Genomic DNA, 470248 nt, shown 5'->3' on the forward strand with positions numbered 1-470248 from the left:
GCCTTAACTGCAAGTTCAGCAAGACTTAGGCTTGAGAGTTGTGCAGGGAGAAATTTTAATGAAGGTCAACAAGGCCAAGTGTAGAGTCTTGCACTTGGGAAAGAGCAACCCCATGCACCAGTGTAGGTTGGGGACTGACCCGTTGGAGAGTAGTGAAGGGGAAAAGGACCTGGGGGTCCTAGTGGATGGAAGGTTGATCATGAGCCAGCAGTGTATTCTTGTGGCCAAGAAGGCCAATGCCATTCTGGTGTGTATTAGAAGGGATGTGGTTAGCAGGTGGAGAGAGATTCTCCTGCCCCTCTGCTTTGCCCTGGTGAAGCCTCATCTGGAATATTTTGTCCAGTTCTGGGCCCCTCAGTTCAAGAGGGACAGGAAACTACTAGAGAGAGTCCAGTGCAGAGCCACAAAGATGATTAAAGGAGTGCCCAAGAGGGTTGTGGAGTTTCCCTCTCTGAAGACATCCAAAACTCATCTAGATGCATTCCAGTGTGATCTGGTATAGGTGATCCTGCTCTGGCAGGGGAGTTGGACTAGATGATCCTTTGAGGTCCCTTCCATCCCTTAACATTCTGCGATTCTGTGGGGAAGAGGCTTTACCTTAGCATCTTCTGTCAGAGGGACTTGCTATATTGTGCAGCAGTTAAAAAATAGCCGCTACTAGTGATGAAAACAAGGAAGGCAAAAAGACAATGGTGTGTGTTGCTGCAGTTGCTGAAAAGTGCATCATACCTTTAACTTCTCACTCTCTTCCACTAAGAAGCGCTTCTGCTTTTGTTTTGTTGGAAGATGAGCGGAGGGAATATGGAGATAAGCAATTGTAAAGGGAGTTTTTGTTTGTCTTAAGTGCATGTGCACAAAATAATTTACCCTCCCCTGCTTCTTCTAGATATCTGCCAATTAATAACTTAAATTAAGAGGAAGCTGGAAGGTTGGGAGTGTGACAAGATGCAATCAACCTTGAATTCAAAGTCAGGGTTGTTTGGGGTTGTTTTTATTATAGCGATGATGTATCTTGAAAAGCATTTTTAAAGTGAAGATGTGTGGTGGTTTATATCCTTCAACAGGTTTGCATTGTTGTTGTGATGTTCCTTTAACTTTTCCTGTAAGTTTGGTCCAGCTAACTGCCACAAAACACTGGTGAGCTGGATGAATCCCAACTGAACCACTATAAAATGCTTTACAGTGGGCTGTAAGTAAAAAGATTAACTCTGTTTCCCAACATTGTGGAGCTGGAATTGGGAATCCAATATAAGCTTCAGGAATCAGTCTTCAGCTTAAACTGCTTAGTTTCTTGTGTTAACTTGAATTATAAAGCATACTTAATTATGACAATATGGAGCAAGCTTGAAATATTTTCCTTAATTTCAGTGTTCACAAGCATTTTTTCCAAAGAAATGTAGTAATTTTAAACACCACAGGCGTTTCTCTTTGGCACAGAAATGGCTTCAGAATAGAATAGAATTAACCGGGTTGGAAAAGACCTTTCAGATCATCAAGTCCAACCTGTCACCCAACACCATCTAATCAACTAAACCATGGCACCAAGTGCCTCATCCAGACCCTTCTTAAAACACCGCCAGGGATGGTGAATCTACCACCACCCTGGGCAGCACATTCCAATGGCAAATCTCTTTCTCTGTGAAGAACTTTCTCCTCGCCTCCAGCCTAAACCTCCCCTGGCACAGCTTGAGACCGTGTCCTCTTGTTCTGGTGCTCGTTGCCTGGGAGAAGAGACCAACCCCCACCTGGCTACAACCTCCCTTCAGGGAGTTGTAGACAGCAACAAGGTCTCCCCTGAGCCTCCTCCTCTCCAGGCTAAGCAACCCCAGCTCCCTCAGCCTCTCCTCACAGGGCTGTGCTCCAGACCCCTCCATAGCTTTGTTGCCCTTCTCTGGACACATTCCAGCGACTCGACATCTTTCCTAAACTGAGGAGCCCAGAACTGGACATAAGACTTCATAGCAAGGATTTTATCTCTAGATAATATTATTTTCCTCCATGGGTACAGGTGGCAGTTACTAAATTTTGGGATAGTTCTGAGGCTTTCAGGCAAAGGGAGTTTGTGGGATATGAAAACTAATATGTGTCTTTTGAACACATGTTTTTAAGTTAATGCAAGCAGACTTCAACAATTTGTAATTAATCATTGGATTTACCATGGACTCTGCTTGCCATCCAACTCAAACCACATCATTTACATTGATAGCTAAAGAGAGACTGTAAAATGCGAGCTAAGTCCATTCTAAAATGAGATTATTCACTTCAGTAAAGCAGAGGAAAATAATTTATTGTGTGCATAGACCTCTTAATATGTGATATGATTTTGTGCTTTAATTGTAAGATAGGAATTGCACCTGCATTTCTGCCCCATAGTGGAGAAGGCCATAGCAAGTCTTTCAGGTCATGCCCCCATTATTTGCCTAACCTCTCGCTGACTAATGCTGACAATGAGGGAGGGGAGCGGTGGTGATGGTGGTGCCCAGGATGCTAATCTCCTGCTAGTGTGGACTAACTGCTTGTCCCAGCACCTTACCCTGACTGCAGGGCAGGTACAGTTCTGGCACAGCCTGCTCTCACAGTTTGTGAGCTGAGGGGAGACCTGCACCCTGGGGTCCTTCCTTGCCCACACTGTAGACAAAAGCAGGTGAGATCTTGATCAGGAGGACTGAAGCTCTGGAGCAAAACCCTAGGCTGCAAGTGAGGGTGCACATGGCTGAGGGCTTCAATCTGCTTTTAGCCATGGTTTCTGTAGCTAAGCCAAACAAACAAAAATGTGTCTACAGTTCCAATAATAGTCAATTGCCATGTTCACAGGCAAGGTTCAGCTATCCAAGAGTGACATTTCTTCTTTTCATTTGTTCAGGGGCATTTATTTTTCTTAGTTTTGAGGTCAGAGAGGTTAATATGTGGTTGTGTTGAGTACCAGATTGCTTTTAAAACTGTAGAAAGTTTTGAACACAAGGAAGGAAAATGTCAATTCTCTGTCAAAGTATAGACCAAGGAGTTCAGTACTGGATGGTGTAATTTAAACTTCAGACACTCAGAGCAGAGTTTTCCCTTAAGTCCTTAATGGTGAATTTTGCTATAATAATATACTAAAATGATGAATTTGTTCCAAGCGATAGCAAAAGGCACATCACAGCTTGGCCATTGGGTGTCCTGTGGCTTCACGGCTGCTGTCACTTTACTGTTGGATTTGCAGCTCCGTAAAATGTTTCTCATCTCCTATATATAAACCAATTTGAAATAACATGCCATTTGTCATCATGATCAACAACTTCTCTTTAAGTTGCTGTAGGTTGATGTCATGATCAGAAGTGGAGCAGAATATGAACAGCGGTGTAGCAAGTGCCTGGCAGAGCTGCCGTGCAGAAGTTATTTGCTGCCTTAGTTACAAGTCCAAGTCCGCAAGCCTTTTCTGTCATATGTCAATACCCTTCCTTGATGCATAGTTTGGTCTCAGTTATGGCCTGGAGCTACACAGTAATGAGTCAAAAAGGGCAGCTGAAGCACAAAGGGACACTCTTAACATTCTTCCCTCATAACTAATAGTCTTGGCAGATCAGCAGTACTCTCTACTTTTGTGCAATGGGCTCCACCTCTGTAGTCTCCCAAACGACTTTGCTATGCTTCAGAGTCTCAGTAGTATGTGAGGAGCCTTCTGAGACCGTGAGCATCTTGACCACATCAAAATAGCTGGTTTATTGCGTAGACTAACAGCATTTATGTCCATTTATAATATGAGTTGCTGGCAGGTGGTCAGCTACCCATTTTGTTTAGCAGCAATCTGTATGGCTGTCCTCAGAAATCAATGTGGTGTGTGGCAGTTTCATTTGGTTTGCTGGAGGTAGTTGGTATGTTTCAGTCATACAATTTTAGTAATGGTGAGGTCAAAATATTTGAATCTGGATTTTTTGTCTTACTGGTTCCAAGACTCTGTGAAGACAGCCTCAAGGGAATCCTTTGGAAGAGCTTATTCAGCAACACAGAATACCAGTGCTATCTCAAATATAATTTCAGAAATGGATAATATTGCTGAGTGTTCACTGTCAAAATAAGGAGCTGGGGTGGAAAGTACCAGTCAACTCCTGAATACAAATGGCTTGTCACATTTCCCTTTGGAAGCAGCAGATAACTAGAATGAACTGAAACTGGAGACAGTATATTTTTTGACACAAATTGAACCCTTGCCAGTGACAAATGCCAAAGTACATTATGAAAATAAAATGATGCAGTGCTAGTTAAAGAGCATGACATAACTATGAATAGATGTACCCATGTGCACAAAACAGCTCCTACCTTTCTTTGCTTGAAGAGAACAGTTTCACATGTACCAAGGTCACCAGAGCAATCATATTCTGCTAAGCTCATGTCATGCATGAGAGTACATAAAGACCATCTGGGAACTATAAAAATAGCCTGGCCTGACTAGATGATTTGTGTGGTGACCAAGGACTGATATGCTCATTCAGGAAACAGCATAACAATGTCAAGCTTGTTGGGAAATAACCAGGCTCCTTTTCATGCTTGGGAATGGCCTAATATCTCATGGAACAAAATCCACACAGAGACTTTGGACCACACAGTTTCTGAACGTCCTGAAGGAGTATGTGTGAGCTGAAGTGGTTCATTACAGGCAGTGGAAAAGTTAAGGTTCTTCTCAATATTTTAAGATTTCAGGTTTGGTACTTCTGAAACAGACTGAGAGTAATAGTAGAACTTAAGTCACATCTAGAGGTTTTTGTCTAAAGTTTTTAAACTTGTAAAAGTTGGGTTTTTACAGTTGTTAAATGAAATTATATCGAATCTGTCATACAAGCAACTACATTCTGCCACGTGCCAGTCAGCTTTGTTCAGCTCTCTTGCAAATAGTTTACATTATGATCTCATATGAAGATTGTTAATAATGTATGACTGAATCTTTTAATTGACCTCAGGTATGCAGGACACACATTGGTCAGACTATTTAAAAAAAAAAGAAGAAGAGACCAGTCCAGGAAGAATGATTATAAACCAACAGAAATAGCCATAAACAATGAAACCTCTTGTACTAGTGACTGGTTTTCTGACAAGCATTTCTGTGTCACAGGTTACACAATAGCAGCCTTGGAGCACAATTTTAATGAGGTGTCACACCTAAATGACTTCTATTGAAGTCCTTAACCTGTACACTGCAACCTGTGACAAGTCTGTGTCCCAGTTTTTACTGTTAATGTATATGCTAGATAAACCTGTTTAAGTTCTCTAGCCATGCCAGGTATTCCAGGCACTATTTTAGATGCTGTCAGGAAGCCTAAGAGATGCTATTAGGAACAGTTGTAAACCTCCTCTCTGATCTGGTTTGTTTAATACTGAGCATCTAATTATAGCCATACATTTGTGACTTCAAAATTACCATTTTTTATTGAAGAAAAAGTTTTCACTTGAAGGACTTGAACACTATTGAATAGTTTGTGAGCCCTCTAATGGCTCATTCAGTCACTTTATATATATTATATACCAGAAGACTGATGTGTGTGGGTGAGAAAGTCTGATATGCAACATCAATTAAAACTGAAGTAGATCTGTGTTACCTTTCACATTTACAGGGACCTTGGAATGAGATGAGAGATGCAGCAGATCCATGCCATTGTGTCCCTAGTGCCTGCAGTACCAAATTTGATCTGTGAACTGTTTCCTACCATTGCCACCCAGGCTGGTCAGCCAGTTAGCTTTCTCTAGATTCAGCCAATGTATGGGAAATAAGAACAGCTGGGGAGTGTAGACTTTAGAGGAAGTTTGATTTCTTAACACAAGATTAGAGTTACTTGTTCTTTGGTCTCCTCTGTGTTTGTTTTAATATAATTGTATCAGGGAAATTTTACACTTCTTTCAAACATGGAAGAGTGTAGAGGTTATATACCTGGTACCATGAGGAACTACTTTTCCTATTTTTCCAAAGGTGCAAGAGTATTGAGTGTATAAGACTGTGATCCTCTTTCATGCAAACAGTTTGATCTTATATATGAAGACAAAGTCTCCAGAGTAGTGTTTTTACATCTAATATTAGTAATACTTCAGATCTTGTCCTGGGAGTATTTACTTGCATTATAGTTTTCCATTCTTCTATATGTAGTCTCTCTCTTACTCCTGAAAGTGGCGTGTGTGAGAATCCTGCTTATATACCTAAATTATATGGATGATGCCTTCAAATCATGCAAATGTTACCTTACATTAAAAGTATAATTGCAGGCACCAATTCTAATCCATTTATTCCACTTGCTGAAGACGTGTCTTTTTTTTCAAGTGTGATATTGTGCAGAGGGGGAAATTAAGGTTGGAGTTTTTTCCAGGTGAGTGGTTTCAGTCAGGGATTGTGGTGTGGATGTTTCAGGAGTTGGGAAATCTTGGGAGTACAGACTCGAGGCAGAAGCAGTTGTGGAACTTTTCTGGTTTATAGCCTTACCTGTAATCAAAGTAAATGGTGTTCCCTACATGCCATTAGAGGGTGAAATTAAGCAGCAGGAATTAAATTGGAAACTATTTCTTTGCTTTTAGAATGGAGACTCACTTCAGCTAGCACTCGTGCCCATCATGTCTCTCACTAGGCTGCTTCCTACATCTTGACAGCCTTCCTTCTTCATTGTGTTAACCTCTTATTAAAGCCTTTCTTCCATGCCCCCAGATACATGTATGTGCCCCTATCCATCTACTCTCTCACCATGCAATTTGCCACCAGTACCTTGGATTTAAGCCCTACACTTCAAACTCTGCACAGCCCTTGCCACATGTGAAGTCACAATGCCTGTTCCCTGACTGAGCTAGCTGGTTTCAGAGAGAAGTACAGGGAATGTATTTGGATTTGCCTGTGCAGAAAAGGCGGCTTGCTTCAGCAACTAATGCCAGGGCCTATCAGTTAGTAGCTTTTGTGACTTTATCACCCATTGTAAGGTGACTGATGAGCAGCCAAGTGTCTGTGGTTATTTCTGTGTTTTAGGCTTCTGTGTCCTGTGGGTTAGACACCTGTACACCTCAGGTGTAAATGGTTCACCCCTTCAGCTTCATCTCACAGGTATTCTAGCAACTTGGTTTTAACTGACTTCTTGTGAACACAAAATGGAAATAAAGGTGTCCTTATATGCAAAAAGGATAATTCTAAAAAATATAAGTAGAAGTTGTGCATTTCACTTTAGGTAAACCAATTACCCTAATCTAAAAATGAAGCTGCTGCAACAGAGTAGTTGTTGAGAAAGTGATTAAAGGGTTGATGTTTTGAGACATGCTGTTATTCTCTCACTGGTTAGTTCACATGAAGTAAAATAATTTTGAGGGTTTCATTTAATATTAATAGATATCCATTGCATTTTAGTGACTCTATTTCTTACAGAATATTTTTCAAATTCATAATAGAAGGAACTGGACCCTATTAAATGATGAAGTAACAGCAGTGTGTGCACATTCAGAGGGCTGTTTGATTCATTAGAATAGTTTTAAGTCAGTGATTTATTTGCTTGTTTACTTCTGCCTCCACAGAGGTATAAACTTACTTGATTTCTTGTCCCCAGGCTTCTCTTTCCTCAATGTCTCCTTGATTTTTATAGTCAAAAATATGCAGCTCAGTTGAGAGATCAGTCATGTGGAGATGATCTAGCACTTGAACCTTCACCCAGACCATGTCAGCCACCCCCCTGCTCTAGTTGAGGTGCTTTGTGGAAGTTCGCTGGTGAGGATGGATGCAGCTCTGCTGGTTGCTGCTGCTGTAATGGCAGACAGAATAAGCAGGAGCTGAAATCTGGGTTAAAGCAGGACTTGGGGGGGTAAGCGAACAGCTGACACATGGGTGATTGTTATCTTTTTTAATACGCTGTGTCAGAAGGATTCCTCAAGGTCTCTGAAGAGCCATTCTTACATAGTAACGTTGGCAGGTTATGGTATAACTTCAGGTAGAGCTAGGAAGACTGAGTTTAATTTTGCTTTTTGAGAAGCAGTAGAAATGGTTTTGTGCTTGTTGCTAGCAGATGAAATGATCAGAGGGATTAGAGAGATGTAATTTGCAAAATGTGCTTTGCATTTATTTTCATCACAGATGCACTGTGGTCCTTCATTTTGGAAGAGAGTGGACGTGGTAACTTAGAACCATAATGGTTAAACCATTGCTGACATGTAGTGAGAGCCTGGGATGCTCTGTGTAACACCAATACCCACAGAAACATCATAAGATGCTTTAAAGGCACTTTGAAAATGCCAAGCAATGCAAAGTCGTAAATGGTGACACTGTTAACTCCTGAGGTCGGATATCCATCTCTTTACATGGAATTGGCATCTGTGTGTGTGAAATGTTGCTTTTGTTAGACTATAGATTCATTATTGATTTTACAAAAATCCTTCATGTTGGTTTATTCTCCTGCCTTTTATATTGTGATCCAAAAGGAATGACACTTGTATTAGTACTATTAAGTGATTTTCTTTGTCAATGAGATGTGCCTAAATTATTAACACATACACCACCACCCCCCCAAAAAAGGTCTTAAATTGCTCCATTCTAGGTGTATGCAAGATCTGTATGGATATCAGGTCTTAAAATAAGGAAGCTGAGAATTTAAGTTAAAAAAGGAAGGGACATGCTATTATCCTCCTACTGGCTAGCTCACATGAAATAAAGCTTTTTAGTTTCATATAAATAGATACACATTGCACCTTGGTGATTACATGTCTTGCAGAGTATTTCATTTTTTCATAATGATGGGAGGCTTGCACATACATGGGTTTAAAGAATCGGCAGATAAAAAGTAAAATTTATTTCCAAAATCTCTTTAATGGCACTTTTTTCCTGTTTGTTTTTCTTTTAAATAACAAAATGCTATTGCCAAATCAGGTAATGATGATATATTAGTATGAAATGTAGAATTGGTCAAACTTTTTCCTCTCTTTTAAGCTTTCTTCCACAATTATATTTGATTAGAAGAAGAACCATCTACATCCTTGTATTTGGTGGGTGCTATTTAAGCCTGTTCTTAACTCAGAAAAAAACAAATAGGAGATTAAAAACAAAATTACTTTCTTCTGAGGAAAAAAAAAAGTCATACTTTCCTTATTTTAGTTTTTTTTAACAACTTATTTTAGAATTCCCTGAACTGGCTAAGTCTGTAGTGAAATGTTTTTGCTGAGGGATCTTTAAAGATGAATAAAAGCATAAAGCTAGAAAATACAGCTACGAGGCACTAAGGAGCATGTTGCCTAAATGTGCAGGAACAAACAACTGATAAAGGCTAGCATGAAGGACAGCAGAGACATTTCAAAATCAGTGTTCTGTTTTCACTATCATGATTTCCCTCTGAAACACTTGCTGTGAGGAAAGAGTAGGATCTGCTCTCTGGAGAGAGATGAGACGCTTCCGCATACCAACTCAATGGTCCATCAGCCTGTAGCCGTGATGCCCATCACCTTTCCCAGTCCCTCTCCCATCCCTCACCTTTCCTTCTGCATCAGCGTGTCTGCTGTCCCTCTGAGCTCCTATTCCTTGAGCAGAAAGCAAAGTTAATGCAAGGAAAATATTTTGATAATTCAGTTATGGGCCTCTAATAAACCTGTGCAGAGTGTATACAAGTAGTATTGTCAGGAGGCTTTATTTTGGTCAAATTTGTGTGGATTTTCACTGCAGCAGAAAATGCACTTTGCCATGAGAGCAGCCTCTCTGCCAGATGTCAAGTCTCTGCTCGGAAGTGTGGAGGCACTAGAGATTGTCATTGAAACAGCTGTATAAATATCAGCAAAACTGGTTATTCCTCACCTTCACTCTGCAATGACTGAATTATTTTTGCTTATGCCTTCTAGAAAAAAATTTGCCTGAGGCAGGCACTCACCATGAAGCTTTACAGTCCAAACAGTTAAACTAGGGTCAAATTCTAAGTGATAATATAAGCTTATAATGTGTTAAATATAGGTGTTGATGTCTGCTCCTTGTGTTATACTACAGAGCCTTGAGTTTGTCTAGAAATAAGAGACCCACATTCTCTTTCCTTAACAAGGAAATGTAAAACATATGGTAAAAACAGTGGCAAAGAGCTAAAAAGTACATGAAAATTTGTCTTTGAGCAATCCTATTTATTACAAATAGTTTCATAATTATAATACATGTATTTTTCATTGATGGTGGAAAAAAAATTAAATGTATATGGCTTATGATTCAGCTGCAACATACCTGCAATAAGCAAGGGATCATTAAGAGGGCTTACAGATCTCTCCTGCTTTCCCCAGTCCTGGCTTGTGAGTCTCACATTCTTCGCCCTACAGAGGTTTTGTTTCAGTAACCTGTAACCAGGTGTGAAGTGTGCTCTCCTAGGAGCTTGAGAATGCAAGTTTGAACCTGCTAATTCTCCACTGAATACTTTCATCTTCAGTCTCTTAGATCTTTTACACCACTTCCACTGCCACCTTTCTCCTATTAATTTGAGGGTTTTTTCCAAATAAGAATACTGAGTCCATTCTCTACAGTCAAAGATACAACTTGGAACCTAGATTTGAAAAAATAAACCCCAGTCTCAGACAAGTGTCTAATCCAGGGCTGCAGGGAAACACATAAACGTCCCTTTGAAACAAGGGTATCACTTTCTCCATTCCATGTAGAAGGAATTTTGTATTTAATTAGCCTTTGAGAATTATGTTCCAGGAGCTGGATAACAGAAATACTTGCCTGGTTACAATATCCTAGGCATGACAGTGTGGAGTGTTACCCCTTCCATCTCCCTGCATGTCTTTTCCAAATAAAATGAGAGCGTGACAAGACTGTTCTGTTGTGGAAAAAATATTTCCTTTCAATTAACACCAAAGTGATGTTCATTTGAAAGCTGTGTGGAGGTTTTGTGCTTTTGTAACACTAGTGTGATTTCTGTCTCTGTGAGCTAGAAGGAGCAGATAATCTGGGCTAAATGAGAGAGAGTGCAGGCAGTCGATCAAGGAAGGGATTGTCTCCCCCTGTATGGCACTAGTTACACCACATCTAGATGCTGCATCCAGTTTTGGGACCTGACACAGGAAAGATGTGCTCACACTAGAGGGAGCTTGGGAGGACCTCAAGGTAGTGGGGCTGGAGCATTTGCCCTGTGAGGAGAGGCTGGAGGAGATGGGACAGCTTAGAAGGAGAATGGCTTCAGGAGTACCTAACAGCTCCCTGGCACCTACAAATGATTATTGAAGAGACAGCACTGGGCTTCTTACAGTGAAGCATTGTGGAAGGATGATAGACAACAGGTACAAGTGGCAACAGATTCAGGCTGGGTATAAAGACAGACTTTTTTCCCCATGGAAAGTGAAGCAGTGGAGCAGGTCAGTCTGGGAGGCTAGGCTGTGCCATCTCTGTTGTTGGAGGGTTTTGAGCCCTGACTGCTCAAAGCCCTGAGCCAGCCTGATATGACCTCAGAGCTGGCCCTGCTTTGTGCAGGATCATTACTTTTTAAAGCAGGGGAGTTCTTTTTTATGTCATCTGAGCTAACTAATAACTGTGTCATAATATATTAAAATCCTTTCTGAGAAGTATTCAGCTGAAATATTTTTTTATGAAAAACTTAGCTCATGTCATGTCTGTCTCTGACTCCCCAGGGATTTTTGAGTTCATCTTTGTTTCCAGGCTGTTTAGCTTTTCCTTTTAGGGTTGCCTTTTAATCTATAGAATTTGCTATTTAAATGAGGGCTGTGTAGGACTGCATGGTGCTGCCACCAGAAATGTGATTTATTTTTTTCTTTCGGTGTTGTACATTCTTCACTCATCTACAAATAGGGGAAAACCCCCAACCTAGTGAGGATTGGCAAGTCACTCTTAAAATGCTGAGTAAACAAACCTTATGAAGTGTTTCTGCTTCAATGTCTCCTGCTACCCCTAAAGCAGAGGAAAAAGCAGAATACCCTATTGAAATATCCCAGAAATTGATGGGAGTGTGGGAGTGGTTAAAAAAAAAAGCCTTTGTACATTTGGTACCTCACACACAGGTGATGTTTGTGTAAAGAGTCTGAAGAGACTAACACCATCTAAAGAGAAGCACAAAGCATGCACTGCTCTTACCAGTATAACAGAAAGCCAGGAAAACTTAAAATGTCAGAGAGATTGCCTCAGCCCTGATGTCCTATTACATCATGCAAAGGAATGGGATGGATGAAAAGACAGATAATATGTGTGTTAGTGTTGTACAACTTGGATCTGTGCATGAATCTCACTTTACTATTTGCAGGCTGGATATAGAGCCTACAGACAAAAAGTTTAAAGAAAGAAATAACAGTTTCTGAAGGTGGACACAGTCTCAAACTGCACCAGGAGAAGTTTAGGCTGGAGGCGAGGAGAAAGTTCTTCGCTGAGAGAGTTGTTAGCTTTTGGGATGTGCTACCCAGGGAGGTGGTGAAGTCCCTGTCCCTGGAGGTGTTCAAGAGGGGACTGGACGTAGCACCTGCTGCCATGGTTTAGTTAGTCATGAGTTGTTGGGTGATAGGTTGGACTTGGTGATCTCTGAGGCCTTTTCTAGCCATGTTGATTCTATGATTCTGTGGTACTTGAGATGGTTTTCATACCATGGAGATTTCTCAGCCTTGATTCTTTGTATTGATTTTTATGGGATGTTTCTCTATGAAATGTTTATCCACATGAATGCAGAAAAGTAACTTACAAATAAACTTCTCTGTGGTTGCTTAGAAACTTCTGCAAGCATCCTTTGAAAGCAAATTATGTCTCTCTATCCTTTTTCTTTCCCCCTTCACCTTCTAACATGGGCAGCAGTATTATCTTTCCATAAAAATGGAGGCATTTAGTGACCCTTCTCAGACCAAACATAAACCAGGAGTAAACCTAATGAAGATTGTCTTTTTAAAAATAAAAAAATAAAAGAGGAAAGAAAACTCAACAGATTTCCACAAAGAACCAAAGGTAGGGACAGCAAGGAAATAGAATGAATGTATTTCTTTTCCTATTGATCCCTTGTGCTGTCCTGTATGATCTTTGTCCTTACAGCATTTAGCACTGACGTTCTCTTAGGATTAGTAAGAGAAAACATGTAAGTATTTATAGCCTTAGTTAATATCTTTATGAATAGTTTATAATAAGATCTGCTATAATACAAGTTTGAAATATTTTCCATTATAATTCTTTGTTTTCATAGAGTCTGAAATTTGCAAAATACTTGTTTTAGGGAGGGAAATTTTCCCTATTTTGAGTCTGAGATGTTTTTTTAACTCATTGACTCAGAATATAACCCTTTCAGCTGATTTGGAGTTAAAGGCAAATGGGAAAAATGATTTTTTTTTCCTTTGTACAGTAATAAGAATAAACAAAATACTCAGCTACACTTTTAACAGTACTACAGGGAAAAGAAGTTAAAGTTGAAATATGTGGTAAGATCCACTGCATTTGCTTGCACTGAGGGAAAAATTAAAAATGAAGTTACAGATGATGGAAAAATAACATCAAACTGTTCCCAGCAACTTCTGCTTAGCTTATTAGAAGAAACTAATAAAACCCCACCCCCTTAATGACATTGCTGCACATTCCCTTTGCCTGAGGCCATCTAGATAGAAACTAACCAGGCTGCTGCAGCTCCTGGCTACCCTCTAGACCTTTGCAGATCTTTAACATAGCGTTCACTCACTGGGCAGCCATGCAGCCCCAACTTGTTAGGAGATCAGGGATGTGCTCATCCTATTCCCAGGTGTGGTGGACAATGGTGGTGGTTCTCCTGTGTTCTACTTTTAGGGCCCAGTGTGGGGCCAGCCTACAAGGGTAAAACAATGTCATTTTTAGCCTGAGGTAGGTTCATGTTCTTTTGTATCATCTTGTACATAGAGCCATGCCAAAGTCAAGTGTTGGTTTTGTCACACAAGTTATAGGTGTTGTCTTGAGGCAGTAGTACCAGGGTGACGTTCACATTTAGTCGTTCTCTAACTGCACCTGCATCAAGCCATCCTAAAATATATGAAATTCATATGTACATGGAATTGAATTGCAAGTTTCACTGAATATCTGGGGATTGTGTGAAAGAAGTAATGCACACAAGCTTACAGGTATGTGGACAAACAGGTCTGTCTGCATAGCATCACTGCTATGTCTGTGTTGCTGCCCCTTGCCTGCAGAGCATTTCCCTGCAGGGCATCTGGGACAAAGAAACAAAATAGGAGATTACAGCTTTATGCTTACAGTAGCAGCATCATCTCTCTGGTCTTGCTTAGCCACGCTCCTGCCATGCCTGTCCATAACATGTTGTGTGGTGGAGATACCTACTGCTGTAATTGACACTGATGCCTTTGCAACCAGCAAGGTGATAGTGATCTGGTTTTTAAAAAGGAGAATTTACCCTCAGGGTAGTATAGGAAGTGGTTTAGTAAGGATCATGGTAAATGCCACACGTGGGTGTTTTATCCTTAATTCACTCTTCAACAGTAAGGAGCACAAGCAAGGCATAACTAGATTATGCATCCTAGTGATGTGCTCAGATGTATTGCACACAATCAGGATTCTGCCCCCCCACTACCAGAGTTGCACCATTTTAACCAGCAAAGTTGCAGGATAAAAGCAAAAAATAATTTAGAAGGCCTTATTCAGATACTTCATCTTTGGAGCAGAGTCTTTTGGCTGTCTCCCTTGTTCTTCCAGGACTAATGCTCTTGTGTTCCTTGCTATGGCATTGATCATTTAATTGGTATCATGGCCACTACCCCCCACTGCTCATGCAATGGGTGGCTCAGGGACTTCCAGAGGTTTCTGGAAGCTCCTTTTCTGTCCCAGCCACACAGTGTCACTTCGAAGGCAAATGTTTAGGGGACAGAGTCTCAAGCTGCGCCAGGGGAGGTTTAGACTCGAAGTGAGGAGAAAGTTCTTCACTGAGCGAGTCGTTCATCATTGGAATGTGCTGCCCAGGGAGGTGGTGGAGTCACCGTCCCTGGAGGTGTTCAAGAGGGGATTGGATGTGGCACTTGGTGCCATGTTCTAGTCATGAGGTCTATCGAGACAGGTTGGACTCGATGATCCTTGGGGTCTCTTCCAACCTTGGTGATACTGTGATACTGTTTGGTCTACTGGACAAACCATGGCCTATTTCATCGCAGTTGAGTGCCTATGTCCATTCTTACAGGCCAGCTCAGGACTGGGATACCTCATGTTGAAGTTTTAGTGGATCCTTAGGGTTAGGTGTCAGAGAAATCATGAAGAGCTTTATTCTAAATATTTTGGGAGATCTAATTCTAAAAGTTCATCTGTGTTACTTGACTCACATCTGCTATGAAATAAAATTAAACAGTTACAACCAGTTGTAGTAGGATCTCATCATATTCCTTTCACCTCAGTGGTCTGTGAATGTGAAGCACAGATTAAAAATGTAAAAGTTAATGTTTGCTGCTTTTGGGTTTGCCGAGGTTTTAGTAAAATCCAGCTATATTAAGTGAAATGTTAGATTTGAGACAGTATTAATGCACTGGTCCTCCTGTCACAGTTTTCTAAAGCACATACTGATAGAGCAATCATACCACCATTTTAGAGTTGCAGTCTTTCTTAACTGTTTCTAAGATTTAAGGCACATTTCTTGTTGCACTATGTGCATGGAAGTGCACCCTCACAGAAACGTGTCACTGCTGGATGGGAAGATCATGTATTGTGGCCTAATTGGTGTGAAATGAGTGGACACATAGCATTGTCCCCCAGCTTGTCCTAACTGCCATCTGTGTTCATGTAAAGAAGAAAATTCTGGTTCTGTTTAGTGGCCACATTCCCAGCTGAGTTCAGTTGTTTCAAGAGTGAGATGAGGCATCTTGATTCTCAGACTAAATCTGATTTCTCAAGCCTCTGTAATTCCTTCCCCTTTTTAATTTGTAAAACAATTGTATTTAATTTGCAAGCTGTAGAACTACTGTCGGCTTTACTCTCCCCTCAACCTTATTTTTGGCTTCCTGGAACTTTTTATATAATATAGTCGTGTAAACAAGTTTTTAATTTATATATTTTTTTAAGAGGGAAAAAAAAAATTGAAATTCCATCTTCTTAGAACTAAGCTATAAAAAAGGTGTAACACAACAGCACTAAGTAAGTAGAGCAGTTGGGTTTGTCTGCCTTTTGCTTTTTCCTTAGCAAAGTGCCAAGAGGAAAGATCAATACCAGAAAACCCATTTCACTCTGCACCAAAGGGAGCTGGAAAAGATCCAGCTGAACTTTTAGAACTGAAATGCTGGAGGCTGATGTAATTAAGTAAACCAGCTGAGAACCAAAAAATAACCTGATGAAACGATGAGCGTGTAAGTGTGTGAAAGAGCTGGTGCACGGTTCTGCATCTTTCGATAAAGGAAGTGGAATTCACAGGAAATGCCATGATGAGAGAGGCTTGTCTCTTGCTGCCCGTGATTGTGTGCTGGAGATGGTTGAGTCATTGACAGATTACTCTCCTTGTCCTTTTTAAACATAAATATATATTGGTTTGGTTACAAATGGCTTTTCGGTTGCAAATTAAATATATCATTTAAAGAGAGGTAGTGTCATGCAGAAACAGCAATTTCTGCAATGATGATCCCAAAGTGTTTAACTGGTCCAGTTATGTTCATAAATATCTTCGTAGTGAGGGTGGGCTTTTAAAATAGCTTCATATTTACAGGATTAAGTATTATTAACATTTTTCTGGTACAGAACGGTTTTGATAATTCACCACGAATTTCTGAAAGTAGAGGACTTTCTACCTGAGCAACATTCTTGGGTTTTTTTAAAGGAAAAAAAAAAGACTTCTTGTCAGATCTGCTGATACAACATCTGACTCATTCAAGTTACTTCCTCAAGACAGAATTGCAGGTTCACTGTTTACTGTCACATGTTTATAGCTGTGATTCCTTCTACCTCCTCTTTTCTTTGATTGGCACCAGATTTTGAACACGGATATGTTTGCATTCAGTGATTAATTGCATGAGGTACTCTGACGTGTTAGGATCCAAGCTAGACCTTTTCTATGTCTGTGCCATTGCATTTGAAGCTCTCCAATACAGATGCAGTTGGCACTTCCCATTAGAGTGTGGTACTATAGGCAGCAGTGAGAATGGGAATGAACTGGGGCTCCCTGGGTTTGTTTTTGTTCAGTGTGGCCTTTTCAAGATTCAGCAGAAGGCCAATATAAACAAATAGACTTAAAAACAAACCCAAAAGTGCCAGCCTTTGGCAGTGCAGGTTTTCTGATGAGCCTGTTGCCTTTCTGTGTTTGACATCTCTGTCTTTAGGGAGCTGCTTTGAATGCAGGTGACAGCTCTTAAGTGTGACAGCACATTCTGTACAGGTCAGTAACTATTCTAGAAGGAGATTACTTTGTTCTCCAGAATCTCAGCTTTTGTTTTCCCCAAAATAACAAAAGTGTTACTGTGCTTATGAAGAAAACTTCAAAATATTAACAATTTATGTGAGGCAAAGACATCTGTGAGCATCTGTAAAAAGCCTAGGACATAAGCTCTGAGAGATTTGAATTGCCTCATTTGTGGCAAATAATAGCATAGCTGACCTATGGTGATCATTTACAGAATGAGGATAGTTAACTGTTTGCATCCTCATTAAGAAAGACCAGGGAGATACCTTAGGATCTTGATTTCTTAAGGGCATGTTCTCTGGAAGGGACAACTGTTTATGTTTTATGTTTAGAGTTTTTAAAGTAAGGTATCGCTCTGAAGCCTTACAAGGAGGAGTCTGGAAGTCCTGCATGCACAGACTGCATTGTGAACAGGGCTCACCGTTATTTTGGTGACCAGCATATGTGGAGTTTGGAAAGAGCCATCCTGTGTGCTCTGTACCATGTAATCAGCAGGAATGCCATGGTCTCATTCCCTTGTCATGATGCTTGTAAAGAAAAGATGTTTTACTCTTTAGCTACATAAAATGGCAGGAGAGACTGTGAGGGAAGAGGGGGCCAAGTGTGCTCTTTTCCTCTCCAGAAGTTTGGTTTTGGCATTTTGGGAAAGCAGCATACTAGAATTCCTTCTCAAGAAGAGGCAGCTGGGATAAAAGCCAAGACTAAAGAATGCAATGGTGTGAGCCAAGCAGAGCTCCTTAGCCTTTGGGAAAGAGCTGCTGGCTGCTAACTCCATTCTGACTCAACGGCAAGATGCAGCCTAGACATAAAGAAGCATAGGGCTCACTGAAAATTTGTGATGAAAGTGTATTTTTAACAGAAAATGCTGAGATTCCCTAAGTGACTTGTTTTGTGAGAAGTGGCTTCTGGCTTTAGGAAGTTGTTTTTCATTAAACTACAGAGTTATGTGGTAACACTTTGATTTGGCTATGCTGTCACAGTGCCTTCCTGGAGTGTATTTTAGTTCTCAAGTTCATGTTCTCTTCTCTGAGATGGGAGTCTAACAGATCCTGAGAGATACACCTTGATATGTGGAACCATCTTGAACAAGCAAATGGGAGCATGACTATAGGAATTCCAGTTCCCAGGAGCCAGGACATCAGTTTGACGACATGAAATATTTTAACTTTCTGGAATTATTTCATTTTTGCCACCCCCCTCCCCCTTTTTTCTTTTCCCTCCTTCTTCCCCAAAGCAAATACACAATTTCTCTTTGCACTTCCATCATTTTAATGGCAATGTTGTTGTCATTGAAACTTAAGTAGGGAAAAGACATTTTGGCCTACTCTTGTCAAAAAATAGGTAAAGAGTGCAACCCTTCCAGGAGACAAACAAAAGTTTGTGGATTTGGGTTGAGGTTTTTCAAGTGGAGGGTGTTTATATAATATTATTGACCCCCAGCCATCCGATGAATTTGTGTTGGTCAGACTGGATGCAGAAAAGGGAAATGCCCAGTTTCCTATTTAGGAAGTTTTAGTCGAAGGTTTAAGTTTCAGTTTAGGTGTTCTCCTTAAATGTCTGTCTTGTTTCTGTCTTCCTAAAGGAAAGATTGACTGGTAACTCCCAGTCCCTGTGGATGCCAGGGCTGCTTCAAGTAGCAAATGCAAACTCCAGGGTCAGCCTGGAGGTCAGGACATGGTCCAACAGCATACTGTGTGCATCACCGTGAAGAGAGGCAGAGGCGTTGTCTTCAGACGCTATTTCAAAGCTTTACAAGTTATTTTCCTTTGATTCTTCAGCCTTACCTTATGTCTACAAAGGCACATTGGCATTGTCTATAATCTAAATGTATTTTTAAAAGCTGTCAAAGGAGACCATCGATTAGCAGAAATTAATCTGTCATGATGATAACTGAAGGTTTCTACAGAAGTTTGCATTTCTGCATTTAAATAAACTGTATTGAGGGGGAGGCTAGTTTTTTGTTCGGTATGAATCAGACTTGGAGGTACACAGAAGATAAGTACGTTCCTCTCCTCACTACCATGTCTGTTGTGGCCCTTTTACTCAGGTTATTTATTTGCAGAGGAGGAGGAAATAAAAAACAGCATTAATGAAATTGAGTATGGGTTTTCGTAGCTCAGCCAGATTTCTGCTGAATAGATTTCTCTGGGTTCGAGCCAAGATCTGTGTATTGCTTTGGATGGGTAAAAGCCTTACAGTTGTGTATCTGATTTCTGCACTGGCATCTGTGGGAGGGAAGAAACCTTAAATGTATGAGTGGGGCTCATCTGGTTATTTATGGCACGGTAACAATGTGTATAAAGATTTGATCCGACACATATGTCAAAGTAATTCCTGTTGACTGACTTCAGGGAAAATACATTGCAAATCCAACTCCTTGGTGTGCTTGGGATTCTGCTACAAAGGTATCTGCTGTGGATTTTTTTCTGGGGCTGTCAGACTACTTACTTTGCAGTCAGGCAGAAGGGTTTTCACTGGTTTCTTATTTCTCTGGTTTTAATTAGTTTAAAAAGTAGTCTTTAGAAAAAGCAAACACCACCACTCCTCCTTTCCCTTCCCTTTCCCAAGGCAACCCTCTGTATGTGAGAAATGCCATGTTAATGTCTTGGATTGGCAGGATGCATCCAGAAACATCATTCACAGTTACTTGATTGTTGTTTTTTAACTAAAGTTCATTTTACCACAAAGTACGTCATTGCTGAAACTGAATTGTTGAAAGAGGTCTCATCTTTACCCATTTTCCTACCACCAAATTCTGAAACTGCTGTTTTAAAATGCTTCTGGAAGTGTTATGTTGAGTGTTGTTGTCTTTTTAAACCCACAGCTTTCAGGTTTCTTGATTTATTGTTATCATGGCCGTAGCAGCAATACAGATGTATTGTACGTACTCAGGCAGGGATGAAAATGTTCTCTCTGTTGCCATGAATATCTGTCTTGTTTTTCATTGAATGGTGATGACTATACAAAAAGGAGCACAGGGATTTATTAATTATTCAGAACCAAGTCTGTTTATCTGGAAGAAATACGTATAAAGGTATATTGGAAGTGGTGCTTTTACTGCCTGCAGTCGCCAACCTTGCTAACTAAAGATCTTACAGCTACCACCGATCCTGTGGGAGAGAAGTCTAAGCCCATTTTTCAGATGAAGGATTGAGGAGAAAAGAGACTGAATGTCTTCCCAGCGCAATACGTGTCACATGTGACAGGGGTGGATGTTGGGTACAGCTGATGTTGTCTTCAGCCAGAATCTTGGCAGAAAGTGATCATCCTTTCCAAAGCAGATGAAATTTTCCTCACCAAGACTGCATGATTGTCAGTATCTTGTTTCTTCTTGTTCCCTGTGAAGTACAAACTGTAATAATGAAGACTAAATACTTGAGGAAGGTGTTTCCCAAATTAGCATGCTACGGTTTCTTATGGAAAACCAGCATCCAAGCCATTGAGGAAATAGAGCAGCCCAGGAGAATAAAAGGCTTACCAGGCTTCGAAAGACCTTCATTTACATAAATATGCAAAGACATCTGTTACAGTCATGAGTGACCTGCTGGTTTACATCATCAGCAGGGGAAACTTGCAGTCAGTCAGCATTGCCTGCAGTAGCAGGTGCTGCTTTAGGCAACAGGAATCGCTGGAGAGGTTTTCAATGAACAAAGACCTTTCTGCTTGCCAAGAAGAGACACTGAAATACGGGAAACTGAAACAAATGGCACACGCCTACAGTCTTTCATTTGTAGTACATGAGAGCATCGTGTGTGCTTCTGTGGCCAGGCCTTTACGTGGTTAGTTACAGGTATGGCAAGTCTGACAAAGTTTGTGTCTGAGAAGTACTTAGGCTTTTAAAGCCAAACTACTTAAATCAGATTCACGAAGAGAAATGAATCATCATGATCTAATGGAAAATGTTCAAACCAAATTTTTCATCTAAAACCAAATATTTTTATTATCAGAGTATATGCCCAAAATAGTAAGGCAAAACTGTTACCCTATAGGTTATGATTACTTAAGTGAGTAATTGAAGTTTAGTTCTTGTTCAGCATTAATCAGCAGAGACATTATAACTTTATATAATGCCATGGTATTTGTATTCCTCGTTGGCACATGGCATATGATGTTCTCTCTATTTCTCTTTTTCTCTTCGCCCCCACCCATGCAGTAATAATATTCGCAATCTGATCTTAAATTCAGATTTGTTTCTGTTTCATGACAACTTTCAGTTCACTGCATAACATGGTTTGTTAAGGGAAGAATCTGTCTTTCCAGTGGATGAAGTGCTGGTCAGAAAACCATGACACATTTCAGATCGCAAGAAGGTTATGGTTTGGTGTGTTATACGTGACTGTGATTGACAGAGTTCTGAAACCAAAATGCTCACACAGTAAAAAGGAGCATCTGAGGAGCCTGTAGTAAACCCACAGAAGTAAAAGAGTTGACATTTGCGAAGGCTTCCAAGACTTAAAATGCTTTCCCCCTGATTCTCTCATGTATGTTAAATACTGCTCTTTAATTATAGTAAAAGGTACAGCACACCTTGAGTACTTGATTCACTATATTTAATGGGTGCCCTGCATCAGGATGTAGCAGTTCTAATAACTCTGTGAGATCTTTAAATACCTTAACAGTTCCCACCTCTATTTTGATAACATATTTAATAATAAGTCAAGATAAAACAAAACCTGTTCTTTTCTTTCCCTCTGAACAGAGCGTGGATCACACTTCTCGTGAACCTCATCATATTGAGGTTGGGCTAAGATGAGCATAACCAGTGACGAAGTGAATTTCTTGGTGTATCGCTATCTCCAGGAATCGGGTAAATTTCCTGTCTTTCCTCACAACTTCAGGTCATAGATGAAATAGACAAATGGGGGTTTGCATGGAGTTGCTTTAGGAATGTTGCATCAAGTGTTTCAGACTGACAAACAGATGAGAGATCTCTTGCACAGAGCCAGGTTTCTTTGGAGCGGTGGCCTCAAATGTAATGGAAGTGCAAGCATACACAGCTACACAGTAAGCACCGCCGTTAGGCAAAGCAAGGAAATCAATGCCCTTGTGTTAACACATCTTTCTGTAGATTTACATCATGTCAGGCAGGTTTTAGCAGCACAGGCACAAAGCATGTGTGTTTTGTATCTTTTTGCTTCACTACTTGAAATAGTTCTGTCAGATACTTAAGTAGAGAGGGGTTGTCCAAAGTGGTTTTATATTGTCTGTAAATGGAAATACGGGTGTAAGCATCTGACGATTTAGAGCTTAATTAGGGCAATTATGTAAACTGAACTGTACGAGTGTCAGTGTGGCTCTGTCTTCTCACATTCACCTCTATGTGTTTTCATATTGGAAAACTAAGTCTGTAGAGGGTTTTTCTTTTTAAAAGGAAAACTTCATCTTTCACTCAAAAAACCCCAAAATGACCTGAAACAGAAAATTTGCTTTAGGGCCTCTTTTGGTTTTTTAGTCTTAGTGCCACATTTGACTGCAAGAAGTAGAGGTTCTCATTACTAAAAGAAAAAGTTCTGTTCATGCAGAGATGGTAAGGGAGGTAAGAAACATTAACAAAGGATTTATAGCTAGGATCCCAGTTTACTTGGTACTGACCCTGTGTTCTGGGTTGTCCAAAGCAGAATTGACTATAAAAACACTTGGTGTTTCATATGCTGAAACAAACAAGTCTGTAAAAATACACATCCTCCTACCAGAACACTTGAAGCCAGCTTTGGAATAAACTCTTCAGACCTGAGATGTCTCAGACACCAAAATCCCAGCAGGTAAAATACACTGGTTTAACCTGCTTCTGTGGGTTGTTAAAACTGTCATTTCTTAGATCAGTTCTTTATGTTTATATCTGCAGCCAAGACCGTTTCATTCCAAGGAATCTAAATCTTGAGGCAAGGAATGTCCTGAAATTGGGAAGTTCTATATTTTTTCAGAATTTGGTCTTCTAAAACAGTTCTTTGAGAGTTCCAACTGCAGGCCATGTGGCTCTCTTCTCACATTGTATTCTTCTTGCTGATCACATAGCTTATAAAAAGATAGTCTAGTTCTGGCAGGCAATGAGATGAACAAAGACAGGAACTAACACAAACTAAAATGTTGTTCTGGCAAAGCTTCGTTTAAAAAAATAAGCTCTTGGGTACCCCACCAGAAAGGGCTTTTGATCATGAAAGCAGTGTGCAAGTACACATAACCAAAGCTTAGAAAATCCTGAATTTGTTCTACATTGTCGTATTTGTATTGTCAGTGATTCTGCATAACGTTGTATTAATACAGTAACCTTTCCTGCTGTGAATGTAAGAGACAGTCTTTTTTATTCCTCTTGATAGATCAGCAATGTTGTGTAGTGATTCAGAAGAGAGCTTTAGAAATTCAGTCAAAGATGGTGATACCAGCCAAATGTCAGGAAAATGTTCTTCTAGATAGCCTGTCTCCCATAAACAAGCAGTCACTTTTGCCACTGTGGGGAGGGCTTCACGTACAAGTGTTCATACTGATTGCAAGTTGTGCTGCTCTTACCTTCTTATGAAAAGCACCCAGTATTTGTCTTACTTAATTCACACATACTAAAGGCATTCATATTTCCAGTGTTCTGTTGTATTTTACCAATATAAGAAGAGCAGAATTTGAAGTTAAATATTTGAGGAAGTATTAGAATGTGCTTCCAACTGAGCATATTGAAATCTAGAAGTGAAGTATTGATTTAGTGCTTGATAGTTTGCTAGCAATTCCATCCAAGAGCTATAGCCAGTGATGAATCCACTAATCTATTTATTGGTTTGAGTCCTCTGTCATAACATCATTATTTTCCCAAAGAAATTTTTATATCTGTATTTTCAGATAAAGTAGGGAAATAAGACAGAAATTGTTACGCAGAATCTTGGCTTTCCACTTGCTAGTATAAATGCCATAGGATGTGACAGCAGATCACTGGATGTTAGGGGTTGGAAGGGACCTCTGGAGGCCACTGAGTCCAACTCACCTGCAAGAGCAGGACCATAGAATCTAGCTCAGGTTGCACAGGAACACATCCAGATGGGTCTTAAAATTCTCCAGAGAAGGAGACTCCACAGCCTCTCTGGGCAGCCTGTTCCAGTGCTCTGTGACCCTCACAGTGAAGAAGTTCCTCCTCGTGCTGGGTTGGAACCTCCTGTGCTGTAGTTTATATCCATTACCCCTTGTCCCATCACAGGGTGCAACTGAGCAGAGCCTGTCCCCTCCCTAGTGACCCTCAGCTATTTAGAAACATTTATTAAATCCCCTTTCAGTCTTCTCTTCTCCGGATTAAAAATCCCCAGGGCTCTCAGCCTCTCCTCACAGGGCACACGCTCCAGGGTTCTTTTGAGATATCTTTCCTTTAATCTTATGTGAAATTTCCAGAATTTTCCATAAAATGTAGGCAACTGATAGGAGAAAGAGAGAAATAACAGAAGGAAATACTTATGGTGGAACAACTATATGAAAAGCAAACTGTCCAAGTATATTTCAAGTTATTTTGTGGCTGCAAGGTGCAGAGGCACTTGAGATTATTTGTAATACTAGCCAAGATACTGAGGGGTCCTTTACACTTTGTTATGAAAATGCTGGCAAGTTATTCTGGTCAAGTTCAACTTTTGTAAAACTGAAGTTACAATTTAAATTTTCTCCTTAATTCTACAGAAAAGAATGGAAAACTTGCCCAGGAGAGTATTAACAGAGTTGAACTGTCTAAACCATTATTGTTGCTTTTTAACAATTCTTGGCATACCAAGAGGAGTTTCAGTGAACTGGAAAAAGCAAATGTGGTGCCCGAATTTTTAAAGGTTAAACAAGATGATCCAGGTAACTATAGGTCAAGCAAAATCATTGGAAGGTTGAAACTAGATACCTCCAACAAAAAATGAAGAGATGACATAATCCCTAATGCCAGCCAGCACGTTTTTATACAGAGATCTCGTTGAACAAACTTGATGCTGCTTTTTCCAAGATTGCAAATGAAGTTGACAGAGATAGCTGGGCTGATAATAATACACTTAGACTACTTTACAACATTTAGTTAGTCTGGTTGATACTGTGTTTTTAAAACCATAATTAAATAAGTGTGTAAAATCAGTTTAATCCAGGGTTATCAAATGAAATAAAAACAGGCTAACAGAAACATCTTGAAAAGCGATGAGAGATGGGGAATGTTAATCTCGAAGGTTGCTTCTAGTGGCAATGCTCAATTGAGCATAATGCTCAATTGCTTTATCAGTTACCTGGAAGGAAATACAAAGTGATCCAAGTACATTTGCAGATGGAATGAAATGTTAAGTTGTGGCACATGATGAGTTGTACTGACTGATTGTGTGGTTTAACTGAAAAAAATACAGCCAGAGAGAATGCTTTGAGCTGCCTGCTGCTGGAGATGATGCCTGGTCCAGAAGCAGTGCAGTCAAATCATTCAAGTACAGGACAGGTCTTGGACAAGTTAAGGTTGTAATTGCTTAGCTGTATTAAAATAAATATATAAATAATTGCCTCTTCATGTAAGTGACTGTCCCAAGGCTGCATCATTTCCATTTAGGCTCCTTGGGATGATGGCATAGGAATTCCACTACTAAGGTGTCTAGGTGTCCTAGTTTGGAGCAGAGCAGATTGCTCCAAAAGGGGCAAAAGAGTAATGCTCACACAAATGGATTGGATAGTTATGGAAAGTTTAAATGGAAAAGCAATTCATATACTACAAGAACTCCAAAGTGTAGTGGTGAGCATACCAAAGAATATAAAGTTCAAAGAAATCCCCGGTGTAATCTTAACACACAAGTTCCTTTACACCAGACCAAAAACCTAACACTCCCCTTCTCCCCACCTGGGGTTCACCGAAGGCCCCAGGGCTCTTTCTTCTCCCCACCATTGCTAGGCTGGTTTCAGGCTGGCCAGGCCTGAACTGCCCCCGCTTTTTACCCTGGCATTAGGCCTAAACAGGCCAAGATTGCACAGGGGAAAAAAAGTTACTCAAGCCAAGAGGCCGTCATTACCAGATACGAGAGTATCTCTCTCCCACAGGAGCAGAGAGGGAAGAAAGAGAAAGACAATAACTTTGCAGCCAGATTTACGAGGGTGCAGGATTTATGGGTAGAAATACACTATTTCCTGTGTCCACCCACTGGGCTGGACACTCTAGACACTGCAGGTCTCAACTCTGTGGCTTCTTCTTTTGGAGGCACCCAACCTAAACAGCCACACTAGGGCTGATCACTTCCACTGCAAGACTATGAATGCACCCCTTTTTGAGGTATGAAGAGAATGAGTGTCTAATTTCTGTGTAAGGTTTTTATTTCCTATCCAAAAGTCAAATCCTGAAATGTTCAGTTTGCTTCTTTTTGAATATGAACTTTTTGGTGCACAATTTAAAGTGGCACAACTCTTAAAAGTGATGAGTCCTTCCAAGCATTATCTCAGGAGTCTAATTTTTAAAAGTCAGGTTATATATATTAATTGTCTTGGTTCAAAGGCTACCTTTACATGGAAATGTTTGCCTCGGTTACTAAAATCAGGCCTAGGTTATGTGTACATTATCAGTGTGGAGGTAGGTACACAATCTTACTGTGACTATAGCAACAAAGCAGGTTCATTGAGAAAAGTGAAACAAGCTATACCAAGGAAGCCACAGTTTTGGTATCAAATTATGTTGATTAAGATTTGTACCTTTTCAGACTCCTGAGAAGCATATTTTTGCTAGCAGCCAGATTTGCTGCTGACATATTCCTTCTATTGGCTTTCTTCATAGTGAAGAGCTGTGTTTCTAAAAAAGATATATAGAATTCACAATGCAGAGTTTTTCCATTCTGCTTTGCTTGCCCAAAGGAGAAGCAGGTAATTGTTTGTCTTTCGGAATAAAGGCCAGAGCAGTACAGTGCAATGGAAGTAATAAGGACTCCAAGGAAAACTGAAAAGAGGTGAGAAGGGGATGGTAAAACTAAGGGAAATCAAATCTCTCACATACCTTTTAATTTAAAATGTGCTGCCATCTGTTGTGAATGACAAAATCTATCATAGGTCCAAATGCCACAACAAATTACCTTCCCTACCCAGCCCAACCTGTCGGTTCAGTTGTTATAGCTTTTTCAGGTTTGGTATTTGTGATGCATTGATCGATGTACTTCCATGCATGATGCAGTATGGAAGCCTTATCTGAACGTCAGGCCCCCAGTTGTCGGCAGCTTTTACTGCTCTCTAGTAGGGCATTTATTGTAGTGGATATCTGGCAGTGACTTGCTAGAGCTAAGGTTGTGTAACAGTTTCCATTTTTGCTCATACTTTTACTGTTCAGTTTGAATTTTTCCATGTTTTATGACATACACTTGATAAGCTATTCCTCAGTGTACAGTCTGTGCAGTGTCCAAGACAATAAAAGCACAAGCTGGATGCTTCTGCTGAAAAGATGTCAATGGAATTTGTAGCTGCTGACTTGGGACGGTTTACCATCATCCTTTAGAACTGTCATTTGTTTTCTCCCCAGCCATAAAAATCAAGGCAGCTAATAACATAGCTGTTTTCCTTCTGTAGACTCGGGGTGATAGCAGCATGTTGGTCTGTTTGGTTCACAGTTGACAGATTTTTCTTGGGTTTCTAAAAGACAAATTTTTCTCTCAGGTTTTAAACTTAGGCTCAAGGGCACATAGAGCACAAAATGTTTCTGTGAATCACAGCAGAAAATTGCTTATAGAGTTAGGCAAACATGGGCTTTTCCTGTAAAACCATCCAGGACATCTTACTCTTATTCTGCCTTTGGGAAGTCTGAAAAAATCCGGAGATATTCTGCAGCTTCTGGAATTTCACCTTTGTGTTGTCCAAGTAGATACTAGTAGTTGGAATAGTACTAAACTACAATTTTCCAATGCTATGTACAATTTGTTTAAAAGAATGCAACAACATTTGAAGGAAAATATCTTGGTTTTGACTCATTCTCCTTTTCTAACAAAGATTATGCAAAATAAGGAACAATTGGAAGTCAGTATTCTTTTCTTTTGACATTGTACCTTATTCAACAGTTCGTGCTTACACAAGCCTGTGGTGTTGTTTCTTTCTCTGAGGTCCATACTTTTCTGCATGTGAGATGGTCAGAGTATCTTGAACAGTTGTGTGTGGCACAGTCATGGATCGGACATGCATGGTGACATTCAGATGAAGCACGATATACAGTGTTGTCATATAGAGGTTCTTACATCTGCTGCAAAGCCAGCTGCCTCCTTTGTGTAGGAAGGCTACTGCTAGGTAGAAGGGAAATGTACATTGCAGGGGTTTTCTTAAATTATTAAAATCGCTACCTTAAGAATAATTCATTAGAAGAATTAATCACTTGGTCAATAAAGGCACTTGTCCAGTGTGACAGTAAAGACAATATTGTGTATTGAGGATGATGATTTTTATTTTGCTTTTTATGTTTTCTTCCAATTTAGCTCATTAGGATCATAGGAAAGTTCAGGCTAGATGGTATCTGAGAAGATGATAGAATCAGAGAACAGATCAAGTTGGCAGGGACCTGGGGAGATCATCTAGTCCTGCTTGCCTGCTCACAGCAGTCAGCTGCAGCAGGCTGCTCAGGGCTGTGTCCATTTGTGTTTTGAAGGATGGAGATTCCACAGCCTCCCTAGGCAGCTAATACTCAAGCATCCTCAAACTGAGAATAGCCAGCCTCTGTCCTCTTTGCACCCTCCTCTGGTATTTATACATGTGGATACAGTCCCCTGTGAGCTTCCCCTTCTCCAAGCTGAGCAGTCCCAACAATCTCAACACTCAGCCTTGCCTTTGTCTACCAGATGCTCCCCATTAATAATTTCTGTGGTCTTTTCATTGGACTACCTCCAGTATGACCGTGCCTAAAATTGGACGCTACTCGAGGTGTGTCTCACTGGGGTAGAGAACAGGACAAGGATCCCCTCCACTGACCTTTTCATAGCACAGCTTAGAATACTGATAGTTTTCATAGCTACAAGGGGACAATGCTGGCTCATGTTCAACTAGTCCAGCCTCCTGCTCAGCGCTGGAGAGCCTCAAAGATCTTACAAAGAACCTACATAAAGGTGATGTTAAACATGGTAGTTACTGGAATACTCTTGAAGCTCTTTACATTGTTGTGCTCTAATAGTAGGATCAATGAAGGAAAAATGCATTCTTGAAATGGCATCCTGCCAAAGATAAAACACGATAGTGTCATTTCAGCAACAATCTATGTCTGCATTATTTGTGTCTACATATGTGTCATCACTGTTACTTGGTTCTCATGTATTCTGCCAGCAGTGTAGAGTAGTTCATGGATGAAACTCAGTTTTGTGCTAGTGCTAAACAGGTATTACTGAGTAAATAACACCTTTTTTTAAGGAAATATTTAAAAACTGCATGTCTAAACATAACCTTAAGCTTCTTGTGCCTTCATTTTCCTGTTTGAAAGGGAAGAGCTATGTGCAGTACCTCACAGCAGATGTTAAAAGGTTATAGTCATAAAATGACTATAACCTATGAAATTCCTCTCTGAAGAAAGACTACTACAGCTGTGCTGGGACAAGATTTAACATTCTTTTTCTGTTACTTGAAAGGACTATTTATGATTTGTAGATGACTTCATATCTCTGAATGAATGAGATGCTTATTATTCAGGAGCAGTGTTAAGACTAAGGGCAAGCATTCTTTCACCTTTTCAGCTGTACTATGGCAAGGTTTTGGAGCAATTCCAACTCCCACTTTTAATTCTTATGGTTTAGCATAGATCTGGTTTGTGGGCATGCTACCCGGTTTATATAATCTGTTATCCTGTTTAGCACCAGCCTACTCAATTAAAATAAAACTGCCTGAGCTTATGATCCAAATCTCTGATGTACTGGAGCCTGGATATTATTTGAGATAAATATAAAGCCATGATGTTGTTTTAGGAGCAGGATATGTGTTAAATTGACTCCTGGTTAAGAACTCCTGAGAAATCTCATAAAATCTTTTGGTTTAAAAAAAAGTGCTTCCTAATGGTCACTTCAGAATGAACATTCCTATATCTAATGAGAAGCCATCTACACCATAGATAGTGTATAATGTAACGCAATGTATGTAACTCTCACACACCCCCCAGCATAATATGTATGTAGTAAAAATAGTGTTTTACTAAACTGCTGCTGGGTTTTTTTTTTTAACTCTCTTCCCTACTTTATTTTTCCTAAAGTAGGGAGTTACAGATCACCCTTTCTCACACCTAACCAGCAGAGCTGTATTAGGATTCCTTTTGTAGTCAACATCAGCAGAAACCATTCTAATGCTGAAGTTTCTGAATGCCCACTGACTGTCAGCTGTGGTGTCGCTACTTGCCACCACTTAGAGGTGTATACTGGGACTGATAGAAGAACATAGCTTACAGAACTAAATTGTCAAGTATATGTGACTGCAAAAGTCTCTTCTGTAAGTGATACACGTGTCTTTGGATGTTTGGTTGCACAGACAGGGCTAGAAGATAAGAGAGTCCCATTAATTTAGAAGGAAAAGATTATGCTTTTCTCTTGCCATGGCCTTTGTATGTTACTTCAGACCTCGCATATAGTTGCATTAAACTCTGTGATCTGTGTTGACGTTTATTCACAATTGTCAGTTTAATTTATACAGTGACAAAAAAGGATTCTTTCAGTCCTTTTTTTCAAGGGAGTTTAGGTTTCTCTTTCCATCGCTCACGTGGTTTTCTTTCTGTATCGTATTTCTCTTTTTGTTAATGTGCATCCCTCAGGCTTAAACAGCAAGTGTCAAGTACCACTCATCAAAAGATCATTTTCAGGTCCTTTTCCAACATAATTTCCAGCATGAAAAAAAGAAATTAAATTTGCCAAAGATGTTATTTGGCTCATAAGAAAATAATTTGGGGTAGCAGGCATTTACTCTGAATTCTTGGCAGCAGGTCAGCAGGTCAGGTATCCAAGAAAAAAGGGTGTAATGTTTAATATTGGTGAATAATCAGAGCTACAAAACTTTGGGTAACGAGGCACAGTATCATTTTGGCAACTGACACAAGCTGCAGCTAAGGATCCTTTCCTCATATTTCTCAGGGGCTGTGAAAAAGCTTGTAATACTGGACACATTTCCCAGCGTTCTGGAAATAATGGTAATCGCTCAGCAATCGTAATCTTGAAACAAATGTACAGGCCCTATTGTTCTGCTGATTTTACTAAAAATACATTTCATCTGCAGTTCTCTATTTTACATTGCTAATGTGTGTCCTCGTTAAGCCCTTTATGTAATTGCAAAGGTAAGTCTTCAAAATAAGCAGACGCTGCCAAAACCAGAGAGGCACTCTAGGACGTATTACTGAGAAAGAAAAAGCTCAGCTGGAAGAATCTCAGTCTGATGTGAATAACAGTATGTGGTGTAGGATTTTCACCTACCTTTTTTAAAACTCTGTGTAGACTCTTATCAGAGGCTTGAGACACCAGACACTTATTAACTGCAGACAAATGTATTTTGGAAAAGTTGGTGTCCTTTTAGTGAAGCTTCTGAATTGATGCATTAGGGTTTTATGGCCATATTTTTATACATAGAATACATAGAATAAACCAGGTTGGAAGAGACCTTCAAGATCATCGCGTCCAACCCATCAACCAATCCAACTCCGCCCAAGCAACTAACCCACAGCACCAAGTACCCCGTCAAGTCTTCTCCTAAAAACCTCCAGTGATGGTGACTCCACCACCTCCCCAGGCAGCCCATTCCAATGTGCAATCACTCTTTCTGTATAGAACTTTTTTCTAACATCCAGCCTGTATCTCCCCTGGCGCATGCATATGTAATAACATTTAGACCGAAAACTAAAGAGAAGCAAAGATAAGGATCCATGTTACATTCTCAGTTCTAACTCAGTGTATCATACAGAAGGACACATACTACTCTCTAAAATGGCAGCTGCCTGTGAAGAAAATCATTGCATTCTCTTGAGCAAAGGGCAAGAAATTATGTCATTTACTTCAGGAACTAGATTAGTGTATGTTAGGCCCAGGAGTAAGAAAATCGAGTTGCTTTAAGTTAAACTGTTTGATTCTGATTTTGCAGCTAGAAATTCAAATATACCCTTACTGATACTTCTCTAGAGTGGTACATCTAGACCTGCAGAAGTTTTAATTTCATGTTAACTGTGCTGGTTGTGCATCACTAATGTTTGGAGGAAATATTTTTGGTAATGGTCATATTTCACTCTTCTTTAGTTTTAAGCTCTTGCGGTGGAGCTCTAATTTACTTCAGAACACCCCATTGCACCCCTTCTTGCCTTCTTCCTTAGATGGCACTCACAAGACCCAGACACCAAATTTGGAAAGCTGTTTTTCCTCTGGTTGCATGTGATGTCTTTGGCAAGCAGTTGTGCAGGCAGCTTGAGAGTTATTTGGATTTGGTAATGTGGTAAAGCAGCTGATGGGACTGTGTGTGCACATCTTTTCCTCGTGTGTGTGATTTTCTTTTGACTCATTACACTATGGAATGTTTCTACTTCATGTGTCTAAATCTCTGAGGATTTTGGCCCATATACCATTTATGGTCATAAAGATGACTTTCTTTTCCCCTCTCAAACCTTTTTTGCCCCTCCCTGGAGCCTGTACAGATGTAATCATCTTTTATGTGCCTTTTACTCTTGCCTGAGTTTTGCATCACTGAAAGTCTCAGCAGCAATGCCAGGCTCGAGGCTACCTTAAGAAAACAGGCACTCAGGCAGCCAGAAAACTTAAGCTTGCCTGTGGATCCTGATATAGCAGTTGCAGGTTGGTTCTACTGAGCCAGAAGTTTTAATCATTTCTAAAACCTTGCAACATCAGAGAAGTCAATAAAATTAAAGTGTTGGTTATTTTCACTTGGAGATGGTTAAATTGTTAGAGAAAAAGGAGGGATTGCCAGATAATTTGTCTCCTTATTTATTACTTTTCTCTTTCTCCTGAGATAATAGAATCACTAATTTAGTGATTTCTGTAAACTGAACCTAAGATCTCTGGATTTAAAAGCCTCATCCTGGACTGCTTGAGTTAAACAGGAAAATTAATTGAAGGCAATAACCCAGACCTCCATATGACATCTTGCTATTTTGCAGGCCAGAGGGACACCCTGGGCATTAGTTATACAAAGATTTATAGAGGTGGGTTGACACTTAGTGTGGGGATAGAGGATGCTCATAAAGATGCCTGCGATGGTGGGGGAAAGACAATTGTTCATAGTTCTTTATTCTGTTTGTTCTACAGTAAAAGATGTTTCAGTGAAGAATCTTAAAGTATGAATAATTCTACTGAGTAATCTGCAAATAACTTAAATACCTCTGAGTTTAAACAAAAAAAAAAGTGAAATAGTATAGTAGTTACCAGAGAAAACTATGTCCACTTAGTTGACCACAGGAAACTTTCACAGTACACAACAGATTACTTGACTATTGCTAACTGGGGTGTCCTCGCTGTAACATCTGAGTAACAAGCAAAGCCCGAAACACTTCAGAAGCTGTTACTTCCACAAACCCCTCTTTGTCATTCCCCCACCTGTACAAGTGCAGCAGGAGGTTCTGTAGCTGTTACAGTTTAAGATTGCAGTTTAAACAAGACTGCTTTTTACAGTGCTAAAGGGATCGGAAAATGAAAGCAGCACTTAGTGAATGTCAGCTGGATCTGTGATTGCCAGATGAGCTAGCACGGGGAATACTTGGCAGCACCCCAGCTGCATGCCTAAAAGGAAGAGTCCTTCACTCCTAGAAGAGGTGAGACACATTTCTGGAGAGGAGAAGGCATTCCTCGGGCTACATGGCTGCCCAGTGCCCTTTCCTATGCCTGCACTTGACAGGCATTTCTGTGTGAGTCAGGCATATTGTAAACAAGTAAAACTACATGACCGCTACAGATCAAACACGCACACAAAGAACAGCACTACATTTACTAAATAAAATTAGGTGGTTTATGATCAATGACAAATCTTTTTCTTTTTAAGGTGGAGGCCATTTTAACTGGAAAAGGAGCAGCCACAGGAAAAAAAAATCCTGATCGTCTCCATTTTTGCAGTTACAGCAAAATCCGTCCATGAAACTTTGCAAAACACAGCCCCACATATGCATTTTTTGGCACTGCCTAGGGCAAGAATTCCCAAATGGCTGTGTATACCACTAAAGAGTATATACAGACACCTCAGTGTGGGAAAAGATACAGCACAGAAGCAGGACCTGTTACCACTGTCAGTATAAAAAAAGTGCAGGAATCACTCAGTGTGGAATTTCACTCAGTTTTCAAGTGAGAAACACTCACATAGCCATTTTGGGGGTTGAGGGGGTGTCATTTAAGTAATTTTTTCTGCATTCATTATTTCCTTTATGCTCTGTAAAACATTTATAGGCCAACTATTCCACAGTTGATAAGTCTCCTCCCTTTAAGGTGATCTTAGTAAAGATTTGCACTGTTCACTGGGGTATTTTTTCATGTAGGATAATGTATTTACAGATTATGCACAGTGAAATGGTTTGTATTTTTCCATCTTTTTTGAAGTTAATAGAAACTGGAAGCCGCTCTCTCGAGCCTGTTGACAGATGCTGTTCAGGGTACTGGACAGGTCACAGCACAAGCGACCGCCCAGTTCACCGGTATGAAGTGCAGTGTGTGGCCATGGCCTCTTCCCTTTGGCTCTTTGTGTTCATGTCTAACCTTAAAAGCTCATAGTTTTACTGCATCTGTCCCTGAAGAATTAACTACAATAAGATCTGTTTTACTGATGCTATTTGAATATAAATTGGTGGTTTATGGAGTGATTATCACAGTCACGGAAATGACAGAATTTATGAAAAATAATGCATACACGGATTAGCAACTTCCGCTCCTTTCACTGCTACTACAGCATTTTGAGCTGGGATCTGTTGTAATTCATGTCATCCCTACTGCATCCTTCCTTCAGATCCTTGCACGCAAAGCGCCTCCCATTTCTGCTCTCATTCAACTGCCTCGTCAGGCTGCACCTACTCGCTGGAGGCAGTGTGCTGGCTTTGTGTTATCCAGTGTGGTTTCATGAACTTTGGATCAGGGCCAAGTTAACATTTGTAACACAAGCCAACATTTTTTAAATCTTGCCTTCATTTAAAGGGAATCACCTTTTTGTAAGACCAAAGTATAGGGTTGCAGCACTGCTGTGTAATTCAGTGTATTGCCATGGAGAGCCCCAAAGAGAACCAATGACGTCTGATAACTGTAAAAGCAATGCTCAAGTGATTCCTCATCATTGTCAGAAGCTTGACGTGTTCGGCTTTATTCAGGACTTTGTTGCTGTGAGCCTTATATAAATGCTATGGTGGTACAGGAGATCAGGCAGTAATTAGTGTCAGTTGGTGGGCTGATTGACTTGTTTCTGTTGTGTTTTTCTTTTAATTACAATTGTATGGGAGGATTTTTATGAAGGATGGGGTGCCCAACAGCACCCATTTGAGCAGTGTCATGCCTTTAGTTCCATTATTTGTGTCTTATCAAAACAGATTTTAGTAGTTTGTCCCAGCTGCTGGAGATGACTGACATTGCTCTTCAGTGGCAGCATAGCCAGAAGTTTTGTGTTTCCTCATCTAATAGGTGCTCTGGTGATAGTTTCTTAGTGTCGAGAGAAACAGTAAAATAAGATTCATTGCAATAACACAACTGGATTTTGTGTTAAGAAGTCACTTCTCACACGTGCAGCAAGGTGAGATGTGTTGCTCCAGATGCAGCAACTCAGTACCAGACAAAGAGGTTAGATGTGTGGCACTGCTACTTGCCTTCTGGCAAAGGTGGGGCCTGAGATGTGCCAGCAGCAAACTAAAACATCTGCAAAATGCCAAACACAATAATGAGAGGTACGAAGTCATAGTTAAAATTAAGCCTACTGTGGATCCACAGTAAATGATTTTCCATTTTTCTTCCTTTTCTGTAGATGCTTGTTGGCTGCCATTTTTATGCCATCCTCCTTTTCATTGAATCAGAGACCATATTACAGTCTCCTGAGCTGCTGAGTCACAAGCTAGCTGCTGGCTTTTTAGCAGTCAACTTCAGAGGTTCTGGACAACAGCTTAATTTTCCCATTCTTCTCCATTCTTAAGTAGGTTTGATGAGTTATCTGACATGCATTTTAAAATCCATTCCTTTTTGAGAAGGTATTGTTACTTCTGTTCTTGATTAATTTAAATACACACAAATATAAATTAAGTCAGATCTGACTCTCTAATTCTGGTTAATTGCATACCGTGTGTTTCTGTATGCACAGAGATTTCAGTGTTCGATGATCAAGCCCTGGATCTCAGACTCAGGCTGTGTATGCTCAGGGCTTGATTTCTTCCTCATTGTGGTGTCCAGTAATGTGCTTAGTTGTCCTACAAAACTAAAAGCAAGGGGAAAACACTGCTCTGCAGATTTTACAGTCTGTTTTGGATATAGCAAGAGGTACAGCAGCTCTTAAACCGGTCCAGGATGTAAAGAGCAATACAGGATAAGAATTGGACCAGCACTTAGAAAAATGATACTCTGGGTTGCAGGTGGTTTTTTCCTGTGCTTTATTTTTGTGTCTTGTAATCCTACATAATTCTGCTCACAGTTGGACCTACTGCTTCCTAAAAAAGTGTCCCAAGCATCCCCCAAAACTGGAGGAGCACCAGGAAGAGAAGGTAGGGTCAGGAAGTGAGAAGATAGAGGCTGCTACCAGGAAGAGAAGCAGTGAAAAAGAATAAAATGTGTGGGTGGAGAGAATCACAGAGAAATACATACCTCAGTTTCAAATGTGGGAGGCATTTTCTTTCTCAGCTTGTTTTTGCTATCTATCTATGATCATAATTGAGCTAGCTGCAAAAAGGGTCTTGAAAACAAATTGAGAGAGAGAAAGCATTACTGTGGAACAAGCCCAAAATCCCATCCTCCAGCCCCCACACAATTGGACATTGCAGTGATAATGGGGGAAATCCCTCAACGGACAGAACTATAAATGAAACTGCCGTTGACAAGGAGAAGAGGCACAGCTATATTTAACACAAGGATTTTCATTTGAGAAATGCTTTCTTTTTATCTTTTTTTTTTTGGTCTTGTCTAGTTGGTAGAGACTGCAAGGGCTCTTCCTATTTGAGACAGTGCATGGTGGTTTCCCCAAGGCTTTTAATGGTAGATTAATGCTCTGGAGACAGAGTGGTGATAAATGAGTTCCTACTCTTATATCTACATCCTGTTCTCCCTTCCCCCCTCCTGCGTCTGCCCTTACCTACAGTCCTTCTGCAGTGCTTGACTTCCTACCCAGCAACAGTTTTGAGCAGCTCCAGCTGGCATTGAAGGCATCACTCTTTAAAATTTGTTCACCAAGATTCTTTAATTTTCAGTGCTATCACCTTCATTACTGCTTATTTCTCAGACAATGACACAAATGAAGGAGGGAGCAGAAAGCCTTCTGGTTAAAGGATGGACTGGACCCCCATTGCTTGGCAGATCTCACTTAATTACTTTTGATAGTACTCTTCACTTTCAGAAAATAGGTTTACAGGAGAGGCCTCTCTGCTGTTCCACATTTTAACGGCAATGCTCTACATTTCATATTGTACTCAGCACTAAAGGAGCAGAAGATCTGAAATATCTTCCCTAGTATAAGGGAATGGCTCCCTTGTGTCAGCTGCATCCATGCCTTCATTTTATACAATTTGCACAGAGATAGGGATCTAAGTGTTTAGCTTCAGCAAACACCAACACTTAAGTGCAGCAAGGGAAATGAGGATTTGAAGCAACACTGTTCAGCTGGGCTTGCCCCTGTGGCAGTTCCTATTTTTCATATATTTGTTTTTGTTTTCAGTTAGTGCAGTTCTGGTTACTTTTCTCTCTGTGCATTTCCCTTTCTATGCAGCAGCCCCCGTATGTGCAGTGTGTAGGGGAGGGGGATGGGTGGTGGCAGGGTTGTCAGGATGGCTGTGATTAACCTCCCTGGCTCCATGCAGCCAGCCTGCATCCTTTTGCTTACACGGCAGCATGTCGCTCTGATCTTGGAGCAGAATTATTTTTAGATCACGAAGGTGTAGCTGGCTGGAGCATTTAGATTTCATGTCATGGCTTCCTTTTCCTGCTCTCAGGTTTCTCCCACTCGGCCTTCACCTTCGGTATTGAGAGCCACATCAGCCAATCCAACATCAACGGAACACTAGTGCCACCTGCTGCACTCATCTCCATCCTCCAGAAAGGGCTCCAGTACGTGGAGGCTGAGATCAGCATCAATGAAGTAAGTACCCCCAGTACCCCTCATGCTGCTGACCAGCTCACTGGAGGCTTGCCTCCCACCAAGCTAGAGATGCACTCTGCAGTTTCTCTTGGGCTGTTTTCATTTTATCCCTCATACTTTACTCCACCTGCAGCAAAGAGCTGTCAAGCTCTGAGGCAGAAATGTATTTGTGTGTTTATGTGTGGCATTGAGGCCTTTTTGCGTAGCTTGGGTGGATGTTTTGTGCTTGCACTCCACTAGTCAACTAATCCGAGGTGCACAGATTCGTGCAGCAAACAGGAAAAGGCATCAATGTTTGCAGTCTTACATTTACAAGGTCACAGCAGAACTTGGCAGGAAAATCCTGCAGTGTGGGTTGAAACTTCATTCCGTGTCACCAGGCAGCAGTGCCTGCAAGCCAAGAGTAGCCTGATCAAAAATCCACAGAGGTCACTGGAGAGATTTCACTATCTTCTTTCAGCGACTTTGTTCAGATCGTATAACCAGGCATCGTCCTCTCATGTAGAAGGCAAAATGGTTGTGTGTAAATTCTAACCCTGGCTGGGGCACTGGTTTTCTTTGGGGATTGTACAAGCAGCCACAAAGTGCCTCTGTTCTCATTGAACTGCCAGGGATAACAAAGAGGGCATGTGGGAGAAGGCAGCATTTTTGCCTGCCAGCCTTAAAGGCATGATGCTTTGAGAGGGAGTGAAGCATGACAGATAAGCAAGCACTGCATTGCAAAATATTTACCATAGATATTCATAACTGACTGAGAGCTGTAATAAATATTAATACACAAAAAGGTATTGCTGAATGTGGCATGTGAACAGCATGGATGAGAACAAAGGAATATTAAATAGGGAAAAGGTTGCATTCCTTGCTGTGTGTAGTTTGGATACTCATTTGTTTTTGTCACTAACATTCTGTGAGGTTTCCTTTTTATGACTCAATAGTGTGTTTAAGAGTTGTGTATGCATTGTCTTTTAATGGGGCAATGATATTTGGCATTCATGCCAAGCTACTCTTTGATGCAGTTGTAATAAACCAGTGTTAGGAAGACTTTTTTTGTTGTTTTTACACAGCATATTTTCTTTTAATCTCTGAAGAGTTTATATGCTTGCATTTTCTATAAAATTCCAGTAAATTACTTATTCACCAAACAGATCTCTAAGTGGAACAGGTTTTAAAGTGGAGTCCAGGATGAGTGGCCTCCTGAGCTGGGTAATAGGATCGGGGAGCAGTGTGATGCCCTGGAAATCCATGAGGAATTAGTTGGGGACCTGCTGAGCCACTTGGACACTCACAAGTCCATGGGACTGGATGGGATCCATCCTAGGGTGCTGAGAGAGCTGGCAGATGAGCTGGCCAAGCCGCTTTCCATCATTTTCCTCCAGTCCTGGCTCACTGGAGAGATCCCAGGTGACTGGAAACTGGCCAATGTGATCCCCATCCACAAGAAGGGACGGATGGAGGAACCTGGAAACTACAGGCCAGTCAGCCTGACCTCAGTGCCAGGGAAAGTGATGGAGCAGATTATCCTGGCAGCAATAACTGCGCACCTGAAGGATGGCCAAGGGCTCAGGTCCAGCCAACATGGATTTAGGAAGGGCAGGTCCTGCCTCTCCAACCTGATCTCCTTCTATGATCAGGTGACCCGTCTGGTGGACGTGGGGAGGCCTGTGGATGTGGCCTATCTGGACTTCAGCAAGGCCTTTGACACCGTCCCCCACAGTAAACTGCTGGCTAAGCTGTCAGCTCATGGCTTGGACCGCAACACTCTGTGCTGGGTTAGAAACTGGCTGGAGGGCCGAGCCCAGAGAGTGGTGGTGAATGGTGCCCCATCCAGCTGGCAGCCAGTCACCAGTGGTGTCCCCCAGGGATCAGTGCTGGGCCCCATCCTCTTTAACATCTTCATTGATGATCTGGATGAGGGGGTTGAGTCAGTCATCAGCAAGTTTGCAGATGACACCAAGTTGGGAACAGATGTTTGTCAGTTAGAGGGTAGAAAGGCTCTGCAGAGGGACCTTGACCGACTGGACAGATGGGCAGAGTCCAATGGCATGGCATTTAACAAGTCCAAGTGCCGGGTGCTGCACTTTGGCCATGGCAACCCCATGCAGAGTTATAGGCTGGGGTCAGAGTGGCTGGAGAGCTGCCAAACAGAGAGGGACCTGGGGGTGCTGATTGACAGCTGCCTAAACATGAGCCAGCAGTGTGCCCAGGTGGCCAAGAGGGCCAATGGCATCCTGGCCTGTATTAGGAATAGTGTGGCCAGCAGGAGCAGGGAGGTCATTGTGCCCCTGTACTCAGCACTGGTTAGGCCACACCTTGAGTACTGTGTCCAGTTCTGGGCCCCTCAGTTTAAGAAGGACATTGAGACACTTGAACGTGTCCAGAGAAGGGCAACAAGGCTGGTGAGAGGCCTTGAGTACAAGCCCTATGAGGAGAGGCTGAGGGAGCTGGGATTGTTTAGCCTGGAGAAGAGAAGGCTCAGGGGTGACCTCATTGCCCTCTACAACTACCTGAAAGGTGGTTGTAGACAGGAAGGGGTTGGTCTCTTCTCTCAGGCAACCAGCACCAGAACAAGGGGACACAGTCTCAAGCTGTGCCAGGGGAGGTTTAGACTCAAAGTGAGGAGAAAGTTCTTCACTGAGTGAGTTGTTCGTCATTGGAATGTGCTGCCCAGGGAGGTGGTGGAGTCACCGTCCCTGGAGGTGTTCAAGAGGGGATTGGACGTGGCACTTGGTGCCATGGTCTAGTCGTGAGGTCTGTGGAGACAGGTTGGACTTGATGATCCTTGGGGTGTCTTCCAACCTTAGTTATACTGTGAGACCGTGAATCTGCGAGAGATCCATAGTAATGTGGCACCGTTGGTTACGTCCAAACGCAGTATCTACGCACAACCCAGTTTTGCTTCTTTATATCATTACCTCTTTGCTGATGTCAAAGGTGAAGATCCTAAACTTGCAGCTTCGCTTCTGCTCCTCTTCCTTGCAGGATGGTACAGTATTTGACGGCAGGCCAATAGAATCCCTGTCTCTGATCGACGCGGTGATGCCTGATGTTGTTCAGACCCGGCAGCAGGCTTTCAGAGAGAAACTCGCGCAGCAGCAAGCCAGTGCGGCGGCAGCGGCGGCAGCAACCACAGCGACGGCGGCAGCAACGACGACTGCTGTTTCCCAGCAGAACACACCAAAGAACGGAGAAGCCACTGTGAATGGAGAGGAGAATGGGGCACATGCAATAAGTAAGCCGATCCATGCGGCTGCTTGCTGCGACTGGGCAGTTTGTTTCAGTAACGTTCGTGTACTTAGTTGCTGTCTGCAGGGCTGCATACAGAACTCGGAGGAATCATTTCAGGAGGGCCAGGTCTTTCTAGAAAGGCTGCTTGTGTAAAAATCATGTTTTGCATCACAGTGCTGGTGTTCTCTCAAAATCCATCAACTTAAGATATCTTCAGAATTCAGAATGCTGTCTTTCTCTGCTTGGAGCTAGCTACTCAGACATCATTTATATTATCAGCATCACAGCTGCTTTTAGATGCTTGTTAGAAGCTGAGACAAGCTGTAGCCACCATTGGTCATTTTGGCCAGGCTAGGAGAGAGACTAGGTTGAGAAGCTAGAACTTACAAGCTGTATCTGTGTAAATGGAGTGTGGCCAGAACATATCCTTGAGTGCTAACTATCCTATGATCATCCATAGCCTTGTCACAGTTTGTCCTGTAGCAGGTATCCACTCTTGTGCAGCATGGCCAAGCACAGGATGTGGAGTCATATGTGCCAAGGGCCATTCCCAGCAGACAGCCTGAATGAAGCCAGTCTGTCTTAAAGGCACGGAGTTCCTCACCTTTTTATTTACTAGCACATGCATAGACATACAGTCCACTGCAGGTGTCTAATTGAAGGTCATACCTTCCCAAGATATCCTTTGGCTGTGGGAACAGTCAGTTCTCAAGAGGCCTGAATTCACCTCTGTTTATTGGTGACAACAGGAGACTTGTCTCTTAGACATCTAAAAGACAGACATACAAAGCAAGGAGTGGACATACCTGCTTGTGTAACTTCATCTTTACAACTTCATCAACATTGTCAGGCAGATAAAATTAATGATCCTGATTTCTGTGCACAAACCATATTAGGGCACTGGCTGACTTCTGAAATGAGACCTTATGCCTGATTGCCTTTTGAGGAAGTTCTAGAGGAATGTGCATGACAGGTTTTGTAGGAAGCCTCGAAAGTTCGTGAGCTTAGGCACGCCAGGACTGTAGTCATGTAACAGATTTTATTTGTTCTGTAGTACAGATACCTTTATCAGTGTCTGTCTTCTCTTTGATCTGAGTAGATACCTCACTGAGTTAGTGAGAAAAATGCTTTCAAAACAGGTTTTTCTTCAGAGAATTGCAATTACAGGGGATAGTTTCTCCCCAGTAAAACTGCAATGATTTAAATTACAGTTTTCATCTGAGAAAGCAGTTGTAAAAAAAAGTAATGAAAAGTCTGAAAATATTAACCTATTTTTAGACTATGGATTGCTAATTCTCACAGCTGTTTTTACCAGAATGATTTTCACAAACACTTGTAGACTTCACTTGGAATGTTGAAGTGGAGAAGTCCTGCACGACTTAATGTCAGGCGGTAGCTCTGTTTGGAGCCGGATGCAAGAACATGATGTGCTATCCAGTAAAATGCCACAGAGGTAGGATACGTATCAAGGAATGAGATACTCAGACAGTGAATTTCAAAGAATTACCCTGGCTAACTTAGGCAACCTACCAGACAGATGAGTTAACTGAGCAATGGCAATGGAGATGCAAAAAGCCCTCGAGCAGTTGTTGGCCAGCTTACATCTGTTGCTGGCAGCTGCTGTTGTGCTAGTTGGTCATCCTGGGTGAAGACATGAGCTCAGCAGCTTAAGGAAAAAGAGGCTGTGGAGAGGAGCTGATGAGAAATTGAGGGACAGCTGACTGATTTGTGTGCCTCCCTCACGTTCAGAAGGCTGCAACTTTTCTGTCTGGGACATGGGGAGGGTATCAGAAAGGTAGCGTAGCACAACTGTGTATGAGGACTATACGTGGGAGATGTATACAGAAGTGCAAAACTGCCACTCTTGCCCTTGCACAGACCTGTTTAAAAAAAGTCCAAGGGATCTGCCCCCATAATTCTCAGAAACCACTGGAAATAAAGACTAACCTAGCTAGCTGGCAGTTTACAGCATGGGTCTGATTAACACTCTTACTGTTGTACTCTTTTGTGGTGAAATTAAACAACAGTAGTCACATCAATGGCATTACAAAAGGATCATGTCCTTCCTTTGCATTGCTTACACAGGGCAAACTGTATATCCAACCTTAGCTTTTCCCTTGTCACTATGTTCAAACAGTCTGCTTAGGATAGCCTAAGATGAAAGATCTGTCAAGAGCTTAGATAAGGACAGATGGTTTAGGATGGATAGGACAAAAGTTTAGGATAGCATGTGGGATGGGCAAGGTGAAAGCTGTGAGACCTGCTGGATAGAAAGGACTGCTCATACAAAAGGTGTGAGAACTTCCCAAACTTTCATTTTCACTGTTGTTGGATTCTACATAATAGGCATGTACTAGGATGGGTGTGAATAGTGTGCTAGCCCTTAGTCATGAACTGGAAGTCAGCCATATATCAACCTGTCATAAAAAGGTGGGGTAGGGGAATAGGTGTCTTTGGCAAGTTACCTGGTTTGTGTTTATTGTGACATGAAGCTCTCCCTGACACTGCACATCCTCCCGAAAAAAGAGTGACTGTATTTAATGTAATGTGTTTCTGCATGTGGTCTTACCAGTAAAATATCATAGGGTGATTTGATTTAAGAAGAAGAGAAGACAGAAAACAATCTAACAATAACAACAGTTTGAGGTGCAGATTCAAATACTAAATAAATATAATCACTGCTTTCTCATGCTGATTCCTGGGTAGTGTATTCAGTTTTGAGACATGTGGAAAATTAGTAGGGAAAAAAAATCAGCATGTAGAAATTGAGCAAAACTTTGGATTGTTTTCCACCTCAAATATTTTTAGTCTCATTTGTTTCATTATATTTGCAAGGATTGGCTTGGGCTCAAGAAAAATAAAGCTTTGGAAAAAAGACTTGAGTTCAATTCTTTTATTACAACTACAGCCATAAAGAACAGCTTTGGTGAAAGGCCTGTCAGAGATTTAAGTGAAGAAAAAAATTACCCAGAAAAGACAGGGTTCACACTGGGATGATCTTAAACATACTTCTTTTCTAATCTGGAGGAAATAGCAAGAGAGTCACTGCTATGTTAGAATTGTATATATTTTTAGAACTTAATCATAATAGTCTGGGGAAACATGACTTAATTTCCAGTGATTTGGGATTTGTAAAGTTGAAGGGAAATAAATAGAAGAATATAGCATAGACTTAAATGAAGAGCCTCTATCCTTTATAAAATGGTTTGTGTTAACATCTGGGCAGAGTTCTCCAAAAATATGTGAGCTGCTGACTAAAGTTTTCATAGAATAATTAAGGTTGGAAAAGACCTCTAATACCATCAAATCCAAGCATCAACACAACACCACCATGCCCCAAAGTGCCACACTTACGTGTTTTGTAAACACCTCCAGGGATGGCAACTCCGCCGCTTACCTGGGCAGCCTGCTCCAGTGCTTGACCAAATGCCTTTGCACTTCTGAGAGTCTGTTCCATTTGACAGAACTGCTCTCTCTTGGAGACCCCCTCAGAGGTATTCTTTGTGCAAATGAGAGTTTTCTGCTCTGAAGATAGTTACCTTTTTTTAAAAAGGCCTGTTCTTGCCGATTGCTGCAGCCATTCCCCATCCACATATTGCAGCTGCAGCCATGGGACAGACACATTTTCAGATGAGGCCGTGCTTACAAGAACTCATGCTGTGAAAGGAGCACAGCATTTTTACCAGGATGCCATCTTGTGCTCAGTGGTTTCTGCAGGTTTTGTTTTCCTGATCATATCCACTTTATGTTGCTAGTGACTGTTGGAATTTGTGGAGCACCTGAAGCAGTGTTGCAGAAGCATGAACTGTTGTGCTTGTTCAGTGGGGTATTTTAAGTTCTGCGCTTGACAACAGCAGTCTAAATACGGATGTTCCTGGCTGCTGCTGAGTGTAGGAAACAAGTGCATATAATGTGAATATTTGTGAACAATTTCTGAAAGACTCCTCATCTTGCCCTCTCTTTTCTCCTGAACCACCAAAAGCTGTAGCATCAGAATCATTACTGGAAGACAGTAGAAAATAATCCTGCAAGTGTTTGATTGCCCCCAGAGGCCAGTCAGTCTTGCATGCACTAATGCAGGCATCAGACAAGTTGGGTTTCTTTTTCACTACGGGACTGCTTGTGGGTTTTCTCACAGCAGTTGATAACGTTCATAGTGTGTATCCAGGTTCCTCCATCTGGCCCTGTACAAACAAAAAATATTTCTAAGTATCAGATGGCCTTGCTCTTAACAGCATCTCATGACTCTGGGACCTTGTAGTAATACTGCTTGCAAGCTGTCATTTAGTTTTGAGAGTGAAAAGCAGCTCTGCCTTTAGAGCCAGACAGGTAACAGTAGGGTCAAATGTGGTAAGAGTAACATCTAAATTTAAATTTTTCAAATTAAAAACCTTGAAAGATCTTGAATTTTATCCCCCAGCTTCTAATTCATGCTGTGAGCATGACATGGGTTTATCCATGGCCATTACTATAATAGTGTTTCTCATGAAAATATGCTTATACCTGATTCAGTGCTGTGCAGACAAAGGGAGTTCTAGACTTTTATCTTCTGGTGGGTTTTAATAGTGCTTTGCACTTCATTGTCCTGATTACTCAGAATATTGTATCAAAGTCCCAGCTGCCAGTGTCAAGCTAAACCTTAAGTACTGGTATATCTTGGCAATATTAATTTTAGTAGTTATATACAGAGGGAACTATCAAGGAAAATATATAACATGGGGACTCAGCAATAGGTGTTGATTTTCAGCTAGGTATTTGTAATAAGTCTTGTCTTGCAACAGGGCCATAGTTATTAATAAGTGTAGTTTAAAAATAGATATTTGGAATTAGAAATGTGAGCTGTGAAACTGTTAATTTACTGGTTTCTATTTCTGATACTCAGTGCTATGCAACTCGTTGGATTGCATGTGAACTCCATTCCTTTCTATGGCGTAGGTATGGCACAGACACAGTTAATAGGGTACCTATGAGAAGTGCTACTTGTGTGACTCAGCATAAATTAGAGCAAAACTGGGTATTTGAAACCCTGATCTTCCTTCTAATGGCAGTTGTGCAATGTCAGAGTCTGTGTTGCGGGTCACAAAGCCTGCAGGACAGATGGTTGATTTTAAGTGCCATAAACATATGGTAATGAAGGAGCATAATCAGTGCACTTGAGAACCTGTGGATCTCCCTATGTGACTAAAGAGTGACTGACTAAAAGACTTAACTCAGAAAAAGAGCTTGAGTTCTGATCAGAGCAAATCAGCTGGCCAAGGCATCGATTAGATTGCGTCAGGCTGCCTTTCCCCCAGCCTGCCAGCCCTCCACTCTTAGATGTGTTGTTATCAGTGAAATGGGCCAGGCCTCAAGAGTGTAACATCTGCTGCCTGTGGCTTCAGTGTACTACCTGTCCTTGTTTGCTGTCTTGTTCTCATTGCTGCCAGACAGTGTAGTTTTAGCTGAATGATGAAGATTTAGATTGAAGCAATGAAAGTCTGGAGTGAAAACACCGCTCTTGATGCCAATTTGAATTAATTGCTCCACTAAGAGAAATTAATCATTTTTAATGCATTTTTTTCCTTAAGGAAATAAAATAACTTTATAAAACAAAGTTACTTAGATTGCAGTCTAAAGAACCCAGAACAGGTTAAGTGCATCTTTGTGTCAGATGATTCCTTTGTATATATATAACAACACTATCCTTGAGAAGGCGATGACTCACCGTTTCCCTGCCATACTCTAGGAATGAAGCCCTTACTCAGTATACTGTCTGTGAATAGCACACATGACCTGCAGACACTGTAAGAAAATAGGTGTGCTGTGTGCTGCAGTTTTAAAAGACAGCTTTTCTCAAATATGGTAATCTGCTATTGCAGTAAATCTGTATGTCATTTTTAATGAAGCCAGCTTAAATGTCTATCTCTATATATAGCTACAGATGTATACCCTGAAAGTAATGCTGGGTTTTGAAGAAAAGCTGTGTGCATTTATACATAATGGTTTGGAAAACTTTACATACCATAACTTTGAATCATCACAGGGGAAAGACAGAGTAATATGGTCATTGACACAGTAGAGATTATTTTTTATAATGAACATGTGGGTGTAAGCTTCAGGCCATGGGTGGCCAGCTTGTTTTTTAAGCAGACCTAACAGCATCTTGCAAACTACTTTTTCTGATGTATCTCCTTACAGATAATCATTCAAAGCCAATGGAAATTGATGGGGATGTTGAAATTCCTCCTAACAAAGCAACAGTCCTTCGGGGCCACGAATCAGAGGTGTTCATCTGTGCCTGGAACCCTGTCAGTGACCTGCTGGCATCTGGGTAAGACCTTGACTGAAACCAGCTGCTGCAATTATAGTATATTTAGAGATGCAAGAACTTGCAAGTGTATAGTAAAAATGAACGAGTATTCTCTTCACTGTTTTTCAATCTGCAACTGTTTTTTCCAGCAGTATTCTACCTATGTAGCAGTTAAGTAATTATAAGGTAGCACAGAATGTGAAACATTGCACATTTAAAACGTGCAATCTGAATACACATAAATTTTGTGAAGGTTTTTGAAATCACTATGGGTAATTCTCAGGAGTTAAAAGTTTATGTCATCTCTTAGTGGTTCGCACTGGGATCTCCAGAAGGTAAACAGCAGCAGATCTGTAGAGCAAACTATTGTGTGAGGACCTTATGTCACCCCGGTTTGTATGGGATAGGGGAGTTTCAGGCTGGATCTAGTTCTGTCTGGTGTGCTGAACATTAAGGAGTGGCTTAAGGGCATGTTTTGATTTAGTGCCATTGGAAAGGCGTCCAGTTTGTGTTCTGCAAGAGTGCTTATCAATGGCAACCAAAACATGGCAAGTGGGAAAACCAGGAGATTGACTCCAAAAAGCACTTTTGATCCAAACAAAAACACTGATGTAAACATACCGTGAGAGTACGTATGGACGCTGACGGAATCTCTTGGTTCATGTTTAAAACTAAACCTTAAAGTGAAGGCTGAATTTAAGAAGTCTACCTGGGAATGTGGAGGAAGTCTGACATATATTAGAGGAGATAAATGGGTCTTCATCACATAAAGTTGTTTAGCAGTATCAGAACAGATTTCTTACAAGGAAGAGGAGAATCCTTACCTCATTTACATCTTTTTGCAAAATCATCAGAATACTCTTCTAACCTTTGTAGATTTCGTGCATAAAAACGAGGAATTAGGTTACAAAGGGGAAAGAATAAATAGGAAAAATAAGCAGCAGGTTGGATAAACAGCACAAGATCTCTAGGAGAGTGAGCACAGGTCTTTCCAAAGAATGATTTCAGATAACAAAGGGGATTTTTAGAAAAAATCTTGCTGGATATGCTTTGTTTCCGGAACGTCCAGGCCTGATAGTGCTTACAGCATCTGCAGCATTATGTGTCTGAATTTATTAATTTTTAAATGATGTAGTGGTATAGTTTGCAAATGCTCTATTTAGAGATTTTGGATGCAAAGCTGTCGTTTTTATCTCTTTTTTTCCATAGGCTTAGTAGGTCTTCTCATTTGTGATAGCATCCCTGGGTGATGCCATGATACAGACAAGAGCAGTAGTAGCTTGTATGCCATGCATGTATTTTCTGCCAGTCATATTCTTCTACCCACTCAATTTTCTAGTGTCTCAGGCAAAATTGCTTGGCAGTACTGTGTATTACTAGCAAATGATTATTAAGAATGGAAGTCCTGATCATTAAGGTCAGTCGCAAGTTGAAATAGGCAAATATAATAATAATGATGATGATAATAATAATAATAATAGTAGTAGTAGTAAAAAAACAACCAGGTTGGAAGAGACCTTCAAGATCATCATGTCTAACCCCTCAACCAATCCAACCCACCTAAACAACTAAACCATGGCACCAAGCACCCCATCAAGTCTCCTCCTGAACACCTCCAATGATGGTGACTCCACCACCTCCTCGGGCAGCCCATTCCAATGGGCAATCACTCTCTCTGTAGAGAACTTCTTCCTAACAGCCAACCTAAACCTCCTCTGGCACAGCCTGAGACTGTGTCCTCTTGTTCTGGTACTGGCTGCCTGGGAGAAGAGACCAACATCCGTCTGTCTACAACCTCCCTTCAGGTAGTCGTAGACAGCAATAAGGTCATCCCTAGTCTCCTCTTCTCCAGGCTAAGCAACCCCAGCTCCCTCAGTCTCTCCTCATAGGGCTTGTGTTCCAAACCCCTCACCAACTTTGTTGCCCTTCTCTGGCCTCAGTTATTTCACCAGATTGTTCTCTTCCCAACATGCAGTTGAGTGAACTGTAAAAAGAGATTTATTTGATACATACATAAAAATTAGAATTCATAAATGTGGAAGAACTCTAGCATATGATATTTCTTAATCATCCAGGCCTACATCTGAGAGAACATTGTCAAGGAAAAATAATTCAATCAAGGAAAAGCCAAGAATGTGATGCACAGAAAATGTTCATGACTGCATAAAGATTTGTAAATCAGCATCAAATGATGAACAAACAAGCTCCTGTACTACTCCTCCAGTTTTTCAATGTGTACCTAAATGCTTTGACTACCCATAGATGTTAAATCATGTCCTAATGGTGAAGTAAACCTCAAAACCTAAGAATGAGTTAACTTCATTAAACAGTTTTCATGGGTTTTGCTTACTAAAGATGAAAATGTAATTTGTAAAATCTGGAAGAGCTTTCTCCTAGTGGGGACAAAGAGAATTTCATAGGCTGTCTTGAGATCAGATGAAGGGACTGTATTATTGATACAGTAGACTTCCTTTAATCCTGTCCTCCTAAACAATATAATTTTTAATAGTAAATTTATCCGTTGTGGTATTCATTTGAATTCTATGGATCACAGCCTGCAGGTGATCAGTTAGCACAGCCACAATACTATCTGTGGGAAAATCAGTGGTGAGAAAGGATACCATACAGAATTATTCTTTAGGGACACCTGGTGGCACCTGAGATGAAGTGAAGATGCTGCTTTATTCTGGACCATATCTGCACAGCTGAAATTAGGCATCTGCTCAAGCACTCTGTCCCTCTGCAGGTACATACATCTCTCAACCCATTACATAGGGAGTTAAGATTCCTAAGTGTAAGTGCTCAGACCTCACCTCTTTGCTCTAGCATTGGTGACTGCTTCCCAGTATCTCACTCACCTCTCTTCCAGTGTTTGCCATACTGAGCTGCATCCCTAGGATCTGTGGTTCACAGTCCTAGTGTGTGGTTTGAATAGCAGACCATTTGATAAACTCAAAGATGTACTACAGCGACTGAGAAACCAGCAGGTGTTTAACTTTGCTGCGGGATGCTAAATGCTGGTAGATGGATCCCAGGAACAGTGATATCTTACACAGCTTCAGGTAAACCTGGAGGGTGCTAATCAGAACCATTAGTTGGATGTCTAAAACAGCAGAGTAGCCTCTCGCTATTCCCCTGAATTAAGCTTTACCTTCAGTGAAATCGTTCGTTCCTGAGCTTCGCTAGTGATTTGGAGACATAAATAACAGGCGTGATTAGAAAGTACTGCCACGTGCTGTATCTCAGGCAGCAGAAATGCAAATAACTTAGGTCCATATACACTTGATCAGATTTTAGCCTCTTGTAAAAATCAAAGTATGCAATGCAGTCAGCCTTCAGGTAATGCAGGAGTGAGTGCCTGATGAAGCTTGCATGACTGAAATGGCATAGAATGCACAGGAAAAGGAAACCAAAGGCAGACAGCTGAGTGACGCATGCCACTGCACAAAGAGGCTTTTGAGACGTATGGTATAACAAAAATGCAAGCTGTCATCTGCAGGTAGACTATGTGTGACAGCACAAGGGGGAGAAATTCCCTGAGATCTGCAGTGTACTGCAGTTCTGTTTGTCCTTCACCAAGTAATCCTCCAGAAAAGAAAGTTGCAGTTCATCTGATACATGAGCACCAAATTGTTAGATTCTGTAATAGCCACGTTGTGCTGCCCAGTACTTAGTTTTCTTCTGGTTTCACATCTGCATGAGTGTATCTGTTGTCTTCTTAAAAAATACTTACAAAAAACTTAAATGTTAAATAAAGGAAGTAACACTTTTGTTCTGTTTATAAAGTGCCTAGCACAACCAAATCTCACTTGGTGGCAAAGTATTTTCCTCAAGCCTTGTTATACAAGCAGCAAATTTCTCTAACAGTGAGCGGCAGTTTAGACAGCAGCCTGATGTAGTCTTCAAGCACCAAAAGAATAATGCAGGTTCACAACCTAATCTGACACAAGCTGTGTAAAGGAATTTGTAGAATGAATTACCCCAAAGTGGAGCGCTGGTTTCCAGATGTATCCCAGTGACAGAAAGCTTTGGTGTTCGACATGCCATCTACTCGATTGCTGTAGTTGCTGAGGCTGTGAAGGTGAGCACAGGAGTACATGCTCTGGGCTCTGCTATGGCTTAGGGTTTTTTTTAAAAAACCAAGCAACAGTGGGGGCAGAAACTTCCCTGATCAAATAGCCAGAAGAAATATATTCTGCAGGTGTTCTTCCTCTTCCACCACACCCATAACCCTTAAAGAGGAGGATGCCAATAAAGGCTATCAAAAGCGTGACTGTCACCAGAAGCCTATGAGAAGAATGCTTAGATGAACAGAAGCATTACAGTAGTACAGTGAGGTACACACACAGACATGTTTGTGTAGTTTGATTGTTTTTATAAGAAAGGTGTTTGCCTAAGTCTCAGAATTTGGTCATTGCCAGCCACAGTTCCAATTTTTGCCCCTAAAAGCCTGTTGTCCTCCTTTTCAAAGACTGATGTCTTCCATGAGCTATCTTTCAGTGACTAACTTCTAGTGTTATGACTCGTGAAAATTGTTATGGATAGTTATGCACCCAAAACCCGTGACAGCTGCATCCATGTGGCGAAACTAACCGTGCCAGGCAATATTCCTAGGCACTGATGCCAACTGGCAGAGAATGACCGGTGTCTGTGCTAGCAAACTGCCCCAACTGCCAAACAAACTGCACATTGGGAGTTGTCTCTGGACATTGTTACCACCGTGCCATGCCCAGGAGTTATTCAGAGAGAACATCAGGGCCCTGAGCAAGAGTGTTAAAGAGGCCAAAACCTGGCCAGGGAGTAACCTGTCATTTTGCTATAAGTCATCCTGGTCTGGTGACCCAGAGTGTTCCTGAACATGTTTGAATTTCCCAGTATGGCAGCGAATGGACTGTGACTGTCAAGGCTGCTAGAGCCCTTAATTCCAAAAGCTTTTCCAGTTAAATGTAGGGCTTTTCTCTCAGCACATCAAACTGCTGCTTCCAAGAGTGTTCTCTGTTCTATTACATCCAGCATGCCGTTCAAGTAATTCTCATAGCTGTGAAACAGAGGGACCTGGCTTCATTCCCAAAACCTGACAGTAGATTTCTTTGCTTATCCTTGCTCATCTTTACCAACCTCTTTCACACAAGGGGAACTTTGTCTCCATGCACCTTCACTCTCTTTAGTCAGCAAAATAATCGACCATAAAAGCTATTGTCCAGGATCTTTCAGGCATGGCTGTGTCTCTCAGAACCAAGAAGGAGTGTTTCTAGGCCATCTCCTGTTGTCATCTCCAGGGTTTATATAATACTTTGAGTTACTGTATTCATCATACCGGTGGTTTAGGATCCTTTATGATTTACCTTTCTGAATAACCCTTGTGAATCACCAGGTTGAGGGGAATGATTGCATGCACCACCCTCCTAGTCAGTGCCAGGCATCAATTCTGCTAAGTGTGAGTGCTGCTTCATTAGCAGATGACTTTATTTGGGCCAATTTCCTCATTGCATCAAATTCACTAGTGCAAAGCAGCCAGCTCTTAAGTGGAGTCTACCATTGCAGGGAGCGGTGTTGTAGAATGAATGGGACAGGGCTCTCCCTCTGGATCCCTCTGAGGCACTTCCCTTTACTGTCTGCCTAGGAAGCGTAAGCCTTTACTTTAAGAGACCTGCTTTATTAAGGAAAAGTTAAGTGCGTAAATTATGAGGAGGACTTCTCTTCCCTTTATGCTTTCAATAATATCTTTTTAAATAGAATAATAAATCTAACCTGTTTGAGCTAGAAGTGTTGAACGTGCCTTTGCAATACTGCATATCAAAATACCAGTAATTGTGAGACTTGTAGCTTGAGATAGACATCTTAAGGTTCAATCACTGTCTGGCAAATTTCTTTACCTAGCTGCAGCTGTTTTAATCTATGTGCTGACAGGTAGGGAATGGAAATTTTGTGTCACAAAGAAAATTCTATGAACATTTGTCTGCCTTGATTCATGATTACACTGATGCTGGAGACCATGACATAAAATTCTTTCAGAACTAGCTTTCCTAAAGCTTGGCAGTACTCGACCCTAGTGCAGAACTGTATACCTAGTACTCAAGTGTTCATGACTTGCATGCTGGAATGAGCTGCTTTATCATGCGGATAGAAATGCTTCTGTGAACTGAGGAGATTAAATATCCTTCTGAATTGTGCTTGTACTATGATCCTCTAGTAAGGCAGGGTTCACTGAATCATTCAACAGAAATCAGAATACTTTCCAGAGCAGGGAATACTTCTTCTGGTTTTGATTTTATTTTTTTTCCCTCCCAGCAACCAACGAGAAGACAAACAACACCCCTGCCACACACTGGTAGGCTTTTGAAGCCTCTCTGCTGTGACATATATAGCCTTAAGAAGAAGAAAATGGAAAAACAAAATTAAAATACTGGAAAACAAGATTGCCCAAGCATTGCCAGAAAACTGACTAAATAAACTGTTGAAAAACAGAACATAACCCTTTTAGAACTAACAAATAGGATATTGTGTTTGATAGCCAAGTGACTGAGTACTTTATTCACAGGGTCCAATAACAAACTGGATTATTACAATGAAGGCAAAACTGGCCTGGAGTCTTTTACAGCAGAGAAGCCAACACTGAAGGAATTTCCCACTTAGCATGTTAACCAATAACCCAAGCCTATGAAAGACTTATGTTCCCATTATTGTAAATTATCACAACTAAAAATGTTGTGGGCCTCATGATTAACTTCATTACTTTCCTAGCCAGCATGTGCAAAACTGGTTAGTTTTCCAGGCCTCTGAAGAAATAAGGAATTGTATTACAGCCAGAGCTCTCTACAGTGGCAAAAAAAATTAACCTGATCCAAATTATTTCTTAATCACTAACATGAAGGATAAGTGCCAGAAATTAAAGAACAACTGCACAGCAGTAGCTTGTGGCGCGACCAGCCAAGCCTTGGCCAGCCATCACGTCTCAGCTTGACACAAGGGGCTCAGAAGAGATTGGGGCACATTCCCCAGACATGCCATGACACAGCAGAGCTCAGACCCACCCATAAAGGCAGAGGTGTTTCTGCTTTTACAGCTGAGCTGTTGTTTATATAAAATTTGTTTGAATTACCAGTGAAATAATGGTGAGACTTGATCCTAAAGGGTCTTTTCCAAGTGAGGTGATTCTATGATTCTGTGCTCACTACTTGACTGGTCAGTAACTTACACTCAAAGATGTCAAGTGCTTGAAATGTACCCTGTACTTTTAGTATAAATACTTGAAATGTTTTACAGGTAGACAAGAATTTAATATTCTCTTGTGTTAGTTTTCCTTTTCAGTAAAACAACAATAGATCTCAGGTTTTTAGTTTTCAAAGACTTTTTCCCCTTGTTCATGTGTGGAAAAGGGAAAAAAAAACCAACCAAACCAAAGAGGTGGGGGGAGGCAAGAGACAAATCCCAATAAACTAGAAAGCCCCTTGCAAATCAATTCATGACCTCAGAGATGTTTTTCATTGGAAAAGAGATTTATGTAAATTGAAAATAAACATATTGTTCACAAGCAGACTATGATAAAGTCTTCACTTCCTCCTCACAACTTTCTCTAGATTACATCAGGGTTTCAGTCCACAATAAGAACATCTCCCTAGAAAATACTCAATCTATAAAATAGATTAAAATCCTTATGCTGTCTCTGTCTTGCTCTATTATGTCAATAGTTATTTAGTTACTTTTTCAGACAGCGTGAGTTAAGCTTCAGACAGGAATGGACCCTGTAGATGTGAATTTTGAAAATGAAATTAAGATTAATTTTAAGAATTAAATCACTTTCCTACCATCATGTTGTTTAGGTTTTGTAGTTTGAATTAATGCTGAGATGCCATTTTGCAAACAGCTTCTGTGGGAGGCTGTGTTCTGATCCATCCTGAACAGAAGTACCTTATGAAAGGGACAACACCAAATTAAAGGCAGCCTTAAGTAGCTGTCAGAGGAACCTGGGCAGGACCAGGGAGCCAGCACCCCATCCAATTTTTCACACTGCTAGAGATCTTCCCCTAGCCTGTTGCAACTGCGATAGTCCACACCTCTGCAGGCAGTGACCCAGCAGGTCCTGTCACCCTACGTTTAGAGCTTGCTGCAGCTCCAGGGGAACACCTTGGGACTCAGCCACCGTGTGCACACTTTTACAGGAGTCATATGGTCACAGCCTTTGTCTTTGTCTTTATTGTGGTCTCCACAGTGTTATGTTTGCAATGTTGAGTTCCCCCAATGTTTAGTTCCCCCACACTATCTCGGTTACAGTATGAACCTTAGGCATGAAGTGAAAAATGCAGATGGCAATCCACTGCATTTCAGGTAAGACTTTTCTGAATCAAGCAAATGGTGCTGTGGACCTAGGTGATATGTATGATTTAAATATGTGTTAGCAGTGTTTTAAAAGTGCATGGAGTGCAGGAAGGATTGGAAAGAAAAGTCACTTCTTAAAGGTTGCGATGTTCTCTCAATGAAAACAGAAATAGAGGTTCTTACTTTGTTTGCTGGATCAACACCAAGGGGGGCTTTCATCTCTGCACAATTGCTTTTGTAGATCCGGAGACTCAACGGCCAGGATATGGAATCTCAATGAAAACAGCAACAGCGGTTCCACTCAGCTAGTTTTGAGGCACTGTATAAGAGAAGGAGGACACGATGTCCCCAGCAATAAGGATGTGACTTCACTGGACTGGAATGTAAGCTAACTTCGAAGAGTGCATGGGTTTTAATTGACTAAATTTAATTCAGAGGCAATTACAGCTGCTGCTCTTTGTCTTTTGTATCTGAGGTGACCAGAAGCTGTGTCCTAACCTACTGACTTCTTGTTTCAAGTACTAATAATAGGCTGACCTTTCACCTATATACTATAACTTTCCAGGACTGCTGCCATCTTCAAGCTTAACAGTGATGTATTTATATCTCTTTTTTAGGAGCATGGGTAAAAATAAACTTAGATGGCTTAACAGATGAAGATTAAACAAGCAATCTGTAGTAATGATGCCTGATTACTAATATATTTGCATGTCACAGTTAGTTTATTATGGAGTATAAAGAGCTATGAGCACCAGAGAAGATTTTCCTGAGATTGGACTACCCTTGTCTCATTTGAATTGTGCTGTGCATAACAGAACATACATTATTGTCTTTATTCTAGTTGGAGCATGTGTAGTCATTCTGTCTTTACTGACCCACATTCTGGGTGAAACTGTCTTGCATGATCACTTTTTGACTTTAACCCAGCAAAACCTATCTTAAATAATACAGTCCTACAGAGAGAAGACCTAAGTGAGCAGAGAGGACAGGTATTAAGAATCCCCAGTGTCTGGGCAGTGTCTTTGGGCAGCTCTAAGGTTGCTTTATGTATCCTTTCTGCCACCAAGCACTTTAAAAAAACTTAAAAGACTTTGCAGAAACCTTAATTAATTTTGAGGTCACTTGAATGCAGTTTTGCTGGTATTAGTACAGACAGAATGATGCATTTGTCTTGTTTTCAAAGGAAAACAGATTAAAAATTAAGTACCAGAAGGGATTCTAAGCAGCTCCATGAAGTCTCAGTTGCTAGCCAGAGACTAAGATTCAATTAATCTTTACTGCAATGTGATTGTCCTTCAGGTGAGAGAGATGCTTCGCAAAAGTAAAAGATAAGGCCACTGCATAATCTTCTCTTATGTGTTTTATGTTTGACACAATGGAAGAAGTTCAGTAGTACAGAAAGCAGAGGCAGATTAACAAATCAAACAAAGATAAAACCCAAGAATGTTAATTTCTTGTTTCTTGTGGATATCATGGTAAAGAAAACTAGCTGGGAAAAACTGAATTTTTCAGATTATGTCTTTGGGTGCCAAGGATAGGATTTGTCTCCCTTAGATTTGACCATCTATACTACTAATCAGATTCCTTCTAAATCAGCAGAAACACAGGCAGTATTTCACAGTATGTTAGAGGGTTTTATTTCCTCTTTGCAGTAATAACCTTTAGTTTAAAACATAGTATAATCTGTGTCAATGTGTGGACTCAAATTTCCCATAAATTACAGTGCACAAACCATAAAAAGGGAAAGGAAAAGAATTTGGCTGTAACAAAATTCAAGTGGTGCAGACTTTTGCCTTTTCTATGTATCCCAACAGAGTGATGGAACACTATTGGCTACAGGCTCATATGATGGTTTTGCAAGAATATGGACAGAAGATGGTAAGTCAAACAGTGTGTGTTGTTCTTAAGCATCAAACAGCAATTAACTGTTACTTGGCTAATTTATGAAGTGTTATTTAGCTGATTTGTAAACAAATTGTAATTGTAATCTTTTCTTTATTCCAGGTAACCTTGCAAGCACCTTAGGTCAACATAAAGGTCCAATATTTGCCCTGAAGTGGAACAAAAAGGGGAATTACATTTTAAGTGCTGGCGTTGATAAAGTGAGTTTTTAAAATGCCTCATAAAAATGTGCTGATTCAATGAGCTTTTGCTGCTGTATTCCTCAAGATACATTTCTTCTCCTTCAAGCATCCTGGACAGATCATCTCTTTTTTTTTTAATACGTTTTAGTGCATGTTGATTGCATTTCTGAGGCTGTTTCAGTGGGCACTAATTTTATGTAGAAAACAAACTCCAGTACTTGTGTTTGTAGTTTTATCAACTGTTTCCAGGAAGGATGTGATCTTAACAATGCTGCTTATCTAATTATTGAAACACTTATTATTTGAATAAAGTATATATGGGTTCCTATGCAAATTTGCAGTTAAAAATTGGTAGTTCTGAACTTAAAATGAAGGAAAGATACTGTTTTTAGCTGAGTGGTTAAAGAGTACAAATCCATTAAAATTGAAACTGCAGGTGCACAGTGCATCTTGTGTAACTTCCAGCGTCTGAAAATCAGTTGTGCCTGTCATCCTTGGCTGCCTCTATACAATCCAGAGAGAAAAATGGCACTTGCTGGTGGTGGGTTGTGTGTCCTGCATAACAGTGAGACTCACTGACACTGCTGTTCCAGCAGATGACAGAGGGAGCCTAGGGAAACTAGCTCAGACTTGTAAGTCTGATTTGTAGGCTAGATGAATCCCAGTACTTTCACATACTTGTGAAAATGGAAACTTAGTTTTGTTCTCCTTCTTACTGACTTATATTCATCTACCCTTGTCTCCAAATGGTAGTCCCATTATTCTGGCAAACTTATGTTCCAAGAAACAGCAGTGATTCTTTAGATGATCCAATATCAGCAAGATGAGGCATCCTTAATTTCTTTTCTGGAAGCATATACTCCCAATAAATTGACAGTTCACTCAAACGATGGCATTGAGCTCCAGGGGAGAGTTGCCTGTGTGTGCTGTGAGTATGGATTAAACCAGTGGTAAGCAAATTACACTTCAGTCTGTACCACCACAGTGGCAAAAAGCAATATGTACTCTGCTGCTAGGTAAATATTTCACTTGGTGGCTTAATTGTTAGAAATATGGTATCACATAGTTTTGGAATAGAATTCAACTTCTGTCTTTGAAAAGGGGAAAAAGTATTTGAAGAGGATAATTGAAACTCTAAAACATGCTTATTAAAAATGTGTAGTGCTGTCTTCTGTCATTCTTTAGAGAGAATATGCCCATTCTTAGCATTGTATTTTTTCCTCTGTAGGTGTGATACTTCTTTATCCATGCTTAGATTATTATTCTGTCATATTCAGAAGTGATTTCCATTTTTTCAGCTGTTGAGCACACAAGACTCTGCACTCAGTAATTTTACCAGTCTGTCTTTCAGAATTGCTGCTCCATGAGGATGCTCTTTCTTTGGTTTTTCTGAGCTGAACAGTTGCTAATCTTTTTTTCCCCCTTTCTTCGGATGCAGACAACAATAATTTGGGATGCTCACACAGGAGAAGCTAAACAGCAATTTCCTTTCCATTCAGGTAATTTCTGCATAACTCTTGTTAGTAAAATTAAATGGGTTTTATTTTGCCAGTAAAGATTTTGACTCGCATGTCTGTCAGATAGGCTTTTAAAAAAGTAAAAAGTAATCTGACAGACGTGTGAGTCAAAATTGTTGTGCTTTAACTATCCTCAGTACCATGGCCTGTGGGTGTATCCTTCTTTACAGAAAGATGGAGCTCTGTGAGAATTAGCTTTGAAAGCCAATCTGATTCCAGGGGAGGATTTACACTCCAGCCATATCTGCATAGCTGAATGATTCTGTAGTTACCTGTGTGCTTGAATAATAGCAAGTGGTGATTCACGAAGAGGCTTTTGGTGGAGGTGTCTGAGGTCTATTCCACTGGTTTGCTCCTGTTGCAATGAAGCTGGCTAAAGAGAGAAGCATGTGGATCTCTTCACGCAGCTTGCATTTACCACACTGCAAGTGTAGAGGTCCTCAGGAATGCCTTAGCTTGAATTTTTGCTTGAAGTTCTTTGGTATTTGCTTTCTCTGATTATCAGAAAACAATTGCCAGCCTTGAGTTTCCAAACCTTGCTGCACTAAAATCATAGGGAATTTGATCAAAATAAGTATTCACAAAGTTTATTTCTTTTAAATGGAGTGCAATAATCCAATTTTCACATTGCTAATAGATGTGGGCTGCTGTTTATGCGTGCAGGAACAAGTTGTACCATAAGAGGTATTGATATGACCCGGTTTTAGACATCAGAGTGCTCTGAATCCCTCCTTTCAGGTGCTTAATTCTATCTTCTTCTGAGCTTCTAATTGTGAATCACAGATGATTTTTCTCAGAAAAACTTAAACTAACTGATTGTTATTGTAACTCTTCTGGTTTAGCTGCATTTCTTAAGGATTTATTGCTGCTTTTATTAGATAACATTCTGGCTGGTTTTATGCACTTGACTAGAGGTTTTGAAGGCACTTTGGCAATTCAATTGCCTGCACCAAAAACTCCTAAAACTGCAACCTGCACCAAAAAACACATTTGCTTTTTTTTCCCAGACTGTTTTATGTAGCTACTTATTCAATAAACATATGATTGAATACACCAATAAATGAATGAGTATTAATTATCCACACTCTATAGTTTAAATTATGCCGCAATGCAAATCCACTGCTTTAGGTGCCAGTAGCTCTGAGATTACCTTTCAGCTCACACGTATCATATTAGATATTAGCCCTGAAGGCATATTGCTGTTAATGAAGATAGATTTTTGCTTGCTCTAAACAGCCATGCAAAGCTTGCAGTATAAAAGGAAAGACAAAACAGGCTGTTAAAGAAACAAAATCATGCACGGTTTCCCATTCGTGCTCATTGACAAACTCAGAGGTAACCTGCCTTCCTCGCACTACTTTCCTGCAGTCTAGAAATTCCTTACCTGTCACACAGAATTACTGAGCTTTTTCACCAAAGTTCTAGAAAACACTTGTATATGAAATGAGTTCAGCCCTCCATTCTCATTTGAAGAGCTTCCTGATGATTCAGAAGGTGACATGGATTGATCTCGTTTTGCAGTTCAGAAGAGTTGTGACAAGCTTGGCAGAACAGATATCCTCTCCCCTCTTTATTACCAAAGTATTTTTGTGATTATATTTGAATAAGGCATTTCTTACTTTCATTTTAATGGTAAACCTGCTTGTATTGTTGCCAGGAAGAGATTCAGCCTTGCTTCCTGTATATATGCTAGTTTCATTCTGGCACACTTGCCTCTCACAGGAGTGTGCTGATAATGAAGATTTCTAAATTTTAGAAAGCTTTATGTCATCCTCTGGAGGGCAGAAACTCAGGCAAGTTGTGTCAGGAGTTCACTCCTACTCCTTTGCACACTTTAGTCTGTGCTGACATGCTGTAAAAGGGGAAATTTTTTTTCCTGTCTTTTGCCCAACTGTGTGTTACCCACAGGCACTAGTTAGATGTTCATGTGCTATCTTTGTACAAAGTTTCATCAGTTCACTCCTAGTTAATGCCAAAACCCTCTGCAGAGGTCAGCTTGTTCAATGTACCTAAGTCAATCTGCAACCGAATTAAGATGAATGCAGGTGTTAGTAATACATGTTGCACAGAATAATAGGTTTGTATTGACGGTTGCATAAAGCTAGTGTAAAGAAAGATGACCACCTGCTTTTTGTCCCTCCCATGTGTTACATCTGGCATTCACAGGAATATTTATTCTAACTCGGGTGAAATGATCCACATTTTTTCTGGGTTACTTTTCTTCCAGTTTCTTTGCTGAACTGGCTTTCAGAGGAATTAAGTCAGAGGTGGCCCAAGAGATGTGTGCAACTGGGGTTAGGGAGAGTGGAGTTAGATTGTTTTGCTGCCCTCTTTTGTAATTTAAACCAAAAGACTATCATAAATTGATGTCATGCAAAGCATGCAGATTATCCACTGCAAGAGAAAAAATAATTTGTGCCCTTCAGACAGTCCCTGTTGCCCCTGTGACTGGTAGTCGGTGACAGGCTAGCAACAAGCGTTTCATCTGTTTGATCCACATAGGTAACAGCAGGAAAACTATTTGGGATAGCTGGTTCTTTGCTTTGTACTCTGATGTTCCTTCCACTGTTTGTACTTCACAGCTCCTGCTCTGGATGTAGACTGGCAGAACAACACTACTTTTGCCTCCTGCAGCACTGACATGTGCATTCACGTATGCAGACTTGGCTGCGATCGTCCTGTTAAAACCTTTCAAGGACACACAGTGAGTTTACAAAAGCCAAAGCATGAGGAATAAAGTCACAGCAGCATGTTATGATGATGGCAGATGATGTTTGCAGGTTGTATTCATCCCTTTGCTTCCCTAAAACCGTATTCCTTGGGAATGACTCACTGCTGTGAAAAGGGGTAAAGTGCTCTAAACCACCAAAGGAGGTAAAACCTGCAGCTTAAACAATGAGGCTGTTTATGTGCAGCATGGGCTGCAGACTGAGCATACATTAATAAATAAGATGTTGTTTTCCAGTGACTTAATTCCCTTTAGTAAGTGAGAAGTATGAATAAGAACAGTTTACCATCAGCCATTTTTTAGTTCTAGAACCAATTTAATAAGATCTGTTTAAGATGTGTTTCTCTTCCTGGTGGTATTTAATGACCATCAAAGGGCTATTTTTTTGTGGCTTCCATTCATGAGAAAATTTCTGTCATATACTGACATGTAATTTGGATATTAGCTTACAGAACTTGCTGTCTCCCCAGTGAGGACAAATTGTGCATTTGGAGACCTTTATCTAGCCTGTGGTTAAACTGGTATTTTGTGACAGGCTATACATTGCCACCCCCAGACTTGTGCTTTTCATCATTATATGATGAATATGATCCACATTTTCACTTCAGATATCTATAGAGCTCCTGTTAATTGTGACTGAAACATACAAAATGCATAAAGCTAAATATTTTCCAGGGTTATTTTCACTGACACTCTGAGCTAGTTTAAAAATTAACCTTTCCCTTTTTATGAAACACTCTTTTTGTCCTCCATATGTATGACTCAAAAAAAAACCCAAGCAAACAAAACAAAACACACAGAAAATTTATGGATTCCAAAGGGGATACACTAGGCTTAGTTAATTGCAAAATGCTAGAAAGACTGATAGAGAAGGCATTGTAAACACATCAATATTCCATCCTGCATTTCATTTACATTCTCTTTAGGGAGATCAGCATTGTTGTGTAGATGACAGAATCACAGAATATTAGGGGCTGGAAGGGACCTCGAGAGATCATTTAGTCCAACCCCCCTGCCAGAGTAGGATCATCTAATCCAGATCACACAGGAATGTATCCAGGAGGGTTTTGAGTATCTCCTGAGAGGGAGACTCCACAATGCCCCTGGGCAGCCTGTTCCAGTGTGATGCAATACTAACACAAGTAATCTCCACAGAACTTCACACTCCCTCAGTATTTTCTTTTGAAAAAGTGTATCTTCAAGTTCTACAGAGTATTAACCAAAGAAATGTCTCCATTTTTAAAAGGAGCTAATGCTGTACCATCAATCTGTCTGGTTTGAGGGTTTATTTAATTCCTAGTACGTGAAGAAAGGGTGTGAGAGACTTTGTGACAGAACCGGGAGATTGTGTATCAGGAGACCGATTATGTGTGTTATTCACAAACAGAAAATAGTTCCCATTCCTAAATGACACCTTAATAGCACATTACAAAAGCAACGTTGCTTTTGTCCACCCATAAAGCCCCCGGGGCTCTAGTTTGTGGTTGATGCTGTTGCACTCATAAGCCTTGAGTGCCCTCTGCTGGGTGCCTGGTGCACTGCAGCTAGCCAGAATACTGACTTTAAAATCTTGCTTGATTTCAGAACGAAGTTAATGCAATCAAATGGGACCCATCTGGCATGCTACTTGCATCTTGCTCCGATGATATGACATTAAAGGTAATGTAATTTCCATTCCTGATGTTCAAAAAGTAAAGACAAAAATTATGTCTATTTTTAAATCTTCTGCAGAATGGTGGCACTGTCTCACTTGAAACTTTGTGTGAACAATAGTTTCATTTTATGCCATATCTCTTAAAGCCAGTCTGAAAGACTGAACACTGAGAAGCAGCCACTGGGAAAACCGAGGCATCCTATCCAAGGAAGTGTTACTGATCTGTTACTGTCACAGCATAGTCATAGTCTAAATATACACACATATATGCACCGGCTTGCCTGACAACAGAAACACAATCCCTACGCTAAGAAGCAGCCTATTGGCCACTCTTTGAAAAGAATATGAAAGTACAGAATTTTCTTTCCCTCATTTCATTGGAGCTGTTTGATTTTTTGAATAAGTGTGGGCTAAGCAGTGGGACAGGACACATACATATATTCAGAGCCTACCAAGAATCTGACTTGCTCGCTGAAGATGCCTGTCTTTATCCACTCACTGCATGGGAAGCCTAAGGCTGATGGTGTGCATGCCTCTGTCAGGTACCTGAAGTCGGGTAGGATGAATCTGGATTCTAGCTCACAGGCAACATAGGCTGCTTTACCAGGGCACCTGGGCCATTGTACCACACCAGCACAGTATTACTAATACAGGAGGAGTCTGAGCTTGCCAAAATACTTCTCACGCTAGAGCTTTTCCAGCCCCTGCTCCCTCTCACTCTTGTCCTTTCTCAGCCACACTGGATGTCTGTGTAGGAGTAGCTGCATGTTGTAGCAGCAAAGCCTTCCTGTAGGACTCTTGGTTTATGCTGTTTCCTTGAGCAAAGCAGACATCCCAGGAAATAAGTGCATTTCTGGATAGAATTGTATTAGTAATACTATTCCCACACGGTATAGCTATGTTCATTAAGGCTTATACCTCTTTCCACTGCTAATTGGCACAGCTGAAGCAAGAAACATTTCTAGCGTGCACACAGCGTACATGTAAGAACTGAAACAGAGAGCAACACAACTTTCAGATGAGTCTGAAGTGAACTTGAGCATTATGAATGTTTCCTCTTCATAGGCAGCCTGACCTCTGCTCAGTTCAACTCTCTTTGCCATGTACTCACTGGCATTTTTATCATTCTGGATTCTAGGTGTATTCTTGCATACTATTGTAAGGTATTGCCACAGAACTGGAAACTCACAGGAGACAGGGCTTAGGAGAGCCTGAAGTGCTGTCTGTTATGCTGCTGCAAAGCAGTGTTGTAGTAACAATTATTGCTGTGCAAAAACATGCTGACCCAGTGCTGCCACATGATTTTTATGCCCAGTTTTGTGCTGAGTTTTGAAAACCACCTTGGCTCAGTGCTGTTTGTGGCAGTTCAGATTTCTGACCGCTGGATTTGGCACAGGAGTTAATCATTTGCTATCCCTGGCCTGGCTTGGTTTTAAAAACCTTCAGTGATGGAGACTGCAAATCCTTTTCAGGCAATTAAGAATTTTCTCCCTTTTCCTTTGGAAATAGCTCCTCTTTGGCTGCTTCTCTCTTTTTCCCTTTGTTTGTTGGTTGGTTTGGTTGAGTTCTTGATACTTCTTGGATCATGTTGCCCATTAGCTGTAGAACATGGCTAAGCCCTGTGCACCATTTCCAAAAGCAGACTCAGGTATTTTGAGGAAGAACCAGCAGAAGAATGCATCATTTCCCTCACAGTGCAGTTTTATAACAAGTGAGTTAAATCATGAGGAGATTTTTGATACCTCTCTGAAAGTGACAGACTAAACCTAAGGTATTTTCCCCACTGGGAATTAATTTCATATTATTTTCTGTTAACTGAAGGAAAGATAAATCACCTGTCATCTCTGTGGGGCATGTTCTTCATGTACTTGGCCACCTAACACTGCATAGCTAACTGCACCGTTAAAAACATGAGGAAGACAAATGATGTTGAGGAGGAAAAGGAAAATTCTATCAAGATAAGGGAAAATCCCTTGGGTTTAAGCAGTTATTGAAACTTTCTTTTCATTCTCTAAAATGATTCCTGCTGCAGTGTGTAACTGAAACTTGGTTAAACTTCTGTAAATAGAGTAACATAAGCTTCTACATCAAAGTAGAGTTACAGGCTATGGGCGGTACAGCAACTATTTAGTTTTTCTTACCTTTCAAAATAAATACTACAAAATGTGTAGCTCTCTTCCCTAACAGGGTTGTTCTGACACATGTGCCAAATTGCTGTGTTAATAAACCACGTTCATGTGCATGCATGTGTGGCAAGATCTTAAAGAAATGGTGAGAATAACATAGAGCTGAAATAATTCAGCTGAGAAGAGATTAGTAACATTGCCATCTTTCTCTTTCATAATTACTCTGACTTAGATTTGGAGTATGAAGCAAGATACCTGTGTACATGATCTTCAGGCTCACAGCAAAGAGATATATACTATCAAATGGAGTCCTACAGGACCAGGCACCAGCAATCCAAACTCCAACATCATGTTAGCAAGGTAAAGAATATATCTCTTTCTGTTGCCTGTCAAGCAGAAGGATTGTTTTTCTGGCATGTAGCTGCTGTCACATTGCCATCAGTCTTCCTGTAGACAATGCCAGTAAAAAGGACCTGTGTTCATAAATCAGGGGCGTGAAAACTAAGGGTAAGGAATGATATTTGAAAAAAGGAAGAAAAATTGAGTTATGTCATATTTAACTTTTTAGCTACCTTGACAAAAGGATTTTAAATTTGGTATTTTGCTTTCACGTCCAACATCCAGATGCTGTGAATGAAAGCACTTAATGAGGCAGATGGCAGCCTGTTCAGCCAGTTCTAATCAGAGTCATGCAGCTCACCAGGGCAGATACTGACAATTTTTATAGCACTCTTAGCTGGCAGTGAAAAGCTTGGATAATCTTTAAAATTCCACTTGAAAATCTGTTCAAAACTTTTCTTTGAGTTTAGGGCATATGCTCACTTGTAGAATGGCAACTGATGGTAGCACCATGGGATTATCAAATCAGTTCATGAGTGCTCAGTTTGGGGAGGAGTTGTGTGAAAGCTGTTTTATTTATTTGACTCCTTAGTCTGGCAGTGGACAGGGAAGAACTTCACTTTGAGTTGTTCTCTTAATACTATTTTTAATGCCAGTCATTTCCTTTGCTTTTCTGTAAGCCCCCAGTTTGGAATTCAGATGGAGTGTAGCAAAAATCAACACTGAAAACAAAAAGAACACAGTTACAGGAAACTACAGAATTCTGGTTCATTAAATCATAGAATGGTCTGGGTTGGAAGGGACCTCCAAAGGTCACCTAGCCCAAGCCCCTCTGCAGTAAGCAGGGGCATCCTCAATTAGATCAGGCTGCCCAGAGCCCTGCCAAGCCTCACTTTGAATATTGCCAGGGATGAGTCCATAACCACCTCCCTGGGTGACCTGATCCAGTGTTCCATCACCCTCATGGTTAAGAACCGTTTCCTAACATTCAATCTAAATCTGCTCATCTCCAGTTTGAAGCCATTGCCCCTTGTTCTGTCACTGCAGGCTATTGTAAACAGACTCTCCACCCTCCTTGTAGGCCCCCTTCAGGTACTGGAAGGCTGCTATTAGGTCTCCCCAAAATGCAGACCATTAGGAATAAGATCTCTCTGGAACTTTTTATCTTGTTAATGACTATATATATTTGACCTTCCTGAATAATAGCTAGTAGAATCTCAAAAGGAGGGAGCTGGGCCCTTCTAGGGCTGGTGTTCTTATCCTATACACTGCAAACTTTATATAAACTCCAAGGGGCCCAATACAGGAATTCAGTTCTGTAGATCTAGTTCGTGTCAGAAAACCCATAGAGGCTGTAGTGCACGGTACCTTTTTTTGTCTGAACCATTATTTCTTGCTTAGCCAAGAAAGATAACCCAAACTTGTGTTCTTTTAAAACATTTGCAATATTAAGCTACAAATTTATTAACACCCATATCAAGATGTGCTTGTGCTTGAATGCTTCTTGCAGCGCTTCATTTGATTCCACTGTTCGGCTGTGGGACGTTGACCGAGGAGTCTGCATCCACACGTTAACAAAACATCAAGAGCCTGTCTACAGTGTAGCTTTTAGTCCCGATGGAAAATACCTAGCCAGTGGGTCCTTTGACAAATGTGTCCATATATGGAATACTCAGGTACTGTTTTGCTTCATGTGAGATACATCTGGTTTAGATGACACATTAACAGCTAAAGGTTAAATGGGAAATACATGCACCTCAGTAGCCAAGGTGAACCTGATTGTGTTGGCTCAGTGCAACAGTTGAGGCATTCAGGTGGAGTGGGGTGACTGTCCAGAACATTTCTGTTCAGGCTTCTTTGTATGCTAAAATATGAAACTACGCATGTTGTGACATCATTTTGGGAAGTAAAAGATATGGATTAACTTTTGGAATTAAAGGATACTCTGGTTTGCACTTCACAGTAGAGGGATGGTGAAGGGTATACAGGCTGGAGACTGAGGATATGCTGCAGAAAAGGGGACATCATAGTTCCATAGAGTTCATTCTGCATACTGATGCCTCACAGCATGAATTAACAACAGAGTTTAGCCTAACTCTTCAGGCCTTTACTGAGTTGACAAGAACAGATGTCTAAGAGTCCTACTGTCATTTGCTTTCTGGAGGAGCTCTTCATTATCCAAGACCAGTTTCCTGACTTCAGCACTCTGTGGAGATGACTATTGCTGAGTGATGTGAATAGCTCTTCCTTGCCACCACTCTCTTCTCTTTAACGTAGTGCCACATGACAGAGAAAAAGAAGGGGAACTTCTGTATCAAATGCCTGCATGCTGTTTTGCTTTGCAGAGTGGAACTCTAGTACATAGCTACCGAGGCACTGGGGGCATCTTTGAAGTCTGCTGGAATGCTAGAGGGGACAAAGTGGGAGCGAGCGCATCAGACGGATCGGTAAGGAGGTTTGCACATTGTAAAGGTTGGGTGGAGATGGCTCTTCTGAGGAGCATCCACCAAAAAACATGCCATACTGCCTCCTGCGGACCCAGCTGAAGGTGTGGGCATCCTAAGGCATCAAGAAGCAGCTCTGTGTAGTAAATTAACACTCCTGCTTTGAAAGGTTTTGAATGCTAGGAGGTGGTGTTCCTGTCGGAAACAACGTTTGTGGAATAGGTGAATATTGCTGAGAAGGGGAATGACTTTTGTAATACATGTTTGGTGAGGACACCAGTAGTGCTCTACCATATCATCTGTAATGGCAGTCAGCTCTCTAATAATTAAGCAGTTGTCCCAGGGCTCCCACAGGAGTTTACCCTTGTGTAGCATACCTAAAGGAGGAACTTTGCAGTGTAATGCCCCAAAATGTCATGGTGTGTTAGAGGAGGAACGTTGCCACAGGCAGGCTGATTATTCGTTGCTATTTTTGCTATTAATGTAACTTTAAAAAAAAAACATTTGTAGCCTGATCATGAAGGACAGAGGTGTTACAGCACACTCTACAGGTTTAAAGGTAGCTCTTCTGCATGGCTGGCTGCATAACTTCTTCAGAGCAGTATTTTTCAACTGGTGTTGACAAGGGGGACACCTACAGCACAATTCAGTAGCTTGAGCTTAGTTGTGCCATTTGAGACGGTGCCATGCTTGGCTTCCAACAGCTGCTCCAAATGGGCACGTGTCTGCTCTAGGTCATGCCTGCCAAGCCTTCATCTATTTTGGATATGTTCCAGGACTGGAAGTGGACACTGTATGCAGACAACCAAATAGAGTCCACAGCCTTATCTGGGATGTGCCACCAAAACATTTGTTTGTAATCCAGTGAAAGCCCAGCACAATGTTCAGTGTCTGGTTCTCACCTGGGCTTGTTCCCTTATTTGTGTGCATGTAAACAGGTGCTTGGGACTGGCTGATTTGAAGCTGGGGAGGATAACATACAGCTGGCTGATCAGCCTGTGGACGAGGCTGTGTGTGAGTAGGATTTCCATGTTGCCTTCAGAAATGGTTCTTAATGCTGCGTCTTTTCTCCCCAGGTTTGTGTTCTAGATCTGCGGAAGTAAAAGCAAAGTGTTGTAGAAGAAAATTCAAACGGACCAGCAGTGAATGTGTGGGGAGAAGCACTCTTCAAAACTCTTCTTAACAGCTCCAGAACTGTATGAACTTGAACAAAGTTAGAGTGTACCGTGAAACCAACTCCCCCTGGCCACAGGTGTCTAGTATTTTGTTCGTAACCTTCATCGAGGAGTAAAAACACAGTCACTTCAGAGGGGGAGGGAATGGTTTCCACCTGGAACGTTCAGCCTTGGAAGCATGAAGCCACCAGCTAGGCATTGCACTGTTTGGTTTGCATCTGAGAACTTGCTCTGACGGCTGGGGAAAAAAAAAGCTGTGCCAAAAAAGAAATTAATAATTAAAAAAAAAAGAGAGGAAAAGAAAAATGCTGTGATAAACCAAAAGGGAAAAAGAGTCCTCCTCCATGCGGTGTTGTATTTTTTTCCTTCTAATTTGGGCACTACAGTTGCTCTCCCAAAGGATGTTCAAAGACCAGTTTGTACTGATGAAATGCTCAACTTTGTAATCACAACACTTTCTATTTTCTAGACTACTTTTTGTTGTTCAGTGGTTTTTCTATCAGCTGGAATATTGCAGCCTGGAAAATCCCAGGCTTAGGATGAAACTTCTGTTTTCCTTTTGTTTCTCCCTTCCACTCCCAACTCCTCCTTCCTGTTTTTGTCTCCTCTTTCTTCTTACCTTTTCTTTTTTTTTCTTTTTGTTTTTGTTTTGTTTTTCTCTTTTTTCCCTGTATGCCCCTAGTAGATGCAGCCAGGTGGACGTGACAATGAAAACTTTTGACAGACTGCTTCTCCTCTCTTCTCTCTATTCCTTTTCTTTCTCTCCATTTCAAAGAAAAAAAACTCCTCCATGCTTCAGATCTTAGAGTCTCAAGGGCACTTTCAGCAAATTGTGTAATAAGTGCTTTATATAAGAATGCAGTGCTGGGGAAGATTTTTACAGGAGAAAGATGACTTTTAACAGAAAGAGCCCAGTGTATTTTTGGAAAAAAAATATTTTTTATGTTAAACAGTTTTAGAAGCCTAAAATGGCCACCAAAAGTAGATGAGTTGTGTAATTCAAGCAAACAGAACGACACAGAGCGCGAGGAACATGAAAGGTGCAGTATCCGTCTTCTCTTCTCAGAAAGTGCTGTAAGAAAAAATGCCATTTGAGACAATAAATGCCAGTCATTCACCAAGAGTCCTCTTCCAGCAGCCAGCCATTCATAGTGTCCTTTCATTTTTGTGACCATCTGATGATACACACTTATTAAAAGGGATTGGTAAAATTGAGACTCTCTCTCTGTATAGAGCATTCATTTTCTTGAGTCCATACTTTTATTTATCCTCAATAACCAGGGGAAAACATTGGTGCATCTCCTTTCCTCTAGAAATACTTCACATTTCATACAGAACATGGGTTTGGCTGCCCATGGCCTCACTGACCAGTGCTCTGTCCTCTACTATTCATTCCACTCAGCTGTTTCTATTCCAGTAAGTCGGTGGGATTTTACCACTGACTTAACAAGACCAGGTGAACCAAGATACATGGACTGCATGTGTCACTGTTGAAGGATGGACTCTGGTCAAGTTCAGCATGCTCCTGGAAGGAGGCTCTTCCATTGCATCTGGCAGTATGTGGTACTGCAGTCACCCTCAGCTCTGTGTGCTGCATGCTGCAAGGAAAGATCTAAGTCTGCACTTGGTGGCTCACTGTCTGCCCAAACAGGTTTAGCCTTGAGGATGTCAGCAGCAGTGATGAGAAGACAGGGTAGAACTCTCCATTAGGTGGCGACTTGGTAAAGGATTCATAAATTATACCTCCTATACCAATGAGTAGTGGGTAAAATGATCGGAATGACAATGAAGTCTTCCAAAGCACCACCTATCCACTTTGGACAAGATTTCCTTAATACAAGCTAGACATCTGCAGGGATACCCACTGAAGAAAGAAGGATGCATGGGCAGAGTTTACTGGAAGTGCTGTAAGCTGTAAGGAAACCTTGGGATGGTTTAGACAAATCCTTAGAACTGTCTGTCTTCTCTAGCCCACAGGCTAGGCTGGTATTTGTAGGAGAGAGTAAAAACAATGACCAGAGAATACCCTCAACGTCATGTACCTTCTCACCCAAAGCTGCTATTTCTGTAACAGGCTCTTTGCCCTGATTTCGGCACAGCTGCTTAAACAGTGATGTTCTGAGCAAAACCCAAACCAGAGCCCTAGCACCCAACTGTTGATGTAAGACCTGCCAGGCATCGTGGCATCATCATGGCATTGTAGAATCTGTACATCATTTTTTCTCCTGTGTTTTCCTCTTTTTATGCTTGCCCTCCTGTGCAGCATCTTAGTCCTTCTAGCAGAACTCACTACTGCCAGCTTCAGCTGCTTTTCTTAAAGTCACACATTTGGAAAGGATTAAAGAATGAAAAGAAATGACTGCCAAAAGGGCTACCCAGTGCTAAGGTAAAAACAGTTATGTGGGATTTGGGTTATTGCTGACAGTTAGGCTTGTTTGGAATTGATATCAAAATAACTTGGCACTGGAAGGTATCAGGGACTATTTTGGGTGTCAGATGCATTTATATGCTGGGTTAAGTTTTCTGCTCCAAGTGCATGGACTGCAGAATTTCACGTGGCAATTTTGAACTGTTTTATAATAACCACGTGTACCTACCAGTGTAAAGGCACTACTGGGGAAAAATAGTACTTGTTCAAAGAGAGACTTGAATTTGAATGCAAAGGTGAAAGGTTTAGTATGGTCTTCATAGAGCACAGTTGGGTTGATGGTTTGATTCCAGTCATTGCATGCACACGGTTAACTTCTCAGGCTGCTTTTGGATGGAGTTCCTGAGAATAACACAGAGAAGCTCCCTGGCTGTAGGCAGTGGAGGGCAGCCTGGATGGGGCCCTGGCGTTTCCTCGGTCCATTGAGTGGTGCCTGAACATGCCAGGCCTCAGGATGTGAAGAGCTGAGGTTGCTCAAGCCAGGCTCAGCACTGCTGTGTGACTGGCTGGCTGCTTAGCTGTGTTTTGTGGTTATTTTCAGGATAGCTACTGTAGGTAACTCGGCAGCGTCCCTGGTGCCTGTTTGGGTTTCCACTTTTCCCTTTGTTTGAATTTTCAGAATACCACCTTTCCTCTGCCACCTACATGGAGGTAGGAAGCCAAGAGAAACAAAATGTGAAAATGGGTAGGTTTCCAAAGCCTATGTGTGAGAGAGGCTGCTGGTCCAGAGAGTTTTCTATACAGATCATCAGATTTGAAAGCAGCGTGTGAGAAGCTAAGGAAATCCACCTTTCTTCCCCTCCCCAGGACCCTTAATGACTGGACAATCCTCAAAGATACTGCAGTAGTAGTCAGGCTTCAGCTAAAGGCAGAAGATGTAGTCATCAAAGTTAATCCTAACCTAAGGATCTGGTTTCTTTAGAAGGTGGGCAATGGGGAGAGAGATTCTTTCCCAGGCTGTAGTTCAACATGAACTATGCCTAGACACTCAGAGCTGCCCTCCTGGGAGCTCTGACTTCCCTGCCATGCTGCAGGGGCATCCCCTGGGTAGTGGTGCCTTTCTGCAGCTCCCCTGTGACAGAGCAGCATGAAGCAACAGGCTGGTGGACTTTGGTTTTTTTCTTACAATATTTGTTGATAATTTTCATTTTAGTGCTTTGTAGTAGAAGAGAAACTGAAAAGCCTGAGTGACCAAACATGTTTGTGAAACCACCGAGAGACTTACTGGAGTTCAGTCCTTGCTGGCTGTCTGGAACTGGCCTGGAAAAAAAAGGTTGCTGAAAAACCACTCAACTCTGTTGGGTTAGAAGGATACTGAATCTTTTATGTAGAAAACACTGGGTCCCTTATGGGGCACTAAAGGGCCTGACTTACAGGGTTATACACACATTAACCCCATGCTACATCTTAGAAATTTCCTTTTCATTTGTTTTTAAAAAAGAGAAAAAAAAAAAAGAAAAAAAAAAAGCTAATTTTAGAGCCAAGTGAAGTGCACTTTGTCTAAGGGTCTGCATTGGGTTTGGTTTTCTTTTTCCCTTTTTTAATTTTTCCTCCTTTTTTCCTCCTTTTGCCTTTTTAAAAGATGTGGTTCTTTGTCAATTGCAGAAATGTTCTTTCAGCCACTCACTGAAATTCTGAATTCTGGCTTCTGCAGTTTTTATTGTCTGTGTCAGACTTGCAGCCAGACTTGGTTCTCATTTCAGCATTTCCAAGGTTCTGTTGAAACGACATCAACCCTTATTTTGTTTCTCCCCAACCCACACTTTCTTCAGATTCACCTTGTGTATTGTAGCTCATTTGTTTTAAGGAGAGAATCAACAGATCATATTCAGTGTCTTGAATAAATTGCTATATTTTGATATTAGAGAATTCTGTGCGTGTTGTTCCTTATTCTTTTCTGGCTATCTTGCATCCTGCACTTAAGAACTGGAGCCAGGTGAGTCCAGCTGTAATGTGGTGCCATGACCTAAAGGATCACCTGGCCCCACAGGTGTGCAAAGATCATGACTCTGGGTTCATAACACTTGTAATACAAAAGGCCAGGAGGCTTTGTCCTCCAACTTTTGTTCCATCATTACAGATTACCACACAAACTGCCCTTAGCAAGAGCAGTGCCATGTTCAGTACTTTTGCCTTTAACCAGCTCACCTTTGTGGCTGCTCACATCACACCTGTATTGTTTGGTTTTATTTCCCCTTCCATGGCACATGCATTGGCAATGTCTACAGCTGGTAAGGAAGCAACCTGAGTAAGAGGAGGCTGAAGTTTTCTCAAGAGGAAATTTCTCCAGGTAAAATAAATTGGACTCTAGTTCTGATCAAAGTAAATTATTTTTTTCTTAAAGCTAGAAAGGCTTAAATTCCAACTTTGCTTGAGCAGCTGGAGGCTTTTGAAGAACTTCAGAATGCTGCAGTTTACACAATGGGGTCACAGTCAACCCTTCTGTGAGGACCTCCCATGGGCATCATCTCATAGCTCCTCTGCCTGCTCAGGCTCCAGGCACTGATGCTTCAAAGGGTACAGTGGGGTTTTCAGCTTTAACAGGCTGAACCTTGTGTGGGTTTTAGCTGGAGTTTATTCCACAAAATGGTACCCATGGTACTTACTGGGGGATTCAACATGACATGCTTAGTGACCATGTCACAGGCTGACCGCTCACCTAAGCTGAGGCTGAAAGAGTGTCAGAAGCCTGCAGAAGGAATTAGCACTCAGATCAAACACAGTCATGTGTCACATCATTTAGTCGTTAGGTGTTTAATGACCTAGAGCATTAAGTTAGGATTGATATACAACATTTAGGACTGCCCAAGTGCCAGAAAAACTGGCATGCTGCTGATGAGCACCTTACCATGTCATCACATACTCAACAAATAGAATGCAGTGTCCTCTCATGCCTCTTAGTTCATACTCGAATTTGCACAGCACTAATGTGCAATTAATTTCCTGTAACTGTACAGGTTGAAAGCAGTAGGAAAAATGTATCTGTTCAGCTCTCACAAGACCAGGAACCACCATCAGTCTCCATAACAGTTTAAATAAAGAACTTGAGAGCTAAAGAGGGAGCCACAGTGGGCTGGAGCTCTAGCAGGTAGCGCTGTATCAAGGCTGTCACTTCAACAAGCACTATGTGATGGTCCTATTTTCAGTCATGTCATTTCCAGGCATGTTTCAAGAAGTTGCATGGCTGTCAAACTGAAATTGTAGTTTAGTCTTCCTTTATTTATCTTATAAATACTTATTCAGCCTGTAAAGTATTTGACAACCAAGACTGGAAGCACTGAGCAATCCTAAACACTTGCATCTCTCTTCTGTCAGTGTGCATACAGTACAAGGGTATTTGCTAGAGCTGCTCTGGGAAGATGCAACATCCAACTCTAACCTACTTCTCTCCCTGCCATCTTTCTATGTCTCATTTCCCATCAAGGACAGATCAGCTTTGTCTGCTGACAGCACATGCAGTTTCACATCCAAGCTCCACAGTACCTAAAGTAATTTTTAAAGCTTTGAAGTCTCTTAAGTGAAGAAATTACTCACTTGGCAAGTAATTTATCATCCTTCCTGACTCCTTCCCAACAGGAAGATCTTTGCTTCCTTAGAGATATTTTATTCTATTTCCTTTTGAACATATTCACAAACCCAAAAGAATACAAAACCTAATAACCACAGGAAAGCAGCTATATCCTCTTTTCCTGCTGCAAGGGCCTAACATTTTCTGTGCTCACAAAAAGAGCCTTGGCTTCACCATATAAATCATTAATACCTATCTCATTACAAAGGATCGAGACAAGGTTCCGCTCATCTCTTTCCAAATCCTTCCCATTGCATACTGGGGCAAAGTTGACAACCTTGTTCTTCACTTGAGTAATTCAGTACAGTGAGAGATGCACAAGCAAGGAGGGTTTTAGTTGTGAGGTGCTACCATTCTGCAGTTCCTTAAACTCAGCATTATCTCTCTAGGCATCTGAAAAACATTGGTGTCAACTGTCACAACCCTACAGGCCATGTTGCAGTTCCTGAAAAACTGAATATTTCCTTTGAGGGAAAGACAGAAAGGCCAAACCCTTAGCAGGGTTTTCAGGACTTTCTGCAATCTTCCAGCCATGGTGTTCTGCCTGGACTGAAAGGTGTTGAGTATCTGCAGAGAGCACCATCAGTGAGGACACCTAGGGTGGACAGGATCATAGACTCCTGAGAGCAGCAGAAATCTGATGAGCAGAGTCCATAGCATGGTGTTGCTGGTTTTACAGCCCTGCACAACCGCTGCTTGTCAGCTTCCTTACCAGCAGCTGCTTGGAGGACATTGTAAGACATTCCTGCCCAACGAGACGGCCATGTCAAATCATTCACCCACCTTCCTCCGTGGAGGATGACGCTGGCAGACTGCCTGTGGTTCAGTCAGCCTACAGAGACACTCTTTCTCTTTTTCATACCCACATTAAAGGTCCACGTCTCATGACTTGATCAAGGAAAACAGATCAAAAAAAAACCTAATGAAAATTAGGCTGTCAGTCCTACTTGGGCTGCCCTCAGGCTAGAGGCACTGCTGAAGACTGCAGTATGATTTTTAAGAAGGCACATAGTCGTAGGACAAGGGATAATGGCTTTGAACTGGAAGAACTTTGATTTAGACTAGACATTGGGAAAAATTTGTCACCCTGAGGGTGGTAAGGCACTGGAGCAGGTTGCCCAGTGAAGCTGTAGAGGCCTCAACCCTTAAAGTGTTCAAGGCCAGGTTGAATCAGAGGGTGTCAGGGGTTGGAAGGGACCCAAAGAAATCATCAAGTCCAACCCCCCCTGCAACAGCAGGACCATAGAATCCAGCACAGGTCACACAGGAACACATCCAGATGGGTCTTTAAAATCTCCAGAGAAGGACACCCCTCTAGGGAACCTGTTCCAGTGCTCTGTGATCCTCACAGTAAAGAGGTTCTTTCTCATACTGAGGTGGACCCTCCTGTGCTGGAGTTTCCATCCATTAGCCCTTGTCCTGTCACAGAATGCAACTGAGCAGAGCCTGTCCCCTCCCTCTTGACCCCCAGCCCTCAGATATTTACATATATTTATTAAATCCCCTCTCAGCCTTCTCCTTTCCAGACTAGATAGCCCCAGGGCTCTCAGCCTCTCCTCACAGGGCACACGCTCCAGTCCCTTGTGTTTTCTGTTGGTATCCATGGAGAAAATTCACTCTTGGAGAACTTTTTTTTTTGGTTGTTGTTTAAACTTGTTATCTTGATCTGAAAAGCACACATTTTCCCACGAAGCAAAATGATACTGATGAAAAGGTTTCACTGCAATAGCCACCACTGTGCTTTGGTTTATGAAGTGTTGGTGGGTTTGTTCTTTTTGCATGGAGGCAAAGCAAACCATGGACTGCAGTTGTGCATCATGGAAGAGTGATGGAAAATGAAGGTATTTTAAAATCCTCTTCTTTCACCACCACCTCCCCTTTCCCACCATATCTGCCCCATCTACCCCCTCAAACCCAGAGCACCTGGGCTCTATTGGAGCCTCCTCCCACCCCAGGTGTGGTCACTTGGCCCTCCCCATCCACTCCCCTATTTAATCCCAGCAGGAAGGGCAGCAGCCCTAAGCTGAGCCCATCTGGGCTGGAGGATCCTCCTCTCATCTCTGGTGAGTACCCATGGGGCACACTGGGTGATGGTGGTGGTGACTACAAAGGCCGGGGGGCCTGGTGGCCCCCCGGTTGTTAGGGCCAACATTGATGACTACTCCAATATCCTCCACGGGTGCTGGCTGGGGCTCCTTGCTGGGGCTGAGCTCCTCTGGGTGGTATCATGGCTGGTGAGGGTCTTGTCCCTGGCTTTGGGATGGGTGTAGAAATGGTGGTGGTAGAGCAGGAGCTGCTTTGGCAAGGAGGAGGATGGTGTAGACGGAGCAGGAGCTGCTTTGGCAAGGAGGAGGATGGTGTAGACGGAGCAGGAGCTGCTTTGGCAAGGAGGAGGATGGTGTAGACGGAGCAGGAGCTGCTTTGGCAAGGAGGAGGATGGTGTAGACGGAGCAGGAGCTGCTTTGGCAAGGAGGAGGATGGTGTAGACGGAGCAGGAGCTGCTTTGGCAAGGAGGAGGATGGTGTAGACGGAGCAGGAGCTGCTTTGGCAAGGAGGAGGATGGTGTAGACGGAGCAGGAGCTGCTTTGGCAAGGAGGAGGATGGTGTAGACGGAGCAGGAGCTGCTTTGGCAAGGAGGAGGATGGTGTAGACGGAGCAGGAGCTGCTTTGGCAAGATGGCCCTGAAAAAAAAAAAAATACTGAGAGGGAAATGCAATGGGAGTTTAATGAGAGAGTGGCTGGGCTGCTTGTTGGTGCTTCTGAAGGATATCTGGGGGCCAGTGAACTGCATGTTGAATTTTATTTCAATTGAAACTTGAGGTTTGGTGAACAGAGTATTTGCTTCTCATTTCAGTAGTGTCTTCGGGGTAGCTTATTTAGGGAGAACCACCAAGAAAGTTCTAAATAAAGAAACAAGAAGCATTTATTGTTTGCCCATGGCCAGAAACTATGAAATTATAATGTTAAAGCCTAAGGAGTACTTCTCTGTGTGTGTGTTGCTAAGGATATGTGCACTGGCATATTGGCTGGCTGTGCCTGATTGTTTATCAGTTCCTTTCACAAGTGCTTACAGGAGCAGGACAAGAAGCAGCCCCAGGGTTTAACAGGTAAGCTTGGAATCTCACCTGGCATAAAATTAATCCATTATCTGGATAGCTACAGCATATTATCTTAATGAACTAGAGCAAATGTCTCCCACTAATACACCAATAAAACTGATACCTGAAACAGATGCCATGGAAAAAAAATGTTCTGTGTTTTTTTAAGGTTTTATAGTCCCATAGCCAAGAGACTGGTGCTCAGGCAGCTCTGCTACCAATGATGGGACAGGCAGCAGCCAGACCTAGTGGGAGGCCTGAGCCACGAGGCCATGGGCTCCCCATGTGAAAATAAGCCCTTACTAACTGGAGCAAGGGGCCTCCCAGGACTGTGCTGTAAGGTCAACATCACTTGCATTTCTTCCCTCCTTTTGGTCCAGTGAAGCACTAATTTAAACATGCTGAATGGGATGCAAGAGGCAGAAGCAAAAGGAGTATGATAGGAGGAGGAGCAGCCGGAGTGCTTGCCTGGCCCACCACCCTGCTCCTGCTGGGAGGATAAGTGCTTTTCGAAAAGAGAAACCATTCTCTGACCTTTATGGCTGTCTTCAGCTCCCCTGCTCCTGGTTTTCACAGGTTTCCAGTTAGTCGAGATCAGCCTCGTTGCCACTGAAGTCATAGAGGTCACTACTGTCAGACCTCAACAAGCAAAACAGAAAGGCCTCTATACCATTTGAAAATATATATTATGAAGCCTTTTAGCTAAATATCTTCCTAATGAAGACATTATTTTGTTTTAATTATTTTCCATTTCAACATTGGAAGCTGGTACACACAGATTCCTTTTGATACAGACTATCAAGTTGCCTGTCAGTGAGGGAAAAGCCTCCCTGTCTAGCTTCCATGGGACTGTGCTGGGAGTCACTGCATTCCTTGGGGATCACCCCAGGCATCAGCAGAGCTGGGCTGTTACCCGGCACACTTAGCATGGCTGGGGGGGGGCTGCCTCTGATCCTTGGAAGCCTTGTTTGGTGCCCTGAGGAAAGGCATGGTGTCCATGTCACATGGAGGCACATGACTAGGAGCAGGGTGGGAGAACACAGTTTCATTGCCACATAAAATGTGGTGCTTGGTTGAGTGCTTTAGCCCAAGGGAGATTTCTGTGATTGCTTCCCCCCCCCCCATTTCTTTTTTCTTGTCTTCAAGGAAATTCACACTCAATCTGCTCTAGCAGGCAAACCAGGAGCTGATGCTACCATGTGGGTACAGCTGCAATGAATGGCTGCCAGTGTTTCCATGGTGTCCTGAGCCTTGATGCCCTCTGAGGGTGAAGGATGCTGGTAGGTAAACTCATGCTAAACTATGGGACTGTTAAAGATCTAAGGATGGCTACAGTGGTTCTCTTTCTAGCTATGATGGTCTGATTACTTTTCTAGGACTATGAATTTTGTGGAGTGTGAGCACACAGAAGCCGGGGAAAGCTATGAAGACTCTCATTCTTGTTAGCTGTGTGGAAGGAAATGCTGAAGCCAGCTCTGGGATTTTGGGTTGTGCATAAATTCAAATGCCACCATCACTCAGCAAATGTTCTCATCTTCTTGAAAACTACCTACAAATCCACTAATGAGGTGTGCTCTCTGGGTGGTTAAGAGTTTGCTTAGAGAGGTGCAATGGAAGAAGCAACTTTCCATAAGCTCACAGTGTATCCAGGGGAATATAAACTGCCTATGAAAATAGAGTCAAATTTATCCCTGGATTTGCCTGTGCTCCCCAATTTTCTCTCAGTAAGATTGCAATACTTCAGTGTCCCCATGGATTCATGCCCATTTCTTAAAGGATGAGTGACCCAGACATGATCTGACCCATCTTAGAATGCTGTTACCCACCATGTGGCTTAGTGACTTCCACCTGGGCTTACTGTAACCTTGAGGAATCCATGAAAACTAAGAAGACTTTAGAAGATAACTTTTCATCATGAATACCCAATGACAACTTCTGAAGTAAGGGGAGGATCACATTTAGCACTTCACATTCTAGTTTTCTTCATGTGTCTGGTCTACAAACCAGAAGGGCTTAACAAGAGATGTAGTTAGGATTTTGGCATTCAGACCTGTGGTGGGCCTCATAAATGCAGAGCTTTGGAATGCAAGAAGTCTGCCTATTCAAGTAGTTTATTGTTTTACTAGTGCTCATATTTCAGCTTTCCAATTGGCCTGGAAGTCCAGCCAAGGGAAATAGTAATTAAATGTAGGAGGCTAGCAGGTCAAGCACAGTTCCACAAGCCCTCACCAACCAACAGAGAGTAGCTGGGAGTTCTCAAAGTATTACAGGAGGTCAGAAGACACTTTTCCTGAAATTTTTAACTTTATCTTTGAGGCCTTGAAAATAAGTTTTGGTGAATACAGAGAGCACTTACTACATATGGTTGGGTTTGATAAACTGTCTGGGAAGCAAGGAGGGTGTTAAATAGATGCAGTTCTGCTGCACTGTCCTGTATGGGTACATGCCTTCTTTATGAGATTCTACTACTGCACTCTCCTCTCAGGGCATGGATTCAACAACTTTTCTACATTTACATGTTGGGGTTTGTTTGGTCGATTCAGAAAGTTTTTGTTGTGCTGTAGCATGCCCAGAATACAAGAAGCTAAAATGTACAATTGCTATATTCTCACAACAGCACTTTAACTACATACATTTTAGTAGAGACTATCTGATCTCATTCCCTTTTCATTTCTCCCAGACAAAAAGCTGTCTTCCCATGCTTGAACTGAACCATAGAATCATTAAGGTTGGAAAAGACCTTTAAGATATTTGAGTCCAACTGTAACCCAACTACCACAACCACTAAACCATGTCCTATGAGCTGCTTGAATGCCTCCAGGGATGGTGACTCCACACACCCACAACCCCCAGGCACCCTGTTCCACTGCCTCGCCACTCTCAGTAAAGTATTCTTTCCTAATATCCAATCTAACACACACACACCCTGCCTGGCACAATTTCAGCCTATTTCCTCTCATCCTATTGCTACTTACTTGGGAGCAAAAAACGGCACTGCCTTTGCTGCACAGGTAGTTTTAGAGAGCGGTATGATGTCCCCCTCAGACTAAGCAGCCCCAGCTCCCTCAGCTGTTCCTCGTACTACATGCCCTCCAAAGCTCTCATTAGCCTTGTTACTGTTCTCTGGACATGCTCCAGGACCTCAGTGTCTCACTGTGGCCCCTAGAACTGAGCACAGTGCTCAAGCTGTGGCCTCACTGGTGAGTTGTGTGACTGTGGAAAAGAGCCTTTCTCACAGTGTAAGACCATAGAGTCCAACTGCATCTACAGACTGCTGTATTGGCAAGATCTCTCCCTTATTAACCCAAGCCATGTTTGAAACACACCTTAGACCAGAGGCAAGCACCTCTCACATGCACCAGGGCAGCCTGCCAGCACACTCCTAAAATAAGTGTATTTGAAGTGATTATTGGGTGAAAATCCAGATGCTGGAATTGGCACTCTGATGACTATGCAGATACAAATTGTTATCAAAATGGAGACTGGGATATTTTTCTTGCTGATAAGCACAAGGTTCATCACATGAGAGAGCAGATGGCATGCTTAAGAAGGCAATGCTTAGTTAGGTGTTACAGCTCTCCTGTCCAGGGCATGGTGCCTATAGCCTGCTCTTGCTGACCCCTGGAGCCCACACTTAGCTTTCTCCAAAGTAAAGCCAGCTGCAGCAGCCTAAGGCTGCCCCATGAAGTGCATGCAGTAAGCACAGGCAGAGGGGCAACTGGGAGATGAACTTCAAAAGCACGCTCCTGGTGGGGAGAGATGGGCACCCCCTGCAACATGTGCCTGAATTGTTGAATGGTGGACAAGAACAAGGTCTGTGTGGGGTGAAGACAAATGTGGTTGTGGTTACACGTAAGCAGGATCAATTATCACCCCATTTTAAGCTGCGGAGAGAAATGCCTCCTGTGCATCCACCTGAGGCTGGGAACAGCAGGGAACTCTCCTCACTCCTACTTCTTTTGTAAGTTAAACCCCACTGTCAGTTTGCTTCACGATGCCCCTGGTCACTTCTCAGGATTTTTCTTAGGATCTCCGATGAGTCCTAATTTTTTTTATGATATCCCAAATAGATCACTGATACACAGACACACCACGCACATCACAAGGACAACACTGAAGGCAAGAGCAGGGGAGCAAAAGAGGCTGTGCAAATGCAGGGGCGCTGCAGCGCCAGCAGCCACTTAGCACTGCTCAGAGGCTGCTCGCAGCCTCAGGGGGCCGAGATGGGGACTGCCTCTGTCTCTGTTTCACACGTGCCCTGGGGCAGCAAAGGAAGGAGGGATTAGCTGTTCAATCCTCTCAGAGGGCCTCTTGCTACAACCTGTTACCTCCCAAGTGCTTTCATGCCACATGATTATTGCTGTGAAGCCAGAGCCTGTTTATTTGGTTTCAAGGTTTTGCAGCCCACGCCCTAGCATCTGAAAAGGTTTTCTAATGGTTCCTGCTCTTTTGACCCCAGTTGTGATGAGTGTTGCAGCAAAAATATGGTCTCTACTTCAAAAGGATCAGTATAATCTGCTCCCAAGTCCCCGTGCTTGCTCTTCATACTCAGCTATGAAACAAATGACTGCGATGAAGGGATCTGGTGACCTGCCAGTGTTTCTGGCAAGCAGAACAGCAATAGAAAGCCATAAACTCACAAATGTTTCTACGGGGCACAGCGTAAGAGTTGCTACAAACCAACCACAGCTCTGTAACGATCTGCCTAAATAATGATCTGATTACTGTGTGACACTTCTGAATCCAATGATTAGTTCAAGAAGCCAACTTATTTAAAATAGTAAATCAGTATTTTTCTCTATAGTTTCTGCTGACCCTGCATCTTTAACCACCCTGGGACTACCCTGGGTAAGATGGCAGTTTAAGCTTCACACTATTATTGCACTCACCTTTCAGCTGGTTTTAACAATATTATTTTGTTTATTTTCTTTTTCCTCACAACAGCTGGGACTGAACCGTGTTGGTAAAGAAAGGTGTGGACAGACAGTGAACTTCAACCAAAGTAGATGCAAATAGGGTTCTAAAAATAGCTTTTGTTCTGTGCTTGGCCCTGGCCACATGCTGAAGGAACAGAGGGAGGTTACCCGGACTCAAGAGGCTTCCACCATGACATCAAACTGTATTGTAAGCAGCTTCCAGCACAGCCAGGCTGATATGAAGTTAAAAGCCTGAGATAGACACAGTCATGATTTTGTCTTGACTTTCAACCAGTCTGCAGAACTGTTTGGATATAAAGAGCAGAGCACCAGAAGAGGTACATATCTGAGAAGATAAGGGGAATGGATTGAATAGCTCTTTGTTCAGCAGATGAAGACGTAAGATAGAGCACAGCTCAGAGAAACAACTATCGATTCTGCTTGTGCTGGGTGTTGATGAGCGCTCAGATCACCTGGGTGGTTTTTGCAACTGTTATCTCTCAATGCACCTGCCCCTGACAGTCATAATCCTGTTAGACAGGTACACATAAAGATCGGTCTGAATCCATAGCAAAAAGTGTTTTGAAGGGTTATTTTTGCTTGACCCAGGAGTGAACTGGAGCCACTGCTCTGAAATGTTATGGAGCCTAGGATGGACTTGATCATTTTTTAAAGCCTTTGAGCTCCCTAGATAAAACCAAAGTAAAAATTCATATAAACAAGTTAAAAGAAGGACTATATCAGTGAGATTCTACACAAACAGGAAGTATTTGTGCTTTAGTCAAAGTTTGCTGTCACTAATGTTTTACTGGAGTGTCAAGGCTGGAAATGGTGTCTCAGAAATCCTACAGCTGTAATTCTGGGTGAGAAATTTTATGCTGAGCAAGACAACACATTTTAAAACTCAAAATATTAATAGTCCATTTATTTCAACACAAGACTTTTCTATCATATAGAGGTTACAAGAGAGACTGAAACAGACTGGATGAAAATTAATCATAAGTAACAAAGATCTTTGTGGACATACACCCCTGATGAAAAAGGAGCGGGTCTTTGTACCTGTTAGCACATGTCCCACAAGGCAAACTGTAATATCTCTCCGTCTCACATGATCTCTCTCACACACACAAGTTACAGGATATGACATCAAGCCACTGGGCACAAACCTAATTCCAGAGTACACAACGCAGTGGAGTGGTTTTATGAGCCTTGCCAACACGGGAAGTGGAATCCAGCTCTGTGCCAATGAACTACCAGCCCTGGTAGATGGGAGAGCTTCTGGTTAATCTGTCATCACCACTAGTGTTCCCTTCAGACAACATGCTTATGGCATCATCGGTCTGCTGGCTGTCAGTTGTTGATACCTTCTTTGAGTCATTGGTGTTGCTTTGGTAATTCACTGGTGAGGGATAGGCGTTGTCACCCGCAGTGGATGAGGACATCGACTCCCAGGGTATTTCTCTTTTTCGCCATTTCAGGTCCACTCTCCACCCTGTCCAGCCGTAGAAAGCCAACGTGAAGAGGAAGCCTTGCATCGGATTAAGAACCCCCTAGGAGAGAGAAGGGCAACAGCAGGTACACCAGCAAGGCTCCATTTTCAGCTCCAGCACAGTACTCACAACTTGCCCTTCACTGAACAACTGCTTTCTCTAAAACACATTATTTGTAATGTAAATAAAAATGTATCCTGCTACCACTGGGAACACAAACAAATCAGGGCAAAACATCACAACCTGGCATTGCAACATGCCGAGGCCACCCCGGTGAAAAGTAATCATTAAATGGCTCTCTAGCATGAATCTTAGTTGGTCAGTCTCCTGGTGTGTTCCTAACTTTCCCCACAACCTCTAGACTATTATACTCCAAAAGCAAACACTGTATTTTGCACTAGGAGTAGTCAAATACACGAGAGCAGACACCAGCACACACAGCCAAGTTTTCTGAAATAGAAGGAATTGATCTGTCTGGAGTTGTGGATTCCTGAGACAGTGAAAATCTCCATCAAAGCGGGATGGGAAAACAGGGAGAGACACTGAAAAAAAGGAAATCCCAAGTGATGTCTAAACCAATTGCCTCTATTCCCAGTGCTGTGGGATGCTTGGCAAATAAATGCCTTCAGTTATTTCAATTTTAACTTTTTTTTCATGAGAAAAGAGCAAATTATTTTCACAGCCAATTTAAAAAGTAATTCTTAGACCTGACCTCTTGCTCTCCAGATGAGCATGGGCAAGGTCCCTGTCACATCTTATCAGAGGAGCAGGTTGTATCAAATCAGTTGCATCACTTAATATAAAACCGCTCACGGGCTTAACTCCTCAAAGCATGCCCAGGCCTCACAGGTATTTAACAGCTCCAGAGCAAGCTCTCTCAGAAAAGCAACTTGCAGCATCACCCGTGGAAAATACCTTGTTGAATATTCCAATAGAAGAGAGGGTAGGATACAGTAAGAGGCTATCTTCTTACAGGGTTTTTTGTGCATTGCTTTCAAGATTTTTCACTTATTTGCCCCCCAAATAATGACCCAAATGTCATAAGATGCAATTATGCTTTATAATAAAGAAAACCCTAGCTACAAGGGTACCAGAAGGGGAGCCTTCAGGAACTGAAACTTCATAGCTTGCATGATGGCAGAGGTTAGCAACGTTAGACTAAGAAATCATTGTGGTGGTCTGCTCTGGATCTTAAAATGGGTATCAGTCATGCATAGACAGAATGTGTACTCCAGAGAATGGAAGAAAAAGTTGGCCTTCTGTACATTTTTTGCAGCTTATATGTGAAAAGCACTTCCAGTGGGCGCTCCTTCTTCTCTCTTGCTTGCTGCTTTTCTTCCCTGATTTTCAGTTTATATCCCCACAACCCACTACAGTGGTGCAGTTCCACCACTCTTACAAAAGTGATTTCTAAGACTGAGCAATGTCATGGCTGACCTTACCATGATAATCCATGTGATCAGTGCAGCACTTCTGATGTTTTTCAGGGGCATTTCATTGATGTCTGGCTGCATTTCAAGATAGAACAAAAGGCTCTCGTTGATGATATTGGATGACCAGCTATTGCAGGAGCAAAGAAGAAAACGACAGTTATACGTGTGCATGTATATGTAAAGTATGCTTCACCTTCATGTTCTAGAAATTAGGATCACTCATAAGGAGAGCAAGGTATTTGTTTGACTGTGAAGCCTCAGTCTGAAGGAAATTGTAGGTCTTTGAGATCATGCTGAGAAAACAGACACTTGCCTACTAGCCCAGGGATAGACAAAGAAGTTAATGAAATAAAACAAACAAAAATAAACCTGATCATTTGATCTTGCTGCAGACCAGTAAACTGCAGGATAAAATTGAGATGATTAACAACTATGATCCATAGTGGGAACATCACTCATCCTGACTTCTTTTGCTTGTCTTAAGAGGATAGTGCTCACAGATAAGGAACCCAAATATATGCATATATGAGGGTTAGATTACATCAGACTTTCAGTATGCATGTACAAAAAAGTCTACAAAACAGAATAGAAGTTGACTGTAAACTCATTGAAAATGCCATCACCTTTTTGGAATAAAGGTAATTTCTGTTTCCAAAGAAGGATGGGCATACTCAAACCTCACCTGTGAAAGAAACTAAGGATACTCTACACCAAATAAAGGTTATAGCAAATGGCTGTAACTTATGACTTCTAAACAGTCAGACCAGTGTTTCTTTACAGTTCAACTGCAGCTTCAGAAAGGAAACCATCAGCATCCAGTCATACTTTCTAAAGGGATTTATACATGTCCTTCCTGCAGTTTTACTTTCATCACAGTGTAAAACCTTTTGCTCCCCATCCTCTGTACCCCATGATGCCTCACCCTACTCTCTTTGACTAATTCTTCTTATATTAGATTTCTAGGTTGGAAGGGAATCATACCTAAGCTTCTGAGATGGGACTGCCTCAGTCTTTCCCTTCAATGACCTCTGAGATATTTTTGGACATCCTAAAGCTTGGATTTATTAGGAGAACAAAATCCAAAACCAACACTGTGATTTTTTTTTTTTTTTTTAAACAGGAAAAGACAGAATGACACAGAATGGAAGTAAGCAGGTGTCACCACTGTGTCCTTGAGGAACTGGTTGTTTCTTTCATGCTTGCTCCCAGACCACCAAGCTGGCCACCATTCCTTGGGTTGCAATGTACTCCTGTGGTGTCTCTGGGCTCTTTCTTTCCACAGCCCTGGAAGCCTGGCTAAGTCCCTGATCCTCATTATTGCAGCAGCTTCCAGGAAGCCATTCTCCTAGATCCTTGACTCCTCCCTCTCACCTTCTGCCCTGCTGGCTACCCCACTCTGTGACCTGTCCCAAGACAAAGGGGAGTTTGTTATTCCCCAAGAAAAGAGAATCATTTCTCTCTAGAGCACTGCAGCATGCAGCAGCCAGGAGGAGATGAAAAGGCAGTCTTTCTCACGAGTCACCCTTCTAAAATGATGTAACATGCCTTAATGTACCCGTACACAAAAGTGTTAGGTAGTTGTAGAGACTGTTAAAGCTTGGCCAAGTCATCTCACTACTCCAGGAACATTTATTCCTCCTCCTGTTGTTTGAGTTAGCCATGTAGGTAGTAACCACTTCACTGCAGTGGACTGCTAAGAAGCAGTCATTGCAAGCTGGGTCATTGCACAGATCCATGTAGAGCAGATCACCCCTCCTTCTGACTATTGATTCGTGATAATTGTGAAATTGAAGTGAAATCCATTTTCTGCCAAAACAGGTCCTATTTCAGCTCAGTTTTACTGTATTCAGACAGTACTTCCAATTCCTGTTACCACTCCAGAATTTTTCTCTCTGGATGGTGCTACTGGAGCAGATGCACACAGGTTTGGGGATGAGGTGTGTACTTTCCCTCCTCCACTTCTCTGGCCCACTTCCTCCTCTCTTCCCTAGCTCTTTCATGTCCTACCTCACCACACTATTTTCATAGAGGAGGATGGAATATTTTAAAAAACAGATTAAATGATCACACAGATTAATTTCACACACAGTCATAAGGAGATTTGTTTTCTGGCATATAGTCCTGTATTTCCACTTGATATCCATGCTTTTTCACACATCTAGGATCTGCAGACCACGGAGGTGGTTGCATTACATAGTCATAGTCAGGACCATGAGGACAGTTTTGGAGGCATATTTATTGTAGATTTTCTGTGGTGCAAGAGGTTCTCATAAGTACAGAAAGCTGTCTGTCAGCCACCAGCACTAGGGAGCTGCTGTTCCAGACAGCTTTAGTCTAAGCCTAATCTTTCTTTTTTTGGCTATTGTTTCTTGGGGTTATTGTTTTCCTGTTGATTAAACATTTTTATCACTTCCTTGCAGCCTTGTGATGCTACTTGAGTGATTCAGCTACTTTGTGATCTAGTTTAGAACTGCTTTTTCCTTAGATGCCTTCCTTTCCAAGCACAAAACCAAACAAATGAATCAACCCATCAGACCCCATTCTTGTCCCAACCCTCTCCAGACGGGAAAAGGGTGTTTTAAAAGGCAGTAATGCACCTCTTACCAAATAACAAATACCAGCATAATTTTGAAGAAGCGAATCTGGATCTCTGTCCCCAGACGTCTTTCATTCTCTGTGTAGATCCCTTGTCTCCCTTTCAGTAAGGAGGCAACTGAAAATACACAATCATGTTTGTTAATATACATGTGTCTCGTAGGCACAAGGATCCAGAAGATGCATGCCAGTGAAGAGGTAACAAAGGAACGTATGAATTTGTCTCCTGCAGTAGTTCAGAATCTGGATGGGCAATTATCTATCAAGGAATCTCACATACAGCCTAATACTGAAGAAAAAGTAGTACATCCATTATGGATTCCTAAAAGGAGTGCAAAACCACTGGCTTGTTTTGCTTTTCCCGTTCCCACTGAAAATACAAAACAGTATGGCCAACATATTTTTATGCTATAACAAAAGGTGGTACTCACAATTTGTATACAACGTATGATACATTTGTTTAGCCCAGAAGAGAATACATTCTCTCCACTTATGCACATTATATCTCATTGTGCCATTGATACAGCATCAGATACACCTCTACAAATTTGAAGGTGTAGTGTCAGCAAAAATAAAGGTGTGTGACATCTGTCCTGAAGGGTCAAACCCCCAAACATGCCCTAGCCTGGACAATGTGCTAAGCACCTGCAGATGTGCTAACCTGGACACTTCCTGGGGTCCAGATGGCCAAAGCAAATGTATAGCAGGTGTGATTAACCTTGCAAACACCTGTGAGTGTGCAAACCTGGACACTTCCTGGGGTACAGACAAACATGTAGCAGTGTAATTTGTAACACAGCTGTGAACTGTGTGTGCCCCTGGCCATGTTTGGAAATGCCCCATCCCATAGGTCCAGTTACCAGGGTTCTGTGTTACCAAAGGGCATCAATTGTCTCAGGACAGTATTTAAACCAAATGAGAAGTCAGGCAACTTGCCTTGTTCTCACCCAGCAAGCAACTAGAGCCAAATGCTGCCAGAGTAGCTGATGAAGAACCTGCTCTAGCATACCAACAACTTCACCCAGCCCTTGCACTTGGACCAAGACAGAAGGGAAAGCTCCAAGAGAACTGAATCCCAGAAGAGGCTACAGCCTGGCAATGGAGCACACAAGAGAGAGGCTCCCTAGCCCTCTCTGAGCCAAGGGCAAGCTCCAGACCATGAACTGGGCACAACAAGAGAAAGGCTCCCTAGCCCTCTCCGAGCCAAGGACTGCTCAAATCATAGCCACAGCATCTGGGAAGATAGCAGACAGAGGAGCAAGTCATGAGTCCCTGGCTAATCTGCCATGGAATCCCATTTGTGGGAAACCCACAGATCACAGCACCTGTACTCCAGTTTGAACTGCTGTGTTGGGAATGTTAGACCTATGCTTGAATAATTTAACTGTCTTCATGTGTGGAATGCAATACCCACGACCGAATAACAGAACCTGTAAATATTCATCCTGTTCAATATCTTTATTGATGATCTGGACGAGGGGATTGAGTCCATCATCAGTAAGTTTGCAGATGACACCAAGCTGGGGGCAGGTGGGAATTTCAAGATCCCAATTGAGTTATGTACAACTCCTATTTGTTTCATGACCTTGGCATCAGGAATGACAAAATTCTGATCTTACTACTTTTTGTCTCCAGAGCTGTAAAGAAATTAAATCAACTATGGCATCTCACCAATGTTATATTTAAAGCAGAATAAATGATATTCCAAAGTTCAGGCTGGTACCAAAACTACAGTAAAGTATCTGCTGTACACTGCTGCAGATGCTTTAAATCAAGGGTTATCTATAACATAACACCTTCGCCAATCTGCAGTAGAGATTCATAATAGCACAGTTTGAGTATGTCATCAGAGTGTGTCTCTAGGGCAAATTTCCCATCCAGGTGGTATGTTCATTTCAGTAGGCAAGTCCCTCCCACCCTTTGCTGTATCTTTATGATTTATTGAGAAGCTATCCCACATCACTGGGTACGCAGGCATGACTTTTTGAATACCACATATTGATTCATACTGGCTGATAGGAACATACCTGCTGATACTGTCCTCCTGAACAGGATTGGGTTGACCATCAGCACTAGCAGGAGTGGGGCATATGTTGTGATGTAATGTGGGACTGCATGCTCCAAGCCATTTTCACAACTGAGAAAAAATTATTAACAGCTTATGTTTGGTGTTGGGTGTTTTTGTCACCATAGTTAACAGTTCTGGCTATTCTCTGTCCCCTTTAACTTAATGAAGTAAACAAATACTAAACTTTGAATTTAGGCACCTTCACCACCAGTTCACATGGGACACAGAACTGATTTTTTTGTATGCACAGTCTGTACATTTTCCTCAAATTTAAAGGAATGAATACAAAGCTAAAACCAGGAGTGGGAGAGCAGTGGCTCATAGGAGAGGCTGCATGAGAGACTGCAGCATGCAGACCACATTTCTTCTGTGCCTCCTGAAACCCAAGCAGCTGTTCCCAGAACATGCACTGCCACATGCAGTGGGACAAAAGTGGGACATGCTCATCAAAGATCAAAAAAGCCCAACAGTGGGACATCTGTCTCTAAGGATGACTGAAAGACATAAAAATGATCAGAGAATGCTATGCTTTTGGAGTCCATTCCCAGAGCCCTCCTCACCTGGAGAGAGAAGGGTAGTAAAGCAGCGCAATCCCCTCCACGCAGAGCATCACTGCGAGGCCCCATGTCATCATGTGGTACAGCACAATAGTACTGCAGGCACCAAACAGGACAGGCATAATTAAAGATGTTAAACCTTGCACTTTCCACACTGCAACATAAAAAAATGTGACTCTCACTGAAACAGAGCTTTACAGGTGTGAAATGGTACAGGACAACTCTGATAGTACTTTAAGGTAAACTGCTGCAATCCCTTCAGTAAAAGGATGAGCCAAAGCAGGCTTGCACACAGAAGTCCTGTGTCCTCCAACTAGAGGGGTGTAAAACTTTTCTCTTACACCTAGTCTCCAGAAGGAATCCTTTCTTTTTCTTGCAGAGAGCAAATTGGCCATTAAACCATGTCCCAGACTGCCCATGTCCACATGTTTCTTGAATGCTTCCAGGCACGGTGACTTTCATTGTTTACTCCAATCTCAGAATGATGCCCAAATATAGATATGATTATGATTATGGGCTTTTTTAGGTTAACAGGGGAAGGAGGCAGGCCCCCGTTGTTTCAAACTAGAACTATGGGACTTTACAAAAATGAGGTTTGTTCTCCATAGCCTTAACTTAAAAATCCCCATTTTGATCATGTCTGCCAGGTGAACCGCATCTCCAAGACCTGATTTCTGAGTATCATCTTGGTACAGTCACATAATTCCATGTTTAGCAGAGGCAACTGAAAGTCACTCTGCCCTTGTAACAACCAACTTAGAAACTATTTATATTTTCTGTGTTTAGGTTCTTCTGACACAGGCATTGCAGAAAAACATATAGTGAATACAGATCATTTTGCTTAAAAGCTTCACAAATGCGATCAGAAGCTTAATAATGACGAGACTGCAAAGTGAGTGAAACAGAGAATCACAAAAACACCTGGAGAGTGAGCTACATGAAATCCAGCACTTCCCCCTCCCCACTGTTTTTCTTTTCAATATAACAATTTTTGATGAAAGCACCTATTTCAGGAATGGATCAGGGACAAAAATAGTATCTTGCTGCAATAAAGCTTATACAGCCTGGTCTGTCCCTACTTTTCCAAAGCTCAGATGAATTCAGTTGTGTTTAAATTCCAAACAGAATTTAACAATTTGATACCTGAGCATTGACCTGGCAATTTAAGCACTTAGCATACCGCTCATCCTTATTGCCTGGTAACTGGATGAACACCAGGTGTTTGCATAAGCTTCACTCATACACTTAGATAGCTGCAGACAAACTTGGACATACACAGTGTTGGAAAGAAAACAAATTCAGAGATTTAACTCTGGTACCTCAGTCCAGCTGATCTCCTTACCACCAAGTAAGAATCAACAGCATAGCAAAACAACCACCAGAAGCCAGCGCTATATAATAGCTGGATCCACATCTGCAGGGGGAAAAAGCACTAAATGTCACAGCTGCTTCTCAAGTACCACTAGGGACAGGGAAAGGACTCAAACCTTTAGCCTGACAATAAATGTCTGTATTTTCCAGCTGAGATTATTAAGTATGAAATCTTGCTTGACATCACAGGAACAGCATTGCTGTGTCCAATGGGTCAAGTCATAGGTAAGCTGAACAGCATTTGCTCTCAGAGCTTATTCTGCTGTTTAGGAAACCTGTCATTTGCCTCTCCAGTCCTAACCCTTAATGTCATGAGTGAAGCCCAGAGACATTTATAGTGAGGATGTTTTAATTTTAGGTTAAAATTCAAGTAAGTTCTCAGTAGCTGAGGCACAAAAATATAACTGACGTCAGTCATGACCACAGTGTGCTTACGCACTGTGGGTTCTGCATGTGATGAGCATTTTCTCCGTGCACAAGAATCCAATTCAAAGCACAGTTGATAAGAAAAATGGTCTCACTCTCTAGAAAAATTACCCACATGAACTCCCTGAATGGTTTCTTCAACAAAAGTCCAAAGGAAACAGGTTCCAGTGTAATTAAATTCCACAGTGTTCATGGCTGATCTTACATGTTTTGCCCATGAGTCTCTGTAAGTGACATTTCTTTGCTGAGGTTTATGAATTCCAAATGTCTTCCCCATAGGAGTTGGCTTTTTGTAATAGTCTGGAACTATATTAGTATTCAGATTACCTTCCCTCCAAGACCTCTTTCAGTTCTTATCTGAATATCCTTTATCACAGCTCCATAGTATCATTTTACAGCTGGAAACCAACATACTTGTTACTGAGCCAAATGTCAGTGAATAGAAAACTACCATTCCTTCCTCCAAAAGGCAATCGAGGCTGGGAAATACTTCCTTTCTTCATGGGTGTAGACTCTACCTCTAGTCATTTGCAGCACAAATTATTCAACATTTAATTCAAACACTGTGACATTTCCCTAGTGCACAGAAGCCAGAAAAGAAAATTCCATTTTCCCTTCAAATGCAGTTTTCCCACAGCGTTCAGCATGTAACTTCATCTGCACTTGAACATATTTGCTGCAGCTGAAAAATGCACAATTTACTATGTATAGACGCACACATAAACAAACCAATAAACTTGCAGGGCCTTCCCAACCCAAAAATCCAGCACTGACAAGGCTGTCTCAAGAAATAATATAAATCAGATGCACTTAAACCAAAAACTGTCATATGGTGGCTCACTTCCTAGCAAAATGAGGTATCTTGCTGCAATGCCTGAGAGAGTATCCCTCTGCAAACCAGAGGGTGTGACTCAAAGGAGATGCCTAAAGGCCTCACCATTTGGGGTTTGCATTGGCTTGTGGTTAAGTGAAAAAAAACAATAGTACTAAAATAAAACAGCATCGGAAACATTTTATTAACTCACAGGAGAATATGTCAGGGGAAGTGAGTGGAAGGAGGGTTATTTTTCATTCCAATATAATTAAATCTAAATTTAGCAAGTGACTCAAGTTGCAGAACTTTGTTGGAGCCCAAAAAGGGAAAATAAAACTTGTGGTAGACCACTGTTCTACTCGCCACCTAACCTGAGATCTAAATGAGAAACAGGCAGTCTGCATACAGTAACTTTGTTACTGGTTTAAAACACCGTATTTTGTGTTAAGGGACAGAAAGTTAAATTTTAGGCATAGAGAAACATGGGTTTGGAATGGGATTCTTGTCACCAGATATTGATGTTGCTGGTTTCCCTTTCCTCAAAAAAAAAAAACTTTTGCATCTACTGAGCAAAACTTCAGACATGTATGATCCAATTGAGAACAGACAGATGAATGAAACTGATACTTGCTTCTATGATGCAATGCTATGATGCCTGAGGTTATTATACAGGTATGTAAGGTACAGTGAGTTTAATTTGGCATATTGGTTTTATTTAAAAACTGCTGGAGCTGAATAATTTTGCTTGCATGCAGCAGATCCTCTTCTGTAGAGCAAACTTTCAACTGTAAAGCTACTATTCTTTTTGCTCAGGCATTCATTCATTGGGCACCCTCTGTTTCTACTGAACTTGAGTTAAGTGATGGTCTATGTTATTTGTCACTCTCCATGCATAATTAAACAACTTTTTCTTTTTTCTTGTGTAGGAAACCCAACTTGTATGTCTCTGACAGTACTGTGATTGCAATATTTGAAACTGAGTTTTAATCAGCACTTTTGGAGTGCATGTACATTTTCTTATTCTTGCATTTTCATAGAATCATAGAATTGTTAGGGGTGGAAGGGACCTCAAGGATCATCCAGTTCCAACCCCCCTGCCAGGGCCAGGGGCACCTCACACTAGATCAGGTTACTCAGAGCCACATCCAGCCTGGCCTTAAAATTTCCAGGGATGAGGCTTCCACCACCTCCCTGGGCAACCTGTGCCAGTCTCTCACCACCCTCATGGGGAAGAATTTCTTCCTCACATCCCATCTGAATCTACCCATTTCTAGTTTTGTTCCATCCCCCCTAGTCCTATCATTACCTGACAGCCTAAAAAGTCCCTCCCCAGATTTCTTGTAGCCCTCTTCAGATACTGGAAGGTCACAGTAAGGTTTCCTCAGAGCCTTCTCTTCTCCAGACTGAACAGCCCCAACTCTCTCAGTCTGTCCTCATAGGAGAGGTGCTCCAGCCCTCTGATCATCCATTTTACTCCAGAAGATAATTAGACATGGCCAGATGCAGTCACTGAATGCCCATATGAGCAGCAATCTGAGCTATAATCTTACATGGCAGGAACAGACCTTTTCCCAGCAGCTTTGCATCTTCGGGTATACCTTTCCTGCAGTTCCTCTGCCTAAGACACACACCTTTCACTGTAAAAGCTCCTTTGAGTTTCTTTAGCTTCTGGGTTTAGTAGCTCCCCCCTGCCACTGCGCAGGCTGTACTTTCTGCTGGAATAGTTGGTCAGACACCCTCATGCCACAGGTGCGATGCAGCTGCTGGAGCATTAGCAATGCTGTACCATCACAAACCAAACTGGGGGTTTCACAGCCCATTCAGGACTGTCTACACCCTTATGCCTCCATATCTGTAGCTTCAATACAGGTATGCTGTCAACTTTGCCAATGCTCCTGAGACAATTGAGTACTGCAAAACCTTGGGAACAGTCTGACCTGGGCTGCCCTGTGTCCTCACGTGCACCATGTGGCATCTATGACCCTGCCCACCCTGATCCAAGCTTTCAGGGGGAGGCATGAACGTACTTGCAGAGGTGTGGCAGAGGCTCTGACTCACAGCTGAATTTCCCTTTGGACAGAGCGATTTGCTTTCAGACTCCCCATGCAGAGGGAATGTCAGCCAGGAGCAGAAGGAAGGGCAGACCATCTCTGTACCTACCGCACTCCCCACGCAGAAAGCAGAAGGCCACACGTCAGTCCCGTTTGCCACAGAAATGTTAGCTATGAAACCTGGGAAGCCTAGCCATACACTTGACCTGAAGATCATACCTAAAGAAAAGAAAAAAAAAAAGAAGTATTAATGCTTTGAATCTGCTGGTGTGATTTTAGTCACATGCTTCTGCCCTGCCACATATTTCACATCGCAGCCCAGATTTTGTGCATCCGCAGGAGGGCTACAGCACAGCAGGGACAACTGTGCTATTTAAATGTCAGTGTAATCTCTCAGGAAAGTAGCCCCAAGAGTCTGAAGCTGCTGGGACTTTGAGTGTTATGTAGATTAATTTTTCACTTACTCACAGATACTGTCACACACTTCCCTAAAATTATTTGAGCAGCATTTAACAGACTGGCATAACCCAGTAATGAACTATTTACAATTTTACCATGGCATATTCATATGGTAATGTACATTTCTCTATAATCCCTAATCACACACACACACAAAAACATTATTTCCCACTTTTTGCTGTCTTCATTTTCACAAGAAGCTCTTTTCCTCTCTGACATTGGAATAAGGTGAGGACAAGAACTATTTCTGTAAATGAACTTCCAATTTGTTAGTGAGATTTTCTGGGTTAGCTTGAAATAGGCATTAAAGCACCAACATGTAGCAGAACAAAATCAACAGGTTTCCAACCAAGAGAGAATGGTTCCCCACTCACCAAGGTGAGCCTAATTCAAAGACAGTGATGAACTGACAGCGAAAGAGAGGAAAAGAACTTCATCTATTGCTGACTTGAAGATATTTTGCAGGTGAATGAGCACACATTCTTTTCCTGTATGTATCTTTATTTCCACTTCTGTAATTTCTTTTAATATTGGTACTTATTATGCATCATGAGAGAACCTGGCTAGGCATGAAAGGGAAGAAGACCTGAAATCCTACTCCCTTCCCAAACAGTGAGAGAAACTTACCAAACAGCACTTCTTCTGTTCTCTGAGGGAAAAAATGTTAGTGTAGAAACAAATTCATCCTGTATTTTCATAACACGTATGATGGTAATTTATACCTCATTTGGCAGTAAATGCCATAGACCAGTGGGACAGATTTACACACACAGTTTCAATTTGACTCATGCATTCTGGTTTATTCTCTTTTTTATTCCTCCAGCCTGTCAGCCAGGGGCTGGCAGCAGGCTGACCTTGATAAGGGAGGTTCACTTGCATTTCAAAATCCTGTATCCATCATGATCTATGTACAGCTGTAATTCAAAATCATTTGCTGTCAATGTGATGTGCCCAGAGAACTGGCTGGTACACAAATAAGATGGCAAACTTGGTCTGAGAGGATTTAAAGGCATAAAGGAGGTGTTTTTCAAATGTGGTCTTAAGGATCAGCTAACTGTTTAATGTCAGCTTTAGCTTTAAATGTGCTGCCTTGCCTTCACCTTTATGCCTTACTTTAGGAACCAGTCAGTGTTCTGGATCTTAATTTGTTTTAAAGCAGAGCTTTTGGTCTCTATTTGTCAAGAGCTTTTACCTGTAAAATATAACTATCAAATGACACTTTTGTTCCCCAAAGGCCCATCATTTTCTGATCTCACTTAGCCCAAATCTTCCTGTGAATGCATGCATTGTGTTTCCCTTAGAAATCTCTATTGTACACTCACCAGCTTTATTTAGCTATGGTACCTTAGAGCAACAAGAGCCTGCTACAGCAATAGTGCAGGACTTGAAGCTGGTGCTTACCTAAACCACCAAGAATGTCACAGATGGATATAAGGAGAAGGATGGTGGAAGAGGAGGAGGCTTTGGGCATCTTCCGTGGGCTCTGTCCCTTCTTCGGCAAGAGCTGCAGAACGGTCAGAAGCAGGCTGACAGAGGCGCTGCCAATGCAAACTCCACAGAAGACTTCAGGCTGGAAGTTCATCACTAGCTCGGTAGCTGCATCCCGGTTTGGGCAGCAGTAGGTTTCCAACCTGGGAGAAGCCATGAAGCGTCCGGCTGGTGGAAGGGGCCCACGAGCAGAAGAAAATGCAGTTGCTTCCCCAAGGCAGCATTCACTTTTTCTTCACCCTCCCCATTAGTCCTCAGTGCTGAGAATCACGCGATTGATGGATCATGTGCTGCTGCTGCTAGAAGTAAATCCCCTAGAGCTGCCTTTCTCAGCCTCTCCTAGCAAGCAGATCAGAGCGGAACAAGAAAACACAGTGTAATCTGAAACAGGCCCTGTGCTTGCTCAGAGCCATTGGCAGCAGTTCACTCACATATTTCTGCCTTCACAGCATGTCACACAGGAAGATTTAAACTCATCAGAAGACAGTTTAAAACAAGTAAGGATGCAGATACCAAAGCAGAACCATTACATGTTAATTGTATTTCTCTTTAACTTTGTCCCACCCAGCACCCTTTAATTTGTGCAAATTAATTGAAAAGATGAGTCCAGACACAAGCAGTTTCGGCCTTTATAGGGAGGGGCAGGGCTATAAATCCACACCCTAACCCAAATCTCGATTTTCATAGAATTACAGAATGCCTGGTTGGAAGGGACCCCAAGAATCATCTGATCCAACCTTTCTAGGTGATAGGGTACTTTAAATGAGATGGCCCAGCAGAATTTTAGTGATCCAACCCACCCAGCCCTGTAATCAGAATTGGAAACACAGTATCCTATCACTGTAGAAACACATTACATTTAGGAAGACAATAATGACCTCATCCTATGAAAACTGTAAGCACAAAAAGTCTTTTCTTTATCCTGTACAGTTTGTAACAGATCAGTTTAACATAAACATTCCAGGACATTTGATTTCTCAACAATTTGTTGCTTATTATTCTTTTTATTTTGTAAGGGTTTCATAGAAAACAGGAATCTGGTCTGTAAGATTTGTTTGTACTTTATTAGCTAGATGGGTCCTTAAATCAGGGGTCCTAGTAGGCACAGCAACAAATATTCACAATCATGAATATAAAAAGTAACTTTCCGCTCTCAGATGAGTTTCAAATGTCCCCCGACAGCCCTCACCCTTCCAGAGAACTTGTTTGTAGGCACATGCTCAGGAAATGCAGGAGGGAGCCATCACCAACGAGCTTAAAGTGAACTGGATGTTAAAAAGCACAGTCATGGAGTTTATTATTAGTCTTTATAAGAACAAATGACCTAACCTTTTACTTATTTTTTACAGAGTCCCAGATTATTTTTTTTAGCAGAAATTATGAAGGCATGATGAATGACAGAGGGATGCTCTCTGTGCAGGGGTTATAAACCAGTGGCTTCAGCCAGTGTGTTTGCCCTCAGCAGAGAACACAGATGCATGCTAGTCCTGAGTAAAGCAGTTGCTGCTGAGTTCTTCATTGCAGTGAGCTGAGTAGACTCCAGTGACTACAGTGGGAACTTTGGTATACACATCATCAAAGACCCTGAAATCCAGGTGGCTGAGTTTGAAGCTGAATGTTTTTGCTGGATATTTTTGCCACTTTACAGCATAAAGAGATTTTCCTGCTCCATGGATGAAGGCAGGTGTGACCTGAATGTTGCAATCCTATGTTTTGTTGCTGCCGTGCAAACAAAAACATGTTGGGTACAGTAAAGTTGCAAACCAGATTGCCCCACTCCAGAAATACAAACCTGTTGAGTTAAAGCAGAATATGGATGCTCCGTTGCCAATACAAGGCTGAGACTCCTCAGACATCACTCCACCTCCACTAGAGAAGAGGTGCAGGGCATTGCCACCTTTCTGTAAAGATACTCCATTGCAATCTACCTGGATACAGCAATTCCAGAGAGAGGTTATGATTTTAAAGGCCATCGTATACCACATATACAATGCAAATAAGTGTACATTAAAATAAATTAAGTTTGATCTCATTTGAAGGCAAATTTATATTGCCTGGTATGTAGTTACAACAGCAAAACCTTTGGATTATTAGACAGAATGACAAACTGTTGAATAGAAGCCTTTAATTTCCATTATCAGCTTCTGAAATTGTGCCCCTCATGGTTTCTGTCACAGCTTTCCTTCCCTCAAAAATTTAAATAGCAAGCCAAGTTGTTATCCTGATTGTTCTGGCTCACAGACAGGAATATTCTGTGTGTTTTGCTTATTTTCCTTATCATCTGTTTTCATTGATCCTGACTGTGATCTTGCAGTTTGCCCATGTGGATTTACCATTTCATTATTTTAATTTCTTCCTCTATTCTGTTCAGCCACTTTGAAACTACTTCCATTCCTCAGTTGTAGTCTTATACTCTGGAGGTTAATTTCTAAATCTTCCTCTTCTTTTCTCTCCACAGTTTTGCCAGCTGTAGACCCTGTTTTTATTGCTTTACTTCTCCAAGGGGAGGATTGCTTTTTAACCTTTTCTCCTGGGTTCCTTCCTTTCTGCTCTCTCAGGTTTTGATTACACAATTACTTACAAAAGAAGTGAGTGATTTTTACTGGAAGCAAAGCATACCTAACAGAAAAAGAAAATAAAGTGACTCATGAGTGACTGAATACTGTCATGATACAAGCAGATGTGTCTTTGTATGTGGACATTTGAGGCTGAATGGGAAGATGTATCTGTCAAACTGATGACCCATCCAATATCTTAGCTGGTAAGATCTAACTTAGTCTCTGGCCCTCGTTACTGGGCTTGAAGTATAAGAAGTCAGAACAGTCAAAGAAATTCAAAGCTGGTTGGGCAGTCTTATACCTGACATTAATTTAGCTTCTCATGATTATGAAAATAAGAGGATAAAGGCTGGGGATGAAGGAAAATGAAAGAGAAAGTAATGAAAGGAAGTATAAGAAGAGTTATTTTGCCTTGTCAAGGAACATTATTCGATGTTGACAAAAATTTAAATTGTTCCACAAGTGCTAATACCCTTCCCTCTGAAATTCTGGACACAGTTCCCACAGCTGCAGTGGTACAAACCAGTCCCACAAATATGGTATGTCTCATTTCTTCTTCAAAGTAGGATCTCAGTTAAGCAAATGGTGTAGCTTGGAGACAGCCACATACAAAGAATAGTAACACACTCCCTCCCCCCCCCTGCACTGCAAACACCAATCAAACTCAGTGGAAGTGCAACACTGCACAACACTGAACACCTCAGCCTTAGTTTTGTTCATGGACAACAGTGTGCTGAAGAATGAGTAAAACACTGTGCTTCTTGCACTTGGGACATAACGCTTCAGTCCAGTCCATGTTCTTCATCAAGATGAAACAGTGGCTTGCCTGCTTCTGTGGAAAGCAGCAGGTTTACGAAAAATATGCCAGGCATGCATTTCTGCTCTTAAGGAGTGTGCTACAGCTTGTGCTTGAGTGTGCAGCTGAAGCTACTTTAAACACTGTTTTAATTAAATCTGGGAGTGCAACTTGGTTTTACAAAGGAGAAGGAAATTAATGGATATAGAAACAGAGGAGAATTTATTTCTGTTTATGTGTACACTTCAGTGCATCACTGCCTGAATTTACAGCTCCCAATGAAGATCTTAGCTACCTTACAAATATAACAACTACAATTTGTCAATGGTTCACAATCTCACAGTCTTTTACACAATACCTGATAGAACATTTCCCAAACCAAAGCTGGGTCTGTCATCAAGCTAAACAGATGCAATAAAACCAGATATGAGCTCCCCAACAGATCCTCCAATATGTTCTTGAAGGCCTTAACATACAGTTCATATGATTAGCATTTTGCTCACACAGACCTCCTGCAACTAGATTTGCTTTGGAAGAAATTCTAAGATATATACTTTTTGGATATATACTTTTTAGAGTTAATTTTACATTGGCATTTCACTTAATGCACATCTGAAATGGCTGGAGACAATCCCGTCCCGCTATTTCTGTAACCTTAGGCAGGGACATTGGAAGAATGGTGATATGCAGAGTGTGACATCTGTCATGATTAGAACAGTTATGGACTGCATCAAAAAGAACCAGAAGGAACACAAGTGCTGCTTCTCTTCCTTCTGTGATTTGCATATAATTATAGAGCTGTAAATTAGTGCATTTAAGGACAAGAATGAATGTATCTTCTTTACATAGAAAATAATAATGTTTGAGTTCTTTTTGTTTTCTTCAAGACTGAGAACATGAATACATGAAATGAGTATGCATTTCAACAGCTCAATACAATTGTATTTCACTGATGCAATCCTGATACGTATATTTCATTGTATTATAGATCTTCTCCAGGGAAATGTTACAACTACCTGAAGGGGGGTTGTAGCCAGGAGGGGGTTGGTCTCTTCTCTCAAGCAACCAGCACCAGAACAAGAGGACACACTCTCAAGCTGTGCCAGGGGAAGTTTAGGCTGGAGGTGAGGAGAAAGTTCTTCACTGAGCGAGTCATTCGTCATTGGAATGTGCTGCCCAAGGAGGTGGTGGAGTCAGCATCCCTGGAGGGGTTCAAGAAGTGATTGGATGTGGCACTTGGTGCCATGGTCTAGTCATGAGGTCTGTGGTGATGGGTTAGACTTCTGTTCTTCAGAAGAGGACTTTGCATTCCAGTGTGGACAAAGTGAGGAGACTAATCCCTCAGCACCCAAAGTATTTTACTAGATGCACCCTTTAAGAGAGCAATACAGCTACACCATACATTTATATTATAGCTTGGCTATGTCAACTACTGCCATTAGTCAACTTCCTGGGAGCATAACTCCAAGAAACTAGCTGACCCTAAAACTGCTTCAGAAAATACAGTGTTCTGACAGAAATCTTCTGCATACTCTTAATACTCCATAATTCAAACTTTCACAAGAAATTAACCTTTGGGGTTGTCATAGGATCTGTTATCACAGAAGATGGGTAATAACCCCCCACTGAAGCGGTTTCCTCAGGATGTTACTAACAATGCCCCACTGACATGAGTATGCTTCACACAAAATTCAGGCTAACAAAGCAGTACCTCCCACGGCCTTATCCTTTCTAAGTCAAACACAAGCCAGGAAAAGCTAATCTGAATGTTGGCACTTTTTCCTCATTTGTATGACTTGGCAGGATTCCCTTAAGTGTTCTGTCAACTGTTAACTGTTTTGCCTTGGTCTCATGAGAGTGGGGACCACATCTACCCCTTTATATTAAAGGGGTGTAGCAGTCTATGGGGAGGTGGCATGCACAGAAAGAGCTGCCCCCTTGGACTCCTGGCATGATCAAACCAGCCTTACATCAGGCCTAATATCACCACATTCATGTCATACCACAGGTCTGGCATTGCTGGACCATAGCCTCTTGTGCATACCTGGTTCAGGGCAACCTGCTGTAGCACTGGAGAAAAGAAATAAAACCATGTACTTCATGCTGCATACATGTTTAGATGGGCTCTCGCAAGATGCTGCATCCTGTGACCTCCCCTGGACATGGTTTGTGTTCTGTGCAACCAAGCTGAGAGTAGAAAGGTCATTTGTAATGAAGGAATTGTGTCTATTTATAGAATGCACCGAGAGATTTATTTACACATTGCTGATAGGTAGAAAAAGGAAGCTCTGTTTGAGGCTGGCAAGCAAATGAAAACAAAGTCCAAGTGAAAAATACCAGATTACAAGGCTTTTGTCTGCTCTCTGGTCTCTTGCTATTTATCTACCCTTTTAAAAGCCCTCATGGCATTCTCTGCAAAAAGAGCATTTGAAATTCTTCTTTTGGTATTCTCCCTGATCACCCCTGCTTCACGGATCATCTTCATCAAGCACAGAATTTTGATGTAACATGCTGTGATAGCAGAGTTTAAATGCACTAAAGACTGCTTGTTAGCTTCTCAGGTTATGTCCCTCATGTAATTAAACCAGGCTTCATGACTGCTTTTTGGCACACAAGGTAACGTGGCACAGCACAGTTTGTATAAAGAATGTTACCATGTAATGTGTCTCTTCAAAGAAGATGGACAGTGAAAAACACTCCCCAGTGTACCATGATAGAAAATGAAGCAGCAAGAATGGTACAAACCATGCTTCACTAAAATGATGGATGGAACGTCACAATGCTGAAAAAATCTCAGGTTAATGAAGTTGCAACACACAAACATATGACCAAATATATCTATATATTGTACATATATATATAACATATACTGCTGAATTCTATTCCATAACCAAATAAAGGGTGGCTTCACTGGCCCGTGTTGTCCCCAGAACTGTGTCCAAGCATTGCCTAGCTAGCCTCCTGACAATATCACACAGTAACTAAGGTTGGAAGAGACCCCAAGGATCATCAAGTCCAACCTGTTCCAACAGACCTCACAACTAGATCATAGCACCAAGCGCCACGTCCAATCTCCCCTTGAACACCTCCAGGGACGGTGACTCCACCACCTCCCTGGGCAGCCCATTCCAATGACGAATGACTCGCTCAGTGAAGAACTTTTTCCTCACCTCGAGTCTAAACCTCCCCTGACACAACTTGAGACTGTGTCCCCTTGTTCTGGTGCTGGTTGCCTGGGAGAAGAGACCAACCCCCACCTGGCTACAACCACCCTTCAGGTAGTTGTAGAGGGCAATGAGGTCGCCTCTGATCCTTCTCTTCTCCAGGCTAAACAATCCCAGCTCCCTCAGCCTCTCCTCATAGGGTTTGTGCTCAAGGCCTCTCACCAGCCTTGTTGCCCTTCTCTGGACACGTTCAAGTGTCTCGATGTCCTTCCTAAACTGAGGGGCCCAGAACTGGACACAGTACTCAAGGTGTGGCCTAACCAATGCAGAGTACAGGGGCACAATGACCTCCCTGCTCCTGCTGGCCACACTATTCCTAATACAGGCCAGGATGCCATTGGCCTTCTTGGCCACCTGGGCACACTGCTGGCTCATGTTTAGGCGGGTGTCAATCAGCACCCCCAGGTCCCTCTCCGTTTGGCAGCTCTCCAGCCACTCTGACCCCAGCCTGTAGCTCTGCATGGGGTTGCCGTGGCCAAAGTGCAGCACCCGGCACTTAGACTTATTAAATGCCATCCCATTGGACTCTGCCCATCTGTCCAGTCGGTCAAGGTCCCTCTGCAGAGCCTTTCTACCCTCTAACTGACTAACATCTGTTCCCAACTTGGTGTCATCTGCAAACTTGCTGATGACTGACTCAACCCCCTCATCCAGATCATCAATGAAGATGTTAAAGAGGATGGGGCCCAGCACTGATCCCTGGGGGACGCCACTGGTGACTGGCCGCCAGCCGGATGTGGCACCATTCACCACCACTCTCTGGGCTCGGCCCTCCAGCCAGTTCCTAACCCAGCACAGAGTGTTGTGGTCCAAACCACGAGCTGACAGCTTAGCCAGCAGTTTACTGTGGGGGACGGTGTCAAAGGCCTTGCTGAAGTCCAGATAGACTACATCCACAGGCCTCCCCACATCCACCAGACGGGTCACCTGATCATAGAAGGAGATCAGGTTGGAGAGGCAGGACCTGCCCTTCCTAAATCCATGTTGGCTGGACCTGAGCCCTTGGCCATCCTTCAGGTGCGCAGTTATTGCCGCCAGGATAATCTGCTCCATCACTTTCCCTGGCACTGAGGTCAGGCTGACTGGTCTGTAGTTTCCAGGTTCCTCCATCCGTCCCTTCTTGTGGATGGGGACCACATTGGCCAGTTTCCAGTCACCTGGGACCTCTCCAGTGAGCCAGGACTGGAGGAAAATGATGGAGAGCGGCTTGGCCAGCTCATCTGCCAGCTCTCTCAGCAGTAATGTAACAGTATGGACTGGCATGTACCAGAGCTTCAAGCTGTGTGCTCTTACTCTGCTTTTTGGTTCTTTATAAAGTGGTAGTCTGAGATGTCATAACATGGTTTGAGAAAGGGCTCTAATGGAGACACTGGAAAAGGAACAAGTACACAGATACCAGGGGGACTGTAGCCCAAGGCATGACTTAGCTTGTGCCTGAATTTGACTACCAGCTGAAAACTCCATTCCCAGGAGAAGATGTTTACCTTCTCTTGTTATGCTGTCTGTCTCTTGACTCTGCAGTCACATGAGGAGTTGCTATTGCTCTTTCCTTTGACTTTCGATCTTGCTATCATGCAAAATCATTGAAGTTATAAATCCTTAAGGGGGTTATGGATTACAGGAGTCTGTGCTGGACTAATTTCCTCTTTCTCTGTCTACAGGTCTAATAGATCTTAAGCAAATCGTGGTCTTTTTTCTGCTGGTATCACTCATAGCTGCAGTTTGCTCTGCAGTGCATACTATCACGCTCAAAAAATTGCTCTGTGATACAAAGCTTATGTGACGTTGTGAGGATAACTAAGAACTGAACAAAGTTGAATCAAAAACGTAATGGGGTTAGAAATACCAGAGCATCATATGAAATGCTGTTCTTTCACAAATGTCACCTTTATAAAACATCCTAGATAAAGAACACAGAAGCTACTTTGCCTTTTATCTTTTTCTTCCCCCCTAAAGAACTGAAAAGGTCAATGTGTATTTTAGTTTTTATCTGATAGATGGAGAACATCTAAGGGCTTCTCCAGCACTAATTGTGTGTTGATGAAGCCTTATTTGCACTGCAGGAGAAACAAAACACACTTGAGAAAGGTTTAAAGGATTTTAAAGTGCCTAAACGACACAGGCGAGGTCCTGCTGGAGTTTTCCAACACAGTATTTTTCATTTTGGGACAGTGGATAATTTGTTGAAATCAAAGTGTTTTGCAGAAGAGCATGATTATACTGAATCCATCAGAATAAACATGGCAGGTTTCCAAAGGAAACCCTCTTGGTTCCCAGCTATGCCAGGATGTCTGTCTTTGGGCTGCTACCCAACCTGTTTCTCCAGGTTCTCAGGACTTTCAGACTCCACAATAAATTCTCAGCAGCATGCCAAATCTTGAATTACTCAATCAAAAAATCCATCCACTTCTGCTCCAGGAACTTCTTAACACTACTTCAGTTGTTTTGGTCTTTCAAAGACAGCAAAGTTTCAAACAGGAAGGAGATGGAAACCACAGTACAGCTAGAAAACTACAACTTAATCACTATCACTGAAATGTGAATTGAATGACCAAAGAGCTGTAATCAATGGCTCCCTCCCAGTCTTTTCTTTAGGCTCCCTTCAAGTACTGGAAGGCTACTATAATGTCTCCTCAGAGATTTCCCTAAGCAAACAACTTCAGCTCTCTCAGCCTGTTCTCACAGGTGATGTGCTGCAGCCCACAAAATTCTTTTCTCTTAACTGGAGTGATATGGGCCTCATGGACTGTTTGATTGATAAGGAATTGGCTATATAAGCACATACAAAGAGTTACAGGCAATGACTCAATGTCCAAGTGGAAACCAGTAATGAGTGGAGTACTGCATCCAGCTCTGGAGTCCTCAGGACAAGACATGCACCTGTTGGCACAGATTCAGAGGAGGGCCATGAAAAATCATCAGAGGGCTATAACACTTCTCCTGTGAAGAACAGCTGAGAAAGTTGAGGTTGTTCAGCCTGAAGAAAAGAAGGCTCCATGAACATCTTACTGCAATCTGTCAATATTTAAAGGCTTATAAGAAAGATGGAGAGAGGCTTGTAGTGACAGGGCAAGGGGCAATGGTTTTAAATTGAAAGGGGCTAGATTTAGATTGGATCAAAGGAAGACATTTTTACAGTGAGAGTGGCACGACACGGGAACAGGGTGCCCAGAGAAACTGCGGATGCTCCTTTATTGGAAGTCTTCAAGATCAGGCTAGATGGGGCCTTGAGCAACCTGATCCAGTGAAAGATGTCCCTGCCCACAGCACACTGTAATAGATGACCTTTAAAGGTCCCTTCCAACCCAAACCATTCTATGATTCTGTGTTTCACTGTGTGTTTTGTCAAATATGCCATAAACACTACACAGGATCAACATTTGCTCCACATACAGCATGTGCACGGATACTCTACAGATTTCAAGAGGAATATTACAGATTGTTATGCCAGTGGAACTGAGGTCCATAGAAAGCTATCTGGGAATATTACATGCAAGTCTATGACTCCCATCTTGTAATCCATTTTTCTTCTGAGTTCTGGCACTATTCTCAATGGATCTGCAGTATTCTCACAAATCTCTAGCCTTCAGAAAAGGCATGTATGAACAATCTTCTTTACGATCTTCAGTGACCACACTATTACATACATTTCTATCTATCAACATCTCTTCCACCGCTAGTGACTAAAATGATATGCCTACAACAACTATGGGTGATGATTACATGGCAGAAGTTGCATTGGTACAATTATCTAATAGCTAGGTTATTTTGGGAAATGCCACTGAGAACATGTATGGGTCTGCTCTCATTGCTGGAGGCTGCAACTCCTGTAATCCAGCTGACAAAGCAGAACATGTGCCATGGATCAGCTGCTCAGTTTCACAGCCCAGCATCTTAAATGGTTGACCCAGCATCTTAACTTAAATTGTCAACAAACTATGCATGTCCCTGGGCATCTGGTTTTTATTCCAAATGGCTGAGGTAAGAGGCACTTTGTCTCTTCACTGAACTGTGATATTTGGTGGTTAGCTCCAGGACAGGAGTGGTAACAAACAGTGGGAGGTGGTAAAGGCTTCCCTCACCTCAGCTCTTTACTCTGTGACTATGACTCACAAGCCTCTACTTCGTTTACATTTCTCAGCTGCTGGGGGTTAAAAAAACAAACAAACAAACAAACTAAATCCCAAACCCATGCTGGCACTGCACAGTGCACCACAATGAATGGTCTCATTCTGAGAGTAAAACACATCACTCTAGAGTCATCTGGCAGGTATCTTGCCCAATTTAATGCAGGGTGTCTTAAGGAAAAGATATGTGGTGTACAGCTAAATACGTGAAACAGGCTGTGCCTTAACAGCATACTGTGCCCAATGCTACTTAAACAAAATCTTGGGTAAAAGAATTTATTCACATTTTTGGGTAATCTCAGTGACTAAGCAGGGAACAGGTATGCAGTCTGCAAGAGAGAGAGAGAGAAAAAAAAGTCAAAGTAAATTCAACAGAACAAAATTTCACCTGCAATTGTTAATTTGTTACTTCAAGTTCCAAGGTACAAGACAGACGAAGTACTGTGGAGGAGGCTGGCTTGCTGCAGAAAGCTTTGCAAGGAGCTGCAAATGACATTTGTGGGAACCATCCCTTAGTAAAGTCTGATAGCTCCTTTTGCATGGCAGGAGGCAGTGTTTGTGTAACTTTTGTGAATCACTGCAAGGTATCTTTGATAATACTAATGGCACATGTTAGTACAGAGGGGGATCCCACATACCTTATTGGCCGTAACTGCATCATTATGTCCTCATTGTAAGTCTGTTACTTCCTTTAATACGTTTATGTATCTGGCATTTCTACCTTCTATTGCTAGCCTCTGTATACTTTGACAACATCTGGCAAGTGAAACAAGATGTGAGGAAGAAAGCTGAGGATTTGGATGCTTTTGCTAGGTGAATACAGTTATCATTGGTTTTCTTATCACACAAATGAAAACACATTTCAGAAGAAATTTACTAAGTTATTTGGGTTTTATGATTATCTGTAACCTCATGAAAGCTGCACAAATTCAGGTAATAAAATCATCACATATTTTAAAAAGAGTATGAGTACATGTCTTCAGCTGGGTTCTGCACAAGCTTCGAGTCTCTCAGAGAAGGAAAAAATAAAAGATGTAAAGAGACGTTTGAGTGATATGACAATAGAGAATTCCTGTCTTGCTTTGCTTGTTCAATTTACATGTATGAGGAAATTTATATAGTGGTCTCTCAGTTTTCCATTAGTAAGAATAAAGGCAAAAAAATGATGTCATTAAAATAAAGATGCCTGATTTCTGAGCTGTCAACCACAGGCTGAGGATCTGCTTCATGACTGTGTCAGACCATCAGGCTCTAAGCAAGAAAACAGTTAGCTAGAAAACAGTTCTTTACTGAGTTCTCTCTTAACCAGCAGTGTGAAAGCTTTCAGCCATTCTTTCTTTGGGCAACTGCTTTGCTGAGAGCTACATGACCACATCTTCCACTGACATAATTACAGTAACAGAATTTGACAGCTTTCACTTGGCTTCCCTAATATAGATCCTGGTTCTTGGCTCTACATATTTCAGTTTTAAAATCAGTGCTCAGATTCCTTCATCATTCTTCATAGTAGATTTTATAAGACCAAACCAAAAAGCCAGAACAGTAATGTAAATCTTCAGCTTCTTAGGGACAACAAAATATTGAAGGCGAAGAAGGAATGTTTGACAATTGAAAAAGAGAAGATACAAACAGGTAAGACATTTTTGAAGCATAATTTGCTCTTTAATGATGAAAACTATTTTTCCCCCATTTCATTTCCACGTGCACACTTGGCAATGCAATAAAGTTCAAATCATTATTCCAGATCTTTCTTTTATTGCCGTGTGTTCAAACAACAAAATCGTATACAGCAGCTCTTTGAAACGTCCAGTGCTAGGTTATTGCCACACAGACAACTTAGTATGTGTTACACAAACGTAACTAAGACTTTGTCTCAGATTCCAACAACTGGATTACAGAACATGGCAAAAAGTATTTGCATTTCATAGCATCATAAAATGGTTTGTGTTTGAAGGGAACTTAAAGATTGTCTAGTTCCCTTACCTATGCCATAGGCAGAGACACCTTCCACTAGAAAAGGTTGCACAAAGCCCTTTCTGACCTGGTCTTTTTCCATTTTCCCTGTGCTTTTTTATTTACATAATTAGTCTTTAAACTAGGACTTGTCTATATGACAGGGGAAGGGAAAAAAAAAAGTTGTGCAAGTCTTTAAATAACGATGTAATACACAGGTATGGTATAAGGTTTGGATTTAGCAGGATCCTCATAGAAGTATGTGCAAGTTTGAGTGCCTCCTCCATGGTTCTGTCCCTTAATCACGAGGGAATAACAATCATCTTAACCATGTATTTTTCTCCTTTCTATCCATCCTCCAGTCTGCTGCTGAGATTGGTGATATCAGATGCTTTCAATCCTGAAACCAAAGGTTTCTTGAGGTATTAGTGTACTGTAGGTGATGTTGAAAGTACTGCAGAAACAATTTGCTTCAGTGCAAGGCAGGAGAGCTTTCCGAGGAATAAACCAGCTGATACAGGGTTTAAGAGGGTCAGACTATGTAACCAGAATGGCATAATGCCCACTTTCAGAAGCAAAGTATGTGAACTGCCATATACATAAAAAATCTTGAAATCTCACTGCATATAGCAGGCACCTCTGTGAGATAGTTTGTCACATGTAGAAGTGCCTTGAAGTTCCATGTCTATCAGAACTAAAGTATGGTTTTCCCCATGTATTTCACCTGATAGGTAGTGACAGGTACTCAGGGCCATGTATGTTCCTGAACTAAATCACTGAATTCTCCTATAAAGTGATGCAATTAAGCTGAGGGACTGAGTTGCCATCCCTGAAGGTGTTCAAGAAGCATGTCGATGTGGTGCTTCAGGATATAGTTTAGTGGTCATGATGGCTGGCTTACGGTTGGGCTCGATGATCTGATTTTCCAACCTTTATGATTCTATGATTCTAAGAAACAAGCTTTTCACTCCCAGTCCCATCATTATCTCAGTGAAAGTATCAGACAACCCCAAACCCTGCTCTTACTGCCCATGCACAAAACAGGCTTTGCCTGAAGATTAGCCCTTCTAATCCTGATTCGGGCTCCTCCATCAAACTTTTTTACAGTCTTTTTTTGCAACCGAAGCAATGTCTGGGACTGTCTGTGCCACCAAATCGCGCTTTTGTTGTAGGCTACACCTGCCCTTACCACGGCTCCGTGCCGCCGCCGCCAAGCCCGGCTCGGACGCGCTTCTGACCCCTCCGGTCTTGGCTCTGCAGTCCTCCGACGCCGGAGAGGACGACAGCAGCGCTCCCGGAGCCTCGTCTCACCTCAGCCGCCCCGGCCACGCCGCTCCCCCGGCTGCCGCTAGAGGGTCCCGGCGGGAGAGCGAGGCGGGCGGGCCAGGCTCGGCACACATCGGGCCCCTCCTGCTCCACAGGTGGTGGAGACAGTACGGGGCGGGGGGAACGATCGGGAGGGGCTGGGAGAAAGCACCTCCCTCAGCTCCCTCCGCTGCTGCCCCCTGACCTGCCCTCCATGTTGCCGGCTTTCTCCCGCCCCGTTGTCCCTACCGCTTAACGCTTCCTCTCCCGGCTGCCCTCCGCAACCACGGCGGCAAGGTAGGAGGAGCCGTCCCTCCTCTCTCCTCCAGAGTCCACGGTCGGCCTGGCGCAGCCCCCCACGGCCTGGCACCGCGGGGGCGGGGCATCCCTGGCCGGGGGCAGGCCGCAGCCGCCGGCTGCCCCTTTCCCCCCACCTACGTCCACCCCCTCATCCGCGGCGGTGCTGGGGAAGTCAGATCGTCGCGGCCGCCCTCCACCTGCTCGCTGCTTTTGTTTGGGGACAGGGGTGAAGGAGACACGCCGCCGCCCCTGCGTGTGGTGGGGCGGGGGCGGCACGGGCACGGCTGCAGCGTGGCACGGGGCTCGCCGACCCTCTTGCTGCCTTTGTTTGGCAGCCGCTCCGAAGCTGCGCTCCGCTCCCCCTCTTTCTCTCTTGGAGGGATCGTGCTGCGACGCTGTCGCCTTTTGGGGAGGGGCGAGCGGCTGTCCAGCTGAGGAAGCTTGCCGTGCAAAGTGGATTTCGTCCTCCTTTCAGGGCAGAGGAAGGGAGGAGGGAGCACTTCTCCCCACCGTGTTCTTCCAGGCGTCCCGCGTTGCTCGGCGGCGTTTCCCTGGTGCTAAGTTGCCACAAGTTGGAGCCGCCCCACCGCCAGTGGGTTCTGGTCTCGGCGTGAGACAATACAGCGGGCTGCGGAGGAGGAGGGGGTGGGCGGGAGCAGGGTTCTCTCGCCGCCGATGGGGCCGGGCTGGACGGCGCTGCGGGGCGGGTAGGTGGCTCTACGGGCTGCCGCCGGCTGGCGCGCACCGGGGAGCGGCCGGCAGACGCAGGCGAGCCCCGGCCACGACGGGCGCCGCTGGCGGCGCGAGGGCTTCATGGAGGACGTGGGGCTACGGAGCAGGAGGGAGCGGCTGGCCAGCAGTGACCCGCGGCTCGGCGCCGTGCTGGTGGAACCGGGGCCAGTGGTGGTGATGGTAGAGCAGCGGGCAGCGGAGAGCTACAAGCTGGTGGAGGTGCTGTTGACCGGCGGGGCTCCTTGGGGCTTCACCCTGAAAGGCGGACGAGAGCACGGGGAGCCTCTCATCATCACCAAGGTGAGAGGCGCCGGAGGGGTAGGGGTGGTGGGTCCGACCGGCTCCATTTTGGCGTGGCCGCGGAGGCGGTGGTGACAGCCCGGCGGTGGAAGCGGGCCCGGTCCGGCCGCGCCGCCTGCCCGCAGTCCGGGACGCATTGCGGGGCAGGGCGGCTGTGGCGGTGCGGCCAGCCTCGGCGCAGGTGCTGCCGACCCGGCTTCCTGACGGCAGTGCTCTGGAGGCCCCAAGGTGGCCGTTAGCTCCCGGGTGAAAGGGTGCCTGTGGCTGCTGGGGCACTCGGTGCCAGGCGCATCCCAGCAGTGCAGGGAGCAACAGGTTGTTGGGCGCAGGCAAACTGGCGGCTCCGACCCGCAGCGTCTAGTCGGGCTTAGTCCCCATGAAAATCACAAGGCAGTCGCTGCAAGCGCTGATTACTCGCTGGGTTGACCCCACTGCCAGCCAAGCACAGCCCGAAACCATGCTCTGGGCCCTTCCTTCCCTCCGGGCACCTGGCGCAGAAGGGTGCAGAGAGTGAAACTCGGTTCTGAGGCTGAGTTTTCTTCGCTACCGTTACACTTGTAAATTCAAAATAATTACGCCAACCTTTTGTATCTCCCTCCTTCTTTAAACAAAAGGTCCTGTGGATAGTGACCAAAGCCATGCTCCGAGGAGGAGGGGGAGGCACCTGGGTATATGTTCCCTTTCTGTTTACTTTTCTTTTCCTTCTCATTGCTTGGATATTCATTGTCCCTCTGTACTCGCAGCTTTAATCTTACTGCCATGTGTATGAGTTAGAGAAATACATAATGTTTTCTAGAAAATGTTTCTCATGTGGGTGTGTTTTGACCCTATTCTCAATAATTGTTAGGTGTTAAGACAGCTTTCTTATTGCACAGTGAAAATACCTTAAAATAGATCCGTATATAGTTGGCAGAAAGAAATATCCACATTAGCAAAGCACATTTTGCACAGGATCTGTAGGAAAGATGTGTATGCGTTGTCTGCAAGTCCTGTGGATTCTGCCTATTACCATTTTAGAAGTGCCCAGAAAGTGTCAGAGGTCAACAAGTCCTATTTTATCCACAGCAGAAATTCTCCTAACCTTATTTTTTAGATAGTTTCGTTGTGAGTTACCTAGTTCGTTCCTTTCACCTTTGAAACAACTGCATTATGGACTTTACACTTTTGAAACCATCTTTTTCTCGACCTTTACTGCTGTTTTTCAAGAAACACCAGTCAGTGTCAGAAGATGTATAGGCTGAAAAATGACTGGGTGCCTGTTGTCCTCTGTACCCTGAGTTACAGAATATCGAACCTGAAGCCTTTGAGGAAAGGAGAAAAGAGCTACTTGCTATGTGAATACAAAATCAAATAATTCTACCTTTCTGGTAGTGGCTAATAAGTGCTACATCAAAGGACTGCTCAGTGATACTTATTCATAATGTTACCTAGGTATTAAGTAACAAGCTTAAGTGTTTGTGGTGCGAGGATGTGGCTGTGGTATGTGGAAAGAAGTATCTGGAGAGGGGAACCTTGTAAATGGGGCCTGTTGCAAAGGAATAATTAAGCAGAACCACAGATACCTCCTGAAATCATGCTGCTCCGTGTAAGAAGATCTGAGTCCATCAATGGTGACCTAGGAAGAGGAAATAACCTGGATCCTTGGGTCTAAATTTTGGAGTGCATTTTCATTTGCTGTTGTTGGATGCAAGTGTATGGAACTAGTTTTGAAACCAGTGACTGGAGCTCATGTCCCCCATGTGCCCAGGACTACAATTCTTTAACTGCAAAATATTCCTCTTGATTTGCCCCACCCATCTTGGTGTTGGGTGGTTTGGTGGCTTGTTTTTTTGTTTGTTTGGGGTTTTTTATCTGTACAGCTTCTAGTGGTAGAAAGCTATTGGGAAGAGTAATTTAATACCAGTTTGGTTAAAACAATCGCTTCTTGCATGAGGAAAGGTAAAGTTTGTCTCCTCTTGTTGGAAGAGAGCCCTGAACTTGTTACCTCTTTCCCAGCACACCTGGGGATTGCTAGGCTGCCATAGAAGAGGAGATGCTGCTGCACCTCTGCTTCTCTCCCTTTAGTGAGTGCTGTCCCTTCTCAGGTAGGGTAGTGACTGGTCAGTGGCGGGGTTTAAGAAAACCCCCTGGATCAAATCCTTCGGGATAACTGTGGAAAGCCTTCTGGTTTTGTAGATTCAAACTCTGCTTAAGCATGAGCTGTCTTTGGAGCTCTGTCTCTTTAGCCCAGGGTAGCTCTGGGAAAGTGAGGATGGATGACGCCAACTGCTGCTTTTTAAGGAGAGGAATGTGACAAGGTGTGAATGGAGTCTCAGATAGCAGCTACTTAAGGGGGCATTTCTGAAATTCTGCCTGCCTCTTTTCTCAACCGTTTTCCCAAAAGCAAGATCAGCCTTTGAAAAAAGTTGCACCTTTATGTAAATGCTGGGAAGTCTGTGGTGTAAATAATTACTGCTTTCCTGAGCATATGTGGAACAACTATATTAGGTGCTGGAAAAGTAGCACCAGAAAGTACAGTAATCGAAAAATTAGTGAGCAAGTGCATGTTCATGTTGTAGCATATTGTCTAGCACACCTCTTGGGTGGTAATTTATCTGTGTGGCTATTTCACTTGCTGACAGGAAAGGAAATTTTTATCATACTGTAGGGAGAGTTGGGAGCAAGGAGAGCTGCAAACACTATTTGAGAATTTATTAGGTAGAAATGGTAGTCAATTAAAACAGGAGTATCCATTGATCTAACAGTTGCCAATAATCAGGGAGGGGAAGGCATGCTAAAGATGAGAAAAAGAGTCCAGCCTCATCAGAGGAATAAGCAAGTGTTCAGCCTCTGGAATGCTGGGAGGGAAAACACTTCACCCAGGGAGAGGTCAGGCCCTAGTCATGCTGCTGCTGCCTAGTAGTGGGCCCTGACATTGCGAGGGTGGGCAGGCTTCAGTATTTCATAATAGCCTTTCTTTCTGTCACTGAAACAAGACTTGGAAAAGTAGTCCTGAACCAGGTAGGTAAAATGTCAAGTTCACCTGCCAGGTGTAAGTTTTTGTTTGTTTGTTTAGTTTCTCCTTTTTCTTTGTCCTTGCCCTTTCTCCCCTCCTCCCCCCCCCCCCCCCCCCCCCTTTTTGTGGTGCATGACACAGCTTGCTCAATCTTTTAACGTAGCTGGTCTTCTAAACCTTGCCCCACCCGTGTGCAAATGGTGTTGCTACTATTTAAGAAAAAAAGCCTAATAGCATTGTCATTGGTGCTTACTATTTTTATAATTTCCCTTTAAAAAAACACTTTACATTTTTTCTCATCTCTGCATGTGTGGGTGATAACATTCCGAAAGAATTGCCTAAAGGCAGCTTGTTCTTGCCTAATTTGACATCTTGAAAGGACAGACTTGCTTTTTATAGCAATGTGTATTTCAACAGAAGGTGAAATGATGATTTTTGAGGACTTTAATTACAAGTCTAGCAAGCCTCGGGTTTTTTTCCTCTTTTTAAAGAAACGAACCCTGAAGAGGGAGGTCTTCCTGGAAATAATGAAAAGTCAAGGTGCTCAAGTGTGAATCTTGTGAAAATCTCCCATAACTGCATTATCTTGATTACTTTCAAATTACTCTTATCTGAGATGACCAAATAGTAGTGTCAGTCACAGCATTGATTGTGGGTGATAGAAAGTCATTTCACTTGCTGTTCCTTTGGAACTCTAAAGTTGTTCTTCAGTCAACGTTATACTTAGCACATTAATAAATATGAAAACATTCTAGTTCATGCATTACAAGAAAGATTGATGTATAATTTAAATTCCTCTTTTATATCAGCTTTACAAGGGCCTACAGCCATACCTCCTCGAGCTATGATCTCATTTCAGGCTAATCAAGGCTGGGCTTGGCTGGTATTTCGGTAAGATTTCCAAGTGAAACCTGGACTGTTGCAAGAAGTTTTGTTGTTGGTTTAGTAGATAGGAGTTCTTGTCTCCTGAATCAGCGCTGAATTCATGCCACAGCTGGAGGTGCTCTCTTTCAAGAAGAAACAGTATCAGCCACTCTGGACCTTTGTTTATTTCTCTCCATTCCCTTGCTGCCCTAATGAGCTCCTGTCTATGGTGAGGTGTGAACTGGCGCTGGTTCAACGAAATAATTATTTAAATTGTAAAAAGGAATGCTTCTCTTTTAATTGGCTCCTATCAACTTATGCTTTTAGTACGAAGTGAAGTTATTAGTTTTAATGAACAAATTCTGTATCTTTTGCTTTTAGATGCATGTTTAAATCCAATTACTTCCATGGCTCTAGTGCAGCAATATTTAGAGGAGAAAACCTGCACATTAATGGTGATGTATGCGAAGGAATCAAAAAGAGACATTTTCAAACGTAACCAGTTGCATCCCTGAGGCTGTTTGAGATGAGCTGCATTGCTTCTAGACTTTAACAATTCTTAAACCTGACTGAAGCTTGATGTCCAGAAAACAAGCATTCAGTGATAATCCTGGGAAATTACTGACCACCTCAACATAAATAAATGTAAACATGTTCATTACATTTATTTATTGCATCTGTGTTAACAGCTGATTTTAAAGTTATTAGGAGTCAGAGTTCTAATCTAGGTTTGTTTTTCTTCACTTCCAGAAAGATAACACGTGAAGGAATACCAATTCTGTTGTATTTTCGTCCCTATGATTTTAGTCATCAAACCCAGGAAAAGTTATGGACCTGTACAAGCTATAATTTGGACATGTATTTAAACCAGCAATTTTAGAAGGATAATATCAAATCACATTCTGCATTTTGTTTGAAACCTCTTTATTGTTTGGGGAAGTTGGGTCTGAATTAGACCCTTTCTTTGCACTATTAAATTTAACAGTTGAGAAATTTCAGGAAACATATTGGAATTAATGTTTTCTAATTCAAATAGTATCATGTAGCTATGTGTCTTTTTTTTTTCCCCTTGTCAGACATGTTAAAAGTTGGGGTTTTTGAAGTGCTGTAGAAACTGTTTTGAGTGGTTGCTTGATCCCAGATCCATTGTTGGAAGTTTGCTTTGATACAAAAAAATGTTTCTTTTTATGTTGTTAATCTTTAGTAAGCTGATTGACCAAGGGAATGCTCAATTTTAGCATTCTAATGGCAGTTTCATGAATTCTTTATTGGTGTTAATTTGGAGCCCACTACTCAGTCAGCGTAAATGGTCTGGCTGTGGAAGTCTGAAGCTTTTTGGAAGGAGCATTAACAGTCGAATTGCACCAGTATTGGAAGTTGCATTTTAAAGCTCATTTGGATAGTGCTACATTGGATCTCCAAACTGTAGGGAGCTTAAATGAGAGGATGGGTTAAAAGGCTTGTGACTTGAGAGGTTTCATATCACTTGAACAGTGTGAGAGGGTGATTTAAGAAACCTGGATGAGTAGAACCCTTGCAGTCCTGAACTGCAGCTTTCCCACGTGCATTTTTGCACTGCGTGTTAGGACAAAAGTCCTCCCAAGAAGGAGTCAGAATTCTGTTTAATTCTTCACAACGGGCAAGCTTTTAACTTTTGGAAGTACTGGTCACTTCCAAATGCCTTGTTTTTTCTCTCCTCTGAATTTCCCCCTTCCAGTTACTTAGGCAAAAGTGGTCAAATCTGTCATAATTGTTTTGGTTTAAAACAAATGCAAGGAAACTAATTTGCAGTTTCGAAGTCTGGCAGAGGAATTGGTGTTCTTTGTGTGAATGGTTTCTGCAATAGGACTTGGTGGTATTGCCTGTTTGAATGTTTAGTCTACTTGAAGGACAACTTAAACCTCTTATTTTAGTGACTGCTGATGCTTTTCAGTATGAATTTTGGACGCTACTGTAGACAACATAAAAGTAAAAGACCAGCAAAAGACCTTTAGTTACTGCTTGATGTTGTGGAAAGATTGTCAGTAATACCATTACCCAGTTATCCATCATCCTTGTGCTGTGGTTTGGTGGGGGTTTAGATTTTGTTTGTTCTGGGGGTTTTTGTGTGTTAAGAGGGAAACCCAGTGTGGGCTTTTGTGGTGTTTATGCATATGCTACATATGCTTTACTCGGTAGACTGTATATATCTCTTTTTTTCCCTGTAGAACTTGATTCATTGTGTGGTGTTCTGCCTAATGAATATTTAAAGTATGGGAGTGTGGAAAGAACAAGGTAAATGGGAAATGAAACCTGGTCATGAATTAGATTAGAGAGAACAACTGCTTAGTAGTAACCAAGCCAATATTTCATCAGATATGTAAGCTTTTCTCTTCTTGAGGAAAGTCATTTGTGTGTAATTGTCCTATGGGTTTGTAATCTGTACTGAGGATACTGAGTATGCCTGTGGATCTAGTTCTGTGAGTCTGTTACAGAGTTTTGAGATGAGTCCCAACCATTAGGCCCATTTTTAACTTTCAGTACATGTAAGACAGTGCATGAAGGGTTTCCCAAAGAGGTAAAATAAAAATTGATGTGTTTGTTTTAAAACAAAACCAAACCATGCCCCCCCCCGCCCCACCTTGTTTCTTATCTTTAAGATAAGAAACAAGTTTTAAATGCTTCTAATTCCACATAATGTGGTATTTTCAGTTTTGTAAAGGGGATGGAGCAGGTATGCTGTGCTATCCCACCCCAACCCCCCTTCCTAAGAATACTATTTGCTGCTCTGCTCGGGTGGTGAATTTTTAGATCTAATTTTTGTCTTTGTAACCTCACAGATCTGGTTCAATCAAGATGGAATGGAAGGTTTGTGACACAGTTAACTGGATTTTTATTTCTTGTTTATTTATTATTCATTCAGTGTTAGGAAATGTCTACAAAGTTTGGAACTGTAAACAGTTTTTAAATTTAACTTGATGTAGAATGTCTCTTGTATCCTTCATATTTACTTTGCCAAGCAGTTGACTTTTAGCGGATTTCACCCAGACTTGCGTTAGGTATTTAACAGAAGTAGGTATTTTTTGAAAGTGATTTGTAGTGTTTAAGTTAGACGTGACTTAAGTGCTCTAAATTGCCTTCTGAAGTTGCTTACCGTTTGCTGTCAATTGTGTGAGAAGCTGGGGAAGCCCATGGTTCCTCAGCATTTAACCTAGATTCCTGCACAAGTACCTGCAGTAAGGTGAACTGTACTTGAGAAAGGTTATTGCCTGCCTGTTTGCAATGTGTGTGCACCTATACCGAAGCCTGTGGAAAACATCTTTATTTCCATGATTGTGCTTTGTTTCTGAACATCACAAGAACATAGCTTTTCAGTTTAATCTATTGAGCTAATTAATAGAGCCCTGTGAAGTACCAAAAATATCAGACACTTGTGCAGTTAGGAGAGAAGTCCCTTCCTCTCCCTTTGAGCTAATACAGCATTAGTATTGAGTCTCTAATTAATTCAGGGCATTCTTGGTCAGGTCACAAAGATGAATGACTTCTGCAACGTAACAAGTTATTCAGATCTTTAGTGGCCTCTGCATGTACCTGAGGGTCACTGTGGTGTGCTGAACTCTCGAAGGCAGAAAGAGACTGTTGTTTGGTAAATGCTGGAAATGCAGCGAATGGCTGCTTTGAGAAACTGAGTAGCTGTTGTCAGGTACAACATTCTTGGGTTGGCTCGTAAAGTAGAAACAGATGGAGCAGACTGTTTGATGACAGAAAAGAGGTGGTTATTTCAGAGTTCTTCTGGACCCCAATGAAATGGCAAAATCAACCCAAATCTTTAAACTGTCGAGGCAAGGGCACAGTAGCTCTAAGGCTTTGTGTCAGTGTCCCTATACTTCTCCTGCCTCATCCCATAGAGAAAAGAAGTCATCCTCTTTGCCACCAGCTGTGCTTCCTCCCTTTAAATATCTCTCTCCATTTCAAAATTATTACATTCTTTGAAATATTAAAATTCTTCTACTTGTATCAGATTTGGTGGATGTGGATAAAGATGGATTAAGAAATATGTTGTCATGTTTCTTAGATACAGAATTTCTAAAAGATTGCACTTGAAAGTTTTTGAAGAGTGCAGTAGCCTGTTGCTCAGGGGTGGTGCAAAGAGGAAGATAGCCTCAGTGACTGCAGTTCATAAATAAGGAATATATGGGCGCCTTACTGCACTGCTTGGGAGGCTGTATCGCTTTGGATAGATAGTAACAATGTTCTTGCAATCATCTTTCTAACTGAATAACCTCATAGAAGGAAAATGGCTCATGATGGAGGCTCCTCTTGTTACTGTGTTGTAGGTGGAAGCTTTCTCTCCTCCTGCCTCTTAGCTCTTCCAACAATCATGTTTCTGAGATTTAGATCACTTCTGTACTTGCAGTGTTCTGGCTCTTTGCTGTGTGTTTGTCTCATCTGCAACAGAGTACTCATTCTGGATGTAGCAGAGGTAAAGTGTTACCTGATTGGGTTGGCAAGGATTATAGAATGCTCTTGCTGATGTGTGAAGCTGAATTCAGTTTAGTTAGTATGAAAACAATTCAGTACCTTTTTAAAAATGGAAACTCATGAACTTCATTCTAAGCTCTGTGTGTGTGTTTGCTTGGGTTTCGTTAATGGAGAAAGATACAGGTGGTAGTGAAATTGACTTGAAACAAAAGCCAGAGCCTTTTAAAATGGCCAGACTCTCGAATTTTAGAGGAACAAGTTCTTCATCCTCAGTCCTCCTATTATATTATCTTTGTAATGGACTTGCAGTCAACTCTGAAGCCTAAGCAGGGAGGAATCTGTCAATGTGGAGCATGAGACTACAGTAAATATGTGGAGAAGTGAGGTACAGGTATCTGCTGCTGTACCAGAAGTGGCAGCCTCAGTACTTTACCTCTTTGGTAAAAGGGAAGATTCTTCTAAAAATCCCTTCATGAATCTAGAAAAACAGATTATTTTGGATTTGTTTTTTCTGTCTCTTGAGATAAGCACACTTTGTTATACACTTGCTTTGAAAGATTCCAACATAACCTATGAAACAAAACTGTATCTGCCACTTTCCCCAATACACAAACTGCTCAGCATTCTTTAGGAAATAAACCTTTAATTTGTTTCACTAAACATTAGAAAAAGTTACTGTTGAGGGCTAACAACACTTTATGTGGAAGCTGTGTCTCTTTCAGTGAAATACTATAATCTTTTAGAATAGTATCATAGAAACATGATTTCATGGTAAAGGAAGTGAAACACTTCCTACACAGTATCAGTTAGTCATCACTGTGTTAATTTTCTTAAACAAATTAGATGCAAAGATGAGTTTGTGGGTGTCTAGCTGGCTGATATCTGATCTAACAAATTCTCCGACTCCTGATGAGTTTTTGGATTCAGGATAATGAAATCATTACAGTACTGTAAATAGCTTTCTGTCCTCTAACTAGTACATGTTTTGTCATTCCAGAAGAGAGTAGGATGTTAGATTTATGTTGGTTTTTTTTAGAGACATTTGCAGTTGCTGAGGTGTTTTGCCCTGGTTTGTTTGTTTTGTGTGTGTTTGTTTTAACGGAATAGCAAAGCATCCATTTCAGTCATTGAAGTAAGAAAAAGATACAAGTATGCTGTGTTGACACAAAGTAGTGTTTTGTTGGGTGTTTATGTATGGAAAGAGTTTTAAGGTAGGGTGTGGCAGTTGGAGGCTGTGCCTTTCAAAATTAGCTGCTTGAAGCTTTATGAATCTGTTAAATATAATTGATGTGTAGGAAAATGAAGGTTGAAGAGGAATGTACATTTTCAGAATCAGCGTTTGTAATCTGTTTCTTACATGAATATTTTGGTAAAGTGCCTTCATTTCTAAATTTAAAGGGATCTCTAAAATGAAAAAGCAATGGCTTATTCTGGGGCTGTAGGCTTACACAAACACTGGCTACTTTTAAATGCCTCTCTAATGTCATAATGTTATTTCTATTTCCCAAAAAGTTGGTAAGTCAAAACTTCAAAGCTCTACAGTAATTTCCCCCACCTTGTGAAGTATGTATACTTAGTGTGTGTAAGAACTCTTGTGTTTCTTACTATTTTTCGTTTTCCCAGTCCCATAGAATGTAAAGCCCAACAACTTGCTCTGCTGCTTATAAAACTTAAACTATAGTGCAAAATGCCTCTTCCCCCCCCCCCCCCCCCCATCTTTACCTTTTTGGAACTTGAGGTTTTTCTTGACTGCTGGGGGAGATTGCTATTGAGAGCAGGGAGGAAGGTTGCACCTTTCCTGACACCTCAGAGACCTGAGGAGTTTCTGTGATTGCTCAATCTGATGTTAGGGAGGAGTGTAAGGCAAGTCTTTTGTTACTCAACTGAATTTCTTCACGCTGATTAAGGAAATAATCATCTGAAAAAATGTCATAGCTGTGACCTATTATGTCAAAAGTGTAGGTGATTAAAATGTGAGGGTGGAGATGCATGTGGCACTTCGGTGGTGATTTGGTTCCATGAAGCCAGTGATGAGTCTGAGTTTGCAAAGCTTTCACACAGAACCCTGTGAGAAGCAAGGAACTAGGAGTTAGTGAACTGAAAATTGGAAGATCTAGTAAATAATTACATTTTTTGCCATGGGTTGTTTGTGTGCCTGTGTGGAGTCGTGTGGCATCTTTGCCTTTGTTTGGTGTTGAATGCAGCTAATATTTGCTTACTTCACAGAAGTCTGTTTCTCACGTAACAGGCCTGACAAAGAAACGCTGAAATATGGTGACAAGGACATTATAGTCACTCCAGCAAACCCCAGAACTCAAGTACATGGAAATCCTAGTACACAGAATTATCTTAAAAAGCAGTAGTTGTGTAGTTTTCCCTCACAACAGAAAGCAGTGCTTCCTGCTCGTGTATCTCCAGGATTCATCATTAATAGCGTACTGAAGTGTACGATTAGATCTTGTTTCACAAAACGAAACCCACTAGCTACCCAAAATGCACAGTAGCTCTCAGGTGCCTCAGAAAAAAGGAGATTAATGGAATGAGACAAGCTGTTGGCACCTGAGTGGGAGGAAAAGAACCAACCACAATAGGAGCTTCTTGCATGACAGGTCAGCCAGACATTTGAATCTGTGAATTTTGAGACATTTGCTAGCAATAAAGCTTTGTAAGGAGACACATTCTTGTAGCCAAAATATATGTCCTTGCTGACCTCTTGAATTTCCGTCAATTTTTGATCTACTTACAGCTCCTTAATAGAAATACACTGTCAGTGGCTTTAAGACTGATGGTGAACTTATGATCCATCATCATCTAAGGTGATAATGTAGGCTACAAGTTACAGAATACAGAATTAACCAGGTTGGAAAAGCCCTTCAAGATCGAGTCCAACCTATCACCCAACACCATTTAATGAACTAAACCATGGTACTAAGTGCCTCAGCAGAATGAAAGGAGCCTGTGCATATTTTCTTGTAACTCCAGACAAACTTAAAATCTTGGGTTCTTCATCAGCACTAAGTGGGGGCTACTGTTTACTCCAGCATACTGTATCAATGATTGGTTCAGTTGTCCCTTGCTTCAGCCTAAAGGTTTGGGCTAGCACAGGCTTCCCATCCTAAATCCAGTGCTGCAAAGAGTAAGCAACCTCTTTTATTTTGCTGAAAGCTGACTGGGGAAATGTTGCATGAGCATTTAATTAGCTGATTAGAGGGAGTGGAGATGAGCAGCAGGGAGTGGCAAAACATGGTGATATACAGTCACATGCCCCACAGTGATTTAAAGGCTGTAGTCCAGTTGACTTCCAGTGAAAATGGATTTGAAGTATGGAAATAAATTTAGAAAATAGGCAATAAGCATTTACAACTTTTGAATTTTCATTAATGAGCAGTCTGAATGCAGACCTGTACTCTTCCCTTATCTCATGATTTCACGAAAATATAGCCAGCCCTGTTCTGAGGACAAAATGAGCATGTTGACTAAATCAGCACTAAATTAAATCATGACACTTAGTAACTAGGTGTGCTTTGGTTATGGGTACCCCTTCATGTAAAGCTTGGAATTTTCTGGGGTATTTGATGCTCGCTGCAGTTTGCTATGATCAGGTTTTCCTCCGAGTTCTGAGAAGTTTCTGTGAAGATTTCTTTGTGCAGCTTATTTTGATATGAAACAACAACAGCAAAATGGTTGTATATGTTTAAACAAGGTAATAATCCTTAGAAGTATGTTATTAAATGTTTTTGAACTTGGGACTGACGAGGTTTTTTTTCTTTTAGATTTCTGATTTACCCTTTTCTGTAGCAGTGCCACTGCTAATTTAACTATTTCTTGGTCACTGGAAGGCTGCAGTTAGATCTAGACTATTGCAAAACATTTCAAAGAAAATTCTTCATGGATGCATTTGTTTCTGTTAATAATCAGTTTGGCATCTGCCTTCTAAACCACAGTTGCAATCTATGTCCTGAGAAGCAGTTCCCCTCTGCCCCAGAAAACCAGTCAGGTATTACATTGTAATTCTCGCTTACAGCAAATTGATGAGAGGAAGGATGCCGCATGCCATTTAGCCATGAAATTTAACATGTTACTATGCATGGTTGTAAGTGTGGGCTTGGGTTGTGTATATAACCTTATATGTACGTGTATATAACTTAGAGAAGTCTTAGAGAAATCTTAACTCATTCTAGAGAATGATTTACAAAGTAAATCATATATACTTATAATAGGTTTTGTTTGCTGCTTTTTCCCCCCCTTCTCTTAGGAGAAAAAAAGTCTGTTATCCTAATGGTGTTTATGCAATTTTATCAACTGAGCTGCAGTTTTCCTAGCTATGAGGAGCAACAAAAGGTAGTTGTTTCCTGTGAGGGCTACTTATCCATCGGTTTGGGGTTTTTCTGCTGCCAAATTTATGTTTGGATTCAAGAACTTAGTATCCAGGTTCTGGAGGGAGTGTGTTGTGGTTGCGTTGTCTTGCCAGTGCTTGCTCCCAGCCTTAACTCAATTTCCTTTAACCAGTTCCAGTTCTACTTCTTACTTGCCTAGAAATCTTTGTCTCTTACTATTCTCATCTAAGCGGATTCAGCTCAACAGTCAGAATCTTCTTTCATGACCAGTTTCTCTCTTTCTGCTATTTCTATCTCTAGCTCCAGATCTTGGTTTGCCTTACTCAGACACACATGTGGTTTGATTTACATGGCTCCCATCCCCTAAACCTCAAACCAGCAAAACATTTAACGTGGAGTATCTAGAGGAACTCCTTCCAGGACTTGCGGTGGATTGAGACTTCCAATAGCTGGATGCTTTCAGAGGTGTTAAACGGAAGTAGCACAAGGCTTGTATGCATGCAGACAAGTGTGTGTATATCCTGGGTGCTGTCAGATAATGACTAGAGTGTTTCAAATTAAGTTGCATTTTAATGTAAACATTTATTTCTTCATTTGTTTCCTTAAACTGAAATGGTTCATTTAGTTCTAACTAAAGAAAATTTGAAGCTGGCATGTGCAGTAGAAAGCTTCTGCCTATCTAATGGAAATATACCAAATTCATTATCCACTTTTGTCATGATGGGAAGCATTGAACTCCCCTGATTAGTGAAGTGGTTGATACTACCTATGGTTAATTACCAAACTGGATCTCAGAGTTAAGTTGAGGACATACGATTATTTTTGTCAAACTATGGCTGAGATGCTCCTTTATTAGAAAGGTGTAATATGGAAATAAGGGGGTTGAAAAAGAGTCTGCTCTTGTTTATATTGAAATCTGTGGTACAGTGAAGAGGAAGTTGAGAGCTTGCAGGAAGAGCAGTGTTTTTTGTTTTTCTAGTTGTATTTGAAGTTAATCAGTCTGCTTTTTTAATTCAGAGCCAGAATACACATAACAGACTGTGACCTGAAAAAGTATCCTGTGAATATTGGTACACAAAGAACACATAGGTTTTTCCTCTGCCTTTGTGACTCATGCAGCTAAGATGTCTCATCCACCTTTGGCTTTGAAAAGAAGAATGTCTAGCAAGGTTAGTAGATGCTTTGTGGTGTTTGATGATAGTTGTCCAGGTGAGGACTAAATTGTAGCAAAACACCAGGAGACTGTCTCTCCTTGCCGAGAGAGATTTCCCTTTCTGATCACTCTGAATTGAGGCAGGAGGAGAATGATTTAGTAGTTAGACATGTTAAAAAGCAGAACTATCTTTAATGTCTAGTGACAGAGAAGGAATTTTCTGTCCTTGAGCAGCGTCATTTAAAGCTTGCTGGTTTGGAAGGGAAGCAGGAACACCGTATGACCTCCAGCACGTTCCAGGGTTTGGATTTTGAGCAGGAGAAAGTTGCAAATGCATTTTGTTCTTATTTGATTCACATTCCCAGATCTGTTTCCTGAACTGACCAAAATTCTGTTGATGGATGCTAGTTTCTTAAAGGGTGTCAAGGTTGTATAGTTACATCTTGAAGTTCATAAACTTTAATTACTGAATGCTGGGCCTCAATAGCAAAGCACTGGGAAAAAATGAAACCTGTAGGCTGTATCTCTTTCAGTGCTGCTTCTTGTAAAGCAGTTCCAGGATGAGCATGTGGGATGAGGACTCTCTTAGAAGGCAAGAGCCTAACATTTTTAATAGGCAACCAGGGGAAGTTTATGAGGCAGTGCCATCATGGAAAAGAGGAGCTATCTTGGGTGTTACAAACAAGGGTACAGTCCCCACAAATGTGTGGGTATTTCTTTTAATCTGGTGCATGACAGTTGACACTGCCTTCAAATTTATTAAGAGAATATTGAAAATTGAAGAAGGCACTGGAAAGCATCATGACAGTTACTTAGAAACTGACACAATCCACTTGACTCAAGGAAATTGAAACACTGACCAGAATTTGATAGATTTTTAATCTAACAAGCATGAGGACTTGCTATGTTGGAACTAATAGTAATAATTTCTAGCCTTAAGAGCAGTTTTCCAAGGCGTATTGCTTAATGTTTTCTGTTTCTTGGTGGTTCGATTTGAAATACACTTGCTTTAATGTACTACATGTTACAGGTATTAGTATCAACATACCTAGAAGAAAACAGACCAGAAACAAAATGGTATTATGAACTGGCCCTTTTAGAATTTTGTCCATCCACAGGCATTTAAATTCTGAAGAAGCAGAAACACACTGAGGTTCCAAACTAAAAATCTTTGAATTGTGTGATGGCAGAGTAAAAGCCAGCAAATGACAGCAAATCTATAAAGCACTTAATTCATCACAGGGGAACTGTACAGTGAAACTTCTGACAGATACCATTCAGGTTAAGTACAGGAAGAAATGGGTTTTGTTTTGTATTGCATTGTGTTTGCAGGACACTCAAATGAAAGTATGTGGCTTTGTTGGCAGTTAAACACAGCTTTGAATGCCTGTTTTTCCATGATCACAAGATTGTTTATGTAAGATATGAGATCAGGTCTTGCTCTGAAATGGTACAGTATTTTCATTCATCAGTTAAACTGCAGATGACTTTTGAGATTAGAGTTGATAGCACTGGAATTTCTTCAGTCATTCTTCAGATTGTAGCCCTGTTTTCTTTTTCAAAAGGGTAATTTCTTCAGTAGTTCTGGAAAAATTACTTAGGTACAAGTTGTAATTAAGTCATTCTCTTTCATGTTGTATCACTGCATTTCTCAAAAGTGTTCTTTGAATCTGTCATTTAGTACACTCAAGAGTCTTGCTGTTCCATATCACAGAATCACCAAGGTTGGAAGAGACCTCAAAGGTCATCAAGTCCAACCCATTGCCACAGACCTCATGACTAAACCATGGCACCGAGTGCCACATCCAGTCCCCTCTAGAACACCTCTGAGGGGCTAAATGATACTGTACAGATTTAAGTATTTTTACAAGATAACTATATTGCCCTAACTTCTTTTCCTTTATCATTGAATATGTGTTTTTTTCTTGTCTCCAAGGTTACGACTTCTGCAGGTCCTTCATTTGTCACAGCCAGCCTGTGGACATTGTTAATTGTTGACAGTGTCCTTCACTTTCAAATTAAAAAGGAGATTTAAAAAAAAGTCTTGACTTGCCAACATGAAGAATTTTATTGCATCTGTTTTCTAGCTACTTTAATGTGCTCTCCATGCTATGGATTGATTTCCTTTTTTCCCCTCTCCCTTCCTCCTCCTCCTCTGCACAGTTGTCTGCTGTGTCTAGGAGCACCGCAGCCATGGCATTTAGGGACAGTGTGTACTGGGTCTTGTTTCCTAGTTTTGGTCAGAGCTGGGAGTTAATAATTGAGGAATGATTAAAATTATTTCTTCACTTCTTTCCTTCCCTGTTTGGTACAGCCTTTTAATAGCCAGCAAGTTAGGGCTGTCTGAAACACTTGTGTTTAAAAGACCATTAGAAAACACATGGTAGCACTGATTTTATTTTTTCTTCTTTTATTTTTTTAATCTCACTCTCTTTTTAATCTTTTTTGCCCCCCCAGTATCTACTAACAATATTCTGTACCAACTTTTAAGAAAAAGGTGCTATTTACATAGCTGTCCATCTGTATTATATACTCATGTGGTATAGAGCATTATATGATACTATCCAATAGTTTTTCTTTCCTCAGCTCGAGGCTATCATGATTAAATTCTCTCGTAAAAGTTGGTCAACATCTGACTGTCCTGTTCTTCTCCCTTACATTGGGATTGGTCGTGTCTCAGGGGACCATTGCTGTTTAATGTCTTCATTAATGACTCAGTGGTATTGAGTGCATGCTCAGCAAGTCTGCAGCACCATGCTGAGTGGTGGAGTTGACACGCCTGAGGGACAGGATGACATCCAGAGGAACCTGGACAAGCCTGAGAAGTGGGCTCCTGTGAACATCATGAGATGCAACAAGGGCAGGTGCAAGGTCCTGCACCTGAGCTGGGGCAACCTCCTGTATCAATACAGGTTGGGGACTGGGAGGAGCCCTGTGAGAAGGACTTGGTGGATGAAAAGCTGGATGTGAGCTGAAAATGTGCTGTTGTAGTCCAGAAGGCCAACTGTATCCTGGGTTGCATCAAAAGAGCTGTGGCCAGCAGGTTGAGGGAAGTGATTCATCCCTTCCATTACAGTCTGGATAAAGCTCATGTGGAGTACTGTGTTCAGCTCTGGAGTTTGTAGCACAGGGAATACATGAGCCTGTTGGAGCAGTTCCAGAGGAGGGCCACAAGAATGATCAGAGGTTTGGAATACCTCTGCTATGAAGAAAGGCTGGAGACTTGAGATTGTCCAGAAGAGAAGGCTTTGAGACCTTAAAGCACCTTTTCATTGCTTAAAGGCAGCCTGTAAGGGCAGCATGTAAAAAAGATGGAGACTGGTTTTAGTAGGGCCTGCAACAGGACAAGTGACAAGTGGTTTTAAACTAAACCAGGGTAAATCTAGACCATATATATCAAAGATGTTTTTTACAGTGAGAGGAGTGAAACATCAAGAATTGCCCAGAGTGTTGGTGGAAGTCTTATCCCTGGAAACATTCCATATTATGTTGGATGGAGCTCAGAACAGCCTGATCTAAAGATGTCCCTGCTCACTGCAGGAGAGGTGTGCTGGATGATCTTTATGGTCACTTTCATCCCAAACCATTCTAGGAATACAATTTCTGAATTCTGCTGAATTCTCATTTGGGTGAGAAGACTTACATGAGACTTTCAGGTGATGATAACATGGGGGCTACTGTGACTGACACAGTACCATCATCTGTGAGTGAGAAAGCAAAGCCATACTCTTTCTAATAATTCCAGATGTTTTATTTACTTGTCTGCTGTTTGCCACTGGACTGCTCTTTTCAAAGTATAGACTAATGTGATGCAAGTAAAGATGTCTGGCAAGCTCCCCAGTCCTTTGCTATGGGTCTGTTTCTTGTGCGTGGGGGTGTGTGGCATTTTGTGTGTGTTGCTGTATCTCAGTCACTTTAAGCAACACAATCCTTACTGTAAGGCTCTTTGCAGCCGGTGCAGCTTTGACTAATCCTAGTCTTGCATTATGAGTAAACTTTGTTTACCCTCTGACTGAAAAAACCCCAACAACCACCCAACAAAAGCCAAAGAAACAAAAAAGAAAAACCCCAAACCAAACCGAAACACTCAAGAAACCCACAAAAAAAGCCACACACACACAAAACCCACAACCCAAGCCCCCAGAAAACAAACAAAACCCTAAAGAAAAACCCACCTGAACAGCACAGACTATACTATAGAGGGCAGTGGCCTCTTGGAATCTTCTCTCTGGCAAAACTGGCCTCCTTTTAAAAAAAAAAAAAAAAAATCTTTTCCCCTCCTAACTGAGCTTTTAGAGGGGAAAAAAAAAAATAATCCTATGTCAGCAGAGTTTGTTGAACAAGCTTTGGTTAGAAATGCTGTCAGAAAGTTGAAGAAACATTTACTATTTTTTCCAAGGGGGAAGTAATAGGTGTATGGCTTGGATGATTCTTTGTGTTGAGGCCTTCAAAAAATGTTAACTCTCCTGTGAGACAGAATCCTGAAGAAATTGCCCTTCTGCTGCCTGCCGCATGTTACTAATGCTGTCTGCCTCTGCTGAGTGTGAATTGGTAGAGACTATAGTACTCATGTACTTAAATTTCTCAGGGCCACTGTAGAGCCTTACTTTCATATGTTGTCTGCAACTGCAGTATGAATTGCTTTAGAACATAGTCTTTCTCTGGAACTTTATTCCTTGAGAATTGTATAGAATGTTTTGCTGAACTGTAAGTGACAACGCAACATCTTGCTGACCGTGTGGATTACACAGATTGTTATTCAGAATCTGCAGTTAGTGACTGCAGCTCCAAACTAATGATTTTGGCTTCCCAGATGAAATAGTGAGGCTGCTTTCTTGAACTCAAAGTTTGTGATTTGGTTCTTGGCATTCATTAGAGTAGCAGCATTATGATACTAAGTGAGCAGGAAAGGCTGTGTGTGAAATAAAGCTGTATGGCTCTGATGCTCTTTAGAGAATGACTTGAAATAAGTTGGTGTGCAGTGTGAGTGAAGCACTTGATCTCACAGACACCTGACCGAAAGAAGTCTGAACAAGCAGCTGCTCCTATACCTTGTTTGCAAGATAAGAACCTGATCCTGTTTTCTGGTATGGAATAATGAGCAGCAAAATGTAAACAGACTTTACTGTTGTGGGGTTTGATTTTTATTTTTTAATGTAGTCCTCCATAATGAGGCTGTAGCCTAGTTGTTTTTTTAGGCATTATTAAGCATTCTTTAAATTACTGCTTGATTAGATAATTGGCCCTGTCATGTTTCTAGGAGGCAGCTGTTTCTCAGTAAGACAGCTCTGTTAGTGGGACTCCTGCCCAGCCTGTCCTGGATGTGACAGTCCTGAATCATTGATCTTAAAAGCTTTTTTTCAAGTTTTCCTCTGATTGGGGCTTGCCATTTGAGGGTGGCTGGGCCTAAAACAACTTGCAGAGATTTATAATGCTTCCCCCCCCCCAGTATGTTGTTTTTTTTCTCTCTGTGCTGTAGCATTACCTGGCTGCATTTGTTTTCTTCCCTTTCTCTGAAGTGTTTGGAGAATTACCTGACATTGCCCATGTACAGACATCATGTGCTCTTCTCAGGTTCTAGGGAGGTGTGCAGCTGTTGTTCTGCATTAAAGCCACAGTTATAAGGTTGTTTCCCTTATTTCAAGAGGAGTTGTGAGCTCCTGGAAATTAAAAGTATTTGTGTATTCGTGTTTTGGTGGTTGTTGGTTTTGTTTGTTTGTTTTCTTCCATCCAAAATTCTTGTGCAAAAATTGAGATTATTGGAAAATAAGGGCATGTAAGGTTACATTGTCAGCTGGGTTGTACACTGAACTAGGTTCCTGCTTCAGGATTTGTTCAAAGAAAACACTTTTGGCAAAATGAGATTCTGTGAGAAAAGAAACTTCAGTGTAAGATTCAGGCTTCCTTTGTAATCTCCTTTTTATTATTTTGTCACACCCTTGTTCACTTACATCTGTGTGAACTCAACTGTGCTTTACTTGAGAGAAAATGCTATTGCTCCCAACCTACTGTGTGGTCTGGGTGATTGGAAAATACAGCAGGCTGGCTTCTTGGCTGAACTGTGGGTTTGATTACTGTAAATGAGCTAATTAACTGTAAGATGCCACACTGCTTGTGTTTGTGTGCAAGGAAGCTATGTAGCATTTAGCCTGAGTTGCTTGCAGTTTTGTATTTCTGTCTATTGATTTATTGTAGCTATTTACGAAGAGATAATACTGATGTAATGAAACTGGAAATAGAATGCAAAGAAGTAGGCCAGGCAGATGACTTTGTGAATTGCTCAGTTTGTGCTTACGGATTTGTGCTCACAGTTGTTCTGGAGACTCTTAATAAAACTAAGTGATGAAGGATCTGTGCTTTTTAACCCTTTCATACAGAGAGACTTTCTGAGAGGATTCAAAGAAAGAATAGAGCAGTAATGTGTTGTTACTATGAGGTAATTAACTTATCCCCCCCCATTTGGTTGACAAATACTTTTTGAGAATTTTGTAGTTGCTGGACTGCCTCTAGCTGGTGGCTGAGATAAGCAGTACAATTCTAATAGTAACAACATTTGCATACCAATCAGTAGAAGACAGAAGTCTGTCCTCCATCCTTATCACTCTGTACCATTTTGTACCATCTGTAGACAATTTAAAAAGCAAGATAAGAAAATATGGTTTGCTTTTTGCTCTATATAAATAAATGGAAGCAAGCATAATAGCAGCCAGAGGAAACATTCCTCTGTGATTGCAGCAAGGTACGTCCAAAATAATAGACTCTGGGTTTGGTAAATGTTTGGTTTGTCTCTGACGTTTAACATTTTAGGCTCTTTAATGTAGTCGGGTGTATTCCAGACTAAGTGTAACAGTGGAAGTCGTCTAAGTTGGGACCACCTGCTGTTTGCTGTTTCAGTTGCTCTCTTATACAATTTCATATGTTGCAAGCCTGGGAAGATGGAGGAGGCCACTCAATCAAAGTGTTCCTTGACGTTAAGTGTTTATGCTGGTTGCCACATTCCTGGTTTGAGAACAGACAGCTTTATGCAAGTTACTCCTAAGTCTTCTGGATCCACAGAACAGGAGATCTGCCTTTATGTGGATCCAGCTAAGCTGGGTTACATCCACAGAAAGCCAAAGCAAGGCTGAACTGCGTGCGCTTCCCTTGAGGTGATAAGGAGATTGAGACGTGATATTTTCCTGTGCATGTCAGCAATTACTCTCGAGTTTTAACACTGAAATAGCTGTTGAGGCTGTGTATAAAGCTAATTCTGCCCCTCTAGTCATAGAACTACTGCTGGTTAATGAACAAATTTTATAGTGTAATGACTTTTTCAGGCTTTAAAGTTGTCTTCATGTAGGTGTTCATAGAGGAAACCATGCAGAACTGTATGGTGAACAGTAATAATTTTGGCCAAAAATGATCTGAGTCCGTGGAGGACACGATCTGAAACAGTCTTTCATCTTATGCAAAATATGAGGGACTTCATTGTGTGGAGAGTACAGCAATGGTCAGCATATATCTAGCTTTGCAAACAACCTTCTGTACCTGTGGAAGAAAATCATGTTTGTGAGCATAATCCACATGATGGCATTGTCTGTGTACCTTAGGATGTGTCTGTCAACTAGACCAAAAGAGCAGAGAACTTCCAGAATTCATAAGCAAAATTAGGTCTCCTCCTTAGTCCGGTCTGTACAGTTCTTCAATTCTTCTCTGTATGAGAAGGCCTCTTAAATTGTTTATAAGCACTTATGCAGAATGAATGACTCTCCAGTCTTTGAGCCATTTAGGAAGCTCAGCTCAAGAAGCATTTCAATTAAAAGCTGCCTCGAGGAACTGTTTTCCTGGATAATGTGGTGCTGGTGTAGGAGATTTAGAAATGGTGCTGCAGAAATTGCTGCCTGCATTTTTCTTAGCCACAGTTAATGCTGGGCAAATACTGTCGAGTGATTAAATTTGTGTCTTACAAGATGTAATGAGGAAATCATGCTTTAATACAACTTAAAGTATTAAGATAAATCACATTCAGTTTAATGCCATTTTAGAAGCAACCAAAAAGTCTTCTACCACCTGGGTCTGTCAATTATGTAGTAATATCCTAGTAACAAGGACAGATTTTACTCTCCAAACCGTGCGGTGCTGAGCACTTCAGGTAAGCAGGGTCAGTAATGGGGAAGTCGTGGGTGTAGGGGAGCATTACACCTGTGTGAGAAGCCCTGTGGATGTTGACTATTGAGGATATTTTTAAATGTTAAGACCTTATTTTGCCCAGTTCTGAGTTGGGTTCTTGTAGGGGTGATGATTTGTGTAAATCCATCTTGTGTCAGGAAAATGAAAGGATCTAAATGAGAGACATCTTCCATGTCTACAAAGCAAGAATTTGCAGATCTTTTTCATGCTGGCTACTGGACTGGATTTCATTTCCAGCTTTGTTTTGTGAACTACTCTAATTGCAAATGATGTGGATGAGTGTGAGGATGCATGACTTAAAGCCCATTAGCCTCTGCATTCCTGATCATCTTCTGATAATCTTCATTGCTGCTAATCTTTTAAAATTTATCTGAAAATTAGTAACAAGAACTTGTCCTGGTTTCCATGGCAGGAGTGGAGATGGTAGTCATTCACAGAGATGATTCTCGTTTTGTTTCTGCTGTCTATTCTGTCTGGTTTCTTTCCTCTCCAGCTCTCAGCTGTGGTCCATTCTACCCCAGCCCCCAATTCCAACCGTGGAACAGCTCAAGGTCAAGAAGCTGGCCGTTAAAGGAAACTGTTTTGTTTTGCATTAAGATTAATGGAGCTTTAAACTACCCAGGAGAGAAGAATTGTTCTGCTGAAGTTGTTAAACACATCCCCCCCTTTTCAGTTGATGGGGTTTTGTTCTCAGTAGTGCTGGAAATGAGTTTTTAACAGCTTGCACAAGCAGTGCAAACTCCTTTTTTAATTGAAGGTGAGATTCGATAGGTAGAAAAGTGGCAACTGTAATGAAGAACTTAAGTAAACCCTAGTCCACAGCATTGCTCAGTAGGGGATCATTCAGTTAGAAATCACCTGAAATTTGTCCATCTGTATACTTTGTTAGAGTGCAACAGTACACACTGACTATGGTTCACTTTGTCTGAGGGGTTTGACAGACGTGGAGAGAATACCCAGGAAGGGCCTCTGAGCCATCCTTGTCTATTCAGAAGACATAATGGTTGCCACCTTAGCTTATAAACATCTTCATGAGTCCTTTTGGGAGCAGTGTGGCAGCTGCTTAAGTAATCTTTGAACAAATAAATCTCAACATAAAAATCAAGCAGAGATCTTTTGTCAGCAGTATATTTTTCATATACAGTGCATATACGTTTTTCATTTTCTGATGCATTTCCTTCCCCATTACCTTCCAGACACACTCTGCTAGGCTTTCTGTCTGGCTTCTGCAAGTATTGAGAGTATTGACTAGCAATATGGCTCAAGCTTCTCTGTTTAGTTGTATGTACTGGAGAGTTGCAATGCTGGGAATAAAATATGGTATCAGCACTGAGTTCTGGCTCAGTCCAGTGTAACTTTGGCCGGCTCCAACCAGGCAATAATTTGTTAGTTTCTGAGGAGTAGGAGGAGTTCACCGCATGTGTGCTGACCGCAAAAGCCTGCACTGTCATTTTTCACTGAGAGATTATGCAGTCCAGAGATGAAATGTTAATGTTTCCTTTCAGCCATTCACTTCCAAATTCTTGAGGCCTTTTTAGCCAGTTCACTTGCGTTTAGTACTGTCTGAAGTGTGAACATCATCTACAGCTCTGCAGTAGTTTAGAACTATAATTATCTATTTTTATGTCCTGCCTGTAAGACAGGTGATGAACCTAGGGGGTGTAAGGCAAAGACCAACAATTAGAGTTTTGTCCTGCAGCCAGTGTTTTCTAAAGAAAATAAATCAAATCTGAATTTGTACAGGAATGTTTGCCTTGCATTCCACACACTGAGTCAATTTATCTCAGGGGCTCTCTTTTTCCTCCTCTCCACCCTCTTTAAAGGCTTGGTGACTGGGGAAAAAAAAAAGGAGGGGTGTATGGTAGATTGTAGAATAAGATTTTTGTAGCCACTGGTGCCAGGAATCGTCAAGGAATGCTTAAGTAGTGCCTCTTGTGACAGCATCCAGTCTATTGGAAAAGCAGCATGTGCCATCTGGCTTTGATTTTGACTTAATTAAATGCATGCAGCCGTTTTAAACAACTCGGCCAAGATTCAACTGTCTTGACGTTTTGTAAAGAGCTACAGCTTGGGGTTTGTTGGGGAAGCTACAATAGTCACCTGATTTATGTTGTTTGGTTCCCTTTCAGTGTGGTCTATGCAGTTTGCTGATACTTGAGTGACAATTCTGTTCAAATAAATACTTAATACGTGCTGACTCTTGGAAGCCTGATTCAGTAGGGGATTTCCACGCCAGGTTCTGGAGTTTTTCTTAGAACTGTAGTGAGTGTGGAATTTTTTTTCTTCTTAGCAGCAAAAGGAGGCTGTTAAGTTCAGCCAAGCCATTTGTCTGGGAAAAAGCAAGCTGCTTTGTTGAAGAAGTTTGGTTACTCCACCCAAAGACTCCATATCAATGGGATTTTAGCATTGTGTGGGGAGGCAGGAAGGGGAAGGATGGGGGGAAGGAGGAGAATGCTTTCTTTGCTATTAGCCAGCATCTATCTTAATCCAGAGAACAGAAAGGAACTGCTTTTCATGGCCAAGCAAAGCATCTTGTACTCATGAGAGTGTTCTTTTGGTTTTCTGTTATTTCATCTTGCACCTCTACTCTAACAGCAGCTTACCTGTGTGCATGAAGGATGTTGAGAAATATCTCTGCAAACTCCTACACATGCCATTAATGTTGAAAAATACTGTTTGGGGCGAGTTGTTTACTTGTTGTAAGTTCTAGATAAGTTTATTTTTTGAGGCTTTATCACTCTGATTTTTAAAAATGTCAAGAAAATTCAAGGGAAAACAAATTCCCCCACACTGTATTACTTTTACATAAGATCTAGGCAAGATGAATAAGGATTCATTTAGTTGCCTTTTTTACTCTAAAATTGAATTTTATCAGGTTGACTAGTGATAATGATGAAGCTTTAATATAAAATAAAGCTTCCACCATATTTGTGAAGTTCCCAAATGATCAATTTTTCTCTTTTTCATCCTTCTCCTGAGGATGTTCCTCAATTGTTCCCATTTTTATCATTTGAAAGAGTGTGTTCTCAGAGGGTGCTTACTGAAGAGGGAGTAGTTTTATGGTGACATGTACAGGAGTATTGTGCCCTTTGCTAGTTCTCTGTCACAAGTGGGTTTGCTTTTTAATCTTTCTAGACTTCTTATTTTTAGCAAGTTATCCTTGGCCACTTGCCACCCATTGTATGAATGGAATTCTACAGCTCTTACTGTGAATGTCAGTTTACTTAGACCTCTTCAGCTCATTCCAAGTACAATGTCCAGATCCCTCCTGCTGTATCTTAACAGATGCTCTGCAGGCTTGGGTTAGATGTAACATTTCATTTACGTCCTTCTCTTTTTACTCCTCTCCCCTGAAAACCAAACAAAACCCTTAACTTATAATGGATGCTGTGATGTTCTCATTGAAGAAGGAAGCTTTCAGAGCTGCTTAGTGTATTTTCACATCACCATTTCCCTTTATCATTTTGGAAATCAAGATTTACCCAAAAAATGCTGTTTTGACAATCTTGATGATTAATCCACTCTCTGTAGAAGAAAAGCAGCCTTAAGAGAGAGCTATCAATCTTCCTTCTGCAACTCTGCTAAATGTGTCTTAAGCCTAGCCATGAGAGCTCTGTTCCCAAGGATGCTGGAGGGATGGCTAGAGTTTGCTTTCATATGTGTTGAATTTTTTTGGCCTCTATGTTCAGGCTGCTGAAAAAGGTTGCAAATAATATTCCTTGCAAAGGAGGACTTACAAGTGATAAGCACATCTTCCTTCTAATGTTAATCTGATTGCTGTAGCACTAATTGTCTCAGAGCAGTTGAGAATCAAGGAGCTTTAATTTCTTGTTGTCCACCTGTACATTTAATCATCAGGCTGAGGAGAGACTGGGTATTATTGAGCAGCTTGATTTGTCTGGAATTAGTTACTCAAAATCACTTTGCTAGTGTGCATTGCATGTGCATTATTATTTTTCTTTGATGAAAAGTTAAATGCTTGGATTGCTAAGCCTCCCCAGACTTATTTTTCCCTTTCCTTGATGTGAATTTAGATTATTTTGCTTGTGTTTATCCCAAGTCATTTCAGTGGGAATGCTACATGGTCTCTGTGGGCCTGAGGGTGGGACTGTTGTAGTGGTAGACATGTGCTTAAAGAATTTTAAGAAAGCGTTTGTCTACTTTTCTCTGATTTTTGGAGACACACCAGTAATACATCCAAACAACAGTCGCAGTTTTAGTTGCTATGAAACAGGTAAGCAAGATGATAGAAGCTAAGATGTTGGTAATAGCTTTCCTGAAAGAGATTTATCTGTTTGTTCTGCCTGTTTCTTCTCTGCCCACATAGTTGTTTAAAGGAAACTGTAGGACAGAAACTCAAGCCAGAATTAGGTTGAGGTAAGAGGAAAGGAAGCGATTCAAGCTAGCAGCTCTTACTCAAATGGATTGAAGTTGGCTAGAAGTTCATTTGGCACCTCCTGTGATTTGGGATTGTGGGGCATCACTTGAAGAGTCCTGAAAGGCTGCAAACTAGAGAAATGTCTGAAATTGTAGTCAGATTACACAGAGTGCCTTATCTGAGAGCAGAAGTGTGCTTTAGCTTCGTTGTGTATGTGCATGCATGCTTGGGAACCCTTTCCCAGCTGATGGTGTAGCAGAGGAAGCTCCAGAAGTTTACTGGTCTAAGAGTGAAACCTCCTGTTGGAGGAATGGCTCTGTTGTAAAATCAAAACCGGTGTTCAAACAGCAGAAACCACCACTGCTTTGAGTGAGACTGCCTCTGCATTTCTTGTTGTATATTGGTCTTGTACTGAAGGTAGTGAGCCTTTCTTTAAGCTGTTGGTGAGTTGGTTTCTGCATCTTCTTGACCCACAGTTTTCATTTCAGCTTCTAAGGTTTAGCAAAAATATTTGTGGTTTTTTTTTTTATTTACATTGTAGCAAATGTGTCCTACAGAGGACTCAATCAGAGCTCAGTGTTCTGATGAATCACGCGCGTTTTCTCCTGTGCTTCACTTGGAAGTTCTCTGGATGATGAAACAATCTCCGTAAACTGTAGCACATAGCAGGCAGGTCATAGTGCTTGGCTGAGGCTCTGAAAGAGAGTGTGATGGTGCAGGATTTTCATTGTGCAGTTACCAGTGGCTCTACATTTTGTGATCTTTGGGGGACCAAACTTTTGAACCTGAAGATAGTTTTACTATTTTAATTTGCTACACTTGTGATGTACACAAGTGCATGCACGTACATACATGCAGTGGGAAAGAGGGGAGAAGGGCCCCTAAAGTGAAGATTAGCTTTATGTATCTTCATCACTCCTTCATATTTCAACCCACCACATAAAGCAAACAATTAGAGGAGGGAGTTTAGCCAAATAAGCAAAGAATTAAAAACACAAGGTCTCAAAGTCCAAGAGCCTGATCCCTTCAAAAACTAAGGAAGAACAGAACTATATAGCTGACTTCTCTATGATTACCATTTGCTGTATGAGTATTCAAAGGGCTTTGCACTGGCTAGAGTTTGCATTTTGTTCAGAGAACCAGTACTACATCTGGCATTAAAACATCTGTATGTTGCACTAACACAGTGGGGGAAGCAGAACCCAGCATCCTGTAGATGGCACAATTTAATTTGTTGTTATAATGTAATTTGTTACTTGCGATTTTTGAAAGCACTGGCTGGGAGACAAAGGACGCTTACTGGAAACTGAAGATTAAAATACTTGGAGCTGACAACAGGAAAAAAACCAACCAATCAAAAACCCCAAAGAAACAACCAACCAATCCCCCAAAAAACCCAAACCCAAAATAAACCCAACCAAACAAAAAAAGGAAAACACCCCAAACTAAAAACCACCTTCACTGCTCAAAGGCTTTTCACTTTCAAAGAATGTTTGCTTTAATTATATTTTCAAGTAGAATATTTTCACTGACTTCAGTTTTACACTTCCAGAGTCATTGGTATTTTTATGAACAGTGCAATTTTCAATCAGTTTTGTACCTTAGTTTTGATAACAGCCTTTTCTCTGACAACAGAAGGGCATATCCATCAGGAAGTATCATAACAAGTGTTGAGTGGGAAGTTCAGAGTTTTGGGGTTTTTCCCTTGTACGGATATATGACAAAGGGAGTTTCTGACAACACAATGGTTTCTGAGGGAAGCGTGAGGTTAAAGCAAGCCAGTCCTGCTTCTTCTGAAAGTTTTGAAGGTTTAGACCTAAGAGGAGAATGAATCAACTGTCCAGAGTAGATGGGATTTGGATTTTCTGAGGTTTTTTGATTGAAACCCGCTCTGTGCCGTACAGCCAGGGTGTGTGAAGACATACTTGTTCCATGAGCAAAGCAAAACTCAGTGAACCATGCACCCCCTCACCATAACATGGGTATGTTCCTCCTGGGCAGGCATGTCCCAGAAGGGTTAAGGGTTGCAGCACTGAGAGTACCACCTGTAGTAGTCCGTGCACTTTTACAGGCTGTAGTATAGGTAACTGCAACCTGTGAGGTATCTTTTTATTTACAGGTGGTGAGCACTGTGGAAAGTACAGTCACATCTGAAGCTGTGCAGCCATATGCATGTTTTGTGGTTGTGGAGCTGGGCTGCAATAAACTCCTGAAGTTACATTGCTCAGATGAGAAAGCAAAATACTATCTGTACAGTGACAATAGCTGAATACATGTGTAGTATATAGATCCCTTTTAAAATATGGGAGGGCTACGACCTTACATTCCAGAGGAGATTAAGTGGAAAGCATCAGTAAAAGCCATCTGTAATCAGATTCTCTGCACAGTTTTTCTTTTGGTGCTTTTGATCTCAGATGAAGCCAATGAGTGATGTGAAAGTTGCCTTAGCAGAGCATGAAACTTCCTAGCTTCATGCATTTGGCACATGTTCAAATGGCTCTGTGTGGGGTCAGTTGTACTTTAACCTTGAGCTTTAGGCATGCTGCTAGAGATCCCAAGCACTTTTATTTGTCCTCTTCTTTCCTCAGTTAATATAGTCTGTCTTAAAAGTGAAAATATTTAACAGAATGACTTTTGTTGTTGTTTTTCCACAAGTCAGATGTTGAATGTCACAATCCAGATAACTTTGGTTTTTTTTAAACCACTTTCAGATTCAAGCTGCTGTGTTAAACCATTCCAGTTTGGAAGCTGGCCAAAATTAGCTGAGGCATTTCTTATCTAGCCTAGTCATTCTGCAAACATTCCCTTGAAGGCCCTCCTTGAGTTGAGAGAAATTAACTGATCAAGTCTTGCTGTGTCTCAACCTTCCCTGCCTAGCATCTTGACAAACTGACTTTAGTAGAAATGTGCTCTACCATTAAATACTTCAGTAGTGATCCTATTTTGCTGTTGCTCAATGCAACAAATGTATAAAAGCCAATGTATAAAGGTACTGTCCAATTAAAATGTTAGGTATTTGTGGTTATTTCATACTGTGGGAGAGAGCTTCATATTATCTTCTGTAGCAGTATTGTTTTGTTCATCTGTCGTGTGCAATCTTAGAACTTCCTTTAAAAACAAACAAACACAAAATAAACCCAAACTAAAATCAAACTAAACAGAAGCAAAGAAAGCCCCCAAAACCCCCCACAAACCCAGCCCCCCAAAAAGTCTTTTCATTACTGGTGGCAGTTTCCCTGAGTAAAAGAAAAGTTGTTGAATGTCAACATGTTTAGGCGTTACCCTTAAGTAATTCCTTCGTGCTCTAAATATCCGTCTAAATGAGCAGTGTCTGGTCTCTTCAGCCACAGAACTGCTGAAGAATATGCCTCAGTTGATCGGATTATTTTGCTTGCTTTCCTTCTCCTCAGTTACTTAATACAAATTTCTCATGTGCTGTGCTTTAATTGCTGTATAGTGAGATCCATACTTTGTTAATGTCTTCTCAAGCTACAAAAAAATGTTAGCTGCCCTCTCCCCCCCCCACCGCTCCTCCCCCTTACTCTACAAAGCTCCTTAAAACACTCCTTTGCACTTCTGTGCCGTGGACAGAACAGGCAGAGTTTGAAGGCTGAAGGGTGGTTCTCTAGTTCTTCTCTTACATCCATCAGTTCATTTAGCTTCTGGAATGTGATCATTTGCAAACAATGTATAGTCTAATACAAATTACTATAAATTTGTCAACCATGAAACAACAGGGACAATCCCTAACTCAAATTTTATACATTGTGACTTCCCCACCCCAAGATAAACTTCATATTTGATAGGCTTAGGCAAATCTGTAAATGTTTCAACCCTATTAACATTGCAGTACTGTAAATATTTCAGTGCAATATATGCCTGAGACAGTTATATAGAGATAATATTCACAAATTGCCTAGACTGGAAAAGACCTTTCAGATTGAGTCCAATTATTAGCCTAACACTGACAAGTCCTTGACTAAAGCATATCCCTGAGCACTGCATCTACATGACTCCTAAATACTTCCAGGGATGGGAACTCCACCACTGCCCTGAGCAATGCCTGATAACCCTTTCAGTAAAGAAGGTCTTCCTAATGTCCAATCTAAACTTCCCATGGCCCATCTTGAGGTCATTTCTTCTTGTTCTCTAGATTGTTACTTGGTTGAACAGAATAACCTCCATGTCTCTATAACCTCCTTTCAGGTGGCTGTAGAGTGATAAGCACTCTGCAGAATAATGCTCCAGCATAAAAAAAACATGTTTTTGAAAGCAAAGGGAAGGGCCTTTATTTTAGGGTGAAAGGGCAAAACCTTAAATGTTCTTTAGTTTTCCCATGCTGCTATTTGCCAATAGTAGAGCCTGTGTGTTTCACAACGTGGCTAGGGTGGGACAGTAGCAAGAGAGCCTGAAAGGATGCGTGAGGTTGTGTTTGGGGTCTTCTGTACCTCACCGTGTTTGCACAAACAGGAAGGCCTCGTTTGGATATTTATGTACCCATGTGCCCACTGAACCTCCAGGCCACCTAGAACCATCTCAGCTACCAATTTCCAGGGGCAGGAGATCTGGGAGAGAAGATGCTTGTGCTGTGCGGCCAGGAAACATCACTGTGACCTCTCTCAAGGGCCAGTTTGGCTTTGCTTTCTGGTCCAGTGCCAGGAGGCTGCTTTGAGCTGTTGTACACTAGCTGATGGAATTACCCTTGGGTTTTCCCCCCTTTGGTAACAGGGCAGCATAGAAACAGCCATGTCACAAATTAATTTATGTAGGGGAATATTTTTATTTAGCTTTGTGAGTTTCCCCCTGGCATAACCGTGTAGGCTAAGGTTGATGCTCCTCAGTGAAAGGCTGACTGTTGGGGTTGTGGAGTCTAAGTTGTTCTACTGTGTTCTCAGAAAATGATGACATATTGTGAAGTTGCCTCGAAGGTGCTTTTCAAATGTGTCATTCAATGTTCAGAAAATATCTGCAGTGTTGAAATTGATGAAAATGTGACTTTTCATATTATTTTTCTTTTGCACTGGATTTGAGTATTTGTTGGTAAATCTTATGCAAGTTTTTTTAATCAGTTGAGGAGCTGCTCTTTGTAGCTTGTAATTTTGTAGTGAAAGACTAATTTTCTAAATGAGTATTATTTTTTTCTGGCCTTTTGCCATTAACATTTTAAACTCTCTTGACAAGCAGAACAACTGTTGCCCTCCTTTTGCATATGTATAATTAACAAGATGCTTGTGTTACCACCTAATCTAGATTATCATCCTGGAGAAATAAACCAATGTTTTCTTTCACTAAGAGAAGCATGAAAGGCAGAGGTGTAATGTGATACCAACAGGGAGGCGTAGCATTACCAATTAATAACACAATCAGGAGAAAGAGGCTTCTATTCCTTATCATAAGACCGCCACTTAAGGTGCACAATTTTTACATCTCTGCCTGTTGCCTCCTGTTTGCATTTGACAGGCTCTGTAAGAATCCTGAACATGCACGGTTGGTTTACTGTCAAGTGAGCAACATTCTTGAGTTTTGAGCTCTCAGTTTCTTGTCGGTGGGATTTTTTGGTAATTACATTTTTACAGCTTTAAGTTATTTCAGTAAGTAAATCATAGCATTATTGAATAGACTGCTTTAGCAGTTCATTTGCCATTGTGTGCTAAGCTCTTGGAAAATTGATACTGAGATAGCCAGCTATAGTTCTATTGTCAGATGATATTGCTAGCTCTATGGCAGCAGACTGTCTGGTCCAGTATCTTCTAGGAGATCACTGTAGGGAAGTTTGCATGGTTAATAAGAGTTTATGCTACCTCTGTTCCTCTGGAGATTTGTTTACAGTGAAGTAATGAATGGGGAAAACTAGTAACCTTTAATGCAATCCACACTAGTGGCTATGCCAGTTAGGACTGAGAGGGTGAACTTCTGAAGCAGAACAAATACTCTTTGTAGACTTCCTTTTTTGTTCCTTGCAAGTTGCTATACAACTCAGCTACATATTGAACCCCAAAAGTGCTTCAGTTGCTTTTTTTGATAACAAAACCATCCCACTTAAAGGTTTTTGTATTTTTTAACTCACTGATAAATAGAAAATATGATGGTCCCGATACAGAATGAAGTACAACAGTATTCCAGAAATAGTATATGGATATGTCTCTGGATTATAGCCTTTCAACATCATGGAAGAACCTCTGTACAGAAGTAGTTCTAAAATATGAATAGTGAATTCCAAGGGTATGTCCTAAAAAGGTACTTTCAGAAAGTTAATTCAAATTATGAAAAGTCTGGAAATACAAATAATAACTATAGTAGCTGTCTCTTAAAGCGGGGAGGAGGCAAGGGTTGCTATTTGTGATGAGAAAACCTGAACAGAGGATGAAACTGAACTTGTGGTTTGGATAACCACATGGAAAACGCAGTGAGATTGTATTTGTAAACTTAAACTAGGTAATGGCCAGAACTGTAACTGTTATGGATCTGTTGTAGCTCTCAAATTCTTTATGCATCCAACCAGTCTCTCCAGCTTCATGTAACTAGCTAATATTTCAGCATAAGAAAATTCCTGCTTTTTCTGTACAGAAACCTAAACCAGTGGGTTAAAAGATTAGAAGAGGAAGAGGTACTGTCTAGCTGCCACACAGTGCTTGCTTTAACTGGGAATGTCCGTGTGCTTGAACTTCATGAGATGTTTTGTTTTATGGTTATTTCGTGCAGCTCAGAAAATGGGAACACAGCAGGAGTCTGTGCAGCTTTCCTCAAACAGCAGAATGGGAATTTTAGATCTTTTATTGCACAGTTATCTAACTTCCTGCAGTTCAGTCTTACTCATGCTCTGGAAACCCCCTAATGTAGAAAGTCACAGTTTTCCCTCTGAGCAGCTCAAGAGGTATCAACCGCAGCCCACATTGGCACAATATTGTGGCTGCTAATTTCTTCTGTGTGGTACGGACCCAGACCAACGTAAACGAACTACTGCTATCCCTTCTCTGCCTTCCTGTGTCTTGGAAAGTACAACTGTGCTTTCAGTACGTTTGGGAGAAAGTGAGAGTTTGGACATGTGCTTCCAAAGGTACATCTGCACCTCTGGAGAAGAGCAAAACACTGGTGCAGCCTTTTGCCACATTCACATCGCTGCCTGTCATTCTGGCATGTCTGTGTACTGCTTTTCTCTCACCAAAATGCCTTTGAAGGTACAGACCTGTGGTTTTGAAATGCTAGATGTACCTAAACAGGAAAAACTTAGGTTGTCTGAACTCACACCTCTCATAGTCCTTAGCTATTCTTGAGATGAACTGTCATCAACACATGAAGGGACAGCTGCCTAGCAAAACAACCAGAGGATTTATAGTGACAGATTCAGGAAGAGGCTTGCAAATATGTCCCTATTTTCAACAGCCTTAAACTTTGAGATGTAGTAATAATACACTCTTTTTATATTAAAAATGAAAAAAGGGAAGAAGCTCCAAATTTGCTTCTAGATTGGGATAGAACAGAACGGCTTTTTGTTTTATCTGTTAAAAGGAGAACTGCAGTTCTTAGCAAACATAGCAAGGTTCACCTTCAAGAACTGAAATGCCAGACGTTTCAAAAACACATTAACCAGTCTTCAGATGCATAACTAAGCCAAACAAAACTGTAGATGCTTACAAATTGGTCATTATTGCCTGGCATTTAGCTCCTAGAGTCCATACACAGTTTACAGTCATTAAGTGCTTGAAATGGGTAATCTGGAAACCTCCCTGGTAAGCAGGTTGCTATTTAAAGAAGTATCCCAACATGACCATCTGAATGGAGAAACACTCTGAATTCTTACCCATTCACTCAAAGAGTAGACTCAGGATTATAGCAGCAAAGTTTGGTTTATGAACCACAAGCTTAGGGTGAACTGTTTCTTCCCTCCCCACCCCTTTCATTTTTCCCATCTCTTTTCTGAATTGAGGATTACAGGTTACTCGCCTTTAAAAGTGTAGGCAGCAGCAAAAGTGGTGCTTGCTAATCATTTGTGTTCTATCCAGATAGGATGCATGTCCAGAAAATGGGAGACATTTCTTTCTTTGGGGCAGTTTAAACTCGTACCTCCTATGACTGGGAGACTGACCTAACCACCAGGCTGTGGATATTGGGATGTTGAGGAACTCCTCAGCTGCTGTGTGGACGGTAGAGCTGGGGTGAGAGTACAAAGGGAATATTTTTTTTCCCTTTGTTTCTTTTTTTGCAGACCACAACTTGAATGATTTTTGCAGAAGAGCTGAGTGGGCAGTCTTAGGTACAGATTTCAGCTCTCTATGTATGTCTGTAGCGGGGAACATAGACTGCATAAACACATATGGAAGCAGAGAGAGAAAGCTGCAGTCACTCTTCTCTACTCTGAATATGCCACATCCATCAGATATTTGGCTAAAATAACATCTTTTCCAAAGCCCCTTCCTAATAATCTGAGATTAAAATGTGCTTCTGTCATTAGCATGTGAAGGATGTGAGATACTTCATGATGTGAAAACCCCACCTGCTCAGCTGTAGCCCAGTTCTCGGCATAGCTACTCAGAGAAGATCCACTCTGCAATATATCACTCCCTCCATTTATTTGGGGGTTTGTTTCTGTTTTTTAAGCATCTTAAAAGTACACCCACATACTCTACAACTCCAAATGAGGAATCTCAGGAAGATTCACTGGAGGGTAAAAATGCATTAATTCACCCACACTGTTATGTCTGTAGTGAAAGAAGGCAACAAATTGCCTTATTGGAAAGATTGAATAGACTCATGCTCAGCCTGAAGTAAGCTTGAGCTATAGAATTTAAGCTTCAGCTCAGATGTGGTAGGAGACTGAATGATGGATTTATCTAATAATGCAAGACATTCCCCAAGTTTCTGGAAGTGGCATGATTCAACCCTGCAGCTAGCTGTGCACTGGTGAAGTCCAAGCTTACACAGTCAGTGATGCAGAATGAAGGCAATCATGAAGCAAATACACCAGGTATCTTCAGGAAACAAAGTTATCACTGGAATTGATGCCTCTGCAGTTTTCATTTGGAAAAAAGTGTTCATCCTGATGACTGAGTTTGTGATGAACTAATGTTGAGCACAGTCTTTAATGTGGAACAGAAACTTCAGCAGACAGTACAATTTCCTGGATCTCAGATTGTTGACTTACTGTATGGGAAGCTGATCAGTCTTTGTCCCCAAAACAGACGATGCAGAAATGCGTTCCCAATTGCATTTGGACAGCCAGAAGGCTTGCCAGGTGCCGGGTTAGTCAAACCTTCCATTTTCTCTTACCATAACAAATAAAATCTTGGTGTTCCCTTACAATTTGAAGTGTAAAAATTACCAAATTTTGAGAGAGTCTAAATATGATGCAGAGAGAGCTTTGCGGTATGGAGCTGTTGTAATGCAGGATGCAGTTTAAGTAGTTGAATATCATTCAGAAGAGCAGATTATTTTTTAGTGATGATGGATGCTTGTGTTGAACTTTGTGTGTTGCCAAGTCCCGTAATGCTTTGTGACCTAACGATCTTTGATGGATGACTTTTAAGATTTGCTTTGAAATTTCAGCTTCCAAGTTTGTGTTTATGAATATTCTTCTCCTTTGTGATTGAATCTCAGCCTAGATACGTTGATCTTATGCATAAAACAAAAGTCATTGTTTTTATCTAGGGAATCCTTCGCTGGTTTTAGAATCAGGTGTCTGCTGAATATGCCTTTAGGGGAAGGCTGGTTGTGGTGACAGGGTTGGGAATGAAAGACAAGTTTTGAGTATAAGTACTGCCTGTAGTGGGCAGTCTACAAAACCCCATGTTACTTTCCTCTGAAGATGATCATAAGAATATGCATGTGGGAAATTGTCAAGACTATCAAACAGTGGTTTAAAATACTGCTTTGCTTCTGGATCTTAGATACTTCAATGTTAGGCTTTTGAGACCTGTCTTTTCTCAAAGGTAAACGTCTGTTTCATGGAGTTCATAAATAATACAGTATCTTTTGGATTCCACACAATACTGTTTCCTTAGCTGTGTGAAGGACTCATTTCAGAACATCAATACAAGCAGCCTTTAATGGTCTGTCAGTTACCAAGATGTGTAAGTTCAAAATCTCCTGTGCAGTGTGATACTCGGAACAGTCACCCTCACCCAATGCTGATATCCTAAACTGGCATGCTTAGACAAGAACTTTTCATTAGTGAGTTGCATGCTGCTGGAATACACACTCCTGAGAAGGGGTTGTGTTGAGCAGCACAGGCAGCAGTGAGAGACACAGGCTGTATGTATGATGATGTGCACGCATAGTGGTCCCACCACCAGTGTGGGCAAGTGGAAGGATAATCACAAATTTTCTCCTGTTGTACAGGGTTGTACATTCTTCTCTGAAATTCCACTCATAGTTGAGCAAGTGCTGAGCAGTGGAGCTGTGACTTGTGATGCAGGAACAGGATGTGTCTTTTAGTAAGTGCATAAGACAAGCAGAAACACAGTAGTTTTGTCATAATTAAATATGTATCTTAATCAGGAAAAGCAGCTAATTGCATGTGTAATGCTTTGTGATCTTTTTTGTTTTAAAGCTTACTTCAAAGGCTTCTAAAAAATGTGCCTGCTCTGACAGCTAATTATGTCAACAACATAATATATGGTGAAGGTTTGTAAAAAGAGGTGTGAGTGAAAGCCAATCTGGAAAATGTCTATTTAGAGTAGTAAGCATGCTTTGATTTGAGAGTATAAGAATTCTTACAATTTATTGCAAAATTCATGCAGCTTTTTGAAGCTCCTATTTGTATGTTTTATGTGAATTCCCACTGTATTAAACCATGGTGATTTTAGTGCATAGTTGCTAATTCACAGCACAATCCTATAATTTCTTAAGGAAAAAAAACCCAACCTTTGTTATGTGAGTATGAATTAAGTGACTCCATATAATTATCAGTTAATATCTCTCATTAATGCAAGGAAAGATTAGATCTCTGAAACAGAGAAAAGGTGGCAAGATACAGAGATGCCAAAAATGCTTGAGTATCTAATTCCTATGGTAAATTTTTCATGAGGAAGGAATTTCTTCTCATGTTCAGTAATGATACTAAGAAACAGAGTTTTAAGGAATGGTATACAGAATGTTGGGGGCTGGAAGGGACCTCAAGAGATCATCCAGTCCAACCCCTCTGCCAAAGCAGGATCACCTATACCAGGTCACACAGGCGCTCTTCTAGGCATGTCTTGAATATCTCCAGAGAGGGAGACTCCACAGCCCCCCTGGGCAGCCTGTTCCAGAATGCCTGCATAAAACGAAGAACTTGAGATTATGAATACCTAGGCCTGTTTAGAAAGAGTGAAACTTGGCTTGTGGGTGGTGTTTTTGTGGTGGTGGGTTGTTTTAACCTGAAATATATGACAACAGAATACTGATGGTTAGAGGGAAAAGGGCAGTATATCATAATGCAAATGATGCCTAGAGCTATAAAATGTTATTGATTTGTCCCTCTCCACAGAACTGGATTTTGATTATTTTTTTGTTTGTTTGGGTGTTTGTGTGTGTTCCTTACGCAGATTTAAGATGTTTGTGCTTCATTCTAGCTACTGAAATGTTTCATGCCCTGCTCAAATGAGTATGTGCCCTAGAAATGTAGATGGATGCTATTTCATACTGTCAATAAATGCATAAGAATGTTGTAGGCTTTTTTAATGTGGTGCTTGTGTTACTATGGTAACATGAGACGTTTACACTGGTGGTATTAGCAGTCTGTCTCGGCAAGAGAGACCCTCTGGTGTCTGACAATACTAGTCAGTTCAGACATTGCTAGCTGTCAAGGTGGAATGGCTTGGGCAGAAAGTACCATGCAGTCCTTGGTAAAATTTGCAGAATTACTTCTGAAATTCCCTTGATTGGTAACTTTAGAAGCCATTGCATTGCAGTTCCTGCCCTAAAAAAATGTCTAATGCTATCTTTCGTGTTTGCTCTCTTCATCTTTTCATGTTTGAATTGTGGGTAAAAGTGCAGCAGAGGAAACTCTCTTCCTTTACTGGGACACTAACAAACAAGTGCAGAGGAGAAACTAAGGGCAAGGTTACCCAGACCTTTTTTGTTTCTATAATAGGAGGTATTTTGGTCTTGAGGGTCATCCCACTAGCTTCCCAGCTTTCATTGCTTTAAGGGAGGGTAATGGAAATTGCATACAGAGTGCACGGCAGAAACAGCTTTGGTAGAGTGGCGGCAGATACCTACATCTATTCATTGTGAAGCACTACGTACTTACAGTAAATGGGGTTGTATAAATTACATAATAATGAATTAGGATAGCTTTAGGGTTGGTTGTCTGGGGTGAGGGAGGGAGTTAGGAACAAATGTGTGGTGTTTGAACTTGGTTTTAATTGAAGTTGTTGAGGAAGATGGCAGCAAAGGAAAGCTTCAGTCTGTAATTTGGGTGCTTTGTGAGCACAAATATAAATTCTGAACAGGGAATGAGAATTAATATATAGAGCAAAGTCTGTCAGTTTTTTCAACCCTCAGACTTTTAGAGGATCTTGACTTTTAATGTTTTTTGTTTTGTTGTTTCCTTTGCAAAAGAAGTTAAGGAAGAGGTAAGGTAATCAACAAATGAGCATGTTTTAAAATTCAGCCACCTTAGTGAGAGCTTTCTTTAAAGCTGAGTAATTCTGCAAGGGTGAACTCCTCTTACTGAAGAAACCCTGTCAATTACTGTGAGAGCAGGTCATTCTCTCCTCACTCCACTCTGTAGCACTGGGGTCCTAAATTAATACTTCAGTGGTAACTATTAAAACTACTTCTGTGATAAAATCAGGTTTTCAGAAGCTGATCAGAATATTCTTTCTGAGGTTATTGAGGACTGTTACACTTTCTCATTGTCTGGAAAATGAGTATCTGTACTGCTACAAAATGGGAGGTCCCAAATAGCAGGTGTGACTATAACCCAGTGATGATCTGAGCTTATCAAGAAAGGATTCTGGTGAAAAAGGGCTCTTTGGAAGAACTTATTTAACATGGAAACCCCACACTGTTTGTGAAATTCCTGTTGTTTTTCACAGACCCATGACAGTGCTTTTTGAAACTAACAGTCTAGGAAGTAGGGTTTTTTTGGTTGCTGGGTCTTAACCAGTGCTGGCTGTATCTAGAAGTTTGGTGGTTGTTTTTTTCCTGGAAACCCACAATAGTCTGTAGATGCATGCCTAGATGCAACTCTAAATTTTATGTAAAAGGTGATATTTGAGGTGACTGAATGAAATAGCTGACATTTATTTTCAGTAAGCAGTCTATTCCTGTCTACTAGATCTTTCAGTGTCTTGCTTTTAGTCACATCAAAGTTCTTCACAAACGAAGTTGATGAAATGAGGCTTTTCCTGGTGTGATTAATGCACAGCTGTACCTACATGTTCATACAGACACAGTCCATTTGATTTTCTCTAATTTTTAGTTTGATTTGTCAGTAAATTCTACTTTTCCTTAGATGTGCTGTGGTTTTACAGTCTGTTGGATTGCGTTCATTATGTTCGTGGCAAGGGCACTTCGGCAGCCTGTGACATTATTTTCCTGGGATGGACAGGAAGGCAGAAAGATAAGCTAACCTTGTTGGAAGTGAATGGTAGTTTCCAAGTAAAAAACCTTGAACCTTATGATTGTAAAGATTATTTTGTCAGGTTGTATTTTTTCATCTTGGAGGTCTGTTCCTGTTATCTGTTTGAAAAGATAAAATACAAGCTGTTTCTGTGTGTAACCTCTTTAACCAATCTTATCCTTGTTCATAGTGGCTGAAAGTACAGAAATGTAGATCTATAAAAGAGACTTTAGCTGCACAGATTACATTTATAAACAGCCCTTACATATATAATCATCCAAAGTAAACTTGCACAAGTAAATACAGATAAGCTAACCCTTTCGGACTTCTGGTAGGAGGTTTACTAGAATAAGTAAGTTGCATATAGAGAAAGAAGTTCTCTTCTTTGGCCTCCTGGTGTTTTGGTTTGGTTTTGTATGTAGCACAGGTATGTGCTCCTTTCTTATGCAGATTACCTTACATTGGAACAAAAAGAAAAAAAAGTAAGATATGTTTAGGGACAGCATAAGATATCTGTGAATTCAATGGGTTCCTCTGGGTTGGGTTCCTTTAGCTTCTGTAAAATGCAAACCTGAACTCTTGGCTGGGAGGGTGTCTAGATGTTGATGAGGTGCTAAGGCAAAAAAAAATCAAAGCTTGAGCTATGCTTTGCATGTGTTACGTAGGTGTGAGGAAGGAGTGGAACTATGGTTCTTCAGGTTTAAGATCAGCACCACCAACAGGCTGCTTCTACTGCCTCTGCTTCTAGATCTATCTTCTTCATTCTTGTCCTGGACTTTTTGGTTACTCCAGGTAATACGGTCCCACTTTTGCTTTGCTTTTGCATGTTTGCTGGCTTAAAGGCTAGGAAGTTTCCTTGCCAGACTTGTGCTGCCCTGGAGAGACTCTTAACATAGAAAATTCTGAGTTGGGACACAAGTAATTATTTACTTATTTAGAAGCTTTCAAATGTGTCTAGCCAAGCCTAGGTACTAATAGCAAAAAATCCATCCCTGACACTAAGCAGCCCCCTTTCCTTTCCTGATGTATTATCTCTGTTTTCAAGGCAGAGGTTTAGTTTTTGGGTGTTTTTTTCATTCTAGTGGAAGTGTTCAGCAGTGATGAAATGTTTCCAACTTCTGTTGCTGAAACACCAGGATCATTTAAAACAACAGCAACAAAAATCTTTAAATATAAACACGTTGTTCAGGTTTTAAAACCTACAAACCTATGTAGAAGTCTCTCTTCCTGATACTTTTCATCTAGAAATTGTTACTACTTTCTTGGGGCAAAGATTTGTTCAATTTTTAACTTTTAAAGTTGGGTCTTCGATTTGCAGAGCCTGAACGACCCTGTGATTTAAATACCCTAAACCAAAAGTATCCTTTTAGATGTAGTAACTGGTGATTTATAACCTGAAATGTCTTCTCACAGGGGAATAGCAGGTATTGTTTTGAATGTAATTGTAATAAAGTATTAATCAGCTGCTGTGTATGTGTTGTTTTTGAAAAGGAAAATTATGGATGTTCTTCCATACTTTAAAAATACTTCTGATTTCAGTAACTCTGATTTTAGCCTGCAGTCAGTTTTCACAACTGCAATAAATCCCCTACAAAAATTGACCTGTTCTAGTGGAAGTGACACCGAGCCCTTAAAGCATCAGAGTGGACACAATAAATACTTCAAAAACTGTACCAAGTGACAGCTTTTCAAAATAGGATTGATTTATTTAAAAGGGGGGAGACACAGAAAAAAAAAAAAAAGAAAGAAAAAATATTGCTGGGCAAATAACCTAAGTGTTTAAATACACCGAAGAAGGAGCAGTTAGAAAGGGCTGTGGCAGACTGTGTCCTATTACTGAACTCTGCCCTTTAAAAAAGAAATCCTTCCCAATTGATTTTTAAGAGCCACCTGTTGACAGAAGGCAGCACTCCTGCCAGCTTGCTTTCTGCATGTTGCAATATAGGACACTTGGAAAGAGCAGCTGACCAAAGTGGGTTTTTTTCTCTGTTCAGAGATTCTGGGGCAGTTAGCATAAGCCTGCCCTGTTTAGGGAAGAAACAAACTGCTCTTAGGGAAGTGAATTGCCATAGACTAAATTAGGGAAGAGCAAGTACAGGCAGTGACTGGGGGTGTGAAGTGATACCAGGCAGAAGGTAAGTTCTGTGTTATGGTAGTGTCACCACTATGGAGACAGACTGAGAGAGTTGAGGCTATTCAGTCTGGAGAAGAGAAGACTCCAAAGAGACCTTATTGTGGCCTTCCAATATCTTAAGGGGGCTACAGGAAAGCTGGGGAGGAATGTTTTAGGGGGTCAGGTAATGATAGGACTAGGGGGAATGGAATAAAACTAGAAATGGGTAGAGTCAGATTGGATGTTAGGAAGAAATTCTTCCCCATGAGGGTGGTGAGACACTGGCACAGGTTGCCCAGGGAGGTGGTGGAAGTCTCATTCCTGGAGTTTTTTTAAGGCCAGGCTGGATGTGGCTGTGATCAGCCTGACCCTAGTGTGAGGTGTCCCTGCCCCTGGCAGGGGGGGTGGAACTGGATGATCCTTGAGGTCCCTTCCAACCCTAATGAGTCTATAGCTCTTTGTATGGTGTTCCCCAAAGGTCATGTTGGGTGGTTTTTGCTGGTTGGTTTGGCACACTGTGTGTAGAGGTGGTTTGGCATTACGGGTAACTTTCAGTGACTTGAAGGTTTGTGTTGAATTCCTTGCTTTACTGCAGATATCCTCCATTGTGTTGGGCCCATCTCTAAAAGGAGGAGAGGGTTATTTCCCAGCCATATGGCTTTCCAACCATCTCTTTAATGTCCAAGTCCTAAATCAGAAGTGGGAGAGATAGGATGTAAAAGAATAAAAAATCAAACATGTTAGCCTGGCCCAGCTTCTGGTGCATGAATGCCTGTGCAAGATGCTCTATGTATGAACATCCTTTGCACTGGTTTGGTCCTGTTGCAGTTTTATCCTGCTTTAGTTTGACCTGTGTGTCTTGCTGGTGAATGTAGCCTTTGCTGCTTGGATTGGCATCTGCAGAATATAGAGCTGGAGATGGGTCAGTTCTGTTAATCTTAGTTGATACCTCAGAGTTGTGCATGTGCCAGGCTTGAGCTGTAAAGGCATTTCTGCTTTAATTCTGTACAGATAAAAAATAACACTTCCTACATTTTCCTTGTTTTAAAGACCTCTTACTAAGATTGTTAGTTTTCTGAAAAACAATCTGTATTAGATGCTCCTAAGGCAAACATCCACAGAATCATTTCTTGGCTGTATGAGAAGTGAACTATGAGAAAACTGCTTATCACAACCGATAGCACAGTGCTGATAAATGATGCTGTGTTTTCCTGTGCTTGTGTCTGGGTTTGGGTTCCCATCCCATCTCCCACCCTGTCCAAAGAGAGCATGGACAAGAAACTCTCATCACTGTAAACAAAACTGGATCTTGTGTCACTGTCACGCTGCATTTCCCCAACCTGTCTCCTGCTTGTTTATACAGGTGCCTATAGAGGAATGTGGGGATTGTAAGTAAAGTGTCAGAGCTGATAAACACAGAAGTTAAGAGGTCATATTCTAGAAGTGGTGCTCTGGATCAACATTGTATCCTTTAAAAGATGCAAATACAGGCTGTTATTCTCCCTCTTGCATGTATTGCCAACAGTGGAAACAGACTTGTAAATGCCCTTTGGATGTGCTTGTGCATCCAGCTGTTAGACTTCTCCCTGCAGCTCAGCTCTTCCCCCATGTCCTGCTCTTTATGGGAGGAATGTCACATATCAGTGTTACAGGTATGTTGGGGTTTTAGCCACACTTTTAATCCTGTTATCTACGTCAGCATCTTACATAATTTTCTGTTTTGTTGGCATGAGATTTTATAAGGAAAAGTAAATTTGGGAGAGTCCCAAAGTTTGCCTTTGCTTTTGGCTATGCAGAGGTCACCAGGGACAGGGTTCGAGCCTGTCTAAACAGATGCTTTTCGTCAACAAACATCCTTTTCATCTCCTTTTGAAAACACTTTTTTTTGGGTAGTAATAACATCCTTGCTAAGGATAGGAAGTCATGGTGTTTACTCTTGTTAATTTATCATAGTAAGAAAGGTACTTTTTTCATATCTATTGAAAGCAGGGTTTCAGGGCATTTCTAGAACTCTACTCATCCAAGATAGGCAGTATAACTATACCGGGGGGGGTGGGGGGTGGGGGGGTGTTTGAAGGCTTATGTCAGTTATTTGTAAGAAAATAAGGTGTAGATGTTTTTTCTTGTATCTTTTGTTTCCTGGTATTGCTATAAAAATGTTGAGATGCATACTTCATGGGTGTTCAGTTTCTGCAAGTACTTCACACTGAGCAGAGGTGTTACACACTCAGGGTTGCATCCAGTCGCATCTTCCTGCTGACAGTGACTGAGTCAGATTTCTTCTTGACTGTTGTTGAAAGACTTCATCTAAAATCTCCCTCTGCACATTCAGGGCTTTATTTTCACCTCTTGACCTAGATTTTCTAAGAATCAGGATGAAATTGATGCTAGTTAGACAAGTCCTGAATACAGAATAGCACAGCTAACTCTGTAGATGAGTGAAACTGATTTGTGTTTAAGGTATGAAAGAAAGGTGACATTTTCAAGTGTATCTGCTGGTTCTATAATGTTTATGTAATTTGGCTGGGATTAATACTTCGTGTGTGTGTGGTTTGAGATGGACTGTTTCTAAATAGGTGAATTAAAAACAACAACCACCACCACCCACAAAAACCACCTCTACAAAACAGTAACTAGTAAAGCTAGTAAACAGTAAAAGGGAAAACCTGAAGGAGAAGCTGAAATGGCATCATCCAAGTTTGAGCAGAGGAGGTAGGTTATTAGGGTAATATTTTTGAAGAGGTCCTTTCCTTGTGGGCTTTTTGGCTGTGTTTCTTTAGATATGTGCAAAGCCTTACTTTTTTTTTTTTTTTTTTGGTTGTAATGACTAAAGGACTTTCAGTGTAACTGAAGAATTTGTATTCTTCTTGTCCAGCTAATTTTCAGGCTTCCACTCAAAGGCAAATGGTCAAGTGGAAATGCATTTCTACAGCCATTCAGGGATCTGAGTGAAATGTTTAAGCTTGTTCAGATCAGGCAAACTTTAACTGTGCATGGATGTGTAGGTTTGGGGTTTTTTCTGCCTGACTGCAGTTGATCCAGGACCAAATCTTTAAAGAAAGCCACTTCTGGTTTTCTTGAGAATGGCTTCAGCTTTACTTTTAGTTTTTTGTTTTAATTCTGTTGTTGTTATTAATGTTGTTTTGGACAACCAGAGTCTCTTTGGGAAACTTGCACTGTGTGGAATGTGTAGCGTCCCTGCTGAAATGAAAGCTCAGAGGGGGTAACTGAATACTCCCTGCCTCAGTGCATTGCCAGCCTGAAGAAAAAACAAACATGCTTACTGAGAACAATGAGCATTCCTTGAAACCCTAGGAGACAGATTTCCGCCCCCCCCCTTTTTTTTTTTTTAATATTTTTATGAGACCCTGTTGAGGTTTTCAGTCCCAGGTGGCAGGGCTAAGGGGCTTCTCACCCATATCATTCAACAGATGCCTTGCTCAGGGCATGAGGGCTGTAACTGATTGGCATCTACATTTTGGAGTTGAGAATGTGAAACCTGAACAGATGCTGCTGTGTCACACGGCTCCCCACACCCTCTTTTTTTTTTACCTCTGCTTGCCCTTCTCCCTGCTGTTCTAGTGATTCAACTTTGACTTTCATTAATGCTTTTGCACTGTTTTTTCTAACCTACGGTTTCACATCTCCAAATGCAATTTTAGCAACAACCTGGAAATGCATCTGAACACTTGATAGACTTGCAGTTCGTTGCCTTAGGAGGCTTGATATACCTGAGTTTCAGGTTGCCTGCTCGCTTGCTTGGCTCTACCGTATTTCAGGGTGCCTTGTGTAGCAGCCACTCTGTACATGACAACCTTGAACTGAAGTCTTTCCTTGCATATAAGCAATTTCCACTTTTGCTCCCATGTTTTTTACTTTACTGAGGATTTGCAGTGATAATTTGGTACTCTAGTAAATTCACGTTCAGAAGACACATGAGCAGGCCAGAGGGCAAGTCATTGCTTGAGAGCTAGATACATCAGGACACAGAAACTTGCTCTGTCTTTAATTCTGTGGTTTTATTAAGATAAGTTCTGGAAATAGAGTTCCTTTATTAGTATTAATAATGAGCATTTTAGAATGAGATATAACACTAAGCATTTGTTATTATATTCTTTTTGGCTTAGATCTACAGGTTTGAAGATTTTAAAGAACATTTATCCTGAACTTAAACAAAGAGAGGTTTTATGTGCCTGCAGTGAGATTGCTGTGGTATATGAGGTCATCCCAATGTACTTTCATCAAGAGAGATTGCTCTTTTAAAACTCATTTAATGTATACTTTTGTTGCTGGAGTGCTCTTAAAACCTGTACTGTGAGCTTAAGAAACCTTTAAGTGAGGTTTCCTCTGGATTTATCACATGGATTTTGATGTCTTAGAAGATGGCAGTTCTTTATGATGCTTTCTGCAGCTGGGGCAATTACAAGGAATTATTCTTTCTAGGGTCCCTGGCATTTAATACTGTGGGATTCAGAGATACTGTATTTGATGCAAAATATAATGAGGACAAAAATGAAAGTCTTTGAAGATAAAGTGCCAAATCTACAAGAAGTGGGATATGGATTGTGAGCAAGTGAAGGAGTAATAAAATTAAATAGATCATGGGCTGATGCAGGTCAGAAGCCAGAGGCTAGGCTGGCAGCAAAGGAGATGGGGAAAAAACTCTGAAAGTCAAGTGCCTGAAGCGTGAAGTGTTCAACACCTGTAGTTATATTTAGAATCATTTAGGTTGGAAAAGACCTTTAAGGTCATTGAATCCAAATATTAACCCAGCACTGCCAACTCCACTTCTAAACCATGTCCTGAAGCACCACATTGAGAAGTCTTTTAAATGCATCCATGGATGGTGTCTCTACCACTTCCCTTGGCCGTTGGTTTCAGGGGTTGACAACCTTTTAGTGAAGAACTTCTTCCTAAATGTGCAATCCAAACCTCCTGTGGTGTAACTTGAGACTATTTCCTTCTGTTTTATCCCTTGTTACATGGGAGAAGAGACTGACACCAGCCTCACTATAACTTCCTTTCAGGTAGCTGTAGAGAGTGATAGTCTCTCTTCAGCTGCCTTTTCTCCAGGCTAAACTTCAGCTGCTATTCCTAAGTCCTGCTGACCATGTTATTTCTAATGCAAGCCAGGATGCTGTTGACCTTGGCCACCTGAGCAGACTGCTGGCTTATATTTGGCCAGCTGTTGACCAACACCTCTGGGTCTTTTTTTGTCAGGCAGCTTTCCAAGCACTCTTCTCCAAGCCTGTAGGATTGCATGGGGTTATTGTGATCAAAGAGCAGAACCCAGCACTTAGCCTTGTTGAGCCTCATACAACTGGCCTCCATCCGTCAGTCCAGCCTGTCACTATTTGTCTGTAGAGCCTTCAATCCCTCAAGCAGATCAATGCAACTTGTAGTCATGTACAAAGTTGTAGAGGGTGCACTCATCCAGGTCACTGATAACTGGTTCCAGTACTGAGCCCTAGGGAATACAATTGCAACTGTCTGGCAACTGGGTTTATTTGTATAACTTTCTGGACCTGGCCATCCAAACAGTTTTTATCTAGTGATGAGTACACCTATCCAAGCCATGGGCAGAGAGTTTTCAAGGAGGATGCAGTGGGGAAATGATGTCAAAAGCTTTACTGAAGTCTAAGTAGAAAAGATCCACAGTCTCTCACACAAAGTGGGTCACCTTGTCACAGAAGGCAATCAGGTTTGTCAAGCGGGATGTGCCTGTCTTACACCGATGCTGACTGGGCCGGATCACCTGTTTATCCTGTACATGTTGCATGATAGTACTCAAAGTGATCTGCTCAGTGACCTTTCCCAGCACTATGGTCAGACTGACAGGCCAGCAGTTCCCCTAATCCTCCTTCCAGCCCCTCTTGTAGCTGGGCATCACATTTGCTAACTACCAGGCAACTTGGACCTCTTTAGATAGCCAGAACTGCAGGTAATTGATTGAAAATGGTTTGGTGTGACCACTTCTGCCAGCTCCCTTGGTACCACTGGGTGGATTCCATACAGCTGCAGAGACTGTGTGTATCTGAGTGGTGTAGTAGGTGACGAACCTCTTTGATTAGGGGATTATTTGATGCTGTTCCCCATCCCTGTCATCCAGCTCGGGAGGCTAGGCAATAGGACAACAATTGGTCTAACAAGGCATATTCAGTACCTCAGCCTTTTCCTCAGTGTTCATCACTGTTTCCCCCTGCATCCAAAAGGATTACCTCCTTTGGTTGCTACTGTACATACAGGAAGTTTTCTTAACTGCCTTTTGAGGTAGTAGCCAGATTAAGGTCTAGTTGGGCTTTGGCCTTTCTAATTCTCTCCCTGTATAACCTCATGGCATCCATATCATCCTGATTTGAAATCAGTTTAAATTGTTGGTACTTTCTAGTCTGGATGAGCAAGCTTTTGAGATGTACTTTAATGTTCAGAATGGGTAACTTGTAGTGTGGTGTTTGGAGTTTTTTCCCTTCGTTGGGGTGGGAATTGCCAAAACCTGGCTCCATAGTTTATCTTGTGTGTGTTTTGCCATGTTATGAATAGTTGTGTAAAAATTTAATGCATGTGAGAGATGCCTTTGGCAACAAATTAATCCTCCAGTGAATTTCCCTTAGTAGTGCGGCGTCTTTCAGCAGTGTGGTGCATTGGTTTTCGTCCTTGCGTCTCAGACCATCCTCTCCTCTTCTAGCCAGAGCTGTTAGCTAGCTGTATGGATTGTAAATTCTCAGGTGCTTTCCTAAAGGTTCTGTGTAAATCACTTCATTTTGTAGATCAGCTTGTTGAGCAGTACTTTGGGGTTTCATTGCATGCCAGGTGTTCAGGTTGGCTCTGTGGTTCACGTTGCTAACTGTATGTTTAATATCATTAGTTGCCGCCTTACAGAACCAGATTTTAGGATGTCTGCCCAAAGCCCTATTTGCAAGTATGATTACCTGTACAGTATTGAAGGGAGCTCAAGATCACAGATGCTTTTGACTCTCAAATTTCCATCAAGCTCTACAGTTTTCCCAGGGGGCTTCTTCCCTTCCATTTAATTCCTATTCTAATTATCTCTGTATCGTTATTCTGTCTTTCTGGGGGTTTTGAATGTGTCTTTTAAATTTAGTTTAAGCACTTAATTATTGTATTCATTATCGTATGAACAGCTTTGAAAATATTAAAAGCTCATTATTTTCAAAGTGGCACTATCTAACCCCAATAATTCTACCATTTGATATGCTTTTGTTGCAGATTGAAGATGGGAGCAAAGCTGCAGCTGTGGACAAGCTACTGGCTGGGGATGAAATTGTTGGTATCAATGATGTGGGCCTCTCTGGCTTCCGACAAGAAGCAATCTGTCTGGTGAAAGGTTCACACAAGACACTGAAGCTTGTAGTAAAAAGGTAAGCTTGTGGTGTTCAGCTGGAAAACCAAACACAGTCCAGGCTATAAGCTACTGGGCAACTAAAATTGGCAAGATGACTACTCTCATTTAGTGTTATTAATGTGCACATTATGCAGTGTTACCTCCCCCTTGAACACAGACCCTTTATGGATGAAGACACGGGAGAGTTAGCAGAGCAAAAACTGAGGTAATATATTCTGTGAGTCCCGTTGTGATGTGGTGACTGCTCATTTCTATCCTACTCAAGTGCAGGGCCTGAAGCTAGCCTTTGCAGACAGCCCTATGTCCCTGCCTGTGTGTGGCAACACAGGCAGTGCTTCTTAATGTCTTTGGTGTTCAGGCCAGTTGGGCAGTGAGGAGTGAGTTATATGGGAAGGTTTTGGAAAATAATTTTCTCACTTTGTGGGAATATTTGAGGTCTCAAGCATTTCTTATGTGGTTTGGCTAAAGAGTATTGACAGTTAGTTACTGGTGAAGGGGAAAAACTGAAACGGTTTATCAAAATGGAACATATTTTCAGTGTGGAAAACTTCTGTTTTGTCATTTTGACTTACAGCTTTTAAGTTCACACTTCTTTACCAGTCTGAATTAGAAATAAGTTTCACAAGATAGTGTTGACAAAAGTGATCAGTTGTTAAATCTTGTAACTGCTGAAAAAAAATTAACCCAGGAACTTGGAATGACAAATATCTTTCTTATTAATTTCCTACTCTGAGTCAGAACTTTCTGATTATTAATTACATCTATTGAATTACACCAACTAGTCTTTCATGTAAGAAACTTGAGTGTCTCTGTTAGAATAAAAAAAAATATTGTTGCAGCACAGACAATGCTGAGAACTGAGATTTGACAGGTATTACAGTGCAGTCCATAAACACAACCACTGTTTGAGGCTGTGTTAAATGAGGACTGACTCAATGTGAGCTAAAAAAGCATGTCTCTCACCTTTTGTAGTATAAGAAGGTGAGTTGTCTCTGTTTAAAGGTGGAATTATGGGAACTTGAGTCTCTTTGACAGGTGATAGTTTGTCCTCACCAATACGTACTTCTGGAAGCTGTCACAAAATTTTTTGTAGCACTAAAGCTAATAAATGCAAAATAAAATGCATTCACAACTATTACAAGTCATGTTGATCTTCAGCAGTTTCAACTTGAACTGGCTATTCCAGTAAAAGCACTTTTGTTAGTAGATGTTACATCAGCTGTTTCTGTTACAGAAAGGGAGAACTTCAGGGTTGAGAAGTTTTATAGACATTGAAGAATCTGCCAAGACAGCAAGTCTTAATTACTACAAAAAGCTTCAGACCAAGTGGGAAGATCACTCTTTCATAGTGCTTTTCAGTTTTATGACAGTAACTTACTCAATCTGTGAATTCTGATCTATCTTTGGAAATGGCAGAAAGATTGATGCTGAAATACTCTCGTAAGAAACGCAGCTATGCCGTTCTTGTCATTCACAAGTACTTTCATGCAGCTAATAAAGCATGGATTTGCTGCTGTGAATTTGAGACCATTCTCTGCAGGCAACAGAACCCCATTGCTATGCATGTCTGTGTGCAGTTTGGTGCAAAGCTGATGGATTTTTGTCAGTCCTTTCTCATCAGTCTTTTTCTCATCCCTAGCATGTGTGTGAGGGGCAAAAGCAACGTAGCTGTTCTAGCCAAGAGGCTGAAACGGTGGCGGCTGTTAGACAAAACCTTTTTAAATTCATTAAGACTTCCAGAGCTCCCAAAAAGAGGCAGTAGCCTTTTGGGTAATTTAAAAGCCTACATAATATTAGACACCATTTCATAACACTTGCTGAATAAAAAAAGCTAAGGGTTTTGCCTGTGGTTTTTCAACTTTGCTCTTTCTCTTGGAAAGTTGCCTTAGGACATTGGTTCCTTGACGATCAGAAACCTTTTAACATCCAGTCTCATTTTATTCTTGGCCTGCTTGTTCCCATGTACTGCTGTTTGTGTACTGAAGTAACTTTTCTTTTCCTGCTACAAGTTCAAATGCTGCAGGTTTTTATAATGGCCATGTTGTGTGCTTTCTTTCAGAAGCTGTGGCGTGAACAACAGTTTTGTTTTTGTTTTGTTTGCCCTAAATCTTAGCCTGATTTTAAATTTATTTTTTTAGTAAGTGCTTTAAGCAGTCTTTAAGCAAACCAGTTGTTTAGTCTTTGCATGAGCACTCCTGCAGGTCTGGGCTGAATTGGATCAGGGAACTGATCTGACTGCAAAATTACTTGGGGAAGTAGGTTTTCAGCTGACCAAGACCAACACTTTTCAGAGGCAGTCTGCACTTTAATTACAGCAATCCTAAAATGGCTGCCTTAGCATTTTTAGACTATTTTCAGTCTTCTTTAGATTCACACTTACTGTTCTCTGGGGAGACCTGGGATAGTCTCACAATTCCCTTTCCATGAATTACATACAAGATGAGTATTGATCTGTAACTCAGCATATTTCTGTCTGCTTGCCCTGTGTCCTTTGTCTAGCACTGTGGTGCTTCTCTATAGTATTCATTTAGCATTTTATTCCCTGGGGGTGAAACATGAAATAGACAAATGATTTGAAGTTCAATACTGAATTTGGAGTTCAGTTCTGAAGGTTAACAAAATAAATAAATTGTTGCTGTAGTCATGTTTGTCCTTGCTATCTGTGGCAGTGAGCTTGGGAAGCGAAGATCTGCATTTTGTGTTAAGAAGTCTTTTTTTTCCCTCAGGGGTGTTAGTGATATCAATTTCTACACTGATCCAGGGCTGAAAAGCAAACTTCTTTAAAGCTGTCATGTGTTAAACTTTAGTTTTCAGTAAAACTATTATTCATGTCAGTAGAATGAATGCCCCCCCAAAAACCCCCAACACCACAAAAGCAAACCAAAAACAAGCACACCCCCAACACAACAGAAAAAAATAAACCAAAACAACAAACAAAAACCCACCAGTCAATAAACGCCAGGTTTTATTTGCCACTACATGTGTCCATAGGGAATTCTTCTATGTGGGTCACTCCTCCATGCAGTAATGCCACATCCTGATCTTGCATTGATATAAGTATTTCTGTAGTCTGGGGAGCACACCGTTTTCCATTTTGAACTCTAATGTACCTACAACCAAGAGAAAAAATTTTGCCATAGGGAGTTACATGTTTTGTTCACAATAATTATGACAGATGAGGGTTTCTTGGGGGCCTGGTAGTGGTCAGTGGTCGTAGCTGGCTTCCACAAAATTGTTTTTGCATGCTGTATATGAAGTATCTGATGCTTGACTTGCATAGGTAAAGCAACATTGGTCTCCAAATGAAAGTGCCTGTAGTACCAAATAAAACAGATTTGTTGGCCATGAAGATGTGTTTTGCTGTATTTTGTGGAAACTTTGGATTATTGTGGTCTAAGCCAAATCAGGACTTCATCTGGCTCAGCAACAAACATGATGTTTAGCTTACATATATTGATGGTTGAACAGGTGTGGTGTACTTTTGGTCTTGGATTTAAAGAGGACTCGGGAGGCTTAGTGTTGTTTTTCTCAGTGGATTAGTCAAAACAACACATCTTAATTATGTGCCAGTTCATCACTGTAGTACTAGTTTGCTTCTTAAGTAGTCTCCTTCCTTAGGACACTGTGCTTAGGACATTTCTTACAGGAATTATATATGAATTTCTTTTGCTTTGGAAAAGCTGTGTGTTTATATATACACACCTAAAATTGCTCTGAGTGTTGATACTGAAGTAATTACTGTGTTATGTGTAATTTAACTGCTCTGCATACACTTCTAACTTAGATTGCCTTCTAGTTATTGAATAGGTATTAAATATAATCCTGGGTTTTCTTTTGCTTTCTGTATTTCATTGGTTCCTTCATGTGGCCAAAATGTATGGGTTTTGCAGCGCTGATGAGTCCCTTGCTACAGGAGAGGAAAAGAGAGTTAGAGCACTTGCCACCAGAAGCTAGTCTGAATGTTGGAATTTACTGTGCCAACTCCTGATATGGGAAGATAATATCATGATGTGTGAACTGTAAACATGGAAAGTTAGGGTAATCTTAATTTCCATGGCACTTTGTGAAAACAGAGAGCCATTTAATTGAAGCACAGCAGAAAAAGAGTTTTTAATGCATGGCCTGAAGGCTCTGAGATTGTACAGTATGGCCTCAAAAGACCTGAGCAGAAATAGGAATAAAAATCTGACAGTCATTTGTAGTGTTCAGATGGGAGATCACTGAAACTTTGTCCTGTTCTGAGCACAAATGTGCTCAACAGCAGCAGTGACCTTTCTGTAGTGGGATCCAAAGGGATCTAGTCTTGCCCATTTAGGATTTGTGGAGCAGCTAGCTGTTCAGTTTGTAGTTCCTTGTCTCTGCAGGAGTACTCTTTAAAACCAGGCAGTATCAGTTTGAGAGATGAGTTGGGAAGATGAGAAATTTGTGTACTTTGTACAATTACATGGATGGAGCCCTGAGTTCTGCCTCTTGTCTGTGTTTGGTCACTTGATAGTTCCAGTTTTATAGATGCCAAAATAGTCTAGGAAACAAGTAGGAAAATGTAGATAATTTTGCAGATTTTAGGCAAGTATTATTCTTACTGAGTCCACAGTTATGTTTAAACACCGCTCAATAAGCCAAATGCACTTGCTGAATAGAAGCAAAATCTATTTTGCCATTAAATTTTATTTAATTGCTTCTGGAGTCAGGGTTTCTTATCCCAGCAGGATCTTTCTGTGAAGTGAGTGTTTAATGGAGCATCTGCAAAATAAGCCACTCCATGCGTGCTCCTCCATTGGGTTCCACAGAGGAGGCCAGCTGGCATGGAGTTCACCTCCTGCTCGGGTATGCCTCATGCATTGTCCATGGCAAATCCAGCCCTGGGCAGCCCTCCACTGTGCTGCTTCTCCTCCTTCAGTTGAGTGATCTGGTGCTCAAAGGGATGGGTGTGACAAAAGGAGGAGCACCTTTGCACCTTTTATTTTCAGCAAATTGTGCCTTGGAAGAGTCCTAATGAGGGCCCTATCCCCTGGTTGCCTAAGTGTCAGTGCAATCACTTAACCAACATGTTAACAGTGTGAATGCTGCTCCCTTCACTATGATGACCCTGCAAGTACCACCCAGGTGTTCGGAGTTTCCCATGCCAGGTGTCTCTTTGGCACACTGCACACCTACAAAACTCTTTTCTCTATTTCTTGCTCATGTTAATATGAGCTGAGTCATGCTGATGTATAATGGACACTTGAGGTGAAAGTTCAGTTTCTCCAGTTGACTGTTTCAAAGAGCAAATTGTTGTCTTGTGGTTTTGGATGTTCATCTTGAACTGTCAGGACTCTCTTGATACCTGTGTTGTGAGTGACATGCTTTCATCTTGTGGTGGCTTTCATAATTTATTTCTTTATATATAAAGAAATCTATCTTTATTTCTCTATGTAAAACATCCATCCCATGAAGCTTGAATAATAAATGAAGTAAAAAATATAGTAGTCTCCATGTTTTTGCTGAGTTAGCTCTGTTAGGGCAAGGTTTGGAGTTCTAGGAAGAGCACAATACATTTCCTTGTAGGTGAAAGGAATCCTCTATAATTTGAATACACTTACTCAGAAGGTTGCTTGTGGCAATGCTATTCAGTTTGTGGGGAAAGTACCAAAAATGGGAAGTGTTGCTTTTCTGTGGAATGGAATATGCAGCAAAGAGTAACAACCTGTGAGTCATGAGTGGTTTCTATGGTGGTGTTTTTTTCTTTTCCAGTCCTGCAAGCACTTGTCAAAATGGTTAATTTTGAGCATGAGTAGTCTCATCCAATTTAGTGAGAGCACTCACATGACCGATGATGCAAAAGCATGCAAGTGCTTACAGGATTTAACCATAGCGTTTTACCACACGCTACCTTGGAGTTATCCTTTCAGCTGCTTTCTCCGGTTGCATTTCAATGTCAGTGGTGGAAACTGTAATATGTAGCCCCTCGGGTGAGAGGGAGAAACAGGTGAGCCTTCTAAAATGTGGGGATCTAAAGACTTACTCATTTCACATAGTACTTTCACTTGATGCACAGATTCTGTGTGCACGTGTTCAGTGATACTGTGGATCTCTCAGGAGTCTGAAAAAGAATTGTAACCTCCTCCATTCAAGGCCAAATAAATAATGTTTTCTGTCAGGAATCTTCTTTGTAGGGCATGCTTCTGTATCTGTTGTGTGCATTGGGAAATACTGAATTGTTTGAGCGTTGGGTTTCTTAAACGCCAGTCAGGAACTTCCACATGCACGTGTGCAGCTTCAGGAGAGCAGCGACAATGCTTGTGTGGCGCTGTGTTCCAGTCCTCCTTGGGGTACTTTTAGGTTGCATATTTCATCTCCTGAAGATTGAATGATTGCCGAGATTGAAAGCTTGAGACACTTACTAAATGTTTCAGTGTCAAGATTTTAAAGCAGTTCCTGAATCCAATCCTTAACTCCAGAAATAATAACCACTTGAAAGAAGGGTAGGAATGCAAGAGGGTTGCAGTTTTAGTTACTGAGTAACTGAACAAATTTGCATCTTATCTCTTGCACAAGAAACCCATTATTTGATGGTCATTGCTGCTGAATCTGCATAATACTGGATCACCTGGCAAAACAAAGTCTGGCACAGAGACAGAGCTACCTACCACACTGCAAAGCTATATGGCCAGCTTTTAGTCCAGCTTCATGCTGAGTGCAAAGGAAGGACAGTGACAAAAGATGGGGTTTGGGGAAATTTCTGCTGAGTTGCAGTTGAAATCAGAGGCAGTTCTTTGGTCTGGCTCATGGAGCAGCCTTGCTGGCCAGTGGGCCACCAAACCAGGCATGGCATGTGATGGGGAAGAAAGCACTCTAGGGGATAGTCATGTGCAGAAATCTATCTGGCCTAAGACATGTCAAAGCAAAATATTTCTGCCAAATAAAATTTCCAGCATCTTGGCTTCTGACTTTGTTCGTTGTGGAGGCTCAGTAATTTGCATCATGTGGCTGTAGTGTTTTAACCAGTAATGAGGTGAACTAAGGCTGGGCCATCTCCTGAAATGCCCTGGGTCTGATGGAGCTCTTCTTTCCTCAGTCCCATTTTTGGGTCACTTTGGACATGGTTAAGTAAGTCACAGCTAAAATTGATGTGGGAGTGCAACACCTTTGCAGAAACACCAGTATTTGGAACATGGTTTCTGAGGAAACTCAATTCATTTGGGACAGTGATTGAACCAGTAAGCTCATTGTGGTAAGTGGCTAGGAGGCCAGGTTGTTTCTGGCTGCAAGCAATGCAAGAACAGCTGTGTGCTCCAAGGACATGGCAAGTTCCTTCTTGCTGAAGGCAGCATGCTGGGCTGCTGTAGGGAGCTGCCTGCTGCTGTGCTTGCTAACTGTCCTAGGCAAAGGAGGTGATGGGGAAGTGTGTCCAAAGGCTGCTTTCCTTCCTGTTCCTGATCCTTTGCTTCAGCCACAGTGAGACAGTTTAAACTTTCCTGTGTCTATTGACACTTGCTGCTGCTGTTGGCATTTGCCCTGTCAGAGGCTGCATTTTCCCACACTGCTGGTGAATAAAAGCTTTTTTGTATTAAAGGTGAACTTTTTTAGTGCTGTACCTGCATAGCATGAGAATTTCCAAAATACTTGAAAGTAAAACCTGCTGGAGCCACCATTTATCACTGGTTTTACAATATTTGAAGCATTTTAGATGCTTTCAGATGATAAATACTCGGAAAAAAAAAAAAAGAGTTTAATTATCCTTTAGAAGATTTCTGATAAATTGTCACAAAAATTGAGGTAAGAGAATGATATCAAGAGTTTAATGCCTATCTAACTATCAAAAGGTAACAGAATATGTACAAAATCAGGATGAGGAAGAAATATTTGTGTTGTTTACATAGTACACCATACATCCCAAGATCAACACTTTTATCTTAAACATCCAGATGTGCCTGTCTGGTTCCCCAAGGCAGAGCAAGGAAAAACAGTTCCAGAATGTGAATGCTTTATCATGGGAGTTTGTTGTGAATTTAGCAGGCAGGAAGATTGATGATGTCATACCTCATGCAACTTCATACCTCATTGTCGACAGTGCATATCTTATTTATAAATGAAATTGCTGTTCTGTCCTGCTCAAGCCTGTACAGATGGGCAGAGGTACAAGGAAAACTGGAGCAAACTGTGATGGTGAAATCCTGATTTGCTCAAGTTAATGACTGAACTCTGTAAGGGCTCCAGCACTTGGTAATTTGTGTTTATTTGTTTTCACAGACCAAAGCAGAGAGTTCTGCAGGTCTCTTTATTTTAATATAAAATGTAACTTACTACTTTGTGGGCTAGGAAGGGAGCTGGCCTGCTGTTCTCCAACAAATGCTTCTTCCAGCATGGCCTCTTTCAAAAGAGGCACCCTCTAGAGTGGCATTGCTGTTTCCTCCATTCTCAGACACAGGCAGATGGGAGGTCAGACCAACTGGTTTTCCTGAGACGCGGGAGGAGAAAGTGAAGAGCGATGGTACAGACTGTGCAGGTCTTGCTGTGGTGGAGAGCAAGGCAAAAAGTGATGGTGTACATCTTTGTGTGGATTTTGGCAGGTGGCAATAGGCATTTAAGATAGGATATGCTCCTTTGCTAAAGCTTTAGGGGTTTGGGAGACACCTACTAGTTTGATTTGTGATTCTAAGAGTTCTGGGTGTTAATAGGTTACTTCTTTTCTATCTTATAGAGTCCCTTCCTCCCCCCAGAAGTGTGTAAGTTAAGCACATGAGGTTTTGGTTGGTTTGGCTTTGTTTGTTGTTTTTGGGGGGGTTGGTTGTGTTTGGGTTTTGTTGTTGGTAGTATTTTTTTTTTTTCCAAAGTCTAGGTCAGGGTTTTTTTAGGGATGTCTTTTGGGATTCTCTTCCTTTTATGATAAGATACTGAAACGCAAAGCATGGAAAGCTGAAAATGTAAAAACAGGAACTCCTTGTTTTGCATGGGAAAAATGCTGCAGTTCAGTTTGCTGCTTCCAGAAAGATAGGCTGGCTGCTGCTGGTGTTATTAGAATTGTCAGCACTTTTCTTGGGAAGGTAAGAAAGAAGGGAGCACACAAGGTTCAGATATTCAGTGCATAGAGATCAAAACAAATTAGTGAGGCTGAAAACACAGTTTTGATGTTTTAGCCCATTGCATCGAGTTTCAGTGAGATACAATCATTCAAAAGAGGAAGGAGAGAAAAATCTGAAAGCAGCCTATACATTTCATGTCTCACCCAGAGTGAGTCATTTTAAAGGTCCTAAAATCCCCAAACTGCTGAATAATCTCCCTCTGAAAACAAAGGCAACAATGAACGTGTCTCAAAGTCTAACACCGAGACATTCAGACTCTCTTCTGACCTCTGAAGATCACAGCTACACCAATTACATGTTTGAAGTCTTCTTTTAAATGTGCAAATAAGACTGCCTGACCACCATGGATTTTATTTGGTTTTTGATTGTTTGTTTTAGCTTTTTACTTAATTGTTGAAAAATCTGAGTAGCTTTGAGCCTGTAGTTTCTCCGTGCTGGAATCCTTTGCTGGTAGTGCTCTCTTGTGGCTGGCTTTAGTAAATGACTGAAAATTCATTTCAAAAATAGGTATAAAATGTAGAAGTTTCTGCCCTGGAACACACAGTAGTCCCTTTTGGATAATAATGCCTAAATGAATTGTGGTGATATACATTGTGATGATACAGGAAGGTTAGTCTAGAGAAAAGCACCCCAAATGCGCTTCCCAGAGCATCAAGAGAGAGTGGGACCGCCCCTTTGGCAACAGGCTTGATCCCAGGTACTGCTTTTTGTGTGGCACTGCTCCTGGTTATGAGCAGGTTACTCACCACAACTTTGGTTGAAAGAATGCAAAATTAGTCTGGAAAACCTTTCCCAGTTAAACTGAGATGTGTGTTCCTGGTGAAAGCTTTTATACCCTGAATCACTGCTTTCTGATTCCAAGGATGGGAAAGGAGAAGATAGGAGGGGAAAGCTCATAGGCCTTTCTGTTTTGTAATACAAAGCTCTTAGCTGGTGTTTTATTTTTCAGCAATGCCTTCTGGAAGCTCAAATCGTGGCATGAAGAGGGTTCTGTTGAATTAGGAACAGAGTTTCCTCTTTTTCTTAAAAGAGCAGTTACTAATGAAAAGCTGTTCAGTACTACATGGACTTGATGCCATTGTGATTATAAATCCAATGTCATGCTTACCTTTCATTCTGCTGTATCAGCTGCAGTCTAGGAGGGCAGCTCATCAGCATCTAATTGCAGATTACGACTGCAAAAAAAGCTCTTCAAGGCCAAATTAAAAATCATATCAGTCAACTGTATTTTGAAGTGCAAGTTTTCCTTTTCTCTAAGGAACCCCTATTACAAGACAGATATGGATGTGCTGGAACATGTCCAGGATGACTGAGAGGGTTGAGGCTATTCAGTCTGGAGAAGAGTAGGCTCTGAGGACACTTTACTGTGGCCTTCCAGTATCTGAAGGGGGCTACAAGAAAGCTGGGGAGGGACTTTTGAGGGTGTCAGGGAGTGATAGGACTGGGGGCAATGGAACAAAACTAGAAATGGGTAGATTCAGATTGGATGTGAGGAAGAAATTCTTCCCCATGAGGGTGGTGAGACACTGGAACAGGTTGCCCAGGGAGGTGGCGGAAGCCTCATCCCTGGAAGTTTTTAAGGCCAGGCTGGATGTGGCTCTGGGCAACTTGCTTCAGTGGAGGGTGTGGCTGAGCATGGCTGGGGGGATGGAACTGGATAATCCTGGAGAGCCCTTCCAACCCTAACAATGCTGTGATTTTGATTTTTTATTTAAACTTTTCTTTCCTCATCCCCCCTCTTTTTCTTTTTGTTTTACCCCTGTTCCAATGTAATTTTAATGCTTTTTTCAGACAGTGGGCTCAACAGTACTGATACTATGCAATTTATTCTTTCGTTATGTAGAGTGAAGATGGACTTGCTGCTGGAAAGTCAGGAAAAACGTTCTTTTGTCCACTTGATTTTATTTCCCTGTCTTGCCAAATAATTCCCAAGTACAGAATAATATTTGTCAGCTGGACTTTGCATCCTGGTTCATGTAACAGTAACGCTGTGGTTTTCAGACCTCCAGGAGCCATGTTAGTGAAAGCGAGCCATCAGACGAGAGTCAGTCTCTGAACCGAAGGTGCACGTGCACACACATGCATGCATGGTAATGCTGGAGAGCAAGGGATTAGTCTGGCTTACCTTTATTAGGACTAGTTCATTATATTAGCTTGAACATCTCAGACTACCTCATTACTTCAGCATCTGTGAGAAATCAATGCTCTCACTATAAAGTGCTTGGACATTGCGGTCTGGGTGGGAAAGTTTTAGCCATATGCCCTCTAGCTTCCAGCAAGTTCACACAGCAGAGCTACTGGACTCTGCAGCTGTACAATTCTGCCACATGATGTCTTAAGTAGATTTCTGCTTAAAATCAAAGTATGCCTGCATAAAATAAGATCAGTTCTTGCCCTTTTGCCAGCCTCCTCCTGCCTGCTAAAGTTCAAGGGTTTCTGTATAATCCACAGTACTTCCAGCATTTCCTTTGCAAATATAAGTGCATCTTCCTTTGGCCTGTGAAAATACATTCATTTTTCATACACAGGATGTGAGTCAGTCTGTTGATAAGGATGCTGTGGTGCACTCAACTTCTTGTAGCAGTCACTATGCTGTGGTACAGCACAGAACCAATAAAAATGTATAGTCACTGTGTGTTTAGTGTGATGGGTTAGTGAACCTAGTGGAAAAACTGATGTCAGCACATGGGCCAGTATACAAGAAGAAAGTTTCTTATTCATAGCATCATAGTATCAGTCAGGGTTGGAAGGGACCACAAGGATCATCTAGTTCCAACCCTCCTGCCATGGGCAGGGACACCCCACACTAGATCAGGCTGGCCAGAGCCTCATCCAGCCTGGGCTTAAACACCTCCAGGGATGTGGCCTGGGTTGATCCTTAAGGATACAGCAGAACTAATCTTTCTCATTTTCTTTCCAACTAAACTGTGCAGCCTCTTGCTGTATCCTTTCTATTCCTGGGTGTAATGATGGTCAGCAGCAGCAGACCAGTGGTGTGACTATGGAAGAAAGCTTAGTTTTTGAAAAGATAATAAAAATAAATTGTCCTGTGAAAGAATTCCCCAGAACTTGTAGCACCAGTCTCCCTGGGGGATGAAAGGCTGTACCTGCCACTTTGCCACACAGGTGATAATTTCCAGTGCCTTTCTGAGAACTGAGGTGGTTTATTTCTAGGGATATTGCAGGCTTTCTCTCTTGAGGAACGTGCTGCTCCCTGAGAATACTGCTTGGGGTTTAATGTATAGGAAAAATCTCTGTAACTCTCCAGTTGTTCTGGAGCTTTTCTTTTAGCTTTTGCTCCTTGTCACCGACAGGTGACATTAACTTTATTAAAATGCAGTGCCCCAGCCTGGTTGATCCACCCAGATATTTTCTTAGAAGACTGCAGAAGGAAAGAAAAGAATCACTGGACAGAAACAAAACAACAACCACCCCCCAACCACCCAAAACAAAAACAACCACCAAAGAACCCCAAACGAAGCCCACCACCACCATCAACAACAGAAACCACAAACAACCAAAAAACCCAAAACAAAACAAAACCACTTCAGCAGCATAATAATCTCAGTGTATTTTCCATCTGCCATGTTAAACAGCACTTCAAATTAAAGGTTAAAATCCTTCTTCCCTCTTCCTTCTCCAGGAACAGTCCTCTGGTTTCATTTTTTGAGCTCTGCTCAGCCCTTCCACGCTGAGCTCCACAGGTAGTGCTCACCAGAGTGGGTGGGTGGAGCTGCTGGTATGACTAATCAAAACTGCTACGGCTTCTTAGCAGGGAGCAGTAACAAGGCTCCTTTGTGAGTCTAATTATATCCCCCTAAGCTGGCACAGTGGCAAGGATTAGTGCAGGAGGGGGACAGGCGCTTGCAGAGGGCTTCAGTGTCCCGTGGTCTGCTCCACCAGCGTCGCCTGCTTTGCTGTGAACAAGGGGTGCCACTGGCACCCTGTGTGTGGTGTCCCAAACTGAAGCTGGGGCCCCATTGCTTGTCCACCAGCCAGGATCCATGCTTGGGCCTTGAGGAAGGGGTCTTGGGGATAAGGTGCTGCCCAGTGTAGTGCCTGGGTAGGTACCTAGGGCCATGCGGGTCTGGGGAGGCTCCTGCTGAGCTGGCTAGGACACATGACACCAGCACCTGATCAGCCCCCTACATCCCATCGTAGGGATAAGCAAGTGGTCAGGGTGCCTTTCTCGTGGCTTTTTGTATCTTAATTAACTTGTCTGTGATTGGGTGAGGGGAAGCAACACAGGACTGTCTCCAATGTGTCTGATCACAATTTTGCAATAGTCTTGTGCAAGTGGAGTCTGCAGGTGTGACAGAGGGGAGGAGATTTCTTGAAGACTGTTTTGTGGTCTGCTTGCCAATTTGTCTCCTGTTTCTCGTGCAGACCCAACTTCAGCATGATTTATGTGGCTGAGCAAAACCACTAACCTCCCAGAAAGGCTGTACACTGGAGTAATTTTCAGTTCTTACCTTCTAAGAGGTCTTCAAATGGTTTTCTTGGGCCAGACTCTTCATCCCAGTATATGTATGTACATGGGACAAATAACTTGCAAAGTCAGTCTGTTAGTGACTCTTGAAAATACAAAGTCCTGAGAGTTTTTCAGTCTTGAGCTTTTACTGGTGTGAAAATACATTTAATGGGAAAGGTTTTCCCGGCAGTGAGCAGTTTGCTGATATACACAGTGGTTACACAAGGATGCAAAGGAGTTTTTACAGAACAGTGCAAGAGGAAATGAGCGTACTGATAAATGTGTGAGAGCAGAGGTGTGTGTTTGTTCCTCCATGTAAATATAAAGAAGAGATTATGGGATTTCTCTTTAGGAAGGAGAGGAATATGAAGTAGTGAGCAAAGAGGAAAAAAAATACATTTGTCCCATGTAGTTTTGGGAAGGCAGGGAGGGTATCAAGTGATACATTTGGCAGAGTAGGATTTCTTTTTTTCTCACTGTCAGGCAGTTGCTGCGTCCTGCACGTCAAGAACATATGCTGTGAAGGTGGGGTGCTGGATGTTTCTGCCTCTATCTACTTAGTGGAGACCAGACAGAGCAGCTAGCTCCATTAGAGAAATCCTTAATCTAGTGAAGCTAATGGATCTTCCCCCCACTGTGAGCTGCTCAGACAGAGGCTGCCCATTATATTTGTGGGCCTGGATCACAGAAGAGCTGCGATGAATTTGTGAAGATTACTGTTGGTTTATAATAAAGCATAATAATACACAGCAGAGTGCTGGCACAGAAAATGCATCACATGTTTCTGCTGACCTCACTGAACTTTGAGTAAAGCTATAAAATATTAGACTTTCATTAATCACTTGGAGCCCATATGTAGTATTCAGGGTGTATCTTTCAGTGGCCTTTTCCAGTAGATAAAAGACACCCTCTGTTCTTCGAGGCTGTTTAAACTTCCCTGAAGAGAGCTGTGCCACCCTACCATCAGTGTTACAAACCAGTTTTGTTTTCCAGCTGAAAAAGGTGAAATCTAGTTCATATAATGCAGATAGAGGAGTATTCAGTGTGAGGCAGACATATTTGCTGGTTTGGGTTTAAAAATAGTCATAGGGGTACAACTTGCACGCGAATATATCATTGTTACTGGTCGTGAGACCGTCCAGAGATACCTTGCATCTGGATCCATACCTTGGTTTATGTGGGAAGAGTGTACAGACCAATTAAGTCATTAATCTGTTCAGTCACTTCAGAGGGATGCTGATAGCCCCTGCAGCTTTTTAGTGCACAAGCTTTAGCAGCAAAAGTAACTATGAATATTAGCTAGAGCTTTCCCCCAGCCCCCCCATTTTTGTCATCGATTGTAACTGATCTGACCTTGGAAAACATTGAGGTGGTTTCTGAATTGACTTCTTTGTATCCAAGCACATGTTTCAGCTTGCAGGTTTTCTTCTTTATTTTTGCTAGATTGACTCCTGTAAAACTACCTGTGGTGATAATTAGAGTGACTAAAGATTGAGATCTGAAAGGGTGGTGTGAGGCGGGCTGGAAGAGGAATGGTCTATTGAAGATTTGTGTTGTTATTGATGTGAAGTGATTCTAGTTTCAGTCTTTGGAAAGCAGCTTTTATTTTGCTATGAAGTGACTGAATCCAGCTTTCAAGTTTAATGATGTTAAATTGGGTGCTTGTCTTGGCACATTCAGTTTCTGCAAAATAAAAGCCTGCAAGAATATTATCCACTAAACAAAATCAGCTCTGCTCTGGGAATTGCAGAAGTCAGAGTTGTCTGGTCATTTTTGAACTTCCCAGTCTGAAGTGGTTTTCAGTGTTTTAAGGCTGCCATAAATCTGCTCAAAATGAGGCACATGTTTGCAGGGCATCCACACGAAGGAAAACAGCATTGTTGCAGTTCATACATTAAGCAAGGTTTTATTTTCTTTGATCAGCATAAATTTACTGAAGACTTGAGTTTGTTGATGCAGTGGCTGGACTGCATTGGGTTCCTCACCTGCACCAGTGGCTTGAGCAGGCAGCTCTGGGAGCTCCTGCCTAAGGCCCAAGCTGCAGGTGTAGTGTGGGGCTTGGCCACTGCTGTTTGTCTGGGGCAGGAGGTAAGGTGGGTGTTATGGGTAAATCTTTGGCAGAGGTATTGCCACTTCGATATACTTCCATTTACTGCATTGCCTTTTTGTCAATGTCAGAGTTTGTCTGCATTTCTGGGTCTCATGCTACTGAGAGGAGTGAAGAAATTACACCCTCTGGTTTCAGGATTCAGACACACTTCCCTGTTTCCGTGTGTGTGATGGAGGGAGGAAGGCTTGGGCAGGACCAGAGAGAGGAACAAGGCTGTATCTTGTAGGTACGGTACTGTGTGCAGGGGCAAAGCACAGCTGCTGGTCCTTGTGCGAGAGCAGCACTGTCTGTGAATGACCCAGATACCCCCATAAGAGAGACAGTACAGGGGAAGAAAGGTTATTCTTGTCCATTCTTGGTTCTGTGGTCTTGCTTAACTGCTGTGTCCTTATCAGCACTGTCTTGTAGCAAAGAGGACTGCAGTTGTGGTCCAGCTCTGTGTCTGAGAGAATAAAATATCAGGAGATGAAGCAAGGATGTAAAGCCACGTTCTTTCACTTGGCTTGCTGCAGTCCCTGTCTTTCTTCTAGGAATTAAGGGTGATGGCCTGGCCTTTCTCAGGGTAGGACAGAGATCTGCAGCCCTACAGGCTTGTAGGAGTTCTAGTTGACAGCAGTGACTGCACTGACATTGTGTTATACCTGCCTGTGCAGATCCCCTCTATTTCAAGGAAGAGTCTCTACACAGCATGTTGGAAAAATTGGGTCTTGGTTAACACAGGTGTAGGTGGAGAGGGAGGTCATGCTCCAAGAAATTGCAGGAAAATACCCTTCCTTTGCCAATGGAGGAATCTTAGATGAATATTTTAAATTGTACTGCTGCAGTCATCAGTTGGAGATGAAGAAGGGAATGCAGCTTGGAATAGAACAGCTGAAACTTGAGCTGAGGTAAGGAGGGGGAGAGGTAACCTCAGATGATGATTGTGCAACTATAACTGCCTTATGCCTTGGGCTTCCAACACGTTAAGGCAGCTGAGATCTCATGCCCATATTATGAGCTCTGTAATGTGCCAAACTCTAATGTCTCTTTTAATCTGAAAATAGTTATTACAGCAATAAAACTAATGCCATATATCACAGTGATTTACAGTTGCATTGCTATCACCAAATGTCACACTTGGTGAAAATACTATGCATTTTTACATACACTTGTGTATGTAGTCCAGAAGGGGAGTTTGTGGGTGTGGGGCTTTTTTCCCCCTGTTTTACCCCCTTTAATCTTTTTTCTTTCTAATCCCTCTTGTCCTTCTGAGACCAAGATGCCTTCAGGAATGGCTTCTGCATAAAAAGCTTATTCATTTCTTCATAAGTGTGGAAAATACTGTCATTTTTTCTGAAGTAGTGCACTCATCTGTTGTCTCGGTTATGGCTAAGCTGGAACAAATGAGTCCTGCATGCTGTGTGAATGGCCAGTATTTATTTGGAAGGTGACTTGAGAATCCTAATGGTGTGATGATAGGTTGAGAAGCAATACTGAATATTTAACAAGTGTAATCTCTTAAATAGATGAGGAAAAAGACTTTTTGTAGGCCTAATGTATTGATTCTATTTCTTACTTCGATGTTTTTCTGACTAAAAAGGACTCCATTGTTGGTAGTGGAGACCTGCAGCATTGTTCTAACTATTTATGTTGTTAAATACCATTCCTGCAGTGCATCTGCTTTAGCTATTCCTTTTTGTGAGCAGCTTCACCACATAATGTATCATCAAGGTCATATTTTCCTCTGCATTTCTATGCTGCCACTACTAACATGGGTTCAACAGAGGTTTAGAAATGGCTTTCAGCTAGGGAAGTCTAATCTGGGTCAGAAGCTTGTGATGAGTTCCCTTACTGGTCCTGCTGGCTGGTGGTATTTTCCATATGCTTTCTCTTGTAGTGTCAGGGCATCCATACCTCCTTTTTAGTGTGGTGGTGATCTCAGCATGAGAGCTGCATCCTCTATGTGCAAACATGACTTCCATGTTTTAGAAATTGGGTAGCTAATTCCCACCTTAAGAAAGAGCAAGTACTGGTTTTATTTGTTATGCACAAAAGTTTGTAGTTACAATATTGTGAATTCAGAAGTGTTGAGTGCAAGATTTTACAGAGCTCAAGATAATGCTTTTAGGATCTGCAGCTGGAGAAAGCTCTATTACCACTGCAGGGTATGTCAGGAGTTCGTTGGGTTTGGGTGGCCTGGAAGAGAGGGAGCTGAGAGAACTTGGACATGTTTGAGAAGAGTACTTTGGTGATCTTGTCCATGTTTTTCTGAAATGTCTTGTGGATTCTGATAGAATAAAAATCTGATCCTTGTTGTTCTGTGTGTTCTTCATTCATGCTGAAGATCAATCAATACACACATCCACACACATTCTGTTTTTTTAGGCACACTGTTGATTATTCTTAGCTCATAGATAACGTGAGGGCTTTGCACATAGATATGTTAAAGTTTTATAAGTTTTGGAATGTTCAGCTCTGAGGCCTAGTGTGAATTCAGGCTTGTGGGTTGTCCCTAAACTAAAAAGGTTTATCTAAACCATTATATAATTCTTACTAGTGACTGATAGAATTCAAATCTAATACAATTTACTATCCAGACACTGGATTTAATTTGTAATCATTGTTTGCCAAGATACTTCAACTTTATTGACTACCACACCGTCTTCTATCATTGCAACTTTCCTTCTGACACTACAGTAGACCCACTACCTGGCTGCCAACATGAAGGCAGAGGTGGGAAAAGATTGCGTAGCCACCAGCTTGGAAAAGGAGTGTGAGCTTGCTCTGATTTGAGGATGGGGACGTGGGAATAGCCACAACAGACACAATTTTCTTCAACTGGAATGTGTTTTCAGTAAATTCTGCTGATGAAAATCATGTAACCTTTGAAAAGAGTTGAGTACACCAAGACAGACATACGTGTGTTTTGGGATGACAAGGCTGCTCATGACCTTTTGATGGGAAGTTCGGGGTTTTTCCTTTCAATTTCTACACGTGGGTTTCAGTGTTGCTTGAGACTTCCAGCCGCTTTCTCTCTGTCGTTCATCACCTTCAGCTGGTGGGTCTGTCAGGTACCCAGTCTTGGATGTCTGGGTGTTTGGGTTTTTTTTCCTGTGGCTAATCCAGCTGTCACTGGACAAAGAGATGTAGGCAGTAGGGCTCAGCTGTCTGAAGTCACAGAAGAATTCTTTCCAAATACTGAGCTGATTAGTTTTCATCATTGGTTCATCCCATTGCAGTGAAGTTTGTCACAGGGGATTTTCCCAAAAGACTGGATGCTAATATGCAAGGAGAGCTGGTTCTGACAAACAGATGGGGCTCACACTGCTGCTAGAGAGAAGCAGCATCTTGTAACAAAGACTCTGGTATGGCTCAAGTGTTGACGGTCGTAATCTGAATTTGTATATGTCAGACTTCCTGTGTTTATTTTGGAAAACAGCACAGTTGGCAAGCAAACAGTAATGTGCTGTTGATGGTTTCTGATATTAGGAGCTTCACCTTTAAATTCACTTCTTAGGCCGTTGAGCTGGCATACTGGGGTGTTTTTTCATCTTGTGTAAGCAGCATTTAATCAATAATGATGTGAAATGGTTGGGCTCAGTGGTCTTTTCCATCCAAAATTATTCTATCATACTGTGACAGCATTTCCATTTAATCTTTAGCAGATACCTAATATAGCTACCCTCAGCAAGCTTTCCTCCCAAATACAGTTCCATTCAGGCATTTCTTTGTATTTGGGGAGTAAGTGTGAAAGAGAGGAGATGGAATGTGTTTGTTGTTTTGTGAAGCTCATTTTAGATCTCCAGATGTAAAAGACATTGCCTTAAAATATTTACCACAGGGGTGTTTACCAGTACTTTTTCAGGTTTATTTCTCACCATGAACAGGCATTTTACACATTTTAGGTTTAATCCCTGTAAAGGTATGTCCACACAGTTAGCTTGAAATTTCAAGTCCTGATGTTTCTGCCTCAAAATGGGAAGGACCCCTGGGTTTGGCTCTTGGCCATCACTGTGTGGCTCACCCAAACAAAGCACAGATTTCCTGGCTCTATTTGAAAGGATGTTTAAGACTCTCCAGGATAGACAGCGTGAATGGTAGTGTACTTCAGAAAAAAAACGTTTAAATTGCTGCTATTTATCCTCACCAAGAGGGAAGCTGAGGCAAACAAGGCTGAGTCTGTGTGCAAGGCAGTAGAACTACCTTACAGAAAGGGCACAAAGTGGTTCAGGCTGTGATGCTCCGGAAAGAAACATGGAGACAAATTCTGATGTGGACTGTAGGTCAGCTTTTAGCAGTCCGTCAGTATATTGGGAAGACTGAAATCCAGTGTTTGAAGTGCAAAACTGTCAGCCTGGACAGAGAAGCTGTGGGTGTGCTTTGAATTTTGAAAAGCCTGAGAAGTAACTTTACCTATACGCAGTGTGTGTGTACATATTGCATGTACATGTCGGTATGTATAGATACATGTGTGTGTGTGTGTAATTGTTTTGTATCATCTGTGTTGCTTATGAATGACAGACAGGGAAGGTTCACTGCAGAATATACTGTGGGAGTTGTAATGTGAAGGGAATCCTTTCATATGAAACTACAGCATGAAGGTTTTCAGAGGCCTTTCTGTGGTTTACTTCATAGAATCATAAAATTGTGAGAGTTGGATGGGACCTCAAGGATCATCCAGTTACACCCCCCCTGCCATAGGCAGGGACATTTTCTACTGGATAGGTTGTCTAGAGCTACATCCAGCCTGGCCTTTAAAACTTCCAGGGATGGGGCTTCCACCACCTCCCTGGGCAACATGTTCCAGTGTCTCACCACCCTCATAGGGAACAACTTCTTCCTAACATCCAATCTAAATCTTCCCTCCTCTAGCTTGGATCCATCCCCCCCAGTCTTATCACTCCCTGACACCCTCAAAAGTCCCTCCCCAGCTTTCTTGTAGCCCACTTCAGATACTGGAAGGTCACAAGAAGGGCTCCTTGGAGTCTTCTCCACTCCAGACTGAACAACCAGACATAACTAATGTAATGTGAAGCAACTTGACTTTTGCCCAGGTTAGGCAGCTGGATGAGGCCTTCTCAAGAGGACAAGAAAAAAGATATTAAACTATTTTTTGGGGATGGAAACCAGTGGCATTATTAATATGTTACTATTTTAGACCCCTGCTGGTAAACACCTCCTTCTTTCTTTTTTTTTCTACCAAGGATTCAGAAGACTAAAACAATCCCAACAATGTTTCTCCTAAATTGAATTTAAATTGAAATTGATTTAGTAGCTTATTTACAATGGCCTTTTTTGTATGCCCACTTAATTGCACTGTGTCTTAATCTAGTGAACACAAGATTGGTGAACTGCAAACAAAATTAGAGATTTAGAAACAAAATTATGAGGTGTTAGTATGTCTGGCCTAGTGTTTTAAAGGAGGTGAGAAAGCTGGGAAATAAGCCATTTGAGATTTATAGGGGGACAAGCAATAGCACCTGTGTTGTCACAGCACATTCTTGACATTTTCTCTACACAGACTTAAAAACAATGGATGAGTGGCTTGCTGAGATGATCCCAAAGATTGACCTCATAGTTGATTTGTGTGGCTGGAGCAGGGCAATACCCTTTGTAACTGGACATCTTTACAATGTGTGAGAGGAATCTTTTCTGTAGGACAAACAGTTGTGGTGTGATTTGGTTTATTTAGCTTTGAAACAATCACAGGGCACCTTCTGAGTTGTGCTGTTCAGTATGAGCAGCATCCAAGTGTGCTTCTTGTGAAAGAATCCATGTGAATTGTGCCTTTGACCTTTATCTACGTGCATCCTAGGCATGCAGGCAGGGTAGTCTTGTAGAGATTTACCTTATGCTGGAATCAGGACAAATTCCTGGTTATAGGCAAGGTTTAAAATAACTAAGTAGTTTGGGCTCTCCTGCTGCAACTGTGGAAATGTGAGCTTGGGCTATTTTAAAAACAGAATGCCAGAGAGAGGCATTGCTTCACTGATGAAAAGTCTTGAGTTGCATCTTGGTGAATAGAGTTTGATTCGATTGCTCTTAAAGGTCTTGTCCAAACTAAATGATTCTGTGAATGGAGGGAGGAGGCTCTTATTTTGATAGCAACTGTTCAGTTTAAGTACATTTGACTGGTTCTGAAAGTCTGGGGCTTGCAGGGACATTGTACCTTGAAACATGTAGACTATGCTGTGAAACAGTGATCTGCAGGTTGTGTTATGTAGAAACTAAAATAACTGAAATCTGAATATGTATTTACATGTATTTATGTGTATTTACAGAATCTTTAATGCAAATAATCACTTTGTGGTTTTTAACTGCGAATTATGCAACAGGTTTTTTGTAGATGCAGCTCAGTTCTGACAGAGGCCACTAATTCAGCCTTCCTTTTACATCAGCAAAAAATGGGAATTCTTGTTTAAACTCCGATTTTATTTCCTAGTATAGCTGACAAAGATGAACAGAAGGAAGCATTGTATTTGCAAGGACTGGCATCAAATGTCCGGGTTTGGTTAGATGTGCCATAGGAGCCCTGACTATAAATGATTAGTACTTAGTTAGGATCACAGCATGGTTTGGATTGGAAGGGACCTTAAAGATCATCTAGTTCCAACCCCCCTGCCATGGGAGTCAAGTTGCTCCAAGCCCCATCCAGCCTGGCTTTGAGGGAAGGGCATCTGCATGGTCCTTGGCCAGCCTTTCCCAGCGCCTCACATTGCAAGTGGTGCTGTGAGTTCAGCAGTCGGAGAGCTGCAGCAACGGAAAAAGAAATATAAATTACCATGCGGTGTTTTAGGGTCACAGCACTTTGACGTCAGCCGCTTTCATGGCCCGAGGACGGGTTAATTAGCATGAGAAATTGCAGTAGTAATAAGAAAGCGACCTGCCCTCGCTGTGAGGGGCGGTGCTTTCTCGCCGGGCCGGCAGGGGGCAGGCGGGGGTTGGAGTCCTGCCTGCCGCCGGCAGGGGGCGGTGTCGCGGTGCGCCCTGTGCAGGTGGAGGTGTGGAGACCTCCTCGTGGCGACTGCGTGCTGCCTTTATCAGCGTGGCTGAAAGCCGGCGGTGGGGGCGTGAGCCGGAGGGGAATTTCCTTCCCTCCCCCCTCCCCCTCCCCAGGACCTCGGTCAATTGGAAGAATTATTTAAATGTAACGTGAGCAGCGGTCATACGAATCAGTAAATTTGGGGCAATATAAGGACGTGATGTAACAGAAGATAGCCTTTAAAAAGGGAAGCGGCTGGGCAGCCCAGGTTAAAATGCCCCGGTAGGATGACTATTAACTTTCACATTTCCCAAGTTTTACCTGAGGAATCATCCTAGGAACTGTTCATTAGCTGCTTCTTGAGAGGGGTCAGTGCCTCTGGGTGGGTATGTCACCACTGCTCATTTTAAACACACTGAGCTAAAGGGAAGGGGCCATTAACAAGACAGATGAGAGGGATGAAGAGCTAATTTTCTATTTCACGAGTATGGTACAGCCGCTGTCCTCTGTTGCTGGCACTACTTGCGGCGAAGGATTTGCAGCCTTGCGCCTACGTGTATGCCAGCAGCTAGGCATTCCATCTTCGAGTCATCAGGGGGCTGGAACAAAGGGTTAATAGACAAATAATGTCTGGCAGTTGCTTTCCAGCTGGGCACAGGTCCCTGGAACTGTCCATCCTTTGCCTCTGGGACTCCAAATGCAAAAGCCTCTGTGACAAGGTCACAAGAAAGTGCTCTTTTGTAGATGAAAATAAATTCTGTAGAGAGGAAGGAGGGGGTAATACACACCTCTGAGTCTGCCGGGTGGTCATCTGAACAGTGCCTAGATGAATTCAGAATTTGTTTGAAAACAGAAAATGGTTCCTATTTGTTAATACTCTTGTATGCTGAAGTAGTTCAGTTACTTTATTCCTGTTTACTTTTAAATGACAGATTTTTCTGACTTTTGGTATTATGTACACAGATTTGCTTGTCTGATGTTTTTTGTCTCCCTCTCCCTTCTCACCTTCACCGTCTCCCCCTCTCCCTCATATCCAGTCAACCTTCTCAATATTGCTGCATCAGTCTAAACATTTATGTCTAAATTCTGTAGCCTGTGAAATTCAGAATGTCTTTCTTAATGGCTTCCAAGCAGTAACTAAAAACACAGATTTATTCCAAAAAAAAAGGACTGGGAAGACTGTTTTATTACTGAAGTATTTGCATGCATGCCATTGAGACCACTCTCTAAGAGACTGTGTATAGTAGTTTAAAGCTGGGGGGTTTCCCCTTTGCATTGTATCTTCAAAGCTTATCAGTATTTGACTTTGAGAGGTTTTTTCAAAGCACTGTTAGAATGACACGCTCAGAGAAACACTGCCATTAATGCTTCTGTTAATGCGAAGGGGTTTCTGGGCTGTAGGTTCAGATGATCTCATTCTGTCACTCAGAATTAATATAGCAGTACTACATTAGAATATGAATGTTTAGCTTCCAGCATCTTTAGCTGCCTCCAAAATATTTCTGTTTTGAGTCATTTAATCTTTTCTTTCTAGTCTTTCTATCCATTTGTGCAGGGTTTTAGAACCAATATTCATGCTATGCTCCACGTACTAGAAAAGAAGTGTTTCCTGAAGTGTGGGACATAATAAATGTAATTAAACAGTGAGAATCCACCAGAAAGCATTGTTGTTAGGGATAGTAAATTAATTTCGAGTCATGTCATGGACTTCATTGAAAGCAGGTTTCTATGGGATTCCACCATCTAGATATCCCACCAGTACTTTGAGATTTTTAGGACTATGGTTTGAAAAAAAAACACCCCAAAAAACAACCAACCAAAAAAACCCCAACAAAAACCACTCCAAAATATACATGTGCCCACAAACTGCAAAAATAAAACAGAGCTGCTAAGTTCTTGCCCATTTGACTTGTCTCATGTCACAACTCAGTTCAGTCTGTTCCTCCCCTTGCTTGGCTGCTCAGGAAGATGAAAGTGCTGGTGGACGTTGTAGCACAGAAAATGCCATCTGAAAGTGATGTTCATATGGCAAGAAACTATCTTATGAAGATCTTGAGAAGTTCCATGAGGTACAGTACTGATGTCACAAGTGCAACCCTTCTGCACTTTCCCACTGATCGGTTTCCTCCTACCAGCTGCCAAGCCCGTAGAAAACCATTGCAGAAGTTCCCTTCCCAACCTTCATTGCCGTAGGCTCCAAATTTTGTTTGTGTTGTGGTAGTTTCTTAGTCTTGTGTTTCCTTAGTGGTGCATCATAGAAAAGTAATTGCTTCATAGTAGAACAGCTTTCTTGCTGAATCGATGCCTAGGAGGTCTGTTGAATTTGTCTAAATAGGTATCCTGTCATTTGCTGAGTTGATATCAGTACTACTAGGGATGAGCTTTAAGGGAAAAGCCCTTTGCTTTGTGCAGCTGAACAGTGGAACAATTTTTTTTTTTTAAGTACTTGAATACACTCTTGGAGCCTTTGGAATCTTCAAGGACTGTCTGGAGTCCATCATCACAGGACTGAGCTGAATCTTTTGTACTTGTTTCAAACTGAGGGTATTGGGGCTTCTCCGCTTTCTCTCTGAATTTCATACCCTACCCAGAATGAAGAGCACAGCAATGTTCAGCTGAACTGGTTGGTGTTTTGTCATGCTGGGAAGAATAAGCTTTACTTTATGGAAACAATTACTACTCCTTTTTTATTGTTCTTGGTGACAGCAATAATGCTGCAATTCTTAGTGCAATTACAGCTTCCCTATAGAATTATTCTCCATTTGTAATCTTGCATGCAGAGTTTGGAAAGGCAATTCATCACTGAATTCACCAGATCTTCCTGAATATACTGCAAAAAGCCGTGCACTCCTATTGAACCTCTGTTGAACCTGTTTTGAAGATACTGGCTTTATAATAACCTTTAATTTTATTCTGTAACGCCAGTGGCTCTCCAATACCCCAAACTTATAAAATGGGGAAATGGGCAAAAAAAGGTAGAACTGCCTTGAGAGTTCAGTTTGAAAATAGGGAACACTTTCTCTGCTTAGCAAATTACTTCAGTAACTTAAAGAAATCTTTTAACCTTGCAGTAACAAACTTCATAAATACATAAGAGCATAAAAATCCCTCAAGAGCTAAGGTCCTGTAGTATGTCATTTGCTTCAGACTGTGACTTGGAAGGCATTTGTCTCACCTTATACCTTGCCCAAATTTAAATTACACTTCCTCCAGGATAAGCCACAGAGAAGGGCAGGATGAATTACCTTGAGTAAGTTCCTGCTTTGTTTCTAAGCAACTGAGAGGGTCTAAACAAATGGCCTATGCTCAGCATCTGCTCACTGAAACAGAAGTAGCTGAATTCCACACAGAAAGTTTATTTAACACTGAGGAAAAAAGAATGCACTTACTTCTTGAGTGCCGAGAGGCATTACAAACAGCAAGACCTTGGAAAGAACTGCAAGCTGCTGTTACTAATTCCTGAACACAAGAAAGGGGCAGAAGAGCACTTTTGAAGGTGTGCAAGGTACTGAGCTCTAAAAACTTACTGTTGTACTTCTTAGAAGGGATTTCTTTAGGTCCGTGAGCATGTACATTTTGGGGTGATATCCAGGTAGACATCTGGGGACTGATGTGAATTGCTCAGCTATCTTTGAGGTGTTTTAAAAACCTCCAAACCAAACAGAGCCTAGCAAACAACCACCACTAAACCACAACAAACCCCCCAAACAAATAAAAGCAAATAAACAAACACAACTCCATGCATACGTAGGGTACCAAATATTTTGAGAGCTGAAGCAGAACTTGGCTGAAGTTCTCTCACTTACTAACTTACATGAAACAACGTCCATAGCTTTATTCTTTCCTGTTATTCACTCTTTTCCTTGCACCTCCACCCATAAGCACATACCTGTAGTAAGACCTTGCTAAGGCCCTATTGTACTGTTGTCATCTTGTAAAAGATTGGTAAGCTACTGCTTAGCTTTAAGTGCTAATGCTCTGCGTGTGTCAGGTCTTTAAAACTTGTTTGCCTGTCTTCACCCCTCATAAAAAGTACCCCACCCCCAAAATAAAGAATAATAAAAAAATGATCCCTGAAACACCCAAGCACAGCCCTTGGAAGAGGACTGATGTTTCACTGCATCTTGAGCACTTGAAGGAATACTGGTGTCTTTTCAAACCTGGCATGCATTAGAAGGTTGTCTCATTTTCTGTCATTTAAAGTCATTATGCTTCTGTCCTCTCTGTGTAGCATTTGACTACTGCCCCGCTGCATGTCACCTTACTGAACTGTTTGCTTGCATTAAATTAGAACACTCTGCTGTTCTTATTTTCAGAAGAAATGACCTAGCCTGCAGGCCTCACTCCTGGCATGCAACCAAATTTACAGAAAGTCAACCTGAGATGGCCACGTCACACCTTTCCTCCTCCAGTGCCTGTACTTCCTGGCACTCGCGCTACCACGCAAGGTGAGTCTCTGCCCCCGGTACGTGCATTAAGCTCCAGCGGTGAGGCGGTAATGATGTAGGTCATGCTGTGGGGTGTTTCTAAAACCATGACTGCAGAATGGTTGTATTGTAAAAGGGGAGCATGGGAAGTTTGACATACGGATGAGCGGATTGCAGAAAGTGTGTGATATGTGCATGTGATTGAAAGGTAAGAAACTAACTGTAAAGACAAGCAGAAGGTTATGTTTCTTGCTCTGTTTTACCTTCAGCGTCCACTGGTAAAATTGCAAACCTTTTTAAGAAAAAAAAAGCAAAAACTAACCAAGCCCATCAAAATTACTATACTTTAAGTGAAATAGTAAAGGGAGGAGAAATTGAAACAGATTGTTTCAGACTACTAAAAAAACCCCTTTCCTAAAGGGAGAGTACAGGATGTTTTCCTTGTGGCCTTTAAGGTATTACTGCGTTTGTTCAAACTGTCTGTAACCTGATCTCTCCTGCAGCTGTACTCTCGCTTGTGTACTGAGGTCATAAGATGAGGCTGATGTTAATTTATTGTTAGTTAAAACAGAAGAATGTTCATATATTATAATTTAATTTTCATGTAACTTTTACATTGTTTTGCTTTCTACTGTCTTTAAAATAACTTGCTTTCTGCCCTTGAATAGAATATGAATGTTATATGTAGACAGACAGGGGGTTTTAATGCATTTTATAATACTCCATTAGCAGAAGTTTTTAGGACATGTCTCTAAAATCCTTGATTACAATTATCACTGGTTTACACTGATCTAGGGAGCCTGTGCTTACATTTGATGTAGATAGGCTGAATTAGATTTATAGGTTTGAAGATGGTAAAAGAAAATTCAGGAGTTTCTAAAACCTGCAGAGTGCTGCTGGTTGCACTGCTAACTCAAGTGTTTCTGCTTTCAGCCTACTGAGTCTTCTGACCAAGCTGTAAATCAATAAATGCTTCCTATTCTTCCTGATGCATGTCCTTGTACCCTGTGTCTTGTAATCTTTTACTTTCACGTCTCAAAGTGTGATTTGATAGGAGCTGCACAAACCACAATTAAACAAAAAAAAGGGTTGGTTCAAAGCCGGTTTGAAATGAACTTTGGGCAGGAAATTGTGGGTATAAAGGAAAAGGGGGAGATAAACAAAGCAATCATCACCCTCTCCATGTTAGAAGTAGAAGTGACTGCTGGTAGATGCAAATACTAATAACCCAAACAAATTCTGCTTTCCCAGATGCTGCTGAAACATTTAGTGGCTTTAGCACAGTTTAATACCAGGGCACTGCCACCCTGCTTGTGCTACCCACTGGAAAGGTGATGTATTTGGGAGATGTATCAGTCCTGGTGTCTGCTGTGCAAGACAGCTTTGATGGCAGAGCTGACTTGGTGACCTGGCAGATAACAAGTTATCCATGGGACAGCAATGTGCCCAAGATGGCCAGTGATATCCTGGGATGCATTAAGAAGAGCATGTCCAGCAGTTTGAGGGGGGTTCTCCTCCCCCTTTTCTCTGCCCTGGTGAGACTTCACCTGGAATATTGCATCCAGTTCCAGGCTCCCCAGTTCAGGAGGGACAGGGATCTACTCTAAGGAGTCCAACAGAGGACTACAAGGATGATTAAAGGACTGGAGAGGTTGAGAGACCTGGGTCTGTTTCGTCTGGAGAAGAGAAGAGTGAGAGGATTTAATGAATGTTTCTAATTATCTGAGGGCTGGGTGTCAAGAGGGAGGGGACAGGCTCTGCTCAATTGCACCCTGTGATAGGACAAGGGGCAATGGATATAAACTACAGCACAGGAAGTTCCACCTCAACATGAGGAGGAACTTCTTAAGAGTAAGGGTCATGGGGCACTTGAACAGGTTCCTCAGAGAGGTTGTGGAGTCTCCTGCTTTGGAGGCTTTCGAGACTCATCTGGATGAGGCCTGTGTGACCTGCACTAGATTATATGGTTATATGGGCCTGCTCTGGCAGGGGGGGTTGGACTCGATCTCTGGAGGTGCCTTCCAGCCCCTAACATCCTGTGTCTTCACACTGCTGCTGCTGGAGGCCCAACATTCACAGAGTGCCAGACCAAGGATTTGGGTATGTTTGAGGATCCCAGTTGCAGAGGGGTTTTCTTTGGCTCTGCTAATAGAGGTGAGCCACTTCAGAGCTTCCCCGCTTTGAAAGTACAGTTCACAAACTGAGAAGCACCCAAGCTGAACTGGAGGCTCAGCAATCAGCTGAAAGCAGCAGTATGCAAAGAGATAATAGAAATATCCATGCCCCAGGCTATTTCTAGCCTGAGGATCCCATCCTTGGGCTATTTCTGGAAGTTATTTGCCTTCCTTGAGCTAAGCGTCTAAGATTTGTATTCGTAGCCTGAAACCTCTTCTGAATGTACTTGACTGCATTCCTTCTGAGTGTGAAAAGTAAATCATTTGTAAAACATGGAGAGTTCAGAGGGAGAGATTCTTTTGCCTCCCTTCCAAGCAGGATGTATGTGTGGTTTGGGGAGAGGGAAGAGGGTACCCTGCAGCTGGATTGCCCCACAGTTAAAAGACCACAGGAGGCCATGCTTTGCAGTAGCACAGGATCAGAAACATTCCTGTCCTTTCTTTGAAGCTTTTGCTGCATCTGCTGGGTTTTTGTTAGGCATTTCCTAACAGAGCTTTGACCTCTTGTGCTGATGATCACATCTGATATGAACAAACCTACACGAGACTTGTAAATGGAGGCTTTCCTGCATGGGTGTCATCTTCATTTTAATCAATGTCAAGTATCTCTATAGTGCTGAAGAGGAGGAAAAATATCAGCAATTCATAGCAATATCTGGCTTATATTCTTCATTAATGAAGGAGATACTAATGATGACTAAGACACTTTATGTGAAGCACAGTAGCTGCCTAAGATGGCAACTGAGACCTCCTTAAGTATTCAGCAAGATGGCTTAAAACGCTGAAAATAAAAAGTGAACAAAAAAGCCCACAGGGTGAGTCCAGTGCTAGTGTCTTGTTAATAAAATGCTTTTTTAAAGTAAGCACAAAGCATACCTTCTCTTATTTAACATCAATTGCTGTAAACTATGTCCAGGGGTGCTAAAAACAATTCTCATGTTGATACTGAATTCCAAAAAAATGTTGAGTTGATGTCTGCAGTATTTTTGGCAGGACAAGTGAGCATCTCTGTCACTCTTGGTGTTTTTCCTGTGGACTAACCTAATTTCATTGCTAGCTTTCACAGGCTTCTTTACTGTACAAGATTTGATAGATGCTTCATATAATTATAGCTACAGGGAAGTGAAATAGTTCTGGGATTTCTACCAAGAGGCTTTGCATGCAAGGGCAAGAATCTGAATTTAGTATATAAAAGCAGGAAGGGCTGCCAATGGAGTTCAAACAGGGAGATGTGAAAGGCTATCATCTCAGTATCAGTGTGCTGGATTGACAGGAGGTGGGTACTCTGTGAAAGACAGACCAGAAAGAAAGTAACAGGAATTATTTGGTAGGAAAACAACAGAAGCAGCAAGATTTTGAAATGCATGCTAGGCAGGTGATGCAGAGAAAATGCAAAGATGGCATTTCTGTAGAGGAAAGAGTGGCAGAGAGGAACTGGTGGTGATGAGGATTTTTGAAGGAAGGTCAGAAGTTTAGTTTTGGTCAAGCAAAGCTTATGTTGCTCTGGCATCTCCTCCTGATATTTTCCTCTCAGTGTTGTGGAACTGAGTGGAATCGAATGACATTGTTGTATTCTCACACTAAATCCAAAACACAGCACTGCACCAGCTACTAGGAAGAAAATTACCTGTATCCCAGCCAAAACCACAACAGAGTGCCAACCTGAGAGTGATTTGAAGCCACATTAAAGTGCATGTGGAGGCTCAGAACTAAAATGGTGGCGTTTGAGGAAAATGCTCATCATGTACCTCCATTTAAAGTATTAAATGGATGGGCAGATTTGGATAATCCAGATAAGGGAGTAACTTTATGGGCTGGAGAAGTTCAGCATGAGGTTACAAAAGATGAAGAGGGAAGGATGTGAGTTTAACAGCTGGAAGAATCAGGGTGCCTGTAAAATAAATTGAAAATTAAGTCAGTATTTGTCCTGGGAAAGAGTGAGCTAATGGAGCTCAAACCAGATCTGTTTAAAAGTAAACTTAGCAAAATCAACAGTTTGCAGGGGAAGAAGGGAGCCTTCTAGGAGATAAATAGGTATTAGTTGTTGGTAAACTTCTAAAGGGGACTTGAGCTGGATACTAAAGTTTGGAGCTTTGAATCCATGTCAGAGTACAAAGACTTTGTATAAAAACAAATCAAAAGTTATTAGATTGTTTTTCTTCAGTAGCCGTTACACAGATGGATCTTAACCAATGTGAGTAAAATTGGTGTCTATATGTTTACAGTTGTGTCATTTTTTAACTGACCTATTTATGCCGAAGCTTTTTGTTTGTTTTCTACCGTAGTAGTTCTTCTCATGACCTGTCAAACTCGTGGGAACAGTCAAGTCTACATCGCACTTCTGATCAGTTCAGCTCTTTGGGGAGTATGGACAGCTGGGACCACACTCCACAAGTAGCCCAGTATGGAAGACTTTCTTCTGCAAGGTCTAATGGTAGCATTGATCATCTAGGGAACCAAAGTAAACGGGATTCAGCCTATGGTTCTTTCTCCACAAGTTCTAGCACCCCTGACCACACTCTATCCAATGCAGACGCTTCTTCAACAGAGAACATGCTATGCAAAGTAGGCTACTGGGAGACTGCTAAGCACGGAAACAAGTCTGGCCAGTTCTTGAATGACAACAGTGGAATAGAGGACAAGCTTGGGTATTTGCCGGCTTCCATCCAATACGAGAGCAACAGAAATCCTAGAACAGAGGAACATGCAGATAGCAAGCTCGCTAGCACTGGAAGATCCAGTTTTGGACCTGTGTGGTATGTTCCTGATAAGAAAAAGTCTTCATCTCCTCCCCCACCACCTCCACCTCTTCGCAGTGACAGCTTTGCTGCTACCAAGGGCCATGAGAAAGCCCATGGCCCTGTGTACTCAGAGGGTGCCAGCATGCAGCACTTTACAGCCCTGAGCCGGTCTCAGCCCAGGAGTGACTGGAACGTGGAAACTGTGGAGCAGCAGCGTCGGCCCTCCAGGGCATGTGACGGGAGGGCCAGCACCTCAAATTATAAATCTGATCTCAGTTCAGAACATACTTTTTTTCCATCTGGTGAAAGGTACAATAATAATACAGGAGCTGGGAACAAACTGCAGTCATCCTTGTCCAGCACCGATGTTCGGTTTGCACATCCTACTTACAGTTACCACCACCAGCACCAGTACAGCGACGAAAGCACTTTTTTTCACAATGCCAGAGTCTTAGCTGCATCTAAAGATCAGCAACATTATGTGTCTTACAGTGGCAATCAGGAAATACCTACAGATCTTTTTCATGGCTACAACGCTTCCTCTACTTCAAACAGTGCTGCTGAACAGAAGATGGAGAACACTGGACAGAGTCGCTATTACTGTGTGACAGCAAAACAGCCTGCTCAGGGAAGCTCAAAGCCACTGCAACTCAAGGATGACATCTGGAAACCTGCAGTGGGGTCTGATGCGTCATTTGGACCTCAGGAAAGTCCTGCAGTCGTCATGATGGTCCAGAAACCAAAATACTATCTACCTCAACAGCCTGTTGAATCTTCGCTGAAAGGGTGTGAGAACAATACTCATTATGCAGTGGACAGAGAGTGTGATGATAGGTGTGCTGTAGTAGAAGAAGTTAAAAAGCCCAATTATACTGAAAAGTCTGGACAAAAGAAAAAGTTTGAGAGCAGCTCTGAGGAAAGTGAAACTAAGCACAGTCAACAGGACTGTGTAAAGGCCTATGCCCTTGCCACTGAAAACAGATCCACTCAGAAAGATTTTAGGTGGGGGAAAGATGAGAGTAATAAGATTTCTCCTCAAAAGACCCCAATGTTGCACTCGTTAGCTCAGGAAGGGAAAAGCCAATCTGGCAACAGCCCAGAAGTGGTAACAGAGCGACAGGCCCCCTTTGACACTCACTTGTCTAAACAGGCACGAAGGAGTGATCGTTTTGCAACAACCCTGAGAAATGAAATCCAAATGAGGAGAGCAAAACTGCAGAAAAGTAGAAGCACTGCTACATTAGTAGTGTCATCTGAAACAGAGGAGTGCAATGATACCTGGAAGCCAGATTCAGCAGAAGATGTCACCACCTCCCCAGACACTAACTTTACTAGCACCTACAAAGATCACCTCAAGGAAGCGCAGGCCAGGGTTCTGAGAGCAACGTCCTTCAAGCGGCGGGACCTGGAGCCCAGCCCTGCTGATTATCTCCCCAGGTCACCTGAGCGGAAAACTGGAAGTTACAACTCTTCATTATTGGCTTTGGTTTCTGAAGATGTATCTGAATGCCTGGAGGCTACACAAGCTAAACCAAACCCTACAGGGAGTGGCGCTCATCACGTTTCTCGCATCGGAGCCAGGAAGAGGTTTACAACAGATCAAAAACTGAAGTCTTACTCTGAACCAGAGAAGATGAATGAGGTGGGGATGTCAGAGGATGAGTACCATGCTCATTGCCATCCAAATACATCTGAAGAAGCCTTGGGCTCATTTGCAGACAGGTGGAAATTTTTTGAAGAAACAAGTAAGCCTGCATATAGGAAATTGGCACAGAAACCAGCTCCCCACAGTCTAGCTGAGGGACAGTCTGAGGGGCCAGATAGGAAAGCTCACAGTGGACAGGAGGGAGAGGAGTCATGGTATGAGAGAAGAGGTTGGGCAGCCTCTGCTGGACTGGAAACTGCACATGCTTTAAAAGATAATGTCCACCATACTAGCACCAATAAGGCTGGGAAATCTGAAAAGCCGCAGCGCTTGGGAACCTTTGCAGAGTACCAGGCATCATGGAAGGAGCAGCGAAAGCCAATAGAGGCAAGAAGCTCAGGAAAGTACCACTCGGCCGATAATATCCTTGATGCAGGCCACGAACAACATGAGAAACCCCAGTACATCCATGAGAGGTCTAGATCATCCCCTTCTACTGATTTCTACAAGCAGGTACAAGTGTTGGTTTGCATTATCCTTTCAATTGCCTAAGGTGGAGGGGGAAGAGACGATTTTTATGAACATTAGCAGCTTAGGAACACAGTGTAGTATGGTGTCTGCCTTTTGCCAGGGAACAATTGTTAAATAGGTAGCTCTCATAATTAAAATTAAGGGGATCAATGTTGGTATTGCACAGAAACTGAGTGTAGCAAAGAGCAGTTGGATCAAGTAATTTCATGTGTATTGCAGCCAGGTGTAAGAAAACCTGACTGACTTCATAATAGCCTCTCTTTTCACAGTAGAGGTACAGGAGGATCCATGTAATCTTTATCCAGAGTTTTTGCTTCATTGGTGTGAGTGCCTTCCCCGTTTTAAGGCTTTCAATTCTCTGAAACTGTGTTCCAAGTGGAAATTATAATCATCTTCTGTCCAATTTTGTCAATGGTCTAATCTTTTTCCATGGATTTCCTCTTCTAAACTTGCTTGACACGGAAGCTATGTAGGGCAAAACTTCTGCATAATGAAGTTTAGAGATTAAAAATATGACTGTTCATGTTAAGACTACACTGCAGCAACAAATGAGACTACTTGGTGTGTTATTTTATGTGAGTTTTCTTGGTTGAAAATGTATTAGTTTATTCCTTAGATGGCAAACGTCTACTCAACTTGCAAGTAAATACCAAGTTAATTTTTAACTGAGCAGAGCTAGGGAATGGTTAGCAGGTGACAGGGGAAGTAAACAGAGAAGCCAAGTCTTTTAAGTTCTCTGTTTAAAAGATGTTCAAAGTACTACAAGATTGCCTGATAGGTATAAGAAGTTATAGTGTGTTCAACCTGTGTTGAACTTCACATTGTGGAAGAAAAGAATTGAGGCAATGCAGCTATTCTTTTTCACTTTTCCTCTTGGTAAAAATATTGCATGCATACACACACATATCCACAAAGCACTTGTGTACGTACAAGGAGTAGAATTAGAATAGCTCAACAAGAATCAAAATGTGTTGATCTCTAGAAGCTGAGGAGTCTTAATTTGGGGCTTTTTTGTCTTTGAAGTCATTTTTGAAGTGTGTGTGCAGACTTACATCTATGTGGATACTTTACCAAGTAGAGCAGAGATTCCAGGCACAGGAAATACTCACCTGGAAGTTATTTTGAAAATTAAATTAACTACATTAAGTAATTGCCTACCCAGCAGAAAAATCATCATATAATCTCTTCCATGTATGCATTTATGGTTTATTAGTCAGAGCCTTTAAGTTCAGTATAGGCCTCCTGGGGCAAAAAGCAGACACCTGTTTAGGCACCTGGAAATTATGGTGATAAGTGCATTGAAGATGCTTACAACAGACTGAAGTAAATAAAGATGTTGATTCACATATGTGATTCAGATTATTCCAGTGCTAGTGCACAATTAAGTTTCCTGTAGGTTCAGTGTTTATAATGCAGAGCTGTGCTTTGGGTGTGGTTGTTTGAAGATAGTGAGATAATAAAATTCTGGAACAGCAATGTTGTGTGTTTTACTGAGAAACTGAAGTACGTGCTCAGGGATTCCTAAGCTGATGCCTGCTTGCCTCTTCTAAAGTGTGAGCAGCTCTTCTGCTGCTTCTTTGCTTGCCTTTTTTATTTTGCCTTTACCAAATGGGAGTTGTGAATGTTGATGTAAACGGTAAGCTCTTCTCTAGATTGGCAAAGTAGAGAAGTAACTTGAGCACAGCCAGGTCGGTAGTGCTGTGCAAGGTCACATAGCATACTGTACCACTTAAAAACAGGCTTAAGATGTGCTGTGCTGTTGACTTCATGTATATTCAAACAGAGCAAAGCCACAAATAAGAGGTTCCATAATCATAGATTTTTTGGGAGACTGAAACATGATGACTTGGTGTCTTACTTGTGCTGTAAACCACTTTTAGGAAGTCTCACTTGATGTGAGGAGGCAAGCAAAGGATGTAAAGGAAGATGGGGAGCCTATTTTATCTAAAGTTAACAATCCAGATGAGAGGAACTGTGCTGTAAGGTAAGTATTCTTAATTTGTCTTTAAGAGATTTCTCATGACAAGTCTGTGTTTTTCCTGGCCCTAACTGGAAGCTTTGCTATGATGCTTTCAGAATTGTTACAGTGCCTTTTTTCTTATTTCCTTGCTTCTCTTCACATGCTTCAACCTGTATGATAGAACTAACATTGGGACTGAAATTTATGGGGACTCTAGGGTGAGCTTGAAGAAATTGTCAAGTGTTGAGTGTATTACAGTTTGTTCCAAGCCAGATGATTCTAACTTGTCTGCATGGAATGATTCAGATATTTTTCATATTTATCAGTTCTGGGATTGATTTGTTTATTCTGTGTTTGGCTGGTTTTTGGGGGGGTGTTTGGATTATTATTCTTTCGGGGGGTGAGGGAGGAGGTGTGGGGAGCAGAGTGAGGATGGGAAGGGAGAATATTTGTGGTTTCCCAGAAGAGCTTTCCAGTATTAGCTTTGGCAAAGACAGCAAGCTGCTGGAACACAGTAGTGCTGTAAATTGGGCTTTTCTCTACTTGTTTCTTTACAGACTATGCAAACAGAAACCACCAAAGCTGTTTTCCCATTTGAACAGCTTTGCTTTTCTCTGTTAATTCATGTTTTAATTAAATATTTTCAGACCCTTTTCAAATGTCCAACTGTATTGACAATGCAGTTAAAATCCATAAATGTCTAATATGCAGGAGAGTGCCCTCCTGCTGGCCCTCATTTTGTTGGAGCCGTTGTAATGTAAGCAGTGATTTCAGTGATCACTGATAACTTCAGCTGCTTAAGTGGTGCCTGGCAGCTGAACTGAGATTGTGCGCACGCTGCTTTCGCCAGGCTTGGTAGCTCCCTTCTTTGTAACAGAAGAGACAATGTGGAGGGGAAAACTAACATCTATGGGGTTTCCTTGGTTCTGTAAGTGATATTAATCTCTCACAGAGAGAGAAAATCATGAGCTGTTGCAAAACATATTCCAGTAATGACTGTAAAAGCTTGTAAAAGTCAGCATTTATTTGCGGGTTTACGCAGTACTTTGCATTGCTTATGGCCCATCTGCTATTTTTCTCTCTGTAGCCCTCTGTACCTACCGTAGCGATTTCAAACCGAACAGCCCATGAGGATGTGCCTATGTGCGCATGTGCATGCAGGGGAGCTTGGGCTGGAGGGGAGGCGGGGTAGGGGGAGGCAGCAGCACAAATCAGCCAGGAGCAGACATGCTTCTGTAGGCAGACAGCATCTCTGGACAAGTAAAATTACTTCCATCCACCAGTGCTGAACTCTAGTCACAAAAGCATGTGAATAATACTCCTACGCCAGCGTTTTCGCAGTGTTTGTGCAGCACAATTCCTGCTTTATAATCACAGAATCCATGAAAATCACATGCCGAGCCACCAGCTGCAGCAACTCTTTTTCTTTTTTCAGCCAAAGCCTGTTTTGACATAGTATTTCAGGATCTGGCCACTTCACTGCATTAAGGAAGAGATCTATTTTTTTCTTAATGGTGTCTTTTGCAGCCTTTCCCTCACCACTGCTGCTATGCAGTGGGCTTATATTTCTGTGATATTTTAAAAAACATATTTAACCCCTCATAAATCTCCTATTTGAGCATCTGATTCCTGTGTGGTGAACTGCCACTGCATTGTGGTGACCGATTGGCTGTCCCGGGGGAAAGAATATGTATTTTCATGTGCTCCTGTTTAAGTAGGGCATTCTTGTGCTCAAAAAGAGCTGGACTCATCATGTCATGAATTGATTTTCTGATTTTCGAGCTGCCCTAAAGGTATTTAGTATCCTGCTTTTAAAAGCTAGCAGTCTGCAAGTGGATAGAGCATTTACCTAATCCAGGGTATATTCTAGAGCATGAATATTAACCAAACCTAAGGTTTTCTTTGGAGACTAGGTTTTGGACTGTTTTGCTAATGGCACTCATTTTGTGCTGCTGAGGGCCTGCGTGGTGCGATTGTCTTTGTGCCACTAAAGCCAGTGTGACCGTGCTGTACACAGGGGTAGCCCTTCAGCATTTATGTGGTTTGGATGTGTAGGGACCCAAGCTAGGAGCCAGCTGTGGAGTCCACAGATGCCTTCTCTGGGTTAGAGACTGTCCAGTGCTACAGGGTGCCTCTGGACTCCCCTGATTACAGTTGTTTGCTTGTTTGTTTGTTAAAAAACAACCGACCAAACAGAAAACCAACAGGCTTTAAGTAAACTTTGAATGTTTACTATACAGCTTCCCTGATTATTTTCAGGAGAAATGTGAGTGGTTTTGATGCACTGACTTTAGAGTGAGAGAGAGCTGGAGTATTTTAACAGCAAATAGTTTTTAAAAAATAAATGTTAAAAAGTGGATGATAAGTAATTTGTTTTCTCCTAGGCTCTTTTGGCTTTTTGCTGTTGCTTCCTTCTGCTGCAGTGTTGTGTGTATGTGTGTGTGCTCCTTTTAGCACAGGCTTGCAAATCCTAAATTAATGTTGCTTCTGAAACTTGGGAGTTTAAGTTGATGAAGATAATTTGTGAATTCCTTTCATCTCTGGACTGTATTTTCCCCCTCTGAGATTACTGAGTGCTTATAATGAATTCAGCTTGCTTTATCTCCCTCTTTAGAAAAGCTGCAATGTGTTCTTCTGAATTGCTGTATTTCCTAGCTTGGAGCAGTATTTTTATAGGAAGAGGAAGTAGTGGCCAATAGTAGCCATTATCTCCTATGCAAGAACCAAACCACTCCTGTTGTGAACTTACAGGCATTGTTATACTAAGGCTTGATGCAATTCAAAGGATGTTCTTAACTTGAAGATTGCTTAAAAGTGTTATATGAGTTGCTGGTCTGTAAACCTAAAATTGTTGGGTTTTTATTTTTAATGATATTGCTCCTTCTATACCATATTAATTACAAAAGCTTAGCTTTTTATGGATGTCAAGTCTGTCCTTTAAACATCTCGCTCTGTATTTGTTGAATTATAGATGTTGGTTATATAATTAACTTCCCAATGGAAGTCTCCATAATTTCTAAACTGTCATAGCCCTTCTAAAGGTTAAAGATGGAAATGTGTGCTCTGGCCTGTAGCCTGTGGTTTCCTGCAAGATGGCACAGCACAGATGAATGTCAGTCTGCATCAAAAAACCCCAGTGCTTCGTGATCTCATTGTTAAGATTGTGGTGTTCTAGAGATGTTACAGCCTTTGGTTTTAGTTACTTTCTAAGAATATTTGACCTGTATCTCTGTTAATTTTTTTCTGCAATGTCTATGAGCATTATGTAATTTCAAAAAATGAAAAAGGATTTGTGAGATCAGAGGTCCAGAAGACTCTTTCAGCATCTAGTAAGTGTCAGGTACAAGAGCATGACCCAGTGTAGAGCCACAGCATGATTCCACTTCAATGAGACGTTTTAGGATATTTCGTCTACTTTTTCCCTGCTTTAGTAGCAGCTCCTGAGTGGGCTCTGGAAGACACAGGAACTGCCTTTACAGTGCAAAACCCAATTAAAAATCATTTATTGGTGGGGTTGACCTAAGTGCCCAAGAGTAATATTCTAAAAAATCTTTGAGAAACCCAAACCAGGAGCTGATAGGTTCCTGAGTTCATTATCAAGCACCTAGAAGAAAACTGGTTTTTCAAGAACTGGTGGCTATCTGGCCTCCATGCTCACTAGGTGGTGCAACAGCAAATTGCTGTGCAAGAAAGAAGGGAGGACCTTCAGCAACACAGGAATGTGATATCCTTATGTCTTTTGAATTGACTCAGATGGACAAGAATTTGCAAATGGATGATATGCCATTTGTATGTGTTTGCACATATCAGACATGTGGATGAGTTTGTGTGTGTATATGTACCCATACATATAAAGCATGCATTCATGTTTGATAGTTATTTCTCTAAGGTTGTTCAGGTTTGTGACCATTGTGACTATAAGGCCTAATTAACAGAGGGGTTATCAAAACAATGTGCATTACACATTTGGATACGTACGTTTTCTCATGGTTATAATGATAAATGGTGTGCATTAGATACTGGAAAAATTCTTGGGAACTACCCAGGTTTTTATAACTGAAATCATTTTAAGTTCTGTATTTTGGGAGGTTTTTTACTGTGTTGTCAAAAAAAGTATTATAGCAAGAATATAGGGTGGTAGTATCTGCTTAACTGGCAGCTTTGGTATTGAAATGCAGAACCTCAGGGGCAGGGGGGGTTTATGTTTTACAAAAGGCCCATTTGCCTAAGTAGTTAGCAGAACTTTGCTTGCAGGTGTGGCATCACATTCAGCTTTTAAACTTAGATCCTTTATTTACTCTGGAAACATTCTTAGCATCAAATAGAGAAATTTTCTCTAAATGAGCATTGCAGGATGAATGTGTCTCGGTCATTGTAGGGCTTATCAAGACATCACCAGAGTTGCATAAGTAAAATGTTTTTACCCTCTTCCTTTTCTTCTTGAGGAAGAAATCATATGATCTTGTGCAACTGCTTCCTTATGAATTAGTGAAAAAGTACTTTGGCAAACATTTCATTCATGTTTTAACAAGCTTCAATATTTTTTTTGTGTGAAAGAGAACCATATTGTCTGTTTTACACTTCACCTAGACCTGCTGTACCTTTTCACATAAATTCTTTGAAGGGAATTAAATATTTTCTATCAGTTTACTGAGTATAGAATGACCTAATAAGTAGTATTTTGTAGCAAACAAATGATGTGTGGTTAGTTTGTGTAATGTGCAGTGTACTAATGGTTTCTACATTCAGTTTACTCAAGAGATCATAAAGTGAAGTGCTCTTTTCTTAAAATCAATTTAATAAGGACTATTAAAGGTTTAATTGTGCTTTTTTGAGGAAGATGAATTATTAAGTAAAAGGGAGATGAAAAACATGCTGTTCATGTAGCCAGGACATAGCAGTTTGGCTGAACTAATGCTTCAGATAGTTGAATTCCTAACAGTAATGAATTTACATGTAGGAATTCCTTCTTGCATGAAATTAGAAGTAATAATAAAAACAGTTTCCCTGTTCCAGAAGTTACTTGCAGCTATTTGTTGTCATCTGAAGGAAGTGCAGGAGAGCCATCATGCATCCTCACAGGCTCTAAGCTGTTAAGAAAGACTTCAACTGCATGAGCTTCTGAAGCCCATGCTGTTTAGACTAGCATTTCTTTATCATGAGGTATGGATTATTAAGGCCTCTGTCAGACCACTATTTTTGCCAGTGCTGTCGTTGTAGATGTCATGTGCAATTATGGACAATGCAGTACAGTCTTGGGCTATTTCAAAGGTTTTGTTTACTTGAAACTGGGAAAACATTTGTGTGGCTCTTCTCATGTGTGTAAAGGCAACAAAGGAGGAGTCCAGCAGCATCTATTCAGCTATTATGAGCTCCCTGAGATCCTTCATCTTCCTTGGATGTCTGTGAATACTGGTAGTCAGTGCATGTTTCACTGCCGTGAACTGTGTCTGTCCAGTGCACTCGTGTGCGTGTGACTGACAAATCAGTATCACGCTTTGAAATGGCATAACCTGGAGTCCCTGATACATGGAGGAAGTTCATGCTTAAAAACACAGGCCAAAGGTCCACCAAAGCATGTTTCCTTTCTCAGTCTGAGCTGTAAAAGCTCCTCAGAAAAAATAAACCCAGGCAAACATGGATCCATGGTGCTTGCCCCTGCACTAAGAGGTGCAGTCTCTGCATATTTTTACATAACACCCCCTGATGCATTTTTGTTTTCTGAAAGTGCCTGACTGGTTTTGGATCCATCTCTACTTTTGACATCCATATTTTTTTGTTTTGATGTGTTGTGAGGAAAAGCACCTCTTCTGGGGGTGGCTGGGTGGAGTGTCTTCTCAGTGAAAGGTGTTTTATGGCCTTGCCCATCCTTGTTTTCTGTCTGCCTCTCCACATTCTCGTGTTCCTTTTGGAGCAGTGGGGGAGCTGCAACAACATTATGATACACTCTGAATTCAGAACAATTTGGTTTGTGTTTTGGTTTTGTTGCTGTTGGTTGGTTGGTTTGTTGCTGCTGTGGTGTACCGACAAGATGTATTCTTAGAACAGTCTGTGAAATCCAGCATGCATTTTCCTTCATGCATAGCAGTAATTTTAGTCATACATCCTTGTATATGTTGCTGAGGTATCCTGCAGCAACAGGGGGTAACACTGACTGTGGGTGTGTGCGGTGCGAGCAGGTTTTTGACCAGCACAGCTCCAGGGTGAAGTGATGGAGCTCAGAGAAGAAGTGAGTAGGTTCAGAAGCATCAGGGAGAGTGAGAGGGGAGATTGGTAACTTTCCCAAACTGATCTTTACAAAAAGAGAACAGGAGTTAACTCTCAGTGGATCAGAGGATTTGTTATCCTCTCATCAGCAAGCTCCCCAGGCTTCCTCTAGTAACTCACACATGCAGGGTCAATGGGAACAGGCAGCTACCTGGGAAAACAAAAAAGGCACTGCTGAGGCAGAAGAATGATGAAGAGGTGATCTGGCACAATCAGCACAGCTTCACCAAGGGCAAATCCTGCCTGATAGAGCAGAGAGCAACACCACCACCCCGCTTAGCTGATCTCTTCAACCATACTGTGTTTATACATCTGTTTTGCTTGAATAGTTCTGGCTTTTCCTCATTTGGGTAGGACTTTAGTTAGTCCTTTAGTTAGGTGGGTGTTGTTTTAACTACTGTTTGGAGAGGACAGAGAAAGGTAGAGGAAAACCAGTATTGATCTGGGATTTTTGATAGACATTACGTGTTTTCTTTGAGTTTCATGTGTTGTGTCTTTTGTCACATGTTATCTCTTAGCATTATACCATCTGGCTTGTTCCTTTGAAAGTATTCCTCTCATGTATGTAAATGCCCTTTGCAAAATTAAATACCACAGTGGGGATTCTTGATGTTTCAAGAATGACTAATCTAAATGCATATGGCCACGGACACAGGGTAGCTCTTTGAGTAGCAGTTTTAAACCAGATTTTTCTCATACCTCAGGATCAAGGCATGATAGATTGTCCCACTTGCTGTCTTTTTCTTCCTCCTGTTATCCATTTTAAAACTTTCAGGTTGCTTGAACTGACAGATGTGTGGTTCTTCAAGACTATCCCAAATGCATTACTTTGGGATCTAGGATTGCTTGTGCCTCAATAAGAGTGCTGAACCTTGCAGGCTCCTCGTGTCTTTGACATTGCTTGCTCTCCTAGTGGTACTCAGCATGTCAGCTGTCAGGTGCACCAGGTTGGTGATGCTCTGCTCTGGCTCACCAGCAGTTGCTGGATCTTGTTAAATGCATGCTGGACTGTCTCCAGAGCCTGGGCTCGGTTCACAGGATGCTACAGTAGTGTCACCCTGTTTCTCCTGCATAAGATTTGCTCGCTCCCCACATTTTGAAAGTGTGGTTTCTTCCTCTGGCTGTGTTAGGTGAATTTTGACTCTCTGTTTCTAAACTTGAGCGTAGCTACCACACCACACGTATCCCCTTTTAATATTTCCGTCTTCTTATCACTGAGCAAAGTTCCCTTCACTTCATTGCTGCTGACACCTCTGTTCTCTACTGTGCGTGTAGTGACAGCTAGGGATATGTGAAGCCACTATGGTCTGATAAAATGCATGTATCAGAGGGTAGTTTCTTCTTAAAGGAAATTTTCTTCCCTTGTCCCCAAAATTAAATATTGCCGAGCTGGGAGAAGTCCTAGATGTGTTGAGTAGGGAGGTTAGAGATAATATAAGTCTCCAGTGGTTATAAAAGCATCATATACCAATGTACTGTAGACTTTACTTTCCCCTAAATTACTTGATGAAAAGCATCTTTGGAAAGAGGTGACTGATTAGTCTCCTCAGTGCAGCAGTCCATGTATTTCTAACATATGGAGTGGCTTTTGTGGTGTTCCTGTGTTAAAAGCTAGCCTGTGAAATGTTCACCTTCTGCTGTAAGCCCGGAGGCAACACGGATTATGATTTGTTGTCGTGCAGGAGGCTGTTTATGCCAGTAAATTTGAGTAAAGTTTTGTGCTGAAAAGAAACGTGACAGCTATAGTTCCCATTCTTCTGCATGGGCTGCAGTCTGTTGTATTGTATTATGTAAACAGAGAGGTTTTCTTGAAGGCATTCTCTCCCTGTCTTGAAATCGAATAAACAGCTTTGGAAACTACACAAATTTTAGGGGAGGATATTAACTGAGTATCAGTGCTGTATTTTAGTATCTAACCACTGTATGTGATTTTTGCATGCAGTAGAAATAGCATTTTCCTCTTAAAGTGATTATCTTTTAAATGATCTTTTAATGCATATCAAAGCATATCCATGGTTTCTCTGTCGGGTCTTTAACGTGCTCTTGTAGAAAAATTAAAGGGAGTTTGAGCTTTGCTCTGATGAAGGCCCCAATGCCTTTGGTTTCTAAAGATGGAGTGTGGGGGTGGCAATTTGCTCTTGCAGCATGAAAGCATTTAGCTCTTCCCCTGCAGAATCTCCAGCAAGAGAAAATGCCTGTACACACAACACATGCAAAAAATTCAAGCTGGAGGGCTGTTCTTGGAGACTCTTCTCTAAAATGAAAGACTTGGTTATTATTGGTCCAATAATACACTGATATCTTAAAATCATTTTAAAGGTTTAAAACTTGCAGAAGTGTTGTTGCTGAGAAGGGCATTATGATATTCACAAATGAAAGGGAAAACCCTTACAAAATTAAAGGACTTGTAAAATCTTCTTTTTTTTTTTTTTTCCCTTTAATAACCAAAGCCAGGGGGGTGGGGGAAGGAAAGAGCTTTGAAGTCTCTGAGATCTTTTCCCTGAGGTCAGAAGTTTCTGATGATGTAACGTACAATACAGACCAAGCCTTCACTTATCAAGGTTAAAGTTGACAGAGCTTGTATGAACTTGTCAATCATAGGAAGCAGGGAAAAACAAGCCAGCTGTTGTGAGGCATGGCTTTGAAAATCCTCTGTGTTACAGTAAATGAGACGCAGTGGTTGCGATAGATTCAATTCTGCAAGGCTTTAAAACTCACTGGCACATTCATATGGATGCAAAGCTCGCATAGCCAATGAGTATGGGTAAACAGCTGTAAATCCGGGTAAGGCTGTCTTGTCTTTAGTGTTGAAGAATGAGAGAAGCAGCTAGGGCTGTGGGCTTTAATTACCTTCTTCTGTCAGTTCTGAACAGAAATTTTCAGTATTAATTCATGCAGTATTTCTTTTGTTCTGCAGGTCCTAGCTTACAGGCTGCGTCTTCTGTCCCTGTTAGCAGAAGCTGCAGTAGTACATTAGGAACAATGCAATGCATGATACAGAATTATATTTTGCTTAGCACGATGGGCTGCTCTCTCCTGATGGGTTGGGAGAACAGGGGGAACGTGAGTTAATTCCAGCTAAGATGCTTTGTGTGCATGTGCTCGCACACGCGCGCTGTTTTTAGCAGCTTTTGTTTTCACAGTTGGCATCATGCACACTGGAATTAGAAGGCAGTGCCTTTCAAAAATATTTGTTTTCTGGACTGAGGGCTGCAGTGCTGTTGTTGTGGCTCAGGGTGCCAGGCTCGGGGTTCCTCTCAGCTAGGGGTGGTGCGAGAGCTTTTCATCTTGTCGTTTTCCTGGCAAGCCTCTTACTGTGTGTGCAGGCTCACACGAAGACCTTCTCCACAGCAGCAGGAGATATTAGCTGGGAGTGTAAGAGAATTGGATGCGACTATTGGAAGCCAGCGGTGAGTGCAGCTTTGAGTGAAAAGATGTCTGTTGAAATGTCTGCATATGCATGCTAATTAATTTAAATAACTGATTTAGGATTTTTTTTCCTTTAGAGATGAGCTGTGAGTTCATTTTGGTGCCTGCCTGAGAAACTCAGGTGACCTGGCTGTTATTCACAGTGTGTTTTCATTTTATAGCTTCTGTTCTGTTACTGAGTTTTTGTTCAGCTGCAGGCAGCTGTTTTCAGTAGTAATAGCAACAGCATATCAGAAGAAGCACCCTCTAGATGTTAAAAAATAGCACTCAAAGGAGTGACAACTGAAATGGAGGTGTTTTTTGTTGGTTTTTGTTTTTAATTGACAAAATAATAATTTTCTTTTGCTGTATTTATTCTAACATGACTGTGATTTCCTTGTTAGCAATGTTGAAAAGTACTGTCTTTTGTCTCTGCAATGGTTGCCATTTGTGCAGTATGATGGCTCTTGTTATACTACTGGGATATTCTGATGATTGAATTCAGTGTGTAAGTATAGAACACATTAACTGGTTGACTTAAGTGAGCAGAAGTCATTTTAATTTCATGCAGACAATCCCCTGTGTGCTAGGACAGGCTTGCAGTAGATGAAGCAAGTAAGAATACAGCCATAAATTTAGCTTTTATCATTGATTCTTAATGTGCAGTAGAACAGAGGAGGGGCTTTTATTTTCTGAACTAAGGAAAGAAAAACATCCCTCCCTCTGCCCTTTCCCACAAGATTCTTCCCATCTGTATAAAGGCCTTTATTCTGTTATAAGAAAGCTAATTTTAATTGGATTTGATTTTTACTGTGGGCCTATACATTGTGCTGTTACCCATGACTGACTGGCCTACATTTCATCCATCAAAATATCTTTGGTTATCTGCTGCAGAACTGAGCGAGTGTGAATTTATTTCTGAGTGTCATGGGGAGAGAGAGAGCATTTTTAGAAAAGGAAAGAATATGAAAACTCCTTGCTGTGTATGCTGCCATGCAGGCAGGACAGGAGAGGAGAGAAATTCTGGTGGGATGGATGACTGCTGAGCAGCGCTTGTTATCGTATTTCATTCTGTGATAAAGCCAGGTGATAATGCAAGGGCTGTTAAGCTAGAGTGACATTTTGCTTTATCACATTTGGTGCAACAACTAAGCTGTATTTAGTGTGACTGAATAAACAGATAGCTGCCATCAAGGCACAGATAATGTTAACAGACATTCAGATACAGAATTGGAAAACCAAGACTCGCATGATGATAAGTGGATGGTAGTGTAACAGCAATGTGCCATGGGGCATACTTTGTGAGACAGGGTTTGGTTTTGCACCTTCAGCTGCCTTTTGAAGTATATCAGGGCATCTTTCCTTTTCTCTCTGTCTTTTTTAGGAGTATTTTCTCAGTATTCATTATTCTTTTCATCTTAACGTGTGCTTTGGCTTTAAGACTGTTTGCTTCAGTAGTGCTGCTGGGATGCTAGTTGCCATCATCTGCCTCTTCAGACCAAGACACCGAACAGCTCTACATGTGCTGTGCCTTGTCCTGGAGTGACTGTTATGGTACAGTCATTGTAGTTAAATCATCCATTTTCTGAAGGGTCTTTTATTCTACATATTTGTCTTTAAAGATTTCTAACTAGTTTTGTACTCCAAGTTTTCATTTGGCATCTTTTGAGTGTGCTTCCTGTGTCACTATGTGGTGGATAGTGTTATACTGACTCACAAGTGATAGCAGGTGCAGTGCTCATCAGAAGAATGGTCCACTAGCCATTGTATTGGATGTCTTTATTGTGGAGGTCCACTGTTAGTGTGTGCTGGGTGTCTCCTAGGCATTGCAGTAGTAAAACCAATTTAAAGAGTTTCAAAACCTGTGGGGTCCAGGAGCCTGTGAAAGAAAAAGAATATAGGATTCAGGTAATGAGTCAGATCCTTAGAAGATACCTGCAAGTGAAGTGCTGACTCCTGTTAGAATCTGTAGAGATCTTGGGCTTGATTCAGTTGGCTAAACACAGACATCTAGTGAGACCTCAAACAGCCCAGTGTATCCTACTTGGCTTCCAGATGCCACTTCTTAGGGCAGCTGATGCCTTTGAATCTTTAAAGTTCTTGAAATGGTGGAAGACACCTGTGTTTGGGTAATTAAACTCATCCCCTAGACAGTGAAACCAATGCATGATCTGCTTGTAGAGACTAGGATGAGCTGAAGCTGTTAGATTGCACTGACCATATTAATATGGATTAGGTCTCAAACCTTTGCCTAAATTTCAAGCAGCCTTCCCCTGTGTGTCCTGTTCCAACTTTGCAGTACCCTGTTGTCTTGACCAGGACTAGATTTGGTAGAATAAACTACTCTATTTGTAGACTGTTGCAGAAGTGCTTTTGGATCCCACTGTGCAAGATGCCAGGCAAATAGACAATGAAAACATAATTTCAGCACATAAAATTCACAGTTGAAAAAGCATATCAACAAGGGCTCTGCCTCTATAAACAGGGTTTTGGCATAAGCAAAGACGGTGTATGACAATTGCTTTAAGCCACATAATTATCTGTTTCAAGCCAGGTCAGTTCTTTGATCCACTTTTCTGTGGGGCTATATAATTCCTATTGCTAATAGAATGGAGAGAGCAGGAAGACAAAATCAGAGTGGGCAAAATGTCTGCATCAGTTTAAAGGTACTGCAAAACTGTGGCCTTGATTCTGAAGAGGTTGTTGTTATAGTAAGGTGAGAAATTTTATGGAGGAGTCATACTCAGATATGAAAGCCTTTTTCCAGTGTAGCTTGCTGTTTGAGAAGGAATGTAAGCTAATCAGAAACAGCCATTCCATTTGCAGTCCGTGCCAGTAAGTTAGTGCAGGACAGTTCATTGCTAACATAACTGTGCTGATGTTTCATGGTGAGACTTTTGTAGAGATGCTGGCTCTTTAAGAAACGTTGGCTAATGCAATTTTGCACAGCTTATCTAGTCTGAGATTTTAAAGTTGGAGTGTCTTGTGGCACTCTTTGCCTTGGCTTTTTGCAGCAATTGTAAATCAGACAAGAATCCGAAACACTGAGTTGATGGAAGTGACTTTCATTTACTGAGATGCTCAGTCAGATCCTTCTACCTCTCTGCCCAGATTTAGTCAAATCCTGAGTATGGGGTAAATGGAGGAAGTGGTTTGGGGTTGGTTTTTATAGCAACCAAAAACGTTATCCTTCTGATAGGCATCTGCACAATGATTCATTTTGGTAATTGTGTGCTGACTCCCCTGGCAGACTCCTGTTGACATGTATGTGTATATATAGCTCTGCATGGTTTAACTTGCCTGTAGTAGCTTGTGCTGCTGTTAGCTTGTATCTGCTTTGTTAGAATAGCCTCTTGTGTTACTGCTGCAGGCGACTGAACTGGGGAGGAGACTTAGTTGATTTCCTCAGCTTAGTGTTCTCTTGGCCTTTACATTTCATTTGTGGATTTGTATACCCCAAGCTGAGGGAGCCAGAAGGAGGCTGAGAGATGTACTTGTCTATCTAGTCTAGAAATACTTAGTGCTATTATAGAAATAGATACACATTTCCATTCCCACAATGGTAAATGGGGGTGGTGTGTTTGGCAGCTATGACCATTATGTGGAATGTGCAAACGGCAGAGCAGAGCTCCTCTCAAGCTCACCTGGCTGATGAGGCTCAAGCTCAGCCTCTTGTCTCTCCACTCAGACATCCCCTGGGGGAGTTGAGCCCTCTTACGAAGGAGAGCTTCTTGAAAAGGTGGTGACTATTTTTTCACAATGGAGCAATTCCTTTCTTTGCAGTTAGAAGCAGATTTTGGGTTTCAACCCCTCACTATCTAGATAGGAAGGGTGTTATACCCAAGTGCCAAAAACTGGTACAGTAGAAAAGGCTCATGTGGGCCTCCTCTGCTTGAACTCACCCTCACTGAATACCACTTTATATCAACAGCATAAGTCTGTTGATGGCACTTCCTTTGCAGTTCAGGTTAAGTGAGTGTTGTAAGTTGTCTGGCAGTCAAAGCCGTAATGTCATCGTGTGTCAGGGATGGGGAACGTGGTGTGAGCTTTCCTGATTCTGTTGCATCAGGAGGCCTTCTGCATTTGGATAATTGTGGCAATTCTATCGTGGGAATGCAGGAGCTTTGGGTTTGGAGGTAACTTCCAGTTTAATGTTTTCATGATGAGTGGTGTGGTAATTCAGTCAATTGTCATGTCTTTAGGTGAGTGTTCTGTCTCTCTCACTTTGTGATCTTTCGAATTTTATTTTTTTGAATGTTAGGTGTTCCTTTCAGTGCTCTCCCCCTCGTGTGGCCCAGTGGGCCTGCTTTCTGAACAGCTGTGTTTGGGCATATCTCTACACGAAGTACCGACAGATAGTCGATGTCTTGGTATTGATAACAGTGTGACACCTTTGCAGGTTCTTGCCACTGTGTTCTCCTGGGGCTTGAAGCTTGCTTTCTTTCCCTTCTTTCTGAACAGTAAGCTCAAATCTCTCCAAAATAATGTGCTAAGCATGTTTTGCATGAGGAGCCACTTTGAATGCAAACTAGCCTCAGTGTTGAATAAGCCATCTTTCCTCAGACCCATTTTCTGTGGCACTGCAAAATGTTTGATTGTGTGGAAGCTGTATGAAGGCACATACATAATCTCTGAATTTTATCTCTGTGTTTGGAATTGTAGTCTCTCTAAATTTCTCTGTGCTTGATTCTTCATTTTCTTCTATTCCATTTTGGAAGGTGACAGGACTACTAAAGCTTTCATTGCTTCTGAGCCAGGCTAGTATTAAACAGATTCAGTTCCATGCTTTGGATATGTAAATGTGTGTTATACTCTGTCCTGTTTGCTTCCACCAGCACTTCTACTCCTGATGTGCATGTGAAATTCAGTGTGTACTTTGCAGACTGGCTGAGATAGTGCATGTCATTTGTCTTCACAACATTTTGTGCCATGCCCTTGATTCTTCTGTGCACCTAAGTGCAGCTGTTACGCTGTCTTGTGTTATGGCTTATGTACATCAAGATGAATAAAGAGGTCTGAAGAATATTTTGGCACAGGTTAACTAGGAGAGAATTGTGTCCTACATGGGTTATCTAGATAATGAAAAATGCTGATGTAAACACAGTATTTTTATTTAGCAAATATTTCCATTAAAATTAGTGGAACTGTTTGCAGGCCCTGTTCTGCTTCCATTGATCTCGCTTGAGAAACCCAGCTAGGCCCAGAGATGCCCTGCATAGTGCTGGTCGTTCTGGCTTTATGGCATTTTACTTAACAAAACTGCCCTTTGTCTAGTGTTAAAATAGGAGTCGACACATGCTGTTCTGTAAAACAGCATTGCCTCTACATTTGTCAGATTAATTTCTCTGAACCAATTGCTCTTAGTCAAGAGCAATATGAAGAGACCTGAGTTTAAACAATTCTCAGCTCATTTCATGCTAAATTGAAAATTTGTCTGTTAAAATTTATCCTTAAATTTTAATACATAATGTCTCTGCCTTGTGATGTGACTGATAGGATTTAAATTGTGAAAAAGATCTCTCCTGGGAGTACAATACTATTTTATTGCTGATGTGTAAAAATTAATATGAAGTACAGTGGTTAAAAATCACATACATCAGGCAATAACTAGACCCTACAGGTGTGAAAGTAAAACCCACCTCTCATCAGTTGTCTTCCCAGGATACTTCATTTTAAAGATCTGTCTTAACTAAAGCAGTAATGCAGTGTGTAATTACACTTGTTTCACTTTCCTATTTGATGTACTCCTATCTGGGATTTTGTTTTCTTACACACCTATAGACTCACTCTCAAAACAGGTACAGTGATGTTAATAACCTGTTTACACTGAAAATTGAGGTTAGCCTTACCTTACAAATTGGCAGGGAAAGATGCCTCTTTCACAGTCCTCTTGGAAGAAAGCTTGGCCAGTGCATGCCTGCAGGGTTACTATTTCTAAATGCAGAGGCCACTGCTGTAAGTAGCATAAATTATATGAGCAGCTTTCTGAAGCCTTTAACCTCTCTGTTTCAGCTTTTCTAAGCACACAGTGTCTCTTCAGCCTCCTTTAAGCGGAGAGCAAACCTGTCTCTTCTCAGGGCTCCAGAGGTACTTTTGTTTTTTCCCTGCCTTCTGTTTCTTTCCCAATTTGTCTTTATCTGGTTAGCACAAATGAACTACAAGTCTTGTGGCAATGCACAAGCCTGGAGCTGCAAAATCCCTGTTTCCTGGCTAGAGAAATGGAAAGCATAAAATTGGAATAACCCCCAAAATATTTCTAAGATAAGGCCTTGTTGGCCATTCTTTGTCATTTGTGCTGACAGGGCAAAAGAGGTTCAAGTTTAAAATAAGCCTGGCTGGAAAATACTATCCCATCTAAGTTTCCTTTTCTGCCTTTTTTTCCCAGGAGATGCTAATTTTCCCTTTACCAATTTTGTTATCTTTGGCAAACACTTTTATTTGCACTCATTTAATTTTTCGCTAGTTTTTGAAAATCCCAAACTGCAGATTCATGATTAAGCATTCATGGTGTTCAGTTCACATTTACAACGGTGCTTTGCACGTGGAGAAGAAGCTTGTTTTCTGCATGTTGTTACTGACTCTGAGGCAAGAGGAAAGTTAAAGTATTAAGGTTCCTCTTCTTGAAACAGTTTTCTAACAACATTTACACCTTTGACTTTGCTGTGTACATCAGTGCACTTAACTAGGCTGAGCACACTGCACTGCCTCGGGATACAGGGAGCCTGTGTCACATTTTGTGGCACTCCATACCCTAATTTAGCTTGACATTATGCTTTAACTAGTCACATTAGATTAGGTGCACCATGTGTGCCCATATGTGAGAGGATGTTTTTGTGCCGGACTGTTACGATAGATTGGAGGAGTTGGTGTAAAATATTGGATGTGATCTCAGTGTTTATACTTCCTAGATCAGCGCAGTGGCCTCACACTGAAGGAAATAAATCAGCAGCATGCTAATGAAGTGTTCTTCTCTCCAGGAAAGCTGACACAGGGACCCTAAGGGAAAACCCACGGGAGAAGAGGGATCAGCTGGACCTGAATTTAGACCACAAGTGGAAGGCATCTGTCAGACCTTTGCATACACAAGAGCCTACAGTTCTGCCTCAGGAGACGCGGGGGAGGTCTGGGACATTGCCTAGTGATTACCGATACTCTCAGGAAAACGTGAACGAGAAGAGCAAGGATTGCAGCCTGCCTCACCTCCCTTGCTCAGAGCCACAGAACTCGAATGAGAACCACTCCTGTCCGTCTCGTGGCAAAGGAGAGGAAAACCACAGGATCGAGCCAGTACTGCCTAACAAGAAGCGTGGACCTGCTCCTCAGAGGCCACCCCCACCTAAAAGAGACAAATACAGGCGACCAGACAGTTCTGCACCATTGCTTGGCACCTCCTCTGAATCTCTGCTAGCGGTGCCCAGCCAGCCCTTTCTGTCCTCATCCCCCAGCTCTGCTGAAGTGTTAGCCAGTCACTCCTCTCTGTGTCAGAGTCCTGCAGCTTCTTTCAATGGCAAACTGAAGAGTGCTTATCCACAGCAGCTCCAGCAAGCATCCTCCACAGAGAATGTTTGTCAGCACTTAGAAGAAAAATCGCACCTTAGGTCTGATTCTGTAAATACCAAATACCGACACCTTCACAAACCTGGCATGGAGACATCAAGGTCCCCTTCTCCTCAGTTTGCACCACAGAAGCTCACTGATAAGCCTCCTGTGTCTGTACAGGATGAGAACCCAGCCAGGTACTAGATGTAACTCCTTGACTATTTTATTAACACTTTTTGCCTGGGTACAGCTTATTAATGATTTATTGATTTTCTTTAGTGAAAGCACATCCTTCAAGTTCATTAGTCATGAGCTGTCCAAGCACGTCCTAAAGAGACCTAAGACTTGTGTGAAGTTCTAATTGATACCGTTGGAGTCCTTCAGCTGATCTGTGGTTTCTCTTAGTTTGCTGAAGCTGTTCAGATGTTACAGCTGGCAGGTGCCCAAAACTGAGCACAGTACTCGAGGTGTGGCCTCACCAGAGCTGAGTACAAGGGGACAATCCCCTCCCTGCTCCTGCTGTACACAGCATTTCTGATCCCAGCCAGGATGCCTTTGGCTTTCTTTGCCACCTGGGCACACTGATTGCTCATATTCAGTTGCTTGTTGGCTAGAGCCCCCAAGTCCCTTTCTGCCAGACAGCTTTCCAGCTACACTTCCCCATGCCTGTAGCATTGCTTGGGTGGTTGTGACCCAAGTGCAGGACCTGGCATTTGGCCCTGTTGGAGCACAGCCCGTTAATGTTGGCCCATGGATCCAATGTATCCAAGTCTCTCGGTAGAGCCTCCCTACCCTGGTGCAGATCAACACTCCCACCTAACTTGGTGTCATCAACTTACTGATGACACACTCCGTCTTCATCAAGATCATCAGTAAAGATGTTAAATATGTCTGCAGAGGACTTGAGGCAAGCCAGTACCTATTGGGAGGTTGAACATTCATTCAGAAGCAAATATGCCATTAAAATGTAAGATACAACTTATGAACACGTGAAGTCAAAGAGCTTTTGCTATTCCTATTGAAAGTGAAGTGCAGTACAATAATGTGTAAGTTTATTTTTAAGGACAGTGACACACCCACACTTGGAGGAAAAGAGCCATATTGTGTCTTGCTCACTTCTGAAAGGCAGCAAGCGACCCAGCCAGATGAAACCAAATATTTTAGCTAGTAGGCAATGTTCCTTTAGTTGCTGTAGAGCTTCCAAACCCACATTATGGCAATCATTTTTAACTTTCTGCAAACTCTAAACCACTGAACTAGACTTCAGTTTCTCGTATGGTTTGCATACAGTACAGATGTTTCAGTAATGTTATTTAACATGTTATTGTCCAATTTAAAGAGCTAAGTTAGCCTCCTCTTTAAATAGTTTGCTTTACTGCATGTCCAAGGTGGCCCTTTTTGCTCTTGCAGTACATAATTTCTGCTGTAAGCATCCCTTAGTGACCCTGAAAAGGAGTATCCAGAATTATGTGTTCTCTTCTTCAGTAGCTGGATTTTTTTCTTCTTCAAGTAGAAAAACAGGACACTATGGTGAAATTTGTTTATGAAATGTTTGTGTTTTTTGTGACATTTTACAAATAGATATTAAAAAAACTAAACCCAACCAGACATAAATGTTGAAGGATTTCCAGAGTTTCCATGTCTGATTATTGTTGGTTCTGTAGCTCAGCAAAGGCCCAGCCTGCAGGATGCTTCCATCGGGTCTGTTGTTTCTTCCCTTGGAAGAGCTGGGGATTGATTTGAGGCCATCACAAACTCCCCAGGCAGCCAAGCTGCCTGTCAGAACACAAGCTGAGGCCACCATTGCATCTGTATGGGCAATGAGGTTGAGCTCAAGGCATGCTTGCTTTCATGTGTGTGTCAACAAAGGGCTTAAAATGCAGGTCAGCATCACTGTTCCAAATCTGGGGCCTGGCTGCTGAGATTGAACCTTCATGTTCATGGAAACAAACAGAGGTCCTGTACTGTGAGTGTGTGCCAGTCTGATGTTAGGATTACTGGAAAACGAGCTCACACTGTTTAACATGTGTGACCAGAAAAGAAAACTCGTGGGTGTAGTGTGTGAGATACGGTGCGAGGGGTATTCCATGACCTAGGTATCTTACCTACCTTTTTTCATATTTGGCCTTTCCTTCTAATTTGCAGATCAGAATTGAGGTGTAAGGTTCTTCCATTCCTAAAGATGAATTTTCCTTATTTTCCAGAATTGAAAGGATTATTGACAACAATACCACAGTGAAGATGGTTCCCATCAAGATAGTCCATTCTGAGAGCAGCGCAGAAAAGGAGAGCCGGCAAAGTCTTGCCAGTACCATGGAGCCTCCCGCTTTACCCAGTGGTTTGGAAAAGGACCAAATTAAAACACTCAGCACTTCTGAGCAATCCTATTCACGATTCTGTGCTTACACCAGGCAAGGTGTAGAGCCAGAGCCAGAAGCCAGAACCAAACCAGCTGACCCTCAACCAGCTGAAGAACCAGGGAGCAACCTGAAGGACAGCAGCACTGCCACACCAGCAGTCAGCTATGTAAAGGCCAAAGAGAAGACCCTGGAAGACTGGAAATCGGAAGAACTAGCAAGAGAGATTGTGGGAAGAGATAAATCTCTAGCAGACATACTAGATCCTAATGTGAAAATAAAGACAACAATGGATCTAATGGTTGGTATATTCCCTAAAGATGAACACCTCTTAGAAGAAGCTCAGCAGCGCAGGAAGCTCCTGCCAAAAGTTCCTTCTCCAAAAATTTCGGAGGAGAAGTAAGTATTCCTTTCTGTAGGCCAGTAATTCCTTGTAAGCTGCTATGCAAACTGTGCCAGTATTCCCAGAGGGCTGAAGGTAAGGGTCCTCCTGCTGTTGAGGCTTGGGGCTCTTCTAAAACTTTTCCATTAGAATAGCTGTCAAGCATAGCACTGTAATGGTACCATTACTGACAGAAAAAGAACAGTGTAGAACTTAAGGAAAAACTAACTTCTCCCATTCATAGTGATTAGATATGTTACCAAGGTCATCCAGTCTGGTAAGTGGGTAGAGAAGGAACAGAATTTTAGCCTTTTTAAGTGATGACCATTTGTGAGGACAACTTGAAGTGGGCATGAAAAAAATTCCTGGACCTGAATGGTAACAAAGAAAGGAAAGATTTAAAGGCTATTGCATTTCAGATGTGTTGATGTTCTTTGGGGCTTCTGTTTCCTTGGTATGAGTTTTCCAATTAAGTTGCAGCCTTCTTAAGAATGTCATGTGCAATTCCAGGATGGAAAAGGTAAATACATGGTAGTATTCTAAATACAGCAGTTGGAAAGGGTAGTCTCTGTGGCACTACGGTCTTGCACATTAATAAAATGCAACTTCACAATTTGTTTTGGCGTGAAGTATCTTAGGTCCATTTCAGTCAGTGTAATGATGAAGGGTCTTCTGCACTGCTTCAGCTTCAGCTTTTGGTGGGTGTGTGCTGAGTTCATACAAAATTCCCTCATAATGGGTATTTATTTATCCTAATTACAAAGCTGATGGCTTTCTGTTGAACTGCTTGCTTGCTTGGTGGAAGAATCTGAAAGATTGTCCTTTCTTGTCAGCGATTAGAGTGTCAGGGCAGCTAACAAAAGTTTTGATTTTTTACCAGGAAAGAGGAGCAGAGCGTGCCATCTGCCATCTCCTTGACAACCAACTCGACTTACTACAGCACATCTGCACCAAAGGCAGAGCTGCTTATTAAAATGAAGGACATGCAGGAGCAGCAGCAACAACAGCAGAGTGAGGATGATTCCGAAGATGAGCTGGATCATGACTTATCAGAAAAGAAGGTAAAAGACATTCCTAAGAGTGTGCTGGGACTCTCTCAGTTGCATGCATTTCGTTAACCATGGATTTGTTCGTTAAACACCTCTAAACACAAGGCCTGCTAGATGTATAAGATCACTTGGAAAAACAGCATGGGTTTGGGGTGATATTCTGGGGAAGTGAGAGGGTGGTGTGTGTTGAGTGTCCACCTGTGCATTTAGGACCTTCATATTAGGTGCTTTTTCAGCTTACTGCATCTTTTGGAAGGTCTCAAGAGGGGATGTTTTGGGGAGGTTATTCTCAAATGCTGTTTTCCATTTTGAGCTTTCAATGTATTTCCCTCAGTTGCTATTACAAAGAAACAGCAGTGCTTACATATCTTACTGTAACTGGTGGAAGTTTTAGTTGCACCATGGTTTTTGAAGTTTAGGCCTTAAGTTTAGGTTTGTCCTGAGGGAGAAGGAACACACAGACACACCCTTGTTCACAGCTTTTTTTTTCTCTCTCTGTGTTTTTAACTCTCCACTGTTTTTTCCCCACTTGTTACTTTCTTGGGCAACAAACTACTTTGCCCTCTACTTCTCCTACCTCTCAAATTAATAACAGTGGTGGGAGACAGCTAATCAGCTTGGTGGATTCAGTGGAAAGTATGCATGGCAAGGGAGGCACTCTACTCTTGTTCAGCCCTATCCTTTGGTGTTTTATTTTTGGTCTATGGACAACACAATGATCTTGGTATTAAAATGAGGATTGGGTGATGTTTCTGTGGTTTAAGAAAGTGTTGTCCCATGTTAAAATCACTGCACTCATCTCATTAGTGATTTGGCACAATAAAATCATAGTTCCCAGTACAGGTAAGTTGGAGGAAATGGTCTGTTTGATCAGTTAAACAGATGTAGTTTAACTGTTTATCTGGGCTTAGTAATGCAGTGGTGTGCAAATCTTTACTGTTGAAGCCGACCCTCTGCTTAACGATTTACTCCCAGGGTGAATTTGGTAATCCAGTCCCAAAGAAATGTCCTCTTATTAAACATTAGCAATATATTTAGTCACTGAGGAGAGCTTCCCACCTCTGGGTCAGTGCAGGCATGGATGCCAGTGCATTTAAGGGGGCTGTAGTGTTTTCTGTTACTGCTCTGTTTTGTTTTTTTCATCTCCCTCAGCCTCCCCTCCTCCCCTGTGCCCCCACTGCATTGCTCAGTCAATACAGTGTGCAGTGCTGGGGGCACAGTGTGGTTGCAGCAGGAGGGCTGTGCTTACCCTTGCACCAGACAGCCACTGAATCCAACAGCTGCTCTACACAGAGAAATTAAGGATTTCACTGCATTTTGAACAATGGTGCCACACGTGATGGTCACGTTCATTATTCTTGCTAGAACTGGTTTCCTTTCCATTAATTATGGAAAGTATGTATGGAGGCATGTTAAAGTGAAACCTTAGTTGTTTGCCCATCAGACTAAATACTAAAACTTTTTAAAGCAAAAGTGCCATTTATTTGTGCTGCTGTTAACAGCAAAATCACATTCACCCTTTGCATACACCTCCCTACATCCCCCCAGCTCCAGGATAATACCACTAGCCATGCAAGATAGGAAGAGCTTCTGCAGAGGTTCCCTGTCTTCTCCTTTGAATATACATATGAATATATACATTTGAATATACACACATACTGCTGCTTACTCCTCTCTCTGCTCCTCCGCGTGCGGTAGGATGAAAGTACTCAGTTCAGTGGGTTTTCATCTTGGATCTTGTCAAAAACATACAAAGCTCGTGGTAAGTGGGTCAAGGCATCTTTATAAAACAGCTAGAACAGATAATAGCACATTTTATGACTTCAGTTACCTTAGGGGAGGGAGGCATGTGCTCAGAACCTCTTCCTTGATCCCTAGAAATCTGCCAATTCTCTTATGAGATGTAATTGCAGTCCACTGTGGAGCAATTGTACTCACTGTCATTCTCTGCTCTCCAAACTGGGAATGCATGGTGCTTTTTTCCCCCTTTTGAAATAAGTGTAGGAATTTCATAGGGATGTTAATTTTGTTTCATTTTTTAATTTGGGATCTCTCTGTATTCCCAGCCAGCAGGAGCTGAATGTGTCTCATGTACTGAGTTTAATGTAGGTTTGAAACAATTATAGAATATGGAGCAGATGTTGAAGATGCTACAAGAATGATTTTGTAGTAAGCAAAATCCATGTGTGCCTGAGTAGGAATTTCCCCCTTTTCCTTTAGAAGGGTTCATCAGCTCCTGGAGAGTATAAAAATAACCAAAGAATACCAATTTTCTTCTGCTTTTAGGCCTGAGCTTCACGTGAAATGGGCTGCTGAGCTGAGAGCAGCGCAGTTGATGTAAAGCGTGCCAAGCAGTGAACCCACCTGAGCAGTACCCTGCTGAGCTACTTTCTGTGTTGCTAGTCAGATTACTGAAAAAAAGTCAAGGTTTTATTGTTTGCTAGTGCAGGATTCACTGCTATAAATTATTCATCATTTCAAGATGTAGATGGGAGCTCTTCTGGCTAGTAGATACTGACACAGATTTTCTGCTGGTTAGCAAAAGCCTGTAGCGAGCTCACAGTTGCTGCATCCAAAGGCTGCTTCATCTGGAGAGAAAGCAATTGGTGTTCATAACCTAATTCTTAATATAGATGAAAGTCTTAGAGAGGCCAATGCATAAAGCCTTTTCACCTATAAAAAGCAGTCCTTTAGAAAAGACTAGCTCTGGCTGCTTGGGGACAACTAAATAGGATGCTTCTGGGAAAGAGGCTTTCTAAAGAAATGTTTTAAAGAAATTTTGAGAGAGCTGATCTGGATTGTCAGACCAGACAGGTGAAGGTCGAGCACACACATGTGTTCAGTGGGTTTTTCATCAGTGAGAGGTGCAGCACAGCTGCAGAAGTGAAATACTTGCGGTAGTAACATTGAGCACAACAGCATCCTGTTGGGTGTTGGATGGTGAAACAGCAGCATTTTGTATGTGCATGTCATCTGAGGGAACTGAGAGTGTAGCACTGTGACCTACATAATCCAAATCAAACTGCATTTGCATTTAGAGAAGGGGGAAAAATCAAATCCTGCAGATTAATCAGTCAGTAAAGCAGGCATGTGTAGAACTGCTTACTACCTTAATCTTTGGGGCATCCAGACCAACAGATAACCCAAATCCAGATTAACCTGGCCTGAGTATATTAAAACAAAAAAGGAGAAAACAGCTCAGATAACCCCTGTGTTAAATTTCTACTTTCCAAAAGGCTGTTAATTTGTCAGGGTGTAGTTGCTTTTTTAAGATGGAAGGCTTGTGTTTGGGCTTGGGTTTATTTTGTTCCCAGAATAAATCGGCAGTGACTGTTCAGTGGTGTCTGAGAACAGTAGCTGCTGTCGGCATGGTTGTCACTAATCATGAAGGCTTGTAATCAGACTTGCATTTAGGAAGGGTTCCTGAAGAATGTTGTGAGTAATTGAGAAAAAAAAATGGAAGAGCTAGTGTGAAATCTTGTAATTGTCATTTGGAAATCACACTAAGTGTGTGTTTAGAGAACGCTCTGGAAAATGTTCATACCTGAAATTAGCTGAATACAAATTAGGCACCTGTATGTAAATGAGTAAGCCATTTTTAGGGTGTGATTTATCTCATATTAGAGTAGATGACTACCTGAACTGACTTCCAGCCCTTGTGCACAAGTAAAAGCTAATGGATACCTAAGAAATACCAAAGGCACAGAGGCAGCTGGGCAGCACATACGGAACACAGGTCATTGAGAGGGGAGACCTAGGCCCTTGGTCTGGTTCTGCTGATGATGCACCTGATTTGCTTTTTCTAAGCCAGGGCATGTGCACCTGGATGTTTTCACTAAAGAAACCCTGAAAAAGTGCAGGTGGGATGGTATATTCACTTGGCATAGCACAGTGACAGCCAAGGCGCTTGTGTGGTCCTTCGACAGAGCCACTTTGCACAGCTTCACACGGGGCTGCTTTATACAGTACAGAAGTAGATTTTCTTCCCTGTTCTGTGCCACAGGGATTATGATTTCCCCATGGAAATGTTGTAAGGCACTGTTAATGCTAAGATTTTCTGAGAGCGGAAGGATTGCTATTGGAGGGATGCTAATATTATGCAGAAAGGAAGAAAAAGCTTGACTAGTGCCCTAGTTTTAACTGCGTCATGTGGAAAGGACAGGATTGTTTTTCTGGTACTGTTTATCTTCCTAAGCATAGCTTTTCAGAAGGGCATTATGGGCCTGGTATTTAGAGAGAGAAGGATGTGCTGTTCTTTATGCTGTTCCATAGCAGGCTTTGAAGCTGTTCAAAGAGGAAGCAGGAGTGTTTGTTGGGAGGGGTGTGTGGCGTGGTGACAGTTATTAATCTTTTGCCACAAAGGTAAATTACTTTAATACAGGTCTCAAGCTGGACATTGAAGACCTACATCCCAAACCTTTGAATCTAGTGGTATAGATCTTAGACCTATACTTACCCATGTATTTATTTGTAATGCACTCATTGTCAAAGCCACATGGGAGTGCCAGCGTATTGAAGTGCTCTGTTTCTGACATGACTTTGAGAAGTGGGGGAAAATGCAGTAGTACTAATAAATTCTCATCCCTTTTATCTTCTACAGCAAGAACTAATTGACAGCATTAGTAGGAAGCTGCAGGTGCTGAGGGAAGCACGGGAGACACTTCTGGAAGACATCCAAGCCAACAATATATTGGGGGAGGAGGTAGAGGCCATTGTGAAAGAAGTCTGCAAACCAAATGAGTTTGACAAATTCAAGATGTTTATTGGTGACCTCGACAAAGTGGTCAACCTCCTGCTGTCACTGTCAGGCCGTCTAGCCCGGGTGGAAAACGCTCTTAATAACCTGGATGAAAACACCTCTCCAGAAGAACGGGTGAGAAAGGCCAATAATAGTATCCCTCCATGTCATGGAACTGCCGTGGAGGTTTTTGCTTGGTTTTGTTTATCTGAATCGTGGAGGCTAAGACCAGGGATACTGAATGGATATATCTCATAAAGCCTTTTTCTGTAGGTGTCTTAAAACGTTTCTCTTTGTTTTGCTTTTGCTTGGAATGCTAGAACTGCAAGGAGCTTGGGGAGGGAATTGTGGTGTTCTGGGGTGTAACACACTGGAAAACAGACTCCTTAGCAAAAGTTGAAAGAAAAGGGGAAACCACTGATAGCGTATAAAGGAGGCAGACAAAAATATTCCTGCAGTTCAATATGGGAAAAGGAGTGTCACTAATGCAGAAATCTCATGGAAGTCTTACACACTACAAAGATCTTGATAAAAATCTATAGGTTTGTTGCAAAGAAAATATTTTTTTCATCTGCAGCTCCCTCCACAATGCCTAATGAGGAGCAAGAGCAAGAAATGACAGGACAAGCCTTACAAAAAAAAGGAGGGGGTGGGCAGGAGGGAGGCATTGCAAAAGCCAGTTTTTCACTAGAAAACATATTTTACCCAAGCAGAATAGCCCAGCAGTGCTGTGGAGGAAGCTCAGCAGATGGGAGAATTTCAGGAATATTCAGGGTGCTCTTACCTGTTGGATCCCATGTCTGCTGGCAGCACTTTGTTTAGCTTCAAACTGCACTGGGCCTTAGCTGGGAAAGACACTGAGTGATGCAGATAAGTGCCAAAAGAGAGATGTAAACGTGCAAAACTTAATGGATAAAACAAATGGGGAGGGAGAGGGGGGCACGAGTGTCAGGTGAGCTTAGTGCCTGCAGTTCAGTGAATGTGAAGTGGGATTTTCAGCTTGCAGCTCTGGGCTGCAATGCCAGCAGTCCACCTAAGTATCATAACAGGATTTCTTTTGTTCCACGGGCTGTGGATTCATGCTGTGTTTCTTCAGCGTGCTCCATTGCCTCACCAAGAAGAATGAGCAAGTGCTGGGGCTAGTCTGAAGCTGTGTTTTTGCTGTTTGGCCCCAGCTGCTGCCAAACCCATCTCTGACTGAGGTGATGGAGATAGAAAGGTATTTGACAGCTTATTTGGGGACAGATCAAAGCTGCTGAAACAAAGATATTTAATCCTTCTTTAGAATTGTTTTTTCTAACTGTGGTTGCAGTTGCCTAATGGGCTCAAAGGTTGGGGAAGGAGCTCCAGGTGATGTGAGCATATAGGAAACAGTCTGAGAGCTGTGATAAACATAGCCTGTTGGCTAGGTGTGGAAAAGGAAGGTCAGTAAGTTGTGTAGTGAGGGCAGTCAGAGACTGTGTGCTCTGCTGTCAAATTTAGAAAGCCCTGGCATATTGTAATCCCCATTTATCTTCTCATGCACTGACACCAGAGTCTTGGTCAGTGATGCTTCTCAGATGAAGCAAGTCTGCAGGCACTTTGACTATCAGCACAATGCAGAGGGGGTTACAAGTGCATTTCTTTGAGTTGGGACCATCATGTGTGGCTTTTTCGGCTGTCCTTTGATATTTGTAGGTCACATGATGATATTTGGTGTACTATTAGTGTATCATATAAATAAAACTGGGAAGACTACTTCCATCCCTGGGGATCAGATCCTTAATGGTCACTTATTTTTCCTATTCTTTTTTTTAAGCTGATGTCTAATAGACCTTAGTCTTGATAGTTTTCCACTTTCTAGGAACCACCAGCAGTGCAGCAGACTTTCTAAATAGTCTGTCATCAGGCATATAAATACTGCTGAATATTCTATTAGATGCTCTTTTGCCACAATCATAGAATCAACAAGGTTGGAAAATACCTCAGAGATCATCAAGTCCAACCTGGCACCCAGCACTTCATGACTAACTAAACCATGGCTTCAAGTGCCACATACAATCCTTTTTTGAACACCTCCAGGGACAGTGCCTCCACCACCTCCCTGGGCAGCAAAAGGAGCAGTATCAGGTATTTCAACTTCAGCTTCTGAATGGGGCTTCATCTGAAATAGCCACCATCATCCTTCCTCCTACAATAGTAAATAGCTTGATAAACAGAGCTATTTCATCCTAAGATTAGGCAGCTTACCAACTGGCCGACCAGCTAGCTGATAATATGCCCTCTTGTGTTCATCAGATCCTGCTGCTGTTGCTGCTCAGTGTGCACACTAGCTGTAAGGCTGTCCTGAGGAGTGATCTAGCCATGCTCCTGAGTTTGGGCTTGTCTGCTAGTTCCCCTGGTGAATATAGGAGAACAGTACTTCCATCTTTTGCAGCAGACAATTCTGCTCACAACTTGCAGTGGCATAAGCCCAAAGGGAGATTAAACTGTGAGTTTTCTACTATTGTGTGATATCTGTGGCTTGTCTTGCATAGCTGTCTTGAATCCTTAGTTAATCTAGGGCTGTGTATTTGAAGCACAAGTCTGAAAGTGTTTCACCCTCTGAGCTTTGTGCAGTCTATAGAAAAAGCAGCAGCACAGGATATGTGTGCAGCTCCGACAGGTCTATTAAAGCTTGCTAGTTTGTATCCCCCTTTGTCTCATACTTCCATCTTGAAGCAGTCCACAAAACTACTCCTCTGTAAATCCCTAAGATTTATTATAGCATGTGTGATTTAACATGAAGTTCAAATGGGAAAAAAAAGAGAGAAAAGAGGAGCCATTTATTTGAAGAGACCGCTTTATTTGAAAGCATAGGTTCTCAGAGAGAATTCCTCTCTGGAGAAAAGGTAAAAAATATGGAGTGGTACCTCTTAGGGGCACTTTTTAATGAAGTTCAGAAGTCTGTACAGGCATTCTTGACATCTGAGCGGGCCAGCCATGCTCTGTCATGGAAAAAGACGACAATCACTGCCAAGCAGACATGAAATAGGTTAAGAATGTTCCTCTTTCTTTCCATATATTGCTAAAGAAGTGTAGCTGAGTGATTCAGGTGTGCCTGTACTGTGGAGACAGGTGAAGCTGGATGAGGTGTCCCTCTCCCTTCATGCTCATTCATATGTGTGGATGGGATAGAGCTCCTGTCCTCTTTATTTGTGTTTATCCATTCAACCTCCTTTTTTTTGTTTTGTCTCTTGTGAGGGAAGTGGAAAGTTCACAGACGGTTTGTGAAGTGATGCACATTTTCACCTTTTCTTCCCTCGTGTTCTCTTACCTCACCTCTTGCTCATGTCTTAAAACCACAGACTTGACATCTCATGGAGAAGCTGTGTAGATTGCAGCAGCAATGTGAAGTGCTGCAGTGTCAGGAACTATGTGGGAACAAATTGCTCCCTTAATTAGTCTGTTTCTGAGTTCTCTAACCACAGCTGTTTCAGCGTGAAAGTTTGGTGCTGTGTACTATAGATGGAAGATGTTGCTGGTTGAAGTCTTACTTTGGACAACTTGGATGTTTCTCAAAGGCAACTGTATTTTATATAACTATTTTGAGCTATTAAATAGTGAAGTAGCCTTTGCTCTGGAGGCCAATAGAAAATAATGGTGCATCTTTCATAGAGTCACTAGACTTATTCCTGAGGATAAACATTAAGAAGCTAACTTATTCCACATCTCAAGTATTCAGGAAAGCCTCTGCCACTGCAGATAAAACGAACTTGACCTTTAAACACTGAATCTGTTGTCCCAACCTGGTGAAGCCACTGAATTTTTAACTGTTTTTCTTTTCTTCCAAGCGCACATTGGTAGACAAGCAGAAGCTGCTGACCCAGCAACACGAAGATGCAAAGGAGCTGAAGGAAAACCTGGACCGTCGAGAGCGCATTGTCTTTGACATTTTGGCAAACTACCTGAGTGAGGAGAACTTAGCAGATTATGAGCACTTTGTGAAAATGAAGTCAGCCCTCATCATTGAGCAGCGAGAGCTTGAGGACAAGATCAAGCTGGGGGAAGAGCAACTGAAGTGTCTGACTGATAGCCTGCAACCTGAGCGGCTCAAATAAGAGGAACGGGTTTGACCAAGGATGTGAAAAACGGGAAAGGAGGAACGGATTGAGGGAGCTTCCAAGTATACAAATGAGAATCTTAGCTTATCTGAGGGTCTGCTAGAGAAACAAGTGCACAAGGGAAAAACAGCTCTCACAACAGCAATAATGCTCTCTTTCGTTGTTTTGGGAGGATGTATTTAATTTTTTAGAACACATTGTTATTGCTGGAGTCTGCAGCTGTTTCTCATTGCTTACCTTAGAGAAAACTCCACAGAAAAGGATAAACTCTTAACCTTTCTGCTCAGTATGTTGGAAGTCTGTTGCAGTTGTGCATGCAAACCGTGTTTTTTAGGTTAGACTGTGTACTTTATGTTCAGATGTTGTACAGACTGCTGGGAAACCCAACAGCAATTCATGAATGCACACAAATTTAGCAGCTCTAAATAAATTTAGTGGCTTGCTTTTTTTATCTTTTTTTTTAAGACACATTAAATAGGGGAAATGTGCATCTTCCAGCTAATACATTCAGATTGCTGAAATGTAGTGTCACTCTGATCCTGTGGCATCAGACATTTGTTGTAATATTGTATATAGGATGGCACTTTCCCCTTGCAGAACATAACTTTAAGATCAGTCTCAGCTGAACACTTATTAAACCATCTTGCAAATCACCTAATGGCTGCCTTGTTGAAGAACTTTTTTAACATTGTTTTTGCAGAACATATTTGTACACCCTCTTGCCACAATGAAAGTGATTTTCTTTACCAAGGCTAGAAGTACTAGGCTGATTTTGTTCAAAACATTTATCATCTAAATTATTTAGAAGGCTCTTTTTCTTGTGCTTTTTATGCATGTTTTTATTCTCCTTCCCCCAAACTTGCTACACCTTATGAAAATAAATTTAGGCTAAGGACACTGCTTCTGTTTTCCTTCTGGTTGCTGAACATTGTGATGGTTTTATACAGACAGTCAAGTTATGCTGAAGCTGACCTACATGACGCTGTTTGTTCTTTCTGCTTTCTCAGACTACCAAATGCAATGTAAACACTTCTGCCATGTAAATAGTATAGCTCTGCTTTGTAACTGTGAACATAAGTGGGTTTTGTTTGTGTGTTTCCACTGCACAATGATAGATGAGAGGATGCTAGTTCACAGTATCGGACTGCTGGTTGTGTTCTCATAATACTGCCATGGACTTTTATAACATGATTTCCAGTAGCTCTAAAAAGAGCTGTCTTAGTGCAGCAATAAGTTGGCTTGATCAGATACCTACAGAGAGATTCTGTAGTGTCTAAATGTCAAGCTCTGTGTTAAGATAAAGTTTTGCAGGCAAGGGGAAGTCTTGAATGACTTTGTGCATATGCCATTTACATCATAGTAGGGAAGAACATTTATCTCTCTCTAGGCAAACAGGTTGCCCAGCAAGAAGCCATTTTCAAGGCTGATGTCTGTAGTGAAGCAGGCTGAAAATACAAGTAGTTAAGTGTTGAGAAGCGAGAGAGAAACTAATTCTTCCCACTACCCCTGCAGTGGCAGCATTCACAAAAGATTTTATCTCCTTCCTACCGAAATCCTCTCTTCCGCAGGAAGAGAACTGGAGGGGTGCAAATTCCTTGCAAGTTGGAGAAACGGGGAGTAAAGCTGTTCTGGAACAGCCTTACAGACAGGTGGAAATGTTAACAGGACAGTTGACCAACCCATATAGTGCACTACTTTGTATACCTGGACCAAATCTTTAATGAAATTATGTCACTGTGTGTCAGTTGAGGTCAAATGGAGCTGCCATTGTCCAAGACCTTATTTTCTTCCTCCTAGTTCAGAAATGTAGTCGTCAGGCATCTCACAGTTAAATGCTGCTATGTTCCTAGGACAAGTGATCCCTTTGTCCTTAAACTTACCCCTTAACCATAAAAAGGCCCAAACTAAACAATTCCCAAATAAATTATGCTTGTCTTCTAGCTTGGAGAAAAGTGTGCATTGTTTTGTCTGTGGCATTTTAAAAACTCTACATATTGTGGTTACTCTGAAATGTGTATGTGAAATGTGAATAATAATAATATAATTGCAATGTGTTTGTATACAGTACTTTGATTTAGATCTTTCTGATGAACAGTAGCAATATTGTGAATGCAAGATACATATATATATATAACCCTTCTCACAGAGCAGTTGTGTAGACACCATTCGCTCCTTTCCTTGTTTTAAAGCTGTTGAAAATCTCTTGCCCCAGGAGCCTGAAGATGGTTGCCTCCCAATGTTATATGTAAATCTGTAAATAGCTGTACTGTTGCTTTCTGAAAAAATCTGGTGCTAATGTTTTGCCTTTGGCATCCTGGGGATGGCTGTTTCTTCACCCTATGTTGTTCACAGTTCTGTAGTGGAAGACATCCACTGTTTCTCCAACTGTTTGGATCCTTCGGCCCAGAGTGAGAATGTACAGTTTTCCTGCCTCCCATGTAACACTTACCTACTGACAAATGTATTGCTTGACTTTGAGAAATAAACTGTATATTTCAATGTAGAGTTAGTTTTTGTGTACAGCTTTAACTGTCAAAACCTACTGTTCTGCTGTGCAGTGTTAGCCGTCTTGTGGTGCCCATCAGTAGCACCCACAGCTTTTAAAGCCCAGGACAGTTTTCTCATGGTCTGAAGTAGCTTGCCATCTTTCCACAGGTTATTTAACATGTTGACTAATTGATCATTCTCGAGTTCCCAGTGTAAGTACCAGAAATGTGTGCATGTCTAGTCAGTATTTTGAGAGTGTGAGTATGAGAGGACATGAAGGAACATGTGTTATGAGGATGAAATAAATCAGTCTTTCACCATGTACAGAGTCATCAGAATTCTCCTTGAGCAACTGCACTGTTCTGGCTTTATCCTGTGTTGAGACTGGTAGCTCGTACAGAAATACCTGCAGTCAGTTTTTTGCAAGACTTTATGCAAATAGAGATCACTGTGAAAGCTCCATCTCTAACAGACTTCCTCAGAAGCTGTTTCATTTCAGTGTAAAGGGGGTTTCTTAGATTAACTGCAGAATCTTCTGCTTTCTTGGGAAGCACTGTTCAGTGTGCGTGACTTTGGGGTAGAGCTGACCACAGGTAACGTTTTACAGCATGCAGCCAAGGTCAGCAGCAGCCAAGCAAAGGCACCAGCTAGTATCTGCTAGAGCAAAGAGCTGAGAAAGAGAGAGTTCTTTTATACAACTGCCTTTGTTAGTTATAAGACCAATAGGATTATTTAGACCTTATTTTGCATCCAATGGTAATTTATTTACATTCTACCACTTTTATTCAAGATCTGTGGAAAATTTCCTAGGCATCAGCCTTAAACTGCCACACTAGCTTTGAGCTGTTAACCTAAAATACAGCAATACCGTTAGAGAGCAGCCACTTTCCCACCACATACCCACTTCTACTGAAGCAGGTATTTATTTGCCATTCTTGGTTGCTTGTCTGGACACAGGAAGATATTTTAAATAAAGCAAATAGATTTATGACAGTGCAGCTAATCTGTGCAAGGAGTTGAAAGACATGGTAGAGCAATCACTGATTTTCAGCAACAAATCTCCAGCAAAATGGTATCTAAATGAAGCTGACATGCCACAAGTCACAGGGTGAAATTACTCCAGAATTCTAGATCTGTGTTTCTGTACTTTAATGCAGTTAGTCAAAGAAGGGCTTTTCTAAACCCTGTACTGAGTTGCAGTTGTTGACAAGGCTTTATTCACTCCCAGTGACTTCCGTAAGAGGAGCCAATATTAGTTCTGAGAAAGACATGGTCTGGCATGCATTACTAGAGCTGTTAGCTTGTGGTGGTGTCATTTGCTAGCCTAGGGATGGAGAGCATGTTCTGTAAACCAGGTAGTGGATGTATAGTTACAAGAGGTTTACCAAACCACTCTGTGATAGACCTGTAAAGTGCAAAAGCCTGAGAGGAATTAAAGTCCTCCTGATGACAGTACAAGAAGTTCCCCCTCAACATGAGGAAGAAGTTCTTTACTGGAAGGGTCAGGGAGCACTGGAACAGGCTTCCTAGAGAGGTTGTGGAGTCTCCCTCTCTGGAGGCTTTCAAGACTCCTCTGGATGTGTTCCTGTGTAACCTGTGATGGATTCTATGCTCCTGCTCTGGCAGCGGGGGTTGGATTTGGTGATCTCTGGAGGTCCCTTCCAACTCCTGACATGCTGTGAGCCTGTGATGAAGATTTTTTTCTGAGGATTAAGTTTCAACATCTGTTTCAATTCCCTACTGTCTGCTCTTTGTGAAGTGTCTATTACTGATAAGTTAGCCTTGTGTCTTTTCTAACAGCCTCAGAGAAGTATAAATACAATGAGCAATTGCAGACTAAACAATAAGCAATAGAAGATAAGATTGTTTATCTTGGTATCTAATTAGAAGAGCATGAGTCCTGTGGGTACCATTCATAGCCACTCCCAAGAGTTACAGCTTCAGCAGCTTTCTCACCCAGGTATTGTTCCTCAGGAGATAAAAAGGGAACTCTAGCTGTGACGACTGACCTGACAGGGGTGGAGCAATCAAATTCTTTGTATTAATCATGAGGTGATACAGATCTCAAGGAAGTGAAAACTTAAATCAGTGCCCTGAAGGAAGTAAAACTAAACCAGCAGCAAAGTGCATCAGGGCTGTGAATTTCCTGCTTTTCTCTTTCTCCATACATGATACAGCAAAGACATGCTGTCCCCATATGCTAGGGCAGGCTTTTTTAATTACTGTGAAGTAGAACCAAACCAAAGCAAACCAACAAACAAGCAAACAAAAACCCCCTAACAACAACAAAAACAACCCTGCAAACAACAACACAAACCAAATAAAACAAAACCCCAAAAAATCCTAAAGCATCTTTGAAATTTATGGGTAGCAGTTTGGAACTTCAGAATCTCAGGTCTTGCTGTGTGAGGAAGAGACCATTGTGCTGTTCAGTATGTTCAATAACGCCCCCCTCCCTGGCTCAGCAGACCCTGGACTGGCCCTCTGGCCCTCAGCATTGAGGAAGAAATCATCCATTCTCTGTAGTCAGTCTCAATCCTCTAAACAGCCCAGCTAGCCAGGTGTGCTGAGATGCTTAAGTCAGCCGGGCTGGGAGATGAGGGTGCTTTGCAACTTTAGCAGCATACTGCATATTTACTGAGTGACTGACTCACCTCACTCTCCGTGGTTTTGCATCCACAATTGCCACCGCTTAAAAGCCTGCTTTACCATCAGGGTTTTGAATGAGCGCTGAGCCAATTCCAATTCCTGCTCAAGCTGGATCATCATCTGCTGCCAGGAAAGTACAACTTAGAAAGCCAGAGCAAAGCGTACCTAAATGGTCAGCATCTGGGGATCAATGGGGAGATGAGGATCTTGGGTTTCTGTTTCTAGGACTACTTTACATAGCTCCCGGCATGCAATCAGCACATTAAGTGGGGGAGGTGGCAGGGCGGGGGGGGGGGGGGGAACAGGTTAGGAAGAAGAGTGACTACACTCTGCCCCAGTGCCCTGCCTACCCTCCAGGAGTTGATATCAGGCTTTGAATTCATGCTTAAAATGATGGCTAATTGCAGTTTAAGTGCCAAAGGCCTTGAGGATGCAGCTACAGGTGTACGTTTCTCCTGTGCTTTTGTAGTCTGAGATGCCTGGATGCAGACACTGGTTTTAATATCAGGATTTAAGTGCAGCTCTTCTTCTACAGCATGATGGGTGGTAGATCTGGATTATCATTTAGGTACATAGCTGTTAGCCTGAATTTGTAGCCTGATCGATGTTGATTCCCTCTATAGGCAATCTTGATAAGTTTACTGAAAGAATTGGTTCAGCCTAGATACCTCTCACTTGCCTACCTCTCTTTCTCTAAGAAGACAAAGCTAATACAGGCACTGAAGAGTTGAAAGTGGAATTAATCCATGCCTTAAGACAGCATTAAATTTGAAAAGCCCAGGTGGTGTGGTGCACAGCATTATTTACAGCTTGTCAAGTGCCTGCACACACTGAAGCCTTTTGAGGTAAATATGTAAGACAAGTTTCTGGCGTCTGAGCTTTAGAGAGTCTTACAAAACTTTTCAGTTCCTCTTCTCCAAATCCACTGTGTGCTCATATATGTTTATAATTCCAGAAGTAAAGAAAATAGCTTTTCCTCCTGTTTTTACTGCAATGGGGAGGGGAAGAGAAGAACTACATGACTAAACTCTGTTGTCATACTGATTTTGTGAAGGTGGAGTTATTTAGAGCAGTGTTTATGTGCCAGGCAGTTCCACCATACAAATAAGAGATGATTACAAAAGGGGCAGAGTGGCAGTGGTCACCCCTTGCCACATATATGGCAAACAATGAAGAGGAAATCTGTGTAAAGCAAGATTGGTAGTATGGGTGTGTTCAAATATTGCCATTTCATATGATGACATGTAAAGCAATTAATCAAGGAGCAAGAGATGGAGTTCATATGTGCTGGGTGATGGCATACAGAACAGAAAACACTGGCTCTCAAAAACTGTCTGGGAACATGGTGGGAAAAGTACTGTCTTGCTATGCAGAAGTACTGAAAACTTCCTAAACTCCCAAAATATTGTGTCTGATTCTCATATCCACACCCAATGTAAAGGTGTTGAAAACTAGAAAATCTAAATTATTGGAAAGTAGACATACTATCCAAGCTGAGATTTCAAGGTCACTGTGTGTGTGCCAGCCAGCAGCACAAACAGAATGAGACAGAGAATGAGCAGAGAAAGTCTGCTGAATGATCAAGACCCAGTGAGCACAGGACAGGCAAATGAAAATCAAAATTAGGTGCAAATGTTCAAGGGTGTCAGGAGTAGAGGCCTGTTGTGAATGGCAGGGAAAGTGTGCAGTGTGAAGTTCAGGTGTTAAGTCTCTGGCAATCAGGAAACTTGGAATGAAAATTTTATGGTCACCATAAATCCACTTCTCCTGTTTGAAGTTCTTGCATTACACGGCTGCATACCAAGGTGTGACTACTTTGGTAAATATTTAGCTTGCCAGCAGTTTTATAATTGGGGTCTTAAAAGAGCAGAAGTAATTATAAGAAGTGACTTCTGTAGATTGGCAGGTCAGGAAAACTGATGGGAGTTTGCAAGCCCTTAGCTTGAGTGCTTCAGGCAGCATGTCTCAGAAGATCTTTTCCACTACACCCTCCCCACACATGCACCTACAGGAACTGCCACAGACTCTTCTCTTTATGCTAGTTCACTCAGTAAGTTTGCTTTTGGTTTTTTCTCATGTTTTCTGAGACAGTGTGTTGTACATGGGTGAGGCTCCTAGCAGTGCTCCTGTACTCCTGTACTGACAAGCTTAGCACTCCGTAAAAACATTTCTCTGGGCAGCACAAAGCTGATGTATCTTCATCAGCTCCTCCTGAGTGGTTGCTCCTGCTTCATGAAACTGTCCTCCATATGTGCTGGAGCACATGTTGTTGGAGGATTGGTGGCCTGTCAGCTCCTTTGCCTTTTAATTCACAAGCTGGCTACATAGTGCTGTCAGGGAAAGCAAGGGTAGTTGAACTCCTCTTTGTCCCAGTGCCCAGGTAAATGGCAGACTGGCAGAAGGATAAAATGCAGAGCTGTCTTGCTTTTGAAGCAGAGCTGCTGCAAGAAATTGCTTTTGAAAATCATTTGCCTTTCACACATTGAAGGAATTTGCCCTGTCTGGAGCTCTTTATGGAACTGCATCCTTCTGCTTCTTAGTGGCATCCTGCTTGTGGTGACAAGGTAGTTCCCAAGAAATCTGTGTTACTTTCTGCGGAATCCTGTTTGATTTGTGTTCCATCTCACCAGAATATTTGTCTACTTTCTACTGCATCAGTTTTTATTAAAGCCAAGTACTGGTCATTTGAAAGATCACAGTCACTGTGCAGCTATGATGATAACCAGCAAAGCACAGAAACCCTTTTTTGGCTGTCAGTCAAGATCTTCTTGTAGCCCAAGTCAAAGCTGTGATCAGCTAATGAGCAACCAGTGATTTCCATGTTTCTCCTAAAGCACTACTTTAAGAGCACCCGATGATTTGTGCAGGGAGTTAGTTGCTTTGTAAAGCTTTTAAACCTGACAATATGTTACAAGCTAAACATTTCAATTGATATCTTACTTTTGTTCACTTTAATGGAAATTTATAGGAGTTAGATTTTCTGGTGACTTTTAATGGCTGATGAGAACAAGCTGCTATGGCAGCTCTAATGAAGTGCATGAAGCCTGGTGGTGTAAAACTGTAACACTGAGCTCTCACGCTGCAGAAAATGCTGCCAAGGCAGAGTGAAACCGAGTGGGACATGCTGATAATATCCTCCCATCAGGTGGTCTTTTCCACTAACTCTAAAATGTCAACAAGTCTGATGGAAACATCTTTGTTAAGCTTTGGTGGCCTACTTTTGGGTGCCTGGGAATAACCAGAAGACGACGCAAGCCACAAGAGTGCTTCTAATTTTAGCAGCCCTTCATTTTGTGCGTGCGAGCTTTAGTGTTCTGCATCTCCAGGAAAGAAAAATCAAATTCTTGCTGAGCCAAAGGCAGATTCTGTTGGTTTAAAATCAGCCCCTTGTTGAGTCATGATCACAGTGAAATCATCCTTCATTAAATTATTGAGTCTGTAATTGTCATCTCAATTTTGCTTCAAAAACTAATACTGAGCGCATTCCAAAGGATTTCAGTTGCTGATGTCTGAAGAAAATGCCAAACAACCCATGTCAGAGAGAATCTGGGCAGCTGTATTTTGTGTGTTTCTATTTGCCTGCTTATTTTACCTAATGGATAGTCAGAGGGTCAGCTTCTTCAGAGGAAGTTTCTGCACATGTTCTAGCAATCTAGGGCAATCTAGGGCAACTTAAGAGTTGTTAGTGTGTAAGCAGGGAGTTTGAGGACACTACCGATGCTATTGATGATAGATGAAAGATCTCTGACATAGTTTGGACAGAAGGAGCAGTAAACAACTATTTGAGCATTGATAAGGATATTAGTGCTGGGCTAGACTGTTTGGAAGGAAGCAAGTCCAGACATGAGTGAAGTACAGGCTCCCCAGCTTCCAGTACCTAAACCAGACTGTCTGACTTGCTGGGAAAGACAACTTACAATGTCCCCCCATCATATAATGTGGGAGTGTACTGGAGTGTTAAACTAAAACATGCATTTAAATCTCAGCAACACTGAACAGAAAAATATAAACAGAACTAATAGGGAGGATGGTAGGGACTGAGCATTTGGGATGTCACAAAATAGAACAGAAATCAAAGCAAAACACTAATGACTTAATGGTAGTAGCCCAACAAAACTATTAGCCAAGTTCTTTGTAGCCAGAGAACCTCCTTACTGATTGGGATTAACCATAAAAGCAAGCAGCATCTGTGGGCAGCTGTGAATGGGTTCAGCATAGTTTGGGATTGTGCTGAGTATCTGGTACAGTGTAGTGTTACCCCACGGAGTCCCTTGACCTTGGCAATGGGTGCTTGTCTTTTAAGGCAAACCTTAGATTGTCTTCTGCATGCTCCCACCCTTGGCCAGGCCTCACAAGACCGAGAGTGATAACCACCCTAAAAGAAAAATGTCAAACTATTTAAGAACCAGAGCCCTTTGCCATGCTAGGACAAGAGTGCCCATGCCTCAGGGTCATGTTTAGGAACACAAAGATCTTGCTGTGGCACATCCGTCCCAGTACCACCGGCCACCTCCATCTGCAGAGCAACACAGAGCTGACCAACTTGGAGGGATCCTAATCCCTTCACCCAAGAGCTTTATTTCCTTGTTCTTCAGGCATTCACAATGAAGTGCAAGGGCTTTTAATCCTTTCAAAAGTGTCTGTCTTGCTTTTGAGTGTCTATTATTGCAGCAGCTGTAGACTTTCTCCATGCAGGTGTCCTGTGGGCTGTTTGTGGGATCCACCTCCACCGTGGGACAACAGTCACAATGAGGTTATTGTGTGTTCTCTGAAAATGCATCCTCATTTTTTGTGTGTCCTGCTTTTCAATGTCATTTCATGTACTGCTGATGTATTCATGGTATATGCTTGAAGAGGCACAGGCAGAATGGAGTCTACTGCTGCTAGGCTATGAGGCACTTTGTGATGTGAGTTGTGTTGGGTTTGGTAGAGTTTGTCTCACCTGAATCTCACAGATTTCAAAGGACAACTTAATTTGACCATAAAGCTCTACAGTTAGGAAAGATGTTTATGCAAGTATTTGTCTCAGGCTCAAGCTGTGATTTTAGAGGCTCACACTTAGGAGATTTGGAAAGCTGGTCTGATGACAAGCACTCATAAAGAGTGAGTGTGGAAAAAACTATAATCCCCTGTTCATTGATGACAGACAGGCAAGCTGCATGCAGGGAGGCTGCTGTGTTTTCTGGGAGAAGTAAGCTTTGTCTTGGAACAGAAAGTGAGAAAGTGCTTGTACCCAAGCCTGTTTAGGGGCTGTCTGCTGCCTGTTTGGTACCACTCATTGGCCAATGGATCTTGCACAGCATCTTGATTTCAGGCTGGCTTTTTTGTTGTTGTTGTTGCTGGGGATTTTTTCAGTGTAGCAAATGAAAGGAAAATTTACTTGAAACAAATATTTCCTGTTCTGTGGTATTTAACAATGAAATTGTAAACCACAGAAGGGACCAGGCTAGATCTAAAGGTCTTTGAAGTCAGCAGAGCTATTCCCACTGATTTCAATGAGCTTTGGGTCAAGGCCACAGAAGGAAGAAAGCAAATGTTTTCTGCCTGAAAAAGTATTAACCATTGGAAGTCAAGGAACAATAAAATCTGGTGTGTAAAAAGTGTTCCTCTAAATAAGGCAGTCAGAAACCTGTTTAATCTCCATCTTGTTCATAATAATTTGTCTCTAATGCACCAAAAAGGAATGTTTACAGAAGTCATGATCATGTACTGAGAAGAAAAAACACTTAAGGCTGTCATTTGCTTCCTGCCTTGCCTGTGTTCCATTTTGTGTATTGTATTTCTCACTAATGTAATGGTGCTTAATGGTGCTCGTTATGTTATCACAGGCTAAGCACTGTAGATTTCCGTTTGAATTAAGCTTCACTGAACTGATGGCAGTTGACAAATATATCCAAATTATACTTTTTGTGTCAAATTCAATCTTTAAAACATGACAATGGGTTGGGGTTTTTGCTGTTGTTTTTTGGTTGGTTGGGTTGGGGTTTTTTTGGGGGGTGTGCTTTGTTGGTTTGGATGTTTTGTTTGCTTACTTGGTTTTTGTTTTGTTGGGGGTTGTTTCTGTTTGTTGGTTTGGGTTTTTGTGACTGAGAAGAAATAGGTCAGAGATACAGACTCTGGGGGGAAAAGAAGTGTTTTTCTGGGTAGTGTAGGGTATTCCACTCCTGTTGCACAGTCATACATGCAGGGTGCAGCAGCTTCAGATATAAAATGAACAATAGGTTTGTCTGCAAATTTTGTCTCACATGGCTATTAAATCCAAGACAAAACCCACCCTGATCTGCCTGCTGCCCGAGGATGCTGTCCTTCTGAATAAGCAGACTCATCACCATATCAAAAGGCCACACTCAAGTCTAACACAAAACAACAAGCCCATTGGGCTCTATATATGCCAGAGGGCGATTGGCATGCAATGGCAAAGCCTGAATAGCTGAATTTGCCTGTGCAACAAACTAACAGCATCTAGCTGTGGCCAAGCAGAGGGGAGGTTGCAGCCTGGTGAGCTGCAGAAGGTAAGGCCACATTGTCATAGCCAGTTTGTGTTACGTGCACAGGAAAATTGTGAATCCATGTCAGCTGGAAAACACAGCAAGGATGGAGGTGAACTGGATTAAAGGTGATGCTGAAAACGGAAGGATAGCAATTAATGCCATACATTTACAGGAAAATCACAAAGCAAGTCAAATATCACATAATTTAAAAAGAAAAAGAAGTGTTGTGTTTAAAAATCAACCAAAACACAACTGAGATAGCAAGCATGGTACTGTCTGTACGGGTGCTGCCAGCCACAGTCCAACAAGAGACCAGTTCAGCTTGAGGTGGCTCCTTGGAATGCCTTCTCATCTCCCCTATGTTTCTTCTTACTGCAGAGCTGTGCTAATTTGGGTTGCATAAATTCAGAAGGAGGACTCTAACAAAGAGAAAGGCTTCTGAAATCCCATCATCCTTTTTCAGATGAGAGTTCTGTGTCCTTCAGACTGGGACATTGTGGTAGTCTCAGGCCAAAAATCACGTAATTATAGAGGCAGCTTTTCTGAACAGGTTTCTTACTGAAGAGCAGATTTTCCATGGGAGTTATCTCTGTGCTTTGGTAAGTGTTTTAGAACAATTAGGAAAAAAATGGCATATGGTAAAGCTTTCATATTTTTCTAATATGTTAATGATTAACTGACTTCCTACATCTTTGTTGACTTAGTGGGAGAGTGACAAGGAACCGTGAGGTACCTATTTGGTAGTGTAACAAGTCGGACAATTCGCGCGGGCGGTTTTTTCCATCTCCCTTCTGGAACTGGCTTCATCCAGCTGACACTGCTTCAAAGCCTTAGGCAAGTCTCAGACTCACAGAAGTAAGTCTCCTTTTCTTTAATATGACTTATTTTATGAAGTGCTGATAGAGAACAGATGGAGAAGGAGATTTAAATATTTGTCTCTTATAAAGAATGTTTTCCCAACTGGGGACTGAAGAATTAAGTTTTCAAGCACTAAATCATGGGGGTATTGCTGAGAAGAAGGTCTTTCCTAACCTGATGCTGTGATTCTGTGGAGAGACCCTTCTTAATTGCAGTACTGTTGGATTCTTTTAAACTTGCTTTCTGCTGCAAGGCTTAGATTGAACAAAGGATTTGGTTAGTAAACCTTGTCCAGTACAGATCGATAAAGCTGAATCTAGACTACAAAACTTTACAAAAGCAGGATTTGAATGTTAATTTTGAAGCATATATGGTACCTGACAACATCTCAAACAAAAATATTTGCTTAAAGCATTAAATAAATGGAAATAAATTAATTCTTGCTGACAACAGGCTGAGAAAAAATAACTTGTGCTGCTTTTATATAGGAAGAGTTTATCACAAACTTTCTCTGCAAGGTGGTTAAAGTTGCAGTAGAATTCCTAAAGCAAAACCATCTTTCAACAGACAGATGCTGCAGAAACACTCATACTTTGCTGTGCCATTGTTTTGGGTTTTGTGGGGTTTATTTTTGCTGTGATGTCATTTAGAAAAAAGCAAGCATTGAGTCCCAACCCTTTGGAAAGCTCTCCCTTCAACCGCCCACCCAATGCCTGCTGAGAAAATCTTATCACCAGGTTGCTGCATGCAGGTTGTGTGTTCCCTGATTCCCCTTCTGTAGATAGTTCCTCATGCACCGTTGGCACAGGCAATGCTTGTTCCTCCTGGTGCCTGTGCAGCACATCCAGGCTGATGCTCTGCATGCTTCAGGTGTTCTTCATTTCTCTGGCAGGCACGATGCAGCGTTAGCTCCCATTATCTTGGCCAAAAGGTGATTCTTCCTAGATGTCCTGCCCCAACCCTGTATTCAGTGCCCTTTCCTTCCCAGTCACGTGGTGTCTGGATGTAGTTGCCTTGTTCACACTTCCAAGCCCTTAGGGTTCTTTAGTCTGTGCCAGACACCCAGAGCAGGCAAGATTTTGGGCTTCCCTCTGCTTTCTGAAGCTTCCTGAGAAGCTTCCACAAGTTCACATGACGAGCCTCGGCTCCATCTCACACTTGCTGCAGCCTTTTTCCAAGTGTCGATGCCTGGTGCTTCAGGTTCCAAGTGGGAGAGGTACTGCAGAGGAGGTGCACACACACCAGACTCTAAAGGGTCTCTGACAAATGGCAGACTTCCTCCATGCCGCTGAAAAGTAGAGCCATCCTGGCCTTCAACCCGTCACATGAAACGAGGCATTTAAAGACAGATCTTGCAGACGGTTGTATAGTTGGGGCAGACTCTCTCATGCCACTCTACAACTTGGACATCAGACTCTGGCACAGGCCCTCAGGCTATGAGTGAGTCTGATGCCCAGCTCTTGGGCATCCTCATCTGTTTCTTGTAACTAAGATGGCACAAGTCCTGTCTTACTCTGTCCCTGAAGTATATGGGCTCACCGCACTTCTCATGCAGTGTATTTCCTCAGCAACTCACTGGGAAGCGCTTGCTTTATATAAAAACGAGTAATAATGACAAAAGGATCCTTCAAGTTTCTGTATTTGGATGAAATCTTTTACTGTTAAGTTCTACCTTCTCTGTGGAAATTTCACAGAATCACAGAACTGTCAGGGTTGGAAGGGACCCCAAGAATCATCCAGCTCCAACCTCCCCTGCCATGGGCAGGGACACCTCACACTAGATCAGGTTGCCCAGAGCCACATCCAGCCTGGCCTTAAAAACCTCCAGGGATGAGGCTTCCACCAGCTCCCTGGGCAACCTGTGTCAGTGTCTCCCCACTCACATAGTGAAGAACTTCTTCCTAATATCTAATTTAAATCTCCCCTCCTCTAGCTTGGATCCATTCCCCGCATTCCTGTCCCTCCCTAACATCCTAAAAAGTCCCTCCCCAGCTTCCTTGTAGCCCCCTTCAGATACTGGAAGGCCACAATTAGGTCTCCTCGGAGCCTTCTCTTCTCCAGTTCTCTCAGTCTGTCCTCATAGGAGAGGTGCTCCAGCCCTCTGATCATCCTCGTGGCCCTTCTCTGGATGCTTCCATTGAATCCTAGCAAATTTACATTTTGTTTTTCCTTGGGTAGGTTAATTAGCTAAAAATACATAATTATGAAGGAAAGCTCTTCCAAAGGAAGGAAATGGAAAATGCATTAAGAGAGAAAATGGTAACAAAGCAGATTCAGGTGAGAAGTCTGTTGAAGCAGCTCTCCTTTTTAGCTATTACTTCTGAAGTTTCCAAAGTCTGTCCCCCAGAAGCTGCTGGAATGCTTGTTGGATTGGCCTGAATTGGTTTTAAATGAAAATATTGATGAAATCATGGGACACCAAGACGTGGCACTGTAGTCACCTGCTAACACATTTCTCTTGCTTCTTTGGATAAAAAGGTGTTGCTTTTGTCTGCTGGCATACATACCACACCAGCCTTGCTTGTTCCTTCTGGCAAGATTGCCATTGTATGCTACCTCTGCCTTACGAAATAGCTGCACACAAACTTTGAACGCTGAACTCTGTGTCTCTGAGGACCACATGCCAGCAACACCAACTAATTATCCAGAAGGCTGCCCATAGACGACTATGAGTTCATGTGCCTTAGGAAATTCCTTATAGAGATCATGTTACATCACAGAATCAGTAAGGTTGGTAAAGACCTCAAAGATCATCAAGTCCAACCTGTCACCCCACACCTCATGACTAACTAAGCCATTAATTCTTATTAATATATATTAATCTTATTCAGACCATATAGGTACTCTTCCTACACTAATTAAATCAATTCAAAACATTTATATCATTATTAAGTCCTGAAAGCAGCCAATGGATCCTGCCAGTGTAGTCTGTGTTAGCACAGACCGCTGCACGGCCCCGGCCCTGCGCTGTGATTGATCCGATGTACCTCTAAACATGCAGGGACTGCACTTCCACTTTTTTTCTCTGGGAGGGCTGAAGAGGTTATCTGCACACGGACCCAAAGCTTTTATGAACAAAAATTAATTAAACTTCACCTTTTTTTTTTTTTTCTTTCTTTTTTTTTTTAACCTTCCCCCCGGCCAGCGCAAATGGCAAGATCGTGAGGGATCACATTCCGCCTTTCCGAAGGGGATGCCTCTGCCTTTGAAGCCTACAGGAGGGCACTGCTGGTGCGGGGGTCGAGTTCAGCGCCTGCATCAGCGCCCGGAGAGGGTCACCCCAGCCCGCCCGCTGCTCACGGAGCCCGGATGCGGAGGCTCCAAGAAGGTCTGTGGCTGCTGGGGGCGCTGCAAAAGCCTGGTCCCGTAGTTCTTTTTGCTACGAGTCTACCTTCTTCATGAGATCTCACAGCAAGTGAGCGGCTGTGAGGGGTGAAATCCTGTTGGGAGTCGCCCTCTGCAGCTCGCTCCCGGCTTTGCTGGGCAGCTGTGAGACAAATGTCTGTTTTTTTCTTTTCCTGGAAATGCTGTCACAGTAGTTCTAACAAGTAAGTATTACCTCGATATATCTAAGGGCAAGTGAGTTTCCCTGATGCTCTTTGCCTGCTGGCAGGCACACGGTGTGGCCTCCACTGGTGCCCTGGCTGGACCACCTCGGTGTGATGTCTCTGTCCCACCGACTTGCCTGAGGTCCCAGCAGTGCTGCTACCAGAGGCAAGTTTATGTCAGAAACTTGAGAATGAAAATGTTCTTATGCAAGTCTTTTTGATTAAAATCAATGTTTCTGGCAAGCGACCATATCTGCTCTCACCTGATGGTACCAGCAACACTGTAACATGCTTATTAATATTGCTTATTAATATTCATAATGATAGAGATTGGAATCGGGACCTAGATTTTTGTTTTAATTTTTATATGCTCATACAGCAAGCAAATTCCTTTAAGTGTTTCACCTTGATATCTTGCTCCTTAATTTCTGGCTGAATCTTACTACACAGAGACAATTATAGGCTTCTGTCTTGTCTTCCAAAGCAGGCAAGTATGGAAATGGTAATTCAATTTCATCATCGATCTCAGAAGTACTTCTTGTTCACCTTGATTTTTCTCTAAGTCAGTCAGTACTGCCCAGTTAGACCAAATAAGTTCCAGTGGGCAGGGTGTGGGGAAAAGAGCCAAAATGAATCATTTCCTACATAAGCAATTTTTTGTGTCTAGACATTCAGCACCTCATCTAAAGCTCATCTTTGTTCGCCGGTTCTCCAATGTTTTCAGTACTTTTGTACAAGCCTTGAATTCTTTCATCCTGTGTGGTTGCTTGTTCTATGTTTCTGTGAAACTCATGGAGGAAAAAAATGTTCTTTTCCTAATTTTTTTGTTTCATATTCAATTCTGGACACCATTCTAAGATGCTTAGCATGTGAAGGTTTGATAGAGAGCACAGTAATCACGGATACAATGTCATGTAATTCTCTGGGCACACAGGTGAGTAAATTAAATCCAAGAAGATACACACTGATATCATACTCTGAGCAGCATCAATGACACAGATCAGCCTGCTTGCCATGCTTGTATGACCTTGATATCAGCAAGTCATTTAAATTAATGTTTTGATATATATAAGAAGTATTACAGAAATGTGGGCTCTGCACAGAATGGTATTTTAATATGGCACAGGTTTGGGCTCTGTGTGGTCAACTGATTGGAACAGAAGCAGAAGGGAGTCAGTGCCGGGCTCCTTTGATCATGCTCTTTGCTGTCAAGCATTTTCCCATCACTAGACACATACAGAAAGAATGCTATTTTGATGTGGAACAGAAAGAAAACCATCTATAATGTCCTGTGGGGCTGTATGCTGTATGGCTGTTAATTAGGTAGGGGTTTTTACAATCACTTTGTAAATAATGTAGCAGACCGAGATAGCATTTGTGAACTGGTTTCATTTTACCTAGATAAAATCACAGGTGTCTATTCTGGAGTAATTTCCTTTGTGCAGGAAAGGATTAAATGTACATTTGCAGTAATGGAGATTAATGTGTTCCACAGGAAATCAGTCCTACCGAAGATACATAGAGGAACTGGGAGGCCAAAATGATAACAGTGCAGGTGTTGCCATGTTTGGTTGGTGTCATAAACCATTCTGTCTCATCCTGGTATGACTGTCATCAGCTTCAGGACTGAAGTAAGTACATAGTGGGCACCAGGATGAGAAGATGGACTGTGTTTGTTTAAGGTCATATTATTAGGAAGGGTTTTTTTTTGTTTAAGATCTCTGCAAATGGAACTTTGCAACTAGATTGTATCACCAGCTGAATCTGTTTAAGATGAGCAAATAGCAAAAGTATTGGTTTAGTAATGAAACATAGCTACAAATCTGTCTTGTTATCATTAGAGTGAACTCCAAACAGTATTTCTTCAGCCATGAATGCAATGGGAGCAGGAGAAAAGGCTTTTTAGTTAACTTATAAGATGCAAAGGTCCCTAGAACCTTTCAGGTGTACACAATAAACTCAAGGCCATATCTCTTCTGATCACAGATTGTTCCTGTAATTCTTCAGAAAGTTGTATGAAAAATGTGGGAAATTAACATATTTTTAAGAAATTCACAATATACAGTCAGCAAAGAAACCTAAAATCTTTTGGTCAGATGAATGATTAAAATCCTTTTTCATGACAATGTTAAGATGATCTGAGCTGGAGAAGTTGGGCAGGTTATGAATTGCTGCGATTTGCAAGGGTAAAACACTAAAGAAACCTTAGTTAAAGTCTGAGGCTGGGAAAGCAATGGCAACACACCCAGGCTCCAGCCCCTGCACAAAGCCTTATATGTCTGATTAATTCAAGTGTTTCTGCTATGGCATTAGTGGTCAAATAATCTAAAAAGGGTTAAATTTACATTTGTTACACGGCTTTGTGGCTTGGCTTTTCTCACATCTCTGAACTATGGTGTTTGCTGTCTAACGCTGGTCCCAGCAACTCTTGGTCTGGGCAACATGAAAGCAGAAGTCTGTTCAAGTTGGGCTGCTGCACCAGAAACACTGATGCCAGGGGAGAGGAGTGAGGCTTCTGTAGGTGCTTTGTAAGATCTCTTGCAACAGCCAGGATCCTAAGGATTCTGCCGGATTTAGCTTCTACTAGCCAGTAGCCCTGAGGTTCCTGATTACCTGTAGTGTGTATAAGGACCCTTGAACAGAACAGTTAATTATCAAAAATAACTTGGAAAAAATAATTAATTGTCCTTTTGTGATGAAAAGGAGATTGTAATGGGAGCTAATCAGAGACTCTTTCTTCTGCTGCTACAATTGCACATATGGAATCAAAACCTAGACATTACTTATCTATGGACATTAAACTTCAACAATTGATTACAGCCAGGGAAAGATGACTACCATCCTCCCTCTGTACACATATTCTCTTCTGCTTTTCTTTTTTCATGAACAGGTTCACCTAAATTGTCTTTGTAATTTTATGCTATGTTTCTTTCCAGTGCCTCTCTCTGCACAGCAACTGTGTCTGTTGAAAGTGCAGAATACCTTCAGAGGATGAGCTCCCTGGCCAGCACTTCGCACCTCCAGCTAGCCGCCTTTGCTCTGGGTACAGTAGGCTGGATCCTGTGCACTATTTCAATGGGAACTGTGGAGTGGAGAGTGTGGCATGTGGACAACACCACCATCATATCCTCTGGCATTGCCTGGGTGGGGATTTGGAAAGTCTGCTTCATCAGTTACCTTCACATCTCGCCAGGCTACAAAGAACAGTTCTGCCATAAATTCAGTGCCTATGACTTCTCCATCCCCTATGAAATTTATGCTGCTCAGGGTCTCCTGTTGATCGCTATGTTCGTAGGCTTGCTGGGACTGACTGCCACAATATTTGCTCTGAGAAATGTCTACATGGGAATCAGTCACAAAACTCTCATTACCCGTTTCTTCCTGGTGGGTGGCTTCCTCTACGTAGTTGCTGGTCTGTGTATCCTGATTCCTGTGAGCTGGAATTTCTATTCTGTAACGCAGAACCAGAGCATCGCCTTTCCTCCTTCCTACTACATGCCCTCCAGCCCAGCAGCACAGGAAGCTGGTGCTGCCATTCCTATTGGGATTGTAGCTGTCATCCTCCTGCTGCTAAGTGGGACCTTTTCTTTTTCATACAGATTTCCAGTGACGGCAAACACTGTCATGAAATCCTGACAGGCTAACTGCCTCCGTGCTGATGCAGAACAGGAGCATAGCCAAGAGACAAGGACAGCAGCATGAGTGAATTTATAGTCAAGGAACTGCAGAATTTAATTTCAGTCTATAGTAGCCACACTGTTTTGTTATACAAACCACCAGAATTACCATTGTAGTTGTCACATATGACTGGAGGTTCATCTTTGAGACAATTGCTGTTGAGCAGCAACTGTGGCTAAGTTTTACCAGTTGTCCTCTTTTGTATATACAAATGTTGTTGTTAATTTATACATTTTTTTCATAAGATAATTTTACCATGCTCAAGGAGCCAACTCTGAATTAACTCTCTTGTTAGCTGAATGTGAAAGAGCACAGTAATAATGTGACCTTGTTTCCTTGTTGGTAACTAAACTGTTTTGTCCATTATTTAATTACGTCTGTAGCAAAGAATGTTTTGTGGCAAGTCAAGACTTTTAATACCAATAAAATGAGTGTCAAATGAGTCTTCCCCGAATTGTCTCACAAAGGTCTTACCAGCCTCTCCTCTTCCTCTAGGGTATGTGAAAAGCTGTGTCTTTAATGCTATTTGCATTTTATGTTGCAACGTGTTTGCCTGTGGGCAAGGTGCGCTCCCTTAGGTAGAGCCAAAAAGTCTGTAAGTGTTTGCTTCTCCATCAGACACTTCACTGGATCCAAAGGTATTGCAAAAGATGGAAACAACCCTGCAAGCTGTTACAAAACTGATGTCAGTATCACTGCTCCTGGTAACTAGGAATATTCAGTTCAACTTCTAGGCTGTGATTTATCTGACCTGATGCAGACATCTATAGCCAAACTGGCCACTTCAGACTCAGTTTATAGCTTTTGGTGTAGACACCAATTCAGTCTTTTTTTTCCAAAACAGTTGCCTAGAATGGCTGGGAGATGACATGCTTCCTAAAAAACCTCTTTCTCTTACCCCCCTGTAATGGTTGTAAATCACTGCAATGACCAAACCTAAGCTAGATAAAGGCAGATGAAATTAATGTCATTTAAGTGGCATTTCACATGCCAGTGCCACTACAAAACAAAAGGGGCAAGGAGGGGGGGAGGAGGGTGGAAAGAGTAATATCCCAAATACTGTAATAAGGGTGATTAAAAATATAAGGAAAGGGGTTGGGAGGAACGAGTAAATAACTGTGTTGACAAACTGATGATCTCTCAGAAACATGCTCTCAAAAAAGCTACTACACTTTTAAAGAAATGCTACAGGACTCTAAGTAATTTAGTTTCACTGTTTTAATTGTCCTCCATTTGCTAAACCACTCATGGAATCACAGAAGGAAGAAAATAACACATAATCAACATGTACTCATTCTTGTCCATTACAGCAAAAGGCTGTAGGTATAAGTGAGCCTGTCTCAGGGACAGAGCTTTTGGCAGCCTTCCCAACTGTACTTCCTAGGACTCCAATGCTCAGGAGTCTATCAATAATCACGTGGGCCAGACTGAATATTGATATATGACACAATGTAGGCTATGGCCAAATACCAGGCTGTATTAAAAAACTGCCAGTACTTCCCTGAAGAAAAGACAAGGGGGGGAAAAGCAACAATAAAAACCCAAGGAAGTATCAAAGCTTCCCTTGATTTAAATGGGATCAAGCCTCCAAGGCTGTAGGATTCATGACATTTTAGTGAGTATTTGCATTCATCAGGATTCTGGTATTGGAGGAAAGTAAAGCTGCTGCTTCACCATCAAGGGGAGATGGTTTCTTTGTGTGTATTTTCGTGACACATTTGTTTTAGAATTTGAGAAGCTAAGTCACCTTTCAGTAGGTCACTTAGCAGTTGTGCTGCTAAAGCTATTTTTGTGGTTGTCTGCAAAATCAGGCAGCTGAGGTTATTTCAATTTAAAACTCAAAAATGCAAAACTTGGAAGGCTATTTTTAACCTAGGCTGCTTTAGGGACGCATGCTGTAGCCTGGCCTTGTAGTAATTTGTAGTAGCACAGTTGAGGACAGGCAGCAAGCTGTAATGCATACAGGAGTGAGTGGTCAGGGCTTGAGGTAGAGAGATAAGGGGCAAAAACCTCCTGAGCAAATTTCACCACGGAAAAAATCTTATCATGAAGATCTGTCTCCAGCTTCAGTGCAGACTGAGACCTGCTGCCTCCTCAGTGACAGCACCACTTGTCTTGTGGGCTCCACCCTGTCTAGGAATGTCTCCACGCTGGCCTCAGTCTACACATAAACCAGTCTTGCTTTATTTTTCTCTGAGTTGACAATAAACAAGTATCCTGTGATTCACTCATGTGTGACTTCACTGCTTGGTGAATGATGTGAATACCAGCACTCCATCTGAGTTCTTCTGGGTGTCCAGGTGTAATGGTAAGGCACCTGTCTGACCTCCACAACATACTGCTTGGCATCAATCTACCACATGGTGTGTTTTGTTAACCTGACTTTCATGTGTCATCTACCTCACCCATCCATCCGTGACCACAGACCAAAATGTGTCTAAGTAGATGTTCAATATTCCTCTTAAAGATGGATGCACAAGTAGTGGATGGAGCTGGAAAGTGCCTAATAGTAAAAGTGCCTAATAGTAAGGCACCTGTCTGACCTCCACAACATACTGCTTGGTATCAATCTACCACATGGTGTGTTTTGTTAACCTGACTTTCATGTGTCATCTACCTCACCCATCCATCCATGGCCACAGACTAAAATGTGTCTAAGTAGATGTTCAATATTCCTCTTAAAGATGGATGCACAAGTAGTGGATGGAGCTGGAAAGTGCCTAATAGTAAAAGAGGCCAAAAGCACAAAGTCTGCTGAAATGTCCTGCCCAGGTGAATTTGCAGTTCTGACCAACACAATTTGTGTTCAGCTAACAGAAGAGGGAAGAACTAGAGACACTGTACTTCAGAGCAGGTCATCAAATTAGTTAGGTGAAGTCAGTAAACAACATTTTTTTCCCAAGTCAGCAGTTTTTACATGACTTAGCTGCTGATTTAGTTGATCAAAACCAACACCAGGCTCAGAAACAAATGTGTTTGTTGTCACATAGCTTATGCTGCATTACAATGATGAGAGGGAGGGTGTTTTTCTGAAGAGAGCTGGGTTTAGATCTTGGACCATTTTTCTCTTTAGAGTGGAAAAACTGCATTGCCACCAGCAATTTCCTGTTCTTTAGGCCATTAGAATACTTCAGGACAAAGAGGTTTTGCTTGGAAGATGTAAGTCTGTCTGGCATGGCGTTTAACAGCAAATTGTTTTCGTACAATAGGAAACCAATGTACATTAAATTAAAGGTTTCCACAAGAGACAGGTTCTCTGTGAAAATACACCTTTTGCAAAACTGAACTGGAATTCCTTTCATTCCTGCCAGCATCTGCATTGTCAGATCCAGTATTTGCTCATAAAACCATATTTTTGGGCCAACATATTTCCCTTTCCACTACTCAAATAATTTGCTTTATTTCCCTTGCTTCAGCAGACTGGAACTGTTCAATAATTAGCATGGTGGCTGGGTGAGTTCTGGGTCTCAATCGTTGTATCAAAATCAGCTATATGCCAATTCAGAAAATGGAAGTGGATGTCACCTCTGACTTATAAAACAATTGAATGTCTGCTCATAACTGGGAATGGGGTACAGCACACGCTCTGAGGATCCAATTCACAGAACATCCTATCACCTTCTTTCTCCTAGGATAGAACCAAGTGCAAGATTAATTCCCAGAGTGATACTTTGAGGAAGCAAAGATACCGTTTCTGTCCAAGGCTACTACAGGTTCAGGGAGGTTCTCAGTCACTGAATATGCAGACCCCTGACAGTATAGATTGGGAAGGGTAAAACCAGATCTCACTTTGAATTAATATTGCCAAAATATTACCAGATACCTGAGATCAGCTGATAAGAGCAATTTTTGCAAGTAGGAGAGAAAGCACATGGGAAACTGAAAACTAGAGGCATTGCACCCACTACATAGGTATAGTGGAGCTGTCAGCTACTTGAAATTGAGGGCGAAAAAATCCTTTGTGCAGCAGAAGTGCTTAAAAAGCCCTGAAGGCTAAGGAACTGTCCACTCATCTAACCCACACTTCCTAAGCTTGCCTGCAAGGATGCTGTGGGAGGTGGTGTTGAAAGCCTTTCTGAAGTCAAGGTAGACAACATCCACTGCCCTCCCCTCATCTAACCATCAAGTCATGCTCTCCTTAAAGGCCATCAGATTAGTCAGGCATCACTTCCTCTTGGTGAATCCACACTGACTACTACTGATAACCTTCATTTTCTCCATGTGCTTTGAGATGATGCCCAGAACGATACAGCCTGGGGAAGAGATTGGAAATATCAGTGCCATTGCTGAAGAGCAGTTTGAAGCTATGGTAATAAAAATGCCCAATATGGTGATGTTTCATCTATGTCTAAAAAAATTATGTACTATTCAGTAGCTAACTGGATTTAAAAAAAAAAAAAAAGGAGAGAGAGAGAGAAAAAGACTAGATCTTGAGGTGAATTTGAAATCACCTAAAGACAGATCTCTAGCCATTTGTTCCTATCAAGCTGTGGCCACCCATTTACTGGACTTTCAGAAGTCCTACTGAAAAGCTTAAGATGTTCATACGTGACTTTCAGAAATTGCTTTCAGTGGACCTCACAACTGAGCTTTAGTGTTAAAAATACATGTAAAACCTGATGCACAGTCTTTCCATACAAGACTTCCCCAGTTTGTGAAGTGAAGATAGTAGCAATCACTAAAAGTGATAAACACGTTAAAGATTATTATGATGGGAGCCAAGGAAGGCACTGAAATGGATCTGCTGGATCACTGGATTTTGTTTGTACTTGGAAACCATACCCAGGGATGCAAAAGTCCCTTGGGTGTGTGATGATGCCTCGCTGTTACTAATGGAGACAGAGGGGGAAAAAAACTGGGACAGCAAAGGAAAACAAAGAAGAAAAGAGAGGGAATAAATAAATAATAATAAAAAAGGACAGATTCCAGAATGCTATAAAAATAAAACACATTGCTAATCAATATAATGATAATAAATGTTCAATAAAACTTCTGATGACAAGCAGAGGGGCTAGCAAGTGATGTGTCAAATGTGGGGAAAAAGATAAACAAGAATGAAGGAATTGCATTTCAACAAGAAATCAAAATGAACTGAAGAAAATTATCAAGAAGGCAACACTGCCAAAGAGCAGAGAGGGTGCTCATCATGCTCCCATCTAATCATGCCAGCTTTGGCAGAGTCCTTCTCAATGGTAAAACTGTGGTTTTTTCCAGCACTGAGGACATAAGGGACCTTACTGACCAAATGCAGGCAGCAGCCACATGTGCTGATCCCCACTGTGCTGTGCAGGCCAGGCAGCAACATCATTTGCAGAGGATTTCACACACACACACACACCCCCCTAATGTGTCCTGCTAGCATTTGCCTATGGCATAGCTATAGCAGTTCACAGAGGTGTCTGGACCATGCCCTGTTTGGTACCACCTTTTGCTGGTCAGCATCAGGTATGCTGGGCTGGACACTAGATGTCAGCTCCTGTGAAGTACCAAGTATGGCATACTAATGACAGCTCCATCACCTCCTCCAGCACTGCTCAGATGGAACTGGTAAACTTTAGCAGTCTCTGTAGAGTCTCCAGGGACTTTTGAGTAGAGGTCTGCCACAGAGTCAGATTCAGTGAAGATGTTGCCCTCTGGAAACCTTGGTTGCTCAGAAGTTTTCATTGGCAGTTACAATCCTGGGAGCACAAGAGAAAAACTACAAGCTTTTGTTTAAGAAATGTTTATAAGGGCTGCACTCAGAATCCACATATCAGCTTTTTCCTAGCTGGGGAGATGTTGAAAGTGTTCACTGGTATATGTGTGTTAATCACAGTGAGCTGAAATTTCTGTTCTGAAGCACACAGCCACAGTGTCCCACTTACCCTGCTCCCCGCTCCAGCCTGGGGTGCAGGAAGATGGTGCTGCTGCTCCTACTGGGACTACAACCCCTGTCCTACTGCTTGTGAGTGGGACCCTTTCTTTTTAACATAAACATGGTCGTGTGCTGGATGCCAACACTCCTTCTGATAATATAGGCTTCAGAAGCCTGTGAGAAATGTGAGGCTGGGCTACAGGATAAATATAGCAACCCAATGACTTCATCTACTCAAGGAGCTCTCTGGGTTCAGCTGTGATTTTCAGTGACATTCTTAATTTGCTGTTTGAGTTCAGAGAGACAAAAATAAACTATGCAATGAATTATTATCTAAAACTATTTATCTATTAACTAATTATCTATTATCTCCTGTGTCTGGGTGGGGTAGCTGAGTTCACTTCAGTGTTACTGGTCTTATTTCTAGAGTGACCTTCTGCATAGGTGAACTTCATTTGTTCTGCCAGAGGTACATTTAATTGAATTTTACATACCGTAATCAGTTGCTGTACCAATGGTGCCTTTGCCAAAAGGCACCTGATGGCTGATTTCTTAAATGATTTTGGTTTAGAACTGACCTGAGTTAGTTCACACAGAGATCATGGACTGTGTTATGCAGGACAAACACGCTATTTGACCTTAGTAAGTGTAGCTTTCGGTATCATAACCTATGGTAGGAATAAAATGGGATTCTTGAAGTGACTGTGCTTTTTGATGTAAAGGTTTCAAACTAACTGGTATAACACCCCTCTGGCAGGAAGGCACTCAGCACATGCCAGTTCATCCTATCTTTCTGTGAGCACAGGCCATGGCAACATACCTCATGAACCTACCCAGGTGATTAGTTGCAAGAGTATTAATACCTTATCTTATTTCTCAGAAATGTTTGCATCCACCAGGACATCTCTATAAATAGCTTCATTTCCAGTGATAACCCAGGAATTCTGAGACTTACATTTTGCAGCTGCACATAGTAATTGTTGCAGTAATAGCCCAGAATTCCCAAATGATCTTGGTAAGTTTCAAAGCTGATGCAGACAGTCACTGAAGTTAGTGGCAGTCTTCAGTGCCTCCAGGGTGCTTCCAGCTGCCATGCTTAGTCCAGGCCTCCAGAGCTGCTCTCAGGTGCTGCTTTCTTTTGAAAGGCTGGTCATCAAGCCGTCTGAAAAAAACCATTGACATCACCCATACCCTGCACCAGGAGATTTATCCACACATTCTATAAGCTTTGACATATGAAGATTGTTTATATCAGGCAGAAAATCCTGCTTCTGACTGAAGTTGTTGACTCACTTCTCAGAAGCAGTGCTTCAGAAAATCTGTTTCATTAGTGAAACTTCGTAAGTGCAGCAGCAAATTCAAAGTGCTGTGGAGAAGATACAATAAAAATGAATGTGAGTGTGAAACGACAAGTCAGGCTTCAACAGTGAGCCTTACAGGGGTATCATGGCAGTCAAAGGGAACTCAGGAATGTGCTTAGCATCTTGCAGGATTGCTCTTTAATTTTAGTCTAAAAAGGCTAAGCTGTGATACACAAGGTAACTGCCTAGGGACATGCTGTCAAAACGTTTTGGTTTAAGTTAAAGAACAACTAGACTGTTTAAGGATACTATCAGCAGTCCATACCACCGAAATTACTCCATTATTATATGTGCAAATCATGCAGTTTCAAGAAATTTTGAAGAGGAAATCCAATTCTTTTAAAATTACTTGAATTAAAGCCATCCTTACTGTAATGGCCACTCCAAGGGCCTGAAGATTGTACCTCGTTTAAACAACCACTGCAAAGTGTACATCAAGAGTGAGGCAAAAGAACAAGCAGTGGGAGCTGTAGAAGAACAAAACTGAACAGAAGAGCTATAAAAAAAACCTTTGTGAGGGGTAAAGGAAAAGAAAGTTGATTAAGTCACTGAGGACAAACTGCGAGAGAGGCAGGAAAATAGGAATGAGAAAGAGAGAAACAGAAAGGAAAGTGAAAGGATGGTAGAGGACCAGATGGAGGAGACCAGATGATAAAATCTAGTCAGAGGTTGAGAAAATACAGGTATTGCCTGTGTAAAACTCAGCCTGAAATGGCCTCCTACTCAGAAATGAGAATGGACACTTTTACATTAGGGAATCAGATTCAGACAGTAGATAACAAGAGTAAGTTACACATAGAGATAACTTAGCTGGCCTGTGACTTCGTGGTCGACTGGGGGACCTAGCATGCAAATCTGGAGAGCTCAGAGTAGGTACATCTCATAGTGAAGAATGTAAACAATTGAAGATTTATGTAACAGATATAACACATATTTTGCAGCATACATGGCTCTGGGCAGTCCCTGTCCTCACACTGGTAATCATCTGCCTGCCTTTCTCAGAAATAAACTTTTGGAGTTACAAGAATTTGTAAGTTGATGCCCAGTGTCTTATTTCAGGTGACCAATATCTTCATCCTGAGAAGGTACATCCATGTTAGTGACTAACAGCTTCTTCTGTCAATTCACTACAGCCTGATGAATTATGCTGCAATAAGAAGGTTTAATCCTAAAACCAGTTTCATCCACTGTTTACACAAAATCTTAGAAACTATGCTTAGTTACTGGAAAGACAGTAGAGGAAGCCCACATTAACACAGCCTTTCACAAATGCTCTCTCTGATGAGTTCAGTGCTGTTGAGCAAACAAAAAACAAACAAGCTAAAGGACAAAAAGTCCCAATGAAAGAGACATCTTTGTCTTTTAAAGCAGAAACCATTCACAGCAGAGTGGACAGATTTGACAGGAGGCGCTTCTGCTTTCAAACTTTCACAAATCCCAAACTTATTAATCAGTCCACTTCAGCCAGTTGGTTTGGGTGACCAAAGTCTGGATTAGGAACCACAAAAATGCTGTTACCCAGCTCCTGTGGTAAGTGATCTAATCTCTGTGCAATGCTAAACACACAACTGCTGGGAGATGCACTCGTGTCTGTGAAGTACTCGGAAAATTGTTTGCATTGCTCAGACAACACCTGGACAGCCGAACTAAGGATCAGTGACTTAATACCACTAAGAGTGTGCAAGTATCTGCAGATACCAGCTTGGCTTCAGGACAGGCTGCCCTTTTGCAGAATCATCACCAGGGAAAAGATTATCAGCTGACATCATAAAATGAAACCAATTATCATTAATTGAGAAACTGGGTCTTGTCCTGTAATAGACATACATGAAGACGAATTATGCTTGCAAACCCTACGAACCTTAGTGCAGCTTTCTCAGAGTAATCACCTGGCAATGGGATCGTGAAAAAAGCCAACCCACACAATTCATGATGTCTCTGCTAGTTACTTGACTCCTCTTTTCTGATCACTTGTCAAATAATGCTTTTCTTATTTTGCATGAAGAATTATTATTATTATTATTATTAGTAGTAGTAGAAGTAGTATTATAAATAGTACTTCTTCAGACTAAAAGGCTGGAAGGCTGCTATTGAGAGAAATAACAGATTCAAGCCTGGAGACTCTTGCAGAGGAAAATTGTAAAACCTAAAAGAAGAGGACCTTGACTGAGAAACACTCTAGTCCCATGAAAGGCATAAAAAAAATGTTCCCTGCTCATGGATTTAAGCAAAATTGTTAAAAGAGAGCTATTCTCCTTGAAATAATATAGTCAGGTGCTTTAGACCACAGATGAAGTTGCAGTGCTGTTGACTTGAAACAGCCATCCACAGCTCCCTGATTCACTCCCTTAATGGAAACCTACTTCCTTTAACAATTTCAGAGATATTTAAATATGTTAGTTGTTAGTTTAAATTCCCTGGTTAAGTATCTAAATTTTATTTTTAGGATAGTAAGTAGAGGATTTTTTTATAGATGCAGCCCACTAGAGTGGTATCAAGCAGTAATTCATCATTTGCTACAAGGTCCTGACCTTAGGTCCTCCTTCAGCTTATGTGCTGGAGACGAGGGGTGGGGTGAGGAATTAGTTGGGACAAAAGTTTGGATGGTCACATGTTCACATGCTCCACCATGTGAGTTTTAGAAGTCCAGAAACCTCAGTTTTTACACTTTTATTCCCATTACGATACATAACATTTTATTTTATTTTATTTTATTTTGTTTTGTTTTATTTTATTGGTATGGCTGAAGAATCAGATTTTAACAGAAAACCTACCTTCAAAACCCATGCATGGAGCAAAATACCATGCAATTAAATGTCTGGGGACACCCTATTGCTCTGTTCCTTCTGCTGAAAATGGGTCACCCAGTGGGGGAAAAAAAAATAAATGAAGAAAAACCCCAGAACCAAAAGAAGCAAGATGTTGATCAGACAGAAAATCTTGGCTGCACAGCCAGGGGGCTCAGCAGAACCTGTCTTATTGCTCAAGATAGCAGGTCTGAGTGAAAAGGAGCAAGTGTAAATGCCAGGAATATTCAGGGTCCTCAGCACCCTTGGCTTCAGCTGACCGCTCTCTTCCCGTCGAGGAGAGAGCCGGTGGGCTGGGTACTCCAGAACTGCAGAGCAATCTGGAAGAGGTGCATGGCTTCTGGCCCCCTCTCTCCTCTTCCCCCCCCAAAAAAGGATGCTGGAAGCTGCCGTCACGGCGGCCGTAGAACAGACCGGAGGAGGGAGCGCAGCTCCGCGTGTGGCGCTGCGGGAAGCGGCAGGGGGCGCCCGCACGCAGCAGCGGGCAGGGAAGGGCAGGGCCGGGCTGCCAGTGTCCGGGAGCTGCCGGCGGCACCCCTGCCCAGCCCGCTGAAAGCCGGTGTTTCGCCGGGAGCATCGCAGTCCCTACTCCTTCGCTCCCACACCGGCAAGGACGGCTGTCAGAAGGTTGATGAACTTAACCGTTCATAACCATGCCCATGCCCGTGGCAGGCGTTCCAGCAAAGCACAAAACGTGCCGCAGGCACCACTAAGAGCCTTTGTAGAGGTTCCTTTCTCAGTGTTCAGGTCTGGCAGGCTCAGTATAGTCCATACGGGAAGGAGAGTAACTCTTTCTTGGGGCCAGATGGAGAATGATGGAGGCAGACTCAGGCCCAGGTAGGTACATGGATACAGTCCCAGTGGGGTTCAGCTGCCTGGCCAGCCTCTGGGTGACAAGAGAGCTGTTGCCTTTATAGAAAGCTTCATCTGGAAGCCCTACCCTGAAATGCTTTCTTCAGAAGGATGTTTGTCTCCACTGCCTACAAACACGACAGGAGGAGGTCAGTCTACTTGTCCAGACAGAGGAGGTTTTTAAGGTGATGTATTGTAACCCCTCACCACACACCCATGGAGAAGACAATGAAGCAATATGTGAGCAAGCATCACTGAAGGTGTCCAAGAGTGACTTTCAGAAATGTTTCTCAGAAGATGCATAGCTAAGGTGCTGGAAAATTGGTTTGATGCAGGACAGATTCAGTTTCAAGGCAAGCAATCAAATGGCATTTCTTATGCCAGTAAAAGGAAACCAACCTGAGGAGCCTGCTGGTGAAGACTTCCTTCCTTTAGAGAATTTATATAAGGGGAAAAGAAAAGCTTTTAATGTGAAAATAACCTGTGATTCTCTCACAGACACCACTAGAAAGAGCCTTGACCAGGTACAAAACACCTGATTTTTAATATCCTCTCTACTTTTATATTTGTCATTGAGTTAAGTGGGTAGCAGAGTATGACAACCACTCTGTATGATAAATATTCAGAAGGAGTTATATAATTAGATATTACAGAACTGTGATAATGCAACAGTGCAGAAATCTTGTAACCATCACAGACAGCTAATAAGTTGCCCTTTGCTCTACCATTTAAACACATGCTACTTGGCTGGTGGTGTTCCACAATGATTTAAGGAAGCTGAGGGAGGAGATTGGCTGCATACTACACTGTACTCACACATTGTTTGGGCTGGGATTTTTGGAAAGATTTAAGGGTGATAGACACTCAACTGCTTTTGACCAGAAGCTTTTCTTTTACTTTCACTCAACTGCTTTTGACCAGAAGCTTTTCTTTTACTTTCACTGGCTGTCAGTATTGGACATCTAAATGTTTAAGTACCTTCCCATTCCATCTTTCAGGGTTTTATCTAAAAGAAAAATTCATCTGGGCTGGAAAAAAGAAGATTCCTCAGTAGGTAACATTGATAGGTAATATAGGACAGGATACAGAAGGTGAAAACTAGCTATGCAACCATTACAATGCCCAAAAAAATGAATAGTGTTACCCCTGATTTAACTCAGATGCTGCCATGACAGCTCTCATTTTGACAAGTGTTATACATAAATCAACTTTGTAATAAAGTTCTCCAAAGCTGGAAAGAAATACCAATACTGTGCAGCAAGAGGGAGTGTTTATATGTTCATGGGTATGTGTTGTGCTCTGCCTAGTAGCATAAACATTTTTTCTGGCTAGAGATTTTTCAGGTTTGGTTTAGGTTCCAAAATAGATTGAGATGGAAATAACTTACAGTAACATTAATTCCAGGAAAATATGTTAAACTTATGTATGGGCAGCTTTCAGTAAATATAGTGATACAAAAGATGACAAAAGATGTAATCCAAAATGCTGAGTTAAAATGACAGAACCATTCTTTGTTAATAATTTTTCAATATGGGTTGGTCAACAAAATGCATATGCCACGTGAGTGAGTGAGCAGCTCCATGGATATGAACAAGTAAAGTTCCTATTGAACACATTGCAGGACTGTGGCCAATATTACCATCTCATTCAAAAGATTTTGTTTTCTTACAACCAGGAATGAACCCCCCACATTCAATATTAGTAATTTAATTGGTTCGCTTTTAAGTGGTATGTATATGATGACAATAATCAATTTGGTATGTATATGATGATGATAATTAATACGTTGTTTTTTTCTTCAGTGCTGCCATGAGTGTTTGGCTATTTAATTTCCATAAAGACTTCTGGATACCTTCTTGTAATACAGCTTATTTTCTTTTAAAAAATAGCTGGTTTCTCTCTTGGTTACTGTGCTGGCTTTTAACCTGCAGTATCTGGAGCAGGCAAACTGGAGGCTGTGGTTTGTAAATCATATCTCTGCCTCTGGCATCACTTGGGTAGCAGTATGGAAATTGTTTCCCTTCAAACTATAAAGTGCGTGTTGAATATCATGTAATGTGCTCTTTGATTGTCATGTCAGTTAAATGTTCTTTCATGTAGAAATGTGTGCTGTTGAAATGCTCATGTTCTGTGCCCATTTTGTGGGAAGGTTAGCAATACTTTTCACTTCCTCCTCATGGAATGTATGTATGGAAATGTTTCTCAAAACACTGAGGCAGGAGGAATGTCATTACTTCTTTTCAGGCCTCTGCCTTTTGGTCTCTGCGAGCTGGAATTTCTATTCTTTTACAAACAATGGAAGTATCTCCTTTCCTCCTCCTTTCTGTCTCCCCTCCATCCTAGCCAGGCAGGAAATGGGGTTTGCCTCTCCTCTAGGGACCTTGCATGGCTTTGTCTTCCTTACTTATGGGATCTTTCTTCTCTTTGCTGATAAGCTGTGAAGCCTTCTGTCGGGATAAACCCTGTGATTGTGACACTTTACCTATCGATCGATGGGGCACACTCCGTGCCAGCAGCAGGTTGCAGGAAGTTCTTTGGCCTGTGATCCTATATGCATGAGTAATATTTGAGTTAGTGGTGAACAAATAAAGCTGAGGGCTGGAAGTCACAGAAAGAAACCTATTGCTTTTGCTAAATGGCTAACATTTGCAAGGATTTGGCAACATGATTGCCAGCTGCTACAGTTTGCAATTGAGGTCACCTGCTCTTTGTATATAAACATTAGTCATTTACTAGAGAATGTAAAAAACAGGTGTTCGGTGTTTACTGGTAATCTGTGCTTTTAATGGGATGCTGTAAGGTAGCACCTGACATAGAACAATTCCTTGTATGCTTGTTGTTATTAGCATAAACACACTTGTACTGTTACTTATGCAGTGTCATTGGTATGCATGGTACAGAAAAGATAAACAAAGTGACAGATGCCTAAGCCAGATGAAATTACAATTAACTGAAGGACAGACAAAAATAAAGGAAGTGTGGCAGGCAAATGTGAAAGGACATAAAAATCACTGCAGGTTATCCTTTTTTTCTTTTTAAAGAGGCAGTTCTGCATTTTGTGGCTAATAGGGGAAGAGAAGGTTGAAGCCACAAACCAACAGAGGCAGATTTGGCTTCCAGACATTACTCTTCAAAAAGATTTTTAAACACAGGAGTGATTTTCACACAGGATGAGAGAAGATACTGAAGATCTAGAAAACTGCATGGAAAACACCCCGTGTGATCTGTGGAAGAAGAATGAAGCTATCTCCTGAAGGTGTGCTCTCCAGAAGAGCTTTAAACTTAACCTATCTATGCTCAGACCTTCACATTTAGTTTGAACTGCCATTAGATTTCATTCAATCACTTCAAATTTATGGGCAGAAAAGTAAAAAAAAAAATATTAAGAAAGTATTGAAATAAAATGCATCCAAATGAGAATATATTAACAAAAGGTATGTGTTCTTCTACAACAGACTTGAAATTTCTCTGAATGGAGTACACAGAGATATTTATACTTAGTTAGCTGCCTTGGCAGAGTAAACTTACTAAATGAATGTCAGGCTGCTACACTTTCAGTGTGCAGACCTGCAGCTTACCACTCAGGTCCTGCTCTTACAGCCCCCATGGAGCTGTCTAGCTATCGGTTCCCCACCCCACTTTCATGTGCACAAGCGAAGGGGAGGGGGAGCACACAGCAGCAGGAACATTGCCTTGCTCTCACGGGGTGGGTAGTGGTCTCTTGCTAACACATTCAGTATGGGCCTGAAGCTAGTCATGTGGGATCTTACATATACAGTGTGTGGGTAGTGGACTCTTGCTAACACATTCAGTGTGACATTGCTGGAGCTGGAGGTGAGGCTATTCACTTTGGCTAGGATACAATAGCTGTGTCAAGGAGTTATTTCTTCAGATCACATATTTATGTGATGTGAAGCATGCACATTTCATGTATGTTGAGTATATCCTAAAAACAAATTGTCCTTTCTCATGGTAAGTTCAAGGGGATGATGTGATTCATCTCACCATTGAAAAACACAGTGTAGCTCTAAGGACACTGGACTTCTTTTCTCCCAGGTATAAGCAGGATGCTAAAAATGACAGAAATTGCACTTGCTAAATATGCTAATTATGAGCTAGCATTTAACAATGCTAGGAACTTGTTCTCTTGAAGAGGGAGCTTGAGAAGTAGAGAAAGACATGTATAAGAAATGCCTGCTGCAGTATTAGCATAGTATGCAGTCAAGCACACTGGCAGTCTAAGTCTAGCTGCAGTCAGACCGTGCAGAAGTCATCAAACTGTGTTCTGAGGACTAGTGAGGTAGCTCTGAAGATATTACTAAAGCACTCCTCCTTTCCTAGACAAGTTACACTGGGATCATATGCATTCCAAAAACCAATGACCCAGAGAAAAAGTAATCTCAGCTTTCATTCATGTATGGTAATAGTGGTAAGTTTGAAAAAGGTGAAGTTCTTCCAAAGAACCTCAAATGCTCACCTGGGGCTGAGCAATCAAGTGGCACTCTAGCAGAGCTAGAACATTTTCTGTGCTTGTGACAGCTTCGTTTTCTTTCTGTCACAAATTGGCAGAGCCTCCAAGCCAAAATTCTTGGAATTTTTTCCATTGTGCATGAAGCATTTTTACACAATAATTCCATCTATTCTTAGCGAGATGCTCTTTGGTGTGAATTCTATCTATTGTTAGAAAGTGGCTTTGAGAAAAATATGGTTCCAATCATGTGGCTTTTTGCCTTGCTATCAAGAGAGTTTCTGCCAAATATGCAGTCATATCTTTTGCTAATAGAACCAAATTATGGGACCCATTAATAGAGTAACAATAAATGATGGTGGTGTTGGGGGGGGAGGATTGTATGTCATGTTACTTCTAGTGAAGTGATACTCCCAAAGGGTAGTGATATTAGGAAACTTAGCTGCTATCAACCTAGTTCATACATAGTCTGCCTTGTAGGGGGGTGGAAAAAACAAAAGACATTGGAATCATGTCTGTGGAAAGGAAAATGCCATTTATAAGTTTTTACAGTCAAAAGAAAAATCCTACAATTTCAGCCCTAAAGAGCATACCTTTGATAAACACTTCAAGGGGCTTACTTGTACAGTGCAGTCCTAAAACTTCATCACAATGTGGACACCCACTGCAAAGAATGAAACCACAGTCAGAAGTCTCACAGTGGAAAAGAGAACACCACCTGAAATGGTTATTGCTCATTTTCTAGGTTTTCCTTTATTCTCACAGCAGAATACAGGACATCCTAAATATGCTGATCAAAACCTCAGCAGAACTACTGGCTGTAAAAAAGCACACACTAAAAATGTATGCCAGCTGAATGGCAACAGAAAGATCCGATGGGCTACTATAGCTTTCATGCACACAGTTATCACATTCTGATTAGCACTGTAAATGAATGCTTCCTCTTTGCTGTTTGGGGTTGGTTTTGTTGGTTTGCTTTGGTTTGGAGTTTTATTTGCTTGTTGGTTTGTTGAGGGTTTTTGTCCTCTCTGTGTGACCTCCCTATTGTTCTATCAGATCTGGTAATGAAATTAAATGAATATGGTCCATAATCTTTGATCTAGGCATAGATTAAAATGATACCACATCATATATCTGTGTGTAGATATATATATCTCATATGTCATATATATCATATTACATCACAGATACTGTTTGGGTTTGGGATTTTTCTTTGGTTTGGTTTGGGTTTTGTGCTGATTCAATTTCATGAAACATTCAAATGCCTGCAGATTTGTTTTCTCTCAGTAATGCCAGTGATGGGCCTAAGCGGTGTCCGGGACCTACAAGTGAAGGCAGCTCATCTCTTAGGGATAGCCTCTCCATCTTTTGACTGGATGTCTGCAGGATACTGGCAACTGCTAAAAGAAAAGAGCTGCAGTCCCTCAATTTCCACCCCCTGCCCCAAAACTTCCCTCTAGCAATCCCAGAGTCAGAGTTTATGAAAGCAAGGTCTCTTCAGCTACACACTCAGTGTCTTTCAACTTTGGTTTTGACAGAACTTTTCATTTTTCACTTTTGCACCCCAAAAGCTGGAAGTGTTTAGTGAATGAGGCAAGATAATATATGAAGAGAAAGTCTGGTGATTAACTGCCTCCCACCCCAGAGAACTGGGCTGCAGCCCTGCATTTGCCCCAAATTCTTCACTTTGTAATGGTGAGCAGCTGTTTATAACAGAGTTTACTAAAGGGTAGTGTCTTCTTTACTGGTCTCAGGCAACTCAAAGTCTGCAACTCACTTCCAAAGCGAGATGTCCACAGAGTCAACAGAGAGGAAAATGCATTCACTTCTTTTAGAGGAGCATGGAAGAGCTCACTGTGCTTGAAGACAGAGCAAATCTTCAGTGTTATGTTGGCATGACACAAGGAGTAAGTCACCACATAGCTCTCAGCTTCAAACTGTTCTGAGGGTACTGACCTTAATGTAAGGATTTTTCTGTGCACATGATATATTGGATCAAATAATTAATAAACACCTAGATTTTTAATAGATTGCTCTGTTTGGTAACAGAAGCTCACTGCTGGATTAATTCCATGTAGTAAGATCAGCAGATGCTTTTCCTTAAGCTGTATCATTGCTATACTTAGTACGGCAATATGGTTTTTGCAGTACTGGGCACTGCAGAAACTTGCAGATTTTCCAGTAGTAAAGGTAAAATAAAGGAAAAGAGCCTTGATTTTACAAGTTTGATTTTAAAGGGATGAAAGATCTTAGAACAACATTTTAAAAGCCAATTACATGTTTTTAAATATTGGGAAACACTATCTAAGCACCCAGAATGACAATTTAAACTTTCCTTAACATTATATGATGTGTTTTACTGAGGATATTGCAGTTCAAGAGGGATAGGGATCTGCTGGAGAGAGTGCAGTGGAGAGCTACCAGGATGATTAAGGGACTAGAACACATTACCTATGAGGAGAGGCTGAGAGACCTGGGGCTTTTTAGTCTGGAGAAGAGAGGGGATTTGATAAGTGTTTATAAATATCTGACAGGCTCTGCTCAGTTGCACCCTGTGATAGGAGAAGGGGTAATGGATATAAATTACAACAACAACCTCAACATGAAGGGGAACTTCTTCACTGTGAGGGTCACAGAGCACTGGAACAGGCTGCCCACGGAGGTTGTGGAGTCTCCTTCTCTGAAGACTTTCAAGACCCATCTGAATGTGTTCCTGTGCAACCTGTGCTAGATTCTGTGGTTCTCTGGCAGAGGAGCTGGACTTGATGATCTTTGGAGGTCACTTCCAACCCCTGACATCCTGCGATCCTGTGATATTAATGCAGCTATATTTAAAAAGTAATCTCTGGAGGTCAGTTTAAATGTAAACATGAATGTAAACTTAAGAAGAACTTGAGGACATCTGAACTTCCCTCATGAAATCCCTCATGAGCTGTTGAATAGAAGGATAAGAGCTCTGGGCCAGAACATCTGGAATTCACTGGAAATTGGAGGAGAGTTTTTGAAAAATCAATCACAGAATCAGAATTAATGATCAAATGTCACAATATGTCTGATTTGCCCTTATGCAGCTGGTAGTGGTCACTGCTAGAAACCCAGCACTAGGCTGGATGGACTTTGGTTTGACTTTAGTACAATCATTTTCATGTTACAGAGGTTTTATAGCATATTTCCAGTATCCAAATCAGAGAGCACATTGCCAGTACTATTCTCATACTACTGAACTGCAATGTATAGTTTCTGGAACACATGTGAACGGGCATGTTTGTTTAGATAGAAAAACATAAAAAGGGTTTGCAGGGCATGGTTTTGTGTTGTTTCTCTCTCTGAGAGTATGCAATATCACAGACAATACATCTTTGGATGAAAATGAAAAATGAACTGCAATCATGTGCTTTTGTAAAACAAAATTGGACATATTCTGCACAGCAAACATCTTGTCTTGGAACAAATATCTCTCCAGTGATGTCAATGTGAGAACAAACACTACAGTGTTGTTGAAGTAATTGGGAGTGACTGAGTGAATATGCTGGGGAATCCTGCAGAAAGCCTATATATGGTAATTTATCTAGAAAGGTCTCTATTCCTGTCTTTTTAAAGCTTCATGCAGGAGACTGAATACATTTACCGTCCTTCAAATGGACAGAAGACAGATACCGGTCCACTTCTTCTCTGAGCAGCCTGTCATAGTGGTACACAGCACCAGCAGGAGGAAGGGGGCCTCCGTGCCACAGGGTGGCACAGCACGTGTGCTGGCTGTAAGAGGCAAGAAAACATGCCCTGTTGGGGCTGAAATGCCGTGGGCTGTGATCACTGACTGTATAAAAGCACACTGGCATGAGAGGTTTCTTTGTAAAATCTAACAGAACAAATAGCTCTCACTCACTTCAAGCATAAAGTAGAACAAAACTCCAGAAGAGAATTTTTTCCCTCCAGGTTTAATTTAACTAACATTTGGAAACAATCAAGCTAACTTCAGTACCTTGTTTTCCTATTTTTTAGAGACATTGCCATGCAGAAACTTCTTATGATGACACAAGTAATACAACATTGTCATTGCAGTCACTGCAGTTAGTATAGGATGGGGAAATGGGGAACAATAAGCCTGAAGTTATAATCTCAGTCAGTGGAAATACATTTTTGCATGCTGAAGTTCACAACTGTCTCTGTGCGCATCTCCACAGGTTTTCCCTAGCACCCACCATCTCATTGTTCAGCCTTTGGGCCCTCTAGGTCAGCTCCACGCTCTCATCCTCCATCCTGTTTGAGTTTGGGTTCATGACAAGTCTGAGCTCAGAGTGAAAGTTTCCCAACAATATTTTTTTAATGAGAATTAATAGCAGCACGAACAAGGAGGCAGAGGTACATAATCATACTGCAAATGCTTTGTACCATTAAAGCATTCCAGGTCCTCTGTGGCCAATTGCAAAGACCTGGATGGAGGAGGAAAAAACAATTGTATTCTGCCAGGAGAAGCTGTTAAATTCCTGTGAGTGAATGTGGTCCTGACTTAATTACTACTTCCAAGAGCCTATTTATAGTTGTCTGGGAAAGCACTTAAGTGAAATAGGCTTAAGTTTGCAAATAGAATAAGTGGGTGAGCATCCACAGAGAAGACAGGATGAGAGGCAGGCAACTGTAGCGTAACTACACCTTCTCTCTCAAGTCCTGTGCTGGGGTGTTAGAGCAGGAATTTTATATGGACTGAACTAGCTTGATGGTTTACCAGATCCCTACAGAAAATGAAAAAAACAAAAACCCTAACATTTTAGATGTTATGCAGTTTATGCACAGCACATAAGCTTCAGACTTGATAGCTGACTGGGACAGAATGTACTGGAAGGAACATGAAAAAATTACTTGTGCCTCTATGAGAATTTAAAAAAAACCCCAACTTTCCATAATTATAAACATCTTAAATATTTTGACAGATAAGATGATAAATCTGGGCATTTAAATGCTTGGCAGGCTGGCATGTAGCACAAAGAATGGGATTTGTCCAAGGGAACACGGTCAGTGGGATTTCCTGAGTACGAGCACTTAGACTATTTGAAGCAAATACTGCTGCCAGCTGATAAATTAGTCAAGTGAAACATTATATTAGGAATGAAAAAGAGAAACTCACATTACCTTTATTCCAGGCATTTTAGAGACAAATGAGTAAGTGCCACGAAATGGGGGATTAGAAAGGGATCTGCATATTCAGAGGAACTAATCTATTTAAATCTGTTGCTACAGTTGTTTAATATCTAACTTCTGTATATTTCATAACTTTCCTGTTTGTAGCTAATATAGTCTTATTAAACTGTGAAGTTGTCTGCATATAGCCTGTATCCAGGGCTGAACCAATGTTGGAGCTGTTGCTCTATCACTCAATGACCCCTACCCACCAAAGAAGGGGAATCGAGAAAAGGAGACACCACCTGTGGGTTGAAATGAAAACAGATTGAGTGAAACAGCAAAACTAACATCAAAGGCAACAGGTACTATACAAAGCTATGCTCAGTCCAGCTAATATACACTGGTCAAGGTAAGCAGGAAGGCAGTCCTTGGGAGCAAAATGGTAAGCAATCCCCGCCAGGAGAGGCAGGGGCAAGGAGCAGCAGGACACAACTACAATGACTTCAACACTGCTAATGGCTTGCAGACCATAGCAGTGTCCTATCTTACTGTTTCTACAAAATTTGGTCTCTTTAACATTTTCTGTTTGGTAATTCCACCTATATACTGTGTATTAAATCCACGTCATAAATGAAGAATTTTGGCACGCCACAGAATATTGCATGTGCTTTACAAAAGCACATTATATACATATTTCAGTGGTTTATGGTCATAATGATATGAGAACAAATAGTTGTGTATGTAATTCATAGCAGTGAGCATCTAGGCACTTGAATTGCATTTATTCAAAAGCTAACCACAGCCTTAATGTCTGAACTGAAAGTACTGTAAAAACACTCTCCTTTTCTCAGATGGACTTCTTGCTGCAGAATTAATGAATCTTTTCCTTACGCAAATTCCTCCTGATAAAGCACTCTTATTTGCAAAATCTTTCAGTTATACTTCATGTTAGATTCAGACCTATCCTCTGCTTTTTCTCCCACTGATTTGGGATTTGCAGTGTATTTTCTATGGGAATACCCAGCCTCTAGAGTATCTCATCAGGTCTACTCAGTGTGTAGATGGACAGACTTGCTTCCTTCATGTGTACACAGACACAGCTCCCTACTCTGTCTTCCACTCTGGAAATCCTCAGGGATTTCACATTTTTGCTTTGCTTCCTGGCACCCTTCCCACCTATAGCTGAGACAGAGAATGATCACCAATTGGCATCATTGATCCTAGAACCCTGCTTCTCAGCTGCTGACAGCAAGTGAGGCTTGGGTGTTTGCTACTCTTCAGTTACTCTGGATGACTACCTTCCTACCTTCCTACTACATACTGTATCTCTGTGTCATCTATTATGCCATCCCTGAACTCCTGTGTAATTCACAGGGATTGGTGGTTGTCCAGTTCTTCTATACCATCTCAATTGCTTCTCCTGCAGAAAGGACAATGTCCCACATTGTTCAACATACTTACATCCAAGTGTCAGGTCTCCTTTGCCCAGCAACCCTCTGAAAATACTTCAGACCCCACATCAGCTTGTGGCTGCAACCTGGGGCAGTCAGCATGGTTTCCACCATGCTGAAGGATGCCAAAATCCCTGTACAGTAGCCAAAGGACAGCCCTCCCCCGAAAGATTTCACCCATAGGACATAGGTTGTCCTGCATAGGACCATAGCCTGTCCTATGCAGTGTGCAGGTGTATTAGGTTTGGAGAGATGAGCCTTACAAGGTATCTTTCAGTGTGTTTGTAGATATGTATATGTGTGTACGCATCTCTATGTCCTCTCTAATTTATCTCTAAATTTATATTTTGCATACACGTGCATGTGTCCTGTACAGAAGAGACCTTAAGAGACAGAGACAGAAAATAAGTCATGGTTTCTTAATATTTTATTATATTGGACATGGGAAAAGTGGTATAACCCCAGCTTGCAGGACGAGCGGTAGCTGGCCACGGCCGTTCCAGAAGACATCTGCAATCACAGAGAAGCCACAACTTTCAGTTAGGTGTGAAGACAGTGTAAAGGTCCCACGCAGGATGGAAGATCTGGGAGATGGGAAACAAATCACAAATAAGTGCTCACAGCTAGAAGGATAGAGTTTTATCATATACAATGAGAGAACAGATCTGACTGGCTGCCATTTTCCAGCAATTGTGAGGAAGAAGTGCAGTGACAGAATGAGGCTGGGATTTCCACGCAGAATTAAGAGCTTTTCCTGTAGATGGTAGGGAAGTTGAAACTTGTTATCTACAACCTACAGTGGGAAATGCTAGCTACATTTTTATGGAAAGTGTGATATCAATTACAGACCTCAGTATCAGAGAATGTATAACAGAGATGTGTAGGTAGAATCTGTGGTTATAAACACTGAAGATGGCAGGGAGGGTACATGAAGAAAAACTCTTATGTAATTTTGAATTAATGAGAATAGGTGTGCCTGAGGAATGAGTGAATGTGTGAGCAATGTTTGTGGGTGGAAAAAAATGGAAGGAAAGGAAAGGAAAACAGGTGTGGAATGAAGGTGTGTGAAATATATGAGAATTGAGATGTGGATTATGAGAATTGAGATGTGTATTATGTATACATGAGTAAGATATGAGACAAGAGACTGATGTAAATGTTTGCAGATATACCTTTGTATGAAATATGATGTATTGGCATTTGTGCAAATTGATTAAAAGATGCCCAGCAAGCATCTAATTTCTTTTGGCAGACTTCTATCTCTTCTAAGTCAAAAGCTTGATGTTATTTACTACCTGTTCTGCACTATGCAGCTCATCTTTGGTAGAGGGATTTCTTTCTGCAACTCAGAACTGAGATACACTGTGCTGTACCAGGCTCTCCATCCCTCTCTTTTCCTGCGCTATCTTGAAGCATGACAAACATTTAGGAGGAAGGAAAACAAAAGGGAGAGAGCAGTCTCTGGGAGGGTTTCATTGTAGGGTAAGGATGGCATAACATGCACAGCAAATTTGCCCTTTGGCATGAAAACTAGAGTGACTTTTTCAGGATCTTCTCCTCTTGACTTTTCATGTTACTCAAAAACAATCCTCGGCTCTTGAATGGTTTGTTCATTTCCTCCTGAGGAACAGGCAGAAGGATGAGGTAACATCCGAGGAAGGGTACCATTCTGGACTGAAAAATAACTGAGAGTTCCTGTCTGGCATCTTGGCATGAGAGTGCTGCAAACAGAGTTTCTGTTCCTGTGAGGCAGCTCCTTGCCCTGTCATTCCCTACTGGTTACTGTAGGCAGCTCTCTGCACAGTCGGCTGGACTCTTGGAATTAGGTTTTTCAAGACCTATATTCATGAGTGTTTAAGAAGCTTCAGCTCCTGATTTTTCTAGATATGGACAGCCTGAGTGTTAGATTTGAAGTCAGGGCAAATTTTAAATCTGAAGTTTTTAGGACCTGTTCTCCTGTGCAGCCTGCAAACTTTGCCCAGCAGAACCAAAGGATGACTTTTATTTTTTCCTGTCAGTTACAGAAGCAGCTACAGGACATCTAAAAATCTTGGACCTGTCCTTTACATAGTAGCATATGCAACCTCAACTACATTTATAATGAATCCATGAGATCCAGGCCACACTGGACATTCAGCTCACGTTTTACATGGAACATGTGCATCATAATTTTGCTTGGGAAACCACAACTCAGCCAAGTCGTTTTCTGGCTTTAACCCGGAGCAATCTGCCAAAGTTAAGACAAGAATTTAGTTGAAGAGCCACGAGCTGAACACAATGTTCCACTCTCAATCCTGCCATTTCCCCTCTTGCTCCCCACTCACATTTGAAATCGTTTTGTTACCACTGTGGTTAGTCTCACACTCTGCAACCTCCATTGACAGGTCCTTCGCTGAAACTTGACCCTCCCTTGACCCACTGAAGCATCAGACCCTCCAGGGACTGATGAGGAAGAACCAGAGTATGTTGGAGGGCGATGCTGCACATATGATTATCAGGACTAATCAGTCCTGATGGATTATTATAGCAACCTGGCTCTACTATTTCCAGGTATTATGAACTAGTCCAGTGTCTTGGCATGGTGCTATGCAGACACTGTGCTAATTGCTGCAATGCCATTAAAAGAAATGGTGGCACACAGAGGATAGTTTTGGCTTTTTTTTTAATAACAAGAAGATCTAATGCCCCCAAATGTTCTTAATATAAACCTGAGCCATTTGAAAAGGACTACTTCTGCTAAATAAAACCTCTGAACATCTGGGAGACATACTTAAAATAAATTGCAACAAGTGAAAAATAGAGAGTTTGTATAGTGTCTTAACTCTGCTGTCTTTGAAATATGCCTCAAAAATATCTGTAACACACAATCAGCACCTTGCTCCTGACATACTGCTGAACTCTTGGGACCACAAGACAGTCTAACAACCTGGTGTTTACTGAAGCAAGCTCTCTGTTGGGATGAGCCGATAAAACCACACAACGTAATCTGTTGTGCTTTTGAAGATCAGATGTACAACCTAACATATGATGAATTTTACATCTTTACTGCTTTTTAACTCTACTTCATTACTGCCCTCAGAGCTTCATACAGTGCTTTGATCACTACACCCACCTATTATCACACCTCACTGCTGACAATAGCCTTTGCAAGAAGACTTCAGCCTAGCACTATTGAAATAGCTTAGAAAACAGGTTAAAGGCCTGATCTGTGCTATGATTTATACTGCCTCTCTCATGCACTGCTTTGCTGTTTGGTAACTCATGGTTTAGGAGAGAATAAAAAGAGGAAGGGAGAGATAGGCCTAAGACGTTACAAACAGAAGTCTCTTAATTTTCTGCATTTATAACTGCATTGCAACAATTAATGTTCACAGAGTTAGAACTTAAAACAGTGAATGCAAGTGGAACGTAAGTGGAATTGTAATATACTCCCTGGCAGCGTGTTGCACATTTTAGGGGGCTGAGTTAAAAGATGTTCAAGAACACACTGCTAACCCTTTCCTAGTTTTCAGAAGCTTAGATGTTACCTGAACTCTGTATTTCCAGATTTTCAAAGTTTTAGTTGGAGTCAGCATCCTGGAAAGGCACGGCATACCACAGGCTAACTTTTTCTCTTCTGTGTCGTGATCTCCAGCAGGCTCAGGTCAATTAAGACACAGCTGCTTTCTGCTCTACCGGATGAGACTGAGGGACCCGACTGAGATGTCAAGTGAGTCAGACATACAATTCTCCACCATCCGTTACTCAAGTTGTTGCGTGGTGCGCAGCACCTCTCTTCCACCACTTTTAGCGGCTCTGCAGTTAACCCCTGCCCCTTCTCACGCCTCCGTGCCTATCGAGCTTGCCCTAGCACCTCCGAGGCTTTTCGAGTGCGCACCACGGGATGCGTGACCCGGCGAGGGCCTGGCATCGCTCCACTTTTCCTTCGCCGCCTGCCTCCCTCCCCAACGGGCCGCGACAGAGCACAGGCCTTGGGGCGGGGCGGGACAGGACGGGAGCCGGAGGGGCCTCAGACTTTTCCCCGGCCCAAGCCCAGTCGGGAGGGCTACCGCCTCTCTCCATCGGCGACGTGTCTGGGTTTGAGCCCGGCTTCCGCGGCGCGGGGCGCGGCCGCCGGCCCGGCCTCTGCCGCTTCCCTTCTGCCTCGCACACCGAGCTCGGCCAGGGGAAGAAGCCAGCGCGGGAGGGTCCTCCCACCCCGGACCGGCCCTCCGCGGCGTGGGAACAGCCAGGCGGGGAGGAGGCGGGGGCCGGGCCCTGTCGGAAGGAGGGAGGGAAGATGGCCGGGGCAGGCGCCGGGCAGGACCGGGGGGAGGCGACGGCGGGGCGCTGCTGAGCGGCGGGGCGGAGGCGCTCGGGCCGGCGGGCCGAGCTCGGGGACTGGGAGCCGCGGCGGCGCGGGGCAGGACCCGGGCGGGGTTAGGAAGCGCGGCGGGGCTGGTCCCGGCGCGGAGCGGGGCTGGCGCGGGGGAGGATGAGCTCGGCGCGGCACAACCGAAGCCGCCCGAGTCCCGCTCCCTGCGGGGCCGCCTGTTAGTTCTGGAGGAGGAAGAGGAGGAAGAGGCGGCGGCGGGCGGCCGCGGCCCGGGCGGGACAGGAGCTGCCCCGGCGGCGGGCGGGGAGCGGGTTTCGGCCGGAGCTGGGCGGCGGCGACGGCCCGGCAGCGGAGCGGCCATGCCGTGGTTGAGCGGTGGGCGACGGCGACGGCAGCAACAAGTGGCGGCGGGACAGGGCGGCGGGCCGCCGGCGGGCGGGCAGCGGGGCCGGGAGAGCTCGGAACTCCCACTGCCCGCCGGCTGGGAGGAAGCGAGGGACTTCGACGGGCGAGTCTTCTACATCGACCATAACACTCGACAGACCTCGTGGATCGATCCCCGGGACAGGTAAGACACCGAAGGCTCCGGCGGACGAGGGAGGACCCGAGGGAAGGAAGACCCGACCCTGGTTCACCCTGCCGGGCGCCAACTTTGTCGCAGCGGGGGAGAGGATGAGGAGAGAAGGGGACGGAGAAGCCGAGGCCTTCCCTGTCCCCTTTCCTCGCCCTCTCGGCAGCGGGACCAGGCCCATCGGCGACATTTTCCTTCCCCCGTTCGTGGCCGCGGGAGGGTGTGGGCGGCGGGACCGCCGGTGCCTCTGCCGGCTGGGCGCTCCGCCTCGCCTCCCTTCGCCTTGAAGCGAAGGCGAGCCAGGATAGGGGGGGGCCTGTCACGTCGACCCTTTTCGTCCTGTGCATGTGAAAACCCGAGGGGCCGAGCCCTTACCCCAGCAGCTGCCTAATTTGCCGTCAGTATAAATATTAAATCAAGAAAAATTGGAGGTTAGGCGGTGTTTCGTTTTGTTTGGTTTTTCAACCCTTTTCGTGGTGGATGCTCAAACCAAGTGTTGTCCCTTTGGAAGGGAGATGGAGGGCAGGAACGTACTGGCTCTCCTGTTTATGCTCCTCAATTACTGGGCTAGCACGGCTGCAACTGAGTGGCCTGGCCATCCTGATTTATTAGCGGGGCTGAACTAATTGGCAGCAGCAGGCTGGAGGCATGCTGAAGTAATTTGGTAGATTACCTCCTCATAAAAGATAACGCTGCGTGGAGGTAAGCAAACCGGTAAATTCCTGCAGTTAATTTGACAAATACGCCGTCTGCTGCAAATCACCCGACTGCTGCGTTGTTTCGGGACAGCGTTGTCACGGCTCCCAGGCCTGGCAGTGCGTGGTGAGATCGGGTTAGGCCTTTTCCTTTTAATTAGGGTGAAAAAACACAGGCAGATTTTATGCTTTTTTAGTAGAATTGCATTATAAGCGACATTTAAGCGTTACAGTTTAAAGCTGGTGGAAGCGTGGACTCTCTGTAGCGGGTGCCGCTCGGTAAATGCAATCTCGCTTGAAAGCGGTCGCCTAAAAATTTCCACGCGGAGTTAGCGAACACAAGTGTCAGTATTCTAGGTGTCTGCGAAATAAGAAACATATGTCTCTGTGTATACTTTTCTATATTAAACAATGTTTTAATACTAAGTGAAAGTTGGACAAGGACAGTTTGAACCTCAGCCAGAGCTACCTTGCCAGAAGTATGCCTGGAATGTTAAGCAGGCCACAGAAACATTCAAGCACAGTCTGGGTTAAAGACTAGTAATTTGAGCAATTTCTGCCGTCTTGCACAATGATACATAACTGTTTAAATAGCCTAAATATTTACCTACCAGATGAAGATCTTTTTGTTTCATCATTGAGACATACTTATGCACGCACATATTTATTTTTCTTTTGTTGAGGCATTAAATATTGGTTGATATGCTTTAGAGATCACATTTTTCTACATTAAAATGCATACACATGTTGTTAGCTTACTTGTAATACGCTGTTTTAAAGGTAATCAATGGCATAACTGTGTCTGTGGCTCGTCTGTCATCCTTTCCATTAAATTTAAGAGGGTATGTGGTTTCCTCTTGCATATAGACAATATAAAAAAGGATTTAGCCATGTACTACTGTGTTTAAACTCCATTACCATTCAATGTAGGTAGTATTGCTAAAATTATGACTTTATATTTTTGAGAAATAATTGAAATGCCACTCAATGCTTGAAAGTGTCTCCAGATATTTCACATCAGTGTTTAAACTTAGATTATTTTGTTTTTCATTGGGTAAGAACAGGCTGTAGAGCAGAGATTGAGGCATTCATTTTGAGCAGATAGAAATGAGACACTTTCATGAGCACGTATCAATAGTTTCTGCAGATTATAGGTAGCAGGAACTAGTTTTATGATTGTAGAGTTCATCTCTGAGAATAGATTACTACTGTTACATCAGTGAGTTGTCTTTGTTCTTCTGCATAGTGGGAAGTGACCAGGTTTTCATTGCAGCTATTCAGATTCCCGTGGGCAGCAGTGAAGTAGGAAAGGATCGAGTTAGTTGTGTTCTTGCTCGGTTTGGGAAAGAAAGGTTGGTGCAGCATGGAAATGGTACTGTAGCTGTATTTCTGTAAAAACAAGTTGAGAATGTGGAGAGCAGAATAGCCTACTTGTTTCATATCTATCTCAGCATTTTGAGTTGGGTATAGAGTGTCAGGGATCACCATTTCTGTGTTTGAGGAGGAACTGTGTAAAACTATGGGACCACAGGCCATGCTGGATTTGATCAGGGCTCTGACAATCAGCACCTCCAAGCTTTCCTGTGGGCAGTAAGTCTCATGGGCATCCCCACAGGCTTCTCTTTTCCTGCAGCTGGCACGTGCTTTTTCTTTTCAGCATCCCTCCTGAGATTTCTCAGCATTTTGTGTTGTTTGGCTGTGAATTTAACTTGAAGCAATTATGATTTAAAAAACTCAAACTGAAAAGCACATAATCCACCTCCCCAGCATTTTCCCCATTGAAGCCAAGAGAAGAAGGAAATACTGGTTTGGAGAGGTTGAGTCAGTAAAGGATTTCAGAGTTTGGGAAAGAGAAGGTGACGAAGGCAAGGGAGGAGGGTCAAAAAACCCCCCCCCACAACCAGAATGAGAGGGGATAAAGGACTCAGAATTGGATACCTTAAGATTTTCTATGCTAAGAAAAAGTTGAATAAATTAAGAAAAAAAGAGGGAGAACAGTAGAAGAGTAAGAAGATGAGTCATTTGAGAAGCATCTTTGGTATCAAACTGGTGTGTAGGATGGGGAAGATAGTATATTGATCTGTGTGGATTGCGCATAATAAGTGGATTGTGAATGGTTGATCCTGGGAGCAACACAGGTCTTCAGGTTGCAGTAATAGTCTTATCTTAATAGGTTGCAAGTTCTTCAAGGCAGCTTTTTTATCTTGTTTGCATAGTACTTGCTATATTGAGGTTCTGGTCAATAAGTGGGGATTGTAAATGATCTTATAAAACACTGCCTATGTTTGTGGTTGATATCGCAGATCCTCGTGGCACCAAGGATCTTACTGTTGCTGTCTGTTGGTGTTTGGTACCAGACTGCCTTTTCAGGTGATTAGATTTTAGATAAAATGTTGAGTTTGGCAAAAGCTTTCCAAAAAGCTAGTGAGTCTTGTTGGATTTCTTACATGTGGAAACTACAGATAAAACCCAGTAGTATTTTTTTTGCTGACAAATGCTAAAGGAGAGGGCCTGTTTCCTTCAGCTTCTCATTGTGAATTGTATGTTTGTTTGAAGAGTGAAACAATCTTACGAGTCAGGATTTTAAACTTGTATCAGTGGTTTTGCATGGAGAAATTGTCTATTTGGGTGAGCTCGGGAGGCACTGAAAAATCACTGTGGGCTGGGTAAAGACTTAGGTTTTAGCAGCTGCATTTGCAGAAACTTCCTGCAAGCTGGACTGATGGTGTGTTAATTGAAATCAGGGAGTTTTTCTGTCCTGTGTCCTCATCAGCATGAGACCTAAAAGCTGCTTAATTTGAGTACAAGAGTAAAACCCTGGTCCTGTAGAGAAGGTAGGTTGCAAGGAGTATGGCAACAAGTGGGGATTGACATTGGAAATAGAGAGAAGGGGCAAAATTTCAGTAGGTTGTGGACAGCAAGGCAATCAAGAGTTGGGGATAGGGAGAAGGAAGGGATGGCACCTTAAGCCTGGGAAGAAAAAAGTAGGGGAACTGGACTGAAAACCAGTAGGACAGGGAAAAACAGGTAAGAAGAAACCGGTCCAGTGAGGGTGCAGGGTGTGAGGGTGTCAGCTCTTTTCTTGGTTGTACAGGGAACCCTGAGGGAAAAGAGTGCACTGAGTTTGGATGAGGAATCTTCAGAGTTAGAAAATATGCATGCGAGGCAGCATGCAAAGTCTAGGTGAAGAAGGGGAGATGTGAAATGTAAGAACTATGTATAAAATAGGATAATGAAGGTCAGGAAGTGTAAGATCTGTGAGGACAAGGAGATTGATGAAAAATCAGGGTTGTAGAAACTGGAAATAAGCAGGAAAAGCTAATGGGTGTGAAACAAGGAGTCAGCTTGAGAAAGTGGGCAGAAAACCCCAGAAGTGAGGGCTGCTTTTTTTTTTTTTTTTTTTTTTTTTTGTGGGATGATTTCAGGACTCCTCATTCTCATAGTTGTATTTGCTTTTAGCAAATTAGGCCTGTTTTGCCTCTTCTCTCTGTGGGGTAGGGCAAAGACAGTCCATTACTGCTATTGTTTCCTCTGCTGTGGCAAGTGGCAGAGTGAGGTATTCAAAGTCACGTGCCAGTGTGGTGCTGGATGATGCAATTTCTTTTTCCCCAGTTTGATTTTGTAAAGGAAGGGGAAATTGCAAGTAAGAAGCTTAAATCAGGAGAATATTCATGACAGAGATTCAAAGCTTGGACACTTGAGACTGAAGTTGCTTAGCTACTTACTGTGTTGTATTAAGAGGATTTTTAGTGACAAACTACTTTTTCATGTTTTCTTGCCTTATTTGATACATGGAGAGCAGCAGCTCTGAGGCCAGACCAGAGGGTTGTGAGGCAATGAGAATTGCTTCTAAAATTTTCTGCCAAAATTGGAAGATGTTCCCCTCTCTGGTGAGTGGAAAGGACCTTTTGGTGCACCAATGCATCAAATGTTTAGAAAGGCAGTGGGCTTTTTGTCAAGGCAATTAGAAGCAGGATTTAAATCAAGATTTTTCACAAATAGCATTTTTCTGGACTTGGCTTAAACCTTCACGCTGAGTCTCGATTAGTGTCATTCAGTATTCAAACACTTTTACTCCAAAGCATCAGAAAGGTGAAGGCAACGGAGTGGTTGGTACCTTTGCCTTTTTTGAAAGTTTCCTTCAGGTTCATGCATGTTTTCAGATTTTTTGTGTCTACTTTTTCTGCTATATTTTGGTTATCAGCTGTTTTAACACACAGTTTTGTTTTGAACTAATGCTGTTTGTGGAATGGGAAGAAACAAAGCAATTGTTGATCTTAATATTCCCTCTGAAAACATTATGATGACTGGGCAGATGTAAATCACTTGCTTTAACAGACTGTATCAGTCAAATAATTTAAAACATAAAAGGTCATCTACGTGGTGCAAAAATGTATTTTTGCAAGTGGTGCTTGGATGCTGTTTAAAGGGGACCAGAAACTACTGAAGTACTAATTTGTGCTTCTATAAATTGGCTTTCTAGGTTGTCAGTGCTATACTTGCAAGAGATGGTTGAAAGGGGGTAAAATGCATTGAAAGAGTTTGGATCTGGCAAATATGTTTGCCCATGAGAACAAGATTTATTCACTTGAAGAGGTGTTTAAGAAATAGTTTGTGTACTGCTCAGAAAAAGGGATTATACTGGAGGCTTTAGAGCTGTTTTGTTTAGTAGATTTGTAATAATACCTGATAGCATATTTCTGGTTTCAACTTCTGCCTAAGTTTTTAATAGTAAGAGATGTTAAATATCAAAATGTGGTGTTTTTTTTTTCCAGTCTGCTTAGGTTCTGTAGTTGAAATTATCTAGTTAATTTTTTTTTTTAGTCTGATTTAAGTTACCTATCATTTTAAGTTCATTGTCCATAACCTTCTATTTTTACTGGCTCTGTTGCATGATGTATCATTTGATCTATATAAAACTTATATATAGCTAAATATATCTCATAAGGATTGGTAGAGCATCCATTCCTTCATTAGAAAGTAGAGAGCTTCCCTATCTGGTTGTTGCTCTTAACATAGTGAGGAAGAAAACCAGTTCATCCCATTATTTAAAGCATCTGGGTCACTGTAGTTTAGACCTTGATTACCTTAAGTTAGCAATAAATACAATGGACTTGATGGAATCTATATTAAAAGCATAGCATATGAAGTAGTGCTTGATTCCAGATGTTTTGAATTTTCTTTGCAAATGTCAAGCCTGGATGCAGCCACAGTGTGGATGGGAAAGCTCTGCAGCTGTGTGACTGCTCTTCTGGCATGTGACTGAGAATACATGCTGCAGCACATGCTGCTGAGAAAAGGCTGCATTGCCCTGAGCCTCCCTGGGCAGTCTGCACAGATTTGTGCTTTAGTTCTTGTTCTGAATAATTTGGAAGTATTATAAAAGGCATACTGTAACTGACACTTGTTTTGAAAGCTTTGTATATGTATATGCCATCATAAATCTACTTCAGTGCCTTTCAGGAGGGATCCTCTGTCCTCGCCAGTAGGTCTTCAAACAGGCAGATACTTAACCTTATATTGTGGCTGAATTCCTTGAAAATGTTTGTTTTGAGAATGAATGTAGGCAACAAGTGTCCTGGCATTGATGTTGGTGTTTGGTATGTTTTTCAAGCTGAGTCTTGTGTTTGATCGATTCTGATAGCAAGTAGATGTCAATCAGCTGGTTTATGGTAAATAATTGCAAATTATTGCAGCATTTTTTGCCCCCCTTGTTCTCAGCTCTGGTTTAAATATTTTTTTAACGGTGGCCTGTAATTTCTTATTGGATTTATGGGAAAAAGCAATAGCTCTATGAAATGAGGATTCACATTTTCTTGTAATTCAGTTAAAAATGAGTGCTACACCTCCAGTTGTTGAAGGTTATTAATGTTCATAGTATTTTTAAAGTATCTCAGAAAGCAGATGCAGGAGGCATCCACTGCTTCTTCCTAAAGGTGAAAGAAGTGAATCTGGATTTATTGAATTGAGTTTTTCTGGTTAAAATACAAATGCTTCGAAAGCCTGGCTTAGGTAGCATCGAACTGCAGGGTAGAACGCACGTGTGCTAAAGCATAAAACTGCTATTGAGTCATGGCAACCTCACTAACCAAAAAATGTTGTCAAGCCTCTCAGTGTTTTTTTTAAAGGTGAAGGGACTTTTTGTGTGTGTGTGCATTTGTAGTATTCACCTCTAAATAAAAGTATTTTCAGTAATTAGAAGAGGAATGCAGACACCTGCCTTATTGTATCTCTGTGCAGTCTAGAAAGGACTAAATTAGCACTTGTGAGCAGCATGTTGCAGCAATGCAATGGCAGATGTTGTGGGAGCATGGGCTTTTCCTTCAAGGGTTCTGTGAGATGCTCTTGACTGCCTTACATGTGACCTGGATCTTACAGACTGAGAAAGAGTGATCTGTTGTGGATGTTGTCAGTGCTCAAAACTGTCACAGAAGATACTTTCCTATTTTTTGTAAGCATAAATCAACCTGTATCCCAGTCAGTTTATTGTCACAATAGCTGCACTTACTGTCATTGAACAGCACTGAGCATTGCTAAGAGAAAATTGGGTATTGGCATTAACGTATCTGCTCAGAGGTGTGTGGGGAAGTGTCTGTTTTTCAAGACCTGTAGTCTGCACATGTGAGAATGCAAGACTGGAAATGTCACAAACCTAGGGCTGGGCATGAAGCTCTATTATCTAGAGAAAAGAAATTGTGTTTAGGACTGGATTCTAGTGATAAGTTTAGTTTGAGAGATAACAACTTAAGTGTTTTTAGTGAATGTAAATATAGTGACAGCACTGTGCAAACATAAGAACAAATGACTTGTAGGCAATAAACCAAAGAACAACAGAAACTGATCGATAGGAAGGTCTTGTTGACAGGCTTCACAGTGGTGCCTGCTAAAGGTAATGTGGGTTTATAATTTTGTGTTGGTTACCATAGGTCAGAGCTTTGTGAGTCTGTATGTGAGGCCAAACAGAAGTACTTAGTTGATAATGTGATGAAGCAAAATACAACCAATACTTTTTCTGCTTAAGGTTGAAAATAGACTTTCCTGAGTACCTTATCTGCTGCAGATGTGACAGTTCACATTCACTGCTAAACCTGCCATTATCCCAGCTTTTAGTTAGTCTTCATCTTGTTTCTGGTTGAAAGAAGCTGATTAAAGAGAACATGCTTTAGGTGCTTTTCCTACCTCTCTGCCACTGCAGAGTAGTGCATGCTCAGCAAGGTTTTGCAATACAGCACCCTTGAGCTACTGGTTAGCTGCTGCCAAAGGCAGTAGTGTCATTATCAGCCACATGGTCTTCCCCTTCTCTTACACTGCTACTGGTGCTTATTTGACTTTATAGTTAGACAAATTAGGAAAAAACCCCAACCCTATGCATCATTTAATTTGCCTGGTTTTGGAGAGGGTAGCTTTCTGCCAGTTTAGTTCCCTAAGATGACTTAACCTCCATGACAAATGGGTATGTAAGTGACTTATGTCAATTAAGTTTAATTCAAGGAGGAATTGGCTTAGGCAAAAGTGATGAGTTTGTTTAAAACCTTCTCTGAGTAAATCTTTTTGTGAGTGGTCTTGACTACTGGTTTCTAAATACACCCATAGTAAAGCAACATATCTCTAGACAAGCTTCATGTTATGTGTAAAAGGAAGGATTCTTTTTTTTTTCAGGTATAAGATAGATGTATAAATGCCAACAAAATTCAAGTAAGTAGGTATCAGAGTCAGTTTTTCAGATGAGTAGCAGCATTGGAGTGGCTATTAAGAAGTGAGAGAGTTACAAGCAGCAGAACCAGTTTGGGGACAGAGTTTGGGATATTGGTGGTAGCTTGGAAGCCCTCATGCGAAAGGTTTGGTGGTGAGAAAAAATCAGTGGTGAGCATTGCCATTCCTGGCAGGGATTGAAGTTAGTGTTTAAGTGAACTGGAGCAAGGACCAGGTAAGTGTCTGTGGGAAGACAGTGGCAGTGCAGTACTTTGGAGTTGTGTGTCAGAGGGAACTTGATGAGCTACATGTGGGGACAGATTTTTGATAGTGTAGCGCCTCCAAGGAGGATCTAGGTTTGGTGTGGAAGTGTAGGATGTAAATAGGGAAGGGTGGAATGTGAAAAGGCATGTTCAGGTAGTAACAAAAAACTGACAGAGCAGCTACTGGGGTTGCTTAGAAGGTAGCTTTGTCTCCAGTGTTTGGAGCTGTAACTCAACAAAAACATTGTGGCAGCGTGATTGAGAAAGCTTTTTTAAGGGACTTGAGTGTGTCAAAGTTGAAATTGCCAGGTTGTAGAGAAGAAAGTTACAGTATTTGAAGTAGATGAACATCTTTGCTGATGGAAAGGAACAGGGACTCTTGATTTTTCGCCTTGCTACCAATCCCAAGCCTGTTTAGTGGAGGTAAATCCCACAGTTCTTAACTAGTCATTAATGGCAAGGGAACAGGGATGCAGGCTTTGTTCTGCCATGCCACAAGGGTCTTGATAATTTCTTGATTCTGTTCCAGATAGGAAAATTAATCTGGACTTAGTACAATTAGGGTGTGCTGAAAGCATGGTGAGACATGATCTGACACTTTTAATGGCCCTTTGAATCATTTGAGACAGCCACTTAATGCAGCTAGCCTCCTGGTGAGGCTTGCTCTAGATACGTTGCATGATCCAGTAAGTGGGAGTATTTTTCAGTTTGTCTCTCTGCCTTTTTGTGGCTGTTTGCTGGAGTAGGAAAGGCTCTTCTGTCCAGCGATGAGCATGGTGGTCTCAGTGTCTTTTGCAGCATTGAGGCGATTCTGTGCTCTACTGTTAGCTCTTTGGGCTGAAGGAGCTGATTGCCTCCAATGGTTGAATTGGTAAATATAAAAAACCGGAGCAACTTTCAAAATTTTGTTTTTGTGTTCAAAGACTTTACTATTTCAGTGTATTTAATTGGCAGTGGGACAAACATAAAGTACAGTGATATCAACACCCTTGAACCAGCAACAGAGAATCAAAGGCTATCTTTCATAGCTTTCTGAAAGAGTTATTTTCAAAATGAAATATCTATGGAGAATCTTGTTGAAACAGTTTTGATTTATATTGTACTTAGGCTGAAACGCTTTCACACACAGTGATTAGTATTCTTTGCAGCAAGATGCAAGTTTGATATCAAAGCTGAAAATGCATAGTATTTAAGCACTGATTTATTTAATCTTGGATTTCAGTTTAAACAGCTAAAAAAGTTTTCAAACACCCTTCACACAGAAGGCATTCTTAGAAAGAGTGGCTTACCCATATTTGGAAGGCTGCTGAAGTACTGCATAATTATCTAATTCTATAGCATAAACAATTTGTGACACACTTCTCAAAGGAGGATACAGTCCAAAGCTACTTGACTTGAACAGCTATGCTGTGCGTGCTTAAAGAGAGTTTCAGAATAAAAGAGAATTTCAGGGGAAAAAGTAAACTACCATTGAGAGTTGTTTCTTTTTTCCCCCCAATACTGCAGTAAGTAGTAGATGGAGAAAGTATTACATGTGTTCAGAAGTTAGTCTTGTATTTTCTGCTTCCCCAGATTACATCTTTTGTATAAGACTGAAACTCCCAGTATTAAAGATACAATATGGCAGATAGGTAAAAAGCCTCAAACTTCAGAAGTTAGCCACAAAACTCGAGGAAAAAGTCTTTTAATGACTCTCATGGCTATTGGAGCATAGAGAAACGTTAGTAACATCTAAGTAGTCTCTAACACTATAATTGATGACTAGCATCAATTAACCTGATGACTATCCATTATGAGCTACAGAAAACATAACCAAATTGTTTCAGTTCAAAAAACCCTTTGAGTCCAACCATTACTTAATTTGAACCATTTGAATTCCACTTCTCTGTTTAATGTAGCTGCTTAGTTGGGCCAATTATATAATAGAACTAGTTGTTTAGAAGAATGTAGGAGGGAGTATGTGAATGTTTTGTGCAATGCCATTTAATCAGCTGAAGTTTCAGGCATCTTGCCATCAATGATTTCTTACAGCTACAACCTCATTGCTTCTGTTGGTAAATGTTTTTTCTCCTAAAAAAAGAGAAAAAGTTAATGTTTCCTGTCATTGGTTGTGCATGTGGCTCAGAACTGCCCAGTTCTTTGTACTGAATCTGTTCATAGGGGTTCAAGTATGTCTTAAAGAATTACCAACTACCTTAATTTTTACGAGATCTTCAGAAGGAGCATGTGGAAATTTTGGTACAAATTTTGATGCCCCAGCTTCTTCTCTCCTAGGAGTGTGTTAAGTGCTTAGAAGAAGAGTCTTGAGTTTTCCCACAAGGGTGTGTAAAAGAATCCTTGAATATTTCATTGAGCTTAGCTGTAAACCTGTTTTCGTGCTAAACCAGGTTAAACTGTGTCTTTCCATGACTACTTAAAATGCAAAACACCAGATGGTTCATATGGGTGAAGGTATATAGATATCTGTATGTGTGTCTGCATTTTAAACAAATGTTCATAAAATTTGCCACAATATTGTGGAAATCTGACAGACTAGATAAAGCCCCAGTGATTGTGGGAAATTTCTCCCTTCCACTGAAACACCAAGTGCCCTGTATGCAGAGCTGCTTCTAGGCACAGAGTAAACTTCTGCTGCTGCCTGCTGTAATATTGTGCTGGGTAAATTACTTCTGGGAGTAATCCTGTAGATCTGTCCATGGGTGCTCAGATCATCCCTTTGGCAAGAGCAATGATTACTGGGTTTTATTTTGGTGAGGGGTTTGGAACACAAGCCCTATGAGGAGAGACTGAGGGAGCTGGGGTTGCTTAGCCTGGAGAAGAGGAGGCTCAGGGGAGACCTTACTGCTCTCTACAGCTACCTGAAGGGAGGTTGTAGACAGACGGATGTTGGTCTCTTCTCCTAGGCAACCAGCACCAGAACAAGAGGACACAGCCTCAAGGTGCACCAGGGGAGGTTTAGGATGGATGTTAGGAGGACATTCTACACAGAGGAAGTGATTGCCCATTGGAATGGGCTGCCTGGGGAGGTGGTGGAGTCACCATCATTGGAGATGTTCAGGAGGAGACTCAATAGGGTGCTTGGTTACATGGTTTAGTGGATTAGGTGATGTTGCATGGTAGTTTGGTTGCGGTGATCTTGAAGGTCTGGTCTATTCTATTCTATTCCATTCTATTCTATTCTCTAGATATCAGTGAGGAGTGAGCCACATCCTCTGTTCTCTTTCACAGTCTCTGCCAGGCAACCCTAAGGTGATACTGCTCGACCGGGACTCAGTTTGCTTTCTGGATTTTGCTGTTTGCTGACTTGTGTGAAGCTTTTTGGCAATGACTTGATTCTTCTGGAAACAGTATGTGAAAGAAGACACTCGTGTTTTTTCCCTCAATACCTTACATGTAAAGGGTTCAGAATTTAAATAAAACCAAAAGTTTTGTTGTTTCAAAAGATATCTGCATTATTGTATCATTAAAACATAGGGTAATACATTTCTGGAGTATCTCCTTTGTGGGATTGTGTACTGGAGTTTTGCATGTATGAACATCTGCCTACACTGTTCTTTGGGTATTTGTTTTATTCTCTCTGAACTCAGCTGATAAAAGTATGTTTATTTTTTGCCCTAATCACAACCGTAAGTTGCTTCTTGTTACATTCAGAATCTATGAAACATTTATAAACCAGTTTTCTGTCCTCTTAAAAAATAAATTGTCCAGTGCCCAGTGTGCTGGTTCCATTAGGAAAACCCCGAAACTATGGATAGTGTCCTGGCTGTGGAAATTCTCCCCCCTCCCTCTAATCCATGAATTGTGTTCTTTAAAATGCACTTCTTTCAAGATAATGTGTTCATTTTTCTGTCTTTTTGGTCTTTTATGTATGTGGTGTGAGACTTATTTCTAAAAGTGGATGAAGATTTGAATGCTAATATACTTGTGTCCAGAGATTTTTAGGATATGTCTCCTGTAAAGAAGTAAAAAAATGTTTTCCTGAGGGGTTATACAGACTAAGAGGCCGTTGAGGCAGTGTGGGAACACCACTATGTTACATTAAAGGCAAAATATTTCTCCTTTACTATAATTTCTGTCTCAAATTAGGAATACATCTGTTTTTTTCTCCCCATTAGTGAAGATAGTTTGATGTCCAGACTTTGATGACAATAATTTCCGAAGAGTTGTCAGAGTGCTTTGGCTAAAGAATTTCTGAACATTTTAAAATGCTGTACCTGGTAGAATTTAAAATGTATAAGTTTTGTTGGGTTTTTGAGGGTTTAGTTTTTGGGGGGTGTTCTTTTTATATGTTAGGAGAGGGAAATGTGTACAATGCTCATACAGGAGGGTTTTCCCCCACCTCACATCTGCATTTTACTCATCCTGTATACTCTCTGTATGCTGTCAGCTTTTAGAAGCTGGGGGTTGGTGGGTTTTCAAAAGTGGTTTTTGGTTTTTTGTTTTTTAATGTCATGGTAAAAATAGTTTGCAGCTTATTGAAAAACAAGGCAGACCTGTGCCTCAAAATCCAAATGAAACTGCTGCTTAGATGAGGCTCTAAAGAGGGCATTTATATGTTGTGGAATGAATGGCATGCCTGCGCCGACTCCCGCAGGCCGGATATTTCCAAGGTATCAGACAGAGCTGTATATACTGCACTCTTCCCCCTTCAGATCTGAAAGTTTCTCCCTTGGCAAAGTTCAAAGGACCCCTAGCCCCAGTGGGGAGTGGGGAACAGTAAGGGGAAAAGAAAAGCTGAGCAAGGTGACTCTGTGTGTATATGTGGATAGGTCTTATTTTAATTTTTAAGAAATGTTATTACTGTTTTCCACCCAAGCTCTGCGGTGATAAGTTGTAAGCTGCTTGTACTTTGTGAGCTAGCATTGTTGTTTTTAATCATTGTTCTTTGAACAGTGTAGTTAGGAATTTCCTGTTCACGTTTTACTACAATGGTTTGTTTAAAATGATAGACCACAGTCCTTTTCCTGACCTAAAACTAGATTAGCCTTGAATGTCGAAGAGAAGTTGGACAAATAAAGAGGATAGACTGTATTTGCTTATGTCAGGGAGAGAGGCCTTTTAACCACGGGCTTGGTTGTATCAAATACCACAAGTCACGTTTCTTAAATATTTATTAAGACAAATAAACATAGTTATTGTATGAACTGGCACTAGTCCAGATTTCTGTCTCTTTGAGTCTCATGGGTGGGTCATTTTTAATTAGGAGAAATGTTTTAATCACGACTCTGATATCTGCGGGACTGCTGAATCCAGCGTTACCTCAGCTCTCCCCTCAGCCTGCCCCCTGCCCGCTCGTTATATTTAGAAACTGCAACAAAGTGAGGCTTGGCAAAGTTCAGGTTATAGAATGTGGCAACAATCTCTCAGGAAATACTCAAATTGTGAATGAACGTGCCTGTTTCTGGTATCTGTATCAAGGGGAAAGTAGCATAGTCTTTGTATCTGTTGCCATGCCTTGGCTGGGAAATCGGTGCCCAGAAGTATTAGATGCATAAGGAATTGCAGCATCCTTGTTTATACAGTTTGTGTTTGTTTAGGACAAGTTCCTTGAACAGCACTGCTAATCTATATAAATAGTGCACACCTGCGTTGATGGGACAGTGCAGCTAATCAGGCTATTGATTTTTATCTGGAAAGAGATAAAATGCTAGTGCTAAAAGCTGTATATTATCTCTTACTTTGGGTTTTTATTCTGTGGAAAAATCTGTGACGTAAATGGTACATGGCACGGTACAAAAGTTTTGTCTGGTTTTGGAGGGATGGCATATTGACTTGCTGCTGAGTTGGCTGCTGAGTTCTTGATGAACAAGCTGCAAACCTGTGAATATATGCTTTATACAGCACTCTAGTGTACTTTGAGAGCAAAAACGCCCGTGAGTGTGTGCATGTGAAATTCTGATAAACCTGCTGAATTACTTTTTCAAGCCAGAAGATGTCAGATTTGTAAGGTTGGGGAGTCTGCAGCTGATATGACACACAGGCGTGTCATTACAAGGGTGTTGCCAGTTAAAATACTCAGCTGTTACGGTATTTCCATCTTAGCATCTAACTTTGTTCCACCCAGCAAACAGTCACATAAATAGGACTAGATGGGTTTTTAAAGGAAATATTTAATGTATTTTAAAAGAAAATAACCTTTGGAAGCAAAAATATTTGGGTAGCCTGCACGTGAGTGTTTAGGGTAGGGCGGGGAGATGCCTTGCAGGGTACTGAGTCTGAAGTGCTAAAGAGGCTCACAGTAAATGTTATGTGGAAAATGTTACCATTTATAGAAGTCAGGTATTTCCGTGAGTACCGGAATTGATGAAGTCTGGTTTCCTGTGGGTTTGTGTCTTTCGGCTGACTGGGAAGGTGAAAGTTCTGCCAGATGCTTTTTGCCTTGTATTTGGAGTATTTGCATCCACTTGCTCCTGAGCAGATTTTCTGATACCCAGTTAGGTGTAAATATGGACTTTCTACTAGGCATCCTACTTTCATAAACTTTGATAGGATTTAGAATTATGTGGAAACTCATGGATAGAATAAAACCCAAATAGACTCAGATCTATTCATTAATACTGTTATTAACAAAAATCACGTCTCTTTTTCCATAGGAGACAGGGACTATAAGCCCTTGGTGTGTTTTGGGTTTTTCTTAATGCTCCTGTTGTCTTCTTGCTTCTGTCTTGCCTTGCTTCATGAAGGAAGAAGCCAATTCCTACAAAGAGTGATGTTTTGACGTAGTCAGTAACAGAAATACATTCTGAGATTAGTGCACCAGATTTTATTGCACAGGCTTAAACTAGAATTGTTCTGTGGTGAGCATGCAATGGATGCACTGTTCCCCCAGAAACAAAGCTTTAGATTGAAGTTTCCTGTAGAGCTGTTGGGCTGCATTGCCTGTGGTGCACTGCCTGGCTTTAGGTTTGGCTTCCTGTGTGTGAACAAACAGTGCTATCTTGACTAGAGATCCAGAGTCCTGCAAAAGATCTATCAGTGAGGTACCTGCTATTAATGTACCTGCTGTCATGTACCTCTTTTTGTTCCATTAATATTTTTCTTCATATGATAAAAGGGATCCGAGATGTACTGTGTGGAGCACAGTCAGGGTAGTGGGTGCCATTGGCTTCACTGTCAGCAAAGATGCGTTCGCTTTTGTTTTGACCTTCATTAAGCACAGATTCTATTACCTGGAAAAGATGGAGTTTAGTAATCTTGGGTGTGAATAAGCAGTGCCCTCAATCATCCGTGTGAATGCTTTTTGTGTAGCAATATGGGTGAGTAGTTTATTCCACTAGATGAAGTAAGTGGGGTGAATGAGGTGAGTAAGCAATTTCATTATGAGACACTCTCAGTTGTGTCTAAATGCAGTGTTGCAAATTCGGCTTGTTCTTTGAGCTGGTTGGGAGCCAGGTGGCTGTGGTTAATTCATCACCAAACTTGAGCAAACAAGCCCTGTGTGGGATAGGTTATGTTAGATCCAGCTCTGTGCCGCACTGAAGTAGCTGGAAGCTGTACACATGGGAGCCAGGGCAGAGCTGCCCTGAGTCTGCTGGAAGCATCTCATCCTGTGTAGACAAATTCTGGAAATGTTTGTGTGGGATAATTAATTTACTGTATGAATTTACAGTACCTGAAATGTTACATTCTTTACAGAGATCCATTACCATTCTTTTTGTGCAAGCTGTAGGTGCTAGTTCTTTCTCAGAGGGTTGTATCTATAAAGCATATGTAGAATCTGTACTGATAAATTGAATTTTCAAAGTAGATAACTAAATAACTCTTTTCAAATACTTGATAGAAACAAAAAAGCACTTTTAAGTTTTTCTTTCCAGTCTTCCAAAATCTTGCTTTAGATTCATTTCCCTGTCTCCCAGCTCTATTACTGCAGTGCCTTTTCTGACCTCATCTTCTTGTTGTTGTGAAATACCAGTCCTAAAATGTTTGCCTATTTTAGTCATGCCTCTCCAAAGAAGACAGTGGTACTGGCTTGGGATTTGGGAGATAGAGGTTTGGTTATCTGCTCTGCTTTTTTTTTGTGTACTGTTATTTTTAAACTCCTTGTATCTGGTGCTCAGGTAGGTACTAATTAGGGTATTTCTTAACTTTGCAGTGGTGTTCTGATTATAAATTAATATTGTGATTGTATAAATGCAATAAAAGAGTGATGTAAAGATTCAGTCATCTTTTCTTTTTTTGTTAGGGTTCATGCTTTTCCTTTGTAAAGCACTTGCTAAACTAGGTAGTACTTATTTTCAGTTACAGCCTTCCAAAGGCGGAAGACCTCAGTACCTGAATCTTTTATTACTTTGTCTAGTTCTTTGACATGAAATTTACTGATGACACCAGGAAGAAATGCAGCAGTGAGCGTGATTTGAGGATGGAATCATGTGGTCTCTCTTTCCCTCTTTGCCCTACTCTGTTCTACCTTGGTATCAAAGGCAGGAGGCGTAATGCTTTTTAATAAGCATTAAAAATTGTTGGAGTTTATTGATCTTTGTATTCATTACAGTTGTACTTGTCAAGCACAGTACAATGAATGTAGATGCTTCTCATGTTCTGCAAGTGTGCTTTCCAGTGTTAAGCTGTGTCCTTTTGCTGTATAATAGCTTGAGTGAAAAGCTTGCTTTGTATTAGATTGGTGGAGGTGAGTAATAGGTGTCCACCACAGTGCAGAATGATTGACATCTTACCCTGTTGTGGTTTTGTTTGGGGAAAGCAGTAGCCATAATGTCATCAGAATGCTTTGGAAATTAGTAAGGTGCCTGTTACAGCATGCAACAGGAACCCTCCATTTTTTTTCTCTGTGACACTGCATTGTGTAGCTGTCAGAGCGTGCTGCTCCTGTGCTAGCTCCTGAGGTGGAAGTGTGTCCCACTCCTGTGTGCTGGATCGTACTCAAGAAGTGTGTGTCATGAGGCAGTGTGGTGGTGCTGGCGTGGTGCTCACAGAGGTGCTGCTGGTACTGGCCATCCTTGCGTAAGAAACAGCTGCCCTCAGCTCTGGGGGCTCCCAGTCTTGTGAGAAGGCTTTTGGGCAGTTCCAGGAAGGAAAGTGGGAGACAGTGCTAAGAAAGCATTTTTGCCATTGTTCGGAGAGCTTTATATTTTGTGCAGTCAGAGCCTACACTTACAAAGGCTTGTGACTGACAGTTGTGTAAAAGGAATGCAATAATTTATGCCATTAATGTATGCATTTGTGTCTGGGGAAGCACTTGTCTGACCTGGAAGGTATGTTTGAGATTGCTTTTGTAGTTCTCTTGTTTTGGAAAATGGAGATCAAAGCTGTGTAGGTTCAAAACAATGGAAGAGCATACTGGGCTTAATTGCATAAAATTAATGAGGATGAGTCATTTTCATGATTACTTTGAAGGAAGCAAGAAATAAAGAATTAAAGTAAATTTTAATCTCTGAAGGCGGTGATTATTATTTTTTTTTTCTGAAGAAAAACATGGATGTTAAAAGCTCCAAGCAGAATTTGTTCATGCTTACAATATCTTTATTACCTGTTAAATTGAACCGTGCGTTAGGCAAGCTGCTATTGAAAATGGCATTTGTGTAATTTGTTTTCCTTTTAAAAGCAGTCAGGGTCTGTACACAAGAGCTCTTTAAATGTTATTTGTTTACTTTCATACTGTTCTTGGATCACATAAAATGTTACATTGTGAAGTTATTTTGGCTCAGCTGTCAATACATTGTTTGTTACTCTTCTAAGATGGCAGCAAGGATGCCATCCTGTCCTTTGCTTCTGTCATGGTCAGTTTGCTGGAAAGAGCTGCATGCTGAAGGAATGTGCTTTCACGTGCTTGCTGGTGTTTGGGAAAGTGCAGGTTGGTCAACCAGAAATATGAAAGATGCCTGTGTACATGGATGCTTACCCTTAGCATCGCTCGTGTCGCCTTACAAAGCAGTGTGGGTTAGAGATGGCTTGGACAGTTGATATGCTGCTGGGCGTGTTTGTCCTGGGTTTGGCTAGGATAGGGTTAAGTTTAGACATATAAAATAGGCATACATATAAAATAGGTATACATATGTATATGTATTTTTGTTAACCTTCACAAGATGATAGGCAGCTGAACCAGTCAGTGGGTGTTTGTCATGCCTGCTATATAAGAGAAAGGATAGCTGGGGCAAGCAGAAGTGCTTTGAAGTAGGTAACTGTGTGACTAGGATGTAGACATCAGACAGGACCAGGTGAGCAGGCTGTGCTGAGCTGTGGCGGTCAGTGCTGCGCTTTGTATCGCTCGCTGTATGTACTGTTTCATTGCTGTTACCTGATGGTTGTTATGTAATTGGAAAGAGCTGGTATTATTGGGGAAGATTTGCCACCTCACTTAAATTGTGCTGATCAACTCCTAAGTCAGGAGACAGCTTGACATACCATGCTCACCTCAAAGGTTGAGAGGATCCCATTGATGGTTAGGTCTTGCTCATACCACTACTAGCTTGCAGTATGATCGGATGAGTGTCAGAAATAGTTGTGCCATGAAACGATGGGACTGTGAAGTTAGGGCTGCAGAAGGGGACACATGTAAAGACAACAGGGATCTCTCCTGTTCAGTGGTACCAAGCTGTTTATCCAGCTTCATATGAAACTGCAGATGGAGTTTGTGTGTAGTTGGAGTGAGGCTCACATGGGAGAACAGAGCTGTGTTCAGAGCTGAGGGATGTAGAGGGCTGCATCATTGGCTAGTCCCATTTTTACCCTATCCAGCTGGTTAGGTTGTTGTCCAGTAACACTACTCCCAGCCAGTACTTTTTGCTCCAGCTCTGCTGTTAGCTCTTCTTGAGTTTATCCTCTTCTCTCTATGCCTCCCTGTACCATTTATTGCTTTCTGTTTGCCACCTCCTTTCAGCACACAGTTCCCATGCTCATCGTCCTTCTGTATTGTGATGTGCCTGCTTCCTTCTTTTCTTCTATGGTGTTCAGATGATAACAGAGATTGCATTGAGACTGGGAGGCAAAATTGGCTTTCTGGTCTCTTTTCCCAGAATACAAGGAGCAGAGTTGTACTGGAAACGTTTTTCTAGAGCTGCTCTGTGCAGTTGGAGCAAGCCCCACGATGTCCTGGCACACTGGGTGGGTGTGTAGCAGGAGATGTCCCGAGAAGCTGGCGCGTATTCAGTGGAGATTAAATCTGTAGGAGAACTGAACTGGATTTCTGTACTTCACAGAATTATGTTGATTGAACAAGTGCAACAGTGTTCCCTCTCCCCCTCCCCTGTGCCTTCACCAGATCTGAATGATTTTCCATGGGGACAGTAGACTGAAAAAATGCAGGTCCTGGTGTCAGCGGTGCTGAGATTGTCTGGGAGACTACTGTAAGAACTCTAGCATGTGTCTGGGGAGGGACAGCGTTTCTTCCTCTGCTGCATTGTTTCAAATAGTTGAGCTGTATTAATTGGAAGTTCTCTCAAGAGATAAGAATGAGGCACATCCTCAGGAGGGAGAACTTCAGCCAGAAGGATTTCAGTGTAAAGGATTTAGAAGAAATCAAAAAGTTGCCTAATGGGGCAGTGCCTCATGAGGCATTCCTGATGCCCTAATGAATGGGTGGCATTGCATCATAGTAATGCATAGATGATACAGCTTTATACTACAGCAGAATTTAGATGCCTGCTACTTTTGTTTGTTGATACCCAGTCCTTCCAGATAAAAAGTCCAGATACTTATTCTGCAATATATGCCTTTTTCAATATAAACAAACTGCTCTTGCACTATGGAAAATATGCTCTAGGTCAACCACAAGATGCTGGGCTGGATGCAAGCATTACCAGCTCAAGTTTTGTGGACTGCATAATAATCAATTAAATGATGGCAGTGGTTCCTTCTGACCTTAAAATATGGACCCAGACAGCTGGGGCCACACTGTGCTGCCATGGTGGAAGTCAGAGGCTTCCTGCAGCTCTGACTTCCTCAAAGGCTCAGGGCTGTGAGGGAGAGAGGAAGGGAGCTGAAGGTGGCATTTTGTGGCTTTTAAACTCTCTTTCCTTGTACCAGAGCTGTTCTTGGATATGGGAAATTCAAAGCTGCACACTGAAATATCTGTGTTTACTAACTGCAAAGGAATGCATAAATATAGGAAAATATGCAAGTACAGAAGATTATCCCCAGAATATGTTACTATGCGGTGTAAGGGGCCCTTGGGTGACCACTATGCATAGCTTTGGAAGAGACACCTACACAACTTCTAGACGGACTTCTCATTTGCAAATGGTAATAATGCAGATCACAGAAGCTGGTTTCCTGAGTTGCTGTAAATGGAAGCATGTTTTTAACACTCCCTCTTTTCTAACACAAATGTAGGAAGCTGGCAGAGTACCTAACTTCAGTGCTCTAGAAAAGTTTAGAGAGAAATAATCTGAGGAAACGGAAGCCTCTATTTTTAACCTTCTTAGTTGTGGAAGATGAGGAGGAAAAAGAGGAGCCATCTACTGTTGAAGTCTCTTAGTCTGTTACTATAAATTCAATTTCCACTGCTGTTTTTGGTGAAGAGGTACGTCTTACTTGGGGATGCTCAGTTATGTTTAAATTAAGGCCAGTGTAGGGTGGATGGCGTGGTGTGTCTTCTCTAATTGTGCTTTATCTCCTGATTTGGTTTTTCTTTCCTCTTTTCTTGGTAGATCTGAAATGCTGTATCCTAAAATGCTCACCCATTACTTGTACTGCATTACTCTCACTGCGTTTCTTATACTGAAAGTGAATTTTTCTGAATGTTTTTTTTGTTGGGTCTGAGCAGATGGTCTTAAAGTTTTTTTCTCATTGTACTATTACTATTAAAAGAATTTACAATACCTGATGATCCTTACCTGGATTTGTCACAAATTACTTTGTATTCCTGTATTTTAGCAAAAATATGACAGTAAAATTATGAATAATTCCTTGTATTAATTACTTGGAAGTACTGTATCAGTCTAGCTCGAAGCTTAAATACATAAATTTCTTACACAACCACTAGCAGCTGTAGAAGTAATGGCATCTAATTTCATAACTTCACCCTCTTAAAAATGTCAGAGGAACATCAGTGTGAAACTTTATTTAGGATATGTTACCAAATTACCAATTTTGTTTGAGGAATATGTTGCCTTAGTTCACAGTGTCAGCATTAAGGAGTACTGTAGGAGGCGAGTGCATTTGGGGACTGGTAATGACACTGGAACAGTTGAATATTGGGAAAATGGGCTAAGTTTTCCTAAAAGCTTAGCAACTGCTGGCTGATGTGGGTGGCACCCTGGGATGTGGAAGCAGTTGTAAGAGTTTAGGTAGATACTTTTAGAGAATCTTCTCCCCAACACCTGTATTGACTTTGTATATTACATACATTTGTCATTGGTAAGCTGAGGAATTACATAAACTAGCATGTCATAAAGGGTAAATAATTCCTAAGAAAAACAAAGAGTGAGCTGTGGAGAGGAAAATGTAGCAAAGCTGAAAATCACTGCTTGATACACTGGGAAAAAACCCCACATTTTAAGCACAGTTCTCTACAATGGGTTTATTTTTAGACCACTTCTAACACCTCTGCATATGAGAGTGGTCTTCTTTGGTTAATAAGAAGTTGTAGACCACGTTAGAATATAATTGCTGATATACCTCAGGATTCTGTTGTTACTAAACTCTGTGCATATTCAGCTATGTGCATTCTAGGTGGCCCAAAGATTACTGTTTAACATCAGATTCTCAGTTTTGCTGACTGACACTTGCCTAAAGTGATTTGAAGTGTTCACAGAAGTGTTTCATAGTGCTTTCTTTAAACGATGCTTAGGTTAAGCCTCTGTCATTTGACACTTCAGTGGTATTTGAGCAAATCAAGGAATGACATGTGTGTCTATATGTGTATACACACACACACCCACATTCACATACATATTTACTTATTTCCAGTCTGTCTACTTGGTGAAAAAGAATGATAAATTTAAAGGGAGGGCGAGAGGCCTTCAGCAGTGCAGAGCTAACCATAACAAATGTGTAGAAGCTTGGATTACCAAAGGCTGTCACAAGCTTTCAGGAAAGTCTCTGCCATAATGTTGGGGATAGTCACAGACTCCAAAAGTGTCAGAAGGTTGAACTTAGGGGTAACAAGCTAGTCAGCAAATGCTGGCATAATCTTTCTGGATATAGGGCATATGAGGTTAGCAAGAGAACAAAGGAGCTGGGAAAACAGTTTTGAAAAACTTGTGACTTTTGCTTCTGTACTGCTCTAGAGATAGCCAAGATACCACGGTGAACTAGAAATGAAAGAGGCAATGTAATACTGAGGATATGCTGACTATTTGGAGGTAAACTTCCAGTGATCCTGCAAAAGTCTCCAGGAAGTATTCTGCTGCATGATTGTGCCTTATAGAATTTAAGACCCTTTTACTTACTTGTTCCTGAGATGCAAAGCTTCTTTTTATGCCTTCTTTCCTTCTAATGTGGAGCTTCATGGACTTTAATTTGGAATATCATGTCCCATTTTATCTTCCTTGTCTGCTTGGGACCTCCCTTGTCTGCTTCTTTTTCTTTGTGCTTTGAACTCTTCCCATTATTCTTGTTCATGTTCAAAGGGATTATTACTAAGAACTTGCTGGCAAGGTCACACAGATGCACCTTTTCTGCCTTGATCAGATGATTTCCATTAGGAAAGTACAGGTGTTTCCTCCTCATCTGGTAGTTGCATATAGAAGTTGCAAACAGCAGTCAGAAGAGAACAATTCTGCATGTAAATGCATATATTTATGCACCAGCACACATACTCTCTACATAAGAGTGTATCAATTCATCATGTCTCCCAGTAACTCTTCTGTGATGGTTTAATTAACTGCAGGGCAGGATTGAGGCCAGGTAAGCTTGTCAGAAATGTGAGCTCTCAAACCAGAAAAGAAGCATTGCAAAAATAAGGCTACCATTGCAAAACAGTTTGGTAGACTGACCTGAACATAGAAATAGGCCTAAGTACATACTAGGGCTGTAGAAAGTCTGACAGCTGTGTGACTTGCTCTTCTCTAGCAAAAGGCTGCAGAGTTGTGGTTTGCAGGATTGAAGACATAAATAGATAACTGCAGGGCTGGCCTTTACTAATTAGGACTTTAATTATCAATAGCATGTAGCTAGCAATCACTGCTACTTGCAGAAATGGGTGAAAAAGATAGAAACATTGATGTGGAGTCAGTGAAGCTAGAACACTGCTTTGCTTGCCCCCTCTCAAGCTGTGCTGTGGAAAGGGGTAGTGTCATTTAAGCTGCATAGACTGGTGTCAGAATTCAGCCTGTTCCTCAGATTCTGAAATGCCCCATTAAATTTTCCTTATCTTTTAGTTCAGTTAGTTTTTTGATTTTGATAAGTTTGGGGGTTTGCTGCGGGGTTGTTTTGTTTTGTTTTGTTTTGTTTGTTTCTTTCTCCCAATATGCAAGTAAATGTTTAGAGATTTTGAGCAATAAAGGCAGCTTTATTAGGACTGGCAAAAGGCAAATAATAAATACCTTGCATGTTACTGTTTCTAGCTAAGTTCTCATGCAAAGACCCAGTTTAACATCACTTTCGTTTCCCAATTCCTCCTTCTTAGCTGTTTTATCTGCCACATGTTCCTGCTGTCATCCTCATATGGCTTATTGCCAGCTTCTGTATGTAATTTGTGTGTTCTCTGGTGTAGGTGTCACCTGCTGCCCAGACTGCCTGTCTTCCCTCAACAATTGCCTCTGCTGTGCCACGAATCTGGCAGGTGGCTTTGCACAGTAGCCTGTAGCTGGGCTGTTTGTGCATGCACAGAAAGCTGATGCACAGTTTGATTTAACCTCTCCACCTCTATTTTTTTTTTTAATTGTTTATCCTCTGTTAAAAAAAAACAACTAATAAATTAGTAAGTAGTAGAAACAAAGAGGTTTGCTTAAAAGCGCTGACTTTTAACCCAGCTGTGATTTTTGAAGGAAGAATTTTGGTAGTCTTGATGAAATATGGGTATATGTTCATCAAGAATTTCCCATAATATTTGTATTCTCATGTTGGATCTGGATCATAGCTGCTGTTAAGAAATGGATGGCTGCTTGGCAGACTTGGCTGCTTTTGTGGAACTGTTTCAGCAGTTCCTGAGCAGCCAGACAAGTTATGGGACAGCTGCAATGGGACATATGATTTGGTTTTATGTTTCAACACACTAAGTACGTATTTTTTAGCAGATTTGAGTTTTGGGACTATCATAAAGGATAAAAGCAAAAGTATGTTATTTCTCTGTTGTTGGTTGATTGTTGCATATTTATCATTTCTAGAATAGTGAAAGGAGGTGAGAGGGTGTCCTGAGGCACATTTCTTGAGGGTGTTTTGAGGCAATATAAAGTTCTGTTACTTTTTCTAAATCAGCTTAGGTTATCTCTTATAGGTTATCTCTTACACAGGTAGCTTCATACACATTTTTCATCATAAAATGGAATTATGCAGTGCTTTCATGTTCATCTGCCCTATTAGCGTTACATGTGCCAGTGAATCTGTTTCATCAAATACATATATAATACTCTGCCCATCAGAAATGTCTTAGTGAGGTTATAAAAACTGTAAAGAGACTGCCTGGCATGAAAAAGTATGACTGATCTGAAATGCTGTAGGAAACAAAATCCTTCCATGCTGCTTTTGAGTGCCAAAACAGAGTGCTCGTGCATTCTGGTCGATCTGCTGAGTTTTTATACAGTTGGTTTCAGTTTTCCTTAATGGTTTTTTCCCAGCACAGGGTCACAAGAGAGAAGTAGGTAATTGATACCACTTAGTGTTCTTGATCAGCGTAAGCTCAGTTGGCTGTGAAATAACAGTTCATGGACTCAGGAGCAGGGTGGCTGATGAAGTTATTGTCTGTGCTGCCCTGTTGCACAGGTGTTAGAGCTGCTTTTTGACCAGCTCCTGAAGCGCTGTAGCTTATAGGGTGGGGTGAAGAGGAGCTACCACCAGCTTCTTAGATGCACTGTAAGCAGTGGCAAACCATGGCCTGGGAGATTGACTGACAAGTAAATCAAGTACTTGTGGGAGTGGCATTCTTCTCAGCTGTCTTAGCATAGGTTGTCTAGGTTTGTAATACTGTGCTAAGGACAGTTAACACTTGTTTCTATTTAGAATAATCAAAACAAATCATCTGGTAATGAACACATTTTTCTCCATGCTTAAAAATGCTGATTCAGTACTGTAGATGGCTAATGCCATTCTATGCCTTCTGTTTTGCATACTGATGTATGGTGTGTTGGCTTAATTTTACTGTGACGTTAATTGAAGCAAATACACCAATTTGGCATTATCAGCTCTCTTTCATGTGCTTATTTGCAGTTGTGTTTTGTTTTTATAAAGGAATGAAAGTCACTGCAAAATAGAGTGTGGTCTTGAAGTGACTGAATTTCAAGTGAACTTTAGAAGAGCTGATGCTGTGGTTTCTGAAAGAAATGTGTCCCAGAGATGACTCTGAAAACAAGTTACCTTCTTTAAGTCTTTGTTCTGAGCCCAGAATTTCACGTGTGCAAGTTCCTGATGAGCCATCTATTCTGTTCTGTTTCTTCAATGAAAGGTTGAGTAGAAGTTCAGTGAAGTTACTTTATTCAGAACTCAAGGTTAAATGATGTATTAAAATGAAGATGTATCATTTGTAGTGAAAAAAAAAAAAGTGACAAGGGATTTTTATGTTAAAAAGATACATACGGTTTGGTGAACTTTGTTGTACTTTTGACTAAGCAGTCCCTATGTAAGTTGTCAAGCATTATTTCAAAACCAGCTCCTTTAAGGCCTCTCTACTTGAACAGTGAGTAAAACCATGATGTACTCTAGAGTGCTGTCACCTGGGGTCTGGAATTCAAGGTGGCATTTGCTGCAAACAGGTGCCACAAGGTGAGGCTGTGTGGGTCTTGCTGGTGCATGGCTTTCTGAACCGAGGAGGAAGCTCCCTACTTCAGCAGCTGGGCAGCATATGTGGGAAGTGTTCCTGCCCTGCTTGGTGGAGTAGGAGGTAGTGGTTGCTGAGGAGTGGAGTGCTCCATTCAGGGCAGCCTGCTTGGAGGAGCTGGGTGGGTTGTGTCTACTGGGAAGTCGCAGTCCAGCTAGGTGGCCACAGACTCTCTCTGCATCTTACAGATCGGTCCTGCAGGCCTGGAGCACACTGCCGTCCAGGCCTGATCTGTGGTGGTGGAGGATGTTCACAAAGTGCCTCTAAGACTTCACTGTGACTTTTGAAGTCAAGATTAGAATCCTTGCAGTGTAAACAGCTGCTCTTGCCTCTGAGGACCAACAGAATAAATCATCTTCCATTTATACTTGATTGCATGGGGGTTTTGGGGGGGGTTTGTTGTTGTGTGGTTGGAGAGAATAAAAACCGTGATACAAGACAGGAGGGTTAGCTGAATTTTATAAAAATGGTTGTAACACAAATTTATGTTTGAAAGGAAGTCAGAAAAAAAACTGGCTAGAAGCTGTGAAATGTGTGCATGATTTCTTATTTTAGCACCTTCTCTCTCTTGCCTTGTGACACTGTAGTGATGTATCAGAATTCAGATCTGCAGTGTGAATGAATCCGTTTGTCTAGCTGGTAACTTGTATTTGTTGGGGAAAACCATCTATCTGTATATACACTGTTCAGACTGAGCTCACATTTAAGAGACTGTTTCTTCTAGTTGTCTGTTGAGGATTATCAACTTTTATTAGACAGTTTCTGCTTCTGCTGTTGGGCTTGACCAGAATCAGGAGCAACAATAAAAGCACAGTTGGCAGTCTGACTTGCTTCCGTCTGTCTCCCCTGCAAATGGTGGCTGCTCTTCAGAATTTAGTAGTTCTTTTTGATAATTAGCCCTTGTGGTTAGTGCTTCCCTCTTAATCCAGGTCCCCTTTGGAAGATAAGGTGACCCTGGATGTAATTTAGGCATCTAGGCATTGCTTGTGAGGTGGCAGCTGGCTTGCAGTGACATTTCTACTTTGGAAACACCTTTTGGATTTCCTGTTCAAGATTTCTCAAAACCAGGCTGTGTTTGTCTTAATTTAATTCCTCTCAGGGGAAGTTTTACTCCATTAGTCCTAGGGATTTTGAGCACTCAGTGCTTTCTGATGTGACACCAGGACCATGGGAAGAGTGAGGATCTTATCTAATACTTTCTGGTGTCTTGTGTTTTTAGTGATCTGGTATGATTTCAAAAATCCGTGTCAGTGAAACTGCTGCCCCATGCTGGCAGTCAGGCTGTGTTTTGGAGAGTTGAGGGATGCCTTTTCTTTGAAGCCACAAGTTTAACAGTTGAGGTTTTCTGTGGTTTTTGTGGGGGTTGAAATTAGATTCTGTTAACTACTAAAGCTGAGAGCAATTTTGTAGTCATTTATCTAAAATTGTATTTAGCCTTTGCCTTTTGCTGTCTTCTTTCCACCCACACCTTGCCATGAAGTGAAGCATTCAAGAAATACCTGTTGCTGCTGCATATTCAGAAAGCTGTAGTAATGTGTTCTGGAATCCTTCTGTCTATGACCAGTGGATAAAGATAAGAAATGAATACACAAGGAACTGAAGGAACACGTCGTTGTCAGGATCAATTTTATTCAGCTCTTTGGGTTTATTTTGTAGTTTGATTTCTGTATTTTGACTGTTGAGTTTGATCATTGAAAAAACCCAAACCAAAAGAACTTAGGTTTTCAGAGGTATCTGTTTTACTGTGTGTAAATACCAGGCCTCCATTTTCTTTTGAATGAAAACTAATTTGGGCAGAGTTAGAGGTGGGCAGATGCAGGATTTGGGCTATGGAAACTTTTTTACGTGTTTCTGTATTTGCTTTTGAAGGAGCTTTAGAGTCCCCAATGATTGGGTCCTAATGACAGAAGAGCATTGTTACTTTTGGAAAGGATGAATGTTTCAAGATACTAAAGTCAGCATATCTATTATCTGAAGTTATGACCACCTCTTTGATATGTGCAAACCTGGCCCCCATGGATGAGTTTCACTTGCACCAGGGCTGTAGATCCGGCGGACAGAAGTGGTTGATGATATGAACTGTTAGCAGCTGGAAGTTCAGAACCTTGTTATTGTCTACTAGTTGTGAGGGAAACAGGAGATGATTACTGGTGGCAGATAAAATACCTTAGTTGTTTTTACTACTTTGAATAGAACAGCCCTGTCTTTTATTTAGTTAATGGTGGTAGCATTTTTATTCTCTTTGTCTTTACAACTTCACAATGGTTTTTGTCTTTAACAATTTGAAATGTTTTAACAGATGGACAATTTTTCATATAGAAGCAGAAAAGGCCTGTCCAATTTTACAAAACCCCAGAGGGTAAAGCAGCATTTCCAGAAGATTCTTCATTTCAGCAGTCTACTGCTGTAATTTGTGGCTGACCTCCAATATCCATATCTGCATCTGTTCCATTTTGTCTTTGTTATTCTGCAAACCCTTAGTTTCCCTAACTGAAAACAAAATAAAACAACAACCAACCCACCCCCCAAACCAACCAACCAAAAAAGTAATCTTATCCTTAGAGTGGAGGTAGTTAAACCAGAAATGTATTTTTCAGTTGACTTAGTTAAACTTCCAGTTCTAAGTTTAAGCTCTTCATGTTTTGACCTTGGTGAATGAAGGATGTTTGAGTTGCATGGATATAGACAGGAGTGAACTGAGAATCAATGTGATGTTATACATTGTCTGAAGGGAATCTTCTTTGGAGCAACTTGGAATATAGTTTAAAATGAGCAATGTCAAGTTAATGATAGTCTGACTATCTAGAACAGAGCTTTTAATGTGTTCTTTTTCCTACAAAATTTCCACCAAAACCATTAATTAAACTTGTTCATGTCTGCTTTGTAACATTGGAATGAAAAGGACTCAGACCAGATGGCACTGGCTTTCTTCAGTCTCCCTTTTCCAGAAAGGGAGTGTTGTCCTTGTCCTGGAAGTCTGAGCCCTGGTGGGATCACGAGAACTATGAATTAAAGTTCTGCAAGTGTGAAAGGTTAGAGTCTCATGTGCAGGTTTCATTTACAAACAAAGGGTGAAGGCTGTGTTTGTATAACTCATTCCAAAGAAAACCTTGTCTATGGCCTGGTAATTTAGGAGCCAATGTCTAGACTACTTTGAGAAATTGTAAACATGATGTCTTCAGAACAAAACCATGAGAATTGAAGAAAAATTACTGCATATTATATTTTTAATATTTGACTGAATTCCAGGGAGATCAGAAGTATTTGGCAATGTTTGGTCTGCCTGACTGCTAGATAAATTACTGAAAGAATGCATATGCCAGGCCATAGTAACATTTTCTTTCTTGAGTACCTCGGCTTTGGATTTGTGTGATTGCACAACGTGAAGTGCAGAGTCGTCAGTGGAAGGTTTTCACTTTTAAATAGCAGTGTGCAAGTTTAAGCACATCATCTTCTTATTAAACTGTTTGAGAATCCACAGGATATAATCAAGCTCTATTATTTGACCTACATAACACGATCTTTGTAGTGTTGTGCAGAGCTGGTCAAATACTACATTTAAGATAGTGGGAATGTTTTTTTTCTTAATTTTTTTGGGGAGTGTTAATTCTACTAAAGTTAATTTTGAACATTTAAATATCAAGAATATGAAAATAGATTTAGGAGGCTGGTAAATTGAGCTTTTCCCTGATTATTGTGGGCAAAGTTATGTGCTTTTTTTGATAGTGGTTTGTCTTTCCTGAGTGGTGTACTTCCTGGAGCACTGGGATGGCTAGATGTAGCTGTGACAGTATTTCCATCATTTGAAATCTTTACTGTTGAATGTGTGTGGCTGGTTTTGTTTTGGAGAAGGACTTCCAGTTCAAAGACAAACATGTTTTAGTTCAGATGAATTTATTGTTTTATACAGATGCTATCAGATGAAGTGCATTTACCAGCCCCAATGATCCCTCTATTCTGCATGGCACTTGTAAGCACAGCCCAAATCTGATACCGGGAAACCTTATCTGGGTTTCATAACACATGAATGAAATGTCCATTTTACACCAAAGAGCATTGTGCTATGGCTTATGGTGAACTCAAGTCAGTCTCTAAATTAATGCATGAATCTTTGCAAAGATGTCATCTTCCTAGGTACTAAAAATCTGCATGCTGAAGGTGTTGGATCTATATCCCATGTATAATTGAAATTACTGTATTAATATATTTTCTGTGAAGGAATTTTATGGCAGCTTAGGGCCTAAGTAATGATTAAAATGATAGTTTGGGAAATAGATGCAATTCACCTGAATGTTAAGGATATGTAGTTTGCATCATTTGTTCTTCTTAGGTGTTTTTTATATACCTTAATATTCTAAAACAGTGTTGGTTTAGAGTCTTTCTCTAGAATGTGTAATCCAATGTTTTCAACATTACTGTCAACTGCTGATTTGGATGTTTTGTTGCCCACAGGTCTATTGTGAGTTTGGCTTGAAGGGGTTGTCACATTTTAAGCTGTGAGATAGAAATGCTCTTATTAGTTAAAATGTATGCTCTAGTGGCTTCAGAATGCTGTAGAGGTTTTGTTTCTCTTTGTTCTGAGGGAGAGAAAATAATTTGTGTGGATCTTGGTAGAGTTAGTTAATTAATTGTTGGACTTGATCATAAAGGTCTTTTCCAGCTGAAGTGATTCTGTGATCTGGATCAAGAGATTATAACTAATAGCTGAAAAAGTGTAATTGAAAAGAGCAGGGATCTATTATATAGTGCTTTCGAAGTTTTATTTCGTTTTTAAAGAACAAACAGTTATTTGCTTTGACACCTTGAAGTCATTAAAGCCTGTAAAGCTTCTAGTAATTTTTAGCAGTGCTGAACTCCAGCTTCATGTTTGTGTTCTTTGCAATATGGAAGAAAAACTGGCAGGGCTGCATTCCACTGTAATTAAACTGTTAAACATAGAAACTTGAAGGGAGAAGCTTGCCTTACCTGTTTGGGAAGTATCTGTCAGCATATTTAAATGAATATTTTGAAACTGTGTGTTTGTAATTATTAGCACATTCCTAAGCAGCATAATTAGTTTGTGATCAAATGATGGAGGTATCTTCAAAACATGTAATAACATTCATTGTGCTGGAAACAGCAGCATTTGTATTTATTTGTGCTGTTTTTGTTTGTACAGGATTACAAAGCCATTGACGTTTGCTGACTGTGTCGGTGATGAGCTTCCCTTAGGATGGGAAACTGTTTATGATCAACAGATTGGAGTTTATTATATGGACCACATAAATCGTGAGTAGATGTGGGATTATTCTGAGCAACCCTGGCAAGCTACAGTTAACTGATGACACTAATTTTGTTTTCAGTAACATTTATGCAACTCATGCTACTGTGAGAAAATATATGCAAGTGATTTCTTGCACTGTCCTCTCATCTTTCAGATGGGGGCACACTCCTTTTTCCATTTGTAAAGAATTTTGCAACCTATGATTGAGTTATAGTGGATAAAAGTGTTTTGCTTTGCTTTGTCATACTGTGTAGCGTCAGTAACAGTGTTACTTTTTGTCATCTGTTAAAGTTTTCATGCCATACTCTTGTATTTCCTATAGTTCAGTCACATGTAGCTCACTCTTTTATGTTGAAAGCTCTTTTGTACTGAAAAACAGAATATGTTCTGAGACAACACTGCTGACTTTAAAGCACTACAAAATACAGTAATCTAATTGTGTCTTAGCAATGCATGTTTTATGCTTTAATGCACTGCAAAGTGTTATCAAAGAGACAACAGGTATCAGCTCTGGAAACTAAGAGGGAGAAATTTCCAGTGTTTTTCCTTTTGGGCTGTTACTGAGCTTTGTAGTGACGCTGTTTGGTGCATTTGCCAGTTCTACTTAAAAAAAACCAAGTCTTATCTTTACAGCTTTGTACTACTGCTGCTGTTGCTCTTGTGCTGCTATCATTAAGCTTCTTATCACCAAAGAGTGAATGCTTCCAGTGTTGTGGGTATTGACAGTTGGCAGGGAGGGAGAAAAGAAGAAAGTAGTTACATGGGGTATCACAGCAGTGGTAAACACTATAATCTGCAGAATGAACCTCAATCCTATCTTCTTGGAATCTAGTCAATTAAAAAAGAAAAGTGTAGAAATTACTTTGGCTTCCTGCCATTGGTGGAAATCACTTGTGTATTGTGGTTTCACAATTACTTACTGAAAAAAGTTACAAACAACAGAGTAACAAATGATCCCATGATATTGTTTGACCCACACAGGTACTTGTAGTGGAACTAACAAAGATCATCAATTAAATAATAAACTTATTAGAGCTGTTAATGCACTGATAACCCAGACGATGGGAGGGCAAGAAATACGTACTGTTATTTTTGCCATAACTTTGTGTAGCTTAATCATTGCTGTTTACTGTCATGAGAACTTCTGGTAGTGATGGAGTTTAATAAGAACTAAGGTTTACATCAGAGTACAGTACTGGAGTCCACTTGCACGAATGTGTGCATGTGTGTGAGTGCAGGACATTGACTCCTTTGTTTTTTCTTTTCTGTCAACTTTGTAAAAGGTTTAGGAATCTATAAATAATGAGTAGGATGTGAACTCCATTGCAGGGCTGTGACTATAAAACCTATTAAAGCATCCCGCCAGTAGGCATCTTTAATAGGAATAACAGTTGTCATGACATGCAAAAGAAGTCATTCCCTTTTGCTTTTCAGACTTAGTAGCTGCTTTACCACAGACATCAAGTTTGGACTTACAGAATGGATATTAATCATTGTGGGCATGTCAGATCAGATTTTTTTTGTCTGTGCAATTAAGAGCAAAACTGTAGCCTTTGCACAGAGAAATTAAATTCCCAAATGCTCGATGGGAAGACACAGAGAGAGGAGATGAATATAAATGAGTCTGTGAAAATAAAGCCAATTATAGTAAGTATTAAGTAAAAGTAACACATGAACAGAAGGATGGAAACTTCATAGGGCCAGTGCTGATCTGAGTGAAAGGAATCATTCTGCAATTAACAAGGTTGCAAAATTTGTCTCTTTCATGATAACTAATTACTTGCAGCCCACAGGTATTATCCTAACTGGTAATTCAGCCGTCACAGCTAAATGGGTTTGTCACCCTTAGGCTAATACAATGCTTGCATATACAAGCAAGGTTTATATATTTATTCAGAGGGAAGACAGATTCAATATTTTAGCTGGATAATCATTAATCTAAAATGAATAGGGTCTCAGTCCAATTTTAAACTGCAGACAACAAAGGTACCAATCGAGACTGCGTTAACCTGCTTTGTAGAAGTGAGAACTAATGAATAGATGATCATGGGCATCACGAGATGGTGCCAGGCAGGTGACAGGCAATGTAGAAACTGAAGAATTTTTTTCTGAAATGAGTGCCTTACATTCTATTCTGAACCATGTATGAAATACTTGGAATGGCAACTTTAATGTGAAAACATTCAGGCTGCGCTTTGTGGCTGACCAGATTAAATGCTTTATACAGCGTTGGCATTCTGTGTTGACAAAACTGAAGTTCTTTGGTTGCAAGAAGTACTGGGAGAAAGCACAACAGGCAGTTCAGAGAATGTCTTTCTGAAGTTATGCTTACCAGGGACCTCTCACACTGTGCACCATATTAAGCTTTTTCAGAGAATGATAAAGGTTGTAAAATACCTCTAAGATCATTAAGTTCAGTTGTCCACCCAACACCACCATGCCCAGTAAACCATCTGTGTGTTGTTTTAAAACCTCCAGTGGTGGTGACTCCTCCATCTCCCTGGACAGCTTGTTACAATACGTGATGGCTCTTTTGATAAAGCTTTTACTAGTATCCTATAGAAACCTCCCCTGGTGCAACTTGAAGCCATTTCCTCTTGTCCTGTCCCTGCTTACTTGGGAGAAGTAAACTCCACCTGACTCCAGTCTCAGGTATAGTTGTAGAAAGCAATGAGGTCTCCCCTAAGCCTCCTCTTCTCCAGACTAAACAACCATCATAAGCCATGTTCTCTAGGCTCTTCACCAGCTGCTTTGCCCTTCCCTGGACACATTGAAGCGCCTCAATGTCTGTCTTCTAGTGAGGGGCCCAAAACTGAACACAGGATTTCCATTGTGGCCTCACCGGTGAGGCCACACTTCCTGATATAGGCCAGGATGCTGTTGTCCTTTTTAGCCACCTGGGCACACTGCTGGCTCAAGTTCAGCTGGCTGTTAAACAGCAGCTCCAGGTTCATTTCTGCCCTTTCACCTTTTAAAAGAAACCAGTAATACATCTGATTATTCCCAGCCTCTTGCTATGTGTGTTTATCCAGAAAGTAATAAAGAGATTTCTAGGCAATAACTTTCCACTTCTATTGAAAAATCCCAGAAGCAGAGGAATCTTCTTTAAGTCTCAATGGTGCTTCCAACCCTGATCTCCATCTTGTTCTGTAAATTTAGTACTTTGTTGACACCCTTACTAAGCTGCTCTTGGCTCTTCTCCAAACATTGCTTAAAAACCTTGGCGGCTGCCAGCCACAGAATTCCTTTCCCTCCTCCTCAGAATCTAGGGAACCTTTGAAGTTTCCTTTAACCAGTTGGGCATTCCCCGGTGAGGGAATTCTATATTCTCTGCATTTGTCTGGGACTGTGCTTGAATTACTGTAGGGTTTCTTTTTTTAATTGGTTATAAGATAATGAAGGAAATGAACTTTTTCATACAGCGTAGTTTCAGTGTTGTTGTTACATGCCAATTTGTGTAGAAATTCAGGGCAGACTGAAGCTGTTCTACTTTATGAAATGGAAGAGGACATCATTATTGTGCTGAAGAAGTTTTATGTGTCAGAATAATGGTGAAAGCTCTTCAGAAGGCTTCTGTAAGAGATGCAGTGCCCTGTAGTATAGAACCTCAGAAGCTGAATGTGTAACCCAACAGTTGAGAGAAAAGGTTACTAGGAACCTAATGTACAAATCTGTTGGTAGTACATAGAGGAGCTTTATGGTTTTGTTTATGTACTTTTCAGATGGCTTTCAAATGGTAGAGTTGCTAGCATGACCTTGACACCATTAGAGTTGTTAATGTGTCAAACTCAGTCTTTTACAGTTTCTTATTTCACCACTGATACCAATACACTGACTTATGTACACAAGATTAACACAAAATGTAACTGGATTTTATCTCCTCAGGAAAATACAGTTTGGAAAAAATGACTAGGTGCTTACCTTCTGACTGTTGCTGCAGGTTCTGCTACTACCTTGAACACTGAGATTGCATCTGCAGCAACCTCTTACCAGTAAAGCCAAGCTTCAATCATCAGAAATTAACATTCACTTAAACAGGAAACTTTACATGGACATCCTCACGTGAAACGTATTTGCTAGCTTGACCGTCACCACAAAAAGAAAACAGAGTTGGACTTGGTGATCTTAAAGGTCTCTTCCAACCAAATCCAGTGTTTTTTAAAGATTTTAGTGCATATGTCCTTCTTAAATGTCTTTGCAACTGCAAAAAGATTACTATATGGTAGAAAATCAGTGTATTCAAGAAAGATTTTTTTTGTACTGGAGACCTGGTTTTGGTTTGTGTTTGAATATGAACTGTTCTAAATCCTAGAAAGGGAAATCATGAGAGTGCTGTTTCTTGATGCAAAAAAGGGAAGCAATTTAAATATTTTTATGTATTTGAAGATAAGAATGATGAATGACCTGATTCTTAGTTACACAGGTGTAGTCACTGACCTTTCAGGATGTTATGCTTCTGAAGTTTTGCATACTATCTTAAGGTTTTCCTGACCATTTATAGAGTTACAGGTTAAGCATTGAGATACCCTTACTCTTCTGAGCTGTAGCCAGAATTTTCCAGGTGGCTACAAGGAAAGGTTAGAGCCAAATCACTGTTGCCTTTCAGTTTACTCTCATTTGTAAAGAAAAGGATAACATTTAAATGCCTTTTATATTTGGAAGGACTTCTCATGTTCTTCCATTCTGCATCCTTCAATCTCGTCCAGCCTGGGGTGATTTAAAGTACTGTAGTCCTAGATAGCATAGTTAAGAACAAACAAGAATGTGTACTTTGTGGAATAAAGCCTCCTACAGTTTTTAACTTGTTTTGAAATGCTTTTCTCTGTAGAGCTCACACAAATTGAGGACCCAAGGGAGCAATGGAGAAGGGAGCAGGAGCGCATGCTAAAGGAGTATTTAATAGTTGCCCAGGAGGCACTCAATGCCAAGAAAGAGATTTACCAAATCAAGCAGCAGCGTTTTGAATTAGCCCAAGAAGAATATCAGCAGTTGCACAAAATGTGTGAGGATGACAGCCGCTCTTACGCCAGCTGTGAGTTCACCTGTCTTGTCTTGACTTACCCATCTGCCTCGCATAGCATGTGATGTAATAAATAGTGTGAAGTGCTTCAGTCACACAAATCTCCTTTGAATGAAGATCCTGACTACAGAAGTGAGGTGCTGTCCTTTGATTTTGCTATTCAGGGGCTTCCATTTCCTGTTAAACCTGTTAGAATATGCCTTTTTAACATCAAACAGGAATGTATCCCAGCTAGCATCTCGAGCCAGCCGTACTGATGCTTCATACAAGGCAACAAAACCAAGGCTGAATGCTGCTGTACCAGCCACCTGCTTGTGCTCCTAAATTCATTGATTATTCCATCCTAGGCATGGGATGGGCTGATTTAATAAGATAATACATTAAAAAAATATATTAAAGATCCCACTGGGGATTAATCATGCTGTCAACTCAAGATTCCTCAAGGCTTCTCCACTTGTTTTTCGATGCCCGCAATCCGTTTGTTGGACAGAGATCTTAGGCTCCTAATGCAAGTTTAGTTATATGGCCAAAGTTTGGTGCTTATATTGTGAACATTTCTGTCTCCACCACCTCTTGTCATTTCAATAGGTTATGTTAAAAGAGCTAAAACTTCACAAAATGTTTTCCTTCTCTGTACTTGTGGGTGCTGCCATTGACTCAGCATTGTGTGCTCATGAGTGGGAGGTGGTGTGAGCTCAGCAGTTGAGGGATGGCAGGGAGGTGCCTGTGCAGCAGTTTTGTGACTCAGTTGTGCTCAGCACTGTTTCAAAAACAAAACAAACCAAAAATCCACCACAAATGAACAACAACAACAAAACAACCCCAAGCCCCCCAAACCCAAAAATAACAACTGCATAGAAAATCCTGGATTTAGAGAATTAGTCCAGGCATGACTACTCATTTTGGCAAGTTCCTGCATGCTTGACATGACCTTGGTGTTGCAGTATTCTTTGGAGAGTCGAAAGGCTCAGCACAATGCAGACAAGGGTATGGGTTTCAAAGCAGCAGCCTTCAGCTCTGCAAGAGATTGCTAGGTCTAACAGCACGACCTCATCTGCACACATACCAGGCATTTTTCAGTGGGCCAGCACTGCTGTGAATGGCTCACCCAATAAATCATGGTTGGTCAGCCTATCCTCTAGGAGCTTTACTTCATCTGTCTAGGCTTTAGCTTGTAATGCCACAGCTTGAAATCATTGCCTGACTCTAGATCCACTGTGTTAAGGCTTACTTGGCCAGAGGCTGGTCTGTGTGTTGGTTCCCTGTGTTCTTGCTTTAGGAGGCAACTTCTCTCTGCAGCTGACTGAATTTTATTTTGACAATGGTTTTGTTACTTTATCATACTGTTAATCCAAAATATCTAGGAAGCAGTAGCAATTGTTAATCTTAGGCAAATTGCTTTTATCAGTAAATACCACCATCCTGTCATGGAAACTGTTTGCTTTTAGGCAGTGTGCAGTGCTGCCATATTCAATTTTTGTTGGGTTTTGTGGGAAAAAAACACCAGGCAAGCCAAATGTAATTTTTCAGTTGTACAGTAGGGCAGAGGGTTGTTTTAAAACCTAGCAGTGATCTGTAGCACAAAGAACAAATGCAGTGTCTCTTCAATAATGTCACATCTTAACAATGGTGTTCAACAAGAAAAATAAATAACATAAACTGCTGTTTTCCATCTGTTTAGCATTCTCTGGATTTTCAACCAATACCAAGTACGACCCATATCAGATCAAAGCAGAAATAGCCAGCCGTCGGGATAGAGTGAGTAATCTTTTCTCCTTTGGAAATACCTTAATTAGACCCAGGGAAAGGAGGAGGCATGCGTGCTTTTGTTTCACCTCAGCATTTACATTGGATGTTGCATGCTGCTTTCCTGCCCTAATAAAAAGGAGTCTATATTTAATTCAGTGACTTGCAAAGTAATGCTTTTTCCACGTTACAAGCATAAATGTTTTTGTCACTGATGTCAAGGCAAAGGCAACCAGGCTTTCAGAGGTTGTTTGCTCTGTGCAAACTGCCACAGGTAGCCGTGCTCTGTAGCCAGATTCTTTCTTGGTTAGAGTGCACTACCTTTATATTTTCACATTTGCTTATTTTCAAAGGTTCCACGGGTGTCATTGGACATTTAGCCTTTTTATTTTGGAAATCTGGTCACAATTCAGTAGGCATGTTGGTGAAATAAAACTTTTTATCTGATTTGGCCAGAACTCCTCTGCTCGGGGAATTCAAGCCTTCTGAGAGTGCTAGGCAGTTCTGTAGTAAAAGTGTTCTGCTTTTGCATACATATATTTAAATTGGAATCATGCTTCTGGTACTGTTGTTGTAGAATGAAGAATGCTGACTTCTTGAATTTCTCCCGTGCCTCTTCAGCATAGAGTTGGCCTGCACATTGGTTTCAGGCAAAGTGATACAGCAGTCATAAACTATTATTAAAAGCAGTTTGCAATATTAAGCTCTAGAATCTATGTCTAAATCGAGTGTTTCTTTTTATTAATGGATGAAGTGGGATTTAACAAAGCAGGCACTTAGCTCACAAAATAAATAAAAACTACTTGTCTTTGCAGGACAGTGTTCCATTTTTGTTGTAGTGAACACTTTTGACATGAGTGCCTCTGAAAATAAATCCTGTTCACCACCCTTCAAAGGCATTTATTCTATCCGTGTATGTTTACTACGTGTTGACTTCAGTTTGCTTGGTTTACATACTTTAAATGTCAGTGTATGCACAACAGAAAAACAAGCCTTATTTATTTATATAATAGTTAAAGAAAAGAAACAAGGTCTTCGCTTTGTATCTCTCTCTCTCTCTCTGTTCCTGCTTCTTGAAACAAAATTGCTTCCGAAGTGCGCAGGGGAACTTGTTCAGCTGAAGGTGTGCACAGGCATTCAGTTGTTTTGGGTCACTGTGAAGTGTTCATGTACATGGTTTAGTGTTGCATTTTTTCATTTTACTCCTGGTGAGTATTGAAAGAATTGGTGAGGCTAGAGAAGTGCTTTGGGAGCTGGTGTCATGAATTTTGAGGAAAAGGCAAGAGCACACGGGGAAGGGAGAGCCATGCAGGATGATGGGGGACAGTCCTTTGTTGCATTCCCAGAACTGCTGTGAAATCCCCCACTCTTGGAGTGAAGCTGGTAAAAACTGCACATGGGGATGCAGGAATCTATTGTTTTCTTTTTAGCTTTCTTTCTAAGTTGTGAGGCTTTAGTTTCAGTGGAGTTTTATTGTTGCTTGGAGGGCTTTTTTGTTTCATTTTGTTGTTTGCTGGTGGGTGGGTTGTTTGTTTTAAGTAATGGTTTTGCCATTTATTGACATGCTTGTGAAAAACAATAGCATTCTGGATTAATTTTAATAAAGGTATTAAGTTTGATAGCTTGAGAGCAGAGAGCATTTTTGTCCCAAACCTGCTCCTACTTGGACTCTTCAGTTCAGTCTTGGGACTCACCACCACACACTGAAACACCCTCATTCCCCCCACATTTGCCCCTAGTACCTTGCACCGCCTTGGAGGGCAAGGCGCTGTTTCTTCACAGATCACTCTTCTAAGGTCTTCCCCAGCTTCTCTAGTGACTGTTGTCATAAACCCACAGAAATATTTATGGAGCCATCAGTACTTTTGTCACTTTGGATTTATGCTTGCCAGGTGGAACAAGGTAATTGGTGGAGGGCTTGAGAGGGCAGGACAATATGAAAACAACTGTAGAAAATCAGGCTGCCATTTCTGGGACAGAGGCCAGCTCTGTTGCCAGTGATTTTATTTTCCCAGGTTGAAAAACGAACAGCTTTGAATGTTCAGTTCAGTCTTCTTTTAAGCTGACTAAAGAGTTGAAGACAGTTGAGAAGTGTCTGTCTGCTACAAGGGAAGAAGCAAAATCACATGGACTGAAACTTGCTAGTTGTTAGCATACCTTACTGGACATAGAAACCTGGTAGACTAGATGAAGAAATATATACTTCAGAGGCTGAGTATTGTGACTGCTGTTTGATTAGGTCTTATGATATTCCATAAAGTCTTCAGTTATGTTAATGCAAATTTTAAAGCAAAAAAGCCAGAAAATAACTTTATCACCTTTCAGTTTTTTAAAGTAACTTGCTTTTCAAATACAAAAATCTTTCTGTTATTATGAGAGTTTCTGTTGCATATTGCTAACTTTGATTGATTGATTTATTTACTTATTTTATATTCAGCTTTCTAGGCTGAAACGAGAACTGGCACAGATGAAGCAGGAGCTGCAATATAAGGAGAAAGGAGTGGAAACTCTGCAAGAGTAAGTTAAGAGTTTGTGGAAGGATTTTTTTCCCTTTAATTCACCTTGGAATGAATTTCATAGAAAAGTGTTGCCAAAAAAAAAAAAAAGAGTTTGAAACCACTTAATTGCTTTGCTTCAGAGTTCCTGCTATGATAGTGATGCAGGGTGAGAGTGTGAAATGATGGGAGAAAGGTTGGACAGAACTGGTTGAAATGGTGATTTCATAGAGCCACATGCAAAACCAGTTTTACAGGCCCTGTTTTTTAACTCTTCCTGAAAATGTCACAGTGGAATTTGATTTAAAAAAAACATTTTCCAAGCATTTTCTGAAGATATTTACCGCCTGGAGCGCAGCCCAAAGCACCATGCAGTAGTCTTCCTCTCAGCAGTACTGAGGCTTCCTGGCTGGGCACAGTACTTCCCATGGCTGCATACCACCACACTGCTTCTTGCTTTTATCTGATGGTCAGACCATCTCATTCTGCACAGTGTGGCTGATCTGTGAGGAAAGGTAGTGCCAGGCAGTTTGCCACTGCTTCCAGGGCCGTTAGGCATCCTGTGCTTTGGTTACTTCACACTTGGCGGTGGCAAAGGTTGTGAAGTGTTGTGGTGAGCCTCTCCCTGCTGGTCACCGAGTGACTGCCATCTGTGTGCTGCTTAGCACTCCTACACATGTAGTGCATACATGGGATGTCTGGTGGGATTGGCAGAGAGCTTGCCAGATCATGGAAAGGATGGCAGCTAAACACAGGTGGTTGTGACTTCCGATCTGCCCAGCAAGGCCAGAGGCTGGACCACGTGTGGAACAGCTCTTGGATTTGCCCTGGATGTGTGGCCACACATTTAGAAGACTTGGCCTTTTTTCCAGCGTGCATGTGAAAGAACTGCATAATGCAGGCACTTCCTGAAAATGTGGGAGCTGTTGCATATCTAATGTGTTTTGCAGCATTAAGTACAGGATCTGTAAAAGTAATTTGAAGCTTTGGATTTATTGCATTGGTGCTGCAAAGCATGGGGGCATGCCTTTGCTTCAGGAATTCTGTCAAAGTTCTAGGAATCCTGGGACAGTTAGACCATTTTCAAATTTTGATTCTGATTGACATTATGCTAACAGAATGATAAAAAAGGAGACACTCAGGTTTTACTTTTAAAGGAGAGGGTGCAGCTCAGGTATTCCCCCCCGCCCCCAGCTTGCAGTGTTTTTTTTGTTCTATAAAACATTTAAAAAGCTTTAGAGAAGAGAACTTGTTCAACCAAAATCCTTTGTTGGCAGATAGAATGTAATAATTTTCAGACAGAAATATATTCTCATTGACTGCACAAAGCATTTGTGGGTAGTTAGGGAAATTGTTAATCTGTGCTGTTAGCTGAAAAGCAGTAAAATAAAGCACTCAGTATATTGAAACAGCAAACATTTTAAGTAATATTTTAAGTATAGTTCATATTTTAGAATGGTGGCCTAAATATTTTCTTTCAGTAAGAACTGGTTTGCCTTTTCTACTTTGTTTTCCTTCTCCTGATTATTGGGTGATTTTAAGGGTATAGGTTCAATTGTTTTATAAAAGGACTAACCATTTGACTGAGATGATGAAAGTATTTGAAGGTCATTTGAAATTCAAGATTGCTCTAACAAATATAATTAATTAAAGACAGACCAGCAAAGTGCAACTTTTCAAAAAGTAAAGTCTGCAAATGATTAAGAACACAAATGTTAGTCTTGGATTTTATCCCAAGTGAAGTTGCCCATGCTCCAGGATGGGGAGGGAGGAGATACCTTGTGGAGAGGGATTGTTTTAACGCATATCTGATTAGCTAGTGGTCATCTAGTTTAAAAGTTCAAATGTGACAGCTCATGCTTTGGTGCTGCCCACTGCTGCTGTTGCTACTGTCACCTTCTGTCCCGGTGGTGCACTGGGTGGCATTTGTTGTTGCCTGCTGAAGCTGAGGAGAGTGTTTTGCCTCTCTGCTGTCTGGGACCGCAGTGAATTTCTGGCAGTGTTTGTGCCTTGCCGAGCTCTGCTCTCTGCAGCCTTCACTCGTGAACCAGAGGCTCATGGGGTTGGTTTGGTTTTGTGTTTTTAAGTAATTTTTTAATTGCCTTTCTGGTGAGATACGTGCTTTCCTCTGAGTATTTTGCTTAGAGTAGGAAGTAAGCCAATTTGGAGAGTACTCACACTTGCAGCTCAAGATAGACATTTCTTTAGCCTCCTTGCGTAGTCAGCAGATAAATCAGGCTAAAAGCCTAACTCTGCTCTCTGTTGTCCCTGGGAGATATCTTCCCTACACCTTGTATTTTGTGGGTGAGAAGGGTCACTCAAGTGCCAAAGTATTTTAGTCTTTGTATGTGCATACAGCAAGTGTATTGTCTAAAAAGAAAATCATTGCTCCTCCTTAAAACCAAAAGTGTTGATTATTTTCCCTATTTATTTACTTATTTGATTAAGGTTTTTTACATCTTGGACATTTCCCCCTTTTGTTACTTTTTTCAAAGTTTTGGTCTGCATAATTTTTCTTCCTTCTCCTGCTAGGTCAAATCTTCAAGTAACTGCCAAACTGAGAATGGCATGCATCCTGTTCAGCTTTTTAAAAGCCATGTTCTTCGCTTTATTTCAAGTATAAGCCAAGAACAATATTAGGAGCTGTCACACTTTGAGCTTTACATCTGGCTGAGTGTTTGCTTTCAAAGTCTGACCAGAATGGCATTTTGAGCAGGTATCAGAACCTGCTGCCATGCAGCTCCCTGTGCTGGGTATAGCTCTCAGAGAAAAGATAAATTTTATGGTAAGAGTGGTTAGGTTGCTCAGTATTTCCATCATTTTATGCTGCTGTCTGATTCAGATGCCTTTGTTAAATGCAAATCTCTTGCATTGACATTTTCCATGTGCACTGTCTGCCTTGGACTGTATTTTGTTTTCTGTTCTTTTTAATTTTAGTAAAATGACTTAGCTGTCTTTGAGGAGAACTGAAAAAACAAGAAACAACCAAACCCACAAAAACCCTGGAGGAAATTGGGGTTTTTGTGGGGGGAGAGAGGATTGTATTTGTGTTTTGGTTGGTTGGTTTGGGGTTTTTTTGCTAATACCTCTACAACTCCAGTACAGTCAATATTTTTTTATTAGGACTGTATTTTCTACACTTTCATCCAAATCTGGCAACATTTTGATAAGTTTTTGGGCAGCCTTTGCCCACTGGAGACTTCTAGCGCTCACTGTTTAAAGCCTGCAAAGATGGCACTCTGCACGACAGCGTTCCTCACCCTCCGCAGGTGCCTTTGCCCTGAAGTAGGGCTCATTCTGTTATAGTCAGAGTTACAGGGTTAAAGATGAGCCTGTCTTGGAACAAACTCCTTCCTCTGACCTGTCAGCTGGGACTGAGAATGAGGAGCAGTTCCTCCTCCCTTCTGTTTTCAGTGACCCTTATGCTCCACGGCAGGAATTTTGGAGGAAGAAGGCAGTTAGAAACAAAGGAAATTAAAACTTGGCCAGTTGATTGTGAGAGCGGAGTGAACACTGAGAGAAGTTGGGAGAGACAGGAAATTAGGACTAAACCATTTGTAGCTACAGACTAGTTTTGAGGGTATAAGAGCTGAGAAATATTTTGAAATGAGAATTTATTTATTTTTTTAACTGAGCTACAGACCTGAGCTTCAGCGAGGGTGGGGGGCGTGCTGTGTATTTGAAAGCATGTAGAGGAAGGAGGAGGAACATGGAACATGCCCTGTAGGACTGAGATGATTGTGGGTGTATTAATAATCCATGTACACTAGAAACATCTCTCTCAGAAAATGTGTACTTCATTCATACTTTTGTCTATTATTTGGATGTTCTTTCTATTCACACAAAGGTCTAATCTGTGTTTGTATTATGCTGTTTTCCATTAAAGAAATGGAAGATTTCTGTTAACATTGTGGTTTTCAAAACTAGAGCTTTATGAAAAGAGGAGGGGAAAGATTAACAGACAATAAATAACAAGTAATTGAGTAAGATACTGAAGTCAGTTTGGGTGGACAGCAGTACTGTTTTATGCTCAAGTATTTCCGGCAGTAGAAACGTCTCTGATTCTTTCCTTAAACAACTATCAATTCATAAATTGGGCTCCAAAGCGACCTCCAGGAACATGACTGCGGGTAACTGGACAAAAATCTGCTTGAAATTAAATAATTTCCTTTTCCTGAAATGCCACCATGAACCTGGCAAACAGTATAAGGAGCAGTTGTGTAGGAGGCATTTTCAGGTCTAATGTTTGGGTAAAGCCTATGTTCTCAACATTAAGGTAACCTTCAGCTTAAACCATGTTATCTTTTTAGTTAATTGCATTAGTTATTTTACCATGTTTTTGTCTAATATTTTCAGGATATTAACTAAAAAAGCAGTAAAGACTCAAACATGTTAAAAGGAAAACAAAACCAAAAATCCCAACTGACATTTAAGTCCTTTCTTGTTCTCGAACCAAAAGTCATCATGGCTTGTATATTTTCTTATGCACTATGGGGAAAACTCTGTTTAAGTCGAAAGCTTGATGTTCAAACTTTTTTTGTGTTGTGTCCAAAAGCAGGAGCTGTCAGGGAAAAAAAAACCAGCCCAAAACCATAGAAACCTAATGTGCATGATCTTTTTCTTAAATACTGTGAGCTACACAGTAAAACTGTAAGATTTTAACTTAAGCCTTTTGGTTTTTCATTTTAATACCTTGATTTTAAAGCAATTAATCTTCTACAAGTGATGTTTAGTTTTGTTTAACTTGCACGACATGCTGAGTTGTGGACTCTCTTAGCTTAATCTAGTACTTACGGTGAAACCTTTTATTCATAATGTTTTAACCAGTTTGGGTGTTCTTGTCGTGTATGTATAGGATGCCCTTTCCTACTACATCTTTTTGTAAACTGGTTTCTTGTGTAATGATTGATGAATGCTACATATTTAATTCTTTTAACCAGGAACCTTTTCCTGAAAATGTTAGTCCTTAGCATTGGCATAGGGACCATTACACATACCACCTTTCTTCTATATGCACACTTTCTATGCTGGATTAATAGGCAAATTGAGGTTTTTATGTTTGAACAGGAGTTTAATACAGTTTTCACTAATTGCTGTGGGTAGCCTGTTAAAGTCCCTTGGTTGTTTGTGATAAATGCAAGACCAAATGATTTTCCAGCAAGTTCTGCAGTCTCTAGGTTCATTCTTTCTCTATAAATCAAAGTAAATAATGAAGATCATACACTGGACGAGGCCTCCATATCCTGATCTGTTGTCCTTTACTGCTGAAAACTCCTGGGGGAAAAAATGAAAAACTCAGACAGTGATGCCCCACTTAAGATGAGAGATACTTCTTATTTTCAGTCAGGATGGAAATGTTAGTGCTACTTTAGCCTGATGCAGTGAGTAGCACTCTTGCTGAGTGCCAAGTGTGCTTTTGAAATCCATAGATGGCCATAACGGCAGGAAAACATTTGCAATCAAATCTTGGGAGTTAAAATATCTTCCCAAGAACATGAAATGTCTTTGTTGGAAACTTCTAAAGCAAGATCAGATAGCAGTCCTGAAAGAGCTGTTGCGGTGTGTAGCACTGCATGGAAAATGTGGCAGCTGGACTGCAAATAACGCAAAAGATAAAGATATTATGGCGTAGATTAGTTTTAGGTTGATTTTGCTTTTGTTGCATGAAATAGCCCACAGACATTGCTTGTAATTGAGCTCTGTATCAGGCCCTTAAAATCAGGAAATTTGTTGGTTCTGAAGAACCTGGGTCGAAAATTGCATTGCTTTGTTTTCATAGTGTATTTGTCACTGAATGTTGTGGTAGTTCAAAGTAAGCTGTTGTTTTGTTCCTGGAAATAAGGTGGTACCCAAATAAACAAGAGGTCTTAAAACTTCTGTGTGCTAATTATGTGAAAATTCCTGAATTTGTCTTCATGTTTTCAACAGGATTGATCGAAAGATGTCAAGTGCTCATACAAATTACAGACTGGATGAAGCCCAAGCTATAATGAGTGAGCTTCGAACCATAAAGAAAGCTATATGTACAGGTGAAAAAGAAAGGCAGGACCTTATGCAGGTAAAAAATAGGCTACTTAACAAATAGCTGCTAAAAAGTAATAAACCCCTTTGTTTTCTTGCTTGTTGTTTCATTGGGGTTGGCCATTTGAAATAATGGGAGTGGAGTAGCCTAAACTGATTTTTCTGTGTGATAATTGCCAACAGGAGGCAGCTTGACAGAGGTAAGTAATCATTGTCTGTGTTGTGAACAATCATGTTCATATGCATCCATCTACTGGTCTAAATTTAGATCAATGTGTTCATTGAACGTAGCTTTCCATTGCTGCTGACTACAGCAAAGGCTGCTATGGAGTAATTATTCTGCCTTTAAGTTTTATGGTATTGGTTTTTTACTTTGTTTAATGTCTCTTTGTGTTACCTATAATGAAGTAGGACTGAGAATTCTTGTGCTGAAATCTTTACCAGGTTTTTTCTTCTAGGTTTTTTCCTTTAAGAGGAAAATAACAAATCTCAAATCTGGATCTCTGTGTCACTGTGCCACAGTTGGGCAGTTCTTTTTTCTTGCCCCCAGCTCTCCTCTTAAGTACACCAATCAAGACACACTAGTTTCTAATGTTGTCACAAAAGCTTTGGAGTGTGATTAAATAGCATGTGTGCAGAAACCCTCATGCAAGCTTTAAATCATTTTATGAATTGGAGAATGAGGATTGAGGAGAGAGACCTGCCTGAGGAGCAATCTGGCTTTTGAACAGATTCTGCAGCCTGCCCTGAGCTCTCAGTTGCTATGTCTGTGCTATCAAAACGATGAGAGCTTGGTCAAAGAGCCATGAGCCTCTGCCACCACAGTGACTCGAGTATAGAGTTGCTCACATATGCTGCAGGTACAGAGAGGTGTGACAAGGACAATTCTCTTCACGCAGTTTTCAAACTGCTGTATAGAAAAAAGGAATCTTTACCTAGATCCTGCTAAGTCAGTACTGCCATTCAAACATTTTGGTTCTGTTTGTCCGCAGTAGTGTTTCACTGGTGGATTGTTGAAGTTTGGTTTGGTTTGGTTTTAGATTGTTGTTGATTTTTAAAAGCGTGTGTCTGGGTAGCTTGCTGTCTACATACAGTGAATGTCTATAGTTACACTATTACTCAGTTTCCAAAGCATTACCCAAAGGTCAGCTGATGGACCACGAATCCTTGTTCAAGCAGATAGAATGCTTAAGTCACTGCAAAATGTTTCTACCTTGGTACCCTGCAGCATATTTGATATTTTGTGTTTGCCAAGCTTTCAAAGCAATTCTCAGTCTTCCACATGCCTGGCTAGCAAGATATGATGAGGAAGGCAGTTCCTCATGCACGCAGTGATGCACCTTTTAGGAAACTTAACGGGTAATTTGAACCCTGTGTGTGAGATCTTGGAGCAGCTTAACTATTGGCCTTGTCTTGACTCCCCCACTAGATCTTTTTTACTATTTTTTTCCACCTTTTCCTTACATTTTCATGGCTCTAAATACAGCTGCAAACGTTAAGCCAACTTGAAGTGCGACCGCAGTTTCTTTGAATACAGCGTTGAGGGAATTAGAAGCTTAGGATCAAGCTTTAGCATCAAGGATTGGGCAGTGCTGGCAGGACCAGAATGTAGAGGCTGCATACAAGAGAAATGAAAATTGAGAGTGCTACTACCCTTCATCATGATTCTATGTAACATGCAGGAAATACTGGTCATTTTTGTCGTGAATATTTGTCACTTTTGCAGTGAATGACAATCTGGTTTGGCAGCACCCAGCAACAGATGTATAGTCCAGGAGAATCTAGGAAATAGCTATTCCACGCAGACCTAGCATGCAAAATGGTTGTGCATGTTCTGTTGCAATTGTAACAAGGGATTAAATGCCATATTTTACAGCAGCTAACAGCTATGACAGTTGTGTATGTCTGCCAACTTACTGTGCTCTGGTACAATAGCCAGCTTTCTGCCCACTTAAAAATCAGTCTGACCCCCAAAAAAGATTATTTTTGTTGTCACCAAATTTCTCTGTGCTTTAGGTTTTTTGTAATTAGTTGAAAATTATTGTTATGGATTTATTGAACTTTATCAAACAAGTGCAGGCCTGTTTTAAGTATCTTCAGTTCAGAATTTGATTTTCAATTTTCTGCCATTTTTGCAATAGTTTTATTCTCCAAAATGCTACATTCAAAGCTCTAGCTGGCAAGACAAGGTTTCTTACGAAAAGCTTTGATTCAAAAACTGTTTATAAAGGAGTTTGAGGTATTGTGTAGACAAAGGGGGATTTATTTCAGAGAAAGGAAATAGACAATTTCTTAGGATTTCTTAATTTAAATCTGGCCAATGTAAGCACCAGAACTAAACATAGTCAAAGTGACTCAGTCTTGTGTAGGTGCTTGGAAAATTGTAGCTGTCCTAGAAATATGGTAATTGGCTTGAGCTGTGTGGGAGAGAAGGCTGACAGGGGAAGGAGAGAGTGGTCAGATTTAAACTGGATGCTGTGGTTACAAGTAAAGCCAACCAGGCACTGTCACTGCTCAAAAAAGCAGGTGAACTTTGTATATAATACTGAGTAACCAAGGTGTGTGGCTAGGTTTCTGAAAGCTGTGTGTATGTGTGTCTCTCTCTTCCCCTCACCCCTTTCATGCTTTTAAAATGTCCTTTAGCTTTAGGAAGTATTGGAGTTTTGTAGGTGTTTTTTAATTTCTTTTGACTTTTCCTTTCTTTCCTATTTGAGTAGGTTAGATAGGAACTGCACTGAAATAGTTAGTGGAAGAGAGCTCCCAGTTCAGATCACAGCAGACCATGATGAAATTACTGCTCATTTTTCTTCGGGTAGGTCCTGTGTGCCTAGAACTTCACACCCACATGTCTGGCAGTTTCTGTGGGGCTGCCATGAACAATCCATAAACCCCAGATGAAAGTTTATGTAAATTCTTTCTGTCTAAAAGTATGCCAACTAAGGTTGTATTTTTCTGTGTTAGGATTGCTGGGGGCTATACTTTCACTTGTCCAACTAGAAGGACTCAAAGCATTTATGCTTACCCTAGAGCACAGTCACACATGCAGGTAGATGTATGTTAAGGTGATGCTACTTGGTGATTGCCACCCGCCAAATGTTAGGTAAGTTTAAAGTAATATCCAGGATTCAGCAACTGTGCCCAGATAGGAAGCTCAGCCAGCAGCCAAGCAGCCCTTCATGACCTGCCAAGGAGATGCTGGAGGGCTTCAGAAGCTCTCCAGGTATACATAAAGTAGCTGAAATACTGGCAAAAATTTGATGTTAGTTTCTGGAATAAGGATCTCTGGCACTGCACGTACCGGTAGTGTGCTAGCCGAAGGTGATCTCTGGCACTGCACGTACCGGTAGTGTGCTAGCCAAAGGTGATCTCTGGCACTGCACGTACCGGTAGTGTGCTAGCCAAAGGTGATTCCTGCACTGCACGTACCGGTAGTGTGCTAGCCAAAGGTGATCTCTGGCACTGCACGTACCGGTAGTGTGCTAGCCAAAGGTGACCTCTGGCACTGCACATACCGGTAGTGTGCTAGCCAAAGGTGATCTCTGGCACTGCACGTACCGGTAGTGTGCTAGCCAAAGGTGATCTCTGGCACTGCACGTACCGGTAGTGTGCTAGCCAAAGGTGATCTCTGGCACTGCACGTACCGGTAGTGTGCTAGCCAAAGGTGATCTCTGGCACTGCACGTACCGGTAGTGTGCTAGCCAAAGGTGATCTCTGGCACTGCACGTACCGGTAGTGTGCTAGCCAAAGGTGATCTCTGGCACTGCACGTACCGGTAGTGTGCTAGCCAAAGGTGATCTCTGGCACTGCACGTACCGGTAGTGTGCTAGCCAAAGGTGATCTCTGGCACTGCACGTACCGGTAGTGTGCTAGCCAAAGGTGATTCCTGCACTGCACGTACCGGTAGTGTGCTAGCCAAAGGTGACCTCTGGCACTGCACGTACCGGTAGTGTGCTAGCCAAAGGTGATCTCTGGCACTGCACGTACCGGTAGTGTGCTAGCCAAAGGTGATCTCTGGCACTGCACGTACCGGTAGTGTGCTAGCCAAAGGTGATCTCTGGCACTGCACGTACCTGTAGTGTGCTAGCCAAAGGTGTCAGATGGAACATAGCTTATTTGGGAGAAACCTCTGGCTCTCTGAATCTGCAGTTTTGTTTGTTTGTTTTATTTCCCATGTTATTGGCTCTGCTTTACTGGGAAGAGGACATGTTAAATGCTTGATATTTGTGTAGCTGTGAGTTGAAATTATTATTTCCATGTTTGAATGCCATTAGGGATCCTCCATACAGTTGGAGACTGACAGGACTTAGTGATTTTCGGTAGGTTTTGAGGAAGAAAGGTAAATCAGTTTTCATAACGTGGAAGACACTTGTGGTTTGGGTTGGGTTTTGTTTTGGTTTTCATGGCATGGAGCAGTTAATTTTGTAGCTAATCACAGAGGATAAGGGGACACTAGAAACTTCTTGTCAACATAAATTGATGTCAAAATTTGCTATCCCATGACTGAGAAGAAGCTGTTTTGTTTGTCCTTCATACTAAGATGGCACAGTTCAGTTGGGAGGTGGCTGAGGAATTGTCTTTTTTGGGGACCCAAGACAAGTTGGCTTCTGGCAGCAAGTAGTGTTAGCCATGTCCCACTGCTGGCATGTCTGGCATCACTCTGCACTGTCCTCTGTTCCTGACAGGGCTGAGAGCAAAATTCCAGCCCTGCTCAGACCTTGTAGTAGCAGCAGGGACTGAAGAGGAAGCAGCACGTGCTGTGTCTCTGCCTGCCTTTCCGCTGCAGGAGGAAGACAAAGTGTGTGTGAGTGGGTGTGTGGCAGGGAGGAGCACTGCTCCCCCATCTCTTGTGGTTAGGGAGTCTGCTTGTTTGTTCCTCCTGCACCAGGCTGGGTATTTTCCTTCTTTTTCTCCTCTAGTGGAGGCAGGCCTGCTGGAGGGGCTGGTGTATAATGAGAACAAAGGGATGGATGGAATTGGAGACTACTGGAAACAGCTGTATTTTTTTTCTGTCTAGTCTTAGGCCTGCTGCAATTCCTATGGATGCTTCCCAGGCTCTGAAACTAGATGCTTTCATCTTCAAGGTGGCCTTGCTGTTCCTGTGAGCAGCAATTGGTTTCTTTTGCAGGAGTTTGCCATCTTGACTCCATCAGCTGAATTTGTTATAAGAAAAGGCAGCATTGATGTGCTACTCTTTTCTACTTGCACTTTGAAGAGTGAGAAATCTCTTAGTAATTGGATATGGACAATAATAACTGGGACTTGTTGCAAATCACCAATTGTCAGACTCTGATGTTCTTGAGGGCTGGCCTTTTCCCAAAGCAGTACTTTGCATTTGTCTCTGATTCTGTAATTTACACACTGGAGTGTTTGAGAGCTTTCACATGTATTTTTAGAAGCAAATGGTTTAATTATGTTTTGACTTACAAATTGATAGAGATTTTCAAATTTCTGATAAATTATTGTCTGTGAAATTTGTTAGTCCTTTGTCTTCTGGTGAGGAGACCTTAGGCCTTTTTTCCGACTTCCTTTTGCTGCACAATGCTTAGGCTCTCCATCATACAAGACAACCTGCTCAGTGATTTGGTTATGAGTGCTGCATTGGCTTTGTTCTTTGAAGAGGAGTGCACAATCAGAAAAAAAAAGCAATATTCACTTTTTTTTAATAGGGCATCCTAAGAGCCTGACAACAGGGCATCTTAAGAGCTTGTCTTATCAAACAAGTTATTATTGATGTAATTCTGTCTTATTCCCCTTTCCATGTAAAGACTGATTTAGGTCCCTTGTCTGCTCTCACTGTTTGTGTCATTGTGTAGAAATCTCAGAGCTGTCTCTTGCCTATCCCAAAATGTAAAATATCTCTTAACTATGTGAACTTTGGGTAAGAGAGCCACAACAGTGAAACCTGCCAAAAAAATACAATCAATACAAGGTATTAATCAAGTTGGATATGATAGCAGTAGTGACTAAGGAGTGTAACCTCTGCAGAAGATGGCAGAAGGGCAGGTGAATCACATTTGTCTTCCCTATCAGCTAACCTGAAAGCTGACAGCTGCTAGATTGAAAGCCATACTACAGTTGAAGTAGTCACAGATCTAAACCAAATGATTTAAAATCTGTTGACTGTTAGATGCATTGTTTAAAAGGTTTTATCACAGAGCAAAGTTTCTGCATGAGTTTAACTTTCTGAAATAGGTTTTATGGCTAAGCTACCTGTTACATTTTTAAAATAGACTCCCCCACCTTGTCTTCTGTTGATAAAAGTTACCAAGAGGTTTTTTTTCTCTAATTTTTTTTTAACCTTTTTCTTCAGAGCTTGGCCAAGTTAACAGATGGCTTCAGGAATAGCTGTTGTATTACAGATTCACTGCAGGATCTCCAGCACAATTCTAGTTCACTCAGCGACTCCTGTTTACCTCAACAACACTGTGATGCTTATTCTCAGACTGACATCACCGGTGAGGTATGTGTTCCTATGTGAGACATTTGCTGTAGAAAAGAAGCTGCTTTTCTACTTTAGTGGTGCATTGTTATTTCCTGTTTTAATTTAAGAGATGTTGGCTGTAACAGCACAAAACATCCAAAGCAGTATTGGTGGTGAGGGAGTTGTTTGCTTAATTGTTTCCGAATCATTTGAGTGGTGGCCTTTGTGGTTCTGCTATTTGATCATGGCACAGGGGTATAGTGACATGCTTGCAGGTCAGTGCCAGGTAAAATCAGCTCCCAGACTCAAGTGTCCCAGTAGAGCACTTCCCACATCATCACTACGCTCACTACAGGTTCATTTCTGCGTTACAACTCTTGCTGAGGGGTCCATGAATGTCTTTTTATGTCACCAGTTCTGACTCTCTGAAACTTGTAATGAAGCAGAAACAAAGCAAGCACTTCAGCCAGCTTAAAGCTGCAGCAGAGACCTGCAGATTGTGCAAAAACCAGCATGAGATGTTAGTGTTCTGGTAGTAGTAATGTACATATAGACATATATAGATGGGGGTTTTGTCATGCTTGTCATCATTGTTCCTACACATCAAAGATGCAGGCCAGACAGCTATTCTTCCTGCATCTGAGATAAGAGAAGTGACTGTTACAGTCTCAAAATAGTTTTCTTAAAAAATAATAAAACTTCTGATTTAGTCTGTTGTACCTTCATGCTCAAATATACCTTTAAATGTATTATTTAAGAAGTAAATACTGGCATTCTTTGGAAGTAGTTCTGTGTGAATAGAGTTGTGTATTCAAAATAATAAAGCTTTAGCTTTCATTAGTACTGTGGCAGCCTAAGCTGTTCCTCAGCAGTAAAACACTTTTCTTCTGTTGGTGAGATGTACAACAGAGCAAGAAGACAACCTGTTTGTAACCTGTTAGTATTGTAATGTGGAAGTTATTCCATGTTTGGTTAGAGATTGTTATTGAACTGTAACTTCTTGCTTATAGACATTTGTCATCCCGTTTTTCCTCTATTGTCTTTTTTCACTGCTGAGTAGCTGCCCAGTTGGGTGTCTCCAGAGAGTCTCAATAGAAGAAATCTTGTGTTTTTAAGAAGCCATACCCCTAAAGCATCTAAGAAAACTTAGCTTACACTGGGCTGCCTTTCAGTGTAGTATTTAGGTTGATGGTGCCTTTGGGATGTCTTTTTCTGGAGTGTTGATGGATGTGATTATTGAATTCCACAGAGAATTACCAAAAGCAGCATTTTCCCATTCACAATACATATTGAATGCCATCCAAGACAAGACAAGCAGGTTCTGCAAATTGTGTTTGTCAGGTATAGGGGTTTTGTTAGGCAATTAAAATGGCATAATTAAACTAATTGTTTTCCTGAATTATTAGTAGCAGAATGTGAATAAAAAAAGAAGCCATTTAAACTTTTTTTTTTAAACAGGGGTGATTAGGTAGAGAGCAATAGCAGCAGTTAGGTGAGAAATCCAGAGGTCCAGCAGTGCACTTAAATAGGGACTATTAGACTGCATGCACCCTGCTGAGGGAAACAGCTGATGGCCTAAGGTGGAGAGAAGATGCTGTAGAAACTGGATTATGTACAGTAGGAATAGCACACATGTGCCTTCTGCAAGCAAGTCAGTGATCAGGGGGTGGGTTTTTAATAGTTTTGAAAATGATACAATGATTTTAAGTGCTGGCTATCACAGTACAGGGAGTGTAATTGGAGTTATTTGTAATTAAACTGTCCAAAGAACAGCTGTATCAAGGAGTAAAATATTTCAGTTAAAACTCTCTTTGGTTTAGGCTTGGATAAAATGGAAAAGCTTTGACTGTTCATCAGTGATTCTACTTTCTAGCCCTTGATTTCCAGGATCATAATGTATTGAAAGGGGTGGTTTCTCTCCTGTATTTTTAGCAAAAAACCCAGTTTTGTGTTTCTAAAGCATAACATTGATTTTTCTGATGTTATTTCTTAAAGCATTGAGGTTTTTTGGTAAATACTGTGAGATTAATTTGTCCTTTTCTCTGTGATGAAAAATGTCTTCAAAGTCTCATTTCTTTCTCCCCCACCCCCTTGCTTTTCAACTCTGCAAAAGTTTGGGTTTGATGACAAAACAAGACTTGTAGACAAAGTAAGACTGAACTGGCAGTATGAAGAGGCAAAGAAAAGGTAAGGAAAATTTTGTTGATTTATTAAGGTTTGTTTTTTTAATTTTCACTGTTGTGATTAACATTTTCAAAGTAGAACTGGAACCAGCCCCTTAGCTGAAACATCTTCAGGAAGACTGATTTGGTTACTGGTTTGAGTAGTTCCCAGGTAACAAAAACTTAGGTAAGCATAAGACTTTTATCCTGAGATTATGATACTCATTTGCAGAGATAAAGCTAAATGTCAGCCCTGTTCTACACTAGTATGAACACAAAATTGCTGTAGTTTCATTGAACTGGCTTAATTTTCCCCTTCTAAAATCTCAGTATAAATGGTCTTTCAGCTTGCACTCCTCAGCCTGGTCTGTCACTATGTCCAGAGCTTTGCATACCTGGTTTTCCAAGCTCAGTATACTGAGGTTGTGAACTGAGTGTGAAGAAAGAATGCAGAACTTCCTGTGAGGTATCAGGATGTTCAGATGTTAACAAAAGAGTACATAAAAACAAATGCTGACATTGAAAAGAAATAAGAGTAAACAAATAATTGCTTGAAATAAATTAATTCTTCACTGAGTCCTTCACTCTAATTGCTTATCGTGTTTCCTACGTGCAGCTCAATCTCGCAGTGGTTTTTCATGCTGTGGTGCAAGTAATCTGTTCTTATGTAGTACCACTTAAAAAATGTTTTGTAGTAGTATAGTTTAACAGGTCCTCATTCAACCTATTTGCCCCATATTTAAGCCAGTATTTAGGTAGAGGTGATTTGGACACTAATTTCATGCAGGTCTGATTGTTATACTTTGTGCTGGCAGAACATTCTTTTACTAAGATTACTGACACGAGTTTGTGTAGTTAACTTTGAAACCCCTATGTATTGGTTTTGGAGTTATGATCTTTCTTGTTTCTTTCCAACTTTGCCTGTTTTGCCACCTTTTTAAAAATTTTTATACAACTCTCAGAACAAGGGTTAAAAAAATTCAACACTTTGGCCTCATTTTTTTCATGTTACAGTGAGGTTTTTCTTTGGGGGAAACCGTAATGCTGTCATATGTCTTGGCAGGGACTGGAAGCTTCATAGGCAATTCACCATTTTGTTGTTCTTGGAAAATGTACCCACTTTTGGATGAAATACAGGCTTAGAAAAAAAATTACATTGGTGTAAGCACGTTAGAAATACACAGCTAAATCCTCAGGATTTCTAACTGGAATAAAAGTCTGCATTGTAAAATACTGTATGTGAATGCCAGTGCATGCTAGCTAATGGAGGTTAATAGACTGGGGGGGGGGAAGGGCAGAACACAAACTGGTCAGTTAGCCTGTTATGTCACAGACTTTAACCCTTATCATTTAATCATGATAGTGATAATTTAGGGTTTCATGACAGTGGCTAAAGAAGGCTAGAATTTACTTTGGTATTGTTTAGCTGAGAAACATGCTAGTGCTGTGAAGATTGCATTAAAAAAGTGTAGTTTTGTTTTCCTGGTGTGCCTTTTCTATCTGTTCTTCGAAACAGTTCTCTTCCTGGGTGTTGTGTCAGGGAAGAGGATGGAGTGGTAGTAGCAATTCTGTAGGTTTCTCTTTTTTCTTTTTTGAGTAGCAGAAGTATTTCTCAGCTGAAATGCCAAACATTTGTTTATGTGTGGAATGCAGTATTTCTAAACTTCAGAAGTGAGATGGGGTTTGATGTTAATTAAGTGTAGAATATCCAAGTAAATAACCTTCCAACTAGAGAATGTTAATTGCAGTAAGGGTAGTTTTGCTGTCCCAGGATAGCAGCTCTGACAATAGTCTGTTGTTTAGCAAAAGCATACTAGTTGTTTTAAAATAGTAGCCTTATTTTGCCCAGTATATTGTACAGAAGTAATCAGCTTTCAGCTTCTGAGTGGAACTGCACAAAGCTCATTGCCCCTACCAGTTATCTCTGTGGTTGCATTCTTCATTTATCATGCATTCCTTCCCCTTAGCTTGCTGGCATTTCTGTAGGGCTTTTGTCTCTATTAAATATCTCTGTGTTCATTCTCCCTTGGCTGGTGAAATATCTACTGTTACTGCACAGTGTGGGTGACAGAATGTGCTGCAAGGGATTAAAATCTACAAAGTAGAAAATTGAAATGCTACAGTATCTCACAACTGTAAAGCAGTGTATTATGGCTGCCTGCTTGTCAGACGGGGTGTGGATACTTACAGCAAATGAGTACAACAGCCAACACGTTGTGTCTCCAGGTTTTAAGGGGAGACTTCTAAAATACATTGTGGGAGAAGAGTACACTTCTCCCTTAAAGGAAAGCAGGAAAAAAGCCCCACAAACTGAAGGGCAGTATTTTGTAGTTTAGTCACTCTTGTGGATCTAGCTAGAAGATCATAGAGCTCTAGACAGGAGCAGAATATTTGCCCTTTGTAATGAACACGCTCTAGAAATAAAACTATATTCTCTGTACGTGGTGTCTGAGCAAGGAGATGCAGTGTGGGGATTGCTGAAGGAACTGTTCTGAGGAGCTCAGGAGATGAGACCAAATGATGGTAGGAAAGTTGGCATATATGCCTCAAATAAATCTCCTCCCTCATAAAAGATACTAAGATGTTAATTCCTCCTTGAAAAAAAATTATCTAACTGCTGAGTTGTTTGGCCTTTGCAGAAATGAAGACATTCACATTCCCTTTGTTTTTCTCCCCCCCCACCCCCCAAGTTTTCCTCTGGAAGGAAGTTGGGTAATTTGCAATTTAATTTTTCCCATGGGTATTTCAGATTATGTGAGCTGTGGGTTCTGACATCTTCAGCATGCAGGGGAAGAGGTCCTCCCTCCTGTGTCTGATCCAGGCTTTGGGAGGAGGCGTGTAAATTGTACTTTTCAACTCGCCAGTCATGCTGAAGAGAGGCTCCATCACATGCCTTCTGCTTTTTACTCTCTTCTCCCCCTCTCCCCCTGCCCCCCATTATTTTTAAGTAAACTATACCTTCTTTCCATGAAATTTCTTCTCTCAGATCTGTCAGTGTGGCCCTTTAGAGAAGGAGGGGGAAAGGAGGACAGTCTTTTTGAACAGACAGCCCTAAGCTGCCTGGATAAATAGAGGTTTTAGTTTCAATCGCTATTTCAGTGAGACCACCTCTCATGAAAGCATTTACACACTGGAAAGTGTACCCCTTGAGCACTCTTCTGAATAGTCTGTTTCACAGAAATCAAAAGCAAATTGTTTTTCTTTGATAACTCTTAAGTTGTGCAGTTCAGTGTAATGACTACATGAAGTGTATTAGCAAATTGTCATGAAATGTCATTGCTGCAGTGCCTCATATCTTGAGAATGTAGTAATCAAGAGAGTTATCCCTCCAAGGTTTGTAACTGTCTGTAACTGAGATTTTCCCAGTCTGATGGTAATTGCCTTTAATAAAATAATATTTCCAAGCATATTCAGCCAGGTTATCTAGTTGGGGTGCAGAACCAGTAATCTGTTTATGCTTTCTGTAAAGTTGAATTCGAATATGTTATTTTTCAGTTCAGTTGTTTAAATCATACAGTGGTTGTCAACACTTTATTATAGCCTCCTCCTAAGCTATGCTTAACATTTTCACATTCCTTTTAGGAATGTTAGTTCTTTTCAGTGTAATTGCTGAGTAGTCACTTTGTTGTAAACTTGTTGTCTCATTACCAAAATTAATTTGCAGTTAGGATTTGAAAAGCACTTGCACAAGAAGCAGCACACCAGTGCAGTTTGTGCTTGTACCAGCAAAATACATGTTGTTTGGATTTCTATAGCAGTATTCCAGGACTGATACAGTAACACAGTTAAGTATTTTCCTGTTGAAATTAATTTTGTGTAGGCAGGTTTCAAGGTGTATTTGCCAAACTTTTAGAGTGAAATTTGGTGGATTTGCATGCTTTATTCTCCCAAACTAATCTGAAAATCTTATTAGGGGTGAAAAATTTCTCTGATATGTAAATTTCTGGCTCAGGCAGGTCAGCTAAACCTAAATTTCCCAGTGTTAGTTTTTAAATATAAAACTTTTGCTTCGGGCTATAAAGGTTGCTGAGCCATGCTCTTGAACTGCCTTTTAAAGTTCTCATTATACCATTTTACCTGTGAACCAGGGGGGAAACAGTAATTCCTCCCTTTCATTTGTTTTAGCAGGCTTTGCAGTTTTCTTAAAGGGGAATACCTATTTTTGTCTGCAAAATGTCAGTGAACTCTAAAGGTTTCACGAGCATCTTAAGCCAATTTAAGACCTCCTTGTTACTGAACTGGGCTGCCAGGAAAGCTGGATATTCTCCAGAGCGTACTCGTGTTGTCCGCCAAAGCCACAGTGGCACATACTTGCAAGAACAGCCAAAGGAGACACAGTGGAGAAGTTTTGTGAGCATTTGGCTGAGTTCCCCAGCTTCTTGTTCTTTCCATTTCTTTCTTCCCCTTTCCTTAGCCTTCTCCTTTTTGGGAGTAAATCATAACCCACTCTCAAGAGGATCCATAAATATCGGAAATTACTGAGTTCTTGCACCCACCATTACGTGCCTTCAGTCCCATGGCCACTTCCTCTTGCATGTGGGAGAAGTTCCCTGCCACCTGAAGTGGCAGAGAACTGACTCTAATTATAATCCTTTTGTAGGCCGAAGGAAAAGAATGAGCTGAGCTGATTTATGTTGATCATCTCTGCGTATTTGTGTGATCTTAGCCACCATTCTTCTGCAAATCGTAACTGGATTTTTGGGTAATTTGTTTTGTGCTCACCATTCTTCCCATTTTGTAGGTAATGAAAGCCTCAGCTATAGAGTAGTCTGGTAAGTCTAGGCATTTAAATTTAGGGGCATATTGATATCCTTGAAAAATCAAAGCAAAGTAAGTTTGGAGAAATTGTTGAAGCTAAAAGGACCAGAATTTGTAGGTTATGAAGTGCCTTGTCCCTTTTATCAGCATGAGTTAAGACCTTTGTGATGCTTCAGGTATTTCTCTCCTCAAGATACTTGTCTTGTTCATAATCCCTGTAATGGTCTAAGCATGAGGTTAATTGTAATTGCAAACCAGTCTGTGATTTTTCTTCAGGCTCACTTCTCATGCTATATTTTAATATATTATATATATAATATATATATAATATATAAATGTTCTAGAGCTCAGTAGTATGATTTCATTAGTGTTGTGTTCAGGTAGCAGTCATGAAAATTGGTTCTAGACACTAAAAAATCTTTTAGGTTCTCCAAATGCTTCCAGTAGCAGAAGGTTTGCCTCATTTTGTCTAGGCAGGGGGGTCTGTGTAGATCTATGATCAGTCAGACATGCTGTGAATTCTAAACAATACATGCTTCTTTGTGAAGGTAGTTTGTGTAGTAAACTACTGTGGCTGTACTCATCTTCACCATGCTGTGCCTACCCATATCTTGGGCCAGACATCGTGCTTGGTACATTAGTATGGCCATTTCAGGGCAAGTTTGCCATTTTCAATCGATGTTTAGTTCAGACGACCAGGTTGAACCTTTGTCAGCCCATCAGTGCCCCTCCTGCTTTTCTGCTTAACAGGAGCTCTTACATTCATCTCCATTTGCAATTTTTAAACACTGAAATAAGCAGCAAGGAAACCACTCATTTGATACCACCTACTTGAGCATGGAATGCAAGCTTCTCAGCACTTGTTATGCAAGGATGGGAATGGGCAAAATGCCTGGAATGTTGATGGCTCAAAATTAACTGTTTTTTCCCCAGGAATATGTTAAATCGCTACATTGGTGAGGGACCTCAGTGTCTGGCATCAGGCCAGACAAAAATAGTCTTTTGCAGTTACTACACTAAAGAAGTAGTATCTTTAAAAAATACCCAGTGGGAGGGAAAAAATGTGCTTGAAAAACAGAGACTTCAAAAAGAATATATTCCACCCTCCTGCTTTAAATTGCAATCTGTATTGCAGTAGGTGAATGCATGCCCCGAGTCTAGATGTGCAAACCTGTCCCTTTGCTGTAGCAGACCAGCAGGGAGAGTGGCTGGTATAGTGTAGGTATAAAATCTGGCACGGATAAGTATGGTGAGATTTACTTATGCATTTTTTTGTTACTGGGAGGAAAAGCTTGTGTTGAAGGCAAACAAATTGCAATTATACAACATGCTTAAGAGGCTTTTTTTCCAAATTATTATGTTTTCAGAAGACCTGATTTTGACTCTTTGGACAGTTGTGTTAGGTTTCAGCGAGTAAAACCATCAAAGCCTTAGGGTTGTTAAACAGACAAGGAGGTAAATTTTAACAAGTTTATTACTGGTAGCTTTTTGGAGCAACTTATCATACTGAGGGAATCCTCATTGGAAAGCAAGCACAAAACTCCCCCAAAACTTTAGTTCAGCTACAGGAAATACAGGTTGCAGAAGACTGGCTTATGGATGCTGAAGTTCCCTTCCCAACAGATTCCTTCACCATGCTGTTTTGCAAGTGTTTTTTCTTCGCTTGAAAGGAAAATGAGAGAAGGAGAACTGGTGGAAATGCTTGGAGTGTCAAAGGAATCAAAGTAAATACCTAATCAGGTTTTGGAACTCTTCAGTGATACAAACCTTCTCCACAGAAGTACTTTTCCTTTTAATAACAGTGTAATTAAGTTACCATACAACAACTTCCTACTTTCAAAGCGTCGGCATAACTGAAGCTGAGGGGGAAAAGCAAGCTTTAAACTGGAATGTCATACACAAAGGGAGTTACATGCTCTCAGCAAGCTCAAGAGGCTAAATTAAAGCCTCTTGTATTGAAGGGTGATGTTTTACTCTACAGCCGAGCTGATTCAGTTAAACAGTGCTGAAAGGGGGGATCCCACCTTCCCCACTTGCCTCCTGGTACTTCTCTCTTCCTTGTTGCCTGCATTAGCATTTCTTTGCTTTATTTGTTTGCTTCTTAACCAGTTCACTCTGCATTAGAGAAATAGCTAGCAAAACAATTGTGGGTGTTAAAATGAACGAGGGGACCAGTCCTGCAGAGACCTCACCAGACACATTTAGTCTTCTTTCATCCACAAGCTGCTTAAGAGCTTATGAACATGATCACTCAAATACATTGCCAGGGCTCATCTGATTCACACTCTCTTGCCAAGCTGTGATAACTCAGTTGTACCTGACTTCTCTAATTTTGTTGAGAGGACTTTGAGTCCCCATCTCTTTCGTTTGGCAATGAACAGTTGAGAATCAAGCCCTATATGCCTTCAGGATTGTTTACTGGCACTTCAACACCATAGCAGCCTGGGCAGGGGAGAGTAGAGGTCCTGACTCTGCTTGCTCTCCTGGCCCTGTGGCTTGGTCGATGGGGTGAGGTGTTCTTCAGGAAGTTGCATCTGGAATTCATGCACAATAGCTGAGGCATGAAATATGTAGACTATACGTAGCGAGTCACAATGGTGCTTTTCAGTAGCTTCAGCAGGAAGTTGGTTATTAATGCAAGGAGGAGGAAATGGTATTGAAGTGCTTGATAAAGTGTTATGCTTTAGACTAAAATGTAACATAATACCCAAGTCCTTTACTTGCTGTAAATGAAATCTAAGGGGGAGAAAATGTCTTTTACAAAATTCACAGTAAAATTATTATTCATATGTGAATACAGTCATTGTGAAATGACTTGTATTGATACTTTATTTCTCTTCCCATGATAATAACATAGCCAGATACTTTCCAGATGTCAGTATGAAATAAACATTGCCTGAGGTTTTGTTTTTGAAGGGGGAAACCTTACCTTTGTCATGTCTATGCTTTTTTTTTCAATGTTCTTGAGCATGTTGCTGCACTGTGCATCCTCTGTGAACCTTCTGTCTGCTCGTTATGTACTTTTGCCTTGCTTTGTTTGTTACTAGCTTTTGTTTCTTACCAGATCTTTTGGAGAAAAGATTAACTTATCCAAAGCACGAGCACACATCCTGCTTCTATGGCTGGCTTTAAATGTACTTAAAAAAAAGTATTTAAAGGGCCATAATCTTTTATGGTACGCTGAACTTTGAATGCTACCATTTCAAAGTGAAGAGGAAACTGAGGTATACAGCTACATATCTGTTGTACAGTTCTTTAGTTTCAAACATTCAAAGATCAGAAGTCTAGAATTTCTCTTATTTGCCTGTCATTTTAACTGTAGCATTCTGAAGTGTCTAAATTGCCCATTGTAAGACAAGCATAAGCATCTAGCAGTAAAAGAGTGTTGTCCCTGTTATGCTTATATACCTTTTGATTTTGCCAAAATAGACATTTGTGAAAGCTCCAGTTTTAGGGTTCTTTGTAATATTTATGAGGGTTCAAAATAGATTTCAGCAGAACAATTTCCTAAGGTGTCAACTGTGGAAGCAACTCTGTTGTTTTGTGTAGAGGTTCAGCGTATTGAAATACAACAACTACTTTTGGCTGTAAAGCCTATTACAGGGGGAAAAAAAACCCAAACAAAACAGGTTAGTTTATTGAGCCACAAAACCAAATAATCATCTGGAACTCCTCTCAATTTTGTTTTGAAATCCAGAAGAAGCAAGTCACAGAAGTCAACAGGCTTCGCCTTCTGGTATTTTTCCTCTTAATTTTCTTTATCCTTCTCTTCTGCATTTTGAAATATATTTATCCTCTTTTAAAGGGTTTCAAATATACAACAGCAGCTGGCCTTGCTAGACAACGAATCTTGGCCAGGAATGGCTGAAGCGGACAGAGACCGTCTCCAGCTCATCAAAGAGAAGGAGGCTCTTCTTCAGGAGTTGCAGCTCATCAGTCAGCAGAGGCGATCCCCAGAAGACATCGCACGTTTGGAGGAAGAAAAAAGACGTTTGGAGGATGAAATTCAGCGGGCTCGAGCAACATCTGCACATGGGGCCACTGAAAGGTTTGAGAACTTAAACTGGCTTTTTTGTCTACTGTAAGATCCATATAGGTAGTTTTAAAGGAAGACTAGGGAATGTCACTGTGTTTAAGAAGCAAACAAAATGTTGCTAGAGTAATTTGCAAGTAAAGGGAAGAGACTTCTCCTGACTGCCATTGTTTAATTCTCTCTGTTTTGAAGTTTTCGGAAGGAGAGTTAGAAGGAAGTTGACTAGTTGGCTCTCCTTTAATGAATCTAAAAAGTCTAAATAGGAAGAAGAAATCACACAAAAGGTGCCTTGGAAAAAGTCTCTATGATATTGTCTGGTAGTAGAGACCTGAATAACAGTACCTGGATAGGGAAAGATTTTTCTGTTATTTTGAAGTGGAGTAATATTCATCACCAGAAGCCTCAGAACAAAGGTAATTTTCTGCATTTGGATTCTGCCTTATAACAAAGGAAGTTAAATGATTAAATCTTTACTGCCTTTTGTATACAGTTTTTTTTCCTTTGAATTTGCAGTCTCAGCAGTGGGAGCATATCCCAACTCTGACATTCAGAGAAAATAATAAACAGAATCACTCTTGAAAACTTAAATATCAAGTTATGTATATGAATAAACATCCAAACCATGTTGGTGGGAGACACTGTGTTTATTTCAAAGTTGCCCAGTTTCTCCTGTAGCCAAAGAAATGGACAAAGCTTCTTAACCTCTTCTTGCTACCAAGTAAGCAGTACTCATTCTTGTTTCCCAGGCATGGTAAAAGCCCAGGTTTGAGGAAAACTGCATGAACCAGCTCTAATGTGATCTCTGTAAAGATTAATATTTACATAATTAAGACATGTGAAATACTTCAAAGTGGCTTCTATGTATATATCTTGAGAAATTCAGTGCCTTTGAAAAGGCTTTCTTCAGACAGTAAGTTCAGGCAATAGAACAGCTAACCCACAGTTCAATGTTCTGTATTTTTTTGCAGTTTTTCAGTACCATTATATTGGCTTTCCGGCCTAAACTGACAGAAAAGGGAGTTCACTTTACACTGCAGTGTAGTAAGTTTTACTTGTTGTTTTTGGGCTCTTGTGTTAGGCAGTACATACTATGTTGGCAAGAAGACCAAGCTAGTTTTCCATGTAGTTCATGCTGTGGAAACCAACGTTCCAATGTGATACTTGATATTTCAACTGCTAGCAAAAAGTTGAATAGAAGTTAGAATGATACTGAAGGGCACACTTTTTTTCTGTAACACATTAGAGGAAAGCTGAACAATTAGTAATCGTTGGGTTTGTGCTCAGGAATATCCAAACCCATTCCTAGTTAATGCTTTTCAATTTTTCCTTTATCCCAATCATGAGATACAAAGAAGTCTCCTCATTTAAATTGTTACCCCTTCTGTCCTGATACCAAGTTTTAAAGGCATTGAGTTATACACAGATCATAACTAATATACAATTTGTATGACAGAGGTAGGGCTTTTTTGTGTGTGTCTGTTTGTTGGGTATGGGTGTTGTTTGGGTTTTGGTTTTGCTTTGTTTTGGTTTTGTTTCTTTCTTTCTTTGGGCTTGTTGTGTTTGTTTTGTAAGGTTGGCTGGCAGCCTTAGTTGTAGAGGCACTTCTTGCCCTTTAACACAGGTGCCTAACTTACAGCATTGGTGACTGTGGAGTGCAGGTTCCTAAGTTTGTGTTTTAAAGTATGTGATATGGATACCCCTTGCAAGCTTTTCAATCAGTTAAGTTTCTTGTTTCCATTTGTCTTTTGGTTCCTGTGTTTAGTGCCTTTATCATATTAAGTTTACATAGTTGAGCTGCAGCTTCCTTTGCACCACTTGGTTTACCTGGTCTGGGGTTCACAGGAGCAGGAGAAAATCTGCAGTGTTGCATGTGCTTGGGCATGCAGCTTCTGCCATGTGGTTGCAATAAAGGGAGCCTCCCTGGAGAGTGGTGGGCTTGCTGGAGCGTAGCAGTACGGACCCTTGCCAGCATATGAATTGATGAAGTTGGAGGCCAACAAAGCTGAGAGATTTATGGTTTTACTGCTAACAAAGACATATTTTTTTCATATCTTAACCATACAAAGTTTATAGAAAGTAATGCTGCCACTTTGTTGTATCCAGAAGGGCTCCCTGTTGCTTTATTGCTTTTGTGGATGGGTTTATTTGCCCTCTACCCCCCCTTTTTTTCCTGTCTCCTTGCCCTGCACCCTCTCTGCCTATTAACTTGTTGAATTCTAACAGCTGTCATTGCAGTTGAGGAAGGTATGAAGCACTGAAATAAGCTTTCTCCAAACTCCATCAGAATCCAAATTTCCATCCAGCTTTTGAATGCAGCACTAGATCTGAGTGTACAAATGTGCAGCACTAAACAGATTACCACCCTGGTTTTATTTTTGAAGCTCAGTGGTGGGGCTTGGATAAACAGAACACCATGAGTAATTAATTCAGAATTCAGAAAACAATAAAGGCAATGGCAATAGATAAAATTTGTTATTTGAAATTTTATTAATTGCAAAATACAGATTTTAAGGTAGACATCTTACAGGCATCTGTGAGCAGCTGTATTCTAGGTACATTCCATTTGTGTTGTGGCAGTGGTACTGAGTAATTCAGCTGCTTGTTATTAGACTGGGCAAAAATATGTCCAGCAAGAGCTTTTTGTCATACATTAATATTCAAAATGCTGTATCACCTACTTGAATATAATGATTTATAAAGGTACTTGAGACACCTGTCTGGGAATTCTGCTGGAGTCTTGGTTCTTGTGTTCCTGCTGGAATCACCATTGCTGCACATAAGATGCATAAATTAAAACTTTTCATTAAACAGTGAAACTTCTTTTTTATTTCACACTACAGTGCAATACTTAGTAAGCTTGTGGAACTTTTGGAGCACTACTGTAATGAAGAAAACCAGTAATGTGTATCTGTTTAATTCCAGGATACTCTTACAGGAAAAGAGAAATTGTTTGCTTATGCAACTAGAGGAAGCTACTCGTTTAACCTCCTATTTACACTCCCAGTTAAAAAGGTGAGCTATGTAAAATCAGCAGGTTTTGAAGTTCAGCTGCGAGAGAGAGAGAATGATATTCTTGGTCTGTGAAGTTTACCTTTTAATACTTTTGTGTACATGTGCCAAGTAAATTAAGTTTTAATCAAATTTATACAGTTTGGTCAACGGGAGGTGATGATTTTGATGGAGGTTTATGGATAATATTGTCGATGGCTGCTTGGGCTAGATCATTATGTATGCCTGTTGCCTTATTTTCTGAAGAGGATATGTACTTAAACCCCATTGTAATATTGTTATGGGTTTAATATGATGAGAACATTCTTTTAAGCTCTCTGAGGTTTTAATATTCTGGTACCTTCTCCAAAGGAGGGGTTTTGGATCCCTGGTGAGATGACAAAATTTTGCCATTTAAATATGAGAATGTGCTAAGACCCACACAGAAGCCCAGCATGTTTTGCATATTCACACTTGCAGCTGCCTTTTTAGATGCAGCTCATGGGGATTCCTCAGCTCAACACCATGCCAACATCAAAAGCTCGGTTCCTGCTGTGTCTCACTTGATCTCTCTTAGTCACTTTTATTCTTCTCTCCCTGTCTGAGAGTGGGAAGAGGAAGTGGAATGGGATTCACGCTAACGTATGTCTTACTTTGCACTGGCAAAACCTGTGAGAGTGATGCTAGCACAGCCATTTGTTAGGACTTCCCAAATCCCTTCATACCACTTCTCCCTGATATGTTTATGACCATGGTTAACACAAATTCAACCTGGATCAAGCCCTTCCTCGATTTACACTGAGTCCACTTATCCAGATTCTACTGTGGTCTCTTTTCTGCTGAATTAGGGCAGCTTACACGTTGGAGGAAAGAGTCCTATTGGACCTTTTGTCTTCAGGTACCTGGCCCTGATTTGGTTGTCACTTGCCTGATTCCAGTGAAAGATGTCTTTGAGACCAGGGCAAGGGACATGAGCTAGACCTTGAAATGCCAGATTCTCTCTCTCTGTCACTGCACTGAATGCCCGTGAAGTTGCTTGTGTAATCTGTCTGTGCTGCTGTTTCAGATTGTTTGAAAGGGCTGCCTTTGTTTTTTCCCTCTCTTTACCTGCTGTAGTCTGTCAGCTAGCACCCTCACAATGTCCTCTGGCAGCAGCAGGGGATCTCTGGCCTCCAGTCGAGGATCCTTGGCCTCCAGCAGAGGCTCCCTGAGCTCAGTCAGCTTTACGGACATCTATGGCCTCCCGCAGTATGACAAGGCAGACGGCGTCACAGACTATGGGCAGCATTTGCGCTTTGACATCATTCCCTTTGAGTCGCTCACCAAGGATGTGCCTTACGCTGATCCCGTCGGACACTCGAACTTCAACAAGCAGCGGCGGTCGCTGGATACCCCGCAGTCCCTGGCATCCCTGTCGTCACGGTCCTCCTTGTCATCATTGTCCCCTCCAAGCTCACCTCTGGACACCCCATTTCTCTCTGCATCTCGAGATTCTCCCTTGGCTCAGATGTCAGAAGGTTTTGAGGAGATGGCAAGCATAGGAGCCCTGGAAATGCTCAGGGCTCAGACCACAGCACTGGGTGATGATGACACACAAGGAACGAGCTCATCTCATGTGTCCACTTACCCTGTGGACAGTGAAGGCTTGCGAGAAATGGGACCACAGCTGACTTCTGCCCAGACTGGTGGAGGTGAGTTTCTGGATGTTATTATTTTGTCATATTATCATAGAAGACCTCACAGAGACATAAGCAAACCATCACAGGAGAAATTGTTACTTAGCTTAGTGTATTTTTCTTCCATCAGTTAAAAATCACATGGTTGGTGTTAGTTGTAAAAAAACAACCCCAAACCAATCAAAAAAAATGAAACCCCGCCCCCCCCCAACTTTAGATTCGGGGCAGAGAGGTGAAGTAGTAGAGGAAAAGCTTGCCAGTAGGTCTTTAAAGAGTGGTGAACTGGGTGGGCAAAAGAGAATGGAACATGGGCTGACTGCAGCCTAGTGCATCAAGGAATAAATATTTCAGTCTTGGATCAGAAACCAGTCAAAGTATGGTTTAGTTACTTCTGAGGTCCTCAATTGTGCCCACGTTGCCATTATCTTGATAATTTAGAGGAACACAAACCCAGGGGAGATAGAAAAATGTCCAAGAAATTCCCCAGGAAAAACCCAGACATAAAACCAGGCAGTAAAGCAATGCTGCCAACAGCACTGGAAGGCTGGCAGACTGCATACTGAGTTTATGCATACCCCAGACCAGGTTCCCATGTCTTAAGTTCTGCAGTGGAGTAGAAGTCACAGTGGCGTGGTAGTCATGAGTGTATAGTGTACCATGCTCATGAGTAGAGTGCTTCAACAGCCAAAGAGCGTCTTTTAGGGTGGTTGTCTTGGTGGACTGGTGCTCTGCGATAGCAGAGGAGAGTTGTGTGCAGTTACAACAGCACACATACTGTTGAGTTTTATTTTGCTGACTCTGAAGTTGATGGACTGGCTTTAGCTTGCATTGGTGGAAGCTTTGGAGGCACAACAGAGATCAAAAGAGGAAAGAGAAACTTTTTAAAACAAGCAATTAAAACCCCTCAGCATACAAACACATGGGAAATCTCTTATCCTGTGTTAATCAATCAATAGAAGAACTGCTGTTAAAATGAAACAAGAGTATTCCTTCCTGATGGTATTTTGGTGTACTGGCTTGCTCATGTTTCTAATCAAGCCATACCAGTACAGAAGGATTAGTAGAGTTTTTGTATTAAAGTTTGTAGATGCCATCCCACTTCTATATGCAGAAATCTGTTAGCAGTTGCTTTCAGGACTTAGGAGTAATGTGAAATATAGTGAGAGAATGTATGGTATTATCCTACCAAAAATTCTGTTTGTCAGTTGACAACAAGAAGGAACATTGCCAGTATCTAAAAAAACATCTTTTAGCTTTTTATGTTTAAAAAAGAGAATTTCACCCCTGTGCTGAAAAGTCTGTTGCTCCAACAGCATTTTGAGTCCAGGCTCGCCTTCTTTCCTTAACACAGCTGGCATTGCCAGGAGATACTGTTGCAGAATTTACATTTACTAGATGTAAACATTTCTTGTGCCCATATTGCAGCTTTCAGACCAAAATAAACAGAATTCCAGAGACCAGCATGTAAGCTTGTGCTTAAATTAGTGCCGTGAAAAGTCTTCCTGAGGCTTTCTTTAAACCTCAGATCAGACCACAGCATGTCTTCACCCACTGTGGTAAGCGAAACTATGTTAGTAGTTCATTTATAGCTCATACGTGTTTCCTAGAAGTGAAGGCCTGGTCTGAAGGGCCTAGGGAGCAATAGGATAAGGGACAAGTTCCTGCTTTGGTTTTACCCTTCCCATTTGTCTGTCACGTTTCTGTGCATTTCACACTTCTCTGAAAACCTCTGTCAGAACCTGCCTGTGCTACCAGCTGCCACTGCTGCAGTGTCCAGCTCCTAGCCCAGGGGTCACAGCATTACTTTGTGTACAACAGAATGCTTTGTGTTGCCTTTTGAGCAAGAATGTACGGTTCAAAGGTAGCCAAGCTGTCTCTATATTTTTTTTTTTTGGTGGGATTGTTAGGGTTTGGGGATTTGGTTCTGTTCTGTTTGTTAGGGGTTTTTCTGGTTGGTTTCTTTGTGTGATTTTGCATTACTGTTTTGTGTTTGTGTGTTTGTTATGCATGTTTGGTTTTATATTTGAATTTGAAAACAATAGTTTAAAACTTTTTTGTCTGGAGTCATGGCTACCTTGAGTTTCATACAGAAAAGCTGGTGGGTTTGGAGCTGTAGTGCAGTTCTTTTCAAGTGTCATTTGGAAGTTTTGGAATAGGTACAGATTTGTACTCTTTTCTGGAAGAATTTGGTGGAGCATTGAGCTTGTATATCACAGTCTGGGAGGCTCCAGATGTTGGGGGGCTTGTTTTCTCATTAAGGTGCTACGCAGTGTGCTTTGCTGCTGCCACCCAATGGTCTGGCAGCATAACGTAGTGATGCAAAATCAGTAAGTCTGCTCGACAAATATTCTGCCTGTAACATCGCTAGACAAAACCTGATGTAATTCTCACAAGTCCTGGGAGCCAGGAGGGTTAGCACTGACTAAGCTGTACATACTTTACACTGAGGCAGCACTTGAGCAGGTCCAAGCGTTCTTCAGCAACTGCAGTTTTGATGGTCTGCTGCTGATGTGCTGTTTCCTGGTTCTGAATCTGTCTTGGGGGCATACTGTGAAAAATGTGAGCATGTGTGAATGGAGGGAATATGCCTGGAAGGTGTTTATGTAGCTGGGAATGGAAGAAATATTCATAAAATACCAATATCTTCACTATCTCCTCCTCTCTGTCATAAAATAATCTTTCAAATGCTGAGGTGTCTTTTAATGCTTAACTGGTCTCTTCTTTGCAAAATGTTGTCATGGATCCAAGAGATGATTTATCATTGTGTGCTTTCCATTTTGTTTTGTTTCTCATGCGGCACAACAGAGGTACTGTAAGTGAGCCTGCAGTTACTTATTGTGCTGTTTTTGCCTGTAATTCCCAGTGTGGCTTTCTGTCTGAGGTGTTGGTTGGTAGTTGGTTGGTTTGTTTGGGGTTTTTTTTGAGTTGCATGTGAAGAAATGGGAAATCTTGCTACCTTTGGTTTGTTTGATGTTGTGCTGTATCTGTTCAGTCGTTATGGCATACTTAACTTTTTTGCTCTGTCAACTAAACAATGTATTCATGGCTGTAGTTAAATTTCTGGGGAAAGTGTTCTGTGAGCTTCAGCTTCACTATATAGCAATGCCTGACAGCATCACGGCAGGTGAGGTCTGTTTATGTCCCTTACTTAGTTTTGTGGAAGTGTTTGACTCTTTTATTAGTGCATTTGCAGCTGACATGCAGTATTGGTACTCTCCTAAGCTTGCAAAACATGCTTTAGAGTTATTTATTTACTGAATTTCTTTGGAGTTCACTTTTTTCCAACTAATGACAACTGAAAATACTCTTCCTATCAGGTTGTTGTTTATCAACCTTTGACAACCAGTAGTTCTGGGAATTCATACGTATTGTTCACCAATTTTGTTACTTAAATGAGAAAATGAGATGTCTCTCTTAGAAACTTTATTTTTAAGCAATTCTTTAGCATTCAGCATGGAAGGTTTGTAACCTGTTCTAGGCTTTGCTCTGTTTAAACCAATTTCTGACATTTCTTTCTTCTTGACCAATTTTTCCTGCTTGCTTTCTAACAAACTGGGAACATGAACCTCCAAAGGAGAGAGCCCATGAAGTCTTTCATCTGCTGCATCTATAAAGGAGTGACCCAAAGGCTTTATTTACAAAAAGAAGTCACCCTAGTGTAACTTGCTGAAATTAGTACAGATATTATGGAACACTTCTGTACAAAATGTGTATACTTTTGAGAAGTTCAGCCTCTTTCCAGAGAAGTAAAAGTATTGGGAAGCCTTCATAGTAAAAGATGTCTTCACAGGGTGCAAGTTTTGATTCTGCAGAAATGCTATTGACATCTCTTTCCCATTGCTTTTCTGCTTTGAGGACAGTCACTGGACCTTAAGCAAAAGAGGAGAAAGTTGGTAAAAGTTCTTCACTGCATGGTAAAGAGATGGCATAACTTGTACAACTCTCTTTACTCTCTTTACTCTCTTGAGCTCAAAGGAAAACAACCTCAGATTAGGAGCTATCGTCAAAGTGTCAAAACCATACCCATGCAATTCCTGAGCATTACCATTTGTGCACATACTTTAAAGGATTGGCAGCTGCTGGACCTACTTGCCTGTGCAAAACCTGATGTATAACATTCTTGTTGATTTACTTATAACATGAAAATGATTGCTGAGTCAGTGTTTATGGTGTTGCTGATGATTTGGGGAAGGGTGGAAGAAGGGACTGAATATTGCTTTCTCCTTCTCCAGTCAGTTTTCAAAGTAATTCAGCAAGAATTTGAAACAACAGTGGTCTGAGTGAGCTGGAAAGCACTGGTTCTTTTTGATAATGCCTCTCAGACTGTAAATAAAAGCTGCTATTATGCTATGGTATAAACAGTATGTTTTGTGACTTTGTGTTAGGAAACAAATGAGAACAAAACCTCGCATTGTGTTATCAGATAACTTCTTAAAAGAATTAGTCCCTGTGTTTGTTTTCAACCTATTGTATTTCGGTAGGTAAATCATACACGTTTAGGGTATCATGTGTACATATGTTGAATGAATGTTAAGTCTTCCTCCAGGAGGGATTATGCCACCAGAAAAGCATTTAACAACAATGCAATGGGTTTATACTTAGTCCTGTCAGAGAGAAGTTAGCCACAAACTTCCTTCCTTCATTCTCCCGCAGAAAATCTCCGGTCAATTGTATTCTTAATTTTTGGCTTAAAATTAAATGGAAAAGCAATGAGCTGTGTTCATGCTGGCTTTCTGCTGGTTTTGATACAATAAATAGTTTCTTAAAAATGAAACAAGAAACGTCTTGAGCTGATGTTGTCTTCACTTTTATTTTCTCCTTGACAGCTGTAACTCTGCGAGGAGACAGTGGTAGAAGATCGGAGAGGCGAGCCAGGCGAGTTTCAGCATGTCTCTCAGATCATTCACTGGCTAGTGACAGTGGCGTGTTTGAAGCTTTAAGCAAAAGGTCAGGTGTATAAATGCATGGTAAACTGGAAATATTCCTGTGCTACCACACAGTCCAAGAAAATTAATTGTGAATTTCTCAATAGGCTTTCAAAATTGATAATTCTTAGTAATATAAAAACACTAGACTGTGTGTTTTAAGGGAAAGAAGCTTTTTACATGCAGTTCCACTGTCGTCTCTGCAAATGCCAAGTCTCTCTCACTTTGCCTCTAAACACCATATACTTCTCCCTTGAAATAGAAGTCTTTTTGGTTTATTACCCATAAATCAATAATTTTATTTCAACTATGTATAACACAATAAAATAATGTAGGTTGTGGATTAGAATTCTGAGTAGCATGTGACAAAACTACAAGAAGTAAATAGATGAACTGCTGAAAATCTAAGAATGTGTAGACTGACCAAGAGATTGAAGGATGGATGAAGACCTGTTACTTTATCTGATTGTTTTAACACAGTAAACAGTAACTGGGAAGAAGATAGAGTTTTGAGGATATCAGAGAGAAATGGAAGACTGAATAAATATTGAAGTAAATATCTTGAAAGCAGTATTCTAGGCCCTCAGATTTTAAAATTGTGAATTATTGCTTCTGTGGTACTGTCCAATAGATATCTCAACTCCTTTCATTACCAGCCGCCCTGGTATTACCAAACAATTGCTTTTATCCACAAATCACATAATAAATGTTCATTTCATTCTGCTTGAACAGCTTCAGTCAGTATGTAGTTTACAGTCCTCTCTGTTCCTGCAGAAATGAGGATCTGGAAGAGCCTGTTTATGGTGATGCTGCCAGTAATGAGGAACCGCAAATACGTGTTGGAGTTCTGTGAGTAGTTACTCCTCCTTCTCCCTGTCAACTCAGCAGGAATTGCTCATTATGTTTCTTGGGTTTGGCTTTTAACTTTTTAATAAACTTAACTACCGTAGAGAGTTTAAAGAAGTTTCTGATCTGACAGCCAAAGCTTAGTGGATGTACTCATCAGTCAGGCATATGCCACTTTGTGCTGGGGATGTGCCTTAACTGCAGTTCATCAGCACGCTGACTTTCATTGTTTGTTTCAGTAGCATTTATTTTTGTTGTCTGGACCATTAGAGTGAATATGGGTATTGGGATCTATCTCTGTGAGTGAGATCTTGTTATGCCAAATAAAGGAAGATTACCTTAGGAAAGTCATAAGTGAAGAGAGACAAACACAATTCCCCAATACAGCTTTGAAATCCAGTACGTAGGCTGTGGTGTTGTTGGTAGTGGGATGGCACGGGGAAGGGCAGCTGATAGCAGTGCAAGGCAGAACGTTGTATGTTAGCTCTTCAGAATTGTCTCTGTTGTGTAGAAAATTAATTCCTATGCATGGGAATTTTGAAATCTCAACCAGTTTTGTTGGTTCCGTTTCAAAATCCATGCTGATGTGAAAGTGACCGGTGCATGGTTGCCTCTGTGTGTGTGCACACAGGCACGTGCATATGCTGTGACTGCTTACACTAAGAAATGTATTTGATAAAACCTATTCACTATCAAGAGTCACAGTAAGGAATGTTACCCTTTTCAAACTGAGTAATGTTTAATTATCTTCGTTCTGGTAATTTTATTACTGTAGCTCATATTATTAATTATGCTTTGTTATCAGTGTATATAACTGTAATTGCTTTTGTTCTGATTTGTGTAAGAGATGTAATAACAAAAGGTGCTTTCATGTTCTTTAAATCTTTTATCTCTATCTGTTAAACAATGGATTGCTACTTGGTGACTAACACAGGAAATATGTTTTCCAGGCATGACAGTGGAAGTGAATGTCTGTTAGTCCATGTACTACAGCTGAAGAACTTCACTAGTCTAGTTGTGAAAGAAAACTCCAAAATGTAAGCTTAAAGTTCATGTGCAGTCTGATCATTCCTTGTTTTGTGCCATGATCATAAATGCCATAGGGCTTTTGCTTTCATGCGAAATCAAGCCATTTCTGGAGAAGATGGTATGTCTTGGTTTACATGGATGCAAAATGTCTTTTATAAAACCCCTGTCAAAATGGTGAGGCAACAAGTGTAGTCTCTAGTGACCCCTGTTCTTACATGTTTATTATGCACAGGAAAAATACTGAAGTTGTGCCTCCATCACCCCATGCCGTCTGCCAAAAAAAGCTGTCTGTTATTTGCAGTATCCCAGAAATATTATTTTCTGTATAACTTCTCTATAGCTTGTGATGTATCCCAGAATAAGCTTATTGTAATTTGCTCAAATTCCTACAGCAGCATGTATGTATGAATTAGAGCTTGCCCAAAACAAAACACAAGATACCCAAAATAGGCTGAAATCAATGCACCGCCACCAAAAGAAAGCCAACCAGGATATCTGCAGGCTTATGTGGCCATTACAGATATCCTTGAATATCTGTAAAGACATTCCCAATGATAATTTTAACACAAATACTAGCTAAGAATCAATACAAATGATTTATTTTTTGGTGGCCTGTGCTACTTTTCCCTATCATATTATATAGACCACTCCTTAGTTTAGTCTAATAAATGTTTCTTAAATAATGGCAACGTTGCCATAAAGCACCATTCTCCCTGGTGATGTGTATTGTAGCATATTCTAAAGAAATTTGACACATTACAGTTGTTTATCTCTGGGAGAGGTTGTTTGAAAACTGGGAAATGGAAATGGTGATGATGTTGTATTGTAAAGTCATCCATTCTGTAGGAGTTTTAAGTTGAAGGGACACTGAGTGACTCACTGGATCAGTTGATCTTTGTTGAGAGTGCTTGATCCTGCAAACCTCTAGTAGAGGGTTGGAATCAAGAAATTGCATGGCTGCAGAGTTAAATTAGTTGGTTTGACTGGTCAAAAAAGTTTATCCAACCAAAATTAAAGCAGCTTTTAGCTGTTTTAATGAACACCTACATGCAACTGTACATTCATTGAATCAGATGTTGGGGGCAGCAGGGGTGAAGTTACCTGCAGCAGTCAGTGAGCAGAGGGTTTGGATGGCTCCCTTTTTACAGCATGGGAAGCTGGTTAGCTAGCTTGATGCTCCACACTCCAGCGCTGCAGTTCCACCATAGTGATCTTTTCCAATTGTCATCTATTTATTTGTCCATCAGTGTCAACCCCTCTCTGTTGGTGGCACAAGAATTCATACAACTGTGTAGTCAACTTACGTGAGCCTTGTTTTCTTTCTGCAGTTGTCAAGGGTTAGGGCTGGGCAGGCAGCTGAATGAGTAACAGAGGCTCTCTACCAACTGCTTCCTCTTCCTCTTCCCCTTTGGGAAGCTTTTTAAACCAGATGAATTTTGTCACCTGGTTCACAACACAGTAGCCTGAAGCTGTTAGCTGGCAGAAGGAAAGGTATAGTGAAAATTAGGATGTTGCATGGCCTAGACAGATAGTATGGACTGGAAGAACACAGAAAGACTTCTCTAAGTAGCTCTGCTGTTTGATTAAACTCTGTCAGATTAAAATAGTTGTGGATTTTTAATTTTTTTGGGCTTGGAGTCTCAAATGAGTTGGTACCAGATATTTAAATTTGTTTTTTTACAATGGCAGAGGGATGCAGTAATTGCAGATTTCTTTTGCTGGGGAGGGGGGAAGGGTGGAGGGAAGAAATGTCTCAGTGATGCTTTCAGAGTAATTCAATGCCTAAACAGGCATGTGTTTCCATTTGAAATACCATAGCGTAGCACCTGGCCTCCAGCTGCTGCAGCTCAGGAGGAGGCTGGAACTCTCCCATAGATCCTATGCCATATTTTCTAGCACCCTGTAGATGCCTTGGATACCTCAGGGCATCTCAAGTGCCATTTGGTGCCTCTGCTTAAGCACCAAGCTTTTTTAAAAACAGAAGAAAGTTTTAGTTAAAAGGACGATGCTACAAATCAGTTTTGCAGTTCGTCTGTGTTAAGATGGCAAAGTCAGGTCCTGTTAGAAGGAGATCCCAGAGCGGGTTCTTAATACAGAAGTTACCCTGATGTTTTTGCTTAGCTTGATTTTGAGAAATGCAAAATAGCTCTTTGTCTGAATTGTGCTATTTGTCTATTTTGCCATTCCCAGTCACGTGAGAGTTTATTTGCCACCACTTGAGTCAGGCACACCAACCACTTACTGCTCTAGAGCTATGGAATTTCAAACTCCATTAATATTTAATGAAGTTTTCCGAATCCCCGTGCATTCAAGTGTTCTGAAATTCAAATCACTGCAGCTGTATATCTGCTCAGTTGACCATCAGCAACAAGAAGAACTATTGGTAAGTGATCTGTTTTCTTAAAAGCCATGTGGTATGGGAAACAAAAAAAAAAGGAAACGAAGATGTTGTTTTCCGTAAGAAGTGCTGATGTGAACGTGTCTGTCCGCATATGTAAGCACAGTTCTGTTACTAAAAGAGATAGATTCTTTAGTAGTTGAAATACCTGCATTTTAGTTATGTGAAGTATTCCAGATGATTAGCTAAATTAGCAGAGGTGAGGACTGGAGACATTTTGAGCAGTGTTGAAAGTACAGCTACCTGTACCCTTACATTGTGGAGGCATGTTGAAAATGTATAGAAGATCTACATTCAGTTCTGTGTGGGGGATTTAGTAGACCATGGGTTAAGGTTTTATTATTTATTGCATTTCTGACAATAGCTGCTGTGGGGAAAGTTGAAACAAAATCTTCTGTTGCTAAATGTTGGTGCAAGCAGGAAAGCATTGTGTCAAAAATAATAATACTAATTTTAAAAGAAGTGAAAATTAAACTTCCCCAAAGGCTTCATCTGACAGCTTTTATATTACAGTGTGCTCAAGACTTCTGTGTCTGTGTGGCACCATAATGCATGCATGATAATTGGTATCATCAAAATAGTTTCCTGATAAAAAGATGACAAACTCCTTGTTATTATATAACAGTAGGCAAAGGAAACTACTGTTATATCAGTCCAGGCAGGTTTTGGTTACATGAACTTTCTACTTTCAACTGGTTGATGCAGATGCATTCAAATAAGTATAGCAATTTAAATAGGTTACATGTGCTAATTGTGTTAACTTTTTAGATTTGTTAAGTGTTGGCTTAATTTATCTATGATCAAGTGTAGATATGCTTGAATAAATCTGCCTTAGGGCTGGTGGCCTGGCTGTTTTGGAGTGGGTACCGTTTTAGTGAGGGGTTTAAATGGGTTAGTGGATATTTTATTAAGCCTATAAAAGCACAGGTGTCTCACTGTTATGCTCACTGTCATGCTGGACTGTGGGCAAGAGCTGTTTATTTGAGCAGATCTGGTCAAGAATTCATGCTTGTTAGTCTATCTTCAAACTAGGTAGCACCTTTATATAAGCAGAAGTGGACCCAAGGTCATGTCAGCAGCAGGAAATGTTATCTTTTGCACTACCACGTAATGAAAGAGAAATGCATCTCGAGCACGCTCAGGATATGTTGGTGAAAAATGCTTTATACTGGTATAGCCTGGTTCTCTGGGAAGCTCCATAGGTAGTTCAGTGCAAATCATCTTTATGTTGGCACAAATGCATCTAAGTTTATGGCACTTTTATTAACAGCTATTACTGAATTGGCAAAAAACAATGCTTCATCAGTTCAATAGCGAATTTTTTTCTTTTCATAGTCTTAGTGTAGTTTTTGTCAGAAATGTCTTTTGTCTCAGTAGTTGGTTACTTACTGAAGGGTATTCATGCTGCACAAAAAATACAAACAATATTACAGTTTCTTCAAGTGGCTGCATTGAAGCACTAGGTATTTAAACATTAGGATCATTGCCCTCTTTTGCCATAAATGGAAAACAGGCATTTTTTCAAACTGAGAAATCATTTGCTGCCTCTTTGGAACTGCTGTGGTGGCCTCTTATCAATAAGCCTTCTGCCTTTCAAAATCTCTTCCACTAGGATTACAGCTTTTCCCATCTCTAATCATCCATCCATCCATTTCTGAAGCTCTTGGTGACTTTCTTTTCAGTAGGATTATGCCAGTTAGATGTTTTCCTAAATGCAGAAGCCCCAGTGGAATGTATCCTAAGTTACACAAATATTTGTACATAACAGGGAATGGGGGGGGAGGAGAAAGGAAGAAAAAAAGAAATATTTTGGCAAGTAGTCCTAAACATCGCTGACATAAAGAAGTAAATCTACTAAGCTTTCTGTCCCCTCAGCCTTTTAGTCATATGCCCCCCCTTACCAAAAGCGGGGGGGGGGGGATGAAACTGTTCTTCCTTAAGCTGACTTATTTCTTCCTCGGTGGCCTTGTCAATGCTGAGTTAAGGGAGTTGTTGTTTTCCATGTTTAGCATGTATAGCTCACGTTAAACCATCAAAGAAACGTGATTGCCTCTCTTGCAATCGTGTGGCATTGCTGTTTCACTCCCAGTTTCTGCTCTTGTATGGCCCTAACCAACCAGTTATTCCCTGTGTCTTAATTTTATGTGATGTCTTCTTTACTGTAACATTTGTCTTTTTGCATTTTGCAATTTGTTCTGGTTTTATTTCAGGACATCTGTCCTGTTACTTCACATCCTTTTAAACTCTGATCCTTTTCTCACAAGTTTTACAATTCCTCTGTTTGACATCACCGAGAGATTTATAAATGGTTCTACTATTTCACCATCCCAGTTGTTAGCAAACAGATCAGAGCAGGCACATGACAGACTGCTAGCAGACCCACCTTGGTTTCTTCATCCGTCAGAGCCAGGTACAAATCTTGAGATGGAGGTGAAATATTAATTAGTCCATTCAGTACTGATAGTTGTTAATTGAGTTTGATGGTGATTTTTGTACCCAGTCATTCACTTTGTAGCAACATCTTCATCGCATGTAGCTGCCTAATAAACGCAGTGTCAAGTGTCTGAAGAGTCACCCTGTTTCTTCCAATATTGATGACAGGGAAGCAACTTTACCCTCTACCTCTGAAACCAACATAATGTGTCCTAAACATTTTCCAACTCTCAAGTGTCAGTGTTTGACACACATTTCTTTCCTACACTGCAGCGGAGCTAGTAGATAATTAGAAGACATCTCTCTTGTATATAAATGAAAAGACATCTGTGTGTGCAGCCTCCAACGTGCTGGCATAAAATGTTCTCAGTGACATGTCGTGTCCTGATGCAGATTGGTTTTGCCAATCTCACAAACGTTCCTCCATTGTCCCTTATACACCTGTTTAAGCAGAGTCCCAGGGAACATTTGTCTTGGAAAAACAATACAGTGATTTAAAAATCATTAGAGTCTAATGATATTTCTGTATACCTTTCCTACTGCCTTTACAGTTGCAATCGCTGCATCCAGCTCTCTGTTTTGTGAGAGATCAGAACAATTTTTACACTATTTTCCAAGTAACATAAATGAAAACATTCTTAGCATATGATCCATTAGCATGGAGATGAACAGGTTGTAGAGACAGCCAGATAAAGCCCAAAGCAGTAATTGAAGATGAGCCAATACAAAATCATTGCTATGTCCACCTAGTGAGCTGACATACCAAAAAAAAAGCATGGATTTACTCACAGCTGTTTCTCATTTAGGTCAGCACTCAGAAATTTCTTACATAAGCTCTGTCTGGTGGAGTAGGGCTACTTTAAAGTTGGGAATACTTTACTGGGAGGCCTCCATTAAACTTTTTTTTTTTTACCTGAGTCTGGGAAATACAAAAATGGCTTGGAAAGTGGAAAAATTACTTTATGACCTATTTGATTGCCTTACGGTACAAATAGGCAGGAAAAAAGCCAAATGTTTTATGTGACATTTTTTCCCATTTAAAGATGTCTCTGAGAACAGAAGAGTATTTCAGAGTTCTCAAAAAAAAAAACCCAACCCAACCCAAAACAATATTGAAGTAATATTGTTAAAGTAATAATAATTTCAGCAAATATAGAAATCAGATTATAATTGATAGGGGGTTAAAAATAAAATCTTACCAGCTGTCAGCTGTTAGAAACATATCCTCATCAGTCACAGAAACTTTATTTCTCAATTAAAAACAATAAAATTACCTCCTCTGATCCTTCCTGACTTATGTAAGCAGGAGGCATGGAGTTCAGTATCTTAGACATTTTGGTGAACAGAACTGTCTCTTTTAAAGTAGTATTTGTTAAGATGTATTTTCTGCATTATAAATAAAATAGTCTTATTGTGGTCAATTCTTCTGTTGTTTACAGGGCATTGCTCAGATAAACCTGACTAATGCAGAGAGCTCTGCTGACATGTATCTTCACTGGTATACTGTTCAGATCTTCACTGGCTCAGACCCCCAGAGAGCAAAGAACAAAAACCAGTGTGAAGAAAGTATTCCCTGTGCTTCTGGAAATGTAACTACACTTAAAACAGTATGGCTCTGAAAAGTGATCTGTTTGCTGTGTTTGACCTGTGGGGTGTGTTTTGTGATTTTGCCTGTGGTGCACAGAAGGTGATACATTGATTTAGCTCTTGTGGCAGTGGGGGGATTTTAAAAGAATCTTTAAAAGCTAGGTGATGTCTGGACAGGTGCTTGAAATAGCACTCTGTGTGTTTGTATGCACACTTCCTCTTCAGCTAGCTACAACTCGGTAAATTTCTGCCGCTGCACTTCAAGAGGTTGTCAAGAAAGGTTTGTGCACTCTCCGTCCCTGGAGATTTTTCACCCCTTGACTGTGCTTTGGGCAACCTGATGTGGCTATGAAACTTTACCTGCTTTGGGCAGGACATCAGACTATGTAACCTTCAGGGGTCTCTGCTGACCCAACTTGTTTGATGATGCTCCACAGAGCAAAAACTCTGCCTGGATTCTGTGAGAAACTACATTTGTGGAACACCACTTACTTTTTGATCCTTAGGATTCAGGACATTTATCAGTTTGGTTTTTTTAAGGAAAATGAAATGTCCATGTTTTTCTTTTCTTTCCTTTGACTAATGTATGTTAAATGCATTGGCTCGTTGAAACGGTTTTATTCGAAGTCTAGTTTGCCTTTCAGGATGCAGTGACTGCCCTCTTAGCTAGGACCACTGCCCAGCTGGAAGCAGTTGAGAGAGAGCTGGCAGAAGAGAGAGTAAAACTGGAATACACAGAGGAGGAAATCTTGGAGATGGAAAGAAAGGAAGATCAGGCAGAAGCCATATCAGAACGGTAAAAATAGTCATTTAAATACCTCATCCAACAGACAAGTGACATTTGCACCGCAGCAGGTTCTGACACCAGCTGCCTGTTAGTGGTACAAAAACTGGGTTGTGTGATGGCATGCAAACATCAAATTTAGGGAGTACGAAAACACTGTATGAAACAGAAACTGCTAGGGAGCCAACTGTAATGGATTAGCAAAAGCACTGTACTGAAAAAGAGAAACATTTTGTGGTGAAACAGGCAAATGTCAGAGAAAGGCATGCACTGAGGTCCTTAGGGAGTGAACCTGCAGCACAGCTCTTAGTATTTCAGTGTTTATTACAGTGGTGTTTTGTCATGAATGATAAGCCTAATCTGCTGCATGAGTTGCATTACATTTTTTGTTACTGTTTTCTTAGTGTTGTTATAAAGACCAGAACATAGACTTTAAGAAAATTTGTGAAGGAGGAGTTTGGTTTTTTTAACATAGGGGTGTTCTTTTTTTGGCATGGAATGTATTTGCTTTATGTCCACAGAAATGCAATTGAGATAGGTTGTCCCTCTGGAAATTCTGTATGAGGCTAAACTGACCTAGATAATGAAATATACAAACATGATGCATGATTATATAGGGTTTTTCAATACCTACAACATTCTTGTGATGTTCTGACTTCAGGAGTTGGCAAGCAGAATCCGTTGACAGTGGCTGCAGTAATTGCACCCAGACTAGTCCACCTTATCCAGAGCCATTTTGCGGGGATTCGTTAGCTGGACACATGTTTGCAGCTCCAGCAGGCCAGTACAGTTCTGGAAAAATGCAGTCTCCACCACTAAAGGTAATGAGAAAAGATACTGCAGTATGCAAAGTGCCACACTGCCTGGCACACAGAGTGCATTACTGCTGCTCCTTGGGTTTGAGTCCGAGTTGATCAGGAGAGGAAACAGTAAGAAGTGACATTAACAACCCTCTATGAGCACTGCCTTCATGAATGTGCCTTATGAGTTGTTGAGTAGGCCCTCTAGGGCTGGGATTTTTGTTCACTTGCTAGTTACTTCTGGGCATAATTCTGTTTCTTTGTCTGTGGTTTTTTTGCTTGGCTGGGATTTTTTAATAAAAAGGCAAGCTATTACTACTGTGGCCTTTATATAATATGTAAATACACACTCATATTAATGTCTCTGTTAACCTGAAATTGCAACAGGAAAGGTCGTGATCAGATTCCAGTGCTCTTTAGACATAAGAACTTTTGAAGGAATTGCACAGAGAAAAGCTTCACGTTTTAAGACTTGCATTGTTGTTTCAGTGTTACAATAAATACAGCTGAAATTTTCAGAACAATTGTGCTGAAACGGATGTGTTTGAAACCTTCTGTATCCAAGATATGAGACATTGGAAATAAGCTGAAATCAGCCCACTTCCATTGAAGTAGAGGAACATAAGCTGTTTGTGTTGCCTTTAGAGAAGATCATGCCTCCTCGTGAGGAGTGAGTTACCTTACAGTTTGGATGCTGTGCTAGAGTAGTGTATGTTTTCCTCTATGTCAGACTATTTTAGTGTTCCTGCATTGTTTCAACAGTCTTTCAGATCTCTTTCATTGAGTTTCTTCTCTTGATTTGACTTCCTCCATTTTTTACGGTGGCTACTTGCTTCAGGGTCACCTTGCCTATTGAAAGGTGTCTCCACTTTCTTCTGTTGAGGCTGGAGATGGGGCGATGGCTGGGTTAATGCCCCATTGCCAATGCCGAATGTAGTCGATGCGCTGTGCAGTCATGATTCATGTGCTAACTGCATCTTGTGATTGTTACTGTTCCAGAGAAGGCTTCTGAAATGTAATCTTACAATTTTGAATGACCTGTTTTTAAAACTTTGTTTAAAAGTGAGGTGATTCATCCCCTGTTCTCAGTGTGTATTAGAACTTGAATGTAGCCAGGAGGGCAAGTTGCTTACTTTTCATATTGTTGAAATGCTTCATTGTTTCTGGTGTGAGAGAGAAAATAAGGAAAAAATAAAAATTTTTCTTTCATTGAAATTTTAGGTGGATAAGGAAACTAACACTGAGGATCTGTTTCCTGAAGAAGTTGCTATTCTTCCAAAAGAGAGAGCTAGCCGCAGGCCACGGGGTTCTGCTTTTGTTCGCAGTAGCACTATTGTTCGTTCCCAGACCTTCTCGCCTGGAGCACGGAGTCAATATGTTTGCAGAGTGAGTAAGGCTTAAAAAGCAGGTGGGGAGGGGCCTCCCTGCAAGTATTCAGTACTTTTTTGGTAATACCTTTTAAGACTTTGTTACATGTCTGAAAAAAATATGCTTTGTTTTAATACTGATGAATAGTCTTTCCTTGAATCTAATTGTTGCAGTGGGAGGGAGGTCTCTCCTGGCTCTTTTTAAGATTTTTAAACCTGAGTTTATTACATTTAAAATTAAATAATCTATGATAAGTTAGATATTAAGCTCTTTTCTCTGGCAACCTTACATGTTAGACTAGGGTGATTGATTTTACATAAGTACAGTGCTGCCTAATGAGGTGTGTAAAGAGCTCAGTAGTCATAATTAACTTTCATCTACCTACAAGTTTTGGAAAGGGGACTGAATGTGTTATCTTAAGGTTATTGCATAAATATTCTTATGACTCTGGTTGCTGTCCTGAATGTTACAAGATGCCTGTTACAGTGAGAGCTAGAATTCCTGGGTGTGCTGCTGCAAGTAATGGAGTATCAGCACAAGAGTTTCTCAAGCTCATGCTAGCTGATTGGTATGTCCAGTGGCAAAAGGCTTATAAGCAGTTTGCTTGTGGGTGTTGATTTTTACAGTGTTGGTGGAACACATGTAGCTTTAGTTGTCCTCTTGAATAAGCTTTTGAGAGCTCCCCTTTTTCTCTAGGTTACACTGCCTTGGCTCTTTTGTAGAATGCTTAGATGAAACTGAGCTGTTGGTGGTTGAAGTTTTATTGAGTTATGGTGACTATACAGGATAAACACTGTTACAGAAAATGATTTTCATAAGCAACTAAAGCTGAAAAGAGTTGATTAAAACAAGACAGTTTTGGTGCATTTTAGAAAATAAATCTTAAAAGAAAAAAACAATAGAGATTTCTTAATGTAAACAAACTTGTAAGCAGCCTACATTTTCCATCTCTTCCCTAATCAGCTGTATCGCAGTGACAGCGACAGTTCGACTCTGCCAAGGAAGTCCCCGTTCGTGCGGAACACGCTGGAGCGGCGCACCCTGCGGTATAAGCAGGTACAGCAGGAGCCCGGGGTTGGCTTTCACTAAGTTGCTAGAACACTGGCACTTCTATACCTAAGCTTTAGGTGTCTGCAGGTACTTTCTGATGATTTTAGAAAACGTTTAAGGCTTCTGTCATGTAATTGGGGAGGGCATGCGTCTTTTGGGGTTGGAATTTTTAAGCTAAAAAGCAGACATTCAGAACTTGTATTGATTTAGATATAAACTTGATTCCATCCTTAAAATCTCGTTTGGGATGCAAGGTGCAGACTTGGAGAAGTGTGTGAAAGTGGCAGTAGAACACTGAGCTCGCCTCCATGCAGCCTGGCAGATCATTGTATTTGAGACCCAGCTATTCAGGAATGAATAGTTTAAGCCCTCCCGTGCTGCCCCACATGCTTCCTAGTTAGCAGAAGTAAATTTCATTCTGGTGTAGGCAAGTAGACAGCTGTGCTTCCCATTTTGATTTGGAATGTACCTTAAACCCAGTATTAAATAAAGCCCTTTAAGGGAAGTCCTGCTTAGTACAGTATTTTCCAGCTTCTTGACATTGACCCCAGTGGGAAGTCTTGAACACAATTCCTGTGAGAAGAGGCTAAGGAAGCTGGGGTTGTTGGGCATGGAGGAGGCTGAGGTGAGACCTCATTGCTCTCTAGAACTACCTCAAAGGACATTGTAGCAAGGTGGGGGCCAGCCTCTTCTCTGAGGTAAGAAGTGATAGGATGAGAGGTAATGGCCTTCAGGGGAGGTTTACCTTGGGTATTGGGAAAAATTTCTTCTCTGAAGTGGTCATTGAGCACAGAACAGGCTGTTCAGGGGAGTGGTAGAGTCACCATCCCTGGAGGTATTTAAAAGACAATAACTCCATTGTGAGTTTTTCATATTGCATTGCTTTTATTATCATCATAATGTCAAATCTTAGTCCATACATTTAAATTAGTTAAACATTTACAAGCCAAAAAGAGACTGTGTGAAGGAGGGAGTAGAAAGCATTCACTGGAAAAGTTAGTGTATGGTACAGAAAAGCCACACAGCTAACTGGCTTTTTCCTTATGGGAAATAAATAATCTCTCCAAAACTTTGTGACAAGAAAGACTCTGCTTGTGAGGTACAGACAACATATTCTCTATACAGCTAAGGACAGACCAGTGTACCATGTTTGGAATAACCTATTGTTCATGTCATCTGAATCCTAATAATGCAGCAGTCCTGCAGATCACCTTTGGCTGAGTTTATGGCGAGGACATCCCTAGACCTGGAGCTGGATCTCCAGGCATCCAGAACTAGACAGAGACAGCTGAACGAGGAGATATGTGTCTTAAGAGAGTTGAGACAGCGTCTGGAAGACGCCCAGCTCAGAGGGCAGACAGATCTACCCCACTGGGTCCTTCGGGATGAGCGATTCCGAAACTTGCTGAGGGAAGCAGAAAGGCAGGTACGGTGACATGAAATGAACATTCAGCCTATCCTGAAACTTCTGTTTCAACCTCACACTTGGTTGTGACAAGGTGTCTAAAGACCTGTTCTTGCAGCACTTCAAACAACAAATGTTGCTTCTATATTCTTGAAGTTAGCATGACAAAAATCATTGCGTTGCTGATGACCACACTGTGTGTTTATTTGAGGACAGTCACTGGAGAGTGGCCCTGTTTGCCAGGGAATGTTCCCTAAGTATGTGATGATTTTGGTTTTGCTTTTCTGCACACACAAAGTGTGCAGCAAACAAAATTGGCATTGGATTACCAGAGACAAAGAGTGAGATTAAATTTATTTTAAGGTCTTGTTTGAGAAATCTGTGTGCAGTAAATATCATGAGATGAATACATATCTGTCTGAGGAGCATTAAGAAGTGAAACAACACTGTCAGTCTTTTGAGTGTACACCTCACTTAAATGATCAGGTATTTCAGACAGTGTCCCTGTATGGCTTTTACCGTGGTGGGCAGGGAAAAAAACCAATCATTATTTTAACCTAGGTATTCTTGTGTGTTGTTTATTCACATGATCATTTTAAGCATTATATTCATGTTTCCAGACCAGACAGACCAAATTTGAACATCACCAAGAGCAAGCAGCTGAAAAGATGCTAAAGAAAGCATCAAAAGAAATATACCAGTTGCGTGGGCAAAACCAGAAGGAGCCTATTCAGGTGCAGACTTTTAGGTAAGTGGTAATGTGTACTGAAATAGTATAGCAACAGCTCATCAGCTCACTACAGAGGTTAAAGCTCTCTGAAGCATTTAGCTTTAGATTCTGTGTCTGTTCTGTATAGCCAGGAATTTTTAACTATGTATTGATAGGGACATGTGAGTTTCCATTGATTTATTTGTAGTGCAAGGAGCCCAAGGTAAGGCAAAATGGCAGTGTTACAATTCTAAAATGCATTAGTATTTAATTAAAAATAATTTTGAAAAGACTTCAAGTGGAAACAGCTTAGGTGCTGCTGTCAGCTTACTCATTAAGTTCAAATGACTACTCAGTTCTTCAGTACAAGCCTGTGGGCATAAACAATTAATGTAATGTAATACATTACTAGTAGCACTCTTCTCCCTTAAAATTACTCAATAATATTCTGGTTTTCTTTCAAGAAGCCTTTTCTTGGGACATTTTTTTCCCCTCTATTTTGTCTGTGTTCACATGGTATAAGCTTCTCATAGCTTTACTGGTGGTTGTTTTTTTTCTGCCTGTGTATTTTCTGTACAAGTGGCATTGATAAGCAACTTTGCATTGTTTATCAGTGTACATTGTTTGATTTACACTGCACCTTGAAGACTCTATAAGTGCAGCATTCAAATTTTTATAGTTTCTATTGGGAGAGTAACAGGAAGAAAATATTAGTACAGGATAGATGCAGAGGACAGCTCAGCTACAGTGTTAGATTATGCTCTTCAGCCAGTGGTTAGCTTTTTAGAACTTTTTTGAAGGGAATACTTAAGTGAAATATAAAAGCTGTCTGTCTCTTTAAGGCAATTTTTGTTGTTTTATTTCTCACAAATGTGGGGAGGAATAGCAATTTCAGGGACGTTCTACATCTTACGTTTCTGGTATTGAGAAGAGAGGGGTTTGTGCTTGGTCTACTGAGATACAAAATGGTATGAGGAATTGAATAAAACCAGATGTAGAAAGTTAAGGAAAAGATGCCTTCCTTGTTTAGAGTTTTGCCTTTTTAACACAGACATCCAGTTCTTAATGACACTTACTTGACAGCGTGGACTGTTTGCTCTATAAAGAAGGCAAAAGAAAGCTGTCTGTTTTTTCCCCCCTATTGTACATAAGCAAAGTTTACAGGGGTGAAGTTTGAAGAAGGGGCTTATGCAGGGCTTGTCCCACAGTCAGCTGTGACTGATGTTCAGTGAATTGTATCAGGCTTCTACCTTGTAGTCAAATAAACTATCAGTTCAGTACGTAACTAACATATGCTAACCAGAGTAAAGAAACCATGGTCTCGGGGAAAATGAAGGTAGGCATGTGTTAGTCTGACTTCCTTTTTATCTTGCTTTGCTCACAGAGAGAAGATAGCTTTTTTCACAAGACCAAGGATTAACATACCTCCTCTGCCAGCTGACGATGTATGACATGTTGCGTTGTAAACATGAAGTATTTATCACTTTTATTTTAATGAAGTTCTTAGATTAGCCAAGTTTCTTTTCAATTAAAAAAACAAGAAAAAAAAAACCCAAGAAAAAATGAAAGTTGTGCAAAAGCTAATATACACATTTTGTAAAAAATAAAAAAGGTAAAAAAAGTAAAAGTAAACAAAAACCATTATATATAAATATATATACATATATATATTTTATAATAGCGACCGCAACAGGGCTTGGTTTTCCCTCGTTGTGAAACTGACATCTCTGGAGACAACTTATTTTATAAGAGATCGACTATCCTCTTAAGAGCGTGTACAGTTTTTATGCTGTTTTATTTGACTTAAAGGCTGGAAGACAGAAACAAAGTGAGTTCAGGCAAATTCACTGTAGTGTAATTTATTTATAGTGCCTTTTTTTTTTTCCTTGAAGGAAAATACCTACTATAAGATGTATTTTAAGACTGAAATTGTGTTCTTCAGTGTTTGTCATGCAGTGGAATGGAACCATTGAGCTGGTTTTGTTTCTGATACCTGAAACAAAAGTACTATGTTCTGAAATTGTCACTTTCTTCAGCTTTATTATCTGTAGCTTATTATGTACATTGTATCCTTTAGCACTGTCTGTGTTATAGCAAAATATTATCACCTGCAATGTGTTTTAACACAGATTAGAAGTGAGGTTAAACGTTGCAGAATTCATTTGCATGTTCTTACTGTGCACTAATAGATTGTTTTCCTTTCGGTTGTGTCTAAAATATCTTTATATTCTTAACTAGATTCTCAGTTTAAACGGAGGAAGGAAATGGGTGACAGGTCTTTGGTTGGTTTGGTGAGAAAGGAGTTAAAAGAACAATGTGAGCTGGCTGTGTGGAAAGGTCCCTAAAGGGAGAGTGTAGTAATTTCTGCAGTTCTGAATCAGATTCTGATCTGGTTCAGGGAAGTACATACGTGCTGATTTTGGAAAGCAGCTGCATTAAGTAAGGATGCTTAAACACACATTCATCCTGAAGGGTGTGCTTTGAGGTTACTGCATGCAAGTTCTGTTGAACAGTGGCACTTTCCAGGAGGAGGGTGTGTAATTCTGGAAGGCACAGCTCACCTGGTTGCTGGTTGGACCAGCTCAGATCTGGTATGGAATAATTTTGCTTGTGACCATTTGTTTCAAGGAAAGACTCTGTCACCCTGACTTCCCGAGAACGCCAGTTTTGTGTCCTTGCATCCTGCAAGTATGTAAAAATACTTCTTTACTAAGCTACTATAATAGAGTTTCTCATATTTTTCTAATTATGCATTACCTGCAAAGAGAGGTGCCCGACACAAGACTGACTTTGCAAATTGCTGAACTCTTCTAGAAAGAAGATCATGCTGTCTGTGAATTAAAGGCCAAACTGGTTCCCAATTTTTACATGTCAGGAAACAAAAACAACAGCCAAGAATGAAGTGAACTTAGCAGGACCAATCAGTTTTGTAAGTAGGTCTTTCATGAGTTTCAGGAGCTTAGCTTGTCAAGGATCAGGAAAACCCAAAAGTAAAACTGAGTTGCCTTTACTTGTCTAAGCTGAGGCAAAAAGTAATGGGGAAAAAAAAGACTGTAAATCAAAATCACTGATCACTGAGGATGATTAGCACAGACATTTAAGGTAGTGTTCCCTGTTTCCTTGTATAGCCTATAATCATTACAAGCATCCAGTGATTCAACTGTATAGCAATATATGTGAAATTAAAGTATATTTCGCATTTATCATGCTAACCATCCTAAAGTTAACCATCCAATATCGGGTTCCTTGGGCACAACTAGACATATTCAGAAACTATGCAGATAAAAAACCAAATTGCATAAGAAATTTTGAGTGTTGGGGTAAGTGGTAAGAGTCTAGGGACAGCAAGCTTTTCAGTGCTCCTTACTTGAAAAGACCAGTTAGTCAGAATTCCACGTCTCATTTTCAGTGGAGGCCCTTACATAGTAGTGCTCTTCAGAAGCTGCCATGCAGTGACAGCAGAAGGACTTGGTGTGTGCTGTGTTCCTGTGAGAATGATTACATACTGGAAGAGGTTGCCCAGAAAGGTGGACCTCTGTCCATGGAGGCTTTGAGGACTTGGCTTGATGTAGCCGAGAGCATCCCGGTCATGTCAAGCCTGCTTTGGGCAGGGGTTGGGATAGGGACCCTGCTTCCACCTTGAATTGTTCTGTGGCTGTAACACAGGGGCAGTGTCTGGTGGCCTCTGTCAGAGGGCTCAGTTGGTGTTCTTAAATAGTGACTGCTGTGAGACGTCGTCAGTGTATCTTGTGGGTCTGTGATTCTGACTGCTGTAGTGAGTTCTGTCTTGATGTGGTAATGAGTTATCATATTCAGTATTCATCTCTCTTGTTTTTGTCACAGTTCTGTATGATTGTGTCATTTTTGTATTATCTGAAAGTATTTCTTCTACAAAATAAAATAATTTGCCATAAAAAGAAACAGAGTTGTGTTGTATGTCAGAGACATTTGTTGAACAGTTTGTATTTGCCACATGCTTGACACTTTGATGAAGAAATTGTGTGTTCTGATGTAACACTGCCACGTGTGGAGAAGGTAAGGGACTTGCAAATAAAAGGAGGAGAGGAAATCTGTGGAGTCAGAGATCCTAGAGTGGTTACACTGAAGACCCAAAAGGGATGCAGCATGCAAGGAATGGCAGGTATGTTCTCCCATGTGCTTATCACTCAAGATAAGCTGACAGCCATATCAGAGGCTCCTCGCTGAACATTCCCGGCATTCGTGGGTAGCTCCACTCGCAAGCCATTGAAGTGCCTCTTCCTGTAATGGGTTTATGCTTTGTAGATTTGAATAGGAAGCAAGCTGCCATTGTTAGTTCTGTAATATCTTACTTATGACCGATTCCAAGGTGGAAGCCACTTAGTACTGGTTAACATTTTTTAGGCTAAACTTTACTGCTGCTTTCACAAAGGAAACATTAAACCTGCATGCTTGCAGAAAGGCCATTTCTCAGTTCCTCACTGCAACTCTAAGCTGAGGAGCATGGGCAAAATACAGTACTGACAGATGACTCCTGTCTCTGTCAGTGTTTGCAAGGCATTAAGGGTATGACAGAGTTTAGGTTATTTTTAAATGGTCTGCTAGAAATAGCCATTTGGAATACCAGCCGTCTCTGTCTCGCTACATCAGGATCGACCGCAAAAGCTATCATGGGTATGTCCACAGGGGTTTTCTCCTATAAGAACGAAGCCTTACATATATTTCTTACTGCAGGTCTTGTAAGCACTTTGAAAGACTTCAAGGTAAGTGCTATATAAAAAGAGAATGTCTTATTTTTTTAGGAATTAGATGGACTATATCTTTTGTTTCCAGGGGATGTAAAGAGGAAGTTTGAATTTCTAGGGAAGAGGGAACTTCAGTTCCTTTCGCCTCGGGTCTCCTTTTCAACCACAGGGTCATACACCTGTGAGAGGACAAAACACATATGGAGAGGCTTGAGGAATTCCAAACTAACAAAATCAAGAGCAGTCTTTTCCAAAATCTTATGTGAAAAGTACTTTTTATGAGGCCACCTAACTGACTTAGGTATCACTGGAAGAAAATATCAAAGAGCAAAGTTGATTTGCTTTTAGAATCTGTACATGTCATTGATTGTTTACTTCCAGTTTGGAAAGCCTCAGTATTCTTGCAGTTAAAAGCTTCTCGGGAGTGGTTTCTGGCTTCTTAGGATTTTCAGTTATCTTTTAAATTTGTTCATAGATATCTAGGCTATGGAAGGACATTTTCTCCAGAGAATTAGGTATTCTGTCCCTGTGGTATGTTTGCAGTTAGACCATCCAACTAAAAATACACATTCGGCAGGAAACTCCATTGAGCTCAGCTGTGGTAACAGAGAAGAGAAAACAAACTGAATTTGGTCAGACCTGTTCAGGAAACAAAGGGAGGCTGAGGCCCTTGCACTCACTGGGTTAATGCACAAAATTGGTATTCTGTGTCTAGGACACTGTGTTAGAGTGTGTGTCTGTGGCACAGAAGTTCCCAGGTACAGATGTCTGTGTCTGACCGACTAGGTGCTGCTGCTTGCTGTTTTCCATATTTCCCCCTCAAACTAATTCACAAAAATTGCAGCTGTTGTCAAGACAATACATTTAAGAAGTGAGACTTCTATCACTTCTCCACACTTCACTGACGTTGTAATAATAGGCCTGGTGCTGTTCCCGATCTATGAGCAGTACTGTGATCTGCAGTGCTGTGTACAAAAGGCATAATCCAATCTGTTCTCTAATGCCATGCTCCTCCCTCCAGGAAGATGTGGGACTCTCAGATGCAGCAAGCTAAGCATTCACCTTTCAAAATAAAATCCGTAACTTGTGGTTTCCGTGTGGGCAGTCCACCTCAGAAACAAGGAGTACAGGAACTTTCTTCAGTTTATAGACAAGATTTGGAGGAGTAAAAGGCTTTGTCTACTCTGTGTCAACTGGCATGATACGCTGGGGCAGGCTGCGTAAGTAAGTACCTGCATCCAGAAATACCTGCCCAAGCATGCTGGGGCAGAGAGGTTTACCAGAACTGCATTCCTCAGCCTTTGAAGTGAGTGGAAGTCAGGTGTGCACCTTCAGTAACTCGTGGGTATTTTCATGGGTGCTTGTGCATTGTCTTCTAACTAGCCAATGGCATCTGCTTGGCAATAAAAAAAGCACATCCCTGGATCCCCTGATGGGTAAAACAAGCCTGCACAATACTTAAACATGGGAAAGAGCAGTAAGCTGAATGTCCTGAAATAAAACACGCTGCACCTATGCAGATGTTGACACAACGAACAGTTACCACGTGATTCTGGTAGACTGTGCACATTTCCTGCAGTCAGAACTTTGCATTTATTATTTTGCTGTAGAACTCAAATACATTTTAGTGTCTAATAAAATTATTAAACAAACCCACATTCAACTCAACCAATCCTTTCTACCCCACCAGCATGGTTGAGATGTAGTATTCCCTTAACCACAACAGGAAGTTCAGGGTAGTTGTTTTGCCTTCTGGTTGTGTGCTTTTTGTGTTGACTGGGTTGGGTTTGGTTTGCTTGGGTTTTTTAAATGAACATTTTAGGAAGTTCTATTTTTTAAATACTCAATGGGAAAACTTAGAAGTTTTGAAAGGGGAAGTGGGATGGCACAGAGGAGAGGCTCTTTCAAGTAGTGACAGTTGTATTGAAGGAAAGACAGAAGGCTGCAGATGGGGTGGTGGGCGGATGGATGGATGTAAGGAGAATTGTGAAGGTAGCAGGGATGAAATCTTTGAGATCATATTTCAAAGCCGGAAGAGGGCACAGAAGACAGAGGGAAGTCAGTCTGGTGGAGAAGCTTGAAATGGAGCACAGGAAAATGGAAAAAAATGCAGGGGATGGTTTATGGTTTGCCTCATGTCCAGGCCGCTGTGGCTACGTATTTCATAAAGATGAAAGAAAGCATGACACGGGGCGCTGCTGCAGAGTCAACAGGAATGCTTCCCGGGGTGTGCGCAGAGCACTTGCTGTGCTTTTTCCTTGAGAATAACCTGGTCGTCATTGCGGCTGCAAAACAAATAATCCACAGAGCCCTTTAAAGATACGTAGTTCAGGTTAAAAAGGGCAATAAAGCAGTCCGTGTTCTAATGGTGACGGAACGGGTAGGGCAGAGTAAAGAGGCTTGCAGTTTAATCCTGCGGGATTACAGACGGGTCGGTCTCCCCCTGGCCCCGTCTCCTATCAGATCAGATATCCTATAGACGGAGGATGCAGTCACATGATTGTTACTGCTTCCTCCCCATGACATCACTGCTTTTGCAGCCATACCACCCAAGAAAGGATGCTATTAAAATCTTTGGGACTGGGCTAAATGATGTTGCACCGCAGGTAAGCAACATAATTGTTTGTAAAAACTGGTTTGCCGGTTGCTTTCGTGCTGCTGCCCTGGAGCTGCAGATCTGCCGGGCGGAGTTTCTGCTGGGCAAGGGCTTGGATGCCTGCAGGCAGCGGCTTTGCAGGTGCAGAGGCTGCCCGCTGGCTCTGCGCTCTTCTCCCGGCTGTCATCGCCAGTAGAACGGCTGCCAGATGGAGCTTTAAAGCTGAAGAAGGCCCTTTGTCCCTGTGTTTTGTCATGGCTCCTTCGGGTGTCTGCCGCATGATGCGAGCGGCCAGCAGCAGCAGCTGTGCGGGGCACCAGCAGCGGTGTTTTGCTGTCATCCCCTGCTTTATTTGTCTGTCTTTCTTGTTTTGTTTTGTTTTGTTTTCATTCCCGCCCCCTCAGATACCTAAAGGAAGTTGCTGCTGTACGGAGAGATGTGTTTAAGCGCCTAAAGGAATGAGCATTAGCTTGTTTAGGGGGTTACTCGATATATTTGGGGAAAGAGGCTTTTCCTTTATGGTGAAGTGTTGCTGACTGTACCTCGGCTGGCAGGTTCCCTGCATCGTCTGCTGTGGTGTGAGGTGCATTTTGCTTGTCACCCATATAAGCATGAAAAATTACTTTCCAGAAGGATCATAAGAGATGACAAGCAGATTGTTACTCTCACAAAACGCCACCCACCAAACAGCTGAGAAATCCAGGCTAAAATGTCGTTTGGGTTTTTTGGGAGGGGTTGGTTTTGGACTGTTGGTATTTACATAAGCAAAGTCCAGAGTCTGTTTTCTTTCCCCGGTGTGGTCATGTGTTGGTGCACTCTTTACCAATACAAAACCTGCCTGGATGTGTTCTTGTGTGATCTGCTCTGGCAGAGGGGTTGGACTAGGTGATCTTTCAAGGTCCCTTCCAGCCCCTAACAGTCTGTGATATTTGTGGAGAAAAAATGGTGACTCTTCTGTGTTCTTTTTTGTTTCTCTCTATTGCTCTTCAAATAAACATCAGGTCTTCAAAAATGCTTTATCACTGTTTAAAACTAGTTCAATGCAAATGTTAGCACACACAGTTTGAATTTAATACAAACATTAGCAAAATGCTAAATTAATTTTTGAGCTTATACTTTTCAGAAAAATGAAATTTAACCTTTTTTTGATTATTTTTAAAGGCGTCTAATAATTAACTCTGTGCCTCTGCCAGAGCATAGAGAATGACTCAGCTGCAGCTTCATCAGGCAGAGGGTCAGGTGACTTTTCACTCGCAGTCTGCAGGAAGTTTCTTATTCTTGGAAATTTGTTACTTGTTCAAACCAATTTTTCTCACAGTTGGAGAAAACTGCACAGCTGGCAGGCCTGGGGGCCCTGTGTGCTCACCCATACACTCCTCGGGCAGCTTTTGGATCTCATGTGCTGAAGCAGGTTTTACATCCTAGTGAAAGATGAATTCTGGTTTCTAGTGACCAGGTAGGCAGCAATGTCAGGATCAGAAAACAAAAGGGGTGGGGGAGTATATAGAAAGTTGCTGAAGAACAAAATGGACATAATTTCTTTGACATTGACATGGAAAATAAATTTCAGTTTGATTTTTCTCCCACAGAACCTTGAGGTTTTTCCAAGACAGTGGTAGAAATGCAAACTTGCCCTGTATGAGGTGGTGGGGTGTTGCATCTTGACAATACCTGTGGTGGGGTTGTTCTCTTGACTCCCTCTGAAGTCAGGGCTGGGTCAGTTCTCTCCAGCACTGGGAGTAAGTTGAGCTGTGCTCTTGCTCACCAAGCACATTGGGGCTTGGCTCTGTGCCCACACGAAGTGCGCAGCAGAGCTGCCACACGTGGGGTGGGATTTGCCCGACTTCCCTGCCCCCAGTCGTATTTGAATGCCCTGTGGAAATACATGCAGGGTGGTAGTTCTCCTGGCCTCCTGATCTGAGTCAGACTTCTTTCGTGCACCAGTCCTAAATGTATCCTAGGACAAGTTGGAAATCAGGGACTTAAGTCTTGTTATAGTTATTTAGTATAAAAGGTTGACTCTGGAGTTGCAAGGGCTCTTTGCCTGTCAGTACTGTGGTGCCATGCCTGGCTCCAACACATAGCTGCATGGATACTCAGCACCTGCATGCACTGAGATTTGCCTTGTAAAGGTAGTACTTTTTCAAAGGTAGTGGCTGGTGGCTTTTAAACAAAGACTGGAGAAGGGGAAGAGGATGGTGTTGGAGAGAAGCATTTACTCTGGGGTAAACAGGCTCTTGAAATGCCATAACCTCTGTAGTCTGGGATCTGCTTTACTGTGAAGCTAGGTGTTTGTTCAGTAGCAGGGGAAGGTGAACAGGATCATCACTGTAGCCCAATCCTTGTGCAGGGCAAACAGAGAGGCTACTACCTTCACCTCACTCACAGATCAGGGACACTGCACATGTGTTGTGGCATCTGAGCCTCGCTCAGGTCTGACCAGGTCTCAGCTCAGCATGGTTCATGACTCTCAAACAGCAGCACAGTGCTCATAGACACCAGTCCTTTTCCAGTTTGCTTTTGCTGTTGAGCTACAGCTTGCAGGGTGTCCAAGGTGTGTGTGTGTTGATTTTTCCATTTAGGGATATGAGATCAGGCTGTAGAGTGGAGTCTAATTTGTTTGTGCATACATACAGGCACACCAGGAACTGGGTTTTCTTGGCTTTCTTCATCACTGGTCCAGCATAACCAACCAACCACACATCATCTTTAATACCAAAAAGGAGAAACTCTGGCAGGGTTACAGTAGGTTGCTGTTCCTAAAAGACTTGTATAGTATTGCTCTCATCCCAAGGAAAAGCTTTCTTCATCTTGCTGGTGGGGGAGCTTCCTGTTGTTGATGTGAACTAACTGCACAGCCCATCAGCATCAAATGCAGCAGTAAACCCAGTGCCCTGTGAAGACGAATAAGTGCCCTCCATCTGTGTGAAAATGACTCACTACCTACGCTCACGTCATGAAAATGACATGATAGAACAGATTAATGGCTTTTCTACTGCAGGTTTATCAGCTTGATGGCAAGCTGAAAGCTTAAAAAGGTTTTCAGTGAGAGGTATACTTAGTATCATTGAACATCCCCTTTAAGGAGTGAGCTTCTTAGGAATAACTATTTGCCAGGTTGTTTCCCTTCTGGCAGAGCAACTCTGTTCTCTCTGGATGCATTTGCCTCTTTTTTTGGCAGTCTAAGAATTGCTTTTTACCCCCTTTCTCTTTTCCTCCCTTATTTCTGAGTGAGGAGACAAAGAGCCACCCTGACACCTACACTAACAACTAAATTTATTAAGAAAATAAATGGAAAGAGAGAAGTGGGTTCAGCATTTCCCTTCTACGGAGCTGATTCTGAGTTATGTGAGTGTGAAAATTCCACTCACAGCTCATGAGAAAAGAGCTGGGATATTTTTTCCCCTTTCCTTTCTGACATAACTCAGCAGCTGAATTAATTTTGCACAGGCTTTCCAAGACAACTCAATCAGAGAGCCAGATACATGATATTTGGCGGAAGTTGTCCCCTGAAGGGGTGGGGAGCAGGGGAGGTTCACCCCTCGGAGGAAAAGGAGCATGATGAGCCAGGGGCCTCCCAGGAGAAAAGGAGAAGGGCCTTTGCTGGAAAGTCAGGAAGCCCTGATGGTTGGTTATCAGTTCCTGGGGTCTGCTGGTGTGCTCCATGTGCCCCCGTGCCTCCTGTTACCTGCAGCCCCAGCCAGCCCTGTTGTCTCCCCGATGAGATACCCTGCTCACCCCATGAGCCTGTGTTTTGGTTAAGAAGGGGCACTTGGAGACTGTGGTCAAGAGGACCCTTTTGTGCCTCAGTTTTCCACTGTTTATCCCAAATGTTCCCTCCCACTTTCCCCTTCCCTCTCAGGCCCTCTCCTCTGTGATCTGGTGCCCTGTGTTTTTTGAGCTCTGCTTTGGCTTCATAATTTTTTCCATGGAGGTTAGTCAGGGTAAAGCTGCACATCAAAGATGCGACCCTGTTTAGCTTGCCAAGATGTACAAAACAGGAAACTCCTTAATGTGTGGTGGTGGTGGGGCCATAGAGTGAAATGCTGCCTATATTTTCCAGGAATGTTTCTGATACTGCAGCCTGCCTGTGCTTGTGTGACAGGAGACGGAGAGCTTGCAGTGCCATCCACTCATATATAAAGGCTGCCCATGGTCTCTTGCCAGGTGGTACTGAAGACCTGCCATGTAACTGTGCTCATCTCTAGGAACTTTCTCCCTTAGCCTTATCCTCTGGCGGCTCTTTCTAAATGCTTTCTCAGCTCACTCTGTGGGCAGCACTGACCTCCCAATTGCCTGGATTCGAGGCCTTCAGTGGAGAGTGCTCTGCATCTATCTCTGTGACTAGGTCTAAGTCCCTTGTGATGAGAGGTGAATGCATGCCGACAGAGCACCCAGCTCTCAAGACAAAGTGCCTTTGCTCAGCAGAGCACACTGAGCAGTTAATGCCATGAGACTGGGCCACTGTGCTTGGCTGTTGTGAGAATACAGTACTAGGAATGGTCAATACAAGTTTTAGGGGCATAGACAGTGGCAAATCATTCATCAGCACGCAGAGGTCTTGTGAGGATCACCACCATTAAAGTAATAAGATAGCATTGTCATTATCCAGCATTATGGAACATAAGTACCAGAAGATTCACAGCCCCCCTACTCCTTGGTATGTGCAGTACCTTCTGTCATGCAGTGCTGTCCAGGCACAGCATATGGCCAAGCACTGAATCAGTGGCATGCTCAACTCTGATGGAGTCATGATTGAAGTGGAACCACTTAAAAGTATCGTGCCTGCAGTAGGATCTTCCCTGTTTTGTCATTGTATGTATATTGGTGCTAAAGCAGAGAAAAGCCCTGAGATGCACTGTGTTCTGCTTTTGTGTGTTGGCTAACTCACACCACTTTTGGAAGAGATGGAACAGATGATGCTTGCTTTGGATGCCCTGGAATAATCTCTCCAAACAAATGTGAATTGAGGAAGTTACAAATGGCCTTTAGGCTTCTGTTTTTCCTTCCCAGACACTTGCCAGGTTCACTTCTTCCTTATGCTACAGCAGGAGATTCACTGCAGAGAGGTGTGCTTTGCTGCATGCATAGTTATGTTTCACGTGGCACTGTCTTCAAGGAATGCAGCATACACATGAAAGTGTGTAGGTGAACGTTCATCTGCTACAAACATTTGAAGTGCTGAAGTAATTCAGTAACTGTGATCTGTTGAAAGAAACTTGAAACTTGTTGGAATTGCATTAAAAAGCAAACTGCCTGCCTTGGTGCAATGTGTCCAATTAAAACAGAAAACAGGATGAGGAGAATGTAGCAGGGAACTAGCATGTCTAGTAGCAACAGGCCAGGGCCAAGACTTTTCCTTTGATGACTGTTCAGCTAGTTGTTTCCCATCAGTATACTTCTCTGCTTCTTTGAACCATGGGATGTTTTGGTCTGCTCTTGCCATGTCAAATACTTTTCAGAGCTGATCAGTCTGTCAATATAATATCTAGAGTGTCAGTTCACCAACAGAGCCTTGGCCTTTATAATTGCACATGCTGTAACAGTGCTATAAAGCTAAGAGGCTGTCAGCATTTCCACTGTAAATGTAATTTATCGATCTTCTATAAAACTTAGCTCCAAGCTGCAGCATATCCTGCAGCTGGTCCCAATCACATCAGTTTGCTCACTGAGAGGGAGGCCTGCATAAAAACCAGGACCTTTAAGAGGATAATTCTACTACCTTTTGCTTCTTTGAAAAATAACAGAATGTGAGTAAACGTAACAGCAGAGACCTGCAAGCCATGCAGTACTTGCTGTGCTGTTTGGCTTCTCCCAGCCCATCAGGCCCCTCCCTGCGTTCACACTCTGGCTTTTTTAGGTTGTTTGCACTAATCTCTTTGCTTTCTCTACAGAGGAGATTTCAGTGGTTACTCACTTTAAATTTCCCTTGCTTCCTAAAGCAAGCATCACAGGCTAATATATGGACTTGCTCTTTTGGCCCTTACCTCCAGCTGTTCTCGTTCTGTGCCTCCAATGGGCAATGTCTCTTTCTTCCTGGCTTCAGAATATCGTGCACCAAGCACGGGTAGCTTGGTGATCAGGGGCTGAACATCAGGTTGACCCAGTTCACAGTTTTTGGAAGATACCTCTTTTTAACAATTCATGTTTGGATTAAGTTAATTTGATCCTAATCTATGTCTATTGAATTAAAATATCTATAACTGAGTTCAGGCTGATAATCATTCAGCTAGCTGCAACTTCTAGTTCTTGGTGTGCTACCTAGAGTTCAAAGTTTATTTAATTTCTTAGTCTTCCATGGCCCTGTGGTCTCCAGCACATTCTTCTCTCCCTGGATGTGTTGTGCAGCACGTATTTTTGGGGTAGATTCAGGATGAGATTGTAATTATCCTGCATACTTGTGGTCTGGCCTGGTATTATCCATCAAAATACTGTCATGTGCTGGGCATTGACACCACACTTGTAAAGCTATTTTTTGTGATATAACTAGCATGTTGTGTAGTTTGCTTATAGCATTAAGAAAGACTTGCCAAAGTTTTCAGCAGGAGTTCCCAGAAGTTTGTTTACGTAATGGGTAGGCTGCATCATGCAGGCAAGCAGTCACAACTGCTTGTTCTTTACAGGTCCTTCTGTGCTGTATGGGAAGAATAGAATGAAGTAGATGATCTGCAAAATACCACAGCTAAACAATCATTGTTAAACAATGGCATGGTCTAAGCCTTTCACCTCCTTTCACCTCCTTTCACCTTCCCATTCCAGTCTTTGGAATGCTTTGCAAGAAGTCAAGGTCCTTTTGTGACTTCACCTTCCTGGTGTCAGCCACAGCATCCCACCTTCAGACTCTCATTTTCTTTAGCAAATGTGGGAGTGTGCTTTCATCTGTTTGGCAAGGAACTGCTGTTCTCAAAATCACTGCTCCTAACTGCTGCTTGTTAAATCGCCTCAGTCCTGCAGCAGCTTGTTTGTGCTCAGCAATACCTTGAGGGGCACTTGCTCTGCATTCGGTTTCCTTCCCCAGGCTGTTGCTCACTCGCCTGATTCGCTTTCAAACATTCCACAATGCTTGGAGATTACCTAAAAGGGCTTCTATAGCATTACAATGGTGAGCTGCTTGTTGCCTGGTAAGAACATGCTTTTCTCAGCCGCTTGGCCTGTGTCATCCAAGGCAGTCCCACTCGGTGGAGCACAGAGAGCAGACCCTGACAAAACAGTATTCATGCTTGTTACATTCCCAAAGTCTCCACCAGCGAGAAAACTTGAAGGGAGACGATTGGAGTAAATCAGATGAAAATAGAGACGAGGGGAGTGGTGAACAAGCAGTGCATAAACGGGAGCTGAGCAGAGCTCAGGGTGTATAGGCAGTGCCAGTTTCAGACTGAGAAATTCCCTCACAGATTCAAAGATCCAAATTCTTTACTTGTGAAATCTTTGTTTGCATACCTGATGGAGGGAAGTGGGTAGCAGTCATGAGTACCTCGTTAGCCACATCAGTGACCTGCAAAAGTGATCTTGTCCATCAAGGAGGGTTCTGCAGGGTCAGTTCTGTGAAACTCCTGATCTTTTTGCCTGTCCCTATTTTTTAAAAGTGTTTTATTTATTTATTTTTGTATCCTTTTGTTAGAGTCTGCTGTTGTTGTTTGGGTTTTCGTGCTTGTTTGCTAGGCTTGCCATTTCAGATTACAAACCCTAGGCACTCTTTGACAGACCACGTTTGCCAGACACCTATTTTAGGCTGGATGGGATTGGTCGCTCCTTGGAGCAATGCTCTGTTGAGTGATGCAGAAGCGTGCTGTGCTTGTTAGGGTTTGCTGAGCTGTTGCAGTAGTCTTCAGCAAAACGTTTTCTAGTGGCAATGTGTAGATTTCAATGAGTGCCACCAGGACTGCTGCCTCATACCCTCCTGACGGCGTGCTGTCTGCAGGCATTTTGGAAACCTTGGTGCTGAAATTGCTGGCAAAGCTGCATCAATTTATTGACATGCTTGGCTTTGCTCTGTGTGCAGATCCTAACATGGTCAATGCAGGAGACATGAATGGTTCTGGCAACCTGATGGATTTTCTGGATGAGCCTTTCCCCGATGTTGGAACTTACGAAGATTTCCACACGATCGACTGGCTGCGGGAGAAATCGCGCGACACCGACCGCCACAGAAAGGTAAAGGTGTCTGCTGCGGCTCAGTCCCTGGCTGACAGCTGTCCTGGTGGGGACCAAAACAAGCAGCTCTCAAAGTTATTTCTTCCTACCTTATTGTATGACTTGAGGAGGACTCCCCAAAAGATGGATGTAGGGGTGGGTTGGTTGGTTGGTTTGGGGTTTTTTTGAGTTTGTAAATATGAAAGAGCTTCTGGCAACTCGAACTGCAGAGCATCTCCAAAAGGTTTTGAGGACTGGGTGGGGAGCAGGGAAATTGTGTGTGCCTTCTGGGAGGTTAAATATTTTGTATCTAAAAAATTATACACCGAAAGGATTTGTGCCAGCCTGAGTCAGCAGTGTGCCTGTGGTTATATGGCATGTGTTTATATATGGTAAATATAGATGTGTTTAATTTCAGATTACAAGCAAAAGTAAGGAATCCATATGGGAGTTCATCAAGAGTTTGCTGGATGCCTGGTCAGGATGGGTTGTAATGCTTCTTATAGGACTGCTGGCAGGTATGTGTATGTTGGTTGAGATGGTTTCAGGCGTGACTGTGACACTAAGTTTCCTTCAATGCCATCTGCTTCTCCTTTTGCTTCATTGTTTCCCCACTGATGTTTCAAGCTAAAAAGACTGCTGTGCTTCCATGCAGTTAGGAACACTCATCAGAATACCCACTTGCAAAGTCTCCTGCCGAGGGCTGACCTAGGAAAAATGTTGTTCACCAGCAGAGGGATTTTTCTATTGCTTTTGGAAACACACATCTGAGCACTTTACACTTGATAGGCTGCTTTGGCTCTCTGAATCCTTAAGTCACAGAAAGAAATCTTATTGGTAGGATTATTTTTCCCCCCCATGTCTTCACTTACTTTAATTGTGCAAGTAGATGATGCAGTGAAAATATTCTTGTGGACACCTAAGGGGGAGCTTCATAAATTGCTCCATCCCCACTGGGTTATCTTCTTTTGACATGCATAAAGGGAAAATATAAATTCAGACTGAGTTTGGGGTCTGCTCCCGGGCCAGACAGACATTACATATTTCACAGCCTTCACAAACTCAGCTGGCAAATTCATTAGCTTGTTGACTTGCTCCTCTCTTCTGCTCAGTTTAGCACATCTTCCAACCTGGAAAGCTGTGCTTCTTTTACCAAGTTGAAACAGCTGCCACTTTTTATGCTTTTTCAGTGATGTCAGGGTGCTCTTGTATCACACTACTCAGTAAAAGCATGATGTACATTTTCACAGCTTCCAGGTGGCTTTGATGGAAGAAGGAGTTGGGAAGACAGTCTGATACACTGTGTACTGCCAGGGCTGCTGAACCCCGTCTGAAGGCCAGGATTGGCTTCATCTGGGATGGAGAATTCTGTTTGTAAATGAAGTTAGAGCAAGCTTTTGAGGGCTCTAGTGACCTTTCACAAGCTGGTCAGGAATCTCCTCACTCATACAGAGAATGTGTTACACACTCACACAATCCTGTTTCAGTAAAAATGTTCCAGAAGGTTTGTTTCGGTTCCAGTGTGCAATGAAAGGGTTATGCTGAAATCCTCAAGGCTGTTGAAAGCCAGAGTTGCTGACCGATAATGCTGGTATGGCTAGTTTGGGGATGGAGGTGCAGGGTAAGCTGCAGATCAGTCCTTCCTTGTGGTTTTGCTGCTTTATGTCTGTGACAGGCCCTGCATACATGTTCTCACCGAGAATTGAGAGATTTCCCAACGCCTTTTTTGTAATTCTAGTTCTCCTGTACAATGAACCCAGAGTCTTGACAAAAATTATTATGGAGACATAATGGTACATCAGATACATACCAGACTATGCTTCCTTCCCTAGTTAGTGTTTTATAGGTCAACCCTTCATCCCTCTGGTCCTGAGCTCCTTCCAAAGAGCAGGTGATGAGATTTTTTTGATGTGAGAGCTGAATGAGGAGCAAATGTTTAACATTTTTAACATAGTGATTAGGGCACTGTAAAGGAGGTGTATTGGCCATCACCAACCAAAGGAAAAGCAGAGAGGTATATAAAGATAGAAGCAAACAAATAAATATATAATCACAGCACACACCCCCACCCCCCCCCGCCCCCCTTCCCTTTTGACAAAAATGAAAAGCAGAAAATGACTTCCAGGTCAAATAAAGCAGCTCTTGAGCTCACCTGTTTGCCCCAGCTGTTAGGGGAAAAGAGAGCAGCCCCCAGCCCTGCTTTGTGTACTTGCATTCTTTGCAGGAGCCACCAAGCTGAAAGATTTGGAAGCATAAACCAAAACAATTTTATATTTTTCATAGCACTTTTCCCCCAGTGCTTTGGTCCTGCTGAAATGCACCATTAAATTCTGTTCAAATCCATTACTGTTTCCCTGAAATCATATTACTGATTGCTTATAAAAACAATGCTGACTTCTACTTTCCATTGTGTCTGAGAGGGGTTTGGAAAGCTTCACAGCACTCTTCTATCAGCTGGTGGTTTGCTTTCCAGAAACCTCGGGCGTAGGGGCCAAATGCAGGTCTGCCTTGCTGTGTTCTGGCTGCTCCCAGCCTCCCCGTTCCTGCTGCTGTTGCCTTTGTGAGGACACATCTGCTCTGGAGATGCTGGGGCAGGGTAGTATTGCTACTGAGGTGTTTTTAGCAGGATTTTTGTAGTGTGTGTGTGGGGTTTTTTTGTGTCAGGCCACAGCAAGTTTATTGTGACCTTCCAGTATCTTAAGGGGGCCTACAAGAAAGCTGGGGAGGGACTTTTTAGGCTGTCAGATAATGATAGGACTGGGGGGAATGGAGAAGAAATAGAAATGGTAGATTCAGATTGGATGTTAGGAAGAAGTTGTTCCTCATGAGGGTGGTGAGACACTGGCACAGGTTGCCCAGGGAGGTGGTAGAAGCCTCATCTGTGCAGGTTTTTAAGGCCAGGATGGACATGGCTCTGAGCAACCTGATGTAGTGTGAGGTGTCCCTGCCCATGGCAGGGGGGTCGGAACTGGATGATCCTTAAGGTTCCTTCCAACCCTAACAATTCTGAGTCTACTTGTGTTTGTGTCTGACGGCCACAAGGTGTCACTGTAGCTCCATGTAACTAATTGCCAGGGACAAACAGGTCAGGATTAGTTCGGTACAGAGAGAATTGGAGAGAGAATTTTATTCTGCATGTTTGGATTGCTAATGAATGGAGAGAACTCGATTCTGCCAAGCTCACAAGTCAGAATTTGTCATCTATATAGTTTCTGTACTGGTACTATCCTTCAGAAAGCTTGTGGCTTTGGGACCATAAGGAAAACACACATCTCTTCGTCTTCCCCTACCCTGACAGTGTGATTTGAGACTGGTAGCTTAGTATGTGTACAGAAACCCTGCATGAAGTCTTCCTTATCTCAGTCTAGTAGTGCACCTGCCTGGGACAGGCAGCAGGATCAAGCCCTACATTGTTTATGCTATGTCTATTTGGCAATCAGTCAGGATGAGAAAGTATTTGAAATACAAGCTTATGAGAGAAGGCAGCAAGCTAGTGTGGCTGTTTATTTGCAAACTTATTGCGTTGCATTCTTTGGTATATTCATGCTTACATTGCAGCTGCTGCCCCAAATCCTGGTGGTTTGGGTTTTTTTTCCTGATACTATAATTAGATGTGTGTTTTCCTTGCAACTTGATATTTTTTAATGCCACTGTTTCTTTCTCTGCATTTCTTCCCTCAGGCACATTAGCTGGAGTGATAGATTTAGCTGTGGATTGGATGACAGACCTGAAAGAGGGTGTCTGCCTGTCAGCCTTCTGGTACAGCCACGAGCAGTGCTGCTGGACATCTAATGAAACTACATTTGATGACAGGGACAAATGTCCCCAGTGGCAGAAATGGTCAGAACTTCTTGTAAGCCAGTCGGAGGTATGGAAGACCTGATTAAGCTGGGATCACAGCAGGCCAGGGAATGACCTTTTTCATACTTGCTGATGTTCCCTCCAGAGAGTTTCTCTGAAAGGGAAAAATAACAAAGCAAGCATGCTGCAAAGAAACTCAAAAGGATATTCCATAAGCAATATCTGCCTGACCTGAGGGAGGTCTCAGTGCTTTAGTGATGGAAACTGGAAAACCAGGAGCTCTGTCTTTCTCTTTTTTTAATAACCTGTATGAATCAAAAAGTGTCTCAAAACACCTAGAGTCACAGGGGGACCTGAGCTGCTTTCCATTTTTAAATTTTTAGAAATGATTTTTCTGGGACAAAAAAAAGAGGTGGCAGCTGACAAGCACATTGAAGAGGAAACTCTGAGGATTGCAAATGGGTTTTGTGTATTGGAGTACTCATGGGAACTGCATAAGAATGCTTGTAGTACCTTGGCAATCAGTTTCTCTATCAGATAAATATTTAGCTAGGACCAAAAGGTGGGGAAATAATGGGCTAAAGGGAAACATTTCAGGGAAAGAGGACAGGAAGGGAAAAAGCTAACCTGGACTGACATAAAATGTATACATAATTTTTTTTCTATATATTTTCTTTTTTTTTTTTTTTTTCCCCAAAACAGTGGTAATTTTAGACATAAAGAGTGTGGTTTCGAAGCAAAGCAGGAGAAAGTTTCATTGTGAAGTCAGAAGCCTTTCTATATTCCTTGTAACAGATGAGGCTTCTGTAAAAACTACAAAAAAAGAGGGAGACCTTGTTTTCAACCTAAGCTCCTCAGTCTGATGAATAATATTGACCCTTGCACAGCCCAAGTCCTTGGGCAGAATGATTGTTGTGAGTTCCTCCCCCCGTTTTTGCAGGTGGCTGGAATATGACAGCAATTGAATGTGAAATGGAGGTGAGAGGAATGTAGCTTTGAAGAGAACTGACTTAAATATGTAATAGGATTTGAAAAAAGGGGAAAAAAAGTCTGGTTATGCAATTTGGTCAATAATAGCAGAAGCAAAGATGAATGAGTCACCTCCAGCCAGGCAATTTAAAAATGGGTGATTTGGATCTTCCGCCCTCTGGAGCTAGCCTGGTCCTGCAGACAGTGTTTGAGGGCACCTTCATGGCCATCCAAGTTTGTCATTCCTATTTCCCTCAGTGCCATTTTAGGTTTGCAGTAAAAGTAGTGCTGGGTGAATGTGTCTGTGAATATGTGCAGCCCACATTTCCAGAGTTCTAAACACCCACAGTGAAACTAGTGGGGTGCTGGCTAGTTCCTGACTATTCCCACCATTTAATTGCAGGCCACAGTCTCTCTGCATTGCCAGTCCAGAATTCCAGGCTTCACTTTGCCAGAGGTTTACTGTGTCCACACTGGTCTTCATCAACAGATGGTTGGCATCTTTGTAACTAGCCGTGAAGAAATATGATCTCAGTATAAAGCTGCAGGTCTGGGGATGATGTAATTTAAGAGAATAGAAAGATAAAGGTGGGAAGGGAAAAAAGAGGAGACTGTTAGAGTTGTGGGAATTGGCAATCCTGTGTGTGTTTGATGTGCTGTTACTCTGAAAGGCTGGACCATAGAAACTGAACGTATCTTTGAGAAAGTTTATTGCTTTCACCTGCTAATCAAAATCAGCTAGGTGGCTACCCTGAACATTGGCTTCTTTCCTGTATCCAAATTTGGCTTCTCCCACCCTAGTGCACTGTCACAGTGGACAGAAAGGTTCTTCCTTGTGGTTTTGCTGATTTATGTCTGTGTTAAACCCAGTGTGCATTTGCTCAGTGAGAATTGTGGTGTTTCCCAGGGCATCTCTTGAAAAATGTTTTTTTATTCCAGTTCTGCCATAAAATGAGGCCAGAGTCTTGATGAAAATTGTTATGGAAAACATAATAGTGCATCAGGTACAGACCAGGCTGTTTTCTTCCCTACTCACTGTGTTGTAGGACAATTATATCCTTCATCCCTCTGGTCCTGAGCTCCTTCCAAAGAGCAGATGGAGAGTTTTTTGATGTGAGAGAGCTTCAAAACCTGAAATTTACTGGAGGGATGGATGTATTAAAGTACATCACATGCCACTCACTTCAGCTAGATGTCTAGCCAGTATCTGGTGACCTGGGGTTTCCCAGTTTTGAAGATCCAGCTAAGTCCCAACTCCAGCCCACTGAAGCTGAGGACCTCATTTCTGGAGCCTTACGCCTATCCAGGGTAGAGGAAAGGACCTGGTGTCTTCCGTGGCTCGTGACATTGGATCCAGCAATAGACTGGATTCCCGTCCCAGGGTTTCTGGATCTCCTGCAATGAAGCTGAGAACTTCAAGAGTGGCTGCTCCTCTATACCTAGAATGCACTTCCCAGTTTTGCAAGCTTGAATCTCCTGTCTGGAGGACGTTGAGGAGACACGTTGCTGTAACGTCCACAGGAGGGAGTCTGCAAACTGTGGGATCCCCAGTCGAGACAGAGTAGAGCTTCTGGCCTCTAAATTAAACAAGCACTGGATGGCATCCTGAGGAATTCTGAGTTAGTTTTCAGTGTCTTCCATTTATTCTTCAACTGGACTAACACCAGATCTGAAGTGCTGCTTGGTCTTGCAAACTAAAATACGAGAGTTTGTTCAGTTCCCTCTACTTGCTTCATTACTATTTTTGGCAAGATGAGCCTGTCTCTTCTGCTTGTGGAAAAGGCCTCTGCAGGATCATCTCTGTGGATGAGCTTTTCAGTTTCTGATTCCATTGTGCAGGCTTAATGCTTTTACTGATTCAGGGGCTTAGTAATGGTGTGTAATGAGTGAGAAGTGAAGCCATTTGCTATGCTGAGTTGCTACTGCTTCACTTACCAGAGGTATTCTTATTATTAATCATTAGAAGCTGCTGCAGTTGGACCTGCAGAATGCCAGATATCTGGAAAATGTAACAATGGAAGTTGTCCTGAGGGATAGGACTGAACTGGCCATATAGACTCTCGTGGCATCCTGCCACAGTGCTGTAGGTGTATGTGTGACTGCATTAACAAGCTGACACAGATTTCATATGACTTCTGAGATACGAAAGAAGAAAAAGGAAAAAGAAACAAAGTTAATTTGACTCCAGTGAATTTAGAAGCAAAACTACAGCTTTCACTCAGCACTGTAGGGCCAAATTTTTGTATTGGTGTTGGTCTTCTTTGGAGTTGTTCCAGGTTCACACTGACAGGAGAATTTCGCCCTGGGGCAACATATCCAGAGTTTTCTCTAGAGGCAGAGTAAATATTGTCATAGCTGTTTGTAATTAAGAGCACCGGGAGAAGACATTCATGAGACTGTCTTCAGCTGTAGCAACAAAGATCCATGGTTACTACAGACAGGTGTCAATCACTGTAAGTGTGGGATTCATGACTGCTTAGTCTAAGGGCATTGGGGGATGGCATCATATTGCTCTATTGTTGTCATGGCCAAAGCCAGTTGCCAACTTCAGCAAGCACAGGAGGATCATAACAAATTGCCCTTTTCTCAGATATATCCATAGAGCTAAGGGCAGTGGTTCCCTTACTGTCTTTTCAATTGGACAGAGACCTGGAAGATGAAGCTAGCAAGCATCTGTGGTGTTAAAGGTTGATTCCTTGCAGGCTTGCAAACAGGGAGACTTCTCAGCTCTGGGTTTTTACGACTGGAAACTGCGCTTGGCAAGCTCTGTTAGCTGAAGATACAATACAACTGGTTAATGCCTGTTTTCCTGTTTGATTTATCATAATATTGATATCCAGGCTGCTGTCCTGCAGAGCAAAGGCAGGGGCCCCGATGCTCTTGAGCAGCTGGGGTTGCATCCGGTAGGAAGAGTTCACTTAGAGGTGAAGGAGTCATACCAGTTTGTGCACTGAGGTTCATCTTGGGTTTAATTCTGTATTGTCATGTTGGTAGAGGGTATTTGTCAAAGTTTTAAACTCAGTTTGATGCCTCTGACTATATTCCCTTTTGTCTCTGCAGGTGAGGTTTTTGAAATGAATCTAGAAAAAGATATGCTTGTGAAGAGGGCATGGTATTCTGAGGCAGATTTAAACAGTTTTGAGCTGACCATTGAAGACAGGTTGGAAAGCTTGAAGGCCACTCCTTGCTATGCTTTCACTATGGCACCGGGCAGTCAGTTGTTGCTAATATCATTAGCATTTCCAATCTATCAGTAAAGCAAAGCTATTAAGTTTGAAGAAATGTTTTATTATTGACTGTAGAGCTTTTAAAATATCAGGGGGAAAAAGACTGAGATGTGTCTGCATGGGATCTGCCCAGCTGGTGTGTTTTCAAATGATTTTTCAGCCCTATCATCAATAGTGTCATGTAGAAGGGAGGGGTTTATTTATGGATTTATGCTTCCCATTTGTGACCTGAACTGACTAGATGTCATTTGAAAAGATGAGCATCTGCATGGAGACCTTTGAATACCAACTCTCATGAAAAGATGTATCCCCTGCCATGGGGATGAACAGAGCAGGTTCCTTCATTAGGTGCTTTTTTATCACCAATTACTTTTGCCCTTATGGCAGAATTGTTTGATGTTGTGGAACCTTTTGTGCTTAGCTTAATTTTTCAGCCCTTGAAAGATGCTCTGCTTAAGGTGCTTGGGACCCTTGCAAACAGATTTTATGGACCAGGCTAGATATATATTAGTATGCTGCTTATTTCCATGGTTAATAAAATTGTTGGTGTATATAAAGTTAGTGGTCCTTCCTGGGGAAAGCCTGCAGCTAGCAAGTAAATGAAAAGGTCATGTTCCATGGCATCATGATCCCTACTAGAACTGTGAGAGTTGCCAACCTGCATTTGTCTAACAATGTTTGTTACTGTTATTTTTCTAGGGTGCAAGTGCTTACATTCTAAACTATTTTCTATACATTATGTGGGCTCTATGTTTTGCTTTCCTGGCAGTCTCCCTGGTCAGAGTGTTTGCTCCCTATGCATGTGGCTCTGGAATCCCAGAGGTGAGTTTCTTTTTGTGTGTGAATATCCAAATAAATCAAACATTTTGCCACCTTTTCCCATTGGAGAGCTGTACAATGAAATAGCATAGGAACAAGATGATTGTCTTTCCATTTCACCTACCTTAATGCCTTTGTCTAACATCTGTTGTGGTGCCCATCTACATTTTTTGCAGTAGAAAATGTCCAAAAGCCACTGAGGCAGCTTAATGTACGTCCTGCTTCATTGACAGAGCTTGGAGTAACAAATCAATGGCTTCCAGCCATCACTCTGGGGACACCCAACTTTTTGTGGCCAAGACACATACTTGTTAGAAGATTATACAGAGCTTCCCTTGGATTAAGTTATTTGGGCCAGTTAAAAACTGGACATTTTCTAGGATAGGCTTTAAATAAAACCAAAATAAATTGGGAAGGGAAGAAAAAAAGAGGGCTACAAAGTTTCCTAAGTTACTGAAGATGTGAAATACCCATCAGCTGGGATGCCTGAAAGGAAAACGCCTGCAAGTTGTGCCCTTGTACAGAATGTCATGCTGGTGTGACAGCATTTTGCAGCCACAGTCTCTGCTTGGTTTTCAGTATTTTGCCTATTGAGCCTTAGTCTGCATCTAAGCTATTAGAATGAGAAGCTGTGTAATTCAAGCAGCAGAGCTGCTCCAAGTGTTTGAAATCCAGACCCTCTTTTATTACAAGTGCTATGGAACCACTTGGATTATTAGTTAGGGATCTGACAGAGTCAATAGCCCAGATTTTAGAGGTCTTGGCATACTTCTTTCCTTCGTCTCTAGAGGCATCCCAGTCTTTCATAGACAGTTAGGAAAAAAACCCAAGCACAAATATTTTGATGTGTTTAAATAATTTCCACATTTCCAAGCAGTCACAGGCATGTGTTTGCTACATACTTGATATATTGATGTTTCAAAAAAAGTTTTCATAGTTAACTGTAAATCTAATTTCCAAGTGGTAGATCTCTCACATGAGGTGATGCTCAGCTCCAATTTATTCCCAGGGCTAGAACTCAAACCCAAATTCCACCCTGCAGCCTGTGTATCGCGCATGTGTGTTGTGGTCTGCTCTAGCCACTCACATCCAAAATAAAGAGAACATGTGCAGAAATAAGATCTTTTGGGCTTTCTCATCTAGTAACCCTTGCATGCCCTTCCAAATATTCAGAACTTGTTTTTTTCCTTACTTCAACTGGCAGAAGTCTGTGGTTGTTTATTTGCACTTTCCCCCCTGGTTTACTAAAACTGAGCCTAGTTTAACTGTGATCCTGTAAGACAAAGAGATATGTGAGGGTTTTGTATTCTCATTCATCCCTGTGAGACTCCTTACCAACACAGGGGACCACCCATAACAGCAGTAAAGGTGTGGTCTGCTTAACTCCTGCTCAGATATCACTGGGAAGGTTGCCCTACCTGTGGTTTCTTTCTCTCTGCTACTGTCTCTTTTCAAGCAATCTGCAATTTGGTAACTGCACTCACTGGTGTTTTAACTCCATTGGCAAGTTCAGAGTAGACAAGGTTTCTTCAGCTCTTAAATGTGTTCTTCCTGCTTTCCAGATAAAAACCATCTTGAGTGGGTTCATTATTAGGGGCTACCTGGGAAAGTGGACACTTTTAATCAAAACAGTCACCTTGGTTCTGGTGGTATCTTCAGGCCTGAGCCTTGGGAAAGAGGGGCCGCTAGTCCACGTGGCCTGTTGCTGTGGAAACTTCTTCAGCAGCCTATTCTCAAAGTACAGCAAGAATGAAGGAAAGAGAAGAGAGGTGAGATTGGCTCCCATCATCTCTATATTCCCTGTCTGGATACTCAGTGTTTCAGAATACTCATGCCTTGTATGTAAATATTTGCTTTGTAGGTGCTGTCGGCGGCAGCTGCTGCAGGAGTTTCTGTTGCCTTTGGGGCTCCAATTGGAGGAGTGCTTTTCAGTCTGGAAGAGGTGAGACCTGACAGCTGACTTGCTTCTATGAATGCATTTTCATTTGATACCTTTTCCTAAGATGCTTCTGCATTTTTCACATACTTACATACTTACTTTTCTTCTGATGCAAAAGTGTTTGATTTCTAGTTGATTTCTAGTGTTTCAGTCTAATTTGAGGAGAAGAGCTCCAGCGTTCAGCTTGCTGCTGCATGGGCCAAGCTGTCAAGCATTTGTCATCATCTCTAGGCAGCAACTTTGCAATTAGATTTGTTGGCTTTTAACTGGTTGTTGCTCCCTATCTGAAATCTGAAAATGCCTTTGCTGATACTTTTGTGAACCTGTTTGGGCTGTGGTAAGGACTAATGCCCTCTCTAAAATCAGATGAAGCACACAGCAATGGCAATTGAAGCTAACACCCTCTGTCACACTCAGCAAAGCGTTTACAGCTTCTGCTTCATTTTAGGTCAGCTACTACTTTCCCCTGAAAACCCTCTGGAGGTCATTTTTTGCTGCTCTTGTGGCTGCCTTCACACTGAGGTCCATCAATCCTTTTGGAAACAGCCGTCTGGTCCTGTTCTATGTGGAGTATCACACACCCTGGTACATGGCTGAGCTCTTCCCCTTCATCCTGCTCGGCGTCTTCGGTGGCCTGTGGGGGACCCTCTTCATCCGATGCAACATTGCCTGGTGCAGGAGGCGCAAAACCACCAGACTTGGGAAATACCCAGTCCTGGAGGTCATAGTGATAACAGCTATCACTGCCATCATTGCCTACCCCAACCCCTACACCCGTCGGAGCACAAGCGAGCTGATCTCAGAGCTCTTCAACGATTGTGGTGCCCTGGAGTCATCGCAGCTCTGTGACTATATCAACGACCCAAACATGACCCGACCAGTGGATGACATTCCTGACAGACCTGCTGGCCCTGGGGTCTACACAGCCATGTGGCAGCTCGCCTTGGCTTTGGTGTTTAAAATTGTCATCACGATATTCACTTTCGGCATGAAGGTAAATCAGGGGCAGGTACAGAAGCTGATACAAGCACAAGGCACAGATGAGTTGCTGTCAGTAGCTGTGGCTTATCTGGCAGGGTTTGTGTGTCTCTGACCTAGACCCAGTGACACAGGTGTCATCGAGATGCCTCCTGGTTGACCTGCCTGCCAGCAACTTGCTCTGTAGGTCCCTGTTGCAGCAGAGGGATGAGCCCTGCTTTTCCATTCTCTATTCATCTGCAGTTGTCTTTCAGTTCTCACAGGCTTAGGGACTATTTACTATTATTTGTCTTCTTGGATTAATGACTTAATGTGCCTCAAGGTAGCTATGCTTAGGGAAGTAATAGTTTAAAATTCACTGATTTACACATTTAACATGTCACAAAACCCCTAAAAATAGCTGAAACATTCTGGTTTTAATCTTTTTAAGCACTGTAGCTTGGAAAGAAGTAGGGAATGAGTGGGAGAACTTTGCTTTTGAAACTTTTTACTTCCACTCCTCCAACTCTTCATAAATGAATGATGAAAAGCCCAAGAAGAATTTATCCAAGCTTTCAATATGTCCAAAGCTGTTTGTGGTGAATTTTATAGATCTGATTGCTAGTGCTAATGTAAAGCACATATCTGTGTGTCTGCAGCTCTCATTATCTGAGCATTTGATTCTGGATTTGACTACTGCAAATGATGAGAGTTTTTTCAGAATTATACACTGTGTTTTATAGCACAATCAAAGCTAAAGCATCTCAGCTTTCTCTTAAATGCTGCACTTGAAGGAAGATCCATCTTTTAGAAGGACTTTTACCTGAAATATAGTAGGAAGTTGTTGGAGTTTTGTTTTTATTTTGTGTTTTCTCCACTTGATAACAAAAAGTACTGAGTGGTAGGAGGCCACTCAGGACCAATGACTTGAGTCCTGCAGATTTCCTGAGCAGGGAGAGTAAGTAAGAGTTTCAGAGCACTTGGATGTTGCAGGTCTAATATTTCTGGAGGGGGACTTGAAGAGATGCCCTTCACTGCATAAACTGATTTGTGGCCATCAGCCAGTTCTTATACCTGTTCATTTGTCTAAAGACTTCTGATTTTGCTTCTTTATTTTATATGTGGTTCTTTATTTATTCTGTCTATTAAAAATTTGATAGAAGCTATTAACAGTTTCAAGTGTACAGTAAAAGAACAGATAAAATAGCTTTACCTGCCAAATACAGACAACTCAACCCAACTGTATCAGCAAAACTAACCCTATATGGGGGGGGAGACAGCACTTCCAGTTACCAGCCCTAGTCCCTCTGGGACATACTGAGGTTGTTAGTTTAGCTCCCCAGGAAGCTCAACGTGTGTTTTCATAATTAAAAAGATATAACAGCCTTTCCTTTCCAAAACCAAGAACGCCATGAAAACCCTTACTGTGTATCTGAGTTGTCTTCTCCATCAGGATTTTTTTTCTCCAACTTACCCAAGGAGAAGTGATTTTTTCCCCCCTCCCTTCTCATTTGAATAGTGTATTTTAGTGATCTGAGACTTGTCTGTATAGGAGACAAGACGTTAATGATTCATATTGTTTCATGGAAAATATATAGCAAACTGAGATGAAGAAATAGCTGTCTCTGAACACAGCCTCCTTTCTCTGGATCTGTATTGTGCATTTGACATTTACTTTAAAATCTGGCCTCATTTAGCCTGAAAGAGTAGTCATGAAAGTATAAAGTACTCTGTGTGACAGAGGGTGAAATCATGATCTTATTTGCAGTTAAGCTTATTCTCAAGCCATGATGAAACTACCAGCCACTCCTGACTTCCTGCTGAGAAAGCAATAAAGGCAGGATCAGGAGCATCTTGACTTTAGAAACAGACTATTATTCAGAAACACAGTTTATCAATTAAATTCAGTGAGATGCAGCAGGTAGGAGTCAAAACTACTTTTAAAACTGCTTTAATATTTTATAAAGGTATGAATACACATGTAGCCATGCTATGGCCTGCTTGGCTGGTATTTAATAAGGAAACTCTTACTGCTAGTAGTAAAAATTATTTGATCAATAAGTTCATTACCAGTCACTTTTGTCAAGGTGCTCATGTGTCTGTATTTTATTCAAGATCCCTTCAGGCCTTTTCATTCCCAGCATGGCAGTTGGAGCCATGGCTGGCAGGATGGTTGGGATTGGAGTAGAGCAGCTGGCATATCACCATCACGACTGGATCATCTTCAGGAACTGGTGCAGACCTGGGGCAGACTGTGTCACACCGGGACTTTATGCTATGGTGGGAGCAGCGGCTTGCTTGGGTACAGTACCTGCTGATCATTGGTTTGTGCATGAATACCACTGATGTTTGGGGACCTATGAATTGTCTATGAGGGCTTTATGTTTGTGTTAGGTACTGTTCTAGCATTTCTGGAAGTAATGGAAGTTGAGAAGTGCTAGCCTGAAGGAAGGGCAGCTTCCTCTAACGGTCTCTCCAGTGATATGCCAGATAGCAACAGAGAGGCTTGCAGTCATCAATGACTACTCCTTGTAATCTGCCAAAAAGCGCATACAAGGAAAGAAAAAAGTAAAGTTAGGCCACAGGTTTCCAAGAAGGAGTGGTTTTGCCTGCTTTTCCCCCTCCTTTAATGTAATGAAATCCACTGTAGCTGGATTAAATCTGCTTCTTTGTTTAGACCGTGCTCTTTCAGAGCAGGGGACAAACTTCATAGTTCTGGCCAGAATTTAAGCTACACAGAGTTAAAAATTCTGCGTCTTATTGTGGCTGTGTGTTACACTATGGCCAACTGGACTGATTTTGGTTTGAGTTTGATCATAAGCCAGTATCTGATTACATCCAATCAATAGAATTTATTGGATATAACAGGAATGATCTGTTAACTATTAGAGCAAGACCATTGAATAATACCTCAGATATCACATTTCTAGTCACAGAGGCAACAGGAATGTTATAAGCATACCATCTGAACATGTTTTTGCCTGATCATATCTGTCCCCTTCTATGCCCCTTGTGTGTTTTGCCTCCTTTTTTTGTTGTGGTTGATATTGCCATTTGATGATGAAATAATAGTGGGGAGGCATAATGCATGATTAGTGTAATTGGGTAGATTTGAAATGAGAGGTGCACTCGGGAAAGAGCTGCAAAAGTTTCAGTTTTGGAGTCTCATAAGAGAAAAGCAGGATTATTTGTATGATCTGTTATAGGGGAAAGAAGGGTGGGATTTGATTGTCTAAATTTAATGTCTGTAGTGTAGACATCAACATCTGAGCTCACTGTGTTGATATCTTTTGCAGTCAAAACAAAAAAATGAGGTACTGGAAAGATTGGTCTCATCTGGCAATGACCAGGAAAATGAACAAATGAATTTGGCCTCAGAAGGGCTTGTTTTTCTCCAGAGATTATAAAGGCAATCTGGATCACCCCTTTGGATGTGAACACCTACAGCAGTGTAGGCCCATTAAAATAGCCTAGGATGAATCTTGCTGTCAAAACCAGTAAAGTGCTTCCTCTTGTTCATAAATGTTCATAATATAGGCGATACACATGCATTTTGCTCTGATATTCCAGCTGATGGTTGGCAGTCACATTCCTTTTTGAAAGGTCTGAATTACAGAATCAATAAGGTTGGAAAAGACCTCAGAGATGATCAAGTCCAACCTGCCACCCAACACCCCATGACTAACTAAACCATGGCTTCAAGTGCCATGTCCAATCCTTCTTTGAACACCTCCAGGGACAGTGACTCCACCACCTCCCTGGGCAGCACATTCCAATGGCAAATCTCTCTTTCTGTGAAGAATTTTCTCATCACCTTGAGCCTAAACTTCCCCTGGCACAGCTTGAGACGGTGTCCTCTTGTTCTGGTGCTGGTGGCCTGGGAGAAGAGACCAACTCCCTCCTGGCTACAACTTCCTTTCAGGTAGTTGTAGATCTAATGTAGCTGTAATGATTCTGATAGTATAGTGACACAAACAGGAGAACATCACTGCTTGTTATTAAGCCCGAGACCTGACTCACTCAGTGTTTACTCTGCTCGCAGCTTTTCAGAGTCAGAAGTTTAAGGCATTCTTCAGATGAAAGTCATATCCGGATCATTGTGTTGAATAATCAACAATTGAATTTCCCTGCATGCTGCTAGATTAAAAGCATCTTTTAATGAACTGTTTCTGATTTCTCTCATCTAAAATGGTGCTGTATTTTGAGGCCTAAAAATAGCAGATTTATTACATTTACCTTTTGAACAGAGGCAAAGAAATGTTACCTAATAATTCAGTCAGTGATACATAAACACTTGTCTGCAGTTATGTGATTATTTTTATCCTTTAATGTAAACTGAAGGAGTAAAGAACTTGCTTATGGAATTGATACTGAAAGACTAGATTGAAAAACACAGCCACAACCCCATCTACAGCTGCACGCCTACATGGCCTCAAAGCAAGCTGTGTACAGTTCAAACTGTGTGTTATACTGATATAAAAAATCAGGGTTTAAGCTGTAACATAGCTCTTGCAGTGGCCCTAAACTGTCCTCCTGTAGGATTTTGTAACCATATCCTGCCCCAAAATAATGCTTAGCTTTCTTTTTAATATGAATGTGCTAGGTAAACCAATGTGAAGGCCAGCTCTCAGTGCCCCTACCTAAACCCTTGGGACTTAGCTGATTCTTGGGAGGATTCAGGTCTAGTTTCTCAGGTGTATAGCTGATCTTTGGGTATGTTTTCTTGTTTGATAGCTCTGTCTTTTAACATTCATGATTTATTTCTCAGTGCTAGCCTCTTTGTCTTGAGCAAGTTCACACAGTTTGGTTTTTTTTTGCATGAAAAGCACAGCAAACAAAAAATATCTCTTTCTCCAGTGAAATAAGCCCAAAATGCTTAACAAAGTATGATGCCAAAGTACTTAGAATGTGTAATCTCATGCCTTTTTGAATGTAGCACCCAAAATTATAAATGACTTTCTTCGTGGGTTCCAGAGCACCAGGGGAAACTTGACTACTTTCCTTGTCGGCAGGTGGTGTTACCCGAATGACGGTTTCTCTGGTGGTGATTATGTTCGAGCTAACTGGAGGCCTGGAGTACATTGTACCTCTTATGGCTGCAGCTGTCACAAGCAAGTGGGTCGCAGATGCCTTTGGGAAAGAAGGGATCTATGAAGCTCACATTCATCTGAATGGTTACCCATTTCTGGATGTGAAGGATGAATTCACCCACCGAACCCTGGCAACAGATGTTATGAGACCAAGACGTGGTGAAGCTCCTCTCTCTGTTCTGACGCAAGACAGCATGACGGTGGAGGATGTTGAGACACTGATCAAGGAGACTGACTACAATGGCTTCCCAGTAGTGGTTTCAAGGGACTCTGAGAGGCTTATTGGATTTGCACAGAGACGAGAGCTGATTCTTGCTATAAGTGAGTACAGTAGCAGAGTATGTACAAGTTTGATTTTGATGTTACCAGTTTTGAAGAATGGGTAGATAAGAGCTAAACCTAACTTTTTGGCCCAAGTCTGTCTTTTACTAGTTGCTATAACCCATAGCTGGATTGTATTGCAACTGACCAGCTGTTAGACTTCTACAGACTTGACTTTTTTTGGTTTAATTTTGCTGTTACTTGGAACAGTACAATTCTGCAAGAGACAACAGAGGTAAACCTGCCAGAACCACATCAGGAGCCACTGCAGCTTCAAACTTCTTGCAGTTTCCATGGGCTGCCAGCAGCAGCTGGGGCAGTCATGTGAGCTACCCCAGTGTCATTCTTTCTTCATAAGAGGGGCACTAAACATGCTCTATAAATGCATCCAGTCCCTGAGAAGGAAATGGCAATGAAACTTCCCTGTACTCTAAAGCACCTTCAGGAGGATTGTATGCTTCCACTGGCTCTTGTTGAGCGGGTAGGGAGGTCAGGTGGGTAGGTCACACTCTGGGGATAGATGTCTGCATTTTAGATGGCACCTACTTTACAGACTTACAGAGGGGAGTATTTGACCCTGCACAACTCCTCTTGAACTTATCCAGCGCAAGAGGCATTGTACAAAAGGCAGAGCCTTGGACACAAGCCAGGTGGCCTGTATAATGTATTTTTTTCCAGTGTGGAGTTGAGAGAGCAACATAGTTAATGTAGGTTGTGAACTCTGAACTCCTGAATATGAGAGGCCATTTCACATTTGGGAAAGCTAATTCACTCTCTGGCTATGACAAGAGCCTTCTGCATAGATTACTGTGTAAAACCAAGCATCATCATCCATTCATTTTGCTCTTTCTGTTAAACTGTATCTATTTTTCTTACCCAATTACTGCAAGAATGATCCATCTTTCTGGTTCACCTTTGCTCTAGCTCCCCATTCCAGCGAGACTGCATACAAATTCCACCATTTATTTTGTCTGATGCTGCTGAATTTGTTCAGTAGTACTACATCATTCAAATTTCTCCAGAGAGAGGTTTGGCTTGCAAGAGTGAAGTCATGGCTTTGGCTAATCACTGTTGTCCAGGTCATTGCTGCTTTGGGAGCAGCAATGTGGTAACTGAAATGCTTTGGGCGCAGCTTCGGGAAGGAAATACCTAGCTGTCAAGGGTTTTATCAAAGCGTAGGAGTTACCTTGATTAATGTTACCTCTTAGCACAGATCATATATCAAAGATCTAGGCAGGCATATTCACACTTGAAATTAGATGTATGAATCGAAACAAGATGGGGCAAAGTTAGCATCATTCCTATAAATTCCAGTAGGGCTTGTAATAAGTGGGGTGAGAAGGTTGAAAATCACACACTGTACTGATGCTAGGTTTGAGCCAGCACTGCTTCAGTTCCAGAAATGTTACAACACAATGATCATTAAAAGGGAAAAAAAATGCAGCTGGAACATGTTAGAAATCATTACTGTCTACACATTACAAGTCACAGGAGTAGGTTTTTGTGCTTTGATTAATGGAAATGAGCTCCAAGGATATACATACACGCTTTGAGTATGTCTGATTTGCTACACCTCTCAAGAACAGAAGCAATCTATGTTAATCATAGATAATAATTCAGCTATTTCCACAAGTTTGATAGAATCATAGAACTTTAAAGGTCATCTAGTCCAACACCCTGCAGTAAGCAGGGGCATTCCAAACTAGATCAAGTTGCTCAGAGCCCCAACAAGCCTGACTTTGGATATCTTCAGAGATGGGGCCTCCACCACCTCCCTGGGCAACCTTTTCCAGTGTACCACCACCCTCACAGTGAAGAACTTCTTCCTAATGTCCAGTCTAAATCTACCCTTCTGTAGTTTAAAACTGTTGTCCATTGCTATGCCTTTGTAATTTATACAAAGAGTTAAAACTTCAGAGCCAAACACATGATGTGCATATTCTGGGGTAAGAAAAGTTGTCTGTCATTTGGAAATCCATTTCATATATTGTTCACATTCTGTTCAGTAGCAATATGGTAATATGGAATATGTGAATTTCTCTTTCCCTGGCTTTCTGTTTATAAATCCATTCACAGTGCCCAGGTTTCCCCAACTCCACTGAGAAGTCTGGGAACAAACACAGTGCTCCAAGCCAGCTGGGACCATACACAGCTGTTGACTCCACTGCTGGGCATGTAATAGAAGTTTCTGTTGTGATTCTCACAATGCAGACACAGAGTTACTTGAACTTGACAGAATTTGGATTAGTGATGTTTGTGAATACAATAAGCTGCATGTTTCTTCAGAAAACATTATCCCAACCAAGCAGAAGTGTGTGTTTGTAAAATATCACTTTACATTTGCTTTAAGGGAGCAGTGTCTCAAGGAAATTCTGGGACCTCAGTGTGTTTAAGGCAAACTGCAGCTACTGCCTTTGCTTTCCGAAGACCAGCATTTTTGCTTTTCTTTTGTTATCAAGACTAACTTAGGTGTCTTCCTTAATCTTGCTGTTGTACAGAGAATGCAAGACAGCGCCAGGACGGAGTGGTGAGCAACTCCATTGTGTACTTCACCGAAGACCCCCCTGAGCTGCCACCCAACAGTCCCCATCCGCTGAAGCTGCGGCGCATTCTCAACCTGAGCCCTTTCACTGTCACCGACCACACCCCCATGGAGACGGTGGTCGACATTTTCAGGAAGCTGGGGCTCCGGCAGTGCCTGGTCACTCGCAGTGGGTGAGTGCTTAGAGAGGCTCCAGAGGGTTTTTCAGCATTAACAAACCCACCATTTTTCCTGCTGAAAGCTAAGAATAGACAGTAGCCAAGTAATCATCACCTCTGAGACAGGCAAGTCAATATTTTGATGTTGTCTGTTCTGTGAATGGAAGAATAAGGGAAACTGACCCAGTGTCTCTCCAGGGCAGCAAAAGAAGTCACACTCAGAACCTTAATGGCACTGGCTGGGTGTCATGTTTATTTTGTTCTCCCAAATCCTTAGTGTATTCTCATTTAGATAAGGTAAAGATAAATACATAATAAACTTTCCCAACTCCTACTATAGTTTAGCTTTCAGCAGAGGCAGATGTAGTGGCACAAGTAGTGTGGTGTGAAAAGAATGTGCCTGTTTCTAGACATCCAGCTAGAATAGATGCTTGTGAAGACTGTGATAAAGATGTCCGTGGAGGAAAATTGGTATTTTCAGCTTTTTAAATGGAAAATTAAAGAGTGTATAAACCAAAAGTCCACTAAAAAAAAAAAGAGAGAGAGAAGAGCTGAAGTAGTATGGGCAAACATGAAATTAGGAATCTCAATGGGATTTGAGCTGTTTTGGGGATCATTGCTCATACCAGGATCTATCAGCAAGTATAAAATTCACAATAGGATAGGAAAAAAAACCCAAAACATTTTCAAATGTGGAAGACTAAGTTAGTATTCTGCAAAAAGCCTTTTTATTATTCAAACATATTGCATATCAGCTGTTACTATCAATGCAGAAAATAAGAACCATTGTCAGATGGCTGGATTTGGGTTTTAATCTTGATTTCTAGCACTTACATGAAATGAAACGTGGAAGAACTGTAGCAATGACATAGGTTCAAAATTCTGTGCCTCATGGCCTTCAAAGATTCAAAATAAAAGGCCTTAAATACTGAGGGTTAGGAAACTCTTGACTCTTGGGGTCAGACATTCCACAGGCCTCTTCTTTCTTGACAGATACAATTTTTGGGTTCACATAAATGAGGGGTTTTCACTCAAATTTGAAGTAATTATGCTGTTGGACAGCAAAAGTTTAAACAAACTGTGTTATAGCTTAGTTTGTAGATCACTAAACCCCATGCTCAAGCTCAGGGTACTATCACCTTAGTTGTGTGCTGTTGGTCTTCTATAGCCCAAGCCTAAGGAAACTCCTTACTTGGTTTTTTTTTTTTTGTACAAAGTATCTTACTTGTAGCTTCTCACTCAGTCAAAACCAGGTAACAATTTCATCTAAGATCATGCCCAGGGTAGTAAAAATACACCAGATGAGAATGCTTTTTGTAAAAGATAATCATTTGGGAATGGATGCAATGAGCAATGCTATGTGGAGACACTCACACAATGTCCATGCAGCTGAACAGGGTAAACAAAACCCGGATGATATATGAGATGATTGTTGACCTTTCCTTTCCTTTTCTCCTCTAGGAGGCTGCTGGGTATCATAACTAAAAAGGATGTATTAAGACATATGGCTCAAATGGCAAACCAGGACCCTGAATCTATCATGTTTAACTAGACTGGTGAAGGAAGAAGAAAGTAACCCCAAAGGAATCCCTTCTAGATTAACACAAAGGCTACGATTGGTATTTCATTTTGTTTAAAGAGAAAATGTAACGTGTGTGAGGAATGGCCCAATATGCCTCTGACAGAGGGATTGGATGCAGGATGGCACTTATTTAATGAGGAAGGCAGTTTAGAAGCTCTGAGCAGCTGCAGACATCAAGCTGTGTTTCCTTAATGAGATTCCTAACAGCACAATTGGAGTGTTGGTCTGTATAAGTGATGTGGTGCTTAGAGACCGAGAGCCAGGCGCACCAGTGGGGTGCATCAGTGTTCACAGTAACTCCTGAGGCAGGTGTGAAGACCAGCAGACACTGTTTATGTATAAGCTGTTGCGAGATGCAAAGATCTATGTTCCAGACTGAAGAGTGTGTATGAGTAATGTCAGTTGCTTTTATTACTGAAATGATGGCTACTTATTTGCTACTGAATTACACCATTTCCATGAGAGGAAAAAGGGTCATATTTTAAAGTGGAAAAAAATTGTCATCTTCATTTATTTTTATAAAAATTAAGTGAATCAAGACTGGAGTTAAAGGAGCAAGAACACATTCCAATTCACTTCAAAACGCAGTGTGCCCTGCTCCCTGCCTTAGTTGTTTGATTTTATAAAGCTTAGCATTTCTGTCAATCAACTTCCCGTTGTTAATATTGAAATGTTACCTATTTGTAAGGCTATAGTATTTCTCTATGCAACTTTGCATACAGGTACTGTAATATTTAGTATTATGTTGTTTGTTGTGGACAAAAAAACCAAACATGGAAGCCCATGGAGAAGTTTTCAAAAACACTAAAGGGAGACTGTTATCCATTTCTCTTCGATGTTAGTGGCAAGAGGGTGGATCCCTCCCTCTCTCCCTTTGTGTACATCATATTTTTTCACAAACTAATGAAGTTCTGCATTGATTCCTGATCCTCCATTTAATTCCTTTTCATCACTGCCCTTTCATGACATTGGTCTGCCTTGCCAAGAGATTGCTGAAGTAAGCAGTCACAGATATTTATTCTGTTAGCAGATCTACTCTTCATGCATCTGCTAGTCATAGGACTATGGAATCCCTCCCCACAACACTGGCTGGATAAGACCAAAGGGACTGAGAATGCTAATATGGATGGCAAAGCTTTAATTATTTATCTGTTTGCAGCAAGAACACAAGATTTAACAGCCCCTGGTAGGGACCTCCAAGTCACTCAGGTAGAAGTGCTAAATTTTCCTAAACCCTCATGCTGAGCCTTTGTGAGATGCATAAAGTCAACCTTGTCTATGTTAATATACTAGCACTTTAGTCACACTGCTGTCAGTAAGAGATGGCCAAATTCTACTGTCAGTAACATGCAGTCCACACTGTCCACTGTTTGCTTTATGACTACAAACTTAAATACTGGAAAGAGAACCTGCATCATTAGATGCCCTGAATCACCTTCAGACCCTCAGAGTCTGGTCACTTCATTTAGACTTCAAGGATCTATGATATTTCTGTTTGAATTCATACAGACACTGGTAGTTTAAGGTCATTGCATCCAGATGGTCTTCACGGACAGAGATGAGTGGAGTTCTTTCATACCAGAAGAGCCTGTTGCTTGCTCCAGACAAAAGCCAGACTGTTGATCCAACTTGTAGGCAGTCTGTGTGATTATTGTGTCCCTGGACTGAGAAAGCTAGCCAGGTGCAGCCTGAGCAAAATGCCCTGCTTCCCCCTGGCATGTGTCCCACTGCATTCACACAAAATATGGCCCAAATTGTATAAGTAAGAGAAACGGAAGTAAAAGGGTAATTTTAATCTGCTAAGTACTCCATTTAACAATGGTGTTTGCAACAAACTGACATGAATATATGTTGCTCTGGCCAAAGCCTGTAAATGCTGCAGTGTATACAGAACATCTGCAGTACCATTTATTATTGAAGGGATATTGTTAAAGCTGTACAACTGAACAAACCTTTCCTTCTGAAAATAAGATATACAACATACAATTTTTGTTTCTTATGTTTTCCTCTGAAGCTAGCATCAGCCAAACTCATAAAACCCAACCAATTCAATATCTAAGCTCATAAATACTGAACTCCCTCATTTTGACAGAGATACCTTCATAAAATCAGTCCATTCCCATAACTAAACCTAAAACTACTAGAATCTAAGGGATTTGGACTAAGATAAATAAGTTGAGTTTTGAGAGCAATCTTGTTCTGAAATTAAAGCTCAAGGACTGTGTTCTGCTTTTCACTTTTATCATTCTAGATGTTAATACATACATGTTTGATGAACATTTTATCCATCTTCCTTTATGTTTACATAGGAAACACAAGTGTGTACTTTCCCCACTTGAACACTTCTAATTACTTCTTTTGCTCACAAACCAAGAGCAGTAAGTTGGGAGTGAATTCCTCTGCTACTTGAAATCAAAGTCAAGGCTTCATATATGTCAGGGAAAAAGAGAGGTCTAAAGTCTTCTCTGTGAGTGAAAGAAATTTCAGGCCATGATGAGTTATAATGTAGTCTGTGGCAGAGCTATGGACTACATTCATACTGCTGAGGGCAATGTTTGCTAACAGGAACCAGAATGATATATCAACACTGGAAAACATTGTAATTTCCTGAGAAACAGACATGGAATCAACTAACTGAAGTTACACTGGCCATAAGCAGGAACTCATTTGGGTATTGCTTTTGTTTATCAGCTTAAACTCAATCCATGGCTATTCACAGGCATAACAAGGAGCCCTCAGGCCTTAAATCAGGATCCATGAAGGCATCATGGTGGTTTGTAAGAAAATACCAAAACAGAAGGAATTGAGGTGCAGTTTCATTGATCCTGGAACTACTGCCCAAGCAGAAGGCAGGTAAATGCGTGCACAGATCTCCTCTGTCAAACATGTCCCTCTTCAGGTGGAATGGTCACGGTAAAAAAGCTTTGAATGTGTAACCATGTACTGCTGCTGCTTGTTCCAGTGTCTGCTCAAGATATTTTCAACCTCCTTAGAGCAGGGATTGATACCTAGCTGTCCAGAAAGAGCACGGTCATATCTAACTTCAGCTACTTGGAATTATCAAGGCTGAGATGATGCTAGAATGACAAATAGAGGTTTGAAACTGCACAGATGTTGCTAATTAGAACATTTCCTCCACGCTGCAGTCTTCATTGCCTACCTGAGTGTCTGAATGAGAAACACTCTTAATATAAATGAGTAACACGTTTTTTCTCAAAAAATTCTGTTATTAAGTAATGACATCATGTATTTCCCCATAACGAGATCATTGCCAGTCAGTTTTCCATCTGTACCCCCAAATATGTCTGAGAAGTTACCAAATAGACTCCAAGAGGCACAGATCTCAGCCTCATGTATTTATTTGAGGTTTTAGAGCTCAATAAAGTCATGTAGCCTGACAAATCCGAGTTACGTCAGTAGTTTAGTATACAGTGCTCACTCTATGGAACCTCAGCTCAGTTCTTGTGATCAGGCAGTTGGACTTCAAAGACATCAAGCTGAAAAGAGAACAAAAACCTCTGGATGATACAAGTTCAGTATTGTACCTTTGTTTTGCATGAACTGTGTTCAGTTACATTCAGCTTCTGATGTGTACTTGAAGCAATCTGTACCAGAAAGTTTATTATTAAAGTTCAGAATGTGGATGAGATTAGCCAGACTCTTTGGCTGTCACAGTGATGCTAATTATTAGCTCTTTGCTTTGACGAAGCAGAAAAAGAATGTTTAAGGAATACAGGAGACTGACTGATTCCCAGTTAATTATGACTATTGTTTTGCTTTGGTTTGGTGTTATTTTTGTTGGGGTTTGGGTTTGATTTTTTTTAATTGTAGAAAAGATGTTGCAACTTATCAAAAACAATGTTTGGACTCTATTTTTAAAATAAAACTGACAGTACTGGAAACACTTCTTGAACATCTTAGTAATTAGAGAAGCATTTAATATTTCTGTGTGATTTTGATGTTTCCTTTTTGCACCTATAGGAATAACTCACTCTTGATGAATGATCTAGGATACTTAGCTATGGTCTAGCTAATATTACATTACTAAAGTTTCCTCAGTGGACTTTAAAGAATCAGTCTTGATGGTTGACTTTTTCTGGCATTAGAGATAAGTGGTTTTTATTACAACATCATAAAGCCTCTATTAAAGAAACCTAAAAAGAGAAGAAAAAAGTTTTTTCCTACCAGCTTGTTCCATTTGTGATAATCATGGAACTTCTTTAAAGCTAGATGTTGCAAATCCCTCATCTTTTAGGTTTTGTGTATACATTTCAGTTGCTAAGCTCAACAGCTGAAAGTGGCAGGTTTGATCATGCCCATTTAATTGGTTGAAATACCCCTGAAATCTCTGTCAGGGTAGTAGCAAAGAATATGGGCTTCATCCTGATTAACATACCTACCCAAGAGAAAGGCACAACGGCTTTGTGCAAATGAGACATTAATCAGTGGTTTATCCAAAAGAAACATTCTAGAGCTCCAGGGAAGAAGTTTGGTAAAATTGATATGTCAGCAATATCCTAGTTTAAGTTAAATGTCTCAGTTCAGAGGCTGATACTGGAGTCCCAGGGCCTCCAGTGTCTTCCATTGATTATTGTGGCCCTAACACAGCATCCACTGGAAAACCAGGAGCTACCAGGCACGCAGCAGCTTCAATAAGTAATAATAGTTCCTGTAGTTTGTATTTAGCCATGAGGGACCGAACCTTAGACCTACCTGTCATCACTTGTGATGGCACAGCTGGGAAATAGAAAAGAAAATGTTGAGGGCAATTCAGTGCTGCCCACAATTGCTGTGCACCATGTGTTCTGGCATCAGTCCTCGCTTCACCTGAAGCAAGCAGCCGGCTGCCATCCATACGTGTTCACTGTTTCAACCAGTAACTAGTGACTTCACTGAAGTCCATCAGAATCTGGGCTGTGGTTGTGAGAACTGTATCCTGAAGCAGTTTTAAGATCTCAGGCAAAATGAGGCAGGAATTGATGTACTGTAGCTGCAGCATTTGGTCAACTCCGTATCCCTCCTTTAATCTTTCCTGCATTCTGAGTGCAATTGATATGCTTAGTCTGAGCACTTTGTAAGTAGAGTTTGAGCCCAGTTAATGACTTCAACCCTTGCTGTCTTCAGAATTATCTCATATAGTCAGGGTCACAAACAATCAGAGTGTTCTGAGAGATACAGTGCGTTCCTCAGTCACAGCAGTTAGCTGGTTAGGAAGACACTACCACGTGTAACAGCCAGACCGAGGAGAGTCAGAATTTGGCACTTCAGCTGTGTTTCATTTGAGAAATGATTCTGCAGCCTGAACCATCAGTCCATGACTCTTTGTGGGGATTTGCAAAGCCCCTGTGGTTCATTCCTGGCTTGCACAGGCTTTAGAGAAATAGCTGCGTGGGCCAGCTGTCATTGTAGATCACATACCCTACAGATTAACTAGCCTTTCTGTGGTGGGTTGAAGTTTCCCCCCAACATTAACTTTGCCAGACCAACTCAGTTAGAAGCAAATGAAGCTGTATTTACAAGCAACATCTACACTATGCAATGGAATGCAACGAATCCTGCTTTCCAGACTGCTAAACAACTGGTTCAGAATTTCCAGTTCCTTAAGGTGTTTCACTGGCACTAAATACCCAGATGGTCAAATGGTTAAAAAAAAAACAACAAGAAGAAAAGCCAAAGAACAGAAGACCTAACATTCATTTGTCATTGACCAAAATATTTAATCTTCTTATATGGAGTTGATGCTTGAGATCAATTGTCATTTGAATTATTGGAGTAATTCATGATTTTGAATCTCTGTCCTACATTTACACATCTGTTTCATCATATGATTTATTTCTTTATTCAATTAATTGAAGTGGTACTGTAATTATAGGTTAAACAGAGGTATAAACACAATCTATCTGAAGATTTGCCACATCACAGATAATCAACATCAAATCTGAATTGTGTTCCTTGAAAGCACAACTTTTAAGGAACCCTACCACACAGTACTAGTCACATGAGCACAAGGACTAAGTTGTAATCTCCACTGCACCTCTCCTTCCCAGGCCTGTGTGAGCATAAATGAAATCCTGCCATCTGCCAAGTTGTAGTTAGGCAACAGAAATCTCTGCACTTTTGACTGCTGCCATAGGTTTGGTTTACTAAATCTTGCCATGCCAGGCTGTCTCTTTCCAATACAGAGGCACCATTCCACGTGTACCAGTTTTCTCTCTGTGTAAGGATAGCCAGGTAGGGCAGGTAACTAAAAGCCTCATCACTGTCCTTCCTTTCTCATTTCCCTGATCTTTTTTCTTGCTCAGCCTTGAGTTCCAGCCTATTCCCCAAAACCGCCACCCCCAAACAAATCAACACATCTGCTCTTCCTGCAGAATGCGAATTTCCCAGGAAACAAATCGTTAACTGAGCATTAGTCCAGTTCCCAGCATTATTTCCACTGAATAAACATTCAGTGCTGGTGAATTGTGAAGGACAAGCTGTTGAGGGGCCAGCTTGCTCATCTGATGGCCTGGTACATACATACCACAGTAACATATAATTTTTTTTCTGGCTCTGTGTTATAATTCTGGTTTCTTGATGTTCAAGCTCCAATAATATGGCCCTTTCTTCCCACCCCCTTACAGAACTTGACTCTTCAATTGAGAATTGCACCTCTGTACCACTCCTTTCTCTCAAACCACTGGCCCCACACCAAGCCCCCGTGCACAGAAACACCAGGTGCTTTTCTCTACCTAGAATGATATGCAAACAACAGTGAGAGCAGCAGCATCGACACCTCCTCCCCAGACCGTGGCCATTGCTGCTAACATCTCTTCCCATCTCCATTGTCTTGTTGATGTAGGGCTCGGGAAAAGGAAATGCATGGAGGAAAAAGGTGGCAAACAGTGATACTTGGCCAAGAATTCTCCCTGTTGAGACTGACTTTTCATCCAGTCCTCAGAGAGTCTGGTTGATCATTTTCTTCCCAATGCTCCTTCCAGCTAAGTTCGTAGGTTGTCAAGGGACACTACACAGCCATACTACAAATTGCAGTTAGGTTATTTTCTTACAGATGCACACAGTCTGCTTTTCTCAGATCAATGGAAAATACAAATCAATCACTACCTCTCTCACAGCTCTCTGTGCACTGAGTATGGTGGGCTGGTGGTTTAACACAGCAGCCAGCCACCATCTATTCTCATGTCTGTCCTGTAGCACCCAAAGGACCTCACAGTTGTCTTCATGTGTAGGTTTTCCATAAACTTCAAAGAGGAAAGATCTTATGAATTACAAGGGCATTCAAGCACCAGAGGATACTTGAGAGAGGCCTATGTCCTTGTGTTCAGGAGAACTTGCCATGGTTCCTAGCCGCTCTGTGCTGCCTCCAAACCAGCAGATGCCATCATGGGTACCCCTGCAACATGCTATGGCAAGTGCCTCCCTCAGCTGCTGCTGCTCCTGCTACCTGGAGGTATTTTGTAATCCACTGCTCCAGGCTCTAGATTCACCTGCGATATGTATTAATCATTGTGATAATGAGCAGGGATTTAATTTAATGGCCTCAATGGGTTCAGGTGGTGGAGGCCCACTAGGTGGCATTCGAACCTTCCTCATGGCAGCAGCTGCAGCCTTGGGGTGCCACAGGCATGCACCGGCTGACAAAGGCCACTGTGGTGTCCTTCCTGCCTGCCAACTTCTGAGTCTTGCAGGAATCAAAGCTGTTGCTCTAAATGTGTACATTTCGTCATGAATTTTCTTAGATATGTCAATTAAAAGCTGATTTTTTTTTTTTTTAAAGTGGTACTCTGGAGAAAAAGTGAAAGGGAGAGGCAAGAAAGACCCTTTTCTTTGTTTGGACTATTTGGCAGGGCTAAAGCATGACTGTCTGCTTTGGCTGCTTAAGCCACATATCACATCTGTGAAAACATAGTGGCAAAAGGAGGAAAAAATAATCTACAGTGTTTTCCTGGTGGTTTTTGTGAGGCTTTCATGTAACCAATACATTTTCATCAATTGTGCACTTAGGTCACAAGAAGGGTTGGAAGAAGAAATTCCTTTGCTGTTTCAAAGTTGCTGTCAGGAAGAAAATATAGTCAAGCTGATGGAGCTAGAAGAAATGCAGTTTTGTTCTTCTGTTCTGATATTTTTCTTCTCTACTTTCTTTGCCACTCTTCCTATTTGCATAAGCATTTCCCCTAGCATACCAAAATCTGTGTAGGAAATGCACAAAGGCCCTTGGAGCATGGAAATCTCCTATTTCACAAAGGCAAGTCTAAAATGTAAGTAAACACCATTAGAGATTCAAGTAAAAGGCCTTCCCTGTAAATCATTTGGTCAGATCTAGAAAACAGCATAGGCTCCTTGGTGGGCAGCATTACCATATGTAACCTTTAGGCTTCTGTGCAATTTACAGCTGCAAGTTAGGTACTTAAATATCCTTTAAAAAGTATAATGAGAACTGCGTGCTTCAGAGCAGCTTTTGCTGTAGCCACCAAACAGAGCAGGCAGAAGCTGATGTTAGCTACTGAAAAATACCAGAGACCTTAAAATTTCACCTCTTCCCTGTACTAGAGATCACAGGAGTTTTCTGTCCCTCTGGATCACATTTCTGAGCAGAGTCAGAGCTCTTGCTCACTTTTCTTGTGAAAAGTGTCTGAGAACTTCTGGTGCTGTGTTCTGCATCTTATATGAGCTTAGAACATTGAGCAGGAAGTAGAAAATGAGGGCTCAGGGCTTTCCACTCTCCTCATATCCTTTCAGGAGAGGGACACTCTCAACCCCTTCAGAAGAATTAACTTGGGAAAGACAGGAGGGAGAGAAGTGCAGTTAGCAGGGTAAGAAAATTCTGCATTTCCACCCCTTCTTACAACTCTCCTTATGTATTTTACTTACTTTTCTTAAATATACAATATATTACCAGGTTTGGGAACAAGGACAGAACTGAAGCCTCCCACCTCTGAAGTAAATGCCACAGTAATTAGGTTAGAGACTTTTCCTTGCAATACTGTGGTCCCACATCATGGATTCCTGTGGCCCAGCTTCAGCAGGAAAGGCAGAGACTGCTTTTCTCTCCACTTTTTTCTAGCCTGAAGGCCAGCGCATGTTCGTTGAGACATGAAGCTGTGGCTGCTGGTAGCTCCCAGACTGAGGACAATCTTACAGTCTGCTGATGCTTCTGGTTCATCACTTCTTCCTTGGGTCATGTAGCTGAATGTAAGTAGGTTGTGACATTCAGCAATGCTGGAGCACCATGCTGGGGAGACACCACATTTATGAACCCCAGAAGACAGGAGGTAGATGCCAGAAGGCTAGCTTGGCTAAGACGGATCAAGGTCTTCCATGTCTTGGCAGCTGTCTCCAAAAGCTTAGGTAGTCATTGCAAAGCACAGCACACTTATTTAGAGAGCTATATCTGGCTATGGCTATGGATCTTGAACAGGAGGCAACACAACTTGTTGCTTGGGCTAGAAAGAATCCTTCTGGAGAAAAGATCAGCAGAGAGTAAATGTTGTACCTACTGAGCTAGGATACCCCAGGACCAGGATTAGTGTCTTGGTGTAGCATGTATTGTCCTGTACCAGCTTGTTGGGATCAATGTGATCGTTAGTGAGTTAATGGATTGCTGCTGACTCTGAGGGATCTGAGAGAGGTGAGTTTGAAGTTGTTAGGGACCAAACCTGCTTATTACAAAGCCACTACCTTTATAGCCCTGGACAGAGATCTTTCTCTGCTAAGAGTGAAATACAGATTATGCCTCTTTAATCCAGAACAACTTATATTCAGTTGGTTTCATTCTGGAAGCAAAAGAACTACTTCAAAGGTTAAATTTAGCGTATTTTTAGTATACACACATGATAATTGAGGATATTTAAATTAATTCCTAAAATAGTCTCCACAGTAAGCAGAAAAATCTCCTAACTGGCTTAAAAGAAAAAAACAACAAGTTAAATTCCACTATAATTAAGGTTACACATGCAGAAGTTAGCAGTTTGCTTATGTTTATGAAATCAATCTGTCCTGTGAGACAGGGCACTTGGAGACAGGCCCTTTTATGCATTCCTCTTGGAGTTGTCCTACTTTCCACAAAACTGGAGTACTACTAAATATGCATTCACTGAGTGAGAGTCACTTTGTGGAATAACCTCTAGGATGTTTACCTAAGGCCTGTGGTTCTGCTTTTCTCTAGCAACTTATTTAGTTAATTTGACCTGTAAGAATTGAAGACATGAAAGTTCATCTGCTAGTCCTAGTATTCTCCTGAGGATGGCTCCTAAATCACTGGGCTGCTGACTAGTATTTAAAAGTGAAAATGGCATTTCCCAGAGTAAAAGTCTTCATTTCCTTTACTTTTCTTGCAAATACAATGAAGTGAATCATGCTGAAAGGAAGAAAATCTTTTTATGACATTTTTGTGATGAAAAGGCACTCAAAAATATTGCAGCTTCCCCCCACTCAAGAATTTGGTTTTATTGCTTAGGCAAAAGCATTAGTCATTTCTACAGCCCTTCTTAACCCCTTGTGGGCACTTAGACTTAAATCTTACTATTTCTTCCAAGGATGGACCTTACTAAATTGGGAGAGTAAAACCTTGTCCTTTGTTAGAATAAGTACTAAACCATCCATTTACTTTGTGGGACCTAAGTTTTACAGCCTGTTTATGAAAGATAAGAAACATCAGGCTTTGAAATTCCCACAGACAAGTTTTACAGCAGTGGGAGTACTAGCTTTGTTCTTCTAGTCCGCTCGTAGTTTGAATAGTTCTGGTTTACTTTGCACTAAATCCTGTTTACTTTCTGTTTTCCAGCACTGCTATCAGCTAGAAATTGCCTTTCCTCTAGAACACTGTTTTTTCCTATTTCTGAACAATAGTATATACTGAAGTGTGTTAAGTGCTTTTAAGCCACAGAATGGCAGGTGCTATATAAATATTTATCGATGTTATGATTGCCTAAAGCAGAAGGCTCAGAGGTATATAAGAGAAAAAAAACCAACCTTCTGCCCCCTCTTCTGTCCTTGATTTTCACATTCATTTCATAATCAGTTCAGTGACACAAATCCCTCACAGAAAGAAAACGTTCAAATGATTCAGTTTTGAAATGACCTGCAAAACACTTTGTTCCAGACAACTGTAGCAGAATAGTTTCATAACAAAAAAAACCCCAAACAACCCAAACCAAAACAAAACCAACAACAAAAAAAGTGCCCCTCTTTTATAGCCTCATTGCAATCAGTCCAGATTCTTTTTTGCTTTCACTGAAGTGGAATTTATTGAGAATATTCCAGCTAGTGGGAAGGCAGAAATGGGAAGGATGTCTTTCTTTGGGGAAAAAAACTATGTGGCACTCAGCAGAACCTGTATTTGCTGGACTGTTCCCATGATATTGTTCCAGAACCATTAAGGTTTACTTAAAACCCCCAAGTTCCAGAAAGGCCAGGTGCCTTATATTATGTGCTTGAGTGTTTCTTCCTGACCAAGTTGCTTTTCCCATTAGATTTTTATCCTATTCTCCATTTAAGGTTTGTTCCTGGCTCCTTTTAATTCCACCTTAGCTTTTTAAGCAGTGACATCCAAATAGAGAGAGAGAGTCATTGCCATGGTCTTCACTCTAAAACTGAACTTCCTGGCTTTTATGTCTTCTAATCAATCCCATAATGTCCTGTGATTTCTGTATATGAGTGGCAAGAAGTGAAAAGGAGTTTATTTTGTCTGTATGCAGACAGGCCAACTTTCACACATTAGGAGCAGCAACTAATCACCCACAACATTTCCTAAATTTTATGGTGCTGGCAGACAGCTGTTTTCATTCTGATGTGAAGGTTTCTTTGCAGGCTGCTGCTGCCAGCAGCGTCTCAACCACTTTACTGGCACTCCATGCACCACACATCCTGTGCTACTGCCTTTAAATCTCATTTTTACTTTGTACACAAAAAAGCAAACTGTACTGCCAACAAATACTAGGGAGACAGACATGTTGTTACTGCAGCCATATGCTACACCGAGTCATAGAATGGTAGGGGTTGGAAGCGACCTCTGGATATCACTGAGTCCAGCCCCCTGCCAAAGTAGGATCACCAAAGGGAAATTTCAGTTACCAACACCTCAAACTAAAAGAAGAAAATGAAAACATGTAAGCATGCATATCAGCTCTCTCAATAAAAGCTTTTAACCTTACTTTTGGTGGTTTTTTTTCTTCCCCTTTTAAATCTTTGCCCTGGAAGCAGTGAAAATGCAATAACTCCACTGCTTATAAGGTATATATTTTTTTAAATTAGCTGTGTTCTTTGAAATGTAAATGATATTACTGTAAGCACATGTATTCTATATATGCTAGAAATTTATGGAAGCTTGAGACTTGTCCAAGTAATCATTTACAACAACATTTAACAGCTCTTTAATATTTGACCTGATTAACATGGTGCTTAAGAAACTGGGGAAAGCATTCATTTCAGCTCTGCAATGTTTGGTACACATTTTTGTCTGTAATCTCCTATCTGGAAACTTGTTCCAATGTCTCTTGTCTTCAAAGTCTTCAAAAACATGTTCTTGAAAGCAAGAATATAACCCCCCACCATCCAACAGTTCAACTATCTTTCATTAAACAGAGCTAGCACTGGAAGTCTGACATCTTAGGTGATGATTAGTGTGAGGCTGAGTTCACAAACAGTGGTGTAAGGCAACCAGAAATGTTCTCTCTAACCAGTTCAGTCTGATGATTGGCAACCTCATGATACCATCTTCTAGGACTAAAATATGGGAAAACCTCAACAAATTCTACAGATGTCTGAACTGCTGTCAATTGTTAAATATGGGAGAAGAAACAAGAGGATGGGGGAAGAGTTCTCTTTAATCTGTCCCTTAAACAAATATTGATGATCTCTGGGTAATGAGGTATTAAAATCTGAATACTGAAGGTGTATTCCCTTCACTCCCATTGAGAGACACATTTGTAATTATGCATATTTGTTCAGTACAGTCATGCTGGTTTTAGCTTCCATCTAGTTGTTATTGGTTTTGCTTCCTAGGAGCTCAGTCTCACACCTGAAGGCTACAGTGCTTAGAGTAGAAGAGGTGTCAAAAAATGTCTTGGATATCCATCCATTAACTTCAGTGTTGTTTTCCCAGTTGCTTTTACCATACTTCTAAATAATCTGCTACCCACAAAGACAGTAGCAAACAAAAGTCACTAAAATCAACACCAGCCCCAGATCTCAAACATGTTGGATTTGCTAACAAGTCTAAATCTTCATCATGCCCTGAGAGCATGATACAAGTTACATTTTCAAATTCACTGAAAAGCTTCAAGTACTTTGTTAAAAACCTTACCAGCATGGGTTCAGTAAGTAATGGGTTAAAACATTATTTTATTTGTCTTTTATGTGAATGATTGTGCTTACATGAAAAAAGGAGCAACTCCCTAATGCTAGCATTAGAGTGAAATTCTGTAGGGCCTCCATTATACAATAGCTCAAAATTATCAGCTGTAATGGTTCTACCTTGTGTTATATCTGAGGCACATAGATTAAAAGAAGCTGGAATAAATTAATAAATAATGCTTGTTTTTGAAAGTACCTAATGCACAAAAGAAAACATTGTCCCAAGAGACACCAAAGAGCACTTTTCTCAAGCAGCTGCTTTGTTCTTGAGAGCTGCTGGGATTGTTACAGCCTGCTTTACTAGTTATCAACAGACACCTTCTCTTCAGGTGACTTCTCCAGTGACTCAGAGGCCATTAACTCCTCCACCAATGACTCACTGCTGTAACTCCTGCCATGCTCCTTTCCACAACTGTGACTGAACAATATCTATCACCTCACCTGGAGAACTGCCTTTGGATTCAGCAGCATCTCATGCACGATATTGTTATGGTGATGATGGGTTTGATAATCGTATTGGAGGGAGGAAGGAATATACATTATAACTCTGTTTTAACTGCTAATCACACAGTACAAGCTAAGTGCAAGGCCACTAAGTACAGACAGGCACTGGAAACCAGTTTGACATCAACTAGATTCATGTTAAATGTGTTAGATATAGTCATACTGGGAGCAGTGCCTAGTGCCTTGTTTTAGGACTCAGGCCACATTAGTTAGAGTATCACTCCAGGGAGACACAGCCCCTCCAGCAAGCGCAGCAAGCACAGCTTAAGCAGCACTTTGCTGAGTGTGATCTGTCCCTGCTCCCCACCTGCACTTTACTTTTAACCAGTGGACAGATTTCCCCCTGCCCTGAGCAAGACAATAATCTGTAACAGTACTACTTCTGAAGTGTCGAGGTTTCTCTGCTGTTAGCTATCTGCCTGAGGAAGGTCACCGTGGCCAGTGTCCCAGCTGCAGAAAAGTGGGCTCCAAATTAAAGGCAAGAGGCAGTCACAGCTGAGGTACTCCTATGGGGTCACACAACAGCATGCATCCTATCAATAAGCACAAAGCAGGACAGATAACCCTCAAGAGGCAAATATCTCCACCCTTCATATCAGGCAGCTAGCTTGGGTGAACTGCACTCCTGGGACCCTCTTGGAATCAAAAAGACTGGAATTTCCTCCTCTGAAGTATGTGCTGGATGCATGTGCCATTTCTGCACTGGCTACCTGGGAAGGCAGCATCCCTCCTCCAGGAATATAAAGATTGTAAATGCCTTAAGTAGATAGCACGAACTTTCCTCTGCTCCACCTCCTCAGTGGGTTGGCGATTGACAGCAATGCATGCAGGTGAGGGAAGAACAAAGGAAATCACCTTTATTTCTGGAAGAAGAAAAAGAATGTTCTATTTTTCTTTTAAAGTACACAGGATTACTGATTCATTTATTCATGGTACTTGGTTTTTAATCTGTCAGGGAATAATGACCCATTATTTTATACTTATGGGAAATGACACTTTCTAGTACCTGGTATTTGCAGCTGTCAAATTATATATGTCAGCATCTGTCAGTCTGCAGCGGTGCTTAACGAATGAGTTTTTCTTATCCCAATGAGGTTCCACTAGAACAGAGAGAAATATTAACACCTTTTCTGGCAACTGTAAAGACCGACTGGGTTTTTGGCATGTTTACTGCTGCTTCATGTGGCTCTTCATGAAATCCATGGGTGAGATTCTGCACCTGTCTTAGAGACAGAAATGCATCCTCAGGTTAGAAACTTTCAAAGGGGCAATATATGGGACTTTGGCCTTGAATTTTTGAGACAGGAAGGGCCTTAATGTGAGCCCTTGGTTTTTAGGGGGAACAACTATGTTGTGTTAAAGCAGCCTTGTTTTTTATTGGCGTCCGTGTGTTCTGACATGGTGTGTTAACCTTTCTCGCTGGGAATTCACTGGGGGAGAAGTATTATTTCCTTGAATGCCTCATGTGAAGGAAACTTCATGCTGAACTTAGATGACCAGATACATCTGCTCCTCCTGTTAGGTGTAAAAACTAAGTATTTCAGAATTAGTTCTTATGTTTCAATGAAGATCCTGTTTGCCGGGAATCCCTGTCTCTGATGCATGGCAGTTGGCAAGTCCCTGACCATTATAGATGGTACACAAGAATGTGAGCCTACACGCTTTCTTTGGCTGCATGAGGAGTTAGCAAGAAGTAGGAGCAATCAGCCAGGAACCTGTTTCCACTTTGTTCCTTTCTTAGACCTGCTCTTCTACAGTTCACATAGGCACAACAAAGGAATGGAAGTTACTGAATCTCTGCTTACACTTAACAGAAACTGGTATCAGCACAGCTGAGTCCTGGAGATTACTTGAAGCTTTCTGCTGATGAAGCTGCTAGATGCCACCCACAGGTACGACAAATGCATACACTACAGACTGTTCAGTCCCTACGTACAGACAGCTGGGAGCTGAAGGATGAGGCAAGTAAGACTCATCATCCTGCATAAAGTCCTAAAAACTGAAGCTGACTCTTAGGTCCAATCTACTCACACCCACAAATATCTATATTGTTAAATGATGCATTTAGTCACACTAATCATTTAAAATGTTCACCTGGTCATACCATTTTAACAACTGAGCAGAAAACCAGCCCCAGTATCATTCTTTCCCCACAGTATTATGTGTGAAACAATCTGTGTCAACGAGCTAATAGCCAAAGTGGAAAGCCAAGCTGAAGATATAGCAATACTGCAAAGGAAAATAAATCAGTGATGTCATGAGTTCACCAACCACTTCTGTAAAAGAAGAAAAATTACTTCTGAAATTCTCCTTCTGTAGCTCCTCTGGCCAAAACTGGTTATCAGATTCAGGCTGGATAGATGAAATTAATTTAGTCTCTGAAAGGCAATTTTTCAGGACAATTTCTATTCTTAAATAACACTTCTTAGTCTGCTCAAAGGTTCCTAGAACTGTCTGAAACACCCTAACAGCAGTGGTTCCAGTTACTTGTTTTGGAGCTTCATTCACAAAAGGTTTTATCCCATGCCCTTCCCTTATGCTTGTATTGACAATAAAAAGTACCAGTGTTCACTGTGATTTGAATATATCTTAGCTTACTTGAGATATTAGCCCTGGGATTACTCTGACTAAACAGATTTCTACACTGTAGATACCTTCTACATCTGAAATAATCACCTTAGGCTTCCTCTATATGGAAAGAAGTTGCAGCACAACCAATCTCATCCTGAAGCTGGCATCTAAAAGCCATGTCCAGTGAATCTCACCACATATCTAATTGTCTCTGTTAATGAGGAATGAGATGGGCTCTAAGCATCTATGGGACAGAAGTCTAAAGTAAGGTGAGAGGAATTCCATCATCGCAGAAGCTTAAGGTTAATGTAAAGCAGGTTGCATTTAGATTTATGGTGACCAGCTCGGTACTTACATGGAAATCTGAGCACTCATTACTCCTTTCTGCTGAATACTGTATGCAGTAGGGACCAATTGAGCTGCATGTTCAGTGGGGAATAACAGAGTTTGATAGATTGATCAAAATAAGCAACAAGAAAGCTGAACAACAAAAATGAGTGGGTGGAAAGTTGATCTCACTTGGCAAAGGCTTTAATTAAAGCCCTTGGGCGAGATCATCAACAGCAACCCATGAAATTAGAGCCACTGACCTGAAGCACAGGCTAGACCTAGCATCATGACATTTTTACCCTTCTGAAATGATTAAAGAGAGTCTTTCCTGTTTTAACTATTTGAACATTAATTCACCTTATCTTAGTGCATTCACAAAACCTTATTCAATTGGGCAAATCACCAAAGTAGATTATAAACCATCAGTGATCTAATGTAGTTTGTGTGGCATTAAAGAACATGCATGATAAATTTTGGGGTTTAAATACAATAAATCAGTCATTTAAGCTTAATATAAACTGTGTAATTTCATTCTGCTTCATTAGTCTATATAAACACAATAAAATCTGTCAAATACAAACAAAGGGGCTCCTAGAGGTGGTATTTTAGTTGTAATAAAACTGTCATCTAGATTAAGAGGCCAGCTGAACAATTAATTTCTTCATAGAAGTTAATGTTATTCTAGAAAATGAACATTAGGTTTAATTTCATAGAATCACAGAAAGTAATGGGATAGAAGAGACCTATAATGATCTACCCCCTTGCAGTTAGCAGGGACATCCCAACTAGATCAGCTTGTGCAGAGCTCCATCAAGCCTGACCTTCAATGTCTCAAGGTATGGAGTCTCCATCACCTCCCGGGGTAACCTGTTCCAGTGTTCCATGTGATGGTGCTCAGAAAACAAGAGCTATGTTCCTGCCTTCTCCTGCTAGCAATCTGCTCCAGGGCCCTAGAATCACATCTCTGCTACCTCCTTTGGACAATTATCTTTACCATCAGTGGGAGTTTAGCTTAGAGATGGGATTCACAGGAAGAATTTCTAAGCTAAACAGAACCATAGACTGGTTTGGGTTGGAAGGGATATTTTAAGATCATCTAGTCCAACCCCCTGCAGTGAGCAGTGACATTTTCAACTGGATTGGGTTTCTCAGAGCCCCATCCAGACTGCCTTTGAATGTTTCCAGGGATGATACATTGGTCACCTCTTTGGGCAAACTGTTCCAGTGCTTTATCACCCTCACAGTAAGTAATTTCTTCCTTATATCTAGTCTGAATCTACAATCTTTAAGTTTAAAAGCATTATCCATTGTCCTGTTTCAACAGGCCCTGAGAAAACAGATGCTAAAACATCCTCCAACATGCTTTAGTTAGGAAGGAAGAGAGGTTTTCCCTGATGTCTCCTGCATGGACCAGAGCACAACAGATGCATGCTTCCCCATCTCAGGCATATTGGAACCTACAGGAGTCCCTAAGCCAGTCCCCCAGGGAATTGCCACTCAGCAATGCACATTGGCTGACCAGTTTGTGCCTGCATTTCCTCCCAGTTGCCAGCAGGAAGAAGTATATTGTTTTTCTTGTTTAATACAATTCATGGCTCATTTTAGCTAGCTGAAAAGCAAAACACTCAGATCTTGCACTGATTGGCTTTAATTGCTTGACTAGATGTCTTTCAGCTGGTAGCTATGAAATATTCACAAGTGACATAATCTAATTCCAGCTGGGATAGTTGACAATCAGAAGCTAATTTTGCTGGCTTTACTTCCCCTCCCCTCTTTCCTCCATGTACACTCGATCTGCTCTTCCATAATTTATTCCTGTACCTGAGAGGCTGTGTAGCCTGTACAGGGGAAAAATAACAGTGAGGGCCTCTTTCATCAGCTAGTTGTGAAAGCACAAACCTGCACTCAAGAGAAAAAAAATCATCTTTTGCAGTAAAGATTTATGTGCAGTTGTTTACCTGATCCTTTGAATTTTAATCCATAAACCAATTTCCTCCCTAAAAATAGAGCCCTATGCTTTCTAAAACAGCCATTTAGCACTCAGCCAGAAAAGCTACCAACATGCCTTGGACTGAGTTCTTAATATCATATTTTTTAAAGCAACATTTCAGCAGTTCCTCTGACAGAAACAATATAAAGAAATCAACAGTGGACAAGAGACAACTTAATTTCGTCACCAAAGAAGAGGATCTGCCAAGGATTTTACGGATTTATTTACATTTCTTCATGAACTGCTTCTTAAAACTGTCAGTCTCTCAGATTTCTTCATCTCTGCTCTGAGTATCTCCTCTGTTTTATGCAGGGTCTAGTGACCACTCTTTTGTTTGATGAGTCAGACATCTGCTCCTGGCAAAGCTGTTAACCAAAGCCTTCATAGCTGAGAAGGAATAGTTATAGCTTTAATTTCAGAAGGCTGTGGTTTCTAACACTGAAATAGTCCTGACACTGCTGGGGAGCCCCTCCTGCCTCACCCCCAAGCCTGCACACTTGGTCCCTATCTGCAAAGAGAGCTCAGAGTTGAAACACCTCCTGTGAGACCTATGGCTGACCTGGAGCCAACGCTGCTCCCTGTGTTTGGGGAGATGGCAGTGCTTGCACAACTGCCTTGGAGCAAGTTAGACACAGCCTGATGATTGCTACTGCTTCCCAGCATTTTTCCTCCCTCCTGCAGCACAAATTCCTCCCTTCCAGGTATTGAGTTTGGATCAGAGAGATCATTCATCTTCCCACAACTCAGATGGTTGTTTTTAGCTGGAGAAATGTCTCAGATCAAACCCAGTTCCAACATATAATGTGTTGCATTTGCCTTACTAGAAAAACTAGCACAGAAGTCCTTCACACGTGTAAAGTATTTAATTAATCCAAACCCAAACATTTCCACATCCCTTTGAATTTCACTGTTAAGATTTTCTTGGCCCCCAGGGGATTCCCTAATCTCCAGAAGTGAAAGGCCAGTACATTCAAATAAATATCCTGAGAGGTTGTCAGATTGCTGGATATATCCCTTGATTTTTAAATGAGGGAGGGTAAGACAAAGATGAGAAGAAAAGAAGAGAAAAGAAAAGAAGAGAAAAGATGAGAAAAGACAAGACAAGAAAAGAAAAGAAAAGAAAAGAAAAGAAAAGAAAAGAAAAGAAAAGAAAAGAAAAGAAAAGAAAAGAAAAGAAAAGAAAAGAAAAGAAAAGAAAAGAAAAGAAAAGAAAAGAAAAGGAGATCCTTGTAAGCGATGAGGACAATTTTAATGAGTTCAAGATGATGAGTGTTTGTTCCTGAGGACCACAGCCAGGCAGCCAGCACGCAGAGTGGGAGGGATAGGTACAATGCTCCCCACACAGCCTGCTGTTCTGCTGCCTTCCATACACGTCCCTGGGTTCATCTCCTGAGAACTCAGCTTTGCTCATTTCTTAATCCAGCACCAGCTCAGCACCGGCTGAACTGGGGGAATGGAACAGGGGGCTTGGGTGTCCCTCCCACCTGTGCAGCCCTGCTCTGATGACCCAGGCCATTCTCAAATTTTTGAGTGTTTACAGAATCCAGGCTAAACCTGTAAGCTATTACAGATAATTTCAGCCTGCAGTGAAAACATAAAGGCTGTTCCTAAACTGGCTGCACCCTAGTTCCGAACAGAAGCAGGGCACAGGAGCACACATTGGTCCATGTCCCTTCCTCCTCCAGCCTGGCCATCTGCCTGCAGACAGAAAGGCCCAACTCACAGATGAGGGCTGAGATACTTCCAAAGAGCTCTGGGTGCAGCCCTGTGATACATCTGCATAGAAGAGTGCAGGGAAGCTCAAGATGCCCCAGTTTTGAAGCAGCTGAGCCCCTGAAACCAGACAGGATCCAAAGAGCCTATCTTTGTGCTTTGCTTGACATAGTCCACTCAGCATCTTTCCATAATGACATGATGGTATAGCTTCAAGAAAGGAGTTTTTAGCTAGCCACTTCAGACAGAAACCTGTATAAACACAGCTTTGTGCAAATATATGTAGCCTGTGCAAATATTAGGATATTATGCATGGAACTAACCACATCATTTAGCTCACTTCAAAATCAAAGGTCCCCAGAGCAAACACTGATAATTGCCTATGAGAGCATGATGTCATTTTTCCGGTTGAATTTAGAGGCAGTAATGAGCAGAGGCAAAACTTAGCTTCCAAAGATCTGGATTCAAAACATATTATCCCAGAGGCTGCAAAACTGTGGTCACCTTACGTAGAGCTGCTAGTGGTTTACTGCAGTAGAGATCAACACAGTCAGCATATCAGTCTTTGGAAGCTGCAAGGGTCATATCTGATTAAATCAATTGTTTCAAGTTGTTTATAAAAAAGACTTGTGTTTGGAAAGCATTTTCCTTTGTGTGTCTTTTCCTGAAGCTTAAAATTGCCCTGTTTGTATGTATCCTTCATGCAGCAAGAGAGAATGAAATAATTTCTGTACCTTTGTGCAGCAGGAGGTAATACTGCAAATAAATGTAGTTATGAATCTACCACAAAGGTTTTAAGTTTGCTGCAGCAACTTCTTCTTAGAATAGCTGAGAGTCATTCATGCTCCCCTTGGCATATTACAATTTTTACCCATTGGGAAGCTTCAAGCACTCACTCACAAACCTTTTGATTTAATGTTAGAATCCAACCAAAACAGCAGGGCAGCAGCCAGACATTTCCAAGTGGTCGCTTAACATAACTGCCTGTCACTCTTAGGCAGAGCCCCAGCAATGATAACTTTAAGCACCGACACTGGTGTTCAAATCTTCCTTGGCTTTAGAGATGTAACAAAGTCTATTAAATGTATGATAAAAATCATTCAGCTGCACACAAATCCATGTAGTTCTGCAGATTAACAACTGTGTTTCTTTTGCACATCAGAAGAAATATCCCTGACCACAGCATGCTGACTATTACATATCCAATAAGAGACTTCTCCTGTTCTAAGACCTCCAGATAAAAGTTAAATTAGTGGTATCTACATCAGTACTAATGAGCAGCACCTTTTATCTTTGTCCAGTAGAAAATCATATTTTTGGACACTCAGCAGATGTAAAATACAACGCAAGAGGAGCTCCAGCTAAAATCAGGTGACTTTTTTCATACAGATATAATTGGATCAAGATTTCACTGGCATGTCAAATGTAACTGTTAGCAACAGAATTGAGAACGAAAGGCTTTCCCGGTCTTCTCAATGTTTGTGAGGTTTGTTTTCCACCCAGAAAGGAACTGAAGAATCACATTATCTAAAATTTCCATTGTCCAGTACCCTGAAGTACTTTTATTCAGGCAGGGAGGGAAAAAGCAAAAGGAGGAAAAGGAAGATTAATAGAATGAAAATACAATGGAGCCAGGATACTGGCACAATTGTACAAGGCAAGGAACACTCTTACAGAATCACAACATGGTTTGGGCTGGAAGGGACCTTTAAGGATAATCTAGTTCCAACAGCCCTCACTCCACAGTGAAAGGTCACTACAAGGATTCTCTGGAGCCTTTTCTTCAGACTGAACAACTCCAACTCTTTCAGTCTTTTCTCACAGGAGAGGTGTTCCAGCCCTCTGTCTATTTTCATGGCCCTCCTCTGAACCTGCTCTCACAAGCCCATATTTTTCTTATGCTGGGTTCTCCAGAGCTGGATCACTGGATCACAGAATCACAGAATGCTAGGGGATGGAAGGAACCTCTGAAGATTATTGAGTTCAACCCCCTATTGGAACAGGATCACCTAGTGTAAATCATGCAGGAAAATGTCCACTTGGGTATAAAATGCCTCCAGAGAAGGAGACTCCACTACCTCCCTGGGTAGTCCAGTTCAGTGCCCTGCCACCTTCAAAGCAAAGAATATTTTACTTATGTTTACAGAGAACCTGCTGTGTTCCAGGTTGTGTCTATTGCCTCTTGTCCTGGCACTGGACACTACTGAGCAGAGTCTGGCTCCATCCACACGACCCTTGTGCTTTAAATATAAGGAGTAAAGAGATCTCCCCTCACTCTCCTCTTCCTCAGGCTAAAGAGACCCACTTCTCCCAGCCTCTCCTGCTAAGGCAGATGGTCCAATTCCAGTTCCAGCAGTATTACTAAAATATTGAAAATATTTTTAATAAAAGAACAAAAAAGGGAAAGAAAAAAAAAAAGAAAAAAGAAAAAATCCCCTCCAGCTCCACAGACTGCAGAGTTTCAGTCCCCTAACCATCTCAGTGGCACCCTGCTGGACTCTTTCCAGAGCTCCTTGTCCTTCCAGTATTCCAGATAAGTCCTCACCAGGCCAGAGTAGAGGTGGAGGAGGTGGAGGAAAAGAATCCCTCACCCTGCTGGCTGCAGCTCCGTTTTCTGACAAAACATCTTGTTATTAGTTAACTTCATGAGAGTGCACCTAAACAGGAAGAGATGAGAAACAATGGAAGGGAGAGATAAGGGCAAGGCCAGAGTTCCTTCTGTGGGCTCTTCCTAAGCTTTCCCAGCATCACATATGGGATAAAGGATGTACTAGGTTTTTCCAGCAGAACTGGTTCTGTCTACATATGCTTAAAAGGCAGGTTTTAATTCTGCATATATTCACAGAGATATTTCAGTTTCAACTGCCTTCAGTATGGTTCTCTGACTGCGTGCAAGACTGCAATTTAATAGCATAACTTCTGTATATACAACGAGAGTGCAAGAAGGAAACACAGGTCAAACCCAACAAAATCTAGCTAAGATTTCTCCTGGTTTGCTTCACCCCCACCTTTTCATGCACAGCAAAGCTCCTGGACTTAGACCAATCCTCATCCATCATCTAGGAAATGCAGAAGCAGAAGTGTTGTGGGAAAATTCAAAAGGTCTGTGTTTTTCAGTTTCACTTAGGTTTAACAGCAGAGGGGAACTGCCTTCTAGATAAGCCAGTTGAAAACAAAACAAAACAAAAATACAGGGGAGATTTGAGACAGAGACTGGAAAAAATAATTAAAGACCATTGATCTATCAAACATTTTATATACTTATATTAAAGGGCAATGCAGTTTTACAGCTTGAGAATAGGCAATTTCACTGTATCTGTAGAAACTAGTTGTGCCAAATTAAATGGCTTTTTAATTAATCTATTTTACCATAGAAGGCTTAGGAACCCCTTTAAAACACTTAAAAAGGCATATTCAAGGATTACCAGTTGTTTCAATAATTTTCTTCTTAATCCAGAACTGGATGCCACATACTTTATAGCAAATTATTTGCAGGCAGTGTATTATGTGCTCTATGGTAGTCAAATATCTGTCCAGAAAAAGAAAAAGAGAAAATACTTGAACAAGAAATACCTTTCTGCTGAAGAAAATTAAGGTTCACATGTCATTGAAGGTTATTAAAGCTGGGCTCAGCGCCACGTTTCGCCTTGATCCTTCAGATTCCAGTAAAAGATTGATTGTTTTTTCCCAACAATTAAACTCTCCTGCTTTCTTACAACCATGCAGAATGATACCAGTTAGACCAGTAATAAATTGCTTACATTTTTCTGAGCATGAGGTCTGTTGATTTTGTAATGCTGAGCACTTTCTTTCTTTTCTCTGTCATGTAGTTTTGGCTATGATAAGCCATACGTAGTATGTCATGTATTTGCTGTATGACAAATCTGCTATTCTTAAGGAAAACCACACTGGCTTGGTTGGAGGTAGAATATATAGACAAGGGCCACTATTGTGTGGCTTTAACTTTAACTTCTTGTCATTGCTTGCAAAGACAAAAAAATTTTGCAGACAAAGCTATTTCTCTGAAAAGTGAAGTATTTCTCTTTGGATGAAGGGCAGCACAGCAGGAAAAAGCCAGCAGTGCCGTGTAGGGAGCAGTTGTATGTGACTAAATGAACACACGCAGTTTATTTTTCCACCTGTGAAGCACTGCATGCCATAATCCATTTACTCTTTTGCTTTATGCCCACTGCTCTTGTCTCCCTCTCACACACCTCTTTTTGCCATTTTCTTTGAGTAGTACATTGAAGTCCTTAGAGAAGATGTCTCTTCTGGATTCTGGGAGCTGACTGTGGTCTGTGTAAGAGGGAGAGGGGGAGAGCTGCAACTCAAGGCATCAGTTCAGCAGGTCCTCAAACATGAGAGGTGGCTTAATTGTGCTATAAAGGTTTCCAAATTTTTTAATAAAGGAAGGGCTTGAAAGATTAAACCAGCCTATCTTTTAGGCAAGTGAAGATGCTTCCCACTTGGAGTAAGCAGTGTGGGCATGAATAATGTGTCCTGAACTGGTGAAGCTTGCTACAATAATTCATCTGGGTTTAAAATAGGCTGAGTTACAGAGATCTGGCTGTCATAGCACATGAAGTTGAGAAGAGCTTCAAAGCACCTATTTCCCACTTAGACTTAAGCACAAATTAAGTCAAAGAATGAAGGCTTGCAAATTAATAATTCCCAGGCTGTATGAGAGGAGACGCACAAAAAAATTCGATATGTTCTTTTTTTCTTTCTTCATGTCTGTAGTTATAAGTAGATCATGGATAACCAGATCAGACAGGACATCTAAGCTTCAAACTGATACAACCCATTTCTCATCCACGTTTCTAACTGCAAGAAAGCCTGATTTAGTGGGTCCTGTGTGGGGAGTGACTGTCAAATCAAATCTGATCATTTCTCTCTCAGACAAAGCCCATAATGGCCCATAGTGGTGGCAGTCAAAGACAAACTGTGTGGGAAAGTCAGTGTTTTTTCAGTGTTTGCTGTCAGGCTTAGAATAGTCCAAACTTTTTAGCCTCTGTCCCACTTGCTGGATGGTTAAGAAATTTCATACTTCCCTGACATGAGCAGTTGCTGGAGCAGCTCTCTTCCTCTCCTGCTTTTCTCTGTGGCAATTTACACGTGTTGAGAAGTGTGACTGTACATTGGGAAATGATTGCTGTTTACATAGCTTGCTCCCTGGCCAATTTCTTTTTGTCAGCATAGCTTTAAATATCTTCATTATCTGGATGCACATATAGACCCTCAGTAAAGAAGTTCTTTCACAGATCAAGTAGTGAGGGACTATGGGTGAAAGACTAAGCTGCTTTGTCTCATGTTTTTTTTCAGAGATACAGCTACTTGAGCTATGGGAACTCGAGCTGGAGAAAGCTTACTGGAGATAAACGTCTGATCTTGCACAGGTTGGGGTTACTGGCTGAAAGACAAGAGATTCCTCTGGCTGGAAACTGTTATCCCAAAGACTATTTCAACACCTCAGGTCATTGCAAACCTTGCAGTTGTATTCCCTGCCTACAAAGTCTCCCATATGAAACGTTGAACTCTTGCATTAGTAAAGCAGGCCTGTGTGCAGACTGAGTACTGAGATTTGCATCGAGGATCTGCATTGTCTGGAGTATTTTTTAATAACTCCTTTACTAAAAAAGGTAGGGGTATCCTGGTTTTCCTCTTTAGTACACAATTCATGTGCCTGAAAGACAACTAAAAGAGGATAAAGAGAAAGTGCCAAAATCTATCATTGCTGCAAATGTTAATGCAGTCTTCAGACTTGACCCATAAATCTCTCCCAGGATCATGCATATTCCTTTTCTAAAACATGTGAAAATGTGCATCAATTCTTTCCCTCCTCATGCAAGAGATCTGCAGCATTACTGCTTGCCTTAGAACTTGTGCTTCAACCATTTTTTGACATAGTCCTCATGAAGTAAAAAAATGAGAAAAAAAAAAAGGCAAGCATTTTGGTAAGGGCTCCTCTCCTGTCATCTGGGGATTATTAGTTTACAAACCTTCAACCTTTGACCTGGTATTTTTGCTGAAGTCTGAGTGAAGAACAAGCTCCCTTTGAAGCTCTCCACATCATGCACTGAGGAATGCAGGATTGCCAGCACTTAGTCTGTTTAAAGCCTGGATGAGTTATTGTAGCAGGTTTCACCGGCTCAGAACAGGGGCAGGGCTCTTTCTCCCCATGATCAATCGGGAGGGATCCATCTCATCTAATTTTTTTCCCCTCCATAAAAGCTGTCTCTCTATTCTCTGTATTCATCAAGGCACCCTCCATGGAGACACGTAGTCACCCAGAGAGGACGCTTCAGCTGATATGATAGGATGTGCCTGGAGGTGATTATTTCTCTCTGCTGAATGCAGGGGGAGACCAGACAGACAAAGTCTGATCAGAAAAAATCAGCCAAGAAAAGACTGTGGTTTATAGGCACCTTCAAAAAAAGGCCAAAACCTTATTTGTTCAGTGTGTGTGAAAGCTCTCTGTTACCTAGCACCGCCACCCTCGGCCATCCAGCAAAGGATTTGGGAATAAAGGCTACTGCTCCCAAAGAAATATCTTTATCTAAACATTTTTAGACAAGTTCAGTATAAACCAGTACAAGTAAAACCTTGGGGTTTTTTTATTTGCTGCTTCTTGTTCCAAATGAAGAAAGAAGGCTGAAGGAGTCTTATTTCTTATCATTTGTGAAAAGTTTGCCAAACCATGGGACTTTAAACAGCATTGCCAAAGTTCATTATTTCTGACAGTTCTCATGATAATCCCCACTACTTATAAGTGTGTCAAACCCATACAATATAGAAAACATTTTTTTCTTTAAAGAGAAAAGAATACTTTAGCCATTATGATTGCAGCAGGAGGCTAAGAGAAGCGTATGACTGAAGAGCACTTTAATATCCTATATGAATTGCAGTGACATATCCGTTCTGTTCTATTCTGCTTTGTTCTGTTTGGCTTTATTCTATTCTACATATTTAAATGAACACTCATCCAGGTGGCAATGCCTACATGTTTTCTGAACAGGAAATAAATTAATTAAAACAAAATCAAGATCACAAGCAGTGCATATAAAAGCAATCATGCATAAAGAAGTAAATGTATTCTGGAGGTGATGTGCAAGAGCAAAAGCAGTTTCCCAGTTCCTTTGCAGTGTGTTCTAAAGATACAACTTCAAGGACCTGTATTTTCCCATAGATACATATTTTTCAGAGATATGTGCTCCATTCCTATGAGTGGGGAATACATAGGGGAAAAAAAACAGGGGGGAAAAAAGTAATGGGTGAAAAGAATTACAGCTTTTATTTGGAATGGCATTGCAGTTATAGCTACTTTACTATACTGGAAAATAAAGAATTTGTACTTGAATTATTCATTTCTGCTTTGGAAAAGAATAAAATGTTTACCCTTTAACCCTCTAGTAAGAGAATCATATTTAAAAACACCCTGGGACTACCTGAGTTTGAAACCAGACTACCTTTCTGAAAAGAAAGCATCCCAGAATACTCCCAACTTCTCTATGCTTTATTTGAAAGGGGATCCTAGTTTGGTGCATTGCAATACATGAAGTTAAAGGGCACAGGGGCAGTGGGCACAGGAGCCCTTAGTGATGGGACTGCCACAGCCCTGGAGCAGCCTGGAGGAGCAAGCAGCCTTCGGGTCTCTTCCACTAGCATGAGCTAGCCTGGGACACCAGGGTATTGTTCCCTTCTCACAGCAGCCCTCTTCAACAGCTGTCAGGTGTAATAAGGCTTCCAGCACAGCCTGAGTGACAAATCATTGTAAGTTTTAGCCTGGCAATATCCCCAAACCAGGCAGAAATTCACCATGTTGCATAAGACAACCTTGTGAATGCACTGATTATGAAATGGAGACAGAGCTGCCAAATGTGGTAAAAGAAGGGAAAAAAGCTTTAAAGGCAGCACATTTGGGCACACTAACAGGAAGGATGCCAATGAGTGCAGCTGAACACCTTTTAACCAACAGGGAGCTAAGGATAGTAGCAATGTAGTAGCAAAAAATACTCTATATACTAGGATTTATTTGATACTAACATACATTTAACACAAAAGACAAAGAAATGGTTGCCTGTTATGAGCTGTTTTGGTCAAACGTGCAGTTCTTGTCAGGGAGGGAGAAACTAAGAACCATGTCTCCAAAGATGGGGGTTTCATAGCAGATACCTATAACATATTGATTTTTCTTGCCCTTGGCTTTGTGATGCAGTAGGTAGAAAAACTTGAGAGAGTCAAGGGGACTTGTTCTATTTGAAAATATCACTTCTTTTATCCTCTGCATGAAAAACTGTGTGGTTTGTTTGAATGAGGTTTGTTGGCTGGGGTGTGCTCTCTGTCATGGTGTCACCACCATTTATTTAGAATGACAGAAGACAGGGATGAAAGACCCCTACCTTTGTTTGATTAGCAAATGGAGACTGATGGTGGCTCTATGGTATGATATGGGTAATGTTGATGTGCTGTCTGGAATTGACTCTCAGATTGTGATTCGTCCTCCCTGACTTGAAATGTCTACCATAAAAATGTTTATACCTGGGTTCCTCACCTATACCTCCTTTCACAGTCAGAGAAAAGAAACAGGCACTCCTAGGATTTGGTTCTTGTAGCATGCATGGAAACATACCTATGAAAGGGGCTGCCTATTGCCAGATGAATTTCACCAGTTAAGTCCTTGCTAGATAATACAGCCAGATGACCAGCTCAGATGCAAACAGCTACATCTGGTCACATAAATCACATCTGAATGTCCTCTTGACTGAATTCCTGGTGCAGTGTGTGTGGAAAAAAAAAATGCATTGATGTCTGCAAAAAAGATGGAAGGATTTATAAAGTAACTGGAGTTTTAAAATAATGCCTACCTCACTGAGGAGTACAACCCCAAGTTACTGCAAGTGAGTCTGCCTTCTTGGGATAAGGCACATCAACATTTCCCCACATGTGCTGTCTTTATCCCTGATATTTGATTGTATATGAAAACACGTTGCCCTTTGTTGGAAGCCCTAAGAAAGAAATCTTCTGTAGTAGAAGTGAAAATGGATGATGGCAAGGAGAAATAACTCAGTGGCTGTTGTGGTCATGACTTTTTTAAGCCATTTTTTAATTCATCTTCTCCTTCAGGTTTGTTTTGTTCCTGACTTGTGGCTTGACTATCGCATTTTGTGACTACCACCTCATTTTAAAACCCATAATGGGAATGCAGTAGGCAAATGGCTGGTGTTATTGATAGGTCAGTGTTGCATACATTGGATGTAGTCTCTAAGCACTGAAAATCCATTCTGACATTTAGAATGCAATTATTCTGTTGTGCTTGCCCTGACACTACTGGAAGCAAATCTTGCTGTCCTTATTCTGTTTTACCTCACTTGTTAATGAAATACTTCTGTCCTACACTGAGACTTCTTGCTACAGCAATGCACTGCTTTAGAGTGTAACCTTTATTACTAAAAAAGTATATGTACCTTATACATTTCTAACAAATATCAAGGGATGTAGGCTACCTTTTCTTCTCATCTCAAACCACCATTGCTCATGTCTTCCCAAAACATTTTTTGTAGTATTTATTGCTTTCTATGACTGTTAAGAAGCAGTGAAAAGTCAATATGGGCTGGTTAGAGCATAGCATTTATGAATAACAATACTGAAAAGTTAAAAACAGCATGCCGAAAGGAAAGCCTTTAAATGAAATAGAACAGGTGAAAAAGAAATACAGTGACTGAGGCACAGAGATTGTGTTTATTGGAGTAGTCCCAGTGACAGATCAAAGACAGAGCAATAGTGGCTGGAATCCATAAACTGTTTTCATTGCCAATAAATGTTTTAAAAAACCATGCAGAGAAGTCTAGGATGTTCTTTATCAGTACCATATTAAAAGAGGAAAAAAAAACAAACCACCAAAACCCAGACCACCAAAAAAACAACCCAAGCCAGAAGTGGTTACATCTCTGCTCGGGATTTCCTCTACTCCACAATGTTCTGTCAGATATGGATTTTGATGCAAAAGAAAATAAAAAGAAAAATAAGAGAAGCCGGAACAAATGCTGCCTGCTGACAAGCAGCCAAAAACATGCTGCAGAAGACTCACTGTCAGAGCCAAAAGCAATCTCACATGGGTGCGCAGCAGGGAATGACTATGACCTTGTGAGTGTTTTGTGTGACCTGGATTTCTCTTTGACGGACAGGAGGAAGCAGTCCAAAGCACAGACATGGCCATACTGGAAAGGTGTCGAGAGCAGAACATGGATAAGGCCTAATCAGCTATGTTGACTCTGGCTCTCTCTATATGTGATAGCTAGAACTTATAAACCTGTCAATATAAAGGAAGAAGAACTGAGGAAGTCTGATCCTAGGGTTTCTACTAAGCTACCAAGATCACTTGGGCTTACTGGAATCAAATGTTAGATACTAGGAATTTATTTCTGAAACATTTCTTCATTAGCAATGGCAAAAATAGTGGACAGATGTATAGATATAACATACCCTATCGCAGTGAAGTGTGAGAATCTGCATATATTGGAGTCTGACCCTCATTCCACTCCCTGGTATCTCCAGAATGGTCATAGCTTAGGGCAGTCCTATGGAAACCTAGGGCAGTCCTATCAAAACTCATTTTTGCAGCTGTCTTGCAAATCATCTTGTTAAATATCACTTTCCCCAGATGACTGTCAGACACTGACAAAGAAATGTGAGTATAGCTGCTATGCTTATATTGCGCTTTTGCAAGATAACTTCCCCATTTCCTCTGCTTTCCTGCCTTTGATCACTTGCTCCTCTTCTTGGTATTGGAGAAAAAATATCTTTGCCTTGGCAATTTGTTGGAGCATCTCTCCGATGAGGACAGACTGAGGGAGTTTGGGCTATTCAGTCTGGAGAAGAGAAAGCTCCAAGGAGACCTTATGTGGCCTTCCAATATCTTAGGGGGGCTACAAGAAAGCTGGTGAGGGACTCTTCAGGCTGTCAGGTAATGATAGGACTAGCATCTCTCTTTGTGCATATGGTATTGCTATGACTAAATAGGGTTGGATTGTTTATTTTGCAGGAAGTTTAGGAAAATCCCCAAAAGTTTCCTTGAAGGAGCTCTTCAGTCTCCAGCCAGCACTAACAGTATGAGCTCCATCACCAGTTATCATGAAGGTTATCACAACCTGTACCACCCATTTGGGCAGTAATATCAATAAATGTTTTTTTTGTCCTTTGTATTTTTTCCCATGCCTTCTTTACTTTTGGGCAGGCAAACATACTGGCTGAAATAAACCTCATAAGCTTGTCACCGAAGTTCTCTCTGGATTCAATCAATTCTTTTCTATGTAGCTTGTGCAAAGAGTTGGTGTTCAGGAGCACTGGGTATTTTTTCAACAGCTTGGTCTATTTCCAGCAGAGGTCTGTGGCTAAAGAAGCACATTAGGATAAGCATTTATTTGTTTCTTCATGCAGAGTTTATACAGGCCATTAAGTCTGTCTAGAAATGAATATTGTTGATAGAAGTCTGTTCCTTTCCATTAATAAAAGCAGAGCACCTCCGCAAGCGCAGTACCTTTCAGTGAGATTCATGTCTCCTGACATGGTAGCAGCAATGAAAGGTATCTGCCCCTGACGTTATTGAATTGCCTTAAGCTTCATTTGCAGTCACCAGAGGAGCCTCTAGGGTATGATTCACCTGGTTTATTTGAGATTTTACAAAAAGATGAATTGCATTTACAAGAACATCCTCCTCTCTAGTGACCGCAAAGTGAGCCTGGGGTGTTTACCTGAGGTCTAATTTCCTAGAGTTACAGATTATGTTACGAAATTAGAGAAAGAGAAAGAAGTGTTTTGTTGCAGTAATGCTGTGTAACGTAAAGGCCACTGCTGGTACTTCAGGCTTCATAACTAATACTTCTAACTATGATCTTACATATAGGCCTTGGGATTTCTACTGCCTCCTTGAAATTTGTTTATTGGGTCGCTTGTAAGAGCTTATTAGTTGCACTCCCTCCTCTTCTGACAACTGTTGGCCCAGTTGTCCAAAACTAGTGGGATCTGATTCATGGCCTTTGCTGACCTCTCATTAACAATACAGCTGGGCTCCAGTTTATCAGCAACAGTCTGAAACTATTTTAATCAGTGTTGACCCCCACTGCCATCAAGCAGCCCTATTAAAATTAATGAGATGACAATCCTGTAAAAGCAGGCAAGACTGACTGATGGGGAAGCTACCTGATGGCAGCAGAGTCTCTTGACAAATCAGATGTGCTCAGGTGTCTTGTCAACTTTGCACTCTATTTTTCTAAGTGAGCCACCAGAAATAGACACTTCTGCTTTATTCCACCTAGCACTCACTTCCTCAGGGTAAACAACCGCCCAGAGCAATCCAGTCTTACTGCTCTCAAAGGATCATATAGGAATAATGAAGCTATGTCATGGCCATACAGTTCTGACAATTTGAAGGAACAATTTGTAGGAGAGTGAAATGAAAAATGAAGAAAGAAAGAAAAAAAGAAGTTACAATAGGAGTTGTAAGTTTCCTTAACAAGCTATTATTCCACAAGGAATAAAGATGAATGGTGTTTTAAATCTGTACAGAATGTTGGCTGTTTGTGTTCATTGAATGCTCACAATCAAAATATATCAACAATATATCTGGTACTGAAAATCTGAGGTAGCAGTGGTGTGTCAGGACAACTGCATGGGAGTGCTTCATGTTCTTCTGCTCTTCAGCTGGTCAGGGTTGCCTTTCTTCAAAGGACATCACAGCAAGGAAATAATTTTCTACTCAGAAGTAAGAAAATTAAGGATTGTGAAAATCAAGTCTGATAAAGAAGAAAAATGAGAGTTCAAATTGTTCAGATTCCCACGGGTGCTGTCCTGAATTAATGCTTTTTAAACAAACCAACCGACCCAACATGACCCAAAGGGCTTCAGCCCTCCCCATTGTAGAAATGGAAGATCTGTCCTTCCATAGCTCTCTTTGTTAACAACTCAGGAACAATAGGAAATGGCCTACAGACTCCATGTTCCCATCACGAGAATCTTTCTGCTTACTAATGTGTATACATGTCATGATGTAAATAAGATGCCACATGCTCTTTGCTGGAGGGTGTATACTGCAGTTCATATGGTCCAAGTACTTGACAAACACAAGAGCCATTGCAAATGCTTCACAGATTGAATTTATATGAGATCATAGAGTAACTAATTGCATGATAGAAGCTTTAATAAACTGCAGTCTTTTGTGGTCCTATATGAAATATGACACACTCTATGTACTGTATATGAAACATATGGCTATCCCATACAGAAAATTAAGGGTGCAATGCTTTCACAATAAACACCTGTTGCCAGACTCTCTAGAATATGTCTATGGATATCACAGGATCTGAAACCCTTTACCCTGATGTAAGCCTCTGTAACATACTATTATCCCCATTTCAGTGAGCTCACAGCAAAGTGAATCCCCAAGGCTACAGGGGAAGTTTAAGCTAATATGGGCACTGGAAACTTTATCACCCATGGTAGCCTTCATCATACATGCTCTTCTGTTTCCAGAAGAACTGGAATTGTTAACCTGTATCTCTTACTTTTGTGGGCTAGGGAGTGATTTCTTTATCAAAAATTTAATCAAAAATTATTCCAAAATCTTACAATAACACTGCAATAATCTTAATCTTTGGTGAATGTATTACATGCAAGATAATGCTTAATGATGATGATCACTGTAATGCATTCATGAAGGAGAAATTAAAAGGAATTGCTTTTTTTAAAAAGTTTGCTTCATATTAGTAACTCATAGTGGGTAAGTATGAGTTTATTGAATCCAATTATTGATGCTGATTAAAGAAGTTATTTCCTTGCACTGCCGTGGACAAATTTAGGCAGGAAATCAGCAATGCTGCAGTGGTTTCCCTTTAGGAATGAAGGGGCTAAAAGCTCAGCTACTTTGAGGGTGGCTGCTCAGTTTACCAGGAAGATTGTTTGAAATGGCAGAGGATCAGATTCAGTCACCCAGAAAATCTTTTGCAAGACTTCACTCCTCACTTGAACTTTCATATTTCCTGTCTTTTGATTACTTTCTTTTTTTAAACTCCTTACACAAGGCTTCCAGCATTTTCTAGCTTTTAAATTTTTGCCTGAAGAGCAAAAAGATTGTGGTCAAAGACTGAAGGTGAACTTCACTGGATTGTCCTCTTTTGATTCCTTGCCTCTTTTCCCTGTGTTGGTGTTTGTGTTTTTCTCATGAATTCATTCAGTCTCACTGAGTGTCTTTTAATTCACTGCATTACTTATTCTTTCAAGACACAGTGTATCTGGAGGAAATGAAATATAATGTAGCTTCAGTGCAGTGCTGCAGTTTTTCTTCCTGTCTTCCCTACTAGTCAGCCTGATGTATGTACATGGGGTACCAGCAGGAGATTTGAGCAGGAGTTTGCAAAACCAGGACAGTCACATTCATAACGAAAACAGAAGAGAGGATAAATTGTTCTCATGAAAAATGAGCCTCTGGGATTTTTGGTGTGTGTGGTTGTGGTGTGGCTCTGTGTGTGTGTGTGTGTTTGTGTGTGTGTGTTTAAATCCAGAAGAGAGAATGAATCAGACTATGATTCATTCATCTTTGTGAGGTTGAAAGTAAACAAAACTTTCTCAGAGACATCTGAAGTATTAGGACCTTATCCACACAAAAAGAACGCAGATAGGGGCCCATTATGTATCTGGGAGCAATCTGAAGGGAAACAATGAGAAACCTATGTGTTAGACTTAGAAGAAGTTGAAAGTTACAGTATGAGAAGGGAAAAAACCACCCTGAAATTTAGCAGCTTTCACCTGCTTTATATTTTAGGAAAAAAAACCCAAAGTGCTTTCAGCAGAGGATATTCTAAACAAAAATGAATATTTCCAGTGGATTTTGCATTAAAAGTAATCACACACATGCTTAGAAACCAAACCCAAATGTCCTTGTTCAAGGAAAAACCCATCTACCAAGTAGCTCTTGCCTGAATCAGGCATGCTGGGTTGGTTCCTCTTTTGTAACATAAGGCGGGATACAATTCAATATTAGAACACCTGGAAAAGGTAGTATTAGCAGGTGCAGATATTGAAGCATAATTTTTTATGCTATTGTGCCTTCTGCTCGGACTTGTTTCCTCAGAAAACCTCACATGGCTTATGCATCCTGCTAGTCCTTTATGGGTCTGCTGGATGTCCTGGCATGTTTCAGTTGATGTGTGGCACTTACCTTCAAGCTGAGTTTAGAAGCTGATTTTATCCTGTAGCTCAAACATAGGCATCTCAATTCACACATCTTAATCCCAAGCTGAACCCTGCTCCCATGTTGTCCAGTATATCACTGGAATAGAGCCAGGGTCACTTTATCTGTGGAATTTCTAACAAAGCGGTGAATCAAACTAAGAGCAGAAGCAGTACCTGAAGTAATGATTGACAGCAATTCATTCAGAGCAATTGCACTGACCTGCAAGGACAGAAATCATGGGGACAGTATGACAGATGAGATTTGAAGCAGAAAGTGCATTTTGTTGACATTTCCCCCCTAAGCCACATGGTTTTACAAGGAAAACCTTCTCTGAAAGTATGAAATATATGAACTAAAAACCAGGCTTTTTGTCATGATTTTGGTGTTTGATACGTCATGCCTGCCATTCAGGTAGGTGGAGAACTCTGAAGACCAGGTGGCACCTGTGATAATGCTTCACATAGCACAAAGTCCCTAGTTATTCATGAAAGAAAGGTCATAGAAACAAAGGTAGTTTGAGTGAAGGAAAGTAATAGACTTGTTCACATAAGAAAGTGTGCAGGACAGATGCATGTATATTATTAGAACATTTCACAGTGAGTCCCCATGGTGAAATGAGCAGCAGGTGCCTGACTGCTGCAGGGGAAATTAAGCAGACAGTTTGGAAGGGCAGATAGGCAGCATAGCCCTGGGGCACATTTGTTATAGCAGAGGAGATGTGAACTTTCCCTAGGCACATGCAATTACACTCTGCTGATTTCAAAAACAATTGATTTTATTCTGAAAAATAGAGTCATGAGTAGCCAAAAAGCCAGAAGAGCTTTTGATATGTTCTCAGGGCAACAATTTTCCCACGAAATGGAAGCACAAGGCAAGTCTGAAGCTATGAGCTTCAAGGAAGGCATCAATTTCAGACTGCAGGACAGGAGCAGTGGAAAGGACTGGTCAGATATAATTCTCCAAACCCAGAGGAAGGAGTTGTTTTTTTTTTTTGCCTTTCCTTCTTAGAAAGCAGTCCCTGAAAAGGAATAAGATTATTTTAATAGCACTGGTAGCTCTATGGAACAAATACTTCAGTTTAGATATTTCCTGTCTCTAACACATTTGTCTTACAAGGTGGCCAATGAAATCCTATTCTAATGAGAGCCAAATACTGCTCCCCAAGAGAGAAAATGAAAATGAATGCACTCACCTCAGTGGAGCTAGGGTAGCTGATACTATCATGTCATGAAATGAAAGTACAGTTTGGCTGAACAAGGGAACTGTCAATTTTGTAAATGAAACCAGCAGCATAACCTGGTTTCCCTCATCCAACACACATTCTACTCTTCATTTCCATTTGTACTAAGGAAGTGTTATTTGAGTCATTAAACATTTCTGTATGAGCACATCTGCCTTTGCTATATAGCTTCCAAAAGTTGCAGGTATGTCAGCAGTGAAGGAAGAAAAGGGAAGAGTCAGGAGAACAGATTTAAAGCATTGTAAAATGTGTTAGTTATAACCAATTATTTTTTCTATCCCTATACTAACTGGCTGAAAATACAAGATGAGTTGCAAGATTTTATAAATACATCAAAGACTTCTGGTTACATCAAAAGACATTCACATTCTTTATCTATTATGCTTAGGGCTTAAGGTCTCCTATTCAAATCCGTTGTAATTTTTCCTTTTGAAGAGCAGATACTGTAACAGAGCATCGATACTTCAAAGGAATATACCTTGGACATGGGGTAGCACTTAGTGAAAATTTTGTCTTATGCTCCTTTCTCCCCATCTTGCAGAAAAGAAGCAGGAAACTAGTTAATATTCACTGTCAAAAACTCCTCCACCATTACATGAAAAAGAAAACTCTTCATGTTTTGCCCCCCTCAGCCTCTTCTAAACTTATTTGAGAAATGGGAGAGGCCTATTTCACAACTGCTTGGAATTACAGCCCTCGCACTAGTATGTGTTGCTGAGCCTTGTGCTATATATGAGGGCTCTTACTGCATTTTTACTTCTGGAATGGTCAGCACATTGAAGAAGTTTAGAATCACTCACCTGAAGCTGAAATCCAATCAGCCTTTTGGTGACCTTTCCAAAGAGGTTTCTGTGAACTTTGAGTCAGTCCCTCAAATGCTTTGTAAGTCAAGCAGAACTGAGAATTATATAATAGAAGCATCACAAGGTAAAGGCAAATGCAATGATTTTCCCCATTGCAGAACTGTGAAATGGCCATAGAACTTTTAGTACAGGGGTGCCAAGAAATGTAACTAATGAATGGGAGGCAACAAAGAGGTACAGAAACTTATATGACTGTAAGAGAAGAACAAACTAAGCAAAAGGGGCAATCCTGCTAAGGAGAGGTCACCACATAGATGAAGGACAGAAGCCCTCCCAGTTTAAGACAAAGCAAAGGACAGAGTGAGAATTCCGTTGGGATGTTAGGAAATTCTGGAAGGCAGGGTGCATGAAAAATTGAGGAGAGCAGTGCAATGTTGGAACAGGTGCTCAGTCACATTGTGGAATCTCCTTTTCAAGATGTGGCCAGACAATGCCAAGGCTGGAAACTGGCAGCAGCCTAGCTCTTTGGACTAGATTATCCTGGAGAATTCCTCCAAACAGCATTTCTACAAACATTTGTTTTGATGACAGAAGGGCAGCATCTGCTTTGTATCACTATGCATTTTATTGGAATGCATCTTGCTTACAATATGGCAACACTTTGTTCATGCTGAACTTGAAAGGGTGTACTGGTGTACTGGAACATGTCTGTGCTCAATATAAACCAGCCACATTACTGGCATTTTGTCTGAAATTTGTGTATTATAAGCTTCCAGCCATCTTCTCCCAGAGTCTTTGACATTTATGGAGAGGTTTCACAAGGATTTTCAATTCCAAGAACTGCTCCTTTAAGCAAAAAAGGGCACTACCCTTATAAGTCTTATTGGTTCCCTTGGCTCCCCATAACAGTAAATATCTTACATATTGTACCCATTATTCCAGATAAATTGCTAATCTTAACAGGAAACAGTCATTAAAAGGAACCACAACTATTTCATATTTGTGTATAAGCTTTTCTTGCTGCCACTATAACTTCTTATTAGAGTAGATAGCTACCAGCTTCACTTCTCTGCAGTGGAGTTACCTCATTTTTTACAGCTCTAGCCTAGAACAGCTTGAATAATCCTACAATACATCCAATAATTTTAAACAACTTGTTTTTATTGACAGTCAGGATTACTACAAACACCTTGTGTAACTTAAATACTTCACTGAGTGAAATTATTCCCTAAGACACTGCATATAGTTTAGGAAAGCTTTCAGTCATGATGTATAAATGGCTGCTGCTGTAGAAACTGCCATTATTCTAAATATCCTGTTCCAAAGTTCACCTGTTCTGGCTGTTGCAATTTTGTATTGCTCTTCTAATTTGATTTTATTTCTTTTCATCTTCCATTCACTGTATTTTGTCGTATCAAAGGTGACAAATAAGTCTGTGTAAATAATTTCTACACAGTGTTACTTGGGTTAGATTTCAAAGCATTTATACAAGCACATACTAACAATGTATTGTCTCTTATGTGCTGGAACTTATGCAAACACTTCAAATACTGAATAGGAAAAATCAGTTCAGGTTTCTCTTATCTTCTCCCTATTATTAAAGCAAAAGATCAAACAAACCAGAATGAGAAGAGAAATCAGTGATAGAAAGTACAGCACAGGCACAAAAGCTCATTGCCATGACTTTATGATGACAGTAACAGTGGCTGGCTCCTTTTCAATTTACATCAAAGGCAATATTTAGACATTTAGTGCAATTCAGTCAACTGGAGATCAGCATTTTGTCTGAAATATTTTGCTCTTGTGTGGGTTTAGAAAAGGAGGATCCCAGCGGTGGTGCTCCTCTGAGTGATGAGCAGAGGTTGAACCCTTTGACTCACATCAAGTTTGATGCAGGCTGCGTCACCAGATTCCTGTCATTCCCTCCACCACTCACCTTTCTTAAGGACAGTGTGTGTAAATAATAATAAAGCAACTAACTTGGTTTGTTTAGGTTCTCATTCATAACTGAAAGGGGCTAGGGCTGATCTTCATAAATACATTAACAAAGGAAATCCCCTGGCAGAGAAAGTGTTATTTAGGTTAAGGAACTAATATAACCTGGCCATAAAGAAGATTGTGCTGATAATTAGAAGACTTCTAGACATTATTACAGGGAAGATCTGGAATAGCTTTCTACTTGGAGGCATTAAGGAAAGAAAAAAAATTAAAAATCTAATTAGCTGTAAAATAGAGCTTGATCAGTTATGAACCTGTGGGGTTACATGATGTGACTGCCACAAATGACAGGGGACTGAACTCATTGAAATTCCTCTTCTGTTTTGATTCTTACTGAAGTACTTCAGCCTCTCTCAGGTGTTCTCTTGTCTGACCAGAATTCTTTGTGTGGAACACTAGTTGTATTCATGATATAAGAGAGAAGAAACAGGATAGATAATTTAATGAGACTATTCAGTTCATTGAATCAGGTTCCTCTGACCCAAGATCTCCAGAGCAATAGCTTCATCACCCTTTTTCACAGAAAGCGTGCACTTCTTTCACACTATTGTACCTTTCTAATGACATTACTAGCTCAAGACTTGCCCAGATTTCTTTCAGTGCTGATTTTCTCCACATTTTCCTGAGGAAAAGGGAAGCTTGCTCTCTCTTGTTCCACTGTCCTGGGTACATACACCCAATTTGGCATGGTCAAAATATGACATCTTGCACCTCTTACCTGAGAGAGCAGGGCCAGCTGACTCTTTGCACCCGTACTGGCTCATGTGTCCTCTTGCAGCTAAGAGCAAGGATCCAAATCTCAAGGATCCCAAAGGAACCCATGACTATGTGTTTTTGTTACATCGTCCTCCACAGGGCTTATCTTATCATTTTAATGGACATAAGCTACCCTAAAGCCTTAATTTAATCACTTTGTTTATGTTATTCATCCTTTTAAATTTTAGCAGCCTGCATTTTCCCCATCATTCCCTCAGGGCATTATGGCAGCAGCAAACTTTTACAGACAAAGCTACCAAGTCTGAGCTTTCAAAAGCTCTCCCTTTACAGCTCAGGATGAATTCCACTATGGTCTCACTTGAGAAGGCTCCAAATAAGTACAGGAATCTTTTCAAGTTATAAGGTCTGTTACAGATAAAGAGGTTGAACTCACTGTGGAATTAGGATATCTCCTTGTTTTTCAGTCAGTCTGCATGCAACACGTACTAGGCACTTTTCTCCTGGTGCTTAGAGCCCCACTGGACTTCCTATGGAAGCTCTCTGGAGCTCACATGCCTTATCTGTCATGCCACAGCTCTCCTGGACAAACAGTGACTGTCAGTGCCATGCAAGACCTACCTTGCAATTAGGGGGGACAAGGACATGTTGTTAGTCTTTATCCTCCACTTTTACATAGCCAGCTGACATGGCAGAGAAATTTTGGGGAGAACAGAAAGAGAAGAGAACACACTCACAAGCATGATGTGGAGGGTGCTCGTGGGAAGGGATAAAGAGCCCCTTTGTAGCTCCAGAAAGCATGACATGAAACTATGCAAAATGAAAGAAGAAAGTGTTGGAGAAAGTCATAAGAATTATTCTCTGAAAGAAAAAATACGGTCTCTAATGCAGAGATTTGGGATTTTGCAGTGCATAGTCCATGCTGTCAAAACCATGGCTGTTTGTGAGGTAACGACCATCTGAGGAGCTATGTGCTTCGAGCTATACAAGCTGCAGATGTCAGGAATATCTTAAAGGGAAATAACTTTAAGAATGAAGTGTTTGAAGAAATCTTGTTGAGACATACCACACCAAAGATAAATCAATGCAATAATTCCTGGAAAGCCTGGCTGACAAATTTCCCTATCGCATACTTTGTGGGGATAGCATTAAAAGTTTCCTGCCTTACTCATGCAAACATTCCTGGTAATTTCAGTGAGACCCAGACTGTGTCTTGGAATAAGGAAAACAGAATTCAGCCAAGAGCTTTCTATTGCTTACAAAAATTCCCCAGAAGTCAGAACGAAAATTATACCTATTTTAAAGTAGCCTAGAATATAAGAGACAATGCTTGCTATGGACTTTGCAGGGGAATTTCCATTCGACAGAAAAGTTGTTACTCTGATTAAATTCACCAGCTGCACAAGAGTATAATTTCTACCATACTGCAGTGATTTTGGTTGGGTAGATCTTCCCTCACACTATGAAAAGAGCTTTCTGGAAGACAAAAACGCCACATACAAGAATATAACATAGAATCATTGAAAAATTATGTGTCTCAGTCTCACACTCATGCTGATATGAGACTCTTATTCACAAACCATTTAAGATCTTCAGCAAAAGGTGTTCTAGGTGCATATCACAGGCAAAAAATACATATACCAGGGAGGAGGATAGATGCTGCTGCAGAAATACTCAGCAGACAACACCAGTTCTGTGAAGTTTCTGTACCTGCTGACTGGTGGTGAATCAAAGCAACACTTAAGGAAACGGGCCAGCCACCGCTGATCCCATTTGGGAATATCACTACCTGTGCAGGCTGGAAGTGTGTTTTTACTGCTGAAAGTATCACTCTTTCAGGACAAAGAAGATTCAGTTCACAAAAAGTTATCTGTTCTTTAGCATCCTGGTACCTCTAAAATGCAAGTTGCCAGCAGTTTCTGGTAGTGAGCTGGACATAGAAGACAGATGAGTAAAGTGCTGGGAGGAGCTGGGCTCTATAGAGCTTGTGAGGAGAGAGTGATCTGGCAGTTGGGAATTGTGATCCCAGCCACTGGAAACCACACGCAGAGAAACACATCCCAGCACTTGCAGTCACATCCTTTCCAGGGACATTAGCAATTCTTGTTATGTATTTCCTTTGGGATTTCAGTAAGCATTAAGAATTTTCTTCCCATCCACTGTTGAATCAATTGCAGAAACGGAAAATACCTCAGGACCCCTTGGGAACGATTGTTGGCTGTCCAAGCAAAGGCACAGCACTATTATGAGGACTGAGTCCTTTCTTGGATCAGTTTTATTAGTCACATGTAAAGCTGTATCATGCTGGTCACTTATCCTAAGCCACATAAGAGCAATTTGAAAAGGAAAAGAAAACAAACTAACAAACAAACAAACAGAAGGTACAGTTTCCAGAATTAATGATTTTGGTCCAGTCAAAACATCAACATTCTTTTTTTTCTAGCATATGAGTATGAAAAAAGACAGCAGATCTCCCCTGGCATCTTTCTATGCTTCCACTGCAATAATTAATATGTCATGCCTGCTGTATATCCTAATGAGGAAGGATATGGCCCTAGTAGAGTGGATCCAGAGGAGGACCACTAAAATGCTCAGAGAGCTGGAGCACCTCTGCTGCAACGACAGGCTGAAGGAACTGGGGTTGTTCAGCCTGGAGAAGAGAAGGCTCTGGGGAGACCTAATAGTGGCCTTCCATTACCTGAAGGGAGCCTACAAGAAGGCTGGAGAAGGACTGCTAATTTTGTGACATCTTCTGGACCATACTTTGATTACAGGTCTTCATTAGAAGCAAGAATCATAACAGCAAACTAAATAGGTTCTCTTTGTTTCATGTTTTTTTTTTTACACATAAAAAACTAAAGGAAAAAGCTTCCTACTACAGAAAACACCACCTCCACCTCTCTCCCAAAGACATAGATCTTAAAAAAGTTTATTCTCTCTCTCTGGTATCAGAGCATCTGGGAAATTTAGATTGAGTGGTGTTTCCTTACTTGCATAAACTGTACAGTTCCTAGATGCCAGAAAGGATGGACTGCTGTATCAAATTAATTTAAATTGCTATGCTAATTTATGTTCTTATGTACTCCTGATCAGGTTTCTATGGATTTTACCATAAAATCACTGAATGTCAGCTGTATTTTAGTACTAGTCTGGACTCGCTCTGATCGAGTTGCAAAGTATTTTGCTGTCAGGAAGGTGTCGCACTGTGTACCTGAAGGTGTTCTTGCAGCAGCAGTTCTTTAAATGATTTCTAGCCATGCCGTGGTGTACTTGGTAAGAAGCACACATGGCTGATGTCAGATACATACATTTTTAATGCTGTTTGTCAGAAAAAGGTATGACATCAGGGCAGAGGACAAGGACTTTCAGTGGTGTTTAATAAGATCAGCACCTCAATTTGATCTGAAATCAAAACAGTCTTGTGCCTATTCTCAATATGAGAGTAAGAACGTGATTTGATAATATATGAACTTGAGAGAATAGATTGCAAAGGGAGTTAGCAGTAGGAGTTGACTGAAATTAGGCATCTTATCTTTAGCTCTTAGGAAAAGAAGAAATTTTGATTCAGAGCAGATTAATGATTCAGCTAAAACTTCAGGTCTTAGTTCACTTTGTGATCCATTTGAGTATGACAAATTACTTCACTGGGGGGAGATAGCAGCTGAAATTACAGCTTCATTGTAATTTACTTTACCACAGTGATCATCCAGTAATCAGAGAAAGTGCCTCTGCAGGCTGTACCATGTGCCAGAAGGACAGGGTGAGACCCCTTCATGACTGTCCTCTGGCGAAGGATTTGTGGGAGCAGAACATCTTACCATGAGGCAAAGCTGGTGAGGTGCCTCTCAGCTCACATACAGCATTCCTATCTGCAGCATGTTTCACAGGTGACCAAGGACCAGGTAACTGTTCATAGACATCTAGTACCTGATGTGGGCAAAGCCAGCAGTAGTACGCTCGTACCCAGCCGTATCCTCTCCCTTCTATTAGAAGTTTCTGCATTGGCTTACCTCTGAGAACTCACAGTTTGATGCTCTAATGTGGAAACAGAAACCAAACTAAATTGTGCAATGCCAGGAGGAAGAGCCACAGTGTGCCCGTTTGTCAGAGTGCTGTGTGCTGCTGCTTCAGATTTTCCTCAGAAAGGGTGACTTCATTCCCCTTATAAAAGCATGCTCTAAACTAGTGTTCATCTTGTGCTTTTGAAAACATTGCCATGATAGAATTCTTTACATTTTACAAAATACCCTGAACTATGTGTGAGTCCCAAGTGCTACATTTTTGTCTCTGGAGCTTTGATTTCCAGCACTTGAAGCAGTAAAGCCCCACCTCCATACTGCATGCATTTTATTTTTATCCCTTTGCTTTTTACTTGCCAATGCATACAAATGAAGAGCTAGGTAAACCTTTTCAGGATGCTAATGACGAACTCTCTGGTTCCCACGACAGTGCTAGCAGGGTGCAAGGCTAGGAGGAGAAAAGGAGGAAATTAGCCTGTCACTCTGGGAAAGCAGTGCCTGCTGATACAAGGAGCAGTCTAATCTCAGTAGCCTTTCTAAACAGTTTACATGAAAAAACAACAAACAGAAGGAAGGAAGAAAAGGATTTCTGTCGTAAATTGCTGGGAATGGCTGTATTGGGTTTCTGCTGATGAAATCTTGCCACAGCAAAAGGTTAGAAGGAATAAAGGAGGCTTTATGCCATACTAGGGTGCGAGAAAACAAGATGAAATGTTGAAGCTGAATATGTACGAAAGCTTCTCAAAACTTATGTCAATACCTGAGGATTTAAATGTTCTCTTTCTGGATAAGCAACATATCCACCAGGGGTCTGGTTGTGTTTTTTTAATTTTGCTGAATATTTTGCTTTATATGGCACAGCTATTTATTAGGGCCCAATCCAGAGATTATACATTGCCCTCACAGATGACAGCAACTCACTAGGCTGCCTTCAATGCAAATAAAAAAACCACTGTAAACAGAAATGGATTCTAGGTAATCATACCAGCAGCATGCTAGTAAGACCGAGTTATTTTAACATGGACCATAAAAATTACATTTATACATACAATCCAAATGCTAGGTGTTCAGTGCATTAGCAGTGTGCAAAATGGAATGCATTTGGGAAATCCTTGGAACAGAGAGGAATATATTTTAGTACCAATAGACTGCACAGAAGAGAGAGAGAGAAACTTCTAGATGGCCTTTTTGACATGAGATTAATATTCAGTGGGGGGAAGAGAAAAGTCTGAAGTTTAAAAAGATACAAGTGTAAAATTCCTTCTATCATTCTGCAACCATGCACTTTAGAGACAGATTAAAATGCCAGTATTGGAGCGCTGGCACTTAAAGAAATACTAGGTCAATGAAGAAGTGAATCTTTTCTGATGAGCTGATAACTGGTAACACACAAAATCTAAGATATTAATTTCTGCATACTGTTTCCTAAAGCAGTAAGAATGGCAAAGAAAATACAAGGAGAAGACTTGAAGTTTCAGTGAGTTAAAAGAAAAAAATCACCCAGTATATATCAATGAGAGATTCTGTCCTCAAGAACATGCAGAACCTGTGGCTCCACAGCATGAAGGCTCTATCAGCAATATTGCTGCAGGTATTCCCATTCATATCTTTTCCTGACTTGATCTGCATAGTTTCTTGAATGGACACACTGTGAACTCCCTCTCTATAAGTTCTGGCAGATTTCTTTTTTTAACCTTTTCTTAGTTCAGAACAGCTGTACAAAGCCTTTTACTGGAACATGAGACAGGATTTCCTCCATCTACTACTTCCCATTCATACTTTGTATTATTAAAGCCTGTATTTAAAAGCTTCATATAGCAAAGGTGGTGCCTTGCTGATGAGAAGAAACACATTAAACAAACGTGCTAAAACTGGTAAAAGAGAAGCATTCCAAAGGTTTGAATACCATATTACCCACAGTCAGCTACCTCACATCCTCAAACATGCTCATCCTTTACTGGTCATATTTCTGACTGAATTTAACAGGCCAAGTTAATTTTAAAAGGTAAGTGTTACATTCTTTATAACTCCAGGGATTTGTGTGGGACCTTCAAATGCTAATTTTGCAGCTTCAAGCGAATGTCTACAATACAGGCGTCCTCCTGGCATACCTGGCATACCTCATTGGAAATGCTTTCTCTAGACTGCTACCCTGCACCAACAAACTGCCCTGTGTCTCAGAGCAGATGCCCAGTCTTTTGGGGAGTTCTGAACTCTGTTGAGGTCAGGAACAGCTATTTGCAAGGAGTTTCAAATATGAGTTTAAAAGTACACTGAAGTGCACAGAGAAGTGCCTAGTACATTTTGATGAATTATTTCTTGAAATAATTAACTCAGACCAGTGGAAGAAACAACCCACAAATGCAGAAATTATGATAAATAGGCAGCACAGAAAAGAAGAGGCACTAATTCAAATCCTCTGAATCACAATGGGATGCAGATGCAAAATGAAGCAAAGCCAGTGTATAGGAAGGAAGTGATGGAACTCCTGCATTACAGAACAAATCGCCATAGGAAACCTCTGGAAATGATCAGGAAAAAATAAACAAACAAAGAGGTGCCCTTAAACACTAGAGCTTTCCAATCATAAGCCATTGATTAAAAGAAGCTGGAAAACAGAGGTACCCAGATGCTGTGAGCAGAAATTAGCATGACTAAAAGAAGAAAGGCTATGACAATATTTGGTAGTTGCTATATTTTGGATGGGATATAGCATCCTTAAAGGGATGCTAAGCCATGTCAAAATGACATTGCATTGCATCTCCAAGGTATACATCAACATGGCAAAAGACTGGTGTTTACAATTAAACATTCTGACACATTAAAACACATACAACAGACGAGGCAGTGTGAAGTTCAAAAAGGCTTGAACTGTTCTAGCTGGCTACATAGGCCACATAAGAGTCTGTACACAGCAAACTAAATCTGTGTAGATTTGAGTGTAGCTAATCCATATCCAGTGGAGGACACACGCTCACTCCTGTCTGGGGTGCTTTGCACGGGCAGAGTGCTGTGCCAGCTGAGGAATGCCCTCTGCCAGTCCTTTGCTTCAAAGTTTTGCTGCTCAGCAGGGCTGTGAAATTCACGGTGCTGTTTGTATCAACTCCTAAGCAAAGCTAACCACTTTGCAAAGACCTGCTGTGTAAATGAAATTCCTGGTTTTGTTAGGTTGGAGGAGAATATTCCCTTTGCTTAGTGATCAGCTGGAGCACCTCTTCACTCAGTGCAAGGGTTTCAATGGATTGCTCTTCTGGAGTATCTTCCTTGATGCATGCACTGAGAAGAGATTCAAGGTCTTCAAACTTCAGATCACAGTCTGAAAGTCAAACATCTAACATATTTGTAGCAGCTCATACAACTTGCATATATTTTAGGTCTTTGCTGATATTTGCCCTACATCATCTGTGGTTCTGGCACGAAGATTTTCTTCTGATTGGTCCTGGAATGCACACAAAATAGGCTTGTTGGTTTGTTTGTTTGTTTAATAGCATGTCACATTATTTTGCAATTATGGGTGTTTTTAGGACCTACCCATGCTTAGGCATAGATGTTAAAGGAATATCTCCAACAAAAGAGACTCTACACAAGCAAAGAAAGGGCATATTAAGTAACAGCTTTTAAAAAGGAAAATAAAAATTATGGTCCTTAAGATGGGGAAAATATATTTCTCATGTACACGGTCTAGTCAAATAAAACAAATTAGATCTCAGTTAGTCCTTCATTTCTTTACTAAATTTATGGTTCCCATACATAAAATTTGTCAGACTTACAAGAATGTCCAAACTAGCCCTAATGACCTCTGGTTTAGCGAGCATTAAACCAGGTTTAAATGCTCTTATGTTCCTACTTGTAGAGATCAAATCTCTTCATGGCTAACTTATTATTTTCCTAACTTGACATTTTTAGTATGTGCAGCATTTTAAACCACATATTTCAGATTTCTTTTTCTAATTTAGTGAAATGGAATTTAGCCTTAGTGAAGTGGCAAAAATTACACTATAAAACATTGCTGGGGGAAAAGTGTCTAAGGAAAATATTATCAGAAGCAAAGAAATGTGAAATGGTTGAGATGTGAATCGCAGTCTGGGCCATACATTTCTCTCTTTAGCAAAAGCCACATAATGAAGGTATTAAAAATGCATTGAAGAGTACTACCCTATCTTCAGCAGATTGTGTTAAGAATCTTGTGCTGGTATACTCTTTACAACCCTGCAAGATACTATGTTATTAGCACTGAGCATTGACACATACAGCCATGGCAAGAGAAAGATGTGGTTTTTCTTCCTTGGTAAGGCTGTTGCTCAAAATCACTGTCTGTTTAGAGCAGATAAGGCAGCTGTACATAGTTAATATGGGAAGTAATGGATGTGTAAGCTGGTGTTTGACAGATATGGCTCTTTCACAGAGCGGAATAGCACATTTGGGCGTATACTTTTATATGTTTTAAATTATACACTAGTGTTTTGCTTATCTTCTTAAAAGCTTTATTTGTGATAATGAGAAATGGGACTGGGATTAGGAGATTTTACTGCTCTATTTTAAGAACTTTCTCAACAAACAATCATCAAACCACTCTGTTCCCAGATTATCAGGCAAGTGGATGTCTATGAAGGTGAACATTCTCAGTGCTGCAATTGTCCCTGAGTTTATTTGAGAAAGATATCACCTGCCTGAAGCTTCAGGTGAGGGTGCCTGGCAGAAGAGCTGACCATGAAGAGATGTCCACTCCCTATGCAGGAAATGAAACCTTCCCAGGGCTGTTTCTTTCTGATAGCCTAACTTGTGGAGGGTAGTACTGCTGGGTACCACCCTCTCTCCACAAACTGAAGATGCAGTAGGTCAGCTGTATGGAAGCTACTGATGCCAGTAGGCAGCAAATAGACCAACAATATGGTCTGGCAGTCCCAGTATGATCAAATCTGTCACAAACTAATCTTTTGGAGAATATTTCAAGCACAGATTTTTGTCAGACATTTCTGACATAATACCCACAGGCACTGCCTTGCAACCTGCTGAGCTCAGGGCTAGCATTTGTGCCTGTGTAAGCATGCTGCTCTTAAAAAATATCTGGACTTTGTATTTTCCCTTATTCCCCATTGGGAAATGCTTGGAGAGGGACAGTGCTGAGTTGAGAGCTGAGCTTTCTCTTAGAGAGGCGAGTATGTGCTAAGCAGTATAATACTGTAACAAACTTACTGTGTCTGTTTCTATGAGACAAATTTCCTCCCTACATCTGTCTCAGATCTCACCATTGTAAAGGGCACCCAAGTCATGCAAAAATCCACATCCTGTTTGCCCAATATTCACCATTATTTTCAGCTACCTGATTATATACAGCAATACACTGCATCTCCAGACCTTCAAGAAATTGAAGCCTTTGTAATTGGTTGAAAAAGAAAAAGAAGTATAAGCTGTTTTTTCCCCAGATTAAGACAACATTTTAGCTCTGGTAGGCCAACCAACATCTCTTTAAAATGGAGCCCAAATAGAAAACAAAAATATTTTTTGCAACTTTTCAATACCCACCAAATAAAAAACCCTAATACTGGGTTGGGTTTTTGTTGTTGTTATTTTTTTTCCCCTTAACCTTTGATAGAGGAAAACCATTTGTGTATTCCCTCTACTAATCTACTTGAACAGAAACTTCTTACTTGTCCCACTGCTTCCACTCAGGACAGGAGTTGCTGGTTGGACACAACAGTATTCCCCTACTTGTTTCAAGGACCACTGGAGAACAACTGTGCTGTTTTATTTAATACCCTGCTTGAAAGCAAGCCCCATACCGAGCAGCCGGGAGCAGACCATACGCTTTTCTTTCTTGCCCACAAAGGCAGCTTAGTTAAATTACAGAAACATTTGTCTCTGACTGGCTCCTCTGCCTGTACTTCAGGCTGGCCATCAATGGTCCAGGCCAAAAGACAAATGTCCTGTGCACTAAGGGGGCAGAATGCCCAGGCTCATATACGCTGTCAATAAGCACACACTGCTTACTGCAGATCCACTATATGCTGCCAGTGTAAGAAAAGATGGTACAAGCATAACAGTATGCATATGATGACATGACAAATATGTTTCTGAATAAAGGCAAACTCAAAACACATAACCACAAGCATACAGATGGATGCTTTTATTGGTGTAATGATTAAGCACAGGCAAATTTATGAGATGTTAAGTAATGGCGTGTTTTTCGTTGAAACAAAATACAAGCGCAGTAAATGACAAACTGTTGTCAGGAATAAGACTCAAGTTCCCAGATGAAGGTATTGCACAGATTCCATGAAATGCAAACCAAAAGAATAGAAACTGTCAGATGTAATTAACAGAGCATCCTACTGCCTGTGTTTAATGTCAGAAAATTACAAGGCATCCACAGGGAGACAGCTGCTAGATCCTCAGAGATACTGTTACTGACCTCAGTAGGAAAGGTTAACGTGAACCACGAATCTGAATATCATCAGCATGCTTATGGTAATGAAAGCCGTATGACACAATCAGTGTTTCAAGGAGACTTAAATTTAATGAAAGATCTGAAAGGCTCAGGACAGAGCCCTGAGGTTCACTGGCACTCTCAGAGCTTACAGCTGTGAAAAGCCTCATGAGCATGTGGCATCAAAAGGGTACTTATAAGGTAAGACCCAAATATCCTCCCAACCCATGGAACTTCTTGGATGACAACTGTTGAAGTGGTGCCAAAGGCAAACTGCTTGGCTGAGCAAATCTGAAGAAAATCCAGAGACTGTCACTCAAGATCCCTGTTTCTCTGCAACAACTTGCCTAAACATCCAAGCCCACCTGATTATACACTAAACAAATGGTCAGTTTGAGACAATGTATGCTGACAGATGTGTGGAAGGAAAGATCTTATAAATAAGTGCAGTTTTAATGAACTTTAGGAGGTTCTAAAGGCTTTGGTCCAGTTCCAGTAATGGGAACTTCATATCAGGCTTAGAATGCAAAAAACTGGAGTCTGATGTAAATCCAGAATGACTCACTGAAATAATAAAGATGGGAAGTTTAAACACGGTTTCTTGCCCTGACAACTCAAAATCTTGAATTAGGCCCAATTGCAGCAGGGATAAATAATCTTGCCCCATTCTAGCAACCAATTCCCTAGTTGTTGATCCCTTTACTTGACAAAATAATACATTATGTTACTGGCACACAATAAATAGAGCAGCCTCCTTTTACTAGTTTGAACTCTGATATTGCCTCCCAATAGGGAGACTTAAATTATGTTTAATGTTTAATTATATATGGGGATTCACCTAATTGAAGTCATGCATTATTGTGTTGCATTCCTGAATGTCCAAGAGGTCAATAAACTTTTTCTTCTGTTTAGTCATATTTCTATGACTGTGCTGTGCAGCTCTGTCACTAAGACTTTGAAAAGGTTTTAAGGTAATTTGAAAACTAGGCTGAGCTATGTAGTTTACAAAGGGGTGTAGAGGGAACAGTCACAGACAAGGAAATGACTAATTGGACTGGACTTCAGCGGTATCGCTCAGAGAGACTATTTCCTGTCAATGGCTTGTAAGGATGCAGAAATGCTGTAAGAAACTTGCTTAAGAAACACAATTTCGGTCTCTCTGAGAGGATGCAGACATCTCTGGAAATCTCAGGATCCCAAAATAGAAAAAAACATAAATCAGCACAGAAAGTCCTTGGATATGCTATTAGTAATTAACACCCATCCTGGTTTGGGAAACATGACAGACGATTGACAGCTGGGTGTTCGACTTGCTATATGCATTTTTCACAGATAAACTTCGTAGGTAAGATTTCTGTAGCACATTGGGATAACTGTGCATCTCCTTCCTTTGTTTTCTTGCTAATTAAGGTGTGCCTCCCCCACCGCCCAAACCTTCACAGGTTAGAGAAATAGAGAGTCACCATATGAAGCTCAGCAAAGACAAATGCAAACTCTTGCATTTGTTATCCCTGGGGAGGAATAACACCACTGGGCACAAACTGAAACAGGAGATTTTGTTCAAACACCAGAAAAATTTTCTTCTGCCAGAACATTGGCACAGTTTTGCCCAGAGAGGCTGTTGGAGGCTCTGTCTGTGGTGGAAATTCAGAGCATGACTGGATGCCCTCCTGAGTAACCTGCTCCAGCTGTCCCTGCTCTGACCACGATGGTCGGATGAGATGATCTCAAGAGATTCCTTTCAAACTTTGCTACTCTAAGGTATGCCATTTAATTCAAAAGATGATTTCTTTTTAATTTAGAAACATGGTCATTCCAAAACTGCTGGCGATGAAGCCTTATGCCACATGGCATTTGTCTTGCACTGGAGAGATATGAGTAGAGTGGGAACTAACGAAAAGAATTATTCCCATCTGCCTTTTATCTGATACTGAAGAAAGGTCCAGGATCTGCTCTTAGGCATGGTGTCAGATGAAAAGTAACGCAGAATTCGAATGGCAAACGATGACAGATTTGCAACACAGTTACTAGCAATCCCAACCAAAGCTGTGAAGAGCCACAGAGTAACAATGAAGGGTAGCCACTGATGACAGTAGCTAGGTTTAGATTTGATAACCTGCCGAGAGAAATGCCTCTTGGCCCTGGGCACAAGGCAGATCTTTTTGCTTCTTTGTACCCTATGGCATGTCTCGCTGGAAGACTGCATGGTTGTTTCACAGTTGTTTCAATCAAGGTCTTGAACTTGCTGAACTTTCAAAAGGTGTAAAAGACCAAGGAAATCTTACAGTACTGGAGCTAAATGGGGAGTCTTAATTTCTCATGTCAGTAATTTGCTCTGCAATTACAGCTGATACAGTAATAAAGACAAATGATAGTCAGATAAAATTATCTAGAAGGATAATTGTCTCCTTAAATTACACAAAGACAACCATTTGCATATGGCAAAATCCTGGTTCTTTAGCATTTCTGTCACCTGTGCTGGTCTCCCAACACTGTGCCAGCCTAACTGGGTTTCAGTTTGGGTGTAGGTGCAAGTATTAAATCAACCGATCGAGAGCCTGGTGATTCATGCTGAGGCTGGGGTTGGTGTATGCCTCTTTCTGTGGGACAGCAAGGGAAGCTGGGTAGAGACCAGTCTTTTTCTGTTTCAGGGCTAATACTCCTGGTCCAGGCTGCCCATGTGAACAGGCACAGGCTTAATCCTGTTAGAAAGGCTTCCATCTCTCCCAGCAGTGCCCACCTCATGGTCAGCATTGCATGGCCCTGGGAAGCTTGCATTCCCAGCCCAACACTTCAGCCTCTTTCCTCTTTAGCCTCACACTGGCTGGAAGACCCTAAGCAGGGCTACAGAGAGCTTGCCACTCATTGCCTTGGCATATAACCCACCACAAAATAGGGAGGCCTCAGTTTACTGGGGCTTCTTTCTTTTCTGAACAGAGCTTTTGCTGGGAGAACCAATGCCCTTCTATGGACTTTCAGTGGCTGGCTATTTAATTAAGGAGATAGCTAAATATCTCTTCCCTTCAGAAAAGCTGATTTTTGGCAAGCTGTGGTGTCTAGGGACACACCACGTAGAAGATGAGGAATCCTGGGCTGCCGGAAGCACTGTGCATGATGCACATAAGGCTGTCTTTGTCTCTGTGATTGTGTCTGTCTGTCTATATATCTGTCTTTATCTGCCTGTGTCTATTATCTGTGTTTTCATTTCTGCTTAAGTATATTGTGATCAGCAATCAGTAAAGGCCAGTTAGAGGTGACATTCAAGGACTGAATGTCTTTGAATTAAATCTGAGACCAGCCTGTAGCAAAGAGCTCTCATCTTACTTTGTAGATGAAATAAACTGAACGCAACAGGAGCTCACAGTGGCAGACAACTTTCAGTTGGTCTGGTAGGTATTAACCACCTCACTACCCCAGCATAATGAAACTCCATCAAACACAATGAAACTCTAGAAGACCTTAGGATTATCTGAGCTACCTCCTACAAAGCAGATTTGTACTCTCCCTGACTGGTGAAAAACAGTGGAAAACCTGCTGCCTGCTGCTAATGGAAATTATCAACACCTTCTTCAGAGATGCTAGCTTGTCAGCTGCCTGAAAACAGCCATGGTTTTAAAAAGGAAGCTAGAAAAGCCAAGTTACTGATTTTCCTTTCTCCAGCCTGGGAAAAATTACTGAGAGGAAGAGAATGAAAAGTATGTGACATCTGCCATCATGCTTCACAAATGGGCTGAACTGGTCCTCTAGATACTACAGCATTGCTTATGGCAATCACATCCTAAAGCTCCGAGTGTTTGGCTCTTTACAGCTCCAGAACTGAAGACCATGAGTGACAGAGTCACCTAATGTAATGGGCATTACAATGGTTTTAATTATTCCTTGTTAACAAAAGTCAGTTACTTGTGGTAGCAGTAGTCTTTCTAGCCCAGGTGTTCTTTTTTCATCCTTTAAAAAGATTAAGATAATATTTGGGATTGCAATGGAATGCTGTGTGGTGTCAGGCCCATGGGAGGCTGACAATTCTCTGTTGTAGCCTGCAATATCATAAGATTGCTTTTCTCTCTGGGATGAATCAGAATCCAGAGAAAAAGGCACTGACTGAGACTATGCACAGCAGACATAAATAATGCTTCCTGGAAGCAAAGAATGAACTAGCTGAATAGCAATGCTCCATTTCCATGTTTCCCTTTATTTAGAGACCAAATAGAAGTGGATGAATTTGACAACTGACAAATGAATTTGACAAAAGTGGATGAAATTGCCAGCCATGAAAAATGCCTTATTTTAATCACCAGCAGTGAAAGTAATCTCATCTAGTTTACAATGGCTCAAAATAAAGTTATGATCTTAGGTAATCATCTGGAGTCCTTCTGTATTCTGTAGAGACTTGCAGGCATTTATGAAAGGCAATTCATCCCACTCTGGGTATTCAGTAGAGAGTGGAATAATCACTCCTCAGAGGTGTCTGTCCTTCTCTCTTGACTATAGCAGGAAGCTTAGTGCTAGTTTAGGCTAAATGATTAACATTAATTGTTAGGCAAAATTAATCCCAGTTCATTTAAAAACTTCCCTGACTACAACATGCTTAATGTTGTCTTCCTATGAATCCTGTAACATACTTTACTATTGCCTAGAAGTAGAAATGAGGCATGTGTTCGAGCTCTGGAACACAGAGGCAGATTTCTGCTGAAATCTCAGTAACTCTATCTCAACTTTCTTCCATGTTCTAGTTTGTGGTCATGGGTGGTTTGAGACTTGGATTTTACTTTTCAGTGGTGACAATAAGCTGAGTCTTAAAGAACCACAAAGATGTACTGGGCAAAGGCTCCTTGCTGTGGTTCTGTTACAGTATCACAGTACATTAGAGATTGGCAGAGACCCCCCAGAGATCATCGAGTCCAACCCCCCCTGCCAATGCAGGATCACATAGGGTAGTCTGCACAGGCATGCATCCGGGTGAGTTTTGAATGTGTCCAGAGAAGGAGATTCCACAACCTCTCTGGGCAGCCTGCTCCAGTGCTCTGTGACCCTCACTGTAAAGAAGTTTCTCCTCACGTTGAGGTGAAATCTTCTATGTTCAAGCTTGAAGATGTTCCTTAGGTTATTATTGCACACCACTGAAAAGCGATTGCCCCCCTCCACTTGACACCCACCCCTCAGATATTTATACACATTGATGAGGTCCCTTCTCAGTCTTCTCCAGACTAAACAGCCCCAGGTTTCTCACTTTCTCTTCATAGGGAAGGTGCTCAAGTCCCCAGATCATTCTTGTGGCTCTCTGTTGGATTCTCTCCAGCAGTTTTCTGTCTCTCTTGAACTGGAGAGCCCCAAACTGGACAATATTCCAGGTGGGGTCTCACCAGGACAGAGTAGAGGGGGAGAAGAACTTCCCTAGACCTGCTGGACACACTTTTCTTGATGCACCTCAGGATACCATTGGCTCTCTTGGCCACAAGGGCACATTGTTATTCCATGGGGAACTTGCTGTCCACTAGGACTCCAAGGTCTTTCTCCATTGAGCTGCTTTCCATCAGGGCAGCCCCTAAGCTGCACTGGGCCATGTTGTTGTTCCTCCCCAGATGCAGGACCTGCACTTGCCCTTACTGAACTTCATGAGGGTTTCCTGCACCCAGCTCTGCAGCCTGTGCAGATCTTCTTGGACAGCTGCACAGCCCAACAGGGTGTCAGCCACCCCTCAGTTTTGTATCATCAGGAACTTGCTGAGGGTCCTCTCAATCCCCTCATCCAGGTGGTTGATAAAGATACTGAACAAAACTGGACCCAATACTGAGCCCTGGGGAACAGCACTGGCCACAGTCCTCCAAGCTGACTCTGTGCCACTGATGACAACCCTCTGAACTCTGTTGTTGAGTCAGCTTGCAATCCACCTCACTGACCTATCCCACATTCCCTGAGCTTTTCTGTGAGGATACTATGGGAGACAGAGTCAAAAGCCTGTTATTTAGGGACTTGTAAAGAGTGGTAAATTTCCTGCTTTTTGGGGGGCATAAGACTGAGCCACAGACATTTAAGGCCATGACCTATCATGCAGGATAAAGTCCAAAACTGCTGCTAGATTGGGACAGGATTTTTTAAAATGATGAATGAGGTAGGCACCTGATGAAGAATGCTGTATATATGAGAATGGGTGCACATCATTCTGCCTTCTGCTTCTAGCCTTTTCCTCCACTCTTCCCTTGCATTTTTAGCTCATGTGGAATCCTCACTCTATTTTAATAACATTTTTCACCTCCCAAATTCTGCTTTTACTGAGAATCTACTTTGATTGTGATAATTAAATGGATTTTTCAGTAGTGGCACATCGAATTGCAACTGTAGCACAGAGCTTGGATTATTATTCTCCCTGTTCTTTTTCTTTCCCCCCCCCTGTAAATCTGGTGCTTCCTACCACCATTGTGCAGCACCGAGTGAAATGAATCACTGAGCCTTCCTAGGGGAGAGTCATGTAACACAGCTTCAAGTTTCTGTTACTGACTTTTATAACAGTAGTAATGTAAGAATTTATTGCTGACCTGACACACAGGAATAAACTCTTGCCACTTAATAAAGCTATTAAACACTCTGGATTTTTCCCACATAAGAGATCAAACTTACAGCATTACCCAAATTTCCCTGGCACCACTAGTCCTTGTTTAATGCCATCATAAAGAATCATATGGCTTGTCCATCGATTTTATAATCCTGGAAGATACTGTGCCTGGAAAGTATTTTTATTGCAATTCAATCCACCATAGATATTGCCATCAAAGATTAAACATCACTCTATCAGCAGTGCTTGTTATGGAAAAAACACCTGGTGTATATACAGCAAAGGTTACTGTAGTTCCCTTGCACAGTAGAGGTTTTTAAGTCTTAACAATGGACTAGCTCTTTAAAGCTGTGATTAAAGTTGAGGCTGTGACAAGCAAAGAGAGGTGCTTCTCTGTTTATTGAATTATCTGAGGATGTAACCAATTTTCCCTCAAAAGCCTTTTTTTTTGTTTGTTTTAATTTATTTTATTTCCTCCAAACAATCAGATGCATAATGACAACTTCTAACCCCATTATTCTTCTAAGAAATTTTCCACCTTCTGTTTCAGGTATACCTATTTCTCAAAGAAGGATTTTTAATGTGCTGAAATCTTGGATTGTGTATTTCCATGTGCAGCTGAAACTAGAGTGATTAAAAGTGGAATTAAGGTAAGCTTTATTTTTTAAACCCATAATTCTGTTATATTAATCACTGGCAGAATTTCAATATAAAAACTTTCCATCTATGGGAATCCTTAAAGCCACCCTGAACGCCTACTTAGGAAACACACTCACACTGGAAGGTACTCATGCAAATCACTGAATGAAATCTGGTTTTAATGCCAAGGGTGATTATGACCCCAGGGCCAGCTCTGTGAGGTGCCATCATGAGTCTGGCTCAGAAGTGAGCCCTCTCCTAATCTAGCACCACATGAACAAAGTGAAAACAGAAATTGGGATGAGCCTGTGACAGTTAGTCTGGGACTTCAGAGGGAAATATTGATGTGAAGGTTGTAATACTAGGTGGTGGTGAGAAACAGAGAAATAGATGATGGCAACTCAGCCAGATAAGGTTTCAGCCATGCAGTGAAGGATGGCACTTTCGTGCCTGCCTGATGGCTGCAGGGCCAGCAGAGCCTTGCCAGTGAGTAGTGAACATATGAGTACTCATTGCCAATAAATACTCATCGGCAGCATATAGCCTTTCCTCAGGTCTTTGCACAGGCTGAAAGACACTCAGATGAGAGGTCCCCAATAAGTAATGCTAATGATCTCTAAAGGAGCTGGATCCATAGCTCCTGGCTAGCAGGTCCCTCCCTGTCCCCAGGGCCATCATGCAGGCTTCCCTGTCATTCTTGCTCTCACTTATTGCATGCTCACAGCAGGCTTGTGTGCAAGCAGTGAGCCCCTAGCCCAGGGACTGGCCTTCAAGGCTACCCTTCACAGAGAATGGAGAAGCAGTCAGTCTCTGTCTCTGGGGCTGAAACTGACAGTAGACCTATCATGAAATTTTCATATATTTAGGCAAATATTGCAGGTAGGCAATATATATCATGAATAAATACATGTTTGTTTACTGAATCTATCATCTGATTTACAAGCAGAGTACAATAAAAATGTTCCCAACAAGGTCCTGCAAGTATCTTCTCTTCCTGCTAAACACAAAGCTCCCTTACTCTGACTTTTCCCCTGGAAGCTGAACCTGAGCTTTGTTATTGAGCAATTCATGGAGATGAAGTGTCAAACTGCTAGCATCTGCACTGGAGACACTGGGGAAAGCAAACAAAAAAAAGGTGAAAAGAAGCTTTCTGTACTTTAAATAGTCTCACAAGGAAAATGGTAAGATTCTTAGTAACTGGAACACATTAAAGATTGCTTGTCAGGTTGTGGCTGTTCATTGGTCAGGAATCACAGCACTCATATGCCCTTTCAGGCCTTTAACATTAAATTGAAATTGATTCTGAAACAAACATTGAATAATTTTTGAACTTTCTGAATGCTTTGAAAGCATAGGAAAAGACATCTCCAAAACAGATGGGAAGTTGGATCAGATTCACTGTTACAACTGTGGAAAAAATGTGAGGTTACCAATTTGTGACTTTTTAGAGAGAAGCTTCCTTGGAAAGAAGCTAAGTCTTATTGCCAGGACACTTAAAAAAAATGTTTTTGCTTCAAATCCATTTTATGAAGACTTAGCTCATATTTCACTTATGCTGATGAATGAGATGCTAATTGTTTGAAGCGTGGATGCACATCTGCACAGGGAAGACCCACACCCTGGGAGCACTGTGTCCGAGCCTGCCCCAGCTGGAAAGTATATGACTGTCCTAGCGTGGGAATTACGCTGCAACAAAGCACTTCACTTTTCCACCAGCACTATTTGTTACCTTGGGAAAGTCCAATGTTAACACAGCTCTACAGCTTCCAGACCACAAATGGCTTGTACATGGCCAGCTTAAAAACTGGATATTTGCCAAGGTGGACTTACCTAAAAGAGAACATAATTATGTGTGTAATGGGCCCTTGCCACACAGATGTTCTCCCTGATAATGCTGTAGGCAATACGCTGCCATCGTTATTTTGATTCCCACACGTGTATGGCACGTGGGAGACAAGCCCCAAACTGCGAGAGCTGTCAGTGTGCACAGAGGTCAGTGGGAGCCTGGGGCTGGGTCTGAGACTCTGGCAACAGTACTGTAGAGTTAAGGGGGCTGCTGCAGAAGATAACTCTTGTCACAAGGTTCTCCAGGCTGTAAACAGACAGGACAGACAAGGATCTGGCAGATACACTGTGAGCACAAACGTGGCCTCCATTAGGGGTGCAAAAGGGCTGCTGCTTTTCTCAGGCAGAGCATCTGGCACCCCAACAAACACAAATCCATCTACCCTTCTGCAACATGTGTGGAGGAGAGTAAAACAGAGGCAGCACCAAACCTCTGCACCTCTGGCCACTGCAGTAAGCGTTCTTTTGGGAGAAGAGAGGTCTGGTCTTATATGAATAAATCACATTACATCGTCGTAGGAATTTGTGCCTTCTGCTGTATACTTCTCTAAGTATGATACAGGGCACCTGTCAGCATCTTCTGTGAAAGTAAAAACAGCTTCAGCTCCTCAGTGGACCCTTCATCCTTATGCCTCCCCTCTGCACCACAGTGTTATCCTGATTCCCAGTAGTAGGAAGGTTATATTTTCTCTCTGGCTTTGTAGATTAGGTTAGTGATTTATTTTACCTACTTAGCTCTACTCTAAACACCGACCAGCATATGAATCTCCTTTCTTTGCTTCCTGCCTTTTTTTATAACTTGAAAGAACACCAGTTATTCACATGCAAGTAGCAGTGCTGGGAATGGTTTCTGGCTCACTGTAATTATTTGCGCTAAGGCAGTTAAATACAGTCTCTGCTAAGTCTGCTATGACAAGGGTATAGCAAAGGGAAAAGATTCTCCTCCTCCTTCCCATTATACTTAAAACCCACTATGTACTGAAAGGGGAGGAAATTTTAAAAAAAGCCTTGTTTTTCCCTTTTAGGCTGAGCCTGAAGATAATATGCCCAAGAGGGCCTTCCAAAACCAAGGAATCAAAATTCAGCAGTAACATAAAAATGACTGAGCAGAGATATCGTAAGAGGTTAAAATGACAAAATTAAGGTCAATTAATTTAGGTCAACCAAGGATTGATCCAGTTATTAACTATAGGCCATTTTATGTGTCTAGAGTACCTTGCCTTCTGCTCTGGAGAAGTCATGCTTCCTATAGATCCCCACAGATATCTCCCATGCCCTGGAGTTTCTCAAATGGTGCTAAACATCTAGGCCTAGGCACTAGTCACATGTTAGCATTTAGACATCTTAGTTTTGAACCAATCGTCTCATACAATATCTGTTTCCCTCCCTCATCTGTTCTGAGTTTCATTTTGTTTTTCTTACACTGTGCATGAAGCTGGAGAAAGAATTCAGTAATTTTTTGGGGAAACTATCACATAATTATTAATATTTTAGAATAACAGTCATCACTGTCAGCACTTCATGTGCCTGTTCGTGTAAAATGCATTGGTAAGCACTTAGAAAATAACTTCAAAATGGGTAGAAGTTAACATGCATTTGTCAAGAGCAAATATATCTGACAAATCTAATTTCCTTCTACAACAGGGTAACCAGATCTGAGGAGAAACAAGAGGCAGTAATTGTCACGTAGTTAGTGATTAGTGAAGCTGCTGCCACTGTCTCCTGTGACAATCCTAGAAACCAACAAAGGAAATATGGTAAGACTGAAACTACCACAAGTAGGCATAAGGGTCATTAGAATATTCTGCTCAGAGAGTAGCTATCATTAAGTTCACAATACCCAGAGCACACTGATGTGTGGTCCTCAGAGGAAGAGAGGGTCCATCTCAGGCTGAACACTTCTGTAGTTTCCATACACACCAAAGAGGTAGACAGAGGACATATTCATTAGATTTGCAGCTAACACAAACCCAGGTCGTAAATTCGTTGCAGGACAAGACTGAAAGCAGACATGGTCCCAACAAGGTGGGATTCAAACTAGACATGGTCCTGACAAGGTGAAGACAGACTGGAGTTGGCTCTCCTGAGGAGTCTGCAGGGATTGCAGTGATTGTGACAGGTATGTTGTTCAGCACTACCGTGGTGTCATGAGGAAGGCAAGCACTGTAGTGAGGTTCAATGACTTGAAAGATGATTGGTTTTCCCTTCAGCTCCAGACAGCTGTGAGTCTTGCACTTAATTGTCTCCAGTTTGGGCCACTGCTTTTTAGTAAAGGCAGTGTATATTAATAGTGCAAACCTTGGAGGGAGCACAGCCAGGAGAGCCGACCCATACTAGTCAGAGCAATGTTGCAGTTCACAGAACATCATGCTACAGGGAGATGGTCAGGAGAGGCTGATCACTGTGCAGGCATCAGTCAGCAAGTGGTGAGTAACTGCATTGTGCACCACTTGTCTGTATTGGGTTTTGTTTTAATTTCTCTTTCTCTTCCACCCCCCCCCCCCCCACCCCCCCCCCCCAATCTTCCTTTTCATTAGAATAATTATTATGTTATTTCAGTTCAACTATTAAGATGTTCCTATCCCAACCAAAGAATTTTGTTTCTTCTTTTTCTGGTTCTCCTCCCCATACCAGGGTAGAGGTGTGAATGAGTAGCTGCTTGATGCTTAGCTGCTGGCAGGGGTTAAACCATTACAACAAGGAAGCAATACAAATGATGACAAATTTTGGAAAACATGATTTATGGGGAAAACCAGAATGCACTACAGACTTTAAATATAAAACAAGAGAAAAACAAACAAGCAAACAAACCTATAGGGGATGTGGTATCAGTCTTCAAGCACAGCAAAAGTTGCTTCACTGCAAAGTTTCTAACAGCTGTCACAGTTAGCTTCAGTAAAGCTCATTCAGTATGTCCATGTGTGCTCCAGTTAAACTTCTTTACTGCTGTTGACATGTCACAGCATCATAGTGGGGTTCCACACGTAGTCTGAGAAGGGAAAGGATACTGTATTCAGCATTGCCAGCACTTGGACCTGACCTAGCCCTCCTTGGGAGAGCTGATGGGACACCAACACAGGACTACAATAGTTGCAAACACATGAAGTTCACCAAGAGTTTCCCTTGACTAAAATGGTTGTAAAGCATGTTAATTCAAGGAGTGATTATGCCAAGAGAAGAATGTAGGGTTTATAAATCTTGCATTCTTGTTGGCTCATGTACTTTGCATTCTTCTCATTTTTCAGTAATAAAAGATGACTAAAAGGGTGTGATTCTTCTAGCATTAACTTGATGAGTAGTTCTAAGCATGTTTAGATTGGGTAACTGAGGCAGGGCTGTGAAACTGTGATCAAAAGCTGTCTTTCAGACAAAAGTGAAATGAAACATTTTCTTATGCTGCTGGCTGGAATTTGTGACCCAGAGGTAATCCTGAAACTATGTTGATTTCAAGAGAGAGAAACAAATCCTCTGAACATTGTTTTACTCATCTTGTACACAGCTAGTTCATCCCAGTAAAAACCCCTCTTTTGTCTCCCTTAGGTGTGCACCTCTCCAAATTCAGTTTTGTTGTTATTACCCTTGACTTCAATAGTTCTATGCTGCAAAATAATTTTGCTACAGAACTGTTTCATCTCCTATGAAATTGCATGGAGGAGAAAGTTTGTGTGAGCAGAGAAAAGTGGCTTGGATTCAAGGAGTGACTTGGATCTAATCTGAGGGTGTGAGGCTAGAACCCCTTCCGTTTTCCTTGACATGAAGTCTACTTTCTTTGGTCATAAAAAGTCAGGCAAATCCTGATGTTTTTGTTCCACTACAGCTTTCACTGTTCTCTTCAGGGTGTCACTGGGACAAATGTCTGGAAAGACGCCTCTGGATGCATACACTCTGTAAATTCCCTTCAATGGGAATTCCTTGGTGAGTCAATGATTCATGAACAAATTACTATTTTGTTAACCATTATCTTAGATTAAGATTGGAGAAGGTTTAATCACCACTCTTAGTTTTGTTAAGCTGGATTCTGCCCAAACAAAAATCATTACTAAAATTCACAGGTTTACTTTAGCAGAAATTAAGAGGTAGAGTTAACATTCTTTATTACAAAAATCAAGACACATTCATACAAGCCAAAACTTGCTGATAAATTGTCACTTCTTTTCATATCCACAATTTCCTTTTCCTGGTGAAAGAAAAATCACTGAGAGATGGCCAACATACCATCTTCTATAACTCAGCCATCTAGAGAACACATTCATGGATATATTTATCCTACAATACATCCACAGTATCTTATTCCAATAACTAAACAAGTGATTTACATTTACATAAATTCAAAGTTTTAACATCATTCAGAGCACAATAACCTTACAAAAAAAATTGTAAAAGTCCTTTGGGATTACAGTGACTGTAGTTATGTTTCACTGACCTCTTTGATAATGAGACTTCACCAATGCCTTGACCAAACTTACTCATCATCCAGCATCCAACATCCTCACCACCCTTCAGACATTCCATTCCAGCACATTTTGGCACAAAACCACCCAATGTTGCTTGAACCTTTCAATCAGCACCTGCTTCTGTGTAACAGACAAGTTTGCCTTACTTCTGCCACATCCATCCATGAAGCTCCCAAAACTAGAGACCTTGTAGAGACACAATACTCAGTTGAATCACTTACCAAAAAGCTTGGTAGGATCAACTAAACACAGAGAAAAAAAGAAGGAAAAAAAGTTCCATGATCCTGTCATGCTATTGAAAGGGCTCAGTGTTTATAAAGAGACAAAACTGATTCCACACTTGTATGGATTGGGGAACACTTAAGTATGTAGGGCCCTGCTTGCACATGAATCAGGACTATAGGCTGAGTTGTCAGCAACAGAAATCAAGGAACATTTTGTTGAAATACTGAAAATTAACAGAAGTCCTGAAGCAAGATGCCACAACCTGTGACAATAAGTTGCAGCTGAAGAGCTGACTCCATTTCAACAGTCGCTGATGTTACGAAGCACAAATGTAAGGAGAAATACTGTCAGTTTCTGGAAGGTTTTCACACTTCTTGTTTCATGCTGTTGCACATTGTACTTTTTTTTTTTTTTTTTGAATGAGTAGACTAGGAGAATAAAATCTTCCCAGATTCTTCTTTCTTGACTTATATTTCAGTTCCTTTAATTTCTGCTGCTGATTCTGACTTTGAGACCCCTAAGAAGAATGGCCTAGCTATTCCCATACACTTTGCAAATAGAAATGCTCAGGTTGGTCCCTCCTAAGAACACCAGAGTGGCTCAGTCCTGTCTGTATTCCCATTTTCACTATGACTTGAATCCCTCTTTGCCAAGACGTTTACAAAATATTTGCCCATTTTGGGTGATTTCCTGTCAATGTTCCTTAGTTATCCTTCCCGGAGCACTAATCCTTTTCCCATCTGAAAGTGCTTCCTGCAGAAAGTCTCACCTTTTATATAAACAACTCTTTTTCTATCACACTGGAGACCATCAGCAATCTTCACTGCAACATTTCTCCAGCCTGAGTAATTTCCTTTCCTTTTACAAAGAGCTAGCAGTTAACAGTACTTTGCAGGTGAGGGGTTTTTACAACTGTGCACTCTATTGACCTGAAGGATGAGTCAAACCTGACAACAGCATAATTACACGAATACTCCTGCTGTTTAGATATAGACTAAAAACACTTCTCAAAGTAACCTATACAGTGTAGAGAGATGAATCTAAGAGAAAATCCTTCTAAAAAATTATATTTACATCCATATGCAGAATATTTTTCTCTCCCCATTAAGATTTTCTGGAAGGTAGCCATCCAAAACAATCTGTGATGACTATCAAAAGGACTCTCAGTTACCCTTCAGAGAACCAGCCCTATTTCCTCTGCAGAAGATGCAAATAAATTACATAGCAAAATAAGTACTTTTGACCTCAACATCAGAATGACATGTAAAAGAGCCAGCACTTCTCAGCTGTTTCTTATACATTCCTTTTAACTTATTGGCTACTTTTCCATCAGGAAAGAGTTATGCTGAGGAGATCTTCATTCCACAAACAAAACCTGTTTTCACAGTCACTGTGAGTTTAATACTTCTGCTCTGTCACACTGGTACATGCTCATTACTGTGAGGAACCAATGAAGCAGCCATGTCAGCTGATATCTAGCTATTGTAGCTTTGATAGAACCTTAAAGTTACATGTTGGATTTAGGACATGCCAGAGGAGATCTAATTGTGTTGTCTATTAAAACAAACTTTAACAATAGTGCTAGAACAATGCTAATACATAGGTTTTCCCAGCAGTGGATAAGCAGCCCGACTTGGAGTCTAAAATACCTGTGCACACTATCAGTGCGGTAGAATGCATATATAATCTCCGAGACAGTTTGTGGTCAGATAGATGCCTGGACATTGACTGGATGGTCATTTTAATGAAGAGTTACAAATAACTTGCTTTCAAAAAACAAAGGCTCAGTGGTTAAAACAGTCTTTGGTTAGGGAAGATTTCTACCTTTAATATAACTCTGCCTTACAGTATTTTACCTTGTTCACTTTAAAGAGGCAAAATCCGGGCTTCAGTGAGGCCAAGGAAAGATTACTGCTTAATGCAGCATAGCAAGGATTTAAGTTAGAAGCTGTCTATAAATTTCAGTATTATATCCAAAGAAATGGATTTTCTGTATATGTTGATAAAGACATACAGGATGTTGGTATCCTGTTTGCTAAATATATAAAGTGATGGTTATATGATCTGCCTTTAGCTATCTAAAAGGCAGGTATCAAGTTCATGCTAGTTGCCTATGACTACTTGCATGATAAATGGCAAATGATCAGTCATGGCATGGGATTCTTCCTATTTCAGGTTAGGCTGCTAGACTGAGATGAATATATGGAGATGACATTTGTTTCCCATTTGTTACAGAAGATGCCTAACAAATGTGCTTAGGCCTAGTCAACTAATATTTGGGCATTTAGACTGAAGTGTGATTCATCTCACCCACAAAGCTGTGCCTAAGAAACAACAAGTTTCCTTTTTTCCTCTTGCTGTCCCATGAAGTAACCTTGATTTCTATAGACCTGACAGTCCATAAACAGATTGTCTGCATTTGTTCTCATACCATTATTAACTTCTACTTAAAATGGCTGTTCTCCTTTCCTGGTGCTAACCCAGATCATGTGTTTACAGATGCAATGACCTCATCTCCACTCAACCATCAATTGCTAGATTAAATAAACCACGTATCCATCTGCCCTTGTAACTTAGGCTCTCACTTCTGATGATTCTTTCTCTGCTCCTATGTTACTGAACATTACTTTTCTTGACTATGGTAGACCAGAATTTTGTAGTCTTCCAGATGCGCTTATAATAGACTCATTGTCTCTGCTACTTTCTGGTTTGATTTCCCAAGTGCATTCTCCAGTTATTTATTTCTGTCTTCAACTTCTATTTCTGTCTTTCATTATCAGAGTTTCAGTCATGATAAATCTTCCACTTTGTTTCTAGAACTCTTATAACACCTATCTGGTTGCCTCTTTTTGCATTGTCTTTGTTTTGATAATGAAGATCAGTGGTATGAGGCTTCATGCAGTGAAATGTCACAATTTTTTTCTTCCCATTTGTCAGACTTTTTATGAGAGTGGAGATAAAAACATGGAACAGTGATTTTCCACTCTCCAAGATTAACTGTGAGGCCTGTCTGCCCAGAAGCACTAACATAGTTGGGGCACAACGAGGCAGCTTTCCATACCTTTGCGGAAACATGGGGAAATGTATCCCGGTCTTGCAGTGAGGATGAATGCCACTTAAAGTTTTCCCTGTGAGCCCGTCAGACACGTCTTGAGAAGATGTGCCATCTTCACATTCTGTCCTCCAGCAGATTTCCCTTTGCTTTTCTTGAGTATAGCCAAAGCTGGGAAAGCTACTGGAAAAATATTTGAACCTTGCTAGTAGAGAAATTCGTGCCTACACACACCAGCCTCCCCTGCAGTATTATTTGCAGAGCTTTTGAATTTCACACAGATAAAACATTGTCAGGACCTAAGGCTACTGCATTTCTATGTGAATAAGACCCAGCACAAGTGCAGGCACTTGATATGAAATCCATCACAATATTTTCCTGCCCCTGTACCAAAGAGCAGCTTTGTAGCTGGACCTGATTATGTCTATTCCCACATCTAAATAGAATTTGTCCTTATTTTTTTAATGCTATGGGTTGTGAGGTTTTGGGGGTTTTTTTGCAGACTTAAAAATATATGAAAGCATTCATAACTTGATGGTAATTCATCCTTGAAACTGGCTAATGGTTTATTCAGGCTCCAAGGCTGGTGAGAACTGTGTACTTGTTCCCACTAAATTTATTCATCCTGAGAGGTTTCCAAGTAACACTAATATGGAGCACTGACTTCATAAGAACAGGAAGACTAAAGTATCCAGTTTCATCCTCTCCACAGAGGGATGCAAGAACACAGCATCAACATTCTAAGAAAGGATGGTCTGGGTCTGTTTGAATTATTGATTGCAAATAAGTAACTTCTTATTCTGCTGTTCTTTTTGAGCATATCATTCCCAGATATCCTAGTGTCCTCAACTGGACTTGTGCTGGTAAGGAGTTACAGTATAACATGGGGCATTATTATTAATATTACCTCTTGTTTCTCTCAATGTCAGCAATGTAGGAATTCTGTGGTCTGTTAGAACAGAAAAAATACCAACTGTAATTTTACAGGTTTTTGTTTTACTTGTTTCAGCCCCCTCTGCTAATTTGTACTGACTGGTATTCATGTGTATGTTGTGATCCTCTCTCTTCAGCTAGGT

General features: G+C 41.4%; 6 protein-coding genes across 8 annotated transcripts; 5 read left to right on the plus strand and 1 right to left on the minus strand.

Annotated features, from left to right (window-relative positions):
• Positions 1-21992: 21992 nt before the first annotated feature.
• Positions 21993-72300, plus strand: TBL1X (transducin beta like 1 X-linked). Its single transcript, XM_009903823.2, has 14 exons — positions 21993-22089; positions 38326-38471; positions 41451-41700; positions 47874-48006; positions 56546-56687; positions 58119-58182; positions 58309-58406; positions 59827-59887; positions 62488-62609; positions 64218-64292; positions 66646-66773; positions 68263-68428; positions 69098-69199; positions 70273-72300. Exons 1-14 carry the CDS (start codon positions 22032-22034, stop codon positions 70297-70299), a joined length of 1572 nt encoding a protein of 523 aa, XP_009902125.1. The 5' UTR covers positions 21993-22031; the 3' UTR covers positions 70300-72300.
• A 12988-nt stretch (positions 72301-85288) lies between these two features.
• GPR143 (G protein-coupled receptor 143) lies at positions 85289-99433 on the minus strand. Its single transcript, XM_009903821.2, has 8 exons — positions 99047-99433; positions 97296-97405; positions 93844-93938; positions 92528-92620; positions 91927-92036; positions 89909-90017; positions 87314-87431; positions 85289-85931 (listed from the first exon to the last, which is right to left on the minus strand). Exons 1-8 carry the CDS (start codon positions 99288-99290, stop codon positions 85632-85634), a joined length of 1179 nt encoding a protein of 392 aa, XP_009902123.1. The 5' UTR covers positions 99291-99433; the 3' UTR covers positions 85289-85631.
• Positions 99434-114088: 14655 nt separating this feature from the next.
• On the plus strand, positions 114089-230534 carry SHROOM2 (shroom family member 2). Of its 2 annotated transcripts, XM_054163255.1 has the most exons (10): positions 114089-114428; positions 163672-163823; positions 190731-190862; positions 195301-197914; positions 199813-199916; positions 216545-217303; positions 219311-219862; positions 220726-220906; positions 225495-225767; positions 229445-230534. In XM_054163255.1, the coding sequence occupies exons 1-10, from the start codon at positions 114210-114212 to the stop codon at positions 229709-229711; spliced, it is 5253 nt and encodes a 1750-aa protein (XP_054019230.1). In that variant the 5' UTR covers positions 114089-114209; the 3' UTR covers positions 229712-230534. The 2 variants fall into 2 exon arrangements, with proteins under 2 accessions (XP_054019230.1, XP_054019229.1); XM_054163254.1 differs by lacking the exons at positions 114089-114428; positions 163672-163823; positions 190731-190862; positions 195301-197914; positions 199813-199916 and adding exons at positions 208827-208943; positions 209486-209569; positions 213967-214027; positions 215580-215654.
• An 18204-nt stretch (positions 230535-248738) lies between these two features.
• Positions 248739-249383, plus strand: CLDN34 (claudin 34). Its single transcript, XM_009903824.2, has one exon. It carries the CDS (start codon positions 248739-248741, stop codon positions 249381-249383), a length of 645 nt encoding a protein of 214 aa, XP_009902126.1.
• Positions 249384-274788: 25405 nt separating this feature from the next.
• Positions 274789-366195, plus strand: WWC3 (WWC family member 3). Its single transcript, XM_054163460.1, is given in 24 exon segments — positions 274789-275402; positions 275405-276222; positions 307903-308012; positions 312836-313039; positions 314709-314785; positions 317211-317290; positions 323197-323326; positions 329600-329749; positions 331824-331897; positions 340436-340678; positions 343586-343675; positions 344768-345342; positions 350154-350274; positions 351027-351101; positions 352049-352135; positions 354318-354510; positions 358398-358565; positions 359190-359341; positions 359991-360150; positions 361351-361515; positions 362461-362553; positions 363743-363973; positions 364573-364700; positions 366046-366195. Coding segments are annotated over 24 exon segments (4371 nt in total). The 5' UTR covers positions 274789-275222; the 3' UTR covers positions 366113-366195.
• Positions 366196-371881: 5686 nt separating this feature from the next.
• On the plus strand, positions 371882-405513 carry CLCN4 (chloride voltage-gated channel 4). Of its 2 annotated transcripts, XM_009903819.2 has the most exons (12): positions 371882-371991; positions 379984-380135; positions 380533-380632; positions 383795-383982; positions 388811-388933; positions 390493-390699; positions 390792-390872; positions 391318-391863; positions 393942-394128; positions 396839-397237; positions 399736-399952; positions 401399-405512. In XM_009903819.2, exons 2-12 carry the CDS (start codon positions 379992-379994, stop codon positions 401487-401489), a joined length of 2283 nt encoding a protein of 760 aa, XP_009902121.1. In that variant the 5' UTR covers positions 371882-371991; positions 379984-379991; the 3' UTR covers positions 401490-405512. The 2 variants fall into 2 exon arrangements, with proteins under 2 accessions (XP_009902121.1, XP_054019383.1); XM_054163408.1 differs by lacking the exon at positions 371882-371991 and having other exon boundaries at positions 379986-380135; positions 401399-405513.
• The last annotated feature ends 64735 nt before the right edge of the window (positions 405514-470248 follow it).

This window comes from Dryobates pubescens, chromosome 8 (genome assembly GCF_014839835.1).
Source record: "Dryobates pubescens isolate bDryPub1 chromosome 8, bDryPub1.pri, whole genome shotgun sequence".
Classification (NCBI taxonomy): Eukaryota; Metazoa; Chordata; class Aves; order Piciformes; family Picidae; genus Dryobates; species Dryobates pubescens.

Excerpts from the sequence above, each read along its gene's own strand:
- GPR143 (XM_009903821.2), bottom strand. The coding sequence starts at position 99,290 with ATGGCTTCTCCCAGGTTGGAAACCTACTGCTGCCCAAACCGGGATGCA. Across the intron at positions 93,939-97,295 it reads CTTTCTGCGTGGGGAGTGCG|ATGTGGATCCAGCTATTATA; the intron begins GTAGGTACAGAG and ends TTCCCCCTGCAG. Across the intron at positions 92,621-93,843 it reads AGGAGATCAGCTGGACTGAG|TACTATTGTGCTGTACCACA; the intron begins GTACCAGAGTTA and ends TGGTGCCTGCAG.
- CLCN4 (XM_009903819.2), top strand. The coding sequence starts at position 379,992 with ATGGTCAATGCAGGAGACATGAATGGTTCTGGCAACCTGATGGATTTT. Across the intron at positions 380,633-383,794 it reads TCTTATAGGACTGCTGGCAG|GCACATTAGCTGGAGTGATA; the intron begins GTATGTGTATGT and ends TTCTTCCCTCAG. Across the intron at positions 383,983-388,810 it reads TTCTTGTAAGCCAGTCGGAG|GGTGCAAGTGCTTACATTCT; the intron begins GTATGGAAGACC and ends TTATTTTTCTAG.
- TBL1X (XM_009903823.2), top strand. The coding sequence starts at position 22,032 with ATGAGCATAACCAGTGACGAAGTGAATTTCTTGGTGTATCGCTATCTC. Across the intron at positions 66,774-68,262 it reads TCCAACATCATGTTAGCAAG|CGCTTCATTTGATTCCACTG; the intron begins GTAAAGAATATA and ends TGCTTCTTGCAG. Across the intron at positions 69,200-70,272 it reads CGAGCGCATCAGACGGATCG|GTTTGTGTTCTAGATCTGCG; the intron begins GTAAGGAGGTTT and ends TTTTCTCCCCAG.
- CLDN34 (XM_009903824.2), top strand. The coding sequence starts at position 248,739 with ATGAGCTCCCTGGCCAGCACTTCGCACCTCCAGCTAGCCGCCTTTGCT.
- SHROOM2 (XM_054163255.1), top strand. The coding sequence starts at position 114,210 with ATGGAGGACGTGGGGCTACGGAGCAGGAGGGAGCGGCTGGCCAGCAGT. Across the intron at positions 114,429-163,671 it reads AGCCTCTCATCATCACCAAG|ATTGAAGATGGGAGCAAAGC; the intron begins GTGAGAGGCGCC and ends CTTTTGTTGCAG. Across the intron at positions 220,907-225,494 it reads ATGACTTATCAGAAAAGAAG|CAAGAACTAATTGACAGCAT; the intron begins GTAAAAGACATT and ends TATCTTCTACAG.